At 39.9% G+C, this 576,716-nt stretch overlaps 3 protein-coding genes and 1 non-coding gene across 7 annotated transcripts; 1 reads left to right on the forward strand and 3 right to left on the reverse strand.

Annotated features, from left to right (window-relative positions):
• Positions 1-1,631: 1,631 nt before the first annotated feature.
• Positions 1,632-22,922, reverse strand: POGLUT3 (protein O-glucosyltransferase 3). 2 transcript variants are annotated; one of them, XM_047753525.1, is made up of 8 exons: positions 22,686-22,922; positions 15,539-15,736; positions 12,914-13,200; positions 9,686-9,902; positions 7,816-8,012; positions 5,771-5,965; positions 3,920-4,024; positions 1,632-2,280 (listed from the first exon to the last, which is right to left on the reverse strand). In XM_047753525.1, exons 1-8 carry the CDS (start codon positions 22,885-22,887, stop codon positions 2,155-2,157), a joined length of 1,527 nt encoding a protein of 508 aa, XP_047609481.1. In that variant the 5' UTR covers positions 22,888-22,922; the 3' UTR covers positions 1,632-2,154. The 2 variants fall into 2 exon arrangements, with proteins under 2 accessions (XP_047609481.1, XP_047609482.1); XM_047753526.1 differs by lacking the exon at positions 22,686-22,922 and adding an exon at positions 18,494-18,513.
• An 8,534-nt stretch (positions 22,923-31,456) lies between these two features.
• EXPH5 (exophilin 5) lies at positions 31,457-113,550 on the reverse strand. 3 transcript variants are annotated; one of them, XM_047752854.1, is made up of 6 exons: positions 113,259-113,550; positions 62,414-62,574; positions 59,406-59,568; positions 51,452-51,497; positions 40,879-41,014; positions 31,457-36,900 (listed from the first exon to the last, which is right to left on the reverse strand). In XM_047752854.1, the coding sequence occupies exons 1-6, from the start codon at positions 113,516-113,518 to the stop codon at positions 31,541-31,543; spliced, it is 6,126 nt and encodes a 2,041-aa protein (XP_047608810.1). In that variant the 5' UTR covers positions 113,519-113,550; the 3' UTR covers positions 31,457-31,540. The 3 variants fall into 3 exon arrangements, with proteins under 3 accessions (XP_047608810.1, XP_047608811.1, XP_047608812.1); XM_047752855.1 differs by lacking the exon at positions 113,259-113,550 and adding an exon at positions 89,706-90,326; XM_047752856.1 differs by lacking the exons at positions 59,406-59,568; positions 62,414-62,574; positions 113,259-113,550 and adding an exon at positions 58,393-59,319.
• A 35,542-nt stretch (positions 113,551-149,092) lies between these two features.
• Positions 149,093-415,605, forward strand: DDX10 (DEAD-box helicase 10). Its single transcript, XM_047752198.1, has 18 exons — positions 149,093-149,394; positions 157,892-157,952; positions 158,714-158,844; positions 159,911-160,069; positions 161,088-161,208; positions 161,819-162,008; positions 165,254-165,380; positions 168,450-168,612; positions 174,951-175,035; positions 191,261-191,362; positions 192,529-192,616; positions 194,859-194,947; positions 197,880-198,357; positions 293,888-294,007; positions 296,823-296,984; positions 315,634-315,690; positions 387,417-387,553; positions 414,942-415,605. The coding sequence occupies exons 1-18, from the start codon at positions 149,209-149,211 to the stop codon at positions 415,117-415,119; spliced, it is 2,634 nt and encodes an 877-aa protein (XP_047608154.1). The 5' UTR covers positions 149,093-149,208; the 3' UTR covers positions 415,120-415,605.
• A 143,369-nt stretch (positions 415,606-558,974) lies between these two features.
• On the reverse strand, positions 558,975-559,081 carry LOC125112303 (U6 spliceosomal RNA). The gene has a single exon (XR_007131097.1). It is a non-coding gene; the product is annotated as a U6 spliceosomal RNA (small nuclear RNA).
• Between the last annotated feature and the right edge of the window lie 17,635 nt (positions 559,082-576,716).

A 576,716-nucleotide genomic window follows, 5' to 3' on the forward strand; every position in this document is an offset into this window, starting at 1 on the left:
TTTATGTATCAATATCTATTTAGTCTGCCCCCCATAAAGGCTATTTAAGGTGTTTCTAACATTTTATTAATAAAAACAATGTTGCAACAACATATTGATAGCTTATCTTGACAAATGCAGTTATTATATGAACTTGCATATCCTTCTACCCCCTTGACCTTAGGATCTGGTCACTGTACAGTCTGCCCTTTATTTTATACTTGTGCACTTGTGCTTTTGAACAACTGGTGGGTATTAGAGTTTTCCATGGATACTTGGCTTTGATTACACTGTTCCTAAATGTGCTTTTGCTTTTGCCTAGTTTAAAAAAAATTCTGGAGTTCCCGTCGTGGCATAGTGGTTAACGAATCCGACTAGGAACCATGAGGTTGCGGGTTCGGTCCCTGCCCTTGCTCAGGGTTAACGATCCAGCGTTGCAGTGAGCTGTGGTGTAGGTTGCAGACGCGGCTCAGATCCCGCGTTGCTGTGGCTCTGGCGTAGGCCGGCGGCTACAGCTCCGATTGGACCCCTAGCCTGGGAACCTCCATATGCCGCGGGAGAGGCCCAAAGAAATAGCAAAAAAAACGAAAAAAAAAAATTCTGTGTCCTTATTAATCTTCAGTAAAGAATAGATAATGACTACTTAAAGCGGTTACATTGTTTTCCACATTAGGTAAATATTCCAATTAGGGGAGTAAATATTTTTAAATTGGGAGTGGATATTTCTTCTTTTGGGAGTGAGCTCTTTAATGAACTGAATCTTGGATTGGTGAAATTACAAGGAGTGTATAATGAATTTCTGGGCTATAAGACTTAAGCCCTAAAAGGCAAAGGAAATTTCCAAAGCTTTTATCTTAGTAATATAACACAGTGAACTAGAGGAGGGGTGTAGTGAAGAATGGATACTTGCTTTTGCTGTTAGCTTATGAGTGAATCCCAAGATACCAGGCTTCCTTCAGCTTGTTGCCGAGGTTTTAGAGCATCCTTTTTGTTTGTCTTTTTAGAGACTCACTTGCAGCATATGTTAGTTCCCAGGTTAGGGGTAATTGGAACTGTAGCCACCGGCCTACACCACAGCCATAGCAACTCTGGATCCAAGCTGCGTCTGCGAATGACACCACAGCTCATGGCACTGCCGGATCCTCAATCCACTGAATGAGGCTAGGGACTGAACCCACAACCTCATGGATACTAGTTGGATTCATTTCTGCTGTGCCACAATGGGAACTCCTAGAGCATCCCTTTTAATGGTTAAAAAGAAGTAAAGATCCTCACATGACTACAGTTATCATTTACCTATTCAGCACATAGATAAAGAAGGTCATCATAGGATGTTCTCATCTGCTTTAATAACTGCGTTTTCCTTGATGGGTGTCCAACTCAGATTGAGAATTACCAGCTTAAGGCACAATCTTTCCTTAATTTTGTCTCAGACCTTAGTAAAAGCTAGTTAAAAAGATATGCATGAGGAAGTTCCCATGTGGTACAGCAGGTTAAGGATCCAGCTTTGCCGCAGAGTGGTGCAAGTCAAAGCTATGGCACAGGTTTGATCCTGGCCCAGGAGCTTCTACATGATGCAGGTGTGACCAAAAAAAAAAAAAAAAATCAAAGAGCTTTACGAAAAAAAAAATTCTCTTCCATAGACTCCAAGCTCCCTTTAACAACAGAGTTATCCTCATCTTTCCTTTTTATTCTTATCTGACCTTCCAAAAGGAAGCTTGCTACTACTGGATGCCAAAACCACCTTGTAGGAGAAGACATTAGGCAATGAGGGGGGATAAAAGCCCCCAAAAACATTTTTTCTTCATAATTAGAAGAGGGAAAATGAACAAGGAATAGAAACAAACCAATAAATACAATGTCAATAGTTTCATAGAGAGCTATTTATATTTTGGCAAGCCTCTCTATCGACTGTGATCCTGATGCTGATAATAGCATTTGTTATTCAAAAGAAATTAATATCTTAGGATATTTGGTAATACTCGGTATTTGGTAATACTAATTTGGTAATACTTGCTATTTGGTAATATTGCACTGTCCGTCCACATTATATAAGCCACCAAGCAAAGCAGTCCTCTGCATGCAGTCTTCCAGGCTGTCTTTACAGTCTTCACAGCTTAGACTCCATCTGAAAGATGCCATGAAGGATATGCAGGAGTGTGACTCTCAGCTGACTTAAAGCTCTTCTCTTAAAGGTGTTTTCCCGTGGCATTGGCAGATAGATGAACTATCATCTGGCTGAGGAACTAATTCCATTCCATCACGTATTTCAGGTTTGCTGGTCTGGCGCTCGGCGTATTTCTGGAATGTGTTTGAAGAAAATAGAAAGACTAATCCAAACTTTATTCCATTGATTCCTCCCCACTCCCTTCATGCTATTGTTTCTAGTGGCTGTGCATCTTCAGTCTAAAAACCAAAGGTCGGCTTTATCTCAGTCCTAAAGTTACATTTTAACTTTAGTTATTACGGGCAATAGGGTAATATTTCATAGTCTAACAAGGAACCCCAATCCACTATTTTATGTGTAGCTAAGAAGCCTCTGGTAAAGGGATGTCAAGCCAAGTGTCTCTGTTTGACCAACAGCACCTCCCAAATTTATCCCCCATGTGTTCATGAATAATTAACTTTGCTAAATATTCAAATCAGCAAACAAAGATGATAGTATCTCAAAATAAAGTGGATAGTCTCACACATCCTTCCCTACAGACCTGTGGTCATACATATTTCGTAAATGGTGACAGGCCTGTGGAATGTCCCTCCACTTTGGCCACAGACTGAAATATTCCTATAGATTGGATATTTCAGCTCAGTGGTTCCATGTACATTTAGCTATACATTCCTGGTCCTGGGCCAAACCCAACAAAATACTGATGTATGTATATGAGCCTTATTAATATTTTAGATGGAGAAACTCCCATTATTAAAATGATGGCTAGACTAGCAGAGGGAAAAGAACTCATTGAAGGGAGAGGCTGCTTCTAGTAAATGGTGTAATTTATCATTTTTATTTTTCTATGAGAGGGTGATAGCCACAGGCATCTGAAGAAATATTTTTTTTCTACCAACAGGAAAATAAGCTTAGGTTAAAAACAAAAACATTAACTTCTTATTTTTCTCTTCCAGGCTTAATTTTACAGAGTAAGACACAAGGTAAGTACTCAAAGAATCAACCTTTGGATGCCCAGTCAACACCTGCACTTCAGAATTCAGCCCTAAGGTGTTCGATTATAAATAAAGGTGACACTTGAATGACATGGGAGTGAGTGGTGCTGACCCTCAGCACAGCTGAAAATCAGTGTATAATATAGTTGGCCCCCCACACATGTGATTCCTCAGCATCCACGGTTCCCTGTCTATGGGTTCAACCACCGTGGGTTGTGTATTACTGTAGTATTTACTACTTAAAAAAATCCACATATAAGTGGACCTGTGCAGTTCAAACCCATGTTGTTGAAGGGTCAGTTGTATTCTTCATCCATTTGTTTTCTACAAGAAGTTAAAAATTGGCTTTCCATCCTGTACAGATAGCAAAAGCCTGGATCCTAAGTAGTAAGAACCAAAGAGGTACATATTTTGAACAGAAAGAGTTGTGAATGATCTCTCATACAACTCATTTTCCAGATGAGGAAAGATGTTGTTCTCTGAGGTTCAGAGGACAGGTAAACTACGAATTCCTTAGGTATTTAATATAATATAGCACCGACAAGATGAGAGGAACTTTTAATCTATATTTGTAAGGTCTTTAAGCATTGCTTTTCATAATACCGAATGGAGATTGAAAATATTGTGACCACAAAGGAATTTAGCACTATCTACCTATCTGCTGATACCTCAGCTTAGCCAGAGTTCTACAGGCTGACTCTTGAACCCCCTTCAAGGATCAGGTCACACATTTGGTCTGAGGACACATAACCCAGCAGGGTAGACTTTCTGAACTGACCTGCAATACTCTGTAATAGTAGCAGTAAAGCCTGTGGGGCTGCAGCAAGTCCCGAGCAGTCAACTGCCCTTCTTTTGCAATCTTCTTGGCTTCTTCATCGTGTTCCTGAAAGATTTAAAAAGAAATTATGGATGAAAATTACTCCCGTGACCCACAAAGAAAGCTAAATGGGAATGTGAGGTTGAAAGGATGTGGGGTTGAATGTGAATAGCATGGCAGAGATAAACATGCTGAAACTATAACTTAAGAATGAGGATATGGAAAGAGACAAAGTACTTTCTCTCTCTCTCTTTTTTTTTCTTTTGTCATTTTAGGCCGCACCCACAGCATATGGAGGTTCCCAGGCTAGGGGACTAATCATAACTGTAGCTGCCAGCCTACGCCAGAGTTTACGGCAACACCGGATCCTCAACCCACTGGGTGAGGCCAGGGATCAAACCTACAACCTCATGGTTCCTAGTCGGATTTGTTTCTGCTATGTGCCATGACAGGAACTCTGCAAAGTACTTTCTTAGACATCTCAGGTATATAGAAATAATTATATATGTTTGGACCCACATGCCTACCTCTCCCCCCCCCAACCTGCCGCCTCCACTCCCCCCAGCCCAGTGCATCAACCCACATACAGCCCTTGCTGTGACTATCTTGGTCCTTTCCTAGCTACCCAAAAAGCCTAGGGCTTATCATCTGTTTTCTCACCCTAACTCTCTGCTTGATACTAGAATAGAATGAATTCCTTTTTATGTTAAAATATCTCTTAAAAGCACCTTTTTTTGTTTGTTTGTTTGTTTGTTTTAGGGCCGATCCTGCGGCATATGGAGGATCCCAGGCTAGGGGTTGAATTGGAGCTGTAGCTGCCAGCCTACACCAGAGCCACAGCAACACGGGATCTGAGCCGTGTCTGCAACCTACACCACAGCTCACGGCAACGCCAGATCCTTAACCCACTGAGCGAGGCCAGGGTTTGAACCCACAACCTCATGGTTCCTAGTCGGTTTCGTTAACCACTGCACCACAACGGGAAGTCCAAAAAGCACCATTTTAATATGTAGTCTAAGCAAAAAGTTTTTATAAAATGGTACCTATGAAAAACTATTGTTGTAATGAAAAAATTCAGTTATTGGTACCCATAGGCTGTTCCTTCAATACCAGATATAGTCTGCATTCCTAATTATACTTTCGGAAAGTAGCTAATATTCTATCATGCTGCCCATGGGAAAAGCCATTTGCAAGCAAACAGTCACAAAAATAGTTCTGCCTCAGGCACCCAGTTATTTCCATAGGCACATTGCTTCTCAGAAACAGAATAGAGTCTTACAATGGAAGGGCAAATATTATAGTTTCACAACAAAACACAAGAGCTTTTTAATACTTTTCATTTTAAAAAAAGAATTCTTATTTTATGAGAAACTTTTGATTCTTGGGATGTTACAGAGCATGCATTAAGGACTTGTGCTCTTTTTTTCCAAATGGGGAAAAGAAAAGGGTACCATCATTGCTTTAAATGTTTTCTTGTGCATAAGGCACTTTAACCCTGGTCTTTTTAATCTGTAATTTGCATTTGGTATGTTCTTGCTTGTGTGTACACATGAATAGAGATCCCTTTAGAAAAATCTATATTCTATATAACACTGAACTTCAATCTTCTAAAAATCCTCAAAAATATTGATAGAGGGTCTTCAAAATGGTCCTGATGTTGATTCTTCAGATATTTCAAGGAACACAAATTTCACAAAAGGACATTTCTTTGGATGAAATTATGTCAAATTAAATTGCGTTGTGTTGGAACTCATATAACCAATACTGGTGAATTTGTTAGTGCCTAAAGAAATGAAATTGCAGAAAGCATACCTTGGCCCATTCAACTTTCTCTAGCAGATCAGTAAGATTTCTTTTAATTGGAACATAATGTTTCCAAGGCTTTAGTGCCATATAGAAATGCTCATAATATGGTGAGTCCTGCTTCAGAACCAAACTGTCTCCAAGCATGAGATACGGATATCTGTAAGCAGCCACAGTCCCATCCACATTCACTTGATACTTGTACTAAAAGAACAAAACAAACGTAAACAAAAATTTTTAACAGTCATTTGCTTCACTTCTGCTGCTGGTCAACACTGTGATACTAAATATAAATAAATTATTTTCCAACTTTTTTTTTTTTGGTCTTTTTAGGGCTGCACCCACTGCATATGGAAGTTCCTAGGCTAGGGGTATAATCGGAGCTGCAGCTACTGGCCTACACCACAGCCACAGCAATGCCAGATCCAAGCTGCATCTGCGACCTACACCACAGCTCACAACAATGCTGGATCCTTAACCCACTGTGCAAGGCTAAGGATCGAACCCGCATCCTCATGGATACTAGTTGGGTTCATTACTGCTGAGCCACGACAGGAACTCTGTTATTTTCCAACTTTAGTATTTACACGTTTTATATTTTATTTTATAACACAATCTTTTCTTTGTATTAAAACCATAAGCAGTTTTTTTGCAGGTCAATTTAAAGAAATACAACGCATTTAAAGAAAAGATGATAAATAATTTTGGGAAATAGGAATATCTATTACAACCACGTCTATGTACTGGGGGATTCAGGTTTCTGTAATCAGGTAAAAAAAAAATTATTTCCAAAAGCTCTATATTTATTAAAGCTTAATGTTGCTAACAATTTAAACTTTCATGTCTATATTATTTCCTTTGTTATTTATACCCACCTAAGTATGAAAAAGGAAGGCATTATCTCCAAGTTCAGTTTTACCATCCAGGAGACAGAAACCTAGAGAAGACTAAGGACTAGGGTGATGCAGGTGACACAGTACGTATCTGCGGACACATTTGCTGAACTAATAAACTTTGATTTACATTTCAAAATCACTTTTCATTCATTTATAATAAGGCAAAGCAGATATTATGATTCACCCCCCCCCTTTTTTTTTTTTTACAAAATGATAAAATTCTTTTCAGAAGGTATTTTTTTTTGTCTTTTTTTTTGCCATTTCTTGGGCCGCTCCCATGGCATATGGAGGTTCCCAGGCTAGGGGTCTAATCGGAGCTGTAGCTGCCAGCCTACGCCAGAGCCACAGCAACGCAGGATCCGAGCCGCGTCTGCAACCTATACCACAGCTCACGGCAACGCCGGATCGTTAACCCACTGAGCAAGGCCAGGGATCGAACCTGCAACCTCATGGTTCCTAGTCGAATTCCTTAACCACTGCGCCACGACGGGAACTCCAGAAGATATTTTTAAATCTCTACTCTCTGAGTCCACATCCCATGCTCTTTTCGTTATATCGAGAGAATAAGATATACTCACTGATTTGGTACTTAATTTTTTCTTAAATAATTGGTACCCAGGAGTTTGGCAGCCAGTCAGATTTTGTCACATGGTTCATGTCTCTATCTCCTTTGAGCCTCACACAATGCTCTGAAGGAGCTAGGCAGGGGTCACACATGTTTAGGGGCCAGAGGCACTAAGAGATGAAAGCCCCATAGTTCAGGGGCAGAGGCAGGACTTGAACCCCATCATTTTACCTGTATAGAATTTATACTCTTTGTATTAACAGGATCATTTTATATAAAAGACATTTATATTTCCAGTTTACTAAAACAAATACCAAGAAGAGAAAAACAGGGAAGCATACCAAAATCCTAGGTTAATCTTTGTACTATATTTTGAGTATTTAGTATAGTTCTGAGCCATCTGGTAGACAAAGTTAAACAACAACAGTAACAAACAAAAAAGAAACCACAGGGTTTTGTAATTCCCTATACCTAATAAGAAAGTGTATGTCAGTCACAGGATGGGAGAAATTTGCCCAAGCCCAGCTATTTGGTTGACTTTTAACATGTAAGTTTATCACTTCATATCTATCTAGGAAGACTTAAATGCATACCTTAAAGAAGTCAAAGAAACCTATCAATTTGGCTTTTCCAAGCTCCTTTTCTTTCTCTTGGAAGAAGAAATATCCTGTAATTCCTGCATCTAGGAGCTGTGGATTTTCTTTGGACAGCTGCACCAACTGGAGCCTTTCTTCTCGGCTGTCTCTGCCTCTGAAGAAAGCTTTCTCTGTTTTATTGATCCAGGAAGGCCCTGGAAGTTTGAGACCATAAGAAATACGATTATGAATTTGCCATTTTGATATGGTAAGTAAAATCACCATTTAAGAGACTAAAGCTTTTCTCATCAACACACCCTCTAAAGTAAATGGCATGTCCAAAAAATATGCTCTAATTGTATCTTCATATGTACTTGTGAGAGCTCACTCAAACGGTGGCGTTTCCATTCTAGGACATTAGGAATTATCCAAAACAATGCTGCATCAAGTTCAAAGTGAAAACAGAGTCACTGACTTGGCTCACTCACCAAAGCATTAGCTTCTTCTATCTTTTGTGTTTCATAATAAAAAGAGAGGTAGACTTTTGTTCTTAGAACAAATTATTTAACACCCCACAAGTTTTTGTTTTTGTTTTTGTTTTTGTTTTTTTAGGGCTATAAGTGCGGCATATGAATTTTCCAGGCTAGGAGTTGAATCAGAGCTACAGCTGCCCGCCTACACCACAGCCACAGATAGCACTGCTGGATGTGAGCCACGTCTGCAACCTACATCACAGCTCATGGCAACGACAGATCCCCAACCCACTGAACAAGGCCAGGGATCTAACCTGCATCCTTATGGATACTAGTTGGGTTCATTTCCACTGAGCCACAATGGGAACATCCAACACCCACACATCTTTAATCCTTATGTTACTCAGAATTTCAGCATATCACCTCTTAATACGATGAAGAATTTTTCTAATATGCTGTTAAATGAAAATGCATACATCTAACTAACTGTATAGTTGGAATACACACACACACACACACACACACACACACATACCCTCTCTTTGCTGAGAGGGAAATAATCTGGGAGAATTAATTTAGATCTCTTTCTAATACTCTAAAAAGAGGTCAAGAGGTCATTAGTTAACACCTATCAGTGTTCTAAGGGATAAATCACAAAATATAGAACTCGGAGAGGGGCGATCTCTTTACTATGTTCACACACTTTTCAGGAATTTACTGTTATGAAATAAAAAGCAGGTCAGTTTTCATTTCACATTATCTTTAGATAGTTTACAAGGAGTCTCTAGTCTTATATACTAAAAAAATCCACCAAAGTGCTCTAAACAGAAATCGAGGCTATAAAGACAAGGCAGGGTTTTTTTCCCTACTCAGAGTTCAGTTTAATAAAAGGGTGGGTAGTACCGTAAACCCAAGGCCATCAAACAGGAGGAAAAACTTCAGATTGTACAGGATCAAGAAAGTAGAAAGAGGGAAGAGAAGAATTTCTTACAAAGTGTTAGAGGTAGTAATTTCCAAATTACACAGTTATCACAACGGACATATGCTATAATTTTATATTTTTTAGAATTCTCTCTCATTTCACCCAGCAATACAAAGGCACTGGAGCTAGAATTGAGTTAAATGATAGTTTTACTAAATATGTATTTTCAAATGAGATTTACAAGTGACCAACTCAAAAGAAACTCAGTTATAGTAGGTTTGGACATTACTAGCCCAACCTACGTATCTTTAATTTTTGGATTAGAAGAATCTTAAACAAGCCACTTTAAATTTTAGAGTGCTATTTTTCTTTTTCCTTTGTTAAAAAAAAAAGAACAACGGTCATTTAAATATATATGCATACTCTCTCTGATTGAACATTTCCTTTACCTTTTTTAATTCTAAGATTTTTTTTTTTCCAGAATGAACTTTACCTGTATGTCCTTGAATAGAAAGGAGATCATTTGTAACACCCCTCATGGCTTCAAGCGTAGAGTGGGTGATGTCATATGTAGGAAGGATAACATCTCTTGAATCCAAAGAGCCACACCATGAAATGATAGGTAAAGGGCCAGGGGTTTCATTGACTTTTCGATGCTCCAAAGGCCAGTCTCCAAGATTGACATAAAATTCTACATCTGGGAGAAGGACCTAAATAAACAAAAGAATGTGCATCAGTGGTGGGATGACCTCAGGCTTTGGTACCAAGTGCTTTAGTTCTTTGGCTTTTAAAAATATTACTTCTAAAATTCAAAAACTATTGGCTTTAAAAAAAGAGAAGTATGCTTCTTGGTCATCAGTAGTATCAGAAAATCAGGGTGAGGATGGTACATGACAATCCACTTAATCAGGAGTTAGCCACCTCTGCTGAGAGGCAGCATTTAAAACTGTTCTCTATTATAGATGTGGACACTGTAGCAGGGTGTGAATGAGTGGTTTCATGCCCCCTTTCTGTTGGCTGCCTGAGTAAGAATCTACAAAGTCAGACCCAAGCCCTTGTTCTCCTCACTATCAAACCTCTTTATAACATCTGTGCTTATTTCTGGCATCTGCTATTCCATTTTCATCTCTAGGATAAAGGCTTTAGTTTAGGCCTTTATCATCTCTTACCTAGATTGTGGCAATAGTTGTTCCTTACTAGATATTCTGATTCAAGCCTCTCCCCAATCTAATCCACTCTCTACATTGCTGCCCAAATTTCTAAAACCAAAATTAATGTTACTATTAAGCTTAACAGAACCTTAAGCCTATAGGACAAGATCTAAACTCTCTGGCTGGAGCTCAAGCCCCACCATCTTGCTCCAGCTTAGCTCTGAATCTCATCTTCCATTTGCCCATGTACCAACACACTTTAGGTTACTCTCTAAAAATGCCACCCACTTTATTTATTTGTTTGTTTGTTTGTTTATTGGCCATGTCTGGGGCATGTGGAAATTCCTGGGCCAGGGATGGAACCTGCGGCAGAGCTGTGACTCAAGCCACAGCAGTGACAACACCAGATCTTTAACCCACTGTGCCACCAGGGAACTCCATCACCCACTTTAATGTGGAATTCTCTTCACTTGGAATGCTCTTCTTCTACTTATTCACTTGGCATTCTCCTGTTTCCTCCTTCACACCTAGATCTAATGTTACCTCCTCTATGACTTTCCTTCCTCTGGTATTTTAACCCTGGGTACCTGGTTTTCTTATAGGCCTATTATGCTGTGGTACAATTCCTTGTTTGTATTCACATCCCATCCTCTCTTCTGAAGTAGAAAAACAAGTCCCACTAGAGCAAGCTGTTGAAAGACCAGAGGTGAGTCTCATTTATCCAAGATTTGTTTTCAGTCACCAGGAAAAGAACCTGGAACAAAAGGGAAGGGTAGGGGATATGACTATTCCTCCTAGTGCTTCCCTGTGATCATCCAGTAGCTCATTAATCAGCCACACATCAGACCTTCTCACTGTAGAGCAGGATTTCTCAGTCGTGGCACTATTAACATTTTGTTCTGGGCAATTCTTTCCTGGGGACTGTCAGTGTATTATAGAATGGTCAGCATTATCCCTGGCCTCTACCCACCAGATGCTAGCACCAACTCCCCAACAACCAAAAATGTCCCTAGACATTGCCAAAGTCCTCCGAGGGGCAAAGTCATTCCTAGTTAAAAAGTACAATACAGAAGTACAGGGCAGAGTGGAAAGCGAGAGCCCAGGAAGAAAGCTGCCTTTAGGATCAGATGCCCATCATGTGCTAATATGAATGATATGCTCAATGGGGGCTGATAGGGAGGTGGAAAGCAGCTGCTATTTAAAATAAGAATTGATTGCAGCCCCACAGTCCCTGTGCTTGGAAAATTATATAACTCACATCAGGAAAGTTGGCTTTTAGTGTAGAAAACTACCTTGATGGTTCTTCTGGGTGAAAATGGTAAGTAAATAAATAAATAAAAATAAAATGCCCATCCTCACTCTCTACTCTGCATGATCAGGAAGAAGGAAGAGCAAAAGGCAGTTTAAACAGCTCAGCTCAAGAGGAATTTATAGAGCTTGGCAAATGCAAGAGAGGCTGAACAGAGGGAGGGGGCAGAGTTGCTGGGGATGTGGAGAAGTCTTTTGAAAGATAAGGGACCCAGTCATGGTTAGTAAGAAGCCAAGACCTAGAGATCAAGAACAGCCAGTTAGGAGTTCCTGTTGTGGCGCAGTGGTTAACGAATCCGACTAGGAACCATGAGGTTGCAGGTTCGATCCCTGCCCTTGCTCAGTGGGTTAATGATCAGGCATCACCTGAGATGTGGTGTAGGTTGCAGACGCAGCTCGGATCCAGCGTTGCGGTGGCTCTGGCGTAGACTGGCGGCTACAGCTCCCATTCGACCCCTAGCCTGGGAACCTCCATATGTCACAGGAGCGGCCCTATAAAAGGCAAAAAAAAAAGACAAAAAAAAAAGAAGAACAGCCAGTGAGAAATTCCCAGAGGTATGGGTGACTGAGTCTGATTAACACAGGGATATCTATTTTTAACTGTTAGGATTTTTGTTTTGTGTTTTGTGGGTTTTGTTTGTTTGTTTGTTTGTTTTCTTTTTTCCTGGCTATGCCCCATAGAATGTGGAAGTTCCTGGGCCAGGGATTGAACCCAAACCACAGTAGCAACCAGAGTAACTTCAGAAACAACATCAGATCCTTACTTAACCTGCTGCACCACAAGGCAACACTGTGTTTTGTTTTGTTTACTCTGCACTGGCACAAAACAACCTCCCTCTGTTACCCTAACATTCAATAAAGTGTGCCATACACACTATCTTTTAGAAGCACTTGGGATAAAACAAGGACAATATGTTCTAAGTTTAACTTATTTTGAGGTGTCAGGAAGAAAACTGCTATAGAAAGTGAAATCCAAATGGAAGAAGTATTCAGCAGGAATGGAGAACTTCAAGAAGTCACCTTGTGGCTGTAAATGTCTGGAAGTTCACAGACACCTTGGGAGTGCACTATACAGCCTACTTACCTGGGATGAGGGCTCAAGGCATTTACTTAAAGGAAAGCGAGATCACTCAGGTGGTAGACAGCTGTATCCTTTCAAGCCTGGAATTCATTTCCATCCTTTACCATTATTATCCTAAGACTTAAATGTTACAAATAAGTCAACCATATTGTTTTTGGAACCAGTGAACTCATTCTCGTACCTTTCTTGCCAGTGACAGCAAAATCTCATCTGAGAACATTTTGAAGTCTGTGTATTTCCCTAAAGATCTTCTGTAGATGTGGTTATTGAGAATCGTGTAATGAACAATAGCACCCCTCTCCTCCCCAAACCTTTTTGGAATTTCGTTTAGCATCTGCTGGAGGTTGATGCTGGGGAAAGAAGCAAAATCTTTTGCAATCTGTGGTTCCTTGGTTGGACAAGACAGAGTTCTCTGCCAGGCTTGAGGATCCTCTTCTGGACATTCACAGTACTCATGGTACACGGGTCCTAGGGAGAGCAAAACACATGTAATGCCAGTCTCCGCTAATAAGCACTGCATCCCAGGGAGTCGTTTCTGCCCCTGCTATGAACATAGAATGACTTCCTGGTAAATTCTAAGTTATACTGACAGGGTTACCCTGCCCTCAACAAATCAGTGGCAAAAGTAGTCTTGTCAGAGTCATGTGCTTCTACCTTCTGACTCCCTTTCACCCCGCACTAGATAACCTCGTACAGCATATACTCTCTCCCAATATCACCTACTCTTAGCTCCTTGATAAATAAGTGGCCGATGAACATAAAACAACTTACCTTTTAACAAGGAAAGAGAGAACATATTACTTTTCAGGTATTATTATGTAGTGGGGTGATGATTTTTTAAGACAAGATGGGGTTTCTTCCTCTGAGTCCCTAAAATCACCTCCATCAGCAAAGAGGAAATATGAAACCCAGGGGCAGTTTGCTGTGTAATTTTAAAGTGGCTAGACATAAGTAGAAAAATAGTCTGAGGACTCATTTCAAAAAGAATTTGTATAAAATTTATATCTCTTTTCAAAATGTATCCATATTCATTTTAATATAAAAATAATTTTTAGTTATTTATTTTTTAATTTTATTTTTAGTTAATTTTATTTTCAAAATATTTTTATTTTTTTCTATTATAGTTGATTTATGATGTTCTGTCAGTTTCTGCTATACAGCAAAGTGACCCAGTCATGCTTAAAGTTATTTAATTTTTTGAAGGATTTCTACTTCAGACCATGACAAATAATAGGGACCAATTTATCCTCCTACCTGAAATGACCCCAAAAGAGACAAACCACATGAAACAACATTTTTTAAGACACTGGACATCAGGCAATGGACAATGAGTCTGAGAGATGAGAAACAAGCGAGGTGAACCCTACAATTCCTAAAGCTGACTGCCCAAGGGAGTTTCTAGGTTGTGGAACAGGGAAGAAGAATCCAGGCAGAGGCCAGCAGTCTCACTGCCTTGAGGATACAAAGCCCAGGGAGATTAAGGCAGCTAGAAGTTGTGGGATATAACACTGCCGAGAGAGAGAGAGAAAGAGAGAGTGCCAGAGATCTGCACAAGCTTTTCCTTAAATATTTAAGTTGTACTGATCAGTATATATGTTTGAGGAAACTATCCAAGGCAGAGAAAGAATCATCCAGAGGATGGGAGGCAACAGTACCCATTGCTCCTACAGGGCTGGTAATAGTGCCTATTCATACAAACCAAAGTGGAAAGCATCCTCATTCATAAGGGCTGGGTAGAGTATTCGAAGTGGTATTGCCTGAGTAGTAAGAAATAATTAGCCCTAAACTAAACATGGCTCTGGGCCTGCCTAATAAATTGTAGAAGAAAATTTGAAGGCTCAAACTATTTCCAAATAATTTAACTGCATCCCAGAGAAAAGCTTAAGATGGTGAGAAAGCATCAAGAACAAAGAGTACACTGGGTGGAATTAATAACAAATTGGATGTTGTAGAAGAAAAGATTAGTGAACTGAAAAGATTTAACAATAGAAACCATATAAAATTCAATGGAGAAAAAAAATTTTAATGCAAAGAGCATAATTGAGTTGTGGAATAATTTCAAGCCTAGCATATGGGTAATTAGAATTCTTGGAGGAGAGCTGGGGTAGAACAGAAAAATCATTTGAAGACATAATGGCCAAAAATTTTCTGGATTTAATGAAATCTATAAACCCAAAGATATAAGAAACTCCACAAACCCCAAGCACAAGAAACATGAGGAAACCTACACCAAAGTACATAATAATCAAATTGCTCAAAACAAATATTAAAAAGCAAACCTTTAACAGTACAGAGGAACAAAGATATGGATGATGGCAGGTTTATCGCTGGAAATAACGCGAGAGAAGACAGTGGAACAAAATATTTCAAGCACTAAAAGAAAAAAATAACCTGTTAACCTGTAATTCTACCTGGTAAAAACGTCTTTCAAAAATGAAGCAAAATAAAAACATTTTCAGCTTTTTCAGAAACAAAACCCAGAAGAACTAATCACCAGCATTCTCACATTAAAAGAAGAGTTAATGGGAATTCTTTAGGTAGAAGGCAATGATACTAGATGATAATATGTATCCATGCAAGAGAATGAAGAGTACTGGAAATGGTAACTATAAGATTTGTTTGCTTTATCAGTTAAATCTCTTTAAATTACTTATATTTTCTATCTCTTAAAAGTTAAATTGAGCTCTAGGAGGTTCATATATAATATTTACCCTGTTGCACATAACTTTAAGGTCATCATAACCCATTCCGAAAGCCATGGGGTCTACACATAAGGCTGGTTCTGGATTATGTAACAATTACTTACCTTTCAAAATATAGGGAGACTGAGCAACATGTTCATCACCATAAAGGACCTCTATCTTCAGCCCTTCATTGACAGTTTCATACATCCTATATCGCATCAAAAATGTCCCATCATTCCTGTCCAAAGGTTTAGGGACATGAATCCGAACTATCTCTTTAGGCGAGAGAGATTTGATTACCACTTTGAATGGTGTTTGACCTGAAAGAAGAAAATAATTATAAGTAATTCTACTATTTCATGGTTATTTTGTTTTACCAATTATTAGATAAGTATCTCCACACAGAAGCTATTTTTTTTCTGTACTATCAATGGTAAACAAAATTATTTTACTTTAGAAACTCCTTAAAAGCCAGGAATTATGTTTGGCTTATGTCTTCAAAAACCAAGGATCTGATTTAACATTTGATTCAAATTGGCGCTACATTGTAAATCAACTATACTTTAAAAAAAAAAGGGGGGGGAATATTTATTGAATGAACAAAATCATTGAGTAAAAAATTCTTTAAAAAGCATGGAAGAAACTAATGTTTTGTCTATTTGATCTTTTGTTCTTTGGGTAGATGTAAAGTCCAGGTAGTTAAAAATTCATAAACTTTTAGAATTACAGAGCTCTAAGGCAGTACAACTTTCTCCTTGTAAAAGATGCACAAGCTCTCTTTGTAAATCATTTTAATACCTAATATCCTTCAATTTGGGGAAATTTCCATTTTATTAAAACAAATTTCAAGCTATAAAAGTCTGTTTCCTGGAGTTCCTGTCCTGGCTCATCAGAAAAGAATCTGACTAGGAACCATGAGGTTGCGGGTTCAATCCCTGGCCTTGCTTAGTGGGTTAAGGATCTGGCGTTGCTGTAGCTGTGACGGAGGCTGGCAGCTACAGCTCAGATTGGACCCCTAGCCTGGGAACCTCCTTGTGCCGTGGGTGTGGCGCTAAAAGACAAAAAAAAAAAAAAGTCTACTTCCTTAAGGAGAGAGAGATCATAGCTAGCTACTAGACACTGCACAAATACAACGCACACATATGCACACACAAACACACACGCACATTTTAAAACTAGAGTTTACTTCTCTAAGCTTGTTTCCTCAAGTTGAAATTAAACTGTCATGCCAGAATGATCTAACAACCCTTTCAACTCTAAAATCTGTGGGTTTTCTGTTTTAGAACAAACAATACCTACTTAGCAAACTTTCCTTTCTTTTTTGCATCATGTTAGCTGACTTTTTAGGCTCTGAAACAATACAGTTGCAGAAATAAATGCTGGGACTTTTTTCTTCAGAGAGTACAGGGGGCAGACCTGACCTGATCCTCAGGAGCTTTAAGAACAAAGATCAGTTCATATCCTAACCACAGTTAATCACCATATCAAAGGGAAATGTTGAAAAAAAAAGGCAATGAGTCCTCCAAAATATGCAGCCTCAGTAAACAATAAATTGTGATCAAAGTATTCTTTCATCTCACATCTATCATATTTCAGAGTGCTCATATATTAAGCATGTTTAAGATATATTTTTGAATTACCAAAGAAAAAAGTTTCTCCTATTCTTAGTTTCTAAATCTAGTGAGCAATATTTCTACTTTGTTTTGCTCTTCAAGGGTTTTATTTTTTCTTGTGGGTCAGAAAAAATATTTCTCAATCTCTTCAATTTAGTAATAGTAATCTAGTATCTGAATCTTGCTACTAAATAAGTACCAAACAATAAGTACCAATTCTAATTTTAGAATTCTTGAAACTAGTGTGATAAAATTATGAAAGACATCTGCTAAAATAAACTATGATATAAAGAATGTTGTAAAACAATAATTTAATGTGAAATTATAAACGTTGGCCAATTACCTGAAGTGCTTAACGAAACACATAAGTTATTGCTTTACATTATTTCCCACTTGGTTTCAGAAAGGCAATGTGGTGTGTTAGACTTGAAAATCAGGAAGGCAGAGGCTGGGGACTAAAAAGCCATTTCCATCATTCCATCCTCAGACTGGAAATAGGACAAACACATTTTCTTATCTCCTCATCAAATAGTACTATTCTCCCTAATTTTATGATTTTTAAATAAACAAAACAGATATTAGCATATTAATTACTATGTGATATTTTGGAAAGAGCTGGATTTATAGAAGAAAACTATCTCCAAAAACACTTCATTATTTTCATTTTTATTTATTTATTTATGTTTTGTCTTTTTGCCATTTCTAGGGCCGCTGCCGCGGCATATGGAGGTTCCCAGGCTAGGGGTTGAATCGGAGCTGTAAACAACGGCCTACACCACAGCCACAGCAATGCCAGATCCGAGCCACATCTGCGACCTACACCACAGCTCACGGCAACGCCGGATCCTTAACCCACTGAGCAAGGCCAGGGATCGAACCCTCAACCTCATGGTTCCTAGTCAGATTCGTTAACCACTGAGCCACGATGGGAACTCTACTTCATTATTTTTAAACTGAAAGCGTTGAACTAGATCTCTATGGTCTCTATGCTATAACATTTTTTGTCTTTGAAACTGCAATTAAAGTTATATTTCAAAATGAATATATAAAAATATAGCCACTGTGGAGTACCCACCTTGGCTCAGCAGAAATGGATCTGACTAGTATCCATGAGGATTTGGGTTGGATCCCTGGCCCCGCTCAGTGGGTTAAGGATCCATCGTTGCCCTGAGCTGTGGTGTAGGTCGCAGCCTCCACTTGGATTCAGCATTGCTGTGACTATGGCATGGACCAGTGGCTACAGCTCCAATTTATCCCCTAGCCTGGGAACCTCCATATGCCTGGGTGAGGCCCTAAAAGGACAAAAAAATATATATGTATATATAGCCACTGGAAATACATATTTTAAATGTTCAGTTATTTTTATAGTGATCTTTCATGCCTATGTTCTTGTTGGCATGAAATTAATGTTAGAATCAATGCAAAATAATAACCAAAACTGAAACAGAAATAAGCAAATCTAACCTCATAAAAGAGAAAATGAGACGAATGCAATTTCAAATTGCTTCATATACAAAGAATGTGAATTCTCATTTGCCCTGGGGACTAATACAGTGAACACAATCAAAGTTCAGCTTGAGTTTTTCTACTCCACAAATTCACTCTTCTTTAGGAAAGATAGTTAATTGAATGAGAATGCAGCAGCTAAAGGAGACAAAAGGAGATTGGTAGTATTAAAGTCTTACATCATTAAAATCAGAAATTTTGAAGATTTGGAAAGAAATCAAAAGCATTTTTAAAAAATCCACTTAGCTACAAGGACTGTGCTAGTCCCAGAGCTTGAGATTTTCATATACGCTTTCTCTTATTTATTTCTTCCAAGAACTTGTGAGGTAGGTATTTGTCACCACATTTTACAGATCAGGAAGCCAAGGCTCCCTTGAAGAAGTTAAGTAACTTGCCCAAGGTCTCACACCTATGAGGAGCAGAGCCAAAATGTGCACACAGCTTGCATCTTCTTTTGAAGCCCATTCTGAATCCAACTCATCACAATGTGTAATGTTAATATATAGGTTCCCAGAATTCATAGTCTCTGCCATTCCTGGTACAATGGAACATTGTTTAGGAAGTTTATTAAGGTGCTCTACAGCTGCAACGAAAATATTGACTCCACCTGGCAAAGGGACCAAAGTCCCTGAAGGCCAATTTATGAGCCTTGAGACTAAGGGCAAGTCCTCCAAAATGCCTGGCGGCCTGCTAACAGTGAACACTCTCCGGGATCTTCTTACAAACTAGCTCACAATGATCATATTAGCAACCCTAGCTTTTTTTTCTAGGTACCTGGAGATATGCAACGTAACAATAGTATTCAGATAAATGCAATGCTGTTAAATGGGAGTGATACTTAATAAGGGAATCTTGCTTAAGTCATGTAAGACAGTCTACAGCTTGAGGAACATTTACCTCCTTTTCAATTAGTTCCTGGAGAAAGACTTTTTTTTCAGGACTTGCAAGTGAAAGATGGTGGCAAAAAAATGTAAGAAACTGATAGGGTAAGATTTTCAAAAGTATAGAGCAGCTTTTTAAGTGGAAGATAGAAATCAAGTGTCCTGAAAGGAAACAAAGAGGACCTAAAGGAATGAAGTTGTCTGAAAAGACCTCATGAAAGTCTTTTTTTTTTTCTTTTCTTATGAGTTTTCTCCTGATTATAAAAATATTATGATCATTTTGGGGTAATTTTTTGGAGGGGAAAAAAGAAGAGAGAAAAAAGTGTGTTACTCTCTTGCTGTGACCGCGGATAGCACTAAATGAGGTACAGGTTCATTTTATTTATCACAAAATTGGAATAAAATTATACAATTTTTTTTCCTCTTCCATCCTTAGCCTAGTATAAGCATTGTTAGTAATCTTTTAAAACATTACTTTAAGGAGTTCCCTGGTGGCTTAGTGGATTAAGGATCCAGCACTGTCAATGGTGTGGCTCAGGTCCACTGCTGTGGTACAGGTTTTATCTCTGGCCCAGGAACTTCCACATGTCGAGGGCACAGCCAAAAACCAAACAAACAAACAAACAAACAAACAAAAAAATCCACATTATTTCAAAATTTGGAAAAAAAAATTTTTTTGGCTGCAACTGCCACATACAAAAAATTCCCAGGCCAGGGATAAAACCTGAAATGACCTGAGCCATAGCAGTGACAATGCCAGATCCTTAACCTGCTGAGCCACCAGGGAGCTCCTAACAGTTTAAATCGTAATTGTGGTAAAAAACGTAAAAACTGACCATCTTAATCATTTTTAAGTGTTCAGTTCAGTAGTTAAGTATATTCACGTTTTTGTACAAGGAATCTCTAGACCTATCTCATTTTGCGAAACTGAAACTCTACATCCATTCAACAACTTCCCATTTCCCTCTTCCAAGAGGCCCTGGCAACCACCCTTCTACTTTCTGTTTCTATGAATCTGACTGCTTTAGATACCTCTTATCAGTGGAATGGAAAATGTTACTTCTAATAGATATTAAATATTCCATCCCATGAATAAACCATATTTTGTTTAGCAATTACCTTATAGTTGGCTATTAAAACTTACTAAAATAGGAGTTTCCATCGTGGCTCAGTGGTTAACAAATCCGACCAGGAACCATGAGGTTGAGGGTTCGATCCCTGGCTTTGCTCAGTGGGTTAAGGATCCCGCGTTGCCCTGAGCTGTGGTGTAGGTTGCAGATGCGGCTCCGATGGCGTTGCTATGGCTCTGGCGTAGGCCGGCGGCTACAGCTCCGATTGGACCACCTAGCCTGGGAACCTCCATATGCCGTGGGAGCAGCCCAAGAAATGGTAAAAAGACAAAAAAAAAAAAAAGAAAGAAAGAAAGAAAGAAAGAAAGAAAACTTACTAAAATAAATAATCATAATGCTGCAAGAATATTCTTCCACATAAATGTCTGATCATATTCTGATCTTTTTCTCAGGACAGATGCCAAGTCAGGTTGCCAGATAAAGAGCAAAGACATTTTTCATAAATAATTTTTAATTACATTTTCTAAATGTTGGAAACTCATATTTATGCACATTAGGTTTGTAAATGTTTAAAACTCTTGCTATAATTGGAAAATTACTTTCCAAAAATCAGCTCCCACCAGCAGAGGATAAAGGTCACTGTCTGAGAACATCTCATTGCTCCCTTAAGAGTTTTGAGTATTATCACTTTAAAAATCTTTGCCATTATTTTCAGATTAGAAAACTGAATTTTGTTTGAATGTATAGTTCCTTCATTAACAGTAGGATCAACAGTATTTCATTTTGGATCACATAACTTTCCTTTTTCATGTGTAACAATTTTTCCTTGTCCATCAGTATTTTAATTTACTTATTCTTTTTTTTTTGGCTTTTTAGCGCTGCACCCCAGCATATGGAGGTCCCCAGGCTAGAGGTTCAATTGGAGCTGCAGCTGCCAGCCTACACCAGTCATAGCAACACTGGATCCCAGTCTTGTCTGTGACCTACACCATAACTGAAGGCAAAGCCAGATCCTTAATCCATTAAGCCATGCCAGGGATGGAACCTGCATCCTCATGGATGCTAGTCAGATTCCTTTCCGCTGAGCCATGACAGGAACTTCTATTTATTAAATGTATTATTTTGGCAGCACTTGGCCTGCAGAAGTCCCCCGCCAGTTGTCAAACCTGCACCACAGCAGTGACGGAGCCATAGCAGTGACAGCTCTGATCTATAACCCACGGAGCCACCAATGAACTGTCCTCTGTTTTTATTTCCAATGTCCCCCCTTCCATTATAACATTATAAAATTAATTTTAGAAAGCAAAGAAAACAATAAAGAAGAAAATACACCCATAGTGAAAGATTGGATCTAGGTTTAAGACTCTTTTGATCTTTTGGGCCGTAGAGAGTCTAAAAGTACTCAGAGTTTTCCACTGGCAGCAGAAGGGGCACTAAGTATTCTGATTGTTGATAAAACAGGGTGCCAGTTGGCAGGACATAATTTAGACGTAAATGAACAAATCCGAACTGGCAACAACTTGAAACTGGCAGGACAAGTTGTAAGAAGTTGCCAAGGTAATCTGTTCAGGAGAACGTGGGAGGATGACTGGGCGGCAGGGATTCGGGACCAGATCCACCCTGGATAGAGGAAAAACCTAATGAGTTCGAGTTTCACTAATTCCAGCAATCTGCTTTCAAGAGCTCAAAACTTCAAGAAAACAAAAATCCAGCAAGCAAAACTCCCTCGTTTCTGCCCACTGCTCTGACACCTCTTTGTGTAGGAGGAAGCTCTTTCAAACCCATCACGCCTAAACAAGGTAACCCTACCGGGTTCTTGGGCTGGGTGACTCAACCGGAGAAGGCACTCCCTGCAGGCTGCAGCAGCTCAGACAAGTCAGGGGTGGAAAGACCATCTCCAGCTGGTGACTCACGCTGCTTTCCTTGGCACCCTGGGCGCCGTCCTTTCGGAACATCAGTCCCTACATGTTAGCCCAGGAAGCTGCCCTCGGAGTTCATTCATTTACTCAGCCGACTCGGGTTGCAACTTCCTCCCACTTCGCTCCGGGGAGGGGGAGGGAAGAGGAGGTGACCAGACCCGGGGAAGGAGGCCACGCCGGCGGCGGGCGGGTTCCCTACAGGCACGGTTGCGACGGGGACGCGCGGCGGGGACCAGGGGAGTGGGCATCCGGGCGAGGAGGGTGGGTGGCCGAACGCTACCTGGGGGCGAGCGGGTGAGGTTGTGGCCCTCCGGGCTGACGGCCTGCAGGTAGAAATAGCGGACGGGCAGAACGACGCCCGCCCGCAGCCCGGGCCCCCACACCAGGCTGCGCGGCGCACTGACCGGCGCCTCGGGGGGGCCCGCGGCCACGAGCAGGACGAGCTGCAGCTGGAGCAGCGCGGCGCGCGGGAGGCGGCGCATGGTCGCGGGGCCGCTGCGGTCCTGCTCGGCCGCGAGAGGGGACGGGAGCGCGCGGGCCAGGGCCGGCCCACCCCGGGGCGGGCAGTGCGCCACCGCCGCCGGCCCGCCGCCGGCCCGCCCCCGGATCTCCCTCAGCCCGAACGCTGGGGCGCGCAGTAGGCTCTGGTCTGGGGCGCGGCCGGGGGTCCGCGATAGGCTCGTCGCTTCCCCACCGCCGAAATGAGAGAAGAGCATGCGTGCGGGCGCGAGGCCGCGCTCCGTCCCCACCTCTAGATGCTGGAGCAGTTGTTTAGAGGAAACCATCCTTTAAAGGACACAAACACAATGGTGATTGCTCTGCAACCAGAGTAAAGGCCCAGAGGCGAGGGGAGTCCTTGAGCTTAGGGAGATGCCTTCAGACAAGGAGTTTCACTGTGTTTACAAGACACGGAGCAAGTGTCACATCCCTGCTCCCCTCCCAGGCCAACTCCTCCAGCCCGTCTGTTTACACCAGCACCAACCGAATTCTACTACCTTTGTCTTGTTTGCTTTCTGCTCAGCAGTCTCCCTCGTTGGACCGTGACTGCCTCCATTCTCCCTAATGCCCTAACTCCCTATACTTCCCTTCAACAAGTGTTTGCTGAATATTCAGAGTTTGGGCCAGGCCTCGGGCTGGGAGCTGGAAGCTGAGCACTGGAGTAGCAAAAGGTCAGGGTTAAGCCTGGTGGGTGGGCGTCACCTCAGAGTCAGAAGCTCCAGTCCCCCGTAATTGATGAAGAATGACTGGTCCTGATTACTCCTCAGATGCTGGAAGAGACGGGCAAGAGCCTAACAGCTGGAAGCCTTTTCTGACCGTTTTATCTACATTAATTATTTTTCCTTCTTCTGTTCATGATTTGAATCTATTCAAAGGAAATAATTCTTCACAGGCTAGGGGAGCGAAGGGAAATTCACATCCCACAGGGTTTCTGCACCCTCCTGGAAGTTTCTTAACCTAGAGACTCCGGAATCTGGCCCTGGAAAGCCACACGTTCATCGCCTGTCTTTAACTGGGCTGCTCAGCATTCTTGCTATAACCAAAGTGTATCAGGGTAAAATCTCTCACATACTTTCCCCAGTTCTCTTGACCTATTTTAGTAAAGCTGAGCAAAGTTTGTAGGCAGTGTTCTTTGCACTTTGGAAAGATTTTCAGGAAATGGTAGTAAATCACTGATAATTTAGTAAGGCTAAAGTGCAGCATTGCCTGACATTACTTTCACTGCTAAATTTGTGGGAGTGTCTGGATACTTTAAATTGAAAACTTGGGAGTTCCCATTGTCGCTCAGCAGAAACGAATCTTACTAGCATCCATGAGAACACAGGTTCCATCCCTGGCCTCGCTCAGTGGGTTGAGGATTTGGTGTTGCTGTGAGCTCTGGTATAGGTCGCAGACAAGGCTCGGATCTGGCATTGCCGTGACTGTGGCATAGGACAGCAGCTTTAGCTTTGATTCAACCCCTAGCCTGGGAACCTCCATATGCTGGGGCGTGGCCCTAAAAAGACAAAAAAAAAAAAAAAAAGAAAGAAAACTTTGCTTCACTTTATCACAAAATTTTGTTTGCAACACATTTTGTTTGCATTCTTCCAAATTCAAAACTAAAAAAATTTTGCAGCCTTCCCGTGTGGCTCACACCAAAACTAAAACAATTTTAGAGAAATAATCTGAGGGTTAGCTGATAATGGATGATAGTAAAGTATGGGCTAGTAAATTATATAACAGTTGTGGTAACACCTAGTGTTTTTGAGAACAGATGAAGGAAGCTGTATAATTGTATCTAAATACTGGTTTAGCAGTACTGAGTCTATATCAACCTGTTTTCTTTCCCATCTTAACCCATATCTTGGAAATTATATCTCTTTGATCAACCAATGTCTTGAATACATACTTTATAATAAATCAAATCTCATTCACAACAAACATTTATTTCATGACTACATTATACTTTGACTTCACAGCTCCCGTGGTTTAGCGGAGAAGACAATGAGGCAAATGTAAGTAACGTGAGAGGTGCGAAAATATGGATGTCAAGAACTTTGTAGGGTTGGGGATTTTACCTGCTTACAAGCTAATAAATTAGTCTATTATTGTTTCATGGATGATCTCAAAAGACACAGACTCCTTGTGGGTCAGAGACAAAGAACTTTATTTTTCATGGTGAAAGCAGTAGCCAGAGCTTCTTGTCAGTTTGTGTTGGCTCCCCATTTCCCTTGTTGTGGGCTGCACTGAGTTCCTCCATAATTCATATGTAGATATATAACCCCATTACCTCAGACTGTGACCTGATTTGGAGATAGGGCCTTTAAAAAAGAAGGTGAAGTTACAAGTAGGTCATGAGGGCAGCCCTAATCCCATCTAACTGGTGTCCTTATGGGAAGAGGAAATTTGGGCACACAGAGAGATACCTGGAATGCTTGGGCACAGCAGAAAGACCCTGTGAGGGTGCAGTGAGAAGGCATCCATCTGCAATCCAAGGAGAAGGGGCTCAAGAGAAATCAAGCCTGTCCACATCTGGTACTTCTAGCCTCTAGAACTGTGAGAAAATGAATTCTGTTGTTTAAGCCACCCAGTCTGTGGCATTTTGCTATGGCAGCCCTAGCAGACAAATACCACTCCACTCCCCCATCTGAAGTCCAGGGGGGACAATGCAAAAGGCCTGTCATGGATGCCTGCAGTAAGTTGCACTACAAGAGATACACTCTAACTTTGGGGTCTTACCTTTTTTAGAGTTAGGAGAATTAAGTCTGCTTTTTGTTGGTGGGGAAATGTTATCTCATATATCTAGGATGCTTGCAGTAAACACACCTGGAGAAGTGGCCTGGGTAAAGAATGGCCAAGGACTTACAGTCTTGAATACCAGCAAAGACATGCAGTATGTCTGGGGCCCATGGCAGATTGCCTCTTCCAATATAAGTATTACATGAGGCCCAGTTAACCCAACCTTTGGAGAACTGAGAGGCCTTCTGAAAGAGATGGTGTCTATGCTGACTCATGAAGGTCAAAGAGGAATCTGCCAAAGGAGGAGGAGGAGAATGTATTCCAGGCAGGAGAAATGTCATGCACAAAACTTGAAATACATAACACACTCCAAGAAGTTTTCTGTCCCCTTTCACATTCATCCATATTTGAGTTCCAATCTCAGACACAAAGAACTAGAGTCTGTGTGTGACACTGGAAGGTCTACACGCTATATGTATGCTTTCATGATTTGTATTGGCCCCTGGAGTCTACACATTAAAGCTGTAAAATCCACAGCTATCACTTTTCCACTTAGTTCATACATTTTCTATAAATTGCCTTTTTTTTTTTTTTTTTAAGCTATACAATCCATAGTTAACAAGGAGGCTTTGCAAAACATGACCTTAACGTGTGGCCACAGTTTAGGACCTGCCTCATACTGAACCAGTGGCAATCTTTTCCTTGGGAGTTTAAAATCAGTGTTAAGAGATTTAAATTTCTAACTGTTCTCTTACACAGAGGCAATATAAATGTCACTTTTTTTTTTCCTTTTAGACTGAAAATGGAGGAGAATGATAGAAAACTCTCTGGGTTTTCTAGAAAGTGTATGCTAGAGCCTTGGCACAGATCATAGGCAGCATATCTGCCCTTGGTTTCTGGGATAGCCCTGTATCATTATAATAAATTCATTTTTTTTGACATTAGAGAATTGTCTCATTTCCAATGTTATTAACAAAAAGCTTAGATGGGCTTCGACAAATTTAGATCTCATAAAAAGTCATAAAAATTTATTTTTTGCTTACTTCAGCAGTATTTATTCAGCACCTACTTTTTGTCATGCATTCTGCCAGGTGCTGGGAATATAAACACAGTGCCTGCTCTTCCGTATATTACAGTTCCAAGGGTGGATTTTAGGTTATGAGACAATTGGTTTAAATACTAACTTGCGTTTAGAATGTCATAATAGAGGGATATTTCCTCCTAAAACACTACATGTTGAGTCAGTCTGAGTCAGGCACAAATCCCTGAACCAATTGATTGTGCTCAGACTCTTAGGGTTTTTAAGACCTTTGATTCTTCCACAATGAACATGTGATAATGATGGCATGTCAGTCAGAGAATAGAATTGCCAGAGAAAATTAAAAAGTGTTTACCAGGAAGACAATTGTATCAGCAACCACTGTATACTTCCATAACATTTCAAAAGTACTTCTGACTTTACTCTAGACTGGAATGATAGCATAATCTGGAAAGAATTCCTTTTCTGTTTGAACCACCTAGAGAGGATTCTATAAAAATCCTAATTGATCAAATGTATTTTAAATTTTGATAAAGTACAGTAAAAATATTCTGAATAAAATTCTGCCCACATTCAAGATGATGACACTCTCCTGTCTTTGGTAGAGAGATGGCGTTGGGATCCTTTTCTAAAAAAGACAAAAATGAGTACAGGAGTTACTCTTGTGGCTCTGGGGTAACAAACCCGACTAGTATCCATGAGGATAAGAGTTCAATCCCTGGCCTTGCTCAGTGGGTTAAGGATCCAGCATTGCCGTAAGCTGTGGTGTAGGTCGCAGATGCAGTTGGGATCCTGCGTTGCTGCGGCTGTGGCGAAGGCCGGCAGCTGCAGCTCAGACTTGACCCTTAGCCTGGGAACTTAACATATATCACACACGTGCGACCCTAAAAAAAGCAAAAAAAAAAAAAGGATAGTACAGATTTACTAATTTGTTTAGCAGAGATTAACAGTCCATGTCTTACATTTCAGCTGGAAAGAACTGCTTATCTTTCCTAAGCAGCGGATGACCCAAGGAGCTTCCTCTTCCTCTATAAACACTCAGAGAAAATGCCAGACCCTCCTCAGTCCTCCTTTCTTATGCAACCAGGTACTTTGATCTCCAATTGCTGCTTGGTTGCTTTTTGGTACAAATGGAAGGAGAAGAGAGAAGGAGTCATTGTTTTCTAACACCACCCTTACTGCTGATCTTATTCAGTAGCCACCAGAAAGATTTGCTTGAATATTTCTGTCCACGCTACTCTCCTTTTTGTGTTTTTCCTGAAACTTTCACACTTAAAAATAATCATTTGAGGGTGGGAATAAAAACCAAGTCATACAATGTATCTATTTAAATCCTTTATTTCAACAAAGGCGTTGTTTTAAATTTGCACCTTGTCTTGTAACACATTCCATAGCTAGAGAACAGGTTCGAGAACAAGTACATAAAAGGTTTATATGACAACATTTCAGCCAAAGTGCTTAAGGCTTATTATACATTTCAGAAATACGGAAATGCCAGTCAAATACCTCCAAGTATAACATTTACATATTTAGGCTGTACATTTAAATGGGATATTCTAATACATTGTTACTATTATTAACATGAAACTCTTAGCCATAAGGCCTCCTTAACATTTTGGCGTTAAAAGTATATTACTTTTATGGAGGCATGGAGTTTCACCATAACCTAAGTGACTTTCACCACCTCCAGCATAGGCACACATGTACCACCTATACAAATAGCTTTTATCAGCTTGTCATCAGCCAAAACCTTGTTCGTAACAGTTGGAGTTTTAGTAACATCAATGTACTTACAATGTAAGCAGGTAAATTATTCAGAAGGACGTCTCTAAAAATTAAAATCATCTCATTAAGTCCTATTTTAAATAAACTTTACATATAAGATTTGTGGTTATAGAAGTCTATCATTTAAACAAGTTAATAATTTACCAGGTACTTATTTGTATTGATTTTCTCATGATTTACTCCATTTATGTGAATATTTACTTTAATGATGATTATGTATTTTAGAAAACATGTTATGAATATAAAAATGAGAATTATAAATTACTATAGCTACACCAAAAACGAATATTAAAAAGCAGCAGTTTGTATGTCAAAATACATAGACATTTGCTACGCTTCTTTAACGTAGTGCTTTATAAAAGTATAAAACTATTGAAGGTGCTATTTTCATAAATTTTCTGTTTTCTTGATTCTTGAGCCAGACCAACAAGCAAACATTACACATAGTGCAGGTGAGCACTGGCCATCAATCACCTTTGGATTCAGAGAGTAGATTTCAGCATAGAGAATCAGGGCTCCAGAGTAGCTGTTGATTCTGACCTTAACTTACTTAACTGTTGATACAGCCTGAATTCAGTGAAAAACAAGTTAACTTCATTTTACCTTTTGTAACATACATGTCAACTTGGAGTATTTACTGAAACAGAATTTGCAAGTTGATCATTTATAAAACCAAGAATCTTAATTGAAATATTAACTTTGAAGATTTTATGTCTTTTTTCCTTTTTAGGACCACACCCCGGGGCATATGGAGGTTCCCAGGCTAGGGGTCTAATCGGAGCTATAGCTGCTGGCCTACACCACACCTGCAGCAACGCCGGACCAGAGCAGTGTCTGTGACCTACACCACAGCTCATGGCAACACCAGATCCTTGACCTGCTGAGCGAGGCCAGGGATCAAATCTGCAACCTCATGGTTCCTAGTCGGATTTGTTTCTGTTGCACCACGATGGGAACTACTAACTTTGAATATTTTAAAACTGCATAGAAAACATAGTTCATGGTTTATGAAATTTTACTTAAATAATCAGATAAATAGAAAAAGGCAGGTAGAAAATTCATAAGTATACATGAAGCAAAGAATAAAATGTTATTTATTTATTTTTTTGGTTTTGGCCGTGTCTGGGACATGCAGAAGTTCCCAGGTAGGGATCAAACCTGCACTACAGCAGCAACCAGAGCTGCTGTAGTGACAACTGTGGATCCTTAACCTGCTGTGCCACAAGGGAACTCCTATTTATTCTTTACCATATAAATTTAAATGGAGATGTTTACAGTTGATTTAAAATTCTATTATCAGGAATTCCCGTCGTGGCTCAGCAGAAAAGAATCTAACTAGTACCCATGAGGACACAGTTTCGATCCCTGGCCTTGCTCAGTGGGTTAAGGATCCAGAGGTGCTGTGAGCTGTGGTGTAGGTCTCAGACACAGCTCAGATCTGGCATTGCTGTGGCTCTGGCGTAGCCCAGAGGCTACAGCTCTGATTCATCCCCTAGCCTGGGAACCTCAATATGCCATGGGTGCAGCCCTAAAAAGACCAAAAAAAAAAAAAAACCCACCCCAAAAAACTATCATCAGTTTCTTTGAGCTCAGGATTGGTCGGAGCTTGAAGTTTAAGATGATTTATAGATTTAAGAAATAGCTTTCATGTTATTTACCACATTTTCATTAATATTGAGTTTCATGGCAACAGTGTAAACTAGCCCTGGCATTTTGATCTAGGCAAGGCGATGACCGGAAGGATAATAATATAGTCCTCTTGCATTTCTCTCAGTTCCAAATCTCTGTGCACTTCCCCAACATCTACCACTATCCTTAATTTATATGGATGAAACAGACTAGGTGAGAAAAAAATCGAGACAAAAATTGGGCCAGGAAGCAAATATAAACCAAACAAGATGAAATCTATTCATGTCAACCTTCACAGTACTAAGAGCCAGGACTGTATGATTTCTGTAATTCCAGCAAATTAGCTTCACCACCACCTATTTATTGGTCTTTATCCTGATTAGGAGGAGAAAGAGCTAGGAAAGCCAAGTTATCAGTAGGTATGATAAGTTACTGAAGGAATCATAGTGACAAGCCCTTAGAAGTTCTGCCTTTTAATTCCCAGGGGTTTAGTAAATGGCAAGAAAGTCTATGAACCCTAAGGTGTCAGCTATGATTTGGTAGTATTTCAGGGACTTGACCAAGGCTACCACTTGTGACTAAAATGTCTCAGATGGAAAAAAAGTTCTGTCCTACAAACAAAGAACATTTTTTAAATGGATGGTTCCGGAGAAACAGAAGAGTTGCTGGGAGAGCTGCAGTAAGGATGCCAGTCTCATGAAGGGATGTTGGCTTATTTCCACCCCTCAGTATGTTCTCTTCCTGACCAGAAAGTCTGTGGCCAAGCCACCCTCTGTGTCATCCTACAAACTATTTCAAGGGAAATCCTAGGAGCGCTAATGTTCTTTGTCTTACTAGGGATTCAGCTCTTCCCTATCATCTCCGCAAACACTCCACATGTGCCTCCCTGGCTCCACTACGGATACAGGATGCCCTTATCTTTGAAAAACAACAACAACCCCAAATGAATGTTGAGTCAAACAGGATAATCGTATTTACTGCATTGCCATCACCTCTATATTTTATTTAACGTCATGAATATGGGTAGAGGAGGTACTGTTATGAGTATGGAGGAGGCAAATGCAGACTTTTCCTGTTGTGTTGGGATATTAGAATTGTAAATCATAATGAAATGTGTAAAAAAAAAAAACTAACATGTTGGAGGAAGGTAGAGCAAAAAGCCAAAACTGTACAGTAAGTTAGAGGTTAAGCTGGGACTGAGTGGCAGATGGCCAGGGATGTATAAAGGGGAAGAAAATAGCAGAGACTCCCTCTAAATAAGAACTCATTGCTCTAGAATGCAGGAAGTCTATATATAGGGTGCAGAGGCAGGGAAAGAGAGAATTTGGGTTGTTTCTGAGCAGAAACTGCCCAGACTAGATTTTTAAAAAAAATATTTGTCCTTTCCATAGACATATATATTTATTTACACGTTACTTTTATTATAAACTCTTGGTTAAAAAGTCATACATTTCATTGAAAAAGTATCACAGCTCTGACTCTTTGTCATTTTCATCCAGGTAGTATTCGTCATCTGTGGTTGTGTCTGTGTCACAATCTGAGTCTACTGGATCCTCTACATAGATATTTAGTGGCGCACTTAGAGAGAAGCCATCTCCTGGCATCTGATCACTAGGAGGATTTGAACTCGATGACTCTGTTGGGTTAGGGGGGCTAATTATATCATCTTTCAGGAAGCCAGGGTTCTTAAGAAAACTTGGTTTCCATAATCTCCCCTGTGTGAGTGACCTCTTTACATTTTCCAAGAAAGCCAGTTGCTGTTCTTTCCCAAAAATCCCATAGTCCATAGGTCTTGATATAGATGTTGCAGACCTGCGACCCATTTTTGTCCTGTCTCTGTACAAAGCCCAACTTTCATTTTCATCACAGGAGGTGAGTTCAGAAAAGGATTTGAATCTTCGATTGTACTCACTGTTGTTAGACAATTCATTTCCAAGGGTCAGTCGACTCAGGGCATCGTCAATAGAAGTGTTTTCAGAAAAATGGCGCTCCCTGACTTTTGCAGGATGACTTTTGCGTAACAGATCACCGTGCATGTTGATGCTTTTTAAACTCTTTGAACGATAGGAGTGTGGCTCAGGTTTCCACTCCAGAGATGCAGCACTTCTTTGTTGTTGCTGACAACTGGTCAGTGGGATGCTTACTGCAGATTTCTCTTCAGGCTCCAACTGAAAAGGAGAGTCTAGCCTCCTCCGCTGGTCAGGGAAGTCTGCTTCCCTGAGGCTGATCAGTGTGGGCTGGACCAAGGTTCCTGACTTCCTTTCCAAAATCTGAGGTACTGATACTTTAGAATTGTCATACATCGCTTGTGATCCTGAGATATTTTGAAACTCATTCTGATGTGGCTGTGAAATGCTGTTAGACTTCTGATTGCTTAAGTGTGTAGAAGATTCTCTGTTGGATGCTGCAGTAACGTGGAGAGGGTTCTCAGATTTCTCCACATTCATTTCATCATTACTCAGCCTGCTTTCACCTGCGGATTCTGTGGACTTTAAAGCAGGCTCAGGGGACAGTGGTTTGCACTCTGGTGTGCCAAGAGGTAAAGTGCTGAAGCCAGAACTCTCCCCATGTTGGGGAAAGATAGTAGCTACATGTCTTCTGGGGCTTAAATCTTTAGATGGAAATTTTCTGCTTGCTTTAGACATGGCTGCCAATCTGTGTTTAACTGAAGGTTTGTTTTTCCCCTTTTCTAGGTTATCCAAGCTGGTTTTATTTTTATTACTTCCTCCAGGAAGTGCAGGTTGATCCCACACCAACTTCTGCATTTCATCTTTAGCCTTGCTCTCTGCCACATTTACCTCCTGACTTCTTTCAGGTAGTTCTCTGGGTTCAGACTGCAAACTACTGTCTAAATCTTGTTCTCCTGAATAAGTCTCTTTGTCAAGCTGTAGTTTATGAAAAGCTGGAGTAAGAGCAAAGACTTGACTTTCTGAGTCAGAAAGTGGTTTATCAGTTTCTGGGGAGAAATCTGTGCTAATTTCCCCTCTGACCGCCCTAGGCTGCAATCCATCGGAGCTCTCATCTATAGCGATGCCTGTGGTATCTTTCTGAGGACTTTCGATAGCTGTGATGGCTGTACCACTATCTGTAAATCCTCCAGAACTTCTGATGATTTGGGAATTTTCAACATTCTCTTCTGAGTGGGCTGGGAGGTTAGACAAACCACTGTGACCTGATTTAATGGACTGCTGACAATTTGAGGATTTCTCTTTTGTAACTTTTTTCCCCTGAAGCATTGATGCAGTATGCAGGGTTTCACTTTGCAATTTTTTCCCTTTCTCTTTCCTGCTCTGTGAATCACAGAGAGGCGTTTTAGCTACACTGTGTGGGGGAATCTCTCTAGCTTTAGATTCTTCTTTATGGAGAGAAATATTGGCCTCAATAGAAGCCATTTCCTGTAGTGAAGGTTCTGAGGGGCCCAAACTTGGTAACTGTAAAACAGTCATATTTTCAGTGGTGTGAGAAAGACAATGATGGTTCTCCTGAGCAGAGCTGACCAGCGTCTTTAGATCTTCAGATGAAGGTGCTCCTGACTGCTCTTCTGGAGAATAATTTAGTTTGTCTTTTTCTAAAGCATTAGATGTTTCAGTCCCCACTTTAGTTGACTCTATAAGTAAATCGATATTTTGTGTATACTTTTGAAGAAGGTCACTGAATTTCTTGCTGTGTTTCCTTGGTAGAGTGTAATATATTGAAACCACCTCGAGACATTTCACATTATCTTCATCACCAGAAACAGAAAACATACTTGTAGTCTTAAATTTGTGCAATGTTTTCCTACTTTCTTTTCCCGACATATCTGAAGAAATAGGTAAAGGGCGTTCATTTGGATGGGAAAATATACCTGTCCTAGAGGCAGTAATTTGACCATTCTTTTCAGTGTTTTCTTGAAAGTATTCCTTTTGGTGGTGTCTTTGGCTTAAAGCACAATCCTGAACAGATGAGTCATGTCCCAGAGGGTTGATGAGTCTCTCCCAAGGACTTAGTGTTCTGGTGGAAGCATCAGTGTCTGAGAGCAAGACTTCTTCCCTTTCATCTCTTCCAGGTGAGGCATATGGTACCCCTGAAGGACATGACACAGCCCTCTTGACTGGAAGTGGTCCTTTTCTAGCGGAAGCAGGTCCAGTGTTTGTCGTATTTCTCATCCCCTCTGTGGCTTCAAGTGCTATGGAGACTGAGTCTGAAGCCACTGCGGAACATTTGCTTTCTGACTCATAAGAATTAGGGCTGAATTTGTTTGATGTGTACTTTCCTACTGGATCTTCCACATCATTGTTGATTTGGAATGGAAGTGGCTCATTCCTAGACGAAGAAGCCATTATCTTGCTTTCAGACTTCCTGTTACTGATGGGAAAAGCGGCTGACTTTCTTGGTAAAGTGCAGTAAATTGTGTGAGGCTCAGGAGCCTTGGAATTGCTTTGAGTCCCTTCAGTGAGGTGACTGCTGTCACTTGTAGATGATGATCGACTTTCCGTTTTGCTTAACTTTTCAATACAGGATGTACGTCGTCTTATTTTTCCTTTTCCCTTTCCATCCCTGAAAGGCAGGTGTGAATGGCATTTGACAGCCTCCACCACTTCATTATATACAGGCACACACTTATCATTACTCTTTTTGTTTTCTGAGAGGCTTAGCGAAAACTGACTATTTTGGTTCTTGCTATCAATATCCTTTTCTTCTCTTTCTCCCAGAAATGGATCTTTGCCTGAAGGACATTTCCAGGAGAACACTGTAGTAGAAGGAGTCAGCAGAGTATCAAGGCAAGGAGCATATGATGGTGAGGAGTCTGGGAGTGTACCTGATGGCAGATCTAAAGAATCATGTGGCATATTGCTGTGAGCAGCTAACTTGCTATGGTTGGTAGAATAAGTTGTGGTACATTGTTCTTTCTTGGTATCTAAAGCAGCAGGCTTTTCTGGAGACTGTGTGTTTTGATTATCAGTATGTTCAGAACTCCAGCGGTTGTTTTTAATAATGCTTGAAATATCATCATTACTTACCATTAACTCCTGGGGACAAGCCTGACTTGGGCTGGGAGAAGGTGCTATTGTTCTGCTTTCCTGAGTGAATGCTGAGCCAAGTTTTCTGTTTCCAGTATAACTCTTATCTTTTTTTAATTCATCGACTTTATGAATTTTGGAGAGATCTCTCTTGGAAATGACTCCAGGAAGCTTTTTTGAGCTTACTGTGGTAGATGCATTAAAAACAAGTCTGCTACTCTTGGCTGCGTCCTGGGAGAGGGGATTTTGAAAATCAGGTAAAAGGTTAGACATTATTGTCTGTGAAACAAGTTGGGGTATTTCATCTGTCATGTTTGTCTGGTCCATCTTGTTCAGTTGTTTGTCTTTTTCCAAAATAGATTCATTCAAGTTTTTCTCATTATTCACTTCTGTGACAAAGCTATTGGGCTGGCTTTCAATAAGAGGTGGAGGTCCAACTGAGTCACTGTTGGTTACAGTGACTTCTGTGGAGCTTCTTATTGGAAGAGAGGCAGGCTTACTTGTATGCAAAGTGACAGTGGGATTCTGAAAGCTGGGACTCTGAGGATTCCCTCTGTCATCAGGAATCTGTGGGAAGGTAGTTTTGAATGAGGATGCTAGAGTCTGAGCAATTCCAAGTGGGTAAGCTTCTTTGTTTATATGTGTTTCTATAGAACTGTCCTGTTGACATTCTAACCCACCAGATGTGATGTGATAGCTTGAATCAGTCCTGGAGCAAACATCTGGTGTGTTGAAATGTACAGACTGGTTCCTATTCACCTGTGACCTCTCCATGCTCTCCAGTATGGATGTCTGCGATTCACACTGCCAGGGAGGTGGCTCCTCTTGGTTTCTGGAGATATTTGTTCTGTAACTAGGAGAAAATGATGCCCAGTGCTGAGAAGGAATATTATGGCCATGACCAGCAAATGCGTTATTTGCTTCAATGGAGATTGTTTCAAAGTCTCTGTCAGATGAAGTGAATGGTTTCCTCCTTTGATGAAAGTCAGACCAGGAAGAATACTCTTCCTGTTGGCCCCAAAAAGGACTTTGTCCAAGTCTCTGCTCCCTGCTTCGTCCAAAGGTATTGCTAAAGAAAGATCTAGTAAATGGGTTATCTTCATGGTAGAATGGCATATTCTCCGAGTTCTCAAATGGGTCAGGACTCATTGCATTATCTATCCGGGCACTGAAACCAACAGTCTGATAAATACTCTGTGCATGGTAAAATTCATATTTCCTATTATCCTGAAAACACCTGGGGTACAAAGACTGGTCAGCAGGGTCAATTTCCATTGGTGATGGTGCCCTTGGGAATTCTTCCTGGTTCTGCCAGTCTCTAGAAGAATCTGATCTGTTCCACACAATAGATGATAAAGGAGTTCTCTTTGGGCTCTGTTGATGACTTGGTGGTATAAACCCACTCTTGTTCTGAGTTGAGGCTGGAAAATGTAAGCTTCTTGCTGTGAAATACCCTGCAGCTGGTGAGGCTGATTGCTGCCTGCTGTTGAAACACAGAGAAGTACTACCAAAAGTATTCCTTTGCATGTAATCTTCTTTTAAGACTCTGGGCTCCCTTGTCCTGTACATATCATAAATTGTCCTTGTTCGAGGAGAAAAGGTTTTAAAACCTTCCTGAGGGGTTCTCGGTCTTAAGACATCATAGATAGACATATTCGAAGTTTCATTATAGCAGTTTCTGTGCCTTCCTGTGAGAGTGCCGTGCCTGTTCTCACTGGAGTAAAAAGGACTGAACTGTGTCCTTGATCCATAGTTGAGAGGTGTTCTGATGTTCACTGAGCTTGAAGATTGTTCCTGAGCCAGTTTGCTATCCAAATCATCTAAAACTAAAAGGAGAATACACGTCATTTTTTGGGGGGGGGGGTATAAGATGGTTTTGAGCTGTTGAAGAAACATAATCACTTATTATTTTTAAATCATATTATCATAAATGTGATAACATTAGTTTTGATGATGCATTTAAGATAGTTTGACTTTTACAAGGCTGTAATGGAAGTTTCTTTTTCATACTTTTTCAAATCATCATTTTTCACAGTTAACCTTCCATAACGCCTTAAGGACACAAGGCTACATTTTTTCCCTGACAGTGAATTTTACATAGTTTCTTTTAGTCATCTTTTGTGTTACCAGGTAGCTATAATATTTCCGACTATGTTTGCCTGACCTCAGGAGACTGCAATGGAAGGAAAGTCTGTCAGTAACATGTGAGTTCTTAGTTGTATCATTAAGAAAACAGCATTACTGCTAAAAGCACTCAATTTATAAACATGCTTATTTGGATGGACTTGAGCAATATAAAAAATTTTAAGTCCTATAAAATATTGTTAAATGATATGCTAATGGTAGACTGTTTTTCCTGGAAAAGTTAATGACCCATTTGCACTCATAATAAAGTACCTTCTATGTGTAAGGCACATTTCTAAGCACTAAATTGATTAATTCACTAAATCCTCACATAACCTTGTAAGTTTGGCACTGTTACCATTTGCATTTTATAAATAAGGAAACTGAGGCATGAAGAGATGAAGGAAGTTGCCCAGATCACACAACTAGTAGGCGGATCCAGGCAGCCTGTCCCCTGCTTTGGCCATGCCCACAGCAAGAGGAAGTTCCCAGGCTGAACCTGTGCCACAGCAGCAGCCCAAGCCACAGCAATGACAATGAAGGTCCTTAATCCACTGTGCCACCAGGAAACTCCTGTTTTTTTTTCTTTTAATGAAGTAAAGATGATTTCACTCTGAGCTCATACTGCTTCAAGGATGTGAAGCTGCTGTTGTCAATGTTTACTTTCCTCTCAGTGGCAAAGTCAGAGAGTGGTGTCTTAAGTCAGGCCCTAGGGACACTCTGCAATACTGAAGACCTGGGCCAACCCAACACCCAGGGCTCATGCTTGCTGGGACCACAGTTCCTGCCATCTCAGAAAAGTCACAGGAGATTTTTACTTGGTTGGTATTTCCTTGAATTGTGTTTATTGAATCATATTTGAAATCTCTTCCTCAATAAAAACCCATGAGAAATTAAACGGAATCATAATCTTTTAAGGTTTTAAGATGCTCTAAGACCCACCTTGTAATAGACATATTTTATTATATTTGAGTTACAATAAATGCAACTAGATTGTGTATTTTTTGAAGAAACAATCATTAAAAAAATCAAATTTAACTGAATCGCTTTGCTGTACAGTAGAAATTAACAAAACGTTATAAATCAATTACAATTTAAAAAATCAAATCTGACATGAGACATAAGTTATGAGATTATTTAAATTTGCTGAGTAAAATTTTGGTTTACTGAAATCTTTCCTTATGAGTTAAATAAAATGGTGCACTCTCTTCACTTACTTAAAATTATTTGTCGTTAGTAGCATTTGTTTAGTCTCTAATGTTTGTGGGTTTTGTTTTGTTGTTGTTGTTGTTGATGTGTTGGGGTTTTTTTTTTTGGTCTTTTTGCCTTTTCTAGGGCCGCTTCCGCAGCATATGGAGGTTCCCAGGCTAGGGGTCTATTTGGAGCTGTAGCCGCCAGCCTACGCCAGAGCCATAGCAACTCGGGATTTGAGCCAGTCTACACCACAGCTCACGGCAACACCGGATCCTTAACCACTAGTCGGATTCGTTAACCACTGAGCCACGATGGGAACTCCATCTAATGTTTATGTTTTTTGGAAATCCTGTGAAATTGGATTATTATGATCATTATATAACTACAGATGTGATAAATTCATTTGAGTTAAAAAAATAATAATGTTTGTGTTTTTTGCAGTGTTTTTCTTGTAGTTGATTTCTAGTCTTAGAGAACTGTGGTCAGAAAAGATGCTTGATATGATTTCAGTTTTCTGAAATTTACTGAGGCTTGATTTGTGGTGTCCAAATTACATCATTAAAAATTATAATTTTTGACTGGGTCACCTTGCTGTACAGTGGAGATCTGACAGAAACACTGTAAACCAGCTATAATGGAAAAAATAAAAATCATCATGAAAAATTGTAATTTTAACTCTTCAGTGACAGGGAAAGTGAGGTATATCAATGTCAGTGAATGTGGAACATACTTCTTGCCATATGCCAGTTATGTTAGGACAGGTGATGAAGGGGTTTTTGATATCTGCTCTGGGTTTTCTCTATCCTATTTTATTTGTAAGTTGATACTATTAAGTTTGCATAGCCAGCAAAAGAACTAGTTTTGAGCATTAAGGATCTATAACTAAGGAATTCTTCGTGGAATCATCCTGTCAGTGTTTTAACAAAAATCAATTCTTTTCTCTGGTTCCTGAAATAATTTATTCCCTACATTCACAAATAAACAAGCAATGCCAAACTATAAGGCAGGACAAAAAGAAAAAAATATATAAATCTTTCTTTAAAACAAATTATGATAAAGTCTGATTTCTGTTTTCCCTTTCAAGCTGTCCAGAGTTTTGTTTTGTTTTTTTCCTTCTCTTTAAACAGTCTTTTTCTGACTACAAAAGCAATATATGGTTATAACAGAAAATACAGGAAAGTATAACAAAAGAGGTAAAATCACTTGGAATCCTTCTTTGCAGAGGTAACCACTCTTCACATGTCCATGGTGGAACTTTAGATTATTCAAAGTCACTTCAAATCTCAAACTAATACTGTGATTTGACTCACTACTTCCCTTAAAAACTTCCTACTCTGCTTCTTCTTTTTTTTTTTTTTTTTTGTCTTTTTGCTATTTCTTTGGGCCGCTCCCTCGGCATATGGAGGTTCCCAGGCTAGGGGTCGAATCGGAGCTGTAGCCGCCGGCCTACGCCAGAGCCACAGCAACGCGGGATCTGAGCCGCGTCTGCAACCTACACCACAGCTCACGGCAACGCCGGATTGTTAACCCACTGAGCAAGGGCAGGGACCGAACCCGCAACCTCATGGTTCCTAGTCGGATTCATTAACCACTGTGCCACGACGGGAACTCCTGCTTCTTTTTTTTTATTTTCCGTGAGGCCAAGTCTTTTCTTCTTTTTTCTTTTTTTTTTTTTTTTCCTCTTTCTCCCATTTCATAAACAGTAGATCTCCTTTGTTAGCAAAACCTTTGTTTTGGAACAGAGGTTTATCACTGGGTCTCTTTTCTCTGAAGCAAGTTCTTTGCCAGGAATCATCTTAATGAAAGGCAGTCCTAGGTTGACCGTCCGGCTGGATGTCTGTCAGTGACCTCACCACCTATTCCGACTATAGGGCTGAGGTGATGTCACTACCTTTGCAAACTGAATTTAGTTCCTCAAGGTGAAGGAGAATGATTTCAACCCTCAAGTTTTAAATGGCCAGGCTTATTTTAATGCAGGATAATCTATGTCAAGGTGAGCTATGGTAACATAAAAAGATTCTTGTGTATGTAGTACTCTGGATTCCGTTTCGGTCTTTATTATTATCTATTGTACCAAGTAAACTGTTTAAGAACACTTAGATTTCATCACAGTGCATTTAGGTCCTAGTCAGACACAATAAAAGTCTATTAAGTACAGTAAACTTCACAGATATATTTCCTAAAGACATTTTTTTCCTTTTTACCTGAGGTTACATATTAAACATTATTATCCTTTCATAGAGTTATCAGGCCTTGATCCAAGAATATTTGCTTATAATAGTGCATGTTATATTTAAATACGAAATTGTTAAAGTGTTTGTGTTAATAGCCTATAACCACATCCTCTTCAGATAAGGTAAATAAGAGGACTTTAAAAATAAGGTACAGGGTTTGATACATTCTGAGCACTTTAATACAAACTATGACTATTATTTGCTTTCCTTTAGTACTAGGAACTCCAAAGGCAATTTAATGCAGAGACTTACCTTGGAAAAACTCATCCTCTAGCCTTGAAGCATCCCACGGAGGCACACCGCTTCCTTCCCTCATACTGGCTGGCTTGGGGACAAATGCACTGTCAACGGGTTGATTTTCCAGAGAAGAATTGTTTATTTTTGCCTGCTAATTTTAACATAGAAAATGTAATATTATTTCTTTTCTTTCCTTCTTTCTTTCTTCCCTTCCTTCCTTCCTTCCCTCCCTCCCTCCCTCTTTCTTTCTTTCTTGCTTGCTTTCTTGCTTTCTTTCTTTCTAGGGCTGCACCCATGCAGATGGAAGTTCCCAGGCTAGGGGTCCAATCAAAGCTACAGCTGCAGGCCTATGCCACAGCCACAGCAATGCCAGATCCAAGCTACGTCTGCGACCTACACCATAGCTCACTGAAACGCCGGATCCTTAACCCACCGAGTGAGGCCCGGGATCTAAACTGTGTCCTCATGAAGCTAGTCAGACTCGTTTCTGCTGAGCCATGATGGGAACTCCAGAAAATGTAATATTGTTTCTAGACCGTCTCCAGTCAACATGCTTCCACAAAAATGTCCCAAGCTTAAAAGTCCTAGAGTAAGGACAGCAAATCAATGTTCCTAACCCTGATTTCTAGTTGTAATACTTTGCTGTTTTTGCAGTTTGCAAGTGATCACAAACTTCTTCATACCAACACTAATTCCTTTTAATATGAGTCTTCAGGCAAGATATTGAGCCTCTCTCTGCCAGAGATCCCTACACATTTACACAGCGCTACATGGATCTTACAGAGGTTTCTGGAAAATAGGAAAGAAAACAATCTGTCGAGTGAGGAGTGTGGTCTCCCTGGCTCTGGTGACTGTAATTTTAGATTTCTTAACACTGTATCTATTTTCTCTCAAGAGATGGTTAGCTGAAGCTTGCAGTGGACCTTAATATTTGTGAACTTGACAAACTTGGAAAAAAAAAGCATTTTCATCCATAGAGATCATGTAGAAGGTAGAACCTCTCAGACACACATAAAGAACTGATTAGTGGTTCTGAAAGAAAGGTGCTGAAACGTATGCCTTTATAAATTAAAAAAAAAAACATTGCTAGTTTTGTAGAATTTAAGAGAATGACACAAAGCTATAGAGTTGTTTTCCTTTTTTTACTAGCAAATTTTATCTTGATTTCATCAAATCCATCACTGCCCTACTTTTAAGCTGTAATTAGTCCTCATAACCTTGGGGGAACTATCCACTCCCACACCTTCACTTTCTTTTGCCAAAACTCCATTTGCATTTCCTCTGTCAAACTGGCTCTCCCACTCCTGGCTCCACTTTAACTCATCCTGCATTGCAGCCCTGAACAAGGCTAGTGGCCATTTCCCACTCCAGTCGCTTTAGTTTCACTTCACTTACTAGCCAGCCCTGGTCTCTTGAATCCCTTTCTTCCCCATTTTCTCTTTTCATTTCTCTTTTCATTTGATGTTCACCATCACATTTCATCTCTCTCTCTCTCTCTTTTTTTTAGGGCCACGCCCACAGCATATGGAGGTTCCCAGGCTAGGGGTCGAATCAGAGCTACAGCTACTGACCTACACCACAGCCACAGCAATGTGGGATCTGACCTGCATCTGTGAACTACCCTACAGCTCATGGCAACGAGGAATCCTTAACCCACTGAGCGAGGCCAGGGCCCGCAACCTCATGGTTCCTAGTTGGATACGTTTCCACTGTGCCACGAGTGAACTCCAATCATATCATTTTTAATTGCTCTCCAAATCTCCCAGGCTAGCATTTTGGGTACTTTCCTATGGTAATTGCAGTGATAGAGGAAAAGACTAACCTAAATTCTAACTTCTCTCATCTCCACATAAACCTTTCTTTTTTTTTTTTTTTTTTTGCTTTTTAGGACCTCACTCACGGCATATGTAAGTTCCTAGGGTAGAGGTCAAATTAGAGCTGCAGCTGCCAGCCTACACTACAGCCACAGCAACATGGGATCTGAGCTGCATCTGCAACCCACACCACAGCTTGCAGCAACACCTGATCCTTAATCCACTGAGTGAAGCCAGGGATCCAACCAGCATCCTCATGGAAACCAGTCGAGCCACAATGGGAACTCCAAGCTCAGGTTCTCTTAATCCTTGCATTTCCTCACGGTCTAGTATTTCTACACTTGCCTGTTTTCTTTCTCAGCATCTAGGTCACATACTTCTTATAGAAGCTCTGCCCAAATTTCATTGACTTGTTGTTTTCAGTCGTATGGGGAAGTCATAATTGAATATATACAAAGGAGATTTATTAATAAGAAATAAATAATCCAATGATAATTTATGGCTTGTTGGATATAATTTAATACACTTAAATTCAGAAATAAACAAATATTAGAAGCAAAGCGTAACTATAGGGATATACTAATTGGAGGTACAAAACGAGAAATTAGTCATTTGAAAAATCAGACCAGTTACACCTAAATTCTTTTCTCTCTAAAGTGCATCAAGGTGTTCACTTTTGTGCCCTACCTATTGTCTCTCCAAGTCTTCGTCTGTGCTAATAGCAATTAACCAGGGACCTTATAAGTCTGTTCTTCCCAAACCTGCAGTTTTGATAGTTGGTGCACAGCAGATACATTTGATTAAAAGAATAGTAAGCATCATTGGCTCACAACCATCTTAACATCTAAACAAACTTCCAATTTCCTCTGTGTAGACCAGAGTACATTCCTTTTGGCCTTCTGGATCACATTCCTTTATAACGAATTTATCACAAAATGAAACGTATTTGAACTGAAGACTTGGGTGAAGAGAGAAAGCTCTCTAGGTAGGAAGGGTTACTACCATCCCGAGATCTGAGTATAATGTTCTTTGGTTATATTTCTGCCCAGATCTTCTGCTTCAAGGCCAACCCTTTTCACCCAACATATTAAGGATGCTTTCAACACTAGAGATTTAAATTCTATCGCTAAAAGATAATATGGAGTGTTTATTTATGCTCAACTTTAACTCTGCTAGGATTTTTTTTCCCGTGATAAAACTGTTTTAAAAAGTCAATACTGGCATAGTGAAGTTGGAACACTACCCCTGCTATCTTAGACCTCCAGCTTTTGTTTAAGTCATCTGTGAGATTATTATTATTATTATTATTATTATTTACTATGATTAGCAACAGCAACTACACATTGATTATTCTCTGCAATGCATTAACGGCTTTATATGCGTTACTTTTTTTTAATGTGTTACTTTACCTCATTATTTTAACAACCCTATGAGGCTGGTACTATTATTACACCCACTAAGAGAAAAAAAGCACTTTTTTTTTTTTTTTGGTCTTTTTGGCATTTCTAGGGCCGCTCTCGAGGCATATGGAGGTTCCCAGGCTAGGGGTCTAATCGGAGCTGTAGCCGCCGGCCTACACCAGAGCCACAGCAACGCGGGATCTGAGCCACGTCTGCGACCTACACCACAGCTCACGGCAACGCCGGATCCTTAACCCACTGAGCAAGGCCAGGGATCAAACTTGCAACTTCATGGTTCCTAGTCGGATTTGTTAACCACTGAGCCACAACAAGAACTCCAAAACGCACTTTTTGAAAAGCAAGTTTCAAGAGGTCAGTTTGATGGCTTCAGATCACACTGGTGGAGGAAGGACTCATTCTTACTCTGTTGTTTTCCAGACTCCATGTCGAATTACCTCTCTCTACTTTGTCGTTTGTTCATTAGTGCAATAGATGCTGGTAAGGCACCTTCTGAGGCCAGGTTTTAGAGCTGCTGGAAAGCCTCTGAAGTTTCTCGTCACCCAGAGCAGAGGAAAATCCCTCTGGGGCTCAGAACACAAACAGATCCTCAGTCAGGGCTCAGTCTTAGACTCAGAATCTTCCTCAAAATACCATCCCATGCCATAAAATTACCCTAACGTATGAAGCCTATTTCCCATTTCTGACCTAGAGGATGTGGCCCAAACACCTCTGTGCAGCAAAAGCGTGTCAAACTCCTTTTCTCATTTTGATTTAAGCCTTTCCTCCCCAACTGTGTTCGGACCCCATGCTCTAGGCACCCCATACAGTTCTTTGAAATGCCTTGCCCTTCTTCTGAGGCTTCCATATCTCTGCCCCTGATCTTTGCTCTTTCTCCTCTTCTTCTCCTGGAAAATATCAGCTCATCCTTTAGAGTCCAGTTCCTTCATCACCCTCCCTGTGAGTCCTCCCCCAAGTCTCCCAGGAAGAATTAATTGGCATAGGATTTTTTTTGTGCACCTCTGGCATTATACCCATTATGTCACATCGCAGTTGTTTACATTCTTCCCCCTTTTACTTTACCATTAGGCGTCTCCCCTTCCTTTCTGAATCACACGTTTCAATCTCCACTCTGATCTAGGAAGCCAGGGATTCAGACACACAAATAAAGACCCTGGAAGTGGACCAACTTCTAAAATAACGAAGAAAGCATAGTATTCTCCTTTATATCCTGAGCACATAGCATAGCATCAGTATATAAGAGAATGACTCATACTTACTGGATTGATATCCAAGATTATGCTTTCCACAAAAATATTTCCCACTTCTGAATTTCTCCTATGCATTTTTGTACACTTATTTGGTACTACGTTATCTTTGAACATTGCCCATGTATTCAGGTTTCAATGGACTTTAAAAATATCTTCTTATGGGTGAATCACTTTGTTGTATAGCAGAAGTTATCACAATATTGTAAATCAACTACACTTCAATAAAACTTGAAAAAATGAAAAAAATATTTTCTCTCACTTGACCCTTTGAACAAACTTGTGCAACAGGTAGGGATTATCATTCCCGCTTTGCAGATGAAAAAACTGAGTCTTGGGGAATTATCTTACTGAAGTCACAGGAATAATAAAAGGCGACACAGGCTACTGATACTCATAGGGTCTACTCCCTAATCCTGTTTTCTCCACAACATTGCCTTGTATTGTGATTTTACTAAAGTACATCTCTTCAATTAGGTGGTAAACTCTCTAAAGACAGGAACCTTGCTTTAAAGCTCCCATGCCTCCGTGCACACTGATTTTCCATAGACCAAAATAGAAAATTACATATGTAAGATTTTTAGTGAAGATTATTATAGGAATTGAGACACTGACTCTTTACAATCCTGGGACTCAGTAAAGCATGACTGAGGCAGGAAAGCAGAGTGACTAAGGACATGAATTCTACACAGGTCCAAATTCTGGTTCTGCCCCTGAATAGCTGTGCAACTTTGAGTAAGGTGCTCAACCTTTCTGTTCCTTAGGTTCTTTCTTGGAAAAAAAGAAAAAAAAAAGATAACATCACCAACAACCCTCTTCACTTCACTGTTGCTGTGTGTATTAAGTGACTTAGTTGTAACACACTTTAGAATGGTGTCTAGCACTGAGTCCTTATTGCTAGCCATCACTCATCTTCTGTGGTTACAGAGAATTTCCTGGAGGACTCCTGCTGATGCTTACAGCCTGATGAGTCAGAAAAGCATCCTATCTTGCAGGGTTAGAGGCCAGAGTCTCAAAATGCTGCCCTTAGGGTCTCCGTTACATCTTAAACTTGGTATGTAGAATATGCTAAGTCAAAGGAGGCCTTTTTCGAGTTCTGGTCGTGGTGCAGCAGAAACGAATCCAACTAGGAACCATGAGGTTAAGGGTTCAATCCCTGGCCTCGCTCAGTGGGTTAAGGGTCCAGTGTTGCCATGAGATGTGGTGTAGGTCACAGATGAGGCTCGCATCTTGCGTTGCTGTGGCTGTGATGTAGACTGGCAGCTGTAGCTCTGATTCGACCCCAAGCCTGGGAACTTCCATATGCCGTGGGTGTGCCCCTCCCCCCAAAAAAAGGCCTTTTTCCCAACCCCAGTTCATTCTACTGATAAGATCGGCAATTCTGACTTGACGAGACAAACAAATCCCTGTCACAGAGTAACCTTAGTCTGTCTGAGAGCTCCTAGTGCAGCCAAACCTGTGGAACAGCTGTCAGAACTGAAGCCCAAGTGCACTGATGTTATCAAACGCCTTGCTAAAGTCAACAAGTTAATTTTTCAAGGTGTTCTTGAATTTATCCTACACCTGCTTTCCTGCAAAGATCAAATCCAGCATTGCACCTTCTGGCTTAAAACCACACATTCATTTCATCTTTGTCTCCAAGTACTCACGCTGTGCCATGCAGTGTGGGTATGCAGGTGAGCTGACCTAGTTCCAGGCTCAGGGGGTTCACACCAGCCCCGTGCGGTTGGTGCCACACTGGAGGTATGTTTCTGGGGGGGGGGGTGGAGCTGGCATATCACCTAACACCAGGCTCAGCCAGAATTTGCTCAGAGATGAAGAGTGGCCAAATGGCCAAGGTCATGTGGTTTGTCTATTCTCAGAGACGGTGACTACTTTGACTTTGGATTCCTCACCTATAATGAGATAGTTCTCAACTGGTACCAGTTTGCTCTTCAAGGGACATTTGGCAAGTTATGGCGATAATTCTGATTGTCACAATTTAGTGGAGGAGAACTACTGACCTCTAGTAGGTAGAGGTCAAGGATGCTACCCAACATCCTACAATACAAAGGACAGCCGCCACAACAAGGGATTATTCAGCCCAAATGTTAGTATTGCTGAAGTGGAGAGAAACTCTGAGCTAGAAGATTCCTAAGTTTCTCTTGTCAATCTAAATAAAGGGGCTGGCGAGTTCCCTGGTGGCCTAGTGGTTAGGATTTGGTATTTAACTGCTGCGGCCAGGGTTCAGTCCCTGGCCTGGGACCTGAGATTCTGCAAGAAGCCACTGCACACCATGGACTAAATAAATACATAAATAAATAAAGGGGTAAACAGAGGCAAGCTCAAGAGATGAGTTTATTTGGCAGCAGAATTGCAATCTGGGACATGCACAGCGTAGCAAGTTGCAGGCAGGTGTACTGAGGGCTTGGGTTCGGCTGTCCTGGGGCTGTATTTGGGCAGGGGATGTAAAGAGGGGCGAGTTCAGTTAGAATCTGCTCAATTAAAAACCAAAATTTCCCAAGCAGATAAAGCCAGGCCAATCATATGAAGCTCAATTCACCTTAGTTTGTGAGGCCAGCCTGAAGGGGTCATTTTTTGTTTGTGTTCTGAAGACCATAAGCAAAATATTCCAATATTATTATCAGTTTTCTGTAAATTAGGCATTTATGGGAAATCAGTCTCTCAAGCCTAAAGTTTTGTCTTCCTCAGGCAACATGCATGAGATTTTCCATTTTATATTCTCCAGTTTCATTTTACTTATTTTTATTTATTTCTTTTTTGGCTGCACCCATGGCATATGGAAGCTCCCAGGCCAGGGATCGAACCTATGCTGCAGTTGCAACCTGTGCCACAGCTGCAGCAATGCTGGATCCTTAACCCACTGGGCCACATGGGAACTTTGCTCCAATTCCATTTTAAACTGAAATTCTCCTACGATTTCTAGCTCTAAAAATTCTCTCTTCTGAAACACTTTGCTTCTTTTTGGCTGATGTAAATGTTTAAATAGCAGCCTCCTTCTCTTTTGACCAAAAGGTCATTGAAAAATGTAGTACAACCTCCTATAAAATGTTGGAATCTGGAGTTCCAGTCGTGGCTCAGTGGTTAACGAATCCGACTAGGAACCATGAGGTTGTGGATTCAATCCCTGGCCTCGCTCAGTGGGTTAAGGATCCAGCGTTGCTTCGAGCTGTGGTGAGCTGTGGCATAGGTTGCAGATGCGGCTCGGATCCCGCATTGCTGTGGTTGTGGTGTAGGCTGACGGCTACAGCTCCAATTAGACCCCTTCCTGGGAACCTCCATGTGCCACGGGTGCAGCCCTAGAAAAGACAACAACAACAACAACAACAACAAAATGCTGGAATCCTCTTTGTACCACTCCTGCTAGGCTGCCAACCAAGTGAGAGGAAGTTGATTATCTTAAATCTTGGCAAGAATCCCTGTGGCATTAATGGCCAATGTCCAGCTCTCTGCAGGCTAAGGGGTTAGGACTTTCATGGGTAAATAATGGAAATCTACTTCTTATACAAAACTCTTATTTTCAGCAGTAGCTTCATTATTTTCTCTCACCTACTTTTCATAATAGCAGTTTACTGGGAGCAGCAATCACTGCCTTGAGCTTCACTTATAGTCCCAGTTCTGATCTTTTTAGATTTATATGCTCTGAGCAGTGAAATGATTAAAAGCAAGTGACAATTAAAAGTATCAAATAAGGCTATCTACTAATCTTTAGACTGCACATTCAAACCCTAAGAACTTCAGATTAGCTCTCCTGTTTATATATTCCAGGCTCCTGCATTTATTTCTTTTTTCTTTTTCTTTCTTTCTTTCTTTCTTTCCTTCCTTCCTCCCTCCCTCCGTTCTTTCTTCCTTTCCTTCCTTCCTTCCTTCCTTCCTTCCCTCCTTCCTTCCTTTTTTTTCTTACTCTGTCTTTTCTGTCTTTCCTTCTTTCTTTTGCTTTTTAGAGCCGTACTCGGAGCTCATGGAAGTTCCCAGGCTAGGGGTTGAATCGGAGCTGTAGCCGCCAGCCTACACCACAGCCACAGAAACATGGGAACTGAGCCTCATCTGCGACCTACACCACAGCTCATGGCAATGCCAGATCATTAACCCACTGAGCAAGGCCAGGGGTCAAACCCACATCCTCATGGCTACTAGTCAGGTTTGTTACCGCTGAGCCATGACAGGAACTCTTCATTTCTTTTTTAAAAAACTATTTTATTTGGGGTATACAAAGTCAATTTACACTTTGCCTTTCTTTTTATGTTCCTCATCTGTTTTGGACCCGATGGCTCGCAAACAGTATGAATGGTTAGCTCTGAGTACTTCTCCAAGGAAAAGCAAGGGTACAGAAGCATCTGAGAGTAGGGCTCTGCCCTGTTAGAGAACAAAGCTGCATGTGTGCCAGTTCAGTGCTGAGTTAAAGGAGAGTCTGCAGGTAGCAAACAACTGGGGCTCAGAAGCAAACAGGGCTTTGGGGCTGATGGAGCTGCAGGTATATTTGACGTCTGGCTGTGCAATTACAGAGACCTGGGTTTTACTCTCACTTCCCAGTGCAACCCTGAACATGATCTTTAAATTCCCTGAACCCCAGTTTCTTCATCTTTAAATAGGAATAATAATAGAGCCTGCTTCATAGATTACCTCTGGAGATTACTTAAATGATCTCTGTCAAATGCCTGAATGACAATGGCAAGTTTTCTTTTTTTTTTCCTCTTTTCTTTCTTTCTTTCTTTCTTTCTTTTTTTTTTTTTTTTTTTTTTTTTTTGCTTTTTAGGACTGCACCTGGAAGTTCCCAGGCTAGGGGCTGAATCAGAGCTACAGCTGCTGGCCTACACCACAGCCACAGCAAGACAGGATCTGAGCTGCGTCTGCGACCTACACCACAGCTCATGGCAACACTGGATCCCCGACCCACTGAGCGAGGCCAGAGATCAAACCTGCATCCTCATGGGATACTAGTCAGATTCGTTTCCACTGCACCACAATGGGAACTCCCCAATGGAAAGTTTTCCATTAGAGTGTAGCAGTTGTTGAGGCTGGCATCATGGTTGGGGTTCAAGCATATAAAGGAGAAAGATATAGATAGATAGATAGATAGATAGATAGATAGATAGATAGACAGACAGACAGATGGATGATAGAAAGAAGTAGCATTACTCCGAAGATTAAAGGAGGCTCACTCTTGTTTGTGAAGTAAAGAACCTCTGTGTATAAGCACACCTCATCAGACTTCTACCTCATGCTTTTTGTAAAAGAAGAGAGAAGAAAGGCAGATGTTGGTACCAAGGGCACCATCAATTAAAAAGTGTCTCTACACTCCTCCTGCACTCTTGGGTCCCTTCCAAAACTCCATCTTTCTTTGATCTCCAAACCACATGACTTACACAGAAAGACATAGGTGTGCATAGACCAACAGTCATGACTGCCAAAAAGCAAGAGACAGAAAACTTAAAGCTTTTCAATCCTGTAAGTATGAGGACCCAGAGATAAATTTAAATTTAAGCCCTTTATGTGGAGGGTCATGTTGGGTCAGGTCCCTCATGTGAACCTCATGTTCTACCCAAATGCATGTCACCTATCAGTGGCTTCCTCTTTGAATTCAAATGATGATCTTACCAAGAAAGAGTCTAGCCCAGACCCGCACTGGTTGGAAAGTTTATTTGGAAATTTTCAAAGCTGCGCTTCATTTGTTTTTGATTTTAACAGACTCTAACTGAATTTTCCCTTCCTGATATAGCCTACCCAAACCCTCAGTGAACTTAGCCCTGCTACAGTTTGTGTTCCAAATTGCAATTCCTCTCTATTCCCAAAGAAACTCTTCCTCCACCCAACACGTTAGGGCTGTACAGGAGTGACACGTGGTAAAATATCAGAGATGCTTACAGTATCTTAATGGACACACGATGGCCTCATTCCTTCCTGGAAGAGTTTGATGTTTGAGCATTTCAGTACCAGGGCCAACTGGAAACCCATCACAATTGGGAAACTTTGAGTTCTCTGGGAGAAATCTAAGTTTCTAAGTAAATTTAAAACTGAGCCAAGGAGAATTCTATTTAAATAAGTAACAAACCAGGAATTATATTAATTCAGAATTCTTTAGATTAATTTTAGTTCTTTGATTACTTACCAAAGTGGTTCCCCTCACAGACATAGGAGGTGTGTGGCCGTCACATCTGTGAAAAGAATTTGAAATAACTTCTTTGAAGAAATGCCTAACTTTTGGAAAGTCGACAGCACATTTGCCACAGTATCTCGATATCTTGAGAAGATATATTTCTGATGCTTAGAAGGAAGACATTTATTGGTTAGTACATTGTTCAAAAATCTTTCAGAAACCTTTTCCTATGCTTGCTTAGATCATGTTTTACATCTTTGTTACTCAGGTAGCCAAGAAAAAAGATTACATAATATTGGACTTATTCTTTAACTTATCATGAAGACATAATTGCAAAAATAGTTATATTTGTTGAATGTCTACTGTGTCAGGCAGTGTTCTCATGCTCTAGAGGCACCTCTTACCTCATTTAAATATATCACTTTTGGAGTTCCCATTGTGGTGCAGTGGAAACAAATCCAACAAGAACCATGAGGTTGCAGGTTTGATCCCTGGCCTCACTCAGTGGGTTAAGGATCCCACTGAGGCATTGCCATGAGCTGTGGTGTAGGTCACAGACACAGCTCAGATCTGGTGTTGCTGTGGCTGTGGTGTAGGCTGGCAGCTACAGCTCCTATTAGACCCCTAGCCTGGGAACCTCCATATGCCGCAAGTACGACCCTTAAAAAAAAAAAATTAAAAATAAATAAATAAATAAATAAATACATCACTTTTGTGAAGTGGATACTACGACAACTCTCATTTTATGGACCAGATATCAGATGATGGAGGTGCAGAGAAGTTAGAAGACACTGCCCAAGGTTCATAGTTAGTGGCTGAGCTCATAGCCAGTCACAGGCTGGCTGAATCTAGAGCTGTCTCCTTAAGCAGTAGGGTACACTGACTTCACTCGCAAATTAGAAATGGATTTTATCCTTCTTTGCATTTTTATTTTAAAGCAAGATTAAGTCAGAACCAGACTCAACAATTTATAAGGAGGTTTTAAAAGAAGCAAATTCTATAAAGATGGCTTTAGTATGTTTATTTTTATGAGTATGCCTTATTTATCATGAAATCATCTTAGAGGAGAACAATTATGCTTTTACTATTTATGTTGCTTCTCTAAAATTCAGTAGGAGGTGAACCATTTACAAGACAGAGGTCCAAAACTGAAATAAATTTTAATCTTTTAAATCTATAATCCTATGCCTGAATTACAGCTTAAGAGTTAATAGACCTTAATGATTCAGAGTTCTGTATGAAATCAAGTCCTCTCCTTCTAAGAGAACAGCAAAAGGTAATCAAGAATTAAACAAACTGGCAGTCAAGGCCAGATCAATTAAAAGTGGCAAGAGGCAGTTTCCTTCATTCAAACTCCAAGATGCTTCATGGTTCCTGAAAGCTGAGCAAAAAAACCTAGATGGTCAAACAATTTTATATTTAAAAGACCACGTGTTTTTTAGAGTTTTGCTTGAATTTTAAACAGAAATTAAAATTAATATGGATTTTTCATACTGTTCTGAAATACCAGCTCTATATAAATAATATTTAGAAGTTAAATACTGCTCTTATTTGCATTCTTCCTTTCCATACAGCTTTATGGAGCCTGCACGTCTCTACAGCTAGGCACTACTTTGAGTGCTTTGGAGAAAATAAACACAACTGAGATAGAGACCCTATTCTTTTGAGGGGCTTTAGGTTGGGAAAGATTTGATATATAAAGAGTTAAAATGCAAGCCACGATGTGATAAGGACAATACAGAGATTTAAGTAAAATACGCTGAAAATGCAGAGGACCACTTCCTGGGGGTGAACAGGGAAGGCAACAGGGAGAGAAGATGGTGGTTGAACAGATAAGAGGCAAAGAGCAGCAGGAACACAAGCCTGGAGATGCGGGAGCAGGGGAAGCCGGGAACTGGCAAGTATGTCTCTTTGGCTGGAGCCAAGAGAACATGACAGATTGAGAAGATGCTTTCCAGAGCCCTGTGGGGTTGCCTGCCTCATGGTGTCCCCACCCCCAAGCCACTCAACACTCTCGCCAGCTCACCAGGCCCCCATCTGGCGAAGGTGGCAGGGGCAGGGGGTCAGTTTCGGAGGGTCGCAGGTGGCTGGAAGACGTGACTTCATAGGATGCTGGAGGCACAGCTGGGACAGTGTCACCGAGTGTGAGGGTGTGCTGTGAGGGGAAGGACGTACCCTCCCTGATGGCATGCAAGCCCGTGCGTGGCACTGTGGGTTTAGGTAGCCACACAGAGCACTCAGGAGGCTTGAAGGCACAGAGCCTCTGAGGTCACCTCCAGACCCCCCCTTAAAATTAGTTTGTGTTTCTGACATGAACGACTTCCACTTGGGGAGTGAATAAAAACAACAGCCCAATCATGAAAGCTATGCTGCTTAGTCCTCTGCACTTGGTGATTTCAAGCGATACAAAGGCATCTCATTCACCTTTGCTCACAAGTCCTACTCGCCCGCCTTAAAGATCTCTCACACGTACCTCCACTTCTGCTGTAGGCAGGGCAGGTTCTTAGCCTCGGCAGGAATGGCCTTCCTTGGGTGCAGTCGTGTGTCACGGGCATGATACAAGGTTTAGCAGCATCTCTGACCTCTACTCACTAGATGCCAATAGCACCCACCCTTCATTGTGAAAACAGGAAAGGTCTTCGGACGTTGTCAAATATCTTTCAGGGTATCTTTCAGGGTACAAAACTGGCCCTGGCTGAGAACCACTGAGCTAGAGTAATTTTTCTAAAGTGAAAATCTCATCATGTCACTTCTTTGTTTAATGGGAAAAGATATATACAATATACACATGTGCACACACATGAAATACATCAAAATATTAGTGTTTGTCCAGGTCAGTGGGCTGGGGGTGATTTCATCTGTTTTATACACACACACACACACACACACACACAGAGGTATGTATATAAACACACACATATATAACATATATATATATACACACACACACATATAACGTATATAATAAGAAAAAGAATGGCATTATTCAAAAAAGTAATTACTGGCTCCCTGCTGTCTACAGGATCAAGTCCAAGGTCCTTAGCATTGTATGTACAAGGTCCCTATTCCCTGGCCTCTGCCTGCTGCTCCCCCATCACCTCCTATCAGTCTCACCTTATAGTGAATCACCGAACCTCAGTGACCAATATGAGTTCCTGCTTTTTCCCAGTCTCTGCATCTTTGCCGTGTCATTGTGTTTTTTTGTTTGTTTGTTTGTTTTGTGTTGTTTTTGCCGGGTGCAACCTCCCGATTCTTAATTGCCTCAGTCCTATGTGTCCTTCAGAAATTGGCTTTTTTCGCAGGAAGCCTTCTGGATCGTGCAGTCTGAGTTAAGTGCTTCTCCTATGATGTTCTCACGGCAGGACTCCCATGCATCCACCACAGCTCTCACCATATCATCCAGGTTGCAGCCAGTGCAGATGGCATTCCTGTGTGAATTTTAAAGGGCATTCCTTCCTCAAGATCCTTACTGTCATTTGCTAGAAAACTGCCATAATGAATACAGGAATTCATGATGACTATGATGTGTCTACACTTCCCAGACTGTGCAGTGCATCTCCTGCCCAACTGTACACAGCCACCTGGTGTTCCCTACTGGGTGTCCTGGGGCCCTCCAGGCAGGAACTTTGCCTTATTGTCATGATTTTATCTCTAGCACTAAACACAGTACCTAATCCAGAGTAAGACTTTGATAAATAAATGAAAGAGAAGCTATCACCTAGGCTATTAGCACCATGCTAGGAATTCTGATGGCCCTCACTACTGGGGGAGAAGGAAGCCACTATGCCATGTGGTTTCCAAGCTTGGTGAGCATCCAAATATCCTAGAGAATTAAAATAAACAAAATGCCCCACTTCAGACCTGAACCAGAACCTCAAGGCTGGGACCTGAGTATGTGTCATTATTTTAAAATACTGTTGAAATTCTAATCATGTGCAACCAGATCAACTGGGAGCCACTCCTTTGTCTTGCTTATCCCTCCTGTCACCACCACCCTGGACACCACAACTGGGATCCCTGAAGGAGCATTTCCAAGGAAGGATCTTGCTTACTCTGATTTCTCCTTCCATCTGGGTGTCTTACATTCCTGTGGCCTCCAACTCAAGCCTTGGTGCTTGAGCAGGAAAAAGGAAGAGAGCAAAGCAGGACATTTGGAGATCCAGAAGGAGGGAAAGGGGGAAAGGGAGAAAAAGAGAGACAGAGAGAGATTGAGGAGGAAAAAAGGATCGAGGGGAAAGAATAATCAGCCTTTTAACATTCCAAAATAGCATTGTGCTTCTGTAAACTGCGGTTGCAGCTGGCTTGCCGAGGCTTTGTACATCCTGGGCTCCATCAGGCAAATGCGGGCATATCTGGAGAGCAGCTAGACAAATCCACCAAGAGCCTGCATCTTGAGGTAAAAAAAACCACCATAAAGGAAGAGGTAGTGGGCATGAAGACCCTCGCTCCAGGTAGCAGTTGTCACTCTAATCACAGCTGTGTAGTGAGTACTGTGTGCTCTGCACCGTCATGGTCCTCGAAGGAAAGAGGCCAACTTCAATCCAGTCACATGTGTCACTCACGAGCCCTATGAACTAGTTCTCTTCCATTTACCCTTTGTTCTAGACTTTCGGATGACAACAAAGGAAAGGGTGGAGGAGAAAAAACTCACAATGAACTGGTGGCGCATGGCTTCACTGTTTTGAGAATGTGTGTGGACATGAGGGTAAGTGGCCCCCTTGCAGGGACGGCTTCATTGTGGAGTATGTTGGCATGTGGACCAGAGGGTGGTCTATCACCCAGGTACGGTGAGAGGACATCAGTGGAATAACTGGTCTGGAATTAGAAAAAATAACTGTAGATGCTTCTGAGCAGCCAGGAATGCTGCATTTAGAAGCTCATGATGTACACTATTAGGTTCTTGCTGTGGATTGTGGGAGGCATTTGCGAGGCCATGGAGTTACCGACATTCTGCAGTGGGGACTGAACACCATATGTCTCAGGCAATAGATGCCCCAAAGCAAGACACAAGGAAACATGACTTACAGGGAGATGCTGGGGGAAAGATACAGGCAATCCAGACAGCCCTCAGCATCTGTGGCATCCATGGATTCAACTTATTGCAAATGGAACCCTAGTTGGCTGAAATTGTGGATAAAGAGGGCTAACTGTACATTTTATATAAGATACTTGAGCATCTGTGGGTTTTGGTATCCACAAGGAAGTCCTAGAACCAATCCTCCACATAGAACAAGAGGGGATATAATTGTGTGTGTGTGTGTATACAATTTACATGCAGTATATATACTTTTCTTGAATTTATTAGCTAGCAATAAATAAATTAAAACACTAACAGAAAATTTTCTTTGTCCCTTGGGTTGGAGTAGAGTCATAGAGAATATAGTTCACATCATTTACAAATAAGATTAAAATAATAATGGGATAATTTGGGAAGTGCAGAAATTTGGGAGGAGAAATTAGTCATTTGAATCAGACCTGGTGAAACCTTTTGCCTTGATTAATGAATGAATTCACTATGTCCCCAAGGCTTTCTATCCACTGATAATAGGAAATCAAAGCTTTAACATACCATATACTTTTATTGGCTGAGGCTCTCTAAAGTAAATAGGTGTTTCTGGTGAAATGATGGTCCATTTTCTTTTGGGGTGAGCTACCCACTATCCAGTGTCATTTCTGAGTTGAACCATAGCTTAAAAGAGGAAAAGAAATTTCTCTGATATGCAAGTCTTTTAAGGCTGGACAGAAGGCTTTTTGCCTAGAGGGGTTGGCTCGCATGCTGTGATTTGCAGAAGATCCTCTACGGCTTTGCTGACTTGCTCCAGAGCACCAAGTGTGACAAAGTGGAGCCTTGATGGCTTCAGCAAGTAGAAGCCTGACTGCTGCCTGGTAGAGGATGACTGTGCTTCCCCCCCAGGCCCTTTGTCGGTTCCTCCCACTGCACTTATAGGCAAGGAGGGGCTCCTGAACTAGAGCCTGTATTCTGGGCTCTGCCTTAAAAAAAAAAAAAAAGATCAGAAACTGCCAAAGAAAGTTAGGTTCTACTTAAGAGTAAAGAGCCCCTCGGAATGTATGGAACACAATTAATATTCCTACTAGAGTACAAAGCTCCCTTAAGCCCCTATCCTCACCCCTGCTTCCCAAACACACACATTCACATTCAAAATTTACATCCAGATATTTAGGTCACACTCATATTTTAAAATAAAAGGGGCACATTTTTACATTTTATCTTCTGAAACCTCTTAGGAGCAAAAAACAATGACTTCACTACATTCGGCACCAGCACAGTTATTTCCAGTTATGGTTTGCACATAAAATATATTTAAGGATGATAAATTGTGAAAACTGCTAAACACACACATATGCTTAAAGGATAAAATCTGTTTGATTTTTGCATGCTGTGTTTGTCTGGTTAAAAGAGAGCTGTGAGTCATTTTGGTATCGAAGAAGGACAGTCGCTAAACAGAATTTTTAAAAGAGTTTCCCCTTTTTTTTTTTTTTTCAATTTGGTCTATAACCAAAATACATGATACCCAGAGTGAAGATTACAGATCTTTTTTTTTTTTTTTTTCCCCACTGTACAGCAAGGGGGTCAGGTTATCCTTACATGTATACATTACAATTACATTTTCCCCCCAGCCTTTCTTAAGATTACAGATCTTTTATCTTCTTTGATCTACTTTTGCAGCAACTTACAATACGAACTTAGAAATAACTTAGTAGAATTAACAGGTTCCTCAGCTTTTCCTAGTTTACTACTGTTAAATTGTTCAGCTACATAAAACTCTGCCTTAGAGAAAAAAATCACTTAAAACACAAATTAAATCATAGGTCCCAGCTACCCCACACATTAGGAATATTTCTTTTCTTCTTAAAAAATAAGAAGTTTTAAGTTCCCACATGATAGAATTACTAATATTTCAAACATTTTTTTACAAAGAAAAGCAACTCACCTATTTGAAGAGTATTTCCTTGTAAGTGACTGGTAGAAACAAGCATACAAATCTACATTTTGTTCAGCTCTTCATTATTTCATTAAAAAAAAACAGCCTCAGGTGAGAGCTGGAAGCAAAAGACCTTCCATTCCCCCCAAGAGGGGAGGACAGAGCTTGGCCCTGTGTCCAGAAGCCTCATCACATGCCGCACCAGCTGCTTGCTGCCTACTGTTTTTCAGCAAGAGTGACCTCCAATACCTTTTATTTAGCATTGCAATGCACTCTTAAAGGCCTACACGGAACACATCACGTGCCAAGCCAACACCTTAAGAGGGTGGGAAGCTTTTCAACCAGGAAGACGTGCTGAAAATATTTAGCAGTCAGCTTAACTGCGTGTAAGCAAAGCCTTGCCTGTTTTTCACAAAACAATCCAACAACAACATATTGAGTCAAGGTGAACTGATTTACACAGTTCTCAACTGGGAACCACCTGGAACTATGGCTCTATTGCCCCCAAAGTTTCCTTTCCACCTTAAGTTTACATTCTGGCCAAACTCCATCAGAAAGGCTGCCCTCCATATTTTTGATGATGGTAATATATTTTTTTCCTCTGCTTCAAAATTTAGTTTTTCTCCACTCTCTGCTCATCTCATCTGCACCCATTTACTTGTTACATCCCATCTCTCCTGACACACAAGCTCTCCAAGGAAGGAGTAGTTTCAATTTAAATGTATCTTCCTGACCAGGGCATAGACCAGGCTCTCGGAGGGACTGTCAATAATTATTTCCCACCATTTAATCCATCACTCACCAGGTCCACTTCCTGGGACCTGTGCAGTTGGATAGAAGCTGGATTTCAAATGAGCCCAATTTCATGGTTTCATAAGGACTTTGTCCCTAGGAGAGCTCAGTCTTGTTTCCTTTGTCACTAGCTGAAATGAAATTCTAAGAACAAACATTACACAAAACAGGCTGCTGGCCTCTCCTATCAGATAATTAGTGAACTGTCAGGTGACCTGAGTTTAACTCACCCTCTCTGTCCTGGAGTTTGAGGTTTTGAAGGCTCCTTTCTGGATTTCCTGAATGAGAACAGGGAAGCAAATGATGATCTGAAGCTTAGCCGAAAAGGAATGGATATTGGGTTTCGTTGATTAGGTGTATTTTTAGATCTTGATGTTTGTAATTCCATGGGATCTGAAAGAAAATTGTAAAAATTTTGCGTGATTCACACTGAGGTATATGGAATGATTGGCCATCGGGGACCTGCTGTATAGCACAGAGAACTCTACCCAGTATTCTGTGATAATTGATGGGGGAAAAGAAACTGAGAGAGAATGGATATGTGTAAATGTATGACCGGTCACTTTCATGTACGGCAGAAATGATCACAGCCTTGCAAATTAACTATACTTCAATAAAACTTAAAGATCATCAAGAATTTATTTGCATAATTAAAATATTTCCAGATAGGTATATCTTATTGAACTATGCAGTCTAGAAACACAGCAGGCATCCCCAGAGGAAGCCTCAGGAACCAGGGGAAGAAAATCCTCCCAAACAGCAGGGAGTCTTTCGACCTGCACTGTGGACTGCAGCTCTGTATAACCTCCCTCCCCTCATCCCAGGGTGACACTGTCTCAATGTGTCTTCCCCAAGGCTATCCAAAACCCAAAGGTAAGGTGTTAGGGACCTCATTCAGTTCTCCTGTCCTGTCCTTCAGAAAAAAAAAAAAAAATGACATGTGCTTTAAACCCATAGTGATAGACTATGTAACTTTTCATATCAATGAAAATAAAGGAAAAGGAAATTAAACCCTTTAGAGTACTCTTTTTTTTTTTTTTTGGTCTTTTTTTTGCTTTTTATAGAGCTGCTCCTGCGACATATGGAGGTTCCCAGGCTAGGGGTCTAATTGGAGCTGTAGCTGCTGTCCTACACCAGAACCACAACAACTCGGAATCCGAGCGGCATCTGCAAACTATACCACAGCTCACAGCAATGCTGGAACCTTAACCCACTGAGTGAAGCCAGGGATTGAACCCGCAACCTCATGATTCCTAGATGGATTCGTTAATCACTGAGCCAGGATAGGCACTCCTAGAGTATTCTTTATGCCCATCAAAAACCTATCTCTTTGTATGTTTATTTGCTACATATATGGTTCATGTGTGGGTATGCATGTAATATAAATATGTATAATATATACGTATAGATAATATACAGCTTTATATATGAGTATTAAAAATTCTAAGGCAAAATCAACACATACCAAGTCCATTATACTGTAATACTTTCACACATGCTGAGTTTATAAATGAGGAATTCAAGCTAAGGGGAAAGTCACCACGGTATACATGGGGTTAATCTAAAAATGTGAATTGTGAATTTTTTGGATAGATTTTTTATTATGGGAATTGCAAAATATTGCCAGGATATAAGTTGAGAAATATTGTTACATATTTCTTAATGTTACTAATGTTAGTAACATATAACAAAAGCAGTCAATGTAACTCTATCAGTAGAAAGATACTTTACACTGTTTTAGTATTTTAAATTTCCTTTTCTTTTGCCTTTTTTTTCTTTTTTTTTGGCTTTTTAGGGCAGCACCTGAGGCATATGGAGGTTCCCAGGCTAGGGGTTGAATCAGAGCTACAACTGTCGGCCTAAGCCACAGCCACAGCAATACAGGGTCTGAGCTGCGTCTGTGACCTACACCACAGCTCACTGCAATGCCAGATCCTTAACCCACTGAGCGAAGCCAGGGATTGAACCCGTAAACTCATGGTTCCTAGTCAGATTCGTTTCCACTGTGCCACAAAGGGAACTTCAGTATTTTAAATTTCTGATGCGCTCTGTTATTCTCAAATAGATCTGAGAAAGCAGGCTTTATTATCCTCATTTACATATTTTAAAAAAAGTGATTGGTGAAGGTAAGAGATATACTGGTAGTCACAGAGTTAGAATGCCCAAGGAAGGCAAACAAATGAGTTTGAACTCATTTATGAGGTTTAAGTTACCAAAGCATGGAGGGTGGCAGCTCCTTGACCACCCTCCCTCCCCCATTCCCTTTTTCCATTTCTCTCCCCTCCTGGTCTCCCCCACCTTCTGCATCACCATCCCATTTATTTCGGTGCTCACTGTGTTAGAGCTCAGTACTTTAGACACACAATTTTATTCAGTTCTCAACCACCCTGTGAGGTAGGTATTATCATACCCATTTAAAGATGAGAAAATTGAGGCTTACAGAGAAGAAGTCACTTGTACAAAGTCACATGAACACTGATAGAAAACAGAATATAGAGAGACAGAGCAGAGATTTGAATCCAGACCCCTTTTGATATCGATGCCCGTGTTCTTCACCACGACACTCTCTTGCTTGATTGTAAAAACGTACCCCCAAGACATGACAGTGCATTTTCAGCTCGCACTTTTTATTGCGTGTTGTGTTATAAAACATTCGTCCTTTATGATTTTTTTTTTGTCTTTTTGCTATTTCTTTGGGCCGCTCCCGAGGCATATGGAGGTTCCCAGGCTAGGGGTCCAATCGGAGCTGTAGCCACCGGCCTATGCCAGAGCCACAGCAATGCGGGATCCGAGCCACGTCTGCAACCTACACCACAGCTCACGGCAATGCCGGATCGTTAACCCACTAAGCTAGGGCAGAGATCGAACCCGCAACCTCATTGTTCCTAGTCGGATTGGTTAACCACTGCGCCACGACGGGAACTCCTGTCCTTTATGATTTAAAAATACTGCTAGCAGTTCCCTTCGTGGCTTGGCAGTTAACAAACCTGACTAGGATCCATGAGGGTGTGAACGCGGCTCGGATCCCGAGTTGCTGTGGCTGTGGTGTGAGCCGGTAGCCGTAGCTCCAATTCGACCCCGGGCCCAGGAACTTCCATAAATGGCAGCTGCGGTCCTAGAAGCAAATGTAATAATAATAATTAAAACTAAATAGATCAATAAATAAAAATACCCCTAAACACGAGTTGGTTACAGATCCCACTGAGCCCTTATCTACATGAGGTGCCACAGGTCTCACCGTTTTCTGCCATCCCCTTCCTCAGCCTGTGTGTAAGTGGTTGTTTCAACATTTGGCTAACATCTCTTTCATTGCAAAACTTTTTTCTTTGAATTTCTTCAAACCATTCACCAGTCACTCCGTGAAGCCATCTGCTATCCCTCTTTGTCTTCTGCAGTTTGCTGAAATAAAACAAAAATATCAAGACACACTTTAAATGTCTTCACATCAAGTACAAACTCATGTGATGGGCCAAGTTTTACCAAGTGGAGGAGCTGCACACACTCTAAGTCCAAGGGGAAAACTGGCTCTGGCTGAAGTTTCCTTTTCACTGCTATGTATATATTTTGATTGTGTTCTCTAAATACAATGACAATCTAAAAGTCTTTGCTTGCAGTTGAAAAAAGCAAGTTGTTAGGACCTCATGGGTTGAGCATTGTACAAACCTGACCTAATAACGCAATTGAATGATAGATATTTTAATGACATGGAGAAACTAGAATATTCTAGCTCTGATTAGTCACTCATTCATTAATTGGTTAGATGTTTACTGAGCAACGTTTATGTAACAGGTCCCCCTCCCCACCCCAGTAGGCAATGGGGATTCCTTACCTGCCAATCAGTAGTCAAAGATAAAAGCTTTCATGCAATAAATTGCTGAATGTTTTGATCTTAGATAATGGAATTCTTTAAACACAAAAACACAAAGGCTGATGAATGAGGACACAGCTAATGCTCAGTAGTGAGGGACAGTGCGATATGAGATGCAGAGATAATGCCATCCAAAGCACTTCCAGAATGCCAGAACTGAAATTCTGCCATTATTTCTTTTTTCTTCTCCCCTGCCCTCTCCTGCTTAGTCTTTTTTTCAAACGAAAATGCTGCTCTACTAAGTCCTTAGTTAAATCATCAGTGGTGAGTTTTTTGGTGTTTTTTTTTTTGTTTTTTTTTTTTTTAAGCAGATCAATTTGCTCCATTTGTTTGAAAATGAGAGAAGTTTATTCCAGGGGGAGACAGCCCTGGATTGAGGAAAATAGAGCAGAAAGGGGCATCTGAAGAATATAATAACAAATCTCATCAAGCTCTGATGAAAAAGCCAGGCTTGTTGTTGGGCCCCAAGCTCAGAAAGTTCTGCTGTTTTGGAAAGAATTTCTTGTGACTCTGCAGTGGCCCTTTATCCAAGGTCCTCTGTGAAGCACAAGTGTTGGAGACTTTGTATTACTAAGAAAGTAGCGAGTGAGACAGTTGCAGAGTGGCTAATCTGGGGTTAAAGGCAAAGAACTGTGATGGTTGCAAGTCAGGCTCCTGCTTGGGGCTATGATACTGTCATTTTATAAAATAATCGAGAGGCCATCCTGCCCAGACTTGAATTTTGAAAAGCATTAGGCAGCACTCATGTCTCATCCACATCATTTGCAATGGTGCTTCCTATTTTGCCACTGCCACCTGGACACACCTGTCTCCATTGCTACCACTCTTGCTAACATTCTAAGAGACCACAAGTACCTGCTTCAAACCAGACTGGCTGCCTCCAACTTATTAACACCTCATTTCTTAATGTTCCACACTTGTACCTGACCTCTACTTTCTCACAACTCTCCCAAACTCTCAGACCCCAACAGTCAGCATCACCCCCCACCCACTTCTCAACACATCCCTCTCATTTCAGAGGACAGTTAAGCTACCTGACTTAGGAACTCTCTAATAAACATAACTGTTTTTTTCTAAAGGCTCGCTGTAACACAGACTCTCGTTTAAAATAATCACACTTCATTTAACTTCATCTCAAGCACTCATTCCACACTTGCATTCATATCCATCACCACTTATTTCTCTTTTACATTCGGCCAATGAAGTCAGAAATCTATATCTCTATGTGATTACTCATACAGTGGAATTCTCCTCCAGGAAATATATCTTAAAGACATAACACCCCCAAAGTACATTAATTTAACTAAATGCGCAGTTGCTAAAAATGATCACACAGGCAATGCAACATACAGGGAAATGCAAGTGATATAACATGAAGCAGAAAAAGTGAAATACAACATTCTATCCAAGCATAGAGCCATGTGAAAATAATGCATCCGTGTGGACACACTAGAGGAAAAAAATCAAACACCTGTTCTCTTAGAGTAGAACAATTACAGGTATCAATACCACCCTTAGCTTTTTAAAAAATGTTTTTTTTCAACAAGTACAATATGTGGACCTATTTTTTTTTCTTCTATTTACTTGTGAATTTTTTTTGTCTTTTTGCCTTTTCTTGGGCCACTCCCACAGCATATGGAGGTTCCCAGGCTAGGGGTCTAATCAGAGCTGTAGCCACCAACCTATGCCAGGGCCACAGCAGCACAGGATCCGAGCCACGTCTGCAACCTACGCCACAGCTCACGGCAATGCCGGATCCTTAACCCACTGAGCGAGGCCGGGGATCGAACCTGCAACCTCATGGTTCCTAGTCAGATTCGTTAACCACTGAGCCACAACAGGAACTCTGAATTTTCATTTATACGATCATTTTTCCCCTTACAATTTTTCTTGAAGATAGAGAAAAAAATCAGTTCTATTTTCACAATCCTAATGCAAACTGTATTACCGGTTGGGGTGTGAATTTTTTCCTCTGCATTTTTCACCTAATTGTAATAAAATTTATTAAAGATACATTTTGTGGAAGGCCTCCTACAGAGAAGATGCCAGAATATAATGGCAAGCAGAGCAGGTATAGCTCCTGCCATAGAGAGATTACCGTCCAATGGGAGAAACAGATATGAGTCCAATAATGATACAAATATAAGATAACAAAGAGTGGTAAATACACTGTATTCATTCAACACATATTTGAACTCTGGGCAAAGCAGCAAACAAGTCTTTGCCCTCGTGGAATTCACATTTTGCTGGGGTAGGAGTAGGGGTAAAGAGATGCTATTAGAGCATCTAACACAGGCACCTGGATATGTGAGGCAGAAGCAAAGACTTCCCTAAATAGAGGGCATATAGGAGTTCCCGTCATGGCTCAGTGGTTAACAAATCCAACTAGGAGCCATCAGGTTGCAGGTTTGATCCCTGGCCTTGCTCAGTGGGTTAAGGATCCGCATTGCCGTGAGCTGTGGTGTAGGTAGCAGACTCAGCTCTGTTCGCACCTTGCTGTGGCTCTGGTATAGGCCAGCAGCTACGGCTCCAATTAGACCCCTAGCCTAGGGACCTCCATATGCCAAGGGTGTGGCCCTAGAAAAGACAAAAAAAGACCAAAAAAAAAAAAAAGAAGAAGAAGACGGCATACAGCCTGAAGCGTGAAGGATGAAAGATGAAGAAAAAGGTTGTGGGAGAGAGCTTTCCAGGCAGAAGAGTGGCCGCTATAGAGCAAGTGCCCCCAAGGAAAGAAGCAAGGAACTGAAATAAGGTCAGCCTGGCTGGAACATGGAGATGGAGAAAAAGACTAACTGACAGCAAAAGCAGAAAAGCAGCTGCTAGATCATGCGATATGTAGAGTTGGGTTAAGCAGTTGCTCTTTAGTCCAGGAGCAATGAGACAGCACTGATGACTTGGCATGGACACATCAGATTTGCACTTCAGATTTGCACTTTCAAAAGATCATCCTAGAATAAAAAGCTTCTGCACAGCAAAGGCAATCCACAAAATGCAAAGGTAACATACTGAATGGGAGAAAATATTTGCAAATCATATTATCTGATAAAGGGTTAATTACCAAAATATATAAAGAACTCGTAAAACTCTATAGCAAAAAAACATTCTGATTAAAACAGGGGAAAGGATCTGAATAGACATTTTTCCAAAGAAGACATACAGATGGCCAAGAGGCATGTGAAAAGATGCTCAATACCACCAATTATCAGGAAAATGCAAATTACAATGGGATAGTACTTCATACCTGTCAGAATGACTATTATCAAAAAGACAAGGAGTTCCCATTGTGGCTCAGCGATTAACGAATCTGATTAGCATCCATGAGGATGCAGGTTCAATCCCTGGCCTTGCTTAGTGGGTTAAGGATCCCTCCGGCATTGCCCTGAGCTGTGGTGTAGGTCGAAGACTCGGTTCAGATCCTGTGCTGCTGTGGCTGTGGCATAGGCCAGCAGCTACAACTCTGATTTGACTCCTAGCCTGGGAACTTCCGTATGCTGTAAATGCGGCCCTAAAAAACAAAAAAACCAAAACCAAACAAACAAAAAAACCCAAGAAATAACAAGTGTTGGCAAAGACACTTGGAGAAAAGGGAACCTTCAAGCGCTGTTGATAGGAATGTAACTTGGTCCAACCACTATGGGAGACAGTATAGAGAGTCCTCAAAAAGTTAAAAATAGATCTACCATGTGATCCAGCAATTCCACATGGTATTTGGAATTTATTTTGAGTATTTATCTGAAGAAAATGAAAATATTAATTTGAAAAGATATGTGCCCTCTTATATTCACTGCAGTATTATTTTCAATAGCCAAGATATGGAAACAACCTAAGTGTACATCAATGAATGAAGGGATAAAAAAGTTGTGGCATGTATATATATATATATATATATATATATATATATATATATATATATATGCTTGTGTGAATATACAATATATATAATGGAATGCTATTCAGCCATAAAAAAGAATAAAATCTTGTCATTTGCAACAATACAGATGGACCTTGAGAGCATTATGCTTAGTGAAGTAAGTCAGACAGAGAAAGATAAATATTATATGACCTCGTTTATATGTGAAATTTAACAACAAAAAATAAGCTGATAGATAAAGAGAACAGATGGGTGACTGCCAGAGGTGGGGAGTGATGGGGATGGAGCAAATGAGTGAAGGTCAAAAGGTGCAAAATTCCAGGTATAAAATAATTAAGTCATGGAGATGTAAGGTACAGCATGATGACCATAGTCGATAATACTGTATTGAGGATTTCAAAATTGCTAAGAGAGTAGAGATTAACAGTGCTCATTACAAGAAAAAAAATTTGTAACTGTGTGGTGAGATGTTAAGTAGAATTATCATGGTGATCATTTCCATATATACACAAATACTGAATTGTTATGTTGTACACATGAAGCTCATGTTGTAAAATAATTCAAAAGTATTAAAATTAAAGAATAATATAAATTATACCTCAAAAAAAATTTTTTTAAAAAGATTACCCTAGAAGGGATCAAGATGGCAGAGGAGTAAGAAGTGGCGCTCACCTTCTCCCACAAACACATCAAAAAAAACCCTCTATGTGTAGAATAATTTGCACAGAACATCTACTGAATACTGGAAGAAGACCTTAAATCTACAAAAAGTACAAGAAACTCTCCACATAACTGGGTAGAACAAAAGGAAAAAAAAGAGAGAGAGAGAGAGAAATGATTACCCCAGCAGCAGGTGGAGAAAAGATTTTTTTTTTAAATCTTTTTAGGACCACACCTATGGCATATGGAGGTTTCTAGGCTAGGGGGTCCAATCGGAGCTGTAGCCGCCAGCCACAGCCACAGCCACAGCCACACAGGATCCAAGCCGCGTCTGTGACCTACACCACAGCTCAAGGCAATGCCAGATCCTTAACCCACTGAGGCCAGGGGTCGAGCCCATGTTCTCACGGATACTAGTCGGGTTCACTAACCACTGAGCCACAATGGGAACTCCTGAGAAAAGATTCTAATAGGAAACAGGAGAGAGTAGTCAGAGTACTCACGTGGTCTAGAAGAGAGAGGTGTTTGTTTGGACCAAACACCAAACAAATGGAAGAAAAGTAGAAAGCATTCATAGCTACTTAGTGGGTAAAACTGTCTACCAAGTGATAGAAAGGTGAGGGTCAGAGACCTGTCAAGGAAGGTTCCTCAATCTCTAATTTCCAAGGTGCACAGATGTCATGCATTCAGATAAGGCATATATTACCTTCAAAAATTGTAAGTAAAATGCCTTCGATGTTACTCATCATTAGAACAATCATTAAATACTTGCATAATCTTCAAACTACTATGATTTCCATAATTTATCGACTATTCCTTTGATGCAGAACATTGTAACTTTCCCTTATAAATATTGCTGAAATGAACATCACTGCACTTTTTTTTTTTTTTGGTCTCTTTATAGCCACATCTGCGGTATGGAAGTTCCCAGGCTAGGGTTCGAATTGGAGCTGCAGCTGCCAGCCTACGCCACAGCAAGATGAGATCTGAGCCATGTCTGTGACCTACAGCACAGCTCATGGCAACACTGGATCCTTAACCCACTGGGCAGGGTCAGGGATTGAACACATGTCTTCTTGGATACTAGCCGAGTTCCTTACCGCTGAGCCACAACAGGAACTCCTCACTGCACATTTTCTATTTTTACTGTGCCCCGGACAGAGGCTGAAGTAGAATTATTGGATCAAAGAGTCAGAATATTTTTGTGATTCTTTATACAATTACCAAAATACTTCTCACACTGGCTATAGCAATACAACCAGTCATGCTAGCAATGTACAATATTGCTAGTGGGCATCCTTGGAAGACTAAACATTATTTTGCGTATCTTTATTTTTGAATATAATGCTTTCAAGACATTGTGTTTATAATTGTGGGCAGTTGTTTTTTCTTTTAAGAATTTTTGTTTTCTTTTCTTAAAAAATATACTAAATGTCTTTGATAAGAAGGGAAGTTTGAATGCTTTTCCATGTCTGTTTACTAATTATATTTTGTGTTTTGGCAGTTGTACATATTATCAATTTATAAATCAATGCCTCAGAGTTTTTCATGGGAATACGGCATGTTTAATAAAAATATGAACTCACAATTTTTCTTATTTGCTCTAGTTGTTTCCCCCTGATTTCCTTTATTATGATTAAATTTTGAATGTTGAGCCAGAGCAACCTCATTCTGACAAGGTTTGGAGATGGTAAAACAAAATAAATCTGTAGTTTTTGCTAATATTTATCTTCTGAAGACAAAGAAAAATGAAATGCACGTAGTGGTTATACATAGATACATGAAAGGGCAAGATTTTTGAGAAATTCAGTGGCTTTTAATGCAGAAGTATTCCAAAGTTGTCAGGAAAGTGGGTGAATATGCACAGCCAAGAGTGAGAAAATTCAAGAGTTAAGGTAGTGAAAAACTGCATTGTGTTTACTTATTAAAGAAGTGAACACAAATAGTTCTAGCCCTTGAAGCAAGGATAACCCAGGAAAGTAAACTGAATGACATAAAGTCTGAATACTCTGGGTATCAATAACTTCCTCCTTAATCTTATTTACCCATAAGCCCTATATACTATAAAATAAATACAATCTGTACACTTCTAATGTTTTGCTGAGTTTCTTCTACTAAAAGAAGCACAAAAATTGTAAAACCAGTGGTTTAGAATCAACTATTTACTTTAAAAATAAAATATCAAGTTAGTTTAACACTAGCCAAAAAAAAATTAAATAAATAAATAAATAAATAAATCTGAACACAAAGCAGGGGTGTCTTGATGTGTGAAACTTAAAAAGACTGGCCTCAGTCAGAAAGAGAATATTTGCTTGCAGGTGCAATTCAAGCAAGTTCATGGGTGGCCTGTAAGGGGTCTTCCTCATCCATTTTGGTTTGTTATATACCAGCTTGTCATTTAGAGTATAAAATCCACTTTATGCTCATGAGAATAACCTCAGGGTTACAAAGGACATGCACATAGACAAATCACCAGTGCATAGCTCATTTGCTTCATTAGCCCAGCTTGACTCAACATATCATGAGGGACTGCTGTCTACACTTGTAACTTGTTCTATCCCCAGGCTGATTAACTTGAATAAACTAAATCAGGTCTTTTCTTGTTGAGCCTTTGTCCCAGCCCTCCGCTCCAAGTCAAAATGATCTTTCTTGGAGTTTCCGTCGTAGCTCAGTGGTTAACGAATCCGACTAGGAACGATGAGATTGTGGGTTCAATCCCTGGCCTCGATCAGCGGGTTGGGGATCTGGTGTTGCCGTGAGCTGTGGTGCAGGTCAAAGAGGCGACTCGGATTCCATGTGGCTATGGCTCTGGTGTAGGCCAGCAGCTACAGCTCCAAGCAGACCCCTAGCCTGGGAACCCCCATATGCCTCTGGTGCAGCCCTAAAAAAAAGACAAAAGACAAAAAAAAAAAAAAAGCTATTTCTTCATTTGCAGAGATCTCAGTTTGCCATGCACTGCTTTTGATTCCTTTCTAGTCTGTCCTCGGAGGTTCCTCCTGAGCAAATTTCTTTTCCTTTATTTTCCATCCTTGAGTAATGAACCCATCTCCCCTTTCCTCTTCTTTGTCCTCCACCACTGTGCCCTTGCTCACCTTTGCTGCTCACTTTTCCTTGTCCACCTTTATTCTGAGCAGGTCTTTGTCCTCCTCTCTTTTTTCATGACTAATTAATTATGTACCAACTATGAAAATGTGCTCAGTAAATGATACATAGTTGTCTCTTTATCATCCCGTCTTTGGCCCCACTTGTCTGCTTGCAGGGAACCAAATCCCGGTCTGTTCTTGAGTTGCCCTCAGATAGTAGAAAGAGCACTGGATGAGGTTCCAGTTCTCGTTGGGTGATCTTGGCCAAATATCTAAGTTGCTTGGCTTTGTTTTCCTCATTTGTTAAAAAGAGAGTTAAATGACTGGTACGTGGTTTACAAAGCAGGCCTCCATGATGCTTCTCATTGCAGAAGGTACACTCTGCAGAGTGACTTTGTCCCTCCTCCACCCCCCTCTTGAATCTGGCCTAGGCTTGTGCTTGCCTAGACCAACTGAAGGTGATAAAGTGACATTGTGGGACTTCTGAGCCCAGGCGTCAAGAAGACTTGCAGCTTCTGCTCTCTCCCTCTCTGAATCTTGATTCTCTGGTCTGAAGGAGCCCAGGCTAGCCTCCTGGAGAGTGTGTTCATGCGCAGAGAGGGGCCCAGTGGAGCATTATCACCAACTGCTAGATGCGTCTTAGACCATCTGGACACCATCCACCTGCCAGATGCCTGGAGCCAGGTGAGTGATCCCAGGTGAGAGGAGGAGAACCACCCAGCTGAGTCTAGCACAAATGACTGGGAATTGTGAGCTAAGAAGCAGAAGTCATTTTAAGCCTTTAATCTTTGGGATGGTTTGTTATGCACAATTTTAAAAAATGCACACAGATGAGAATATCTGGAAGATATCTTCTGGCTTGAAATGTACGGTCAAAAGATTCATCATTCTCACATCTGAAAAAGGGCTTAAAGCATCATCAGGTCCATCTCCCTGTCTTCAGGTAAAATAATAGCAATAACAAATAGTCAGGGCGGATGCTCCGTATCTCCAGGGATTGCGCAGCCATAATCCTCACAACGCTGCACAGGTGCCACTGTCCTCACTTACAGAGACCAGCAGGCTGGAGCTGGAGAACGGGGACAGCAACTCAGGGCTCATTCTAAAGCCCATGGCCAGTGACTTTTGCCAGTTAAAAAGGTGGCCATGATTATCCAAATGTGATTGAGGAGAGAGCCATCAGACAAAAGTTGAAAGAAAACAAGTCCCCCAGGCCAGGAAACAGGAATGACAGCTTCCATTTTCTTATCAGAAAAATCTCTAATTTCTCACAACAGTTGCCTGATCAGCTCCCCTTGCAGAGGGCACCCATTCCTCTACTGCTGTTCTCACCTCCCTTTTCATCTCAACTTCCTTTTTTTGCCTCCACTTTTCTTACTTCCTTGGCTGCGGTATACTTATCAGTTTGCGCTTTCACAGTACATGACCCATCTTAATACATCCTATTCTGCCTTCTAGGCAGCCAAACATCCTGATCTCTATTAACCCTCTGCGCTCGGCTTCAAGGACTTGCCGCATTTTCCCCAACACCCCATCCTAACCTAGTCTTACAGGTTCAGTTATCAGTGAACACTAGAATGAGCTGTTCAATTACACTGACTCCAGTAAAGGTAGATTTTGTCGCTTGAATTGTAGGAGAGCAAAGCAGCATTAAAGATTTCCTCTGACACAGGAATTCAAACAAATTTTGGGTTTCTATTGCCTAGCAACCACAACACAGAGAAAAGCACAAGCGGGGCGGGGACCATGTCCAAGTCAGAGCCCAAACATTGAGTTAGTATCAGGGAGGATGCAGGATTGGTCTGTCCACGCAAGGGTCTTTCAAACCCTGAAATCCCAAACCACCATCTTGGCAAATTATTGCCCTTTGTTTTCCTTCTCCAGACAGATGATACTCCCAGGTCCAGATTTCTTATCACTCATGCTTTAGGGAAAGCTTTAGGACAACCCTTGGGAGCTCTCAGCCAAGAAGAGGCAGAGTAAAGAATGCGAAAGCCTTTGTTCAGTGGCTGTACCAGCAGCTTTACAGTCTGGGGCCTGCCCTCTCCTCTCCCTGTTTGCTCTTTTGGAAAGATTGTTTTTTGACAGCCAATGCCCCTGATGCAAGAACCTGCTTTATTGCATCTGCCCACAGCCAAGACTGGGGAAGGGGCAGGGATTAGAAAAAAAGTAAGCAGGTGTATTGAAAAAATGTGTTCTTTTGATTATAGTAAAATTAAACCATGAAAGGAAGACTGGAGGAGGGGAAGCTCAGATAATAAGGAAAAGTGATAAAGCCAACAATAGACAACCAAAACAATAAACCTTTATTTTTTTATTTTAATTTTTTTGTCTTTTTGTCTTTTCTAGGGCTGCTTCCAGAGGCATATGGAGGTTCCAAGGCTAGGGGTCCGATTGGAGCTGTAGCCACCGGCCTACACCAGAGCCACAGCAACGTCAGATCCGAGGCACATCTGTGACCTACATCACAGCTCATGCCAATGCTGGATCCTTAACCCACTGAGTGAGGCCAGGGATTGAACCCTCAACCTCATGGTTCCTAGTCGGATTTGTTAACCACTGAGCCACGAAGGGAACCCCAAAACAATAAACTTTTAGAACTCAAAGAATCGCAGCAAATAATGGCACCAGCATTCAATCCAAGCTAGATAATAAAGCCTGTTTAATATCTCTGGATGGCTGTGATTGAATTTGTCCAACCTAGAATAAAAGACAACATTTTCTCTATTTTTTCAAACTGACCAGTGTAATGTTTTCAGATGTTTATTTTCATTTGATACAGTCACAACAAAATGAAAAGTAATTAACCTAAATAACATGAAGCATGTGTAATTCTTGTACTGGTTCAGATCATAGAAAGTCATTTCTTACTGATTAGTCACCATAAGGAAGGTTCCTATAGAAAAGACAAGCTGTCTACACGGAAGCTAAAGAGTTTAAGTGCCAGCCGCTCATCTGGCCTCAGGGCTTTGTCTTCCTAGATTGGTCTTATCTCTTTCTCAGTCTATTGATACATTTTACCCAAACCACCTGGAAGAGGATCCAGTGTCCCCTCTGTATTTGCCAAACTGTCCTGAATCTTGTCTTGTACCCAGGTGTTCTGCCAGGTATCAGCTTCCTGAAGACAAGTATCCTGTCTCCTTGCTCTTGGTCCCCTGGGCCTGGCGTCTTTGACCTGGGTCAGTCAGTATATATTTGTTGAACTCTTGGGGATAATGAACATTCACCATTGTGAAGCAACTCAGTCAACATTTCACATTCAGGAGTTCCCACTGTGGCACAGTGGAAAAGAATCTGACTAGTGTCCATGAGGATGCAGGTTCAATCCCTGGCCTCACTTAGTAGTTCGGGGATCCAGCATTGCTGTGAGCTACAGTGTAGGTCACAGACACAGTTTGGATCCCATGTTGCTGTGGCCGGCAGCTATAGCTCTCATTCAACCCCTAGCCTGGGAACTTCCATAAGCCACATGTACGGCCCTAAAAAGCAAAAAAAAAAAAATTGACATACATGAGCGAGGGGGTCCTGCACACACACAAAATCATGTGTGTAAAAAGTAATTTTTCTACAGGCATAATACTGGAAGGCTAGTCATAGTTAAGATTTATACAGTGCTGGGAGTTCCCATTGTGGCTTAGTGGGTTACAAAGCTGACTAGTATCCATGCGATGCAGGTTCAATCCCTGGCCTTGCTCAGTGGGTTAAGGATCCTGCATTGCTATGGCCGTGGTGTAGGCCAGCAGCTCCAGCTCTGATTCAACCCGTAGCCCAGGAACTTCCATATGCCACAAGTTCAGCCCTTAAAGAGAAAATTAGTTGAATCAGTGAGTGAATAGTTACTTTCTGAAGTTAGACTGGAATAAGGTTTAATATAAAAATGTGAGTTCTTCTCAGTTTATGTATGTTTGCCTTATTAGAGTTTAAAACATAAAAGGTTTTCTAGACCTTTTACTAAAATACGTACAATATTCTGAGCAATCAGGAGCCCAAACCCTGGCACTAGTGCATTCAGTGCAGTGTGAGAGCCAGTCCAGTGATGGCAATGAGTCTTACCCAGCGTGCACCCCCCGTCCGCAGCCCCCACCCTCAAGCATGACATTTAGGCTCTGTGTGGAACCTGCACTGCGAAGTTTGGTTTTCTTACAATCCTGCTATTAATTAAAGTGCAACTTGGAGAACCAGGAGGAGTGGGTGGCTGAGGCTAAAAGTTGATGTTTTTGAGTTTCTCTGCAGGAAAAGGAAAAACCCACGGGTGATTCTCTTTACTGCCTGACGTCACCTCTGTTGAGGAAGATGACACACCAGTTCACTCCCTGTTCTCCATCTATTCACACCTTTTCCACCCATTCTGTGTGTTTCACAGATCACAGGCATGCAGTGTTTCCTTTGTGCCAGAACGAGTATATGGGTCTTACAAGCATTAACTCGCTTAATACCCTCAAAAACCCCATGAGGTATTTTTATTACTCTTATCCTTACTTTACAGATGAGAAAACAGAGGCCCAGAGAAGCTTCAATCACACAGTTAATAAAGACCAGAGACAGCAGTCAAGCCAGTCAATCTGAATGAATTTAGTGGCTCGGTCTTTTAATTTCCTCATTGGTAGAATGGAATAAAAATATCTACCTCATAGAGTTCCTGTAAAGATTAAATTAGCTAATATGAGTCATCATGCCTGGTCTAGAATCAGCGCAGTATAAATCTTTTTTTCTTTTTAGGGCTGCATCTGTAGCATATGGAAGTTCCCAGGCTAGGGGTTGAATTGGAGCTGCAGCTGCCGGCCTGCACCACAGCCACAGCGACACCAGATCCGAGCTGCGTCTACGACCTACACCACATCTTGTGCAATGCCAGATCCTTAACCCACTGAATGAGGCCAGGGATTGAACCCATGCTCTCACACACACTATGCTGGCCCACTGAGCCACAGTGGGAACTCCTCTACTAATATTTTTTGAGTACTTATTATATTCCAGGTTCTATTCTAAAAGCTTGGAACATGAAAGTTCACAAAAGAGACAGCTCCAAGCCTTCCTGGAGCTTGTAGCAGTATTTCCCTGGCTCCCTCCTTGGCCCAGACCACCCCCATCTCTCACCTGGATAATCATAGGAACCCCCTACTTGTCAGCCTGCTTCCACTCTGACTCTCTTCCATTCAGGCCCCACACGGCAGCCAGGGAGACGTTTAAAAAATGTTAAGTGATAGTATGCCTTCCGCTCCCCTGCTTAAATCTCTTCAGGAGCTTCCAATCATGCTTAGAATTCCAAACGCCATGGTCTTCGAGTCTGTACAGTATCTGGCTCTCGGCCTTTTCTACCATTTTTCTTCTGCTTCTTTCCCCACCTCTCAGCACCTGGTCTTCTCTCTGTTCCTCCAGCAAGCCCGCTGTTTCCCCCTGCGCTTTGCACTTGCCGTTTCCTCCACCTCCAAGGCTTTTCCAAGCTATTTGGTCACGTGGCTGTTCTTTTTATACTTTTAGCTAAAATGTCATATCCCTGGAGAGGTCTTCCATGACCTCCAACACTAGAGTCACTTTCTATCAAATTGCGTGGCTTGTCTTAATCTCATTCATTACCTTATGAAATCTTCTTCGTGTATTCACTTTTTTTTAATTATTAAAGTATCATCCATATGAGCAAGGACCTTGCCTGGTCGGGCTTCTGGAGTGATTTTTACAAAGAGTCGGGGCTCAGGAAGCCCTTGGGAACAAATGAATATGAACTTGGGAAAGCCTCTCTGGACAGAATATCTACAATAGGAGGACGTTGAACTAGATGCTCTCAAGACTGCTTTCCTGCATTTTACCATTCCAAGATTGCTTTTGCTAATACTTCAAGAGTGCTAATACCCTAGCACTTCGAGACGTGGTGAACAAATCCATATTTAGCTCATAAGATTCCAACTCTGTCTCCCTTGGGCCTCCATATTTCAGCCTGAAAGGTCCCAGTCGTTCACATTGCTCCCATGTGTCAGTTGCCCTTTTGCTGCCTTCACCCTTTCTTTCTGCTGCTTCACTCTGGATCCATCACATGATTAAAATAAAACACCCAGAAGAGGATTTATGATTCCAAATGTGAAATGACAATAATGTTATGGAAGATGAAGACAACAGCGTCTGTTATACTAGGACCTTCACGCTGCTGAATGCTACGGGAACCTTGCACCCTGTCACAGCGCGTGGCTCCCTGTGGAGGGATGTGCACCTAGAATTAAAAGTTCAGCAAGTTGTGTGAGGGCCACTGTGCTGAGTGCTTCCACATTCATTATCTCATTTAATCACCATGGGTGCCCAGTGAGGGAGATATTATAACACTCATTTTACAGTAAAAGGCATTGAACTCATGAAACATGAAAAAACTTGCCTGTGGTTAGACAGTGGCAGGTAAAAGAGCTAGGCTACTACCTAGCCTCAGACTTCCAGCACCCGGCATGACGACATGTTGAGAGAGTACCGTTATTTCCAGATTATTTATCCAGAACCTAAATTATTCAACACTTGCTTGTCTTGGAATTTTTTTTCACACCGAGCGTCTCATCACTGGATCCACTGGATCCACTGGATCGCTAGCTCCCTTAGCAGAGTGCCAGACATTCTGAACTCACAGTGAGCAGAGGCTAAAATATTTGTTGAAGAACCCAACAAAGCAACACAAGAGAAGTAAACACTAGAGTTTGCAGCATTTGCTTCCCATTTATTCTCTTTACACAGATGCTCAGATATCTTCCACTGAAACTTGTAAGGCAAGGGTTAGTTAATTTCAGTTGAGTGTTAGAATTTTACAAGGGTAGGGAAGCTGCTCACAGCTACAGAACTGGATATAAATGCCTCTTGTAAGCCTGTTTCTATCGTAACTGCAAGACAAGTTAGAGCCAATAAGTTCTGATCAACAGATAAAATATATGATCTCAACATCTTGGATTTGTTTGTTATATTATTCATGGCTTCTTCCCAAAGACAACTATATACTAAACTCTGACCACACCCTCTGTATTGCTAGTTAGGCAGAGTTAGGTAGCAAAACAACCATACTCATGCAAATCTAGTGCACCCCTCCTTTATTTTCATGAATAAGGATGCATAACAAATATTTTTCTCATATTGATGCAATTTAATGCTAATTCTTTTAACTATTTGTGTTTGTTTATTTTTTCTTTTTACGGCTGCACCTGTGTCATATGGAAGTTCCCAGGCTAGGGGTCGAATCAGAGCTGCAGCTGCCAGTCTACATCACAGCCCCAGCAACACCAGATCCAAGACGCATCTGTGACCTACACTGCAGCTCAAGGCAACGCCGGATCCTTAACCCACTGAGTAAGGCCAGGGATCGAACCCGCATCCTTACAGACACTATGCCAGGTTCTTAACTTGCTGAGCCACAACAGGAACTCCTAATGCCAATTCTTATAATTTGTCCTGACAGGGAAAAAAATAGAGAAAGAGAAACAATCTCAGAGGAGCCCAGGCAATTCCACAAGGTTGAAAGAAAGTCATGCCTCCATAGTGGCATTCCGGGTCCAGGCAGAAAGGTCACAAGACTACACTGTCTTCCCTGTCATTAATACCCACAACTATTGTCCTCTGTCCTATATCATGCAAACTTGGAGATATTAGAAAATCAACTCAAATCCAACATTTTGGAAGTAGCTTTAACTCTAAGACATTGAACCTCTCCCACTCCTGTGCCCACACACAGACCAAAGATGTAAGCCAGGGGGAAAGGGAGAGTTCTCAAATGGCGATTCGGTCTTTGCTTCAGGACTCAGAACGCTGAGAAAATGCCTGAGGTTACCTCAAGGCCACCACCATGAAAGTACTGCCCCTGGGTCCCCAACAGGGATAAGGGAGGCTCAGAAAGTCCATGACTTGCAAACCATTACCTACTGCAGGATTCAAAGAAAGTTTGATGTGGACATCAGTTAAAGCTCATTAACCCCTCTCCAAATGGCCCTGCTTTTTCCGCGTCCTCTCTAGCAAACTTGCCTCACAATAATCAGTTTGGGTTTAAACTACCTTTCTCCACCTACTGACAGGAAAAACCAATACTTCACCTCATCAGAAGTTACTGCAGAATCACATCTCAAAGGGCTTTGCTTTGAACATTTCCCCTTGAACCCTTATGCTAAGTCTTATCGTTGGAATTTACTCTCCTGATTAATTATTCCAAACTGTTCTCATATGGTATTACCTTACCCAGAACAGCTTATTAAGTTTTGTCTTTAGAGGTAGTTAACATTTATTTACCCAAACATACTTCTAAGAAGCACTCTGCGAATGATTCGACAACAAAATCAGTACCTGGGGTGAAATAAAGTAATGTCAGCAATGCAAATGCTTGTCTCTGCTCCAAATTATGTAACTTATTGATGGAAACGTAACACTATGTCAAAGATTTTTTTTTTTTGAGAAAGAAAATTGAGGATTTACTTAAGTGAGAAATACACTTCTTAAGGAAAGGCGGGCAGAGAAGCGAGCAGCTCTATGTAAAAGATATTTTACTGGTAATGTTCTATTAACTTTTGAATTCTAGTATCTAAAGTCTTCTTTCTCAATAAAAAACAAAATTTGTGATAATTCTTCACAATGTATTGAATGCTTTTTCATAAAATCTCAGTAGCTCTTTGGAGAAAAGGCCTAAATGAAGCTTTGTTACACAAAAAAAATGTTAATATCAGAGGCTATTATGTACCTTACATGAATATATCTCAGTGCATCAAGAAGAGGTACAGAAGTGCACTCGACCTATAAACATTTCATTTCTCAAAAGTGCAAAGAAATGTCAATGCAACAGTAATGCCAGGTATACTTCATAGAAGAAAAGCGGAAATGAAGAGTTTACTCGGTATTGTAAATGGGTGTGGCCTATTCTTTATTTTTAAAGAACTTTATTTTATTTATTCACTTATTTTTGAATGTTTTTGGCCACAGCCAAAGCATGTGGAAGTTCCTAGGTTGGGGACTGAACCCACACCACAGCAGTGATAATACCGGCATTAGCTTGCTGTGCCCCAAGGGAACTCTGCCTATTCTTTATCAACAATGACCTTAAATTTTAAAAGTCATCATCTATTTGGTTTTGAATCACTTTGGTTCTATCTGCAAAAATGTTTGTTTCCTTTCAGGTAGGATGTAATGAAGTAATGTATAGCATAGAAAAATAAATTTGGATACCTGATTCCCTCCATCTGGTTTTGTTTTATAAATTCTAGCCCCTTTGTGATATCCAAAAGTAGGACTCAGTTAAGCCATAGAAGTAATAAATTAAACAAGGCGGTCGGTCTGTCCGAGCGACATGGAACCCTTTCTAGCACACGGGCTGACCATGATTGTGCTGGGAGCCTGTTCCACTCATAGCAAAGTGGTTATGGATGGTTGGTATGCTTCGGGTTATGTGATTCCCAAATTTTCATATTCCTGGCCTCAATCAACTGAAGCAGGGATTCATGCATGATCCAAAAGCTAAATGCGAGCAAGAATGCTTCCTAAATGATGTGCTCTATTTTGGAAAGTGATTAACAACTTAATCATGTCCCTCCTCTTGATAAGTCTTGAAATCATGAGGACAAGTAAGACAAACTAAGTGACACAGAGGCTACGATACACAGCGAGAAGGCATTATGCAGTACCGTGAGAAGAAACCATAAGGCAACAGACATGCGTAGGCAGAAGCCAAGGGGCAGAGAGGAAAGAAAAATCCACCGTGGCTGTGGAAGCAGACAGGGAAAAGGAGAGCAGAGTAGTTGACCCACAAGTCTGGTAGAGTCCCAGCCTGGTTGACTGGAACCACAGTATGACTGTGTTGTGATCACTGTTCCAGTTCCCAAAGACCGGTTGTGCAGGCTGGGGCTGTTTCCTGTGTTTCCTTACTTCCCCACTGGAGACTTACAATACAGGGCCACCCATCACTTGAGGTACACTATAGCGTGTTCCTTGTCATCTGACAGAGCAGAATGAAAACAGCCAGTCCTAGCAACAAGTGGAATCTGTTTACAAGGGAATTCTTCAGAGTTGGGAACAGGAAATTCCAAATGTCAACAATAGTGACTTTAATTTGCTATTATACAATTTTGAAGTTCGTTTGTTCTAATTATTAAAGTGAAATTACACTCAATACAGAAGACTTGGAAACTGTAGAAAAACTTGAAAAAATAGTCACGCATAATCCTCACAACTAGAGACACTGCTGTGTGTTCATAGGTTCACCCAGAATTTTAAAGCAGGGGTAACAGGATGTTACACTGGGATCCAGCCTGAGGCATGAAAGCAAGAGATTCCATAAACCTCGGCAAATTGTGAGAAGCTCAATAAGGAGAATATGCTCGGTAGGGTTTATTCAGTGGTTAACGAATCCGACTAGGAACCATGAGGTTGCGGGTTCGGTCCCTGCCCTTGCTCAGTGGGTTAACAATCCGGCGTTGCCGTGAGCTGTGGTGTAGGTTGCAGACGCAGCTCGGATCCCGCGTTGCTGTGGCTCTGGCATAGGCCGGTGGCTACAGCTCCGATTCGACCCCTAGCCTGGGAACCTCCATATGCCGCGGGAGCGACCCAAGAAATAGCAACAACAACAACAACAACAAGACAAAAAGACAAAAAAAAAACCAAAAAACAAAAAATCAGGGGAGTTCCCGTTGTGGCTCAAGGGTTAATGAATCTGACTAGGAACCATGAGGCTTTGGGTTCGATCCCTGGCCTTGCTCAGTGGGTTAAGGATCTGGTGTTGCCGTGAGCTGTGGTGTAGATCCCAGATGCGGCTCGGATCAAGCATTGCTGTGGCTCTGGTGTAGGCCAACAGCTACAGCTCCGATTTGACCCCTAGCCTGGGAACTTCCATATGCCTTGGGAGCGGCCCTAGAAAAGACAAATAAATAAATAAATAAATAACCAGGGAGTTCCCATCATGGCTCAGTGGTAATGAACCTGACTAGTATCCACGAGGATGCAGGTTCTATCCCTGGCCTTGCTCAGTGGGTTAAGGATCCAGTGTTGCCCTGAGCTGTGGTGTGGATTGCAGACAAGGATTGGATCCCACATTGCTGCTGCTGTGGCTCTGGCATAGGCTGGCAGCAACAGCTCCGATTCCACCCCAAGCCTGAGAACTTCCATAAGCTGTGGGTGCAGCCCTAAAAAGACAAACAAACAAACACCAAAGAGGGAAAAAGCCAAAGACTTTACCCTATGTTTTCTTTTACAGTTTCTAACCAAGGAGGGGAAAAAGCAAGGCCTTTAACGTATGTTTTCTTTTACAGTTTCTAGTCTTTTGTTTAAGTCTCTAACCCATTTTGAGTTGATTTTTGTGTATGGGGTAAAGTAAGGGCTCAATTTCATCTTCTGCATGGATATACAGTTTTCTCAACACCATTTGTTGAATACACTATTCTTTGTATATTGCATATTTTTAGCACCCTAGTCAAAGATCAGTTGACATATATGCATGGATTTATTTCTGGGCTCTTTTTTCTGTTCCATTGGCCTATATGGCTATCTTTATGCCAATATCATACTGTGTTTTTGCTTTTTGTTTTGTTTTTTAGTTTTTAGTCTTTGTCTTCTTAGGGCCACACCCATGGCATATGGAAGTTCTCAGGCTAGAGGTTGAATCGGAGCTGCAGCTGCCGGCCTACACCACAGCCACAGCCACACACAGGATCCGAGCCACATCTTGGACCTATACCACAGCTCATGGCAATGCTGTCTCTCTCTTTTTTTTTTTGTCTTTTGTCTTTTGTCTTTCTAGAGCTGCATCTGCGGAATATGGAGGTTCCCGGGCTAGGGGTCTAATTGGAGCTGTTGCTGCCAGCCTACGCCAGAGCCACAGCAATGCCAGATCCAAGCCATGTCTGTGACCTACACCATAGCTCATGGCAACATCGGATCCTTAGCCCACTGAGCGAGGCCAGGGATTGAACCCTCAGCCTCATGGTTCCTAGTCAGATTTGTTTCTGATGTGCCAGCAATGCTGTATCATTAATCCACTGAGGGAAGTCAGGGATCGAACCCATGTCCTCATGGATACTAGTGGGGTTCATTACCACTGAGCTGCAATGGGAATTCCCTGTTTTTTTTTTAAAAAAAACTACTGAAGTAGAGTTGATTTATAAGGTTGTGCTAATTCCTGCTGTACAACAAAGCATACTGTTTTAATTACTGTAGCTTTGTAATATATTTCAACATGAGGAAGTGTGGTGTGATTTCATGCATATGACACCAAAAGCACAGGCAACAAAAGCAAAAGTAGACAAGTGGGACTATATAAAACTCAAAAGCTTCTATACAGCAAAGGAAACAATCTATGGCATAGGAAAAAATATGTGCAAACTATATTTCTGATAAAAGGTTAATTTCTAAAATATATAATGAACTCCTAGAACTCAATAGTGAAAAACCTACTAATCTAATTTAAAAATGGGCTAAAAACTTAAATAGACATTTCCCCAAAGAAGGCATACAAATCACCAGCAGATGTATCAAAAGATGCTTAATATCAACAATCATCAGGGAAATATAATTTTTTGGGGGGGGGGGCACACTGGTGGCATATGGAGTTCCCAGCCCAGGGATCAAATCTGAGCTGCAGCTGCAACCTATGCCACAGTTATGGCAATGTTGGATCCTTAACCCACTGGGCCAGGCCAAAGATCAAACCTGTGCCGCTGCAGAGACAATGCTGGATCCGTAATCCACTGAGCCATAGTGGAAGTCTACGGAAATGCAAATCAAAACCACAATGAGCTATCACCTCATACTTCTTAGACCACTTCTGGGTATTTATCCAAAAGAATTGAAATCATAACCTAGAGAAGGTATTAGCACTCCGTGTTCACTGCAGTATTATTCACAATGGCCAAGATGTAGAAAAAATCTAAATGCACATAAATAGATGAGCCAGTAAAAAAAAAAAAAAAAATGTGGCGTATACATAAAATAGAATATCGTTCAGCCATAAAAAAGAAGGCAATCCTGCAATATACAACAACATAGATAAACCTCGAGGATATCATGCAAATGAAATAAGCCACTCACAGAAGGACAAATATTGCATGATTCCACGTGTACGAGGTTTCTAAAATAGTCAAACTTACGAGTTCCCTGGTGGCACAGAAGGTTAAGGACCTAGTATTGTCTCTGCAGTGGCTCAGGTTACTGCTGCAGTATGGGTTTGATCGCTGGTCAGGATCAAACATGCCATGGGCATGGCCAAAATTTCCACATGCCATGGGCATGGCCAAAAATAAAATAAAATAGTCAAGCTCATAGAAGCAAAGAAGGAAATGATGGTTGCCAGGGGTTGGAGCAGGGGGAAAGGAGGAGCTGCTAATTAACAGGTATAAAATTTCATTTTTGCATGAATGAATACATTCTAAAGGTCTGCTGTGCAACACTGTGCCTATAGATGATTGTGCTGTGCACTGAAAAATCTGTTAAGAGGATGGATCTCATGTTAGGGTAACAAGTCCACTTATATACATTTGTTCAGAAGATTGGAGACACAGCGTCTTTTTTTAGAGAGAAGGGTTTCAACAGTACCACTGAGAGCTTAATACATGTCCCTTAGAGTTTAGGGGAAACTAGTGTCTAACTCCTGCCTGAGAAGCAGAATTTTGAGAAACTGGGGACAGCCAGCCCAGAGGGAGGGAAACTAAGGGAGGCTGAGGGAGACGGCTGGCTGGCTGGCTGGCAGTCAGTCCTCACTTCCAGAGTTTCTCAGGCACAAACAGTTCTACAAATTTCCATGGACAAGAGGCAGAGGGGCTTTGGGGATCTCTTAGTTCATGTCCATGGGAGGCTCAAGAGGAAAACTTACTGGGAAGACTGTGAATGAACATTCGATTTCAGGGGACATGGAGGGCCTGGCAGGCATCAAGAGGGAGCGGTGTGAGAACAGGGCCTGAAAACCCCACTGAGCACACAGGAAGAGGCAAATGTAATATCTGCCCAGCCTCAGAGAGTGTGAAGCCACTGTCCAGCAGTCCCAGGCAAGCAAGAGCTTTTCAACATACACCCCTCCAGGCTTCAGCCAATCATGCACCTCTCCTTCCAACCACGCTCCACTTCAACTCTGGGCTGGTCAAGAGCCTGCTCGATATGCCAGTTATACATGTATGCATTTTTCAAAATTTTTGAAACTGTAAATACTCTTTGGCAGCCCGCATTTCCCACTCAGCATTATAGTAAGAATGCTGTGCTGCATCAATATCCTTTTACCGCTGTAGTTTTATCTTTTTGCCACAGTATATGTGCCTATTCCCCTGATTAATTTCTTTTTCTTTTCTTTCTTTCTTTCTTTTTTTTTTTTTTCTGCTTTTTAGGGCTGCATCGTGGCATATGGAGGTTCCCAGGCTAGGGGTCAAATTGGAGCTACAGATGCTGGCAAATGCCACAGCCAGAGCAATGTGGGATCCAAGCTGTGTCTGTGACCTACATCACAGCTCACAACAATGCAGATCCTTAATCCACTGAGTGAGGCCAGGGATCGAACCCGCAACCTCATGGTTCTTAGTCGGATTTGTTTCTGCTGTGCCACACTGGGAACTCCCCAATTAATTTCTTAGGATAAATTTGCTTCAAGTAAAATTGCCAGAAAGGATAAACATTTTTGTAAAGTACCATCCTTTTCTTTCCATTGTCAATCTCGAACTGGTCTTGCAATTTTTAAAAAAATTTTTCCCACACCCACAGCATGTGAATGTGTTCTTGGGCCAGAGATCAAGCCCACTGTCACAGCAGTGATATCGCTGGATCCTCAACTGCTAGGTCACCAGGTAACTCCAGGATAGACATGTTTTAATGACTGACAAAATATATTGACAAATTGCTCTGTAGAAAGCTTATACCAAAATTTTCTCCAACCAGCTGATTCTATACATGCGCCAAATTTTCCCATGTCCTTGCCAACATTCATGACGACTTTTACATTAATCTTTGCTAATCTGATATCTAATAAGAAAATATTTTTTGCATTTAAAAACTTCTTTACTGGAGAGTTTGAACATTATTTCATATGTTTACAGGCTACATGTTATTTTTTAAAGTGACTTATCTGCTCAACACCTTTGCTTATTACTGTAATCCAGGAGTCACTGAAAATATTAGCTCTTTGATTCTTGAGGCAAAGGGCCAAAAGACTGGCAGAGCTGGCAATTCTTGGTATTTGCTTCAAAGTGTAGCCCACTACACTAGTCTGTGTGTCACTAAGTGGGGGCTCACGTTGACTTTTATGACATGCCACAGAGCAATGCTAGGTGCTGTCTTCAGAGGCCTAATTTTCTTGGTTGTTTGCTCTCTGTTGCCCCTGCCTCTGCTGAGGTTGCAGTGGATAGTATAAAGAGAGGCATCATGGGGCCTGACTGCACAGACGCTACTGTCACAGACACTGACCAGCACTGTCTCATCTTTTCTCAGCCAGTTGCCTTGGACTGGCCCAGTGGCATAAAATCACTGTCTGTGCTCTGTAAAGATGCAGGGCCTGGATGGTGGGGACAATCAGATGATGGTCTCTAATCCCTTTGTTATTGCAGCTGATCAAAAAACATCTATGGGTCTCATTTTCCTCACCTGCCTGGACTTGTCTCCCAGCACCCTCTCATTTAAACTCTCGGTGCCAACCATTCCAAACCCTTTGCTGCGCTCTCTGGGCCTGTTGCCAAGTTTCTCTTCCATTTGCAATGCTCTTCCTTACACATTTTCTTTTGGTCCCATGATTAACTCAGTGCTGGCACTTAGCTAAAGGATTTAAAAGGGTTCTTTAAGTGAAAAGAAAAGAATTCAATTAAACTGTAACAAGAATTTAAATTTGTAAGAATGATTTGAAGACACCAGGAAACTTAAGATCTAACAGTGAGAAAAGATTTGTACAAAACAGCTGTGATATAACACTAGACAAGGTAGATCATTAAACGAAAAACAGATTCTTTATTCATCACACTTCTGAGTTAGTGTGCGGAGTTAGTGCAGAAGCCAAAGGTTAAGGGTTTTGTCAGCCCACAAAACTGACTCCATTTCAGACACCAACCTCAGGTCCAGGCCTGCTATGCTTCTAAATGATCGGCTGTAAATTGGGGGTTCCCATGACCCCCCTCTTCAGAGTTGAAGAGAAGCCAGGTAAATAGTTTACTTACTACTGCCAGTTTATTACAAAGGTTATGTTCAAGGATACAAACGAACAGGCAGATGGAGACATACACAGGACGAGATCCAGAAGGGTCCTGAGCACTCCTGTCCCCATGGAGTTTAGGGTATGCCACCCTCCTGGCAGGCATTCTTCTTTTTTTTTTTTTTTGGTATTTTTTTTGGGGGGGGGCTGCTCCTGCATATGGAGGTTCCCAGGCTAGGGGATCCAAGCCGCGTCTGCAACTTACACCACAGCTCACGGCAATGCTGGATCCTTAACCCACTGAGCAAGGGCAGGGACGGAACCCGCAACCTCATGGTTCCTAGTCGGATTCGTTAACCACTGCACCACGACGGGAACTCCCTGGCAGGCATTCTTGTTCACCAGCCCAGAAGCTCTCTGAACTTTGTTGTTTATTGTTTTTATGGAGGCTACACTATGTAGGCATGAGTGACTAAAGCATCCACCACCAGTGATTAAGCAGGGGTGGGGGAGGGCTGGGGCATGTAGTGGGGTGGCTGAAATTTCCAAACCTCTAATCACATGATTGGTTCCGCTGGCAACCAGCCCCCATCCTCCAAGAGTCACCTCATTAGTGTAAACTCAGGCGGTTGAGAGAGGCTTATAATGAATAACAAAAGACACTCCTCTCACCTCTACCACTTAGGAAATATCAAGGGTTTTAGATGTTCTCTGCCAGGAAACTGGGATGAAAACCAAATAAAGAAATATATATATACACACATACACACACACACACACACACACATATATCTTACTATATCACAATCACATAATAGAAAACCAAGACTTTTTTTTTTTAATTAAAAATGTTTTTATAGCTACACCTATGGCATATGGAAGTCCCCAGGCCAGGGACTAAATCTGAGCTGCAGCTGCAACTTATTCTGCAGCTGCAGCAATGCAGGATCTTTAACCCACTGGGCCAGGCCGGGCCAGGGATCCAATCCGATCCTCTGCAGCGACTTGAGCCAATGCAGGTGGATTCTTAACCCGCCGCACCACAGCAGGAATTCAGAAAACCAAGACTCTTGCTTTGGGATCATAAAGAAGGGTGAGATTAAATATGATTGAGGGCTGGGAAAACATTCCTGAAGATGCACCTTAAAGGACAGGCAAAATAGACTTATTGGAGTACAAGCCCCATTAGGACAGAATCTGAATCCACCATTTTTCCTCCCTAGCGATGCACATTCCCCAGTGAATGATGGAATGATCTGGAAAGCAGGTACAGGGTGTATGGTGTACACAGTGTGTGGCAGGGGATGGGTGCAGGTCACTATTGGCAGAGAATAATCTGAGCAAAGGAAATGAAGTGGGAGGGTAAAGAACTTGGTTTTTGAGAGTTCCCGTCGTGACGCAGAGGAAATGAACCCGACTAGGAACCATGAGGTTGCGGGTTCGATCCCTGACCTCGCTCAGTGGGTTAAGGATCCAGCGTTGCCATGAGCTGTGGTGTAGGTCGCAGACGTGGCTCGGATCCTGAGTTGCTGTGGCTCTGGCATAGGCCGGTGGCTACAGCTCCCATTAGACCCCTAGCCTGGGAACCTCCATATGCTGTGGGCATAGCCCTCAAAAGGACAAAAGACAAAAAAAAAAAAAAGAAAAGAACTTGGTTTTGTTTGGCTTTATTTTATGTAGTCATAGGCAGTTTATATTTGTTGGCCTTACATCAAGAGAAACTGTCCAAATTTATTCACGGAGGTCAATATTAATTTCAATATTAATAATTTAATTTCATGGACATTGGGTTATAAATAAGAATCCCAGAAACTCTGAAATTCTCTTAATTCTTTGGAAAATATTCACAGAAGTTTCAATACTAAGATCACATTAAGACTTTGGGAGGGTCCTGTGTTCTCATGTACAGAAAAAGTCTTGGAGAGGAAGCTAAAGATCACTTTTTGTGGCCTCCTGCCTGTCACTCACATAGCTGGTGACTGTTCCCTGATTCAGCAGATTCAACTGAAAGCCTGAGGTATGAACAAAGGTGCCAAGTAATTCATAATACAGAGTTAATTTTTATTTTTATCAGAAATGATTTTGTGCTGCTCTGCTATTTATCATTTACAAGGGGAAAAAAACCCAAATATAAACAGTTAGCCTAAATTTCACTCTCTATGTGCACGATCGCTAAAAATGAGTGAACATTTAGCAGAAGATACTGAAGATGAACAGATGCCTGAGGAGGAGGAGAGAAGGAATTCAGTTGACAGAATGCTCTAGGAGGCCTGTAGTTTCCCACAAGAAATAAACACTAGCCTTTTTCTTTAGGACTTTAGTTCTTAGGATTGCCTTCCTGAATTGAAGATTTACAAATTCCAACTAGTGATGAAAGTTCATTAAGTGTGTTATGTAGACTTGATTCAATAGAAGTGTTAACAAGTCACAACTGGAAGTCATTCTCCCCACATCCACTTTCCACTTAGCCACATCCAGCCACCCTTCAAGGCCAGCTTTCCTATGAAGGCTTGCCTAAGAATTTCAGCTCCCATCTGTCTTTCTCTCATTCCAAAACCCTACCATCTGTACCACCCATTAGGTACTTAGTGTAACCTTATAATATTATCTAAATGCTCATGACTTGTCCACCCACGTAGATTATAAATGTCTTGGCTTCTACACTTTGCATGTACCATAGCAGTTTACGTAGCCCAACAAATACTAAGTTCTCAAAATATTTATGATCTTTTATGTTAATAAACACGAAAATATCACTAATGTTGATCTTCAAACATGTTGTGATTTATCTATGTAAACCCCCATCATGATACACATGGAAAGGGGTATCTTTTTCCCTTTTATTTCTCCTACTGAAGGTACTATTCTCAGCCCTGCTCCTTTGAACCTAGAGGTGTGCGTTCAACATGTTTAAGCAAATTCGGAAATAGCAGGGCCGAATGGTGCAGAGCATCTTACCTGCTGGGTGCTAGTAATTCCACAAGGCTGAATATGGCTTTGCCTCTGTCTTCTGAACAAGATTCCCAATGCCCTAGGCCGGTGGGGCAGTCGCACAAGCAGAGGGGTGCCCTACTTGCTGAAGGTGGAATACACGTCTGCAGAGCCTGATCCGAGGAGAAGGGTGCTGCTGAAGCACAGCTTGCCGCCACTTCACGGAGGGAACAGCCCCTTGAAATGAAGTTTCTCGCTTTTTTTTTTTTTAAGTGGAGAAAGGGTGTTTTAATGATCAGTTGGTCTTAATTATTTTTGCTTAGAATAGGAGTGAGATATAGCTCCTGACAAAAGTCCAAAGCTGAAAGGGAGGAAATGAAAGTCCCTGCAGTTCCCTCTGGCTGGCTGGGCACCTGCTGCTCGGCAGGCTGTTCACCCCAGCTTGCCCGCGGGACGCCTCCTGTGGCCAATCGGTCCCCTTCTCTCCTGTCAGGTGCTGCCCTCGGCTTCTCCCCACAAGTCCTCCACCAGGCCAGCTGGAGCTGGGAATGAGTTTCAGTCTCCCTTGTCGAAATTCTGCTTTGAAATCTGCCTATTCCTCCCTTCAACCCCAATCCTGGTTACAGGCCTAAAACGAACTGAATTACAAGAGATAACATTTATCAAGAGATAGTGTATCTCTTTAAATGTTTAAAAGTTGACAGAGGAATGAATGTCCTTTGATATTCAGATATATTACCTCACTCGGGACTCACAGTGTAGAGTCCACTTGAACCTACCAGTTTCAGTGTAAACAGTAGGTCAGATGCCAAAACCTCATTAAAGCAAGAAACCTGAGTTCATAAGAACACTTCTTCCTCCTCCTCCAGCCAATCAGCTGCCAAGTCCTGCTAGTTTAACTCTACAAATATTTCTTGAATCTTTGCCCTTCTTTTCAATTCTAGTCAAGGCCCTTAAACTTATCTGTGCTCTCTTCTGGGCTTCGCCCTTCACCCAGAGCCATCCACCCAAGAAGCACACGTGACTTTGCATCCCAGGGACAGCCACCACTGATGGTGCTGTGCCCCCACCAGTCTTTCACACCTTTGAGCCTTAATGCTGTTCATTCCATTGCAAGGCCCTTCCCGCCTTTATTCACCGCACACCTCCTTCTAGACTTAGTTGGGGAGTTCCTCTTGTGGTTCAGCAGGTTAAGGATGAGACGTCTCCACGAGGATATAGGTTCGATCCCTGGCCTTGCTCAGTGGGTTAAGGATCCGGCATTGCCACAAGCTGCAGTGTACGTTGTAGATGTGACTCAGATCTGGCGTTGCTGTGGCTGTGGCATAGGCCTCAGCTGCAGCTCCGATTAAACCCATAGCCTGGGAACTTCCATACGCTGTAGATGTGGCCATAAAAAACAAAACAAAACAAAACAACAACAACAACAAAAACTCAGTTCAGGCATCATGTCCTCCAGCAAAACTACCCTGAGACCACACAGGGTATGTGATCTCTGTGTCCCTGTGCCCAACCAACTACCTTATCATCTGCCCCGTTACAGCGAACATACTGTTTTCAGTTCCATCCCTTTCACTGCACTGAGAGGTCATGGAGAGCATTTTGGTATCTCTGATTCATGGTAGGGTCTCACGTATACCTGTGAAATAAATAAATGCTTGGTACTTAAGAGAATGTTGTTTAGTCAGCACACCGGGAAAAATCCTACCAGGCTTTCACTCTTGAGAGGAATGCAGAGGTAGTGACCTCTGACCCCAGATACTGTGAGGCACCGTGGGGAGGGTCCTGAGGCAGTGACAGGTCCCAGACGGTTGCCTTAATGCTGCAGATGGAGGAGCTTGTCATACTTGGCAGGCCCAAGAGAAAGAGGTGAAACTGAATTGCCACCCCCAACCTTTAATTTTGACGGTCGACTGACCAACAATAAAAAATCCTGATGAGGACCTACTTATAGGAAGGAAGGCAGATCCATGCCACAAGAGTAGCAGGACCTGGCTCACCTCCCCAAGAGATCCCAGCGCCTGGAGGTGTAGAATCGTCCATCTGAAGGACCCGCCACCTCCGAGTGCCTGCAGCACCTCAGAGATGAAGCTCAGATGAGCTAAGAAAAGCATTTCCGGAGTTCCCATCGTGGCGCAGTGGTTAACGAATCCGACTAGGAACCATGAAGTTGCAGGTTCCGTCCCTGCCCTTGCTCAGTGGGTTAACGATCCAGCGTTGCCGTGAGCTGTGGTGTAGGTTGCAGACGCGGCTCGGATCCCAAGTTGCTGTGGCTCTGGTGTAGGCTGGTGGCTACAGCTCCAGTTCGACCCCTAGCCTGGGAACCTCCATATGCCGCGGGAGCAGCCCAAGAAATAGCAAAAAGACAAAAAAAAAAAAAGAAAAGAAAAGAAAAGAAAAGCATTTCCATCATTTTGATGATAAAACTATAACTGCTGTTCTGCAGCACTGTTTGGAGATTGTGTCATTTGCAACACTGTTAGTTGGCTTTCAGACATGTGAAAATTATTTGTAATAAAAATTTACATTTCTGTATCCCTTTGTTACCCTTGAACTCTCCTTAAGGATCTGGGAGGCCCAGAACAAGATATTACAAGTCGGGGGGAGTGAAAAAAGCTGGAGAAAAAGCTGGAGCCAGAGCTCTGTGGAACTGGGTGTACAGAGGGAGAGCCAGTAAGGGTGGGGTTCATGTGGCTTTGAAGGTGGAGATGGCTCCGCTGGAGGGAATCTGTTAGTCATAAACCTTTAAAGACTTTTGCCTAGATGGCAGTGGCGGAGCAATGAAGCAGCTGTGGACAGACATGACTTAATTCATTGGCCTTTCCTGTTGTCTTTGGTGGAGCCGGTGCCATAGCCCAACCTACAACTAAGAGTGTTTGGGGCAGGTATGGGGTGGGGAGCTGCTGAGAATAGGGACAACACTGATGTCCTTGAGGAAGAAAAGACACCACGGGTGGGGTAGCCAGACCCTCCGAGACACACTCCCCCACAGGGAAGGCCATTGTCAGCAGTCCCCAGCTGAGACCCAGTGCTGTTTCTACTCTGAGAAGTGAATGACTCATCACCAACCACTTATGGGACAATGTTCAGGAGACAGAGTTCTCATTGGGCTTTCAGTGACCCTGAAGGGGGCTGCAACGTGTAGGCTTAAGTGCAAATGCAGTGATTCAGCAACTCAGACCTGACCGCAAGTGTGCGTGACCCAGAAGTCATGCATTTCTACCTTATGGCATCTGTCACACATAAAATGGGTGACAGAATTTTAAAAATTGGCTGTAAATGGTCTTGCAGTTTAAAAGCTTAAAAATGAAAAAAACCTGTGTTGACACCTGGGCTTTGACATAATTTAATCAAAATGCTAGCTGTGCCAGGATTTTTGTCAGGCCCTCCAGGAGCCTTTGAGGATTCTATCTGCAGCACTCCTTGGTCCCACAGTCACTCCTGCCTGTGTCATACCAGCATCTCTGGGAGGCTCACTGAGGGGCTGCAGAGCAGCAAGTGGTTGGTGGCAGAAAAAGGGAATCTTGCTGTGCAGCTGTGTCAAATTCACAGCACTCAGGTCTCACCCAGACTGTGAGTTTACCTGGTGTGGCTGTAGGGATGGGGCTGATGGAGATCACAGGGGTCTCAAGTGCCCCCCCCATCATAGTGTATAGACTGACCACCAGTCACATGTTCTCCTAACTGCTATTGCACTCCCTTAAAGCTAAGGCATTCACTTCCTTTTGGATTCACACACCTGCACCACCCTGCATCTGGATCAGTTCACCTGTGGAGCCACAGGACATACTGTCCAAGTGCCACAGGGAAGAGAGTCCTATGTCTAGTCTCACAGAGCCCTGGGCATTACTATGACCTTGAGGCATTCTGAGAAAAGAGAAAAATAAGGATAGTAATATCTGCTTTTTCTACTTTAAAGGACATTTGAGAGGATCCAGTGAAAATGATAAGCTTTAAAGTACTGCATACATTTAAAAAGTCACCAGTCGCATATCCTTGAATAATCACAGGATCAGCAAAGAGAGAGATCTAACTCCTTCCTCTATCTTTCGACCAGTTTGTGGTGAAACCAGACTGCTTTACTGTTTCAGAAATGCTCTGGGCTCCGGTGTTGCCTTTCTTTAGCCATGTCCTATCTTCTCACACTGAACAGAACCACTCGACAGCCAACATGAAGAACTATGACCAGGATTCTGTTCAAGGAAGCGAGTTCACAGCCAGGATCTAATCAGCTCCTGGATGTTACAGCATTTGTGTTTATGTGTAACCACATTTAGTGGGCAGTGAAAGAAAACAAAAACAACAAAAAGTGAAAAGCAATTCTTCCAGTTGTCTGACTAAACAGCCTCAGGGGCAGAAGGTCCTTTTGACCCTGCCAAGCAATTTCCAAGTGAGAAAGTACTAGAAACAAGGCTTTTTCCATTTGGGTCAGGCAACCCTAACCCTAACACCTGCCCCCAAACTCGACGGTCCTTTACTAGGACACCAGGCTTTCCCTTCCCAAAAGGCAGCATTTCCTGAGGAATCAACAGTCCCTCAGCTCAGGTAAAGGAGTGGTGTTCAGGAAAGATGTGACATGTAAAGTCACATATGTCCAGGTAGCCAGGATGGGATCCCTTACTGTATAGTAGAGTCATCTGGGGACTTAAAAAAAACCCCACATGCCCAGCCTGATTACAGGCCAATTCATCTGGAATGTCAGGGTGGGGCATGGCATCAGGAGTTTAGAGAGTCCCCACGTGGTCGTCACTTCAATCAGGGTTGAGACTCTGTCTTGGTAGAGCCTTCAGTTCATCACAGAAGCCAGGCAGACACATCAAATGGATCTTAGTACACGGGTAGGAGTACGGAGGGAAGCAGCAGCATGAGTACAGAGAAAACAAATGTAACAGGTGAATTTTAGTGCCTGCCAGGGTGACATTGTATCATTTTGAGCTGAACTGGATGGTCTATGATCCTTGCTCAGAAAGTCTACCAAGGTTTTCCCCATCAGGGGCTACAGATTGGATGTCTGACCCTAGGGCAGCCCATTCACAGGCTGGCTAGGCTAGAGTTGTCTTGATTCCCCAAGTCCTTCAAATTCCACATTCTGTGCACAGAGAAACTTTCTGCCAAGCCCTCACCGTATAAGTAAGGTGCCCCAAGTAAGACTCTTCCTCTCCACCCAGAGAACCCAACTGCCCCGTGCACAATGGAGACTGACCGTGGCATAGGAAGAATATCCAGAAAGTTGGGGGAAGCAGCAGCCCAGAGAAGCAAGAGCAGAATAGGGCAACTCCCCCCAAATGAAGAAGAGACAGAAACTGTAGGAGTTCCCATTGTGGTTCAGCGGTAATGAACTCGACTAGTATCCATGAGCATGAGGGTTCGATCCCTGGCCTTCATCAGTGGGTTAAGGATCTGAAATTGCCATGAGCTGTGGTGTGGGTTGCAGATATGGCTTGGATCTGGTGTTGCTGTGGCTGTGGTGTAGTGCCGACAGCTACAGCTCCGATTTGACCCTTAGCCTGGAAACTTTCATGTGCCACGGGTGCAGCAAAAAAAAAAAAAAAAAAAAAAAAAAAAAAGAAAGAAAGAAAGAAAAAAAGAAAGAGAGAGAGAAAGAGAAAGAAACTATCAAAGAGCAGAGTGAGCATGAGCTATATGCACAGGATACTGGAAAGTATCTCAGGAGAATCTTCTGGCAGAGAAGCAAAGCCTTGGCAATTTAAGGCTGGGCAGTGAGAAAAAGCAGAAACTAAAGGATGACTGAAGAGGACAACACAGACAGAAGGGAAAAGCAGATGAGAAGAAACTGTGCTTTCCCTGCTCTGCTCTGTGCTGCTGGGAGACGGTCCCTGTAAGCTGCATTCTAGTTAGCTGCTTCCAGCTGGCTTCAGCCAGGCCCTGGCAGGAGACTGGAAGGCGAGAAGAGAAAAATCAGGGTATTTCTCTTCCTCTCTCTGCCTCATATAGAACTTCTGGCAGTGACTGTTGCTCCGACATCTCCAAATTCCCAGACCAGCCTTCCACGGCCCCAGTTTCTCCTGGGGGAGCCTAGCCTGGGGCGGGGGCAGGGGGAGTGGGGGTTGGCTAACACTCCCTGCTCCATTTTTCTCTCTAACCAGTGGTGTGCTAGAGCTAGCTTGTACTGGTTTACAAAGCAGACTAAATTTTCAGGAATTTTGCAAGCTGCTGGTTAAACTGTCGTTAGCTTAAAATTGGCCAACGCTATACAGATCAAGACTTTTTCTCCAGGAGAGCCAGTTACCAGCACACAACTGCCTCCAAGCTTCCTGCAGCTGCCAATCCCTGGTTTGGCTCACTGTCCTCTGATTGGTTTTTTCCCTCTTTTTATCACTACGTAACCAATTCACTGCATTACACTCTGTTTTAAATATCCAGTAGTTTCTGTTTTCCTAGTGTAACCCTGAGTGATAAGCTATGATCTCCCAAAGAGTCTTACCTGTTTCCCCATGATTGGTAAACATTAAATTCACAACATGTGTGCTTTTAAATTTGTTTGCTTGTTTGTCTAGTAATCCTGTTAGTTATCCTAGCGATTAATTTTTTTTCTTTTTTTTTTTTGTCTTTTCTAGGGCTGCACCTGCGGCATATGAAGGTTCCCAGGCTAGGGGTCGAATCGGAGCTGTAGCCGCCGGCCTATGCCAGAGCCACAGCAACATGGGACCTACACCACAGCTCACAGCAACGCCAGATCCTTAATCCACTAAGCAAGGCCAGGGATCGAACCCATAACCTCATGGTTCCTGGTCGGATTTGTTACTGCTGCGCCACGATGGGAATGCCCATGATTAAGTAATTTTTAAGCAAATTGATTTTGTTATAAGTTAAAAACTTATACTACCCTAGCAGGTATTAGTTTGACTAGGAAAAGAACCAGATGTAAATGACAACCAGGTCACTTGATGGAGATCTCAAGATGAATGGTCTACCCTTAATTGGGTTTGCTCCCTGGCATAGAAAATGGGAAGAGGAAACTGAAACACAGTCCATTAACTATGCACACCAATATACGCATATCAAACAATCACACTTCTCTGGACACAAGCCTTTTCCCTGCAATCTTTCTTATGTTTCATGAAGGCTGCTACTGTAGCATTTGCCCCATTAACTCTTTGCTGATGCTGACACTGTTCAGTTGTTTCATTGTCCTTCCTCTAAAAGAAATAATCATGAGCTCTAGAAGCAGATGGAAATAAGTGGTATGAGAACAGTTTGCTAGCTATTTGGGGGGAAAAATCAATTTATATAATTATCCTACCTTATAGGTAAAAGATATATCACATAAATTAAAAAGCTAAAATTTTAAAAAGGCTTTAAATCTAGAGGTATATGTCAACATAATTTCTAAATGGAAATCTTTGTAATCTTTAAAAAACAAAAGATTTTTAAACTTTGCACATTTTATTATATAAAAATGGTAAGTTCCCTTTTTTTGCACAGTGGGTTAAGGATCTGGCATTGCCAACAACAAGAAAAACAAAAGAAAGAAAGGAAAGGAAAGAAAAAATAACCTATAACCCTATTCTCGGATAAATAGAAGTTAAACGCAAACTGAAAACTGGGAAATATAATAAATAGGACAAAAGTCAATTTCCTTAACGTATAGAGAAACACAAAGCAGTAAGAAAAAAAAAAACCACACTGAAAGTCTGTGTCAGCTAAAGTTGCTTGCCGTCTAGAATCTATTCCTCCTAGTTCCCTTCCTTTTTGGCTTTGTTGTGGGCAGCAAAGTGTGCAGTCCCAGGGGATGGATCCTGAATGATTTAAGCCTAACATTTGAGTCCTATTCCTGAATGGTTTAAGCCTAACATTTGAGTCCTATTCCTATTCCTATTTCTCACTTCCCTTATAACAAAGGGTGGCCTTAACCTGGTTCTGATTCTCTGGTAAGGAGAAACCTGCTAGGACAGCATTTGGAAAAGCTTTTACTTTCATAGTAAAAAGGACAGATGCAGTTGGCTCCACCTTGTCCCCTCTCATCCTGCCTAGAACAGGGATGTGATATGCAGAGCAGCTGCAGACATCTTTCATCGCAAAGACACCATCCTGACATCCTAAACCACTAAAGCAGCTAGTAGTTGCCTATGTCCAGATGTCTTGTTATGTCAGAAAAATTCACCCCTAATTCATTAAAGCCACGATTTGATCCGATATTTGTGACAAGAAACATTCTGAATATAAATTCTAAAATACAAATGGGCAAAGATATAAATAGAGGATTCATAAAGGTAAATGAATAGTAAACATATGGAAAACAGTTCAAATTCATTATAACCACAGTGTCAGAAATTAAATCTAGCATAGGAATTTTTTGCCTACAAAATCAGCAAAGATTAAAAAAGTAGAGTATGGTAAAATGGTGGCTTTCCACTGCCAGTCAAGCTACAGTTTGGTAAAACATTTTTGGGAAGTGATTTGGTAACATGTAACAAGAATTTAGAAAATGTTTACATTATAAACTAATGATTCTACATCAGGGAATTTACCTTAAGGAGACACTTTAAATTGAATTAAGGATGTAACCACAAAAGTTTGTCACTGTGTTATTTAACGTAGTGTAACAGAGAAGAACAAACCTGACTTCATATTGAATCAATTCCTTTAGCGCTAGCCTTTGTGCTCTGTTGCTGCTTAGTCATGCTGGCTCTGCACCTTTGGGAAAAGAATGTTGCCTGTAGCCTGAAGTATACAGAAGAGCCCATATTCAAGGCTCTGATCTTTTAAAGGTATAACACTTTTCCATTAATATAGAGATAAAAAGTTGCATAGCAAAGAATAACATTTGTCTTGTTAGGGGTTTAAAGGAACATTGTGGCCACACCTACATGGACCACTGCAAGTACAAAGAACTCTAGTACCAAGAAGTTGACAACAAGCAGCCACAGTCCTTTCCCTTTTTGGTATAAAAGAAATCTGAATTCTAACTCAGGTAAGATGGTTCTTTGGGACACTATGGTCTGTTGCACCATGGTCTGTTGGCTTTCCAGATAAAGTGCAGCATAGTTTGTTGGTGCAAAATAAACTTGCTATTCCTTGCCCCAACAACTTATCTCTTGATTCACTGGCATATTAGTGCAGCAAGCAGTGTGAGCTAGGACTCATTAACAAGAACAGTAAGAAACAAAGGAATAAGAGAAAATCAAAGTGCCTAAAATATTGGAATGATTAGTTAAATTATAAAATATATACCAGTAGAAGAGTTTGCAACCACAAAAAATAATGTCGACTAAGAGTCTTTAATTTGAGGGGGTTATTTTTATGACATATATTACACAAACAAAAACATATACAGTACAATCACAACTACATGAAAGTGAATGTGAGTGAAAACAGTTGGACGATTCCTAAAAAGCTAAACACAGAATTACCAAATGTCATAGTGCTTTCACTTCTGGGTATGTACCCCAAAGAACTGAGAACAGGTACTGAAAATTCTTGTAGATAAATTTTCATAGGCAAAATTTTCACAATAGCCAAAAGGTGGGAAAAATCCAAATGTTTATCAATAGAGGAATGAATAAACAAATTGTGGTATATACATACAATGCAATACCATCCAGTCATAAAAAAAAAGCAAGTATAGATACATGCCTCATGCTATATAAACCTCAAATACATGCTTTGTAAAACAGATACAAAGGGTTTCATATTGCATGGTTCAACTTACATGAAATATCCAGAATAGGTAGATCCATACAGACAGAAAGCCGACTGGTGGTTGCCAGTAACTGAGGGGAGGCAGGAATGAAGAGAAAACTATTTCATGAGTTTAATTTTGGGGTGATAAAGATGTTTCTAGCCTTTGTCCAAATATCCCAATACCACTTGTTGAAAAGACTATCCTTCATTGAATCGCTTCTATACTTTTGTAAAAAAAACAAACAAAAAACTGGGGGTATATTTTTGGACTCTATTCTGTTCCATCAGTCTATATGTCTTTTCCTTCACAAATGCTATGCTAGCTTGATTACTGTGACTTTATAGCAAGTCTTAAAATCAAGTAGTGTGATTCTTCCAATTTTCTTTTTTTTTCAAGATTGTTTTGTCTCTTCAGTTTCTTTCCTTTTCTATAAAATTTTTAAAATTAAATTTCTAATTGTTTGCTGCTTGTATATGGAAACACAATAGATTTTTGTGTATTAATCTTGCATCCTACTACCTTGCCAAATTCACTTATTAGTTATAGGATTTTGGGGCAGTGTTTTGGTAGACAATCATGTCATATGCAAATAGGGACAGTTTTATTTCTTCCTTTCTGATACATATACTTTTTACTTTGTTGCCTTGCCTAATATTTGTTATGACCTCAAGTATGATGTTGAATAGGATTGGTAAGATTGGTTGTACATCCTTGTCTTGTTCTCTGTCTTAGGGAGAAAGCAATCTTTCGCGCTTAGGTGTGATGTTAGCTATAAGTTTTTTGTAGATGCCTTTTATCAGGTTCCACTTCTTCTTTGCCAAGAGTTCTTAGCATGGTTTTTTTCTGCATCAATTGATATGGTCATGTGTCCTTTAGACTGTTGATATAGTGGTTTAAAGTAATTTATTTTAAAATATTGAACAAGCCTTACTGTTATGTATTGAATTGGGTCTTCAAAAAAAGATATGTTGGAGTCCTAACTCGCAGTCCCTGAAAATATGACCTTATTCTGAGATAGGGTCTTTAATGAGGTCATTAGGGTGGACTCCTATTCAGTATGATTGATGTCCTTATAAAAGGGCAAAATTTGGACACCAGAGGCAGACACACACACAGGGAGAATGCCACGTAAAGACTAAAGTCACACTGCCACCAGCCTAGGAATTAGGAGGGGCTGGGACAGATTCTTCTCAAATGCCTTCTGAGGGAGCAGGGCCCTTCCTGACACCTGCAGAACAGATGTTTTTAACAGAGCTGAGAACAGAGAAGTGATTGCCAGGTTACCCTCTCCCCACCCCACGAACCCCCTCCCTTCAATGGCCATTAAATTCATTATTTTAAAGTTGAAATCAGGGCAAATTTGATAAATGTAAAATACCGCAACCTTTCTTTGGGAAGTGGAGTGTTTGGTGGTCACCAGAGCCCCTAATTTCCTCTTTCAAAATTAGAAAGTCTAACACACAGAGGAATGAGGAAGCCGGCTCCTATGGTACGCCAAGGTGATATTTTGAGTACAGCCGTTAATTAGGGCCATTGGTGATGCCAATAAGAAAACATTCCTGAGAAGGAGAGTGAAGTGTGCCTATGGTTCTAAATATTATAGCCCATGCTATAACTAGCTGTGGAAAAACAGACCTGAATTGCTTCAGCAAGGCTCTTAGCCAGCTGGTTCTCAGTTTCAAGACCTAAGTGTGCTAACAGGAAGAAAAATATTTTCTGGCTAAACTTAACCAGACCTTCTTTGTCCTTCACAAGGTTTCCCCATATCTATCCTTCCCTTACTTTGTCCTCCCTCATGAAGTAAGCTGAGATTCACGAAATTAGGAATTAAGTACCTACCAGGTGTATGACCCTCTCCATTTCTAAATAATCCTGGACCACAAGGAACTTAATATTGATATACAGAAACCAACTTACCCATGAATACATTAACAATACAAAATGTCTAAAATATTACAAAATGGCAGAAAAACACTCAGATATATTTTTTAAACTATATATGTCCTAAAGGTTTGTACTGCTTTATTTGTAATGGTTCGAAATTACAAAAAACTCAAATATTCATCAATAGGTTAATGGGTAAACATTGTGATTTATAGTGGGGAGTTTTAACACCCGAGTTATATCAATGGATAGATCATTCAAACAGAAAATCAATAAGGAAACGCAGGTTTTAAATGACACACTTAACAAGATAGACTTAATTGATATTTATAGAACATTTCATCCAAAAGCTGCAGAATATATATTCTTCTCAAGTGCATTTAGATTTTTCTCTAGGATAGATCACATCTTGGACCACAAATCAAGTCTCAGTAAATTTAAGAAAACTGAAATTGTATCATCTTTTCTGACCACAACACTATGAGACTAAAAATCAACTACAAGGAAAAAAACAGCAAAAACCGCAAACACCTGGAGGCTAAACAATACACTACTAAATCACTAATGTATCACTGAATAAATTAAATAGGAAATTAAAAAAATACCTGGAGACAAAGGACAATGAAAACATGATGATCCAAAATTTAAAGGATGCAGCAAAGGCAGTTCTAAGAGGGAAGTTTATAGCAATACAATCTTATCTCAGGAAACAAGAAAAATCTCAAACAATATAACCTTACATCTAAAGCAACAAAAAAAGAACAAACAAAACACAAATTTAGTAGGAGGAAAGAAATCATAAGGTCAGAGCAGAAATAAATGAAATAGAGACAAAGAAAACAATAGAGAAGATCAATGAAATAAAAAAATTGGTTCTTTGAAAAGAGATAAACCTTTAGCCAGACTCATCAAGAAAAAAGGGAGAGGGCTCAAATCAATAAGATTAGAGAGGAAAAAGGATAAGTTACAACAGATGCCACATAAATACAAAGGATCACAAGAGACTACTACAAGCAACAATATGCCAATAAAATGGACAACCTAGAAGAAATGGATAAATTCTTAGAAAGGCACAACCTTCCAAGACTTAACCAGGAAGAAACAGAAAGTATGGATACACCAATCACAAGTACTGAAATTGAAACTATGATTAAAAACCTTCCAAAAAACAAAAATCCAGGACCAAGTGACTTCACAGGTGAATTCTGCCAAATATTTAGAGAAGAGTTACCATATTCTACTGAAATTTCTAAAAAACTGAAGAGGAAGCCACACTACTAAACTCATTCTATAAGGCCATCATCACCCCGATACCAAAACTATACAAAGACACCACGAAAAAAGAAAATTACAAGCCACTATTACCGATGAATACAGATACGAAAATTCCTAACAAAATATTAGCAAACCAAATCCAACAATATATTAAAAGGATCCTATACCATGATCAAATGGGATCTATCTCAGGGATGCCAGGATTCTTCAATATCCACAAATCAATCAGTGTGATATTCCACATCAACAAACTGAAGAATAAAAACCATGTGATCATCTCAATATATGCAGAAAAAGCTTTTGACAAAATTCAACATCCATTTTTGATAAAAATTTCCCAGAAAGTGAGCATAGAGGGAAACTACCTCAACATAATAAAGGCCATATGACAAACCCACAGCTAACATCATCTTCAGTGGTAAAAAGCCAAAAACATGTCTGCTCAGGCAAGGATGTCCACTTTTATTCAACATAGTTTTGGAAGTCCTTTCCATACAATCAGAGAAGAAAAAGAAATAAGAGGGATCCAAATTGGAAAAGAAGAAGTAAAACTATCACTGCAGATGACATGATACTATACATAGAAAACACTAAAGATGCTACCAGAAAACTATTAGAGCTCACCAATAAATTTGGTAAAGTTGAAGGATACCAAATTAATACCCAAAATATCTTACATTCCTATATACTAACAACAAAAAATCAGAAAAAGAAATTAAGGAAACTTATCATCACATCAAAAAGAATAAAATACCTAGGAATAAACCTACCTAAGAAGGCAAAACACCTGTACTCTGAAAACTACAAGGGATTAATCTCCAAAATATACAAACATCTCACACAGATTTATATATATATAAAACAAGCAACTCAATCAAAAAATGGGCAGATTTACATAGACATTTCTCCAAAGAGGACAGACAGATGGCCAAAACACATGTGAAAAGATGCTCAACATCACCTAATTATTAGAGAAATGTAAATCAAAACTATGAAATATCACCCCACATCAGTCAGAATGGCCATTATCAAAAAGTTTACAAACAGTAAATGCTGTAGAGGGTGTGGAAAAAAGGAAACCTTCCTACTTTATTGGTGGGAATGTAAATTGGCGCAACAGTGTGGAGGTCCCTTAAAAAACTAAATATAGAACTACTACATGACCCGGCAATCCCACTCCTAGGCATATATCCAGAGAAAACCATAATTTGGAAAGCTACGTGCACCACCAATGTTTACTGCAGCACTATTTACAATAGCCAAGACATGGAAACAATCTAAATGTCCATCGACAGAGGAATGGATATAGAAGATGTGATATATATAAACAATGGAACATCACTCAGCCATGAAAAATAATGAAATAATGCCATTTGTAGCAACATGGAAGGACCTAGAGATGATCATACTAAGTGAAGTAAGTCAGAGAAAGACAAATATCATATGATCACTTATATGTAGAATCTAATAAAAACAATACAAATTAACTTATTTATAAAACAGAAAAAACTCACACATTTTGAAATCAAATGTATGGTTACCAAAGGGGAAACACTGAGGGGAATGCTAAATTAGAACTTTGGGATTAAAGCATATATACTACTATATATAAAAATTAGATAACTAAGACCTACTGTATAGCTCAGGGAGGTCTACTCAATGTTCTATAATAACCTATATGGGAAAAAAAGAATGAATATATGTATATGTATAAATGATTCACTTTGCAGTATACCCGAAACTAATACAACATTGTAAATCAACTGTACTCCAATAAAATTTAAAAAAACATTGTGATTTACTACTCAGCAGTAAAAAGGAATGAATTACTGATACATACAACATGGATTAATCATTTTAAAATTGCTGAACAAAAGTCAGACACAAAAGTGTACGTACTGTGCAATCTCATTTATATGAAATTTAGGAACAAGAGAAATTAGTCTCCAGTTAGCAGAAAACAGATCACTAGTTGCCTGGGATCAGGTATAGGGTGGGAGGTTGACTGGAAAAGGAGGGAACTTTCTGGCATGACAGAAATGTTCTACATCTGAATTGTGGTTGGTAGTTACCTAAGAGTACACATTTTTCAAAACTAGTGTCAAAACTTAAAATGAGTACATCTTACTGTAAAGTATACCTCTATAAAATTGATTTTAAAGTGTACGCCCTTACCTCATATCAAAAATAAGTATATGTCACAACATTGTAAATCAACTATAATTCCATAAACTTAAAAAAAATTAAATTGAATTTAAAAAATATGGAGTAATTTCAAACAACGAGCTTTTTAAAACTGGGAAACTAAGTAATTGATAGTAAAACAAAAATCTTAAAAGTCTGGAATCTAACATATGGCACAAAGGAAACTTTCCACAGAAAGGAAAATCATGGACTTGGAGAAGAGACTTGTGGTTGCCAAGGGGGAAGGGGAGGGAGTGGGAGGGATGGGAGCTTGGGGTAAATAGATGCAGAATGTTGCCTTTGGGATGGATTAGCAATGGGATACTGCTGGGTGGCACTGGGAACTCTGTCTTGTCAATTATGATGGAGCACGTAATGTGAGAAAAAAGAATGTATACATGTATGTGTAACTGGGCCACCATGCTGTGCAGTAGGAAAAAATATATATATAAAGAAATTTTAAAAAATCTTAAGTCATATTTATGAAGGAAAAAAGTTATTCTGCATTTCTTTATTATTAAAAGAAACAGTTATTTAAATAATAATGCATAATAATTTTAAGGAATAAAATAATAGTAAAATGGTTAGAGTTCCTTTAAACATAATATCCAAGAGATACTAACTTAATAGAGTATATTCTTACGAAATGCATATACGTTTTTTTAAAAACCTAAAGAGTAATAAAAGAAATTTTCACATTCTGAAGTTTGTGGAAGTCATTCTGGCTGATACATGAGTTAACTTGAATTTTATGCTAACTAAAACAGCCTGTATGTGGCCTATCAAAGATACATTGTACCTTTGTTTAATTATTAAAGAAAAGGGCCCACTGTCCAGAAGTAAAGAATGTCCATGTTAAAAATAAAGATTAAATGCCTCCGTTCCTGAGATGCCAATGCTGGTCCTCCTTCGATGATAAGACTCCCTTCCCAGGTACCAAAGCCATACTGACTCATTGTGTACACCCTGGTCTGTTTTTTGAAATCTTGAAGGAAAGCATCCCTGATATGATTAATTGTTCTTTGTTCTGACAAGATACAAAAGTGTGCTGAAATCCGACTTGTGGTTGCCAAGGGAGAGTGGGGGAGGAGTCGGATGGATGGGGAGTTTGGGGTCCTTAGATGTAAACTATTACATTTAGAATGCATAAGCAATAAGGTCCTACTGCACAGCACAGGGAACTCTATCCAATCTCTTGGGATAGAACATAACGAAAGATAGCATGAGAAAAAGAATATGTGTGTGTATATATATACACACACACGTATATATACGACTAGGTCATTATGCTGTACAGCAGAAATTGACACAACATTGTAAATCAACTATACTTTAATTTTTAAAAATTTCAACAATTTCAAAACTATGCTGAAATCCATGCTTTTCCAGAGCAGTTCCTCAGGCTAATCTGACAGGTTGTTTTCTGGGCTATATTATAGTCCTCAGTTTGGCTCAAATAAAACTCTTTACTATTCCTATTACAGATTGTTTCTTGATTATTTTCGTTGACAACAGTTACCTGCAATTTTTCCTACATGTGGCAAATACTATCAGTGGTTCTCCTTTTCCTGGAAATAAGACTCCTCATTTCTAGTTGGGTAAATGACTACCTAGAATTGCATGTTCTTTATTTTTATGGTTAATGAATAGCAAGAGCTTTAAAGGGAAAAGATTCCAGAGCTGGTTTTCCAGCTCCTACTGGCATTTCACAGTAGGAGGCAGCACTGCACAGTGATCAGGAACTGATGGAGTTCACTAAGCCAGTGCTTCTTGGTACTATTATCTCAATCATGTTACTTATCCTCTCCAAGCATCCTCTGTAGAATGGAGATTAAAAATAGCCCTGAATTCATCAGGTTGTTGTGAGACATAATTAAAGGAGATGATGCACATGAAGCCTTTAACACAGAAAATGTGCTCAACAAATACGAGCTATTATTATATTGTTGCTGTTGTTAGCTTTTGAAAAAAAAACCCTGCTTTATCAGATTAGCGTAGGATAAAAACTAATTAACATGAAACACTTTAAAAGCTAAATAAGTTATAACGTCACAAAACCTAATGACAACACTTCTCCCCAACTTTGTGGCATGGAGCCATATAATAATATAGCTGTTCCACATATATTGCCCGTGACCAAGCTAAGGAGTAATCAGAAAGGAGAATTCATCTGGAAAAAGCTCTTCCCTCGGTTTAAAGGAATTTACTAAATTGGATGTTATCATAAAGTACAGACACCTCAAAGATCCATGATGTTGATCCCATACCTTCATATATTATTGGAACATTCCATCCTATAGGGCACTCCTGTGACCTCCAGGCGGTCCTCATGGTCCCTTCCCCAGCCACACAGGGCTCTGGGGGGACAAGCTACATTGATATGAACTCTTCATCTTACAGGATTTACCACCAACCAAAAACCTTCATAGATTATTTTCGTTGACAACAGTTGAAGCCAGGTGGGTCAGAATTTCTCTGCTCTATCCTCAGGGCCAACACAGTGTCTGGCATATAGGAGATGCCCAGTAAATAGGCATCTGATGTTTCTTGAAAGTCTATCCCAGCCAGAGGCAGATTTCACCAGCTGGGAGAGGAGAGGGCAGGAAGAAAGCCCAGGAGAGACAGGAGGCTTGAGTATCTGGCTTTGAACCTCTGCAGGATGCTGCAGCTTCCACCGGCTACGGACAACTTTACCACTTTGACATACACACTCTCACTCCCTCAGGACTGAGCCATAGCTCAGGTACATTAGGGTAAATCAATCAAAACAAGTAAGTTCTGGAAAATCCTTCTGGGCTGCAATCTTGCCACCGAGCAAAGACCATATAAATCTAGACATGCCATTTTTCAACTTGATTACACCACTTATAACGTCCTTATAAGTTTTCTGCAATAGGAAAAAGAAACATTTTTGATGTATTGATATCTCTTCTGTGAGCTGACTAGTTGATTTAATCTCTTGGTACTTTCTATTTCAGTTATACTTATGAGATAGGGTGGTGGGGGTGATAGGTAGGTAGCTGTGTTTTTCAAAGACTTGTAAAAAGTAAGATGCTTTTCAGATTTTATACTATCTATCTGTCTGTCTATCTATCTATCTATCTATCTATCTATCTATCTATCTATCTATCTACCTATCTATAGTATTTGTGTGTACACACACACACACCCACACCCACACCCCTATATACTTCCTCCAAGTTGCGAGAGAAATATGGGGAACACTTTCACTGCCAATCAATTGTGATTCAAACTCTCATCCATTTTTCCTCACTGCAGCTAGAACCACAGACAGCAGAAGGATGAAAAAGTCAGGCCCAAGTGAACACTTTCAGGAGAAATCCTTTGCACAATCCAATAAGAAGTGGAACTGACAGACTGGAATTGAAGTGGTAATTTCCACTTCTTTAACTGGCTCTCAGAGTATTTCTGTAGTTCAGATCTCAGACTCACAAGACAGAAGAGGATAAATGTAAAACACAGATTATAGTGCATTACAAGGTTCAAAGGAGGGAGAAATCCTGTTTGCCTGGGTGGAGGGTTTGGGGAATGAAAAGAAGGTGGAACTGAGTCTGAGAAGTGGGGAGAGAAGCTGCGGGCTGCAGAAGCCTCTGACTCCAGCCAGCGCAGACCATTGATTCCTTCATCAAGGGTTTACCAGGGGCCTATCAGGCAGGCATCTCGTGGCCATTGTGTCCCCTCCTCTAGGCCATGAAATCCTACACCTGCCACCCATCCCCCATCTGTCTTCCTGAAGCCTCAGGAGGTGGCGTCTGCCTGGTACTCCTGCCCAGACTCCCAGGCATGCCTGTGTCTCTCAGCAAACATTTATTGAATGCTCATCCTGGGCCAGGAGCTGCAGCAGGCCTGGAGATTCTTTGAAAGGGGAAGCATAAATTTTTGCTTATTTTCTTCTAGTTGTTGTACACATGCCCAGATGCCCAGAAGTAACTGAAATAATAGCATAGGCACTATTTTGTGTTCTGCTTTTTCACAGAATAGAGCCTCATAAACATTGTTCCACAGTTGCATCCACGATAAGCTTGAGGTGTCTTCAAAACAATCAAGGTCGTCAGAATATAGAACTAAAATGTCACACTGATGGGACATAATGATATCTTTATAATTGTCCTTTCTAATGTCTGTACTCTTACTGAGATTTGAAATTTCCCACTATTTTGCTATTATAGGTAATATAGCAATATCTGAGAGTAGATGTCTTTTTTTTTCCTCCACTAAACTGTTTCCTCGGGGAAAAACATGGTATAGTGGAAAGAACACAGGCTTTACAGCCAGATAGATTTGGGCTCAAACTCTAGCTCTGCCATTTGTGAATTGTGTGATCTTGGGCACGTTCCTTAACATTGCTAAATTTCTGTTTCCCTACCGTACAAAGCCAGTAATAATACTCATCTCAGGGTATGGATATGAGGATTATTCAATGCTGCTGGGTAAAATAATTTTGAGATAGATCTTGGACTTGAATTCTGGTTCTGCTGCTTGTACAAAATAATCAACATTTTAAGGTTGTTTCCTCCTCTGTGAAATGGAAATTAAAGTGTGTACCTAATGAGGTTATCGAGAGGATTAATTAAATATATATAACATGTTTAATACAGTAGGGGACCAATAAATGTTAGCTATTATTATTATCACAATAATTACTATCATTACATAAAAGGCAGCACTTAAATAATGTTGGTGTGGTTATCTTCTCCACCTCAGTCTCCTACTAATGACAAACATCCGGGAACTGGACGACTGGGTCAAGGGCAAGTCATATCTTTACAGGTGTTGCCATATTGTTCACCAAAAGGATGGTATTCAACTTACGGTACCACTAGCAATATGCAGAATCTCTCCATTTCACTCCAAACCTCAGCAACGGTCTTTTCTGTTATTTTTGAAGGTGCAGCATGGTACCTTGAGATTACTTCGATTTTCCTTTTTTTGTTTTGTTACTGTGAGGGTAAACATTTTCCCATATGTTTGTTTACTGTTTGGATATCTTCTAGTATGAATGATTTATTCCTACTTTTTGCCTATTTATCAATTTGAATTTTGGTGTTTTTCTTAAAAATTTGAATAAACTCTTCATATATTGCAAGCATAATATTTAATGCAAATACTTTCCTAGTAAGCTGGAGCCAGAGGGGTCTGATACCAATAAGGGAAGATCAAGGGAAATTGTGTGCTCAGGGGCATATCTATGGGTGGGGCTGTGGGCTCCTGCACGGTGAACATAACCAGTTTCATGCTAACATCGTGTCTCAATACTTCTGGCCTTGCATGATACTATAGCTCTATATTTCTTTTTTTTTTTTTTCTTTGGCTTTTTAGGACTGCACTTGTGGCACATGGAGGTTCCTAGGCTAGGGGTCTAATTGGAGCTACAGCTGCCGGCCTACACCACAGCAACATCAGATCCGAGCCACGTCTGTGACCTACACCACAGCTCACAGCAAAGCCTGATCCTTAATCCACTGAGCGAGGCCAGGAACTGAACCCGCAACCTCATGGTTCTTAGTTGGATTTGTTTCCGCTGCACCATGATGGAAGCTCCTATATTTCTTTCTTTCTTTTCCTTTCTTTCTCTCACTCTCCTTTCTTTCTTTCTCTTTCCTTCCTTCCTTCCTTCCTTCCTTCCTTCCTCCCTTCCTTTTTTTTTTGTCTTTTTGTCATTTTAGGGCCACATCTGTGGCATATGGAGGTTCCCATGCTAGGGGTCTAATCGGAGCTATAGCTGCTGGCCTATGCCAGATCCTTAACCCTCGGCGCGAGGCCAGGGATTGAACTTGCAACCTTATGGTTCCCAGTTGGATTCGTTTCTGCTGCGCCACAACGGGAACTTCTTTTTTTTTTTTTTTTCTTTTTATAGTTGCACCTGCGTGTATGGAAGTTCCCAGACTAGGGGTCAAAGCAGAGCTGCACCACAGCCACAGCAACACCAAATCCAAGCCCCATCTGCAAGCTACGCTGCAGCTTGCGGCAATGCTGGATACTCTACCCACTGAGCAAGGCCAGGGATCAAACCCTCATCCTCATGGAGAAAATGTTGGGTCCTTAATCCACCAAGCCACAATGGGAACTCCCTGCAGTTCTATAATTTTAACTGTAGGATATTTCTTAATTGTCTCATAGACAGCTCAAGCCTATCACAGATAGGCCCCAACCAGCAAAACTTCCAAGCTTCTGCATTTAGTCCCTTTCCTACTGTCCTAGCCAAGAGATCTGGAGACTGTTTCCCAATATAGTAAAAAGGCCTCTGAGAGTCTCTCAGTGTGCCGTACTTTCTCCCAAACAATACTTTTGATTTGTAAGTCATATGTCCTGACTTTCAATTAGGAAAATATGATGATCAAAATGAGCAGAAGAGCCAAGCCAACATGTCATCTCAGGACTTTTCTGCATTCCAGTATCTGCCACTAGAACCGATGCAGGTAGGGTGGTGCGTGGAGCAGTCCCACAGAGATTGCTGTCCAGCAAGGGTGTTTGATAGTAGGACCCGGAATCAATCAGAGGGAAATAAAGTACTAGAAATAACTGCCTTGAGGGCTTGGCTCAAGTGTTGGCTTTCCTTAAATTATTTTTGTATTTTAATAGTGACATTTTTGAGATTGTTGGGTAATTACTTTCATTTAATTTAATAGTTAACAGTATTAACTTTGTCTTAGCATCATTGCTTTTTCTGTTGATGCTCCAGTTAGGATGGGAAGAGTCATGAAATCATAAAATGCAGTGGGCTTTCCTTCTAAGGCCTAACCCAATGGCCTCTGCCACAGTTCCCCTAAAGTCAACTCTTGGCCACCATGAGGTGCTACAGAGAAAACACAAGGCAAGCATCGAGTCAAATGTAAAAAGTCAAAATTCCCTTGAATGGATTTTAAAATAAATGATATTACTATTTCTAAGAACTATAGTTCATGAGCAGTTCATAGGATTTTGATAACATCATAAATAGAAGCTTCCCGCCTATTATTTCCCAATTCTCTCAAAGATTGCACTCAAAATATACTGGATGCTTTTAAGAAGCCCCATCTTCTCCAGAGACAAGAAACACTCCCAAGAACACACACTGAGAGCAACCACAGTTTCTTAGTCTGGAGTATGTGTTGAAGACAACAGCAAGCAATTCCAAAACTCTCCTTCCCAAGGCTGGGTGTGTCTGTGTACACTGCACGTGCATACGTGTGGATACATGCACCTGGATGTGTATGGGTGTGGACATATGTGCACATACAGGGCACACTTTTGCACTATTTGAAGAAATGATGGAGCATATTTTCCTAAAGGTAGTATGAGATGGGAAATACACATCCTCAAACTGCAAATATTCGTTTCCTCCCACAAGAGCTGTATCTAGGTTGGGAGAGTAAAGACAGGGCTTTGAGCCCTATCTATTCTAACTGCTTCTACAAAACCAACAAAGGGTCCCCTGTATGAAGAGTATCTTTGGAGGTTTTTTCCTGGGGCACTGGGCGGGGTGGGGATGGGGGGTGGGTAGCTGGATGCCTGGAAGTAAATGGAAACTACGACTTATGTCACCAAAAAGTTGTTCACAACAAAACAGCTTTCTAAATTCCAATCAACGCCACATTTGTGGTCTGAGAATGATGCCCCAAATTTTCTTCCACGGCCCACTGGAGAAGGCCTTGGGTGAGTTTATTACAGGATTCGTGAGGAAGTCTTTAATTCATTCTAGGACTCTTCCCATAGTTTCCCAGCAAAACAAAACAAAACAAAAAACTGGTTAATTTACATCTCAAGCAATTAATCTCTGGATTTCGTTCCCTAGTAACCAGTCCCTAACCTACGACACTGCAGAGTAAGGTCAAGGGTTAAATTCCGTAGCAACTTCTTCCCCACAGCTCCACAAGCGAGAGAACCCAACCATTCTAGCCACCCCACGCGTCCCAGTAACAGCCAGGTTCGCTGCACACAATTTGGCAAGTTCCTCGAGCTCCAGGCCTTGGGCTGCAAAACACTTAGCCTCCACCTCTCTCGGGCCTCGCTGACTGCGGGCGTGAGGTGGGGAGAGGAGTCTCTGGGGGCAGAAGGGAGAGTGTTTTCGGGCGAGAGTGGACGACCCGGGGGCCTCTGCAAGCACGTGCGTGCGCGCAGGCCAGGACTGCGCTCCCTGCCCCATTTCTCGGGCCCGTCTGGCCCGTGCCATGCGACGGCCAGGGAGACGCCTGAGCGACCCGCGACCCAGCCTGGACCGCCTGCGGCCAAGCGCCGCCCGAGCTTCCGGGGCAGCGGCGCTGGACAAACTCGGAGAGAAACGCGCTAAAGGCCGCGCCTGCGCGGCTGGGGCGGGGACGCGCCCGCGCTGCGGGACTAGGGCTTGTAGGCGAGCCTGCCCCGGCGGCGGTGTCTGGAAGGGGCACCCTCCGGCCTGCCGACGTCGTCAAGAGATTCTTGACCAGTTTCCCCCTGCCCTGCCGCGCTCCAGACGGATGCTGCGCATCCCCGAGCTACGGCAGTTGCGCCGCCAAAGCTGGGCGCCTCACTCCGCGCTCGCCCCGCTCGGGGGACGCGCGGACGCCCCCCACTTGGACCAGAACCGGAGGAAAAAGGAATTAGTTCTGTACCTGATTCTGTCCTTCTCTGCCCTCTGTAGCTCCTCATTTCTTTCCAGCACCTCAAGGATCTTCCTGGCTTCTTCATCATTTAAGAAACTGAAATCAAACCCCCGAGGAACTTTCGTCATTTTCTCTACTGTGTGTGCATTACACTTAAGCTTCTTGTCGCCTCCTGTTACAATGACATTTTTCAAGCTATAGAAAAGCAGTTTCAGGAACTCAGTCCCATAGCCAGCGATAAGTCCGCCCCTTTGAAAATCTAAAATCATAAACTTAGGGAACAGCCCATACCTACCGGGCTTATTTTGACAACACCTTAGTGACATATTTCTTTCAACCCGTCCAACCAAGATGCAAAATGAACGGCTGAAGGGAGAAAAGGAGCCAATCCCAATCCTAAAGGGCGGGTCCTTCCACGTTCCTCCCTTCCCCTCCCCCATTCCGTATCAACCTGTTAAACTAACAATCCTAGGTAATTGTGCCTCTAAGTGAGGCCAAGGCTTAAGTGTTGGTTCCAGCGTATATGTTTTGGCTATTGCTCCCAACACTTGAGCTTGACTAGTAGGAGTGAAAAGAAGTTTCAAGACTAATCCTCCTTTTCAATAAAAAGCTCATAGGAAGTAGAATTGCCCTTAGGCGCTTTAGAACTAGCCAAAGGGTTATGCTTTTAGAAAGATCCAGAGAAGGACCCAGAAGGGCTGAACTCATTACAGAGACAGCTGTGCGTGGACCTGGTCCCAAGGCTGAATTTAGCGTACACTTGGAAATGAATTTTTTGCCAGTCTTCCATCACTCAGATACCCTCAACCCATTGTTCCACAGAAGTCATTCTCAGGCTTTAGAAAAAAATCAAACACAAAACCATTTAGGATATATTAGGAGAAGATACCCCCAACGGTGGTAAAAAGCACCTCTTTGTAGTTTTCTCTAAGATTCGATAATCTTTTTAACAAATTTCTATATAATTAATTTTTTTGCCAGCACCTGCGGCATACAGAATTCCTGGGCCAGGGACTGAATCCATACCACAGCAGTAACCAGAGCTATAGCAGTGACAACTCCAGATCCTTAACCTGCTGAGCCATGGGGAAACTCCTTGATAATCTTCTTGATAAACTTTCAGAGAAGTGCTGCTTTTAAACATTTAATCCTCTAACCAAAGGAAAAGGTAATCCTATAAAACCTCAGAAATAGCTTTCCCTAGAAAGTATTATTCTAACTCTATTCATATATATATACATTTAAAAACCATCAAGTCTTTTTCAGAAAACATTTTGTTGCTTTTGGGTTTACTTCGCAGGCAAAAATAACTTAGGTCAGATCAAGTTTCTTGCTCCATAACTTTAATTCACTTCTTACAACATTCAAAATGTATCATCTCTTTTCAGGACAAATAGACCCAATGAAGATTTTGTATCTGTAACAAAAACATGCAAACTAGCTATTTATGTTTTGACCTTTGGATCCTCAGCTCACTTTGATCATTGTAACTTAAGACATGCCTAGGCAGGTAGCCATTCAGATAACTTTCCATGGGTGTCTATTTGTTATTTCTGTGAAGCAGGAATCACTTTAGTTCACCTATGTTGCACAGAATTCTTCATAAATAATCTCTGTGTTAATGATGGTTTAGGAGTATGTCTTGAATATGATGTCCATTTTTTCTACTCTTTAGTGTTGTCATTTATTCAGCGTACCTATGGAACTTTTTAAGGTGGGCACTGCTTGGCTCTTATCTTGTGCCCAGCATAGCAGTGAATTGACGTATAATGGTGCTTACTCCACGAAGGCTTTGTACGCGGAAGAAGATAGTCCTTGTCTTTAGTTTATAATACAGTGGAGGAGATAACTCAAATAGAAAAATGACTACACAACAAAAGAGCATAAGAGGAGCCGCTGGATGGTTCAGGGAGAGGAAATGGTATTTGAGTTGCAATATTCAGGGTCAGATTTCAATAGGAAGACATGGAGAACAGTGGAGGAGATGTTTGAGTTTGAGTCTGTTGTCAGCAAGGAGAACAGTGCCCCAGATAGCAGAAGTGCACTCTAGGAATCTTCTCACAATCCCTTAAATTCTCTGACTAATGGCCAAAGGAAGTAAAAACTTGGAGGCTGGAAACTACAGGGGCATATTCAGGGATTGATAGCTGACGTGTTTTGGCTGGAGTATGCATTGTAAACAGGGGCAGTATTGTCCCTTGTGGAACAAACATTGGTTCTTGGAGGGTAAACAACTTACTTTTTGAATGTACAGTACAGACATACACACAGCACATGAACAGATATACAGTATATCTATGGCATTAAGATGTCATGAGAAGGACAATTAAGGAGAAAAAAAATTAAAGGCCCCATTGGGTGGGACAATAATAATAATAAAAAAAAGTTGAAAAACCATGGAGTAGTGTATAGAACATAGAGTAAATAAGGCAGAACCCTGACTATGAATGCCGTGGTGAAATGGCCACACTCCACTGTGTAAGCAATGAGGAATCAATACAGGTTTTGAGGATGACAGTGATAAAGCGGAATGTTGGGACGGTGAGCCTGGCAGCAGTAGATAAGGAGCAGAGTGAGGACAGTGGCGAGGACACCCTTCTGTTGGAATACTGATGCAGAAGAAAGTGGAAGGAGATACTCAGCAAAAGTGAAAAACGTGGGGCTGGAAATTCTTGGAACAGAGATAGAGAGGTAAATCTGGAAGTTATCTGATTAAAGATGATGGCCCAAATCCTGAGACTAGGTAAGATGGCCAGAGCAAAGGGTAGACAGAGTGGAGGTTGGGTTCAAAGGCTTGAATGACTGCCTTGGACTTTAGTACCCAGGCACGCTTTACCCCTGCATTGTGTCACAAAGGCATATGATTGAGAAATTTTTATATCAAGCTTTAATGTTGAGAATTTAAAAAGTACTTTATCCAAACTCACAGAAAGACTAGGTATTTTTATTTTATTTGGCCATGCCCATGGCATGTGGAAGTTCCTGAGCCAGGGATTGAACCCACACCACAGCTGCAGCCTGAGCCCCAGCAGTGACAAGCCAGATCCTTAACCCACTGTGCCACCAGTGAAGTCCTATATTGAGAAATTTATAAGGCACTGGGGTTGCCTTAGAAACCATAGAGATAGTTTCTGTGGGGCTATAAACTTATGCTTTTAAAGTAGAAAGAATTTAAAGGGTTGTTTTATGGGCTCATATAGCCAGGTCCAAGCAGCCATTTTCATCCTCAGCATCTGGTAAACCTGATGACCAGCTAGAGAGAGGATTCATCAGTTTGGTTTGTAATAGTAACTGTTGGGCATACAGCAAGGATCTTTCAAAATCTCCCATAGTGTTCTGTCTTCCCCATGCTTGTTGGCCAAATTCCCAGCACAAAACTTAATTATTTTTTTTCTTCCCTCCGTTCATCCAGCCAAGAGAAATGCTGACCACATATTTGCTTGAGTGGCTGACTTTTTCTCACCTAAAGTCACTTATGCCCCCAGTAAGCCACTGAAAATCATCACTTTAGATTGGAGATGAGTTTTTCACAGAAGTTTCAACAGCAGGCTGTGGGGTGAGTGGGTGAGAGCTTTCAGTTAAGCAAATACAAGTTGGGTGAAATGTAAGATGACTTTTATTAGTAAACAAGAGATAGAAAACTCTGAGAAGGGAGTTTGCACAGGGATTTAACACAGTTGTTCATTTCAGTTTTCACTATTCTGATTGTTCAGTGAATAGCTTTGCCACTGTAAATGGGAAACTCCCTTTTTGGTTCATCCTGAATCCACAATTATGGAATAAAGATTAGAACAGAGGCTTAAACTGTCTGGACATAGTTTTTTGTTTGTTTTTGTTTTTATACAAGAACAAGGATAATAATAGAACCAACCTTACAAGATTATTTAAAAATTCACTGAGATGATGTCCATAAAGGAGCTAACAAGGCTGACTCAATAAATGACACCTATTAATAATCTTCAAGCACAGAGCAGCCTACAATTTTAAAAGCAACATTTTCTCTGACAACAAAAGTACTATTTTATTGGGGTTTGGGGAAAATTGAAAAAATAAAGCATAGGAGTAAAACAGATGGAGGTCAAAATCTCAGCTTTATTACCTGTAAGTTAATGGAAGAGTGTTGTTTAGCTCTGTAGCCATCTGGGCTCATTATACCACCCCTTCCAAGTCTAGTCCTTAGGGCACAGCACCAGAGGGAGACTTGGGTCTGGGGAGCAGATATAATTGGTTCTAGAAAGATGGTAGGTAGATTGCCTACCACGTGCTTCAAGCTTTTTAATGGATTAGACCCATGCAGTCAAAAACCATGGATCAAGGAATTTCCCACTCTTACTATCCTCTAATCAGATGACCTATGCCGCCATCTCCCTGAGAAGAGCAAGAAGGGTCAGATAAAGAGGCTGGGAAGTTCCTTCTGTCATGGAAGTCCCTTCATTCAAAAGTGAGGGGATGGCTCTTCCCTCAAATAATGTTCATTATGTAAAAATGTTAGACTACGGAAAAGAGAAAAACAGTTATTATCTATAATCCAATTACTATTTTAAATATTTTATTTACATTTTAATGTATTCCCCCTTTCCATTTATATCTAATAGGTAGCATTAGATTAAGTAGTCTTCTGTAATGTCTCTTTATGAGGCCGCACAGAGTCCTCTGGGGTAATGAGGTATCGTGGCTCTTTGAGTAACAGAAACATCATTCATGGTTCATAAAGACTTCTGGAATGTTTAAACAACTCATTGAGCCCTGCTGTGACAGAGAAGAATGGGTCTAAAACCCAAAGTGTCTTATAAGGCAAGGGGATCAGAGCCTCTTGTTCTTTATGTCAGAAGTTGGTATGTGTGAGATCTAGGTCTCAAAATCTACCCAACAAAACCTAACAAACCTGCCAATTCAGGGAACTAAGCAATGCACACAGTTATTGTTCATCCTACTCCTAAATATTAGGCTTTACCCCACATCCCTCGTGAAACAACCTTTCCGTGTTCCCATTTCACTTGAAGGATGAAGGAGGGAAGTGGTGGACCCTAAGCCTTTTACAAACACCAAACACTCTGCTCCTAAACTCAAAAGAGGTAAAACATTTCCCGGGGCATATGACTCTGTTGTGATCCTACTAGCAACACCTGAAACAGGTAGGTCATTAAACAAACAAACCAAAAAGACCCTGGACAATTTCCCTTGTGACCACAGAGGTGGGAAAAAAGCCTAAGAAAAATGCTGGTAAATCATAGGTAGCAATATATTAAATGACTAAGTATAGTTTATCCCAGAAACACAAGGATATCAATATTAACATAGTTTACCTTATCAGGAGTTCAAAGGAAGAATACCACAGGATCAAAAGTTCTTTGATAAAATTCAAGGTTGCTTTTTGCTAGAACTATTCAAGATTGCTTTTTTGCTAGGACTAAACCAAATTATTCAAACTAAATTTTAAACTCTCAGTTTTAGGATTAGAGGCCTGTTTTCTTGCGGTAAGGAATGCCTGTCCCAGACAATACTAATGTCATAATTAATGATGAGTCAACTAAGCAAAAGCAAATCAAAGATGCCTGCTATTACCTATATTATATAATATTGTTCTGGTAGTTCTAGCTGATGTAATAAAGAAAGAAAAAGTAATAAGTGCAACAGTCTGAAAAGAAAATGTCCTATAGAAAGAATCCTAGGAAAATCCATCTTAAAACTTTTAGAAGTGAAACTAGAATACATATCAGTGGCTACTCTACTGATTCATTCAACAAATATTCATGGGTGGTCTAGTGATGTGCCTGCCCTCGAGAACATTACATTCTAATGGGCAGAGGAGAAAAATGAGAAATAAATTAACATAAATTTAGAGTGTAAAAGAGATCCAAAATAGTAGTGTGGATGGGGTGGACAGGTGTCATGGCTCCAATGAGAAGGATCAAGGAAGGCTCAGGTGAGGTGCCATTTGCGCTGAAATCTGAAGTCTCAGAAACCAGACCTATGAAAAATTGGGAAAACGGATGTATAGATGTCCTCACGGTGGCTTCAATTTGAATAAATATGGGTAAAAAATAGACATTAGCTATTTACAAAATCTTGTGAACCTATGTCATCTTCATGCAAGAAATAATCCATTGGATTCCCTAATGGATTATTAGCCCCAGGTAATGTGGTTGTGGTTAAGCTCACTTAGTATTTACTCAACCTGCTGTGCCAGGTGCTGGACACACAGAGGTGCAAAGACAAAGTCTCTGTCCTCATGGAGTTTGCACTCCTGAGGAAAGAGACAGACCACACATATGTAAATAAATGAAAGATTTGCCAACTGTGCTAAGTGCTGTGAGGAACTTAACAGGATGATGTGATGGAGGGCAACTTTGGGAGGAGGGGACAGATCTCCACATAATGGAGACTTGAGGGGTGACAAGAATCCAGCCTTGGGGAGGAGCCAGGAGAAGGGCTTTCCAGGCAGAGACAAGTGCAAAGATGCTGAGACAGGAGAGAGATTGACATCATCTGGGCTGATGTCTCTGGACCACAGTAAATATGAGGGGGAAGAAGGGAGCAGAGAAAGGGGCCATAAAAGAAGGTGGGTAAGACAGACATAACATAAGAAAGTTAGGCCAGAGCAAAGGTGTTTAAATCTTATTCTCAGGGCATAGGGTAGGAGTTAGGACTCCTTGGTTTAAGTTCTGGCTATACCATCCACCAGATGTGGGGCCTTGGGTGGAAATGAGAGTAATAATAGTGGAAATTACTAATCCCTGAAATGAGACCAATGATCTCTGTGCAATGAGAGTAATAACAGTACCCACATCACAAGATTATGGAATTAAATACATAATTAAAATGTATGTGACATATTTAGCATATGGTAAGCTCTAATGAAATAATGTATGAAACAGAAAGAGTGAGAGGGACACACAGACTGTTCTCCCCAGCCAGGTGGCCCGTTGGATTCTGCTCTGCTCCCTCCTTGTGCATGCTGGCTCCTAGGACAAGAAGGGATTTTTGGATGCCATCTCTTCTCTTTCTGTCTCCAAGCTGGTGGACAGAACTCACCTCAAAATATCTGTGACAGGAGGGTTAAAATTCTTTTAAATTGAAAATATAGCATGTCATCAAAATAGTAAAATAGGAAAAAAAAAAGACTCATAATCCTATCATCCTAATTCAAGTATTATTTTTCCAAATTTGAATATTATCTTCAAGTTCTTGCCCACATGCGTATGTGTGTGCATATAGTTTGATATAATCACAAATTGTGTAGAAATTCTGTATAGCCATATATACATATACATATTCATAGTCATAATTTAGTGGTAATCACAGTATGTATATTTCGATGAAGGCATTTAATGTGTTCCTGAAAGACCTCCGTGGAAGATGACTTCACAATCTAGCAGAATCAAAAAAATGATTTTAAGGAATTCCCTGGTGGCTCAGTGGGTTAAGGATCCAGCATTGTTACTGCTGTGGCTTGGGTCACAGCTGTGGCATGGGTTCAATCCCTGGTCCAGGAACTTCTGTATATTCTAGGTGTAGTCAAAAAATTATTTTGAAGGTTTTTTGAGAACTTTAAACATATTTTACAAAAATAAAACTAACAATGTTTCTTTATAATGATTCTGCCTACATGTACTGTGTTTGCTTTTCCTTTTAGAAGACAGTGCCCTTTCAATAACAACCCTTGTGCATCAAGAGACACCTGAAAAATATATTTTTTTGTTTGTTCTTGGAGAATGGTTTCATCAGTAAAAAAAAAAAGCCAGGTAAGTGAGAGCACCCACAGTGATGATGGGATGGGCCAACCCAGGGGGAAATAATGCTATCCCAACTTTCAGTAGAATTTTTGAAAGTTCTCAGTAACTCACTTCTTCAAAATCAAAAGCTTATATTTGTTTGCTTCCACAGTATTAATCCATCAAACTTGATTTTACTCTTCGAGACCAGGAGATTGCTATCTGGGTAACTTGGAAAGTACGAGGGAGAGTTCCCGTTATGGTGCAGCAGAAATGAATCCGACTAGTATCCATGAGGATGCGGGTTCAATCCCTGGCCTTACTCAGTGGGTCAGGGATCCAGCATTGCCTTGAGTTGTGGTGTAGATCTCAGATGTGGCTTGGATCGGGAGTTGCTATGGCTGTGGTGTACGCTGGCAGCTGTAGCTCCAATTTGGCCCCTACCCTGGAACTGCCATATGTCACTGGTGCGGCCCTAAAAAGCAAAAAACGGGGGGCGGGGGGCAAGTATGAGGGCTGTAAAAAAAAAGAGAGAGAGAGAGAAGACTCTTCTATTCATCACCTGCTTTAGTGCATGGAGAGGTGGGAAAAGTGGGATGGAAAGAGTAAAGGAAAAATTCTAATCCAGAAGACTGAGCTCAGCTCCTTCCAGGCTGGGAAATGTCCACTCAGAATGAGCTGAGCAAGACTGAGAATCCATCTTCTTTTCCCTATCACCAGGCCCACAACAGTCTATTTGCAACTTCTAATTAACTGAAGCATGATGGTTAATACACACATCAAATCAAATGATAGCTCAGACTAAACTGGAAGGTTTTTTCCTCTGTACATTTGAAATAAAGTTTATTAATATATTTGGATTTTTTCTTTTCTTTGGTTCAAAATCCTGGGTTTTAAACTAGACAAAACTGTTATCTGTTTAGTGTAATTAGCACAGTACCAAGACTATAGTTCTTCAATATTCGTATTGTGATTTAAGCAGGCAAATTTCCATCCAACAGAATTTGATCATTTCATACCTTGTTTCTAAATTCATTACCAGGACCAAACTAGTGTCTGGTTGGAAGACTTTAAGCAAATCTAACTAATCTAGTCCTCTCCAACTTAACCTCCTTAACCTGTTTAACCTAATTTGGATGTATTTAAGTACTTTTTGGTCCTTCTTTGCCTTTACTAGTCATTTGCTCTAATTTTTGGGACATGCTTCAAATAGTACCTACACCACACAAATTTCAGGATTTGAGCCATCACCTTTGCTGAGGCAACTGATGGTTTTCCCTGGTTATATTTGTGGTTTCACATAGTTAGAGGATTATTGTTGCTAAAAACTCAAGGTTTATGTCCCCTCAAAATTTATAAGTTGAAACCTGGAGTTCCTGTCATGGCTCAGCGGAAATCAATCTGACTTGATTTCATATGTTCACGATTTCATCATTGTTTCATGATTTCACTAGTATTCATGAAGACGAAGGTTTGATCCCTGGCCTCACTCAGTGAGTTAAGGATCAGGTGCCGTGAGCTATGGTGTAGGTCACAGACACAGCTCGGATCTGGTATTGCTATGGCTGTGGAATAGGCCGGTGGCTATAGCTCTGATTCAACCCCTAACCTGGAAACCTCCATATGCCACAGGCATGGCCCTTAAGACGCTCTCTCTCTCCCTCTACACACACACACACACACACACACACACACACCACACACACACACACACACACACACACTAGGAGGTGATGAAAACGATGAAATTGTCAGGGTAGAGCCCTCATGCTCCAGTGAAATTAGTGCCCAGGGAGAGAGAGAGCCCCCAGAGAGCTTCCCAGGCCCTCCCACCTATGGGGACAGAAAGAAGACAGCACTCTATGAACTAAGAAGTGGTTTTCACCAGACACTGAATGTGCTGACACCCTGATCTTGGATTCCCAGCTTCTCGAACTGTTCATAATACCCCCAGTCTGTAGTATTTTGTTATAGCAGCCCGAACAGGCTGAGACAATTGGCAGGTGACAAGTTGGATGACAAGTACAATGTTAACAAGTGCCTTCAAACAGGATAATGATACATAAGCTTCTAAGTATGCACAGTTGAAAGAACACAGAAAGTTGGTGATGTGCTTTAAGAAGCATGCTAAATCCTCCAGCTAAGCCTGTGGATGGGAAAAAAATCGTCTGCAGGAGAGGGGCTTCCTGCAGTTCATAGAGTATTCCTGCTTAAGGTAAAAATATGCTGTATATGCTTGTTGTCCCTGAATCAGATCATCTAACTTGAGTGTAATTGAGTGAAATGAATACTCTCTTGGAATGGAGTGACTTCTTGGTCTGTGAAATCCTATTAAGCTGATTATTGTGTAGATGAAAATATGCCAGTGCTTTAATTAAGTCAGTGTTAACCAATAATCACATGACGGTATGTATGCATCATATTAGAGGTTCTTCTAGTCAAGGTGTTTACCTGACAACAATTTAAAAAAATTAACAGCATACTTCAACTAATAATCACAGGAGAGAAAATGACTTAAAGAAATATAAACTAGGAATTGCATCCCCGAGATTGACTAAGAAATGGTCGTGTGAATTATGACCACATGAGGAGCAATCCAAGCTTATAAACAATAATTTATATAATAATAGATGCCCTTCTATTTATGAGCTCTTTTTTAAAAAAACTTTACTGGAATTCAATCAATGTTTTCCCTCAAAGCTCTTTTCTCTAGTTGTAGAGTGTTCCCATAATTTAAAATTTTAAAATATGACAACAGCAAAAGACATGGAAACTTTGGTCTTTTTTTCCTGACGTGTAAATATTTGAGTACAAAATGATAGATTTCTTTATATTGCTTTCCTATTTATTTTTAAGGCTGGTCCAACTGCAATAATACAGTAACCATTTAATGTGCTTCTCATCAAATTGCTCACTTGAAGCACTAGTCTTTGCATCTTGTATCCATTTCCAATGTATCCCTCCATCCATTCATTCTGGGTTATTTCATTCATTTGTTCACATATTCATTCAACAAATGTTTATTGAGCCCCTGCCATGTACCAGACACTGTTTTTTACATATTAATTCCAGTTTCTCTTTTTAGTTTAATTTCCTCAAAATTCCTACAGTGGTCCCTTTAAGCAGTTATTTGTCTCAACATCCTACCCCTCCCTTTTGGAAGAGTATTCTGTATAGATCTGTGTTACCAGAGAGACAGTCACCTAGGCTGTTTGGGGTTTCTTCTGTTACTCACTGTTGTCCTTGGACTCCCACTTCACTGACTGTCCTATGTTATAAAGTGGGTTACAGGGTACTATTAGAATGCGAAAGAAAATGGAAACCCAATGCCTACTGCAGATACTGTACAAATCATATTTTCCCAGGTTGGTTTAAAAATTGTATTTCAATGAGTGTGGTTCCCTTTGGAGTACTGAAAATGAACTAAACAAAGGTGGTATTTGTACAACATGGTATGTACTAATAGCCACTGAACTGTTCACTTTAAAATGGTTAATTTCATGTTATATGAATTTCAACTCAATAAAAAAAAGTTAATTGCCCATGTTGATAAAATTGTAAACCTCTTCATCTTCACCTCAGTTGTCTTGGAATAGTCCGAATATAAACTCAGTGTTTCAAGCATATCATTATTAACTCAGTCTTCTCAAAATCCGAAGCTCAAGTTTAGTCCAACAGGACAGCACTAAGTCAAAGGACCTGTAAACATTTACAAGGCACAGCTGCTCTGTTATGATTTATAGCCTGTTTCTGCACTTGACTGTGAATGCTGGAACAAATGTGATCTCCACCTGTGGGTGGAGAGAGCCGTTCTTAATAACATCTAATAACCATAAGGAGCAAGACTTCCTTTCTTTGGAGGAAAGAAAGGCTCTTTCTAGAAGGAGCAAGCACTCATTTCAGAGATTTAAGGGAAAAGATGACTGGGATTCTGGAATGATGTTGGGGAAATATAACAAGGCTATAAATTAAGTATGCATTTGAGACGTACCTAGTACTTTAGGACAGAAAAGAAGATATTTTGATGGTAGTTGATCTGTTTTAGACTAATTTGGGGGGGTAGGCAGTTATTTTTAATGCATTTAGTTGGGGGAAGGGCTGAATTTTTTTTTTTCTGATTAAACAGAATCTGTCTTCCTTTCAATTCATCCTTCCATCATTACTCTACCCAACCTTTTGGTGTTTTCTGTATTTATCAAATTATGTTATTTTTACAAACTAGAACTCAGAAGATTTCTTTCTACTGAGGCAGTCTGGCGTCATCCCTTTTCTATAAGCAAGTGTCCTGGTCTGTAGATGATGAGATGGGAAGGCAGTGTGAGGGTCTGCCAATACCTGAGGGTCCTGAGACCCCAAGGACAAAGAGAAGAAGACAATACAAGAAGGGACCATCACCTGTCAAAGAGAAAATTTGAGTCATGTGGACAAAATAAGTTTTGGGTTATGGGAAGGGACATTCAAGGTCTGTAACTAGATAGGACCTTTTGGTAAAGTTAGTAAGGGTTTCAGAGGTCATAGAGTACATAAGTTAGAGAGGTAAGGCTGTCACACGATGCTGAGTTGAATGGGACTGACTTGGAAGGGATTGAGAACAAAGAAGGAGTCAGTGAACAAGAAGGACATTCCCCAAGAGCAAGATAACAGGAAGTAAGATGGGGTCTCAAGTAGTATAAAAAAACTACTAGGGCAAGAATATCAAGGTAATCATCCCCAAAGTTCCAGATGTCATGGTGAGACAGCTTGAAAGACTGCTTCAGGGTAGAGAAACTGTCACGGCTAAAGAATTTTAGCCATCCTTTGTGAAATGAATTGATCATGAAAGCAGTGACCCTGCTGTTCGGGTCTGAGTAGCCCTAGCCTGACGTTTACAAGCGAAAGTAATGGGAAGTATCTGCATCCTTAGAGCACAAGAAGAGATGTTATTCTTATAAAAATTAAACTATCCAGAGTGAGCTGTGGTATGGGTTGCAGACCTGGCTCGGACCTAGTGTTGCTGTGGCTGTGGTGTAGGCTGGCGGCTACAGCTGCAATTCAACCTCCAGCCTGGGAACTTCCATGTGTGGCGGGTGCAGCCCTAAAAATAATTCTAAAAAAAGACCAAAAAAATTTAAACTGTTTGATATATTAGAGAAGTGGTTCGCAACCATTTTGCTACCCCCAGGGACATTTGGCAAAGTCTGGAAACATTTTTCATTGTCATGACTGAGGAGAGGTGTGCTGCTGGCATCTGCTGTAGGGGTCAGAGATATTGCTAAAATCCTACAACATAAGGACAGCGCCCCACAACAAAGAATTATTTGGTCCAAAACGTCAATAATGATGAGACTGAGAAACCCTGTATTAGAGTGATTTGGATTCAGAGATCCTGAATTCTGGGACCTGCTCTGCTCATTGCTAACTCTGTGTCCTTTGAAAAGCTACTCAGCTTCTCCGGTGGATCAGAGTAACATTGCTGGACATAGATATGACATATATGATGATGAATCATTCTGAAAATTATGAAGAGAAATACAAATGTAGTAATTCACCATCTGACACAGTCCCTTCCCACCCAGTCTGTTGCCGCTGCCCCTTCCCAGGCCCACAACTCCTCCATCTGGCAGGATTGCAACAGCTCTGAGCTGGCCTCCCGGACTCCACTCTAAGCTCTTTTGAGTCCATTTTTGAAATGGAAACTAGACTTGTTTTTCTTGAAGTATTGCTTTTAGCATATGACTTCTTGGATCAAGAAGGACAGCACTTCCTCCATCAATCTCCAAACTGCCTACTTCTGAAACCCCGCCTTGATCTGACCCTGTTATCCCTCTGAACCTACCCCCAATCAGCTGGTTTCCTCATGTTCAAGTTTTTGCTCACACTCTTTCCCTGCCTTGTGCCCCGCCCCTGCCCCCATCTCCTCCTCTGCACTTACATAGATCCTGCTCATCCTAAGGCTGGGCTCAACTTGACTTCCTTGATACCTTCCCTTTGGACCTACTCCAACCTACCTGCCCTATTCTCCAAAACCTTTTCAATCTGTTAATCAGGCCCACACAATTTAATACCAAATTATTCACAATTTTTTTTCATACATTTGAAATTCAGACTCTCAAAGAGATTGTAAACATCTTGATTTTAAATCTTTGAAAGACAGAGTTTCATTCTAGAGACTCAGCTGGAGACTCACTTTGCCTATGAAGACTTTCCTGAACCTCCCCGAGTGATTCATCCCTGCCTGATGGCAGCCTCCTTCAAGCCTCACTCTACCCATACAGGCCTTTACCACAGCACCTGGAATTAATTCTTTACTACACTTTTTGTTTATCTACCTTTCTCCCCTAGGCAGATGGTAAATTCTGTGAAGCAGGAATCTTATCTTAAATATTTTTATTTTTTTAAATGCATACTTTCTGCTCCAGGTTCAATTATTTCATATCGCTTATTTTTAAAATTAATAAATGATTGAGAGCATTTCCATTTATCCTCCCAGACTTCAAAGATCTTAAATGATGGCTTTTCATTGTGCCATTTAAGAGTCATCATACTGGACCTCAAGAGAAAAGAGTGATTAGAAACTCTAAAAATAGAGGCACTTCTGAGACACTTTAAACTATGAATCTGAGAATGAACAGAAGCTGGAAATGTCTCCATCATAATTTTTCTTCATTCAAAATACACTCTGAATAAAACAGTCTTGCTTCCACATGTGACTATCAGAGCATCAAATAATTGTAAAATCATATCATTGCTGGTACTTACATCTGGGCAGCTGGAAATGATGGTGAGGCTGGCATGGTGGCTCTAGAATGTGCTAACAATTGTCTTTCTTTTGCTTGGCTCCTATATATACACTCTTAGAATTTGCATGCATAATTACCTAAATGCCAAGCAATTACCCACTTTCCTAAGTGGTGATTTATACATGTGAGGAATCCCTCCCCTTCACTAATCTTTCATACCTCCACCCACAGTTACAGCAAATAGGTCCCATGTGTCTACCAACTGCCTTCTCTTAGATCAAACTTTGGGTCATTTTTGTAGCCTTAGGACTCTGTCCTATTGTTTTCCAGAGATTTCCCCACATGACCAATTTTTAAATATTGTTGAAGAAAGTTGTATTCTGGTATTTCTGGCAAATCATACATCTCTAACTGGCCTCAGTACATCCTTCTTTTTATCTGCTTTATAAATTAGTATTTCTCAAAGAACTAGGATCAGCTGGATTGCTTGTGGAAAATACAAATTTATAAGCCCAATAAGACCTTTTGAATTAGAATCACTGGTGGTTACCAGGAATCTGAATTTTTTATTCAGTATATTAAATTTATTTTAAAATTGCAAAATACACATAACATAAAATGTATCATTATAACCCTTTTTTTTTTTTGTATTTTTAGTGCTGCACTAAAAATACTTGCCTACACAGCAACGCCAGATCCTTAACCCACTAACCAAGGCCAGGGATTGAACCTGCATCCCCATGGATACTAGTCAGATTCGTTTCCATTGACCACAACAGGAGCTTCCCATTATCACCATTTTTAAGTGTATAGTTCAGTTGCCTTAAGTATATTCACACAGTTGTGCAACTATCATCACCATCCATTTGTAGAACTCTTTCCAACTTGCAAAACTGAAACACTACACTACACTACAATAATAACTTCCTGTTTCCCCTTAATCCAGCCCTGACAACCATCATTTCATTTTCTGTCTCTATGAATTTGACTGTTCTGGGTACCTCATGTAAGTGGAATCATACAGTATTTGTCTTTTTGTGACTAGCTGATATCACTCAGCATAATATCCTCAAATTTTATCCATGTCGTAGCATTGTCAGAATTTCCTTCTTTCTTAAGGCTAAATAATATTTCATTGCATGTATATAAGGAATTTTACATTTTTAATAACAGCGTAAAGTAAAACTTACGCCCACTAAGTTTTGTAACCACCCTCAAATTTGTGATTGTTCAAATTTTACTTTCCTAAAGATTTCGAAGTTTCTTCTCATCACCTCACAACACTGCAGTGCAAAAGAAAGGTGCTTTTGTGATTACTGAATTCTCAAAATGGACATTCAGGATAAGTTAATGATATTCTGGAAATAGAGAAAGTTTCAAATACACCATTATTAAACACAACTCCCTTTTTTTTTTTTTTTTTGTCTTTTGTTGTTGTTGTTGCTATTTCTTGGGCGGCTCCCGCGGCATATGGAGGTTCCCAGGCTAGGGGTCGAATCGGAGCTGTAGCCACCGGCCTACGCCAGAGCCACAGCAACGCGGGATCCGAGCCGCGTCTGCAACCTACACCACAGCTCACGGCAACGCCGGATCCTTAACCCACTGAGCAAGGGCAGGGACTGAACCCGCAACCTCGTGGTTCCTAGTCGGATTCGTTAACCACTGCGCCACGACGGGAACTCCCTTTTTTTTTTTTTAAGTTACACCTGAGGCATATGGACGTTCCCAGGCTAGGGATGGAATCGGAGCTATAGCTGCTGGCCCACACCACAGCCACAGCCACTTGGGCTCCAAGCTGTGTCTGCAACCTACACCACAGCTCCCGGCAATGCTGGATCCCTGACCCACGGAGCGGCGAGGCCAGGGATCGAACCCGCATCCTCATGAATACTATTCGGATTTGTTTCCACTGTGCCACATGGGAACTCCTAAACTCAGCTCTTCTTAATTGTCCCTTTCCACACTGATGAATGCACATTTACTGAGTACAGAAGGAAGAGACCCTTTATGCTTTCTTGCAGTTCTTCCCAGCATCTAGGAGAACTGGCTGATACATGCCTTTGATGGTATAGGAAAGAGATTTGCAGAGACTGCAGAGATGTTTGTTTTGGAGGGCTGCTCTCTGGAAGCCAAAGTTTCATCCTCGGAGTTCCCATCATGGTGCAACAGAGGCGAATCAGACTAGGGGCCTTGGGGTTGTGGGTTCGATCCCTGGCCTCAGTCGATGGGTTGGAGATCCGGCGTTGCCTGTGAACTGTGGCGTAGGTGGTGGACGCGGCTCAGATCTGGCGTTGCTGTGGCTCTGGTGTGGGCCAGTAGCTGTGTCTCTGATGGGACCCCTAGCCTGGGAACCTCCATGTGCCACAGGTGTGGCCCTCAAAAGACAAAAACAAACAAACAAAAGTTTCATCCTCAATGCCAGAGAGAAAAAGAAGAAGGAAAGAATAAGAAGTGAGCCCAGGGCTGAAGACTGACACTCGTGTGCTATGTTCCTGAAAACTATTCCTGCTTGAACTGGTCTTCCACACTCAGACTCCTTTTGGGCGTTTGGTATCCACAACGGACCATGAACTTTGATTTGTTAATACTATCTTCTGTAAGTGGTTCTTAACTAGGGGTGATTTTCCCTCCCAGGGGATGTTGGTAATGGCTGGAGACATTTTAAAAAAATTTTTTATTGAAGTATAGTTGATTTATAATGTGTTCATTTCTGCTGTACAGCAAAGTTATTCAGTTATACATTATATATGCACTCTTTTTCTCATATTTTTCATTATGGTTTAATCACAGGATATTGAATATAGTTCCCCTTGTGCTATACAGTAGGATCTTGTTTATCCAGTCTATGTATAATAGTTTACATCTGCTAGTCCCAAACTCCCAATCTATCCTTCCCCACCACCCCTCCTCCTTGGTGACCACGAGTCTGTTTTTTATGTCTGAAAGTCTGTTTCTGTTTTGTAGATAAGTTCATTTATGTCATATTTTAGGTTCCACATATAATTGATATCATATGGTATTTGTCTTTCAGACTTACTTTACCCGCTATGATAACCTTTAGGTCTATCCATGTTGTTGCAAATGGCATTATTTCATTCTTTTTTATGGCTAAGTAGTATTCCATTGTGTATATATATCTATATAGATATATGGCACATCTTCTTTATCCATTCATTTTTCAATGGACATGTAGATTGTTTCTATGTCATTGAGTCAAAAGTGGTTCAGAAAGGTAAAATCTGCGGAATATATTAAGTAATTAATTTTGCTAATTTTTTTCTTTTTATCTGTGCATTAGAATGGTATATGATTAAAACTGTCTAACTTAAGGAATCAAAGTGTGAAAAAAATTCTACATTATAAGAAACCATTGTGTGTAGTTGGCTCTGTTTCCTTAGTTGTACATGAAGGAATGATGAGCCTTACAATACACAGAATGATGTAATGAAATATGCACTTATCTTCTCCTGTCAGTAAAGAAAAAGAACCTTAAAGACATTAAGCATCTTGCTTAAGGTCTCAAAGCTAATAAGTGGCAGAACTGGAATACGACCCTAATTGTCTCTAGTTCCAAAACCCATTCTTCTTCCCTGCTGCATTGTATTGCTCCTCTTCTGAAAAATCACAGACTTGTTTATTTTCACTTAAACTTACTTTTAGAACTAGAACACTTACTTCTTTTTATATCTTTCTTCTTTTACAATGTGATGCATGAACCCCATAGATTTATTAATGACTTTTGAATTCGTGGAAGCAAAATATAACTCTCTGTTTTTACTAGAGCTTATTATTTTGCAGTTTAATAGAAGGAACAAACATTTATTGAGCTCCAGCACTAGAAACTGTTTGTGAGGTAGATATTATTATTCTTATTTTATTATTATTATTTTTTGTCTTTTGTCTTTTTAGGGCCACACCCGTGGCATATGGAGGTTCCCAGGCTAGGGGTCTAATTGGAGTTGTAGCCATTGGCCTACACCAGAGTCACGCAACTCGGGATCTGAGCCGAGTCTGCGACCTACACCACAGCTCATGGCAACACCAGATCCTTGACACGCTGACCAAGGCCAGGGATCGAACCCGCAACCTCATGGTTCCTAGTCGGATTCATTTCTGCTGTGCCAGAAATGAGAACTCCTTATTCTCATTTTAAACATGAGGAAACTGAGTCTCACAGAAATTAAGTAACTCATCCAAGGACAAACCAAGTTGGCAGAGCTTGGACTTCGGGTTCTTTTGACTGTGGTTGTGGATTTCTCTTCCCAAATACAATCAATAAAATGTATTAATGCACCATTATTAAACACCATTAAATCAAAGTTGCATTTGTTTGGCAAGGAAGAATTAAATACTGCAACTCTACCCCTTCTTTTATGTTGTACTTTTATATACTTCTTTTATGCTGTAATGTCTGATATTAAATAGTAGTGCTGGTTCTTCTCAGGCAACCCCAGCCATAAATTATCCCAGTTACTAACTCCTTAGGTATCACATATGTATTCCTGCTGCATTAATGTCCCCAGCATTCCTGCTTCCATTGGCAAAGGGGCGATTTCTCCCTGTTTTCCATTTAAATGCATTAGAAAGGCCAGGACAATGAGCCCTTAAAGAAACATGTTCAGAGATTCTCAATCACTAGTCGTCCTTCAGGACACTCATTCTCTCATGTTGACAGAGAAATAGGATCAGTCAACTAAGTATTCCACCCTTATTTTTCCCCACTTTTATTGAGACATAACTGACATCTAACATTGTATGAGCTTAAGGTGTACATAATGATTTGATATAGGAATACATTGTGAAATGATTGTACTGCCTCTTTTTTTCTTTCTTTTTGCTTTTTAGGGCCACACCCATGGTATATGGAAGTTCCCAGGCTAGGGGTTGAATCGAGTCACAGCCATAGCAACATGGGATCGAAGCCATGTCAGCGACCTACACCACAGCTCATGGCAATGCCAGATCCTTAACCCACTGTGTGAGGCCAGGGATCGAACATGCATCCTCATGGATGGATGGATCCTAGGCAGGTTCGTTAACTGCTGAGTCACAAAGGGAACTCTCCCCTTCTCATTTTTTTTATGAGCATGGTGAGAAGTTATTCAAATATTGTTTCAAGTTGCATGCAGAAAATCAGATATTTAAAAAATTTTTTATGTTATATGAATTTCTGAACTAGAATTTCAAAGAAGTCAGGCTGTTAATTCTTATAAATGTTATTATCAAAATCAATTTTAAGAGCCTTGTTATTTCTAGATTGAAAAGACTTTAAAATGTTTACATAAGTAACAAGAAACTAAGATGATCATATACAGAGTTTAGGTATGTAAATAGTAAAGCTTAAGAAGCTACTGTGGTCAGAGTTCATTATCATGCCGATGCCCATCAAGACATGCCGTGCGAATTACTATTGTACCCAACAAGTCAACTTACAATAGAACATACATACCTAATTGCCCTCATGAATCATGATTTTTAAGCTTCCATTTATAAAGCATATCAATCAGGCATTCTGTGATGATAATTAAAACTGATTAAAAACATTATAGCCATTACTGATGGGAGAGGAATAATAAAGCCAGGAGAAAAGCTTTATTTATCAACCATAGTAGCATAAGAGTGAGGTTCTTTTTTGCTACCAAGAGTCTTTTTTACTATTGTGATAATGTTTTATCAGTTATATTGCCTAACATAACAGAACTCGTGTTATCTCAAGAATAACTGTTATACCAGTTATGTTATAAGAGACTTTCCTGTGGGAAAAACTGTGTTTTTCCATTCTCACTTCAAATAGCTATTCACAGTGATTTAGGGTGTGTTATTTGAGTGACTCTGTAATTTGTAAATAAACTCCTAGGAATGCATACAAAATATTTATGAAATTAAAGAAAATGTACATGATTCATTTCATTTCTTCTGTGGTCATGAAATAAAATATATTTGTGCATAAAGAGTATTTAAATAAAAAATAATAATCTAGGTCTTTTGCTTTAGTCTGTACTTAAAGTATGCTGTCTTTTAACTGATGAACAAAACAGCTTGGATACTCTAACTTAAAACATGATTCTTATGACTCAATTGCTGCTTGACTTTAAATTCTGTTGTCTGATTGTTGCCTCATTGGGATAATATGGATCATTGTCTGGTCTTTCATGTGTTGACTAACTAGAAGGAGGCTTCCTGGTTTCTCCTGAGATATTGTTTCTTTTTTGCTGTGGTTAACATCACCATGACGCTTGGAAAAAAATGATCACATTCCAGGCTACTAGATGGTGTCCTGAGCCAAGAGGCTGAATTAGGAATAGCACAGTTCTGTCCTATCCCTTAAATATTCCATGAGCATCTATTTACGGAAATGCTTCATATTATAGTCCTTGGCCTTTAACACTTTGCATCCTGGCAGAGGAGTAGAAAATGTAAGAGTACAGCTGCATAAAAGGGGCCAGGGTCGGAGGTTTATAACAAGGAGACTTGGAACTTTCAATGTTAATTAATGTCTCTCTCCTAAATTGACACTCGAAGACTGACATCAACCAAAATACTCTGCCATTTTGGAGTAGCAGATTCTTAGGTAGCATTGTTTGTTAATGGATCATCAGGTTTGGGGACAAAGGGATATGGAGGGAAGAGGAAGAGGCGGAAGATGACTAAGGTCTGGTCCTGAGACACCTCAGTGGTTCAGAAGGAGGTAGAAGCTTTACCTGTTTACTGTGACCTTGTTAGTCTAGGAGACACAGATGTTATTTGTGGGCATGAAAAGCTGAGTCACCTTGCAAAGGTGCAGATGAGGCAATGGCCTTTCTTCTGTATCCATTCTGCATCTTCTACTAGCATCAGATGTATACCAGAGTAGTTCTATACAAGAGTAGTTCTACACAAGTTAAAAGTGCCTTGGAGATTAGTGAAAATTAACAGATTTATGGCAGATTTGGGGGAGCATGGAAATAGAAAGTTAGTCAAAGCAAAAGCTACCTAAGCCACTTAAGCAGGATTTTTAGGACATAACTCTCTGGGTCTATCCTGCGAGAGACTCCTACAACCTGTACCCCACCCCATCTCTTTCCTCACCTCTCATAAGCTCCTGGGGCAAAAGGAGACAATTTGTACTTCCACTGTACATATTTGTTGGTGTCAGTAATAAAATAAAAAAAAATCAAAAGAGAATACTTTGCAAAAAATGCAGATGTGAGAGTTCCCGCTGTGGTGCAAAGGGATTGGGGGAGTCTTGGGAGTGCTGGGACACAAGTTGGATCCCTGGCCCCAGCACAGTAAGTTAAGGATCCAGCATTACCGAAACTGCGGCTTACATCGCAGCTGTGGCTCTGATCAGATCCCTGGCCTGGGCACTTCATGTGCTGCAGATCGGCCAAAAAAGAAAAAAAAATGCAGATGTGTTTGAATAGATAAAATAAGGGGGCATTTGTTTAGGGATTTAGAGGTGAGGTGAGATGGTGTGTGTGTGTGTGTGTGCCTACAGCTCATCTTTTGAATTTGTGATCCATTTTTGAGGTGAATAGGCCCTCATAACATTAAGAAATATTTCTGCCAGACATACCTATTTTCCTAGAGTATTCTTAGGAGAATATTCTCAGACAGAAATCTACAATTGTGCGTCTGCCTGCTTCCACTTAGCTACTGAAACATACACATCCTAAATTTAAAAACCTCACTCCACCAGAGAAATAATCACATCCAGTTTTCCCAGAAGTTTCTGGGAAAGCTAAAAATCTCACTCTTACAACTCAAGTTGATCCTACAATTAAACAGAAAAACTTTATAAAAGGACTTGAATTTTAAAAGTTAACTCTGCTCTGTTCTCTACTCCTTACCTTCCCCTCATCCCATATAAATACAAATGACAGCATCACAAATAGTAGCCATCTTCTTGTGGCAAATATGATTCATGTCCATAGCAGCCTCTTGTGAAATCTCATTTCATCCTCCCCACTTCTTACGGTGCCCGAGGCTGATGCTTAAGAAATTATTATTATTATCCTTATACCTCCACTTCTGGTGTCACCCTGGCCACTAATATAAATGTATACTGATGGTATTTGAAAATGACAAGTTAACCTCACTTGGTAATTTTTTTTTTTTTTTGTCTTTTTAGGGCTGCACTCGTGTCATATGGAAGTTCCCAGGCTAGGGGTCCAGTCAGAGCTGTAGCTGCCGGTCTACACCACAGCCACAGCAATGCCAGATCCGAGCCTTGTAGGTGACTGACACCACAGATTACGGCAATGCTGAGCACGGCCAGGGATCAAACCTGTGTTTTTATGGATGCCAGTCAGATTCGTTTCTGCTGAGCCATGAAGGAATTGGCAATTCTTAATCCTTCATGCTCAGATAGTCTGTACTGTTCCTTTGTGTGTCTGAAAACATTTTCTTTGTCTCTGTGTCTGCTAAGTCAAAGGTTATAAAATTTTTACATGTGTGTCTATGTATTTGTGTACAGATCTTATATATCTGCACATATATGTAGATGTATGATTATTTTTGCCCCAAATTCTTGCAGCTTTCATCCAATTTTTTAGGAATCTTTTCTGATGACTTCTTCTTATCTGTCCATTTTGATTTTCTTTTGAGCATAGCCTGATTGTTTTCCTTTTGTCCACCAAGATCTTAGAAATAGATTAGTTGTTTATAACAATCATCATTATTATTAAAAATTAGTTGGTTCTGGTAGAGAGGGACAGTGTAAATGTGAGCTTCATGCTCTCTGACCAAAAATAGTATATGGATTTTTACAAAAGAGGCTGGATCTTTCTGGCCTTTCCACGTAGGAACCAGGCTTGCTCTTCTTGCACTTTGTTAATACAAGAATACTAGTTAAAAAAAAAAAAAATACTAGTGAAGCTAGTATTTTGGCTTTCACTAGAGTGGCATTTGTGACAGTGGTAGGAGCTCTTGGTCCAGAACTGGGTTAGAACATGAATGGAAACTCATTCCGTTCCTCGTCCCTGAGGTTCAGGGTTGGGTGGGGAAGGGCTGGAGCCTCCACCCCCCTTGGGAAAGGCCCACCTTTCAGTTAGTCTCCTCTCCCCTCTTGCCCTGTTGTGGGGGCACCAAGACGCCTTGTTCATCAGAGGAAACACAGCAATTGTCTAATTATAAAAACCCCAGTCTCCTTGGAACATATACCTAAAAGGGAAAAAAGTGACTTAATCTATTAGAAACTGTAAAAGAAATTCTGTTCCAATATCTAAACAACTGCTCTGTGAGGTAGCTCAAATTTACTTTTCTCTCTTTTATAGATGAAAAAGGGAATACTCAAAGAGACTACATTTCCTATGGAAGGTTAAAAAGCTACTATGTATCAATGCAATTTTTGTAAGTTAGAAAGAAACCAAGCTAAAAAAACCATATGGCAACTTCATACAATTCAACATAGCAGGAAACACAGGCCTGCAGTGTAGGGATTCTGTCTCCGGTTCCAGAGTCTTACCTGATACACCCCTGTTTCTTACTTGGATCCTCAATGGTGACTTAAAGTGTATTTATTTAAATGTCAATTAAATATGTAGAAACATATGGCTAAGCATAAACTGTTGCTAAACAGGACCCTATGAGGCTTCCCAGAGGAGACCCACCCAATCATGTCCCCCACCTGCCTTTTTATCTGCAGAAAAACTTTAGTCAAAGAGTCATTTTAATCAGAGAAATGAGAAAATATAGAGAAAAAGGAAAACAGTCAATACAATACAGTCAAGACAATAATAATAGTATAGCCATCCAACAAAATCAAGGACCTTTAGTTCTTCCTGGAGGACTATAGATAATATTCTGAGTGTGTCCTTGGAGCTGTTTTGCAGGTGCTGAAGCCCCCACCAGGTGGAAAAAGTCAACTGTTCTCTGCCCATCAACGTGTAGACCCCATGGAAAAAGAAGGTTGATGACACTGACTTCCCATTACCTCACCACCAACCAATCAGGAAAATGCCCATGAGCTGATCACACCCTCCTCCTGGAACACTAAGCTTCCTCACTACCCCCTGGGGTGTGGGGGCGGGAGGGAACAATCCTTGAGGCACTAGCCTGTTGTGTTCCCCTCTTTGCTGGGCAATAAAAGCTTCTTTTCCTGTTTCCTCCAACTCTGTCTCCTCCAACTCTGACTCCGCGTTTCTCTTTGGGATTGGTGTACAGAGGCAGCCAAAATTTGGCAACAAAAGCTCTGACCCCCCTTTTTTTGTCTTTTGTCTTTTTAGGGCCACACCTGTGGCACATGAGGTTCCCAGGCTGCGGGTCTAATCAGAGCTACAGCTGCTAGCCTGTGCCAGAGCCACAGCAATGCCAGATCTGAGCCGAGTCTGCAACCTACACCACAGTTCACAGCAACGCTGGATCTTTAACCCATTGATCGAGGCCAGGGATCAAACCCAAAACCTCATGGTCGCTACTCAGATTTGTTTCTGCTGCACCACGGCCGGAACTCCCTGAGCCATGTAGCTTTATTAAACTCCATGAGCAACAATTAAAGGAAAAATTTAGTTTAATAGTGTTTCCCCACAATACAATACTGAAGAATAAAAAACACTGTTTGATGACATTATTTCACTGCATACTTACTAGTACACATAATGTTCATGAACTCTTGAACGCATCTGTGTACAGAGGTGGAATTTATGTAACACGACTGCTTTTTTATGACAACCTGCCCTTTATAGCACTTGCTGTGTGATGACTCAGTTCAATTCTTCCACCTCTTCTTTCTATTTGCACTACTTGTAAAACTTTCCCTCATTTATACTTTGTTTGCTCTTGAATTGAACCCATCATTCGTCATTTATCTCTGTTTACATTATTTTTCTGTTCTTGCATGCTATTTACCATTTACAGTAGAGCCTTTAACATATTAGCAATAATTGTTTTATTTTTAGGTTTTTCCTCTCTCTTTTTTTTCTTCCCAAGGTCACAGGTGCAGCATATGTAAATTCCAGGGCTAGGGGTCCAATTGGAGCTGCAGCTGCCGGTCTGCGCCACTGACACAGCAACACAGGATCTGAGCCACATCTATTAGCTACACTGCAGCTTGCAGCAAATGCTGGATCCTTAACCCACTGAGCGGTGCCAGGGATCGAACCTGCATCCTCATGGATACTAGTTGGGTGTTCGTAACACAGTGAACCACTACAGGAGCTCCATTAGTCCTAATTATTTTAAATTCCTTTTCTGATACTTCCAACATTTTTTTCATTTTTTCTAAGTTTGGTTCTGATGCTTGCTTTGACTCTTCAGATTTTTCCCTGTATAGTGATGTATCTTTTTTTTTTGTTGAAAGGCTGGTGTGTTGTGTTAGGTAGTAGGAACTGAGGTGTGTGAGAATTTATGGTAATCTGGCTGGGAGCTGAGTTTGATTAATGTTTGCTCTATCTATAGGGGCCAGAGGCTTCAGATTCCTCTAGCAGTTTGGTTTTATATCTTCTGCTGACCTGGGATTCCTTAAGTTCTAGTCCTTAGAGTTTTTTCTGTCATAATCCACTAATATTGTACTGGAGCCTTGCTGAAGTGGTGGTGAGATGGGGGAGGTGGGGGTGTCTGTAATCTTCCAATTTGATGTCAGTCATTTATTGGCCTGGTGTCTGTCCTGTGACTTTCACGAGTATTTATTAGATAGCCTTTCCCTGACTTTAGGTGAGACAGGAAGACAAGAAGGGCTGCAGTTAAGAGGAAACTCTTCCTTCACAATTCTGGGTTTTTATCATGGAGAAACTTTTGGGAATATCTCATAATTAATCTTCCCTCAATCTGGCCAGAGCCACAAGGACATTTTCCTCAGATCTTTACGTTGAGAAACCAGTGGTCACCCCCCCTGCCCCTCCACTCCGTGACTCCCACTCATGGTAGTCTGCACTCAGATGCCAACAATTCATCAAAATTATGATCTAAGTATATCTATCAGTTTGTGACTCTAGCAGCTTCTGCTTCAGGTAGGCAGATCTTGGCTGGCAATCTTTGAATTTGCCTGTTTTCTCAGATAGCAGGGGTGCAGTTTGCCCTGCAAACTCAGTTTTCACACGGGTCCAAGAAATTTAATCGGTTTTCACTTTGTCTAGCTTTTTGGTTGTTCTAAAGATGGGAGTGTCCCTGTCCAAGCTCTTCACCTGTCAGAGCTGAACAGGTAATCTCCTGATAAAGAGTCTTATCTACCTATGCAAGACAGAGAAATGTATGGAAACTGTACATTAGTAGTGGGCAATTAGGTATGAGATCATCACAAATAACCAAACTCAGTTTCATGTTAGAAATAATAAGATTAGCTCTAGGTGAAATAAAGCACCATTTATGAAGATCTTAATTATTCCTAGAACAGCATAGATGATGGTGTTCAGTGATAAAACAGATGGAAATTATAAAAAATTTCTTCAGTGCCAAACTGGGCTACAATACCAGTGCTGTTGTTTACTAGATCATTGACCCTGGGCATGTCACTTAATCTTTTGTAGCTTCAATTATCTCATCTGGAAAATGAGTTGTGTAAGTTTGAGAGATAATCTATATTATGAATCTAGCAATACGTAGCCCTCATTAGATGCTCAATAAATGTTCACAGTTACTTTTAACTGAAAAAATTATTATGGAAAAAGATTTCAGAAGTACTCCAGAGAACTTGAGGAGTACTAATTGTAGACCATGTTCTGAACGCTCATTGTTCCAAGGCAGGTAAACTGACCAGAAAACCAACTACTTGGTGGCTATAAAAACTCAGATTGAATTTGGTTCAACCCCAAGGGAAAGATAGGCATGATCCTAGCCTGCCACCTGCTGGCCATGACCAAATAACAAGACTAGCTGGACGTTCCAACTCCTAAGTGAAAAAGGCAAAAGATGTTTAGTTTGTCTCAATGATTACGGCATAAGTTTTCAAGTATTTTTACTAGTAGATCTCTTTATCAGCATGCTTTTGTGTGAGAATCACAGTAATTTTTATTGATAACACTAATGAGAGGAGATGGTTTTGTTCAGCTTATTAGTATCATCTATGTCTCAAATGTGAATCAAGGGATATGGAGACATTATTCACTACGATTTTCCTTTCATATGTCAATATTTTATAGTTTTAGTATGGTGTGATTTTAGTGGCATTAAAATGGAACAGACATAATTAATTATAATAAGCTTCAATTATTATAATTAATTATAATCTATTAGACCAGAGGTTCCCAAAAGGCAATGTGCAGACCAGTTGATCTGGCCAATCACATCAGATTGCCTAGTTTATGATTTATACATACAGAATCAGAATTTTTTTTTGGTAAATCTGAGAAAGTACTATTTAAAAAAAAAAAAACTCCCTATGTGATTCTCAGGAAGCTAACTTTGGAGACTATCCTACAAGGTTATAAACTCCTTGAGACAAGGTCAATTTCTTACTCATTTTTGAATTCTTGAAGCTTAATAATGTCCAGTACACTCTAGGTGCTCACAAAAGTTAGACAGATGAATGAACAATGTGTGCATAGACAAATTAATTGATTGATGACTCCTGGCACTAGTTAAAACACAACAGTTGTGCTGGGCTAGAACTTCTTGGGCTTCTGATTTATGTATACTAGCCAGTTAGGCAAATATATTTTTATTGTTGAAAATTTCAAGAAAGTTACATACACTTTGACTCTTTGGGATTGAGATGGCTGCATGTTGGCCCTGCAAGTTTTAGAGTGTATCAGTTAAAGAAGATGGAACGATCCTAAGTTGCAACCTCTTAAATTCTGTAAAGAGTGACTGATGATATTGATAAGGCATAAAGAACAAAGGGGGATGTCTTTATTTGAATAAACATATGTTTTGTTGTAGGGCTATTAATTTCCTTTCCAATAAAAAGTTGACATATAGTTGAATTGATTTATCAGAAATTATTTGTCATTTTTACATGATAGGATTTAGATGAATCATCTTTAGCTTCTTTAGGCAGTTATTCGGCTCTTGCAGGAATCTCTTGAAATTAAACAGTATTTAGTTTTAGTAACAATGCATAGAGGCAGTTATATCATAGCAGAAAAATTAAACAAAGAACTGCTATTGAAGAGATCCTTTGTGTATCTGGAAAAAAATTTACCTGTAGTAGCTAACTCTAAAACATGATTCAACTCAGTAAAACTATCAAATTTTCTTTATTGAACTATAGTTGATGTACAATATATATCACATCTTCTTTATCTATTACTCTGCTGATGGACATTTAAGTCGCTTCCATGTCTTGACTATTGTACATAGTGCTGCAATGAACACTGGGGTGCATGTATCTTTACAAATTATTGTTTTCTCCAGATATATGCCCAAGAGTGGGATTGCTGGATCATATGGTAGTTCTGCATTTAGTTTTTGAAGCAACCTTCACACTGTTCTCCATAGTGGCTGCACCAATTTACATTCCCACCAACAGTGTAGGATCCCTTGTTCTCCACATCCTCTCCAGTATTTATTATAGCCTTATTAATGATGGCCATTCTGACTGGTATGAGGCAATACCTCATTGTAGTTTTTATTTGCATTTCTTTAGTAATTAGCAGTGTTGAGTATCTTTTCATGTGCCTTTTGGCCATTTGTATGTTTTCTTTGGAGAAATGTCTTTTTAGGTCTTCTGCCCATTTTTTTTTTTTTTGATTGGATTGTTTGTATTTTGATATAGAGCTGTATGAGCTGTTTGTATATTTTGGAGATTGATCCCATATCAGCTGCATCATTTGCAAATATTTTCTCCCATTCTGTAGGTTGTCTTTTCTTTTTTCTAAATGATTTCCTTTGCTGTGCAAAATATTTTAAGTTAAATTTGGTCCCATTTGTTTCTTTTTGTTTTTATTTCCATTACTCTAGGAGATGGATCCAAAGAGATATTGCTGTGATTTATGTCAAAGAGTGTCCTGTTTTCCTCTATTAGTTTTATGGTGTCTGGTCCTCAATTTAGGTCTTTGATCCATTTTGAGTTTATTTTTACATATGGTGTAAGAGAATGCTCTAATTTCATTCTTTTACATGTAACTGCTCAGTTTTCCCAGCACCACTTGTTGAAGAGACTGTCTTTTCTCCATTGTATATTCTTGCCTCCTTTGTTATAGAATAGTTGACCATATGTGTGTGGGTTTATTTATGGGCTTTCTATCAGGTTCCATTGATTAATGTTTTTGTGCCAGTGTCTGTTTTTGTGCCAGTACCATTATGTTTTGATGACTGTAGCTTTGTAGTAAAGTCTGAAGTTAGGAAGCCTGATTCCTCCAGCTCCATTTGTCTTTCTCAAGACTGTTTTGTCTGTATGGGTTCCATTGTGTTTCCATACAAATTTAAAATATTTTTATTCTAGTTTTATGAAAAAACCATTGTTAATTTAATAGATCTGAGCAGAAATAAATAAAATAGAGACGAAGAAAACAATAGACCAGATCAACAAAACTAAAAGCTGGTTCTTTGAAAAGATAAACAAAATTGATAAACCTTTAGCCAGACTCACCAAGAAAAAAAGGGAGAAGACTCAAATCAATAATATTAGAGGAGTTTTTGTCATGGAGCAGCAGAAACAAATCCGAGTAGTATCCATGAGGATTCAGGTTTGATCCCGGGCCTTGCTCAATGGGTTGGGGATCTGGCATTGCCATGAGCTGTGGTGTAGGTCACAGAGGTGGCTCAGATCCCGTGTTGTTGTGGCTGTGGTGTAGGCCAGCAGCTGTAGCTCCGATTCAACCCTTAGTGTGGGAACTTCCATATGCCGTGGGTCTGACCCTAAAAAGACAAAAAAAAAAAAAAAAAGCTATAAAGCTCCCAACAAACAAAAGTCCAGGCCCTGATGGCTTCACGGGAAAATTCTATCAAATCTTTAGAGAAGAGTTAACACCTACCCTTTTGAAACTATTCCAAAAAATTGCAGAGGAGGGAATACTTCTAAACCCATTCTATGAGGCCACCATCACCCTGATACCAAAACCAGACAAAGAGAACACAAAAAAAGGAAATTATAGGCCAGTATCTCTGATGGACATAGATGCAAAAATCCTCAACAAAATACTAGCAAACTGAATCCAATAATAAATTAAAAGGGTCATACAACATGATCAGGTGGGATTTATCCAAGGGATGCAAGGATTTTTTATTATCCACAAATCAATCAGTATGATATACTATATTAACAAACTGAAGAATAAAAACCATGTGATCATCTCTATAGATGAAGAAAAACTTTCTATCAAATTCAACATCCACTTATGATAAAAACTCTCTAGAAAATGGTCATAGAGGAGTTCCTATTGTGGCTCAGCAGAAACAAACCCAACTAGTATCCATGAGGATGCAGGTTTGATACCTGGCCTTGTGCAGTGGGTTAAGGATCTGGCGTTGCCTTGAGCTGGTGTAGGTCATAGACACAGCTCAGATCTGAGACTGCTGTGGCTGTGGCATAGGCTGGCAGCTACAGCTCCGATCCAACCCCTAGCCTGGGAACCTCCATATGCCACAGGGTGCGGCTCTAAAAAGCAAAAAAATTTTAAGAAAATTTTTTAAAAAGAAAGAAAATGGGCATAGAGAGAACCTACCTCAATAGAACAAAGGCCACAACTAACATCATACTCAGCAGTGAGAAGCTGAAAGCAAGACAAGGATGTCCACTGTCATCACTTTTATTCAATATAGATTTGGAAGTTCTAGCCACAACAATTAGAGAATAAAGAGAAATAAAAGGGATCCAAATGGGAAAAGAAAAACCGTCACTGTTTGGAGATGACGTATTACTATACATAGAAAATCCTGAAGATGCTACCAGAAAACTACTAGAGCTCATCAATAAATTCAGTAAAATTGTAGGATACAGAATTAATACACAGAGGAGTTCCTGCTGTGGTGCTATGGATTAAGAATCTGACTGCAGCTAGGGTGGCTGGGGAGGCCTGGGTTCAGTGCACAGCCCAGCACAGTGGGTTAAAGGATCCACAATTGTTACAGCTATGGCTTGGATTCAGTCGCTGACCCAGGAACTTCTACAGGCTGTGGGTGTGGCCATTAAAAAAAAAATTGACGCAATCCCATTCTTGGGCATCTATCCGGACAAAACTCTACTTAAAAGAGACACATGCACCCACATGTTCATTGCAGCACTATTCACAATAGCCAGGACATGGAAACAACCCAAATGTCCATCAACAGATGATTGGATTCGGAAGATGTGGTATATATACACAATTGAATACTACTCAGCCATAAAAAAGAACGACATAATGCCATTTGCAGGAACATGGATGGAACTAGAGAATCTCATACTGAGTGAAATGAGCCAGAAAGACAAAGACAAATACTATATGATATCACTTATAACTGGAATCTAATATCCAGCACAAATGAACATCTCCTCAGAAAAGAAAATCATGGACTTGGAGAAGAGACTTGTTGGCTGCCTGATGGGAGGGGGAGGGGGAGGGAGTGGGAGGGATCGGGAGCTTGGGCTTATCAGACACAACCTAGAATAGATTTACAAGGAGATCCTGCTGGGTAGCATTGAGAACTTTGTCTAGATACTCAGGTTGCAACAGAACAAAGGGTGGGGAAAAAAAAATGTAATTGTAATGTATACATGTAAAGATAACTTGATCCCCTTGCTGTACAGTGGGAAAAAAAATTGAAATTAATACACAGGAATCTGTTGTATTTCTATACACTAACAATGAAAGATCAGAAAGGGAAATTTATCGTTTATCATCACATCTCATTTATCATAACATAAAAAAAAATCTCATTTATCATTGCATCAAAAAAAAAAGCAAAAGAAAAAAAATGCCAAGGGAAAAAGTTCTTGGATTGGAAGAATCAATATTGTAAAAATGACTATACTATCCAAGACAATCTGCAGATTCAATGTAACATCTATTAAATTACCATAGCTTCTTTATCCATTCATCTGCTAATGGACACTTAGACTGCTGTCATATCTCGGCAATTGTAAATAATGCTGCTATGAACATTGAGATGCATGTATCTTTTCAAATTAGTGTTTTTGTTTTTTCAGATACATACCCAGGAGTGGAATTGTTGGGTCATATGGCAGTCCTATTTTTAGGTTTTTGAGAAAACTCCATACTGTTTTCTGGTTGCACCCATTTACATTCCCACCAACACTGTACAAGGGTTTGCTTTTTCCCTCATTTGTTATTTGTTAAAACTATCAGATTTGTTTTTCTAAAAAAGGGGGAAGTCCTCTAATTTACCAGTCAAAATAAACAACATTTCCAAAGTACATATTATATCACAATAATTTAGCAACTCCTGGGTAATCATTAGGTGATTATATAAGAGCACTTGTTTCTTTGTTCTTATAAAATGTCACTAGACCAAAAAACAAGAAACAAAAAAAACAATGGTGAAGGTTAGCAGCTTTTTGGTGGTGTATATATTTTCAGATATTTACAAATTTTGAGATAAAACACAAAGCTCATATAATTTATTACTACACATCAGAAACACAATTTAAAAAATTAATAGAACCAGATAACAAAAAAGAGGAAGCTATCATAGAGAAAAGTGGTTAACTGAATACATATTTTTGGAGAAAACATAGGGAATACTGCAAAAAAAATAGTATTTTCATCAGACTGTGGAACCCAGAGATGGTGGGAATTTACTTACCTCCATGTTAACCAAGACAGATGAATTTAAATAAAAACTGGAAGGAAAAAATTAAATATACGTTTATATCACATGTCTCTTTTTCCCACTTCAAGTACATGGCTGTGTAACTTGAATATTAAAGAATAGATCATTCTTCTTGGAAGTACATCACAATCGAGAAATCTGAAATTAAAAAATAAAAAACAACATGGGTAGAAGTTTTGGAAACAAACAAACAAAATACAAACTCTTTCAAACAGTGAAAACGTATTAGATTCTGTTTATTGTATCTTGAAGGTTTCTGTTTTTATTAAAAACTGTCAATGAGTGAAAAAAGTTTAGAAGGGTGCAGAGACTGGCATTTATCACACGTTCTTAGAAATGACAAAGAAAATGAAAAAGCACATCAGCCAAGTGTTACTATTTGAAATTAAAGCTGAATTTTAAAAGTATATATGTAACTTAAAAATATATTTTAAAAGTATATACATATATACTAAAAGTATATATGTAATTTTAAAAGTATATACATGTAACTATGGTGTTATGTAATAGAGACTATTTAGAGGGTAAAATATAAAACCAAATAATTAACATAATAGCAGGTGCATTAAATGAAATAATTTGAATAAGGCAAGATATGCTAAGTATAGTTCAATTATTATACATGAACATAGATTTTGCTCAGCAAATGATACAATTGGAAAATGATCAGATCTACTTATAAATACATAACAGAAAGAAAAATCATGTGAAGGGAAGAGATCTTTGTGATTTGTAACCATGCTCTCCATCACGAGAGCATGTTGCCACAGTAAAAGCAATTTTTCCCTAAAGACTGAATTCAAAGTAAGTGCCAAAAAAAGCTTCTGATGGCAGTGCAAAAATTGTGACTGTGAAAGAAAATAATGTTACCTGAGTGAAGTTTTATTTATTTTTTGCTTTTTAGGGCCACACCTGCGGCATATGGAAGTTCCTAGGCGAAGGTCAACTGGAGCTACAGCTGCCAGCCTACCCACAGCCACAGCAATTAGGGATCTGAGCCTTGTCTGTGACCTATACCACAGCTCAGTGCTGGATCCTTTAACCCAATGAGTGAGGCCAGGGATAGAACCTGCATCCTCATGGATACTAATCAAATTCATTTCTGCTGCAGCACTTCAGGGACTCCCTGACTGAAGTTTTAAATCCTACAGCTTTGAGGTTAACATGTTATGGCAAGTAGAAAAGAGAGTATCTTTGGGTTCATAGATTGATATCTGGAAAACTGAAATCTGGTACAAATAATAATTTTAGTAGCAATAGTATACTAATAATAATAATAATTAGCAAAATCACTAAACAACAATTCCCCATTTCCTCTCTCCCCAGCCCCTGGCAACCATCATTCTACTTTCCATCTCTATAAACCTGACTACTCTAGGTACCTCATTTAAGTGGTATCACAAGGTATTTGTCTTTTTGTGACTTTTTTCACTCAGCATAACTTCAAGGTTTATCCAGGTTGTAGCATTGCCAGAATTCCCTTCCTTCTTAAGGCTGAATAGTATTCCATAGTATGAAAATGCCACATTTGCTTATCCATCGTTGTGGATGGACACTTGTGTTGCTTCCACATTTTGGCCGCTGTGAATAATGTTGCTATGAACATGGGAGGTACAGGTTTCTTCCAGACACTGCTTTCAATTCTTTTGTGTGTTTATCCAGAAGTAGAATGGCTGGATCTTGTGGTAGTTCTATTTTTAACTTTTAGTGGACCTATATGTACTTTTATGTAACCTCCCCTTATTGAAGTTTACTCTCTACTACATCTAGTGACTCCCTGCCACGCCCCCAACTCCATATTCTCTTTAGAGAATTGACATGTGGTTCCGGTATTTATCTGGCTACGTGGGGTTTGAAAGGGAATTTCGGCCCCGAACTCTCTGCATATGAACCTTGAACTTAATCTCCGTTTTTCCTTGCTACAACTCTGCTCCACCCCTATCTAGACTACATCTGTGCCCTAGGTAAATGTACCGGGAAAACTAATTCACGGAAAGACAATTCACTTAAATGGCCAATTTGCAAATAATTTTCTCTTAATCCTTTATTAACGTATCACTTTGTCTTCATAATAGCATTTTAAAGCAAATTTATTTATTTATTTATTTTTATTTTATTTTTTTATTTTTTGTCTTTTTGCCATTTCTTGGGCCACTCCCGTGGCATATGGAGGTTCCCAGGCTAGGGGTTGAATCGGAGCAGTAGCCACCGGCCTACACCAGAGCCACAGTAACATGGGATCCGAGCCGTGTCTGCGACCTACACCACAGCTCACGGCAACGCTGGATCCTTAACCCACTGAGTGAGGGCAGGGATTGAACCCTCAACCTCATGGTTCCTAGTTGGATTCGTTAACCACTGTGCCAGGACGGGAACTCCTTAAAGCAAATTTAATTTGATTCTGCTCTAGTTCCCTGCTGCTGCAGCTAGAATCTGACAGGCTAAAAACCTACCTGTTTGATTTTTGGGCAAATCATTCGGCTCCGTGGACGAAATATGCAAGACCAGGCTTACAATTGTAATTCACAGACTGTGTGTTTAAGTGCGAAATTGTGTGACGTCACCATAGTAACAGCAATCAGCGCGCATGCGCCCATTTAAAGCACCAGCGTGCCTCTGGAGCCACTCAGCCCCGCCCTCTTCCTCAGGTCGCATAGCCTCCGTTTCCCCGAGACGACTCCGCTCCGCCCTGCAGATTCCCAGTAGCCAATCACCGCCCATCTTTTTCTCGCCGCGGACGGCGCGTGCCCGGTTTCAAAGGCCCGAGGGCGGGCACCTGGTTTTGCGCACGCGCCTTCGCCCTCTCTCCCCACGCTGGTTCCGCGTCCTCGGAGCGGTGCCTCTGTCCGCCTCGGGTGCCCAGGGTCTGGGTGAGATCCGGGCTGTCGCGCCACCGCGATGGGCAAAACTGCCGATTCCCGGGGCCTCGGAGTCCGGCCCGACCCGGTGCGGAGCTTCAATCGTTGGAAGAAGAAGCACAGCTACAGGCAGAGCCAAAAGAAACAGTTGAGGAAGCAGCTGAAGAAGCCCGAGTGGCAAGTGGAGCGTGAGGTTATCAGCCGCCTCGTGCAGAACTATGAAAAGGTGAGTCCTGAGGGGAGGGGGTGCGGGGTGGGCTCCGCGGGAGAGCAAGGCATGGGGTGGTCCGGCAGATGCGCGGGGCTGCGTGTCCCTGCGGCGCGGGACTGCACAGGGGACTCTGTCAGGGGAGCTGCTGAGAGGTGCTACCCAGGCCCTCGTGAGTCCACAGGTGGTCTGCTGGGTGCCACAGCCCAGGCCTCCCGACAGTCCAGGCCGCTCTTCTGCTCACCACACTGTTCTTGGTAAAGTGATGGAAATGCAGTGTTACTTAAGCATAGGGAGAGTGATTGCTGTAATGGTTACAGTTTTATTCATAAAAATTATTTATTCATGCCGCCAAGGAGAGTAACGGTAAATAATGACACCTACATTTCAAGCCACCCATCGTGTGCTTTACATTAATTATTTGACTTGACCTGAAGTAATGGTTCTTATTCCCGTTTCGCAGATGAGAACATCGAGCCTCTGAGGGGATAACTTGTCCTTGGCTCTCACCTGTAGTAGGTGCTGTGGAATTGGAACCTAGACTGAGTCCAAAGCCTTTGCTTTTATTGTCTTTTTTTTTTTTTTTGGTCTCTTTTTTGTTGTCGTTGCTATTTCTTGGGCCGCTCCCGCGGCATATGGAGGTTCCCAGGCTAGGGGTCGAATCGGAGCTGTAGCCACCAGCCTACGCCAGAGGCGCAGCAACGCGGGACCCGAGCCGCGTCTGCAACCTACACCACAGCTCACGGCAACGCCGGATCCTTAACCCACTGAGCAAGGGCAGGGACCGAACCCGCAACCTCATGGTTCCTAGTCGGATTCGTTAACCACTGCGCCACGACGGGAACTCCCAAAGCCTCTGCTTTTAATTGATCTTTATGCCAGCCTTGCATCTCTCAACATCACCCATCCTTCCTGTGCTCATTTCATTTTCGCAGCTTGTTTCATGGCCCCATCCAAGAACTAGTATAAAAAAGCTGCACCCCTGGTCTGTTGCTGGTACCTGCCATTTCGCAATGTAGGTGATGCTCCTTGATGAGAATCCCCGTAGTTAACGGTTTTGACTTCTTGATCTCTTCCACCCTCAAGCTTCTTGCAGCTGTCCTTACCCTTTCTTTTCCTTCCCCTAATTACACCTCTTTTGGCCTTAACTCATCTCACTCAGCCTCTCAGTGATTGCTCTTTTCTAGAAAAGGATTTAAAACCGCCACATATCTGGAATTAAAGTCATCAGAGGTCATGCTAGTATAGCTTTCCTTTAAACAACACTTAGATCAAAAGTAAGTTTAGATAGAGCTGAGAGTGTTTTGGGCTTTGAAGTTAAGATGATGATGATTTGATCCTGGCTTTTGCTCACCCAGTGAATGATTTGGGGCAAGTTACTTAACTTTGCTTCCCTTTTCTTGTCTTTAAAAGGCATAATAATATCCATCTTGTAAGTTATGGGCAGTTAGTAAGAATGCATGTAGAGTATTCTGCACAATGCCTGACACATGTAAATATTCCATATATTACCTGTTATTACTATTACCCTTACATACTCAGCATCTCAAAAAGCCATTGTAAATTACTGTTATTTTGCGTTTGGGGCTTTTTGACTAGAATTGCTTAGGGAGGATAGCCTCAGCCCTTGCTTATTCTTCTCTTGTGTAATCCTAAAGTTTATTCCTATTAACTCCTTCTTGTGTTCTACCCAGAGCACTTCTGAGTTTATATATATATATTTTTTTCTCCTGACTGTGCTGGATCGCTTTATCTGTGTCATAGAATTCCTTATATACCACAAATCTAAAACTGAGATCATTATTTTTTTCTTTTAAATTCACAATTCTGAGGTGTTTTTTCTTTTTAAGGCCGCCCGCCTGGCATATGGAAGTTCCCAGGCTGGGGATGGAATCGGAGCTACAGCTGCTGCCCTACACCATATCCACAGCAATGTGGGATCCAGTCGCATCTGTGACCACAGCTCAAGGCAATGCTGGATGCTTGACCCACTGAGCGAGGCCAGGGATCGAACTTGCATCCTCATGGATACTAGTTGGATTTGTTTCCACTGCACCACAATGGGAGCTCCCCACAATTTTGTGTACTATTTCCTTGTATTATTTCCTTATTGCCACCATGGCAAATTACCACAAACTTCATGGCTTAAAACAAAAGAAATGTATTCTCTTGTAGTTCTGGAAGCCAGAAATCTGAAATCAGTCTCACTGGGCTGAAATCAGGGTGTCAGTAGGCCCACATGCTCTCTCTGGAGCTCTAGAGGAAACTCCATTTTTTTCTCTCCCTGCTTCTGGGGGCTGTTGGTATTCTTTGGCTTGTGGCTTCATCACTGCCATCTCTGCCTCTGTGGACAGATTGCCTTCTCCTGTTCCATGTCAAATCTGCCTCTATCCTTTTTTTGGTAGGGATAACTTTTGGTCACAATTCAGGTACTCAATACTTGAGGATAATCTCCCCATCTCAAGATCTTTAATCACTGTACGAAGTCACTTTTGTTATGTAAGATTATATCTACCGTTCTGGAAGTTAGGATTGAACATATTTGGGAACGATTCTTGAGCCTATCACATCCTAGCCCCACTATCCAAGCAGACTGCTGACTTGGACACCTAGGAGTAATCCTGGAGGCTTCTCTTGTCACTCCTACATCCAGTTAGTCACACTGGTGATCTACTCTGCCTCTTAAATCTCCCAATTGCTTCTCCATCCCTAGTCCCAAGCCTTAGTTCAGGCCCCATCATCTCTTGCCTGGGTTGCTACAATAGCTATTGCTTATAACATGGGTCAGCAGACTTTTTCTGTAAGGGATGGGACAGTACATGGTTTCAGTTTTGCAGGTTGTAAGGGTGGAGCTATTCAACTCAGCCATTGTAACACAAAAGCTGCCATGGAAATACTTAAACAAATGGGCATGGTTGTGTTCTAGCAAAACTTCCATTACTAAAACAGGTGGCTGATGGGATTTGGCCATTGGACCTTATTGCCTTCTATTCTCTCCTTCATATTGCTGCTAGAATGATTCTTTCCAAGATGAAATCTAATAGTTTTACTCCTGATTGAAACCCTTCCTTGGCTCACAGTTACTTTTAGGAAAGTGGTCACTTAAACGTGTCAGCATGTTCTAGTCCAGTGAGAGTAAGTTTTCTGGGGGTCAGGCAGACCTAGTTTAAATCTTGCTCAGCTCAGGTGTTGACTAGCCAAGTTTTTTTTAACATCCCTGTGTCTCAGTTTCTTCATTTAACAGAGATTATTAGCCACGCAGAGTGTTGTAAGGCTCAGAGGAGGTAATATATGTAAACCAAGCAATATGTGTTAGGGACACCTGTTTGGTGCATGACGACCTTTTCCAGGTGACTTTATTCTGCTTAATAAGATGGGTCCATTCTTGGTTTCTTGTTTTAATAATTACTAACATTTATCAAGCCTTTATGCATGTTCACTTGCCATATCCTCACAACAAACAACCCCATGAGATTATTCCCATTATATAAGTGAGGAAACTTTAAGACACAGCAAATTAAGGAATATGTGCAACGTTGAATAGTAAGTAAGTGAAAAAGTTCTAATCCAAGAGGCGTAGTTCTGATGTCAGAGCTTGCTTTCTGTGTTGCACAAATGTTTAAATCCCTATCTTTGCACTGAATTGAAGGAGGAATTTTTCCCCACCGAGTAGTGTTCTGTTTTTATTTTTTTTAATCTTAGAAATATTTTAATATTTTTGTCAAGAAGCAAATGTGTGAAATCAGTTGCCAGGGCTAGCCGTAGTAGAATACAATCAAAGCCGATTGGTTATTCTCTAGGTAACAGAGGGGCAGACCCTCACCATATGGCTTCTTAGATGATGGAACTTATGCATAAAAGTTCTATTACAGCGAATAGTACACAAATGTTTACTAGCCTTTTATACTGAACAATTGGTGAAATACTGAAGTGGTGAAATACTGAACAATTTGATTGAGAGACATTTTGAAACAATTGACAGATACTGGTTGAGGTCCCAGTAAAAATAGGTGGGAAAAAAAAAATACAACCTCTGGGTCCCTAGGGAGGTGGGGTAGGAATGATAAATTTTGACAAATATTGTCTTAATGAATATGTGCTATGGAGTTAGAGGTGTTATTAGATGGTGTAATTAGGGGAAAAGGTTGAGTTATTCTATACAGAGCCTTTTCTGGCCATGGGATTTAGAGAAACCTGTTTCTTCTGGGCATTGCTACCCTTCCTCTCAGCGGTTGCTGCCTCAGGCCTGGCTTGTGGAACTGAATGTTGGCTGGTTTCAGCCCCTGCACTTCAGCCTTACCAGGTGCAGGGCACGAATTGTGTAGGGCACGCACTGTCCAGCAGTTTGTGGTAGCTGTGAGTGGAGCTAGTTCTTGAATGATGTGTTCTCCAGGTAGAAAAGATTGCAAGGAAGTTGTAGGTGGAAGAACAACAGGAGGATGTACAGCGATGTGAAGGTATACGGAGTTCTCTGAGGGGAACATACTCCTTGAGTGTGGTATGTGTTCCTGAATTGGCTTCAGATGGGGCTGGAGAAGAGCGGTGGAGGTAGACTGAATGGCTTTGGGGGCTGTGGTAGGTAGGATAACAGCTTCCTAAAGATGTCAGCATCTTTATCCCCTGACCTGTGAGTACATGGCAAGGGGTCATGTGAGATTGCCACTCACCTGATCTTTTTTTTTTTTTTAATTTTTTTTGCTTTTTAGGGCTGCACCCGCAGCATATGGAGGTTCCCAGGTTAGGGGTCCAATTGGAGCTACAGCTTATGGCTTACGCCGCAGTCACAGCAACGCCAGATCTGAGCTGTGTCTGCGACCTACACCACAGCTTACAGCAACGCCGGATCCTTAACCCACTGAGCGAGGCCAGGGATTGAACCTGCAACCTCATGGTTCCTAGTCGGATTCGTTTCCGCTGTGCCATGATGGGAACTCCAGCTACTCACTTGCTCTTAAACTTTGGTGATTGATCTGGATTTTCCAGGTGGACCCAGTGTAATCATCCAAGGGTCCTTACATGTAGAGGAGGGGGCAGAAGAGTCAGTGTCAGAGCATTGTGAAGTGAGAGGGTTGACCTCCATGCTGGCTGGCTTTGAAGATGGAAGGTTGCCAGAAGCCAAGGAATTCAGGCAGCCAAGAAAGCTGGAATGCAGCCTTGCCAACACCTTGATTTTAGCTGAGTGAAACAAGTTTTGGATTTATGACTTTTAGACTTGTAGGTTAATAAAGTTATGTTGGTTTAAGCTGCTCTTCATGGAAGTAGATAACTTATACAGAGGCTATGTTTAGAAACTATCTGGAAGCGGTGGTGAGTTACTGGGGGCAATAGAGAGTATATCCAGACTGTAAAGGGTCTGGAGGCCCGACTGTTGTCCTCTGGCAGGCAGGTGCCAACACAGGGTTAAGTGAATTGGAACTTACTGGGGGAAAGTGTCTGTGCAGGTAAAGGAGAAGGAGCAGGAACCAGGAGGGAAAGGAGAGGGGCTGGAAGGAGGAGTGGGTAGGAAGAGCTCAGGCTGCAGCACAGTTCTCAGCCGCTAACGGGATGGCCTTGAGCCAGAGTTACCCATTAGAGGCATCCCCTGTCCTGCAGGAATGGGTGCTGTGGCCATGCTTGACTGGGCACACAGGCCAGGCAGGCATGGCTTTTTCAGGGGTGGCTGGAGAAGGGTGACAGCTATGTTCCCCAGTGGGAGCTCTGGGTGGCTTATTTCTAAGGCCACCACATCATAGGGTGTATGTTCTAGCAGGGCTGCTGGAGAGCTGGGGATTGAAGCTTATTGAGAAATATGAATTATTTTAGTTCAGCAACCGCTTTCACTTGCTGAATGACTGCACCTGGGATTCATTTAGATTTTTATTGTAATCAGCTATGCTCTATGCGAACTGCCTGCTAATCTGATTTTTTTCCCCTTAATCAGTAATTGGTCTAGTGTAATATGAGGTAGATTGCTTTTCTTCTCTTGACTGCAATAGGTGGAGAACCCTAGTAAGTGTTTAATACTCCCCTCCCCTCACCCCCACTTTGGGATGGGAAAGCATCATTCACTTTTGTGAGAAATAAGAAACAGTTGGAAAAAGAATAGGAGAGTGGTTGAGTAATATCCACCTTATTTCCCCTCTAACTTTTCCACAAACGCTGGGAAGCCTTTAATAAATACTGTCATGGAAACATCTGTCCTCTGATTTCAGAACAATGATGATATAGATTTTAGAGGATGTATGATTTTTCTAAGAAAAGAAAAGGATGCAGGGAAGGGGAAAGAGTTTTATTTTATTTGTAGGAACCATAGCCTGCCTTTGCTGTGGTTTCCAAGTATTCCTTGGACTATAAGTGAGAGTGTTCTAGGACAGGGTTGGAAAACTCTGAAAAGGGGCAGATAATAAATATGAGGTTTCATGGGCCCTGTGATCACTGTCACAACTGCAGAGGCTATATGTAAATGAACGGCTGTAGCTGTGCTCTAGTAAAACTCTATTTACAAAAACAGGCAGCAAATTAGACTGGTCCTGTGGCTCATAGTTTGCTGACCATTGTTCTGGAGCATCAGTGGGATAAAAAATGCCATTTTTGCTTCTCTGCTGACTTTCTCCTAAGCATGTGCTCTCCAGCCTTGCAAGGACATAGAATGGCTGGGACAGTCTCATTCTTCCAGACTCTCCCTCTAGGAAGTTAAGAGGCTTCAGAAGGATGTGCACTGTTGGTTAAGTACCCCGCTCTGCCTGTGGGATTAAAGGGTGTATTGCCTGTCTTTGTCTTCTGTAAGCACTCCATGCACTGTGAAAACAGATTTTTGAGCTGATGATATAAGTACAGGTGAACTGAACCTAATTTTAATGTCTGATTTGGGAGAGTACTCACCTCCTAATTTAGGTTCCTTGATAGGACAGGATATTATTTGAATACATTTTTCGCTTTCTAATGCCACTATGCTGATTCTGCCCCCTCTGCAGTGTTATCTGGAATTATTTGTCAGAATTAAGGCAATGTTTTAATTGTGCTTTCAGCATTTGAGGTCAGAGCATAACCCTGTCTGGACTACATTAAGAATCTTGGGAAAGATGTTGTTAGACTGTAAAGTGAAAGACAGGCTGCCCTCCCTTTACTGCCTGGAGTGTAATTTAAATAAATGAACCTTACAAATGCAACTTTCCCCTTTTGTGAATCATGAATAATTTGGCAGCATGTTCTCAGATCAGCATCCGTAATAAAATAATCCTCCTGAGCATCAGAAATGAAATTCACAAAATTGGGTTTATGTTAATGAAGAGCATCAGTGATGAACATTTAGATAATGTAAAGTTAAAGGGAAAACTGTTACTTATTGTGGCTTCAGATCACGACAGAGACACATCTCCTGGATATTGTTAAGTAATACCCTCCTCCAGTACACCCTCAGGTGATGGTTGACAGGTTGGATTATTATTATTATTATTTTTTTGTCTTTTTGCCATTTCTTGGGCCGCTCCTGCAGCATGTGGAGGTTCCCAGGCTAGGGGTCCAATCGGAGCCGTAGCCACCGGCCTACGCCAGAGCCACAGCAATGCGGGATCCGAGCCGCGTCTGCAACCTACACCACAGCTCACGACAATGCCAGATCGTTAACCCACTGAGCAAGGGCAGGGACCGAACCCGCAACCTCATGGTTCCTAGTCGGATTCGTTAACCACTGCGCCACGACGGGAACTCCTGTCAGGTTGGATTTTGTAAGCTACTGATTTATGGTTAAATTTTTGAAAGGTTTGTGCTAATAAGATATATTTTTGCAACTAATTTCAATTTATTCCCCAAAGTGTGTGAAGAGACTGGTCTCATCATGGTCTGTGGTTTATAGTCATTTTGCTTCTTACTGCTTAGACTGATATTCCTGGAAGGATGAGCTGAAAGTAAATTTTCATCTGAAAATTGATGGGATGATGACTTATGACATTCGTGTTGTGAATGTTTTACAGGTGTTGAAGGATGCTGGAGGTAGAAGTGTATGTGTGTGTGCTGAGTGAAGTTTTTTTTTTTTTTTTTTTTACCAGTTGAATTGGTTATAAACTTATATTTTAGTTAATTTTTTTTTTGCTTTTTAGGGCCACACCTGCAGCATATGGAAGTTCCCAGGCTAGGGGTCGAATTGGAGCTACAGCTGCCAGCCTGCACCACAGCCATAGCCAGAGCAACTCGAGATCTGAGCTGTGGCCTACACCACAGCTCACGGCAGTGCCCGATTCTTAACCCACTGAGCGAGGCCAGGGATCGAACCCTCATCCTCATGGTTCCTATTTGGGTTCATTAACCGAAAAGCCATGACGGGAACTCCCTAAACTTATTTTTTTTTGATAATGGCGTCCTCAAAGTACATTTTTTTCAGAAGGAATGAGTTTTTAATTAGAAGCGATGATTGAATTCTGTGCTGCAGTACCAAGGATACAGCAGCACAGTGTAGACAAGACATAGTTTTGTTGTAAAACAAATGAATTGTGCTGTTATTTTGTCTTACCTGACATAGTCTCCTTTTGCTTTTCAGATAAATGTAAATGAAATTACAAGATTTTCAGATTTACCCTTGTCCAAAAAAACATTGAAAGGTAAGTCTGTGATGATCTTGGGGACATGTGGTTGGATTTCTTGATGCTTTTTTTTTTTTTTAATGGAAAAAGGTTTATAGAAAGTTTAACCTTAGAAATTTTCATTTTGGCAAATAATATGAAAACCTATAAGAAGAAACAGTGTTAATTCATTTAAGTGTTACTAAATTATCATTGTCATCCTTTCTGGACTGGTTAAAGAACAGCAGTAAAAAAGCAAGATGCCAGGGCCTCTGAATAATTAAAATGTTAGTTAAAATAAGTAAGAGAACAAACAAAACAAAATATCACAGGCTAGGTGGTTAAAACAGCAGAAATATCAGAACAAAATATCACAGGCTAGGTGGTTAAAACAGCAGAAATTTAATTTCTCACAATTCTGGAGGCTAGAAGTCCAAGATCAAGGTGCTGGTTGAGACATAATGGAAGTATCTGTTCAGGCCTCTCGTCTTGGCTTATAGACAGTCACCCTCTGCTGCCTCGTCAAGTGCTTGTCCCTCTGTGTACTTACACCTCTAGTGTTTCTTTTTGTGTCCACATTTTTCCTTCTTATAAGGACATTAGTCAGATTGAATTAGGACCCACAGTGATAGACTCATTTTAACCTAATCGCTCTTTAATCATCTGTCTCCTAATATAGTCCCATTCTAAGTACTGGGGCTTAGAGGTTCAACATGTGAATTCTGAGATTGGGGTGCACAGTTCAGCCCAGAGTACTGTTCTACAGGGATGCTCTAAGGTGTCATTCTCCATCCTGGCAGGTTTGCAAGAAGCCCAGTACCGCTTGGTAACCGAGATCCAGAAGCAGACCATTGGGTTGGCGTTACAAGGTAAAGATGTCCTTGGAGCTGCCAAAACTGGCTCTGGCAAGACTTTGGCTTTCCTTGTTCCAGTAAGTAGTTTTCTCATATTGGGTCAGATCCTCTGTTAAGTGATTTTAGAACATTCTCTGCCTAGATAGAAAAACTTGTCAAGAGCTGTTTCATGTTGGGTTTCCATGGCTAGAATGCAAGCTTTATTTCAGAAAGGGGCCACGTCTGTCTGGTTCTCTACTATTCCCCAGGTTCAGAACCTGCACGTGGTAGGTGCTCAGTAACTTACTGAACAAATGAAATACTGTGCCTGGACAAGCAGACACCCCTGAGGGATATGGAGTGTCCTGGGTAGCAGGTCACAATGGTTCTGCTCAGCAGTGAACCCGGTGGGGACGCAGGGAAGACTGTTGCTGCGCTCACTCTCGCAAACCTGCCAGTCACATTTATACTTGCCACTTGTGTTGGGAAAACTGAAATATGCTCACTTTAAGGAGATTGGTTCATTCATTGAGCATTTTCTGGGCCACTGATACCTGTCCTTTCTAGCAGTGAAACAATAGAGCCTCATAGAAATTGACTTATTTCTGTTATGTAGTTGGTGTCATAATTTTTCATTCCTACTAAATAAGCAGCTTGGAAAAATCACATTTGATTCTTTGTTCCAAGTGTAACAAAACCATTTTTTCTCTTAAATCCTAATTTTTTTATGACATTGTCTCCCTACAGCTACAAAATTCAGTCACTGTGTACCACAGCCCCTACACAGACGAGAGGTTATTTTAATGTGCTTTCTGTTCAGAAGGTGCTGACAGATATTTGTCTGAAATCTGAAATCCGTATGGTCTCTGGGCTATACAGACCTTTCACTGATTGCCAGACTCCTCATGGCATGACTGGCAGCAGCTGAACTGCCATGGGGCTTCTTCTCCTTTCCATCCATGATTCAGGGAAGGATGCTTTTGGTAGATAGAAGAGAAAGAAAAAACAAAGCAAACAGTGTCTTCTTTCTGACTGGATAAGACTCATGACTGGTATGCTTTTTCCTTGGAAGGTGCTTTTGATTCGAAGGGGCAAGATTGACTCAGGTATCAGAAAGCCACCTTCTCTAAAGGGCTAACTGAACATGAGTTTTTTTTTTTTAAGGTGCTGGAAGCTTTGTATCGACTGCAGTGGACCTCAACCGATGGGCTGGGTGTTCTGATTATATCACCCACAAGAGAACTGGCCTATCAGACTTTTGAGGTTCTCCGGAAAGTCGGGAAGAATCATGACTTTTCAGCTGGCCTCATCATTGGTGGAAAGGTTTGTCTTTGTGTCCTTGTCCGTCTCTCTTTCCTTCTGTCATATACGTTGGAGCACTGTGGCAGTTGGCCAGGAAGAGGTGGATTTCATCTAAGTACTCAGGCTGGCCCACGGGCCAGGGGGTGGTAGCATCCTGGTATGGTCCTTATCATCTTGAGTCTGTCTGGAAAGTCTGTTTTGTCAGGGAGGGTATCTGAACTGATCAGATTCTCTGAGACTGATTAACTCTAATCTGTAAATCTATTTGTTAATATTCATTGGGAAAGGTACCATTTCAGTATGTGGACTAGTTCCTTCTGATAAAGTATCTGAGAGGTTGAATGTTTCAGATTCAGAACATTGCTGGGTCAGCAGCAGAAGAAAGGAAGGTAGAAGATAGTTTTACGGAGTGTTTGTTTTAGGTCATGGGAAAGCCTGCTGCTCACTTCTCTTGCTTCTAATTTACTTGGACTACTACTCTCTGTGAGAGTCTCTTCTAGATTGTGAGGATAAATACTTGAATTCTTAAATTCATATGCAAACATTCACACAAAAAGAAAGCATAGTATCACAAACCTCACATACTCACGTACCTGCTATCCAGCTTTAACAACTAACATTCTCTGGCTCTGGCTTTGGGGAGAGATCTAGAATGTAGAGAACTCAGCTCTTTTTTTTCAATCCACAAAGTGCAGTGGGTGGTGTCAGAGCTTGTTCTGACTTAAAGAATGGGGATAATTCCAGTTTTAAGTTGGTTCTGGCAGACATAGGAGGAAATAAAGACTTGGAGCATTCATATATTCTCTTGGCCTCAGAATCCTGAGAGGATTAAGAATCTAGAGGAACTCTGAGCTAGTTAGATCTTCACTAAGGACTTTTATGTGACCCCAGAAATTTGGATGTGCTACAGAAATTGCATTTATTTCTAGAGTGTCTGCATTGCTATGATGAAATGCCACATGCAGATGGCTTGTGTAGTTTTGGTACACAAGCTGCTCAGTGATGTGTCTGTGTAATCAAAAGAAATAACTGTTTTTAGGATCTGAAACACGAAGCTGAGAGGATCAATAACATAAATATACTGGTGTGCACACCGGGTCGGCTTCTTCAACACATGGATGAAACAATATGTTTTCATGCCACCAATCTGCAAATGTTAGGTGAGTCTAATGAATTTCTAAAGAAAACAATCTCCGGAGAGAACCCTCATAAATTTCAATGATAGAAATGTTTTATTGAATAAATATTGTGATTAAAAATCTGAGAAATAACTTGAAACAATGTTTTGGCATATGGTTTTAAATCCAGAGAGAGTACAACTAAGACTTTTTTAAAATCAAAATTAAAAGATATAAGCACCCTTTTCTATATGAAATTGGAGACCTTTGTATTTGGCCCTGCTAAGAGTTTTTCATCTTTTATGGTACATCTACTTATCATGTTACCTAATGTACATTTTTTTAAATCAACTTTTTATTTTGGGGTAATTCTAGACTTAGAGAATATTTGAAGTGATAGTACAAAGAGTTCCTCTACACCCTTCCTTCCCCCAGTTTCCCCTAGTGTAACATCTTACATAACTTTGGCACCTTTGCCAAAACTAAGTGATTAGCATTGGCACATTATAAATTCTAGACTTTATTCTTTAGATTTCATGTTTCTTCACTAATACCCTTTTTCTGTTCTAGGATCCAGTCCAGAATACCACAATGAATTTAGCCTGATGTATATTGTAGATACTATGGTTCAATTTATATTTTCTCTTTTTAGTTCTTGATGAAGCAGATAGAATCTTGGATATGGGCTTTGCTGACACCATGAATGCTATTATTGAAAACCTTCCCAAGAAACGTCAGACTTTGCTTTTTTCAGCTACACAAACCAAATCGGTAAAGGACCTTGCACGCTTGAGTTTGAAAAACCCTGAATATGTCTGGGTTCATGAAAAAGCAAAATATAGGTATGTACTGTTTGAAACCATATTTGATTCAATCAAAATCAGTGCCCTCTCTTTTTAGATTGAGAATCTGGCATTTCACATCAGTACTACTTTTCTAGGAAATAAAGTATCCTCTTATATTTTATTTTATTTTATTTTATTTTTTGTCTTTTATTTATTTATTTATTTGTTTTTCACTTTAGGGCTGCACCTGTGGTATATGGAAATTCCTGGGCTAGGGATTGAATTGGAGCTGCAGCTGCCAGACTACACCACAGTGTAGGATCCGAGCTGCATCCATGACCTACACCAGAGCTCATGGCAACACTGGATCCTTAACCCACTTAGCAAGGCCAGGGATCGCACCCACAACTCCATGGATGCTAGTCAGATTCATTATTGCTGAGCCACAATAGGAACTCCTCATTTTATATTTTATGGATTAAATATGCAAAGCATAGTAAATATGTTGGTAAAAATTATTTAAATTCTCAGTGCACCTTTAAACGTGAGACTATTCTAACGCACTATTTCCTAAAATGTGATCTGGGGAACAAGTATTTTTCCGTAAGATGTTAATAGATATTTATTTATTCACCAGCTCTCCCCTATAAATTAGAGGTAGGATGGGGAAATGCATTCCTAGGTAGGTAGATAGCAAATGTTGAGTAAAGATGAAGTCATATTTTTCAAGACTTCTCCGAACTTTTAATTTTTGTGGACATTGTGATCTGCAAAGCAGTGGGAGATGAGTAAAGCCTCCTGCATTTCCCAGAATTATTTTGGTACAGAATCATTCTTTGTAGCTGTATTATGCAGGACCACTGTGCTATGGAGCACATTTTATTTTATATCAATATTTAGCAAAATACCTTTCTGTTTAAAACATTCCAGCAACTGTTGTTTTGTCTTGATGTTACTACAACTGGAGAGTAAGGAATGTATGTTTATGACAGTAAAAAGTATGTGTTGGGAAGAGAGCGGGGAGAGATGTGTGAAAGGGTTGGTGGAATATGTTTTAAAGTGTATTTTGATATTATGACAGCTGGAAGTATATGTATGTTTGATGTGAATTATTACAGACTGTGGATATACCTGACTTGCAGAAGTGTTTTCCAGTGAATTTAAGTTGCCTCTGTGTTGAAGATCTCAATATACATTCATCCCTATTATTAATCTCCACCTGAATTTCATTTCTTGCTGTAAAATGTTAGTCGAAAAAGAAATACATTGGGAAAGTGAATTGGGTTACCCTCTTGCAAAGTCTTAAATACAGGGAATATTTAAGTGTTCAGGACCACTTTGACCTTGTTCAACCAGTAGATGACTAGGATTAAAAAAGCCTGAGAAGAGGCTAGATTCTTTGCTTCCAGGTGATCCTAGTGGATAAACTTTGGAGAATCTGAGTTCTGGTAGCTTTGGTTTTCAAGAACTTGGGAATAGAATAGCAGGAGATATTTGGCTTTCTCCCTGGCTTACCACTGAGTAGAGACTGGTTTTAGTTTGTAAAGTTGTGTTGAGATAGCTATTGAAATTCTGTTCAATTTGATAATATAAATGCCGTCTAGGTCTTTTGATTTTATTTTTTTTTTCTTTTTGCTGTTTCTTTTCTGCCTATTTTCAAAACTCATTATTGTCTTTATCAGACACTAATTTTTCAATCATTAGATAGTCTCTAAAATCTTTTATAATTTATGTAAATTAATTATACATATTATCCCCGTTCGCAATTTCTGTACATAATAGTTGATCATTATCTGTAGATCATAGAGTTAGAAAAAGCACAATGCAAAAACTATTTATGTCATAAATGATTCTGGAAATGCAGTTCCATCCTTTGTAAAAAATGTGACTTTCAGAAAACATTTTAGAAGGCAGATATTTAGCAACATAATTTACAAAACTGCAGGCTTTATGATAATGACTGCAGTACTCTGTCATTTCAAATTCACCAGGAGCACTATAACAAACAGATGCTGTTGTGAATTTTGTTTAATGTCCTTATTGAATTCTCCCCTTTAGCAACTTAGCAGTTTGGTTAATATACCCTGAGAAGTTATGGTTGAGAATATTTTAAGGCATAAAAGAATATTTACTTTCAAATTGTAAAGGACCAGAAAAGTCAGAACTGAATCTTCCTGAAGTTGTATATCAGCATATACTTAGATGATGTACACCAGCGTTTCCTTCATGTTGCTGTATGTTGCCCTTTTCCCCCCTTTATATAAACAGACACACCTACAGACATGTCTGTATGTGTGAATGTACATATATATGTATATCCCTGCACCCTGATAAATGGCACTGAATTTTATGTACTCTTCTGTTTTGCTTCTTTTACTTAACAATATGCCCTAGAGATCCCTCCATAGCACTCTATAGATTCCTCATTCCTTTCTTACAGTCGCATGGTACTTTATTGTGTGGCTGTGCAATAGTTCATTCCACACATTTTCTACTATGGATATGTGGGTTGATTTCCATCTTTTTGTTGTTGTTCTATAAATAATACTATATCTTTTTTTTTGATATAGTATGTTCCAGAGTATTTTTTGGAACAGAATCCTAAAAGGTTTATTAGTTCAAAGAGTAACTGCATTTATATTTCTTGCCAACATTTTTATTATGAGAAATTTCAAACATTCAGCACAAGTGAAAGGATCTTCCAGTGGAAACCCTATACTGACGACCTAGGTAGTCCTTAATGGTAGCATCTATTTACTATTCACTTATCTATCCCTGTATATCAACCGTCTTATTTCTGATGCAGTCATCTCAGCACTTCCCTCAGATATTTCAGTACACGTATCTCTAACGAGAGCTCAGTATTTGTATAGAGATTTACTTTTTTGTTGTAAGATTTACATACAACAAGGAGCAAATTAGGAGTAAATTCCTGAGTTTTGATAAATGTGTATGTCTCTGTAACCCAGGGCCCTACCAGAGAGGGAACGTTACCATCAGCCCAGCAGGTTCCCTCATGTCCCTTCAGTCGAACCTTGATCCTCCCCTTGCATAGGTGACCTCTGTTTGCATGTATATTTTTCATATGTAATCTGGAAGGGATTTTGGAGGTATTTTAGTCCTTGCTGAATTCACTTCCTAAGGGACAGCAGAGAAGTTCTTTTTGGGGGGTGTGTATGTATGTGTGTGTGTGTGTGTATGTGAAAACTTTGAGAAGCATGTCACTGTTAACATTTGTTTTTTGGTCTGAGTTCAGAGTTACAGACATGGCATTTTTAACATTTTTCCTCTATTTCCGTAAGCACCCCTGCCACTTTGGAACAGAACTACATAGTTTGTGAGCTGCAGCAAAAAATAAGTGTGCTATATTCCTTTTTGAGAAGCCACCTGAAGAAGAAAAGTATTGTCTTTTTCTCCAGTTGCAAAGAGGTACCTAATGTTTATTTTTCTTAAGTTGTTTGTGTTGAATCATCCCTTTTAAAATACCAAATTTCGGTTAGAAAAATTTGTCTGTTTTAATAAATGCAGTGCTAGATGTGGAGGAATTTGTAGAAAATGAGAATCCTGTGCCTTCATTTTAAAGGAACCGAACCCACGGATGAGACTCGAAGCTCAGTAAGGAAGAGCAGAAACTGCTTCTTTTTCCTTCAGTATTAGCACTGAGCACAATACTTAGAACATAGTGGCCCTCAGTGAATATTGGTAGAACCAACAATTGAAAGGCTAGACTAACTAGAGGTCTTTATCATCTGAGGCCTACCTTATCTTCCATGAATGCCAAACCGAATGTGCCATTATTTCTATGCCTTCATATCTTTGTTCATGCTGTTCTTCCTACTTCCCCTCATCCTAAACCTGGAGGAATATTTAATATCCTTTAAGGCTAAGCTCAAATGTTACACCTGAAAGTCCTTTTCTGACACTTCCCAATCCCCTTATTACACCCTCCCTGCACCCTCCATGTAGTGTTTTATATCTTTATTTAGTTAATCAGCATTTCTTGAACACTAGCCATGTGCTTATAAGTAAGGGATTCAGTGATACATAAGAAAACTTAGTCTTTTCCCTTAAAGAGAAGCAACTGTGGTTGATTTCTTTGTGTCACTTTTTCCTCTACTATATTACAGATTTCTGGATAACATGTAGTTGTTGGCATAGAGTAGGGTATTTCTAGATTTATAGCTTTTGCAATAGCCTAGCATGATAAATATGCAGTGAGTTTTTCTCCAGCTTATGGGGAAGGTAAGTAGTGGTCTGTCTGATGTTGGGGGAAAGGAAAGAACCTCATTATTTTTCCATGTAAAGAATGACTTCAGATTTTTTAGGACTTATTTTAGATTTTTAGAACTTTACATCTTCTAAGGAAGGAGTGTTTTTGATATCTACATACAAGGAAATCATTTTAAGAGTCAGTGTTTAAAGTTTCTACTCTGTAATACTCTGCTTTTCCTCTTTATAGTGGGCGAAGTATAGTCTGCCCTTTCTTGATTTATACGCTTTCTATACCTCTTCAGTTCCATGGCTTTAAATGCTGTCTGTATTCTAACAACTGCCAAAGCTACATCTCAAGCCCTGACCTCTTTCCTGACCCCAGACTTGTGTATCCACTTGACTACTAGATATTTCCATTTGAGTGTCTAGAGGGCATCTTAAACTTAACCTAGAAAAAGCTATTTACAATTTCCTGTCCCTAAGATTGGCTCCCTCAGTTCTTCCCCATCTTATGAAATGATCAGATCCTTAATTCTTATCTGTCTTCAACTCAGATTCAATCTATTGACAGTTCTCATTGGTTTTACCTCTTCTTACCACCCCTCATACTACAGTGCGGCTTGAACCATGCTTAACTTTCTCTTGGCCTCATGGTTGATCTTCCATTCCCTTACTTTCTCTTTTACAGTTCTCCCACGTGATATCCAGAGTAATCTTTGGAAGATAGAAATTAATGTCACTATTTAAAACATTCCAGTGACTTTTCTATAAATTAGAATTAAACTCCTTACTTAGAATCTGCATGGCTTTGTTTTACATCTTCCACCTCAGCCAGTGTTTCCTAGAGCAGGAATTAAAGGCCAGTGTTTATTCAAGAGACACAGATTGCAGAAAGTTTTCATGGGCTCAGTTTACCCTTCTTCGATTTTCATATGTACTTCCCTGAGATTGGGGTGCATGAAGGTGCAGTCTGGTCTGCAGGTTCTCCTTTCCCATCCCCTCTTTCACTGTAGTCCTTTTTAAAACTTTACAGAAGATAGGCAGGAGTGTCTCTATCCCCAGTTGTAACTGGTGCATTGTCTCAGGGTTAGAGAGTCGACCCAGTATCAGAGTATTGCTGTTGAGTATGCTGGGGTAACAAGTCAGTTTATGATGCAGGTTGTTTCCCATTCTTCACTTTGAACAAAATTAGAAGAAAGAATGAATGGAGTTATTAGGTGATAGAGAAAGTTGTTTGTGATCTGTCATCGTGTTTTTGACATATTTTATAGGGGCTCAGAAGGTTGTTTCCTTCCAGTCCGTTTTCATGAAGAGATTTTCTAAACACTTACGTTAGAGAGATAGGAATAAAATGATGCTGTACTTTGCCTCAGTCTAGCAGTCAGTAGTATTCATTTAAGAGTACATAAACTAAAGAGAAAGAAAAGTTAAATAACGATTAGCTCCATCTAGTTTCATATATTAAGAGATGTATTTATAACAGAATTTTATTTTTTGCGTCTTATCAGTTTTTAAAATAAAATTCTTGTTTTGGCCAGTTCTACACTAATAATTGTAATCATAGCTAAGTCTGAGAATTTTTTTATGCAGCTTTATGGCCACAGGAAGTTAATATTAAAACTTATATATGCATAGTTTTGTTATAGAAAGTCATAAATTGTGATAAACTGATAAGATTTTAGAGCATAAAACAAGATAAAATTTGGTGAGGTCAGCAAAGAGAAGTATGAATTTAAGGAGGAAAAGAAATGATATAAAGTTTTTTGATAAAGAAGAGTTTCCTCACATTTTATTAATAATCTTTCTTTTTAAAGACTTTGTTTCAGAACAGTTTCAGGTGTGCAGCAAAATTGAGGGCCCTGACCCACACATAGATAGCTTCCCCCATTATTTTCACATGTTTTTAAATAACCAGTGGTGGATATCAAATTGCCGTGCCATTTTTAGTCAGTTGGATACATTTATAAGAGATAGGTGTTTATTTTAAAATATGTTTACAAGATACCAGAAATTAGATTCTTTGCAACCACTTAAATTGGAAAAATGTCAGCTACTAACCTAAAAATGTAAGGACAGCTTATTTTTTCCAAATTTCTTTTCGGAAATAATGTGAGCAAAAATGTCTGAAGACTACCAGTAGACTGCATTTCCCGTTCTCTGCTCTGTATTTTTTTTTTTTAATTAGTGAAACTTGTGCTTCGAAAAACACATTTTTCTGTTTATCTCATAAGCTTACTTCCTGCGGCTCTCCAGAAGTACCAAAATCATTTTTCTGTTAATGCCTAGGTTCAGTATCTGTACCGAGTGTTCTGCCGGCTACGTCCCGGTATTTCTATCCTTGCTCTGCATGGTCGACAGCAGCAGATGAGAAGAATGGAAGTTTATAATGAATTTGTCCGCAAGAAAGCTGCCGTGCTCTTTGCTACTGATATTGCAGCCAGGGGGCTGGGTAAGAAAACTTCTGACGAGAAAATATTCTGTGATCATGGGAAATAGTTTGCTTATAAATGGGTGTATTCTGGGAATTCAAATAGTTTGACTCAAATAATTGGGCTTTCTTATTTTGTAAAAGGAAAGATAAGTAAATTGGTAATGAGATGGCTGACACCAAGTCATTAAGTCAGTGAACATTTTTGTAATCCTTTCATCTTTTGTGCTCTTATTGTTTCATGGTAGTAATTATATCGTAGAATCCCGAGGAGCCTATAGGATCAAAGGAGGACTAAAGACTTAAAGGTGTGAAGAAAAGTCCTGTTGCTTTGAAAGTCGGAAACTTGAAGAATAACTTACTTAACAAGACAAATCAATGAAGTCCATCTTTTCTCCAGTCATTCTAATTTTTATTTTGGAATCATTACATTTAGTGTGTTTAAACTTTTAAAAAGCCACTGTGGTAGTCTTATACAACTGGTGGTTTTGTGGGGGTGGGGTGGGGCATGGGAGTAATTACAGAGGTAAGAGCAAAGGCTGAGAATAAATAGGTGGTAATTTGAATTATTCAGTCACTTAATTTTAGTGCATTAATTATTATGGCACATTTTAAAGACACACTAGGAGATTAGCCTAATGTACCTCACATACATGTTCCCCAGTCTTGGCGTTTATCGGTTTTGTGACTCCTTTCCTCCTGTGTCCTGGCCCCTGGGAGTATGTTAAAGCATGTCTCAGTCAGGTATCAGCACCCACTCCCATGCTGATGGACATAAAGGTTGCTTCCTTGTCTTGGCTATTGTATACATACTGACTGGGGGCAGTAACCACACATGCATATTTTTAAAGCTCTCTAGGCTTCTTCCTCAGCCCCACAGTAATTCATCTCAACTTACCCCCCAATCCCCTGCCACCCCTCATCACTTTTTTGAAATATTTTAGTTGTGTTGGTATCTCCTTTCCCTTTGATTCCACCCTGCCCCTCCCAATTTTTGAACCTAAAATAGTTTAGGTCAACATAAGCAATTAATTCTATTGCATATGTAATATGTATTTTCTGTGTATCATAATGAACAGACATTACTGTTTTGTCCTGTTTTCCTTGGAGATTGTTAAAGAAACCAAATATTTAGTAGCTGTAGTTGAAATCCTTTTTGTATCCTTAACCTGTCTCATTTTTTTCTCCTCTCCTCCCTTCGCTATGCATAGCTACTGTCGTAGAGTTGGTAGGAAACCTTTTAATTGAAGGCTCTTCACCTCTAGTCTGTGATAGAGTTCAAGGTGTCTGTGAACTAGATGGGGAAAAATTATATATATTCACTAACCTTTAACTGAGATTTAACATTTCCTTCAGTTTTGAACTGTTGTGGTATTAGCAGTACCTGTAACTTTGTCATCAGTTGAAATCATAAATGTTTTCATTTTGCATAACAGTTTCTGTAAATATCTTAGAATATTATTTACACTTAGTACTCTTTTGGTACTATGATGATTATTTATTTTATTTTTTGGCCACCCCAAGGCATGTGGAGTTCCTTAGCCAGGGATCAGATTCAAACCACGGTTCAAACAAACCACAGATTCAAACAACTGTGGCAGTGCCAGATACTTAACCCACTGTGCCTGGCTGGGGATTGAACCTGTGTCTCAGTGCTTCAGAGGCACCCCCAATCTCATTGTGCTATGGTGGAATTCCTGTGATGGTTATTAAATATACAACTAGGTTGTGTTATTTAATGTGTTAGTAAACAAGCATGTATATTGCTATATCAAAAATTTAATAAAGATATACATTTCATTATAATTATTTTCTCTTACAATCCTGTATGTTTTACTCTATGCATTTAAAAAATATTTTGAGAGGTGGTTTATAGGTTTCAGCTATGGCACAAAAGATGTTAAGAATCTCTCTTTGGTTTATTTTATTTTATTTTTTTGGTGGGGCTGCACCACAAATTTATTTATTTTTTTAAACTCAATGAATTTTATTATATTTATAGTTGTACAACCATCATCCCAACCCAGTTTTACATTTCCATGCCAAACCCCCAGCCCATCCTTCTCCCCCATCAACCTGTTTCCTCTGGTAACCATGAGTTTTTCAAAGTCTGCGAGTCAGTTTATGTTCTGTAAAGAAGTTCACTGTATCCTTTTTTTAGATCCCACCTATAAGTGATAGCATATGATATTTGTTTCTCACTATCTAACTTCACTTAGCATGGTAGTTTCTAGGTCCATTCATGTTGCTGCAAATGCCATTATTGCATTCCTTTTTATGGCTGAGTAATAGTCCATTGTATATATAGTAGTATTCCGTTGTACTACATCTTCTTTAGCCACTCCCATGTTGATGGACATCGAGGTTGCTTCCTTGTCTTGGCTATTGTATACAGTGCAGCAATAAGCACTTGGGTACATGTATCCTTTTGAGTCATGGTTTTATCGGGATAGAAGACCAGGAGTGGGTTTGCTGGATCATATGGTAATTCTATTTTAGTCTTTTGAGGAATCTCCATACTGTTTCCCATAGTGGTTGCACCAATTTACATTCCCATCAACAGTTGTGAGAGGGTTGTCTTTTCTCTGTACCTTCTCCAGTGCTTATTATTTGTAGATTTCTTGGTGATGGCCATTCTGGCTGGTGTAAGGTGGTATCTCTTTGGTTTATTTTAAAAAGCTTATATGAATGTATTTATAAACGATATATAGTATTATCTTAGGTGTTTATGAAGTTTATATAAACAGTATTATACATCTATAATCTATGACTTTTCATGTCTTTCCATGTTGATGTATGAAGTTCCAGTGAATTTATGTAGTTTATCTCATAGTATGAATTTACTTATCCATTCCTAGAATAACGGACATTTAGGTTTCGGTCTTTTTTTTTTTTTTTTGGTTTCAGTCTTTTAATTCCAAAAACGTGCAGTGAATATTCTGAAGCTTTATTCTTCTATAAATGTGCAGAGATTTCTTTAGAGTACACCAGCGTCTTTTTTAAACTTTATTTTATTCTTAACTTTTCTCAGTTTTATTTCTTAATGAATAATACATGCAGTATGGCTGAAAGTGTGTATGAGACATAGCAGGCCTACTCTACCCCTCCTCACTCTGTAGAAGCAGCTGTTTCTTTCTGTATTTAACTTCATATTTCTAAGTAGTTTTCTTATATTACCATTTCCTAATTTATCAAGTTTAGAAATTAACAAAGATTTCCTTTTGTTACCTCTGTCGTTCTTTTTCCGCTACCCCCATCTTTTCAGTATTGTTACAATATGACCTTTGGTAAAGTCAGCATTTTGTATTTATGGTGTTTTGAGCATGTAATTGTTTGTAGAAGGAAATAGTATACTAAGATTATCTACTCTCTTTTGTTTTTGAGTTAATGATTGAGTTAAAATTTGCTTGGTTTTGTGTTTCTAGTTCTCATATTCCAATGTCACATGTCTAATTTCCTAGCAGTTCTAACACAGTCTGTTTCTCTTTTCCTTGGGACCTCCCTGTGGCAGCCTTTTGTCTCCTGCTCTGACCTGGACTGGTTGCTCTATAAGCCTGGTACACGTTTGTCATCCTGAGACTTCTTTCCAGATCTCTACCTTCCTCTTTCATGACTTACTATTATTATTTAAACTAAAGCTCATTCTTTAATAGCTTCTTAAGTTGGAGTGCATGGGCGGTACATTTTCTGAGCTGTTGTATATCTGATAATGTTCCATTCTAGGATGATAGTTGGGTTGAGAATAGAAATCTCGGTTGAAATAATTTTCTCTTAGAGCTTTGCAGCTGGTGCTTCATTGTCATACAGTAGTCAGTATTATGTTGAAAAGACCTTTGCCTTTCTGGTTCTGTTTTTTGTAGCCCCACCTCCCCCGCCTTATTTTCTGGTTATTCTTAGGATTTTCTGCTTTTCCATGGAGTTTTGAAATTCTGTGATATTGTGCCTTAGTGTGAGGCCCCATTTGTTGTATAGGCACTCAGCATATTTTTTCAATCTGGACCAGCACTGTTCAATAGAATTTTTTGTGATCATTGAAATGTTCCAAGTCTGCACCCTCTAATACTAAGGTACTAGCTGCACATGACAATAGACCATTTGAAATGTGGCCAGTACAGTGAGGGAAGAATGAATTTTTACTTCTATTAAAATTTAATTTAAACTTGAGCAGCACAAAATAGAGAGTCATGTCTTCAGTTGCAGGAAATTTACCTCTGAATTGCTTCTTTGTGATTTGGTTAAATAGAGATTCAGTATTTATTTTGACTATGTAATTATTGTTTACTAACGGAGACTTTTTATACTTAAGATTGTTTCCTTTCTCATATCTTTTTAATTAATTAATTTATTTATTTTGTCTTTTTAGGGCCACACGTGGCATGCGGAGTTTTCCAGGCTAGGGGTCGAATTGGAGCTACAGCTGGTGGCCTACACCACAGCCACAGCAACACTAGATCTGAGCTGTGTCTGTGACCTACACCACAGCTCATGGCAATGCCGGATCCTTAATCCCCTGAGTGGGGCCAGGGATCAAACCTGCTTCCTCATGGATCCTAGTCAGATTTGTTACCACTGAGCCATGACGAGAACTCTGTTTTCTCATATCTTTTTGAAATAATATTTTCCCCTTCCCCCCCCCAGTCTCTTTCTGGAAGAGTATTTAATCTCTTTGAACAATCCTCTAGTTTTCCTGTTTCTTCTTTTGCTTTTTTCTTTTTGTCTTTTTCTTCTTTTTTAATTATTCTTTTTTTCTGGCCATGCCTATGGCATGTGAAGTTCCCTGGCCAGGGATTGAACCCACACTATAGCTGTAACCAGAGCCACAACAATGGAAATGTTGATCCTTAACCCGCTGAGCCTTGAGGGAACTTCCTCATTGTCTTTATCTTATTAATTCTGGGAGATTTCTTGACTTTATAGTAGTTCAGCTTTTCTGATTAAAATTTTAAGTTCCATGAGTTCCTTTTTTACAGCTTCTTCTTTGATGGATGCAGTGTTTTATCTCTCTGAAGATATTGTTAGAGTTCTCTTCACATTGTTTCTGTTACTACTGAGTTTCATTTTTACATTTTTGTCTGTCTTCATTTTTGAAGCTTTTCTTGACTCTTGCAATTGGATATTCCTTATTACATTTAACAGCTTGCAGTCAGAAAGCTTATTTGAACTGATTTCTACATGGGTGACGCTTGTTGACTAATGGCCTTTATTGTGAGGGGATTTGGATGGAGTTGATCACCTTGTGGGGGACTCAAGATGTTAAAGTCTGCTCTTGAACATTCAGTCTTTTCAGAGAATACTTCAGAATAAGCTTGCTGCTGACTGCCTGGCAAGGAAGTCGACGTAGAAGACTCCCAGTCAGCAGTAGGACTTTCACTCAGTTATCCCTGTCTCTTTTCTGGCTTTGGTGCCTCTGCCTTCCACCCTCTCTGGTGTCTTGGTTTGGAGACTTTCTCCGGAATAAGATAAGCTTTTCTTCAGGAGACTAAGTGTATAGGAAAAGGAGGGGGTCTGAGTGCTGCCTTCAACCTCTCTCTGTTTCCAGCCCTGAAACATGCCATGGCCTTCTGGTTACTTCAAGTCCTGAGAGAGAGAATTGTTCTAAATATCTTTGTTCTGTTTTTCTTGGATTTTGCCCCTTTAAATAGATTCAACCCTTTTGCATAACTTGTGTAACTTGGTGATAGTTTTTAATGCTCATAGGTACCTGTAGATATCATTACCTCCCCAAATCTTTTTCTTTTTCCCTTTTTTCATTCCCCCTCCCTACCTCAGTTTTTTTCTCTGTGATAGAGGTTGATCTGAAATCCTTACAACAAAATCCATAAATGAGTAAAGGTAGTTCTCTTAAATTGTTGAGATCAAAATCTCTGGAAATAAATGGAAACTTTTGCAGCCAGAAATATGTATGGAGTAATTATTGCTAGGAAATGGGGAGAGAGATTTAAAAAGACATCATCAATTCAAATGGAGATGGGAATAGCAGGAAAAGTAAATTTTCATTGAAATTTATAAACCAGTTTCATAGTTCACTGGGAGCCCATGAGAAGCAGTTCTTCTAGGTTATTAACTATCGGGGTATTTCATTATTTGTCTGACACAAAGCCATCTGTCTCTTCTGTGTCAGATGCAAAGTAATCTTCACATTCAAACACTGTCATTAATTTCAGTTCAGTTTGTCAAAGAAGAGAAGTGTTTATTATCTCTTGGTTCATGCAATTAATTTTATTTTTAATAGAGTTCACAGATGATATCTGTCAGTTTGATGTGATGGAAAGCCCTGGAAAGCAGTATTATAAAATAAAAATAGTGCAGCAAGGCAGATCTTGGAATTGGATTTTCAACTTGCTGTTCCTTCTGTACAGATTTCCCGGCTGTGAATTGGGTTCTTCAGTTTGATTGTCCAGAGGATGCCAACACATATATTCACAGAGCAGGTAGAACTGCCAGGTAAGTGTGCTAGCCAGTTTCTTTGCTTTTTGGCTCTAAGTAAAAAAGCTTGCTTTCTGAACTGTATACAAACAAGGAATGGAGGCATTCAGGTAAGTGAGTGCTGATTTGACATTTTTGTGATGTAGGTTGCCAGCAAGTGGATAAGTCAGTAATAAGTGCTGAGAAAAATACATAACCTTATTTTAGTGTTTTTGTTCTTCCCTTAATGAGCTTTTCATTGGAACTTCTCACTGAACATCATCTCTTTGATGGGATATAAGACTGTTTATTCAATCTGTTTTCAGATGACAAAACTTGAGTTTTTTGAGCAGTTAAACATTTTTTGTGAAGGTCCATAGAGCCAGGATTTGAACCCAGGCAGTCTGACTCCTGTGGTCTAGATCTGTGCACTCTCCTTCTCTGGTGTAGGTTCTAAAAAGAGACAAGGTGATTTTGAGTCATAGATTTCTCTTATTCTTTTTTCTAGAGTGGGAATTGGAGGCTTTGGCTGGAGGCCACTCCCAAGTACGCCCTTTTCACCCGCCCGCCTCAATGAAAGTACCCTGTGTTTGCTCACGAATGTGGGGAAATTATCTGGAAAAGAATATAGCAAAGTCAATAATCTGGGAGTAAAGGGCATAGGAAGGTATCTGAAAGAATGAAAAGGATAATATGCTATGCATTGCTGTTGAGGTTGTAGTGAAGTTGGGAGATGTATGCTGCTGGTAGAATTGTAAATGTTGTGTCTTTCTGGGTAGCATTTGGTGGTGTTTATCAAAAGCCTCAGAGTTCTTCCCTTTCCCTCAGTAATTCCACATCCAGAAATTAATCTTAAGAAAGTTTTTATAAAGATATTCATTGTACTGATATTTGTCATGGGTAAGAATTAGAAATAACCAGTGAAGTGTTAGACTCAAGATCACTAAGTAAATAGCAGAGAGAGAACTATAACTCAGATCTTTTGGCCCCAGATTTCATTCTTTTTCAACTAAGTAACCATTCGCTAAAGGACCAACCATGTGTGAGGTACTTACTGAATTAGGTCTGGTGTGGACTTCTGCATGAAAGTAAGGTATAGTGTCCATTCCATTAAGGGAGTTTTAATTACCTTGGAAACAGTTGAGACATATATGGTATGAGAGATATTGAGAGAAGTTTTGTGGAGCTCCAGAGGAAGTAGAAAAGGAAGACTTCACAGAAGAGAAACAGTGGCTTCAGTCTTGATTGGTGGATACAAGTTCTGCAGGGACATCTTGATACAAGATATTTTCTTCCTCTGTGAACGTCATGCTGTATAATGTATCTCTCTGTATTTTAACTCAGACTCAAATCCCATCTACTATTGATAATTTTTTTAAGGGAGGGACTACTGGTAAATATAAGAATGTTAGGAGTAGCGCAGTGGTTAACGAATCCGACTAGGAACCATGAGGTTGCGGGTTCGTTCCCTGCCCTTGCTCAGTGGGTTGACGATCCGGCGTTGCAGTGAGCTGTGGTGTGGGTTGCAGACGCGGCTTGGATCCAGGGTTGCTGTGGCTCTGGCGTAGGCTGGCAGCTCCAGCTCCGATTGGACCCCTAGCCTGGGAACGGCCCAATAAATAGCAAAAAAAAAAAAAAAAAGAATGTTATATATCCGTATCCTAAAATGTGATCCTTCCCATAAGCATCTACCAACTGAGCCCTGAGTTGGTAGTTAAACACTGTTCCCTAAGGTTAAGGAATGGTCTATGTGCCATGCAATATTGAGCCACTTGCGACATGTGGCAAATTAATTTTAAATTAAGTAAAATTAAATTCAAAGTACAAATTCGGCTTCTCAATCACAGTAGTCACATTTAAACTGCTAATAACCATAGGTAGTTAGTACGAGCAAACAGAGTAGGTACAGAGCATTTCTATCATTATGAAGAATTCTGCTGAACAGCACTGGTATTTGTTTAAAATATATTTAGCTTAATATTGTTGGACCCTAGAACCATAGCTTCATATAATAAAACCATAAAATAGAAAATCAAAAAGATACTAGAGCTGAAAGTAATATAGATTCTCTCATTCATTTGTTCTACTGGGTTTAACAAATACATATTAAGTGTCTGACATTGAACATAGTGGGAGATATAAGGAGCAAAACAGACACAATTCCTGACCTCATTCCTGACCTTGAAAACCTAGAGGGAATACGGACAATAAAATGTGTAATTTCAGTAGAGCATGATTGGTTATTTACTCCTATCTCTAACTTTGTTGCAATCACTGGAATAAAGGACAACTCTTTCAGGTTTACATGTGCAGTGAGAAGCAGACATTTTTGTCTCCTGAGAGGCTATCATCTTCCTGAGTCACATAAACCCCGTACTAACTAAGTTTTCTTTCATAAATTTTTGTCGGTTTTTGAGGTGTGAGCTAATTAACAGGCATTTTTACCTCACATAGATTCAAATATGAGGTTCCTCACACATGGGTACATTTTGTTTAAAAACCTGTAAACAACCGAAATCATAACCACAATAGGGTTATGATTGGTTCTGATCAGCTACAAATGGACTGTCTCTTTGGTTTTACCTTTTCTTTCTCATCAGAACTGGATGAGTGACTCTAATATGGATGTCAGTGAGGCACTGATGCTTAATGATGGAAGAGACACCAACTGTTGGTCCAAATGGACCAAGCTACTTTTGACTTTTAAGCCACTAACTTCTATTTAATGAGTTTCTAGGGATGGCAGGATCCTTAAGACCAAAGATCTAAATCCTCATTTAAGCAAAGACCATCATTCTGCCAGCTGGCTTGCTCTTCTACTTGCCCTGTACCCTTTTCAGCCATGGCCTCAAGTATGAAGGTGTTCTCTATCCTTGCTTATCTAGGAAGTCCCTTTGGAGTTGAGTTCTCTTCGGTTTGTTTGTATCTGCCATTCTTGGATGGCTTTAAAGGGAAAGATTTTTTTCGTTTGTACCTGATGAATTTTGTTACTGTTTCAGCTGAAGTAGAGATTTTTCCTGTACTTCTATAGCCTAACAAGATATAGAGTTCCTCCTTCCTATTCATTTTCCAGTTTTCATAAACTGTCTTAATTTTTAAACATTTTTTTTATTGATTCAGATTTACTTTGTGGGTCGTTAAACATGGGCTATAATCAAGTTGTACTCATTTAAATTAAATGTATTTCTTTTGACCAGCGTGAAGGAAGAAGGAAGGGAGAGAATAGTAGAATAGTGAGAGATAAAACTGTTACTAGTAGGACTTCACTAGATTTACTAGATTTTACTAGGATTCAAAAGTAAGTCTTTTTATTGCAATTAATTATATAATTTGAACAAGTAATAGAGTTAGAATTAGGCTCTGTGTATGATTTTGTTGTCTGCATTCAGACAGACTTGCCTTTAGACTGGTAACCTTTTGATTTCTAATGGGATCTAAGTAACAGATCCCATTAGAAATGGGAACAGCAGAACAGGGTAGAACAGCAGCTTTGTTTTCCATTTGATAAGAAGTGCATTTGATAAGTGGTGTATCACTGGTCTTTGTGATGGGTACGTGTTTGGGTTATCTTTTGTAATGAGATATTTAGAGAAGTCCTTGGTAGTGGTTGGTAGAATGAGTATTTTAGCACTGTTTAATTCTCCCAGTAAAGGTGTAGCATGTGTGAATTTCTCCATGTACCCATGCATACATTTGCATTTTGTGTCCCTGTGGGCCTCTGGATTATTAAGCTTGGTGGATATGGTCTCATTAGCGTATTGGACCAGGCCAGAAGGGCTCTTTAAAAGTGCTGATGGTGTGGGCGTGGACAGGGTACACCCATTCCTTTAAAGCATACGTTTAGCATGAAGATTATTGGACATCTCAGTATATCAGGAAAAGCTTCAAGAAGGGGAAACATTTCAGTGCTCTTGGTTCCTGGAGAAGTTGTTAAAAATCTTATGTAGTCGAACGTGCCGTGGTGAACGTTAAATTGGTATTAACGACTGGAGAGGAGGTGCAGTATCACAAGGATGGTGTTTACAGAGAGAATACCAATTTTGAAAAGTAGCTGTAATGCATTTTTCTAATATGATCATTAATTTTCAAAGTACAAGCCTGTTTGGCCCTTCTTAACCAATGAAAAAATAATTTGAATTGACTACTTTAGATGTACAGTCAGTGGAAAGATTTGAGATATGTAATGCTTATTTTTCTTTGGCAGTCTAATAAAGAAAATAACCAAACTGCAGTTTAAAAGTTATCATTAATGGGCTTAGATATAATTAGAAAGTTTCGTGGGCCATCAGACTGGATAATTGAATTGAATAAAGACTAAATTAAAATTTGAAACTAATTAAAATCCTCTGTATATGCTGTAATTAAAACTAGGTTGCTAGATCGTGTAGCTTTCGGAAGTAAGCTATAGTATATGAATATGGAGAAATGAACTCACTCCTTTGTGGCCAAATAGCCAAGGTTTACGGGAAGTCTCGTTTGTTTGTTTGTTTTCCTTTTTATGTTTTAGCTAAAAATAAAGGGTGATTTAGGTACTTGTTACCTTAAGTGCTTACTCTGTTTTAAATTTGTTTACCTGTTTAAAATCTTTTCATCTTTAGCAATTGAGAGAAATTTTAATTTTTTTTAACCATCCATATCCCCTTTAACAAAGCGATCTCCTGTAGGGGTAAGTGAGGTAAGGAATATGAATATAGTTTTATAAAGCTGTATCCTGTGATACATTCTACCACTTAAAAGCAAATGTCTTTAGGGCTTACAGTTTTTGGTACTTTTAAAGCCAAGCTCTTCTGTTTCTTATAAAAATGCTCAGTTGAGAATAAAAAAAAGATTTGGGAGGAAAGTCCTTACACATCAGATACTCCTAATTTTTAAAATGCTTTTATTTTGGGCAGTAGAGGTCTATGGGTGGAAGATGGGAGTTTATATATAAGTGTGTGTATATATAAGTACTTGAGAGTTTATAGATAAAAGATGGGACTTTATATATATAACTGTTTTGTTTTCCAGAGTAGTCGTAAAATTCCAGCCATATTTCAACGGAGCCTTGTTTGCCTGGCTGCATTTTGTGGATCTCAGATTTTGTTTGTGGGAGATTTAGGTAGCAAAGTGTGGTTCCAGTAGGGGGCAGCAGAGGCCAGTTCTTTGCATTGCATGCTCACTGGCATCAGTTTAGATCATCAGCAAATATGAAAGATGGAAAATAGTTAAAATTTCCAAAGTGATAATTTGTGAAGAGTTCATGGTTTGTGGAGAATACTTGTATTTTGTGAAACAGATAATGAGAATTTTTAATATAGTGTCTTTAATTGGTTTAACTGTAAATTCAAAATAATAAAAGTGAAAAGACAGTTTCTATGAACATAATATACTGAAGCCTGCTGTGTATATCTTCTGTATAAGATAGGAATAATCTTTGCTAGTGAAAATTCTTACCACCCTGATTCCTTTGTTGACTGATCCTATCTTTAATCAGCTCCTCCTAGATAGAGGCTGGTGCTTTCTTACATGGCCTTCTCCTTTGTTGCTATCTAGGATTTAAAGCTTTAAAAAAAGGGCAAAACCAATCCTTTATTTTGCATCAGAAAGCATTGAGCTGGGGTAGAGAATGACGACTGTGGCAGTAGAGGTGGATGGGGGGCTGATATTTCTTAGGAGTTGCTTATTTCCTAGCGCTTCCCCCTGCTCTCTTGCTCTCTATGCTCCACACAACAGAAAGAGTGATCCTTTTAAAACACAAGTCAGGTCACGTCACTCCTCTGACGGCTTCCCATTTCACTCAGAGTGAAAGCCAAAGACCTACTGAGCCTATGCTATTCAACCCCCCTCCAGTCTTATTTCCTATTATTCTCCATCTGTTCCCTGGCTCCACACTGGTCGTACTCTTTCTCCTGCATGCCAGGCATATTTTTGCCTCAGGAGCTTTACAGTATCTGTTTCTTCTGCTGGATTGCTTTTTCCTCAAGTATCCATTTGGCAATCTTTCTTACACTGCCTGGATCACTTCTTACCTTACTCTGTTTTCTTTTTTTCCATGACGCTTAACACCTTCACATATACTAGAGCTTTCACTTGTTCCATTTATTGTTTCTTTTCTCTCTCTCTTCCCTAGAATGTAAGCTCTATAAAGGCAAGGGAGTTTGTCTACTTAATTGATGTTCCCAGAGCGCTTAGAACAGGGCTTGACTTGGGTAGTTACTTCAGATAACACAATTAGTTTCTCAAATCAGGCTCACGAATCAGAGATGCCGTATTAGTTAGCTATTGTGGCGTAATGAGTTACTTCACAACTTAGTGGCTTAAAGTGAGGACTGTATGTTATCTCATGGTTTCCGTGGGTTCGGAACCCAGGTGTGGCTCATCTTAGTCCATCGCAAGACCATAATCAAGGTTCACAGCTACTTTAAGGCTCAACCAGGGATGGATCCCTTTCCGGGCTTTGCATGTGTGCTTGTTGGCAGGATTCGTTTTCCTGCTGGCTCTTGGTCAGAGGTGTTTTATCAGTCCCTTTCCATGTGGTCGCCTCTTCAGAGGGTTTCTCACAAGGCAGCTGGCCTCATCAGAGAGCAGATGAGAGGGAGAAGGAATAAGGGGGGAGCAGCAATGTCTCTTAAGCCTAGGCTCAGAAGTCACACTCTGTCTTTTTTTTTTTTAGTAATTGACATACAACATTATATTAGTTTCTGGTATACAACATAATGATTCAGTATTTGTATGTTTTGCAAAATGATTATCAAAATAAGTCTAGTATCTGTTACCATTTAGAGTTTAAGAATTTTTTTCTGGTCATGAGAACTTTTAAGATCTATTGTCTTAGCAATTTTCAAATTATATAATATAATGTAATTAATTATAGTCACCATGCTGTACATGATATCCACATGACTTCTTTTCTAACTGGAAGTTTGTTCCCCTCCACCCATTTGTCTGCATCCTATTTCCTGCCTCTGGCAACCACCTCTGTATCTATGAACCTGGTTTTTTTTTGTTTGTTTGTTTATCTTGTTTTTGTTGTTGTTTTGATTCCACATATAAATGAGATCATATACTATTTGTTTTTCTGACTTATTTTACTTAATATTTTTTAAAATCTATTTTTGCCCCAACTGCTCCTGAATGATTTCCTTTAGCATAATACCCTCAATGACTACTCATGTTGCAAATGGCGGAGTCTTTTTTCTTTTGCTTTTTTTTCAGGGCTGCACCTGCAGCATGTGTGTGTATGTGTGTGTGTCTCCCATATATTCTTTATCCATTCATCCATTGATAGACACTTAGGTTGTTTCCATATCTTGGTTATAGTAAATCATACTGCAGTGAACATGGGGGTGCATATGTCTTTTTGAGTTAGTGTTTTTGTTTTCTTTGGCTAAATACCCAGAAGTGGAGTTGCTGGATCTCATGGTAGTTCTATTTTTATTTTTATTTATTTATTTATTTTTGTCTTTTTGTTGTTGTTGTTGCTATTTCTTGGGCCGCTCCCGTGGCATATGGAGGTTCCCAGGCTAGGGGTTGAATCGGAGCTATAGCCACCGGCCTACACCAGAGCCACAGCAACGTGGGATCCGAGCCGCGTCTGCAACCTACACCACAGCTCACAGCAACGCCGGATCGTTAACCCACTGAGCAAGGGCAGGGACTGAACCCGCAACCTCATGGTTCCTAGTCGGATTCGTTAACCACTGCGCCACGACGGGAACTCCAGGTAGTTCTATTTTTAATTTTTTGAGGAACCTCTACTGTTTTCCATAGTGACTGCACCAATTTATATTCCCACCAGTGAGGCACAAGGGTTCTCTTTTCTCCATATCCTTGCCAACACTTGTTATTTCCAGTCTTTTTGATAGTACCCATTCTGACAGGTATGAGGTGATATCTTACGGTGATTTTGATTTGCATTTCCCTAATAGTGATGCTGAGAACTTTTTCATGGACCTGTTGTCCATTTGTATGTCTTCTTTGAAAACAATGTCTACTCAAGTCCTCTGCCCATTTGTTGAATCAGATGCTTTTGTTTTTGCTATTGTATGAATTCCTTGAAAATTTTGTTTTGTTTTGTTTTTAGTTCCTTGAATATTTTGGATATTGTAACCCCTTATCAGATAAATGGTTTGCAAGTATTTTCTCCCATTCAGTAGGTTGCCTTTTTATTACGTTGATGGTTTTGTTTTCTGTGCAGGAACTTTTTAGCTTGATGTAGTCACACTTGTTTGTTTTTGCTTTTGTTGCCTTTGCTCTTGGTGTCAAACTCCCCATATCTTTGCCAAGACCGGTGTCAACACTTCATCTTGCCCAAGAGGCCCAGATTGTTGAGAGCCAGTAATTTAGGAAGCTGCCTACCACACCTAATACTAGCTTCACTAACGTGCAGTTCCAAGTACAAAGGTAATCATGCGCTGTAGGTACCGCAGGAAGAGGTCTGGGATCTCCATCACTGCTGCACAGTGCATTCTTGCCACATCAATGTGTGCTCTGGCCCAGATTAATTCAGCGTCTGTAAGTGATGTATGAGGTTTATCACTTACACAGATGGGCCACTGATGTAGTTAAATCCAGACTTAAATCCCTTAAATCCATAGACTGTAAACAAACCTGGTACATGGTATTAGCTGTTCATAGATGAGAGCTCTCATACTAGCAGATTTACCATGTTTGTTTCCAGGAGGCTTGTCATTATATGCTTTGCGGGGGGCAGGGCAGCTTCTTTCCCACCCCCTTCCCCTGCACCCCCATAGGCTATGAAGGGTTGTGGTTCAGCCATTCACTTCCTAACACTCAATAAGTAGCTGGGTGAATATGAATGAACTCACTTAGCCTTTATAATAGCCTCATTGCCGGGGTGGCATGGTGGAGGGTGGTGGTGGGGAGGGGAGTCTTCTTTTTGGAAACTGTTTCTCTAAGATTGTGAGGTCAACTATGTCCAAGATCACATAGGAAGTACCCCCTCTAGGGCTTCTTGCATCTTTCTGGCTCTACAACTCACATTCTTGCCAGGGTGCCCCAGACCAGCTCTTTTCATTTAATGACATTGAGTGGCCACTGCTCCTATTCAGGGCTTCTAGAATGCATGAAAGACAGATACTTAGAGAAGGAAAGTCGGTATTTTTATTTAAGTGTGCTGCCATTTGTGGTCAGAAGGTTAAACTAAAAATGTATGCACTTTCCTTCCTAATTTGGACTGTGAGAGACAGCTATCCCATAGGTGATCAAATACTGTCCTTGTCCTTAAAAAGTCAAGAAGTTTAGCTTTGATATGGCCATGTACCCTTGAACCTTGTGTTCTTAACCTCTCGAAGCCTTAGTTTTTTTCTCTTGTAAAATGGGATTATTCATATTTCTCAGGTTCCTGGAAGTGTTGCTTTAGGTAGTATCAGTACTGCTTTTACATGGTTTTTCTTTTTGTTCTTTATTAAAACTTTAGTCTTTTTGGAAAAAAAAATTCTTTTGGGGGAACAGAGTTGACGGAGTTTAATGATGTCTACTCTCCTTGTGAACTCCATAAATCCTTGTTTTTAATCAGTTTGCTGGAAGCTTTCCATGCAACACATGTTAGACAGCTTGGCGTCTTTCTTTTACAGTGGACCTTGTTTATCAAACTGTTGAGCCTATCATGGTATACTTGTTTGTATTTCCAAGATCTTAGGCTGCAGATGACTTTATTTTTCCCAGAATATTTCCAAGTTGTCTTTTTCTTCCTTTTTTTTCTTTTTGGCCTATGGAGGTTCCCGGCCAGGGGTCTAATCAGAGCTGTAGCCACCGGCCTACACCAAAGCCACAGCAATGTAGGATCCAAGCCAAGTCTGCAACCTACACCACAGCTCACAGTGACACCAGATCCTTAATTCACTGCCAGGGATCAAACCCGTGTCCTTACGGATGCTCGTTGGGTTCGCAATCTGCTGAGCCATAACGGGAACTCCTGTCTTTTGTTTTTTAAATCTAGTGTGTCATCTTTAGATATTCTGTGATTCAGAGATACCCTTTTTCCTGGAATAAGCTCTCCTCTGTGGCACATTGTGCAGGAGGAACAGAACCGTGGGACTCTGACTCCTATGGCTGTCTGCATCTGCATGGCTGACTGCACTGTCTTCCCTAAGAGACAGGAACTCTTGGGGCTGGTTGCCACAGGTGACACTAAGGCACAGGGAGCAAGCAGCAGACATGGGGGATGAGAGAGAAGGGAAGTGGAAGAGAGGAGTATGACCTACAGTTGTCTCCATTTCTCTACCTCTTGATCATACTTGTATTATGAACAATTACTAGTATATTAATGGAGTCACAAGTGTAGAATTTAGGTCCTGAAGGGACCTAGATAATCTCATTCAAATTGTATAATTTATAAAACGGAAATGCTATGTTTAGTGATAAAATGACTCATTATCCAAGGTGTAAAACTAATGAATAGTACAGCTTGGGCTTGAAATCAGTTCTATGACTCCAAATCCAGTATTTCATCTGTTAGTGCAACATCTAGTGGTTCGTTTGTTTTTGTTCACTCACCATGTATTTAGTGACCAGCTCTTAGCTTCAAATGATGTATGTTAGGTATGAAATGCAAGTTCATACATGTCCTCAATTTTAGGCCAAGTTAAGAGAATACACTAATATTGATAGTAGTAGGATGTTTGTTAAATGAGGTGAAAGTGATACAAAAGATGTACATTTTAAAAGCACTTAAAGGTTTTTACTTGTTATTTAATAACTAGTGTTTTATTACAAATGTAATGCTTAATTGCCATACAAATTTGAGACAACAGTTGAACCACCAAATTCTACCACCTCCAAGAATTTATTTTTCATGTATGTTTATCAATTTTTTTAAATTACAAAAATGGAATCATTTTAAACATTCTTTTATAACCTGATTAGTAACCTGGAGAACCAGGCTGGGAGAACTCAGAGAGGCTAGGTAGTTGTGAACACTGCCAGATCATGTTCCAGAAATAGTTGAAGGTAGGAGTGAGCAAGGTTGAAAGACCACTTAAAGACTCAACTAGAATGGAGTTTGTGTTGGAGAATTTGAATTGGAGAGTGACTGGTTCTTGGGTAGAAAGCAAACTATGCCAGAATGGCAAGGCTTCCCCCCCCCTCCTCTGGCCATATTGTTTCAAGGTTATTTGAATGCAAGAATTACTATTGGGATCCAGATGCCAGTGGTCTGAATCTCCTATTTTAGCTACAGCCACAAGTGATCTGTAGGGCCTAGCGGTTAAGTTTCCTGCTATCAAACAATTACGATCCATCTGTTGAGTATCCATTGTTCCAGAAGAATCCTGGTATAGGTGGAAAAAAGTATTGAACTGTAAGATAAAGTTTCTGATATGTAGTGGTCAGCTGATTATTTATTCGTTTAGGTCAACTTCTTGGCCTTTCAGGAACTTTATTTTTTTATTTGTGCTCTCTATTGGTTGCTTGCTTTTAAGGTTGGCAAATTAATGTAAAATGAAGCTCATCATAAATTCTGAGGCATTACATACATGTAACATGGTGTTAACACTGATGGTGAACGTGAGATTTTTGTTGTATTTCAGATGCAGGGCTTTTTATTTGGTCCCTATGTCTCTTAAAATAATCTGTCTAAATATATGGAGTTTTAAAATGTACATCTTATGAAGAACTCTTATTTTTCTTTATACGCGTATTTGGCCTTGGGCCTTGGATATTGCTTTTGAAATCTAAACGCTAGCTTAGGGGCAAATAGATTATTCTTGTAAGCATTTAGAAAAAGGGGGGATTGCTTATGCATTTTAAAAAGTGCTTTTATTTATGAAATAAAAGCTTACTGGTACATTTTGGGTGTTGGTATGTGGGAGATAATTTGTGCTTTACATTGTTTCTGGGAAAAGATGTTTGTGATGTAAAATAGGTAAGATAGCCAATGATCCTCTTTATTAAATGATGCTTACTTTGTGGGATTTGACTTTGGACATATTTTTCCATTTTCCTTTGGGAACCTTTTTCTTGTAAATTTCAGAGTTGTGGTCTGTCTTAACCTTAGCCTTTTATGTGTATATTCTGTTAGCTGTAGTTTTAAAGATTTGGATATGGCCCCTTTGTGACTTTACTCATGACTCATCCTAAGAGATTATCTCTGGATGCATGGATGGGTAGATAAGATAGAGGTAGGTGATTAAACTTACTGTTGTTGCTGTGAGTCAGTCTGAGGATAGAGATCTTCACTGGATGCCTTTTTGATATCCTAGAGATTTCTTTTTACCCCTTTGCTACAGTTCTGGCCTAAGTAGACTTGAGAACCTTCTTACTTTCTCTCTCCATCTCTGAATTTGGATACAGAATGTTGAAAGGGTTTGTTATCCTTCAACCCACTGTTCTCCCTTATTCCCAGTTGTTTCTCCTTGTGCCACATGCAGTAAGCCTTTTTACTTAATGAAGGTAACGGACTTTACCTCAAGAGTCTGGCTGCTTTGAGGGTGTTTGGTAAGTGCATAGGAATTGCTCTCTTTCCTCTTTGACCTTCACCCTGTCCTTGGTGAAATCTTAGAACTTCAGAGGTTGTGATGTCGCTCAGATATCTTGTTTGTTTAGTTGCCTCACTGCTTCATAGACTCATAATTTCTGCCTTCACAAATAGTTTAGTCCAAGAGTGCCTAGGGAAATGCATATTTCTTCATAGTAAATTCGACAAATTCAGCTGAACCATTTGAGTCATACTAGTCTGTATTAAAATATAACGAGGAAGTTTTTCAGTTTGAAACATATTTAGTAAAAGGAGTAAATGTATGTTTAGCTTTACTCTCTTTTCCCTGTTTAATATACAAGCATTTAGAAAACCTAGAAAAAGCAAACAAACATGAAACTACCCACTGGACTCTTTTTTTTTTTTGTCTTTTTGCTATTTCTTGGGCTGCTCCCGCGTCATATGGAGGTTCCCAGGCTAGGGGTCGAATCAGAGCTGCAGCCTCCAGCCTGCACCAGAGCCACAGCAATGCGGGATCCAAGCCACATCTGCAACCTACACCACAGCTCACGGCAACGCCGGATTGTTAACCCACTGAGCGAGGGCAGGGACCGAACCCGCAACCTCATGGTTCCTAGTCGGAGTCATTAACCACTGTGCCACGACGGGAACTCCTACCCACTGGACTCTTAAATGCTGTTTCCCTCCCTGGAAAACCTGACTGTCCCCTAACTGTTGACTAATTCCTTCTCATATTTTCTCTTTGCTTTTAATTTTTATCAGTTTGATTGATGTGTGTCTTGGTGTGTTCCTCCCTGGGTTTATCCTGTATGGGATTCTCTGTGCGTCTTGGACCTCCTTTCCCATGTTAGGAAGTTTTCAGTCATTATCTCTTCAAATACTTTCTCAGGGCCTTTCTCCCTCTCTTCCTCTCCTGTGACCCCTATAATGCTAATGTTGGTGCATTTAATGTTGTCCCAGAGGTCTCTTACTTAGACTCTTCTCATTTCTTTTCATTCTTTTTTCTTTATTATGTTCAGTGGCAGTGATTGCTACCAGTCTGTCTTCCAGCTTGCTTATTCAGTCTTCTTCCTTATTTATTCTGCTATTGTTTCCCTCTAGTGTATTTTTCATTTCAGTTATTATATCATTCATTTCTGTTTGTTCTTTAAAACTTCCAGCATTTTGTTAAAGATTTCTTGTATCTTCTTAGTCCTTGCCTCCATTCTTTTTCCAAGATCTTGGATCACCTTTACTGCCATTACTCTGAATTCTTTTTGGGATAGATTGCCTATCTCTGCCTCATTTAGTTGTGGGGTTTTATCTTGTTTCTTAATCTGGAACATATTTCTTTGCCATCTCAGGTTTTGTGTTCACTTATTCCTAATTGTTCTTTAAATCTTAGCTGTTAGATGTCATTTCCTTGGGGTAGTTTTTTTGTTTTGTTTTGTTTTTCTTTTTATCTCCTAGAGCACATTTAGTAGAGCTCTGTGTTATGTGTTCTTACATCTTCCTCTCTGTCTACTGTAATACTCATACCACTTTGTTGTTACTACGGATTTTATGTCTGTCCCTAGTAATCTGTAAACTCTGGGGCAGCCAGAACTATGTCTCTTTCATCACTCTATTTCAGTGCCTGACATACAGTAGCCTTTTAATTTGTGTGTGTGTGTGTGTGTTTTAGGGCTGCACTGGCGGCATATGGAGGTTCCCAGGCTAGGGATTGAATCGGAGCTGCAGCTGCTGGTCTATACCACAGCCACAGCAACAGCAACGTGGGATCTGAGCCATGTCTGCAACCTACACTACAGTTCATGGCAACGCTGGATCCTTAACCCACTGAACAAGGCCAGGGATCAAACCTTCGTCCTCATGAAGGCTAGTCAGATTCGTTAAGCACTGAGCCACGATGGGAGCTCCTGCCTCTTAATTTTTTTAAATTTATGGATGAATACTTTGGATGTTTATTTCCTACTTTTCAATGTGTCTTTGTACCCACTTCTGTAAAGATAGTACACTGGAATTTTTTTACCCTTGTGTGGGACTGGAATTTTGAAATCACCACGTGAGGTAAAAATTGCTTTTAAGTTTTAGATTGACAGTAAGTCAGCCAAGTCAGTTTTTCCTCCAATGTTCAGTGATAAATCTCTGCTTCTATGCAGTGATAGTCAGTCTGTCTCTCTACAGACTCTTTCAGAGTCCCCCCAAACCAGATTGTCATGTACCTCCTAGCGTCATTCCTGCTGTGCACCTATATCTATTGGCTTCAGCTGAATTTCTTTTTTTTTAAATTTACTCTGTGTTTGTTTTGTATTTTCTAGTCTCCATTCCCGTTTTCATGCTGTTTTCCTCTTTGGAATACCTTAGCGTTTCCTTTTCTATCCATTTTTAAGGCCCACCTCAAATTCCATCTACTGTAACATGTTTCTTTTTACCTCTGGCTAACTCTAAGCAGCTTCCCTTCACTTCTGAGTTCATGACATTTGCCAGTGGTTGTTCTTTGACACTCATTTACCATTTTGGGGCTTTTTGGAATCTCTTGCTTTTGTTTGCATTTTTTTTTAGGCAGCTAGATTGTTAGAACACTGAAGGCATCTTCTATTTTTTTGTGTTCTCAATTTTTACCTGGCACAGAGTTTCTCAGTAAATAACTTATTTGGTTAACTATAGGAATTTTTTTGCCCCTCGTATTTTATAGCATGAACCCTGAAGAGAGTGCTTTGGAATTGCTTTTTCCTTTGTGTCTTTAAGAAGTATGTACAAATACCTGATTCCATTCTCTTACTGCTTGCATGTAATATCTAAGGTATGGAAATCTGCATGTACGTAGCACAAGAAGCTTAAGTAAATATGGATGCCTGTGGCCACTTACGTAGAAATTTCTGGTGCACCTGTTTGGTGAGGAAAGAGAAATCACAGATTAGAGAAAATTTTTTTTGTGGTAGCAGAGATCCATTTTGTATAACTGATAGCTCTGAACCACGTTATTCCCAAGGTGTAAGAAAAATCCCCAGGACGATATTTTGATTTCCATAAGGTACTGGGTGCCATGTTTATTAAATGATTAATTTCATTATAGTACTCTAGTGGCTTGAATGAGAAATTGTCTCCTTGCTATGGGTAGAGAGCTATTTAAGAAATTCTCCTTGGAATTGCTGCTGGATTGGCAGTGTTTCTGGAGTGCAGAGATGTGGGTTCAACATAAGGATCTGGCATTGCTGCATCTGTGGTGTGGGTCACAATTGTGGTTTGGATCTGACTGTTGGTCTGGGAACTCCATATGCCATGGGGCGGCCAAAAAATTTAAAAATATGTATATAAAAAAAGGAAGAAATTATTAATTGACTTGATGCTTTTACTGTAGCATAGCCTAAAAATCACTAAGAATTATTACTAGTGATGAAAATTTGAAAAAGGTTTTTAGATTCCTAGTTTCTTGTTGTAACAAATGTTTAAAAAATAGTAATCCGGGAGTTCCCGTCGTGGGGCAGTGGTTAATGAATCCGACTAGGAACCATGAGGTTGTGGGTTTGATCCCTGCCTTTGCTTAGTGGGTTAAGGATCCGGCGTTGCCGTGAGCTGTGGTGTAGGTCGCAGACACGGCTCGGATCCCGAGTTGCTGTGGCTCTGGCGTAGGCCAGCGGCTACAGCTGATTAGACCCCTAGCCTGGGAACCTCCATATGCCACGGGAGCAGCCCAAGAAATGGCAAAAAGACAAAAAAAAAAAAAAGGTAATCCTAATATTTACTAATTTGGTGAACTTACTTTGTTACTTATTCATCAAACTATTAAAATGTAAAATGTAGATTGCATTAATGTGGCAGAGATTTTGTTTGTTTTTTGTTTAGGTACAAAGAGGATGGTGAAGCTTTATTAATTTTGCTTCCCTCAGAAGAAAAAGGGATGGTGCAGCAGCTTCTTCAGAAGAAAGTGCCTGTGAAGGAAATCAAGTAGGAACTATTTGCTGTCTTGATGTTATTGTTAGGAAAATGAAGGCATGAGATTATCATGCCTCATTATGTACACCTAATTCCCTCTTCCCTCTAATCTTCTCTGCTGTTTGGTTTTTGACTTTTTGTTTCATTTTTAACAACTTTTTTAGAAGGCTGAGAGTGGAGAAAATAAGATGAAAAGAGAATTTGTTAGCATCAGGAGGCATTGGTGGTTGAAAGATTAAACCTCTTGAGTGAAATTATTTTTAGGGCTGTCTGTGCCTTTTGGAGGGTTGTGCTCTCCTGTCATTGAAGATGTTTAGATTGAAGGTCAACAGAATTGATTGTAGTCTCACTTATATTGGGGCCCTTGAGGCACCTGGCTTAATTTGGACGAAAATAATTTGGAGGGTGGTGATATGGGGTAGAGGAGTGGGTAAGGATTTAGATGAGACAAGACTGGGGATGAATTGATAATTGTCGAGGCTGAGTGAATGATTTCTACCTTTGTATATTTTGATATTTTCTGTACTTAAAAAAAGTGAAAAACACCTCATCTACCACCACCTATCACTACCCGAGCTTTGCAGGAACAAAATGGTTGAGTCTAAAATCAGGGAAACAAGTGGGGTTTCCTCTGTGAAACCTAGAATAGCCCCTTGTTAAGAATTTCGTTCTTTTCCCGTAGCTATCTGGGCAGATTTAAGTAATGATTCCATTATATTATGTGTAATTTCCAGATAAGGAAAATAATATTTATATCCTTGGCTATTTATTTAGTATTGAATTTGGTTTCGAGATACTTAACTGAAAGTGGAAATCTTACTAAAATGACTTTTGCTTTCATTTATTCTGTTTCATTGTTGATCCACCTCTTGTGAGAGGCTGCTTTCTCTCTTTAAACACCAAAGAAGTAAACTCTGCTAATTGTGGCTGTTAACCTAATATTTCACTCAGCATGGCCTCTTTGGAGAAAATGTTGGATTTTTCATTTCTTTTTCTTAAATTATTCTAAATGTGCAGAGAGTCACATTTATGTCTATTGTAATTTCAGTTTAATCTGGCTCATTGATGAGAAATAACGTTATAGACTTTAAAATACTGAGGAAAATAGGAAAATGCTGCATACTATTTTCAGTTTCTAAAACTGAACAGTTTAACCTTTTATCTTTTTGTTATAAAAGAATCAATCCAGAAAAACTTATAGATGTTCAGAAAAAATTGGAATCGTTTTTAGCCCAAGATCAAGATTTAAAAGAAAGAGCCCAAAGGGTGAGTTATTTTGAATTGAATATCTTCATTGGAATAGAGCATACAATAAAGTTAATTTTTATCATTTTCTGCTACTTCTAGATTGCATGGTTATGCTTCAGATATTCAGGTAGTATAATTTTCAGATGAAGTTTAGCTACTTCTTTAGCTTTCAAAAAATTATGTAATTCTTAGAGTAACCTGGGAAAATGTCTATTACTAATTCATAATCTTGTCAGACATATAGAAAATCCTTTTAATGATGATTTTTAAGTGCACAATAGCCAGATTTCTAGTATACTTGATAAAGTTATCAACTTTTGATTTCTTCAGTAAAATTATCTCAATTCCTGACTGCACTTTCTTGACTGTAAGATGAATGTCTTCCTTTATATATTAGGTTAAATTCCTAGAAACTTGCTAAATTGTCTTTAGGAATGAGATTTTAATCTATAAATATGACAATGTTCTTAATATGCTTTTTTGGACTTAGAGATCCTGTTGATTACTAAATACACAAAGAATTGTCACTTTTTTTTCCTGTGTTTTCAGGGCTGCACCCATGGCTATGGAGGTTCCTAGGCTAGGGGTCGAATTGGAGCTGTAGCTGCTGGCCTATGCCACTGCCATAGCAATGTGGGATCCGAGCCGTGTCTGCAACCTACACCATAGCTCACGGCAATGCCAGGTCCTTAACCCATTGAGCGAGGCCAGGGATCAAACCTGCATCCTCATGGATGCCAATCAGATTCGTTTCTGCCGCTACATGACGGGAACCCCTGAAAAGGGTCTTCAAACAAATTCTTTTTCTTAAAATTTTTGTTTGAACCTGCAGATATTTGTGTGCATATTTTGTCTAGCAGTCGCACTTTAAGCAAGGAGTTAAATCTTTTAGAAAATTAGGAAATAGTATGCACATTTGCAAATAACATGCATGAATTCTGATATGTTGTGACTTACTGCCTAGGTAATTCATTGATGAGTTGGGAAATGTGAAACACTGGAAGGATGTTGTTTTGTTGGTTACCTCATACAACAAATAAGCCTTCCAGAACAAGAATGTAGAAAAGCACATTGCAATAAATGATGTGATTTATTGGGTGTCATACATGGTTTGGCAGAATGGCTAACTGTGTTGCCAGCAGCAGCAGCAAGGTATCTAGTTTCATAGAAGTGATTTTCCTAGCTTTTGATTATAATCTAGATAGACCAAAACGAAAAGCAGCTGGGTGATTTCTTGTGGATGATTGTCGGGGAAAAAATTATCCTTGAATTATTCATTTTAATGCCTATGGAGACAGGGAAAATGGTTTGAAGATTAGTATAAGTGGTTTGAAGAAAGTGTTAGTGTAAAGTTAGAGAAAATGGGAAGTTAAGGAACTATAGAAATGGGAATTAAATATTATCTTACAAAGATTAATTTTAAAATAAAAAATGAAATTGCTTGTTTAGATGTGTTTCATCATCTTTGTTGCCTGCGTATTTTGCAAACTGACAGAGGATCTAGGACCATGTTTACTTTTTAGATTGTAATAGCTCTTGACATATAGTTTTCTTTTTTTTTTAAACTGAAGAAAATATTACAAGTTAGTAACAAATTCTTTAAAATTATAATCATGATGAATCACTCGAAATAATAAAAAGGAAACACTTTAGTAATAAACTTTTTCTGTTATGATTTTATTAAGTCTAACTTAAATACATTAAAATTTTACTTTGTTTTAGTCAAAGGATGTTATCCAATAATAATTCTACTGATAACTAGTATTCGTTGGTACTTAATGTATTCCAGAAGATATACCCAGGTATTCCACAAGCGTTTTTCTCATTTAATTCTCGTAACACTTTGAGTAGAAGGTGCTATTATATTATCTTTGATAGATAAGGAAACTGACAGTTATAGAAATGAGAAACTTGCTCAGCTAGTAAGATGTGGAACACAGATTATCAACTGTATTATTCCAAAGCTTATGTTTTTTCCCATTAATGCACCTGAATGATAATAACTTCTATAATAGCATTTTGAGAAGGTTATATTTTATGCCAAGTTGGCTTGATGAAACCAGATTTAAAGTCTCTTCTAATATTGCAGTCTGAAAAGGTAGGTTTTTTGTTTTTAGTGGAATGGAGAGTACGTTCGACTCTTTGAGATTTTTCACTACTGTTGAATTACCCTTTGGTCAGTTTTCTTTTATCTTGGTTAAAATTCATTTTCCATTTCTGGCTACTGCATGTCACACATTTCAACCTTTTCTGTTTACAGTGTTTTGTCTCCTACATACGTTCGGTATATCTGATGAAGGATAAAGAAATATTTGATGTGAGCAAGTTACCTATACCTGAATATGCCCTGTAAGTATTCATATTATCATTTTGATTGTAAATTCTCAAAGTTAGAGGGAATCTGTTTGAAAGCTGGCTCTGAGAGTCTTAGTTTAAGCCACTCTTAGCTGTAAAAGAATGTTAGAGATCTGCAGAGAAACAGATTTTACAAACTGTGGAAAACTCACTGAGTGTTTAGTTCAGTCCAGAAGATGTTTTCTTACTTGTAAGGATAAATCCTGAAAATTACACTGGTAGTATCCTTTAGCTTGATATTCAAGGAGACGGAGACCAATTGGTAAGTATTCTTTGAAATATTTGAAAGTTTGTAGTTCTCTTGTTTTCTGAAACACAGGCCTGGTTTACCATAGACAGTTCTTTTAATGCTTTGGATGCAAGTCTCTTGGCCATTTCTTCCCTTATTTTCGATTGGTTTCCCAGGCTGCTTGCTGCCTGAATATTCTTTACGTCTTGGTGTTTCTCACAGGTGCTCAGTGTTACCATGGCAAAATGTCCCTGTTTAGTTAACTGAGGATACTGTTACATGAAAACAGAGCTCTTGGTCTTGTTTTGGCTTAGTATTTGAAGGACTTTTTTCCCCTAACCTTTCCAGCTTAGAAAGAGGACCCATTTTTCAGTGGGGTCCTATCTATGGGAAAATCCTGTAGAAGCGTCCTTGAGGTTACTCATACTTTGAATTTCAGCATGAAATCTAGCCTGTGATGAAATGTGTACTTTTAAGGCAAGGTCCGTATATTTGGCCTGCTCTCCAGGAATTGGAGTGCCTTTACCTTTAAATTGAGTCTAATAAAAACTTATATCTGGGTAAGCTACTGTTTTCTATTCTACATGTTAGATTACAAGTTCAGTATAACAGATAATTTGTTAGTTGCAATATTTTAGAGCCATTTAATTTGCTAGATAACAGGGTAAGGTCACTGACTTTTGTTTAGGTAATGGATGGAAAACCACATGCCATGGCTAATGGATTTTTGTTCGTTTATCTGTTTACCAGTTACTGATTTTACAGTTTCTGAATATAAAGGCTTTTAGCTGATTTTTGTGCTTTCTGAAACTCTATCCTAGTTTTCTCATTGACATGGCTGAGATATTAGCAAATAGGAGAGGCACAGGTCTTTAATGCTGCAGGGCCATATTTAGGAGACATTTTGTTGTTGCAGATGCCAGTAAATCTCAGCTGTTTACAGTTGAAGATCTTTGTTTTTTATTTTGATACTTAGGGAAACAGTTAATTTCTGAGACTAAATTATTGGTTTAGTTTAACTTGTTTTTTTTTACTTAGATTTTCTGGATGTCTCAATGTATAATTTCCTTGATCTATAATTTCCTTTAGAAGACTTTGATACCTAAAACAGTGCTGTGTATGTAGGATATAATAAAGGTTTAAAAAAATATTTTACCAAAGAAATATGTTTTTGGAGTTCCTATTGCGGTGCAACAGAAACGAGTCTGATTAGTATCCATTAGGATGTGGGTTCAATCCCTGGCCTCACTCTGAGTTAAGGATCCAGCATTGCCCTGAGCTGTAGTGTAGGTCACAGATGGGGCTTGGATCTCACGTTGCTGTGGCTGTGGTATAGGCTGGCACCTCTAGCTCTGATTCAACCCCTAGCCACCTGGGAATTTCCATATGTGACAGGGTGCGGCCATAAAAAGCAAAAAAAAAAAGAGAAATATCTTTTCTTTTTCTTTCTTTCTTTCCCTCTTTATTAATAAAACACTTCTATTGAAAATTAAAGAAATGTTTTAAATATCTAATATGTATAGTTCATTGTGCTAGGAATCAGTGCAGAGTATATACTTTTAACCTAAAGTAGCTCCAGGTTTTAGTAGCTGAGAAAGGCATGTAACTGTAACTGTCATGCATTGAAAGAAATGTTCTGATGGAGATGAGCTTGTGGTCCTCACCATTACCCCCCCCTTAACAGTAATAATGCAAAGCACTCAGTAGTCACTGCCTGTGTGCTGGGCACTATTTTGGGTGTATTGCATCTGTGAACTCATTTTGTTCTTAGAATAACTCTATGATGTAGGTGCTCTTATCACGCCATTTTACAAATGAGAGAACTGATGTATAGAGAGGTTTAATAATGTCCTTTGATGCCACAGCTAGTAGGTGACAGAGCTAGGATTTGAACCTCCACAGTCCTATTTCTGAGTCCACATTTTACATCTCCACTTCGCAGTTTCTGTGAATCGTGTCTTAGAGGAAAACGACAGTGGATGCATGTTGTAATGTTAGCTTTTTATTATAGCAGACCTTGCTTGAAGAGTTTATCCCCAATCCATCTGTGGGAACCTAGAAGCTGGGAAAGACCTGATCATAAAGTAAATCTTGGTCTTAGAAGGAGAGGATAAAATTTGTTTTCCTTTTTTTGGTTTCTAGTTTAAGCATCTTTTTTATAGAAGTGATATGGCGCATTCCATGTCTCAGAAGGGAGGATGGTAGTACTTGAGTATTAACTGTTATGCATTGCAGGGAACTGTGTTTTGTTCTTTTACGGCCATGTCTTTTCCAACTTTAGTATTTACATTTTACAGAGTGTTTTCACATAGTACAGCAGATATTTATACCTGCTGTAATACATGAGAGAGAACTGGTAGGAATTGTTATCTTATGTTTGAGGAAGCTGAGGCTGAGAGAGTTGTACTGGAAATAGACTGATCTAGGACTTGAACTGTTCCCTTGTTTCTCGTCTCATGCTCTTTATTTTGTATCATGTTAACGTCTCAATGGAAAATGGGATATCGCCAGTATTTTCTAAAGGGTATTCATCTTTTGGATCACCTAACCTGTCAAGATTGAGTTGCGTCTCAGAGGAACATTTTCTTCAAACAAACACCTCTAAAAAATCACAATCCTGAGAAACCATTTTAAAATAAACTCTTAAAGATATCCACTGTGTATTGAGATAACTGTTTTCATTTACTCATATTTAAGGTCTCTTGGTCTTGCTGTGGCACCGCGGATAAGATTTCTTCAGAGAATGCAGAAACAACCCACCAAAGAAGTGGAAGTGAGCCAGGATGATAAAGTCGTTGAGTCAAGTGCTCCCTCTCTCACCAATGATGAAGTGGAAGAATTTAGAGCTTACTTCAGTGAGAAGATGTCTATTCTTCAGAAAGGTGGGAAAAGACCAGAAGGGACAGAGTACAAACAGGCTACTGGCATTAGTGATGAAGAGGAAGAAGAGAAGGAAGATGAAGAAGAAATGGAAGAGAAACTGGCAAAAGCCAAAGAGTCTCAACCTCAGGCTGTCCCTGGTGACAAAACGTCGCAGAAGAGCAAGCAAGCTCCTATGCAGTTCTTGGATGGAGATGAGGAGGAGGAGGAGGAAGACGGCCTTGACGCTGATTTCTTTAAGGTGAAGCGGCACAATGTGTTCGGGTTGGACCTTAAGGAGACTAAAACATCCCAGGTGAGTTTACTCCCAGTGGAGGACCTTATGTTGATTCCCACCACTTCTTACCATGTGCTGCTTGTTGCCTTTGGGGAACTATGGGAAAGTAACTAGGAGGAATTAGCAGAATGACTTTCTTTTTTTTTTTGTCTTTGCTATTTCTTTGGGCCGCTCCCGCGGCATATGGAGGTTCCCAGGCTAGGGGTCGAATCGGAGCTGGAGCCACCGGCCTACGCCAGAGCCACAGCAATGCAGGATCCGAGCCACGTCTGCAACCTACACCACAGCTCATGGCAATGCCGGATCGTTAACCCACTGAGCAAGGGCAGGGACCGAACCCGCAACCTCATGGTTCCTAGTCGGATTCGTTAACCACTGTGCCACGATGGGAACTCCCTAATTTTTTTTTTTTTGGCAGAATGACTTTCTTTGCTTCGAACTCTTCCTCTTTCTTCATATTTAAAGCTGGAGTAAGTGCCAAAGAATTCTCACTTTTTATACCTTAGAGAACTCTAAGAGGTTGAACAGCTTTAATCTTCTTGGTTATTGGTTTTCTGATGCATGTTTTAAAAGTAGTCAGAGTCATGATTATAACATGAAGGAAGGTGATGAGGTTCTCTGGTTTGTGGGGTGAAGACCCCTCTTTGTGATTCTCAACATACTGCTTTCAGATTTGAATAATTACAAATGTTCTTTACAACAATTTAATCTCCCTAAACATGAATTTTACTTTTTAATGAGACATTTAGTTTTGGGCACCAATCCAGAATCTTTAAAAAGAAAGCCAGCACTGGTATTTAAAGGCCACTTATGAAGGTTTATTAAAAGTTTCGTGTAGGTCCTTTGTTTCTCACTAGGCACCTGCTAGAGGGAACAAAATGGAAAATCCACATAAAGCACCTGTTTTCTGGGGTGCTTGTAGGTGCACAGTTAATACGTTTCTCCACCCTTCCTTTATTTCTCTTGTTTTATTTTGTTTGCCTTATTCTTGATCATTTCTTTAAAGAGAACTGAATGAAAAGTGAACTTGAGCTCTTATTCTTTATACAATTCTAAGACTCACAATAGGAAATGTTAAGTTTTGAACTGTAAAACTTGCATAGATGTTTCTTGAAGTGACTAAAAATCTTAAAATTAGCAAACATACTTACTGAATACTTAATCTGTATTAGGCATTTTCTAAACATTATCTCATTTGGTCCTTGAAAAACTGTAGGAGGTAGGTATTCTTTCATTATATAAGTAACAGGAAAAAAACTGAGATACAGAGACAAGGCAAGCAAAGTTGCACAATTAGTTATTGATGAAGTTCGAGTTTGAACAATCTGGTTTTTAAGGTCTCGTTTAGGTTTTTCTCCCTCCCCCCCCCCCCCCCCCCCCCCGAGGCTTTGTTGTTTTAGCACTTGAATTTAGGACTAGTGTTTATTTCAATTTAATTTTTGTGCATGGTGTGAGGTAAGGATCAAAGTTCCAGCTTCCTCTAACCTGGCCATGAGGATGTCTGATTGAAGCAGTACTATTTTCTGAAAATACTGTGCTTTTCCCATTCTAGTTACTCTGACTCTTTGTTTAAAGTTAATTGACCATGTACATGTAGGTCTTTGTGTTGATTCACTTCTGTTCTATACAGCTATCCTTTCACCAATAACACCAGTGTTGGTTAGGTATAGCTTTATAGGAAATCTCAAATGACCTGATGTCTTTAAAATTTGTTATGGCTATTTTTGGACCATTGCATTTCCATTTAAGTTTTTGCATCAGCTTGTTAATTTTTACAAAAGTCTGCTGCTATCTTCATTGAGATTACATTGAATCTATCTCTTTGGGGGGAATTGACATCTTAATATCGACTCTTCTGATTCATGACTATGACATGTTTTTCCATTTATTTATTTAGGCTCTCTTTAACATCTTTTAGCATTTTAAAATAATTTTAAGCTTGCATATCTTACACATATCCTGTTAGATTCATCTCTCTATTTTATAGTTTTCAATAACACTTTAAAATTTCTCATTTTTTGTTTCTAGAATATAGAAGTAAAGTGTTTTTTTTTAATTGCAGTCATTCTAAACTGTCCTATTCTATTTTTTTTTAATTTATTTTTCTTTTTTGTCTTTTTGTCTTTATAGGGCCGCACCTGCAGCATATGGAGGTTCCCAGGCTAGGGGTCTAATCGGAGCTGTAGCTGTTGGCCTACTCCAGAGCCACAGCAACACCAGATCTGAGCTGCATCTGTGACCTACACCACAGATCACAGCAGTGCCAGATCCTTAACCCACTGAGTGAGGCCAGGGATCAAACCCGCAACCTCATGGTTCCTAGTCGGATTTGTTTCCACCTCGCCACGGCAGGAACTCCCCTATTAATTCTAATGGCTTTTTTTGGAGATTGTTTGGATTTTCTCTGAAGATGGTCATGGTATTTGTGAATAAAGGTGGTGTCATTTTCTCCTTTCTAATCCATGTGTCTTTTATTTGATTTTCTTACTTGATTACAGTGTATGTTGAGTAGCAGTAGTGAGAATGGACATCATATTCTTGTTCCTGATCTTAGGGCAAACATTCAGTCCTTTATCATTACATCTGATGTTAACCATAGGTTTTTTGTAAGTGCTTTTAACAGGCTGAGAAAGTTCACTCCTTTTATGGCTGGCTTAGTGTTCTTATCAGAAATGGATGGTAGATTTTGTCAGATCCTTTTCTGTACCTGTTAGGATGAACATGTATATAGCTGCTCTTACTTTGTTGGCATATTGATTTTCCTAATGTTGAACCACCCTTAAATTCCTGTGATAAACTCATTCATTCATGATGTGTTTTCCTTTATCTATTGTAAGATTTTGATAAGGGTCTTTGCTTCTGTGTTCGTAAGGGATGTTGGCTTATAGTTTTCCTATAATGACTTTGGGAATGTGACCATTTTAAAAGCTTTTGACAGGGAGTTCCCGTCGTGGCGCAGTGGTTAACGAATCCGACTAGGAACCATGAGGCTACAGGTTCGGTCCCTGCCCTCGCTCAGTGGGTTAACGATCCGGCGTTGCTGTGAGCTGTGGTGTAGGTTGCAGATGCGGCTCTGATCCCGTGTTGCTGTGGCTCTGGCGTAGGCTGGTGGCTATGGCTCCGATTGGACCCCTAACCTGGGAACCTCCATATGCCGAGGGAGCGGCCCAAGAAATGGCAAAAAGACAAAAAAAAAATAAAATAAAATAAAAGCTTTTGACACATTTTGCCAGACAATCCCACAGAGAAGTCATATTGATCATTTCCCACTGCTTTATGTCAGTGCCCGTTTACTCACGCCAACACTGACTATTCGCGTTTTTACTGATTTGAAAAAAAGAGTTAATGAGAAATATTACTTATTATTTGAATTTATTTTTCCTTGATTCTATTATTGAACATTATTCATTTATTTATCCATTATATAATTTCTGTGTCGTTATGTATTGCTTATTCCCCCCCCCCCTTTTTTCTGTTGTGATATTGGTCTTTCCTGTTGATTTGCAAGATGTATTTAAATGTAACTATTCCTGGCTTTTAATTTTTTAAATAGCCCACATCACGTTTTTTATCCTGAATTTCCTGAAGTTAGTGTCTCACAGACCAGTGTGTGTTCATGGATACAGTGTCTAAGACCTAGTGCAAACTTCAGAAATGTTTCGTGAATCACTTTTATATCTTCTTTGCTTTGATAGTTTTGTTTGCTGTTAATTATGTAGAATTCATATATAGAGAGTTTATTCTTTGAAATCTATATTTTGAAGCTAAGTGATTTGTGTAGTCGAGTTGTAATGATTCAAAAGATATTGTTGAACTTTCTATAAGCGTGAGATAGTAAATAAAAGTATCTAGTAGTAGTGATGAAAATTTTGTTTTACATGGTGTACTGAAAAGTTCTATCTTTAAAATACCTGCATTTTTTAAAAAACATAAAAAACTAGAAGTATTATGGTGTTTGTGTCAAATATGATAGAACTTTTGGAGCAGTTAGAGGATTTTGAGATGCTGATATAGGAATGCTTTTCTGTTTCTTCCTGCATATTCCCTAGTGCTATACACAAAAAATAGAGTTAAAATTATTGACTCTTTAGCTGAAATAGAAATAGAAAGGCTTGTCAGCTGTACCTGTTATCTGCCTTTGAATTTTCAAAATCAATACTTATTTGCACTTGTTATATATTTTTATTCATTATTGTGTTTTCAAGGCATTTGATTTTGAGTGTGATTTTGTATCCACAATCCCATTTGGCTTTCCTATTTAGCCTTTGTTTTTGCATTTTATATTTTCATATTGCATTGCAGCCATCACTCACTGGAGGCTGCTTTTTTCCTTTGTTGCTTTCTTTTTTTTTTTTTTTTTTTTTTTTGCCTGCACTATGGCATATGGAGTTCTCTTTGAGGCCAGGGATCAGATCTGAGCCACAGTTGTGACCTATGCTGCAGCTGCAGCAACACCAGATCTTTTAACCCACTGTGCCAGGCTGGGGATTAAACCTGTGTCAGAGTGCTGTAGAGATGCCGCTAATTCCATTGTGCCACAGAGGAAACTCCCTTTATTACCTATTTTTAAAGGATAGACCTGATAAAGAAAACCATACAAACATACTCCAAATGGAAAATAGTACTATCATTTACACATATAAATGAATCTGTTCCTCTTGGGAGACCAAGTGCTTTTTTAGACACTGTTACCTTTGTTTAGATATTTTTGTTCCTCCTATTTTAGAACTGTCTTTAGGGACAGCATACCAGGCACACAAGAGAACTGATTTCATTACCTCTATCACAGTCTATTCTCTGTTTTAATTATCTTTTTCTTCCTTTCTTGCTCCCTTGGAGCAATCATAGACCTCAGTTGAGACTTGGAGTCGGTGGGAACACTTGGATTATAGATTACATGGAAGTTTTTTTATCATATCATTACCATTAATACAATAATGTATTTTTTTGTATGTTACCATATACCAAATACTTTTCTCACAAATACTCATTTTATCTTTACATCAGGAAAGGCAGATGATGATACTGAAAACTTCAGAGACTTTTTTTTTGGTCTTTTTAGGACCAAACTCCCGGCATATGGAGGTTCCCAGGCTAGGGGTTGAATCACAGCCACAGCAACATGGGATCCAAGCTGCTTCTGCGACCTACACCACAGCTCATTGCAACGCTGGAAACTTAACCTACTGAGCAAGGCCAGGGATTGAACCCACGTCCTTATGGATGCTAGTCGGGTTCATTAACCACTGAGCCATGATGGGAACTCCTGAAAATTTGAGACTTTGACCTTTTTTTTTGTCTTTTTTTGCTATTTCTTTGGGCTGCTCTTGCGGCATATGGAGGTTCCCAGGCTAGGGGTCGAATCGGAGCTGTAGCCCCTGGCCTACGCCAGAGCCACAGCAACGCGGGATCCGAGCCGCGTCTGCAACCTACACCACAGCTCACGGCAACGCCGGATCGTTAACCCACTGAGCAAGGGCAGGGACCGAACCCGCAACCTCATGGTTCCTAGTCGGATTCGTTAACCACTGCACCACCACGGGAACTCCCAAAAATTTGAGACTTTTAAGTGACCTTTCCAAGGTCACCATAGTGGAGTTAGATGGTCAGATCTACCTCTGATGTCAAATCACATCCCCTTTCTCCTTTTTCCTGTTGCTTAGTGTCATTTGTGTGTAGTTCACTTTCTGTAAATGGGTGGTGCCAGGGCAATTGACAACACTGTAAGTAACTTTGGGCCACTCATTGTGTGTAGACACTTGGAGTACAGAACTGATATATTTACCTCTTTAGAGGTGGGTATGAATGGAGAAGAGAGGTACTGAGCACCAGGTACAAGGTCAGTCTTCCTCTGGAAGACTGCCTTTTCCATCTGACAGTTCAAGGCATTGACAGAGAAGCAGATCTCCCTCGAATTGGAGAGGGAGTCATAAATGATGGAGTAATGAAAGAAAAGGGCAGGAGAGAGCACACATGGGTTGATGAGGCACTAAGGCAGTAAGGGAAGGTGAGCTGACCTCCCACCGTAGGGAAGAGACTTTTTTTTGGCTTTTGCCTCATGGGCTGTTGGGTATCTAAAAGTTAAACCTCCAGGGAAACAGTGTTAGAGAAGAGTGTGAATGTATTATTAAAATGATTAAATTGAAAATGATTTTAAAACAGATTCTTAAATATGAGAATGGAATCTCTAAACACATACTTTTCTCTCTCATATTTTATAATTATTTAGAAATGACGCTAATAGGTGGGTTCCATTTTAGCTGAGCAAGTGTCCTTTTAAAGCTTTCCCAACAGTAAACATAGATTAGTTTTAATTAAGATTTGAGTACTACTCATAGATTATTCTTTGTTCTTAGAGTTGAATCTGTATTCTGTTTCTATTTAATTTTACATTTTGGCACAAAATTCTTAATATTTCAAGAACTCTCTGTTGGTGGTAAAACATAGATTAGCTAACTTTATTAAACTGTTGTTTATGAGTATTCTTTTATAAAAATATTTGAAGTTCTGAATCAAGATTCCCATGTATGGAAGCTGAGATTTTTTGCCTCTTGTCTCATCCTCTTTCCTCTTTCTCTTCTTCCTCACTTACTGAGTGCCTCCTAGGTGCCAGGGATTCTGGTAGGTTCATAGTTTCAGAGGCTTATACTTTAGTAAACATAGCAGATTATTAAGCCAAAATTTCAGTGCAGAATCTTGGATTTCTGTTCACTTATTGATTCTATCCCCCCCCCCCCCCCACTTTTTAGGGCCATACCTGTGGCATATGAAAGTTCCCAGGCTAGGGGTCAAATCAGAGCTGCAGCTGCCAGCCTATACCACAGCCACAGCAATGCAGGATCCAAGCCAAGTCTGTGACCTACACCATAGCTCACCATAGCTCCTTGAGCAAGGCCGGGATCAAACCTGCATCCTCTTGGATACTAGTGGGATTCGCTTCTGCTGAGCCACAGTGGGAACTCTCACTTACTGATTCTTGAAACCAGATGTTTTAAAGTGTTAATATTGGCATTGCAGTAGAGAAGATATCCTGAGGGAATTTGTACCTTTAAGGATAGTTATGAGTTAATAGGAAGGAGGAAAAAGCATTCTAAGCAAAGACTGCAGAATCAGCAAAAAAAGGCAATAAGAAAGTGTGTGTGTTGGGTGTGAGGAGCTATTTCCGATGTGATGTTCAGTTTCAGTAGTTAGCCTTTCTAGGCCTTAGTGTCCGTCTCTATAGAATAATTACTTGGCAGATTTTGTGGACACATCTCCTTCTTTGTTGCAAAGTACACTAACATAGTTAGTGTTAGCTATTATTTCCACTTGATGAAGTATAATAGGAACGTATCGATAAAGGGGTGATAGAGTTTTGCCAGTGCCATGGCTAGGCAGTGTCTGAAATAATGCTGAAAAAATAAGGCCTTTTTCTGAATCAGGACTGCAGAAAAGAAAAAGTGAATGCATTTCATTATTTTAGGTGTAGTATCAGGAAACAAACTGCTTCTGTGCATGGTTGGTAGAGGATTTTTCACATTTTCTGTGTCCTGCATTGATCTGGAGAATGCTAAGCCTGTACCGATATCGTAAGTCCAGTTGACATCACAGCTAGATTTTTAAGGAGAGTTTATAATTTGAGATAGACCATAACTGGGCAAGCACAATGCCCTGTCAAAGTGAATCAATTGATTATAAATAGACCTAAAAGTGATATTAACAGTAGATATTTCATGTAGAGTCATTAAATGAACTTCATTATTATATGAATATTTTTCTGAGTGATATTCTCTGTTCAGTTTAAACTGGCAACATTCTTATGGAATATTGATAATATTGTGCAGTATATTTCTAGAAGATTTTGTATAAAAGACATTAGATATAATACTGTTTGTATTTTTGAGACTTGATTTAAAAATGAACATGAGAGGAGTTCCTGTACAGTGGGTTAAGAATCTGACTGCAGTGGCTTCGGTTGCTCTAGAGGCACGGGTTCAATCCCTGGCCCAGCACAGTGGATTAAAGGATCTGGTGTTGCTGCAGCTACAATGTAGGTTGCAGCTGCGGCTCAGATTCAGTCCCTGGCCTGGGAACTTTCATATGCTGCAGGTGTGGGCTTAAAAAAAAAATGGAGATGAGAGAAAGTAATGCCCTTGTTTGGGGAGTGATTGGACATGCTGATGAACTGCATTAGAAGCGTGCTGATTTAGCTGTTTTTTTTTTTTTTTTTTAATCCCCATAATTATCTGATTTAAAAATGGGAATGAACTATGCTAACTTATTTCCGGAAATTTCTTGCAGATAACTATGTTTTTGTAGAAGAGGATCAGGAAATGATGAGCATCTGTTGGTTTTCTATAATCTGCCATGCCTTTGAATATTGCATCTCATAGCTTAAACTCTTACTGCAGTCTTACACAGTATTACGCGTGTTTTGCAAGTTAAGAAACAGAGGCTTTGGAAAGTTCGGTCGCTTGCTTACCGTCCCACAGTTAGTGAAATGGCAGAACTGGAATTTGTTGTGCCCAGGCACATCCAACTCTTTTGGTTGTGCTATTTTTGATTTCTGTCATTTCTACCGTTTAGGGTTCTTTTTTACTTCCTGCCAGCACTACCACTAGTTTACCCCCAGACCCTTTTCACCTTGGACTCGGCTCGTGGGATAAGCCTTGTAACTGGCCCCAAAGGGAATGAACTTCTGATTCATCTTCCTGTGAACCTCTATCAAGTCAGTGTTTTGCTTGTTTGTTTTGTTTGTTTGTTTGTTTTGTTTGTTTGTTTTTTCCAAGTGTTTGACTTTCCAAGCTTCCCTTCGGTTCAGCTCGGCTTTGTAACCCAGCCCCACCCTTTTACACCCCCAGCCCAGCCCATCCTTCCCAGTATGTTTCCACTTGAAGGATTCCTTCCTAGGATATTCTCACCACTCCAGCCTTCTCGTTTATCTTTCAAGATTTAGTGCTGATCTTGCCTCTTCCTTGAAATCTTTATTTATTTATTTATTCCACTGACCTGTGGATTCCAAGTGTCTATTTTGCTAGTATTTTTCTTTTTGGCACTCTAATATACCTAGATGAGTGTCTTAATTTCCATTTCTCCTGGTGATTACTGAGATTGTCATAAACTGTGTGCAAGGGTCTTATGCTGTTGAAGTAAACAGAAGAGAAAGCTCTTTAAAATCAAACCTAGGGGTCAAGAACTTTATTCTCAATTTTCGGTATCATGAAATGAACCATAATCTTAAATGTTGAGTAGATCAAATAGAGTTGGTATATATGTTCTCTTGTTTTTTTTACAGGTGCCATTTATTTTTGTGTATTCTGCACTTAATTCTTATAAGGTTCATTCCAATTCAAAAGCAATAGTTACTGTGTGACTTTCAGCTTAGATATACATACTGAGTTGCTATGTATGTATATTTTTTTTCTTCCCGTTTTGAGTTGTATGCAGATGATTTCTGATGATATTAATTTACAATGGAAAGCTAAAAGTTTGACATTTATTCTTTCACATGCTGCCTCATTACTGCATCAAAAATACTTTGGTTTATTTCCCTTCATTTGCTAGTTTTGTACATATTCAGTGTTTAAAGCAGCTGCTGACTACTGGATTTTCTCATGACCTACTTTTATAGCCTAAATTTCAAGAACTGCACTTATCAGGGTATACATATCTTCATTTTAAGGTAAAGTGAAGGTAATAAAAGAAATTTGAAATAGGACAGGTTATTCTTGAGGTCATGTAAGTTGCCCTTGAACTTGATTATTAGGATAATCAGAAATAAGTCCTACTGTATAGCACAGGGAACCATATCCAATCACTTATGATAGAACATGATGGAAGATAATAGGAGAAAAAGAATGTGTGTGTATACGTGTGTGTGTGTGTGTGTGTGTGTGTGTGTGAGACTGGGCCATGTTGCTGTACAGCAGAAATTGATACAACCTTGTAAATCAACTCTACTTATCAAAAAATTAAAGAAATAAAAATCTATGGAAAAAAGAAATAAGGAGCTTTTCAAAGTAATCAGCAAGTGACACACACACACACAAATATAATTGAAGGCAGTTTAGACTAATTTGCTGGGTTCTCTACTTACAAACAGGTTAATTCTAGTATGCTCTTCATGAGTGCCTTTGTTCTTAAGTCTAAGCCGTCAGTATGGTTATATTTATCTAAAGGTTTTTAAATGGGAGGACTGTCATTGTGGTGACACAGGATTTAACTCTTCAAGTTTCTTTTCAACTCTTAAATTTGTCCAAATGTATTTCCCTTTTGACTTTGTTCTTTTCAGCATATGTTTTATAAACAAGCTTTAAACATCCTGCTGTATGTAAGTTCAAGGCAGCAGCTGAAGCCAGTGTCATCTGGTAGTTAAATCACATTTGCTTTGATGCGAAGCCTTGTTCCTATGATGGAAGTTTCTACTGTAGGTGAAATGGAGGCTTAGTAAACAAGGAATTAATGAGAATTTTAAAAAACATCACTCCTTTAGCAAATATTTACTGCATACCTGTTATGTGCCAGGCATTGAGAGCATCACTGTTCCCTCTTCTCATGGAGCTTACGTTCTAGTGTGGGCAGATGGACAAAGAATATGCCCTGAGGGAACACTGAAGCGAGGAAAGGGGAAGGCAGAGCTCAGGGGTGGGGTGTTGCATTTCGAAGGGTAGGATGGTCAGAGGGGCCTCCCTGGGAGTGTAGTGTAAGATGAAGACCTCGAGATGCTTGAGGGACTGAGGAGGGCCCTCTCATGCCCCTGTGAGATGAAGACCTCGAGATGCTTGAGGGGCTGACGATTCTATGTTCACTCTGCCTAAATGGAATTTGAAACCGAATACTACATTTTAAAACAGTAAAACTCCTCTAGTTATTGTTCTTTCCATGATGACTGCTTCATTGTTTTTGTTGAAATACATTATTTCAAAAACATGTTCTTCTTAAAATACTCCAGCTTTGCTGGTGCCCTGAGCATGTGTGTGATTTGCCAGGTGGTTAATTGCACTTGGAATCTAGGCCTGGCAGGGGGGAGGGAAAGAGAATTCAGACCCACTTGAGAGCAGGTGCTAACAAGTAAATTAGAGCAGTGGTACTTCAGTAAAGTTCAGTTGGAAGAGGAATGCCTGTATATTAAGAAAGGTGTATTTTTCAGTAAAAGTGAAGTCTAAGTATAAACTATATAAAATAAACATGAGATTAGCTTAGTGATTTCAAGATTTAAATTTTTAAAGTGTTTAGGACCAAATTTCTTAAGCTATGTTTACGGAAGTGCTAATATTTTAATTTCCAATTCATCATAGACCAATAATGTTCTAAGGTATATTAAGGAAAAATTACTAAAAAAGTGAAATGAATCTCTTTGTTTTCCTGGCTTTTTACTTTCTCTACCTTTTTTGCTGCTTTCTTTGTCTCTCTCTGGGGTTGACGATTTTCTCTTTTTACCATTTGATCGTAAAGCCTTCTATATCACCCCCTACCCCCGCCAGCTCTTATGTTTGTGTGGCCCACGATAATGTTGTGGGGTATCTGTGTGTGTAGTGAATGATGTTTAATGAATGGAACATACTGTTTGTCATTTAGACAATGGTGCAGTTTCTCTTTAACCCCGCCATGCCTTTTGGGTTATTTTGGGGGGATGGGGTTTGGCCCTCTAAGGGACACCAGCACAGTTGGGATATGAGAGTTCCTTGGCTCTTTTTGGGACTGGTTCCTTGTTTAAAGTGTGCCCTTTTAAACAAGGAAGGAGGGAGAGATTACGAGGAAGAATCGATCGGTCAATGGGCTTTTGGTAGACACACTGACTTTGCAAAGAAACGCGTAGTAAGATGAATCTCCTTGAGAGCAGGTAACCGCACTTCGTGCCTGTAGTGGCGGTCTCTGCAGCATCTTTCACTAGTAGACACGAATGCTTGTTTCTAGAGTGCAGTCATTTTCTCTCAGTGAGTCTCTCCTATGGCATTCAGCCACAGCCCTTTCATCCCTAGTATCAAAATGAAAGGAAACAATAATGTTTTCCTAAACAAATCATAATTAGAAACATCTACGATGAAGTTGTAGTAAATTGAATTTAAACATTTTTGTTTATTTTTCAAGCTGAGAGTGTTTTGACATAGCATGAAAAGTTTATCTCTCTTAAGCAAGAGGCAGGCATTAAACCCTCGAGAGTGCTGTTGCTGTTTTCGGTTTGTTTTCCTTCCTTCTTTTTAGCTTGCCGGCTGGCTGTTAGAGTGGAGGTGACAGACGGTCCTGATATACTGTTGGGCACAGAATCTGCTGGCTTTTATTTGGTATAATAAATGATGGAAAACAGGGTGATATTTTGTTACAGTTCTAATAAAGCCAGTGTAGAGGTGATTCTTATAGTGCGTTAATTTAAGCTCCAGAAACAAGTGCCTTAGTATACTGGACACTGTAAATGTCCCTGGCATATATGAAGAAAATCCTAAGCATTTGGCAGATGTGATAAAAATCACATATTGCACCTTTGCTAGAGCACATAGAGGATGCAGCTCATATTTTCAGGGATAATCTCTGTTGATAACGATTTTCCTCCCATTGGCCTGTTCCCTCTCCACCCCTCATATTTGTGGAATAAGGGAGTCAATTAATTTCTCAGTGGCAATCACCATAGAGGCTGCCTCCAAGTAATAATTCTTACCTGAGTTTGTTTTCTAAATTAAAATGGCCTATTTCCTATTACATCCTTTGGGTGATCCCGATTAGAATAATTCTTCCACCTGCACAAATTTTTGTACCTGCTGGGTTTTGTCATGGGAAGCAGCTGAGCGCAGGAATGCTTTCTTCCTTGCTGCGATGCCTAATTTTGGAAGGTACACTAATTTCAGAATGTTTGATGTAGGAAATGGTTGCGTATTCCAAAAACACTTAGTAAGGACTTGCTGAATAATGTTCTCTCTTGTGGTTTGGTTCAGCATTATTTTCTTTCTTCTTCTGCATCTTTTGATCTGTCTGGGCTATTTTTCCTATCTGCCAACATTCTATAAAGTAGAACTTCACAAATCAAAGAGTAGGTAAGTTTCTGTTCAGTTCTCTATCTCCTTCTGAGACTGAACTCTTTTTTTTTAAGGAATCTGAAAAGCTAGCTTTTAGTGAGTCTTATTTTCTCCTTACTCTTTTTAAGGGTTTTTAGGTTACTCAATTTCAAGCATACTTAGTAATACATGTTTTAATAGCTATTGAACCATTTTATTTAATAACTTGAACAAAGATTTGGTTTTTAGTGGGTGTGTTTAGAAATAATACTCTATTTCTAACATTCCCTTCCACAGAAAGGAGGGAGCAAGTATTTTATTGCCCAAGAACATGCTATCAGTGTCCTAGAGCCTACCTTCCTATCTAGTTTCCAACCTGTCTACTGACACCAGCTTAGCTAACCAGCTTTTATAACAGATTTGTAATTACAGGTTTAGAGACAGTATACTGGTAATTCTTCCTCTCTTTCTTACCTCATCTCCCATTAACTAGCCCTATTCTGTGGTGGAAATTGCATATTAGTTTGTCTTTTCTTATTTCTATACTGAAAAGAGAAAAACAAGTTATTTTCAGGTTTCCAGAACCATGAAGAGTCTGAGGTTCTACCCTACTTGCTACAGTTAGCCTGCCACATTTTGATATACATTGCTAGGCAACTGATGGCACAGCAGGCTGCATGAGCTTCAAGTTTGCCTTGGTCCCCTGATCTCTGCAGTTCCTCAGGGGCCATGGTTGGAGCTGTCCTTGGTCCCCTGTCTCTAAGTTCCACAGGGGCCATGAGAGGAGTCCCCAGGTTGGAGCTGTCCTTGGTCCCCTGTCTCTAAGTTCCACAGGGGCCATGGGAGGAGTCCCCAGGTTGGAGCTGTCCACAGAATACGTTTGTTCAGAGCTAGAAAACCCCAGCCTCAGAAGAGGACTGACAGCAAACCTGCCCGGCCTTCACCCAGAGGGAGACGTTGTTAACTTTATTAATCTGTTTGCTGCCTCCGAGTGCAGTGCCAACTCTGTCTTTTAAGACTGAATGCTGTATTGACACCCTTGAAAAGATAATCTGGAAGAGTAACTGATTTAAGATGTACTGAAACGTGGGAGACCCATGGATGATCGTCTCTTGGTGCTTGGTAGCAGCAGAAAGTCAGAACTGGTTCCTTCCGTCTGTCTGTTTTGGTGTGCTTCTCCCAAATCAAAATGTAGAAAAGCGACTTAAGTTTAAATGATCAACATGAATACCAGAGTATTCATTCCTCCAAGTGAGAACTGTTGCTTTTGTTTGATAAGGCTTAAAGTAGTGGGCAGCTTCGTTTGCTGGGTCAAGTCAGGTGCTCCAGAGTGTGCCTCCTGAGCGCCCTGTCCTTATGCTTTCAAAGCACTGAACACAGCACTGCCCTATTGCTTCTTTCCCCACTATGCAATGTACTTTAAAAAAAGAAAGTTTTGTTGAAGGTGATTTACAAGGTTGTAATGATTTCTGCTGTACAATAAAGTGATTCATTTATACATATACAGATATTCATCCTCTTTCAGGTTCTTTTCCCACATAGATTATCACAGAATATTGGATACAGGGCTCTGTGCCATACAGCAGGTCCCCGTTGGCCAATCCATATACCAGATCCCACAGTGTGCATATACCAATCCCAAACCCTAGTTCCTTCCTCCCACTAGGGAATATATATTATTCATTTCTGTGTCCTTATATCTGTCAAGTTGCCTGTCATTATAGTAGGTTTTTAGTAACTTTTTGTTGACTGAAATAAATGAATGAATAAACAAATGAGTAGGGCCTCTACTTCACATCCTATCGATCTTTTTTGCCTGTTTAATCAGATTCCTTACCCCAATTTGAGACTGTACCGTTTGATAGAAAAATATTCTGGGAATGTAACGGGTCAGAAAATACTGGTTGACCGAATGAGTTAATCTTAGGTAGGACCCTTGTATTTATTGGATTTGAGAAGCTGGATTAGACACAGAGTAAATAAATACCTCGTGTGAAATAATTTCCTAAGCTTGACTAATTCATCCATCATCCTTTCCTCTGTATGTTGATTATTTTGATCTCTAGGACCTGTTTTCTTTTTTCTTCTCTTTTTTTCTTTTTTTTTTTTTTGTGTGTGCGTGTAATGATTTTTATTTTTTTCCATTATAGCGGGTTTACAGGACCTGTTTTCTTGATGTAGTCCTCTGGGTTCTCGAGAAAAATAAAAATTTATGTGAAATTTTGGCTACTCACCTTCTAAAGATAGTTGAGAAGATCCTTTGGAAAAGATACTTATGTTGAATTATCAGTCAGTTTATTTTAGAGTAAGTTTACTTACAGAGATCAGTTTGCTCCTCATGCTACCCTATCAGTGGTTTGTTTTAGGTCTAAATATGTTTTGAGTAAAGACAGAGGGTGTGTGTGTATAAATCGCTATTACCAGGGAGACTTTGCAAGACTCTTTCCCACAGTTGTATACTTCTTCAGCTGAGATATTAACCTTGGCAGAGGCAGGGGCAAATGAAGGCAGGCTTCCTGTTTCTCCAGGCACAAATGCTCCTCCAGGGGCAGCACCACTGGATTCCTGTTGGCTCACATTTAGGAAGCCTGGAGAAGCAATCTAAGAACTACTAGTCAGGAGTTCCCAATGTGGCTCAGAGGGATAAGGACCTAACATAGTGTCTGCAAGGATGCGGGTTCAATCCCTGGTCTCTCTTAGTGGGTTAAGGATCTGGTGTTGCCACAAGCTGTGATGTAGGTTGCAGATGCGTCTTGGATCTAACGTTGCTGTGTCTTTGGTGTAGGTCAGCAGCTCCAGCTCCGATTTCACCCCTGGCCTGGAAACTTCCATATGATGTGGGTTTGGCCGTTAAAAAAAAAAAAAAAAAAAAGAAACAAAAACCTGCTAGGCAGTACTTGTGCTGTCTCTTTTTGAGACATGAGTAAGCATGATCCTCAAAATTATCTAGTTATTTTAAACCAGAAATGAAAGTAGAATTGTTTTGGCAGGTCTGTGTGTTCACATCTTGTCAAAAGTGTTTTTTTTTTTTTGTGTGTGTGTGTCTTTTTTTTAGCCCTTTCTAGGGCCACACCCACAGCATATGGAGGTTCCCAGGATAGGGGTTGATTTGGAGCTGTAGCCACCAGCCTACGCCAGAGCCACAGCAATACGGGATCTGAGCTGCGTCTGCAACCTACACCACAGCTCACAGCAACGCCAGATCCTTAACCCACTGAGCAAGGCCAGGGATCGAACCCGCAACCTCATGGTTCCTAGTTGGATTCGCTAGCCACTGAGCCACGACGGGAACTCCGCAAAAGTGTATTTAGTAGTATGAGGGAGAATAATGATTCATGAGCTTTTTCAAATTCAGATCTACCGTTCATGAGTACTTAATTATATCTCATTAATATCATTTTGAATGGCTTTATATAGTTTTCTAGGAATACCTCAGGCCAGAAATTGGGGAGAAGTGTAGTTTCGTTGCAGTAGGAAGCATTTTTCCAATAGTGTCCGTGTGTTGAGTTGCACACATTCTATGAAATGTGAAGCCTTAGAAGGTGCCAAGAAACAGTCATTTAATGAAGCTATTTATGTCTCTCTTTTCTCAGGTTGAAAGACCCTGCTGGATTACTTAGAACTCCAGCTTCTTTCTTACTCTGTTGAAATCTCTGTAAAAACACCCACAGCCACAGGAACTTATTTATTCCTACTTTCACTGAAATAATTCATAATTCCTAGACCGAAAATCTATTGAGGAAAGAATACACATTCTGAACCTTCAGGCAGAATGCGTTCACCTGAGTATTAGAGATTGTTTATATCAGTTTGCCTTAAATATCTTCTGCCACAATTTCCCCCCTACAATTGATCAAGTGTTTGTTTGAGTCACTTAATGCGGACATGTTATTGTACCAAATATGAAACAGTTAGACCTGTCAGCTCTCAGGAAAGTTAAAAGGTGAAGAGATAGGACATTTATGTGGAAACACTGAGTGAACTAACAATGTAAGATAGCTGTGTACAAGATAGAAGAAAGATAAGGCAAAATATTTGCTTGTAGTAATACAATGTTTCGAATTTGGGCTAGAGTCCCAGAGATCTTTCTGGAGAGGGTGGGACTTGATTAGTATTGAAGGCTGTGTTGGATCAGATAGGTGGAGGAAGAGGGAAAGGGTGAGAGCAGAGTCAGAGCCAGTAGTTGGGGTTGGTTAGTTTTGGAAGAGGAGAAGGATCTCTGCGGAAAGTGTTGAGGAACCTTGAAGCAAGTGGAGGGCGGTTTCTATTTATGTGTTTTTGTATTATCCAAGTTCATTACTATGAGCATTACTACCTTTGAAATACAAATCTGATCATAGTACCAAGTAAAAGAAAGTTGATGCAGAAATATCTTAAAACATGGCTTCGAAGGAGAGTCCTCCCTTTTAAGAGTTCTCTGAATAGTCTTAATTATTAAGTCTTATAATTAGCATTTATAATTGTGACTTTATCAGCAAGAAGAAAGTAAATAATTCAGATGCTGAACTCTTTTATTAGACTTTGAAGACTTAATGTATGGTTGAATGTGTTGGAAATTAGTGCACCATGTTATTCCCTTCTCAGTGGAAGACACTGAGTATGTCTCCCATATCCTCTCTTTCTTTTCTTTTCTTTCTTTCTTTCTTTTTTTCTTTTTTTTTAAATAAGGGCTTGCACCTTTGGCATAGGTAAGTTCCTAGATGAGGGGTTGAATCAGAGCTACTGCTGCTGGCCTATACCACAGCCACAGCAATGCGGGATCCAAGCTGCATCTGTGACCTACGCCACAGCTCACCACAGTGCCGGATTCTTAACCCACTGAGCAGGGCCAGGGATGGAACCTGCATCCTCAAGGAGACAATGTCGTGTCCTTAATCTGCTGAGCCACAGTGAAACTCCCCATATCCCCTCTTTTTTTTTTTTTTTGATAACAACTCTATTAAGATATAATTCATGTATCATATAGTTCATCCATTTAAAGTGTACAGCTCAGGAGTTCCCGTCGTGGCGCAGTGGTTAACGAATCCGACTAGGAACCATGAGGTTGCGGGTTTGGTCCCTGCCCTTGCTCAGTGGGTTAAGGATCCGGCGTTGCCGTGAGCTGTGGTGTAGGTTGCAGACGCGGCTCGGATCCTGCGTTGCTGTGGCTCTGGCGTAGGCCGGTGGCTCCAGCTCCGATTGGACCCCTAGCCTGGGAACCTCCATATGCCGCGGGAGCGGCCCAAGAAATAGCAAAAAGACCAAAAAAAAAAAAAAAAGTGTACAGCTCAGTAGTTTATTTGAAGATTTGTCCAACCATCACCACAATTAGTGTTTTATTACCTGTCAAAGAAAACCCCATACCCTTTAGCAGTAACCCCTTCATCCTCCATTTATCCTCAGCCATAAGCAACCACTAATATATTTTCAGTCTCTACAGGTTTGCTTATTTTGAATATTCCATATAAATGGAATCAAGTATGCGGTGTTTTGAAACTGGCTCTTTTCACTTAGCATATTTTTTAAATTTTATTTTATTTTATTTTATTTTTTTTCCCGCTGTACGGCATGGGGATCAATTTACTCTTACATGTATACATTTTTTTTCCCACCTTTGTTCTGTTGCTATATGAGTATCTAGACATAGTTCTCAATGCCACTTAGCATATTTTTAAGCTTTATTCATATTGTTTCATGTATAAGTACTTCATTCCTTTTTATGGCCAAAATAATTCCACACAAATACACCACATTTTGTTTATCCATTCATCTAGTGTCCATCTTTTGGCAAAAGATTATGAATTATGAATGATGCTGCCGTGAACATTCAGGTACATAAGTATTCATTTCTTTTTGGTATATACCTAGGATTGCAGTTGTGCTAGGTCATGTGGTGACTATGGTTAAATTTTTGCAAGTCTGCTTTCCAGAGTGATTGTACCTTTTGCATTTCCACGAACAGTGTAAGAGAACTCTAATCCTTCCGTATGTTCACTAGCACTTGTTATTATCTGTCTCTTTTGCTTTGGTCTTTTTTTGGGGGGCCACCCCCACAGCATACGGACGTTACCAGACTAGAGGTTAATCGGACCTGTAGCTGCAGGCCTATGCCACAGCCACACAGCAACACCAGATCCGAGCCGCATCTGCAACCTACACCATAGCTCACAGCAGTGCTGGATCCTTAACCCACTGAGCAAGGCCAGGGGTCAAATCCTCATCCTCATGGGTACTAGTCGGGTTCATTAGCCATGACAGGAACTCCTCTGAATTTTTGGTTATAGCCATCCTACTGGATATGAAATGGTTTCTCATTGTGGATTTGATTTGCATTTCCCTCATGACCACTGAATTGCTTATACTCATGTTATTTGTAGTTTGGTTAAGTATAGAGAGCATAAGCATTAAAAGATGATTATCAATAACTATTATCAATACCTATTATCTGATTATCAATGCCTATTAGCTTAGGTGTCTTAGAGAAATATTTTGGAGGGAGGTAGTGTAAGGACCTGTGAGGGTCGGATGTGAATTGAGCCTTGAAGAAAGGAACCTAGCTAAGAATTATAATTGTAAGTTTGTTTTGTTTTGTTTAGCATAAACAAAGACTTGCAGATAGAAATGTACATATTGTGCAAAAGGACTGAGTGGAGTTGTGAAGATACACGTAAAGGAATCAGCTCAATTTGGATAGGTAGATTGTGCTAGGTTAAGAGGCTCAGTATATGAATTTGAGTGTGCAGTATAAATAGGGGTCACTTAAAATATATTTATTTAGTCTGATTATATATTAATCATTTTGGTAGATCAGTCTGATCAAAATATAAATCAAGGAGAGCAGATAGATTTCCTATTAAGTGGTGACTGTTCAGTTAGTGGTGTTAACCTGGGTCCCTGTATTGAAAAGAATGATAAATTGTTTGGCTCAATGGGCCAGAGTATGGTGATTGAAGTGAGGCCCACTTTTAATACGGTATGGACGAGTTTTGACATGATCAAGACTGATTTTCCCATTTCTAGGTAGACTGAGGTGCTAACAGTGAGTTTAAGAAACGTGGAGAGAGGAGTTAATGGCGTGATATTGGGGGGGCAAAATGTTCATGACTTCTACTCTAACATTCCCTTTGATTTCTTGGGAACTTACTTACCTGTATACTTGTAATTTCTTTGACCCAGTTCCCTTCCTCTTTATGCTCACCACTATCCTCTCCCTGTTCTTTCTTTGAACTGTTAAGGTAGTCCCCTAGCCAGTCTCCTTTCTCAGTCCATCTTCTAATAGAGCCATCAGAGTTATCTTAATTTAATGCACATCTGATCAGTACTATTAGTGATCTTCCTCTTGCTGTTATTGTGATCCCAAAGTTATTGAGTCTTTGAATTCATTCGGTCATACTTTTTATGGATTCTGGCCTTCCTGAGACCCTTGAGTATTTGGGTTTATTATTAAGTTTCAGATAGAAATACACATATACACAAACATACATACAAAGTAATATTGAAAAATTCAGTCTGCATAGGGGCCTCTATGGTGTAAGTATAGTAAGCGTCTAATAGGCTGACCCTCCTGCAATTCAGAATCATAAATTTTGGACAAAACAAAAACTTAAAGACTCAAGAGAGAGCAAAAGTAAGCAGATTTTTCAAAGGAAGTCAAAGCTAGCAGGGAAGGACTGGCTGGCACAGGGTGGATGGTCCATTGTGGCCCTTTTCATAGGAAGTATGCAGAAGTGGTCTTTCTGGTTTGAGGAAATGAGTTGGGCCAGGGCAGTTAAGGCCCTCAGAGTGAGAGCAGACCTCTGGAAGAGAGAGCTGGAGAAGGAGAGCCCCAAGTCATTCCAGGGCCATTGATCTCTCCTTAATCAGCAAATGATAGAGCAGCTAGGTTGAAAAAAGCCGGTAGGCATATGAAGACAGTGAGCATCTATCTGGACCATACTATCGACCACCTAGGCCTAACTGATATTTCAGAACAATGTATCCAGTAACTGCGGGATGTTTATTCTTTTCTGGTTCACAGAGTATATCCATACTACGCAATATACTAAGTTATAAAATAAACTGTAATATATTTAAAAGGGTTGAATTCCTACAGAGTATGTACTTTGATTACAACAGAATTAAAATAAGAATCAGTAAAACATCTAGGAATACCTCAAATACTGGGAAACCAAATCTGTTCAAAGCCTAAAGATAGTATCCTTGCTAATTATCTTTTTTTTTTTTTTTTGTCTTTGTCTTTTTAGGACCACACCCATGGCATACGGATGTTCCCAGGCTAAGGGTCAAATCACAGCTGTAGCAGCTAGTCGATGCCAAAGCTACAGCAACCCAGGATCCAAGCTGCATCTGCGACCTACGCCATAGTCCATGGCAACGACAGATCCTTAATCCACTGAGCAAGGCCAGGGATCAAACCCCTGTCTTCATAGATGCTAGTTGGGTTTGTTAACCACTGAGCCACGACAGGAGCTCCGTCTTTTTTTTTTTTTTTTTGCCTTCCGATTGTTAATATTGACATAAATACGCATTTTTAATAGTGAGATGGAAATGCAGAGGGACATAGAATAGGTTACATAGGAATATTGAAATCTATGTCTGGAATTTTTCCTTAGCTTTATTGAGTTACAATCATGTGGATACTTTTAAAGGCCAGACTGGTAAAGGAAATAGAATTCCATTATTATACATGATTTAGAGATTTGTTACAGGGTTCTTTAATTCTTCCAAATTGGTATTAGTGATGGGAATCTTTATTCCAGGAATGGGGGATTACTGCCATGTTTATTTCACTCTTCAAATTTGTTAGCTTACTGAGAGGCTGCATGTTTTATCAGGTCAAATTTTAAAGTCCTCTTGATGCTTAAAGGTCAAAGAACTGATCTTCTTTTGTTATGCTTGAAAGAGAGAAACCATATATTATCTTATTAAATGCTTCCTTTAAATGCTTGGCTTTCTTATTCATACTTCTTGGAGTTATTACTGCTATAATTTTTTTTTCCTGTAAATGTCAGTACATATAGGACATTACAAAGTAAACTGTGGCTGAATCACATTTAATATTGTAAAATTTTGTTAATAAAATTGAATTACCATGAAAGAAATCACACTGAAACTGTTTATGATCATTTAGAGAGTCTAGAATTGCAGTGAGGTGTTTATTTTGATTTACGTAGAATTACTCCATGCAAATGGATTATTAAAATTGTCATTTACACGTCATTACAAAGGTTTTTACTTTGTTAAGAAAATTAGGTAAAACTATTTTTTTAGGTTCTGTATTGAAATTGGTTAGTAATATGGGCAATCCTATAAGTACTCTGTAAAAACAGATTTTATCTTGAGCTTGTAATTTCCTTTTTTAAAGAAAAAAATCATGATCAATCAGTATGATAAAAGCTAAAATCAAATTGCAGAATCTGTATGATGTACAGCTGTTGCTTTGAATATAGTAGTTTATGGAAATGAGAAGCCATATTAAGATTCTGTTATGAAAGATTCTGCTTAAGAAATTGGCTGTTGGAGAGTGTCATTGTTTTCTTCTCTGAGAAACAATCAGAAAAGCTGACCTCAAAGAAATCTTTTATTTTAGTACATTTAGCAGTGAATGATGTCATAGTACTGCTACCAGCTCGGTTTGTTCTTCATTTAGTACTGACTAAGCAGGTGCTACTCAGACTCAAAGTCAGTTACTTAAACTTTCTTAATGTTCACTTGTCAACTGTGGTAATAGAAAATGGGAGACCTGGAGTTCCCGTTGTGACTCAGTGGTTAACAAACCCGACTAGTATCCATGAGGACACGGGTTCCATCCCTGGCCTTGCTCAGCGGGTAAGGATCTGGCATTGTGGTGAGCTGTGGTGTAGGTCTCAGACGTGGCTCAGATCCCGAGTTGCTGTGGCTGTGGTGTGGGCTGGCAGCTGCAGCTCCGATTGGATCCCTAGCCTGGGAACCTCCACATGCTGCCAGCGAGGCCCCCAAAAGACAATAATAAAATAAAATGGGAGACGTGAATCTTAAGTTTTCTGCTAACAAGTTATAGGATATTGAACTACTCATTCAACTGTGTGGCAGATCACCTTCTGTCTTGTCTTAGGGGTTCCTAACACTGCCTGTCTCATCCTCTTTCTCTTTTCCAGTGGGCTCTGTTAGCAGTCTGATAACATCTATAACTCCTCAGAGTAATGTTTCAAGTGCATAAAATAAAATACATAAGATTTCTTGGAACCAAGTAATCCCTGTCCCCCTGATCCCTGGCTTTTATCATATATCAACTACAGATTAAGAGGTTTCATTATAGAAGGAATTAAATTAGAAGGATTCCTCTACTTCTTAAAATTTTTTATTCTAAACCTATAAAAAAGTCTCCTTTGATGATGAAGGATCTGTAATGTAAATTTCTTTATAATTATTTGACTCTTTAGATATTCTACACCTACCATACCGAACATCCTTTAATTTTTTTTATGTTAAAATACATGGCCTAGAGTTCTTGTCCTGGCTCAGTGGTAGTGAACCCAACTAGTATCCATGAGGATTCAAGTTTGATCCCTGGCCTCCATCAGTGGGTTAAGGATCTGGTGTTGGCTGTGAGCTGTGGTGTAGTTCACAGACCTGGCTCAGATTTGGAACTGCTCTGGCTGTGGTATAGGCCAGCAGCTGCAGCTGTGATTCAACCCCTAGCCTGGCAACTTCCATATGCCTCAGGTGCAGCCCTAAAAAGACAATAAGTAAATAAGTAAGTAAATAAATAAATAGAATAGAATACATGGCCTTTAAAAGGTTTACTTATCTATTTATCAAAGGTTTGTAACAGCCAGTTTTTGAGCATCCATTTGAACAAATCATGCTGGTGGGAATACAAAGCAAAACAAAAGGTCTTTTCCTTCATGGGACTTTAAAATGTAGTTAGGGGAGACCTCTTCATCTTAGACAATAACCTAAGGCCTAAGGAGATTAAGAAACCAGTGAAAATATACATTTTTATGCTAGGAGGTATATTAGGAATATTTTACTGGAAAGCTTAATAGAGTTCTTTTCACCATAGCATGAAGCCTTGATATATGGTAAAGTTTCCAATGAGTGTTACAGATTTTAAGTTTTAGAGCTTAAGTTTTAGAGTTCTCTCATTGTGGGGTGAATAGAGAGGGAAAACTTTCCCCAGCTAGAATTACACAGATTCCAAAAAATGGGGCAGATGGTCAGAACGAGGGACTGACTTCATGACTTTATGTTTTGAGGGTGATCATGGTAGTTCAACTGCAGTGACTAGTGTTTTTTGTTGTTGTTGTTGTTGTTGCTATTTCTTGGGCCGCTCCCGCGGCATATGGAGATTCCCAGGCTAGGGGTCCAATCGGAGCCATAGCCACCAGCCTACGCCAGAGCCACAGCAACGCGGGATCCGAGCCGCATCTGCAACCTACACCACAGCTCACGGCAACGCCGGATCGTTAACCCACTGAGCAAGGGCAGGGACCGAACCCGCAACCTCATGGTTCCTAGTCGGATTCGTTAACCACTGCACCACGACGGAAACTCCTGTTTTTTGTTTTTTTTTCTTTTTCCAGTTTTTTTTTTTTTGAGGAATAATTGGCAAAATTATAAGATATTTAACACATATAGTGTCAATAGAGGTAATACACAATCTATGATAGGAATAAAAAATAATTTTATTTGAGCCAAACTGAGGACTATAGCCTGGAAAACATCTCAGATAACTGAGAAACTGCTCTGAGAAGCACAGTTTTCAGCAGTTTTATGTCTTCTCAGACCAAAGAACACCAAGAAAGTCAGGGATACATTCCTTCATAATTTCAAACAAAAACAAAACAAAACCAAAAAACAGCTGCCTATACATAGCGAGTCAGTGCTGCCTTGGCATCTGTGAGTGGAGTCTTACCATCAAAAGAGTATCAGCATTGGCTTCTTAAGAGGGGAGGCATTTCATCTTTATTTTAGCATGGGCATTCTTTACTTCTGGTCAGTGTACTCTTTTCTTTAGTGATTAAAGCAGATGTGGGCTACAAACAGGTTGTTTTAATTAGCATAAAATTCAAGTTAAATCATATATAAGCCAGACTGACCTCCCCATACTTCAGTATGTTAAAATTTCTTTCATCAGTGGTGTGATTTGATATATGTATGTATTGTGAAAGGATTTCTCCCGAGTGAAAGAACACATCACCTCACTTGTGTGTATGTGTGTGCGAGTGTGTGAGAGAACAATGAAGTTCTGCCCTCTTAGGAAATTGTAGTTACTTAGTACAGTGTTATTAACTGTAGTCACCATGTTATGTATTAGATCCTTAGACCTTACTCATCTTATAACTGAAAGTTTGTATCCTTTTACCAACCTTTCCTCTTTCCCTCATCTCCCAAACCCTGGCAAAAGCTTTTCTGCTCTCTTGTAGTGGCTCGTTTTTATGTGGAGGTGTTAGAAATACATTTGTGCTGGGTCCTCAAATGTAATCTGGAATTAAACTTGCTGATTTGCCTCTTGCTTTTGACGTGTGCTCAATACAAGGTAGGGAAAACAGCTAGAAGTGTCTTAATACTGCCTTTAGCATGTCAGTGTTTTGGGTTTCTGCTTCCTGTTTCTCCTTCTTCTACAAGTACTAACCAGACCCAACCCTGCTTAGCCTGAGATCAGACAAGATCAGGTGCGTTCAGCGTTCAGGGTGGTATGGCCGTAGACTCTTTCTCCTTCTTTCTTTACTTTCTCTTGTGGCATGAATTGAGTAGTGGTGGCTCACCAAGTAATTTATGTAGAGCCTTGATTAAATTCACAGCTGTCATCACGCCCGATAGCATGAATTTCCAGTAGTGTTTTATCTGATAACCGGTGATGCGTGTTTTGTATCGTTAGTACAGAACCATATTGGTGTGTGTTTGAATGAGTAGCTGGTGAATATTATGACTCAGTTGCAACAGTCTTTGTTGTTCTGGTCTAACAGCCAGATTAGATTATAATATGCTATGTAATAGTCATTCCTTGTGGAATAATCACAGTGGAGAACACTTGTGATATTTGAAATGGTTTTATATTTGTCATATTCATATAATATGTACTTCTAAAATAGAATTGGTAGAAAATTACAAAACTGTTTTCTCAGTACCACACTGTAGACATAGCTTGACATTTTACCATTTTGAGCAGTAGCACCTTAATGTTTATATTCCTCAGGCAATTCATTGTTGTTTTTTGTTGCTAGATTTAGAGTCTGTACTAGGCAATGAATGTCACAAAAGTTCCATTTTTGTCTCTTGGGGCCTGGCACATAGTAGGTACCAAATAAATATTTGCTGAATTGAATTCTGGTAGCCAAACTATAACATCAGAAAATGTATAGCTCTTTATCATAAACTAAAAATGTGTTTCATATCAATTCCCAGTGATTATTAGCAGTCTATTTCAGAAGAGAGTTTGTAATGTATAATAATTTGTACACACCAAATGTGTTTAATTTTTTTTATAGATGGACTGGAATGTTCATTAAAAATTTATGTCTTAATCATAAGGCACAAACCCTAGATAATTACTTAAATACTTATCCTTGGTTGGATAAAGTCTGTCTAAATAGAGCCACTGTTTATTAATTTGCTATATGCTTATTTTTAGATTAAAAGAAATAACACATCTTAAAATATAGGTTAACAAACATACATGCAAACCTACAAAATAGAATCATCTACTCAAACATGGATAAACATTACAAAAGAATGCAATGGCACTGTATTATGTACATATCACCCTTACTGTTGTAAAGGTACTTCCAAATGGAAGGTACTTCCTTATCTGTTAGGTTTTCGATGGTTATACTTTTTTTTTTAGGGCCACACCTGGGTCATATGGAGGTTCCCAGGCTAGGGGTCCAATCGGAGCCACAGCTGCTAGCCTAGACCACAGCCACAGAAATGAAGGATCTGAGCCACATCTGCCACCTACACCACAGCTCACAGCAATGCCAGATCCTTTAACCCGCTGAGTGAGGCCAGGGATCGAACCCACAACCTCATGGTTCCTAGTCAGCTTTGTTTTCGCTGTGCCACGACAGGAACTCCGGTTATGCTTTTTATATATCATGAATGCAAAGGAGTCTCTGTGCACTGATTCCTGTAAATAACTGGTTCAGAACAAAATTGGAAGCTAAAGTGATGTATATAGTTCCTATGGTGTGTTCTCATTTGGAAAGAAAAAGCATCGTGAAAAATTGGAAGTATTGAATGCATGACAAATAAGCACTAGTATTCTCATGGAAGTAATTTGGAAATATTTAGTAAAGGTTTATATTACTGAGTTATCAAATGAGTAAGTTTCTTGTTGTTGCTGTTGTTGTTATTGTTGTTGTCATCCTTTTAGGGCTGCATCCGAGTCATGTGGAAGTTCCCAGGCTGGGGGTTGAATTGGAGTTGTAGCTGCCAGCCTATGCCACAGCAATGCCAAATCCGAGCCATATTTGCAACTACACCACAGCTCACAGCAACGCTGGATCCTTAACACATGAGCGGGGCCAGGGATTGAACCTGCGTCCTCATGGGTTTTAGATTCATTTCTGCTGAGCCATGATGGTAACTCCTAAGCTTATTTATTAATTTATTTATTTATTTTTGTCTTTTTGCTACTTCTTGGGCCGCTCCCGCGGCATATGGAGGTTCCCAGGCTAGGGGTCCAATCGGAGCCGTAGCCACCGGCCTATGCCAGAGCCACAGCAACGCGGGATCCAAGCTGCGTCTGCAACCTACACCATAGCTCACGGCAACGCCGGATCACTAACCCACTGAGCAAGGGCAGGGACCGAACCCGCAACCTCATGGTTCCTAGTCGGATTCGTTAACCACTGCGCCACGACGGAACTCCCTAAGCTTATTTTTTAATGTAGTATTATTCCGAGTCACATAGTACTTGCTTTTATAGGAGTATTACGAGGTTTAGTAAATTAAAATTTCTTAGATGTTTGGAACCTGTGGCCATAATCCTGTTTCCATGTAGAATGTGCTTGATATGAGGCATTGGGATATAGAAAGAAAGTATTAGAACCTGCATTTGATTATTTAATCCTTCATATTTTTCTCATATAATTTGATTTTATATATGCCTACAATAAATTCATATATAAATTTTATAAGTTAAAGTGTGTATTGGGTAAATATTTAAAATGCTTTTAGTAAAAGGTGTAAGTGATTAAAAACATTTGGAAAGGAAATAAATAATAGATGGGTAAAGGTCAAATTAGAGTGGTAGCATTAGGAATCTGAGAGGAAGGGGAGTAATTTAAGATATATTGCACATTTAGCTGTAGGTGAGAGATAGCATGAGAATAAGGTGAGTGATAGAAGGAACAAAGAAGATTCCATTTTCTTGTTCATTACGTCAGCCAGCCTGGGGGATCTATGAGAACAGAGCAAACCTTGTTCACTCTTCTGTCCACTGTTCCTAATTGGGTGAGGAGCCAGGAGGATAGCAGTTAAAAACCAGAAAGTCAGCATCAGAAAAGGTTGAATTTTCAGAGTGATGCGTTTAATTTGCATACTCTGTTTAATCTAATTTGCATACTCTTAACTGAAGCGCACTCTCATGCATCTTGCTTTCAGTGTTCTAGGAAGTCTGATTTTGCTGGCTCAATGTCATGACCCCAACCCTGACAGAACAGATGCTGTTGAGGGGAAGTATATGTGGGCCAGGAACAAATGTAGACCATGCAGCAGCCCTCATGCAAATGCCTGTGGCTTTATTAAACCTGTCCTTGGCAGGAGGTGCTCCCTCCCCTGGGGATTTAGGAAAACCCAGAGGTGTCCATAAGAGGCTGCAAAGAGAAAAGCTGCTCTAAATATTAAAACAGTGCATTTTAGCAATGTAATCAAAGATAACAGATCTTTTTGCAAGTAAAACTGCACTTGCCCTTGAGAAGCTCCTTAAGGATCTTCTTATAAGAAGATTGCGTCATAAAGCTCGGTGCAGACTTTTTCCTGTAATTGATTTCTATAGGAGTTAGGAGTTTTATAGTCTACTGAACCTTTTAAAATCTCCTGCCTGTGAGCTAGACTGGGTTGAAATTCTGGCCCCAAAGAAAAGTCTGGCCCATTACTTTTGTTCGTAAATAAAAGTTTAACTTTTTAAATAAAGTTTTGTTGGAACACAACTGTGCCATTTTATGAGTTGAACTTATAGCTATTTTATGAATAGTTATTTCTCTTGCCTCAGTTTTTTTTTTCCTGTTTACATGGAGAAGCTTTGATAATATAGTAGAATGATTAACAACATTGGCTCTAGAGTAAAACTTCATGAGTTCAAATCTTGCATCAGCCACTTGCCAATTTTGTGACTTTGGCAAATATTACTTATCTTTTAGTTTCTTTTCTGAAAAGTAAGCTAATAATAGTACTAGCTAGTTCTGAGAATTCAGTAAGTAAACTGTCTATATACAATAGGTGCTCAGTAAATAGATGTTAGATGTTTTCACTATGGACTTTTTTTTTTTGCTCTGAAATCTGAAATAAAGAAAATGGCAAAAAGGAACAAGTTGAAGGTTATACATCATGTCAGAGGTTTGTACCCACTTTAGCCTCTGGCTGCATTAACTTCATTAATGCTGCTATAGTTTTCTTTAAGGATGTTTGTCCAAACCACAGAAAGGTTAGTTTTTGGTAAATGTTATTGAATGTGATTTCTCTTGGTTAATCCATGTTTATTTTTCGCACATCAACTTAATGAAATTCAGCCCAAGGTAGTTCATTGGACTGGTTGATTCTTAGAGAATTTATCACTGCTGTGAGAGCCCATGCATCTGGATGTCAGATTCACTGAGGTCAAATTGCATTCTTCATTTGCTTTCATCAGATTGCAAGCATAATGAAGTTCAAATTTATAGTTGTCTGGAGAATAGGCCACTGAACAGATGACAGGTAAATTGAAATTGACCCCATATTTTCACTCAGGTTAATGTACTCACTTCACTGAGCTATTTATTTGGCTGTTAGGTTGCTGCATTTAGTTGGATTTGTCTGTTGATTTAGGATATTTAGACTTTACCTGATCATTGGTTTACATAGTACTGGGCTGGTAACTTTGTTCTTGAACATCTTTTTAGTTCTTCTACTCTTAGAGCCGCAGATATAATAGAACTGTGAAGAATTTTCTGCAGACCTCAGGTTGGCTGCTTTTGGAAGTCCCTTTCAGTGCAGCTAGTCTAAAACCATAAGGTAGTATTCTCATGATGTTTTTAGAGTGTCTATTTGTGCTTTCTTGATGGCTTGAGATGGCCATTAGGCTTTTTTGGCTATTCCTCCACTGAGAAAAATGCAGTTCTTGTGTTTCAGTAAATTATAGTCAACATCTATCTAGTCATATCTTGCTTTCAGATTCTTTTGGTCTTAAGAAAAATATGTTGTAAAGTCATTTATTAAGTGGAATTTTCTCTCATGTAATTTCTCAAGCATCTCAATACATGTTAATTCTCTCTCCTGACTTAGGAATGATCTGAAAAAAAATACACAAGTATAGAGCATTTGGTTTTAATCTGGGTCTAAGTTAATGGAGGGTTAGACCTGAGGAAGGTGTGGTGTCGGAAGCTGGATGACTTTTTGGAGCCTGTGATCTGTGGCGTCAGTAGGTCATCTCAGCTGTAATTCATCAACCCAGTCACAGAACTCTCCCATCTGTCTGTACAGAGAATTCTTCAGACCAAAACATCAACCAGTCTGCATTCCCCTTTATCTTCATCTCTTCCTCTTTTTCTATCTCTGTAGTTCTCCTTTCCATGATTCATGTTACATATCAAAATCATTTGCTTTCTAAAAACTCAGTTGCCATCTTTTGTGTTTCTGTCTGTGTCAAATAAGCTGCACCTGTGAATTAAAATTTTATGTAATTATCCAGATAAAAATATTCACTGGTAACCCTATTTTTATAATTCTGAATACTTTTTATGGGATTTGGGAGCAGATGTGTGCACATGACGCCCTTTGCTTATTATGATAATTTCCATAGCATAGTTACCTTCTTTGCTGTCAGCCTTAATACTCAAGTTCTTCATCTCTTACAATCTTATTATGCCCAGATTTGCCCAAACTCTTTGACTTTTAGTTCCTTCTGGAACCATCTGTTTGTTGCCCTGTTGAAAGCTATTCTACTTTCTGATCCTAACATCTTAACCTTCCAGCCCTTATAATCTCTTCTCTTTCCTCTTCTTTCTGTCCAGCTTTTTCCTGATATCCAAACCCCCTGGTCAGTTCATTTTCTTACCATCTATCAGCCTCAGCCTCCTTTATTTCCTTCCTATCTTCTAATTTGTGATCCATTTCTTGAATCTTTTTTTTTTTTTTTTGGTACCTTTAATGCCATTGCATTCTTATCTTTCTACCTCATCCTGCCCAACAGACTTCACACCAGAATTCACCTGTCTGTCCAGCTTCATGCCTGAGCCTAGGTTGCCACAACCACCTTTCTGCCTCCTCTTACTCATAGCGGCATCATCAAATTTTCACTCTTCCTAAGCAGTCATCACCCTGCTCACTTTTATCAGATGGCTCTAAAGAGAAAATAGCTACCATCTGGCAGAAACCCTGGTTTATGTTAAGTAAGTGAGGGTGACTCTATGATACACTTTTTTTGTATTCTCAGCACCTACTGTAAATTCATGTGCCATGGGTGTTCTGGATGTTTGACAATGTTGTATTATTTATTTTAAAAATTTATACCATCAGTCTATAAAGGATTTGAAATAGTTCATTGGAAGTATATATTAAACAGTAAAGTGAACTTAAAGATGAAACGTTTCGATTTTGTAAAATGTCAGGACAAGGGATATATATATATCATGAGGAAAGTGGAATAATGGAGGGATTGTGCTAGTTTTCTGTGGCAGCTTTAACAAGTGACTGCAACCGTAATGGCTTAAAGCAACACAGATTTGTGTTCTTACAGTCCTGTAGTTCAGAAGTCTTACGTGGGCCTCACCGTGTCTGCAGGGCGGGGTTCTTTCTGGAGGCCCTAGGAGCGAGTCCTTTTCCTTGCCCTTTCGGCTGCAGAGAGGCCGCCCACATTCCCTGGCTCCCCGCCTTCCTCCTCTGTCTTCAGCGCTAGCAGCAGTGGGTGGAGTTCTTCTCACATCACATCACATCACCCCTGACCTCTTCACTTTTGAGGATCCTTGTGATGACACTGGACCCACCTGGTAATCCAGGCTCCTCTCCTCACTTTGAGGTCAACTGTTATTGACCTTAATTCTGGTAGCAACCTGAAATTTCCTTTCCTCTGAAACACAATAGATTCATAGCATGGGAGGGATGTGCATGTGGGCATATTTTGGGGGGGACGGAACTGTTTTGCTCCCCACCACAGGAACTGACTATACAATTCCACTTGATTGTCCTAGTTAAATCATAATTGTGTGTCTAAGATCCTTTATGATGGGCAAAAGGAAAATAGGAAATATTGCTTGTTTTATATTTATTATGTATATAGTATGTGTGTGTGTATATTTTTTTCCTTTACTAACAAGCGTACCAGTTCTAGTAGTGCCGTTGGAGTGTGATCCACATGATCCTTTTATTTCTCCTCTCAACCATGTTGACTTGCATTATTAGAGGTTGGTGTTTTAGATGCTATATAATTATTTCCTTAAATTATTTGATTACAGTGTAACTTAAAATCCTGTGTCTAAGTTCCTTTTACTTAGAGCTTTTGTTTTGGTTCTATACCTGTAGAACCAAAACAAAATAAAAAACAAAACTGAAAACCAGTGGACTTGAAGTAAACAGCATTCATTTGGTGAGCTGGAGGACACTGTTTTGGGTTAGTCATGCTGGCACTGCAGGGGTTGCGCGATGAGTCAGTGCTCCTACTCTGTTCGACTTCTCTGCCTCTGCTTGTGCTGTCCCAGCAGGTCCACTTGGTGCCACTATGGTTGTTAATACTCTCCTGAACTCAGATGCTGGATTTGGTGTAGGATAGTCATCAGTTGATCCAGAATGTAAACTAAGCATTTTAGATTGTCATTGAACAGAAAATGTGGCAGGCATCCTGAATTGTTAGAGTGACCTCATCAAGACCTCTTTCTGCCTCAGTCCCAGGGCTGCCTTGAGGACCCTCAAACTAGGTTAGGCAGGGCTTGGTTTAGTCTCATCATCCTGCACCTTTTTTTCTCTGTCAGTAATAGCTTGTGACTTAGATTTTCCATAATTTTCTTTTTTTAAAATGATTTTTATTTTTTCCCTTAGAGTTGGTTTACAGTGTTCTGTCAGTTTTCTCCTGTACAGCACAGTGCCCCAGGCATACGTACATACATACATTCTTTCTGTCACATTATCCTCCATCGTGCTCCATCGTAAGTGACTAGATACAGTTCCCAGTGCTGTATAGCAGGATCTCATTGCTTATCCATTCCAAAGGCAATAGTTTGCATCTATTACTCCAATAGCTCAGGTTAGGATGTGGTAGTAGGACTTTTGTTGTAAGATGCTGCTTACTTCAGATGTCATATTTTATTAAGAGTTAGTGTTATTACAAAATTACAAGGGAACTTGGGGATTTCTAGGCATTCATGCTGTGCCCGAAAGGGAGATATTTTTCTGTGGAGGATGTTTTCCTAGCCTCCTTCCATTTCACCATATAGCTGAATTTGTCTGTGAAAGAAATAGTTTTGATATATTTAGAGAAATTGTCTGCCTTGATTCACTGCAAAAAAATATGATGTGATTATCCACCTCTGAGAGTCAGAGGTAACTTGCATATATGAGTAGTGGATATGTCTACCAATTCTTACATTTCTTACTGGTTGTTCTTTTCTTTGCTTGAATCTGGACTGGAACTTTTCACTTTTTCCTTTTCGTTGATGTTGTCTATGTGATATGTGTGTAGGTAGGTTTTTCTTATTCAAGTTTTGTTTAAGCTTTAAAAAATGAGCCGAGTTTTAGTTGGGGTATGTTCTCTGTCTTTGTGAAACACATCTGCCTAGGAAATTGGCCTAGCTCGTTAGATTACTTGATGGGTTTGATGTGTGAGCTGATGGGGGTGGTTGTGGGCATACACATGAAAACTAAGGGAAAGACAGGGAAAGATAGAGAGACTTTAAAATGTCCCTTCTGTTTATGTTTTTATAAATTTTAAAATGACTACTACATTTGATATATTAAGGTTCCCCTATGCTTTCATATGAATTCATGTGAGAATTTTCTTAAGTTGATCTTTTAGGGTTATAGGTAATACAGTTATCTGTACAACTATGAAATCATATTCAGATTTGATTTAAGATATGTTTTTATTAAAATACAACATATCATTGTTTAAAAAAAAAATTTAGGGCCTGTAATAGGAAAGATGGGTGCCTTATCCTGACTGGATCCCATTAACTTATAGGTGAATGACTTGTTGCAGTAAAAGTCTAGAGTTTAGGAATGGGAAGCATCTCCTTTTATGCTGTTCTCAAAAAGGAATTTTAAGTGTGATTTTAATTTTTGCCTTGTAATTCCTTCTCAATTTGATGGTTATTTTCTGTGATTGGCAGGGCTATTCACCTAAATCTTCTTTGAAGCAATATGAAAAATCTTGAGGAGTAGATGATTGAATAAACAAGGTAATTCAGTCACCTAAGCACATGCTGTTGGAACTTTACCTACATGATGAAGCCTAGCTCATACGCAGTGCTTTGTCGGGGCCTGTAGAGAAAAGTGAGACAAATGCACTGTGTGAAATGAAAACCATTTTCAAACTCTCATCATTTCACATCACTTTTATTTTGGAGTGAGATAAGACCTCGAAGGACCTGGTTGATTTTCTGTCTCCTCTTTTCCTATTGTAGCAACAGTATGAACATCTTCTGAGAAGGGGTGAGCCAGCAGATCTCGTTTCCACTCTGCTGAATTTTCAGAGCCCCCAAGTTGTATAAAACCGACTCCATTTTGATTCTCTTATGAAAATTGTTATATTATGTGCTGTGTTTTTCTCCTTCTCTCCTTTTGCTGAACGGTAGTTTAGAGGCAGCTTCACTCTGGTTTTTTGTGGTCTGTGAGACAGTTCATTTTGCATGGCAGTAACAGTAGTAGGGTTAAAGTCTTCCTACGGGCCTCTTTGATTCCAGACTTTTCCTTCTAAATGGCTGTTAATGTTAACTTTTAAAGAGCTGTTGGACTGCCCATCCCCTCTAATAGAAAATTTATTTGATTTAGAACGCTCTTACTTCTGGCTGATAACATGGCTATCTCCCAATTATGCTGCTCTCAGTGATCAAGAGATTACCATGTATTGCTTCTGTGTTCATTGAGGAACTCAGAAAACATGTATGGACCACTATATCCGGGAGATTAGAGTTTCAGAGGAAGAGTCAAGTATAAATCCAGATCTGTTCTTCTTGTAAGACATTTCAGCAGCGATAGTGTTGTTTCTGCTTCAACCTGCATGTCTTTCAGCCTCTTCCATTTGGCACAGAATTAGAAAGGACCATCAGCGAGAGAAAGTACCGCATAATAGGAAGTGAAACTGACTGGTAGTGTGGAGAGTTGATATATTGCAGGAAATTTGAATATATATTTTGTGGAAGCACAACATGTTACTACCATTGCAGATTTACTAAGGATGGAAAATAAGACATAACTTGTAATAAATCATTAAGTAATGTATGTAATATTTCCTGTAGTAATGGAAATATGAAAAATCAAAATTTGACTTACTGCTTTCATTAAGAATGGATATGATTGATGTTTTTATGTTCACCAGAGTTTCTCAGGCTCAATTCTGGCAGTTGGTTTAGAACAATATTCTTTCTTGTGAATTGAGCCTGCTGTTCCCAGTTTTCCTAAATTATTAAAAGAAGGTCTGCATATATTTAAGAAGACTTATGGGTAAGTCATAGCCAGCTGTTCATTTAGTAAATCTGATTCACTTACCAAATCTCTGTATTGAGAACACGAGTATTGCAGCCTCCCCGGTATGAATCAGAGGTAACCTCCCTAAACTCCCTTTTCAGAATCCCTCCTGATTTGCCATGATTACTTTATAGAGGGCATAATAAAGCTTCTGTTAAAGAGCAAACAACTTGACCTTATTTTAAGTATTAGGCGTATTCAGCCAATGTTGCAGAAAGAGACATTTTGTGCATTTTAAAACATTTCTTTGTTGACTTCTATTGTAACTTAAGTGCTATAGTAATAACAAAGTTTTTATCCAGTACATAATGAAAATCAATCTTATTATCTTAAATATTCAAGTTACATTTTGCCTTTTACTGAATAAAGTCTTTAGGTATTTAATTCTCCAGTAAAACTGGCAAGGAGATGTTCAAATGAACAGTGGATCTTTATGACCTTTCTATTAAAAAGGCTTAAATATGCCAAAAATCACAGTTAGTTGCTATTAGTCCTTAGTGACTTCTACTTGTTCTACAAGTTGATTCAATACTTGTAGCCAACTGTTGCTATGAGAAGCATTTGTAGGTGTTTAGTTCATAATTTTTTCTCCAGATTGTCTTTGTAAATGACAGCTTAATTAAAAGATACTTATACATTTTATTTTTAAAAAATTATTTGTTTATTTATTTTTGGCCAGGCCCTTGGCATGCATAAGTTCCTGGGCCAGGGATCGAACCTAAGCCACTGCAGTGACAATGTGGGATCCTTAACTGCTAAGCCACCAAGGAACTCCCTTCTATATTTTAAAGGGAGGTTATAAACCATTAGGGCTTTAAAGAAAAGCATCTTCTACATTTTAAAGGGAAGTTATAAACCATTAGGGCTTTAAAGAAAGGCATCTTGGTGAACATGGATCAATTTTAGGGTGCTCTGTTGTATCAATATGAAGTTGTAAAATAAACAGTTTTTAATTTTGTTATCTTATTTTGTATAAATTTACCAGTGAAAACTTGACAGTTAAAGAAATGTGGAAAAAAAATTAAAGCATGTTGAAAAATAATTTGGACAATTCTGGAAGTCAGTTTTAATACACTGTTTTGTTCATAGTTATAAAATAATCTTATCTGGTTAGTCTAAATCTTAACTAATCTAAAGATGCCTGCCTCTCTCAAGATTGACCCTAGTTTCCATTCATTTACCACATATTTCCATTTCAACTGAACTAACCTTGAATAGTTAAGCATTTGAATTAATGCATTATTCCAGGAACTTACCATTTTCTAGATAGGAGCCAAACATGGATTACTTTTCACAACCCCCCACCATCCGCCCAATACCATTCACCTCTCCGTGCATACCTCTACCTAAAACAGTGAAGTGTTCACTTTGCCTCACTGAATAATATGCTTGGCTTTTAAAGAGAATTATTGATATATTCATAGAGTCACTGAATAATACTTCAAGATTTATTTTTTAAAAATGCTAGAAGTTAGAAGAATGGCGTAGAGTGAATATGTTTTTTAAAAAGTTGAGATAGATTGTGGCATTGACAACTGGCAAGCTCTTTGGTGAAAATATTACATCTTACTAAGTAGATGTGAGCAACATAGGGAAGAAAAAGGAAGGAATGCTAGAAGCCAGTATGGATTACTCACTTTAAATCTAGTTCATTTCAGTTCTCTGACTGGGATTGCTAGATTGACAAATAAAGGGATTTTTTAAGATGTATAGTGTGTCCTGCTTTTGACAGATATCCTCAGAGCATCTTTGATAGTAAGATAAGAAACTAGGAATCCCCAAAGTAGTATCTGTTTTGCTCTACTCAAAGTATGATTTGCATACCAGTTTTAGTTCACAAGAAATTTGCTCTTGACTCTGATCAAATTGGTATTTGAGTTTTAAACTTGACTCTTAATCTCTGTTTTTACCCATACTAGACAGGAGAGGATTGGACTAGACCATCTTTTAGCTCTCTTCATTGCTCTAAATTTCTGATGCTTGGGAATATTCTTACTCTTAATGGTTCTATTTGCTTTACTTGGTACAAGATGAAGTGCTCAAATGTACAAGACAGATGTGTACCAGTGAGGTGGAAATAAATCGGCATTCCCTATTAGTTAAAAAACTTAACAGAACGGGTAGTTTTTCCTCCTTGAATTACTTTCCTCTTTGCAGGGTTGTGCTGTCAGGCAAACAGTGTGGTTCATTTATTCTGTGGTTGTCAAAACAAACAAGCAAGCACACAAATCAGGATAATAAATATGCTGGTATCACAGTTATGGTGAGAACCGGGGAGATTATCAGCCTAGATCAATAATCTAGGTTTAAAAACTGGAGAACAAAGATTGAAAACATAGGCAGGAGTTTCTGAAAGCAGGGCATAATCTACTGTTCAAGTAGAGGTTTTCTTAGAGACTAGGGGAACTTGATTATTAAATTAAAGCCTCTATGACAGAGATTGTCAAAATACCTTTAAACTGGTCTCATGTGGGTAAAGCAGATCTTTTTGGATATAAGTAAACGATCCTGATTAAAGTTAGAAGAAAGCAATATCTTGATCAGCTGTCTCCGTTTTGGGGGGTATATATACAAAAATTATGTGCATTTCTATGCTCGTTTCATACATTAAGTATTTTATTCCGCATTCTCATGCAGAACGCTATTTGGCTGACAGTGAATGTTCCTTTCCTTTCTCCCTTTTTAGAACAGTGTGATTCCTTCAAATGTTGAAAATAGTCTCTGCTGGCTTTCTTTCCTTGCATATAGAATAATTTGGTTCCCATTAGAATATCTTTGAGTTTCAACATCATGCCTCAAAGAAATAAATTCTAGTTGCAAAGCCAGTGTAGTACATATGGATCCTGTTGTCTCTAATCTTGTTGCTGCCTCTGTGTTCTTGAACACGTTGAGTCGTGAACAGACTTTTACCATAGCGCACACCTCTTTGCAGAGCAGGAGCTGAGTGTCGTGATAGAAATGGCCACAACTGGCAGAGCAAGTGCTTGGTTAACAGATTCACAGAAGGGTCTGGTGCTTTTCTGCGCCTGTGGTTTCAGTTCCATTGCTGTCAGAACGGTCTGCATGGTAGCAGTAGTATTGAGAAAAAGCTGATGGTTCCTCTGATGGGGGTGGGGGATGGCACTGATGTCTAATTTCATAGGCCTTTGGAAAGCCCAGTCTCACTTGAGCTTATTTTTACCTCATCCGTTTCTACTTGGTTTTGGAAGAATCTGTAATAACAAAAACACTAAAAAGAAAAAAAAAACCATTATCCATTAGGCATTCTATTACCAGAAACAATGTGTTAATAAACAAATAAAACTAAATAGAAATGTGGGAGATGTGGAGGATGCTTAACACTTGACAGTGCACATGTATTAACAATTTACTGTATTGGTGAGCACCATGCTTTTTCCAGTGTTGAATTTATTTGGCTTCCTTTTTAAATGGGCTGGAAAGCTTTGTATTTTTGAAATGTTTTATAGTTGTGCTTTCATATAACCAAAGTCATTTGGTATAAGAACAGTGAACTTCTAAAATTGAATTTTTAAATTGAGCTGTGAATCATTGGATGGTAGGTTCTCTTTTAATGGGGAGTATGAAGGAATAAATGGGAGAGAAAGATTTGATTCTGCTCAAAATACATGTATTATAAAAAGCAAAGGATTTCTCTTCTCAGCAAACATTCTCTACTTAGTAATACTACATTTAAACAGTCCAGGTTTAAAATTTTATATAAGAATAGCTGATATTCAAAGAGAATATGCTGTGTTTCTACATATTCAGATTTTCTGAAAATAAAAATTGACAAATGTTTACCATTCAAAATGTGGAGCTTTAATTACCTTATTGACTAAGTAAAAAAGAGAAGAGTGATAATTATGGAAATCAACCATTTTTGTTTTGAAGGCAAAACATCTAAAATCTGTGATAGGTTTTGAATAAAAAAAACCTTTGTGTTTTAGTGCATCTTTATAACTCTACACTCATGGTTGAGAACTGCCTTAACAGGGCAATATATGTTGTGTTAGATTAGCAGCAAAATTAAGTTTGCCTCTTTCAATTTTATGGAATAGTCAAACCCAGCATCAAAGGAATATCATCTCTTCCAGGAAATTTTTTTGTTTAGCCAAGTAGAATACAAGATGAGGAGTTATAGGGGTTGTTAATTCATTTTGGTGTGATGGAGGAGAGAGAAACAGCATCCTGAACTTCGTTTTTAAATTTTCACTACAATACAGATCAGTTTCACTATATTTGCAACCAGACATTGTAAATTAGGAGGACATTCAAAGGGCAAAACAACAAAAAAATGAAGCTTAGGAAAAGAACAACAACAAAATACTGCATGTATATGAATATAAGACAAAGAGTTTAATTTGAGATGGAATGACCTTGGGCATGGAATGCATTTTTTGCCATTGCTTTCCTTGACTTCGTCTCTTAAAAATCTATAGTAAGTTTAAAACTTAAATAATGAATAAGTACTTGGATGCTGTGAGTTGTTCAAAATGACTTTTGAACATTCATATATATGGTTATTCCGGTATAAATTATAGCATAAAGTTCAAAGTTTATATTCATTCTCTTAGCTTTGGAATAAAAAGCATGGTCTTTAAAAGTATAATACCAGACAGGACATACTTGGATTGCAGTTTAAATGTTTATTCTTATTTCTTTCATATAAGACATTTAGTTGACCTTCACATTAGTTTAAAATATTCTGAAGTAAGCAAAATTTCTTGATAGACCTGAAAGAGAGGTAGAGAAATCTACGGTTATTAATACAAGATCAGTTCCTCAAAGTGGGTTTGTACCTTGACTCTGAGACTCTGAGGCAATGAATAGAACAGTCTGTTACTTGCTTAAAATCAGTGGAAGTGTTAAAGCATCTGTAGGGCTGCTGAATTTTGAAATAGCTTCAGTTTTATACTACTTCCTCACATTGTCTTTTCATTGGTTCTTAACCTATATGCCGTTAATCATAATATTTGACTGTGGATAAGAAAAATACTAGCGTTCAAGTTTTGTATACTGTAGTTTTAGAAAATTACTTACAACTCTTTTAGATAGGTTGCTTAGGACTAGATGACAAGGTGCTATTCGTTTTTAGGTAAATTAGGTGCTCTGTCTTTAAATTAGGCCCAGAAAAATATTCGTTTCAGCTGTCTAAAGGAAATAAAATATTTTGACTGTGGTTTGAGAAATTTGACAACCTCATATTAAATCTGGGAGTCATTCTGTATTTAATAGATGTCAGTTTACTTCTGCATTGCAAAATATATTACTAGCCGTGATGTTTGACATTTGTTTGTGTACTTTATTTTTCATGTGAGCATCATAAATTGATTATTGATCGGTGTCTAAATAGGTGAAATTCTCTATTAAGTCAGCTCTGGAATTCAACAATTATTTAATCGCTGTGCCTTAACATGCAGTAAGAGGGTTTTGAATGAGGTGGAAAATTGGGCTAGGGGGTGATCCAAAAACCTTAAATTGTTGATGAATTTGACCATATTTTAAGGAAATTTAAATAGTTTCTCATTAATATGTTGGAGTATTGAATTATAGTTGCCTACAACATTTAATGATGAGCATGAGCCACAGTTGTATTCAGCCAAGCCTTATTTAAATTTAATTGATGTTACTTACTTAAAGCTTTACTTAAAAATGATTTTGAATTGGGTATTTCCCTCAATATAATAATCCATGGGTATCTACATTTAAAGTTCTGTTTGTATTTTCCTTTGTTTCTGGTATTTTTTGTACCCTTTTTCTCCACCACTAGGTTATAAGCCTATGAAGGCAGAACTATGTCTTGTTTGCCTTTGTATCCTTCACAGAACCCAGAATACCTCTACCCTGGAAAAGTTGAAGAGCATGATGATACATTGGGATGCAAGAGGAAAATATTATATTTTTGCTTATGTATTTATCTTGGGAGAAAAAATCCAGAGCTTTGGCTATTGTAGATGGTGCTGCAGTGAACATTGGGGTGCATGAATCTTTTCAAGTTATGGTTTTCTCTGGATGACGTGCCCCAGAGTGATAACCAAATGTCTGTTTAGATCTTCTGCCCATTTTTTGATTGGGTTGTTTTGTTTTTTGTTTTTGTTTTTTGATATTGAATTGTATGAACTGTCCGTATATTTTGGAAGTTAATCCCTTGTTGGTTGCATTGTTTGCAAATATTTCTCCCATCCTGTGGGTTGTCTTTTTGTTTCGTTTATGATTTCCTTTGCTATGCAAAAGATTTTAAGTTTAATTAGGTCCAGTTTGTTTATTTTTGTTTTATTTCCATTACTGTGGGAGACAGATCCAAGATGTTGTTGTGATTTATGTCATATGTTCTGCCTGTGTTTTCCACAAGGAGTTTTATAGTATCCAGTCTTACATTTAAGTCTTTAATCCATTTTGAGTTTATTTTTGTGAATGTTCTAATTTCATTCTTTTACATGTAGCTGTCCATTTTCCCAGCACCACTTACTGAAAAGATTGTCTTTTTTCCACTGTATATTCTTGCCCCTTTTGTTATAGATTAATTGACCATAGGTTCACGGGTTTATTTCATGGCTTTCTATCCTGTTCCACTGATATATATTTCTGTTTCTGTACCAGTACCATACTGTTTTGATTGTTGGAGCTTTGTAGTATGAAATCAGGAAGTCTGATTCTTCCAGATCTGATTTTCTTTCTTGAGTGCTTTGGTAATTTGGGTCTCTTGTATTCCATACAAATTAAAAATTTTTTTGTTTTAGTCTGTAGAAAATGCCATTGGCAACTCGTCAGGGATTGCATTGAATCTATAGATTGCTTAGAGTAGTATAGTCATTTTAACATTATTGATTCTTCCAGTCCCAGGATGCAGTCCATCTTTCCATTTGTGTCATTTTCAGTTTCTTATATCAGTGTCTTATATTTTTCAGAGTATAACTCTTCTGCTTCCTTAGGCAGTAGTTTTATTCCTAGGTATTTATTCATTTTGATGAAATGGTAAATGGGTAATTTCTCTTTCTGATCGTTTGTTGTTAGTGTATAGAAATGCAACATTTATGTGTTTATTAATTTTGCATCCTGTAATTTTACCAAGTTCGTTGATGAGCTCTAGTAGTTTTCTGGTAGTGTCTTTAGGATTTTCTATGTATGGTATCATGTCATCTGCAAACACTGACAGTTCAACTTCTTTTCCAATTTGGATTTCTTTTCTTTTTCTTCTCTGATTGCTGATTTAGGACTTTAAAACTATGTTGAATAACAGAGGCAAGAGTGGACATCCTTGTCTTGTTCCTAATCTTAGCAGAAATGCTTTCAGCTTTTCACCATTAAGTAAGATGTTAACTGTGGATTTGTCATATATGGTCTTATTAGATTGAGGTATGTTCCCTCTATGCCTACTCCCTGGAGAGTTTTTATCATAAATGGATGTTGAATTTTATCAAAGACTTTTTCTGCATCAGTTAAGATGATCTTCTGGTTTTTATTCTTCATTTTGTTAATGCGGTGTATCATATTGATTGATTTGCAGATATTAAAAAATCCTTGCATCCATGAAATAAATCCACTTGATCCTGGTGTATCATCCTGTTCATGTTTGGTGGAGTTGATTGATTAGTATTTTATTGGGGATTTTGCATCTATGTTCATCAGTGATATTGGCCTGTAATTTATGTTTTTGTGTGTGTGTGGTATCTTTGTCTGGTTTTGCTATCATGGTGATAGTGGCTTCATAGAATCAGTTTGGAAGTATTCCTTCCTCTGCATTTTTTTGAAACAGTTTCAGAAGGATACATGTTAATAACTCTTGGCTAAATGTTTGTTAGAATTTGCCAATGTAGCTATCTGGTCCTAGACTTTTGATTTTTTTGGGATTTTTAAATCACAGTTTCAATTTCAGTACTTGTGATTGTTCTGTTTAAATTTTCCGTTTTTCCTGGTTTAGTCTTGCAAGACTGTACCTTTGTACAGTTTGTAAGAATTTGTTCATTTCTTCTAGGTTGTCCATTTTATTGGCATATATTTGTTTATAGCAGTCTCTTACAATCCTTTGTATTTCTGTAATGTTAACTTCTTCTTTATTTATTTATTTATTTTTTGTTGTTGTTGTTTTTGTCTTTTTGCCTTTTCTGGGGCCGCTCCCGCAGCATATGGAGGTTCTCAGGCTGAGGGTCTAATCAGAGCTGTAACTACCAGCCTATACCACAGCCACAGCAACGTGGGATCCAACCCACGTCTGTGACCTACACCACAGCTCATGGCAATGCCGGATCCTTAACCCACTGAGCAAGGCCAGGGATGGAACCTGCAACCTCATGGTTCCTAGTTGGATTCGTTAACCCCTGAGCCACGACGGGAACTCCTGTAGTGTTAACTTCTTTTTCATTTCTAATTTTATTGATTTGGTCTATCTCCCTTTTTTCTTCATGAGTCTTGCTAAAGATTTATCAATCTTGTTTATATTCTCAAAGAACCAGCTTTTATTTTCATTGATCTTTTCTATTGTTTCTTTACCTCTATTTCCTTTATTTCTGCTCTAATCTTTTTTTTTTTTTCTCCTTTCTGACCCAGAGCATATGGAAATTCTCTAGCCAGGGATCAAATGCAAGCTGTCACTGCAACCTATGCCACAGCTGCCATAACGCCAGATCCTTAACCCACTGTGCCAGGCCAGGTGTTGAACTCACGCAGCTGCAGAGACAATGCTGGATCTTTAACCTCCTGTGCCACCAGGGTAACTCCTCTGCTCCAATCTTTATGATTTCTTTCCCTCTGCTAATTTTGGGTAGTGTTTGTTCTTCTTTGTCCAGTTGCTGTAGGTGTAAGGTTAGGTTATTTATTTGCGATTTTTCTTGTTTTCTGAGGTAAGCTTGGGTTGCTATAAACTTTCCTCTTAGAATTGCTTTTTGCTGTGTTCTTTAGGTGTTGGATTGATGTGTTATTGTTTTCATTTGTCATTAGGTATGTTTTGGTTTCTTCTTTGGTTTTTTCAGTGTCCATTGGTTTTGTAGCATATTGTTTAGCCTCTATATGGACTTGCTTTTTTTTTTTTTTTTTTGAGTTTTTTTTCTTGTAGTCGATGTCTAATCTTATAGTGTTGTGGTCACAAAAGACACTTGATGTGATTTCCGTTTTCTTAAATTTACTGAGGCTTAATTTGTGGCCTAGCATGCGATGTGTCCTAGAGAATGTTCCATATGTACTTGGAAAAAATGTGTATTCTGCTGGCTTTTCAATGGAATGCTCGATATACATCAGTTTATCCATCTGGTCTAATGTGTCATTTAAGGCCTGTGTTTCCTTATTTATTTTCTGACTGAACGATCTGTCTATTGATGTAAGTGGGGTGTTAAAGTTCCCTACTATTATTATTGTCAGTTTATCCTTTTATGTCTGTTAACATTTCCCTTATATATTGAGTTACTCTAATGTTGGGTGTGTATATATTTACAATTGTTATATCTTCTTCTTGGATTGATCCCTGGATCATTGTGTAGTGTCTCCTTCTTTGTCTTTTGTAACAGTCTTTATTTTAAAGACTGTTTTGTGGGGTGTAAGTGTTGCTACTTCATCTTTCTTTTGATTTCCATTTGCATGGAGTGCCTTTTTCCACCCCTCACTTTCACTCTGTATGTATCTAAAGATCTGAAGTGGGTCTCTTCTTGTTTTGTATCCATTCAGCCAGTTTCTTTCTATTAGTTGGAACATTTAATATGTTTGCATTTATGGTAATTATTGATGTGTATGTTCTTATTGCCATTTTGTTAATTGTTTTGGATTGGATTTGTTTTTGTTGGTCTTTTTTCTTCCCTTCCTCTTTTGTTCTCTTGTGACTTGATGACTATCTTTTTTTTGTCTTTTTGCCTTTTATAGGGCCACTCCCGTGGCATATGGAGGTTCCCAGGCTAGGGGTCTACTCAGAGCTGTAGCTGCTAGCCTACACCAGAGCCACAGCAATGTGGGATCCAACACACGTCTGCGACCTACACCACAGCTCACAGCAACGCCGGATTCTTAACCCACTGAGCAAGGCCAGGGATCGAACCCGCAACCTCATGGTTCCTAGTTGGATTTGTTAATCACTGTTCCACGATGGAACTCCATTTTTTCTTTTCAATCTTTTTAGGCTCTCACCCATGGCGTATGGAAGTTCCCAGGCTAGTGGTCGAATCAGAGCTGTAGCTGCTGGCTTACACCACAGCCATAGCAGCGTGGGATTTGGGCTGCATCTGTGACTTACACCACAGCTCATGGCAATGCCAGATCCTTAACCCACAGAGCAAGGCTAGGGATCGAACCTGAGTTGTCACGGATACTAGTCGGGTTTGTTACTGCTGAGCTACAATAGGAACTCCCTTGATGACTATCTTGAGTGTTGAGTTTGGTTTTCTTTTTCTTTTTTATGTGTATATCTATCACAGATTTTTGTTTTGCAGTTACCATGAGATTTTGCTATAGTAGTCTATATATATACGAGGTTGTTTTAAGTTTCTGATTTCTAAATTTCAAATACATTTTAAATATCCTACGTTTGTAATCTCCTCTTATCACAATACTGGTTTTTATATCATATTTGTGTCTGGATGATTGTCTACCTTTACCGTATGTTTCCCTTTACTGGTGAGCTTTCCTATTTTGTAGTTTGTTTCTAGTTAATGGCTTTTTCTTTTCTGCTTAGAGAATTTCCTTTAGCATTTGTTGTAAAGCTGGTTTGATGGTGCTGAATTCTTTCATATTTTGCTTGTCTGTAAAGCTTTTTTTTTTTTTTTTCTCTGTGAAATCTGAACAAGAGCCTTGCTGGGTAGGGTATTTTGGGTTATAGGTTTTCCCCTTCATCACTTTAAATATATCATGCCACTTCTTTCTGGACTACAGAATTTCTGCTGAAAAATTAGTTGATGGTTTGGTGGGGATTCCCTTGTATGTTATTTGTTGCTTTTCCCTGTTACTTTTAATGTTTTTGCTTCATCTTTAGTTTTTGTCAGTTTGATTACTGTGTGTCTAGGTATGTACTTCCATGGGTTAATACTCTGTGGGATTCTGATTCCTGAACTTGAGTAACTTTTTCCTTTCCCATGTTAAGAAAGTTTTCAGCTATTATTTCTTCAGATATTTTCTCAGGCCCTTTCTCTCTCTTTTCCTTCAGATAACCCTATAATGCATATGTTGGTGCATTTAGTGTTGTCCCTGAGGGCTCTTAAACTGTCCTTGGTTCTTTTCTCTTTTTTTATTTTTCTTTGGTCTGTTCACAGTAGTGATTTCCACTACTCTCTTTCAGCTCATTTATTCATTCTTCTACCTCATTAATTTTGTTTCCTTCTGGTGTAGTTTTAATTTTGGTTATTGTTAAAGTTATTCTTCAACTTTCTTTGATTGTTCTTTATATTTTCTCTTTGTTAAAAATTTCTTGTAACTACTCATTTTGTGCATCTGTTCTTTTCCAAAGTTCTTGTATCATCTTTATGATCATTGCTCTGAACTCCTTCTTGGTTAGATTGCCTGTCTCCACTTCATTTTGTTATTCTTTCATGGTTTTATCTTGCTCCTTTGTCTAGAATATATTGTTTTGCTGTTTCATTTAGTTTAAATTTCTATTTGTATTTTTATGTATGTAGTAGATCAGTTATGTTTCTCACCTTGGAGAACTGATGATCTTTAGAGGATGTCCTAGGTGCCCCAGTAGTACACTCCCTTCTCATCACCCAAGTTCCCAGGATAGCTTCTCACCTGTGTTTGCTGACTCCATTCAGCATATGATATGATTCTATTTTCCAAATTTCTTGAAACTATAAACCATTGTGTTTTATGTGTGATTCTTTTTTTATGATGATGGATCATTTTTAGGTATGTTTTATAATTTTTACTCTGAAGCTATCTTCAGACTGCCATCTTCTGTGGAAATTCTTTGTGCTCTAGTTTGCAAATATGTTCATCTGGACCTGTTTTTAATTCATTTTGGCACCTGGCATTACTTAGACTGGACATAGGTTAATTTCTCAGCTTGGGAGTTATCAGTCCAACCATTTGTAAACTTTGATCTGTTATTCTTTACTTTGGTCTGAATTGGGATGTTTGTATGTACATCCTTAGTGTCATGTTGTTGAGACTGGGGATATTTCTTTTAAATGTTGGGAATTAAATTTTGCTTTAACACTGAGAAGTTTCAAAAATAATTTAAACATTATACTTTTCACATGTTAACCTAAGGTTTTTGGTTTTTTGTTTTTTTTTTAATCTTTTTGTCTTTTTAGGGCTACACTCACAGCATATGGAGGTTCCCAGGCTAGGGGTCTAATCAGCGGTACAGTTGCCCACCAATACCACAGCCACAGCAATCCCAGATCCGAGCCTTGTCTGGGACCCACCCCACAGCTCAAGGCAATGCCGGATCCTTAACCCACTGAGCAAGGCCAGGGATCAAACCCGCAATCTTATGGTTCCTAGTCGGATGCATTTCCTCTGCACCACAACAGGAACTCCAACATAAGTATTTTTAACCATAAATTATGTTCCCCCCCAAAAAAAAAATTAGTAAGAAACTGGTACTGTCATATTTTTGCATTTTCTTCAATGTGTGGCTGATTAGAATTGAAGGCAGCTGGATTCTAACAACAACGTCTGAGTTCCCGTCTGTTTGCAACATATTTCATTGAAGGACTTGAAGAAAATTGGACCTCACATATTTGTACTTGGAAAGGAGGACTGTTAAAATAGCTCTACCAAATAATTATGGCTCTTCTTTGATACTACACTAGAATTCAACCACTGATATTGAAATGAGTTGCAGTGTAAAATATAAAATCACACCAGTGAACGTTTGTTCTTTGTTACAATAATATCCATTGGTCTGTTTTGTATTCTGTGAAGACCTTTTACTTATGCAATATTTTTAAATCTCATGTTTTTTTTTATTTGGAAAATAGTTATTTTCTCAGTCATGCAGATCTCCCAAATGGTGACCCCCTTCATTTTATAATATTACCCCTCTTCGCACATTTGTTATTATCACCACTGTCCTCATAAAGAGAAGTTTTATGTTATTAGGAAGCTAATCCAGTGCACAGTGGATAAAAGGTTTCTAAAACTCTACTTTTCTCTTGAAAGTTTGATTATTGTTAGTGGCAATAAATACTACCATTTGTTTTCCTCAAGATAATGGGTTTGCTTTGTTGCTAATATTAGCAAATTGTTGCTAATATCTAAGGTTCAAAAACCATTGTTAATGCTCTGTAGCCAGGTATTACTAGGACCCTTTAATTCACCTGTAGTTGAACGAATTGGGTTTATCACTGTGGCACTGAGGGAGAATGCCTCCTGAGAACCTTGGAGTGGCTTAAGTTAGAATTCGTCAGAAAGGATTTATTATAATACTAGGGCTTGTGTTACATGATTTGGTAGAGGGTTAAAAAATTGGGGCTTTGCTCCTGATTAGATGCTGTGGGAATATGGGGGTGACTCTGTAATTCAGTAACTTAAATCACATATTTAATGAGGTAAGAATAAATGCAGGCTAAAGGTTTATTTGGGGAATAAGCAGCAGTCACTCTTATTAGCCAGGAAAAGGGGGGGTTGTTTGGTCATTTCGTGGTTTGGATGATGCTCATGTTTTTGTTTTGGTTCATCCTGGTCAGAGTGGCCTTACCTGATATTGATATTCAGTTTGTGTTTAGCAGAAGAACATCAAGACAGCTGCGAGGGTGAGATCTTAGTCACATCAAGTGTCCACAGATGGTACCAGACACATTTCTGTCTTTTAGAGCTGCTTTGTAGTTTATCATTTGTTCTTTCAAATAGTAATGGTGTGCATATAAATTGTGTCTGGTTTGGTTTGTAGCACAGTCTCACAGGTGCCTTTCCTCAGGACAGCCTTTATATTTCACTCTGCAGTACAAGTGCTTTGTGCTCACTTTCCCTTTGGTCATAAAGGCCCATCCAAAAATATATCCAAAAAACATATTACGTCTTTGTAGATGTGATTTAGTTGAAGACCTCGAAATCATTTCGGGTTTTTCAAGTGGGGCCTAAATCCAGTGATAAGTGTCCAAGTGGAAGAGAGACAAGAAGAGAAGACATTTTGGAGTCGAGAAGGAGGCAGTGTGTGTGTGGAGACAGAGGTTAGAGGATGTGGCTACACACCAAGGAACACTGGAGCCGGAAGAACGGGCGAGGTGAAGAATGAGTTCTCATTATCTCTGGGGGAAGCATGGCTTTTCTGACACCTTGATTTTGGACTTCTGGCCTACAGGAGAATAAATGACCATTTTAAACCACTAAATAACCATTTGTGGTTGCTTGTTATGGCAGCCTTAGGAAATGAATACACTTGTACTTAAGGGTTGAGATTTAATGAAATCAATAATTTTTACTGGATTTTAAAGGGCCTTTGTAAGTGAAACTGACACCTCCTATTACAGGGAGTGTTTAGAAGTAAAGAATACAGTGATGCTAGTACAGTTTGCTGCCAAAACCCTGATTGGTGCTAATGCACTGGCATTTTTATCCACTGTTACAGTGAAACATAGTATTATTCGGAGAGTAGATTTGACCTTTCAGACCTCCCGAAAAGGTATTGTTGGGTATATGGACCATACTCTGAGAACCATAAGTGGAGGAAACCTGACCCAATTGCAGAATCCAGATAGAAATGAAGAACTTTTCTTCTTTGAGACTCTTTGTTAGGGCACAGGAATACTGCAGCCACCATATTCTTTTTTTTTTTTTTTTTGTCTTTTTGCCATTTCTTGGGCCGCTCCCGAGGCATATGGAGGTTCCCAGGCTGGGGTCTAATCGGAGCTGTAGCCACCAGCCTACGCCAGAGCCACAGCAACGCGGGATCCGAGCCACGTCTGCAACCCACACCACAGCTCATGGCAACGCTGGATGGTTAACCCACTGAGCAAGGGCAGGGACCAAACCCACAACCTCATGGTTCCTAGTCGGATTCGTTAACCACTGCGCCACGACGGGAACTCCAGCAGCCACCATATTCTTTTTCACTGCCAACTCTGATGTGAACTGTGGCATGGTGTTTTGACACAAAATATTTCTATTGAATCATAACTTGTTTATTATTATGAACCTTATTTTACCAATGTAAATGAGCAGAGAAGAATTATTTCTCTCCTTAGAAAGTAGCTCTTTTACTTGAGACAGAAACCCAGCTCAACCCCAGTTTTCTCTTTTGCTCACTAATTGGCTTTTCCTTTCAGAGATATACCTAATCAAGGCAGCAACATGTATTGTTGGGTGCCTTGTTTGTTGATGAGGTCTTCTTGTCTAACTGCATTCTTTATATAACATAGTTCCTTTGGAACCATGAAAAAAATTTTTTTTAGTTATGATTTATTATCAAAGTTGGAGTTCCCATTACGGTGCAGCAGAAATGAATCAGACTAGGAACCATGAGGTTGTGGGTGTGATCCCTGGCCTCGCTCAGTGGGTTAAGGATCTGGCGTTGCTGTGAGCTGTGGTGTAGATCACAGATGTGGCTCAGATCTGGCATTGCTGTGGCTGTGGTGTAGGCGGGTGGCTACAGCTCCAATTAGACCCCTAGCCTGGGAACCTCTATATGTCGTGGGTCAGGCCCTAAAAAGACAAAAAGACAAAAAAAAAAAAATTCTCAGAGTTCCTGTTGTGGCACAGTGGAAACTAATCCGAGTAGCATCCATGAAGATGCGGGTTCAATCCCTGGCCTCGCCCAGTGGGTTGGTGATCCAGCATTGCCCTAAGCTGTGGTATAGGTTGCAGACATGGCTTGGATCCTGCATTGCTGTGGCTGTGGTGTAGGCCAGCAGCTGTAGCTCCGATTTGACCCCTAGCCTGAGAACTTCCATATGCTGTGGGTGTGACCCTAAAAAGGAAAAAAAAAAAAAAAATATATATATATATATATATATATGTGTGTGTGTGATTTATTCTCCTACCAAATTATATCTAGGAGATCTGTGAGGCTTTTCTGTCTTCTCTATGCTTCCTAGCCTGTGCACATATATGCACTCGAATGCATCTTTCAGTTCGTTATCTAGCTGTTTTTAAGCCTTTTCCTGGAATTTGGTTCCATCATTGCAGAATTACAAATATTGATTTCCACAGATGTTAAAGGTTTGGCATTAGTTTATTTACAGCCAAACTGAGGAGGACAGAATGCAGTAGGGGAAACCACCACAACAAAAACCAGCCGTTCCTCTGTGTCAGCAATCAAGGAGAGTCTGTATAAGTACTTTGTAATACGAGGTTTTTTCATTGGTTTGGAAATAGCCGACAACCAGGAAGAGACTCCAGAGCATTGTCTTCTATCTAGTAGGAACTGTATCAGGTAGGAATTGATTCTGAAATTTGGGGTAGTGTGAGACTGGATGTGCCTTAGTTTATTGCACATGGTGAGGTGAGAGTCACTGGTTTGTTGGCTGTGGGACTAGTCTGGCTTATTGCGGGCATTGCCCTGTGTGGGCACTCCGTTTGCATTTTTCTTCACACTGCTGAGTTATTTACCATTGTTCATCTCTTAACATGATGTAGAATTTTGTTAATATCTGCTCTGCTATTTTCACTCTCTCGGTGGTGCCTATACTCATTTCTTGTATGCTTTTTAATTAATTCTTTTCTGGAGGGAATAGAAAGGGTAGACTCTTTCCATTGCCTGTAACTGGAAATCTCAGCTTTGATTTACAACTAAGTCTTGCATTATACCCTGGGCATTAACTTTTTCTTTAATTCCTGGAAGCTGTGCCTGGTTATACTCTTAAATATTGTTTCACATTCTTTCCCAGTGCCCCAAATCGTGCCCGTATATAGTCTTTCTTGCACACTATTCTGTTTTCCTGACCAAGGAGATTTGTGAGCTTTACTGTTTATAGTTTTTATTACAGAAAAATATAGGCACATTAAATATGCTGTTTCATACTGTTCCTGGTACGTTTTGAGGAAAGATTTGGGTTTGAATCTTCTCTTCCACAGTGAAAAATCCCAACTGCCACTTGCTAGAGTAGAAGGCATCCTTTATATGACTGCATGTCTGGCACCTGTTGACCCTTGGTAATTTGCTACAACTTTTCTCACATGTTTGCATTTAGTGAAAGAACTCAGCACCATGCAGCTTTATAAGTGAAATAGAACACAGTGAAATGTTTTCAAAACCTATTCAGAATTGGACATTGGCTCATTTAAATGGTTGGTATTGCCAATGCATCCAGATCTGAGAGAACTGAAATAAATCTGAAAGCTGTCTTTAGCTCATTAGTGAAATGAAGGAAACATCGTGAATATGAGGTGAATTATCATGGGAAATTTAAAAGGATATGAAAAATGTTAACAATCTTAAATTGGTTTTGCTATACATACCAATTTTTAAATGCATCAGGTTACACTGGCAGATGGATGCTATGAAGACTTTGACCTTCACAGGAAAACATAGTTCATTTGCCAATTGAGTGATTGAGTGAATGTGTCAACAAAAAATGAGAGAGATACTGTCTGTTTAATTTAGGAATTGATGACCAGCTAACTGAAAAGAGTAAAAAGGAGAAATGAGTGCTAAGCCTTGGTAGCTGGGTTGAATTACAGAAACTCTGGCATTATCCACTTAAGTTCATCGTCTCAAAACAATGCCTAATGATCTTGTTTTGTTCATGTAGCAGGTTGTTTGAGCAATGGGTCACTTTTTACTTCTCTGCCCAAATACTGTTTAAATTATAAATATGTAACTGTGACATCAAAAAAATTGACATGAATTTAAAGGTACTCAAACTCTTTGCATTTGTCATTTTTGTCAACATAAAAATACTTTTACACGCTTGTGGTTTTAGTACAATGTCATTAATTCCTTTATTTTACATTTTTAGAGGTATAATTTATATGCAGTACAGAACTTTATGTTCCCTCTGCCCTTTCCTGCCCCTTGCCCTCCTCTAACTCAAATGCTATAGTCATTCGACTAGCTTATTAGCCTTGTCCATTTTAAACTTCAAATAAACATAATCATACAGTGTATACTATTTTTTTTTTTAAAGAAAGAAAGTTTTTTTTTGTGTGTGTGTGTGTCTTTTTGCTATTTCTTTGGGCCGCTCCCGCGGCATATGGAGGTTCCCTGGCTAGGGGTCCAATCGGAGCTATAGCCACCGGCCTACGCCTGAGCCACAGCAACGCGGGATCTGAGCCGCGTCTGCAACCTACACCACAGCTCACGGCAACGCCGGATCACTAACCCACTGAGCAAGGGCAGGGACCGAACCCGCAACCTCATGGTTCCTAGTCGGATTCGTTAACCACTGCGCCACGACGGGAACTCCAGAAAGTTTATTTATTTATTTGGCTGCATGCACAGCATGTGGAAGTTCCCAGGCCAGGGATGGAATCTGAGCTGCAACTATGACCTTTGCCACAGCTGTGGCAACATCAAACCCTTAACCCACTGTGCCGGGCTGGGAATTTAATCGGGAACTTGAGCCACTATATTCAGATTCTTAATCCACTGTGACACATGGGAACTTCCATTATATACTCTTTTCTTAAAACGTCTAATTTCTTTTGTTCAACATATGTTTTGAAAAATTCTTTCATGTTCTTAGATGTGTGAGTAGTTATTTCATTTTTAATGCTGACTTGTATTCCATTGTGTGAATGTAGTATAGTTTGGTTAACTGTTCACTTGATGAACATTTGGGTTATTTCTACTTTTTGGCTACTATGAATAAAATTGTTGTGATCAGTCATATGCAAATCTTTTAAGAATATCTGCATTCATATCTGTTGGGTAGGTGCCTAGGAATGGAATTGCTAGGTAAATGTGTGTTTAATAAAGCAGAAGTTCTCAACTGTGGATAATTTGCCACCCCGGGGGACATTTTTCAGTGTCTGAAAACATTTTTAATAATCATGACTGAGTGAGGGGTGGTCAGAGGTCCAAGAGACTGCTAAACAACATACAAGGCACAAGATAGCTCTGCATAAAAAGAATTATTTGTTCTACTATTTATACTGCTGAGGTTGAGACTTCTTGCTTTAAACATAATTGCCAGTGTACCAAAGTAGTTATATTGTACATCAGCAGTAGATGATAGTTTCCATTTGTTTCATGTACTCTATAAAATTTGATATTAGTCTTAATTTTAGTAATCCTAGTAGTATCCTATTTGTGTTTTTAATTTGAATTTTTATGAGTCTAGTGATGTTAAGCCTTTTTTCATATACTTTTGACCATTCCTGTATCTTTCTTTTTCCAGTTTGACATAACGTTGTATAAGCTTAAGGTATATGACATTATGCTTTGATATATGTCTATAGTGTGAAATGATTACCACAATAAGTTTAGTGAACATGTTGAACACCCCAGCCCTCCCACTTTTGTGGTGAAAACATTGAAGACCTACCCTTTCAGCAACTTTGAAGTATACAAAACAGCATTGTTAAGTATAGTCCCCATTTTTTAAGTTATATCCTAGACTTACTCCCCTTAGAACCTGAAGTTTGACTACCATCACACATATTCTACCCTTGGCAGCCACCAATCTTCTGTTTCTTTGTGTTTGACTTTTTAGATTCCACATATAAATAGGATCGTACAGGGTGTTTTTTTTTTTATCTTTTTCTGCCTGACTTATTACACTTAGCATAATATTTGCAGAGTTCATCCATGTTGTCACAAATGGCAAAATTTCCTTTTTTGTGGTTGAATAACACTCCATTGTACATATAATTCCTGATTTAAACTATATTACAGAGCTATAATTAAAAAAAGCATGGTGATGGCATAAAAACAGATACACAGACCAATGGAACAAAATTGAGAGCCCAGAAATAAATCTAGGCATAGATGGTATTTCATATTTGACAAGGAGCCAAAAATAGTCAATGGGGAAGCATAGTCTCTTCAACTTTATTCTCCTTCAGTATTATTTTGCCGATTCGAAGTCTTTTGAATTTCCATATAAATTTTAGAGCATACTTGTTAGTTTCTACAAAAAAAGTTAGGATTTTAGTGATGATGACATTGATCAGTTTGAGGAGAATTGATATATTACGTTACTTTCAATAATATTGAACCTTCTAATTCACAAACATGAACTCTTTCTCCATTTGTGTCTTAGGGCTCTAATTTCTGACATCACTGTTTTAGAATTTTCTGTTACAGATCTCAAAAGAGTTTTGTGTTCTTTTAAATTATTTTATTTTATTTTTGGGTTTATTTATTTATTTATTTGTTTTTGGGTTTTGGGGATTTTTTTGGCCATACCCATAGCATGCAGAAGTTCCTTGAACAGAGATCGAACCTGAGTCATAGCAGTGACAATGCCTAATCCTTAACCACTAGGCCACAGGGAACTCCTTATGGTTTTTTTTTTTTTTTTTTTAGAGTGATTTTAGGTTCATGACAATATTGAGAGGGAGGAACAGAAATTTCCAATATATTCTTTATCGCCCCTGCCCCACATGGATAGACTGCCCCAGAGGGATACTTCTGTTAAAGCTGATGCCTACATTGACACATCATAATTGCCTAAAGGCCTTACTTTACATTAGGGTGCACTTTGGGTGTTCTAAGTTCTGTGGGTCTGGGCAAATGTATAATGACTCCCATCCACCATTACAGAATCATACAAAAAATTTTCACTGCCCTGAATCCTCTCTGCCTCCCCTATTAATTTCTTTTTAAGTATTTTCTGATTCTTGATAACATATAACTATTATATGAAAAAATATAGTTGTTGCTAGTACAACAAATTTAGAATATAGTTGGTGTTTGTGTTTTGATTTTGTATCCTGCAAAATTGGTAAATTTACATATTTTATTAAGGTTTCTTTTTAGGTTCTTTAGGATATTTTGCATGAACAATTCTGTCATCTAAGAATAGAGACAGTTTTAATTTTTCCTTTTCAATCTATATGTGTTTATTCATTTTTCCTGCCTATTGAAATGGCTACAACCTCCAATATAATGTTGAATAGAAGTGAGAATGAACGTTCTTACTTTTCCCCCAATCTTTGGGCAAATGCATTTAATTTTTACCATTAAGTGTGATGTAGATTGTAGGTTGTTATTCCATTTAGCCTCTCCAGGGTTTGTCTTGGGTTCACCTAAACATTGGATAGGGAAATAAAACTGTGATTGCCATACTTGGCTTTGGGTCAGCCTCAGGTATCTTAATCTTGGAGCTCAGTCCCCACAGCTCTCCTCAGCATAGGTGAGAGTTCAGGTAAATAAGATAAGATCCCCAGTGAGTGGTTGGGGGAGCCATACTAGCTTAGAAATGTCATGCCCCTTGGGAGCTACTTTCTTTTGTAACAATTCCATAGTTATCTCTTCCATGGTTCCTGCAAAGGACTTGTCCATCACAAAGAAGCTTGAGTTTATACTTGCTATCAGATGCACACTACCAACCAGAGATTATGTTTACTGTAAACATAAGTGTTGTGGACATAGTACCTTTATCAGGTAGGAGATACCTGATAAAGGAGATAGAACTAGGAAGTTTAGCCAAATGTCTGTTTACCCACATCATAGCTGTCTTTCATTAAATTGATAACATTCTTTTTGGTTCCTAGTTTTCTGAGAGCTTTTGTTTTTAAAATTATGAATGGGGAGTTCCCGTCGTGGCGCAGTGGTTAACGAATCCGACTAGGAACCATGAGGTTGCGGGTTCGGTCCCTGCCCTTGCTCAGTGGGTTAACGATCTGGCGTTGCCGTGAGCTGTGGTGTAGGTTGCAGACGCGGCTTGGATCCCGTGTTGCTGTGGCTCTGGCGTAGGCCGGTGGCTACAGCTCCAATTCAGCCCCTAGCCTGGGAACCTCCATATGCCGCGGGAGCAGCCCAAGAAATAGCAACAACAACAACAACAAAAAAAGACAAAAGACAAAAAAAATAAAAAAATAAAAAATAAATAAAAATAAAAATAAAATTATGAATGGGTATAATTTAGTCATGTGCTTTTAAGAATTTTTGTATCCATGTTTCTGAGTAATATTGGGCTATAATTTTGTTTATAATGTGTTTATTAGGTGTTGGTGTCAGGGGTTATGCTTGCCTCATGAAAGATGTTTCATGTTTTTAAGATTGTTATTATTTTGTCCTTAAATGATTGATAGAATTCACCAGTAAAGCCAGCAGCGTCTGGATAGTTTTTGAGGGAAAATTTTAAATTATGAATTTAGTTTCTTTAGTAGATGTAAAGATATCCAAATTTTTTCTTCTTGTGTTTTAAAGGTTTTGTTTGCTGGTTATTTGTCCCTTTAATCTAAGTTGTTTTGGGATAATTTTAGTTTACTTATCTTCTGATCCATTGGTTCTTTTTGCTGTTGTGTCAAATTTTCTATTAATTCTAACTAGTAAATCTTTTATTTTGGACATTTTTGTTTTCGAAATCTGGGATTCCTGCTTTTCCATTTGATTTTTTTGAAAAAATATTCCACTCTCTTCCAAAAAAATCCAGTCTTTCTTTTCCTGTAGGCTCTTTTATATATTGTGATAGAAAATTCTTATTAATTCCAGTATCTGAATCATTTGTGGATTTTCTCTATTGATTGTTTTTTCTCTAGGCTTGACCCACATCTTCTAATTTTTTTATGTCTAATTTTTTAAAAATTGTACATTCCAGATGCTGTGTTGTAGAAGCTCTGGATTTTGTTATCTTCTTCTGAAAAATGTTTTCTATTAGGAGGTTAAGTTTTTGACAGACTCACTTGAACTTGTGGAGGCTTCATTTTTGGCCTTATTAAGGAAGTTCTGTTTCGGTTTCATCCTTAGTTTGGAGATGCATTCTTTAGTCCTGGATCCTTTCTGGAGTTTTAGTGGAAAGATAAAGGTCTACACTGAATTCTCTAATTTGATGGGATTCAAACTGGACATTTTGTCTTTTTCAGTGAACAGTAGCTGAGATCTCTACTCAGCTCTTTCTGTCTCCCAGCTGTTGTTTCTCCTTAAGTTCCTGGGGGTTTTGTCACTTCCATATGTATTTCAGTTGTCAGCCAAGAGTTTGAGAAGAATTGTAGGGTGTTTGAGCTATCTTCTCTGTGGCCCCTTCTGTTTTGGGTTTTCTCTTCTTAATTTCTAGATTCCCTGGGCCTGAGCTACATTTCTAACTCTTCAGACTAATAGATAATGACTTTCTTCTCCACAACTTCTCCAGCATTTGTTATTTGTAGACTTAACAGTGATGGCCATTATGAGCACTGTAAGGTGGTACCTCACTGTAGTTTTGATTTGCATTTCTCTAATAATTAGCAATGTTGAGCATCTTTTCATGTGCCTACTGGCCATCTGTTTGTCTTCTTTTTTAGAAATGTCTATTTAGGTCTTCTGCCCATTTTTCAATTTTGTTGTTTCTGTACAGCAGAAATTGGCACAACATCATAAAGCAACTATACTTAATAATAATAATAATGATAATAATAAAAAGATAGTGGCTTTCTGCTTTAGTGTTGGCAGTCCATAATCAACGGGCTGGGAGTCTCCCTAGAGAAAAAGCCATATAAGTGGGTGGGTAGGGAAAATGCTAAAAATGGCCCCTCAAGATTCCATGCTCTGATGCCTGGTGCCTATGAATAGGATGGGATATCATCTTTGTGATTATATTGTATGGCACAGCTGACCTTAGGGTGGAGGTTATCTTGGGGGGCCTAACTATTCACATGAGATCCTTCAAAATCGGAGTTTTGTCTTCATGGTGGCAAGAAGAGGAACTCAGAAATTCAAAGCACAAGAAGGATTTGACATATTCTTGCAAGCTTAAAGGTGGTGGGGGCCACGTGAAAAGTCATCTTAAGGGACTGGGAGAAATTCCTAGCTGACAGCCAGCAAAGAAATGGGGCCTTCAGTCCTATAACCACAGGGAACTAAATTCTGCCAAAACGAACAAGCAAGCGAACAAAAAAACTGTGTGAGCTTGGAAGCAGATTTTCTTCCCCCAGAGGTGGGTTCCGAGTAAAAACTTGGTCCAGCCAACATCTTGGTTTCAGTCTTGTGATAACCCTGAGCAGACAACTCAGTTTTGCTGGCTAGATTTCTGCCTCTTAGAATTGTGAACTGTTTAATGGGGATGCTATTTTAAGTGGCAAAGTTTGTGGTAATTTGTTGCCCAGAGTAGAAAACTATTACATCAGGGTTTTTACCCAGCAAGATTTCCTTCTTTCCTAATAATCCCCTAGGGCTTCTGCCTGATTTCAGTTGCCCTCCAGTGTCTTCAGTGAGTTGTTTTACATATTTTGAGTGGAATTCATAATCACTGTCTGTGGGAGTGCTAGTATAATACAGACTATTCTGTCATTACTGGAGCTAGAGCTCTCTCCATATTAATTTCAGGGTTTCTTTTTCTTTAAAAATTATTTAGATGGTCTTCATATTAGTTGTATGATATTTCATTCTGTTGGAGTACCATTCTTCTAACGTTAGCTATTTGGTTGTTTCTGTTTGCTATAAAAAGCTGCAGAGATATATTTATGGGTCTCTACTTTGGTTTTGTTGATTTATTTACTTAAATTTGGAGTAGAATCCCTAGGTTAAAGAGATTAGAGGAAATAACAAAGCCTTTAACAGGAGATGTGCGTTGAGTTCACATTCTAATGTGCTACTTTATAATACTGCCATGTACGTATTTGATGCTAAATCAGATCTCTGAAAGACACAATGGTCCTATTCTCCTGAGTTTGTGCTTCAAAAGGAAGTCCTTTTGAAATGACCTAGAGGGGTGGTTTTTGGACACTCTTTTTCTTTGCCTCTATGCTTCGGTTTGGGTCTGGTGTGGTGGTATAAGCCAGCAAACTGTGTTAGCTGGTTTGTTTCCAGTATAGCTGTCATTTGAATGGTCTAAAAAGCTCTGTATTGGAAGTCTTTATCAAGTGCTAATTGGATCTGTAATTTTCCTGGTTTACCACATCCTCCATAAATACACTTGTCTCTGTGTCCCAAGGGATGTTGTTTTATTACAACACATTGAAATAACATATTCTTATTATTCTACTCAAGCATTTTATTAATGTAGATGCCTGAGTTATATTGTTGCAAATGTTTCTGCTATTGACAACTTGCTCTCTTTTTATTTTGTTGGGGCAGTAAAGGTACTTAATTTACATAAGCCAATTAAATGAAATTCTCAAGAGGATAGAAAATAATTTTAAATGCAGTTTACAGTGTGGTGACAGCTGATCCACTTACAAACAAGCTCATTTAGTGGAATCTGATTGAATGAAAAAAAAAACTTTGAAGTTTCATAACATTATTGTTTGTAATATATACGAAATGGTATTCGTGATATTTAGCTGCATGAAGAGATTAACTCCATTTCTATTGACCCCTCTCTCTTTTTTCTTCTTACCCCTAGAGGGTAAAAGTAGAAAGAGTTTTTATTTTATTTTCCAGAATGGTTCTGTCAATTTGTAGTTGAATTGGCTCTCCTTTAAAAGAGAAGCAAAGAGTCTGAGCTGTAGTTATTAGTGGTTCTAAAAGTATAGTTTAAGTTGCAAACCAGAGACTCACCTCTCCCAGTTGTTTCCTTTCTTCGATGAATAATTTGCAGACTTTTTTTTCCCCCTGTAGAAATAAAATCAACGAGAGGATATGAACAGGACAACTGAATTTTCTATTTCTAATGTCTCTTCAAAAATTTTTAAGAGTTGCTTCTGCATACAATATCATAAGGATTTTGTTTCCTTTGGCCATTCAGCGTTAAGAGCACAGCCATCAGAAGAGATTATTCTCACACGTTCCTCTTTGGCTTCCACAAAGGTGCACTTTCTCCTTGAAAAAGCCCCTGACAAATTTAGCTAATGCAGAACATGGAGTTCATTTGTTTAAAGGGTTGCAGCCCTTAGGGCACAAGTATAGCACATACGCTCTTCCAATTAACTTCTGACAAGCTCAGGTGATGACTTTGATACATCAGTTTGTGTATGGTATGGATATGGACCTTGGTTACCTTAGAAACCATTTTTATATTAAGTTTCTGCTTAGGAATTGTGATTCTTGCAGGCACTTCTGTAGAAGACTTTCAGATTTGAATTCGGACACAGAGGACCCACCTGCATTCTTCAGAGAAAGCAAAAGCCTAGGATTCTTCTCCCATTAATTCAGTCTGTGGTCATTTTTAAAAACCTTGATATGTTTAGAATTTATATGACTAGTTTTTTCTCACCTGCAATTAAATTCCAGTTAAACTATTTCTAAATGACAAATTCTGCAATTTCATTTTCCCAGGATCACTTTATGCTAACTTCTGTTCAATACATTTTATTAATCTGCTGTGGTATACTTGAGGCCACTATTTATGCACCATATTATCCTCATAATTACTATTTTTTTAAAACGTTAGTTTGTACATTACTTTTATGAAAGTAATTAATTTGACTAATCCTGCAGAGAGAACTGAATATTCTTTTGCTCATCAGTACATCATTAAAGTTACAAATAAAAACTTTTTATAGTGACCCAGTTTGCAGTATCTGCCAACCAGTAGGAGGCTGGGATCAAATCTTCTTGAGATCATTTAGAGTATGAGGAAGTTGGAGACAGACTCTTGGAAATAGAAAAAGAATCTGGAGTTCCCATTTTGGCTCAGTGGTAACGAACCCGACTAGTATCCGTGAGGATGCGGGTTTCATCCCTGGCCTTGCTCAGTAGGTTAAGGATCCTGCGTTGCCATGAGGTGCAGTATAGGTCACAAACTTGGCTTGGATCTGGTGTTGCTGTGGCTGTGGTATAAGCTTGCAGCTACAGGTCCTAGTCTGGGAACTTAAATATGCTACAAGTGCATCCCTAAAAAAGCAAAAAGGAAAAAGAAAAGAAAAGAAAAAGAGGAGTTCCCGTCGTGGCCCAGCAGTTGATGAGTCTGACTAGGAACCATGATGTTGCAGGTTCGATCCCTAGCCTTGCTCAGTGGGTTAAGGATCCGGCGTTGCCCTGAGCTATAGTGTAGGTCGAAGATGCGGCTCGGATCCTGCGTTGCTGTGGCTCTGGCGTAGGGCAGTGGCTGCAGCTCCGATGGGACCCCTAGCCTGGGAACCTCCATATGCCACGGGAGCAGCCCTAGAAAAGACAAAAAGAAAAGAAAAAGAGTCCAACAAAAGAGCGAGATAAGAGGAAAGCCAGAAAGAGTATCAAGGAATGAAGACTAATCAGTGGTGTTGAATTCTGCCTGACAGGTTAATTAGTTTCTCCTAGATCCATCCCTTCCTTCCTTCTCATTGCTGTGGCCTGAGTTTAGGTCATTTCTCTGTTTTTCACACACATATGCTCTGTCTGAAATATCCTTTTCCGGTGTCTACAACATTATGAATTCTTGTTGAACCTGTAAAACTTTGATTATTTGTTGTTTCTTTGAAACTGTTTCTGAGCTCCTTTTCCCTATGATTTCCCTCTGTCATGTATAGGCTTCTGGTCTGAACTTACATCCAGATATTAAAATTGTCTCTGTAACTGTTTCTCCCATCAGACTGTGAGCTTTTTAAGATAGGGACTGTTTTAATCAACCTTGGACCTCAAGTGCCTAACATACAGTTTGGCTTTAATGGAAACTTAAAAATAATCAAGAAAGAAGCACAAAGACCCAAGTGGGGTCATTAATTTTAGCAGTGAGGCAATAATTGGTGAGCTTTCCCAGAGCAATTTTAATCAAGTAGTGGAGGTGGAAGCCGTACTGAAGTGTGTTGATAAATGTAGAGATGAGTGGCCATAATTCAGGATCGTGGACTGTAAAAGGCAGGGGTGGGAGTGGAAGCTGTAGCTGGCAAGGAAAGGAATATGAGATGCAGCGTCCTGTACTGGATGTACGAACTGGGAGCTGTGAACGTAATTCAAGGCCTAAGGCAAGGAGGACAGTGGAGACAGTGGGGAGCAGCAGGTTCAGGAGAGATGGGAGGGGTCCAGTCCAGGGAATGGCGGAGAGATGAGCTTTGCACGTGACAAGCCGTCTACACTCCCTTGAGAATATCGAAGAAAGGTTTAAATAATTTACTCAGAAGTGAATCTGGCACAGAATCCTTAATTTTTTTTAAACAGGCTTAATTCATTTTACTTTTCTGGTATAAAAGCTGTATAGTGAGGCCATAGCTCCTCTGCAGGGAGACTCTGGTGTGGGTCTTTTTGAGATGGTCAGTGAATTCTTGATAGGGAGACTTGGTCAAAGGGGTGTCTGCAGGGGCTTAGGGGTATAGCTGTGGGTTTGGCAATGATATCAAAAGCGGCTTTGGTGAAGTTGCTGGGGGGCATTATAGCCACCCTCTGTGTAGGCCATCAGCAGCAGCTTCTTGGGAACAGGGGTCTAGACCATGCCAGTGTCCCTGGAGGTGAGGGTGAGGAGCACCTGCGTAGAGCTGCACTGGTTGGTGACATTGCAAGAGATGGTTAGGGTTTGTTGACCTTGTTCCTCTGTAGCCTCACATGGGGGCGACGGTGAGCTCAGCCTGGACCTGCAGATGGTAGTGGCTACCTCCCTGGAGCACTTAACACTCAGAGCGACGCATCCATAATAAACCTCGATGGCCTCAGTGGCGGCAGATGCTTTAAACTTGGTCTGCTGGCCAGCACTGCTCTGCTTTTGAAGGAGCATAATCTTCAAAACCTTGTCCTTGAGGGATACCTCTGAAAAAGTTAGTGATCTCAGATTCCATGAAGGGCAGAGAAAAGAGAGAGGTCTCCGCCAGGGACTTGATCTTCATGTCCTTAACCAGGCAGCTCAGCTTGGTGACAGGGATCCACTTCTTGTCTTCAACTAAGCCTCTGTGGAAACTTTTCCAGTAGGACCTTCCCGTCAACTACTGTTACATGTTCTCTTAGAAGAAATGCAGAATTCCTCAAATCAGGTGCTTTCTCTTCTTGTATCTTAAGTAAGATCCAAAGTTGAGGAATGTACACCAGTAGCATAGCCTTGGTGGCAGTTGCTTTTAATGTGTTTATATATGTTGAATGGATGATCAGAACAAAGAAGGAAATGTCATCTATATATTGTTTCATGCTGGTTTTTGAGAATGACCTTATTCATTTCAGACTGCTCTTGTAGGTCTATCTGGGAAGTAACTCTTAAAACTTTTGTGAAAGATAATATGCACAAGATGATATTAACTTATATACTACTGCATCATCAATTTCCAGAAGAAATGCTAGTCATTTGGAGTTGCAGTTGAGCAGGCATGATTTGGTCAAATATTCAAAATTAGATGTATTTTATAAGCTTCAGAAAAGATCTTTTCATGTTCAGTAAAATGACATCATTCTTTGCTGGCTCCTGTAAAATTGGTTTATCCTTTGTCAGCAGAATGACTGAAGTTCTGCTTCCTGTTTATAAAGCCAGACTTTTATCCTGAAAATTTTATTGCCAGGCGTAGCTTGTAGGATACTTTTCATTGTAAGTAACAGAAAATGTACCCAGAAGTGGCTTAAAGAATGAGGAAAATTGGAGTTTCCGTTGTGGCTCAGTAGGTTAAGGATGCACCGTTGTCTCTGTGAGGATGTACTTTCGATTCCTGGCCTTGCTCAGTGGGTTAAGGATCTGGCATTGCTGCAAGCAGTGGCATAGGTTGTAGATGTGGCTTGGATCTGGTGTTGCTGTGGCTGTGGCGTAGGCCTCAGCTGAAGCTCTGATTTGACCCTTTGCCCTGGAATTTCCATATGCCGCAGTGCAGCCGGGTTTTTTGTTTTGTTTTGTTTATTTGTTTTTTTAATGAGAAAAATTGTTAATGTTGTAATTAGAATCCCGGAAGATAGACAGTTCTACTGTCAATTCAACTACATTTTCAAGATCAAGATTCTGTCTTTCTGCTCTGACAAACCTTAGTTGTTACTGAGTTGACTTTTTTTTTTTTTTTTCTTTTCAGAGCCACACCTTCTGCATATGGAAATTCCCAGGATAGGGGTCAAATTGTGGCTGCAGCTTCCCACCTATGCCACAGCCACTCCAGAATGGAGCCCCATCTTCAGCCTATGCTGCAGCTTGTAGCAATGCTGGATCCGTAACCCACTGAGCCTGATCAAGGTGAGGGATTGAACCCATATCTTCATGGATACTAGTCGGGTTCCTTAACCCACTGAGCCACAACAGGAACTCCCTGAGTTGACTTTTGTCCTCAGACTTGTCCCCTAATGATGAAAAGACTATTACTGTAGACTAGTTAAATGAGAATCACTGCAAAGGAGGGAGGGAGTCCAGGCATTGTTCTGTTTAAAAGTTCCCAGATGATTCTATGCTGCAGCTTGCCAGGACTGAGAACAGAGTTACACCAAGTAAGATTCACCCTCAGGATTATAAAGCCAGCTCCCCTGAGACATGGGAATTTAGTAGCTGAAGAAGGCAGGAGTTCTTTTAGCAAGGAATAATGGAGAAGAATTTGGGCAGTGTTGTCTCCCATGCTACAGATGATTTAACGTGTGAAAAACAAACAGTGTGTTTTGAATTCATGTGTGATCATTATTATCACTTTAAAAAGCTATAGAAATTGTTCCTGCCCCTCGCCTTGGAGGCAAATCTCCTCACAGGCAGTTCTGTTAACCCAGTGAACTGCAAAGAGAATGTTTTGGCTAGGAAGGAAGCAGGAGTATAAGAATATACTTTCAGGCATTTGGTGTGTAGATAAATGTCAATCTTTTAAGTAAATGTAAAGTAATAATCTATGTTGCCTTGTCTAAGGATTGTAGCCAGCTCTTGATCCATCAGAATTGAGTCTCTTCTTCACAAAGTTATATAGCATGTGCTCTTTGTTATGGCTGTCTTATTTCTTAATTTTCAGATGCATTCTATCTTCACCAGGGTGAGCCAACGCAGAATTTATTTATTTATTTATTTTTTGTCTTTTTGTTGTTGTTGTTGTTGTTGTTGCTATTTCTTGGGCTGCTCCTGCGGCATATGGAGGTTCCCAGGCTAGGGGTTGAATCGGAGCTGTAGCCACCGGCCTACGCCAGAGCCACAGCAACGCGGGATCCACAGCTCACGGCAACGCCGGATCATTAACCCACTGAGCAAGGGCAGGGACCGAACCCGCAACCTCATGGTTCCTAGTCGGATTCGTTAACCACTGCGCCACGACGGGAACTCCCCCAACGCAGAATTTATTATTGTCTCTCCTAAACTTTGTGTTGCTTAATGGCATTGCCGTTTTCCAGCCAATGTATTTCCCTTGTATTCATATAGCATCTCTGGCAAGCATGTTTTCTCTTCTGTCTTGCTCACAGGCATTGTGCCATTTCAGGGTATCTTTTGTTTTCTGATCCTCAAATACCCCCTTGAAATGTCCTCCCTTCCCCTGCCCACACATATCTTCTTCAGTCTCTCTGTTTTAGTTTATTCCTAATAGTGCTTCTGGTGTTACCACCCTAAAATTTAGATATGTTCATGCTGTTTTGCATTGCCCTGCCTCCCACCTATCTACAGAATGAAAATCCAACATGGTAGATCGTTTTTTCTTAAATAGTCCTAAATATGTCTCCCATCTTACACACTCTGCTTTGTAATGTGATGTTGATTTTGAATTCATGTGTGATCATTATTATCACTTTAAAAAGCTGTATAAATAGAATCTGGGCAGTCTTGTGACTGTGACGGAAGAGGCACTTAATTTGCCTAGCCTAGGTCATAAAGAGTGTTAAGTCTTCTGCCTGTAGCTTCTGGGAACACTCAGTATTGGAACTGAGGTCACCATGCTGTGAGGGACAGCCCCCAGCCCCCAGCCCCCAGCCCGTACCAGCTTGCTGCCCTGTGAAGTAGATCCTTCAGCCCCCATTTAGGCTGCCCTAGCTGGCATGAGCCATCCCTTCCAAGTCCTGCCTAAAATGAAAAAATCATGGGGGGATAAAGTTTACTTGTATTTGAAGTGACTACAGTTATATACTAATAGTGTTGAGTCAATGTTGGCCAAATTCTTCTCCATTATTCCTTGCTAAAAGAAAATTTCAGGAATGTTCAGTATACAGTCCAATGAATTTTGAGAAATATTTGCAGTCTCTTCACAGTAACTCAATCCAAATAGAACGGTTGTATGATTTTACAAACTTCTCTGGTCCATCACTGTCCTCTCAGTCCCTGAGAACTGCTGATCTGCTTTCTCTTACTAGAGTTTTGCCTTTTTCAGAATGGAAAATTTGTTTTTGTACCAGTTTTTGGCTATTACAAATATACCTGTTATGAAGATTCAAGTATAAGTCTCTTTGTAGACATGAGTTTTCATTTCTCTTGAGTAAATACTGAAGTATTTAATAGCAAAGAGTGGGATTGCTGGGTTATGTGGTAGTTAGTATATGCTTAATTTAAAATTTTTAAACTGGCTATTTTCCCAAGTTGTTTTCCCAGCAATGTGCGAGAGTCTCAGTTGCCCTGTATTTTTGCTAGTTCTTGTCATTGCTGTCTTTCTTTCTTTTTTAAAATTCAGCCATTATCATGGGTATAAAAGCATCCCATTTCTGTTTTAATTTGTTTATCCTTAATGACTAGTGGTATTGACATCCTTCATGGGTTTGGCATTTGCATATCTTCTTTGATAAATTATCTATTCCAGTATTCTGCCATGTTAAAAAAAATGGGTTATCTCTTTAATACTTAGTTTTAAAATTCTTTATATATTTGGGTTATATCTCCTATCAGATACTTAGTTTGTAAATATTTCCTCCCCTTGTGTGGGTCGTCTTTTCACTTTCTTGATGGTGTTCTTTGAAGCACAAAGTTTATTTATAATTTTAGTCAAAGTCCAGTTTATCAATTCTTTATTTTGTGGCTTATGACTTTTGTGTTTTATTCAAAAAAACAAATAAACAAACTTAGCCTAAACAAAGTCACAAAAATTTTCTGCTGTGCTTTCTTCGAGAAGCTTTATATTTTTAGCTCTTGCATTTAGGGTTATGACCTATTTTGAGTTAATTTTTGTATGTAGCGTGGGAGAAGTTTCAGAATTCATTTGTTTGCATATGGCTATCAGATTGTTTCAGCAGCATTTGTTAAAAAGACCATCTTCTTCTCCATTGAATAATCTTGGCACCTTTCTTGAAAATCAATTGGCCATTATTCATAAGGGTATATTTCTGGAGTATGTGTTCTGTTCCTTTGATTATCTGTCTATCCTTGTGCCAAAATTATACTCTCTTGATTACTATAGCTTTATAGTTAGTCTTGAAATCAGTTAGTGTTTAAGTCCTCCAACACTTCTTTTTTCAAAGATGTTCTATCTATTCCAGGTTCTTTGCGTTTCCATATACATTTTATAGTAAGCTTTTAATTACTATGAAAAGGATTGCTGGAATGGGGTATTGTATTGAATATAGTGATTAATTTGCTGAAAATAACATCTTTAAAATAATATTTTTTTCTCATTCTGCATATCCATTTACTTAGTTTTTTTAGCAGTGTTTATTGTTTTTGGCATATTAGTCTTGCACACATTTTGTTAAATTTATTCTTTGCACTAAATTTGGTGCACTAATTTTGGTGCAATTAATTAATTGCACTAATTTTGGTGGCAGTTCAAATAGTTCACTCAAAGTGTACTAAGGAACACTCAAAGTTTCCAAAATTACAAGGCTTTCGAAATTTATTGCAGAGAAAGGATACAGTACAGCAACAGGATTAGACCATTAAGGATATGCATTGCTGCCGGTGGCATCCTCATTGCAAGAGACTTGGAAGGGTTAGGCTTGACCTTTGACTATCCCCTCCATTGATCATATGGACACACTTTTTCTCTCAGGTTAGGTGCCACTGGTGTGTGTACAGAACCATGCAGACCCAAAGGGAATCTAGCTGGTACTCCTTATACTCTGTTGGTCTGGTGGTCATAGTCTTCCATGAAACCATCCCCTCTGGCTGCTACTCCTTATACTGTCTTCGTCTGGGAGGCATAGTCTTCCATGTAACCATTCCCAAAGGGAGAGCCCTCTGTGGTGTTTCACTGAGACCAGATGCGAATCATCAAATCTCATTTAAAATAAATGCTGTTGACAGTTTGGTACAAACTACCCTGTAGCTCATCTTGGACCTATCAGTACAAGGCAACACTGTCAAGCCATACATTTCATGTCTTTACAGGGATCAGTGCTATGCAGGCACATTTTTGCTTCAACAGAACAGCTCAGCCTAATTCCAGGCATGCTGATTTATGATTTACATCCCTAAATTTTGTTTTGATCCTATTAGAATTGCTATTTTAAAAAAATTCCATTTCCAATTGTGTACTGCTTTTATATGTGAATAAAAACATGCTTTTGGGGAGTTCCCATTGTGATGCAGTGGAAACGAATCTGACTAGGATCTATGAGGACTCAGGTTCAATCCTTGGCCTCACTCAGTGGGTTAAGGACCCAGCATTGCTGTGAGTTGTGGTGTAGGTTACAGACGCAGCTCGGATCTGGCCTTGCCGTGGCTGCGATGTAGGCCAGTAGCTACAGCTCCAATTCGAGCCCTGGCCTGGGAACCTCCATAATGCTGTGGGTGCTGCCCTAAAAAAGCAAAAAACAAAAACAAAAAACATGCTTTTTGTTTATTGACTTTATAGCCTGTGCCTTTTTGAACTTATTTATTACTTTTAGTAGCTTTTTGTTGATTTCCTAGGAATTTTTACATTGAAAGTCATGCAGTCTTTGAATAATAGTAGTTTTTTTTTTTTTGCATTCTTACCAATCTGTATGCCTTTTATTTCCTTTTCTTGCCTTTTCACATTGGCTAAGAACTCTAATACAATGTTGACTGAAAGTCGTGACAGCATTCTTTCTGATCTCAGAGAGAAAGTATTCAGTATCTCAGCATAAAGTAGGATGTTGTCTCTAGGATTTTTGTAGATGTCCTATATCAAGTTAAAGGAGTTTCTTTTCCTTCTCTTCCCAGTTTTTATCATGAATGGATATTAAATTTTGTCAGATGCCTCATTGTCTATCATTAAGATAATCCTTTGGCGGTGGAGGTGTGTTTATGTATTGGTCTGTTAATGTGGTGAACTGCGTTGATTTTTGAATGTTAAACCAGCTTTGCATTCCTCGAATAGGCATCTCTTGACCATGATTCTTTTTAATGTATTGCTTAGTTCAATTTGCAAATACTCTGCTAAGGACTTTTACTTCTATGTTTATAAGACCCATTATTAGCCTGTAGTTTGTTTTTTGTTTTTTTTCTTTTTTTTGGTAATGGCTTTGTCAAATTTGAGTATCATGGTAATGCTTGACTCACAGAATGATTTGGAGAGCATTCCTTCTTTAGTATTTTGCACAAGTTTCTATAGCATTATTATTTATTTCTTAAAAGTTTGGTGTATATAGCTCACTAGTAAAGCCATCTGGGCCTGGGAATTTTCTTCGTAGGTAGGTTTTTAAACTACATATTCTTTTTCTCTATTTAAAATAGAGGTATTCAGAGTATTTTTTTCTTGGATAACCTTTAGTAGTTTTTACCTTTCAATAAATTTGTCCATTCCATTTAAGTAACTGTTTGTTGACATAGAATTCTCAGTAATATTCTCTTATTAGCTTTTTAATATCTCTTTGACCTGTAGTGATGTTCTCTCTTTCATTCTGGAAATTATGAATTGTGTTTACTCTCAAATATCAATTTCACTGACCTTTCAAAGAGCTAGTTCTGAGTTCATTGATTTTCTATAAGGACTTTGTTTTTATATTTTTTGGTTTTGATGGCTGAACTACTCCTGTTCCTCATAACTTTTATAGAACAGATTCCTTCTGTTCTAATTGAATGTATACTTGTGTTTTACTTCTTCACTTCCCAGATGAATATGCTTCTGGGGACAAATATTGTTATTCATCTTTGTCATGTCCACAGAATCTTGATTTAAATCAGGCTCAGTAATAGTGGATAAAGATCTCGAAAGTTAGCATGATTGATTTAGTCTTCTGGTAGCAGTCTCACATAGAATTCAGTAGTAAGCTAAAACAAAAAGGCATAGAGAATTATCATTATCTGGATGGCAAATTTAGGTTTTTTTTTTTTAATTTAAAGATTGTCTCTATAATGTGGTTTAAATGTTTGCATGTTATTATGATGTACATGCTTGTTAATATGCTTTAGTTGATTTTGTTCTCATTTTCTTTTGGTATACAAAAGGGCTCTTAATATATTTACCTAATTTAAAGCTTTCTTTTAAGCTCCCTTCAAGCCTTTTTCTCCTATGCTGCAGTGGAGATGAATGCAGAGGAATCCACACTGGGGTATAACAACACAGACAAATGATTTCTGTTACAAAAAGAGCCACTCTAGGAAGTAGAGCTCTATCTAGTAAATATGGGCTTTCTTAGAACATTTAACATGTGACTGGAGTTATCACAATTTTATTTATAAAATCTTTCAGAATTTCATCTATTATGTAATTTGTAAAGAGTTGTGTCATTATCACAGCAGCTCAAGTTCAGGGAAATGTAAATGCTTCCATTGTGCTTGGCCAACAGCAAGTAGCAGAACAGTGATTATTTGCTGACCTTTATCTTTTTAGATAAGGAAAGGTATAAATAAATAAAGCAATTCTTTGATTCCTGATACTTGGCCTGAAGGCTGAAGAGCAAAAGAAAGGGACTCATTCTGCATCTTATGCAGTTTACTGTCCCTTTATCTGCTTGCTCAGCTACTCCTTAAAGATGATCCCAAGGGAGCAGACTCAGGCTGCATCCTTCCTTTTACCCCTAACAACTTCATCTTTGAACTGATCCTTGGAATTGTTAGTCCTTTAATTTTTCTGAACTGCTTTTCTTGACTCCCTACTTCTGGGTCTTACTTCCATCTAATATACTTCAGTATATTGATGTCATGTTAATCTTGCTTAAAAAAACATTGCAGTGGTATTACTATTTGGGTTTTTTTTTGTTTGTTTGTATTTTCAGGGCCACACCCTAGGCATATGGAGGTTCCCAGGCGAGGGATCAAATCGGAGCTACAGCTGCCGGGCCAAGCCATGTCTGCAACCTACACCACAGCTCACGGCAATGCCAGATCCTTGACCCACTGAGCGAGGCCAGGATCAAACCTGCATCCTCATGGGTACTAGTTGGATTCATTTCCACTGAGCCACAACAGGAACTCCCTGATATCACTATTTTTAAGTGTCCATATATTTACTAGCATAACTCAGTGCACTTCAGCCTCTTTGTGTATAAAGGAAGATTTAAGAAGACTTCTTTTTGGCACTTTTGAATTTCTGATAGCTTTGAATTTCCACTATGTTTGAGTGCTCAGGTATTCACCAGAAGGCGTCCTTGTGCTTTCTTGATTTCATATGTTGAGATTTTATCCCCCCGCCCCCGCAAACTTTTACAGTATAAAATACTCTAAACTCTTAGTCTCCAATAAATGTTCTTTTGGTTTGGCCTTCTTGGGACATGGACTCATCCTCAGTTATTTACCATTTTGGTCTCAGTGAGTTTTTTTTAGATCTTTCGTTAAAAAAAAAAAAAATTGGTAGTATTTTAAAGTGCACATGAAATTTCCCGTCTTAACCATTTTTAAGTATACAGGTCAGTGTTGTTAAGTATATTCACAGCGTTGTGCAACGCTGAACTTTTTTATCTTGCAAAAGTGAAACTCTATTCATTAAACGGTAATACTCCATTTTCTCATCCCTTCAGCCCCTGGCAACCATCGCTATACTTTATTTCTATAAATTTGACTAATCTAGATAGCTTGTGTAAGTAGAGTTATATAGCATTTGTCTTTTTGAGATTACCTTATTTCACATAGCATAATGTATTCATCCGTGTTGAAGCATCTGTCAGAGTTTTCTTCCTTTTAAGGCTGAATATCAGCTCTTTTTAAGAGCAGATTTTTTATAAGAAGAGAATTGAAGATGTTAGAATATTAAATGTGTGAGAAGAATTAGTATAGTTTGAAGGTTAGGATGGTGGGAAGAAGATTCTGGAGCTTCTGAAAGTTTCAGCTTTGCTTATCCTACTTGAATATGCTACCCTGAAATATGACCCTTGGGCTTATTATTGAGAATTATTTTTGAGTCAAAGGCACATAAACAGTAGATACAAGAAGGTCATACAGTAGATACATTCTGACCTTTTTCTTCCTGAGAGCAAGAAGTAAAACTCCCAGGTAAAAAGTACCTTCCTGATACCAGGAGAAAGGAAAACATTCTTACTACTGGAGACAGAGAAGAGAAACTGAGAAAAATCTGTGCAAATAAACCTTGTTACTCATCCTTATCTTCCTGGTCACTTTTCCACAGTTAATTCTCTAGCCCAAACCCTTTATCTTTATCATTTCTTCACAATTTACTACCCTCTGTCCAACCAAATATATAAGCTTTTGGCCTTAACTGCTTCTTTGGGTTTTCATTTTTCTCGTGAAGGCTTTCAGGTACACAAAAATTACAAAATAAAATAGGCTTATATTATTTTAGGCTTTTCTCCTGTTAATAGGTCTTGTGTCAATCTAATCAGGAGAGGGTAGAGGAGAAATTTTACTCTCCTATACTTGTTTCCCATTTATTGCATTTCATCTAAGTATTAGTAGTACCTGAGCTTTTGTAATTTTTTAAAAAATATAAGTAAAATCCCATCTCAGACCAGTTTATTTTTATTTTTTGCTTTTTAGGACCATACCCATGGCATATGAAAGTTCCCAAGCTAGGGGTCCAATTGGAGCTATAGCTGCTGGCCTATACCACAGCCACAGCAACACGGGGATCCTTAATCCACTGAGCAGAGGCCAGGCATCAACGCCCCAACCTCATGGTTCCTATGGATTCATTTCAGCTGCGCCAAGACAGGAACTCTACCAGTTTATCTTTAATAAGCATACTGAGTGTATCTACTATCTTGGGAGTTGCCTTTTCTTTGCATTCTTTGTGATATATATATATATATATATATATATTTTTTTTTTTTTTTTTTCCCCCCTTCACTGAAGAGCTGTTGAAAGTAATGTAAATGACTTTTTTGGACTCGTGATAACCTAGATCTGAAAATAAGTTATTTCTTTAGAGTTCTCTTAGTCATCGATAGGTGTATGGATGACAAAGTTTGCTTATCCTGTTATATAATAAAACATTATTTCAATGTGAAAAAGTTAGGCTCCAATTTGGAGAGAACTTTTTTTCCTACATAGTCTCCTGAAAGGGTTAATTCTTCACCTCTGTGAACCAGAACCATCCTAAGAAGTTCTTTGGGACAAATCTGATCACTTTACACCTCCAGAACATGCCCCTGTCTAAAGTCCTTGGCAACTCTGTGCTTTCCAATCGAATGCAAAACTAAATCCATGTCCTATTTCTTGCCAGACTCCAGTTCTCTCCCTACTCACTTTCATCCCTGCCTTTACCTCCATGAAATGATTTAGAATTCTCCAGATGAATTTGTCCTTGCAAATATGATGCTCCATGCCTGGGGTATCCCAGGATAGCCTGGGATATCCCATTGTTATTTCTCTGTATCTGGTGAAATCTTACTTTTGATTGAAGCCTTTGTCTGCCAGGGTTTCTTTCTGAACCTCTGAACTCAATGGTCTGAGTGACTATTTCTCAATTTTTCTAAAGATAGTATGTGAATATTATCATTCTAGATGTATGAGTTAATTTATTACTTTCAATGGATTCTTAGGGCATTAGGAATTAATTTTCATTTTAGACCCCCCCACCATAAAAGAGGTCTAGTCTGAATTTGTTTCCTTCTATTGCCCCTGCATAGATGTCGCACTCCTTTGGAACATTTGTCACATTATAAGTATTTGTTTGTATATTATGTATTACTTTTTGTCAGCTTTTCCATTTAGGCTGGGCATGAAGAGAGTCTGTCTTATTTATTCTCACACCCCAGGACTTGGCACCATGCCTGACAGAGAGTTGATGTTCAGTAAATATTGGTGAATATAGATAGATACCAGTGCTGAGTATTATACTGACTTCCTAAAGTAGTTCACCTTCATTTTATTTATTTATTGGCCATGATGTGCAGTAGCTTGATGTGGGATCTTAGTTCCCTGATCAGGGGTCAAACCAGGGCCAAAGGATCAAAAGCGCCAAGTTGAATCCTAACTACTAGGCCACTTGGGAACTCTACCTTTTTTTTTTTTTTTTCTTTTTAGGGCTGCACCTGTGGCATATGGGAATTCCCATGCTAGAGGTCAAATCAGAGCTACAGCTGCCAGCCACAGCCATGGCAATGCCAGATCCAAGCGTCATCTGTGACCTATATCACAGCTCATGGCAATGCCAGATCCTTGACCCACTGAGCAAGGCCAGGGATCAAACCTGTGTCCTCCTGGATACTAGTCGGGTTCGTTTTTGCTGCGCCACAACAGGAACTCCTCATTTTTTAAAAAGCATGACTGTAGTCTTCATTGTTCATTTCCTTTTCAAACTTATTTTTGTATCTGCTTTCATTCTTTAATGGGTACCTTGACATTTGCTGCTCTATTTCCTAGTTGTCCATATATTACAACTTCAGTGATTTTCTTGTTTGTTGTGGTTGCTTTGCCTGCCTAAATAGAATTAATTGCTCCTAGTGAGAACTTGTTGGTATGGGTTTTTAGACTCTCTAGTTCAGATTTATAAGAAATTACATCCTTATTGATTAATTGATAGTTATGTGGAAAATTGTATGAGAGGATGCTTTTGCCTAATTTTATTAGGCAAAAATATGGTTAAACCATTTCTTTGAATAATAATGTTGCTTTTGTAGTATTTATAATTTGTGTGTTATCTACTACCATTTTCTCAGTTGATGCTAATTTTGACTGTGCATTATTATACTTACCCCTTGAGTGTTTGCTCTATGAATTGATCTCTCATCCAGGTGGTAAAGTAATTCCCTCCATTCTTTTTGCATCCCTATCTACCCAATATGTGGAGGTGGAAATAGATATTGGTTGTTATTTGATGTCATTTTGTCAGGCTTTGTTCATTAAGAGCAAAGGAATATAATCCTTTGAATTGGCAGAACCAGACTGTGCTGACCTATCAGTTCTCTCCCAGACCCAGAAGGATGGTGACAGTGCAGCGTCTTTTCATGGAAAAGACTTCTTGTTGTTAGATTATGTACTTAGGAAAGTCTGAATAGTTTCTCTGAGTGTCAGATGTGATTATTTTAACTTTAATCAAGCAGATATTTAAACTATAGTTTTCTAATAATATGAGAATAAAACGATGAGTTTATCTTCACCTCTCCTTATCTGCCTAACCTGTGAAAATTTTGTGTTTAGATTTTTTAATTTTATTTTTGGCTGCTCCATGGTATATGGAGTTCCCAGGCCAGGTATCAGATCCAAGCCACAGTCGTGCCCTAAGCCACAGCTGTGGCAATGCCGGATCCTTAACCCACTGTGCTGGGCCGGGATCAAAATCACGTCCCAGTGCTCCCAAGATGCCGCCCATCCCTTTGCACCTCAGCAGGAACTCCTTGCCAATAAATTCAAAGGACACATTCACTATTTTGTAAACTGCCATAGAATCTGTAGGTTTCTGTTCCCTTGGCTTGTCTTCTCTCCTTAAAGCTTGAAATAAATGTGCTTTTTTTTTTTTTTTTTGAGCTTGATTGGAAATATATTTTCAAAGTGTCTGAATTGGTGAAGTGTTGAACCATTCCAAGATTGGAGGAGCTCGGTTGGCGTATATAGGGAAAACCATGTATCCTGCGGGACTCATGTGTCAGAAGATCTGTGAATCCTGAATGTTCTAGACAACAACGTTCTGTTTCCTAAATTTGTTCTTAACTTCTTATAGCCTTGATTTTCTCTTATACTCTGTTGTGAAAATCAGATAAAAGCATAAATGGTAATATTTATATAGCCTGTATGGTACAAATGTGAAGTAGCATTACTTCTGTGTTTGATTGGTATGATATTAAGTCAGCTCCCACTTTCTCGCCTGAATTCAGTCTCCATGCTCTTCTAACCCCTTTCTGATGCATCCAACTCTAAAAACCCTTTTCCTCATGAAAATTTTGAGGATTATTTTAATGTACTAACAGTACATTAAAAACACAGCAGGGAGTTCCCTGGTGGCTCAGCATGTTACTTCTATGGCTGGGGTTGTTGCTGTGGTGTGGGTTTGATGCCTGGCCTGGGAACTTCTGCATCCTGTGGGCATGACCAACAACGCCGCCCCCAGCCCCCCCCCCCCAAAAAAAAAAAACTAGTAAATAGCAAAGTTAGAATTCAGATCCAGGTCCTTTTTACTAAGCCTGGGCTGCTAACCAATACATGTGATCAACTATCAGCATTCTTTTATCATCATTAATAGTAGATTGGTGATTTTTGGAGTCATATTATTCAAAGATAAACAGTTAAAATGGAGCTATAGGAAGCTTGAAAAAGAAAATTACAGAAATTCTCAACACAGCACTGTTTTAGTGGGTGTGTGTATAGTCAAAACAAAACAAAACAAAAAAATTAGGATCAGTGTGTTGAGTACTCTGTGGCCCATTGTAGCTGTCAAGTGGAACCCCATCACTGCTCTCTTCAGAAAACTCATAAATGTGTGTGGATAAGTCTGCACCATCCAAATAATCACACATTTATATGCTTTAGAATGCACTAAATCCAATGGTACTGTTACTAGAAAGATAACAAAATTTTTTTCTTCTTTAAAGCAGTCTTTTAAATTTTCACTAGTTCATTTTTGTTTATGTATCAGAAGAAGCATCTGATTTCTTGCACAAAATTTATAAGACAGCAGCATGTTATTTCTCTTTAGGGATATGCCATTCAAGTCTTATTCTGTCATGCTTAGAATAAGTTGTTTTTCTTTTGCAATTTTCTCAAACTCTCTGAGATTTTTTTTTTAAAGATAATTAAAAGATTCCTAGAGTTAGTTGCTTACATTGCGTGGAAAGAGACAGCTATGTGCTTTTATTTTTATAGGCACACTTTAATGAAAATTACTCCCCTCTCTTATTAACAGAGCGGATTTTTGAACAAGAAAGTGCCAACACAGGATACTTGTCTCATGAATTTATTTTTCTAGACTTGAAATTTAATTATATCACTCCCTCAAACTTGGATATAGATACAACTCCTAAGTACTGTCAGCAGAGGCAATCTATAAAATTAATGTCTGTATCATTTTTATAAATCTGACATAAGAAAAGTGAAAAACATAGTTCTCAGAAAAGTCAATCAGATTTAAATTTATTCTGTAGAACTGATACTCTGCTGTTACAGACACAAGCTGTCTCCAAGCAACTTTTTCCTTTTGGCTGCTTATTTCATTTTCCTCTACTTTTTCTTTCTTTTCAAATAAATGATTTTTTTTGCCAGCAGCATTCTTTCAGTCTATCTAATTTAGAAAGAAAGCTCCAACTGAAGTATGTATTCTCAAGTATAAACTTTTATTTTTCCATGGAATCTGTACTTTATTTTGAATTTTTCTCACGCTTGAGCGATAATGTGCATGCACGAGTGTACACACACACACACACACACACACACACACACCCCAGTGCATGGCTAGACTTGACACTCTGGGAATTTTAACAGTGCCAACACCCCTGATCCCCACCTCCCTCAAACACACGTACCACACGCTAGCTGCTCCTCCTTTCCCTGCTGTGTATTTTTTCCTCTTGCACTTACCTTCTAGTCATTACTCCTTGTCTATCTCCAATGGACTGTAAACTCTTTTAGGGGGATGTTTTTGTCTGTTTTGTTCACTTCCTACAAAAAGGTAAATCAAATACATTTTACATGGTATTTGTATCTGTTCACCTCCTGCAAGAGATCATAGATTTTGTTGACTATGTTAGTAGTTGGTCATTTGATACACTATGTGTTACCTCGGCATCTTTTTGTACTAGGCAGTGTGCCCAGTGCTAAGACGGTGGTGGTGGCTGTGGCTGCAGCTAGATGCATGTTTCACCTGTCATACTTCACACAGTTATACTGTGGAGATAGGTAGTATGTGTAAAATCTATCAAGTGATACAAGACCTCATAAAATTCAGGGCTAAATTTTACAGTAGTAGGAGTTGATTAAAGATCAGCCTGTTGGGTTGAGGAAGAGACAGATTCATGGCTGGACTTTTAAAATTATAGAGGGTAAGGAAGGATATTCTGGAAAGGAGCCCTTAATGCTACTTCCTTTCTGAACTTTCTCTGATTTTACCTGCCCCCCCAATCCCTTAAGATTTATTTTTTAAAAAGGAAACAAACTAAAAAATTATTCACTATCTTCCGCCATGATCTGACATATAGCACATAATTAAATTTAAATGTTATTTTATAATGTAACTGTGTACTGTCTTCTGTTAAAAACAAACAAAAGTCTTAAGACATATTATTGACATTGCGTTAGAGATATTTGTTTAAAGGCAAGCGATAGAATGAGCTTTCTCTGGAAGTGAGGGGGAAAGAATCCTCAGAAGTCAGTCTGGCTCGATTTAGCACCCAGTTATATTTTCTCATTAACTGTCCACCAGTTCCCCATTGCCTTTATACCCTAGAAATGACAAGTGATCCACTGAATTTTAGTTAGATGGGACAAATAGAGCAAAGGGTAATTCTGAAGGGGAAATTAATTGTAAATGTGACTTATTAACTGTAAATTAATTATTGGTGCTCTCTCTAGAGAGAGGGAGAACCAGTAATTAATGACTGACAATTTTTGATGGATGGTTGCTGTACTCTTCATGTATATATTTTAATTGTGTAAGATCTTCATGGTTTTTGTTAAGGTTCACTTATTCTAAAATTTATTTTTACTGGTACTAAATGTAAATGTAAACATTACTACATTCCTATTTTTCTGGTAAAATCATTGATCATTTTGCAGTGATGGCTGCAACCAACCTGCTCATTAATTTCCTTGTTGAAAGCGGCTTTGCCTAACACACTAGATACGGTTTGAGCAATGGAAAACAAAATCAATAAATAAGATGGTTTTAAAAAATCCACTTACCTCTCAGGATTTGTTAAGTAAATCACTAGTACACGGATATTTAATGAGCTTTTTTTTTTTTTGCCACATATCATCAAATCTTGCTGTGGTTAATATCCTATTATAGCCAATTAATTACCCATCCCTGTTTTCAGTTGATTTTTGTTTTTCAAAAGTAAACTCTCTGAATACTCCTTTCTATTGTGTTATCTCTCTTAAAAAGCTGCGTGTGAAGGAGAATTTTAGTACTTCATAGATTTTTTTATGTAATAGACATGTCAACTTATTACTTACATTGATTTATAAATAAGTATATTTATGTTAGAATAGTCCACATGGAGTTATATTTTTATAGTTCTTAGATATTACCACCCTTTATTTCCTTGTATATGTTCTTCAGTAACTATTGACTAAATGGACTATAGCATATGTGGAAAGATGTAAAATGAATATTTCTAAAATTATAATGATAAAAATTCATAAAATGCCATAAACAGACATTTGCTCTGTTTATGAACAGATTTCCCGGGTTTTTCTTAAGTTGTTATAAAATTGATAATATGTTTTTGGAAACAGATAACCAGGCAAAACCATATTTATTTTCTTCCTTACTAATACTGAGAATATTTAAGTATTTCTCTTCATTTAAACATATACTATGGAATAAATTCCTAGGTGAAACGACTAAATCAAAGGATCTGTGAATTTAGAATTTTAATAGATATTGTAAGTTGGGCTATTTCACATTTTCTATTCATAATACATGGTACCACTTTTTCTCCTAACACAGCATCTTTTCAAATATTTGATCTTTCCAAGTTACATAGAAGGGAAATGGTTATCTCTATGAACTTTTTATGTATGTATTTCATATCATGAATGAACCATTTGTATTACTTTTTCTGGGAACTATCCATATATTTTGCCTTATTTGGCTTTTGGTCTTTTTTTCTTTCTCTTTGTATATTAGGAAAATTAGACCTTTGCTTGGATCTAATGAATTGTAAGTAGTTCGCTGTTTTTGTTCTTGGTTTGTTTTTGTTTCCCAGATTAGATTGTCTTTCGTTTTACTGACTTGGGATTATGTTTTAAATGTTTTTATGTAGTTGAATCTGCCATTTTGGTCTTTTTTGACTTCCGAGTTACATGTTAAAGTTCTTGTGCATGTAAGTTTTTGATCCACTTGGAATTTATTCTTTTGTAAAGCATGAAAGTGTTGAAAAAATAAACTTTATTTTTTCTAGATAGCTATTCAGTTGTTCCAACATCATTTATCGATGTCTGTCTTTTGATCTGATTTAATGTGCGCCTTTATTCTATTTGAAATCCTTTGTATGTTTGGGGTCTGTTTTTGAACTTTCTGTTCCAGTCCATTGATATGTGTATTTTCCTTTATCATACACTTAAATATTTCATAGAGCTACTCATCACTTACTCTTTTTCAGAGTTTCCCCAAATTCTGAACTTAAACTTTTTTCTATTTCTTAGCCTGGGGACTTCTGGTAATGTAAATTTGGGCAGTCCACCTTGGCCTTTTAATTTATTCTAGGATTTTTTACTCATCTCCTCCTCTTATGCTCTCTCTTGTACCCAGAGCTCAGAGCTTGAATTGAACTAACCTTCCTCAGTTGTTGTCTTTCTGGGCCCCCAGCCATATTTTTTTCTGATCCTTCTTTCACAGAGCATACAGCCATTTGAAAGTTTCATAGGGGATTCATTGTACTCATTTCCCGTGCTTTTTCTGTCCAAGTGTGAGCATAATGCTCAGTCCCATGGCGTTTGTGGTATGTTTTGGGTTGATGGCACACCTCAAAACTACCCAATTTCCTTTTCCTTTTCTGAATTGGGGGATTTTTTTCTTGCTTACTTAGCAATGTATTTAATTATTGTAAAGCTATTTGGTGATATTTTATCACTGTTTCTAGATACTTGTGATGTGAGAGCTTCTACCCTATTGCCAGAGCTGGTAGTCTCTAAATATTACACATTTAAAGCTACCTCGCCTGTCTTGGCAGTGAAAGAATAATGATTTATAGCTTTCTCTTGTGCCTAGATTAGGTAATGGGTAGCAAGTTCAACTTTCACTGGCCTTTCGATATTTTTATTCATCTTTTGGCATGGACTGGATGAGTCAGTTTATAAAAAACAAAAATTACATGTTTGTCAATGTTCCTAAGTTAACATTAAGCACAAATTATTTTTCTTTCTTTCTTTCTTTCTTTCTTTCTTTCTTTCTTTCTTTCTTTCTTTCTTTCTTTCTTTCTTTCTTCTTTTTTTAATTACTAATCACCTAATAAGTAGCTCCACCCTTCAATGGCTAGACCCACAGCCAGTGCCACATATAGTGGGAGGGGAGGTCAGGGGTTATTTATTGTACTTATGCTACATGCTTTACAAATGCTGTTTTGCTTAGTCTTACACCAGATCTCTAAGGCATTTTCTTTCTCTCTTTCTGTCTGTTTGTCTGTCTGTCTATCTTCTTGTCTTTTTATGGCCACACCTGCAGCATATGGAGGTTCCCAGGCTAGGGGTTGAGTTGGAGCTGTAGCTGCTGGCCTAACACTACAGCGACAGCAACAATAGATCTGAGCCACATCTGCGAACCACAGCTCATGGCAACGCAGGACCCTAATCCCACTGAGCGAGGCCAAGGGATCAAACCTGTGTCCTCGTGGATACTAGTCTGATTCATTTCCGCTGACTCACAACGGAACTCCCTCTTTGTTGTCTTGAACACTGCTAATGAGTATTAGTCGAGGTTTATTTTCCAGCTTGTGACTGGTTTATTTTTGGCCAAATTTATGGAAGGTGACTTTATGCTCAAGGAACTAAAATTGAAAATAGGGGCCGGGTCCTTTGTAGTGTGTGTGAGAGAGTATAAGGTGGCAGGACGCCGTAGTGAAGAGGGAAGTAGCAATGGCACAGTAAGTTTGATGATCATAGGTAGATGCCACTCTCAGTAGGATGATGAGTAGAGGTGGGAAGACCAGAATAGGGGGACACACCTGTGATTGGAACTGGTTGATGAATTTTGAAGTTAGTAGACTGAACCTGAATGCTTCTGGGGCCCACTCTTTTTCTCTGTTGGTCTCCATTGCCCCTAAATCTCTGGTATACTCTGCTTTGTTCACTGCCTTGTTGGTAGTGACAACAATATAGGAACCATTCATTGTGCTTTGCCTAACACTTCACTTATATTTACTATTTAATATATTATTTTTCATATTTTACAGATGAGGAACTTGAAGATTGGGAGGTTCAAAAATCTTGAGCTAGTAATGGTAGAGCTAGAATCTGAATATAATATAAGTAGTTCCAACATGTATGTGCTTAATCTCCTTTGTGTTGACTTATTAGTGAAGCAAGTTTTTTGAGTCAATTTTCATCTTTTTGTTAATTTGTTAGACTTAATTATAGCAAATCTGTACCCTTTTAACACATTTGTGTAAATGCTGTCTGGCTGGGTCTAGGCTGGGTCCCACAATAAGTTTATATATAATTGTCTTTGTTTAGCTCTTCTAGAGTTACTCTCTTATTCCCGTAGATATTTATTAATAGAAAATTAACTGTCCCTGAATTAGATACCTTCTTCTTAGCCCAGTATTTTCTTCATTATATCTGAGGCTATTTTTTTTCATGGTGATTTTTAAAACTACGGCACTGTTAGTAAAACAAGCTAGCTGATAACTTCATGAGTAACAGAACACTTTGTTATCTTTCCACTCTCCGCCTGCTCTATAAGATTTGGGAGACAGAATCTTCTGATTTGACCTTAGGGAATTCTGCAGTCTTCCTGTGGCTCTGACTTCCTCCCCTGTTATCCTCCATCTTGCTGAGTCTTGTCTGGTCACTGGGAATTTTTTGTTTCTTGAACATAACAAAATCATTTCCACTTGTGGGCCTTTGGCACTTACTGTTTCCTCTACTTGAAAGTCTTATCTAGATTATTGATGACTTCCTCTTTCGTATCAGTTCGATCTTTGCCCGGGTGTCTCCTCTTCAAAGAGACCTTCTCTGTCTAAAATTTCTCCATCCTCCCTTCTTTACTGTGCCTTTGTTTCTATCTTGCAAATCTCCTTGACATATTCATTGTGGGTGTTTGTGTGTCTGTGTATCTGTGTGTGTCTGTGTTTCCCCACTAGAATGCAAGCTTCACTGTATCTTAAGTGCCTTGGATAGGACTTAGAATATAATAGATACTCAGTCAGTATTTGTTCAATAAATGCCTGAGCTTCTTTTATTCTTTTAATTATATTTTATCCCTCCTAATCCCACAAGGAATTTGAAGTAGCTTCAAAAATACTTCTAAATGTAATAAAGTAGAAAATATCAGGCATGCAAAATATAGATAGAATAGAAATGACTGGTGGGAAATTTAATATGCAGGTCATGCAAGGTTTTACATGGTTCTTAATATGGATCAGGAATTTTGTTCTGAGGGCTTAACTGCCAAAATGAAAAGAACACTTCTTCCGTATGGAGAAAACATTCTTCTATGCTAGAGAAACACAGTTTTTGCTTGCAATTCAACAACTGTCCTACAGTAGATAAAATAATAAATTTTATGTGGCAGTGTTCATCCTAACGTAAATTGGAGAGATGATGCCGGGGTGAAGTTCAGGGAAAGTAACTCTCTGGAAACTGACTGATAAGATACTCATACACATCCATGTTCGTCCCCTTTCTCTGTGCCCCCCAGCCCCCGGGAAATATGTGCATGCTTCTCTGAGTAAGTCAGGGCTTATTTTAAACAGGATTGTCAAGGAGTAGCCACTGTTTTTTTTTGTTTTTTATTTTTTTTTTTTTGTCTTTTTGCCATTTCTTGGGCTGCTCCCGCGGCATGGAGGTTCCCAGGCTAGGGGTTGAATCGGAGCTGTAGCTGCCGGCCTACGCCAGAGCCACAGCAACTCGGGATCTGAGCCGCAGCTGCAACCTACACCACAGCTCACGGCAACACCAGATCCTTAACCCACTGAGCAAGGCCAGGGATCGAACCTGCAACCTTATGGTTCCTAGTCGGATTTGTTAACCACTGCTCCACGATGGGAACTCCGCCACTGTTTTTTGACAGAGCAGTGAGATATAGCTTACTCAGTATTCTTAAAATGATTAGTTCATTCCAGAGCAAGGTGAAAATTATCCAAATGCTGTGCCTTTACTTGAACAAGGCTTACTGTAGGTGCTCAAATACGTAACGGATAATAGTACTATTTTGATCAAGTTATTCTATGGTAGTTTGTGGTCTTTATTAGGAAGTTTTGACATCCAGCATCTTAGATTCAGAATTAATGAGCCAGATTATTAGTGAGTTTCATAATACGCTAACTCCAGAAGTCTTAATACAAGTGGAGAATAAATTGTATTTTAATAGAGAAAATTCCCATCAGTTCAACCTGTTTATTATGATATTAGATTGAAATTAAATGTATTTAAAATGAGTTCGAAGTACATTTTTTATTAGGATCATCAAGTTATTAACCAAATCTGATTGAACCAAATCCTTCAAATTATTGTACAGTTTAATTATTCAAGTTTTTGGAGAAAAACCAGCCTTGGAAATGTTATAAATAGTATTCCTGGTCAATGATAACATACCAATCTGGAAATAACACACTGAGTCCCAAAGAGTCACTTCATATCCCATTGTTCCAGTGAACTTCTTACCAGTTCTATTCTTCTTCTTCTTCTTTTTTTTTTGTCTTTTTGCCTTTTCTAGGGCCGCTGCTGCAGCATATGGAGGTTCCCAGCCTATAGGTCTAATCAGAGCTGTAGCTGCCAACCTACACCAGAGCCACAGCAACTCAGGATCCGAGCCGCATCTGTGACCTACACCACAGCTCATGGCAACGCCAGATCCTTAACCCACTGAGCAAGGGCAGGGATCGAACCCGCAACCTCATGGTTCCTAGTCGGATTCATTGACCACCGCACCACAATGGGGACTCCTTACCAGTTCTATTCTTAGATCTTAGACATTCTTCTGGTGTAAGGGAGAGAATGTTTGGGAGATGGAAGACAGTTATTACACATCCTGTCATGAGCTAGTTAAGAAATCCTCATAGTTTCCTGTTGTTGGCTTAATCGTTTTGTTTTCCCTATTTAGAGTTGATAGTGTGACTGGGTGTCTATTAAGGGAAAAAAATGACTTGGCAGTACGGTGTAATGTTTTTACAACACATCACTAGTCCTGAGAGGGATTTGTTTTTGTAGAGCTTTTCCTTTCCCCTGTTTCTTTCTTTCTTGTGATTTTGTTTTCACATTGTCTCCTTTTATTACTGTAACTGTCTTAACTCTGCACGGCTCTCCTTTCCCCTGTCTATTTTGTTCCATCGGTGCTGTCTCTTTTGTGCCAGAGTCTTCCCTGAATATTGTCAACGGAACTGTTATTACCTTTCTACCACCAGCACTCCCTGACCCCCCTTCCCAGTTTATTTCACCTCTCTCTGTGATTACTGTTTTCTTTTTTCCTAGAGTGACAGAAGGATATTCCATTTGTCTCTGTTTTTAGTAGCAGTGTACAAGGGTAACACTGGAACTAGGAAAAAAGCATTTAGATTAGGATTTTGACCAATTGGTTATGAGGTTTGGAAACTACATTAGTTTTTTAGTGAAAAGAGTAATTTTCCTAGTTTTCTATTAATGTAATTTATTCTTTTAAGAATGCACAGGGAAGATAGCCATAGGTGTCCCAGTGGATGCATCTTATCTTTATTTAGTGAATTCTTTATCATAGGCTTGCTCAAATGAAAGCTGTACTTCAGTCTCTGAGAGAGGTTATGGACTCCAGCATATTTGGAAGGTAGACTAAACTTTCCTACCATGTTTCTAAAGTTTATTTTAAATAGTGACAGTGTGGAGTCTGAGAAGAGCATGAGCTTTGGGGTTTGAGAGTACATTTGAGATTAATTGCTCTGTGTTCAGAACCTGCCTCCGTCTTTCTTAGCAGGATAATTGTTTAACTTATTTTATTGTCAGTTTTATCACCTGTAAGATACAGAAAATATCTCAAAAGGGAAGTTCTGAGGAGTAAATGAAATATAAAACATCTATCATGGTATCTATCATCAGATGGTATCTTTAATTAGTTACCATTCTGTAAGCATCTCAAAGAAGTTTAGTGACCTTCTGATTTGCCAGGTAAGTCCATCTGGATTGGCACTTGTCATGCACTGGAGTTTAGTACAGATTTCACAATATCATGTCATGGATTAAGGAATAGGCTTTACTGGGATTAGGGAACATCTCATGGGAAAGCCAGGATGAGCAAGAAGAAGGCGAGGCATGGGTTTCCCACCCTCTTATTATTCTGCACAGAGGGATGCCAGAGCTTTGGCAGTCTGCTCAACCTACAGCATTTTTATTCTAGTGAAGGCATCCTGCCCTATATTATTCTCTCTTATTAAAGAACAAGTGGTAAATCAACCTTATCAGTGAATAGTCCCCCCAAACTACTTGGGAACCAGGCAGTGTAGGGTAGACACACCCGCAGTCATCTGTGAAATCACCTGTCCAGTGTGTGGAGACCTGGGGCACGTGGGAAGTTGGGTCGGCCCTGCTAAGGGGAGAACTGTGGTTCTGTCCAAAGCTGAGTGACGTCTCTGCCTTCCTCCTGGGAACACGGATGAAGGAGTGACTCCAGCTCCTTGACCAGGCACCCAGAATAACTCCTAAAAGACTGTTCTACTTCTCGCATCACACTTTATTGCCCAGAGTCAGTGAATCCATTTGCTTGAAAAATAGATGTTAGAGGTGAAATAGCATATGTTTGTTTATTTTTATGCTATTTAGGTAAGTCGATGTTAGAATAGGTAACAGAAGAAAGCTTTTCAGAGTTTGAATGAATGTTGCTCCCAACAAAAATTGAACATGATTTGACCAGGCTCAGCTCAGCTTCACAAATAATTATTGATTTCTGCAGTCACAGTGTAGGCACTTACTCTAGGAATTGAACAGAAAGTAAGACCATATTCTCAGGAAGTTTGGTGTGGTATCTAAGCAGGGTAAAACGGAAGTAGAAAATTTTCTTAAAAATAGAAGTAGAGTATAAGAAATACCATGAGGGATAACCACCAGGAGGCTGAGGGAAGAAAGTGAGAAGAGGTCTTAAAAGATAGCCAGTGCTGAATCTTAAATTAAATGTTCCTTTTGGGGGGAGAATTTTAAGCAGATTGATAGCTCCCGCATTTTCTAGTATGTGGATGGGATGGTAGGAAGAAGAGTTATTTAAAAAAAAAAGTGTTGCTTGGCTATGTAGCATAAGGAGTTTGGAGCTTAGCAAAAATTTCATTTTAATTCTTTGGGAACTGTGGTTTATAGTAGTTTTTAGTGAGCTGTAATTCAAAATACTATGTCTTAGTGTTACAGATTTACTAATGAAATAGTGAGGACCCATTCTAAGGTATGGGGAAAATAAACAAAACAAATGAGCAGCAATCTGTCAATAACTTCTACTCACTGTCAAACTTTTAAATTACTTAAATGCTGAAGAAAGCAGATGGAAATTATATTCATCACTGCATATTTGTCAGGAATAAAAAAAGGTCAAAGTAGTAGAGCATTGAGGGACAGAATACTTTTTTCCTAAAAGTTTTGCTTTTGAGAGCTTTAAAAAAAAAAAGGTTGGAGAGTTCCCACTGTGGCTCAGTGGGTTAAAAACCTGACTAGCATCCGTGAGGATGCGGGTTTGATCTGCAACCTCGCTCAGTGGGTTAAATATCCAGCATTGACACCAGCTACAGCATAGATTGTGGATGCAGCTTGGATCTGGCATTGCTGTGGCTGTGGCATAGGCTGGCAGCTACAGCTCTGATTCAACCCCTAGCCCACAGGTGTAGCCCTAAAAAGAAAAAAAAAACTTTTAAAATGCATTTCTTAAGAGATTTTTTTCATTGTAAGGAACACCATTTGCTACTGACCATATCTTGATTTCCATTTTATGCGGTTCTGAGTATTATTTAGGAAAATTATGGTTCTCAAAGGAAAGTGTGTAGTGTCTGAGATGTTTCTGAGATATTTTGTTAGTTATGTGTAGTATCAAGGTAAGACCTCAAACTAGGCTTGGAAGTTTTTTGGCAATCAGTATGAGTTTAGTATTGTTATTTATTTATTTATTTTTGTCTTTAGGGCCACGCCCGTAACAAATGGAGGGTCCCAGGCTAGGGGTCGAATCAGCTGTAGCTGCCAGCCTACACCACTGCCACAGCAATGCAGGATCCGAGCCATGTCTGTGACTTACACCACAGCTCACAGCAACACAGGATCCTTAACCCACTGAGTGAGACCAGGGATTGAATCTGCGTCCTCATGGATACCAGTCAGATTCGTTTCTGCTGAGCCATGACGGGAACTCCTAGTATTGTCATTTTTCAAGTATAATTGATTTACGATATTATATTAGTTTCAGGTGTACAACATAGTGATTCCATGTTTTTAATACGTTGTAGAATTATTATCACAATAAGTCCAGTTATTATCTGTCAAAAGTTAGGAGCTCCTGCTGTGGCACAACAGGATTGATGGTGTCTTGGGGGCTCTGGGACTCGGTTTTGATCCCTGGCCCAGCACAGTGGATTAGGGATCTGGTGTTGCCACAGCTTTAGCTTGGGTCGAGACTCTGGCTCAGATCTGATTCCTGGCCTGGGAACTACATGTGCTGCGGGGCCCAAAAATGGAAAAAAAAAAAAAAAGTTATTACAGTATCGTTGACCATATTCCCTATGCTATACATTACATCCCTGTGATTTACTTATTTTATAACTGGAAGTTTGTGCTCCTTTATTTATTTTGCCCATTCCGCCACCCCAGAATTTAGAGTTCCAGCCCTAACTTTCCTGGTACTGGCTGTGTGATGTTGAAATTCTCTTAACTTCTGCATATGTGTGTGTTTGCAATGTTGTTTTCTAGGTGATTGTGGCCATTTCATTCTTCTAGGTGTGTACTTATAATGCTAATATTTTAAATCCCCATTATATGGCTTTGTATGCCAATATTTTATAAACGGCATATTTTTAAGAGTATCCAATTTAAAATAAATCGAGACATCATCCAAGCACATCTTGTTGAAATGTGGTAGACATATGCGGGGCTTTGAACTTTCATTTGGTACTTTTTGCTTAGCTAACTTTTATATACCATAGAAGGCAGAGCTTGGAAAACTGGACTGTACATGTAGTTGTGAACATGCGTGTGGTAGTGATGTCTTTTATTTCTTCCTCAGGATGCATCCCATGCAGTTCTTGTGATTGACTAAGGTCAGCCAATTTAGAAACATGGCAGGCATTGGAACCAGTTAACAGTGTTTACCTTGTCTTGGGGATTTAGAAGGTTGGCATCAACATCTCTTCAGTGTCTTAAAATGGCATGTCATGGAGAACAGACTCGTGGTTGCCAAGGGGGAGGGAGGGAGGAGGGAGTGGGATGGATGGGGAGTTTGGAGTTAGTAGAGCAAACTATTACATTTAGAACAGATAAGAATTGAGGTCCTGCTGTGTAGCACAGGGAACTATATCCAATCTGTTATGATGGAACATGATGGAGGATAATATGTGAAAAAGAATGTGTGTGTGTGTATTCATACACATATACACACACATTTGTATGACTTGGTCACTTTGCAGTACCGCAGAAACTGACACAACCTTGTAAATCAAATATAAATTAATAGAAAAAAAATTTTAATGGCATGTCATAAATGGCTTAACTCACCATTTAGTTGAAGCCCAGTTTAAGTTTAATATATATCTTAGTTTTGTTACTCTAGGTCTTTTAGTCATATAGGAATTCTTTTTCTGTAGTTTAGAAGGTAGAAGCACGTGCATGTATGTGTGTATATAATTTTTTAAATTGTGGTTTGCTGAAAAACTACTATTACTGTGGGATTTTTCTGTTAGACTTTCATGATGAATGAATTTTCAGAAACTCTGATTTAGATCACACTAACCAGACTGCCAAGTCATTTGTTATTCTTGTAGGTACTGGAGCCAGCTATGGAGTTCTCAGTTAAACCTATAATTAAATCTTGTTGAATGTTATTTTGATGCTATCTCATTTTGGTCATACAAATTCTGATTAAATTAGCTGCTGGTATATAATTACAAAGGCTTTGGTGTCACTTGGAAGGAAGGCGGTGGAGGAGTAAGATAGCTGCTTCCTCAAGAGAATGTACCTTAGTGTCATATTGTTTATGGTTGTTTCATAAATGCCATCCCAAGTCTTTTAACTTAGTTGATTTCCACCATGATTGCCTTCTTTAGGTAGTCCTGTCTCCCTTAACTTTGTTAACTAAGTAGCTGTGTGACAGAAATTAGCTTTCCTCTTTGTATGGCTGGGTTTTTTGTAAATGGCTTATAATATTTGTAAGTTCTAGAAGAATTTCAGAAGTTGTCAGAAACAGCAGAAGTTGATGTAGCCAATTTGGACACAAGTTAGAAATGAAATCCATACTGTCATTTTTAAAGTCTAAAAAGAGAGGCAAAAAGTATGTATCAAGCTCCTTTTCTCTAAATTGCTTCCAGCTGCCTGCTTCCTAATCTAGAAATATTTATTAAAAGTGGCAGGTTAAAAATTGGATTCCTAAGGCAAAATAAATATGACTGGTTCCATAATTTTGTTAAAGAATGGGAAATATCTGAGATTTCACTTTTGTAGTGGCTTTTTTTGAGAGGAGAGTGGGGGAGCATGATATAGAGCAAATAATACCTGTTTCCTGGATAGCAAAAAGAAAAAGAAAGAAAAAAAAAAGTAACCAGACAGTTTCAGTGAACCAAAGAAAAATTTCCCAGGTCAGTGAATTAGAAATCTGAATTATTTTCATATTTTGTACCTTTCAACAATATAAAAACCACTGAAAAGGTAGAATGAAACATCTGAGATAATAGATAAGACAAAAACAGTGATGGATTTGCCTGGCCCTGAAACTCAGTCAGGGATGAGAAAGTAAGAAAACAAGCAAAGTAAAATATGGCTTGGGTGGAGAAAAAGAAGTTTAAATCTAACCGAGGCTAGTGGAAGGCAATGGAAGATTTAAAGAATTGTTAGACTCAAATGATATAAATAGGCTTTTTTTTCTTTTTTTTTTGTCTTTTTGCCATTTCTTGGGCCGCTCCCGCGGCATATGGAGGTTCCCAGGCTAGGGGTCGAATCGGAGCTGTAGCTGCCGGCCTACGCCAGAGCCACAGCAACTCAGGATCCGAGCCGTGTCTGCGACCTACACCACAGCTCATGGCAACGCCGGATCGTTAACCCACTGAGCAAGGGCAGGGACCGAACCCGCAACCTCATGGTTCCTAGTCGGATTCGTTAACCACTGCGCCACGACGGGAACTCCTAAATAGGCTTTTTAAAATCAAGGAAAATTTTATGCTAGTTCTGACAAGAAATTGATGAGGAAAAGAAGACACATGTTGAAAGGGAAAAAACATGGGCATTTGAATGAGGGTTTGGTGCATGGAACTTACATATGAAAAGTGAGAGAAAGACACATAGAAATGACAAGTGTATTGGAGATAGATTTGAAAGTTATTTTTCTGAAAGCATTCAGTAGTTAAGGTGGCAGGTACACACTCCTAGAAAGAGTTTATTTATTTATATTATAAACTTTCTGGAAAGTATTCCAAGTTAAGCTGCAGATTCAGGGAGCAGGAATCATGATGGGAGGAATCTAGCAATCAAGAAACCCTGCGAAGGATGGCTATCCCTTGTGATCCTCCATAACCAGAAGGAAGTCCAAACAAAGCTGAGATCACAACAAATCACACAGTTTTCAGTCTGGGTGAAAAAAAAAAAAAAAAAAAAAAGAAGCCATATACAATCGCCAGTGTTCCCATTTATAATAACTAGTTAAAATGATTTTTTAAAAAAGAATCATGAGTATTTCATAATAAATATTTTGTCATTGCTGCTTAATGTATTGTAGTACTCATTAACCATTCTCATTACTTTATACACTGACAGATTACAAAGAAATTAGTAGTGCATAACCTTATTGACTCTATGGAATAGAGAAAGAGTAATGCTTGCTTATGATTTGCTTCTTAGTGTAATCACAAGGACTGATGTAGCCTTAAAAAAATGAGGGACTTTGTATATGTAGGCTTTAATCTGTATGATTTTTATTTTTGGAATAAACACATTATTTATAAAATATTTGCAGAGTTCCCATTGTGGCTTAGTGAGTTACAAACCCAACTATTATCCATGAGGATGTGGGTTCGATTCCTGGCGTCACTCAGTAGGTTAAGGATCCAGTGTTGCCATGAGCTGCGATGTAGGTCACAGACACGGCTTGGATCTGGTATTGCTGTGGCTGTGGTGTAGGCCAACAGCTGCAGCTCTGATTCAGCCCCAACCTGGGAACTTCCACATGCCACAGGTCTGGCCCTAAAAAGACCAAAAAAAAAAAAAAAGGATGAATTTCTAGAACGGGTCTTTTAGGCAGTCTTCTACATATAATTTTTGAAATATAAATATGAAGTAATGAGACAAGTATCTCATACAAATAAATTCTGTAACAGCTGTGATTCTTATCAGGAAGGAAGTAGGGGTGGGACCTTGTAATTTGAATAGCATATTCTTCTCAATGATCTTTTGGTTGAGATGCCAAAACCATTTTGGGTATCTTTGAATTATGACTGTTTCTCTTGTTACTGGGACTGGGCGTTTGTATTTTATTGCAAAAATTTTCAAACATACAGAAAAGTTGAAAAGTTATACTTTTTTAAATGATTTTTTTTATTATAGTTGGTTTATAGTGTGGAAAATTGTACTTTGGATACTGAAATATCCGTCACTCACATTCTACATTTACCTTTTTACCATATGTCCTTTTTCATGTAATTTTCCATCCATGCGTCATCCTTTTATTTAATGTATTTCAGAGGAAGTTGCCACCATCATTACATTCTCTTCCATATTCTTCAGCTTGCCTGGCATTAACTAAAGTTCAGGATGTGTTTACAAAATTCTTTTTTGAGGAAGAAATTTATATACAAGGAATTGCACCAGCTCTGTAACATTTGATGAGTTTTGACAAATGTATACACCTGTGTAACAAATTCCTATCAAGATGCAGAGTATTATCACCCCCAGAAAGTTTGCTCCCCTTGCTCTCAGTATTTTTTGTGCTTTTATTTAAGCGATTATAACTTACTCCTGTTTAATTGTTATTTTATGTCATACTAATCTTCTCAGTTTGCATTATTTGATTGGCATTCTATCATTAGCTGAGGGCTGATGGACAGAGTATCCACCAACCTAGAATCCTTAAGACATGGCCTCACCATAAAACCAAGATCCAATACGAGTTAGTAACGTAGTCTCTAGCCCTGGTGGTTGTGTTGGTGTTCTCTGATAAGTGTTTGCAGGGAAAAATGAGGTGTCAGAGTAATGACTGGGTGGAAGGAAGCCTTATTAGTGCTCTGTGTTCACAAGGTATACTGCAGGGAGCAATTTATTTTGGTTGACTAGCTTCCTGTTTTAAGAACTCTTACCCATCTCACCTTTGGACACAGCCTAGTTATCATTGGATGTTTTCCAGCATACATAGAGTGAATTACTGTAAGGGGAGGAAGATTGTTGAGTTACAAACAGTGTATTGGAGTCATTTTGCTTTCCAGGTAAACATATTCCTACTCTAAAAAACTTAAGTGTGTACCAGAAAATCAGAGTTGTTTTGAAAATGTGCTCTGTTTTTAGCGGAAAGATAGCTTTATCTTAACTGGCCATTAATCACATTATTGTGTAGTTTCTGATGCATTATCAGCATAGCACAGTTTTAGTAATAGAAAAAACTTAAGGCTATTTGTGTCTTACATTCATATTCAAACTTAAACCGCTTTAGCATTGGGGAGGTCATTAGTTAAGAAGTTTGGACAGTAAATTTGGTGCTTCTCATTAGCCAATAAGCAATAAACACTCAGTTTTGGAAAGTGTATTGCCAAAGCTAAATTGTTAATATAAAGCAACCATTTCCCTAATCATCTGTGTTTTTTATATGTTCTCACACAGAAGAAAGACCCTTCTAAATCCAGCATGAAGAAAAAAGTGACAAAGGTTGCAGAAGCAAAAAAAGTAATGAAGAGAAATTTTAAAGTAAATAAGAAAATAACATTTACCGATGAAGGGGAGGTAAGATTCTGTAAATGCTTTGTTTCTGAGGTACATTGCAAGTGTTAGAAAGAGTTTGATTCTCATGCTGACTTATCATTCTTTAATAAGAAAAATAATGTTTCTCTAAAGCACTCAGGCCATTTCTTTCACCATTGTTGTTATTTGGTCAACTGTGCATCTGTAGGCAAGATGCCTTACAATAAACTGAGATCCTTCTTGGTGATAACAACAGAGTTGGTTTTGAACTTCCGAAATCTGTTTTTATAGATTAGACTTTCTTGTCACAGGGTCCATCCATCAACATGTTCTGTGGGAACAGGCACACGGATACACAACTACTGGCCACAGCTTCTCTTGCTTGACTTTAAAAAGCCTCTGCTCTGCAGTTCCTCAACTTTAGATGCCGTATTGGCATGCTTTTTCTTACAGGCCTGCTGTGGGAAGGAATTCTCTGATTTAAAATAACACACAGGTGTCTGGTTTTCATCTCACTGTTACCTGGTCTTAGTGTAAATACATCCTTATAGAGTAGGGGAGGGGTTACTGCTCACAGATTGTTCATGAAAGGTCACTCTATTACATAGTAATATTATCTCCATTTTTAAAGAGGAAATACATCCAGATGTCAAGTGGCTCACCTAAGGAGTGGTGGCTAGAGTCACTGGCCATAGCAGGGTCTTCCAGATATTGTCTCTTTGTCTCACTCTCACCCACCTACAATTTCCATATTCATCCTGATATGGCACACAGCACCCTACGGCCACACAATCTTATTTCTGTAGACCTATCTTTATTTTTTTCTTCATAGCACTTATTATGTGACTTGACTTTATTTGGTGGTAGTCCCTTTCTTTTACTCCAGTGGATGAGGGAAGATATTTCTATTCCACTGGGGTGAGGGAAGCTACATGAGGGAAGGCATTTGTTGACTGATGTCTGCTCTGTCCTCAGCACCAGCACAGTGCCTGATAGTAAGCCCTCAAAAAAGGGCTGCTGAGTGAATGAACCATTGTCGAATATCCCAGTAAAATAACAGAGCTTTTTATACTGACCATAATTTATCACACCAGATATTTCACTATTATTAATATAAAGTACTGTCTACACAGTCTATATTTGATGGACTAAGTTTCCTTTTAATTCTGTTAAAAGGTTAACAAAGATTTGCATGTTACTTTGAGGAAGAGGGCTTTGCTTTAGAAGCCCAGATCTGCATGAATAATATGGACTAAAGTGGTGTATAAATCATATTAAAATTAGCAAAACAGAATGCAATTCAAAGTGTTGGGACTTGCAAGGAAGCCTATATAACTGATAAATATGAATCTTCATGAAATTACTAAGGAGGTCAGCACCTGAGAAGTAGCTTAAACCAGAATATAGTTAGTTGTATTACATCAGATACTCATTGTAAAAGCTTACTGCTGTTAGCAAATGAAGTTCCTTATTCTGCTGCTAGGTTTAAATGCACAGATTATACCCATTAGCTTGGAGATAAGTGTAAATCCTTAACTGTAAAATGTTTCAATGTAAATTCATTGCTGATAGGAGCTGTGTGTGGCTGTGAACCACACAGAAACTTCTGATCTAAAATTCTGCAAGGAATGCTAACATTCATTCAGCCCACAGAGGGGTGAACTTTTTTCACTCTGATAAGAGCAAGGATGAGAGTCAGAGCAATGGATGGCGTTCTTAGTGTCACAACTCAGCCCCTCACTGCTTTCTCCATGTCAGCGTCTGCTGGCGTGGCTACTCATGCAGTAGTATTTGTGGCCCTCAATTGCAACTCTGTAGGAATCTCATGTTGAAGAATGACTGTGGTGGTGACAGGAGTGAGAGGAGTCATTAATACCTGTGATGTGTGTGCCTACAACTCCCATTTGCCTGCTGCTTAATTAGCGGTCTTTCAGAATCTGTGGCAGCTACTTAAATCCTCCTGGCAACGACTTACTAGGTAAAATAAGAGAATCATTTTTGTCTAAACAGCCTAGAGTTTGACTCTTAGGCCTGAAAGATTATTAAGGCAAACAAACCTTATTTTTCGGGCAAGGACACAGGTGTCCAGAGCTTAAGAAATTCATTCAGGATTAGGCACTGAACAAGTGAAAGAGCCAGGACGTTAAGCCAAGTCTCCCAACCCCCAGATCAGTGCCCTGACATCTTTGTGCCCTTGTTCCTAACCATAAAATGTATGTATAAAATCATGTAGACCCAAGCAGGCTTGTGAAGCCCAAACTTTCTCCTTTACACTTAAACTTAGTTATTCCAGTCTTTATGTGCAGTACCAGCTGACATGTGGTCAATTTTGAGCACCTAACGTGTGCCAGATAATGTGTTGGTTTCTGAGGATACATGAATAAGACTGCCCTCAAGGACACTAATGCTAGTAAGAAAAACAGGAAAGTAAAACCAACCCAGGAAGGTGAGAGAGGCATTAGAGAGGGTCACCAGGGTGCCATGGCGGTGGCTGGGGTGCGCTCTGGGCAGCCTGGCTGCCGCGCTGTGCAGATCTGAGTTGGTAGAGTAGTGAGCGTGTACCAAGATCACTGAAATGATGTTGAAGCAACTACCTTCTCCTTCAAATTATTTTATGAACTTTTCCTTTCACCCTTTGCTCATTGAGTTATGGCAACATTGCTTTCCTGACTGGGACAGTCTTTCCTCCGAACTTGCTCCCATTTATTATAAAGTTTGTTAGAACGTTTAGGGGTTGTAGGTTGTAAGGCAGAAAGTGTGTATGTGCAGCATTTGAAAAATCATTATGCAAAGGGGCGTGATGTTCTGTTAGTGTGCCCTGCCTCCTGCCCCATACTCACCTTTTTCCTGTTTGCAGTTGGTTCAGCAGTGGCCACAGGTACAGAAATCTGTCTCCAAGGATAACGAGGATGAGGACGACAGTGGCGGTATCAACTTAGATAAAGCCAAGGAGAGGCTTCAGGAAGAGGACAAATTTGACAAGGAGGAATACAGGAAGAAAATTAAGGCAAAGCATCGGGTAAGCTTTCCATCTTGAAGTGATGATGAGTGAACTTTAGTATGTCCTAAATATATGCAAATATTCATTAGTCATTAATAATCAAGTTACTTTATTATTTTCTTGAACACTTCCTTTTCTTTGGCTATTTTATTATTTTATCTAGTCCTTCTTTTTCCTTCTGCTGGTGGAGTCTTTGTATATTAACTGGTTTCTGAGAGTGTCACTTAAATCTGCTTTTGGTTGAGGTGACCCAAGTTATAGTGATTTGTTTTTCAGTTAAAGTTTTAATCTGGAGATCATTGCAGTTGCGCATGTAGTTGATAGAAGTAGTACAGAGGGATCCCATGTGTTCTATTTCTATAATTTTGTCCTTTCAGGAATGCCATATGAATGAAACTATGTAGTACATAGCCTTTTAGGATTGAGTTTTTTTCACCCAGCATGAATGTAGACCGATCCAAATTGTTCTTTGTACAGCACTCCTTTCTTTCTGTTACTGAGTTGTGTTCCATGGTATGTAGGATGCAGTTTGTTTCATGTTTCACTCATTTGAGTGACATTAGTGTAATTTCTAGCTTCAACTTAATAGTTAAATTTCTTTTCATAAGCAATTACTTAGTAGTGGATATAAAGTTAAATTTACTATATTAAGAAAAAAAAAAAAAAAAAGGAGTTCCTTTCATGGCTCGACTAGGATCCATGAGGATGCGGGTTTGATCCCTGGCCCTGCTCAGTGGGTTAAGGATCTGGCGTTGCCGTGGTGTAGATCTCAGATGCGGCTCAGATCCCGAGTTGCTGTAGCTGTGGCGTAGACTGGCAGCAGTAGCTCCAATTTGACCCCTAGCCTGGGAACTTCAATAATATGCCGCGGGTACAGCCCTAAAAAGCAAAAAGAAAAAAATGTAAAAAAAAAAGAGAGAAAGCTTGTGAGAGGAAGTGTTTCTATATAGGCATGTTCCCTGTTGGCTTTAAACTTGGCATTTTTCAGTTGTCCTTGAAACAGGGTTATTCCATTCTGGTCACTCATGACACTACTGTCCTTTCACACTACTTAAAAGTGGACATTTCATTAGATAAATGAGTCAATTAATGAAGTAAAACAGATTTACGTTTTTAAAGGAGTTTCTGCAGTGTGGCCTTGAGGAAATGAGTGATCTCAGGGTAGCACTGTATTATACTCACAAATCACTGCTATAATACTAAGTTCTATATTAAAAAAAACTTTAAAGCCTTTGGATGTGAACATTATTAACCATATCCTGAGAAGAATTCCTGTAGTTTTTGACTTCCATTTGACCTCAGTGACTCAATAAACTTTTTTTTTTTTTAATAGAGCAGCAGTTCTTATTTCTCTATTTTAAGATTTGAGGCAGCTTCACAGTAACATCTAATGAATAAGAAAAAGTAGATATTGAAGTTAGCTTCAGAGATGGAAGTGAATGGTGGGAAAACCATTCCAGAGCTATGGAGAACAAATGAACCTGACCTGAAATGTAGTGGTGGCAGGGGTTGAGTATTTATGTTATTGAGAGAACATTTCCCCCATTGCTGTTAACAATTTGTTATTGAAATTTATGTTAGTCCCCGAGAAAGGGCCGGGGTACGCCTGGGTGGGGGCTGGGCACCGAGACCTCGGCTCCAGAGGTTAGTCCCCGGGAAAGGGACTGGGGGGGGGGACGCCTGGATGGGGGCTGGGTGCCGAGACCTCAGCTCCAGAGCTTAGTCCCCAGACTAGGGGGGCGGGGCCGAGCGGAAACTGCTTGGGAGGTCTAGAAACCATTTGACGGGGCAGAGACTGCCTGGGAGACTAGAAAACAAAGCTGTCGCAGAGGAAGGGAGCAATACTCTAGGGGCGGGGAAGTGGAAAGCCGCATCAGAGGGAACCTGGGAAAAGAGCCTGGTCTGCGCCCGTGCTGGGGAGGGGAGAGAAGAAGGGGTGGGTCCCCATAGAATGTCCCCCACGCCACAGCAAGCTTACAGGCCCGCTAGCTAGCTGAAAGCTGTGCTTCCCAGTGCATCCCCTCCCCCCACCCCCACCACCCCCTATGCTCTCCCGAACCTGGGGCTGCCTGCCTTCCAGGAGGGCTGGCCTCAATAATTGCCTGAAGCCTACCACTGCAGGGGCTGTCCCTGCACAGGCCTGCTTGCCCTTTGGAGGGGCTACACTTCCGCAGAGTAGCACCAAACACCACCAGCCCCCGAGAAAAGGCCTGCAGCCCAGAAAAGCTAGAACAAGCCTAGCCAGGCCGTGATTAGATCTGCCTAATTCTCGGATGGTTTTTCTGAGTCGGGCTGCCCCGGGGAGGAACCTCTTGGATTTCCAGTGGCCCTGCTACCCGCCCAAGCCCCCAGGGGGTGCCAAGCTATAGAGGATCAGCTGCATAGGACTGCCAGCTCCAGGCAGGACCCCCTGCAGCCCAGAAAAGCTGCAACAAGCTTGGCCGAGCCAGGAAAAGATCTCAGACGGTCTTTCTGAGTCGGGCTGCCCTGGGGAGGAGCCTCTTGGGTTTCCAGTGGCCCTGCTACCTGCCCAAGCCCCTAGGGGGTGCCCCACTCCCGTGGAATAGCTGCTCAGCACCACCAGCCCCCTGGAAGAGCCCCTGCAGCCCAGAAAAGCTGCAACAAGCTTGGCCAGACTGTGAAAAGGTCTGCCTACATTCTCAGGCCATCCTTCTGAGTTGGGCTGCCCTAGGGAAGAGCCTCTTAGGTTCTCAGTGACCCAGATAGCTGCTCCAGCCCCCAGGGGGTGCGGCACTCCTGAGGAACAGCTGCCCAACACTGCCAACCCCCTGCAAGAACCCCACAGCCCAAAAACACCAGAGCAAGCTCTGCATGACCAACTGAAATCTGCTACCATCGTGGTGTGGACCTCCCAGTCCTGTCTGCCCTCAGGAAGTCCTCCTTTGCTTCAAAGAAACACTGTTAGCCCCATCAACACTCCAGAAAAGCCACACTGCCTCAAAAAAGATTGACCAACAACACCAGCCCTCAGGAAATATTCCACAGCAGTGACAAGGCAAACACTGCCCAATAACGGAGAGTACAACTCCCTCAGGAGAAAGAAAACAACAAGCAAGATGAAGAAGCTGAGAAACCACCCCCAGTCAAACCAACAGGAGAACTCACCTAAAACAGTCAACAATGAAACAGATCTCTGCAGTCTGACAGACCTGGAGTTCAAAAGAGAAATAGTGAAAATACTGAAGGAATTAAGAGAAGATATGAACAGTAATGCAGATACCCTCAGAAAGGAATTAGAAAATATAAGGAGGAGCCAAGAAAAACTAGAACATTCATTTGCAGAGATGCAAACTGAACTAAGGGCAGTAAAAACCAGAATGAATAATGCGGAAGAACGAATCAGTGATATGGAAGATAGAATAATGGAAATCACTCAATCCGGTCAACAGACAGAAAAACCGAATCAAAAAACTGGAAAGCAATATAAGAGACCTATGGGATAATATAAAGCGGGCCAATCTATGCATAATAGGAATTCCAGAAGGAGTAGAAAAAGATAAGGGGATGGAAAATATATTTGAAGACATTATCACTGGAAACTTCCCAAATCTAAAGGATACTGGGTTCAAATACAAGAAGCACAGAGGGTCCCAAACAAACTGAACCCAAACAGACCCACAGCAAGACACATCATAATAAAAATGGCAAAAGTTAGTGATAAAGAGAGGATCCTAAAGGCAGCAAGAGAAAAACAGAATGTTACCTACAAGGGAACCCCCATAAGAATATTAGCCGATTTCTCTACAGAAACACTACAGTCCAGGAGGGGATGGCAAGAGATATTTAAAGTGCTAAAAGGAAAAAATATGCAACCTAGAATACTCTATCCAGCAAGAATATCATTTAAAATAGAAGGGGAAATAAAAATTTTTTCCAACAAACAAAAACTTAAAGAATACAGCAACTCAAAACCCAGGTTAAAGGAAATATTGAAAGGGCTTCTCTAAACCAAAAAGAAAGGAAGGAAAGGGAAGAAAAAAGAAAAGAAAAAAAAAAAGAGAGAAGAAGAGGAAGAACTAGGACTGAGGAAACCGCAATCAGATAGCAGTCACTCAAATAAGCCAGCATACAGATTCAATCATGAACATGCTTCAAACAAAATAAAATTAAAAAGAAAAAAATAAAAAAGAGTCATCAAAACCATAAAATGTGGGCAAGGGATGTTAGGAAGTAAATAACCCTTTTTGTTTGTTTGTTTGTATGTTTCTCTTCTTAATTTTAATATACTAATGAAGTGTTTGAACTTACAAGACCATCAGGCTAAAACATACAATTATGGGAAGGGGTTAGCATACTTAAAAAACAGGGCAACCACAAGCCAAAAGCAAATATTGCATTCGCAAAAAATGAAAAAAAAAAATACACTCAAGCAGATAATAACAGGAGATCATCCAACCAAAGAAAAAAAAAAAGAAAGGAAGAATGGAGAACCATAGAATCAACTGGAACACGAGGTTCAAATGGCAATAAATAATCATTTATCAATTATCACCTTAAATGTCAATGGACTGAATGACCCAATCAAAAGACACAGAGTGGCTGAGTGGATAAAAAGGCAAAAACCTTCAATATGCTGCCTACAAGAAACTCACCTTAGGACAAAAGATACCTATAGATTGAAAGTGAAAGGGCGGGGAAAAATATTTCATGCCAATAGACACGACAGAAAAGCAGGAGTCACAATGCTCATATCAGATAAAATAGACTTTAAAACAAAAGACATAAAGAAAGACAAAGAAGGACACTACTTAATGATTAAGGGGGAGTTCCCGTTGTGGCGCAGTGGTTAACGAATCCGACTAGGAACCATGAGGTTGCGGGTTTGGTCCCTGCCCTTGCTCAGTGGGTTAGTGATCCGGCGTTCCCATGAGCTGTGGTGTAGGTTGCAGATGCGGCTCGGATCCCGCGTTGCTGTGGCTCTGGCGTAGGCCGGTGGCTACAGCTCCGATTGAACCCCTAGCCTGGGAACCTCCATATGCCGCGGGAGCGGCCCAAGAAATAGCAACAACAACAACAACAAAAGACAAAAAAAAATGACTAAGGGATCCATCCAAGGAGAGGATGTTACTATCGTCAACATATATGCCCCAAATACAGGAGCATCCAAATACATACAACAAATATTAACAGACATAAAGGAGATATTGATGAGAATACAATCATAGTAGGAGACCTTAATACCCCCCTCACATCAATGGACAGATCCTCTAGACAGAAAACCAATAAAGCAACAGAGATCCTAAAGGAAACAATAGAAAAGTTAGACTTCATTGATATCTTCAGGACACTACATCCAAAAAAAGCAGAATACACATTCTTCTCAAATGCTCATGGAACATTCTCAAGAATCGACCACATATTGGGACACAAAGCTAATCTCAATAAATTTAGGAGCATAGAAATTATCTCAAGTATCTTCTCTGACCACAATGCCATGAAATTAGAAACCAACCATGGGAAAAGGAAAGAGAAAAAACCTACTGCATGGAGACTAAACAACATGCTACTAAAACACCAATGGGTCAATGAGGAAATCAAGAAGGAAATTAAAAACTACCTTGAAACAAATGATAATGAAGACACAACTGCTCAAAATCTATGGGATGCTGTGAAAGCAGTGCTCAGAGGGAAATTTATAGCAATACAGGCCTTTCTCAAAAAAGAAGAAAGATCCCAAATTGACAACTTAACCCTCCACCTAAATGAATTAGAAAAAGAAGAACAAAAAAGGCCTAAAGTCAGCAGAAGGAAGGAAATTATAAAGATCAAAGAAGAAATCAATAAAATAGAGACTCAAAAAACAATAGAGAAAATTAATAAAACCAAGAGCTGGTTCTTTGAAAAGGTAAACAAAATTGACAAACCCCTGGCCAGACTCACTAAAAAGAGGAGAGAAAGAACCCAAATAACTGAAATTATAAATGAAAAAGGAGAAATCACAACGGATACAGCAGAAATACAAAAAAACATAAGAGAATACTATGAACAACTATATCGCAATGAGTTTGACAATCTGGAAGAAATGGACAATTTTCTAGAATCTTACAGCCTGCCAAAACTGAATCAAGTAGAAACAGACCAACTGAACAGACCGATCACTAGAAATGAAATTGAAGAGGTCATAAAATCACTCCCTACAAATAAAAGTCCAGGACCAGATGGCTTCACAGGTGAATTTTATCAAACATATAAAGAGGAATTGGTGCCCATCCTCCTTAAATTCTTTCAAAAGGTTGAAGAAGAAGGAATACTCCCAAAGACATTCTATGATGCCACCATCACCCTCATTCCAAAACCAGACAGAAATACCACCAAAAAAGAAAACTATCGGCCAATATCATTGATGAATATAGATGCAAAAATTCTCAACAAAATCTTAGCCAACCAAATCCAACAACATACCAAAAAAATTATACGCCATGACCAGGTGGGGTTCATCCCAGGTTCACAAGGATGGGTCAACATACGCAAATCAATCAGCATCATACACCACATTAACCAAAAAAAAGTCAAAAATCATATGATCATCTCAATAGACGCAGAAAAAGCATTTGACAAAGTCCAACATCATTCATGATCAAGACCCTCGCCAGAGTGGGTATAGAGGGAACATTCCTGAATATAATCAAAGCCATTTATGATAAACCCACAGCAAATATAATCCTCAATGGGGAAAAACTGAAAGCCTTCTCACTCAAATATGGAACAAGACAGGGATGCCCACTGTCACCACTGCTCTCCCACATAGTTTTGGAAGTCCTAGCCACAGCAATTAGACAAACCAAAGAAATACAAGGCATCCATATAGGAAGAGAAGAGATCAAACTGTCACTGTATGCAGATGACATGATACTATACATAGAAAACCATAAGGACTCAACCCCAAAACTCCTTGAACTGATTCATAAATTCAGCAAAGTAGCAGGATATAAGATTAACATTCAGATGTCAGTTGCACTTCTGTATACCAGCAATGAAATATTAGAGAAGGAATACAAAAATACGATACCTTTTAAAATTGCACCTCACAAAATAAAATACCTCGGAATATACCTGACCAAGGAGGTAAAGGACCTATATGCCGAGAACTATAAAACTTTAATCAAAGAAATCAAGATGTAAAGAAATGGAAAGATATTCCATGTTCCTGGATTGGGAAAATCAATATTGTAAAAATGGCCATCCTACCCAAAGCAATCTACAGATTCAATGCAATCCCTATCAAATTACCCATGACATTTTTCACAGAACTAGAACAAACAATCCAAACATTTATATGGAACCACAAAAGACCCAGAATCGCCAAAGCAATCCTGAGAAACAAAAACCAAGCAGGAGGCATCACTCTCCCAGACTTCAAGAAATACTACAAAGCCACAGTCATCAAAACAGTGTGGTACTGGGATCAAAACAGACAGACAGACCAATGGAACAGAATAGAGAACCCGGAAATAAACCCTGACACCTATGGTCAATTCATCTTTGACAAGGGAGGCAAGAACATCAAATGGGAAAAAGAAAGTCTATTCAGCAAGCATTGCTGGGAAACCTGGACAGCTGCATGCAAAGCAATGAAACTAGAACACACCCTCACACCATGCACAAAAATAAACTCAAAATGGCGGAAAGACTTAAATATACGACAGGACACCATCAAACTCCTAGAAGAAAACATAGGCAAAACACTCTCTGACATCAACCTCATGAATATTTTCTCAGGTCAGTCTCCCAAAGCAATAGAAATGAGAGCAAAAATAAACCCATGGGACCTCATCAAACTGAAAAGCTTTTGCACAGCAAAGGAAACCCAAAAGAAAACAAAAAGACAACTTACAGAATGGGAGAAAATAGTTTCAAATGATGCAACCGACAAGGGCTTAATCTCTAGAATATATAAACAACTTATACAACCCAACAGCAAAAAAGCCAATCAATCAATGGAAAAATGGGCAAAAGACCTGAATAGACATTTCTCCAAAGAAGATATACAGATGGCCAACAAACACATGAAAAAATGCTCAACATCGCTGGTTATAAGAGAAATGCAAATCAAAACTACCACGAGATATCACCTCACACCAGTCAGAATGGCCATCATTAATAAATCCACAAATAACAAGTGCTGGAGGTGCTGTGGAGAAAAGGGAACCCTCCTACACTGTTGGTGGGAATGTAAACAGGTACAGCCACTATGGAGAACAGTTTGGAGATACCTTAGAAATCTATACATAGAACTTCCATATGACCCCGCAGTCCTACTCTTGGGCATCTATCTGGACAAAACTCTACTTAAAAGAGACACGTGCACCCGCATGTTCATTGCAGCACTATTCACAATAGCCAAGACATGGAAACAACCCAAATGTCCATCGACAGAGGATTGGATTCGGAAGAGGTGGTATATGTACACAATGGAATACTACTCAGCCATAAAAAAGAATGACATAATGCCATTTGCAGCAACATGGATGGAGCTAGAGAATCTCATACTGAGTGAAATGAGCCAGAAAGACAAAGACAAATACCATATGATATCACTTATAACTGGAATCTAATATCCAGCACAAATGAACATCTCCTCAGAAAAGAAAATCATGGACTTGGAGAAGAGACTTGTTGGCTGCCTGATGGGAGGGAGAGGGGGAGGGAGTGGGAGGGATCGGGAGCTTGGGCTTATCAGACACAACTTAGAATAGATTTACAAGGAGATCCTGCTGAATAGCATTGAGAACTTTGTCTAGATACTCATGTTGCAACAGAAGAAAGGCTGGGGGAAAAATGTAATTGTAATGTATACATGTAAGGATAACCTGACCCCCTTGCTGTACAATGGGAAAATAAAAAAAAATAATAATAATAAAAAAAAAAATAAATTTTAATGATGAAAAGGGAAAAAAAAGTTATAATAATACTGTCAGCAGCTTGTTATGTTTCCACTTATAGTCTTAGAGTATTTATCCAGCATAAGTACACTTTATCCTTTATTTTTAAATTATAGCCAGCGGTAAAAGAAATATAGAAAATTTACATAAAATAAAGGCTCCCCTCCCCCACTGTACCCTCCTCTGCCTCCCCTTTTTTGTCTTCCCTTTCACCCACTTTCCCCATGTGTGCAAGTTACTACTGTATCCAGGTCGTGGAATATTATTTCTGAAACATTTAGGAACTTAGTTGCAAGTTCACTATTGTATATTTTTAATGGAGTTAGTGTGCTAGGCTCTGCCCCGGGCTGTGAAGATGGAATGTTTAAAATGCATGGGTTCCTCAGCCATCAGGAAGATTATAATTAAATTATAGTTGGCTATGGACATTCTGTCACTGCACAGAATCTTTTTTTTGCCTCAATTTTTTATATTAAAAGTTTTGAGATGATGGAGTTCCTGTCGTGCCTCAGTGGTTTACGAATCCGACTAGGAACCATGAGGTTGCAGGTTGGATCCCTGGCCTTGCTCACTGGGTTAAGGATCCAGTGTTGCCATGAGCTGTAGCGTAGGTCACAGGCGGGGCTCAGATCCCGCATTGCTGTGGCTATGGTGCAGGCCGGCAACTACAGCTCCTGTTAGACGCCTAGCATGGGAACCTCCGTATGCCACTGGAACGGCCCTAGAATAGGCAATAAGACAAAAAAAAAAAAATTTTTTTTGATATGAATAGTATCTTTACATTTTTTGAAAATCAAGGTGGTAAAATAATGTTGAGAAGTCTTGCTTCTGCCCATACCTGTCATTCCTATTTATACCTCCACCCCGTAGGTAACTTTTTATTAATTATTGTTTAATTTCGTTATGCAAAGACTAGTAAATAGAAATACATATTCTTATTTTCTTCCTTTGTTGCATGAAAGGTAGTAGGCACTTTCTCATTTCACTTATTTTTGAGCTTTTATATAATTCGCTTTTCTTGCACCGTTGTTAAAATGTAGCATATGATTTCTAAACTATCACTGTGATCATCAAGGTTGAAGAGAACAGTTTGGTGCTGATACAATTGTGAGAGAAATCACAAGAACTTTGCATGCTACTGGTTTTGAAGACAGTCAGTCCTCTGTAACTAAAATAGATATGAGGTCTTTTTGAAAAACAAGTCATATCTTGTTTTATATAAAATAAGTATATTCTGCACAAAGTGGCCCATAGCATACTTTCTGTATTGGAGGTCGAAAATATTATGTAGCCTAAAAAAGGAAGTAACAAATATAGTCTTTTCTCTGCTCAGCCTGAATGTAAATGGTGCCTGGCACAAATATGATTCATTTCTTGGTATTTTCCTTCGAGTAAAATTATTATTTAAACACACATATTTGTATATTTAATTAGTGGAAATTTCATGTTTGCGAGGACTTAGTATGTTTATTACAATAGCATACATAAGGCACAATACAGGTGCTCAAATCAGTTATGCACCAAGCTGCCATGGTCTGGATTTCTGCCCGGAAGGCATATGGAATATTTCCTTAAATGGCAAGTTTTAACATTTGTCATAGTGTTTGATGAAAGAGTGTTGTGCTTTCGGGGAGAATACTTGTATTTGAGTCCTTAGTCTGGTATTACCTAGTCCATTTGGAATCACCAGTCACCAGTGTGGACTGTGTTTTTTTATTCTGAAAAATGGGGGAGTGAGAATAGGGGTTGATACCAGGTGATCAGAGAGATCCTCTGACCCTGTGTATAGTAAGGCATGGGAATAAAAGTATCTTTCCTGTTTGAAAAATGAAATTTTAATTTGTCATTTGTCTCTGCTGACCAGTCAGGTTCCTTGCTGATGATAAGGCTTCCTTCTTGTTCACTTATTTTCCAGTGGTTTCTAAAATTTTAATTTTTTACTTTAAATTTAATATGTTATTATAAATCCTGCATAGTTTATTTTGTCTTAATTGCATTTACTTGAGCACATTATTGGTTTTGAAATCAGGTCTTTTCCTAATTGAGTATATTAGTCTAATGATAATTCTTAGTTCTTTTAGAATGAGGTTTTACCTTGGGCAAATGTAATTATGTTTGCCTTGAAGCTGTCACTCATAATATTGTAATTTCCGTGAAAGTATACTGAGAAGAATTGTGTGTTCCTAAAGACTACTTGAAATATTAACTTTATTGTCTAAGAATAAGCTTTACTTCATGAAGACAGAAAAAGGTGGCTAAACTTTTGACACAAAATTATAAATGAAAATATGCCTAAAAGGCTTTTACATGTGAAAAGAAAACTATAAAATCTATAATTCTGTATTTGACATATTTTATGACACATACTATATTTTTAAAAAGATGTGTCAATTTTAGAAGCTTTTATGAGCTGAGAAATATTCTTTTAGCATGTTTAAAATACTTCATGATTATGTTTTTGGTTTAAAAGGAGAAGATGGTTAATACATAAATGAATATATAAGTGAATTTAGTCTTAATAATTCTGTTTGAAAGCAGTTTTTTGTTCTTGCTCTTTAAAATTAACCATCTTGTACCATAACTTTGAATATGCACTTGGTCTTTGTATTGTAGGTCTCAGCTACTCATTTATTTCCCCCTGTTTTTCCTCCATGCTATTATACCCATCCTTGACTCATATTTTCATTTACCAAACTCTGAAAGCTGTGTAATTTCTACTGTGACTCAAGTAAAGGTCTTTGTCCTAAAGATTTAGAAACTGGGAGCTATAGAATTTTAACTAGTTTATAGCTAAAGAAAAAAAAGAAAAAAGAAAAAGGAAAGTAAAAAAATAAAGGCTGTACAGTTTATGGCATCACTGGGAGTAAAGTTTAGCTGCCCACTTGCTGGAATTTGGTCACTCACTCTGGGGACCTCAGGAGCTCTTGTGTAACTCCTTGGGGTCACCCAGTCAGTAGCTTTATTTCTCTTCATGAGTTTTCATTGCAGCCATTAAAGCGTTATTTTCTTCTGAGACCATTCTGGTCCTCAGCTTTCCCTGGCAGTTTATAAGTGTCTATACACAATTGGTTTGTTACTCTTTTCTTTGCTAAACCTCCTGAAACTATTTACCAAAAGTAAAATTATGGCAAAAGCCATATTTTTTTGCATATAAAAAACCATTAGTAAATTAGCAAGTTGTAAAGGCAAAAGCACTACTTTTGCAGGGAAACAAATTTTTCTTTCTGGTAATTCAATCAGAATTGTTAAAAATGGGCCATGGATCATATCATTGAAAGGTTTTTACTTTAATGGAATGAAAATCTGCTCTGTGGCATATGTCATCATTCTTAGCTCTGAAGGATTGCTTGTACTTAGTGTGATAATATCTGCTATAACAGCTGTGAGTGAAAAACAATTCATTAGGAGGTTCCCTTTCACTTCTTTGAAATTTGCTTTGAGTGCTTTATCCATTTTGGATTGTGTATTTAAAGCCATAACCACATCAAAATGCAGCTCTGAACTATTTGCAAAAATGCTCTGGGTTCTACTCACTACTAGCATGAATATTAGAAAGTTAAGAAAAAATTGAAGGGACTTTTTAGAAAATCTCTTTTGTTTTGTTGTTGTTGGCAGGGAATTGAGTTGGCATGGAATCCAGGTATCTTAAACATAAATTTATATGATAGTGGAGGAGGGAAGCAGTAATCGGGCATCTCAGGAATAGTAGTAACAAGAACATTAACAATAGTAATAACAAGTAACAGTTTGCCCTGCACTAAGTATGTGTTATAGACTGTATTATAGGCTAACAAGTAACTTCTGACAGAAGTGATTCTAGCCTCATTTTACTCAGATGACACAACTAAGACTTATAAGGGCCAAGTAATTTGTCCAGAGCCTCATGGCTCCCAGAGAGTAGCCCTGGGACATCACCAAGGTCTTTGTTACTCTGCACACTATTTTTCACCATGTGACTGGTACCCATCTCCTACCATCAGGAGGTATCACCTACCCTCTTACAACAGGATAACTCCAAAGCAATGAATCAAAAGGTATAGGATGCCAACGGGAAAGGAGGATTTCGAAGAAGGAATGACAAATAATAGAAACTGTTCATGTTTCCAGAGCAAGGTCATTGGTCTCAAAGAAATTTGAGAGTAAAATAAGCATGGTGGTTAGTAGTTTAGTTTAGGACTCCATGCTAACATTACCTTTCCCTGAATGGTCTTTGCATAGCTGTATAGGTACTAGGACCATAATCCACTTTTATGTAGCTGTGACCATTTAGGCATCGAAGGCATTGTCAGAGACTGGTCTAGCTCATACGATCATACGAAGTTTTACTAATGTCAGAAGTGTTACAAGGGCAAAGGACAGAGTATCTGGTGCTTAATTCTAAAACGGACTTTATGACTAAAGCTTATTTATAGGGTTCTTACTACAGAACCTTTGCCTGTAATTTATACATGGAAGTTTCTGTCTTATTCTCATGAGCTTGTAACATCTTGTGACATTCAGTCCAGCATCTTGGTACTTGGGCCTTTTTTCGTATCCGAAATGAGGTCAATACTCAAGCCTATATAGAACTTACCAGCTGTGTGGCAAGTCTTTGACCTGTTTATTATCTCTATTTTTATTTGTTAAGTTCTTTGTTTTGTGAACTTTTTCTAAACCGCTATATGGTGTTTGAGAGATAAGGTGGTTGTTAGGTTGATGGTCGATAGCTGGTGAGGCTGAGGAGCTGGGGCAGAATTTGGTGCTAATGGAATTCAGAAATCTGACAAGATTAGGTCATAGACTCCAAAGCCTGGAGAAGCTAGGTGTGTCTGTCTTCCCCATGCCTGAATACCTAGAACCCACCACAGGGCCTGGCAAATATTTAAAGGAATTAATGAATCTGTGTTTCTGTGTAAATTTGTTTTTGCCCCTGTCTTTACACCATTATCATAGTTGTTATAGACATATATGGAAGACCAGTTTTTACTGTTCAAATAAAACACTGTAGAACAGGTAACAGATCAGAGAAGCTTGTGTTCTTAGTTCTTGGGAGCAATTCAGGCTTACTGGGATTTTGTTCTTAGAGGGCAGGGGGTGTCTTCAAGGCCAAAAATCCTTGTAATCATTCTTTTTCTCACTTTTGTTGAGCCAATTTTCTTCCCTGAAAAAGAGGTTCCTGTAATACAGAAATGAAGATTGATGTCCCATCCTGTTCTGTGTGACAGCTGGGACCTCCATTCCTTAGCAGACTGACACAGTTTCCTGAGACTCGTTCAAATAGGTTATGCTTCCACCACCCCCTGAAAAATATGAGTTTCCAAATCTACAAATTTCCAAGATCACCATGGAGTGAAAATGGTTTAAATACACAGTTCTGACTGCTGATGAAATTCATATTTCATGGTACTTTCTTTTCTGAAGCTAAGGATCTGTAGTGTGTGAAAAGCCGACAGACACATAATAACATCTCTAAAGCGAGAATTTTGTACCTTGAAATGTAATTTTTCTGTTTTCTTGTCTCTTGTGAATTTGATTTTTATTATTGAATTTCATGCTCTTCTTATACTTAATCATTTTTAGCATGGCAGAACTAAAGATAAAATCTTGCCTTCTTTTTGTTGGCATAAAATACCTTTTGGTTTCAATCTATTTTCACAAATAAAATAGGAGAAGAAAGGATTTAAAGCATTTAAACCACATAAAATTAAGTGGAAGGGAGGGACCTCAGTAACTGAATTCAATTATATTTTTCCCCTAGTCATTTTAATCCAACCTTTTATTTTTGGATTGTCATTTATAATTCAAATACTCTTCTATTACAAACAAACTTTTTTCTTGCCTTAGCGAACGAAAAAAAAATGTACTTTCTTTCCTATATCTATTTCCCAAATTTTAGATTACCATAATTCTAGTTCCTAGTCTTCTCCTCTGTTTAAAGACTAATGTTTACTGTTGCTTCTTTTCAGGTAGAGTGCTAGTGCAGCTTTTTAAGGCAAGAAAGAAAAGTTTTCTGATTTTCTTTTTGTTTCACCCAGTATTGAAAGTTTGTTCTTTTTATTATACTTCAGCTTCATGCCATGGTCATGTTCACTTGATTTTTTTTTTTTTGTCTTTGTTGTTGTTGTTGTTGTTGCTATTTCTTGGGCCGCTCCCTCGGCATATGGAGGTTCCCAGGCTAGGGGTCGAATCGGAGCTGTAGCCACCGGCCTACGCCAGAGCCATAGCAACGCGGGATCCGAGCCGCGTCTGCAACCTACACCACAGCTCACGGCAACGCCGGATCGTTAACCCACTGAACAAGGGCAGGGACCGAACCCACAACCTCATGGTTCCTAGTCGGACTCGTTAACCACTGCGCCACAACGGGAACTCCCACTTGATATTTTAAAGGTTTTGAATGTCCCTCATCCACCTGAGACTGTGGTAGAAATTTTAAAAGGAAAAATTCCACTTGCATGTACATGTGAATTCTGATAGCCAATTTAAATTCAAAATTTAATATATTCTTCATTGCTATAATGAATTAATACTGGAGTTCAGTAGTAGTGGAAACTTGCCAATATGTTTTTTCCGGCTATGATTAAAAGGGCTAGATGAAAAGCCCCCCCAAAGAGAGATTGTGTTTTACTTGGTTAGAGAGAGTTTTTCTGAAGTGAGCATGTTGATGTTATTCTTTGGAACTTCGAAGTGCCATTTTCAGATACTCTAGTGTGTTGGGAGAAGGCCAGTTACTGAGTAATTACAACAACAATTTGTGTGACTGTTAAATGTGGTTAGTTATCTGTTTTTACTGTACAGGAGACAGGCAAAAATTCATTAATTAATGCACTTAAAATGCTATCAGCAAAAAATTGCTATCAGGATGAAGGGCCCACATGTTAGCAGGCCATTAGTAATAAAAGGAAATGCAGCATTTGGCTAAAACATATTGATAAGATAAAAAACACTGCTCAACTACAAAGCTTAAGTAAGCTTTCTAAAGGAGAAGAGAAAGAGGTTACAGTCGTGTGCTGGAGTTGAGGAGTTGGGGGTGTTGGCTCGATAGACCCAGTTTTAGTCGCAGATCTATCATTTACTGGCTCTGTGATATCAAGCAAGTTACTCAGCCACTTTACTCTTCAATTTTTTCATCTATGAAATAGAATGATAATACCTCAAAAGTTTTGTTGCATAGATTTAAAAATATATGTACAACACTTAGCCCGGTGCTGATATTTAATAATTCGGTGATACTACTGATAATAAGAAAATAACAATATAAAGTGCTAAGGGACAGATATATATTAATAAAAGCACAGTTTTATTACTCTCTAGTTATTTGATGTTTCATGTAGCTGTAATTTTAAAATTAGTTTAAGCAGTACAACGCTTAAGTCACTGTGATCTTTGTAGAATAATATAAAATACTGTTTTTGCTTAATTTTTCCTTCCAAACATGAAAAATTATTTTTTGTGTAAAATGGAACTAAATTGTGTATGCACGAAAGGGGAAAAAGAGAGAAAATTACAAACACATGCATACACGAACTGAATAAAGCTACCTGTTAAAGTAAGCATAATTATGATCAGATGCTTTAAATTCATTACTGTTGTTTTGCTACATTCACTTGTTTTGTAGTCTGCTGATACTCATAGAGAGTCAGTAATTGGTGCCAACTCTTATGAAAAATTTGGGTGCAAGTGTTTAAAAACTGCTATCCAGGAGTTCCCATCGTGGCGCAGTGGTTAACGAATCCGACTAGGAACCATGAGGTTGCGGGTTCGATCCCTGGCCTTGCTCAGTGGGTTAACGATCCGGCGTTGACGTGAGCTGTGGTGTAGGTTGCAGACGCGGCTCGGATCCCGCGTTGCTGTGGCTCTGGCGTAGGCCGGTGGCTACAGCTCCGATTGGACCCCTAGCCTGGGAATCTCCACATGCCACGGGAGCGGCCCAAGAAATAGCAAAAAGACCAAAAACAAAAAAAACAAAACTGCTATCCACTAACTTTTTTCCCCTCCCACAGTTGAGAACACATTGAGATTATTTAGTGACAGAACAACTCTTTGAAGCTCAGTAAAGAACCAGTTCACTTATAGAGTGTCTTAATAAGTATTGCATTCATTGGATGCTTGTTAAAGTAATACTAAGGTGTTTTGTTTTTCTTTTTATTAAAGGTGTCATATATGTTAAGGTCTCCAAATCCTGACTTTTAAATTTTTTTAGAATGTGTTGGAAAGAAATGTTGGACTTCTGGCACACAAAGACCCATGTTTGAGATCAATCTCTCACTTATTAAGCTCTTTGACAATGAACAAATCTTCTTCACCTTTCCTTTTCCAGCTAGTTGATATGGGAACTTACAAGTAATCGTTAGAATGTTTCTCTGAATAATTAATTGCACATTGTTTAAATTTTACCTGCCGACTTAGTTGTATGTTTTATCTGGAAGTCAACATAATACTTTTTCTTTCCAAAATGAGGGTAGAGAAAGAATAATAATCACGTAACAGAATAATTTAACATTATGCGTTATTTAGGGATATGACATCTTCACAGTTGCCATTTGAATTTTTATTAGTTTCACTTAGAATTTATCTTTCCTTGAAGTTGTAAAAACTGAATCTGTAAGTTCTGTGGACTTCCTTCCTCCTTGCATCAGTTAGTATTTAACCCCCTTTGAAACTTTTAACATTGATGTTCTCACTTTATTAAAAAGGGGCTTATAAACCTTGGTAAGTGAATAGTTTGTATCATAACAGTTGCCTTTCATTCTCAATGTTGTGAGCAACAGAGCAGCCTCAGGTCTGTCTTCAGAGTATGTAGTAGAGCTGGTCCTTGAATCTGGAGAAAGCCATGAGTAAAGCATGGTGGTAATGATAAATTGTCCAGACTGAAAAAACTTGTTAATTCTTACGTTAGTGGATATTTAATGGAAGAGTAAATCATGGTTGCAATTTCATATTACTTTGTGAAAAAATTATTTGTTCTTTCTTTAGTGACTTGTTACCATTGAAAGAATGGTTCATTAAATTAATATATATATATGTGTGTGTAGTTAGCTATGAATTTTGGATTGAGAATAGCCTTTTTATTGTTTTAACCCTTTTTTTTTGAAGGGGTGTTTTATAATTTAAAACAAAAACTTTAGCTCCATTTTGTTGTTTGAATTTCATTATTATACATATTTATTTTCTTATTTTGAAAAACAGTAGTGTTGCATTTTCTGCCTGTGCACTGGAAAACTAATGGGGAAATTATAAAGCGATTGAGTAAAATAGCATCTTATAAGAATAATCTTTCATTGTTTTTCTGAGAAAAATACTGCCACTTTTCTAATAACTCCAAGGATGAGAATTTCATGTCCTTAATAAATTATGCTTTTAGAGGAAAGTGAAATAATCATCACTGCATTTCTTTCTTTTAATTCTAATAGCCAACATTATATACTAGTCATATGTCAGACATTGTGCTGAGCATTTATGTTATTTTATATAATTTTCATACCAACTTTATGAAATCTGTACTCTTGTTATCTCCATGTTTAGGTGAGGAAATGGAGGTAGCTACTATGTTGATCAAAATTGCACAGCTCTTAAATGGTAGAAGTGCAATTTGATTCCAGATCTGTTTGCCACATTATTTAAAGTTTATGAAATTATGCTAATCCCATAGTAAGTACTTAGTATCTATTGAAAAATGAATACCCCTGATCAGTTGGCTTAAGAAAAATGATTTTGAGTGTATAGTATGACTTGTAGCTGCTAGATAAGCTTATATGTTACTAATTTCCCCCCTTTTCATGTAGGAGAAAAGATTGAAGGAAAGGGAAGCCAGAAGAGAAGCAAATAAGAGACAAGCAAAGGTAAGAGTTTATATTTTAGTGAGAAAATTGTTTGTAACCTTCTGTGAAATTTAAATACTCTTCTTTCCCATATGTATTTTATTTTATTTTTATTTATGCATCATGACATTTGAATTGGATTTAAGGCTGAATGTGTGTCATTTACTTTCTCATGTTCATTTCTTTCGTCTGTGAGGCAGGATGAAAATACATAATTTGTTGATTGGACTTTGCCCTCCTACCCGTGCCATCTCTTTCATTTTATTTTGTGCGTATCAAGTCTAAGAGATGGTTTACTCTGTAGGCCAGGCCTCAGAGGAATTTTTATATGTCATCTTCCAATGGGAGACAGCTGATATGAACCAACTTGATAGCAGGTAACCCTGAAGGCATTGGTCACTTCAGCTCCTAGAATCTAGGGGAAAGTGTTCTCTATTTCCCATCGCCACTATATTCTGTAAACAAATTTTCAGCAAGTATAAAGCTCAGTTTCTTTCAAATATATGTAGAGTTGTAAACACCATCATCCCTGTGCAACCTTAATATTTACCTGATGCGTTTGACACCAAGGAAGGTTCAGCTTCTGCATTCTAAGGACATTTAGTAGAAATGATGTCCTAGAACCAGAAATGTGTGTCATTTCTCATGCTGTATCTCATTGTGCTATGCCTGCCTAGCCATGATTTCTTCTTAGCAGTTAGCAAAGATCCGACTCCCTTGAGTAAACCCATAATGTTCTTTATCGTTTTTTTTTTCCATGCTGACCCTGGCACTTAGCAAGTCAGAGATGATAACTCATGCTATAGTTCTGAAGTGGGAAGCAATTACTCTACAGAGTAAGATGAAAAGACTGCTTATATTTTCAGTATTAAATATCACTCTGTCTTCAAAGGTGCCTGAAAAGCGAGAGCTGCAGTGTATACAGCCTGACTGCTAAATCAGGTGGCAGAGTCTGCATTTGCTTTTAAAATGCAGATGTAAACTGTCATGGCATAGACATGAGATCTCAGGGACCACTGGGGAAAATTTTAAATTTAAGAAGAAAATCTTAAATCTGATGAAAGCACTTGATATCTGTGAATATTGCATGTTCACTATTAAAATAAACCTGTTTTATTTTTACTAAGAAGCTTTCATTTCTGCACATGAAATATAAAATCACAAATTCAATCTGGAGCCAAAAGAAAACCTTGTTACTGTGTTTCCTTTGTGTGGTTTGTGCAAATTTGGGTATATTACTAAATCTGGTTTATTTTTTATTTTTTATTTTTATTTTTATTTGTCATTTCTAGGGCCGCTCCTGCGGCATATGGAGGTTCCCAGGCTAGGGGTCTAATCAGAGGTGTAGCCACCGGCCTATGCCAGAGCCACAGCAATGTGGGATCCGAGCCGCGTCTGCGACCTACACCACAGCTCACGGCAATGCCAGATCCTTAACCCACTGAGCAAGGCCAGGGATCGAACCTGCAACCTCATGATTCCTAGTCGGGTTCTTTAACCACCACTCCACGATGGGAACTCCAAATCTGGTTTATTTTTAATGCTTGTTTATACTGTATGCCTCACCTATCAGAGTGGCTTAAGCTATAAGAAATTGCTTTCACCTCTGAGCCTGCCTCTTGTGCCTCTTCTTTTATTTCCCTATGAGTTGATGTATGTATTTAGTTTTGATACTGCGCCAGCTGGGAAATGAACACCTATAAAGCCCGTCAGGGTTAAGTTTGCTCCTGGGGAGGAACCAAAGTGAACTCCTCAAGCAAGACCCCTCTGTCCACAGCCCTCCCGTGTTTGTGTGTGTTTGTTTTCTGTTGTCTGAGAAAAGAGGAAGACTTCCTTGTCGAGGGGTTTGTCTCATTTCTGTATAACCACTGAGGATTGTACTGGGAACAAAGAGAAGAACAGCTGACATGGCTTTGCTGCTCAGCCAGGAGCTTTCAGGAGGCAGAGGCTGTGTTTCACGACGGCTCGTGAGTGGTTGAGCTGGTCCATTGCACAGCCTTGTCTGAGTGCTCAGACAGCAGCCTCAGGTAAGTAAGGGATGTTAGCAGAGGGATGAGAGAACAGGGTACAGCCAGGACCCAAACATTCCTCAGAACACCAAGGGCTGGCAGTAATGACAGATTCAGGCTGACTCATGGAGCCTGAGGAATTAGCTCGGACTAACTTCTTCACACCCAGCTTGTTCTCAAATGAAAGTTGGAGTGGAGGCTCTTATGGCTTTTTGGAAACAGACCCAGGAAATGCTGGGGGGACGTGGTAGAGAACTGATGGCCCAAAATGCTGTGATACTAGAGAAGAAATATATGAGATGAATTATCAGGTTTTCCTGTTGTTTGTGTGTGTCTTCGTGTGTGTACATGCTCATATTTTAAAGGATGGATATGACTTAGTTTTAGAGGAAACCTTTTCTTCTCTTTAGTTTTAGAGGAAACCTTTTCTTCTCTTTAATATGTTTAAACATAGTCATTGTGTGACTTGACTGTTGCCTTCTGAGGCCTTCTGGTCAGCTTCAATCCAGAGCATCCTTCAGTCACTGAACCTATACCTACAAGTTGTCTTAGTGGTCAAAGAAAGTGGTATTTGCAGACTTTCTATACCAGGAAGTGTCGTCTTACCCATTTGTAGCTATTTTGAGAAATCAATGCATAGAAACTGAAATTATGAGAAAGAGAGACTTGGAGCTGTCTTTCTACCTTGTTTTATGCTTCACTCAGCAAACAACACATTACAGAAGGAACATAGAAGATACAGACGGTTGGTTTAAAAATTGGAAAAAGAAGTGCTGGTTTAAAAGTTGAGGAAATTATCTCTACTTCCCAGAAAAGAGAAGCCTTAATGATATTGTGAGTTTTCAGTTTTGTAAATGATACTTGGTAGTTATCTCTTCCCTGACATAATAAGTATTCATAAGAAAAATTGCTTTAAAGTTGGAGTACAGTAAAGTAAAGTTGGAATGGACCTCTGAGAAGTCTGATATAACTTCTTGTTAAAAGATAGATCTAAGATCTGCCTAGAATATGTTATATGCAGTGTCAGGAGGTAGAGAGAGATACGAAGTTGAGACTCTTAAGAAAGTTTTCAGGATATCCAATATCTAGTGATTTGTGAGATAGAGGTCTTTGTGTATCAAAACTTTCTTTAGCAGAGAAATATTTTGAACTGCTAAGGAATATTTGACTTTTTCTTAAGCTAAGAGGATGTTGTATGTTCTTATAAGTTAGAAACTTTAAACTGAGATCTGAAAAAGTAGTTATAGCAATGATCAGTAGACCACATTGCTTTTTGGATTCATGAAGGTTATATAATCTGGGAAATATAGCTTTACCTCATTATCTGGCTAGATTGCCTCATATTACTTTGATGGTCTCAAGTACTTGTACCAATCTCTGGTGGCGGGAAGGATTTTACAGAAATGTAACGAAAAGGAACAACAGTGCTGCAACTTGAGGAAATAGATCCTCAGAAATATCTCAGCACTGTGCTACTCTTGAAAAGAAAGTAGAACTTTTTAAAATAAAGTATATGGTTGATAAAACTGAACTCTGAATTTGAAGGAGCAAAGAGTAGGAAACAGCTTAGAGGTACTTAAACATCTGAAAGTTAAGTGTTGCTTGGAGTATGTTACAGATGATGCTTATAGTTCTTAATTTTTTAGGCATGGGAAAAGTGATATGAAAATAATTAAAATAGTATTGTACATTTTGAGGTTAAGGTTATATACCCACTGTAAATTTTAACTTTATCTTTCTGTTTTTTTAATTGCTTTTTAAAAGAATTAGTGACTCTGGAGTATGTTATTGATGTACTTAAGAAATAGTAGTCTTAGAAAATAGTTTCTTAGATACCTACAGTGGTCTTGGTTAGTTCTTTCAGAATAGTAAAAAAAGAAGTTGCTTAATTTTAGAATTTGAATATACTTGAGAGATGGTCTGGGTTTTCCTAATCTATTGGTTTACAATATCTTTTTTTTTTTTTTTTTTAAAGGACTGCACCCGAGGCATATGGCAGTTCCCAGGCTAGGGGTCTAATCGAAGCTGTAGCCGCCGGCCTACACCACAGCCACAGCAACGCCAGATCCTGGTTTACAATATCTTTTGCTCTGGCTAGTGGTAGTTTCATGAAGTAAAGCTAAACTTATTTCTTTTGATATTATGTTCTTTCTAGTTTTTTTGGTGCTGGAATATCCTTTCATTTATGAAATAATAATAATGATTTTTAAAATCCTCTTTACTTGGCAAAGTAATGGCAGCCCTTCAAAATCTTTATGAGCTTTCCCTGGTCCATGATATGTAAGAATGTGAAATAGTCACTCATCTATTCTAGCAGTTTTAAATGGCACAGAAACTCTACCCAATAGTCTGTGATAATCTATATGGGAAAGAATCTGAAAAAGAATGGATGTGCATGTATGTATGACTTAATCACTTTGTTTTACCACAAAAATTATCACAACATTATACATCAACTATACTTCAATAAAACTTAAAAAAAATTTATTTGGGTATTTCAAAAATAACTAGTATCTATGGTTGTATGTATTTAAATAGAACCATTATTTCAAACAAAAGTATTCCTGGATCATCAGTGTACACAAAGCGAAAAACGGGGCTGCTCTGACTGAAGACAGAATGGGAGCCTAGATCCTGGCCAAATACCTTCTGTGTCCTGAAGTGATGGCAGCAGCAGCGACGGCTGGGGTGGGTATGTGCACCTCCCAAGAGCCCCCAGGTTACTCAATGTGCCATTTAAAACCAGGAGTTCCCATTGTGACACAGCAGAAACAAGTCCAACTAGGAACCGTGAGGTTGTGGGTTTGATCCCTGGCCTTGCTCAGTGGGTTAAGGACCTGGTGTTGCTGTGAGTTGTGGTGTAGATCACAGACACGGCATGGATCTGGCGTTGCTGTGGCTGTGGTAACTTTACTGAATTAATTGATGAGCTCTGGTAGTTTTCTGGTAACATCTTTAGAATTTTCTTTGTAGAGTATCATGTCATCTGCAGACAGCAACAGCTTTATGTCTTCATTTCCAATTTGGGTTCCTTTTTTTTTCCCCTGATTGCTGTTGCTAGGACTTCCAAAACTATGTTGAATAGGTGGCAAGAGTAGATGTCCTTGTTTTGTTCCTGAGCTTAGTGAAATCTTCCTTCAGCTTTTACCATTAAGAATGTGTTAGTTGTGTGTTTTCATACATGGCCTTTATTAAGTTGAGGTAGGCTCCCTCTTTCTGGAGGGTTTTTATCATAAATTGGTCTTGGATTTTGTCAAAAGCTTTTTACATCTATTGAGATGATTATATGATTTTGTTCTTCAATTTGATGCCTGATTTGAGGATATTTAAAATCCTTGCATTCCTGGGATAAATCCCACTTGATCCTGGTGTATGATTTTTTTTAATGTATTGATGTATTTGTTTTGCTAGTATTTTGTTAAGGATTTTTGCATCTATATTAATCAGTAATATTGGCCTATAATTTCTCTTTTTGTGGTATCTTTATCTAGCTTTAGTATCAGGGTGATGGCAGCCTCATAGAATGAGCTTGGGGGTGTTTCTTCTTCTGCAATTTTTTCCAATAGTTTCAGAAGGATAGGTGTTATGTCTTCTCTAAATGTTTGATAGAATTTGCCTGCATATCTCTCTTGTCCTTGATTTTTGTTTGTTGGAAACTTAAAATCACAGTTTCAATGTCAGTACTTGTGATTGGTCTGTTCATATTTTCTATTTCTTCCTGGTTCAGTCTTGTATAGTGGTAGGTACCTTTACGAATTTACCCATTTCTTGTAGGTTGTCCTTTTATTAGCATGTAGTTTGTTGTAGTAGTCTCTTATGATTTCTAATCTTATAGCATTGTGGTCAGAAAAGATGCATATTATTATATTTTCTTAAGTTTACTGAGGCTTGATTTGTGGCCCAGCATGTGATTTATGCTGAAGAATGTTCTAAGTGTGCTTGGGAAGAATGTGTATTCTTTTGCTTTTGGATGGAATGTTCTATAAATGTCAATTAAGTCCGTCTAGTCTAATGCATCATTTGAGGCTTGTTTCCTTATTGATTTTCGGTATGGCTAATTTGTCCATTATTGTTAGTGGGGTATTAAAGTCCCCTACTATTATTGTGTTATTGTTGATTTCTCCTTTTATGGCTGTTAGCAGTCTTGTTATATATTTTGGGTGCATATATATTTACAATTGTTATATCTTCTTGGATTGATCCTTTGGTCATTATGTACTGTCCTTCTTTGTCTCTTGTAATATTATTTTAAAGTCTGTTTTGTCTGATAGGAGTATTGCTACTCCAGCTTTCTTTTGATTTCCATTTGCATGGACTGTATCTTCTTCCATCCTCTCACTTTCAGTGTATATGTGTCCCTAGAACTGAAGTAGGTTTCTTGTAGATGGCATTTTTATGGGTATTGTTTTTGTATCCTTTCATTTACTGTATGTCTTTTGGAAGGGGCAGTTCATTCATTTACATTTAAGGTAATTATTGATATGTATGTTCTTATTGCCGTTTTGTTAATTGTTTTGAATGTGTTTTGTTCGTCTTTTTTCTTCCCTTCTTTTGTTCTCTTCTCTTGTGGCTCAATGACTATCTTTAGCATTGTGTTTAGAACTCTTTTTCTTAGTTGTTTGTGTATCTATTGTAGATTTTTGGTTTGTGGTTACCATGATGTTTTGGTATAAGAGTCTGTATATATACACTCTTGTTTTAAGTTCCTAATCTCTTAATTTCAAGTGCATTCCCAATATCCTTCATTGTACCCTCCTCACGATTGCTGGTTTTGATATATTTGAGTATGCATCATTTCCTGTCTTTACTCTATGCTTGCCTTTACTAGTGAGCCTTCTCATTTGTAATTTTCTTGTTTCTAGTTGTGGCCTTTTCTGCCTAGAGAGTTCTTTTAGTGTTTGTTGTAAAGCTGGTTTGGTGATGCTGAATTCTCTTAGCTTCTGCTTGTCTGTAAAGCTTTTGATTTCTCCTTCAAATCTGAGTAAGAGCCTTGCTGGATAGAGTATTTTTGGTTGTGGGTTTTTTCCTTTCATCACTTTCAATATATTGTGCTACTCCCTTCTGGCTTGCAGCCAAAATGCTGAAAAATCAACTGAAAACCTTATTGGGGTCCTCTTGTATAATATTTGTTGCTTTTCCCTAGCTGCTTTCAATATTTTCTCTTTGTCTTTAATTTCGGTCAGTTTAATTAATATGTGTCTTGGGGTGTTTTTCCTTGTGTTTATACTGTATGGGACTCTCTGTGTTTCCTGGACTAGAGTGAGTGATTCCTTTCCCATGTTAAGGAAATTTTCAGCTACTATCTCTTCACTCTCCAGTCATTTCTCTCTCTCTCTTCCTCTGGCACCACTATAATGCAAATGTTGCTGCATTTAATGTTGTCCCAGAGTTTGATTATTATTATTGTTTAAGAGCCGCACATGGAAGTTCCCAGGCTAGGGGTCCAATCAGAGCTGCAACTGCTGGCCTGTGCTCCAACCACAGCAATGCCAGATCTGAGCTGTGTCTGCAGCCCACACCACAGCTCATGGTGATGTTAGATATTCAATCCACTGAGCGAGGCCATGGATACTAGTTGGGTTCGTTACCCCTGAGCCATGATGGGAACTTCTTTTAGACTGTCCTCATTTCTTTTTATTCTTTTTTTTTTTTTTTTTAATTCTGTTCTATGTCAGTGACTTTCACTGGTCTGTCTTCCATCTTGCTCCTTCATTCTTCTGCCTGATAGATTCTGCTGTTGATTTCTTCTAGTGTATTTTTCATTGCAACTATTCTTTTGTTCATCTCAGTCTTTTTTTTTTCCTTTAAATATGCTACTTCTTTGTTAAACATTTCTTATAGTTTCTAGATCTTTGTCTCCAGTTTTTTCCCGAGATCCTGGATCATCCTTACTATCATTACTCTAAAATATTCCTCATGCAGATTTCTTATCTCCTCTTTACTTAGTTGTTCTTCTGGGGTTTTGTCTTGTTCCTTCATCTAGACTGTATTTCTTTGCCACTTCATTTTGTCTAGTTTTCTGTGTTCATTGTCTCCTTTATCTGGGCTGGAATTTTGTAGCCTCTCTTGCTTCTCGTGTATTCCCCTGAGTGGGTGAAATTGATAAGAGGCTTGTGGCAGGCTTCCTGATGGGAAGCTCACTGGTGAGTAGAGCTGAGTCTAGTCCCTCTGGTAGGTGGGGCTGTGTCACTGGCGTGATTAGAGGCAGCTATGTACCTGGGAGGACTTTAGGCAGGCTATCTGCTGATGAGTGGGACTGTGTTCCCACCCTGTTTTTTGTTTGGCCTGGAGGTTCTGAGCACTGGTACCTGCATGCTGTTGGGTTGGGCCAGCTTTTTCTAAAATGGCAGCCTCCAAAGGAGCTGATGCTGATTATTCCTCCGCCTCCATTGTCCTGCCCCCATAGTGAGACACAGCTGACCCTTGCCTCCCCTTGAGACCCTCCAAGACCTGCAGGTAGGTCTGGCCCAGATTCTTAAAGAGTCCCTGCTTTACCCTGGGACCTAGTGCACGTGAAACCTTGTGTGCACTTTCTAAGAGTGGCCTGGTTCCCCCTGGCCCGTGGAGCTCCTGCATTCAAGCCTCACTTGCCTTTAATGCCAGATGCTCTGGGGGCCCCTCTTCCCAATGCCAGACCATCAGGCTCAGGAACCTGACATGGGTTCAGAACTCTCACTCCTGTGGGAGAGCCTCTGTAATATACTTATTTTCTAATTTGTGGGTACCCACCCAGCATGTATGCCAAGATTTACATTGTAAAAGCACCCCCTCCTAACATATCACTGTAGCTCCTTCTTTGTCTTTTGGTGTCACCTATCTTTTTTGGGTAGCTTCCAGTCTTATTTGTTGATGGTTGTTCAGCAGTTATTTGTGACTTTTGAGAGGAGGTAAGCTAGAGTCCTTCTATTCCACCATCATTTCTCAACTTCTCTGAATTACCCAAATAACTTAAAGCTAAGAGCAAACAAATGACTTACCTATCATCACTGGCTTTTTTGATCACAAAAGTGCTGTGTCCTCAGGCTCCCTGAATCCTCCTTCCCTGTTTTTCTTATTGCCCTGTGCTCTTTCTGTATGTTACTTTTTGCCTTTATTTTTTTTTCTTTATAATACAAACCTGATGTATGGTACATGGGCTAACAATTATTCATAGAAAATTAATTATAGCAAGTAAGTTGAGCAAGGTGAGAACACCATAATAAGACGGGAAAGCAGACTGTGTCTGCATTGTTGGGTGGCCCCTTCATCTGAGCTGAGATATAAGTATGAATTGTTTCAACACAATTCCTCATGTAGGCCCTCAGCCTTTCTCAATGTTTGAGTATCTACCTTTTTCCTTTCACATCTTACTGTATGCTTATCTGCTAAAGGATTATCTCTTCTTGTAGAGCCACAAATAGACATTGATGAATGTTGGTAATGATCATTCACAGCTTTTCTTTGTCTTAGCCTTTGCATTTCTTTCTTTTTTGGCAGTGCTTTATTAATTGACACAAAATTAATACTTTTTATTTTGGGGTAAATGCCTCCTCATTCCATGTGTTTCATACAACCCTCTAACTCTCCCCCCTTTTATCTTTTTTGGCACTTTATAACATTGAAATTTAACTGGTCTCTTTCTTTGTTCTTAATATATTTATGATTTTAAGAGCTGTAGAGGATTAGTTTCTTTTAAACCAGACAGCTTTCAATAAAATTAAAAACAAGATAATGGAAACATAAGTTTGTTTATGGTCCCAAATTCCCAGGGAAAGTAAAGGTGCTCGCTGGGAGTAAATTGCTCTCCCATTTGAAGGGGCTGAACTCTTCCAGGGCACCTTTTGCTGTACTGCTGCAATCACTTATTTAATGGTGCCCTCAATGAGTCATTTGATTTCTCTAAGCAAGCTACTCAAATAATACCTTTTTTTAGTGCTAAAATAAGACCCATTATTCTGTCCTTCTGCTTCTTAAATAAACAACATTGAATCTTTTAAAAGACATGTTTTCCCCTTTAATATCTTCTTGAATTAGCAATGAAAAGCCAAGTAGGTTTAGCTTTTATTGGGATTCTAGTGTTGGTTTGGTTTGGTTTGCTTGGAGATTAATGTAGTGGTTATTAATTTTTCCTTTCTTTCTATTTTGGTGATAATGAAGAAGGAGATAACTAAATATGAACTTGTAACCATCTTGGATTATTTAAGAGGTGCTCCCAGTGTTCCCTGTCAGAGATTGTCCTTTTTTTTAATCGTGAAGACTTAAAGTCAAATATGGGAGAAGAAATAGTGCTGAACATGCATATCATCCACATGTTTAATACATGCTGTTTTTTTAACACTCAACTTATGAGTTTTTCCTTTATGAAGATTTTTCTGACCCTCTTGATATAAAGGACTCCCACTCCAGCCTCCTAAAGGACATCTCATAGTCTGTTGCATTTATTTGGACTTGTGTCTGTTTTCCCACCTCTGCTCTAAGTCTCGTTCTTTTTATCTCCTATAAACAGTGCTTGGTTCACAAAAAGCAATTAATAAATACTTGAATAAATGAGTGGATGAATGAGTTATTTAAAGGCATACAAACCACAGACTTTAAAATTCTTTTAAAATACTCTGTATTGTTTTAAGACATATCATAAAATGTATTGTTTTATCCATCTTTAAGTGGATTGTTTGGTAGCATTAATTACTTCCTGATTACTGTGCAACCACTGCTACTGTCCATTCCCAGAACCTTCTCATTATCCTAGACTGAAACTCTGTGCCCCTTAAACAGCAGCTCTACATTCCTACCTCCCCCTAGAGTATAAATTTTTGAAGAGAAAACCCATATTCCAAATCATTCTGTATCAGATGAAGAAGTGGAGTCCCTTGATGAGTAGGAGATTCTTCCCAGTTAAATAACAGCGAACAGGGCTAGACCCAAGGTCTCTGAATGACTATGTGTGTGCTTTTCATTTCTGCCTTCAACCCCTGCATAACAATAGAGGGAATACCAAAGAGCACTGAATATAGTCTAATTAGATTTATTGTATTTAACGTGTCACATTAAAAATATAATAAAATGACATTATTGATACTACTGTCAGTTACAATCTCAAAACTTATTACTGTTAAATTGAAAGTTTCGGTAGCATCAATGTTAAACTTATACCAAAAGATATCAAAAAGGGTAGACCTTTTTTCCCTCTGGTATACTAGGAGTTGATAATGACAATAATTTGGGATATAACTTTCATGCCCAGTGTATAAGCATAATAGTAATTAGTAGCTGCTGTCATTCATTGACTGCCTCCTCTGTTACAAATACTGTAATTAAAGGCTTCACATACACTGTTGCTTTTTTTTTTGTAGATGTTGCTTTTATTTATTTATTTTTGTTGTTATTATTATTTTTTTAATAGTTATTTTCCCAATACAATTTTTTTTTCTACTGTACAGCATGGTGACCCAGTTACACATATCTGTATACATTTTTTTATCTCATGTTATCATACTCCATCATAAGTGACTAGACATAGTTCCCAGTGCTACACAGCAGGATCTCATTGCTAATCCACTCCAAAGGCAATAGTTTGTATCTATTAACTCCAAGCTCCCCAACCACCCCAGTCCCTCCCCCTCCCCCTCCCCCTTGGCAACCACAAGTCTATTCTCCAAGTCCATGATTTTCTTTTTTCTTTTCTTTTTTGTCTTTTTGCCGTTTCTTGGGCCGCTCCCACAGCATATGGAGGTTCCCAGGCTAGGGGTCCAATCAGAGCTGTAGCCACTGGCCTATGCCAGAGCCACAGCAACGTGGGATCTGAGCCACGTCTGCAACCTACACCACAGCTCACGGCAACGCCGGATCCTTAACCCACTGAGCAAGGGCAGGGACCGAACCCACAACCTCATGGTTCCAAGTTGGATTTGTTAATCACCACGCCACGAAGGGAACGCCTGATTTTCTTTTCTGTGGAAAGGTTCATTGTTGTTGCTTTAATCCTCACAAACAATGCTCTGAGGTAACTGGCCTTATCTCCATTCCTCAATAAGGAAATGGAGACTTAAAAAGATGATCGCATAGCTCAGATAGGACAGAGCCCAGACTCAAAATCTACATTACTGCCCTCTAAAAGAGCTTTGACAATTTAGCATTAGGCCATACTGTCACCTCATTTCCAAGGCAGTCAAGAGTATTCACATTTGAGAGCCTTAAAAGCTAAAATAGATGTTGCTAGTAGATACTTTCTTCTCCTAAAATTGCTTTTCTTGTCCACAGTTAGTTCCCTTTTTATAGTTATGGTTAAAAAAGAGAATAGTTCATTGCATAACCATTGGCAGAAACAGTATTGTTCATTTCCTTTCGCTTTTTATAAAACTTCACTATAATAATTTACCATTGTTTCCAGCCTATGGACATCAGTTAAAATTGCCCTGTATTGTTTACTTTCACACAAATTTTCCCTCTGCCTAGCATGTCCTCCCTTAGCTGCTTCTTCCTCCTTGCACCATTTCCATTTTGAGGCCTTTCTTGCCTCCTTCAGGCAGATTTAGGCATTTCTTCCTTTCTGCCCTACTGTACTTTTTGTGCATTGTTCTGTGTTGATTCTTAGTGATTGTCTCTCTATTCGTAGACTGTAAACTCCCTGAGAGCAGCAACTGAGATTTTCCATAGCTGGCACGTAATACATGCTCATAAATATTTATTGAATACATCAATGAAGTGTAGGTGTATTTATTCTTAAAGTTAACATTTACATGTTAATGCTATGCCAGTTACAGGCCCTTGAAATCCATCAAAGGGCTCCATAGAATTCACCGGAGTTGCATCACACGCATTTAAATTTCTGCCAAACTCTGGGTGTAACCGGGATACCCAGTGCTGTCCAAGTTGACATTCCTCTCTGCTCCACTGTACTTTTTGTACATTGTTCTGTCATGATTCTTAGTGATTGTCTCTCTATTTCTAGACTGGGAAATCACAATCCCTTTAGAATACTTGAATATAATAAATAACCTTAAAAGTTGAGCTGTCCTAATATGTGATACTGATTTCCTTCTTTCTTCCTTTCTTGTAACTTAGAGGTCTTCAATGTTTAGTGTAGACAAATATACAAAACTATGTGAATTGTACTTTATGGGTAGTAGAAGGGCATTCTAGGGTAGTTTGGTCATGATGCTTATCACCTTGCCTGCTGATTATGGCACCTCCATCAGCGTTGTGAGACTTCATTCTGTCATCTAGTACCTTGCTCACAAATATTTGTTGATTGACCAAATCAGTGTATCCTGCTAAAACTACTTTATTGGCAGTGTCACATTGAATATTATATTTGATGCCATTGGATATGGATTGGTTACCTGAATAATTGCAGCCTTATTAAAATGTAGTTAGACCATGAAAGAAAACAAGTCATATTTGTTGCTTTTAAACCTGCAATGCTATACCAGATTAATTTGAGACAGAATCTTTTAGAAAGAATTTAAACTCTGGTCTATTTTCATTCTTTTGCATGTAACTGCCATTTGTCCCCAACACCATTTATTGAAGAGGCTTCTTTTCCTCAGTGTATATTCTTGGCTTCTTTGTTGTAAATTAATTTGCCAAATAGATGTGGCCTTATTTCTGGGCTCTCTTTTCTGTTTCTGTTTCTTTGATCCATGCGTCTATTTTTGTTCCATATAGTTTTGCTTACTGTAGCCTCTTTTTGTTAGTGTAGCCTCATTTTAGCTTTACTTAAGGAAGTACGTTTCTTGCAATTCCAGATCAAATGTTACGCTTGGAAAACACTGCAGAAATAATGTACACATGATCCAAAATTTCCTTTATCAGGAAACTTATTGCTTGTCTATCTCTGAACTGTAAGATAATCACTGGTAGAATTAAGACCAATTGTTTTATTTTACTTATCTTGATTTTTCAGCTTTGTACATCAGTTTTCCCCTTACTTTAGATACATTTGATTTTGATTTTTTAAAGTCATCTCATTTCCTTCAGTTAGAAATGATACACACTCTCAAGCTTATCCATGTATTTGTATTAGTGCAGCTTTCTTTGAAAAGTAGAAAGTGTATTGTCATAGGGCTTCAGCCTCATTGAATTGCTTTAACATGAGTCTCATCTAAATTCTAAACATGACTGCTATCGATTGCTGCCTCCTGGCATACATCCAATCCTAAGATTTTTGCCCTTCTGAGTACAGCTGGTACATGGTATTTTTTTGATGTTCCTTTGAGGATAACAGAAAGTGAAAGAAGGAAGAAAAAATATTAAGTCATTTCTAAACAAAAGAAAAAATTAAGATTGACTGATAGTATAGTCTGTACTGTGAGTTCATCAGTAGTGTTAGATCATAGATTTGGGGTTTAAGGTCAGCTTTTATCATTAACTGCCAGGCTGTTAGAGCTCTCCCAAAAAAGCATGAGATTTCAAAATAGAAGAAACAGGTACAATTCTTGCTAGTAATCTTTGAAATCCATGACAGTCACCCTTCCCCTGAGCCTCAGTTTCCTATTCCCTAGAATAACAGCATGATGTTGCCCGCATTGTCAACCTTCCAGGTCTCTTATGAAGATAATAAATGTGTGAGGGCTTGGTGAGCTATGAATCACTCTAATATTATTATATGTTGCCTTTTCAGGCATATTTCTGCCTAAATTATAAATTACCCAGGATCTAAGTCAGTGGTTCAGTCAAGACAGGAATATATCAAGTCCAAATCACTGAAAGATATCTCAAAATGCACATATCTAGCTTCTTCCATCCTCTTCCATCCTCACCCTCCTCCCATCAGAATCTCTGGGAAGGGGTTTATTTGCATGCATTCATGCAGTGTGTATGTGTTTAGTTAAGATACTACCACCACCCTATTAAGAGCCAGTGGCCTGAATCTAGATATGTACCTTTATACTTGCTTATAACTGTGAGGTGCTGATAATAAGCATCTCATTTTCCATTTTTGGTTTGGCTTATGTTACTGTGGGTGGAATGTTGTTCTACTTGAAGTACCTGGATAAGTGCATGCTCAATCTCTTGAATCAGTTTGTAACCCAGCATGAGCGGTTCTAGTTCTCCCTTAGTGTGTTTGATTGTATGAAGGGTGACATCAGAGAAAGAGCTCCTTTTGTTCTTGCCCTGAAACCTCATGAACAATCTCTGAGCCAATGCTGGCTATAAGGGAATGAGAATGTGAGAGGTATATTGTCTAGAGACTTGTAAAAGACGAGGGCCACCAGAATTTGGCCTCTCCATGGCATGTACACATGTAAGTCCTGTGTTTTTCAGCTCAGTACTGGCGGAAGAGAGTCCTATCAGTGACCACACTGGGAGAAAGTGGCTCTGGTTTGTTAGGTGGAACTGATGCTGACCTAGAGGATCGAGTGGTCTGGAAACCTGATTTGATTTCTGTGCTGCCAGGGGATCACGGTGTATCCTTGAGCAAATTTGTCAAACAGCTCGAAGTGTCTCGGTCTTGAAGTTCTGTATGTCCCTTTTAGGCTTTACTTCTCATTTCCTTTTTTATTCAAGAGATAATAAAATATTCCCTATCATTTTTAGCTCCTTTCTAACCTTCCCAAGTATCACTTACAGGTATGTTGTCTGTTCTGTGTAGTGTCATCACCAGTGATAGAAATACAGCAAGAGACCGTAATTATTCCAGTATAATTCTTGGCATTCTTGGCCGTTGGGGAAGCGTCTGATTTGGGAGGGTCCCTCAGTTTGTGTTGGCACCTAAGAGGAGTAACAAAAGGAGCTAGAGCTGGAGAAAGTTGGTAGATTGCAGAGAATCTCAAATGCCTAGTTAAAGATTTGGGCTGATTCAGGAATGTGAGGTATGCACTGAAGATTTTGAGGAGGGGCCCATCATTAGCAGTAGGATGATCCTAGAAAGATTTAATGGTTATTCTACCTGCATTTCCTGAGGGCCCACTCTCTGTGAGCCCTCATCATTCCAAGATAGAATTAACCTGCTCATGAGAAACTGTAAAGGAAATATTAAGTTACAGTCTGTCTTCAGGCAGCCCTTCATATATGGTTTGATTTAAAGGCCTCTTTCATATGAATAGTAGCTTGGGACTCAAGGTAATAGGAAACTCCTAATTCTATAGATACTACAACTTGATATTCACTGGGTTCATTTTCTTTTGCCTCCAGTGATTCTTACATTGTCATACACCTTGTCATAGGGATTTACAGTCAGCAAAGAAAAAAGGGCAGAAGAACTATTTTGGTGCCTCATCTCATTTAATACTTTTTAACAAAGGACTTTGACATATTGTTCATAGCAGCACTACAAGATGGCTATTTATGTTCCTCCATTTTTCAGATAAGGAAAAGATACCCAGAAAGTTTAGGTAGAAGGGCAGTCTGAGTGCAAGGCTAGATGACTGAAGATCATGAAGGTATGATCACAAAGAGTGAGTAATTCACTATAGGGTCTCCTATACTTTTTTCGTCTAGATCCTAGAGTAAGAAACAGTTTACGGGTGTTCCTGTCGTGGCGCACTGGTTAACGAATCCGACTAGGAACCATGAGGTTGTGGGTTCGATCCCTGCCCTTGCTCAGTGGGTTAATGATCCGGCGTTGCTGTGAGCTGTGGTGTAGGTTGCAGACTCGGCTCGGATCCCGCATTGCTGTGGCTCTGGCGTAGGACGGTGGCTACAGCTCCTATTCAACCCCTAGCCTGGGAACCTCCATGTGCCACGGGAGCGGCCCAAGAAACAGCAACAACAACAACAAAAAAGACAAAAGACAAAAAAAAAAAAAGAAAGAAAAGAAACAGTTTACGTCTCTTCCTGGTAACATGTATACACAACATTGAAAGATAAGTTTCACCAAACAATACTTACCCTTACTATGTGTCATATACTCAGAATTTTCTTTTTTTATTTATATTTTTATTGATTGAATTTGCTTTTTAGGGCCACACCTGCAGCATATGGAGGTTCCCAGGCTAGGGGTCCAGTTGGAGCTACAGCTGCCGGCCTACACCACAGCCACAGCAATGCAGGATCCAAACCACGTCTGTGACCTACACCACAGCTCACAGCAGCACCAGATCCTTAACCCACTGAGCAAGGCCAGGGATCAAACCCTCAGCCTCATGGTTCCTAGTCAGATTCGTTTCTGCTACACCACGATGGGAACTCCTCTATTTTCTTTTTAAAAAAATTATAGTCAGAATCCACTCAGTGGCTTCCTGGTTCACTGATGAGTTAAGATGTGCAGTCTGATACACACTGGTCTATTGTGACTTGAAAGTAGATTATTTTAGGAGGAGGTAAAGCCAGAGGGGTATATTGTGGTTAGATTGTAGATAGATGTCTCAAGTTTAAAGCTACAGTTAGGAATTAAGCTCAGTTTTTCTGACTGATAGATCAGTGAGAAGGAGAAGGAGAAGTCTGGGCCAGAGACAATGAGAGTGATTGAAATGGAGAGGAGGGGCCAGATGCAGAATTAAAGGAAAACCAAAATAATTGCTTGAAGAATTTACTTTTATACATCCTTAAACTATGATTCTTTCTTTTGTAAGATAGGCTTTTGGTTATGTTGTAAAATTCCAGCTCATTTACCCAGCAAGGACAGGATATAAAATTGCCATTATGCTCTGTCATGGCCTATGATAGTTTTCATCACTCATTTTCTCTTTGGAAGGAACTGAATTGAGAAAGCATTTTCCATTGTTTAATGTTTAAATCTGGAAATACTGATATTTAAACTTCAGAAACATATTGTTTAGAATAAGACATGTCAGCAGGTCTTTTGTCAAGTGTGAATTGTTACAGATATGCCTGTATTTCTTTTTGTTATAGATTATTATTTGCATTGATAACCTTTCATTAACATTTTTTTTTTTATTTCTTACCCCCTCTGAAATTCATTAAAAGAATAAGTCTTGGAGTTCCCGTCGTGGTGCAGTGGTTAACGAATCCGACCAGGAACCATGAGGTTTCGGGTTCGATCCCTGGCCTCGCTCAGTGGGTTAAGGATCCGGCATTGCTGTGAGCTGTGGTGTAGGTCGCAGACACGGCTCAGATCCCGAGTTGCTGTGGTCCTGGCGTAGGCCGGCAGCTATAGCTTCTATTCGGCCCCTATCCTGGGAACCTCCACGTGCCGCAAGAGCGGCGCTAGAAAAGGCAAAAAGACAAAAAAAAAAAAGAATAATAAGTCTTGCTCCAATTTTACTCTGAACAGATTAAAGATTATCAATATAAGTCTGAAACACAAAAATGAAAAAAATGAGTGCTTGAACATATTTGCATATAGGTAAACTTCAAAAATATCAATTTTGTACTTTTCTGATCTATAATTTGCCAAAATAATTTTTTCTTTTACTAAGAAAAGCTTGATATATATTCTTTTTAAAAAATAATACTTTTTAAAAAATGTATTAAGTTTTAAAAAAGTTATTACTGAGATTTTTTAGCTTTAGTGTAGAGAATTATGTTGAAATGTGGATATTAATTAGGAGAAAGCTAAAATTGACAAACTGCTCTGTCATCATTTACCTGTTTTTTCTTGCCTGGAAACCTGGAAATCATTTTTAGTTTTTTATATTCATCATATACAATTAAGCAATTTTTGCAGTTCTCTCTTAATCTTATACGTTACTCTTCCTTGAAACCTATGTTCTTATAATCACACCTGTGTATTGGACCTACCTCTTCACTTGGATACTTAGAAGGAATCTCAAACTTAACATAGCCAAACACAAACTTCAGATTTTTTTTTCTGTCAGATTTTTTTCTTGCCATGCTCTTCCTCAACCCAGAAACTGACCAATCCATCCTCCAGTTGCTCTGGTGAAACCTAGGAGATACCCTTGACTTCTTCTTCCTCGGTTCATCGTTAAATCCTGTTGACTTTACCTTAAAAATAGATCCAGAAAAATTGGTACAGTCTTAGTTTAGTTCATAGTAATTAAGTCTAGAGCTTAGTAAATAGTGTATGCCAGTGTTGGTTTCTTAGTTGTTATAAATATACCACAAGATGCTAAGAGTTGGGGAAATCTGGATGAGGATTGCATGGGAACTCTTTACTATGTTAGCAAATTTTTTGTAAAGCTAAAGTAATTTAAAAATGAAAACTTTCTTAGTAGATCCAGAATCCAACCACTTTTTAACACCTCACAAAAACTATGTCTTTAATCCAAGTCACGATCATCTCTAGCATGAATTATTAGTTGTAATATCCTTACAAGCAGTGCGCTTGTCTCTCTTCTTTCACCCTTCCTGCCTTCCTCTGCTTCTCAGTTTATTCTTAGTATAGTGGTCAGAAAGAGCCTTCAAAAGTAAGTCATTATTATATCACTCCCTATTCAGAACCCAACCCTCATCGGGCTTACCTGTCTTCTTCATGATCAAAATTGCAAAGTGCTCCATACATGATCTAGTTCCCAGCTCCATCTCTGATCTTATCTCCCCCCATTTTGTTGTTAACTCCTTTCACATCCGGCCCTCCTCATTATTCCTCACATCGGCTGATTATATCCTTTGCCCTTCGTACCCCAGATAGCTGTGGGGTTTGCTTCCTTATTCCTTTCACCTCCTTCCAGCCCGCACTCTCTTACTCTTTACTTGTCTCCATTGTTGCTTGTCTTACCGCCACTAGAATGTGAACTCCATGACAGGTGTGTCACCAACGCCAAGACTAATACACAGCAAATAGTAGACACTCAGTATTGAATGAGTGAGTGAATGAAATAGTAACTCTGTAATGAAGTCACTTATTTTCACTGTGATACTTATTAAACAACAATATAGTAGAATTATAGCGTACTATTTATTGGTAGGCACAGTAAACTTTGGGGGATATTTCAAGATCATTTTAAAGGAAAAACAGTCAAACAAAACAAAATAAATTTAGGAGGGAGGCCTAGAAATCAGTGATACCAGGCCAAAAAGGGATTATTAAATACAGACAGTCTCTGATTGCATACTTTATATCTCCAAATTCAGTTGTAAGCTGGAGCATGTTTTTTTTTTCTATAGAAAAGATATCATACATTGTTGATTTTATTGACTTTTATTATTACCTTAAGTGACCATGTAAGGTACCATACAAACAAGATACTTTAGAGAGTAAAAAGAGTGGAATTAATAACTACACTTGGACGGCTGGTCCTGGGCAAACCTAAGACTGTCTTTGGCAAACCCAGGCCATATGGTCTCCCTCATTATATCTCAAAGAGGCCTTTACCCAAACCTGGGGAAGGGGCGTCCTGAACTCTCCTGGAGGGGAGTCTGGAAACATAAGCTCCTGCTGGTAGAAAATATGAGTTGTAATGTTTTGCCACATTTTTTTTCATCTCCCCTTTCCTTTCTACCATCCTCCTCCTACCAGTCCCAGAAACTTAGAAAAAAAAAAGTTGAGCCTTGATAACAGATGAATGTATTCCCCTTTTTATGTCTAACAGAACTTTAGTGAGCTACCAAGAAATTTTTGAAGTTAACAAGTGATTGCAGTAATAGTAGTGATTTACTAAGTACATCCATTACAGCATTCTTAAGTTGTGGAATGGGTTAACCATTTTGCACTTATCCTGATTCTTCCTTTTGCACAGTATGTTCTTGAAAACTCATCTTGTCCAATGTTCCTCTGAATACCAAACACTGTTATAATGTTTTATCAATAAGATAAATCACAAATATATAAAAAAGTTTGATGACTAATTGCAAAGTCAACTTAATTTTACATAATTGATTTTCCATTAAATGGTTATTTGCACTGAATATCCTTTAAGATCATTGTGTTCTATTTTAGTATCTATAAAACAAGTAGTTTTTTCAGTATGTTCAGCTCTTTCAGAGAAAAGCAAATTGGTATAAGCATTAGATAGCTAAGAAAACATTCCTCATTTCCTTAAAATTAGCACTTACATAAGTTAGCGTAGGGGGTAGAGGGATGGGGGTGTAGCCTATAAAAAGTGTTGAGTTGCACAAAACTAGGGATACTTTGAGATAATATTCTCCCAGGTTTAGATAGCTTTGGTTTGTAAAACGTGTTTTGACAGCAAAACCACGAGTCCATTTTAGTTTGGTGTGCTAGCTTCTCAACCAACTTCTATTATTTTTGGCACTATGACCATTCTGTTCCTTTTAGAAGAACTTCTAAGTTAATTGTGGTATTCAGTGGTGTTTAGTAGGGGGTGTGTGTGTGTGTTTGAATTTGTGGAAATTCATGATAGTATTTCCCTTCAGCAGTGTTTTCTGATGCAAATACAAGAGTGTTGCTTATCTAAAGTATGTGGATGCTAATTTCTTCTATCAACTCTCCCACTTACCCATTTCTCTTTCTCTCTTATTTTCCTTCCCATTCAATCTCTCCCTCTCCTGTCCCTTTTCCCTGCCATACTGTAAAGACTCCGAAAACAAGGAATTGCCCTCATTAAATATAAGCCATGTTATGATTTGAGACCAGAAGCTCATCAGGAGGCCTGGAATGAATTCTGTGAGTGAATGTTTGTAGAGTAAGCATCATGGACATAATTCACAGTTAAAGCATCCTGTGCAATTATTTGTTTCATATATCAGTAGAAGGTTACCATGATATTTTGCCTTGTTGTCTTATGTTAGTGTAATTATTTTAATGTTTAAGTTTGGACGAAGTGGCTTTTTTTTTTTTTGGTTGGAAATTTGAGCCATGGTGTATTGTTCTTCTAAGTCTGGTAGACAAGGGTGTCTTACCTGTCAAGGTCAAATTTGAGGAAAACTTGCCACCCTGCCCCTGAATAGCATGTTATTTGGCAGGGATGAATGTGCTGTTTCAGTCCCTTTGGGAAAAGACTTGTGGTCTTTTTTCCCTTCTAACTTTTCACTCTCAGCCTTAGATCTCCAGCGTTGAAGGGCCTGAGAGTTAAGAGAGAGATGTGTTTATCCTCCTGCCTGATTGAATATCCCCTTTATATAGGAGTGACCCATTATAAGACTATTTTCTTTTCCTCCTAGTCTATGGCTTCCTTTCTCTTATAACATTGCCCTGGGTGTTCCAACCAAGAAAATTTTTATTTACCTGAGAACACCTCCTTTTCGGGACAAATTCTGTAGTGATCTGGATCTGCTTCTCTTTTTCTCTTACAAAGAACCCCAAATTCCTTTCATAAAAGTTCTTTCCAAAGAGGTTAAATGATTGATTAGCCAAGGACAACACCACCTAATACCCCCTGACGTCTATACTGCCTGTGCATTTTGTTTGACCCAGAATATCACTTAAATATTTTGTCCATGATACAAAGCTGCCTCATAAGAAAGTTGAAATGTCATTATAGTTTTATCAGAACAGATTTTACAGCACCAATCCCAAATAAGTTACTTTGTTAATCTTTTATTTTTCTGGGTATTGGAGTAAACCAAATCAAATAGTACCTGAGCTGTGTTTCATTCTAATACCTCCAGAGGCCCTATTTCTGTTAGACGTTTTAGCTGCCCACGGTAGGTATGCTTGCTTGACCTCCTGAAGGATGCATTCTGTTTAATCTGCAAGATAGCTAAGTGTCAGAAGGGGTATTGATTTAGGTGGTAGTACTGTGTTTTCACAGCAGTAGAAAAAAATTCTCATGTTTTACAGCCAGTAAGTGCAGCAAATTGTTATTAATCCAAGATGACATGGCTTTTGAAAAAGTCATTTTTTAAAATGCTGTATGTGTTGAAGAATAAAGGTTGTCTGTGGAAGACCTTCATGGCAGAACTACTGAGAAATGAAATGAGTTCTCTCATGAGGGAAAAATGTCGTGTCCTCACTTTCAGACGTTCATTCTCATGGAAGCTGGGGCTCCTGCTCAACATGAGAGTTTAGATGAACAACTTCTGGGGCCTAGCAAGACACTCAGGAGTTCATGATTGTGTTGATTCTACTTGGAGGGGAATCCAAGGAGGCAGACAGCATGTTCCGTCAGCAGAGCGCTGTCTGTAAGAGTGATACTGGATTTAAGAATAGGTACTCTGAGATATTTGACGGTGCTGGAAGATGGTTAACTTTGTTTAGTGGCTTCAATTAAACCTTTTTAACATCCTAACAGATCCAGCTTTACTTGGTAGCTCAACAGTTAATTTCATCTGGTCTTCTTTTTTTAAACTATCAGTGTCAAAATGATGGGCCCTGAATTAATAAAGTATTGTGCAGTCCTTAAGCTCAGTTCCTTTATTGAAGGCAGTAGGACAGAGAGGTAAAGAGGGCTGGCCCTGGAATCAGAATGCCTAGGTTTGAGTTCTCTGGCAACTTACTGAAATCCTCAGAGCAGTTTCCCCATTTCTAAAATGAAACTAATAATAGTACTTATTTCATAGCATTGTTTGGAGGTTAAGTGAGGTAATGCATGTTAGAATACCACAACTCAAGTTAATCAAAAAAGGTTGTTATTGAGCCAGGAAGAAATTTAGGGCAAATAGTTATTGTTCATTTCAAGGAATATCTCTAAATCCAGAAAGGACATAATATTTCTAAGAAGACTCATTACTATGTACAACATTTTAATTCTGATTAAAAGGAAGAGAGACTGGCTAATTTTGTCAGTCTGTGCTAGGTGTCTATTGCAACACAGATATTTTCTGAAATTTTAATGCACGTGTTTTTAAAATTAGACTTTTTGCATCTTAGAAGCCTTTGTCTCCACTGAGAGCTAAATGAGTCATAGCTTGAAAGTGCAGATCCTGGTGGAAACCAGAGGGCTTGATGGGTCAGAAGCTTAAAAAAAAATTGCAGGTACTTCTAATCCCAATTTTAGAACTCCCCGTGGCCCTTTTTTCTGTTATTATAAAATAGTTTCAGGGGTTATAAACTCAGAAGGGTCTCTCAGCAAGAGATTTGTTGTTCCAGATTTTTAAGCTCACATCAGAATGCCTTTAGAAGCTGCTGATGTGTTTAGTGCACAGATGCAGGAAAGTGCCTGTAACATTCTGGTATTCACCCAGGAGAAATGACCAGGTGGTCAGAAGAGCAGTTAGAAAAAGAGTCTTTATTTCCACAGGGAATGTCCAGAGCTCACATCCTGTCAGATCTTACCTGTAGCCACAGTGGCTCAGGTTTACATCGGCTTTCCAGTTCCAGGCACACTTTCAGCAGGTGTACGCCCATCGGTTGGCTTCTCCGTCCTCACCTTCCCAGTAAGGTGGTGGATAGGAATCGTATTGGTAGGAACTGGAGGTGGGTGGTGAGGATAGAAAGGACAAATGATTGAGTTCCTGGAGGCATCTCAGAATTTTCCTGTTTCTTTTCATATAGCCCGTTCGATTCAGGGAGCCTGACACAGTGACTCAGGTTGTTATCTGCGCTAGATCGTGTAATGGTCTCAGCTGACCTAGATGTAAGTAATGGTGTTCTCCCCGTTTTGTGCACAAGGAAAATGGAGCCCTGGAGAGGTTAAATATTGGTTGAATCTTTAAAAATTGCTGATACCTGATTATCTTTCCTTGACAATAACAGCACTTTGACATGTTTCAACCTGATAATTTAGTCATTGATACTAAGTGGACATGTTTGTATATCTCTGTTCTGATTTATTCTATGTTGATTTTTGTCATTTGACTCTTGGAAGACTATTTTATTTTCATTCACTTTTAGGTTCTTCGAGGGGACCTTCCTGTTGCCACCATCTCTTCTTAACGTGATAGTTTTTTTCTTGCATCAGATAAGAAGCCTGAGGGTCAGAGAGGTTAAGTGATTTGTTTGAAGTGCACAGGTTATATAGCTTGTAAATAAATCTACATACTCCACACCTCTTTTCCTGCTGTGCCACATCAGTGGACAGAGTGGTTAGGGGCCTTTGGAGCCATGAGATAGGAAGAATAGTTGCAGAGGAACTGTAAATATTTAACTTGGCTGAGAAAATACTTAGGAAGGGGAAATAATATTGAGTTTTGAGTCCTACAGGACTAGATTAAAACCCATCTCATTATTTACTAGCAGCTGTGCGATCTTGAACAAGTTTCTTAAACTCTCAAGTTTTTTCATCTGTCAAAGAGGCTGTCAATACATACATTCTAGAATTAGAGAAATAAGAAACATTTATGAAGTACCTATTAATGCTTGACATCTATGAGTTTCTCCACAAACTAGTTCTTTTTCACTCAATACTTCTTCAGAAGAGAGAAAATGCATCCATTTTTAAACATTTTATTTGTTTATGTATTTATTTAGTATTTACAGTGTGGAAAGTCACATCAGCCACTGTATGGATGTTAAAATATGGAAGGTTTCATAACATTGTGTTTTGTTTTTGTTTTGTTTTTGGTTTTTTTTTTTTGGCCATAGCCACAGCATGTGGCAGTTCCTAGACAAGGGATCAAACTTGCACCATAGCAGTGGCCTGAACTGCTGCAGTGACAACACTGGATCCTTAACCCACTGTGCCACAAGAGAACTCTCATAATTTTTTAGAGATTTCAGTTAAAATTACTGGAGTTCCTGTTGTGGCACAATGGGATTGGTAGCATCTCTGCAGCCACTGATCCCTGGCCCAGCACAGAACGTTAAAGGATCCAGCATTGCTGTAGCTGCAGTCTAGGTCACAACTGCAGCTCAAGATCTGGTCCCTGGCGCAAAAACTTCATATGCTACAGGTTGGCCAAAAAAGAAAAAAAAAAAAAATTATACTACCACCAGCACTAGTTGTGTCCAAATAAAAGTCCCCTTTATTATAAATGAGATTCTTGCTTAAATAATGGTTAGTCTAGTTGACCTCCAAAAACTTCCTAGTTTTTTTGGAGAGCTATCCATAAGCCTAAAAATAACAAAAGGCCAACAACTTTCATGTTGTCACCATAAACATCAAAATATTCTAGAATATTCAAAATTTTAATATATTTCCAAGATTGTCTTTTTCCCATAAAACTCAAGAATATCTAGCCCCAGTGTGAGAAGCGTAATTGGATAAAATCTTGGTCCCTGTGTCTGTTTTTATATACTGTATTTAACTTTGTGAAAGGATACTCTAGGTTAAAACATGTGCAAACTTGAATATAAATAACTAGTATGGTTGTTTTATTTTCATGATTCTTTGAAAGTCCCAGCACCATTTGTCTTCTGTTTTTTATGCTGTTCTAGGAAAAGTCTAGTAAGTTATGTATAGCTGTGGTTCTTTAAATTTATGTAATGCTTTTGGGTATAGACAACACAGGTGGAATTTCATTTTAGTAACCAGATGAGATTTCAGAAGTTACTATATCTACATCTCAATCACAGTCTAAAGCCCGTTATTACAGCACAGTTGCTGTAAAGAACTTCATTGCATTTCTAACATATTTGTATAAGGCAAACTTTTGTTAGGTATTTATTGTGTTATTAACAATGAAGGGGGCTTGGCTGTTGGCTCTGTATGGCTGATTTTTAGGAGAGGCGAGATGCCTTCTACATTAGCTATATTTGGTATGAAAAGGCATATGGTTGATAATCTGTACTCAGGGACCTGGGTAAACTTACATTACCAATATTACCGTAGGAATCCTGGGGAAGATACCTGTATGGCTCCCTGCTGTGGAGACTCTTGTCTTGATAATTGGAAAATAGAAAAGTGCAGCTCATTTGATTTGCCATTTGTTGTAGCTTTCCAAATTTGGCAGAGTTCTTCTGATCATTTGAAGTGAAACAAATCTAGCTGAAGGAAAATAAACTTCACATCCAAGAAGCTTATTAAGGCACTGCTAGATGATGCTAGCAAATGTTTCTTTTTCTTTATCTTGCTTCTGTTTGTACGTTGGTGATTCTTTTTCACTTTTTCCATCCCTCTTCTTCACTTCCCGTCTTGTCCTCCATCCTTCCATTATTGCAGAAAAAGGAAGATATTTAATGGATGGCTTTTTCCCCCTCTACTTAATGTGTGAAAATAACTTCTAAGATAAAATACCAGTTTTGACTGTTTTTGAGCCTGCATGTTATTCAGAATTAGGCATATTGGATTCATATATAGGACAAGAAATATTTTTATTAGAAACTGTAATAATTTTTCTATCTGTAAGTATGGTAGAGTTTAAAAGCAAAACATGAAGAGGTGGATTGGGCAGAATATCTTGTTTATTTGTTTCTCCCTGGAAGACAGATGCACTGAAACATCCTCCTATAAAGAACGAGTTGTCTCTGGGAACTTTAGATTGCATGTCAAAGGTTTTATATAAATTACTTCATGGATATAGATATATATCACACTGCTGCTTACAGAAAGTTTTTGTATCTCTTTTTAACACTTTCTCTCGGTCAGCTACTGTTTCACTGAAGAATGATCTCTGTACTGGTTCTCTTTTCTCGATTTCTTGCCCTAATGTGATATTTCAGTTTTCCTTTTGGGATGAAATATGATTACTTGAACATCATTCTCCCTTTTTCCCCCACAATAGCCCATCAAGTCTTATGGCAGACCTCCTTTTTTCTGATGAAGGTATTTATTTCACACCATGTTACAAAGGAATTCTGTATCTTGAATGCCTTTCTTTGTCAGCTGCTTGCCAAAGCCATGTTCTAGTGTAAAGAACTTGGGGGTTGTTGACAAACACTTGTTTTCTCATCCCAGTTTAAAAACTTACTAGGTCTGTGAACTTGGGCAAATTTCTTAGCTGCTCTAAGCCTCAGTTTACTGACTTACAAAGTGAGGAGAACCTCTAAGTGGAACTAAAATGCTTTTGCTTTTATTATAGCTTCCATGGAGTTTCATGTTCACAGCTAACTGGAATTAAGGTAGAACAGATTTTTCCCATGAGAATTTTCTAAGTCTTCTAAACATTGAGTTTAATTAATTTGCTGCATTCTTCAAAGATAAACGGATAGCCTCCTATTTATATGAACAACATTTAGCTTATATTGTAGCTTAGATTCTTCTTCAAATTCCTGTGAAGAAACCATATTCATAAATAATACAATATTCCTGAAGTAGTAACTTCTGCCTTGCTCCTACTGATGAAAGATCATGGAATAAGAGTTGCAATAGACTTTAGAAGCACATAGTTATATAACATTGGGTGCATATTTTGATACAGAGACATACTGAAGTATCAAAAAAAACTTACTAGGTCTGTGAACTTGGGCAAATTTCTTAGCTGCTCTAAGCCTCAGTTAGAGCAGCTAAAAAAAAAGAGGAAGAGGGCGTTCCAGTCATGGCTCAGTGGTTAATGAATCCGACTAGGAACCATGAGGTTGCGGGTTCGATCCCTGGCCTCACTCAGTGGGTTAAGGATCCTGCGTGGCTGTGGCTGTGGCGCTCGATCCCTGACATGGCTTGGTGCATTAAGGATCTGGTGTTGCCGCAAGCTGCATCACAGATGCAACTCAGATCCGGTGCTCTGAGGCTCTGGCGTAGGCCTGCAGCTTCAGCTCTGATTCATCCCCTAGCCCACCTGGTTTTGTTATTGAATTATGACAATAAAATAGGTAGCCGGAATCCTAACATGATCACCCTTACCAGCTCTGGATAGGTGGCAGGCAGGAGTGGATTAACAATCATCACTATCTCTGCACGTAATCCTTGCTAATACAAAAAAAAATTTGCTTTTGCCTTTTAATGGGGTCATTCTGACATGACTTCATCAAATTAGCCTTGTCACAATGTCCCTTATTTCAAGGTGACCATTTCATAATGTTTCAACTGACACATTAAGACCAAGTTTTTACGGTATAACTGCATACTTTTCCAACTTGAAGGCATGATGTTCAAAAAATATGTGCTAGTAATTGAAGGGAATTTACTAGTTTGTGGCTCTTTTAAGACTAGCTTTTAAAAACACTCTACTTACAAAATACTTCCTTGGTATTGCTGGGGACATGGCTCAGATCATCAGTGTCGGAAAATGAGACACATGAACACGGGGAGATCTCGACAAGGCCCTTTACTTCTGCAGAAGAGCGCAGGTGCTCAAAAAGCGTGTGCAAAGAAGAAAAGACCCTCCCTATTTATCCCTAACGCAGGTGATATACCGTCCCCTTCCCATTGGTCAGGTCAGGGCACACATTCTTCTCCGTTGGCTAATTTGAAACAAGTTGTTACTGGGAGAAGAGGGAAAGAGGAGGAGGGTTGCAGGAAGGCGTTTCAGCCGAAACCAGAGCAAAATGGAATAACCAAGATTTCCTTTGATAGAAAAGAGATTATGTTACTTTCCACAGTATTAGCTGCCTTGGACTGCCGTCACAAAATACCACAGAGTGGGTGACTTAAGCAACAGAGATTTATTTTCTCATGATTCTGGAAGGTGGAAGTCCAGGATCAAGGGGCTGTCAGGGTTGGTTTCCAGTGAGGCCTTTCTTCCAGGCTGGACAGCTACCTTCTCACTGCATCCTCATATGACCTTTCCTCCGGGCTTGCGTGTAGAGAGATCGCTGGTGTGTATTCCTCCTCTATTAGATTAGGACCTCACCCGTAGGACATTACTTAACTTTGTTGACCTTGTTTAAGGCCCTTTCTCCAAATAGCATCACAGAGGGTAGGGTGTTAGGGCGTCAAATATGTGCATTTGGGGAGGAGGCAAAATTTAGTCTCTAATGGCATTGCATTGGATATATAAACACTAATTAGGCCTCACCTTAATCTTTAAAGGACACTCAGTATGGAAGCCCAGTGTATAAGCTGATTCTTAGAGTATTATCTAGTAAGTATGATAGCAGTATTATTTTAGCTGCATCCTGAAAAAGTTGGAGGCTTTGCTATGAAGGAAAATACAGGCATTCTGGGAAAAGGGAATAGATCACACTCTAGGGCTGAGCTGTAATTAATAGTGAACCTGGTAGAGTTTTTAAACAGGGAAGTGACATAATCTGATTTATGCTTTAGAAAAATAGCATTGGTCATCTGGCCTAGACTCCAGACAAATGTAAAACTTCCTAATTCTTTAAGCACTTAAAGCTATTCCCAGATGGTCCTTCTAACTATATTTCTGGGAAGAAGGTTTTTCTACCACGTTATTTTGGAGGGTTTTTTTTGTTTGTTTTTGTTTTTTTGGGCCTTGAATTTTCCTTATGTAGCATAAAGCATTTTTACATTGTTTTCTTTTTTGACCTAAAAAAAAAATTTATTTTTATCACTACCGCGGTATTTATAGATGGACTCATATACTTTTTTGCTTTTTCCGAATTAAACCATGTTCATTATTTAACTTCCCCTTAATCATTTTTAAAGTGCTCTTTAAACTCTCACTTTCTTGATACATCTCATACATTGTGAACACAAAATTTTACAGCATCAAAAAAACCAGTATTTTATCCTGTAGAAAGCTCTCTGAATAGTCCAATTGGTAGCTTTATGGTATTTTCCACCTCTTCTTCAAGATGGTGTGGCTGTTAGGCTTCATGACTTCTTTCTGTAGGAAGATTGGCTTTGTGGAAGTTTCTTTTTCATAGATCAATTTGATGTGGAAACCTTAGATGTGAATTAAAGATGAGTAAGCATAGTATGATTATAATAACAACCCTGATATTTGGGGTAAAACAATCTAGGGAAATACACCTTTTATAAAGCTATAAAATGAGGTCAAATGAATTAAGAGGGTCTGACCTCGAGGAGAAAAGACTGAGAAGTTTTTAAAACAATCAGAAATAAATACCAGTATACTTTTCAGATGATTTTGATAGACTCCATTTTCTTTTAGTACAGAAAGTATCTGGGCCTAAACTCTTGTCAGATGGAATTAGGTGAGACACCTTGAAATGGCTTAACACACAAGCTGTGGAGTCTCTGGGAATTCCAAGGGAGGGGGGTCACACTTCATCTTTTCTGGGAAAATATTGAATTGGATACCTCTTTAAGAGCCTTTTAAATTCTATGCATGTGTGATTTTTTTTTTTTCTTCTTTTTCATTTTTTTCTTTTCTGGCCACCCCATGGCATATGGAGTTCCTAGGCCAGGGATCAGATCCAAGCTGCAGTTGCCGCCTACACCGCAGCTGCGGCAATGCTGGGTCCTTAACCCATTGTGCCAGGCTGGATGTCAAACCTGCGTCCCAGTGCCCCAGAGACACCACTGATCCTGTTGTGCCACAGCAGGAACTCCCTGTGTGGTATTTTAATATATTGTGGGCATTACAGAATCAGAGCTTATATTCTGAATAAATCCTTCTGTGCTTGATAGAGAGGAGAAAAGATTGTTTTTGCTGGTTTGAGAACACTATAAATAATTAGCTCTTTGCTGCTACTTTTTGTTTCTGCTATTAGGCAGGATCATTTTTCAATGATTAATTTAAACATTGTCTCTTACCATTAATTACGAACAGCTTAGAGTCACCAACAAACAAGTTTTTTAAACACCTGCTTGTGAGAAACAAGGATTCTATGAGCTGTTTTCAGGTGTGGAGAAAATTCATTAATTTTACTCTCAAAGGATTAATCAAAACTACCCAATGCTTCCTTCCTTAATTCTTCTGGATGTTTCCTTTCTAGTTTTCTTTCCTTTCGCCATCTGCTCCGATCTGAGATTTCTCATATATCAAACTATAGTGCTACAAAAACTTTCTAAATGGCTCCAAATTCTTAGAATTCTTTTCTTTTCTTTTTTTGCTTCTTAGGGCCACACCTGCAGCATATGGCGGTTCCCAGGCTAGGAGTCGAATCAGAACTACAGCTGCCAGCCTACGCAAGAGCCACAGCAACACCAGACCCGAGCCGCAACTGACCTATACCATAGCTCCCAGCAACACTGGGATCCTTAACCCACTGGGGCCAGGGATCAAACCGGCAACCTCATGGTTCCTAGTCGGATTCCTTTCCGATGTACCACGGATGAGAGCTCCTAGAATTATTTTCTTTAGGGTATAATTCACATGCAGTATAATGCTAATGATGCCATCAACTTAAAAAAAAAAAAAAAGCACAACCTAAAAGTTGATAGTTAAATTTTATTTGGGGCAAAATGAGGTCTTAAGCCCTGGAGGGTGACCTCAGGTGACCCTGAGAAAACTGCCTCAAGGAGGTGAGGGGGGAGCTAGGATATACAGGAGTTTTGCAACAAAGAGGAGATGGTAGGAACAAAAGATTACTGCTAATAACTGAAAAACCAGATATCTCAAGGAATTTAGTGCTTTTATATGGGAAGATGCAAAGGTTTGGGCTCGCTGAAGGCATTCCTTTGATACACATCTCAGTTATAGGCCAGCATCCTGTGTTTTCCCAGCCTGCCCACTGTGAGGAGTGGCTGCAGTCCAATGGCTGCTAGATGGCAGGTATTCTTTGTTTCCTTTCTGAGTTCCCTCAGGGCTCACTGGGAGCCTTGCACACTGTTGTGGTCTGTGCACATGGGTCAGAAAAAAGAATTTTCCCGCATAGCGAGGTGAAGAGAAAGAAGAGTTTATTGAGTTAAGAGACTCTGCTAGCGCAGCAGGACGACCTCCTGATGAAAAGGGCTTGTGTGTGGTCGCGTCTTTGTCATAGCCCAGGGAGAGGATGGCACCTGCTGACCTGCTGATTGGTTGGGGAAAGAGGAATCTTAAGATACAGTTGCTGGTTGGTTGGGGGTGAGGCCACATACCTTTCCTAATAGGGGTAGGAAGGAGTAGGCCAGGTTGCTCAAAGGGAGGAATGGGCATTCTGATGAAATGGGTGGGGCAATGATAAGGGTCTGGTAATTCTTGTCTTAGCCAGAAGCTTTGAGTTCTCTCTCCTTGAAGAGGCCTTGAAGTCCAATGCACACCCTTTGCAGAAGGTTGCTGCTGGTCTTGTGAAGGTTAGTACTAGTCATGAGGAGCAGACATCACCATGAAGGATTTCAGTGCTTTTCTAGATAGGAGGAGATGCAAGATTTGGGTACATAAAATCTAAGAAAAAAAATCCGTCCGAAAACCTGTTCTGCCAGTTTTCCCAGAGCACAGAGTCCTCTCTCCTGAGCTCTGCTCAGCCACTCAAGTGCTGTGGGTCGGCAGCTACAGTGGTGCATGATTCAATCCACATAGAGGCAGGTGGCAAATGATGGCACGCGTCGGTTTCCAGTTCACAATGCCTTTTGTACTTGTGCAGTTCATGGCTGCCCCTTCACAAGCCTTACATAGTTCTGTAAAGTTCATCCTACCAAAATGCCGCTCTCACTGTATCAGTCTATTGTTTAAGAATCTCCTGGTTTTTTTCCCTTTTGCTTATTAGCTAAAGTTAAAGCTCCTGTTTAGAAATCTGCCTGTCCCTCGTGGCTTATTTGTATTTCATTTTGTGGTTTTCTCCATCTGAGGACTACTCACTTTTCTCAGCATTTTAGACCCTGAACTTCCTTTTCAAAGACTTACCTGGTCCATAAAAACCTTGCTTTACAGCTATCCTTGCCTGTTTTAAAAATGGTAAAGAAGGAGTTCCCGTCGTGGCGCAGTGGTTAACAAATCCGACTAGGAACCTTGAGGTTGCGGGTTCGGTCCCTGCCCTTGCTCAGTGGGTTAAGGATCCAGCGTTGCCGTGAGCTGTGGTGTAGGTTGCAGACGCGGCTCGGATCCCGCATTGCTGTGGCTCTGGTGTAGGCCGGTGGCTACAGCTCTGATTCAACCCCTAGCCTGGGAACCTCCATATGCCGAGGGAGCGGCCCAAGAAATAGCAACAACAACAACAACAAAAAGACAAAAAGACAAAAAAAAATGGTAAAGAAGAGGGAGAGAAAGGAAACTAAAATGTAACTAAACTGGGCCCCGCAGGGCCTTCCCTGGACAGGCCCTTCCCCACATCCTTTGTTTTGGCTCTTAAGTATCTGATGCACATTTCCTGAGTTGTTTTACAAATGTAAAAACTTCCACCGGATGGAAGATGTTAGCTGCCTGAAGACCAGAGCACCTAGCCCCAGGCCTGTTGGAGCCTAAGAACTGATAATGAAAACCTGAGACACCACCCTGTTACCTCACCCTCAGCCAGAGAACTGCACTAGCAGATCACACACCCTGCACCCCCGCCCCCACCACCACCACCAGCTTTTAAAAATGCTTTGCTGAAAACCTATTGGGAATTCCTGCTATTTAGGGGCATGAACCATCTTTCTGCTTGCATGACCCTGCAATAAACTTTTCTCTGCTCCAGACTGACATTTTGGGCCCAGTTTGTTTGGCCCTTGAACTTCTGCTAACAAAATGTTCATTCTCTGTGGGCCAGGGGTTCCTGCTAAACTGTCTCATTTAATCCTTTCTCCAAGCAGGACCTGCTAGGTACCATCCGAGTTTGACAGAAGAGGAAATAGCTTCCTTGAGATTAAATCATTTAAATGAAGTTACACAACACAGAGGGTTGGAATATGGATTTGGGCTTGCCTAATTTTAGAACTTTTTCTTTTTTTGATTATCATTTAGGCCTTACTATGTTAGTTTATATTTAACAATATGTCAGGTTATATATTCTCTGGTTTTATTTAGTTTAGGACAAAATGTCATCTAGGGCAGCCCCCCACCCCTAGAGCTTCCTGCTTTTTTGTAAAGCTTTTGGGAACATTTCTCTCCTTTCTTTGTCAGTGTCTGTCTCACAAGGTTGTTGTTTGAAGTGTTAACTCTTTCAACTCAGGAATATAAAGTAGTCCTTTTATGATGCTATAGGACAGATGCATCTATCCTTTCTAAACTAGATAAAATAATCATCCAAATTACTCGAGAGTTCTCTGAAGTCATTTTCTTGTTTTTCTATATTTTCCTCCATGGACTAGTGTTTGCTCAAAATCTTCTCCCTCTCATTTTTTTTTTGTCTTTTTTTTTTTGCTATTTCTTGGGCCGCTCCCTCGGCATATGGAGGTTCCCAGTCTAGGGGTCTAATCGGAGCTGTAGCCACCGGCCTTTGCCAGAGCCACAGCAACTCGGGATCCGAGCCGCATCTGCAACCTACACCACAGCTCACGGCAATGCCGGATCGTTAACCCACTGAGCAAGGGCAGGGACCGAACCCGCAACCTCATGGTTCCTAGTCGGATTAGTTAACCACTGCGCCACGACGGGAACTCCTTTTTTTTTTTTGCCTCCCATTTTTTAAAATCTGGGAGCAGGCAGAAATGGTTCTAATTTTTAAAGATTATTCTCAACCATTATGATCTCAAGGTGTCCCATTCGTGTTCTAATTCTGCATTTCACCTAGGATGGGAGACAGTAGTTAGAAAAGGGCAAGCACCTAGTCCGTGAGAATCAGGGTGAAACAAGTAGTGTGGCAATCTGTTTGACTAAAAGACCTGTGTTTGATTCTCCCTTCAGAACATACACATTTAAACCCTCATTATAATTTCACGGTGACATCCGTAACATAAGCAGTTAATCCTCAATTGTGTAGATAATAAGGTAATTTGAAACATGCTCTTAAACCATTATGTAGTTAAGAGTGTAAAAATGCGTTGCTTTTCGTTGATGGATGGGAGGTCATATTTTTAAGTTTCATATGTCTCTGTTAACTTTGACTTCTATTCCTCTTAGTTCTTCAGAAAATTACCAAAAATATGTTGTATCTAATATTGTACAAAAGGATTCTAATAAAAAAGGTTTTGGAACAGTAGACTGGAATTAGGATACCATGCTTCTTGATTGTTCTGGGCCAGCGACATGACCTTGAACAAGTCATTTAAAATCTCTGGGTCTTTAACATTTCCTCAATTATTTTAAAAATGTTGCTTTCACAGCTAAAATTCTGATTTGTTACAGTAATGGCTTTCCCTGCATTCATTCCTCTTTTTCGCTCCTCCCATTTTACATAATTAACATTAAAATTCTTAAACATTGGTTTTTAAAAAAGCAGAAGCGAATATATTGTGGGTTTTTTCTTTTAACCTCCTTTTTTTTTTTGACATGCTCTCTGTTTAAGGACACTTTGTACTAGCTGCCATTAAATTGTAGCTCAGGTTGCTAATTATGTTTGGTTGGAATACTAAGGTAAATTGAAGATACTTGTACAAAGTGTTTTTATTACATACTCCACTTCTAGTGATCGGTCTGTTCAGTTGATTTATTTCTTCTTGATTCAGTTTTGGCAGGCTAAACTGAAGATATTTTTTTTACCTATATGACTCATAAGAGCAGTGATCATACTTCAAGTTTTTATTTTCTCTGTAATATCGGTAATTATGAGAGTCACTGGAAAATTAATATATTTTTTGCCTTCAGATTAGGCTGTAGTAGAATGAAATTGTGGATGCGGTATATACTGTTTTCTCCTTTGCTTTCAGGGAATACGTAGACTTGGAAGGTAACATGACACAAATAATTTTACAGTTTTTTTACATCTGTGGTAGTATATGCAAATCACACCTTACTGAAGTTTGCTTTGTGCTAAGTAGTGTTGCCTAGAAGAACAAGTGAACACTGAAGAAATAAATGTTCCAGCTCTGTAGTGGTGTTCTATGTGATTGTGACCTTAAGAAAAATTCCCACCCCCCACCCCCAATTCTGTGACCTTTGGTATAGCAGAGGGAGATCGAACTAAATTAAGAGTTAATTGGGAACATTCTTGAATACTTGCACAAATGTGCAACCTGATAAGGCAGGTCCTTCTGTCACCCTGCCTCATGTCAAGATAAAGAAACTGAGCTCTAGGAGTTCCCGTCATGGTGCATTGGAAATGAATCCAACTAGGAACCTTGAGGTTGTGGGTTCAATCCCTGGCTTCGCTCAGTGGGTTAAGGATCTGGTGTTGCCCTGAGCTGTGGTGTAGGTCACAGATATGGCTTGGATCCTGTGTTGCTGTGACTGTGGCTGTGGCGTAGGCTGGTAGCTGTAGCTCTGATTCGACCCCTAGCCTAGGAACCTTCATACGCCTAAAAAAAGCAAAAAAAAAAAAAAGAAAGAAACTGAGGTCTAGTAGAGATTAAGTAATTAGTCTTTAGTAGTGGATGAGCTGGTATTCAATCCACACCTACCCATGCACCATCTACTTCTAAAACTCATGATTTGACCACTTTGGAATAGTGCCTTCCCACTTGACCAGTCTGAGATTCTAGGAATTTCTAACACAGAAGGATCTATCCTTTTTTTTTTTTTTTTTTTGCTTTTTAGGGCTGCACTTGCTGCTTATGGAGGGTCCCAGGCTAGGGGTTAAGCTACAGTTGCCAGCCTACACCACAGCCACAACAACACAGGATCCAAGTCATGTCTGTGACCTACACCACAGCTCAGGACAACACCATATCCAGGGATCAAACCCGCAACCTCATGGTTCCTAGTTGGATTCGTTTCCACTGCGCCACAAAGGGAACTCCCAGAAGAACAGCTCAGGACAACACCATATCCAGGGATCAAACCCGCAACCTCATGGTTCCTAGTTGGATTCGTTCCCACTGTGCCACAAAGGGAACTCCCAGAAGAACCTATCTTTTTTATTTTTTTATTTTTTTTGGTCTTTTTGCCTTTTCTAGGGCCGCTCCCATGGCATATGGAGGTTCCCAGGCTAGGGGTCAAATCAGAGCTGTAGCCACCAGCCTACACCAGAGCCACAGCAACTCAGGATCCAAGCCGTGTCTGTGACCTGCACCACAGCTCATGGCAACGCCAGATCCTTAACCCACTGAGCAAGGCCAGGAATTGAACCCGCAACCTCATGTTTCCTAGTTGGATTCGTTAACCACTGCGCCATGACAGGAACTCCAGAAGAATCTATCTTAAACAACATTCAGAATCTCAAGATACTGCCCACATCCCCTGTAGAGTGTTCCTATGTAAATTTTCCATAGCCCGTGTCATATCACTACGTACACCTGTGACACTTACTGCTACTTCTCAATAACTTTAAAAGAGTTTGTACTCACGTTTGCAACACTCTATAAGGTAAATACTGAGATGATAATAAGATGAGAAAGGAGATTTGGCTGGTTTATTTAAGTGGTGAACTCCTAGAACCAGATCTAGAATCACTGCTTGGCTGCTTCTATTTTCTATAGGCCTTATGCCTATGATTATTGTTTTTAAACTACAGCTTAGGGACTCTACTCAGTATTCTGTGATAATCTATGTGGGAAAAGAAGCGAAAGGAAAATGGATGTGTATACATGTGTAACTGAATCACTTTGTTGTACTGCAGAAATTATCACAACATTGTGAATCAACTATAACTCAATAAAACTTAAAAAAACAAAGATTCACAAAAAAGATCAATCACTGAGACACTCAGATTACTACTGAGAAAATAGTAATAATTCAAGGGGTTATTTTATATTATATAGTATTTCTCCCTGCATCTGTGACTTTCCATCCGTTACCGTCAATACGTTGTCCCAGCTCTGATCCAAGGCCAGGCTGTACTTGGGCTCTGGATCTCATCCCTTCCCTGCCGCTCAAGAACTTGGCTCTTGAATTTTCCCGTGTGTCTTCTGTACCATCAACTTCTTGCTCTTTACCAGATCTTTTTCATTAGCATGCAAGCATGTTATATCTCTCATCATAAGGGGAGAAATGCTAGATTTTACATTCTCCCTTAGTTTTATCACATTTTGGACACAGTTATGTCACTTTTTTGTCAATTTCCCTTGCTAGTAAAACACCACAGAACTTTTTCTGCTTCAATTACCATTTCCTCATTCCTCATCTCTTCAGACTGCTCAACATGTGATACTTCCACTTCACTGAAATATTTCTTTTCATAACCATCAAGTTCCATCTTATCTGATTTGATTTAGTGGTCAGTTCCCAGTTTTCATTTTATTGGACCTCTCAGCATCTGACCTAGTGATTCATTTTCTCCTTCTTAAGACCTTTCCTTACCAAACTTTAAGACTATCAAGTTCTGAAAATCTCCGTGGAAGCTGCCTGGGAACCTTTTTTACTCATGGACTTACAGTTGTGGGAATGTCTGAGTACAGTTCGTGGACCTCCTTACTTTTCTGTCTTCACTCACCTTCAGATGGTCTCATTCATTCTCAACACTTTAAATTCCAATGTGATGAATCCTAATCTGCATCTTTAGCCTTCACCTCTCTCCCGAGGTCCTGATTCATGTATTTAAATGCCTCCTTAATATTTTCACTTGGGAGCCTGTTAGGTATTTCAAATTTATGATAATTAAACATACCGTTTTATTGCTGAACAAGGAAATTGATAAGCTTTTTAAATCAACAAACCAAAGGGGATGCAAAGAATTTAAATAGTCTCCATTCTTGAGACAGCACTAAAGGATCTTATGTGATGGGTAGAGTGGCAATTCATCTTCATTTATGGACAATTCCGAAGATATTCCTTTCCCCATGAAATAAAGAGAAAGTGGTACGTAAGTCATTTTCAAAACAGACCCAGTAACATAGAGAATCCATTCTTCCTAACAGTTTTGAAACCTGTATCTTAAAAGAGTTTAACCAGTGCCACCCAGTGCAGTTAGATGAGAAACTGGAAGGCATTTCCAGGCACTCTCTCCCCCACCTTCCTTCTCTCTACCTGTCTCCCATACTTTCCCTCTCCTCCCTCTTTCTGCCTCTCTGGCTTCATGGTTCATGTGCTCTCTGAAAAATTTATATAAAAATTCTTGAAAACAATTCATTCTTTATTACGAGATTTCTGATGAACAGGAAGTGACAAGCCTCTCTCTACCTCCTTAAAATCCAGGCTCTTCTGAGAGGACTGTTGAATTTAGCCATGGAAAATCAATCCTCATTTTTTTAATTCAATAAATTTTATTATATTTATAGTTGTACAGTGATCATCTTAACCCAGTTCCACAGCATTTCCATCCCAACCCCCAGCCTGTGCCCTTTGGTAACCATAAGTTTTTCAAAATCTGTGAATCAGTATCTGTTCTGCAAAGAAGTTCACTGTGTCCTTTTTTTTTTTTAGATTCCACATATAAGCAATAGCATATGACATTCGTGTCTAACTTCACTTAGCTTGATAATTTCTAGGTCCATCCACATTGCTGCAAATGCTATTTTTTCATTCCTTTTTATGGCTAATATTCCATTGTGTATATCTACCAAATCTTCTTTACCCACAGCTCAGTCAGTGGACATTTAGGTCACTTCCATGTCTTAGCTATTGTACATAGTACTGCAGTGAACACTGGGGTACATGTATCCTTTTGAGTCACGGTTTTCTCTGGATAGATGCCCAGGAGTGGGATTGCTGGATCATAGGGCAATTCTATTTTTGGAATTTTGAGGAATCCCCATACTATTCTCCATAGTGGTTGCACCAATTTACATTCTCACCAAAAGTGTAAGAGGGTTCCCTTTTCTCCTCATCCTCTCCAGCATTTGTTATTTGTTGACATGTTAATGAAGGCCATTCTGATTTATGTGAGAAAGTACCTCATTGTAGTTTTGATTTGCATTTCTCTAATAATTAGTGACGTATTTTCATGTGTTTTTTGGCCATCTGTATGTCTTTGGAGAATTGTCTGTTTAGATCTTCTGTCCATTTTTTAATGGGGTTTTTTTGTGGTATTGAGCTGCAAAAAGTGTTTATAAATTTTGGAGATTAATCCCTTGTCAGTCACTTCATTTGCAAATATTTTCTCCCATTCTGTGGGTTGTCTTTTTGTTTTGTTCAGGGTTTCCTTTGCTGTGCAGAAACCTTTAAGTTGAATTAAGTCCCATTTGTTTATTTTTGTTTTTATTGTCACTACTATAGGAGGTGGATCTGGGAAGATATTGCTGTGGTTTATGTTGGAGAGTGTTTGGCCTTTGTTTTCCTCTAAGAGTGTTATAGTATTTGGCTTTATGTTTAGGTCTTTAATCCATTTGGAGTTTATTTTTGTATATGGTGTTAGGAAGTGTCCTAATTTCATTCTTTTACATGCAGCTGTCAGTTTTCTCAGCACCACTTATTGAAGTGGCCGTCTTTTCTCCATTGTATATTCTTGCCTCCTTTGTCATAGATTAGTTGACTGTAGGTGTGTGGGTTTAATTCTGGGCTCTCTATCCTGTTCCACTGATCTACATTTCTGTGTTTGTGCCAGTACCATATGGTTTTGATGACTGTAGCTTTGTAGTATAGTCTGAAGTCAGGCCTGACTCCTCTAGCTCCATTTTTCTTTCTCAGGATGGCTTTGGCTATTCTGGGTCTTCTGTGCTTCCAAACAAACTTTAAAATATTTTGTTCAAGATTTGTGAAAAATGTCCTTGGTGATTTGATAGGGATTGCATTGAGTCTATAGATTGCCTTGGGAAGTATAGTCATTTTGACAATATTGATTCTTCCAATCCAGGAGCATGGTATATCTTTCCGTCTGTTTGTATCATCTTTGATTTCTTTCAACAGCATCTTGTAGTTAGTTTCCAGAATACAGGTCTTTTGTCTCTTCGAGTAGGTTTACTCCTGGGTATTTTATTCTTTTTGATGTGATGGTAAATGGGATTGTTTCCCTAATTTCTTTCTGCTCTTTCATTGTTAGTATATAGAAATGAAGTTGAGTTCTGTGTACTAATTTTGTATCCTGCAACTTTACCAAATTCATTGATGAACTCTAACAGTTTTCTGGTAGTGTCTTCAGGATTTTCTAGGTATAGTATCATGTCATCTGCAAACAGTGATAGTTTTACTTCTTCCTTTCCAGTTTGGATTCCCTTTATTTTTCTTGTCTGATTGCTGTGGCTAAGACTTCCAAAACTATGTTGAACAGTAGTGGCAAGAGTGAATATCCTTGTCTTGTTTCTGATCTTAGCAGGGATTCTTTCAGCTTTTCACCACTGAGAATGTTAGCTGTGGGTTTGTCATATATGGCCTGTATTAGGTTGAGGTGGGTTCCCTCTATGCCCACTTTTTGGAGGGTTTTTATCAGAAATGGGTTTTGGAATCCATCCTCATTTGAATGCTACTTATAGCATTGCTTTGATTCCTTTGACATTTAAAAATATCAGTGACATCAGGGTGTCAGACACCGGTAACAAAGTAGCTTTTATTTATTTGGAATGAAACAAATCAAAACCACAAGTTAGCAGCTAAGAGATATGTTTCTTCAAGACAGATCAAACAAATATTTTTCAGTTGGCTACTGAGTTATTAAGCTGATCTTTCAGTCTGTGTTCTTAGATTTTGTTGTTATTGTTTACCTGCAAGCATCATTCTGTTAGCCACAGGAAAGTTAATTCAGTAAATGAAGCTACACATGATATACTGGACATTTCATGATCTAAAACTTCATGAAACATTTCCATATTTTGTCTTCTGGGATACTCTTTTTTTTTTTTTTTTTTGTCTTTGTGCTATTTCTTGGGCTGCTCCTGCGGCATATGGAGGTTCCCAGGCTAGGGGTCGAATCGGAGCTGTAGCCACCGGCCTACGCCAGAGCCACAGCAACACAGGATCCGAGCCGCGTCTGCAACCTACACCACAGTTCACGGCAATGCCGGATCGTTTACCCACTGAGCAAGAGCAGGGACCGAACCCGCAACCTCATGGTTCCTAGTCGGATTTGTTAACCACTGCGCCACGACGGGAACTCCCTGGGATACTCTTAATCAACATCCTCCTTTCTGTCTTTCTTTCTTTTTTCTTTTCTTTTTTTTTTTTTTTGTCTTTTTGCCATTTCTTGGGCTGCTCCCGCAGCATATGGAGGTTCCCAAGCTAGGGGTCTAATTGGAGCTGTAGCCGCCGGCCTACACCAGAGCCACAGCAACTTGGGATCTGAGCCACATTTGTGACCTATACCACAGCTCATGCAAAGCTGGATCATCAACCCACTGAGCAAGGCCAGGGATCGAACCCACAACCTCATGGTTCCTAGTCGGATTCGTTAACCACTGAGCCACAACAGGAACGCCTCCTTTCTTTTTTTAATTAAGCGTATAATTCTTGGAAAATGGTATTACATGGAAACATTAAAAATGGAATACTAGTTACTTACATGTGTTATAGTTTTGTAAATACCTACAAATGAACAAATTTTAATTTTCATAGAGAAATTAATGATTAGTTTCTATGTAATTTTAAGCTTCTGAGTTTATTGCCATATTATACATAGGCCATGCAGGTATTGTCTAATATATTACTTTACCCAATACAAAAGTCAAGGCTGTTAATCACCAAAGAACTAATTGATAATCTAGGATTAAAAACTTATTTCCAAAAGAAAAAATGTCAAAGTATTTCTTTAAATCTTAGAGGTATATATTTTTTCATTTATATTTGTCTCTGTATAGCAAATTGTTGCTTGGAAAAATGTTCTTGGTTTTATTTTTATTCTTGTTTTGTCATTGACTTTTTTTTAATTTTACTTAAAAAAAAGTGTGATACAGCAAATTTTTTAGGCTCTGAGCAGGTCACTTGTGAATTCCCAAGATGCAAAGAATAAAATCACATCAGAAATAACCTGAAAATCATAGTCGGCTAAAGACTGGTTAGAAATATATTAATGTTTCCCTTCTGCCTTTCTAGCTACTAAATTACTCTTGGTTTTTATAACTTTTTCTTTCAGAGGAAATGGATGTTGCTTTGTTTAAGTTAGTGTTTTTAATGCTTATAAGTCTTATTTTTAACATTAGATGACTCATGGATTTTAATAGTCCTGTCAGTCACTTCATGAACAAGCTTTCTCAGTAGAGGGATAATGATTAGAATGAAAATAAAGATACCAAGCCCTTTATATTACAGGCTTTGAACTGTAAAAAATCATCTGTATGGGTTGTCAAATTAAATTCAAATAAGGGGTAACAACAATACTATCAAATTCTAACATGAATTTATGATAACATGTCTGTAAATACCATGCATGGTTTCAATTATCTTAAAATATTTACAAATATTTAATATGTATGTCTACCCTCTAAGCCTTGCAGTTATGTTGACCAAAGAAGCTACTGAATACCTTTTCTGTTTTTGTTTTATAATGATTTTTATTTTTTCCGTTATAGCTGGTTTACAGTGTTCTGTCATTTTTCTCCTGTACAGCACAGTGACCCAGTCACAATACATATATACATTCTTTTTTCTCATATTATCATGCTCCATCATGAGTGACTAGATATAGTTCCCAGTGCTATACAGCAGGATACCTTTCTTTATTGTACAAAACCCCAAGTAATAATATAAATAAAATGTACTCTCTTCTGTTTGTAAACCTTATATACCATTTTACTTCTTATAATCAAATATAGTTGTTAATGTTCCCATGTCTTGACTATTTCTATATAGGCTGTATATAACTTCACTGTGCACTCAGATTCCTGATTGACTGTGCAGCTGTACCTTTGTTCTGTATTAGGGTTTGTGCTGCAAAATCTCTGTTCACTTCCCTAAAAAATTCCCTTAAACCAAACATTCTACTGGGGAAGTTGGACATGCAATACTGGTAATAGACTAGAAATGGGATATAAATGCTGATATATCTGACAAGATTTATCAACAACCAACCCCCCATAAAAAATTTTTTTTTGAAACCTAACCCAGTAGCTTTTCTTAGTGCTCAACTTTATGGTTGAATTCTAGTTTTCTGCATTGTAAGATATTATGATTTGGTGATAAGAACATAGAATATGCAGTTAGACCTAATGCTAGTTCAGACCCTGCTGTTTATCAGCATTATGGCCTGGGGCCAAGATATTAAAGATCAGTGAGTCTTACTTTCCTTGTCTATAAAAGAGAAACAAAGGCCTATCAAATAGATATATCTGAGAATTGAGTCCACATGGAAAATGTGCTTTGTAAACACATTTACATATGTTGATTATACAGATGTCAGAATTCTTATAGTATTACCTTTCCTTAATAATTCAGTATTTTACAATATATCCAGGTAATCTTCCTCTGCTTTTATGATGATTACATAATCTGTCAGTGTCAAAATGACAGGAGATGGAGCTGAAGCTCTGTTGACTCATAACACATACTGTTTCTTTCACCTAAAAATTCATTATCCCTAATTTCTACTCAGTCAAAGAGTCTAGTTAGTCTTTATTTAAATAATTGAAGTTTTAAGTTTTTTATGAACTCAAGAGTACTTTCAGTTGAAATATTTGAGCCAAAGCACAGTTGGCCATAGGAAAAATGTTAAATTCTAATAAATGTTAAATTTATTAGAATATCTTGAATTGTAGGAATATATAAAGAAACCTTGAACAGTTTATTTAGTTATAGTAATAGTAATATATTGTGTGCATTTATGGTTGCTATGAGACAAATAAACCAGAATTAAAGAGCAAACTCACAATTTCAGTATAGCCAAACATGAAAAAGAGAAGCATGATAAAGAGAGGAAATTTTGTTTCTTACAGTTTGGTTTGTAGAGCCACATCATAAATATAAGTGATCTTTCTGACACTTTGAGGCATTATAAAAAAAATTCTATGTGTAACATACTGAGTCTTAAATAAATAGAAGTTTTCAATAATTAAATAGGTTAAGGAATAGCAATGTTATTTCTTTTGTAGCAGAGATTTTCAAAAAGGTATACTGAATCTCCTTAAACAGATAAAAATTATATGAAACTTGACGTATGGAACAAACCAGTAGATCTTAGGTATTTGTTAAAGTGTGGATACGTGGCTGCCTTAGAGAAAGGCCTTCCTTGAGAATGTCACTGTTTTGAGTATTTGGTAAATTTACTATGTCCTCTGCAAGGGTAAATATAATTTGATAGAAATAGGCCATCAGTTCAGGAACTATCAATCCACATCACTATGATAAATCGCAGCTGAAAGGGACACTGTTCATTTCACCTGCTAGTAGTTTGTTGGGAATGACAAGTGCAGCTTGTGTGGGATCTGAGAACAACATGATGCAGGTGCCCTGGGCTGTTCTAGAGCTGCTGCCCTCTTCTCAGGGCCTTCTGATTACTGCCTGGTACCTGTAGTACTGTGACACCCTTGCCAACTCCTGCCTTTTTTGTAATTAAAAAAATTTTTTTTTTCAAAATCGCTTCAGCATGAGGCTTATGGCTAGAATGAATTTTTCAAATACCACTTTGTTTTTCCTTTTTAGTGCCACTTCTCTGTTTAAGAACCTATGTAGATGCCCTAATTCATTAGACTACTCTTTCAACATTCCAACTTCCCTGTAATCTGACCTTACCCTACGGTTCCACCCCAAATTTGTAGATTATACCAAGTTCCATTCCACAGAGGATTGGGAGAGCCCATGAGGACACTTACAATAACATAATGGATAAATGTATTTAGAACTGAGGCAGGAGCTTTGGATGTGCAGAATAAGGAGCCCAGAAAGTGACGCTAGGAAAGAGAACTCAAATGCACAGGTTATACCTGCTGTGACTGAGGTTAAGGTGTAGCTCTGAACTGCTAGGTATCTATCACCTCTTCTGCTGTCCCCTCCGACATGCATCGTCTCTAGTTCAACCTTCTCCCCACTGTGCCCATGTTCAGTGGCATTTCCGTGTGTGTGTGTGCACGTGTGTGTTTACTCATCATCTTTCCCACGTCCTCCCATCATTCAAAATTCATCTCAAATCCATTTCCCATCTTCCATGAAGCCTCCCCTGTGAGTTCCAGCCTTCTTGGAACTTTTCTTTGGCTCCTGTAGCAGTTATACTCACTGACCACTGTTGTGTAAGCTCCTCGTTACCCATCTTTTGTGGTGGTCAGGAATTATGTTTTTGGCCATTTTTTTAAATAGATTTTTAAGTGTTCTGAGAACTCTTTGTATTTGTAAATTTTTGTATTGGTGGCTCCCTTCTTTCACATCGACATCCTGTACTGGTGCCTATGCCACCAGTACTCATCCAGGCCTTCCTGAGATCATCTTTTACTCTCCTATTCTCCTCCTGGATCCTTCACAGGAGCCTGCATGCAGCTGAGATGAGAGCGTAGTCAGTGAAAACAGAATTGACTGAGAGGTGGGTAAGTCTGTCTGTCCAGTCAGGCTTGTAGGTGCACAAAGCATGGCTTTAATATTTGGAACCTTCCAACGACTTTTACAGATATATGGCAGGGCGGGTAGTTTAATCACTCTTCCAAGAAGGGACAGTCTTTGAAGAAAAGTGCTACACTTTTGCACTTTCTTTCCTCAGAGCACAATTGTGAATCAGTCCCCTTCATAATGTTGTTACTCCTGACCTTGTTTGCATACTGTGGCTCTGGCAGGCCCAAAACTGTCCTCTAAAGCATTCTACAACTCTAAGTTCTAATTGTCCAGTATCGTGATAATTTACACCCAGGATTATGCCGCTAATTACTTGAACTTGGTGAACAGCAGGTATAGAGCCAGAAATCTCCAGAACATTTTGGGGGAGGGTATGGGGTGGAGAGGTGAAGGGATAGTAGGACAATATAAAAACCCCTGTAAAATTAGCAAGGGGAGTTTCTCACACCTGGAAGTATCTGCAGTCTGTTCAAATGTTACCAATATTTTCTCTGTGTCTCCAGACTGACCTTTAGAGGCCCGGGAAGCCCGCATCTACATGTGGGACTTTGCTGCCTTGCCTGGTGCTTTCCGTAGTAGTCAGGACAGGTGTGGTTCCATATCCTTTGCCATTAAAGAAACTTTATATTTTTAACCTCATCTGGTGGTGTCTTCCTTTATTTGCATCATCCTTTGGTAATGCCTGTGCAGCCAGCTCTTTTTTTTTCCGGCTGTACCCAAGGTGTATGGAGGTTCCTGGGCCAGGGATCGAATTCAAACCACAGCTGCAACCTGCACCACACCAGATCCTTAACCCACTGTGCTCGGCCAGGGATCAGACCCGTGCCACAATAGAGATGACGTGGGACACTGCGCGACAGTGGGAACTCCAAGCCAGCATTTTTAAAAACATACTTCAATTAAAAAGCTTGAACTGAATAACTCTTATACATATAAACTACTAACTGGAACATACATATAGTTGCTATTAGTATTAAGAATTAGTAAAAATATACTTTTGTTTTTCTTTTTAGGGCTGCACCTGCAGCATATGGAAGTTCCCAGGCTAGGGGTCAAATCAGAGCTGCAGCTGAAGCCTCTGCCACAGCCACAGCAACACTGGATCTGAGCAGCATCTGTGATCTACACCACAGCTTGCAGCAACACCAGATACTTAACCCACTGAGCAAGGGCAGGGATCAAACTTGCATCCTCAAAGAGATAGTGGTGTGTTCTTAACCTGCTGAGTGACAACAGGAAGTCCAAAATATACATTTTTTTAAAGAGTCTCAACTTATTGTAATTTTGGTCGTTGCATATGTTCTCATGATTACTATCATGTGGGAAGAGATGAAGATGGAGGAATCTAGGCTTTTTTTTTAATGGAAAAAAAAAAAATCCTTGTTTTTAAGAGGTTAACAGCTTTGGGCCCCTAGAATTAAGTCCAGATTTTCTTACCATACATTCAAGCAGGCCTCTTGCACACTGGCCCTTGTCTACATTTCTAGCCTTGGCTCCCAGTGTTGTCCCATCCTTCATGGTCCTGAAACCCTGTTCTTTCCTGCCCCTTTCTCTGTCCCTTTGCCCTGTAAATTCTGACTCGTGCTTAGGATAGTTTGGGCTGTCTTCTATGAAGTGTCCTCTGTCCCCTTAGATTCTCTTTCTGTCTGCACACACAAGTAACTATAAGCAGGTGCTTTGTCGTTTAGAAGTCTTTCATCCACTAAAATGGCATATAATAAATAATCTATAAATACTTGCTGCAGAGAGGAAGGAAAAGACAAAGTACACGAGAGTTCACAGATTTGTGTAATAGCTTCATAGTGATTGGGATTTATATTGCTTTGAAGATTATTATCAACATCATTGACCTGGTAGTTCAGATTATAGATGAAGATGGGAGATGTTTATTTAAATTATCTTTTTTGGAAAGAATTTTAGGTTAATTTTGTATTAAACCCAAAGGTTTGGGGTCTAGCTCTATCACTGACAGTAATTAAATGATATAGTCCTATTTCCTAATCTGTACAATGTGAAATTTTAATACAATTTTCATTTATTCATTTGTTCATTCATTAAACACTTGTGCTCTAGACATTATTTTTTATCTTTAAAATTTAATCTTTAAATAATGGGCTTTCTACTTACATTGCTTAAACCTTTAAAAGATGCACCAAAATTGTTTTTTTTATCTTTTGTTAGCAGCTTATTTGCCTACCTTATTCTTTTGGAAAACTGCGCAAAATAAAGTGTCTTTCAAATATGTGGTCACTAGAGATTGTAGTTTCAACTCTGTCTCTAGATAATTATATATGAATAGGTGATTTAATCTTAGCCGAACATCTGAAAGATACACAGAAATTGCTTTTTGTCAGCTTCTTTGCAGTTTCTTACCAGGGAAGCATTGATTGCTAAATAGAATACTAAAGAGATTGATATGCAAGATTAGCTATATTTTTTTCCCAAAGAGGGGAAGTAATAGAAGGTAAGAAATTTCATGCAAATTTATGCAGTGGATGGATTAGCTCTGATTTCCAGGAATTCATCTCCTCAAAATATGTTTCTCCTGTGTAAATAAAACATTTTCTTTACTTTTGTTTTGCTGAAGGGAAAATTGATTATCTTAATTCTACCTCTATTCAATCCCACTTATAAATGACTGTATGGCAAATTGTAAAGAAATAGAATAGAGAATTTCAACACTTGCAGGTTTTCACTACACAAGTGAAGTTTAATTTTTGGATATTAAATTTTAATTTAAATATTAAAATCATGAACTAGTTGATTTCTTAGTTAAACATTGTGAGTGAGAACATGAGGATAGTAATATACTTTGTACTGCTGTGTACTAAGTTGATGCTGAGTTTTATAGATAGGAGAATAAGAATTAGAAAATAGTAAGTGAGCTTGAAATTTCATAGTATATCCTTAATGTCTTTAAGGTGAAGGTGGTAAAGATGTAGGAAATTCATGGTAATTCAGTCTTTCTATAGTATAATGCACTTAGAGATTGTTTTGTACATTTTTTAAAAATTTATTTAAACAATTTTAAATGAGAATCTTTTTTCATAAGTGTAAGCCATTGCTTATTATGTCCCACAGATTATGATTATTCTAATTTTAATGTGAAATTCGTTTCAACTAAATTTGAAAAATAGAAGCCTAAAATGGAGTTAAGTTAAAACTGCTAGAGTAGGTTTAAGAAAATATTGTCATGGCTTATCTTAGTGCTAGTTCATTATTTTTTGTAAGTAAAAACTTAATTTTTTTGTTGCCAAAGTATCATGGGGAAAATAACAAAGTTAATCGGATTCAAAATGCAGAACATTTTAGAAAATGGTATTTTGCTCATTTTGGCATACTCTTCTGTAAAATTGTTTTAAAAAAAAGTAAAACTTACAATAAAAGACAGCTGTGTGACTTTTCAATTAAGAAGTGATTGTGGAATTTTAACTGAACTTGGGAACAATTTATAATCCATGTCCATTTTTGAAGAAGTAAAGACTTTCATTTACTATAAAGAATGTTGAGTGATTGCTTTCTTTTCTTCTTCTTCTTCTTCTTCTTCTTTAATAGAAATTTCTTATCCTATATACAAACTTTTTAGAATATTGGATTTGTAGTTGGCATTTATGCTCTGGCCTGCAATTCAGATCATAACTATTTTGGTCAATTTCAAAATAAGTAAAAAATAGAATTTTAGGTAATTTGTAATTTGTGTTTAGTGAGATTTGAAATAATCTCCTTTGAGTAATAGAGGCAGGCTTTGATTTGGGTAATTAAAGAGTGCATACTGAGACCTCTTACTAATGCTTGAACAGTTAAATTGGCTGTTTTAAGACGTGTAAGAGTTCTCATAAGCCAGTGTAATGCTCCTCAGAAAACTTTCCAGGGTGTTAGATGTCATTATGGAGTGAATTATTTTTCTGCTTAGTACACAAGGCATAGCTGTTTTTCTAAATTGTTTTGTTAATCCTATTATATTTTAAGTCTTCTGCGTTCTCCTTGAAATATAAACTCAGGTCAGAAAACTTATCATTAGTTTCTTTATTTTATTTTATTTTTATTTTTTTATTTTTTTTCTGTCTTTTTGGCATTTCTTGGGCCGCTCTTGCGGCACATGGAGGTTCCCAGGCTAGGGGTCGAGTTGGAGCTATAGCCACCGGCCTACGCCAGAGCCACAGCAATGCGGGATCCGAACCGCGTCTGCAACCTGCACTACAGCTCACGGCATTGCCAGATCCTTAACCCACTGAGCAAGGCCAGGGATCGAACCCGCAACCTTATGGTTCCTAGTCGGATTCATTAACCACTGCGCCACGACGGGAACTCCCCATTAGTTTCTTATTAAATGCTTTTTTCCCAAAATCTGTATATTATTTCTTAGGAGCAATATTAAAGAGTTTCCATTGTGGCTCAGTGGTTAACGAATCCAACTAGGAACCATAAGGTTGCGGGTTCGATCCCTGGCCTCACTCAGTGGGTTGAGGATCCAGCGTTGTCAAGAGCTGTGGTGTAGGTTGCAGACACAGCTCAGATCCCCTGTTGCTGTGGCTCTGGCGCAGGGCGGTGGCTACAGCTCCAATTAGACCCCTAGCCTGGGAACTTCCATATGCCGTGGGTGCGGCCCAAGAAAATACAAAATGGCGAAGAAGAAGAAGAAGAAGAAAATTAAAAAAAAAAATTACCATTTTTCTTTTTGTCACGTGTTATGTTGTATAACAGCTGGAACAAAATTTGTTTAGCCTTCAAACCATAATGGAATTATTTTTCTGTATTGCAATTATACATTAATACTAATTTTAGCATACATCTTATAAAATGTCCTTACTGATATTTCTTTTTGTAAAATGTAATTAATAGCAATAATATAGTTTCACTTAATAATATTGCTGTAGCTCTAGTCTGTAATAATCATCACCAAAAATATTTCAAAAGATTATAATTTTAATCCAAAGCCCTGTAGTTCTGATTAAAACAGAGGTCATAGCTAAGATCCAAGACTCATTTTAATAGAGTAAGATGCTTAGACACCAAACATGTAAGTTGCATCTGTTTAGCTAAGCAGTTTCAGATAGTCCAAAAGTTATCAACTTATTGCTCAGTATACCAAGTTGTTTTCTTTTCTTGTTGTTTATAATATACTGTTTGTGCCAAAAAGAAAGTTCTATCAACTTCCTCTTTGGAGCAGTTTTCCATTTACTGAGCAGTACTGGAATGTTTGCGTACCTCATGCCACCCAATTGAATCATTCAGAGGAAGTGAGTCAAGTCTTGAAGAGAGACAGGTTAACAGAAAAAGACTTTAGTAAGAGATCTACTTCATTGTGCATTTATTGTCCATTTTAGGTCATAGGCATACTTAAGAAAATAGCCACTGGGAAGAATTATTATAGAGTAGCTCTTGCTAGCTGTTACGCATTCTAAAGAGTATGACAGTGGTTGTACCTATACATATAAAAGGCGAAGTGTGAACTGGAAGTTTGGGGTCAGCAGAGGCAAGCTATTGCATTTAGAATGCATAAACAAGGTCCTACTGTATAGCATAGAGAACTGTATTCAATCTCCTGGGATAGACCATGATGAAAAAGAATATAAAAAAGAATATATAACTGAGTATATGTGTAACTGTACAGTAGAAATTGGCACAACATTGTAGATCAATGATACTTTTAAAAAAATTAAAGAAAAAAGGCCAAAAAATTAACAAACATCTGGTGAGCCCAGAATTAAAGATCTCTGCAGCCCCTTGCTGGTTCTTAGAACTAGTGATTTTCAGAGCAGTAGTCCTTCACATTTCTTCCTCCTGCCAATGCAGGTTTTACCTCCGCTCTCTCCAGGCCTAGTTTGGGAAGGTAATGGTTTAGGCACATTGCATATGGTGTGTTATTGTGAGTAACAGTAAATGCATGCACTGGTATCTGTCCAGCCACCAGTCTCCTTTACCCTAAAATGCGAGCCCGCACATGGTTTAGAGTTGGACGTCCTCTGATTGGTCCTGACATAGAAAACTGAGTCTAGGGTTTATTGTTAAAGGAGTATTATACCTGGTCTTTATCACATTTTTCACTGAATTCTATCTTGCAATCGTACCAGTTCCATAACTGATGCTTAACTCAGGGAGTTCAGGTCAGGTTTATATTAGAAGTCCATCCTGATGTCTTCCGTAGTTGCCTTTCTATTGAGAAAGAAAGATAATATTTATCGAGTGCCTACTTCTTGCCAGATACTTTGTACACATGTAATCTTTAGGTGAGAATGGCATTGTCTGGCCTTGACTGAAAGACTGAAAAATTAAGTATCTAGGCTAGTTCTGCCAGTGACTTGTTCTATGATCTTAGGAGATTTGCTTAAACTCCATAGGTCTGCATGTGTTTGCTTGCTTGTGCTTGAATGTAATCCGTAAAGTGAGAGTATTACCTAGACAATCTTCTTTTTAATTGTGATAAAATACACATACCATAAAATTTTTCCATAACCATTTTTATCATAAATTCATCATAATTTATCATAACTTTTTTGTGTTGTTATAATGGTGTTAACTATATCTACATTATTATGTAGCAGATCTCTAGAACTTTTTCATCCAGCATGACTACAACATTATACCCATTGATCTGCAACTCCTCTTTCCCCCTCCTCGCAGCCCCCTTGCAATCACCATTCTTCTTGTTTCTAAGAGTTTGCTTTAGGTACCTCCTATTAGTGGAATCATACAGTATTTGTCTTTTTTTGAATGGCTTATTTCACTTAGCATAGTGTCCTGAGGTTCATCTAGGTTATAGTATGTGTCAGAATTTTCTTCCTTTTTAAGGTTGAATAATATTCCGCTATATGTATATATCATACTTTGTTAATGCATTCATTCATTTGTGGACACTTAGGTTGGTTCCACTTCTCGACTGTTGTGAATAATGCTGCAGTGTGAACATGGGTGTCCAATATCTCTTTGATATAACGCAGTTCTGGTGCTGAAAGGCAGTGCTTCTAAACTTTTTTCCCTCCTCATAACCCCTGTTTATGAGTAAAAAATAATTAGAGTAGATCAAAATAATGAAAAGTTTCACAGTATTTTTAGTTTTCTGAAGGGTTTTTGAAGCATACAATCTATATGACAATCGCATTGTATTACAGTATACATATAGAATGCAAAATACAGAATCACGATATTTTTTTGAGGCGCTCATAAATTAGTGTCAGTAACTAGTTGCTTAATAGCATATGAAATATTTCATAGGTGAAGAATATGAGCTTACACATGACTTGTATGCAATATAAACTTAAGAATACCACAGCAATTTTATTACTATGTCTTGGTGGTAGATGGTAAGTTATTTAAAAAATGCAGATTCTCACAGATGTCACTGTATAAGAAACCCAAGTATATATGTTAGTATAATTATTTAGAAAGTTATGCACCGAAATTATGCAAACACGTGTCACCTTTGCTCTATAATCAATGAACAAACTCAATTAATAATAATAAATTTAAAGTGGCCAAATTTCGTAGTTGAGGAAAAATAAAAATTATAAACAACCTAAGACAAGAAGGATGACTCTCTGATGCTAAAGTGACCTTTAATTTTTTGAGTACTCGATTCTAGTAATTTCTAATAATTCAGTTGATCAGGGCCCAGTAAGTAGTCTTGACAACTGTAAAAATAAAAGTTCAGGGAATTATTCATTATTCTCCCTAAAGAGAAGCAAAAAGAGCTCATGTTTTTTTAATGAGTTTGCTCCCAATCTTGGCTCGCTAGTGGACCATGGACTTTGAGATTTACAAATAAATCTAAGACAACAGTTCTCCATGTACTTGAACGCAGACAGCAGTTCTCCGTGTACTTGAAAGCTTCAAAGGTACGCTGCCCAATTATGATAGTTATACACGTTCACCTTCCCTCACAACCATAATACATAAACGGTTACAGCAGTGGGTGGCAGAGAGAAAGTTAAACAGAGTTAGTAGACTGTGTGATATGGATAAATTAAGATAGTACTTGCTGCCAGTGAGAGGGGAGGGGTGAGTCGTAGATAAAGCCATCCACTGCCCAAGTGAATCATACCTTGATTGGAACAATCCCTTTTCACCTCATGTGTATACAAACAAATATAGTCATGGCAGTTGTTCCTTCCATTCAGATCTGACCTAGTGCCAAGGAGTGACCTAGGCAGTAGGGAGATAACTGGATATTTTGTAGATAAAACACAATGCCTCACACTTTATCTATAAAGTGGCTCTGTAAGAGTAATTTTAGATAGAATGCTTTTTGAGATGTAATGCCATTGCACACTTAATAGATTACAGTGTAGTGTAAACATAACTTTCTCTCATAACCACTGTCTGACGTGTGGTCTGTAACAAAGAAGAGACAGATACTGTATATTTACACTTATATGGGGAATCTAAAAAATAAAGCCAATGAATGTATATAGAAAAACAGAAACAGACTCACAGAGAAAGAGGACAAGCTAGCAGTACCCAGAGGAGAGGGATGGGGGGAGGGATGAAATAGGTGGAGGGAATCGAGTTATAAACCATTAAGTATAAAATAAATGTTACAAGGATGTAATGTATAACATAGGGAATATAGTTGATTTTATAAATAGCTTTGGAGTATAATCTATAAAAAATATCAAATTATCATGTCATATGCCTGAAACTGATGTAACAACTCAGATATACTTTTTAATAAGTTTAGCTTCCATTTGTGTACCTAGCTTTTCATTATAGATTTATTTCCTAAAGTTAAAACTGTAGACAGTATATATGACTCTACATATGGCTTCTGAGATATTTATCCTAGAGTATAGTTTTTCCATTTTTGAGTGTTCTGGGATTGCGTTGGAATGTATCTACAAATTAAGACTTCAGAAAGTGTCTCTTTGCTTTGCGTATACTAGAAGCTCATAAACATAAGCTGCAGTCTTAAATACTTCATTTGCTAATAAGCACAACTCTGTAAGGAATTTTTCTCCTATGGTCTTTATCTGAATTATAACAGGGAAAGTTAGGCTAGTAAGCAGAAACTGCTGAAAAGTACAAATATGTCATGAAGCAATTACCAAAATATTTTTTGTCTTGCCTATAGGGATTTTGATATCTAGGGTGTTAAAAGGGCATTATAAAATTGTATTTTAAATTACCTAAAATGTGATAGGTAATTTAGTGTTGGATTCTGAAAGAACTTGAGGAAAAATGTCTGTGGACCATTTAAGAAAAAGTTTTGCACAGCCATGAGGGCTTGGGGATAACTTCATTAATATTTCCTTTGACAGAATAATTAAAGGATGATCTTGTTCCTTTTGCAGAAAGATGCTACTGTAGCCATATCATTCGATTTTCTTAGTGATGATGAGTCTGTCCTAGTCCTCTCCATGAGTTCTCTTTGTTCCTAACATGAGCAGTTTTAATGAGACCATCTGGTATCAGGAGTCCATTCTCTAACGAAGAATACCCTGGAGCATGACTGACACAGAGGGCTGTAGCCCATGACAGTGTTCCTTTAACACTGCAGAAGGTTAGATTTATATTCCTCAATAGCAACATGAATCAGGAGTTCAAAGCATGCAATACTTGCTACTGGTGACTTGGGCACTGCTGTAACAAACAAGGCCACAAAACTATAAGCTGGCTATGTTTGGGTTACAAGAAAGCGTTGGTTTTAGAAAAAAACACATGAGCAGATTCCCAGGACAAGTACCAAAGATGAGCAAACATTTGCTTATGGTTCTCTCATAGAGAGATAAGTGTGGTCTTTATGACATAATGGAAAGAGGATGAACTTTTAAGTCAGATAACTGTTTTTTTCTTTCCAATTCTGTCATCTAAACTATGTGTCACTGAGAAGTTATTTAGCCCATCTAAGCATCAATTTTCAAATCTAAATCTATGTAATGAGAATATTAATACTTCCTGAAATGTAACACCCATTTTAAGATCAAAATATTAGGCTTTCCCCCTCATCAAAAATGGGATCTTAAAAATTCATTTGTTTTATAATTTTAAGTAGATATGATCTCTTTAGTTCTCTCCAGTGATGATGGAATTTGAAAACACAGAAAGTATTCATAAATGTGGTGGGTTTGTGCTTGAGTGTTTTAGCTGACATCAAGGTGCTATCTCTTCTTCTCCTCTCTAATTTTTTTCTTGCTCTACAACTGAACTGACCATTATATAGAAATTAAAGAGAGTTTTTACATCATTATCTATTAAATAGTACTGTGTAATTGTTTGTTAGAATATAATTTTTTTTCTTTTATAATGAAAATTAAAGTATTTTAATCTTTTTATATTTTAAAAATTGAGACATAATTCACATATAAAATTTACCCTTTTAAAGTATACAATTCAGTGGTTTTTAATATAGTCATGAAGTTGAATCACCACCACCACCATTTAATTTTCAGTACATCTTTGTCATCGCCTAAAGAAATACAGTACTGTCAGTCATTTTCCATTCTCTCCTCCCCTCAGTGTTGGCAGCCACTAATCTACCTTCTCTCCCTGTGAATCCATGTCTGCCTGTTCTGGAGACTTCATCTAAGTGGAGTCATATAATATGCTGTCCTTTGTGTTTGGCTTCTTTCATTTAGCATGTTTTAAGGCTTCATCCATTTTATGACATATATCAGTACTTCATTTCTTTCACCAACAAGTAATATTCTACTGTATGGATATCCTATATTTTATTTATCCATTTATCACTTATAGGACATTTGAGTTGTTTGAACATACTGGCTATTATGAATAATACTGCTTCTAACATTCATGTGAAAGTGCTTGTGTAGACATATATTCAGCTCTCTTGGGCCTATACCTAGGATTGGAATTGCTGGCTTATTTGGTAATTCTATAATTAACTCTTTGAAGAACCTCCTGTTTTCCAAAGCAAAGTACCCTTTAGTTTTAAGGTTCTCCTTTTAGCTCTCCTCTGCTCCCATTGAGTCATGGGTGCAATGATATTGGTAGGTTGGGAGGGAGGAGAGAAAAAGAGGAAAAAAATTTCATTACTGGGATTTTTTTTTTTTAATGGATAATTTTTTTTTTTTTTTTAACTAGCCAGTTGCAAATGATCCTACTCTTACTAGGAGGCTGGTTGTTAGAGCAAAGCAGTCTAAACAGAAGTGACCATGGCCCCCTATCTTCAAAATGCAAAAGGAAAAATTGATTTTGGTTGGAAGTGTTCAGTCGATGACATCTCATTCATTAATATCAAAATGACCTATTTCCTTGGAAATCATCCCCTTGTGGTTTACAGTTTTCATATTTGTAGGAATGTTTTCTTCACTATTTACCATTTTTGCCTTTTTGCATACATGTGGTTAATGGACTTTCATATTGTAGTGGATTCATTCATATGCATTTATCAAAACTTGAAGTCATTCGGTTCATTTCTGATTTTAAATTGCTGTTTATTTCCTACCAAACATGAGCCAGTTTTAGTCCCTGCAGAGACTAGTTTTCCAAAAGCTCACTGAGGAGTTCAGATTGGACTTGGATTTCCACTTGGTGAAGTGATAATGAATTGATAGAACAAACCATGAAGAATGTAGCAAAAGCAAACATGCACAGGACTGAAAACCCATCTCATCAATGTTTCCTTGCTCTAAGGCGTCAAGCTCAGCTAGCTTCATCATGTTTGTTTGTTTGTTTTCCTCTCCCTCAGCTATGACAGTTTTGGCCAAAGATTGAAAACATAGCCATGTGACAGGAGAGGTACATGATTCTGTTCTTTCTGTGGCAGTTTTATGAATTATTGTGGTATTATGAATTCTTGTCTTTACTGTCAATTTTATGACTTTTGTTCTGTGTTTTTCTGCTTCTTAGCAGCTCGAAACAATTCTTAAGAGAGAGACTGGCAGGTGTTACTGTATAGTTGAAACCTAAATCATGTTCAAGGCTTTTTGGGATAAATGACCTTCTCAAAGCTCCAAAACTGTCTAATTTGAGACCTCTGTTCTTATTATCAGCACAGCCCCAAGAAGTACAGTTGTACCAAGCAAGTTGACCAGGGAGTGGGCTCATGGACTATTGAGAATTACGGCTCTCCTCCTCTCCAAATGCATGTGTGCACCTACCGAAAATATTTTGCATGTTGTTTTAATCATTTGGGGGCTTCCAGGAACCCTGTGTTAAGAACTTCTAATCTAAATATCAGCCTTAATACTCTTTATTTGATTAAAGAGCTCATACCAACTTCTTTTTTAGAATCTTTTTAAAACAGTATTTTGTTTCTTTGATTTAAAAAATATTGCTTATTGTAACACACTTAGATTGGTAGGAAGGGGGGAAATCCTGTAGTCCCATCCAGCCACTGAAAGCTTCCTCTACATGATTGTTTTTTGTCAGTATAGTCATTATACTTTACTGATTCATGGTGATCACTCTTTTAAGTGTCATTAAAATAGTCTTTGTGGAATTCTTTATTTCTTAACTTGCTCACAGTAAAATTCACTATTTGTGGTGTTCACTTCTATAGATTTTGACAAATACACAGTAGTGCATCCACCACAGTTGAATATACAGGGTAGTTGCATCATCTCAAAAAATTCCTTCTTGCTGCCTCCCCCCAGCCTTAGCTCCTGACAATCACTGTTCCGTTTTCTGTCCCTGTAGATTTTTCCTTTTCCAGAATTTCTCATAAATTGAATCATTCAATATATATAGTCTTTGGAGTCTGTCCTCTTTCACTTAGCAAGGTGCACTTGAGACTCATCATGTTGTTGCAGATATAGTCCCTGTCATTGTTGAGTAATGTTCCATTCACCAAACTATTTACAACTTGGTTTACAAAGTAGTACTTTTATTTAAACTTGAACTACCTTCCTTAAATACTATGATTGTTTTCTTTTTTCTCCTTTTGTCTTGTCTTTTCTCATTTTTTTTTATTTCCCCAATACATTATTGTTTTTTTTCTCTACTCTTCAGCATGGTGACCCAGTTACACATAACTGTATACATTCTTTTCTCTCACATTATCATGCTCCATTATAAGTGACTAGACATAGTTCCCAGTGCCACATAGCAGGATCTCATTGCTAATCCATTCCAAAGGCAAGAGTCTGCATCTATTAACCCCAAGCTCCCAATCCATCCCACTCCCTCCCCGTCCCCTTCCCCCTTCCCCTTGGCAACCACAGGTCTATTCTCCAAGTCCATAATTTTCTTTTCTGTGGAAAGGTTCATTTGTACCATATATTGGATTCCAGATATAAGTGATATTGTATGGTATTTCTCTTTCTGACTTAACTTAACTCAGTATGAGAGTCTTTAGTCTTTTCTCATCTTATCTTTTCTTGTCTTTTTAGAGCCACACCCATGACACTTGGAGGTTCCCAGGATAGGAGTCGAATTGGAGCTGCAGCTGCTGGCCTACACCATAGCCACAGCAATGTGGGATCCGAACACATCTGCAAGCCACACCACAGCTCATGGCCACGCCGTATCCTTAACCCACTGAACGAGGCCAGGGATTGAAGCTGCATCCTCATGGATACTAGTCAGGTTTGTTACTGTTGAGCCACAGCAGGAACTCCAAATACAGCAGGTCTTTTCCACATTAATATTTTTACCCTTTATAACCTCTGTCATTTTATAGTTTCAATTATATTCTCTTTTGTGTGTAATCCTATTTTCCTAATGAATATACTGCTTCCTAAGTAGATTTAAATCTATTTCACATTTCTGTTTATGTTAGAATCAGATTTGGAGAAAGCAGAAAGGTATTTAAGGATAAGATGACCAAACTGCTGGAATGTCTTTTCTAAGTTGGTGCAGTTTTGTTAATAATGATCATAAACATTTTTGTAGACATCTTCACATGCTTTTCTCGTTTAATGCTCACAACAACCTGGAATGGTAGATGTCATTGTTTAGATTATACAGACGAGGAAATAAAAGCTCCCTGAGTTAGTCAGTTGCCTAAGGACACACAGCCAGCCACTGGTAAAGCAATTAAATCAGGGTCTTGTGACTCATATTAAAGTATTCATTATTGTGAGAAGAATGGCAAATTGGACTTGTAAATTGTATTTTATTTAATATTTAGTGTAACTTCTGGATAGAAAAGAACAAGATACAAAGATGATCAATAATGGAATATACTTTTATTTAATAGGGTATTGTGAAACTGAAACATTGTTAATATCCTGTAGGGCTCTGTGAGATAAGCAAGTGAGTAAGCAATTTAGGAAGAACAATTAATTTTGCACAAGGCAGACTTGGAAGAAATTTTATTTTACTAAAACTCTTACTAAGGTTAAAATGCTAAATCATAGTCTCTTCTGCCATGCTGTGTTTCAGATTATATTCTTCTTTTATAGTAATGCTCAGTACACAGTAAGTATGCAGTAAACAATTGCTGTATGAATATTCCAAATTCTGAAGATCCCTCCAAATTTGGGGTTTGTTCTTTGGGACTTTAAATATTCATGTGCAAGCCCTTTGCCTGCCATTCTTAACTGTGTTCACTTCATGTATTATTTATTTCTCCTCTTCATAATCTTGTTTTGGAATGCTGGGGAAAAAATAAAGACATTACTGAGAGGAATTTGGGTAAACTCTACTAGATTTAAGAGAGAAATTGTGTTAAACAGGCAGCCTTTGTGTGGATTCTTCATATTCCGCCTGGATTTTGCTTTTATCCTTTCACAACATCCTGCATTCGTCTTCTCAGATTCCTCTCTGGTTAGGTGGTCAGAGCTGGCATGTGTTAGCTTGCTCTCATTAAGTGCATCTATTTTGTAAATGCTGGGTGTTAGAAAATACAGAGATGTTTTTGAGCGGGATTCTCGTAATTGTAGATAATTGTAGCCCTTGTGATGAAAGTTGGGATTTTCAGACATAGTTCAGCCAGCACATATTAGAAGTGCAAGAAGTACACACCTTGGCCAGATACCAAAGAGCCAAGTATATAAATAGTATTAAGCTAAAGCCCAACATCACCATTATGGATTCTAAGAGACAGAAATAAACTGAAAATATTCAAAAAGTATTTTAGTTAGTATTACGTTATTATGAAAAAGTAAAGGGGAGTCAGGCCATTCCACTTTGGCATTACAGTGCAGGAACAGTGATTTCTCAGCACTTTCACCTACTCCTGGGTGTGCTGTTCGGCACATTTGCTTTAGTAGATAGATGCTCATTTTTCAGGAGGCACATTTAATAATAACATTAATCTTTCTGTGCTCATAATGCAGAAAAAAACATTTTCAATAATTTTTTCTCTAACTTTGTACGTGGGATTTATAGCTTGGATAAGTGTCAAAAATCAGTGTATCTCTAACTATGCAAGATGGTTGCTAATTTCAGCAATCAGAAATTTTCTCTTAAATTTCAAAACAAAATATTATCTTCCCAATGCTATCATAGAAAGTGATTTTGAAACTTTATTAATGAGAATAAAATGTATTTTGAATACCTCATTTTTTTCTAAAATTTTATTTCCGTTACCATCTTTACATTCTTTGTCAGAATCAGAAATAGTTTATCATGAATTCTGGAATTTTCTCAATCCTCATGAAAGTTTGAGGTGTCAACGTTGATGTTCTGCTTTTAATTCATACAATATGGAATTAAAAGAGGAAGGCTCCTTTTTTTATAACCCTGAGTAGAATTAAATAACTAAAGTTTAAATTCAGCTCTTGAAGCTTATTTTTATGAATCCTGTATGCCATACAGGAGGGCAATAAAGGTAATTCTCTGTATTTAGACTTCAAATTGCTTTCCTCACTAACAGTCACTGACTGACCAGCAAGAGTGCCCATTCTGTCTTTACCCCATTACATGCACTGTGGCTTCCACCTCTGCACCTTAGAGTGGTTAAAACTAAGGTTTATTCCCTTTAATTTTATAAACATCTAAGGTCTTTGGCCTAACATTTACCATGGCTCTAAAGGGATGATTTCTTGCTTTCTGTATAGTGCAAGGAAATAATCTATTCTCCATATCCATTTCTCAGAGATTTTCTAGAGTAATATAACTTTGTTTTTCTTTTAAGAAAGCTTCAAGAGTGTTACATTTCTTATTGAGACATTTTGTGCTCTCTCAATTTTAACATTAGGATTTCATTTTTGTTTTTGCTTTTGCTGTGATCATGACTGCTCTTAGAAAAGGAGATAAGGAAAAGGAAATATTTATAGCATGTATAGAAGCATAGTTAAGCATAAGTTTACACCTCTTTATGTTGCCTGTCCACCAGAGGAAATTTATGCAATATTCTATTATAAAGTTTTTAACTTCTCAAAAGTTATACCCTAACTCCTTCATTTTTGCATACCTATCACGGGCTAAATATACTAAGCACTTAGGAAATGATTAGTAATTCGAGCTGAAGGCAATTACTTGAGGTTTCTATATTTTTTTAATGACTTTAAGGGTCAAGAACCTGATGATATGCAACTCCATATGTGTAGAAATAACTGGATTCTTCATGTTTATATAAGCTCTCAGTGCGGGTACAGACTCTTACATGAAATTTTCTTACATGACCCCCTAGGGAGAATTTTAAGCATAACTTATTTGTTATTTTATAGACGTTATTACACATTTCATTTTTCTTTACTGACTACTCATTTTTCCCATTAAGGTGCTGATTGTGTGTTTTCCAAGCATCTCCAGTTAATTAAAATCTTTACAAGCTTCTTTAAATTTAAATATTATAGGAGTTCCCGTCATGGCTCAGTGGTTAACGAATCCGACTAGGAACCATGAGGTTGCGGGTTCGGTCCCTGCCCTTGCTCAGTGGGTTAACGATCTGGCGTTGCTGTGAGCTGTGGTGTAGGTTGCAGACACAGCTCGGATCCCGGATCCCGCGTTGCTGTGGCTGTGGCGTAGGCCAGTGGCTACAGCTCCGATTCGACCCCTAGCCTGGGAACCTCCATATACCACGGGAGTGGCCCAAGAAATGGCCAAAAAAAAAAAAAAAAAACCGACCAAAAAAAATTTAAATATTATAAATTTTATACTTGAGAAATCTGAGGTGGACATTAAGTGGTTGGCAGTTATTAATAAAAATCATAGGGTCAGATCTAAATTGGTGAAATTTCTAGTGTTAAACTCATCAATAATAAGTACCCAATACTTAATAAATGATATTATATCCTACTTTAGTATTTTTACATTAAATATCCATTTATTTATCAAATATTTGAGAACTCTGCTCTGGCTTTTTGACAATAGTGAGCAATGTTAAAAAACCGTTTAGAGGAGACAGTACAGTTATACAATCTTCATGTAACACTTCATGAAGTGGGCAGTCTCCTTTTGGAGAACTGCAAATTGGGGCAGGAGGCAGGAAGCTTTTATAGGATAAAGAACAGAAAGAGAAAAACTGAAGATCTCTGATTGGTTGGGACCACATAATCAACGTTGTTCGGAGTGAGAAGGCCTAGGTTGGCTTGGTGTTTGGGGATTGGCTGACTGGAAATGCCATGTTTCTGGTCACTTGGAGCATTTACAGGGATGCAGAAGTTCTTCAAGTTTTGTTTTGCTGGTTATGGCAGCCTGGGCAGGAGCAGCTCTGTCTTAGGTCCAGAAATTTATTTTAACAGTGATAACAAGATATGGCCTCTACTGCCATGGAACTTAGTGCCTAGGAAGGGATGCAGACATTAAACAAATAATGAATTCACTCTAGGTGTGAGACTGAAGAGAAATCTGCAGGATGTTTTACTAGGAAGTGATGTTTAGAAATAGGTAGTCTGAGACCTGATTACTTGAAGTTAACCAGGTTTGATATAATAAAAATAAACGTTTGATCTTTGTCCCTGGTTCCTGACACTAAAGTCAAAGATTTTAACCCATGAAATTTCCTGAGGAATAGAAGTGTCTCTCATTGTTCATAAGGAGCCCCTGTTCAACACCCTTGAATTTATGCTAATAAAGTGACTCAGGGTGGGATCTCTAGATAGCTTCAGAGTAGGGACTGGTCACCAGAAAGACCAAGCATATGATTAGTGGCTGGACTCTAGCCCCATCGCCCTTCCTGGCAGGAGGTTGGGCCTAGAAATTGAGTTACAAGAACTCTAGAACAACAAGATTTTGAGAACTTCTAGGGTGGTGAATGTGTTGATGGGCTGGAAGGCGGCCCACCCGGAGAAGACATGGAAACTCTGAACCCAATCCCTCCTCCATACCTTGTCCTATGCGTCTCTTCCTTTTGGCTATTCCTGAGTTGTATCCTTTAAATAAATAAACTTTCCTGAGTTCTGGGAGTCATTCTAGAGAATTATCAAACCTGAGGAGGGAGTCGTGAGAATCCCTGAATCCGTAGTCAGCCGGGTAGAACTGCAGGTAGCTTGGTGACTGCATTTTGCAGCTGGCATCTGAAGTATGGGCAGTCTTGTGGGACTGAGCCCTTTCCCCAGGAGGTCTGGGCTAACTCTGCATAGTGTCAGAATTGAATTGAGTTGATACACACTCATTTGGCATTGAAGAATTAGTAATGAAAAGACACCACATATTTGGTACCAGAAAACACTGCAAACCAGGCAAGAAGAAGTAAAAGAGGATTCTAGTACAGAAATAGCAAGTATGAGACCCTTCGGCTTGACTTGTTCCAGGAACTGAAAGAAAGTTGTAAGCAGGTGGTAGACATAGTCAGACTTGAAACTTTTTTTTTTTTTTTTTAAATATTCTAATGACAGCACAGAGAACTGAGTGATCAGAAGATTGGTTTCAGGGAGACTCATTGGGAAGCTGATGTAATATTCCACACAACAGAAAAGAGGCTTGGGAAACAAGGGTAGTGAAAGTAGAGATGGACACACACAGGGTAACTGAGAAAGCATCCTCCTTGTTTTATGATACTTATAAAATAAGCTTGGCTTTGAAGAAGTAATTGTACAAGTAGAAAGTTCAAAGCTTTAAAAATGGTAAAAGTTGGAGTTCCCGTCGTGACACAGTGGTTGATGAATCCGACTAGGAACCATGAGGTTGTGTGTTCGGTCCCTGCCCTTGCTCAGTGGGTTAACGATCCGGCATTGCCTAGGGCTGTGGTGTAGGTTGCAGACGCGGCTCAGATCCCGCGTTGCTGTGGCTCTGGCGTAGGCCGGCGGCTACAGCTCTGATTAGACCCCTAGCCTGGGAACCTCCATATGCTGCGGGAGCGGCCCAAGAAATAGCAAAAAAAAAAAAAAGGTAAAAGTTGAGATTCAAGGTGATGTAGACCTAGCGTACATGCAGGTTTGCATGACCTTGATTAAGCTGTTTAGTCATTTGAATCACAGTTTCTTTATTTTGAAAATGGAAACAATAATTTTTCCTCCTACTTCATAGAATTTGAAGATCCAGTAAGATAATGTATGTCGGAGCACTTCATAAATTTGTTGTAGAAAAATGCTACTTCCCATCTATTTCTTCTCATCATAATGAAAGCAGACTAAAAAGCTCATTGGGTTACATTTCTTCTCTGGATATTTTTAACTGCCCTACTTTTAATTGAGTCTTCCAAATAAGTATTTTAGGAAAAGTCATTCCTATTTTAGGTGAAATATTTTCTCAGAGGTTCTGAAACTGTATTTCAGGAACAGCCAGTTCATAGAGGTGACCCTGATATCCTGATATGTATGAACTACTTTCTTTTTTTTCCACCGGGCCTTAAGAGAGAAGTGTGGGTGTGACAGTAGGGCTTCTTGTTTTGTTTTAAGCTGGGAGGGTGGGGGGAGATGGGAGAGTGATTGGCAGAGAGGGTGGAGTGGTTGCAGGTTCCAACCTCTTTCCTGAAGAGAAAGAGGCATGTTGACATCCAGGACCCATAAGTCGAAGACTGCATTCATTCTACCAAATGTTAGGAATTCAGCAGGGCTGATGGATTCAACTCAGTCTTGATCGGCTGCTTTCCCAGAAATGGAACATAGCTTTCATTTTGGTGTTTATGTGGATAACTATCCTAGAATAGTTTATTTTAGCATCAGGGCAGGGACTTTGTCTTATTCACTGCTACATCCCCAGAACCTAGTAGTGTGTCTGTCTTGTGTCTTCTTCATAAAAATTGGTTGAAGGAAGGCATTTTTAAAAAGCATCTTCGTAATATTTCTTAGACCATATTTAACATGTGCCATTATGATTATGAGCATATTCATTCTCCGAAATACACTGTGTACCATGTAGTCTGCAGTCTAGTTTGTTCTCCTTCCTTAACACCTCTCATACCTGTTCTGCACCTCCGTCTCCACTGCTGCTTCCTTCACTGAATCCCTTGTCTTACTTGGATTATTGTAGTTTTTAAACTGATATCCTATTCTCTTAAACCCTCCATCCACCCTTCCCATTGCTGCCAGGGTGCAGCATCTGTAAGGTACAAATTTAGTCTCCTGCTAAAATACTTAAATTGTTCACTTTTACTTAGAGGGGTGAGTTTCCAGCCATGATATTCTAACACATCGATAGGTCACAGTCATTTGGGAGGTGATAGGTATATCATAGTACATGTGTTGTCTCTCATGAAAATGATTCCAGAGGGCGATAAAAGGATAGTGCCATATTTATAAATTACCTTTTAAATAGCTCTGAAATCGCAAGGATATAAAGAGAGACAACAGCTAGAATGTTCATTTTCTTTGCCACCTTATAAAACTAGAAAGAGCATACTTCTAAACTAGACCTTTGCCTAAAAGATAAACCCAGTACTTTTCTCAGAGTGTTTTCATTACAGCAATACCTTTTTTACTTAGTGCTTTTTGTTTATGCTTTATGGTTATTTTAAATGATAGTACTTCTATTTTTAATAGGTTAAAGGCACATTATACTTTTTAACAGAGGTTATACATTTTATAGTTACGTATTTCTAACCATTCAAAAAATAAACTAAAAGACAAAAAAGATCAATGTGAAAATGTCTTTCTTCCATCATCTCTACACTTTTAGGTTGAAATTTTATTTCTAAAAGGAGTGATTGCCAACTTAAATTTCTTTGTCATTGTCATGAATTAGGAATGTAATACAGCACAGACAATATGGTCTGGCATCAACAGTGCAGTCATAGGTTAGGAAATAGCAAGACTTGAATGTCATCAACTACAGGAGAGTCATTGTAACAAAAATCCAAGTAATATTTTACCCATTTAAAAGTAAATTTTCATCATTTTGAATTACTGTTTTCCTTCAAATAGATAAACATGTACAGTGCAATATTGAGTTAGGTATTTCTACTAACTTCCTAATTTATTTCTATCATATTGTAGATACTTTGTGAAGGCCACCTGCTTTATAGTAAATGTTAAAGGAGCATATTAAATAGTTTTAGGTGTTAAAATACAATTAGTTGAAACATTCTGCTTGTGTCAGAGTCCAGATCCTGGAGCCAACAGAGCAACTGGAAATTAGGAGAAACCCCAAGAAGCAGGGAAATCACAGAGAAAGTGAGGCCAGTTCTGCCTAAGTCCTTGGCTGAATGTGACTTTTCACAGACTGGGGGAAGACCCATAGGAAACCAGGCTAAAAAAGCATCAGTTGGAAGCCATAAGAATAAAACGGAGGTGAGATATAAGTAGCTGAGTACCATAGAGAGATTTTGCAGTTTGAATCCAGGCAAAGTAACTGCCTATTAGAATAGAAATACAGTAATCCTCAGAAAAACCTGACAGAATTCAGTGTTTCTATAATATATTACCTGTAGTGTCTAGTTTTCCGCAAAAATACTAACATGCAGTTAAGCAGGAAATTGTGATCTATGGCCAAGAAAAAGACAATCAATAGAAACTCTTAGCCCAGATTTGAATTTGGCAAAGATTTCAAAGAAGCTATCTTAAGTATGTTAAAAGAATGGGAAATATGTTTGAAGAATTAAAGGAAAATATAGGTATGAATAAACAGAGAGCCTCCCAGAGCAATGGAAACTATAAACAAAACAAAAACAAACCCGGTCTTAGACCTTAAGATACAATTACTGTAAAATTTCTGCTAGGTGGCTAAGGAACAGTTTGGCAGTGTCAAAAGAAAGCAACAGCAAAAACAAAACAAAACAAAACAAAAAAAACAGAACAGAAAAAAAGATTGAAGAAAGATGAACCAAACCTAAGAGAACTGTGAAGTAGACTAAGATAGATGTTCTTGCAATCGTGGAGGGAATGGTGAGGAAGAGGCATAAAAATATTTGAAGAAATATTAGCTAAAAGCTTCTCAAATTTAGTGAAAAACATTGATAGATCTAAGAAGATTGCAGAGCTCCAAGAAAGATGAACACAAAGAAAACCATTCCTAGATACACCACAATCTCACTGCTATAAGATAAAGAGAAAAATTTGAAAACATCCAGACGAAAATGACACTTGTTGCTTATACTTCAAGGAAAAAACTGAAATTATTTGTTGCTAATGATAAAATTCAAGCTTTGAAGAAAAAGTTAGAATTCTGGAAAGCTTATATTCACTGATACTTTCCAATATTTGACTTTAGAAATCTTGTATCAGCCAATAGTTTCCCAATACTTTGAAAGTAATTTTTAAGTGATAATGACAGTGACTATAAGAAATGTTATTTTAAAAAATAGTATATAGTGAAGTGTGGAATATTTGAAGATTTGTATAAGGAAGATACGCATAATTTAGTGAATTACTATTTTCCAAATGACTAATACATGACATTGTGAAATCATTCACAGGCAAAATATCTATTCAAACTGCAAAGTAGACCAGTGGGTTTTAATGTAGCAGATTACAGCAAGTGTATTATTAGTGGCTTCAGATTTCACCTTGCAAGTTTTTTTTTGTTTTGCTTCACCTATAGAATGTAGAAATTCCCAGGCCAGGAATCAAACCTATGCCACAACAGGGACCCAGGTGCTGCAGTGACAATGCTGGATCCTTAACCAGCTGCACCGCAAGGGAACTCCTGGCAACTACTTTTTAAGAAGCTATCATTCATCAATTTTTACTGTACTATCAAAGAGTAACTGAATTTATTTTAAAAGGCTGTTAAGCAGCCAGAGCCATCATTGCTCCCTTTTCCCTTGTAATCTGGATTCCCAGATGCCATAGAGGGAAATAGGCAGGCAGTTAGACATGAGCCCTCAAGAAGAGAGGGGGAATGTGGGACTTCAAGGCCCCATCAAGGAGACTGAACGCAAAGCCTCTGAACCAGAGAATTACCAGCACCTTGTTATCGCCCCACCCATCTCATTGTAATGCCCCCTCCCTCCCTTGAGCAACCTGGCCTTCTCCTTCCAGCCCCTACTAGGAAAGGTATGGGGCCTGCTCCTCACTCCACCCCTATAGGGGCTTTATACATGCCTAGCCAACCAGCAAGTGTATAAGACCCCTCTTTCCCCAGCCAGTCAGCAGGTCAGCAGGTGTATCCTGAGACCTCTCCTGTCCCCGGGTTATAAAAACAGACATGACCAGGAGCCCAAGGTCAGCTCTCCCTGGTCAGGAGGAGTCAGCCCACTGTGTTAACAGTGTTTCTTGCCTCAAGAAACCTATATTTTCTTTTAAAAAAAGAAAGCCATTGAAGTACTTCTCCTTTTCCCAACCCCCATCTTTGAGAAACTAGATTTTCTTCATTTATTTAACCAGAAAGTATTGATGCAGAAGCAGATAGGAGAATCCAGATATCTTTTTCTAAACTAGACATTAAAGTGACTTGCAGAAATGTAAAATAAAGTTCTTTTGTATTGGAGATTGTAGCTATTTTCATAAAAATACTGTTTATATTAATGTAGAGTAATACTTATTTTAAATGAATGAATTTTTTAAAATTTTGTTTTAACTTATAATACAGTAAATGTCAATAGATATTATCCACATTAACAGAAGCTCTTTGGAGTCCTTCATATTTTTTAAGCATAAAAGTACCCCGAGACCAAAAAACCTTGAGAATTGCTTTGGTTTCCACCTTTAGATAGCAGATACCTCTGAAAGCATCAGACTGGAAAATTGGAAATATTTTGTAGCCCGGGAGATTGGTGTTCTTGAGTGTATGATGACATTCAATTTTTGTTGATATCCTTGATTATTTTCAAGTGGACCAATAGTATGCTGTTGAGTGTGCTGCTTAAAACTCTAATGGCAGCCTTTTCTTTTTCCCTTCTGATATTTATTTCCAGACCTTTTATTTTTAGCAGGAAACTTTACCTGGAAAGCCATAAAGGACTTTGGCAGTGGTGACTAATCCTTATTTTCTTTACTTCTTCTTCCTTTTGTTATGTTAGAGGCTATCCAGGGAGAGCTGTTCAGAAAGTGTTAGGGGACTTCAGCAGGGGCCTGCACAGTCAGTTGCTATGCTGTTCTGAGTTGTTATTCAGTTCCTGGGAGCATTAAATATTTGAAGTCAAAGAATCAATGGAGCTTGTCTCATATGGTGTGAAGAAGAATTATAGTTACCATAAAGATGGTAACTAAGAGATATTCATCTAGAAATTTGTTTTTTTGGTCCTGCTTACTGCTTATAATCTAATAAACACATGTGACAGTGCTTGTTTGTAATTTCTCATCTAGCATCTATCAGGTGACAAAACCAATCTGCCCGCAATAAATTCGTTATAAGGGTTATTCAGTACATAAATATGTAGTGAATTTATTTTAACATTCTGTTACTTTGTTCTTTGACAAAAATAAATCACTGCAAAACAAAAGCAAAAAATCTTACCTGCCTAGTTGCATGAAACTAAATAGTTCCCAACTTCTTCAGTGTGTTACTGCATTTTCTGTATCTTGGTCTTCATCCTATTTTTTTCATTAATTTGCGTTTAGAAGCCCCCCACCCCCACCCCGCCACCGTTAATGAGCTTGAACAGATCTGATTGTTATTTTAAGACTTACTGTCATCATAAAATGATGAGACATGTTTCTGTACTCTTTTTCTGGCCTTTTATATTTTCACCTGATATTTTTGGTAGTCTTGAAACTTGCATCATGCCAGGAACACGAAAACTATTTTATACTTTATTTCCTTGATAGTTGATTTACAGGGAAGTAATTAAACTCTCAATTTTTCCCCATATTTCATTTAAGGGATTTAAACTATTTACTTTTTGACCATATTTTGTTTTGTTTTTGAAATGATGTAGGTTTTCTTTCTCAGCACAAGTGATCATGGCTCTGAAAGTCACAGAGGCTTCCACCAGAATAGAAGGCTTCTAATTTGTGGATCTCAATTGGGGTATTTATTTGGCGTTAGAAATAAGACCTGATTGTTTATCAGCTCTTTTCTGAAACCACGCTTTCTCTTGTGTTTTCTTAGGCCAAAGATGAAGAGGAAGCTTTTCTCGATTGGAGTGACGATGACACTGATGGGTTTGATCCAAGCACACTTCCAGATCCTGATAAGTATAGAAGCTCCGAAGAATCAGACAGTGATGATGTGGGAAATCAAATCAGGTGTGTTTTTACCATTCGTAGCAGGTCTCCTTTTAATAAGTTCAGAAGATGTGTGGAGACAATGTCTCAGTCTTTTCTCATTTTAGGGGCCTTTTACTGTGTCTGTAATTCCTGCTAACAGATAAAGTGTGATACACGGTTGTAGTTTCTCTTGCTTATTCTATTCCCTTTTTCTTATCTCTCTTTCTGAATCCTTTATGCTTAAGTATGTGATGCTCTAAGGTATGTTTAGTGCAGACGGAGGTAAGATTTTATTTTGATTCACCGTCGAAGAACTCTGTGGAGATTATTGTTAAAAATTATCTCTGAATTTTTTAAAAGGGCAGTTATACTTAACATTCTTTGATATAAAATTAAGAAACATAAAATAATGAAAAACTCATACATAAACAGCCCTTGACATTCTCTCAGACGAGAACCTGTTCATTTTAATATGGACTTATTTGCTGCCATGCCAAAAACAGATGAAATGTGATGAATGACTTGCTCAGCATTTGTTTTCAGAGTACTGTGTATTAGGTTATATTGAGAGTCTGTTGATTTAAAAGTTGAAAATATTGGGAGTTCCCAATATGGCTCAGCAGTAACAAACCCTAGTATTCATGAAGACACTGGTTTGATCCCTGGTCTCGTGCATTGGTTAAGAATCCAGCGTTGCCTTGAACTGTGGTGTAGGTGGCAGATGCAGCTCATATCCCACATTGCTGTGGCTGTGGTGTAGGCTGGCAGCTGCAGCTCCAATTCAACCCTTAGCCTGGGAACGTACATATGCCACAGGTGTTGCTGAAGAAGACAAAAAATAAAAATAAAATAAAAGTTGAAAATATTGAACTGCCTGGACATTCGAAATTAATGAACCTGTTTAGGCACAAGGGAGGTGCTAATGGCAGATGAAGTTAATATGCTTAAAGGGAAGAGGAACTTGTTGGAACCCTTCAAGTGCTAGTCTGGAAAGTTCAGAGTTGAAAAAATAGGCCACAAAGAGCTGTAATCTAGTTTTAACCAAAAACATTACGAAAAGATCTCAAAAAGATCATCCCTTAGGAGCAAATGCTGTAGGGAGATATTTTCAAAGTTCCTCTTCATTTTTATCTTGTGCTTGTTCAAACAATTATTTTACAGTAGTGAAAATGACTTGTCCAAAATACAGTCTTCCCAAGTAACGCCAGAAACCTGAGACGTTTGCTATTGGAAAACTAGGTAGTGGACACAATAGCTTTCTAGTTTTGCAGACTAGATAACTAATAATAGCTTTACTACCATAAGAAGCACCACAGGTGAAAATAATTTATTAGGATTTAGAAAAATATATAAATATTAAGTGTTAAATAATTTAGGTTCAGGACATAATCCTAGTCTTTAGAAATTGACCTCTATGAGTAAATATACAGACTCTGCTTCAGAAAGCTTCTTGGTGCACATGTCCACACTTTGATGAACTATCAGTGTAGTTAAATCTGTTGCCCTTTTTATTCTTACATAAATGTCCCTCTTTCAGAATTGTTTCTATGAGTGTGATATAACTTAACCCATATGATTTTATATCATTAACTTCCCAATGTTTCTGTGTAATTTTACTCTCTGGAGAGAACTCTTTTTTTTTTTTTTTTTTAGACGAGAGGAAACATTTTATTTTATTTTATTTTATATTTAATGATTTTTATTTTTTTCCATTATAGCTGGTTTATAGTGTTCTGTCAGTTTTCTACTGTACAGCAAGGTGACCTAGTCACACATACACATATACATTTCTGAAGAGAAGTTTAATTTGTTCTCATAGTTTGTTCTTCGGCCATATTTTCCACATCTGTCTGACATACTTTTAAAACAGAGCCAACCTTTGAAGTCACTGGCATAATGTCTGATATTAGGTATCTGATTCATAAGGACTTTTTTCTAAAATTTTTTATGATAGTTTTTGGATCACCCTTAACCTATGTACAGCAGACATTTCATTTCATTCTTCTGGCAGTTCTTACCCTCTTTGTGACATTTCCCTGCTTCAACCTAGATAATATTACTTGTTCTCTAGTATCTTATTCACATGTGTTTCATCCTCTTCCTTAGCCTATAGCTTTGTAGCTACAAACTCTGTCTTTTTATACCAACACTTTCAACTCTAGCCTCTACTCATCTCCCCAACATTCATGTCATAGGCACAGAGAAAGGCCCTGAAATATTTGTATCAATTAATTGATTGGTGAAGGATATAAAAGGAGAGTAAAAGAAGTATAATGATAAGCAGCTATATCACCAGTCCTTGTAGGTAAATGGTAAGGAGATGACAGAATAGATGTTGGGAGAATTGGAAGAAGCCAAATTCACATGGTGCAGTGATGAGGGGCAAGAGGTGTCATAGCATCTAATTCAGTGACAAAGGTTCAAATGGGAATATCTAAGCCTTATATGAAAGTTAAAATAGTTTTAAGTTCATGCATAACTAGAAACTGCATTATCAGAGATTGCAAGGAATTGATAAACTTGTCTTAAGCTGAAGAAAATTGTCTTTTGTTGACAAGACTGTCGACTAGGGCTTTATTCCTTAAGTGCATTTAGGGGCTTCCTAGCAGTTTTGTCCTTTGTATGAGCACAGTGATTATTTAGTCCAACCCCCTCTTCTTATAGGTTAAAAAAAAAAAAAAAAAAAAAACAAGCCTTGATGGGATGAAGTAATTTGTGATCACAGTACAAGTTAGGGACAGATCAGTGTAGATCTGCCTGAATCAAATCAACTCCTTGCTTCTAATACTCCAATCAAGTTATAAAGGATTACTCTGGCATTAGGAGAAGTAGTGCAGGAAAACCACCCCAAGGCAGATTTAATGTCTTTGGCTAAAGACCTCACCCATGGACTAATCATAGGATAGATTTCACTAGACCATGGTTTCCCAGACTCAGCCTCATTGACATTCTGGCCCAGATGATTCCTTGCTTTGGGGGATTTGGGGTCGTTCTAGACTGTTTAGCATCATCCTTTACTATTAGCACCTCCCCAGCTGGGATAACATGAAATATCTTCAGACATTGCCAGATATCCCTTAGGGAGTGAAATCCCTCACAGTTGAGACCCCCTGGACTAGACCCAGGATGGCCATACATATTCCTTGTGGTTAATTTCCTCATCCCTCATCCAGGATGGGCTTTGTCTATACTCCTTTCCATTTAGCCCTGGCAGTTCTCAGATAGGCTTCATCAATCACTTGGGATTGGTATACAAGATAAAACCTGTTTTCCATTCCTGGGCCAGAAGGCAGGGTTTAGGGTAAGTTAACGAGTAATAAATAGTCTGCCTGTGAAGTTTCTGTTTATACTGTCATTTTTCCTTCTCTCTTGAATTACCTCAATGGCAATGAATAAAGATATATGTAAACTAAGACCACATTGTTTTGGATAAGAAAAAGTATTCTAGGAGTTCCTTTCATGGCTCAGCAGTTAACGAACCTGACTAGGATCCATGAGGATGCCAGCTCAATCCCTGGCCTCGCTCAGTGGGTTAAGGATCCAGTGTTGCTGTGAGCTGTGGTGTAGGTCACAGACGTGGCTCAGATCCTGTGTTGCTGTTGCTGTGGCTGTGGCAGAGGCCAGCAGCTGTAGTTCCGATTCAGCCCCTCCCCCGGGAACCTCCGTGTGCCGTGGGTGCAGCCCTAAAAAGGCAAAAGACCAAAAAAAAGTCTTCCAGTGTACTCCATGTACACTAGAATTTTGACAGTAGTATTATTATGCATAGCTACTGCATAATATTATGCTACTGCTATGCATAATAATAGCACCAAATACAGTTTTCCTGTATTGTTCCAGTTTTGCTATGTCTTTTTTCTTTGCCTCTTATGAACATGACTAGATGCTAAGATATTGTGATGTCAGCTTTAGAGGATCCTCCTAGCTTGTTCACAGGTTTTATTTGCTGCCCCATTTCTAGCTCTTGCTCAGTAATTCTAGGAACAGCTAGTGTCCCAGCCTCTCCGTCGTCTTTACTCTCCCTCTAGGTCAGTTTGTGGATATAAATCTAGGGTTTTCAAATATGAGTTTACACGGGATTGGATATACCAATTTGAAAGTGGCTACTTACTAGTAGTAAAGTAGTCCCAAACTTACTAGTATCAGCTAATCAGCTAATTTCTTTGAAAGTTTCCTTTGTGTGTTTCTTTTTCCTTCATTCTGGTGACACCCATAGATATTCAGCACAAGTAACACTTTTGTCTCTACCTGGTGAGACACTTAGTAGGAAATCGGCAAAGGAGAGCCAGATTTAGTGGAGAACAACTGAACTTGGGGTCAGTAATTCCTCCTCAGGGAAGTCTGATAGGATTTTAAAGAATTTGTACCACTGTCTTCCTCCTCAGCTCAGTGCATAGCCGCAGGAGAATTTAAACCATCCTTAACCCTCTGTAGAGTTATCAGAATTGTCATCTCTAAGACTGAGATTCAAAAGAGATTCTGAGGAGTTCCTTTTGTGGCTCAGCAGTTAACAAACTCAACTAGCATCTACAAGAATGTAGTTTTAATCCCAAACCTCGCTTAGTGGGTTAAAACGTTGCTGTGAGCTGTGGTGTAGGTTGCAGACTCGGCCTGGATCCCACATTGCTGTGGCTGTGGCGTAGGCCAGCAGCTGTAGCTCCAATTCGACCCCTAGCCAGGGAACTTCTCTGTGCCACCCGTGTGGCCCTAAAAAAAAAAAGGCAAAAAAATAACAAACAAATTTTAAGAGGTTCTGATATATAAAATTCAACTCCTTTATGTCAGCATGACAAAAAGAAATACCTTGCTTATAAGGTGGTCCCAAGGACGAAGAAAATTATACAACCTGAGTTCCTTCTAAGGAATTTTAAGAATTCTGCCATTAATAACTCCATTTATCCTCAGAAACAAAGCTGTGAAATAGGGAGAGGAGAGAGTCTACCCATAGTACAGAAGAATGTCCGCTGGTGAGTCAGCAGCAGATGCCTGAACTCCACTGGAAGCTCCCAAGTTTTTGCTATTTTTGAAAGTAGACATAGAGGAGAGGGCTTGCTTTGATAGTTTCTGCCTTCTTTTCTCATCTTCAACCATCTTACGTATTGGTCCAGGCTGTGGTTTACTCTTTGGCTTTCATTTCTGATTCCTCCTTTGGAACTGTGGAATTAGCACAGATGGAGTTAATACAAGACGTTAGGATTTGTTGTTATTAAACTAGCGACGCAACAGTTTGGTAGGAAATCTGGCTCATTGTTGCAGTGGACTTTGTGACATCAGAGAATTCATTGGTCTGCTGGGCACTACACAGAATCATGTGTCCTTGTCTTCGGTGAGTTTTGATATAGGCTTTAACACCTTTTGAGGACAAAAGACCTCAAACATTGCAATTATCTTTGTGATCATAAGTGATTTTTCATTTATTTATCTCCCAAATAGTCCATATAATAGAGTTTTACTGCTTTCACAGTGAACATATTTTAACAAGCTTCTATATGTGATGCCAAGAACTGGAAAAAGAACTTTCTGCATTATTTAAATCACATTCTATTTATTTGAGAGTTAAAAATACCCACTTGATCTGTAGTCTCTGGCTTCTTGTCACATTTCCTCCATTTGTTCTTTCAGAATTTTTTAGTACCTATCCTGTGCCAGGCATGGTGCAGGTACGGAGGGTAGGACATTAAGCAAGAAAAGTGCCTTTCCTGCTTTCACAGAGCTTTTAGTTCAGTGAGGGTTAGAGACAGCTAAGCAAGCAATTACAAAACAAGGTGAAGGTTAAGTACTGTGATTTGTAGGGGAGGCGGTGGGGAGAGGGCTAGATAGGTGAGTGGGAAAGTGGTGGGCCGAACTTGTGCTTGGCAAACCAGAAGGCGTTTCCTGAGGGGAGCGATGGCCAAGCTGAACCTGAAGTCAGTTTTAAGTTGTCAGTGAGCCGGGAGAAAGGTAAATTGCCCTTCTAAAGAGTATGGCCTCTGAAGTGAAACAAGTGTCTTCAACCATATTCCAATATTCCAATTAAACTCTTCTTTCAATAAAAGTGTTCCTTTTAGCGGTGCCTCACAAGCTGAGAGAGATTTGGTTCTGAGCGTGTAATATAAGATTAATTTTTGTATATCTAGCAGCATTCATCATGTTTGGCTTATAACCATCTTCATGTGAATTGCTAATGATGTGAGAATTTGCAAAGTATTGAATTTGATGAAAAAGAAGCAGCTGGATGTTCCAGATATTCATTATCCAGTCAAATTAAGTTTTTAATATTTATAATCTTAACCTTTTTCAAACAAAAAAGGGAAAGAGGAAAATGTTGTGGTTAGACTCTTACTGTGTTACATCAATCTTTTCTTCACAGACTGCAGTCTCTGGCTGAGGCAGGTGGCTTTATGAAGAATTGTTGTATAGTGGGGTGTTTGGTAGGTTATTCTAGGTGGTATAAGACCAATTACATCTATTATTTGTACTGAGACTATTGGCATAGTTTAGACATGAAAACATCTACATGAATTGGTACCTTTTCCTACACAGAGTAAATTTTCACATCTAATACAATTAGCTGCTCTTTTTGCGTGGTCTGACACAGCTCTGAATCAAAAAGCTGATCAAGGATTTTTCATTCGTCTTCCCATTTGTTTGGAGGTTTTGTTTTGTTTTTAAAAATCAGTTTGATATTAGTTTTCTGTTTTTAAGTGAACTTGCCCATCTTTAAAAGTTCTCTCTTACACAAAGGAGAAAGAGAACCGCTTTAATCTCCGTGGTTTCAACTACTCTTCTAAGGCTTTACAGTCAGCTTTGTCATCTGTGGAAGACTTTTCACCTGGAAAAGAAATGTGTATGAATCAAAGATGTATCTGGGGGGAAGAAAAATTCCCAGAAAGTATTTTCCTTTCTTAACTGGTTTTGGTTGGGGCTGAGTGTGGCACATTATTTATTTTATATAAATTGGTAGAATTATTGATGCCAGGTATAGGAGATGATTTTTTTAAAGGGATTTTTCTTACTGAGTCTAGGTGATTGTTAAATAGTATTGGCTACAGTTTTCTCTTACTTGAACACTATTCATTGGTGAATCTAGTTGTGAGCAGTAGACGTGGAAAGGAGGTGGCTCAGCATGATGATATATTGACTTTATTGCGTACCTGCCTTGCTTTCCTTTTACTCTTTTTGTTTTTTTTTTCCTTTGGTCTTTTTAGGGCTGCTCTTTTGGCATATGGAAGTTCCCGGGCTAGGGGTCAAATCATAGCTGCAGCTGCAGGCCTAAACTACCGCCACAGCGACATTAGATCAGAGGCACATCTGCGACCAACACCACAGCTCACAGCAAAGCCAGATTCTTCACCCACTGAGGAGGGCCAGGGATCAAACCCACATCCTAGTATACTAGTCAGGTTCGTTACCACCAAGTACTGCTAAGTCCAACTAGTATACCAGTCGGGTTCGTTACTGCTAAGTACTGCTAAGTTCGACTAGTATACTAGTTGGGTTCGTTATCACTAAGTCGTAATGGGAACTTCTCCTTTTGTTCTTTTTAACTTCAGAGATTTATCCCTGGGTCCAGTATGCCTAGCAGCTTTCAAGAGAAAATCTCAATCATCTCTTCTTCATGAAATACAAAGTTCGTGACCTATCAAATTTCATAGAGCTTTTATCAGAACTTAACAGGAATTGTGAATAACAAGAGGAGTTAATTTACTTGACTTTCTTTAAATTGTGTTCCTTTTGGCTTTCTCTCTTTTGCTCTTGCCCTAAAACAGAACAAAAACAAAACAAAAGGATATCCTGTGTGATGTATAGCATGAATGGAGAACTTCTAAGGCAGATTGTTGAGACAGAGGTGGGGAAAGGCAGTATTATTTGTCTTGGGGGAAACGTTGCTCCCGATTGAGGAAGGAAGGTGTTGTTTTCTGAGGTAAGGGTTGGGATGGGGAAGGCGTTTTGAGAAATATGAGGTTTGGGAAGCTCCCAGCTTGACCTTACTTGCAGTCTCAGTTTTTGTCCTGTGCTTTCTACTTCTCTATCATTTAGGCCCGCTTTGAATAACTATCACTCAGTGATAGTGGTGAGTTTGTCATGTTTCAGAAGTGCTGGAATCTCTAAGACGGACGAATGGCTTCTGGATGCCATGAGGCCGAGATGAACCATCTCTTGGCTGTGCCCTAATTATGGTGCATGGCAATGGTGCTTTCACTGAAAAGACTGTTGACACTTTCTTAGGACCATCTTTGATAATGACACCATCCTTTTTAAAAATTTCACATTGCTTCAGATAGAATTTGTTAATACCTAACTGACGTTACATCATTTAGTTATGCCATAACTTCTTTATCCATTCCTCCTGTAGAACTTTAGGTTGTACCCATGCTTAGGTTTCTGGTTCTTATTGTTTGGTTTTGTTTTCTATTGTTTTCACTATTAAAAGTAATCCTTTAATGAACAACTTTGCTGTAGATTGGATTTTCTCTCTCTTGAAATCATTTGAAGTACTACTGAAGAGTAAGACGAAACTGTAAAACTTGATTTTGTCAGATTGCTGGAACACTGCGGTGTGCTTGGATGGGTGATGATCTTGAGTATTAAAAGCTCATCAGTGAAAGCAGTTTGAGGAGAAAAGCTGAGCACAGGTTTAGGGGAACACAGAGGGTTTTACATGCAACCTAATAGCAAGAAAGATCTATAATATTAAGCCAACTTGTATGAGTGTTTACTTTTTTTACTGAAGGAAAAGAGAAATCATTATGCATGTCTTCTCAATTGCTGCAGAGCAGAGTTTCTGAACTTGGACTCTATGGATGAACTTTCGGGGGCTCTCACACACTGAATTGTAGGCAAATGATGGTGTGGGTATGCACGCGGCACTGACACGCCTATGCCTTTGTCTGGAAAAGGAGTCACAAATTTTCATCAGATTCACAAGTGGGTTTATAAGCCAAAAAAACTAGAGATTGGGGGAGCCAAAACTTTTTACCCATCCCAAGTGACGTGTGTGTGTTTTAGAAGGAAGCATGTACGGGAAACAGGAGTGAGATGGCTGTCCCTGTGCCTCCTCATGGTCCCCAGCCTTTGCCGGTTGTTAGAATTCTGATCCAAGAGGACATCTTCCGCTCTTGCAGTTATATTTGTAACGAACTCTGAGGCAATCAGTCTTTTCTTTGACTAAATTGTTTTTACAAATCTGTTTCTTGAACGAGCAGCTAGAAAAGAGACATTAAGGATATGATATATTTTCAGTTCCTTTCTATATGTGGTAGCCTTCATCATCAGAAGGAAGCCGGGCAGATTTTTACGAAATGTACTGCAGTAATTAATCTTCATCACGGCTGTTGCCATAGCCTAGTAAATGAAAATTTATGATAAGGGGAAAAGTCTCTGGCACAACATATTTGAATATCCGAGTGCCAGTACTTAAGGATGGATATAAAGACTTCTGTGAATTTTTTTAATCGTTCCAAGGTCATTTATTATTAGCTTAGAATTCTTTAAAAACACATCCAAGCTACATTTACGTGAATGCAAGGAGAGTTTTATACAAACAGGGGCACAAACTGGACATTCAGAGGCTGAACTCTTGGTAGCTTTCCACACATAATTTGGCGGCATGTCATAAAAGGACACTCAGGTTTCTGTGGGAGTGAATATTCCCAGTTCTCCACTCAGTCCTCTTCTTGCTTGCAGCTAGATCAGTCTGCAGTTTCACCTGATTTCTTTTCTTTGCGGTCTAAAGAAGAGAAAAAAGAACGAGGCTGAAAAGCGGCACAGACACTGTAGTAAAGGGCTGTGCTTTCTTCCAGCAGCCCGTTGTCCTGGCTTTTGTTGGGATTCTGAATAGGCTTGTATGGGGATGTTGATCCTCCATTTTACGATGTCACACACACCAACTCACACAGCCCTGATCGTGCGAGAACAAATGCAGCCACTGCAGAAGTTAGGAGCTCTCATGTTCGGCATCGTGACATTTTCTGGCTGTACAGGCTCTCCCCGTGTCAAGCGTACAGAATCCCTGGTGATTTTGGTTGCCATTTTATAACTTAATGATTAGAATTGCTTGCCTCAGCGTCCTTGGACGTTTAGTGCTCACTCTTGTGTTTTTGCAAAGCCCTGCATACAACCAGAAGTCGACAGATTTTCCCAGCAGGTCTTTTTCTTCTACAGTGCCTTGGCCACAGTCATATCAGAGAGCACATGGAACATTCTTGAGGCTTGGAGTAGCAGTTCTAAGTTCAGCATCCTTGAGCTCAAGGAATGTGGATGAGAGGTTGCAGAGGATATTCTCGTCTTTTGTGTTGGGCTTTGTTCACACATCAGTTATTTAAAGTATGCTGTTTAACACTGAGTGATCTTCCCCTTCATGGCGGGTAGCAGTGATTACATTCTTCTTATTGTAACAGCCCATCCCGTTCTGTATTATCTGTTAAGTCTGGTGGCTAAAGCTTCCTAAGGGCCGGAGAGAGAATTTTTAACGGACTTGGTCATTTCCTCTACATGGAAAAATAGTGTATCAATGAATAAGGCTCTCTCCTTTCACCTTTCTCTATTGATACATAGGAATTTAAAGTATGATTATTCCTGGAAGGATGGTCTCAGAAGCGTAGTTCCTTGAGCAGGTGTACGATGTGAATTACATGAGGTTCTATGAACCAAGATATTGAATGCCTTGCCCACACGCACCCCTGCATAGAGTTTTGGAATAGTAGTCTACATGTCATATCCTAAACGTGGCAACATAGAGAGAAGTAGGAATTTTGTGAAATTAGGTCTGTATTAGAGCAAAGGCAGGTTCGTTGGCTCTGTGGGAAATTGTTGCTTTTGGAGTCAGACCTAAGTTCAGATGTTACTTTCTTTTTCAAGTTGTGGACCATGAGCAAGTACTTAACTTCTCTGACCTTCAGTTTTCTTCATCAGTCAAATGAAGATAATTCTTACCTTTTGCATAGTTATTGTGAAGGTCTAATGAGGGTAAAAAGAAAGCAGAATATGATATGTAATAGGGTCATTAATATATGATAATCATGTTAAGTACTAAAAGCAAAACTGTGGTAGGAGTTTTTCAATGAGTATATACATTTACAAGAATAGAATTTAATGTCTTCTGGGATATCTACTTTACATTTTCTTCCTCATCAAAATCATTCATTAAACCCAAGACACACAATAGTCTTCAAAACTATCCTACAGACTAGGTGGAAATGATGAATGATATAACGAAAATAATGCCATGTAATGTATCCTATTTCGTGTATGGATAAAGAATCCATGTTACCAAGCTGGAATAGGGTAAATGCCTTTACTTGTCTTTCTTTCTCCTTCCTTAACATTTCCCTTATGCAGACATTAAATCAACTGAAAGTTTACTCTGTGCCTGGAATAGAGCAATAAAGAAGAAAGACTAGATTGCAACCCATATAAAGCTCACATTCCAGTGAGAGGATGCAGAGAGAAGAGATGATGGTCAGGGCCATGCAAGTGATAACTAAAGGATAATGAAAGAGGAATTGGGAGGGTTGGCTTTATATGACGTGGTTAAGAAAAACCCTCTCCGAGGTGAGACCTGAAGAATTATTGAAAACCTCTTTTTTAGGAAAGAAGGAATCATTACCATTCATCCTCACACTCTACCATGAACTGCTTGGACAGTTATTAAAATTTAAATATTTACCCAAACAGTGACTCTATAACTATATGTATTCCTACCAGAGGGGACTCCTCAGCTTTTTTACATTCCATCGTCCTTCAACCATGTGTCTATCTTGACTTGGATTCTAATTGGTTTCATGGAGGTGATGAGGGTAAGAAACAGCTGCTATTCTAGACCACAGAGTGGCAACTCATTAGAAAGGTGTATGCCAGCATGAAGTTTATGAGAATAGGAGAGTGAATTCAGATGACCTGAGAACTCCAACTGAGGACTGGGAAGGTAATTCAGGTTATGAATTAAAGCAGCATGTCATTCATTGGGGATAAGAGGAGAAAACTTGCATGTATTTTCATGCTTAATAATTTAGGTTATGACGTGTTGATGGTATATCAGTTCTTTTGAACTATGAAGATCTTTTTATTATTAACTATTTTTTAGCAGCTTTAGTTTTTGCAGCAAAAATTAAATGAAAAGTAAAGTTCTCATTGATTCCCTGCCCACCACAGTCTTTCCTATTATTGACAGACCTGGACAGCTACATGTAAAAGAATGAAATTAGAATATTTTCTAATACCTTATACAAAAATAAACTCAAAATGGATTGAAGACCTAAATGTAAGACCTGAAACCATAGAACTCTTAGAAGAAAATACACATTACTCTTTGACTTAAATTTTTTGTATGTGTCTCCTAAGGCAAAAGGAATAAAAGGAGTTCCCATCATGGCTTAGCAGTTAGCAAACCCAACTAGCGTCCATGAGGATGCGGGTTCAATCCCTGGCCTTGCTCAGTGGGTTAAGGATCTGGCCTTGCCATGAGCTGTCACGTAGGTCACAGACGCAGCTCGGATCCTGAGTTGCTGTGGCTGTGGCCTAGGCCGGCATCATCAGCTCCAATGGGACCCCTAGCCTGGGAACCTCCATATGCCAAGGGCGTGGCCCTCAAAAGACAAAAGACAAAAAAAAAAGAAAAGAAAAAAATAAATAAATGGGACCTAATTAAATTTAAAATCTTTTGTGCAGCAGAGGAAACCATTGACACAATGAAAAGACAGCCTAGCGAATGGGAGAAAATACGCACAAATGATATAACCTTGGAGTTCCCGTCGTGGCTCAGTGGTTAACGAACCCAACTAGGAACCATGAGGCCTTGCTCAGTGGGTTAAGGATCCGGCGTTGCCATGAGCTGTGGTGTAGGTGCAGACACGGCTCGGATCCTGAGTTGCTGTGGCTCTGGCCTAGGCTGGCAGCTACGGCTCCGATTCGACCCCAGCTGGGAACCTCCATATGCTGCAGGTGCAGCCCTAGAAAAGACAAAAAAAAAAAAAAGATCCTACAAATGATATGACCAAAAGGGTTAATATCCAAATTATATAAAAAGCTCATACAATTAAATATCAAAAACCAAACAATCCAATTAAAAAATGGGAAGAAGCGTTTAATAGACATGTTCCCAAAGAAGATACACAGATGGCCAACAGACACATGTAAAGATGTTCAGTATCACTAATCATTAAGGAAATGCAAATCAAAACCACAGTGAGATATGACCTCATATCTGGCAGAATTGCCATCATCAAAAAACCCAAACAAACAAATACTGGCGAGGATGTGGAGAAAAGGAACTTCCTTACACTGATGGCAGGAATGTAAATTGGTGCAGTCACTCTGGAAAATAGTATGGAAGTTCCTCAAAAAACTAAAAATAAAACCACCATATGATCCAGCAGTCCCATTCCTGGGCATATGTCTGAGGAAAATGAAAATACTAATTTTTAAAGATATCTGCACCTCAATGTTCATAACAGCATTATTTACAATAGTTAAGATACGGAAATAGCCTGAGTGTCAATCAGCAGATGAGTGGGTAAGGAAGATGTGGCAGAATATTATGCAGCCATAAAAGAAATGAAATTCTGCCATTCGCAACAGTGTAGATGAACCCAGAGAGTATTATGCCTAGTGAAATAAGTCAGAGAAAGGTGAATATTGTATGTTTTCACTTATATGTGAAATCTAAAAAATAAAGCAAGTGAATGTATATAACAAAGCATAAACAGACTGACAGATACAGAGAAAAAACTAGTGGTTTCCAGCAGGGACAGGGGAAAGGGGAGGGTCAGGATAGGGGTATGGGACTAAGAGACACAAACTACCAAGTATTAAATAAATAAGAAACAAGGATATATTGTAAGCATAGGGAAATACAGCCATTGTTTCATAATAATTTTAAATGGAATACAATCTATAAAAATATTGAATCACTTATTTTCTATGAGGTAGATCTTAATCACATTTTACAAATTAGCGAGTTAATATTCCATGAAGTCGAGTAGCTTTCCCAAGTTTTAGGCATTTGCTAGTCTGATTCCAAAGCCACTTTCTTCCTTACCAGAATTTTTATAAAACTATATTTAATAGCAGTAGTTGAGTCACTGTTAAGCAACCATTTCAATATTAACATGTTGAGGGGAAAAGATATGCTTTATATTATGAGATCTGTACATTCCAGAGAAGTTACATGTATTGTTTCAAAGAAAATAAAAAATAGCTCTCTTTTTGTGGAATCAAAATGCCAAATTTTAGTCTTTCTATAATGTTAAAGTATTGTCTGATTTCTTATTCTGAGTCTGAAGTTATTGGGTACTTCTTTCTAGTATTCCTTCTGCCATTAATGTTTCAATTTTCACTGTGACTTTGATCTTTTGGATTTCTTTGGGATAAATGGTATGCTACTTGAAAAAAATACAGTACAGATTCAAATGTTCACTTATAAACTAGCTTGCAAAGAAAGTAAGAATGTGATTTTATTTAGAGATTATTCTGTCTATGTGATAATCAAGTGGGCCAATCAGATATTTAGCAGTATAGAAGCTTAGCCTAGTAGGTTCATTCATCATTTATTTAAGAAGTATTTATCAAGTCTGTAGTTACTAAAGCAAGGTGACTGCAAAGAATAAGACAGTTTTTGTCCTCAGTGAACTTGGAATCTAATGGATGAAGCAGATCAGTAAAATAGACACTCTCAGTACAGCATTTCATATGGTCTAATGGAGGAGTGCACGGTGCCACTTCGTATGGATTAATGGAGGAGTGCATGGTGCCGTTTCATACGGTCTCATGGAGGAGTGCATGGTGCCGTTTCATACGGTCTCATGGAAGAGTGCATGGTGCCATTTCATACGGTCTGTTGGAGGAGTGCTTGGTGCCGTTTCATATGGATTAATGGAGGAGTGCATGGTGCCATTTCATATGGTCTAATGGAGGAGTGCGTGGTTCTAGGGGGCATCTGTGAGTCCCTAACCTAGGGTGAGATGGTCTGGGAAGACTTCCCAGAGCTGAGTCAGAAGAATGAGGTCAATGAATGACAAATGATAAATATAGACAAAGCCTAAATTAAGGCAGTTACAGAGGCACCAGGAGGACTAATTGAAAGAATTAGTGAAGAAATGATCACTTAAATTAAGGATGTGAAGGAGAGGAGGTGGTAAAGGGTGATTTCCAGGCTCTTAGTAGGGTTATTACTGTACACTCAAAGGGAAAATATCACAGGAAGAGTAGATTTGAGTCTGTGGTGCCTTTGAAATAGAGGTAGAGGAGTTCCCATAGTGGCACAGCAGAAATGATTCTGACTAGTATCCATGAGGATGTGGGTTCGATCCCTGGCCTCACTCAGTGGGTTGAGACTCCACCGTTGCTTTGGCTGTGGTGTACCCTGGCAGCTGTAGTTCCAATTCAACCCCTAGTCTGGGAACTTCCATATGCCACAGGTGCAGCTCTAAAAAGAAAAAAAAAAAAAGAATATAGGTAGAGGTATCCAGGAGTTAGTTGAAAATGCTAATCTGGTGATCAGGAAAGAACTCTAAGCTAAAGATGCATATGTTAAAAGTCATTGGCAATATGAAAGATAGTTGAAATACTGAACTATATGAGAATACTCAGAATGAATATGTAAAATGAGAAGACTAAAGGGCCAAGGATGGAATCTATAAACATACACAGTTAAGTAATGGGGGCAGAGGAGGAGGAAAAAGATACCACTAAGGAAAGAGTAGTTACTCTTTAAGTACTTAAAAGTTAGATTATTGCCCTTGCAACTCATATGGAACCTGCAGTAATGGTAAAATTATACCTGTCCCCAACTGAGTGTTAATAGAAATTTTGTGTTTGAAAAAATGAGTTACTGAATTTAGTCATAATATGGCCATTTATATAGTTTTGAAAAACATATGCAAAGCCAAAATTTAGAACACTGGGAACTTGTGCTATTAAAAACAGAGGATTGGTCAGCCTACTGGAGCCTGTGTACCCACAGACCAGATTGAGTGCCGCGGGTGCTCCAGTGCGTAAAGCTGTCCTCCATGACTCTGCTGGAACTGGAGTTAGAAGCAAGATCTGTTGAAACATCATCGCCTTCTTCATTACAGTCACGGTACTTCTCACGACTTGGAAGAACCTCCACGAGGTCATTTCTGCCCTTCACATGAGTGGAGACTTATTGACTGACCTCTTTATTGGGGTCATCTTCAGAGATAAAGAAGACAAAGAGCCCCAGACTACAAAAACTTAACAATTTAGTAAACACAGAAAGAGATCTATATAAAGTTACTCTAATATCATCCACGAGTGCGACTGAGAAAGGCACAGGCAGTGTGTAAAGTGGAATTACATAAGGTGGACTCTTTGAGGAGGCTGCGACAGTTGAACTGGGCGTTGAAGGATAGGGAGTGTTCAGATAGTTGTGAAACAGAAAAGGGAATTCCAAATGGAGACAAAGGAAGTTGGGAACCTAGAGCGTGTTCAGGGAATAAGAAGTCATCCAGAGGAACGGAGCGTATCTCAAAGAGGGGGTAACGCAGAACAGAGTACAGAGGCGGGCCTTTGCCAGACTGTGAGAGTCCTTAAAGATTATGCTAAATAATATGAGAAGGCAGTCACTGAAATGTTTACGAAGAGTTTCAAAACCAGAGTGTGTTTTACAGAGAATCCTCCTTTACGCACGTGTAGGGTTGTCAGGAAAGGGAGGACTGTCACATTGGAGACAAGAGGTTTAACATATTTTTTTTCAACAAGAAGCTAGATTTAAGACTGGCTTTTAACCTTTTCCTTTTTTCTTGGGGGATGGGGGCATGGAAATCACTATCAAATGCCTTCATTAGAAGCCTGATAATGTAAAACTGAAAAGTAAAACCTCTGGAACTCCGGCAGATTTCTCTGTATGGTCGGTGGAGCAAGTTCATGAGTCTAGACCAAGGACTTGCAACGTTTTCATCATCACAGAGAACTGTGGCTTTCAACTCCTCCTGTGAGCCCCTATGTCTTGAAAGATTTTTGTCTTTCAAGAAAGTTAATAAGTTAATGTTTCACATTTGTTTTATTAACAAAGGCATAATTTCCATTTCACCCAGGCTTCTGAAGTATCAAGTGTTTACAGTATCAGTTGATATAATTACAGCCAAAAGAAAACAAATGCCAAGATTTAGTCCCAGCCGCATAGTTGGAGGTGTTTTGAAATGCTGAAAATAACCCATGACCCGACTGTCATGACAGAAGAAGCCTTACCTTTCCCTATACTTCTGTGGACCCAGGGATCCTGGTTGATGCTCTTGTACCACACCTGGTCTCTAGCTTTTGTAATGTGGAATTACAAAGAATAATTACGGTTATTCTTGGCTCAGAATTACTTTGAAGTAGTTTCTGAACCTGAACGAAAATTTGTTCCTTTCTTCCTTTTTTTTTTAAATTGCAAAGAGTAATACAAGCTTGTTTTAGAAAAATCAAAAGGTATGTATACCGGCAAAAAGAACATTTTTAAAAAATCTTCCAACTCTTACCCAATGCAAACATACATGCAGCCTTTTTAAACAAAGATGGACTCTCATTCTGTATTGGTTTTGTAACTGTTTTCAGTGTCAGTAAAGAAATTCCTGCAACAGTTTTAAAATAGCTGCATAGTATTTCATTTCTAACTTTATAATTTATTTAACAGATTAATCCCTTATGATTGGACCTTTGGGTTTCCAACTTTCTGAATTATAAATATCTTTGCCTTAAATATCCTGTAACTAAATCTTTATACACATTCCTAATTATTTCCTTGGGATAAATTCTCAGAAGAGAAATTGCTGGTCACTCACACTTGAAAGGTGCTGCCAAATTGCCCTCTGGAAAGGTTGTACTAATTTACATTCCCACCTAGAAGTTTACATTCTAATTGGGAGTTAAGATCCACACAGGTAAAAAAAAAAATTACTTTATTGTTAGGAGGTAACAATGTGAGTTGAAAAATGACTAACAGATAGTTAGAGCTATAGGAATTCAGAGGAAAGATTTTTAATAGGGAGTTCAGGTACCTTTCATGGAAGATGAGGAATTAAAAATGGGTCTTGAAGCAAAGGACGACCCAGGAAGGAAGTGCCACGAGGAGCTCAGGTGGGAACATCTGAGAATTCTGGGAGAATTTTGAGGTTTGGGTTTGGAGAATTCAGAAAACAAGAAAACTGTATTCCATTTAATACTCAATTATTAATATATATTAAGATGTTAAAATGGGAGTTCCCAGCTGTGGCACAGAAGGTGAAGGATCTGGCATTGTCACTCCAGTGGCATGGGTTTGATCCCTGGCCCAGCGTATTGGGTTAAGGAACTGGCATTGCCATAGCTGTGCCGTAAGTCACAACTGCAGCTCAGATTTCATCTCTGGCCTGGGAAGTTCCTAGTTTGGCATCATGAGAAGCTGTTTTGTAAGCATTTTCACCAGTCATCAAAGTAAAATGTCCTTGTTATTGTTGATTCAGATTACACATTGCAACATGATATCTGTGTGTGTGTTTTGTTGTATGGTTGGTTCTTTAAGTGGCACACCAGACATTTACTAGTTAAATCTCTTTGTAGATTATCAAAAGCTAAGCAGTTCGGAATTCTTTTGCTTTTGTAGTTTTCCTCTTACAGCACTAGTGGGGCTTTTAGTGCTCGGAACCATCCTTTAGCTTTTCAGGGTGTGTTTTGTCAACCCAATATGTTGTACTCTTGATGTTGAGCAGTCGTATGGTCATACATTTGAAGAATGTAGAGAGTTTGGTACTCTATATCCCACAGAAATACTAATATAAATAGGAAATGCAGAGCTCAGGCTCAGATTCTCAGCCCTGTCTTGTAACCACTACATAGTGTCATTTCGTGCTATGAACCTCCTTACCTCCTTCGGTTCAGTGGAGTAGACTTATTTGATGAAGGGAACTCACAGCTGTTAGTGGTTTCCCACCTGTACTGCACTGCATGTTGGGAATCCAGTTCTTAATTGGACCCAGTAAGCTCCTGGTGAACATTAATTAGATGGAGGCAGAACTGTCCTGCCTAAGTCATTAGGATATAAATAAAATAGAGGCTTCTAGTGCCACCCATTTCCTCCCAGCCTTACTGAGATATAATTGGCATCTAACATTGTGTAAGTTTAAGTTATGCAGCATGTTGGCTGGCTACACTTAAATGCTGTGACACAATTACCGCTGTAGCAGTAATTAACTCCTCCATAGCATCACATACTTAATGGGTTTAGGGGGAGGATGGGGGGGGTTAAAACATTTATCATCTACTATCTTACCAACTTTCAAGTGTGTTATACAGTGTTGTTAACTATAATCATCATTCTGTACACTAGAGCCCCAGAATTAACTCATCTTGTAACTAGAATTTCATACCCTTTGATCAGCATCTCCCCATTTCCCACCTCCCCAGTCTCTGGTAACTACCATTCTAGTTTCTGTTTCTATGGGTTCAGTTTTTTTTAGATTCCACTTAAAAGTGATAATGTATAATATTTGTCTCTCTTTGTCTCTGTATTTCCCTTAATGTAATAACCTCAAGGTTTCATTTTGTTTTAAATGGCAGGATGTCCTTTTTCAAGGCTAAGTAATATTACATTGTATCTATATACACACATCTTTATCCATTCATCTGTACTGTACACTAGATCATATCTGTGTCTTGCTTATTGTGAATAATCCTGCAATGACCATGAGACTGCTGACATCTCTTCAAGATTCCTATTTTCATTTCCTTTGGACATAGTAACCAGAACTGGGATTGCTGGGTCATATGGTAGTTCTATTTTTAAATATTTTTAGGAACCTCCATATTTTTCCCATAGCAACTATCCCATTCTCAACTGCAGTGCACAAAGGTTCCCCTTTCTTCCCATCCTCCTCAACTTACCTCTTGTGTCTTTGATGACAGCCATTCTGACAGGTGTGAGGTGATATCTCATTGTGGTTTTGATTTTCACTTCCCTCATAATTAATGATGTTAAGCACCTTTTTCTGTCCATCTTGGCCATTTGTATTCTTTGGGAAAATGTCCAGTTTCTCTGCCCACTTTTTAATCAGATTGGGTTTTTTTTTTTCCTGTTGAATTGTATGAATTATTTTGGATATTAACCCCGTGTCAGATATATTGTTTGCAAATATTGTCTTCCATTCTGTAGGTCACCTTTTCATTTTGTTTCTTTTGCTGTGCAGAAGCTTTTTAGTTTGCTCCAATCTCATTTATTTATTTTTGCTTTTGTTGCTTATACTTTTTATTATATCCAAAAAATTGTTGCCGAGACCAGTGTGAAGGTGCTTTATCTATATGTTTTCTTTGAAAACACTGTAAGTGGGGAGTTCCTGTCTTGGCGCAGTGGAAACAAATTTGACTAGGAACCATGAGGTTGTGGGTTTGATCCCTGGTGTTGTTCAGTGGGTTAGGGATCCGGCATTGCTGTGAGCTGTGGTGTGGGTCACAGACACAGCTCAGATCTGGCGTTGCTGTGGCTCTGGTGTAGGCCGGCAGCTGCAGCTCCAATTAGACACCTCGCCTGGGGACCTCCATATGCCACGGGTGCAGCCCTAAAAAGACAAAAAGACCAAAGAAAAGAAAAGAAAAGAAAATACTATAAGTCAAAAATGTATTTAATATTTCTAATCATAGCTTAGCCTAGGTGACCTTAAATGTGCTCAGAACACTGTAATTAGCCTACAGTTGGGCAAAATCATCTTAACAATATGCCTTTGTTATAGTGTTAAATAAAATATATAATTTGATGAATACTGTACTAAATGTGAAAAACAGAGTGGCTGTAAGTGTACTGATTGTTTATTTACCCTCATAGTAAGTGGTGTGGCTGACTGGAAGCTGTGGCTTTGCTACCACTGCCCAGAACAGTGGTAGAGGATCATCGTGCACATCACTAGCCCAAGAAAAGATCAAAATTCAGATTTTGAAGTATGGTTCCTACTGAATATGTGTCAGTTTCATAGCATCGCAAAATTAAACAATCATTAAGTCAAACCATTGTGAGTCAGGGTCCATTTGTATAGTTTGACATCAGGCTGTTGGTCTTTCTCAGATTTTTTGGACTCTGTGTTTCCATACAAATGTTAAGGGTTTTTGCTTTTTATTTTTTTCTGTGAAAAATGCCATTGGAATTTTGATAGAGATTACACTGAATTTATAGATATTTTGCAGTAGTATAGACATTTTAACAATATTAGTTCTTTTGTTGATCTTTGCTATTGTCTCCCTGGTTTATTTCTTCTCTGATCTTTTTTACCTTGTTGCTTCTGCTAACTTTGGACTTCATTCTTCTTTTGCTAGTTCCTTAAAGTATAGTTAGATTGTTTATTTGAGATCTATCTTTTTTCTTAATTCAGGCTTTTACTATTACAAACTTTCTCTTGGAAATAATTTTGCATTCATTGCATAGGTTTTGATATTTTGTGTTTCCATTTCTGTTTTCTTTGGTTTTTTTTTTCTTTTTTTTTTCTTCTTTGACCCATTGGCTATTCAGAACTATGTTTTTTAATTCCCGTAGATTATGAATTTTTCAGTTTTCTTATAATTAATTTCTAGTTTCATACTGTTATGGTTGATAAAGATACTTGGTATGATTTCAGTCTCCTTAAATTGCTAAGATTTGTTTTGTGACTTCTCATATGATCTATCCTGGAGAATGTTCCACGTGTGCTTGAGAAGAATGTGTATTCTTTTGCCATTGGGCAGAATGGTCTATGTCTATTAAATCCATTTGGTCAAAAGTATAGCTCAAATCCAACATTTCCTTTTGATTTTTTTTTTTTTTTGGTCTGGATGATCTAGCCATTGTTGAATGTGATATATTGAAGTTCCCTACTCTTATTGTATTGTCTGTTTCTCTCTTTAGCTCTATTATTATTTAATATATTGTGGTGCTCCACTGTTAGGTCTGTATATATTTGTTATGTCCTCTTAATGAATTAGCCTCCTTATTATTATATAATGATCTGTTTGTCTCTTGTTATCATTTTGGACTTAAAGTATATTTTGCCTAATGAAAATTTAACTACCTCTGCTCTCTTTGGTTTCCACCGGCATGGAATACCTTTCTTCAGCCCTTCATTTTGTGATTTCAGCCCTTCATTTTGAGACTGTGCTTTTCTTGTAGGCAGCATGTAGTCGGGTCTTATCCATTCAACTACTCTATACCTTTTGATTGGAGAATTTAATCCATTTACGTTAGAGTTCTTACTGATAGATAAGGAATTGCTAATGCCATTGTGTTGTTTTCTGACTGTTTTGTTGTTCCCTCATTCCTCTTTTTCCCCTTTTGCTGCCTTCCACTGTGAATTGATGATTCTTTATAGTGGTATGCTTTGACTCCCTTTTCTCTATCTTTTGTGAATCTACTGTAGGTTTTTGCTTTGTGGTTACCATGAGGCTTACATAAAGCATCTTAGAGCTATTATAGTCTATTATACACCAATAACAGCTAATTTTAGTCACACACTAAAACTCTGTTTACTTCTCTCTTATGTTTTTGATTTTTTTTTTTTTGTCTTTTTGATATTTCTTGGGCCGCTCCCACGGCATATGGAGGTTCCCAGGCTAGGGGTTGAATCAGAGCTGTAGCCACCGGCCTACACCAGAAGCCACAGCAACTCGGGATCCAAGCCACGTCTGTGACCTACACCACAGCTCACGGCAACGCCGGACCCTTAACCCACTGAGCAAGGGCAGGGACCGAACCCGCAACTGCATGGTTCCTAGTCGGATTCGCTAACCACTGCGCCACGACGGGAACTCCTGTTTTTGATTTTTTTTACCTCCTTTTATATTGTATATTAGTAACTTGTATTGTAGGTATAATTATCTTTAATACCCTTACCCTTTAACCTTTATATTAGAGTTAAATGGTGAACATACCACCACATTACAGTAGTAGCATATTCTGAATTTAACTATATACTTACCTCTACCTGAGTCTTAGATATTTTCATGCACTGCTTAGTGTCCTTTGATTTAACTTGTATCCCTTTAAGCATTTTTTTGCTAAGTCAGCTCTAGTAGTGATGGACTCCTTCTGTTTTTGTTTGTCTAGGATAGTCTTTATCTCTCTTTCATTTGTGAGGGACAACTTTGCAGGATAGAGTACAGTAAGCCCTTTGTATCTGTGGGTTCCACATCCATAGATTCAACCGATTGTGCATTGAAAATAGTCACGGGGGGAGTTCCCGTCGTGGCGCAGTGGTTAACAAATCCGACTAGGAACCATAAGGTTGCTGGTTTGGTCCCTGCCCTTGCTCAGTGGGTTAACGATCCGGCGTTGCTGTGAGCTGTGGTGTAGGTTGCAGACGCGGCTCGGATCCTGCGTTGCTGTGGCTCTGGCGTAGGCCGGTGGCTACAGCTCCGATTAGACCCCTAGCCTGGGAACCTCCATATGCCGCAGGAGAGGCCCAAGAAATAGCAAAAAGACAAAACAAACAAACAAAAAAAGAAAATAGTCATGGAAAAAAAATTCTAGGGAGTTCCGAAAAGCAAAACTTGAATTTGCCAGCAACTATTTACATAACATTTACATTGTTCTAGGTATTAAAAGCAATCCGGGGATGATGTAAAATACATGGGAGGATATAAGTAGATGATATGCAAATACTATGCCATTTTATATAGGTGCTAGAGTGGGGTAGTGGTCCTGAAACCACCACCCCCATGAATTCTGAGAGTGGCTATATTTTTGGTTGACAGTTTTTTTCTTTCAACACTTGGAGCATATCATCACATTCTTTCTTGGCCTGTAAAGTTTCTGCTGAGAAATGTGCTGATAGTCTTATGGGAATTCCCTTGTAAGCTACAGGCTTTTTTCTTTTTCCTTTTAAGATTCAGTCTTTTTCTTTGATTTTTGACAGTTGTATTACAATATGTCTTGGAGGAGATCCCTTTAAATTGAGTTTGGATACTCATGAGGTTCATGAACTAAGTTTTCTGCCCTCTTCTTCAGGGATTCCAATAATTCACAAATTGTTTCCATTGGGGGTTTACCATAGATCACAAAGGCTTTCCTCTCTCTTCTTTATTATTTTTTTCTTTATTCTCCCCTGACTAGATAATGTAAAAATTCCTATCTTCTAACTCACAGATTCTTTCTTCTGTTTAATATATTTCCTGTTGATCCTCTCTTTAGTGATTTTCATTTCATTCATTGTAGTCTTCAATTTTCAGAATTTCTGATTGGTACATTTCTATGATTCCTATCTCTTTTTTAAGCTTCATATTTTGTTCATGTATTGTTTTCCTGATTTTGCCAGCCCTCATAGAGATTCTCAGGGTTTCTGAGACCTCCTATAGATGTATCAGCTCCATGCTTCTTCTTCCCTTTGGTGGCAGAATTCTTAAGCTTGTGTGCCTTCATTTGATTCTGCCATGCACCAGGCTGAATGATGACAGCCTCCCTTTTGTTATTCCATGGATGATACCAAAGCTGAAGTTTGTGGCCTCTTCCTGACCTGCAGATTTGGATTATGCTCTCTAGCTATCTACCCAAGCCCCCTCTCACCACCAACATGGGCGCATGCACAGGGAGCTGGACACAGAGTGGAGAGGGGTGTGAGTGAGTGAGCACATGCAGCACTGGGGCTGCCCATGAGCCATTTGGAGGGATGTATGCGCAAAGCATCTCCAGCAGTTCATGGGCAGACTTCTTGATGGAGTTCATGATGTAGTTAGTACAATTTGTGTCCTTTTAATTCCCTCCCCATACGCTACTTGCCCAGCCTCCCCCACACACCAATCACGCAGCTCATGATTTAGTACTCTGGATAGCATGAGAGAAAAATGGGTCTCTTTGGCAGCATTTTGTACAGTTGGGGAAGCCAGGCACTCACTCGCAAGCTGTCACTTTTCCCCAAGGGGAAAATCACAGGCCAAGATAATCTCTCTTGGCCCTGAACTGTGCCGCCTTTGAGGAGGGGTGATGTGAATAAAAATCATACTGTTCTGTTTACTCTCTCCAGTGTGTCCAAACTCGTATTTTTTTGCTCTATTATGGTATGCTAGAACTTCTCCACTGACGATCTGGATTTCCGTAAAGTCTCACTGGTCTGTGGGTGATTGTCTAAGACAGTGTTATTCCACTGCCAGTAGGTACCAGAGCCATGGTTTATGGGCCACTGCAGGGTTCATGGCTGACACCGAGGTCTGTATGCCTCTTAACCAATACACGATTGGGTGAGACTCCTCCAGGGCCTCTTGGTGGATAGTGCTGGATCCCACAGCTCCCACACAGGCCATGGATGGATGCCTAATGGCTATTGTCGGAGGGGACATAAATGAGGCATCTCATTCAGTCATGCTGCCGACATTACCCTTTAATGTCATACTGTTTAGAGGAGTCCTTTTCTGAAGATACTAAATTATGGCCATATCTTGACTAATTGTTTTCTAGATTTATTACAGTATTCTCTTTCTGGGAAATTAAATGTTTTCCAGACTCATAACATTATCCCTCTTTTGGGTAAGTTACCTATAGAATATCCAAGTTATTTTGTTTAATAACTAATTTGTTATACCAATTACCACTTATTTGCTATGGAAAGTAGTATACAATTTGAACTGGTCCACAAAGCAGCAAAACTGCTAATTGTGAAAATATTTTCCATCTGCATAAATTTTCCATTTTTTATTGTCTGAACCAGCTATCTCCTGTAGGGACTATAAGGTGCAGGAGCACATTAACGAAGAATGCATTAGTAAAGCTCACTAATTAGGCTGCTTCTGATGAGCTGCTCTGAGACGCACTTGAAGTACAGGCAGGGCAAAATCAGTATTAACTTGTTCCAAATAAACCATGGCACTCTAGCCCTGTGGCACTGGCACCAGGGTGGACACACTCAAGCAGATTAGGACTAAATAGTCTTGTTTTTAAGTCCTCTTTCCAGTAAGAATAACTTTCTTTGCTGACTGAATTCCCATCATAGGGAACTCTTTTGTGTTCATCTCTGTAGGCACCCTTTTAAAGTTCAGTTATTTGTGGCTTTAAATAACCTCAGTGTTGTCTAGTTTATCTTTCCTCTAATGGTGAGAGAGAACGGCTGCTGAGTCAGAGCATTGGAGTTTCTGGGGGGTGAATGGGGAAGTTGTTTACAGTTCTTCAAGGTGGTCATACCTGGAAAGGCTGATTAGACACATTCACTTTGATAGCCAGGCTATCTTCTTAAGTTAAAATAGAGTCCATTGAAACTGAGCAATTTATTCTCTTTTAGAATACATTTCATGCTTGGGATATATTATAATATTTCTGTGATGGGTTCTTACAGTAGCTCTGCTAAGTAAATTATATAATCTCCATCTTTATAGATAAGGAAATCAAGGCTAGGAAATGTTAGTTGATTGTCCAGGGTCTGATTGTGTTGATGTCAAGCCAATGCTCTTTCCAGAGCTGATTCTTTCCATTACTGTCGTCTAAATGTGGACTGAAGCAAGTCAACTCAAATTGCTTTAAATAGCCTGGGGCTAAATTTAGAGTCATTCAGATCTGAGTTTGAATTCCATGTGCATAATCTGGGTTCAACCATTCAACCTCTCTTAACCTCATTATAGAACGAGGCCAGTGTTTCGCACAGCAAGGATTTTCCTCAAGATAAATGATGTAATCTATATAAAGCATGTAGCACAGTTGCCAGACCCTTAGTAAGCCCTTAATAAATAGTTACTACTGCCTTCGCTACTAGATATTTTTTTTGTTTTAAACTTGTATCTAATAATTGGATCACCTTCGAACATGATGGTATCTCAGAATACCTTGAGGATGTTACAGCTTTTTCTTCTGTTTTTAATGTATCAATGTGGATTTTCTCCACATTCAGAAATTAGCTCTATTTTTATGGTCTATGGCTCAGGTGTGTGCAGGATGCTACAGTAATGTGTATGTTTTCTTAAGACTATATTTGGGTGTTACAGATTTAAATGGGGCAAATTTAGTTGGTGTCTCAAGTAATTTGTAATTTAACATTTCAGGTTCTGTTGTACTCATGATCTATATATCACAACTTAATGCAACAGATACTAGAATCAGTACCTGGTATTCTGATAGCTGTTACCCTACAGACCGCTAGCTAAAGGATAACCTAGTTTTAAATAGAGGTGGGTTGATATGGGAGGCCAGGCACAGACTGGAGCCTGTCTGGAGACAGACTGTGAGCCACTTGGTGTCCTCAAATTGTGGACACTATATCCAGAGCTTCCTAGAGTTATTGTGTGGATTGTATGAGACTGTGTTTACAAAGTACCATGCACAGTGCCTGGTATATGATAAGCCCTCCGTCCCATCTGTTAATGGGAAGGTAGTTACTTATGACAGATACCCTGATGTTGTTGTCGTTTCTTTCCCTCTTGAATGATAATAATCACTTAACCAAGTATCCATTATTGGTTGTCCTACTTTAACTGTTTCATTTCATAATAATGGATTTAATTATTTATTTATAAAGTAAATCATTGAATTTGTTCCCACCAGTGATAGCAAGAAACAACAGGGAATGAGGAAAAGGAACAACAGTGACGTGGAAGAGGCGGGGCCCACAAGTCGTAACAGAAAGAAGACCAAGTGGGAAACCTTGGAGCCTTTGGATACGGGCCTGTCTTTAGCCGAGGATGAAGAGCTGGTGCTGCATCTGCTCAAAAATCAAAGCTAGAAGTTCCTGCTCTTGTCTTCTCCTTGAAACCTCTGGTGGTGATTATGTGGACAAGAAGTTGAAAAAAACAGTTGGCTTTGGGGCACTTAAGTAGCATGAGTCCTCAGACAGGAGCGATCATTCCTCTAAGCCCCTTTCACAGGGCGTGCTTGCGCAAGTATTGGGAAAGGGTGGATGATAAAATGTCCTGATTCCATGTTCCAGCATGTGCTCTGTTAGCTTTTATCCATGGGTTTCTACATCTTGTCATTGGAAATCCTTCCTGTATTTTACAGGCAAGTTCTGAAGACTTGGTTTCACTGTGAGAAATTCCAGTCTTGCTTACTGTACAGAAGTTTCTCTGTAATGTTAAATAAAATTGCTCACAATTTTGATGTATTTAATATCTCTAAAGAGAAAGAGTGTAATGGACTGACCCTGAGGGGGAGAAAAAGAATATTTTTGAATTGCCATGATCAATAATAAACATATTTCCTATGAAATGAACTGTTGATGTTTTCATTATGTCCAGTTAATTTGAGAGCATTCTCAGGGGAATGTTCTTACAATTAAAATGGTTGGCTAATTCCTACAACAGTGAATTTTTCATATTCTTAAATTAGCTTTCCTAAAGATACCATTTAACTTAGACTTGCAGATTTGGTCACCATTTATAAAGTCTGTACAAGTCCTGACTCTAAAGACTTTGTGATCTAAAACCAGGCCATTTAATGAGCACCTGGCAGGCTGTGGGTCTTCTAAGGTTCCTTGTTCAGCAGGTACTGCAGATTCCCACCCCCAAGCTAGCCCCTGATAATGAGTGAAAAGCACAACAAGGCAGAGCCTCCTTTTCTTTCTTTCTTTTTTTTTTTTTTTTGCTTTTCGGGGCTGCACCTGTGGCATATGGAAGTTGCCAGGCTAAGGGTTGAATTAGAGCTGCAGCTGCTGGCCACAGCAACGTGGGATCCGAGCCACATCTGCAACCTATACCACAGCTCATGGCAACACTGGATCCTTAACCCACTGAGCAAGGCCAGGAATCGAACCCATATCCTCGTGGATCCTAGTCAGGATCGTTAACTGCTGAGCCACAAACTTCTAGAGCCTCTCTTGGCTACAAATAACTATCAAAGTCTTCACGGACAGAGAAATCTGGGCTCTGGCATGAAACCACTGATTTGTCACCTTCTCCTTATTTCCTCCTCTTCCTCCTTTCCGCTCCATTCACAAACAAGAGCAATTGTTGGTAACTAATGCAAATGACTCATGAATCCATGGAAGGGAATATCCACAAATACTTCCGTCTCAGCCTAAGTCTATATCTGTTTCTGAAAAGTTTCTCCTAGTTTTGTATTTGGTATCCTTGGAAGGGACACCACCCTCGGTCATCAGAATGAGAGACCTGACCACTCATCAACTTCCCCCTGCCCACACCCTTCGTTTTACTGCTGCTGTCAATTCTTCACGGTGACTCCCTTGTCTCCATTGTTTCTTCTCTATCTTCAGAGTTCAGATGCTCATCACAACCTGCTCAGATTTCTGCAGTGACTTCCTAATTGGTCATAGTGCTTCCTGCCTCACACTTCTCTAGCCCAACCTTCCACGTGGTCAGAAGTCTCTTCATAGCACTGATCTGAGCATGTTTCTCACTTTTGTTGCAGAGCTTATTATGTTATATTGCAGACATTTGTTTATAAGCCTGGTTGCCCCCATGACATGTCAGATTTCTTGAGAGCAGAAGGACTGTGTTTTGTCTAACCCATGTGTCCCCAGAGCCAAACACAGCAACTGCCTATAATGGGTTCAGTAAAGATGTATTGAATTAATGAGTGGAGAGTAATAAACCAAGATGATTTTTAAAGGTGCGTTGTAGTGCATGGCTCTGTTATCTCTAGTGGGAAGGATGTAGAATGATGGAGATGAGAACTGGATGAAATGAGTGTAATGAGCAAGGATGACTATAATGGAGAAAATAGATGGGAAAGGAATTTGGGGTATAACAACCTGGGAAGATTTTGAAATTAAAGTTTCTGGTACAGGATGTCTTGAATATTTTCAAAAGACAAAAAGAGGCAAGAGTATATAAACTAAAGATTTACTGCTGAATTCACACTATGCAGTAAATTAGATTTTGGTTTTTTCTAACCCAAATAAGGAATATTTACTTATTTTACTCTATATAGGTAAACACTGAATAAATATTCTGTAACACCTTTGGCTTATAAACTATTTTGAGTCGTATTTTGTCCCTGGACCTGGTTGGATCCTGACTAATATATACATTGTTGGGAATTTCAAACATCAGAATGGTGCTGATGGAAAACTCACATAACAAATCTTTTCTTTTCCTTTTTTGCTTTTTAAAGCTGCACCTGAGGCATAGGGAAGTTCCCAGGCTAGGGATCGAATCAGAGCTACAGCTGCTGGCCTACACCACAGCCACAGCACCACCAGCTCCAAGCCACATGGGTGACCTACACCACAGTTCATGGCAACACCAGATCCCCTCACTGAGTGAGGCCAGGGATAGAACCTGCATCCTCATGCATCCTAGTCAGATTCATTTCTGCTGCATTACAACGGGAACTCCCAACAAATCTATATTTCAATAGACTAAATTAGTTACTGTTTTGGCTGTGGTGGAGGCAGGATGGCACAGCCAAGTTAGCCCACTTCTTGGACACAGGGATTGGCCCAGAGATGGAGATATGTCAGAAAGGGACAGAATAACTCCTTCCTTGAGAGTGAAATGCAGACTATGAAAGAAAAATTCCTTACCCCTGGGAAATTCCTAAAAAGGGGGGAGGATGTGGATCTGGGGCCTTTGGCAGCCATTTCTCCTGGTTAAATGGAGGCCCCCCTCTGGGAGGTTGGGGAGAATAAGGCCAACACGCTGAAGTGAGCAGAGTGGAGAGATGGAGAGAGAGCCTTGGTGGCATTGTTTGAGCCCTTTGGCCTCAACTGAATCTACTTGTACTTCCCAGCTGTGGGTCAGTAAGCCTTTTTTTTTTTTTTTTTTGTATAGACTACTTTGAATTCTGTTGTATTCCTAGAACTGAATGGGTCCCCTCTGCTGTCGAGGATTTTAGTTTGCAGATTTGAAAAAGAATTAGAAGAACGGAAGCGCTGATAGAAAGCTTGGTTGTTGTTATTCAGCAGAAAGCACCCAGCCCCTCCCTTCCTTGGAGAAGCATGATGTTCCCATTCTGCTCCTTTGGGCTCGGCTGAGGGACTGACTCCAGCCCGCGGAGTGGAGTGCGGTGCAAGGGACTGCCCCTTAGAAGCAGAGGCTTTAAGGTGCTCTGATGCTTCCATCAGCCCTCTTGCACGCCTGCCTTGCAGCATGGACAAGAGAGGAGACACTGCTTTCGGCTGGGCACCAGGTGAGAAGTGTGAAACAGACCTACAGCCATCTCCAAATCTTGGGGAGCAGGAAAATCCACTGAGACTTGGGGTTCTTCACAGGAAAAAGTGAGGAAGCACTTAACCATTGAGCAGCAACATTCATTCAGTCATTCAAAAAGTGTTCATTCAGCAAATACTGCACGCCAGCCCTGCACGCATACTCGTGAAAAATGCAACAGTCCCCTCCCCTGCTGTCATGTACTGGGGGGAAGAGAGAAGCAAATTCCTAATTTTAGTGCATTGTAAAGAGAGCAGGCAGGAAAAGGAAGATTTTTGTGTGAGTGAGAAAGCTGTTGCTGGAGTGCAGGAAGGAGGGAGGCCAGGGGTAGTGTCTTGGCCTAGGACCAGAAGCTGATCCTTGCTCGATGCTTAGCTGAGGGCGAGAGGCCATTCATCAGACTCGCTCACGTAAAATGATCCCTAAGACGCGTAAGTCCCTGCAAGCAGCAGAGTCCTTTGGAGGATTGCCATCTCATAAGCTTAACATGGCATTTTAGATTGGTTTGGAGCTATAAAAAATGGATAAGTTTAATTAAATGTAATTAATTTTGTTATACAACACTTGAAATCCCCTGAACATGAAAAGTCATCTCCCTGGCTCTCAGAGTCTGCCAGAGGATGCAGATGTTCCTGGGAAGTGTGGGGAGGAAGGTGGGCAGGTGGAGAGAGAGGGATCTAAAGGGGGAAAGCCAGCAACCAAGATTTTGAAAACCCTGCTTCATATTTTTTTTAAGACCATTTTCACTAGACATGTAATCATAGTGTGAGTTTCTTCCGTAGCACCTGCTGCTCAGACAGCCCAGGGCAGAGTGGTATATGTTTTATACCCTATTACCCAGTGCCTGCAGAATCAGGAATTGGCAGCTAACCCAAAGCCTAGCCATTAGTCTGGGAGAGAGGATGGTGCAAAAAACTCTGCCCAAACAGGGACAAATTGGGCAAATAATGTTCTTATTCTCTGAAACTGAAATGTAGGGAATCAGCAAAATAAGGTTATGAGGCAGACCAAGAGCATATCATGGGCATAAGTGAACTCAGATTAGAAGTTAGGCAAAGCTGTAAGTGGAAAAGAACTCTGGCAAAAGATCAAGAGTAAATGGTGAGGGATCCAACCGATCAAGACATTTGAAGCAAGTGCATACAGAGTGGTGCATCCAGGCCAGAGCAGCAAAGCCTCGCAGATTCCCCTTGTTGAGCCTCTGAGATCCATCTGGACCTCCCGGCTTCTGTCCCAAGCACCTTCACCTTATCCTGGGGTCCTAGTTTTAGATTTCTGTAAGAGTCTGTCTCCTTCACTACCAGGGGTGTAAGACCCCATTGCCTGAGCTAGTCTGAGTGAGTCTTTGGGATTTTTGTACCCAAAAAGCTTAAGTAAAATTCAGATACTTTAATGTTTAGACTTTAATGTGCATAGGAATTGCCAGGGGATCTTTTAAAAGTGCTAATCCTGGATTGGTAGGTCTGGGGTGAGCACTGAGATTCTGCATATCTTAGAAGCTCCCAGGTGATAGCATGCTGCTGGCCACAGCCACATTTGAGTGTTGAGGCACTAATGGGATTCTGAGAGTTATTAAAATCATTATTTACAAATAGGGACCCTGTCAGAGTCCCAGCAGGAAACAGATGGCACACGCAAATTAGGATCACTCTAAGGGGATTTAATAAAAGGATGATTTACATAGGCCAGAGCAGGGTGTAAGGAAACCACAAAAGGATAGTTAGTCTACCAGAGACTAGTAATAGAAGTGTTATCACTCCTCTCCCCAAAGGGCTGAGCAGAGAGAAGGGAAGGAGAGACAGCTGATTTTTTACCTTCAGTAGATAGATGTGAAACCTGAGGTAACCACAGGGAACTGGCAAGAAAATAAACTCCGTGACCTGAACTCATTCTCCTGCCAGTGGTCACAACTGGCCCCAGCCAAAGTCAGAAAGCAAGGTGCCCAAAGATGTAACTGTGCAGGAGTCCCCTTCATGGCTCAATGGTTAATGAACCCGACTAGGAACCATGAGGATGGCGGGTTTGATCCCTGGCCTCAATAAGCGGGTTAAGGATCTGGTGTTGCCGTGAGCTATGGTGTAGCTCGCAGATGAGGTTCAGATCTGGCATTGCTGTGGCTCTGGCATAGGCTGGCAGCTGTAGCTCCAATTTGACGCCGTGTGTACAGTCTCCCAGGATGCAGAGCAAGGTGGAGAAGTGAAAGGGCCAAGAGAAGACACTGGCAGAGATGCAGGGTATAAATGTAGAACCTCTTTGTGGGAAAAGAGGAGAGACCCTTAGACTTTGTCCCTTCAACAACTACTGAGCACCACACACTGTTCTAAGAATAGACACAGAGCAAGGATGGACAAGGAGCAAAATGGCATATAAAACGCTGTCAGGGAGTTCCCATCGTGGCTCAGTGGTAACGACCCCAAAAAAGACAAAAACAAGCAAACAAACAAAAAAAAAGGGTAAGTGTTATGAAGAAAAAACAGCAGGGTATGGAGATGGAGCAAGTGAGCAGCATTTTTTCATTTTTTTAGATTCCACATAGACGTGATCCCATATGGTAGTTTTACTTCTCTGTCTGACTTACTTCACTGGGTATGATAATATCTAGGTCCATTCATGTTGCTGCAAGTAGCATTATTTCATCCTTTTTTTTATTGTTGAGTAATATCTCTTCAAATATTTTCTCAAGCCCTTTCTCTCTTTTCTTTCTGGAACCCTTATAATCCAAATATTAGTGCACTTGATGTTGTTGCAAAGGTCTCTTAACCTGTCCTAGGAGTTTCTGTTGTGGCTCAGTGGTTAGCGAACCTGACTAGTATCCTTGGGGACGCAGGTTTGATCCCAGGCCTTCCTCAATGGGTTAAGGATCTGGCATTGCTGTGAGCTGTTGTGTAGGTTGCAGATGTGGCTGGAATCCTGAGTTGCTGTGGTTGTGGTGTAGGCCAGCAGCTACAGCTCTGATTAGACCTCTACCCCTAGCCTAGGAATTTCTATATGAAAAAAAAAAAAAAAAAAAAACCCACTGTCCTCATTTCTTTTCATTCTTTTTTCTTTTCAATGGTAATGATTTCTACTACTCCGTCTTACAGCTCACAGATCCATTTCTGAGTCATTTAGTCTACTATTGATTCCTTCCAGTGTATTTTCAGCTATTGTATTCTTCATCTTTGGTTGTTCTTTATATTTTCTGACTCTTTGTTAATTTCTTGCTCTGTGCATCAATTCTCTTCTTGAGCTATTTGATCTATTTTCATTACTCTGAACTCTTTCTTGGGTAGATGGCCTGTCTCCACTTCACTTAGTTCTTCTGTGGTTTTATCTTGTTCCTTTGTCTGCAATATATCCCTCTGCTGCCTCATTGTGTCTAAGTTGCTATTTGTATTATTATGTATGTGGTAGGCTAATTACATTCCTTGACCTTGGAGAAGTGGCCTTCTATAGGGGATGTCCTATGTATCCAAACAGAGCACTCACCTCTCATCATCCAAGCTATATACTCTAGGGGTTCCCCTAAGAGGGCTGCCTGGGTCCTTCTGTTGTGACAGGACTACTATGTATGTTGTCTGGTAGGCTTGGCTGGCCGCTTAATCTCGTTGGTTGCCAAGCTCTGGCTTGTACGGATGCAGCTGGCTGCTCTCTAGTGGTGCCTTGTCATGAGGTGGCTGGTTGCAGATTTTAGGGCACCCCAGGGCTAGTGCTGGCTCACTGGTGGGCAGAGTCAGAGTTCTGAAGACTCTGGGGCTGTTGCCCACCCACTGGAAGGTGAAGCCAGATCTTAGGGTTAGTGCCAGACTACTGGCAGGCAGAACTGGTTCCTGGAGTCTGGCTGTAGGACCTAGGAATTCCAGAGCTTGTTTCAGATCATTGAGGGGGGAGCAGGGGGTGGTGCCAGTCCTGACACAGTTTGGTATCGAGTCTGGAGTGTCCCAAAAGTTGCATTGGCCTGCTAGTGGGCAGGGCCAAGGCCCAGCTGGTCCCAGGGTAGGGTCTGTCCTGTGTTGTGGAAAAGTCCCTTCCTTGCTTCTGGTATCTGTCCCCTGGTGGGTGAGGCCAGTCTAGAGGCTTGTCAGGCTTTCTGCTGGCAGGGGCTGGGCTATGTCTAGGGGCATGTCCAGAGGTGGCTGTGGGCTCTTTAGTCTTTGGACAGCCTGTCTGCTGATAAGTGGGGTTGTGTCCCTGTCTAACTGGTTCTTTGGCCTGAGGCGTCCTACCTACTCCTTATGCGTGGCCACACCTGTGGTTTTCTTTCAAAGAGGACTGCATGGGAAGAGAGCAAAAAAAAAGAGTGAGGTGATCAAGGTCAACGCTGACAGTGGTGAGGCAGAGTGACTGTGTGTAATCCTGATACACGTGATGGAACCAGCACATTTCCTCTATGTTCTCCTCCCCAAAAGACGTACCCCCAAAAAACACAATGAAGAAAACAGACACATCCAAGTTGAGAGACATTCTACAACATATCTGACCTGTACTTTTCAAAATTCTCAAAGTCGTCGAAAATAAGGAAAGTCTGAGAAATAGTCACTGCCAGGAAGAGCTTAAGGAGATGATGATGAAAAGCAATGTAGTGTTTTAGATGGAATCCTTCTTCTAATAGAACATCAAGTAAAAACTAAGGAAATTAATAAAGCATGGACTTTAGCTAATAATAGTTTATCAGTATTGTTTCATTAATTGTGAGAAATGTACCATAAAATGTAAGACAATTATAATGGGGAAATGGGTGTAGGGGATATAGTAACTGCACTAGATTCACAATGATTCTGTAAGTCTAACAATTTTCAGTTTTATTTTGAAAATGACACAGAAGATGCATCATATTTAATTTAATATCTTATGATTGGGCATTTAAATAATTTCTAAATTTTTGCTTTTGAGCACGTTTATAAGGAATAGCCTTATGATTAAATCTTTGCACACATCTATTATAATTTCCTTTAGAATAAGTTTGTGGATGTGAAATTGTGCATATTATAATTGTCTTAGGGATTTTGATACAAAATACCTAATGAGGCACTTTTATTGAAGACTAAGTTAACTCCAAATAACAGTCATGATGAGTGATGGTCAGATTTGGAAAAACCTTCTTGGATTTTATCAGGCAATCAGACTAAGAAGAGTATTGTAGATCGTTGGTTCTCAAACTGTGGTCCCTGGAAACCGCATCATCAGCATCATCTGGAAACTTGTCAGAAATGCAAATTCTCAGGCTCTACCCTAGGTCTCCTGAATCACAAACTCTGGGGTTGGAGCCCAGCAATATTTTTTTTTTTGAGAAGTATATACACACTTACATTTTTGAAAACAACTTCATTAAGCTATAATTCACATACCATACAATTAACCCATTTAAAGTGGGCAAATATTCACAGATTTGTGAAGCCATCACCACAATCAATTTTAAAACAATTTCATTACCTCAAAAAGGAGCCCTGTACACTTTAGCTATAATTTCCTATCCATCTAGTTGCAGCCAAACACTAATCTACTTTTTGTCTCTATAGATTTGCCTATTCATATAAATGGAAACATACAATATACCTTTTGTGTCTAGCTTATTTCACTTAGCATAATGTTTTCAAGGTCCATCCATGTTGCAGCATATGTCAGAATTTCATTCCTTCTTATGAGCAAATACTATTCCATCATGTGGATATACCACATTTTATTTATCTGTTCATGAGTTGATGGATACCTTTCAGCTATTGCAGGTGGTGCCATGAACATTTCCTGGGTTTTCACAAGCCCTGCAGGTGGTTCCAGGGCACGTGAACTTTGGAGAACCACTATTGTAGTTGAGTGAGGACAAGAGCTGGTCACAGACAGGTATTTTTAGTAAAGGGAGAACACCATCGATCCTTTAGTCATAAGTCAAGGTGGAAGAGGAAGAATCTAGGTAGTGGGATCTGATGGTGGGTGCCCATGCACTGATGTTGAGATGAAAGGAAAGGTTGTGTTGAGACAGCTGAAGGAAAGGAAGCCCTGGTTATAATGGAATTGCTCACTTTTTGACCACTGGCCTCCTGTCTCTACTTTTCCAGCGTGTCATTGTGTTCTGAAGGTCGCCTGGGCTCTTAAGTGTTGAAGCTTCTCTTCAGAAAGAATGGTGTACTGGCACCTTGAATTTTGATGGTTCTTGAAATTTTGCAAAGCTTTTCTCTCTACATTGTACCTTCATACTGTCAGAATCCTTAGTTACAGCCCAGGGACTCATTTTACAGGGAAAGCCCCTGAGGCATAATGAGAATAAATGACCTGAAACTGTAGAGCAGGATGTGGCAAACGGGGATCAGCCTCTGCTCACCTACTCCTCTGTTGATGCGAACAGTGGTTCTCAGTCTTAGCGACACATTAAAATCACTGGAGGGTTTGTTTTGTTTTGTTTGCCACACCTGTATCATGCAGAAGTTAGCAGGCCAGGGATCAAACCTGAGCCACAGCAGTGACCAGAGCTACGGAGTGACAACACTGGATCCTTAACCCTTTGCACCACAAGGGAATTTCAAGGAAGGTCTTTTTATTTATTTATTTATTTACTTACTTACTTATCTATTTTTGCTGGGTTTTTTTTGTTTGTTTGTTTTGTTTCTTTTTAGGGCCGCACCCGCAGCATATGGAGGTCCCTAGGCTAGGGGTCCAATCAGAGCTACAGCTGCCAGCCTACACCACAGCCACAACAATGCCAGATCTGAGGCACGTCTGCGACCTACACCACAGTTCATGGCAATGCCAGATCTTTAACCCACTGAGCAAGGCCAGGGATCAAACCCGTAACCTCATGGTTTCTAGTCGGATTAATTTCCTCTGCGCCACCACAGGAACTCGAGTGTCTTTTTTAAAACACTCATATTCAGGCTCCAGATATGATTGATCTGGGGTGGGACTCAGGAATTGATAAGTTTTTTTTTTTTTTGGCCATGTGCATGGTGTGCAAAGTTCCCAGGCCAGGGATCAAACCCTAGCCACAGCAATGACAACGCCAGATCCTTAACTGCTAGGCCACCTAGTAACCCTTGATATTGAGACTTTTTAAAGGCTTCTTGGGAGATTTTGGTTTTTTTTTTTTCCAGTTACTTTCTTTTAGTTATATTTTTTTTTACTTTCCCTTTTGAAATAAATTTAGACTTACAAAAAAGATATAAAATAGTATAAAGAAGCCCCATCTAGACTTCCGCCAGCCTTCCCAAATAGTAATGTCATTACATAACCATCATATAATTATCAGCCAGATATTAACATTGGTACAATACTATTCAGTAATCTACAGTCCTTAATCAAATTTCATCAACTGCAATTTTGGATAATTTTAGTTGCTCCATCTCCTTGGTGGCCTTTAATCTTTTCCAGGTGATTTTAATGTGCATCCAGAGTGAGAAATGCTGGGGTGGACAGTGGAGCCCTGAAGTTAGCATTCACTTGTAGACTATTGGCTGAATGGTGTACTTTTCCCCATTCTCTGACATATAAGAGCTGTATCTGAAAATCCAGTGTATTTCTAAGCCATTATGATGCAGCTGATGAGATTAATCATTTGAAGATTTCTGACTATTTTTTATGATCGTCAGTTTTCATATCTGCCAGGAGGAGAAATGAGGATAGTTACATTCATAGCAAGGTTACTGGCACCCAGGTGAACATGGAAAACGGTGCATCAGAGAAGGGAGAGTTAAAGAGCTTTTCAGTGTTAACTCAGAATTCAGTAATCTAGGACTTTGCTGAACAGAATGGCATTCTTTGGATGTAAATGTCTTGAATGCAATTTAGATTTTAATTAGAGATGTGCTGGACCTTAATGTGGAGGTATTTATATAGGGACGCCAAAGACACTAACATGAAAACCTTGCATTTCTTACAGATGGTTTGTTAAATTAAAAAGTGCCTCTCAGCCTCTAGTGTTGACCCTGATGCTGCAAAGATGAGTCATTAAAACATCAGCCTGTCTGTTATTCTGAGTGATTGGCTAGGTGCTCCAGCTGGATACATCACTGACAACTCATTAAGCTGGGTAATTTATGAGAGTTTTTATTTTTATTTTCTCCTAAGGTAGTTGAACTACCTTTATCCAATTAGAATTTCATCCTCATCTATTTACATTATCCCTTGTTCTGAGTAGAAACAAACCTGTGTGTTTCCGTTGTGTGCAAATTAGCCTGACTCCCAAGGCCGCGAGGCTTAACAGAAACCCATCAGTGAGTAAGTAAAAATGTTATTAAATTTGAAACTGCATCCCCACCACCTGAACTGGATTCCTCTAGGCAGCAGATATTCACTGTCAGCAAATATTTCCTCTGCAAGACACCAGCTTGGAAGTATTTGAATCTAGCAGTATCACATGTGTGTTTATAACCGAACTCATATACACAGCTACATCCATGGCCTTCAGCTTCTGGGAGGATGCAGCTGGCAGACAGCTGCAGGGCTCATGGCCTTGCAGGGTATCTGCCCAGGAGACTCTCTCAGGAGAATACACTGGGCTTTTGAATACAGTGTTTCCCCTGTCAAGCCCGCCCTCGCCCCCAGCCCAGTCCTCACTCCTTTTGCTGGTTCACTGTTGCCACTTCCTCTCAGAAGCTTTCCTTGATTTCTCCCCCTCGCCGGAGTTAGAAGTCTTTTCTGTGTATTTGCACAACAGCTAGTGCTTGTCTTGTGCTATAGTTTCAGTCATTGTTTGCTTGTCTGGTTTCTTCACCTGCAAGCACCTAGCCCAGCACCTGCCCTGCAGTAAATGTCCGAGACAGGTATGTGTGTGTTTGGTGGGTGAAGGATGAATCAGAGCTACTAATTCAGCCTAAGGACTGCCAAGCACTATGGTAGCCATTTGCTCCCATTATCTCCTTCAGTCCAGGCAACGATTCTAGATGGAGCGGGTTCTTTTTCCCACTCTACAGGTAAGGAAGCTGGCTGACAGGTAAGGGACTTGCTTTGCTTCCATGTCACCCAGAGCCAGGATTTGAACACAGTCCATCTAGTTCCCAAGCTGGGCCTCTTTCCCCTGCACTGTGTGGCCCCTTCTGAATAAGACGGGGCCGGCTGAGGGGCCAGCTGGCTGCCAGGATGGGAAACGGGGAGCCCCGCAGGGGCAGCGTCACAGGGGCTGCGGGGCTCCAAGGGCTGCATCTGGGCTTGGTCCCGCGAGACCTTCAGCGGGAGGGCTTCCAGGCCAGGAAGCTCTCTGTGCTGGTGGCAGGGACCACGCCTGACCTGAGCTCGCTGGTGGGAGGATGGCTGGTGTTCACGGGTACCTGAGAACCACCTGGCCAGGGCCTTCACCCGCGGAGCCGCCTGAGCTCACTGCTGCCATGGGCGGAGGCACGTGCTGATGGTCAGGCTGCTCCGGAAAAGACTTGAAGCCTCGGGTTCCTCCTGAAGCTTTGCAACCGGAAGTGTCGGTCAGTGCGGGGGGGGGGGGGGGCGCGGGGGCGGGGTGTCAGTCCGGCCCCACTTTCAGGAGGGGGTGCTGCCTCCCTGGCTAAAAAGGCACAGAAGGGTGTGGGGCCGAAGGGTCGCTTCCCCAAGAGCAAGCGTGCCCGTGGGCACACAAGACACATGTCCACGGCCCACTCGCGAGTCCCCCGCCGGGTGTCCAGGTGGGTCCCGCTCAGGTCCGTCCCCCTCACCTGCACCCCACCCCCCGTCCCCGCCCCCAGAAATTCTGGAAGACAGCGTGGGCTGGGCCGAGGGGGGACACTTTGTGCCCGCCGGTTCCCAGTGTGAGGCCCCCTCTTGCTTCCTGGCTGCTTAGGTGAAGAGGTAGGTAATTAATTGTGGAAACAGGTCAGACACTTTTAAGGGTTCCTCACTGGAATTTCTCACTAAGGAAGGCTCTGGTTTTTTTAAATTCCTTCTCCACCCCCTCTTCTGTGCCTCCCACAGCTGACAACCAGGACTTGGCGAGGTGGTTCAGGCTTGAGCCTGAGCTGCCTGGGCTGCTCAAGTCCGCTTTCTCTCCTCCTTGGTAGCCTATGAATTCACATGTGAAGGACCTTCTGCTCCACTAGCACCATTCTCACAGAACCTTCGAGTAAAGAGGCCCATCCTACCTCCCAGCATGTGGAAAGGTTGCCGGGGGAACCCCTGTCCCCTCCAGGTCCTGCTCCCCCCGCCCCCGACCAGACCAGGGGCAAGCCCCAGCCTAAGGCCAGCAAACTGACAGTGGCTGATACGAGAGAAGATAAATGTGTTGCTCAGTAAGAGTCTCTCGCAGGGAGTTTAAATGAGGGAGCCCAGAACCATGCAGTGGAAGTGGGCAGGATGTGTAATGAGCTGCCTGAGCAGCCACAGCGGACCCCCCGCTCCACTGCTCCAGGTGGGAGAAGGAGCCGCTGCGTGCTTGTCTTTCCTCCCTGCTGCATCTTGTGTCAAGTCCTCCACTATGAAGAATCACATTTGCCCTTTCACTTTTTCCTATTCACCTAAAAGTATTCAAATCACAACCCTGGCGTCACAACTGTGTTCCTCCGAGGCCCATGACCATCTGTAGGTCTTATCTGGAAGCCATCTCTTTTCAACAGAGGATGTCTCCTGCTGAATAGAGTAGACGCTTTCAACATGACCAAGGCAGCCCTGAAGATCTGCTGGAAACTATCTTGCTGCAGATCTACCATGTAGCTTGTATTTGTGGTACCCTGAGAATCTCACTCCACACCATGGGAGTTTTGGGGCTTTGCTCCTGAGCACCCCCCAAATCACAGTGTAACCGAGCAGGACCCTTTGAGGCCTTCCCAGAGTAGACCCACCCACTTGTGTCCCCCACCTGCCTTTTTATCTATAGAAAAACTTCAAAGAATTAGTTTAATCAGAGAAGGAAGAAAATACAGAGAAAAAGGAAAACAGTCAAGCAAGACAATAATGATAGTTTAGCCATTCAACAAAGGCCCTTTACTTCTTCAAAGACTATAGGTAATATTCTGACCCGTATGTTTGGAGCTGTTTTGCAGATGCTGAAGCTCCCACCAGGTGGAAGAGGTCAACGATATGCTGCCTCCAAGCCTGTAGATTCCAGACCAGGTGAAACCAGAACGTTGATGACACTGACTCCCAATTACCTCACCACCACGCAATCTGAAGAATGTCCACAAGGTAGCTGATCACGCCTCGCTCCTCCAACACTGTAAGACTCCTCACTACACCCCCCCCCCCCCCCGCAAGGGTGGGCACAGGCCTTGAAGGACTAGCCTGCTACGTTTCCCTCTTTGCCTGGCAATTAAGGCTACTTTTTCTGTTTCCTCCAACTTTGTCTCTGCATTTCTATTTGACATTGATGGACAGAGGCAGCTGATATTTAGGCAACAGCAGACACCACCAATCTTAAGGATGGCTTCTGGGGAGGCAAAGGAACTTGGAGGAAATATTAGGAATCGATGGGTCCAGCCTGAACAGAGGTTAGGGGAAGAAGGATGAAAAGATTTCAAGAGTAAGCTCAGTATTGAAAGCTGGTCTCTGGGCTTTAGAATGATTGCAGATTAGACTCTGTAAAGAACAAATACAAACACAGAAAAGCTTCACTATGGTGTCTTAAATGAGGAGACCCATTAGGCTTATGGAGTGTTGGATAGAGGTTTTTTTTTTTTGCAATTTGGTGACTCTGTGAGCAATTTTAGGGAAAAGAAAAAGCAACAAACAGCTTTAGCAAGGGGAGGAGAGGGGAGGGTTGGAGGGATGGGAGGGTGGGGGTTGGGGGTTAGGGGTGGGTGTTAATTTGGACAGACACATTGCCTCACTGTGTCCTGTGAGGCAAGTGCATGGGTTTGCTGGGTGGTTAAGCTGTTGACATCCTTTAAAACCTTGCTTCTGCTCTGCCATTAAATCTTTGCAGAGATTTGAGAAGAAACCCTTAAGGAGTTTACATTTTGGTTTGATTTTTTTTCTCTTTGTAGGAGAGGGTTATTGAGTTCTCAGAAAATGGAAATTAGCCTTGTTCAAAGAGTCTCAAGAAACTGCCTTTAAAAAAAAAAAATAGGAACTGTGGGTTTTTCCTGCTTTACAAATCTCTGTATCAGGGACAGCCAGCTGCATTAGTGGGACTGCTGTCGGGGCATTAGAGGAAAGAGATTCAGCACCTGCCTGAGGAGATGAGATGATGTCAAGTGCAGTGAGGGGTTTGCGGAGATGAGTATTTTTCCACATAAACAGTACAGAGAGTATAGCAATAATTACAAGACAAACCTGCTTTCTTTTTTCTACTGCTTCTCGAGGACAACTTGGCAATATACATCAAAAGCTGTGAATTATGTGTTTCTTTTGCCCAGCAATTCCACTTCGGCAATTTATGCGAAAGAAATAAAGGATATGGAAGGATCGTCATTTTAGCCTCGTTTATAATAGAAAAAAACCTGAAAATAACATAAATTTCCAGAAATTGGTGAGTGGACGAGTAAATTATGGCAGATTCAACTGAGTACTATGCATCCATTAAAAATTCCATTGTAAAAATATATTTCTTGATATGAAAACATATTTATGATATTGTTATATTAATATAGGACTCCAATAATAATCCCAAAGGAACCATTAAATAATTGAATGTTTGGGTGAGATTATGAATCATTTTTCTTTCCTTCCTCTTGCCTAATTGCATTTTATGATTTTTCCCCAGCATTTATAATTTTTTTTAATAAGAAAAGAAAACCAAACTGCTCACTGACTATTTGTAAAAAGAAAGAAACTTTGTGATATGTCTCACTGTGCCTGTAGGAGAACAACTGCATCAATGCATAGGAAGCAGGAGAAATGGGGAGCTCCGGGCCAGAGAGTTGGATGGAAGGAAGGGAGGAGGGAAGTCAACGCGTGAGCGGAGCCTAAGCTGCTACTACAGAAAAGGCCCCAAATTCAGTGACTTGGAGAACAAAGGAGTTTTTTTGTCCTTGGTGTCCAGGGTCAGCATGCCTGAAGGACGGGCAGTGCTGTCCACTTCCTGTGGGTCCAGGCTCCTTCCATTATCTTGAGGCTCTACTTGTCCAGCACTTTGCCATTCGCTGTGTGAGGAGGCTGAGCACACAGTGCCTCGGGGAATGCCTGGCAAGAGAGTATGGAGGAGACCAACTGACACCAGTAGAACTGCACACCAGAAGCAGCCCAGTGGTGAGAGCTTCGTCCCTGACCTGAGCTATCAGCAGGTGTGGTGTGGTGGGAGAGCTGCATGGCTCGCTTTGATTCTGCTCCTGCGGAAGAGGGGCCAAGTGGATTTGGGTGGACCACCAGCAGTCTCCTCCAGGGGGCCTCTGAGCTGAGTGCAGTCACAATGAGCCGTGGGGCAAGACAGGAGCAGAGAGAGGAGGAGGAAATGGGAAACATAACCCCTGCTGGCATCTTGCAGCCAGCGTTTCCTATTTATACGCTGAGTGAGGATTCTTGAGCGTACACGGATGGGCAGTGCACAGGGGTGCTAAGCACTTTTGTCGTAATTCCTGATGTGCCAGCATCGCTCCCTTCTCTCCTGATCGGGAAAGGGTATCAGAGTTCAAGTTACTGTGGCATTGTTATGAGGAGGCCTGTCTCCATGGGCTTCTGCCTGCGTGTCTGCAGCAGCCTCCTAAAGCGTCTTCTCACCACGATCCATGGCCAGAGAGATCTGCAACTAAATAAAGGCACCTCATTTTTCTGCTTCCAGCCCTTCAGAGGCTTTCCAGTGTTCTTAAGGTAAAGTTTCGAGCCTTTGCCTTGATTCACAATGCCCTCTGCCAAAAAGCCCCTGCTGACTCCAAAAGCCCTGTAGCTTTGCTCATCTGCAACCACCCTGGTTGTTTCAGCTCTTGGGTATAAAGAATCTTTCTCTCCCACCTCAGGGCCTTTGCAGATGCTCTTCTCTCTGCCCAGAGCACACCTCTTCTTGCTCTTCTCCTGGACAATCCCTCCTCGTCATTCAAGATCTCTGAGAAAACATCTCTTCCTCATAGGGACTCCCTGTCTCCCCAAACCAGTCAACACATCTGTGCTGTACATTTCCACACCCCCTCGCATTTACAGGTCTCCTAGGAAACATGGAACTTATGTAGTGATGTCTTCCTCATTATTGTAGAAGACAAAACAATACAATAACGTCTATAATAATGTCTTACTGTAGAGTGAACCCTGAGGTCAGCGTCCAAATCTGTCTGCCTTGTTAGACTCTGTGTTAAATGGGTGAATCACAAAGCAACTGGATTCTTTGGGATGATGGAATTCTTTCAAATGAAGAGATTTAGAACCAGGTGGGAGTTAACTCGGGGAAGGACTGCCAGCCGAAGGAGAGCAGCCTGCCATGAAGAATGTTGAAAGGCGAGCAAAGTATTCACTGACTTTGAGGGAGATACCTGAGTTTTAGATACTGAAGAAGCTGAAAGAGGTAGGAATTAGATATTTCAGAAGGTGCCAAAAGTAAATGTGTCTGGCCTTGTCTTCAGAGCATTCTTGGCTCTGGGGTAGATTTGTATGCAGCTGTCATTTCTTATTTATAAATTAGCCTGGAGGGATTGTGGGTGGGGAGGTGGCAGAAGGACAATGACGGGTGATGGGTCCATGTGGGGGTGAGAGATTGGAGGGGGAGGAATGGAAAAATGTCTATTCTGTATCTTGTACATCAGTTTAACAAATAATGTTGACGATTTACCGACGTGCCAGGCACTGTGCCGGCCACTTTTGCAGGTGGGAGGAAGGTCATGGGGAGATAGAGGATTGAAAGCTCAAGGTCTGTGGAGGCACAGAAGAGAATTTGCCTGAGCCAAGCAGGAGAAAGTGTCATGGAGAGGGTAGATTTGAGCTGAGTGGGCCTTTAAGAAAAATTGGAATTTTCAAGTCAAAGAAAGAGGGGGAAAAGCATTCCAGAAAAGGGATAATTTGAGTTTGAAAAACCCCAGAGTGTTTGTGCAATAGTGAGAAACTAGAGTGCCCCATGCATTAGGGCCCAGGGCTGGAAGGCAGAGATAATGATACTAAGAGTTGACGTTTGGCAGACCCTCGTTATGTGGCAGACGCCGCTTAAGTGCTCTACCCGCATTATCTCAGCTGGTACGAGGCAGAGCCAGGATGGTGAGCCAAGGCAGTCTGACTCCAGCACCGACCCCTGTAAGCACGGGGCTCTTCCCCAATGTCAAGGAGACTGAATGCCATGCTCAGCTCCTGGGAGAGGAGGACTTGGGAAAGTGACCCATTCAGACTGCGTTTTAGAAAGTCCACTCTGAGCGCTGGGTGCAGACTGGATGGGTGAGATGTCGAGAGAGGCAGAATACACAGGAACCTGCCTCCCATCGGGAAATGAAGAGAGTTCCCTAGCAAGCCAGGAAACTCGAGGGGGAGCCAATGAAATGCTAGTGCTGGTGTCACCGGTGAGGAGGAATTTGAGTTCTGAAAGGCCTGGGAGACAGCAGAGCTAGCCTGGCCGGCGGAATGCTCCCGTTGTAACTTGAGAGAAGGTGGAGTTGCTTTGTCCAAGTTGAGATTTTCTTTGCCTTTGGCAGTGAACTGGCCCTGTGTTTGTCCCCCAGATTTACAGGATGTGTTCCCCTAAAATTCAGGCTCATCCCAAACCTCAGCGTGTGACCTTATTTGGAAATCGGGTCTTACAGATGTAATCAGGTAAGAGGAGGCCAGTCAAAGTAAAGTGGGCCCTAAGTACAATATGACTGGTGTCCTTAGAAGATGAGGAAAAGAGACAGAGATAGACACAGACACACAGGAGAAGGCCATATGAAGGCAGAGACGGAGATTGCAGTGTGGCACCTACAAGCCAAGGGATGCTAAGGGTTGCTGGCCACTACCACCAGTAGCAAGAGACAAGGACGGATTCCCCCCTGCAAAGCCTTCAGAGAGGAAGTGGCTCAGCTGCCAACACCTTCATTAAAAAAATTTTTTTTGTCTTTTTAGAGCTGCACCCACAGCATATGGAAGTTCCCAGGCTAGGGGTCGAATCAGAGCTGCAGCTGCCAGCCTACACCACAGCCACAGCAATGCAGGATCCAAGCTGCACCTGTGACCTGCACCGCAGCTCATGGCAATGCCAGATCCTTAACCCACTGATCAAGGCCAGGGATCAAACCCATATTCTCACCGACACTATGTTGGGTTCTTAACCCACTGAGCCACAGTGGGAGCTCCCTCGATATCTTGATTTTGGACTTCCAGTCTCCAGAACAGTGAGAAAATAAATATCTATTATCTTAAGCCACTTAAGCCTATTATCTTAAGCTTCTTGTGGTAATAGCGGCCCCTAAGAAAGCTTTAGGGGGTGCTGAGAAGCCGGAGCCAACGTGCTCTCTGCCTACCCAGAGTCCCACAGCCATGTTTGTTGTGGTTAGCCGTGTGGTTAACCAGGCTAAGGGCTGCAAGTTAAGGGCGAGGACTCTGGATTTCAAGTCCCCACTTCTTGCCTCCACCACCTACTCATCAGGTGACTTCAGGTAAGTTGCCCAATAGCCACATCCATATGCCTTGGATTTCTTACCTGTAAGATGTGGTTACTACTAGTTCCTCCCTCATAGTGTTGTTTTGAGGACGAAGTGAGTTGTACACTAGCATTTATCACCCTGTCACAAAGGACATCATTCACTTGAGTTTGGGAGGGGAACAGGATGCTTTAGACCTGCCCTCCTTTGCCCCCTGCTCTAACCGGGTATGCCCCTGCCTCTGTGCACCAGCTGGTGAAAGTCCATCATCCATGCTGTGGTGCACACGGCCTTGGTGGTGAGGGCGATGGGTCCAAACATAAATATGCTGGGCAAGAGGCTGGTTGAACACCAGTGTGCATCTCAGATCAGGCCCGGATGTGCCAAGATGGGGCTCTGCTGCGTGGGAGCCATCTGTGACTCGGATAGCATCGGTCCCAAGGGCCCAGGCACCGGGCCTGCTGAGACGTTGTTTGGTCCAGAAAAGGTGGTGCAATTTGCGAGGCGATGCCGAGGCCGCAGCTGTTGGATCCCAGGAATCACACCTCCAGGTCCTCCAAGACCCGTTTCAAATGCAAGGCCCTGGGAAGACATCCAAAAGCATCGCTGGGAGTTTCTCTTTCCCAGACCCGGCCCAGCCAACGGGTCACAGGACAGCAACCGCTGTGCACACTCACCTGAGTCTCATGCTGAGAAGAAACTGAAGTGTTCTGTGGGCTTCTAACCCCGCTGGCCTGACCAGGGTCCTTGGGGCTCTTGGCTTCTTAAGATCCAGGCTTTCCTAGTCTGGGAGGGAGCCATTCTGTCCACTCTCCAGAGCCTGGCTTACAGAATGGGAATGCGAGGAATGGAACCAAGCAGGGGTCCATGTTTCCCAAAGAAAAGGCTCCTCAGAAAACTGCAGGTTTCAGATGAAAATGGGACTTTTTGCTCCTTCCCCCACCTTAAGATCAGATGGATCTCCCCATCATGGTAAAATGCCTGCAAACCCTTCCATTGCACATAAGGTCTATGGCCCCTATTCTTGAATCTGGTAGGATGTTTGACCAGTGGAAGATGGGTGGAAGGGACCCTGAACCAGTTTCCAATGTTCTTCTGGTTGTTAGGAACATTCACCCTTAGAGCCCCGAGTGGCATGTGAGGGTCCACGCGCCCTGCTGGAGGGACTGCGTAGCAAGGGCCTGAGACTCCACAGAGAGGAGAGGTGCCAGCCCAGCCCAGCCCAGCCTTCCAGCCATGCCCGCCATGGTGCCCAGCATCCGAGTGAAGCCTTCTGGGAATCCCCAACCCGGCCCCGCGCTGGTCATTGCCTTGCGGAGCAGAATTGCCCAGTCAAATTTCTTTTCTACAAAATTGTGATGTATTACAAAATTGTGATGTATTACACGATTGTTTGTTTTCAGCCACTAAGCTTGGGAGGAGCCCATTACTCAGCAGCGGGAATCAGAACGTTCCCCCAGTTCCAGTGGGCAATGCTGGATACTGGGAACAGAGGTCAGGCTTGGCAGAGGAGGCAAGCACTCTCTGGCAATCCCAGGGCACCCAAGTTAGGGGTCCACGAGTGAGAGGGGTGTGAGGAGCCCAGGATTTGAGCAGACCCGCCCCTGGTGGACACACCCAGTGGTGTCAGCCTCCCACCACTTCCATTGAGCAGACAAACCCCTCTCTGGAGGACTTCCTGAGAGGGTGGAAATGTTTGCAGAAGGTTCTTCTTCTGTGAAAACTTGAGAGTCGAGGAGTAAATATCATATGTTAACTGATAAAAACCAGAAATGGATTATCTGATCTGACTTCACAAGGCAAAGACATACTTGGAACTGGTAAGACAGAATCTGGCAAAATATTGGATTTTCCCTTCCCAAATCTGTCCTTAATCCAGAGCAGGCCAGGTCCTGTTATATGCTCTCTTGGCACTTCCTATTTCTCCCTGGGAACCCTTTTCCACATTATAATTAATGGTTCATAGGATTATCTGTTTAACGCCTGTGCTTCCCTGCTCTGAAAGCTCCATGGTGGCAGGGCGTCTTCCCCCACTGAGTCCTGGGGCCAAGCACGATGCCTTGCTCATCGTGGATGCCCAGGAGGTATTTGCTGAACACAGAAATCAACAAGTCCTGACATTTGGCTTGTGGGGCCCTGATTTCATCTACTCCCCAGAGCTCGTCCTATGAGCCAGCTCCACGTGGAGGCCTCGGGTAGGCAGCTGGTACTCCTGGCCTTGCACGAGACCACTTGTTGGGCACTAGCTTCTTTTTCCTTTGCACTCAGCTGAACTGTGCAGCATGGAGAGAAAGCTCTAAGCACCCCCAGGTAGGTGTTCACGTCCCCACCTCCTACCACCCACGGGCTGTGTGACCCTAAGCAAGTCACCTGACAGGTTGAACACAAGGTTCCATAAACAAGTACAATCTCTGCTCTGGCAGCCCCACGTGGCAGCTGTGGGAATCCCATCAGAAAATGAGGGCAGGACATTTTGAAAAGTTTCCTTCGGACCATTAGCAGTGAAAGTACGTGCACAGAAAGGATATAAAACACAAACTATGTCCGTGGCTCAGGACTTTTTAAAAAACAGTTTTCTTGACATGTAATTCACATTCTATTGCAATTCACCATTCAGAAGTTACAAATCAGTGATTTTTAGTACATTCGCAAAGTTGTATATCCATCACCACAATCAACGTTTGAACATTTTCATCTCCCTGCGAAGGAATCTCATACCCAATAGTAGTTACTCCCCATTTCCTGTCTGACCCACCCCCAGGCCTGGACGACCACTGATTTACTTTCTGTCTCTATAAATTTGCCATTTCTGCACATTTCTCATACATGGAATTGTACGAAATGTGACCTCTTTGGCCCGGCTTCTTTCTCTGAGCGTGACGTTTTCAGGTTCATCCAATCGTAGCAGGTAATATTCCACTGTATGAACATGCCATCAATTGACGGACATTGGGGTTGTTGCCACTTTTTTGACTATTATGAATAAGGCTGCTGTGAACATCCAGCTGTAAATTTTGGTACAGACCTGCATTTATATCTCTCTTGAGGACATAGCTAAGAGTAGAACTACTGGGTCAGAATGTAACTCCATGTTTAATATCACTACCAAGGAATTTGCTGCTTTGGGAATAGAAAAATGAGGCTGTTCTGAATGGCACATATGTATGCATGTATGCATGCATGCGAGTGTGTGTTGCAGGAGCCCTGATGGTGAGGTAGGTGGAGCCACTTTTGAATAACATTTTGTATTCAACGTGATTCTTGGTCAGTCAAGTCCTCGTGGGCCTGAAATTGCTGCCTGTCTTCTCCCTTGTCTGAATGGTGTCCCTATGGGCTGATGGCCCTCAAATAGTTCCCCCATCAATTAGAAGCCTGAAAAATTCAATGAAAGCATTCTTTTTGAAAAATTTTTAAATTTATTTTCTTTTTCGGCCACGCTGTGACCTATGCAAGGTCCCAGGCTAGGGATCGAATCTGAGCCAGAGCTGCGACCTACACCACAGCTGCAGCAATGCTGGATCCTTAATCCACTGCCCTGGGGTAGATTCCCTACCTGTACCTCCACGAGACAAGCTGGATCATTAACCCACTGGACTACAGCAGGAACACCCTCAGTGAATACGTTCTAACAGAATCAATTATACGAAATTGACAATGTGGACTATTGCAAATGTTATCATCAGTTGTCTCTGTGTGTTATGCATGTTTTGGATCCATGCAATTTATGATCAATATTTGGATGTATGCACATGCACACATTTACCCCCTGCCCAAGAGCTGTTGTTAAACATGTACTAGTATGTCTGTCAGTGTTTCAGTAACTGAACTAGGAGCTCTGCTGAGGGTGGAGACAGAGATTTCCAGGATAAGCCCAGGTAATTGCCAGTCATAGAATGTGATCCTTCCAGACCCTTGCTCGGCCCCTCTCTAGCCATCTCTGACACCTCCTTTTAAAACCTGCTTCTGCTGGGCTTGAATTCCCCCAGTAACTCTGAATTCCCTCCTTGCTTTAAGGGAGCCCCATTTAAGTCTCTCACTCTGGCCTGAGTCCAGCATAGGAAAGGCTTGATCTCCTACCCTGGAGCCCCACACACTGCATCCTAGAAAGTGTCCCTGACAAACACACATCAGGATGACCCCGCTGTGCCTCTATGCTGGCAAAGGTCCTTTTGGCAAGCACCAGAAAGATACTCCTTAGTTTCTAGGCTTTGATGGCATAGGCTTTTTTTTTGAGTTGCCTCTTATTGTGAGCATAGATGTAAAGAGCCTGCTGACGTCCCTGGAGTCAGCTGCCATCTCTCGGGTGGGTGCCTTCTGACTTGAGAAATGTTAACTCCTGGTAATGATGGGTCTGTAATAATACTCTTAGATTTTCCTCCTGAGCCATTTCCTAGGGCTGATTGAGTACTGCATAATCTGGCGGCTCTTTTTAAGGAAGGGTTCAAACCTCAGTTCACCTGTTTAATTTTCTTTGCTAGAAGGATATGTTGGAAAGACTCTGATGCAATGACATTCCTGCCTGTCCTAGCAGAGCCCCTGGCTCTGGGGCAGGAGCTCTGTTCTGCTCTGTCCCTGCTGCCTACTGCCTCGCAGAGGCACCTGTCAGCCAGCCACCTAATAACTCAGAGGGAGCTCTGCGGCCTCCGTCTGTGAGACCCCAGGGCACAGAGTATCAAGAAAAGAAGGGGTGGAGACAAGAACCCACATGTTTTCTCTCTGATCCCGGCTTGACAGCATTCGCTCATCCTGCTTCCAGCTTCCCAGAGTTTTTAGAGCATTGCCTGAGATCACCACACTCCTGGAAGAATAAAGGCCTTTGCCTGCCACCTGAGACTGAGATTGCTTCCTATTCACTGTCCTTGATACCCGCACACTGCAGGTGGGCCTGAGTGTTGAAATGTCAAGTCTGCGGAGAAAGAAGTCTCACCGTGATGGTTTTCAAAGAGAAGGCCCTGTTGCTAAGTGTATAAAGATTTTTGCACAATCTATAAGTTTCCCCTAATGATTAGTGCCATAAGAAATTGGCATACTGATCTCTTTGTCAGGGAAATACATTGATCAGGTGCTCACATCACACCATTGGCTCAATTTTACTGCATTTGATGAGCTGAGAGCATTCTTCATCTGATTTGTGTTAACTCCCTAATTGATATATTCCATAGCTTTATTATAAGCCCCACAATTACTTCTGGGGTAACTAATTTGTATTGGCAAGAGCTTCAGAGCAGGTGTGTGGCATTTCCCAAAAGTGATTAAACTGAGACACATGTGAGATCGAGTGGAAAACATCTCTGACTTTTGGATCTAAAGGAGACACCCTTGACCAGTGTTGCACCTGTGCAATTCAGATGCAAATGGAGAAGCCCCAGCAGTAGAAGAGGCTCATAAGTTATAACTATATATGTGAGTGGTTTATTGCGGTTGAGTTACAGTAAATTAGACTCTGGTCCAGTTTCCTAGGCACAGTATTTTACCAGCCACTGCATCACTTTCTCTGCCTAATTTGCTTCCCATATGTCACTGGGGAGACTTGGAGCTTTCTAGGATGCAGAAAACTAGGGCAGACCCATTTCCCCTGGAGGCTCATCGCTAAACAGTACTGACAGCACTCACCATGCCCCAGTCGTGAAACGTTACCTTAAGCTCTCTCCCAGCCCATCATGGCGATGCCATTCCAGCCTTGCTCAAATATTTGCAGGCACAAACCAATCCTGAACAAATAATTGCCCACAGAGTGAAATTGTTTGTAATGTTTACTATTCTGCTAGCTTCCTCGTGAATTTTGTGATTTTGTAAGTGCAACCAGCAGCAAGCATGCTGGGGAGGGTGCCTACAGCAGAGAAGCAGAGTGAGTATGTGCATGTATGTGGACCTTTTGGTCCAGTCTAGCCCCCATCCTCTCCACCTAGCACCTGATGTGATTATTCTCTGCTAAAAATAGGAGTGTTATCGCAGCTTTTCTGCAGGTGGGAAGCTTTGTGGAAAGCGGTTGTCTTTGTTTTTTTTTCTGGCTCCCTTCCCAAGTCCTGGAGTGCCAGATGGATGATTGTGTATGCAGTGCAAGCTGGAGAGATGAGAGCAAACTCCACTTGTGTCCCTGGTCAGAGGCAAGGCCAGGGCAGCAGGGCTTCCCCAGTTCTCTCACCCTGTGATCATTTCAAACGGCAGCATGGAAGACAGTGCCTGTGTGAAAACCTCATCTTGGAAAACTGCTGAATTTTGTTCTCTTACTGCTATACATGGGATTATATTTGGGATGAAAAAAAATATAAGGATTAGGGGATAGTAGATATAAAAGTGAGAAGAATAACTTCTTAAATATTTATTTGATTCCTGCTCCACACAAAGAAAGTTTTCCCCATCTATGGACTACTGAAACCACCTCATAAAGGGCTTCTTTGGTGATGTCAAGGAGTTTACAGTCTATTCTAGGAGTCAAGATATAAACATAAAAGTTATGGTGATATAATAAATAGTATTCAACAGCAAATTCTTAGCATATACAGGCATACCTTGATTTACTGCTCTTCACTTTATTGCACTTCACAGATACTGTGTTTTTTTGTTTTTTTGTTTTACAAATTGAAGGTTTGTGGCAACCCTGCATGGAGCACGTCTATTGGTGTCATTTTTCCAATAGCATTTGTTCGCTTCATGTTTCTTCATCACATTTTGATAATTTTCACGATATTTCAAACCTTTTCAATATTGTCATATTTTTTATGATTTCAAACCTTTTCAATATTGTTATATTTGTTATGATATCTGTGATCAGTGATCTTTGATATTACTATCTCAAAAATATTACAACTGGCTGAAGGCTTAGGTGAATAGATGTTAGCTAGCATTTTTTTAGCAATATAATAATTTTAAAATTAAGGTATGTACATAATGCTATTGCACACTTAATAGATCACAATAGGGTATAAACATAACTTTTAACAATTAAAAAACAATATTTTTTTTGGTCTTTTTTTAGGGCCGCACCCATGGCATATGGAGGTTCCCAGGCTAGGAGTCTAATTGGAGCTGTTGTTGCCAGCCTACACCACAGCCACAGCAATGCGGGATGCAAGCCACGTCTACAACCTACACCACAGCTCATGGCAACGCTGGATCCTTAACTATACTGAACGAGACCAGGGATCAAACCCGCAACCTTATGGTTCCTAGTTGGATTCGTCTCCACTGTACCATGATGGGAACTCCAACAATTTAAAAAAATTCTTATTGGAGTATAGTTGACTTGCAATGTTGTATTATGTTCAGGTGTACAGCAAAGTGAATCAGCTATATATGTATTCATTTTCCCATATAGGTTGTTACAGAATATTGAGTAGATTTCCCTGTGCTGTCCTTGTGCTATACAATGCTATATAATTATTTTATTTATGGTAGTGTGTATGTGTTAATTTCATCTCCCTAATTTATCCCTCCCTACCTCAGTTTCCCCTTTGGTAAACCATAAATTTGGTTTTAAAATCTGTGAGTTCATTCTGTTTTATAAATAAGTTCTTTTGTGTCATTTTTATTTGATTCCACATATAAGTGATATCACGATATTTGTCGTTCTCTGACTTCACTTAGTATGATAATGTCTAGGCCTATCCATGTTGCTTCAAATGGCATTATTTTGTTCTTTTTTATGGCTGAGCAATATTCCATTGTATATATGTACCACATCTTTGGGTTTTTTTGGATGCACCTTCAACATGTGGAAATTCCCTGGCAGGGATTGAATCCTTGCCACAGCAGCGACCTGATCCACAGCATCCCACAAGTGGGATGGTCCCCACTTGTTCTGCCCACTTGCCACTTAGGAGCCATCTCAGGTGTCAGGGTGACTGGCACGGTATCACAGTGCTTGTATTCAAGGAACTCTCATATTTAATAATGGCCCCAAAGCACAAGAGTAATGATGCTGGTGATTCAGATCTGCCAAAGAGGAGCCACAGAGTGCTTCTTGTACATGAAAGGTGAAAGGTCTATACTTAATAAGGGGGAAAAAAAAACTGTTATGCTGAGGTTGCTAACATCTACAGTAAGAATGAATCTTCCATCCATGAAATTATGAAGAAGAAAAAAGAAATTTGTGTTGGTTTTGCTGTCGCACATTTAACTGCAAAAGTTAAAGCTACAGTCCGTGGTATGTGCTTAGTTAAGACGGAAAAGCCACTAAATTTGCACAAGATAGGTTGAGAAAGAGAAAGATCGTATTGACATAAATTTTATTATAGTATATTGTTGTAATTGTTCTATTTTATTAGCAGTAGTTGTTAATCTCTTACTGTACCTAATATATTTTTATCATAGGTATGTGTGAATAGGATAGAAACATAGTATATACAGTGTTTGGTACTACTAATGGTTTCAGGCATCCACGGGGGGGGTTTCTTGGGACATCCCCTGTGGATAAGGGGGGCATGTATGGCCCAGGGCAGGGGGGGCTAAGCAGCTATAACTAACAGATAAATCCCCACCTCAACTGGATGAACAATAAACCAGTTTTGGGAGTTCCCTGATAGTCTGGTGGTTAGGACTTGGTGCTTTCACCACTGCAGCCTGGGTTCATTCCCTGGTCTGGGAACTGAGATTCCTCATCAAGCCATTGCATGCTGTGGCCAAAAACAAGATAAAATAAATCAGTTTATTTCCACTTATGTAACCATCCGAAGTCACTTTCTGCCATGTACTCATTCAGGGACAAAAGCTGATGGCTGACCCTTCCAAGGATGCGTGTCCCAGCCTAAGTTATCCCCTCAGAAAGCAGAGTCTGAGAAAAGGGTTTGGTGCAGGTGCAGGGCTTTTATTTGGGAACTTAATTTGGGATCCGAGGGGTTACAGCAGAATGCCTGGTACCCTAAAAGCAATAATTCATACTGAAGGAATAAAGGGATGTGGGGGTGGGTGTCTAGTCTCAACATCTCTATCAAGGCTGAGTGTTTTGGAGACTTGGGAGAGCTACAAGAGGCTGCTTAATTTCAGGGAAAAGGGATTGAGGTGAGGCCAAAGCAAGGGTGGCTTATCAAGCTGGTCCCACTGTGGGACACTGAGATACTTCTTATGGGATGTTCTGAGGTTCTGTGTATCAGTTTCCTAGGGTTGCAGTGATGACAGACCACAAATGGGTGCATGGAACCTCAGAAACATGTCTCACAGGAGGCTGAAAGTCTGGGATCGAGGTGCTGGCAGAGTTGGTTTCTTCTGAGGTCTGTAAGCAAGAATATATTCTGGCCTTTCTCCCAGCTTTTGGTGATTTGCTAGCAATCTTTGCTGTCCCTTGGCTTGTAGAAACATTGCCCCGATCTCTGCTTTAATGTTCACATGTTGTTCTCCTGTGTCTTGTGTGTCTCTCTGTGTCCAAGTGTCCCTATTTTATAAGGACACCATTAATGTTAGATCAAGCCCACCCTAATGACCCTATTAACATGATTGTATGCAGAGACCCTATTTCCAAGTAAGGTCACATACACGGTACTAAAGGTTAGGACTTTAACATCTTTTTGGGTGACACAATTTAACTCACAATGAGCCATATAGACTCTACTTCAGAATTATCTGCCCAAGGAACCAAAGAGGAAGCACAGGCTCATGGCTTCCATCGTCAAAGCCCTATGGGGCATAACTGCTCCTGTTTTTCCAGGTTGTACTGTGTGAGTGGCCAGTGGGTCCTGCTGGTACCTGTACAGAAGCTGCAGAGAATCTCTGGCACAGAGAGTGAGGGTATCAAGCAGATGTCAGGGTACAGCTGTGGGAAGCTCTCAGGTGGAAAGCTGGGCTCAAATGTGAGATGAGGCTAACAAGGTATCTCTTATGGTGGGTGTCAGATAATATAATTCTCTACTTAGACCCTGATGCTATTCCTGCCTGTCTGCCTCTCTTACTGGACTGGGAGCTCCTGCAGGGCAAGTTCATGCTGATCGTTTTCACTGTTGTATCCCTTGGTACAGCAGAATGCCTGGTACCCTAAAAGCAATAATTCATACTGAAGGAATAAAGGGATGTGGGGGTGGGTGTCTAGTCTCAACATCTCTATCAAGGCTGAGTGTTTTGGAGACTTGGGAGAGCTACAAGAGGCTGCTTAAGTGAACTAGGGAAATAGGATTCCCTCTCTTGTGCCTCGTCCACACTCAGCTAAACCACTGGGACAGTTAGAAAGTATGGCCTGCCTCCTCTCTCCCCCCTGCACCCCTCCCCGCCCACCCCACTCTGCTGCCTCCCCCTTCTAAGTCCTGAGGGATGGAAAAATAGCGAGGCATTTAATTTTTCTTTCTTTCTTTCTTTTTTTTTGTCTTTTGTCTTTTTGTTGTTGTTGTTGCTATTTCTTGGGCTGCTCCCACGGCAATATGGAGGTTCCCAGGCTAGGGGTTGAATCAGAGCTGGAGCCACTGGCCTACGCCAGAGCCACAGCAACTCGGGATCCTGTGGCGTCTGCAACCTACACCACAGCTCACGGCAACGCCGGATGGTTAACCCACTGAGCAAGGGCCGGGACCGGACCCGCAACCTCATGGTTCCTAGTCGGATTCGTTAACCACTGCGCCACGACGGGAACTCCTAATTTTTTCTTAAATTGATGTTTTACAGTTGTTTTTATTTGGTGCAACCACCTTATAACATGTCTTTTGGGTATTTTAATAATCAAAGCCCTTTGGACAGGATCCAGGATGGAGCCTCAGTGGAACAAACTGTGCTATAAGAAGGTTACTGTGTATTATCGTTATCACCGTTGCCTTTATTTCAGCACGGGCTTGCAGAGAGAGAAGAGAGGTCATCTGTAAAATGCTCATTTAAAAGTAATTTCTAAGCATCTGTCTGCACTGAGTTCCGCATTAGGTACTAAGTGTACAGAGCATGTTCAATGGGGATCCTAACAAGGTCATGCCAAAGCACTTACCGGCTTGGCTCAGGCTGGGAGGATGGGGACACTGTGACCTGCCTCTGGGAGTCACTTATTAACAAAACGGAAAAATAAATCTCTCTCTCTCTTTTTTTTTTTTTTTTTGCTTTTTAGGACCACACTAGTGGCATATGTAAGTTCCCTGGCTAGGGGTCAAATTGGAGCTGCAGCTGCCAGGCCTTCACCACAGCTACAGCCACGTGGGTCCAAGCAGCTTCTGCGACTTACACTCACGACAATGCCAGATCCTTAACCCACTGAGTGAGGCCAGGGATTGAACCCGCGTCCTCGTGTATACTCGTTTGATTTGTTTCCGCTGTGCAACAACTAGTGGAGGGCCCTCATTAATCTCTTTCGTCTTGAACTCAAAACACTTGTCAGGCTTCCCGCCCTGCAAAGCGGCTGGGCTGGGCGCATGCTCGGAAGGCTTGCACGGGCCTTGCTTCCCATCCCCCTTTCCTCAGGCAGGTCCCTGGGCCTCCGCACCCGCTGGTCATCTCAAGGATGCGCTGGGTACCCCGAGGCTGAACACCCTGCTCCAGGACTTGCGAAGGCCTGGCTGGCTCTGTGCCCGCTCCTCCCCATTCCCCGTTTCTTTCAAAATCATGGGACCTGTACGTAAAGCATCACGTAGTCGTCGCGATGGAACAAAGAGGTTTCTCCACGGCCCTGACCCTGTGCTTTCTCCAGCCTCTGGGATTCGCCAGCACAAACCTTTCTCACCACGGAGGCGTCTAGGGGGAGATGGCTGTGTGTTGCTGGAACCGTCACCAGGGCGTCTTCTGCCCCCAGGTGAGTAGGGAGCAGTGTTAAGTAGGGATTGAGGGCAAGAACCACAGAAAGGTGCAGTGAAGGCCTCCTGTGCATGGGCTAGGAGGGAGCTGGCGGCGTGTGGACAATGGCCATGATGAAGAAAAAGCGGAGTGAAAGTGAGTGAGCGCTTTCCGCCTGAGGAGTTTAGGGCCAGTTCTTCCCACTGCTCAGGGAGAAGAACCCAGACGCCCCAGAGTGGATTTGCTTGGGCCCCTTGTAGCGACTTCCTCTTGGGTGTGCAGGCAGACCCTTAGCTGGGGGGCTGGCTTAGCTGCTGAATTACCAAGGCTGAGCTCCTAGCTTTGGGCTGGGGTAGTAGTAGAACCCACCCAGAAGGTTATTGTGAATCTTACATGGGGAAAAACCTTGGAAAGCTGCTAATTGTGGGACCTGAGACTAAAACCAGATTTTACCAATCATTTATTATCAGTATCATCTGTGACATGGTTAGTGATTAGCCAGGAAGGAGGCGCTGTTCTCTCAGGACAGGCCTGAGAAGCCAATGAGCTGGCCATTCAGGCGGAGGGGTGGACATCCACCTGGCAGAGGAGCCCCTGTTCTCTGGGTGATGCTCTGAAGGCTTCTCAGTGTCTGTCCCTTAGAACCTGGGACAAACCTCTGCCCCTCTCTCCTCAGACTTCCACCCACCAGACTCTGACCCAGTCTGGTAGCCCTGCCTTATGAGGGATCTTGGTTGAAAATTCAGGCAAGGTCCTGACCAGGTTGTCCTTGTGGCCTGGGTGACTTCTGACAGGTAGGGTGGACGCAGAACATTTAAAAAAAGAAAGGAGCTACTTGTAGTGACACTAAGACTTGATTATCCAGTGGCTCCTAAAATCAGCAAAAGAGAAGATCTTAAAAAAAAAAAAAAGATTTGCAAGTCTTTGAAAAAAATGCACCATGACTTTCATTTCCAGACTATGATGTCTGCCTCAGGAGGATCCCAGAGACGAACAAGGCTCACCCATGTTTATGCCTCTTCCTCCTGGGCCATGCCTGGACTTTATGTCCCAGCCTCCATGGCTGTGAGGTTGCTGGCTGGGTTGGTGGGGGTGGGGCCCATAACTGAGTTCAAGCCAGTGGAATGTGAGTGGAAATGATACGGTCCACAAACACCTGCCACTTACAGTCTTCGTTCTTTGTTCACCAGTGGACTGGAGAGGACGGTGAACATTTAAAGGAGGGCAGGGCCACCAGATGGAAGGAATCTGGGTCCCTTCATGGCTGCATGGTCCCTAGATTATGAAATTATGATGAAGGAACAAATAAGCTATTATGCTATTATGCCACTGAGATTTTGGGGGTTTTGTTACAGCAGCCAGCTTTATTTACCCAAGTGCTGTTTATTTGAGATGATACTTTTCTCACACGTTGCAAGATGGTGGTCCTAAAACTAGGTAGATTGTATGGCTGAGCCTGATGGCATCTTACATTTGAATATATACTCTTTCCTTTGGCCAAGACCATTGATGGTGGTTAGGTTGTAATAAGGCTTTAACCATCATTCACTTTTAATATATTTCCCCACCCATCTCCTCTATTTTCCACATCTCCCCTCCCCCCATGCCCTGCTGCCATCAAAATGGCATTGCATTCAGACTGTGTGTTGAAGAAAAACATGGAGAATCAGAGACCTTTAAGCTACTGGGAAATTTATAAAATATTGAAACTCAAAAAATTGAGAATTATGTAACTATGAAGAGTGGTTATCTTTCAAATATATATCTTTTCAATTTCTTTTTAATACTCAAACACACACACACATATATACACTTATTGATAAGGGTACTAGCTAGACTTTATTGACAGGTTATTGCCTGAGAGTCACTTTTAAATCTAATTCTCATAGTAGCCCCATAGAATGGACATTATTCTTCCCATTTTTGAATAGAGAATCTGAGGTTCAGAGAGATTAAATAATTTGTCTCAGATAATATCATAGTGATGGAGTTCAAACCCATACCGGCTGTGTCTCAGATCTTGCTGTAGATCTAACCTATAGTACATTTTCTCTTATTCTGGGGATAAGAATTTTTGGAGCCTCTTGCTAGGGACCTTGACCTTAGGGATGGTGACCTTCCCTTATCGTGGCTCGTCCAATAAAAAGTACAGGATCCTCCTGACCAGCATGGTCTTCATAGACCTCTTTTTGGGACCTCCAGTCAGGCCCAGAGACCTTTGTAGCTGCCTGTCCCATCGATGCCTTCTCCAGCCTTAGCCTCTTGTGTCTTTCCTTGTCAGGGTCCTGGCCCCAAGCAGAGCCCTATCTGACAGGGCCAATGGAATAGCTGGCTTGGGAGGGCGAAGGTTCGTCTGGGTCAGTGGTGGTCATGTGGAGGGAGACAATAGAAAAGGGGCTAGAAGGTGGAATAGCCTGGATGAGACAGGTGAAGGGAAAATAAGAGTTACGTTGGTCCCCAGTTTTTCCCTTGGGCTTCTGGGTGAGCAGCACTGGCAGGAAAGAACCATCCTTAAGGGATAATTATGAAGGAAGCTTGGATCCACACGTACCTCCCATATACAACACCCTCTTGGGAGATGTTCTACAAATTCGTGGAGGCTTTTTTTTTTTTTTTTGTCCTTTTAGGGCCCCACCCGTGGCATATGGAGGTTCCCAGGCTAGGGGTCAAATCGGAGCTGTAGCCACCAGCCTGTGGAGGCTTTTCTGGGCCACCTGGTCATGAGATAATGTCAGTAGCCCTCAGGACCTTTTACTGAATTTTAACCAATTATAACAAAAACTAAAGGACGGTTTGTTTTAATTGTTCATCATAGCAATGTGTCTGTGTTTTATGAAGCTCATTTATGGCAAAGTATAGTTTTTCTGGTTTCCATGTGTGTTTTCCTTCTGTGAATATTGTTCCCTTATGTAATTATATATTTTTTGTCGTATTTATATACACATACAAGACATTTTCTAAAATAGTCTTTTTTTTAAAAAAAAAGGGAACTCAGAGACACTATTTGAAATTAAATTGAGATGAATTTATATTAGCTTTTGCTTTGGATACATAGGACTAAGTTTTCTTTGGCCTTGATTGTCTAAGCTGTGGTGGTTTCCATATGCAGTTACTCATCAAGATTACCTGGGATGATTTTAATAGATACAGCTTCTTGCCATGACCCCTCCTCCAGGAGGCTCTGATTCACTGGGGCAGAGGCATCTGCATTTTAAGTTCATCAGAAAATTCTGATGAGCAGCCAGGTGTGGGATCACCCATCTGGAAGTTGCAGCTTCCAGATTTATAACCCCATCTTTGGTCACATTAGCATTTTATTTTCACTGAAGAAAAGGTAGACATTTTCGTACAAAAGTACATGATATTTTATTAAAAAAAGTTAAATTATTGACTACTTGCTGCCACCAGACCCTGGGTAGAGTCTTCTTCGGAACACGTTTACTTAGTGCGGTCCTCACGGGTGAGCTCTAGAACATCCTCTTGTTCTAAATCCACAGAAACTGAAGCTACAAGAAGTTGAAGAAATTGTTTGAGAAACTAGTTCAGGTGACCAAGTGGAGGAACGGGGTTAGAACCCAAGTAGCTGTGACTCTGGAAGGAAACCTATTTCTGAACCACTACCCTTGGTTGCCAATTTATGGGATTAATGATGATTCCAGAATTTCTCAGCCACTTTTTGCCTTTTGGAGATAAGACTCCCTTATTATTACTGGGAGGACAATAAGTTAAAGCTGACACCTCCACCATAGCTGAGCTCTAGTGAAGGAAAACCTCTTTAAATCCTGCAAAGGAACTAGAGAAGGCATTTGGAAGGAAAAACAAAAGAAGAGAAGAAGAAAATCAGAAGAAAAAGCTATGCCTTCCTAAATATTTCAGCCTTTTATTCTTGTCTTTCTTTTTTTGAACAAGGGTTGATTTGAATTTATTACTTATAAATAAGTTAATGTATCCAGTTAACTACACCCGTAAGATGTTCCTTCTGTTTGCACTGTCATAAATCATTGAGAGACTGTTAATAGTAACACAGGCTTAATCACTCTGATGCCTCTGTTGCTAATGGGGACTATAAAAATAGATGGAGGTGTGAAGAAATGTATTTTCTGAGACTTGACAGGCTTGAATGGAGCAGAAGCATGGACCTGGAAAGTCAAGCCCAAACACCTCGGGGTTAGGAAGATAAGATAACTGCTCCATCACTTGGCTTCTGTGTGGCTTGATTGAAAAGCTTCGTTTCACTTTTTGGAAAGTGCTGTGAGGCCAGCATGTTGGCCTCCGACTTCAGGTGAGGCGACCTAGGCAGCTTCTAGGCCAGAGCATCCTCCTTTTATAGCCCGCCTTGGGGTCCAGGCGGACACTGCCTGGCTCTGGCCCATGCCCGCTTTATCCTGCCACCCACTGATCCTCACAGGGCCTTTGGATCCTGTGATTTCCCCATGTGCTTGATTTGATGTGAGCTGGGCTGAGATTTGAAGCTGCTCCAGGCAGCACGCGCATACTTCAATCGCTGCTAAAAGGGAACAGAGAAACTGAATGGTCCTTTGGCTCCTCGGAGGGGAGTTTGCCATAAATTCTCAGCTGTTTCAATAGCTCTGCTTTATTAGAGCATGAGCCAGTGATATTTTTCTTCATTTCCTAACTTGGTGCTCACACAGGATTATTGCTTTGTAATATTTAGTTTTCTTGACATTGTGGCTGTATTAAATGAAGACAAGGGGGCCCTGGATGGGAGGGAGGGGGCACATCTCCTTGCCTTTGTATCCACCTCTCGGCCCAGTTTGCTGTGTTTAATGAACACAGTGGCGAACATAAGAATTGACCCACATGCTGTGGGCCTCCACAGAATCAGGGCAGGCCTTGCAGAAGTGAAAAATATCATTTAAAGTGTTTCTGAAATTGGTTCCCCCCCACCCCCACCCCCAGGAGGCAGGCGTAGCAGGTACTCATGATTTTCTAGTTGGAACTAGGTTGAGGGGAGGAGGAGAGACGCATGAAGTATTTTTTAGGTCTTTGTGTTTTTATTAACCTGTAAGTGGGTTAGTTTCATCACCCTACCAATTGCAATTTATCTGCATCTCTGGAACTAAATGGTGGCTGGAGTCAATGAGTGCTCAGTTTGGGTGGGGCTGGAGGCAGTGTGGAAGGGGAGAACTCAGACAGGAATTCTGTGCCAGAAGTAGGCACAGGTTTGGCAAGAGTTCTGAGACAACCATCAGTTTGTGGAGATTGGAAAGCGCTTTTGTGAAGGGCTTGGCCCAGTGAGGTCTCAGAATCCCAAGAAAGAATAATGGCATCAGCCTTCTGGGTAATTCTCATCCTTCTGGTGCCTGAGAGGCCAAGAAAGAGCTAAGGGGGTGGGCCGAAGGCAGCTCTCCACTGAGGGTGATGGAGTGCCAGATACTTTCCCTCTGCAGCCTCAGGAGGGCCTGGTTTTGTACTGCCAGCCTTGGAGGAAGAGATCTCTTTCTGTCTACCACCAACCAGACCTGATCCCCACTAAGCCCCTAGAGAGAAAGAACAGGCAGGAGAGAGATCCCTGAATCTAAAGAGAGAAAGATGGGTCAAACTAACAGAACACAATCTTAGCAAAATGGAGTTGCTTTAGGAAATAGGCAGAGATATAAGAGAACTTAAAGAGATTTAAGTGTAGTACAAACAGAATTTCTAGTCGAAAAAAATCCTCATAAAGTAATTTGATAGGTGTAACTGAAAGAGTTAATGATCACTATTGAGACCCACTTTAGTGGCTTGGAAGACTAAAGCACAGAGTAAAATCATAAGGAGATAAAAAACATAGGAAATAAAAAAAGAGACCGAGGAGTTCCCTGGTGGCCTACTGGGTTAAGGATCTGGCATTGTCACTGCTGTGGTGGGGGTTCCATCCCTGGCCTGGGAATTTCTGCATCCCTTGGGCACAGCCCCCCCCCCCCAAAAAAAAGGAGACTGGGAGGATGAAACCAGGATACTAACCTGCAAGTAGTAAGGTTTATAGAAAGAAAAAAAGAAATAGCAGAAGAAAAGGCAATAATTAAACATGATAAAAGATAATTTTTTTTGTCTTTTGTCCTTTTTAAACATTTTTTTAAATTAAAAAAATTTTTTTTTACAGAATAAAATACATACATTTAAATACAGTTACATTCACACAGATTATTATATCATGGATCTTAAAAAAACAGATTACGTGACTCCCTCTGGAGAAGTGGAATGAAAAATATGCTGAGACAAATAGGAAATTTATTCTATACTTTATCCCATTTTGTATAGCTTTCATCCTTACTATTTAGTATTATCTATTACATTTCAATTTTTCTTTAAAAATTAGCATTATATTAAAATTGTTACATTATGCTACTAAAATTTATAAAGAAAGCCTTATATACCATTAAATAATTTACGTAGCATAATAAAAAGAATAACTTAACTCGTAAGAATAGCAAAAATAACACCCTCTGAAAAATAAGCAAAATATAAAATGCATAAATTGGTTAAAAAACAGTGTAACTATATAAATATGTCCTCACAATTTGTTATATCTTATTGATTCTTCAATATAGGCATTACACCATTCTAGGTGATGTGATAAACAAGACATTATAGACCTTTCATGGTACCATGGAGAGAAATGGTTATTAATAATACAGTTGTAGAACTGTATTATTTAATTGTACAGTTGCATTATTTAATTATAATTACCATAAATTCTTTGATGGAGAGGAAATCAGAAGTAAGAAGACTTCAGCATTCCAAGAATGATGTCAAATGACCCCCTTTATGGTGGATTATGCACTTATTTACTATGAGATATATTTCTTCTCCAGAGATTTCTTGTTTGTGTATCAATTGTAGATTTTTGGTTTGCAGTTATTCTGAAGTTTTGATATGAGTCTGTATGTATATGAGATTGTTTTAAGTTGTTCTCTTAATTGCAAGTTCATCTGCAGTGTCCTGCATTTGTACCCACCTCTTCTCATGATTTCTGATTTCGGTGGTATAATTGTGCATGGATTTTGTATCTTTACTGTATATATATATCTTTACTGGTGAGCCTTGTCATTTGCGGAATTTTTGTTTCCTGTTGCTGTCTTGTCTTTTCTGTCTAGAGAGGTTCCTTTAGTATTTGTTGTGAGGCTGGTTCAGTGTTGCTGAATTCTCTCAGCTTTTGCTTATCTGTGAAGGTTTTGATTTCTCCTACAAATCTGAATGAGAGCCTTGCTGGGTAAAGTAATCTTGGTTGGAGGTTTTTTCCTTTCATCTTGTGAAGTATATCATGCCACTCCCTTCTGGCCTGCAGAGTTTCTGCTGAAAAATCTGCTGATAACCTTGTTGGGGTTCCCTTGTATGTTACTTGTTTCTTTTCCCTAGCTGCTTTCAAGATTGTCTTTAATTTTGGTTAGTTTGATTAATATGTGTCTCAGTGTATTCCTCCTTGGGATTATTTTATATTGTATTTGTTGTGCTTCCTGGATTTGAGTTAGTTGTTCCTTTCCCATGTTAGGAAAGTTTTCAGCTATTAACTCTGAGAATATTTTTCCTGTCCCCTTCTCTCTCTCTCTTCTCCTTCTGGCATCCCTATAATACAGATATTGGTACCTTTAACCTTGTCCCAGAGTTCTCTGAGACTCTCTTCATTTGCTTTCAATCTTTTTTCTCTTTTCTGTTCTGCATCCATAATTTCCACTAATCTGTCCTCCACCTTGCTTATTCGTTCTTCTGCCTCCTGTATTCTGCTGTTAGCTGCTTCTAGTGAATTTTTTATTTCAGTAATTGTATTTTGCATCTCTTCTTGTTTAAATTTTATATCTTGTATCTCTTTGGTCAGTGTTTGCTGTAAGTTATCCATCTTTGCTTCCAGTTTATTTCCAATGTCTTGCATCATCTTCAGCATCAACAATCTAAAGTCTTTTTTCTGGAGGCTAAGAATCTCCTGATCACTTAGGTGTTTTTCTGGGGTTTTTCCTTTCTCCCTCATCTGAGTTATAGTTCTCTGTCTTTTCATTTTTATAGTTTTTTGGTGTGGCGACCTTTTTATAGATAATAGGGTTGTAGCCTCTCTTACTTTTGGTGTCTGCCCCCCTTGTGGCTGAAGTCAGTCTGGGGGCTTGCTGTAGGCTTCCTGATGGGAGGGGCTGATGCCTGTCCCCTGGTAGGTGGAGCTGATTCTAATTCCTCTGATGGGTGAGGCTTAGTCTTTGGATGAGGCAGCTGTGTGCCTGAGGGGTCTTTAGGTAGCCTATTTACTGAGGGGTGGGGCTGTGCTCCTACCTGGATTGTTGTTTGCCCTGGGGCTTCTCAGTGCTGACTGATGGGTGGGGCCAGGTTTTCCCAAAATGGCCACCTACAGAGAAAGGCATGGGCTGCTGAATATTCCCGAGAGCTTTGCTTTCAATGTCCTTCCCTCACAACAAGCCACATTCACCCCTGTTTTCCCAGGATGTCCTCCAAGAACTGCAGTCAGGTTTGACCCAGATTCCCTTGGCGACTTTGCTTTGCCCTGGGACTCAGTGCACATGAAAGTCTGTGTGTGCCTTTTAAGAATGAGGGCTCTGTTTCCCCAGTCCTGTGGAGCTCCTGTGCACAAGCCCCACTGCCCTTCAATGCCAGATGCTCCAGGGGCTCTTTCTCCCAGTGCCAGATCCCCACACGTGAGGGTTTGATGTGGGCTCAGAGCTCTTACTCCTGTAGGTGAGTCTCTGTGAACCAATTAGTTTTCAGTCTGTGGAGCTTCCCACCTGGGAGGTATGGGGTTGTTTATATCACGAAATCGCCCTTCCTACCTCTTGATGTGGCTTCCTCTTTTTCTTCTGGAGTAGGGTATCTTTTTTAAGGTTTCTGGTCCATTTGGGTGGAGATTGCTCAGCCTTTAGTTGTGAATTTTGTTGTTTTTAGGAGAGAAGTTGAGCTCTCAGTCCTTCTATTCCACCATCTTAATCCTGTCTCTATCGATAAAAAATAATTTTAGAAAGACCTGACTCCATATATTGAAGGGACAAAAGAAGTTCCAGATCAGATTGATGAGAAAAGTGAGACCCAATATATGCCATTAAAAAAAAAAAATTCCTGGAGTTCCCATCGTGGCACAGTGGTTAACGAATCCGACTAGGAACCATGAGGTTGCGGGTTCGGTCCCTGCCCTTGCTCAGTAGGGTTAACGATCCGGCGTTGCCGTGAGCTCTGGTGTAGGTTGCAGACGCGCTCGATCCTGCGTTGCTGTGGCTCTGGCGTAGGCCGGTGGCTACAGCTCTGATTAAACCCCTAGCCTGGGAACCTCCATGTGCCACGGGAGAGGCCCAAGAAATAGCAACAACAACAACAACAAAAAAAGAAAAAAAAAATTCCTGAACTCTAAGAATAAAGATAAAATCCTATAAGTTTTTATTTTAGGCAAGAAGAATGTGTTATTTACAAGGGCCTAGAGTAGGACTGACATCACACTTCTCATCTGGCAGCTAATGGATATTGGAACAAAATCTATAGGAATACATAAGAATCCTATTCCCAGCCAGGATATCATTCACCTGTCAAAGCAGGGGGAAAAAAAAAAAAAAAAAAAAAAAAAAAAAAGGTGACTTAAAGGTATGTAGTACTCTGGAGTATTATACTCACATTCCCTATTCTCAGCAAAATACTTGAAAAGGACTCAGACAGCAAAGGAACTAACCCAGAAGAAGGTGAAGTGGAAAAGGAAACACTATTGAGCAGAGAACCTTGCTCTTTCTGTCTGTAGCTGATGGATGAAGCCGTTTCCAGCCCTGGGGCAACAGTGTACAGAGCAGAGGAGGGACCGAAACTTGATGAAAGATTACCCAGTGAAAATAGGCCCCAAGACCAAATGGGTTCATTACTCAGATTTATCTAATTTTTAAAGAAAGATTTTTGCAATGTTATTTAAACTCTTTTAGGCCATATTAAAGTAGGAAAACCAAATTCACTTCATGAATTCAACCAAATTTTAGTACTTAACTCTAATAAAGGAGGTATAATTGGAAATTTAAAAGTATAAACTAATCTCACATGAATATTGAGACAAAAATGAAAATAAATAGCAAATGGAATCCAGTGAAGTTTTAATTGAACACTATACTGTGCCTAGTAAGATTTATTTTAGGAATGCAAGCGTAGGTAGAAATAAGATATCTACCAATGGAATTCATTATCTGCAAATTAAAAGAGAAAATAGGAGTTCCCATTGTGGCTCAGTGGGTTAAGATCCTGACTCATATCTATGAGAATGTAGGTTTGATCCGAGGCCTCACTCAGTGGATGAAGGATTTGGTGTTGCTGCAAGCTGCAGTGTAGGTTGCAGGTATGCCTTGGTTCTGGCATGTTAATGTGGCTGTGGCGTAGGCCTGAAGCTGCAGCTCCAATTTGACCCTTAACCTGGAAACTTCCATATGCCGTGGATATGAGTGATATCATATGGTATTTGTCTTTCTCTTTTTGACTGACTTCACTTAGTACAAGAATCTCTGGTTGTATCCATGTTGCTGCAAATGGCATTGTTTTGTTCTTTTTTTATAGCTGAGTTGTATTCTGTTGTACACATGTACCATGTCTTCCTAATCCATTCATCTGTTGATGGACATTTAAATTGTTTCGATGTCTTGGCAACTGTGAAAAGTGCTGCAATGAACATAAGGGTGCATGTATCTTTTTGAGTTGTAGCTTTGCCTGGATTTATGCCTGGGAGTGGGATTACTGGATCATATGGTAGTTCCGTATTTAGTTTTCTGAGAAACCTCCATACTGTTTTCCATAGTGGTTGTACCAATTTAGATTCCCACCAACAGTGTAGGAGGTTTTCCTTTTCTCTACACTCTCTCCAGAATTTGTTATTTGTAGAATAACAAATCTTATTAATGAGAGCCATTCTGACTAGTGTGAAGTGGTATCTCATTGTATTTTTGATTTGCATTTCTCTGATACTTTGTGATGTTGAGAATTTTTTCATGTGCCTATTGCCTGTGAGTATCTCTCCTTTGGAGAAATATATAGGTCTTCTGCCCATTTTTGGATTGGGTTGGTTTTTTTGTTTTTGATGTTTGCATGAGCATTTGTTTATTTTTTATTTCTGCAATACATTATTATTATTTTTTTTTCTACTGTACAGTGCGGTGGCCCAGTTACACATACTTGGATACATTCTTTTTTCTCACATTATCATGCTCCATCATAAGTTACTAGGCATAGTTCCCAGTGCTACACAGCAAGATCTCATGGGTTGGTTTTTGTTATTGTTGTACCTGAATTGTATGTGTTGTTTCTATATTTTGGAGATTAAGCCCTTGTTAATTGCATCCTTTGGAAAGATTTTTCTCCTATTCTGTTGTGTTGTCTTTTCATTTTTTTAAATGGCTTTCCTTGCTGTGAAAAGGCTTTTAGGTTTAATTAGGTCCCATTGTTTTTTTTTTTTTTAACTGTCGTCATTCTGGGAGGAGGATCAAACAAGATACTGCCATGATTTATATCAAAAAGTGTTCTTTCTATGTTTTCCTCTAGGAGTTTTATAGTATCTGACCTTCTGTTTAGATCTCTAATCCATTTTGAGTTTATTTTTGTGTATGAGAATGTTCTGATTTCATTTTTTTACACGTAGCTGTCCACTTTTCCCAGCACTGCTTATTGAAGAGACTTTCTTTTCTCCACTATATGTTCTTGTCTCCTTTGTCATAGATTATTTGACCATGGTCCTTGGGTTTATTTCTGAACTTTCTATCCTGTTGCACCGATAAGAAATTATTGATACAGATGTATTTATTGCCATTTTTAAACTTTGTTTTCCAGTTGATTCTATGTTTCTCCTTTGTTCCTTTCTTTTTCTTTTTTGGTTGGATGATTTCCTTTCATCATGGTCATGTCCTCTTCTTTTTGGTTTTTATGAATGTATTTGGTTATGATTTGTGGTTGCCCTGTTTTTCAAGTATGTTAACCCCTTCCTATATCTACTGCTTTAGAGTGATAGTCATATAGGCCCAAACACATTCTAAAAAAAGTCTACATTTTCTGACTCACTTTCTCCACATTTTATGATTTTGATGTCATTTTTTACATCTTCATGTTTATCCTTTTGTGATTTCCTGTGTTTTATCATCACTTTTAGAAGTAGTTTTCTTTTTTCCTTTTTGATCTTTATACTGGCTAATTTCAATGCTATTTAAATGCTATTTTCCAGTTGTGAGTCCCTCTATCCCATGTCTTCTTCTTTCCTTTTTGGAGGAGACCTTTTAATATTTCTTTTAGGATAGGTATAGTATTGCTATATTCTTTTAGTTTTTGTTTGAGAAAGTCTTCATTTCTCCTTCTATTTTAAATGATAATCTTGCTGGATAGAATATTCTAGTTTGCAATTTTTTCCCTTTTAGAACTTTGAATATATCTTGTCACTCACTTTTGACCTGTAGCATTTCTGTAGAGAAATAGCTGATAGTCTCATGGTGGTTCCCTTGTAATTAACTCTTTGTTTTTTCTCTTGCTGCCTTTCAGATCTTTTTCTTATCTCTAAATTTTTATTATGATATATCTTGGTGTAGGTCTATTTGGGTTCATCTTGTTTGGGACTTTCTGTGCCTCTTCTATTTGGATATCTGTTTCCTTCTTTAGTTTGGGAAATTTTCAACTATGATTTCTTCAAATATGATTTCTTCTTTTTTTTTTCTCTCTGTGGTGGCACATGCAGCATATGGAAGTTCTGCGGCTAGGGGTTGAATCAAAGCTACAGCTGAGGCCTGTGCCACATCTGCAGCAACACCAGACCCTTAACCCACTGAATGAGGTCAGGAATTGAACCCATATCCTTATAGAGACTACATTGCATCCTTAGCCCACCAAACCACAATGGGAACTCCTTCAAATGCATTTTCAATCCCCTTTAGTCTTCTTCTCCTGCTGGGATCCCTATTATGCATAGATTGGCTTGTTTTATATTATCCCATAGATCTCTTATATTGCTTTCATTTTTTTTTTCATTTGGCTGTCTGCTGTCCTGATTGAGTGATTTCCATTATTCTATCTTCCAAGTCACTTATTCGTTCCTCTGCATTATTCATTCTGCTCTTCAATGCCTTTAACTCAGTTTGCATCTCTGCAAATGAATTTTCTAATTTTTCTTGGCTCTTCCTTATAGTTTCTAGTTCTTTTTTTTTTTTTGTCTTTTTGCTATTTCTTTGGGCCGCTCCCGCGGCATATGGAGGTTCCCAGGCTAGGGGTTGAATCAGAGCTGGAGCCACTGGCCTACGCCAGAGCCACAGCAACTCGGTGTCTGAGCCTCGTCTGCAACCTACACCACAGCTCACGCAACGCCGGATCGTTAACCCACTGAGCAAGGGCAGGGACCGAACCCGCAACCTCATGGTTCCTAGTCGGATTCGTTAACCACTGAGCCACGACGGGAACTCCTCTAGTTCTTTTTTTTTTTTTTGTCTTGTTGTTGTTGTTGTTGCTATTTCTTGGGCCGCTCCCGTGGCATATGGAGGTTCCCAGGCTAGGGGTCTAATCGGAGCTGTAGCCACTGGCCTACGCCAGAGCCACAGCAACATGGGATCCGAGCTGCGTCTGCAACCTACACCACAGCTCACGGCAACGCCGGATCGTTAACCCACTGAGCAAGGGCAAGGATCGAACCCGCAACCTCATGGTTCCTAGTCGGATTCGTTAACCACTGTGCCACGACAGGAACTCCTCCTCTAGTTCATTTTTAAAGTAATCTGTGTTACTGCTGATAGCTGTTCTTAATTCCTTTAGTATTTTCATTACTTCCTTTTTGAACTAATGTTCGAAAACTCATGGTGTCTATTACACTGCAGAGGTCTGTTTCCTTATCTGCTGCTTCAGGGGAATTCTCCTGTTCTTTTTGCCTGGGAATGGTTCCTGTGCTTCTTCATTTTGCTTATATTTTTCTAACTCTGTGAGTTTAGGGAAAACAATTATCTACTGTAGTTTTGGAGGGCTATTTATATCTGGGAATATCCCTGGGTAGCTTGTGGGAGTTTAATATTTTTTTGGCATGAGGGCTGGTTTTGGTTTGGATACTTGCTGTCTCTTTCCACAGTGTGTGCAGGCTGTTATCTCTTTCATAGTGAGTGTGCAGGTGTGTGGTCTGCTTGTATTTCCAGGGAGGTGGAAGCAGTGGGTGGTTCCTTCAGGCTGCACCTGGTCACAGGGCTCTTGGCAGTGGTGGCAACTCATGGAACCTGGTTGCAGGGAGGTGGGGACAGTACCACAGGTTCTAGGCAGCAGCAGCTTCGGGGCATGTGCCTTCCCAGAGTTGAGGGGGCAAAAGGCAGTGCTTGGTTGTAGGGTCCTCTGTGGTAGCGACCCCTGGGGTTACTGGGGTGGCAGGCAGTGCTTGGTCTCAGGACTCTCAGTGGTGGTGGGCTGTGCCTATCCAGAGTCCAAGATGGCTATGGCAGTTTGTACCCACCACTGTTGCCCATGCTGGAGACACCCTGCTGCCTGAGACGCCACACATGCACAGAGAAAAAATTTCCTGTGGCTGTTCTGCTTACCCCCCCCCCCCCCCCCACTCCCCAGCAATGGCACCTTGTTTCTCTGGTGGGCCCAGGCCTCCTCCTGCACTCCCTGGGCTGCACTTCCTGGCCCCCCAGGCTGTCTTCACACAGCCAGCTCCCGCCCTCTCCATGGAACTGACCTCAGAAGCCCAAGTCTCAGCGTCCAGCCCCCGCTTGAGTGTCTCAGGCCATGGTGTCTGGGGATGGTGGTACCGATAGTTTGTGTAGCTCTCTCTCTGCTTTGCCCTCCTCAGGCTGCCTGTTGTGCTTTTTTCCAAGGCTTTGAGGCTCCTTCTCTGTCTTGGCTGATCTCCCAGTCAGTTAGGTGGCCTCCCAGGGTGTTGATTCCTTTCCTCTTTCACTGCTCCCTCTCAGGAGTGCTGGTCCCATCCTGACTCCTTCTCTCTCTCTCTCTCTCTCTTATTATCTCTCATATTTCCTTTGGTTCTACTCCATTACATGGGGCTTTTTTTTGCCCTTTACTTGAAGTCTGTGGTCTCTCCTTAGAGTTCAGTAGATGTTCTGTGTGAATTGTTCTACATGTAGTTTTTTAAATGTGTTTATGGGAGAAGGTGAGCTCTAGATCCTACTCCTCTGCTGTCTTGATCCTGGATCTTTTTTTTAAAGACTATATTTTATATAAAAGAAAAATGGGAGTTCCCGTCGTGGCATAGTGGTTAATGAATCCGACTAGGAACCATGAGGTTGCGGGTTCGGTCCCTGCCCTTACTCAGTGGGTTAACGATCCGGCGTTGCTGTGAGCTGTGGTGTAGGTTGCAGACGAGGCTCGGATCCTGCGTTGCTGTGGCTCTGGCGTAGGCCGGTGGCTACAGCTCCGATTCGACCCCTAGCCTGGGAACCTCCATATGCCATGGGAGCGGCCCAAGAAATAGCAACAAAAACAACAACAACAACAACAACAAAAAAGACAAAAGACAAAAAAAAAAACAAAAGAAAAATGGAGAGGAGACATTCCCCAGCAGATATCACCACCCACTTTTAAGGCAGTGAGGTTACATCAACAGATTACTGGAACTAAGTAGACAAAGAGATTCTTGGAACAGAATAGATAATCCAGAAGTAGAGCGTGATTTATGTGCAAATTTAATATATTCCAGAAGTGACAGTTTAATTCAGCTGGATTTAATAATATGGTCTTGGGATCCCTGGTTATCAAACTAGAGGAAAGCAAAATTGGATTACTTTCATATGCACAATAGTGCAAATCTTGCACAAAAATTTGGGACCTCACTTGTATAATATAATGGCAGGGAGATCTTGACCAAGCCCAAGAATTGCCAAGCTATGAAAACAAAACAAAAAAGAGATTTCACCAAACATAATGACATAAAAACAAGTACATGATATCATAGGAGAAAATCAATGAAGAAACAGAATTATTAACCATACATCAAATAATGTACAAACAATTCTTACAAATTGTCAAAAAGGAGCAGATTACCCAGTAGAAAAATGGGGAAATTATATGCATAGGAAATATGCAGAAGAACGACCCAAATGGCAAAATTTTTCTGAGAAAGTATTAAAAAGTCATTGCTGTTCAGAGAATCCAATTTTAAGTAACAGTGTGATACAGAATGGCTAACATTTATTTATTTATTTTTTCTGTCTTTTTGCCTTTTCTACAGCCGCTCCCACAGCACATGGAGGTTCCTAGGCTAGGGGTCCAATCAGAGCTGTAGCCTCCGGCCTATACCAGAGCCACAGCAACGCCAGATCTGAGCCGTGTCTGCAACCCACACCACAGCTCACTGCAATGCCGGATCCTCAACCCACTGAGCAAGGCCAGGGATTGAACCCGCAACGTCGTGGTTCCTAGTTGAATTCGTTAACCACTGAGCCACAATGGGAACTCCCAAAATGGCTGAAATTTAAAAGGGCAGTCATCCCCATTGCTAGTAAGGATAGGCAGAAAAAAGAGTTTTCTTATACAATGCTGGCAAAATATAACTTTTTATAGTCTTTGTGGAAAGCAAATTATTAAAACCATTAAAATTAACACTACATTTTCCTTTTAGTTCAGTAGTCACAGGACTGGCACTTTATCCTGTATGAAAAAACAAAACGAAAAAACTGCTATGTAAAGAAATTGTGATAGGCAATTTTATGTGTCAACTTGCCTAGGCTATGTAGTGCCCAGATATTTGGGCAGATATTATTCTGGGTTTGTCTGTGAGGATGCTTTTGGATGAGGTTTTTTTTTAAAGGTCGTGCTCCATTTAGAGTTGTTATGAAAGTATTGGCTACATTCCTTGTGTTGTTCACTATATTCCTGTAGCATATTTACTTTACACATAATAGTTTTTACCTCTTAGTTCCCTACCCCACACAGCCCCTCCTCCTTCCCTCTTCCTGGTAGTAACCTCTAGTTTGTTTTCTGTGTCTGTGTTTTCTATGTTTCTGTTTTGTTATATACATTCATTAAATAAAATTTTTAGATTCCACATATAAGTCATATTATGTAGTATTTGTGTTTGGTTTATTTTACTTAGCATAATACCCTCCAAATCCATCCACATTTCTGTACATGGCAAATATCTATTTTTAGTTTTTTTTTCCTTTCTTTTTTTCCTTTTTTTTTTTTTCTGGGCCACACCTGTGGCATATGGAAGTTCCCAGGCTAGGTTTGAATCAGAGCTGCAGCTATAGGCCTCTTCCACAGCCGTAGCAATGCCAGATATGAGCTGCATCTGTGACTTACGCTGCAGCTCACAGCAATGCTGGATCCTTAACCCACTGAGTGAGGCCAGGGATCAAACCCACATCCTCATGGATACTAGTCGAGTTCATAACCCACTGAGTCACAGTGGGAACTCCTGTTTTTAGTTTTTCGAGGAACCTCCACACTTTTTCACAGAGGTTGCACTGACTTACATTCCCATTAACAGTGTATGAGGCTTCCCTTTTCTCTGCATCTTTGCCAACATTTGTTATTTGTATTCTTTTTGATGTTAACCATTCTGACGTATGTAAGATGATATCTCGTTATGGTATTGATTTATATATGCCTAATGGTTAGCAGTTTTGAGTATCTTTTCATGTGCTGCTTGGCCGTCTGTGTGTCTTCTTTAAAGAAATGTCTATTCAAGTCTTCTGCTCATTTTTAAATTGGGTTGTAAGCTTTTTTGATATTGAGTTGTATGAGCTATCTATATATTTTGGTTACTAAGTGCTTACTGGTCACATAATTTGCAAATATTTTCTCCTATTGAGGAGGTTGTTTTTCATTTAGTTGCTGGTTTTCCTTTGTTGTGCAAAAGCTTTGAAGTTTCATTAGTTCCTATTGGTTTATTTTTGCTATTATTTCCTTTGCTTTGGGAGACAGACCCCCCCCCCCCCCCAAATATTGCTAAGTTTTTTGTCAAAGAATTATTTTGCTTGTGTTTCCTCTAGAAGTTTTATGGTTTCTGGTCCTACATTTAGGTCTTTAATCCATAATGAGTTTAGTTTATCTTTGTATAAGGTGTTAAAGAATATTCTAATTCATTCTTTTACGTGAACTGTCCAGTTTTCCCAGCATCACTTACTGAAGAGACTGTTTTTCTCCATTGTATATTCTTGCCTCCATTGTCGTAGATTAAGACCCTAAATATGTGGGTTTAATTCTGGGCTCTCCTGTTTCGTCGATCTATATTTCCTTTTTTGTGCCAGTACAATACTGTTTGATTACTGTATACTATAGTTTGTAGTATATTTTGAAGCCAGGGATCCTGATTCCTCTAGCTCTGCTGTTTTCTTTTTTTTTCTCATCAGGATCACTCTGGCTATTCAGGCTCTTTTGTGTTTCCGTACAAACTTTAAAATGATTTGTTCTGGTTTTCTGAAAAATGGCAATGGTAAATTGATATGGATTGAATTTAATCTGTAGATTGTCTTGGGTAGTATGGTCATTTTAACAATATCACTTTTTCTAATCTAAGACCATGGTGTATCTTTCCATTTGCTTATGTCATTTTCAGTTTCTTTCATCAGAAGAAAGAACCGCTATCTCATAGTTGTTCAAGTATAAGTCTTTTACCTCCTTAGGTAGTTTTATTCTTAAATATTTTATTCTATTGATGGGATGGTAAATGGGATTGTTTCCTTAATTTCTCTTTCTGATAATTCATTGTTAGTACATATAAAAACAACAGATTTCTGTATATTAATTTCGCATCCTGAAACTTTACCAAATTCACTGATGAGCTCTGGTAGTTTTTTGGTGGTATCTTTAGGATTTCTTTTGTGTACTATCATGACATCTGCAAACAGTGACAGTTTTACTTCTTCTTTTCCATTTTTTTTTTGGTCTAATTGCTGTGGTTAGAACTTCCAAAACTGTGTTTAATAAAAGTGGTAAGAGTGAGCATTCTTGTTTTGTTCCTGATATTAGAGGAAATGCTTTCAGATCTTCACTGTCAAATATGATTTTAGCTGTGGGTTTGTCATATGTAGTTTTTATTATGTTGAGGTATATTCCATTTACATCCACTTTGTGGAGAGTTTTTATTGTCAGTAGATATTGAATTTTGTTGAAAGCTTTTTCTGCATCTATTGAACTGATCATATGATTTTTATCCTTCACTTTGTTAATGTGGCATATCACATTGGCTGATTTGAGAATATTGAAAAATTCTTGCATTGCTGGGATAAATCCCACTTGATCATGTTGTATGAATCTTTTAATGTGTTGTTGGAATTGGTTTGCTGGTATTTTGTTAAGAATTTTTGCATTTGTGTTCATCAGTGATTCTTGCCTATAATTTTCTTTTTTTTGTGCCATCTTTGTTTTTTGTATCAGGGTGATCCTGGCCTCATAGTGTTCTTTCCTCTGCAATATTTGGAATGGTTTGAAGAGGGTAGGTGTTAACTCTTCTCTAAATGTTTGGTAGAATTTAGCTGTGAAGCATCTGGTCTTGGACTTTTGTTTAGGAGTTTTTTGAATAAAGTTTCAATATCATTACTGGTAACTGGTCTTTTCATATTTTCTGTTTCTGCCTGTTCAGTCTTGGGAGGTTTTACTTTTCTAAGAATATGCCCCTTTCTTCTAGGGTGTGCATTTTATTAGCATGTAGTCTCTTGTGATCCTTTATATTTCCATAGTGTTGGTTGTCCTTTTTTATTTCTGATTGTATTGATTTGGACCCTCTTCCCTTTTTCTTGAGTCTAGCTAAAGGTTTATCAAGAAGCAGTTTTTAGTTTCACTGTTTTTTCCTGTTTTATTCTCTATTTTACTTATTTCTGCTCTGATCTTCATGATTTATTTCCTTCTACTAACTGTGGGTTTTGTTTGTCCTTCTGTCTCTAGTGTAAGGGTACATTGTTTGTTTGAGATTTTTTTTCTTGTTTCTTGAGGTAAGCTTGTATCACTATAAACTTTCCTCTTAGGACTGCCTTTGGTAGTCCCATAGATCATGAGGTTTTCATTGTCATTCATCTCTAGGTATTTTTTTTTAAATTTTCTCTTTGATTTCTTCAATGATCCATTGGTTGTTTAGTAGTATATTGTTTAGCTTCCACATGTTTGTATTTTTTCCAGTTTTTTTTCTTGTAGTTGATCTCTAGTTCCACAGCATTGTGGTTGGAAAAGATGCTTAACATGATTTCAATTTTCTTAAAAATACTGAGGCTTGTTTTGTGGCTCAGTATGTGATCTATCCTGGAGAATGTTCCATGTGCAATTGAAAAGAATGTGTATTCTGCTGCTTTCAGATAGAATGCTCTATATACATCAGTTAAGTCCATCTTGCCTAATGTGTCATTTAAGACTTGTTTTTCCTTATTGATTTTCTGTTTGGATGATCTGTCCATTGATATAGGTGGGGTGTTAAAGTCCCCAACTATTATGGTGTTACTGTCAATTTCTCCTTTTATGCAAATTAATATTTCCTTTATATATTGAGGTACTCCTATTTTGGGTGTATGTGTGTGTGTATATATATGTATATTTACAATTATTACATCTTCTTCTTGGATTAAGCCCTTGATCATGTGTGTAGTGTCTTCTCTGTCTCTTGTAATGTCTTTATTTTAAAGTCTGTTTTGTATGAGGTAAGTATTACTGCTTTGGCTTTCTTTTGATTTCCATTTGCCCCCAAGGCCAGGGACTAGCTAGTCTGAAGGGTAGGTTCTGACCTGTATTTGTGAGCTCAGTTCTGCAAGCTGCAGGATTATATTTTCTTGCTCTTAGTGTCTGCCCCCTGGTTAGGCTTGTTTAGGCTTCCTGATGGGAGGGGCAGGTACCTTCCCACTGGTGCATGCAGCTGGGTCCTGGCCCTCTGGTGTGCAGTGCCATGTCTAGAGGCATGTCTAGATGTGGATGTGAACTCAGAAAATCTTTAGGCAGACTGAGTTGGGTGAGACTGAGTTGTCCATCTCTCGTGCCAACAGGCCTTGGGTAGGGCCAGCTCTTGACTCTAAAGAGCTAGAGGGAGGATTTTCCAATGGTACCCTCTAGCATCAGTGTTCACACAGTAGAAGTAGCTCCCCAGATTGGCTACAACCAATGTCTATGTCCCCAGGGTGAGCTGCAGCTGCCCCCCACCTCTCTGGGAAAACTTCCCTAGACTGGCAGGTAGGTATGACCCAAGCTCTGATCAAATTATTGCTTGTGCCCTGGGTCCCCAAGCATGTGAGATTTTATGTGCACCCTTTAAGAGTAAAGTCTCTCTTTCTCTCAGTCCTTTGGGACTCTTAAAATTAAGCCTTACTGGCCTCTCAAGCCATGTACTCTGGGGATGCGTCTTTCTGGTTTAGGATTCTGGGTGGTGGAGCACAACATGGGGCTCAGAACTCTCATGCCTGTGTGAGAACTTCTGCAATATAATTATTCTCCAATTTGAGATTTGCCAGCCTGGGAATATGGGCCCTGATTATGTCACAGGTCTGCCCCTCCCGTCCATCTCATTGTAGTCCCTTCTTTGTATCTTTATTCGTAGAAGATCTTTTCCAGTAGGTGTCAGTCTTTTTCATTGATGCTTGCTCTGCAAATAGTTGTGATTTTGGTCTTTTCATGTGAGGAGGTGAGCTCAGGGTCTTTCTACTCCATCATCTTGGCTGATCTCCTGGAAGAGGTTAAGATGTGAATTAGTAAGCTGAGTAAAGTAGACTGCTCTCCCCAGTGTGGGTGGACTTGATCCAATCACTTGAATACAAATAGAAGAAAAAGGCTGACCGTCCTGAGAATAAGAGCTAACTCTTCTTTACTGGACATCCTTAAATGGAAAATTTGTTTTTTTTCTGCTTGCAGACTTGAAAACTCCTCTTGACTCTTGAGCTCACTGACGTTTGAGCTGGAATTTACACCACTGGCTTTTCTGGGTCTCTAGCTTCCAAACTGCAGATCTCGGGACTTCTTAGCATCCCTAGGTACATAAACCAATTCCTTATAATAAATCTCTCTCTGTCTCTCTGTCTCTGTCTCTCTCTCTCTATGCTATATATATGTATATATACTTTTTTTTTTTTTTGGCTTCACCCATGGCATGTGGAAGTTCCCAGGCCAGGGATTGAATCTGAGCCATAGCTGCAAGTGCATCTGCAACCTGCAGCATGGGTCACAGCTGCAGCAATGCCAGATCCTTTAACCCTATGTACTGGGCCATGGACTGAACTCGTGCCTCAGCAGCGACCTGAGCCATCACTGGATCCTTAACCCACTGCACCACTGTGGGAATGCCTATATATTTTCTATTGGTCTTATGTCTTTGGATAACCCCAAGTAATACAGATTTACACATGGAAAAAAACCTAAATTTTGTTGGGAGGGGAGTGGTTTTATCAATGTTGTATTTTCATCCATACATGATATCTTATATAGGTATTTAAAAACCAAAACCAAAAAATAAAACTGTAACTCCACTGCCTGGGAGTTCCCTAGTGGCTCAGCAGGTTAAAGATCTAGAGTTGTCACTACAGTGGCTTGGGTTGTTGCTGTGGATTGGGTTTGATACCTGGCCCTAGCACATCTGCATGCTGCAGGTGTAGCCAAAAAAAACTCCATTGCCTAACTGGAGGGATTTCCATGACTTGGTTTGTCCTGAGAAAAGCAAGGTGCATAAAAGCATTTAAAATACAATTCCATTTTTGTAAAACAAACAATGCCATATCTCTTATATTTGAATGTGTTTATATAAGGATATGTGTGTGCATTTGTATAATGTTATATGTGCACAGGGAAAAATATGGAAGAACACATGTTTGGTTTTTAACCAGAAGACTTCTGTTTTGGGAAAGAGGTCATGATTTGGGTGGAGCCATAAGGGAAAAGGGGAGCAGGGTTGCAAAACAAAATAAAAAACCCAATATGTGTGGTATGATATGCTTGTGCTTTTAATTTTAAATGTGTATTTATGAATAAGGAACTTTAAAAATAAAATATATAAAAAGAAGAGAAAAAGAGAAGAAAAACCTGGTGGATGGGGCTGCCAGAGTCTGCAGATCTAGCATAACTGGCAAGACCAAGTTGAGTTGATATTGGTCAGGATTGCAACTGACACATTCTATCATTGGGTAGTTTTGTCTGTCATACAAGACAAGCCACCTGACAATTTTGGCTTCACCAAAATCATAAGGTGTTTGGGGGCCAGATTTAAAGCTAAAGGCAGAGTTCGGTATATCAGATATGAGTAGGTCGGACTACCACACTAAAGTACTCATAGAGTGGGTCTAAAAAAGTAGTTTATGAAAATTAAAAAGGCTTAGTAAGCTCTTCTTCCATGCCCTGGACTAGAGTGTACTTCCCTGAATTGTTCCAGGGTTAATACTAACTCACATTTAAAAGAGACTTGAAATTGAAAAATCTTCTGTTCCAGCACCAAACAGTCCTATGTAATGCCAAGGCTTTCCCGGTGAATAAAGGGGAACCTGGTGTGTCTATTGCACCTTTATGACTTTGCGGTCCCAGAACAGATTTCCATGTTTATTTATAGAAAGAGAATCCATTTCATTGTCTCTGTTATTCCTGCTGCTTTTTGCTACTCACCAGTGTGAAAATGTTGCCTCGGTTTGTCAGGAAGGGCAGCACATCTGACCTTCTAATAATTATCTCCTGCCTGCCCTGAGCCTGGGCAGGATGGGCCGGTGTGGTGGGGGTGTGGGAAGGGGGGACATCCTGAAGCAGAGGTCACATGCCTGCTGCTTTCTATAGGGCAAAGGACCGTTTGTATGGGGTTTGGGATGGGAATGTTGCCGTTGCAGAACTTTTGCTTTGGCCTCTGAAGAGGAGGTAGTGGCAGAGGATGGTGAATGGGCATCACTGAGACATCTTCCTGCAGATGTCCAGCCACGCCCCATCTCCCTGAGCGGAGAACTGGGTTCCCTCAAGGTGAGTTTCTTGCTCGGCTTCTGCCAAGATCCGCATCAGCAGAGACTGCAGCTGCATTTTCTACCCCATTGCTGGTCTTCTTCCTCAGATGATATTTTGTGAAATTGTGAAAGGGTAAATTGTGTAACTCTGTCCTGCTTTCTCCTTGTTCATCTTGCATCCTTTTGTCCCTTCCCCCTTTCCCCAGATGGCAATGTTTGACATTGTTAGGGCATTTCTAAACTCTCCACGAGATGTTTGCTTTCATACCAATAATAGACATCTCAGACTTACTCCTGGAGACAAAATAAATTCTTATATTTTCTGAGTGTTATTGATTAGTATTTCATGGACTCTGTTGACCAAAATAAAATTGGTGTATTGGACATAGTACGTTTCATTTCAAGAAATAGTGAGGCTGTTTGATTGGTACGAGCCTGGATAAAAGGATTTAGGCAAGAAAGAGCACATGAATGCATAGAGGACAAATTGTGGTAGGTCCAGGCCTCAGGATATCTAATTTTTCAGGCTAAAATCTGGGACACGTAGTCTGGCCAATATGTTTGTAACAGTGAAGGCGGTAAGGCAGACTGTTTTATGTTTGGACTGTCCCAGAGCATAGAAGGCAGTAAGTGCTCCATCTCGGTGTATAAAACAAGGGAAGCAGCGAGAACTGTGCTATTTAGATGTCAAGGGAAGCAAACTTTTAGTTTCATTGCTGCCTCTGAAATCCCATTGGTTCTAGGATTTCAGAGGTCAGAGCCTCACTCTGTTGAATAATTATTTAGGGGAGGCACATCATAGTCTCACTTCTGCCTGTTTTCAAGTAAATTATTAAAAAATGACTTTAATGATTTCTAGGCAGTTTTATGGACCAAGCCTCTAGATTGTTAATGTTTGAAGGCGCCTAGGAAAGAAGTAATTAAGGACATTTACTGTAAGTTGCTGTACTGAGTCTTGCTTCTGGGCACATTCAGCACTTGAAAATGAAATGGGAAGTTTAAAAACACAATCAACATCTCTGCAGTTTTCTAGCTTCTGCCCAAACCCCTGGGTTTCTGTCTTTCATAGTCTTTGAAATGAAAATGGACTCCTTGGTTACTTGTTTGTTCCTGTTTCCACTGAGAGGAATGTTAATTGCTCTCACAGAACAGAAATATGAGCCACCAGGATTTTTCAGGAAAAGGGCCAAATTGTTGTTAATGTAAGATTTCTCAAAATCACTCGTAAAGGACTAAAAAAATCTATTTTGATTTTTTGGGCAACAATTATTTTAATGGATTGAATTTCAGTCTTTTCTGACAAACTGTTTTTATTGAGTTTGCTTTTTTAAAAATTGGTGGTAAATCATGCTACTTTTAGGTGTATAGTTCATGTTTAAGAAAACAGGCATTATCCACTCATTATCTTTAATCAGAGGCATTTCGTTGACAACATGGAGTCCTAGAGCTGGAAGGGACCTGGCGGTCATGTTATTCTATTCACCTATTTCATTTTATAGTTGAGGCACATGGAACACGTACAGAGAGGTTGTGTTGGCCTCAGCTCTCAGAGCTGGTTAAGGTCAGTAAGACTAGCACATGGATTTCCTGACTGGTGATCTTTTCATGTTACTGTTCTGCACTTAAGACCTTAACCAACTCGATTTCTTACCTTGAAGACTGTGGTTTTCAATACGGTCAAGAGGTGCTGTGCCCTGCATTATTGGTGCAGTCTTCCAAGGACTCCGTATTTTTACCTTTACAAGCATCACTTCTGCTTATGTTCCTCTGTCTAGAAAAATACCATTATTTACATGTGTACGTTTTAATTAGATTAGGCACATTTGAACCAGAACTAGAAGATTGATGGTTGTTGAAAGGACCTTAGGGATCATCTAGGTCAACGTCTCAATCACAGATAGAGTGATTATTATTTTTTAAGAGTTTGAGCAAAAATGGAATGGAATTGGGCAGCACAAAACCAGAAGTGGTTAGGACGAGAGTGATTCTATCTTTCCCTCTGGAGGCAGTCTTTGCTGAGACAGGCATGATCAGGTATTTTTTCCTTCTGGTTAACTAAGCAAGGAGCCCAAGCCAGTAGAATATTTCTCTTGGAGGAAAGGACTAGAAACAAACCAAATGGGAATACAGGCATTTCTTTCCACACTTTCTTTTCTTTATTTCCCCCCGCCCTTTTTTTCTTTTTAGGGCTGTACCTGCAGCATATGGAAGTTCCCAGGCTAGGGGTCAAAATACATCACCAGCATTGATAGTTGTTATATGGTTGAGCAAAGACCCGATAGCCATTTGCCCCTCCTGTCCTCCCACTGTGCAGGGCTTCTGTTCAAGAACTGAACTGAGCAGGCTACATGCTTTAAACTTGAGCTGAAGAGCCATCTTCTGCTTCCTTCTTTATGAATCTCATCTTAGTCTCATCTTCAACCCCAGCCTAAAGAGGGGTTCTTTGAATTTTGAATCAAGGTCAGACTCATCCAAAGCACACCTGTTAACTCCAGGAGAAAAGGAGATGTAAGTGTGCCTGTTGTGGCTCAGCAGTAATCAACCCAGCTAGTATCCATGAGGACACGGGTTTGATCCCTGGCCTCGCTCACTGGGTTAGGGATCTGGCATTGCTGTGAGCTGCAGTATAGCCTGCAGATGTGGCTGGAATACTGCGTTGGTGTGGCTGTGGTGTAGTCCAGCAGCTGTAGCTCCCATTTGACCCCTAGCCTGGGAATTTCTATAAGCTGCAGGTACAGCCCTAAAAAGACAAAAATAGGGAAAAAAAAAAAGAGATGTGCATTAACATGGGGCATATTTGTGACCAATGTGTCACCCAAAGTGGGTTTATATTGTTTGGCTCCAGGCCAGTTCAGCAGCCCAGGTTGGTCTGCCTGATGGGAAAGGAGAGGAGGCATTTTCCCATTGCTTGCTTGCTTGCTTGCTTTCTTCCTTCCTTCCTTCCTTTGAAATTTAAGTATAGTTGACTTACAGTGCTGTGCCAATGTCTGCTGTACGGCATAGTGACCCAGTCATACATATATACGTTCTTTTGCTCATACTCTCTCCCATCATGTTCTATCCCAAGAGTTTGGATATAGTTTCCTGTGCTGTACAGTAGGACCTCATTTCCCATCCATTCTAAATCTAATAGTTGCATCTATTAATCCCAAACTCCCTGGCTATCCCACTCCTTCCCTTTCCCCTAGGCCACCACATGTCTGTTCTCTATCTCTGTGAGTCTGTTTCTATTTTGTAGATAGGTTCATTTGTGCCATAGTTTAGATTCCACATATAAGTGTTATCACATAGTATTTGTCCTTATCTTTCTGACTTCACTTAGTATGAAAATCTCTGGCTGCATCCATGTTGCCGCAAATGGCATTATTTTGTCCTTTTTATGGCTGAGTAGTAGTCCATTGTGTAAATGTACCATGTCTTCTTAATCTATTCATCTGCTGATAGACATTTAGGTTGTTTCTATGTCTTGGCTATTGTGAATAGTGCTGCAGTGAACATAAGGGTGCATGGATCTTTTTGAATTATAGTTTTGTCTAGATATATGCCCAGGAGTGGAATTGCTGGATCGTAAGGTAGCTCAATATTTAGAATTCTGAGGAACCTCCATGCTGTTTTCCATAGTGGTTGTACCGATTTACATTCCAACCAACAATGAAGGAGAGTTCCCTCTTCTCCACTCCCATTGCCTTTCTGTCTGCTGAGTGGTAGGGAGGGCAGAAGGCAGTCGGCAGAGCCTGCTGCTCATGGTGCAGGAAGTGACAAAGGAAGAGTGATGTCATTCTTGTTTAAGGTACTGGAACTCTGTTATCTGGCAAAATGTGGTCTAATGACATCAGGCTCTGACCAATCAGAGAGACAACACTTTCTCTTGTGGGGAGGGCTAGGAAGCAAGGGAAGAGAGTAGGAGTACAGAACCCTTTTTGGCCAAGGCCAAAATGTAGGAAAATAAATTGAGACTTTCCCTTTTTAACAAAACTTTATTATTCATAGAATAAAGGATTATGAGTTTACAGATTAATTAAGGAGAAAGCTCATCTTTGTTAATGTGAAGCCTAAACTAGAAAAAATTAATGCCATTTTATTATTTTCTCATACAACAGAAACTAGTGGTTTCAGTTGTAATTTTGCCTAGTACATTTCCACATTTCTCCACAATACTGTCAAGAAGAGATATGTGACCTTGGGCAAGTCATATCACCTCCCCAGAACTCATTTTCCTCAGCTGTGTAATTTGATTTGGATGCTGTCCTTATGGATGCTAAGATTTTTATGACCCTATGACTTGGAATTATTTACACAGTTGTATAAGGCAGGGTGATTTAAGGAGGATTCACTATGTTTTGTGCTGTTGTGCTCTTTAGATGTGCATACACTGACTGCTGTTGTGTATAAAGGGTCAAAGGAGTGGGATAGAGGAGCACTGGGAAGAGATGAGAGGCATTTATGCCTCAAGTTCAAGGGGATTTAGAACATTTCAGTAATTATCCAGGGATCAATGGATCAGTCACTTGATAGAAGTAGATTTCAAACCAACCAGTGACACTGTGGAAGTATTAGGATTTGTCAAGGCTGTGTCTCAATATGTAAGAAGCAAACAATGCATTTATTATGGACATGAAGATAGTACTGTATTTTTTTAAATTAACTATTTTCTCTGTAACCTTTTAATAAGAGTATTTTCAAGTAGGGAAAAGATGATATTTTAGTATGGTATATTTTTCTAGATGTATTAGATGGATGTAGATCTAATATTTAATTCCAGAAAAGGGTAATCAGAACTCTTGTGACAATGTAATCTGCAGTAGCATATAAAACATTTTTAAGTTCTTATTTCTAAAACCCTCAAAATTCTTTTTTTTTTTTTTGACTGCGCCTGTGGCATGCAGAATTTCCTGGGTCAGGGTTCAAACGTAAACCATAGCAGAAGCCTGAGCCACAGCAGTGACAATGCCAAATCCTTAACTGTCAAGACTCTTAAAGATAACATTAAGATGCTTCTTCTTAGAGTTCCCATTGTGGCATGGCAGAAATGAATCCAACTAGGAACAACGAGGTTGCAGTTTCGATCCCTGGCCTCACTTAATGGGTTAAGGATCCAGTGTTGGCGTGAGCTGTGGTGTAGGTCACAGACACAGCTCGGATCCTGCATTGTTGAGGCTGTGGTGTAGGCCGACGGTTACAGCTCTGACTCAACCCCTAGCCTGAGAACTTCCATATGCCACAGGTGCAGCCCTAAAAAGACAAAAAACAAACAAAAAAAGACACTTCTTCTTGGTGCAAGTGAGTTTATAATGACAATTTTTTAGGAAACTATGTTTTTATGGATATAGCAAAGATAGGCATAGCAAAGTTCCCATTAATGAAGTCTGAATTCATGGGGTTTCGCTTTACTCAATATTATTCATTAAACTTAATTTCATTGCCAGACTGTTAGTTATGTGTATACTCTTCTAACCAAACTTGGACTCTGTCACTGAAGTTTTCTCTCAAGACACCCAAATTGTGGTAGGAAATTCTAGTTTATGTATAATTTCTAACTTGTGCAATTTCAGTGTAAGGATAATATGAAGTAGAAATTGTCCTTTAATAGACAGTTGAAGGTAATTACAGTGATTATAATAGATGCTGGCAAATATTGCAATAAATTGACTAATTTAGTTCACATTACAGAAACCATTAAAACTGAAGCATTAAATGCTAAGTGTGCAATATTTATTAAGAATCAACAACAAAATACCTTTGAAATTGTAGTTGTATAGAAAACATTTCCCATTTTTATTAATCTGAATTCACAATGCTTGTTCCCAAATCAATACCTTCTAAAAGTTAGAGCCCAACAACATATTCTTCTGTCATTTTTTTCTGTTTTCTCTCTCCCTATCCTCCCTCCCTCCCTCTCTTCCTTCTTCCTTCCTCCCTCCCTCTCTCTCTCCCCCTCCTTCCCTCCTTCTTTCCTTGAGACCTTTAAGAGTTTATCTTTTTCTCCCTGAGTATTGGCAGTTGAGGATTTATATGATCAATTCCTTTGTCTTGATAAAGCTGGAAGCACTAAGAACGGCCACATAGTTAGAGGCCAGAGATAGAGAAGGAAATCTTCATATTTTCAGAATATCTTGGTCCATAACTCTTCTAATGCTGCTCTACTTCCTGTAGATGAAAAGTGCTGGATAATATCAATGGATAAAAGAGACTGTATCAGAGCTGGGGTCGTGCTTTCCACTTTGATGGCTCCCTTTTTCTTGTAAGATTTCCTTCCTGCTGGATCTCTTTGGAAATTTTTTATTTTCAAGGTTGACTTGGCACTAGTTTCATCTGGAGAGCTTGGCCTGCTCAGCCATTGCTCTCTCTTCCTGCTTCCTTCTCAGAATTGATGCTACTTTTCAGCAAGCCTTGCAAGTGCTTTTTCTAAAAATGTTCTCAGCAAAACCAGAATCCTAATTATCCCTTCTGAAGCAGATGGCCTCATGCCACCTGCTTCCCCTCTCCTCTTCTCTCCAAAATAAATTCTCCTCTTGACCAAACTCCCTTTGTTTTGCATTGGCATTTTATAGCATTGTTCAAATTATGCAGTACTTAAATCACACCTAATTATGATCCCTGCCAGCAGGGCTTGCTATCCAGAATGGAAATGGGAGAGACCCAAAAGAAACTAAAGAATCAGTCTTTTGAAAGGGGAATCAAATACTTGCAGTTGGTTGTCTTCTTTTAGAAAGATTGGAAACTCAGATGATCAGTTCTTAACCCACCCACAGCCTAGTGAGTAATTCCAAAAGCCTTGTTCTGACCAGGTTGTTGAAGTAATACCATGTGCCTCTCTCTGTCGGTACTAGCTCTCTAGTTCCTTGAAAAGATTCATGGAAATGAGAATGATTACATCTGTGGAAGAGGCTTGGAGCAATGAGGGCCACAGGGAAGGTCTTGTGGGGCCACGTCTTTCCCCAGAGGAAGCTATGATTTATTTCTAGAGAATGTCTATAATACCTGGGTTTTTGTTACCCCTTAATTTTAAAAATGTCCAACTACTGTGTTAATTTTCTTTTATTCTCCAGTGATTCTGAGCCAGTTTTTTCCCCTTTAGTTTGCAGAATTCTCAGTAGATATGAAATAATTTTTAATATTGATCAGAGTCAAATACAGTTAGGTATTAAGTTTTGCAGCGCATCCCTGGTTTTCATAGCTGAAGGCCCACAGTTAAAGGTGGGTGGATTCATGAAATTCTCAAAATTGCTGATGTGCTGATGGCACCTGTCTTGCTGCCGTGCTATGTAATTTTCTTATTTAATGAAACTTGGGGGGCAGCTTAATATGTCTACTTAGTAGATATGGCACTGCCACCTCCATATCCGGTCTTTGCACATGCTGCCTCCTTTCCCAAAAATGTCTTTCTCCTCACTTTTCAAAGCTTTCTAACTCACCATCTACCTTGCTCCCTACAACTTAAAGCTTTTCCCATACCTGAATTATGTGTGCTTCTTTGACATTTTTTGCACTGGTGTTTACTTGTCGGCTTCTCAGCTGAGAAGGTGATTTCCTGGAGACCAGTAGCTATATCTTTTTGTCTTAGTTTTGACTGCATCCTCCGTGCCCATCGCAAGGCTGGATGCACAGTAGGTACCACATAGATGTCACCAAATCAAGACTAGCAAGCCTGCTCCGCAGCTCGTCCACGCCATCTTTCATTGATTCCTTGGAAGAAAGTGTCACTTGCAGCAATGCTGAGCTGTTAGGTTGTCTTTAGGGTCACCATGGCCCTCTGGGCTGGAGCAGAAAAATAATCTTTTAAAGATTCTCAAAGGTCTGACATAGAGACTGACATCCATTTTCTCATATGTAGGAAAAAGATCGGGCACATTACTGTTACACTTCAAGGTAGCATCTTCTGTTCCCTGTTTGAAAGAATAAAAATGGTTGTTGAAATATTTATGAAATGCAGCAAAAGAAGTTAAATTCTTCTTTTATCTGTAAAAAGTAAAAGCTAAAACAGGTAAAATTAACTTGTCACTAAAGAGCAATAAACTTCTGAAAAAATTTTAATTATCTTCATATCGTGCAATATATGATATGTAAAATACATAAACCATATATTATAAAACAAATGAATTGTTAAAAATATGTTTTCTAACATATATGTCATTTATGTGTAATGAATGAAACACCAGGAACTCACCACCCAGCTTAAAAACTAGTACATTAAAAATATATTTTTGGAGCTGCCATCATGGCGCAGTGGTTAACAAACGTGACTAGGAACCATGAGGTTGCGGGTTCCATCCCTGACCTCGCTCAGTGGGTTAAGGATCTGGCATTGCTGTGAGCTGTGGTGTAGGTCGCAGACGCGGCTCAGATCTGGTGTTGCTGTGGCTGTGGTGTAGGCCGGCGGCTACAGCTCCGATTCAACCCCTAGCCTGGGAACCTCCATATGCCCTAGAAAAGAAAAATATGTATATATATATTTTCATCTATCTATGGGCTCTTTCTCCTTCCCAAGCCCCTGACTCCACCTCTGAGGCGTTTCTCCTTTGAGTTTTGGGTTTATCATTTCTATTTCTCTGAATTTTAAATAATAGAAACGTCAGAAGATGAATGGTATGGGTCCACAGCATTTCTATAAATCTTCAGTTGAATTTACTGGATAAGCAGTTATATCTGTGGCTCATTAATTAATTTATTCATCTCATAAACATTTGTGCAAGGGTATGTGCCAGACACTGTCCTCAGTTTTGGGGATACAACCACAGATAAGCTATAGTTCAAGCCTTACAGAGCTCATGACCTTGTAGAAGACACAGATGCTGGATGGGCCATTGCACTGCAAAGGGGCAGGCAGAGGGGGCTTCTAGGATGGGCAGCTAACCAGGCCTGGAGGTCATATGAGATGAGGAACAAGGAGTTTATGTTGGTTCCCAAAGGCTGAGCAAGAGCTAGGCAGGCATCGTGGAAGCTGGTGGGAAGCAGTGGGTGCAAGGCCTTGGGAGCCTATTAAGTCTGGAGCATTTGGGGAGCTGCATGGAACTCAAAGGAATGGACTGTAAAGGGCAATTCTGGGAGCGGGAGTCATGAGGCTCTGAAGGAAGGCAGGACTGAGACCAAAAGCCTTGCATGCTGTTATTAACCAGTGTTATTTTTTGAACATTGTCTATGTGTATGGAACACAGAGCTTGGCTCTAGGAATGATACAAAGAGTTAAAAGGACAAATCCTTGTATTTAAGGAACTAAAAATGTTCTTGAGAGATACGACATGTATATGGGTTTGTGCACAAGTAGCACAAAAATGACATCAACAGCGGGCTGGCTAGGTTCTAAGTAATAGTTCTTACCAAGAGCTACATGAAACTCTGAAGAGGCATCTGAAGATATTAACAACACCATGGTCTAAATTAGATCTTCTCTCAGAATATGGAATATTTGCATGCTTTGCTGGCAAAGGTGAAAGTAACTGTACATTAAATAACCATCACGCTTTAATGTCTAACTTCCCTAAGCAATGTTTATGGAATTGCTTTGTCCAAACCTGTTCAAACCCCGCCAGCTGTCTTGAATAATATCCTCTAAGACAGTGCTGTCTAATAGAACTTTCTGCAGTAATGAAAATGTCCTAGGAGGCTTTTCAGCAGTCCGTCTATAGCCAAAGACTAGGAAAAAGGTAATGTATGGAATGAAGATGGGGAATGGTATTAAATGAGGATGGCAGGTGAGCTTGGTCTCAGTGTACCTGTGCAAGGAGGCCTGTCCTCGTAAGTGAAGGAATTCCCGATTGGTGGTGTTTGGGAATTTCAGTCTCTTCTCTCACCACTCCCTCTGTAGCCTCCAGTGATATTATTTCATCACTTTTAAGCCCCTGTCCTTTTATTTATCCTGTTGACTCTCTTGTGGAGGTCTTATCCCCACTGTGCTACCTGTCTACTCATCAGATACAGCCTTCCCTCATCATGTCACAAGTATTGACGCCCCTGTGCTATAATCCTTCCAGCATTTTTCACATCTTATTATTGCCAATTGGGGTGGGGGGGGTCTGTCCCACTATACTCTCAAGGAACTTGCTTATTTATTGTTGGAACTTGTACTTCCTCCTTGAGGAACTTGCCTATTTATTGCTACATTTTTTTGGTTTCCTACCTCTGGGCAGTGATATGCACATAGTAGGCTCTTTAAAAAATGTCTACTGATGTCAGTGAGGGCATTCCAGTTTAGCAGTGGAAGTGAAGGATTCTACTGACTCTGGTGCAGTTGTTAAGCTGGAGACCTAGCACTGTCAAATGACAAATACCCAGCATATCAGAGCAAAATGTCTGTCTTTATATATTCCTCCTTGTCATGTCTTTCCAGCAGATCTAGGGTCTACTTTGACAAGCAAGCTGATTAGCTATAGGCAGGACTAAATAGGCTTGGAAAAGACAAGTCATTTGAAGACTTATCTTCTAAGGAGTACTTTAAGACTTTCTTTGTAGTCTTCAGTAAGAACAAGAAAAACAAAGGGAAAAATTCATCACCTGCCAAATCAACCTGTATACAGGGGCTTACAAGTGGATGCACTTCATTTAATATGAGCAGAAGCCCTAAGTATTCACAGGCAGAAGTTAAAAGAGTGAACTGTGGCTTCTGGAAAGTGGATTTGTCCCCAAATTTGTGGCCAGCAGGTTGTGTCACACTCTCTGTCCTTGGTTCAAGACTACCCTGGTTAGTGTTGCTTGGAGGCACCTTCAATGGTGCTTTCAGTAGATCCAACAGAACCCTACCCAGGCTGGGCCAGTAATTAGCTGAGATGCTTAGGGCTCAATTAATAATAATAATAATCACTAATATTTACTAAACCTTTACTTAGTGTCAAGTGCTGTCCTAAGGCTTTTATGTGTGTGAACCCCTTTGATTGTCATGACAATCCTGTGTCCTGGGACTTAGATATTATTATAATAGTCTTCATTTTTCATCTGAGAAATGTGGTTCAGAGAGGGCAAGTAGCTTACCTAAGGTCTCACAGCTCGTATTGGGTGTGCAGCATTAAGATTTAGGACATTTGTCTAGAGTTTGTAGCTGTCAGAACAGTGCTGGTCTGACTCCCCAACAGGGTCGGAGAGGTTTGGAGGATGTGTGCCCACTCCCGGCTTGTTCTTTGGATGATGCTCTGAACTAAATTGTGTCTTCCCCCAAATTCATATGTTGAAGTCCTAACCCTAGAACCTCAGAATGTGACTGTGTTTGGCAGTGTGAACTGGAGGTGGGCACTTGCCATCTGCCTCTATAGGGACTGAATCAAGAGCCGCTGCAGCTGCAGCCCCTCAACACCCCCTGAAAGATCTCAGGCTAGAGATCAGGAGTGAGGTACTCTGTGCTCTGGGAAGACTGGCAGACAGGGTCTTCAGATAGCTATTTTCAGGAGAAGATTTTATGCGCTGAATTCTTGCATCTCCTCATAACTAGAAATGTACTAAAATCCTTTATGGTGATAATTGCTCCTAATGACTAGCAGCAACCTTCTGTAAAGAGGGTACATGTGTACCTTTCCCTTCACCAGAATCACATAGATACTGACCTCCCCATGCTGCCTCTTTGGAGCGGTATTTCAGATGCTCTCCTCCAGGCTATAGTCCTCATTTTGCCCCAAATAAAACTTAACTGTCAACTTTTAGGTGGTGTATATTTTTTTAAGTTGACAGTAGATAGGGTTTTTAAAGAGGTAATTAAGTTAAAATGAGGTCGTGGGGGGGGGGGTGGGGGTCATAATCCAGCATGACCAGTGTCCTTATAAGAAGAGGAAATTCGGACCAAGCCATATACAGAGGGAAGACAGCCAGATACAAAGCAATAAGGCTTCAGAAGAAACCAACCCTTCCAACATCTTGGTTTTGGACTTCACATCTCCAGAACCACGAGAAGATAAATTTCTGTTTGTTAAGCCATCCAATCTGTGGTGCTTGTTTTTCTGCACCCATGGCATATGGAAGTTTCCTGGCCAGGGGTTACACTGGAGCTGCTGCTGCTGGCCTATGCCACAGCCATGGCAAGTGGGATCCGATCCAACGCCAGATCCTTAAACCACTGAGCAAGGCCAGGGATCGAACCCTTCTCCTCATGATACTAGTTGGTTTCCTTACTGCTGAGCCACCATGGGAATGCCTCCATTGTGTTCTATCCCAAGAAACTGGGTATAGTTTCCTGTAGGACTCCATTGCTTATCCATTCTGAATGTAATAGTTTGCATCTACTAAACCTAAACTCCCCATCCATCTCACTCCCTTCCTCCTCCCACTTGGCAACCATAAATCTGCTTTTCATGTCCATGATCTGTTTCTGTTTTGTAGATAGGTTCATTTGTGCCATATTTTAGATTCCATATATAGGTGATATCATACAGTACGTATCTTTCTCTTTCTGACTTACCTCACTTAGTATGAGAGTCTCTAGTTCCATCTGTGTTGCTGCAGATGGCATTCTTTCATTCTTTTTTTATTGCGGAGTAGTATAGTGCATTGTGTGTATGTACCACATCTTCTTAATCCATGTGGTGCTTTTGATGGTGGTTTGAGCAAAGAATACGGATAATCAGAGGTGGGCAGTGCTGTGTCCACCTTTGCTTTCAAAGATAGTATTTCTAAGGAGCAACTATGGACATCTCTGTCCATATGGTCTGGGCTGAGGGTCGGGGATTCCTGTGGCCATTTGCCCTTTGTTGGGTGGCTCTTGGTCAGCAGAGGCCCCTGCCCTTCCAGTCTGCAACCCACTGACGTCTGGCCCTTGTTAAATCACCACCAAGTGCAGCATGTTAAGCTGCAGTGCACTTGCTAAGAGAGACGTTTTGCTGAAGGCCTTTGGGCCCTTCTTTCATAATACAGGGCTCCACGGAGGCTGAGACAAAAGGCAGGTGATTGAAAATTATACCAAATCCGTCCTCCCTTACTCCCCAGCTCAGAGCAGCCCAAAGAGAAGAAGGCTCTTGGATCATTTTGATAGAGGCTGTATCCTAAATACCGAGGATCGTTTCCCCCAAGCTCATTAGAATATATGGAAGATTAGAAATCCAATTAAAACAAGGTCCCAAATGGCGTTCTTTTAATGTGTCTGAGCTTAGTATCAGGTAGGCCTGAGGAGATGGGATCTAAATTCTATTCTGTTTGCATACTTATGCAAACATTACTGCTTTATTTCATGCACCAAAATAACTTTTTAATAGGCTTCCAGCGTGGAAAATTGTGTGCTGTTAAGATGGAGGTGATTTCTCATCTCCTCATGTTGGCCTGTAAGGAGAAAACGCTCATGTTCATGTGTGCACACATGTACATGCACAGACACGTGTGCACAAACGCACACAGAGTGAGTGGAGTTCCACTTCAGTCTCTTTTTAAACCACGCAGATTAAAACCCACCCCTCATTCCCAGTTCTGATTCCAGAGCAGAATTGTTTGCTGTCATCCCTTGAAAGCTAGTTTTCGGGTGTTTACACCACGTTATTAGCTATGTTAAAGGCTGACACGTCTCTCAGGCAATCCAGCAATAGGCATGTTAAGCCTGCAGTGCGCTGTGCTGAGGAAGATGTAAAAGACGCTAGAGGTAAGGCTGGCCCCTGCCCCTCCCCTGGGCTGGCTGGCGGGCTCACTGACTTGAAGTAAGGGCTGCTGGAGGCTAACCTGGGGGATCCCAATGGCAGAGGAAATGTAGCCAAGAGAGTCCATGGGCTGAGGATGCCTCTTGGGAGCGCCTGCTCTCCTCACAGCAGCTCCCTCTTTCTGGAAACCACACTTTTCATCCACAGGGTCACAGAGTGGCTCCGCTGGGTATCTTGGAACCCACAGGCTGGCCCTCACTGTGACAACAAGCATGGATGCCTGAGCCAGATTCAGCCAGTTGGCTTTTCTCCAGTCTGTGGGACTGACCCCGAGGCTGTGAAGGAGGGCCATCTTCTTCTTTTCTGTGCTTTTAAATTATTTACTACTTACCTTTGCATCACTTTTTTCATAGCAGTGCTACAGGATTTTCAGTGGTAACTTACCTTGTTTATGTTAGTTGCAGATTTACTTAGAGCACACTATTTATTCTTTTTACAGAAAGTTTTTGACAGGAAAATTTAAGGATATAGACCAAAGGTAAGACACGAAGCCATTATGGTATCTTTTTGGTAAATTCCAGATGAATTTGAGATCAAACCTCTAAGTTGCTTAGGCCAGAACTGAAGCAAGGTGTGGAGAGGGAACAAAAAGACGCAGTGAGTCCCACTGACCTCTTTCTAGCCACCGACCCAGAGAAGAGCCTTCACATACTGGTTCATCAGTTTCACAGTGTCAACCAGACACATCTGTACCTGGTCCCTTTTTCTGTCTGAGAGATGGAAACCTGCAAGCATTTGTGTTAATTTGAAACCTGTTGATACTTAAATGATAGCAGGAAACTAGATTTAAGTATGAGATATGAAAGGAATGTGATTCGTTTTTATTTGGGGCAGTCTTCTAATATGGGGTAGAGAAAGAGAGTCTGTCTCTCTTAAGACACAGAAGAATAAAGCTGATGTTTGAGCCGAAGGCGTTCTTATACATCTTTTATCTGTTTAATACACTCATCTTCCCGCACACTTCTCCACTTGGCTTCTGTAACCAACAAAATAAAGAGTTCTAACTAAGGCACATGGTTCACCAGACAAGCAGGTCCATTAAGGCTGGATTTTATGGGCAACACCATCAAATGAAAACCCAATACTTTAGGGCAAGAGAATTGTTTAGATTCTCCTAATGAGAAGGGATCCAGAGTCTAGAGAGTTTTCTTTTTTTAAAAAAATATTTTAAATAATAGTTGATTTACAATGTTCTATCAATTTCTGCTGTACAACAAAGTGACACAGTTATACAGATATATATGTATATATATACACACAAACATTTTTTTTCACATTACTCTCCATCATGTTCCATCACAAGTGATTAGATATAGTTCCCTGTGCTATATAGCAGAATCTCATTGCTTATCCACTCTTACTGGGTTTGTGAGGCAGGATCAATCTTTTCTGTGACTGGCCTGTGGGAAATATTGATCATTATTTTGGGCTTCTGCCTACCCTAGCACTATAAATCCTTTCCTTGTACGTGAACTCTAGGTAGAAATATGATTTTATAAGAGCCTGAGACACCTTCTTTAGTTCCTATTATGGGTGAAAAACAGAAAATTGGAAATATATAGAAATGTACAAAGAAGAAAAAAACCTGTAATCCTACTGTATAGAGGCAAACAGTTTAAATATTTTCTTTTTTTTTTTTTTTGTTGTTGTTGTTGTTGCCATTTCTTGGGCCGCTCCCGCGGCATATGGAGGTTCCCAGGCTAGGGGTCGAATCGGAGCTGGAGCCACCAGCCTACGCCAGAGCCACAGCAACGCGGGATCCGAGCCGCCTCTGCAACCTACACCACAGCTCACGGCAACGCCGGATCGTTAACCCACTGAGCAAGGGCAGGGACCGAACCCGCAACCTCATGGTTCCTAGTCGGATTCGTTAACCACTGCGCCACGACGGGAACTCCCCAATATTTTCTTATTATTAAAAAAACTTTTACACAGCAAAGGAAACCATAAAAAAAAAAACCAAAAAGACAACCTACAGAATGAGAGAAAATACTTTTGAATGATGCAAGTGACAAGGGCTTAATCTCTAAAATATGCAAACAATTCAACAGCCAAAAAAACCCAACAACCCAGTTGAAAAATGGGCAAAAGACCTGAATAGACACTTCTCCAAAGAAGATATACAGATGGCCAACAGGCACATGAAAAAATGCTCAGTATCACTAATTATTAGAGAAATGCAAACCAAAACTACTGTGAGGCACCACCTCAGAATGCTCATAATTACCAGGTCAACAAATAACAAGTGCTGAGGGTATGGAGAAAAGGATACCCTCCTACACTGTTGGTGGGATTGTAAATTGGTACAACCGCTATGGAAAACAGTATGGAGGTACCTCAGAAAACTTAATATAGAACTACAATATGATCCAGCAATAATCCCACTCTTGGGCATATATCCAGACAAAACTTTCATTGAAAAAGATATACGTACCTATGCTCTTTGCAGCACTATTCACAACAGCCAAGACATGGAAACAACCTAAATGTCCTTCGATGACAGATGAAGATATGGTGTATGTATACAATGAAATACTACTCAGCCATAAAAGAAAACAATGCCATTTGCAGCAACATGGATGGAACTAGAGACTCTCATACTAAGTGAAGTAGTCAGAAAGAGATAGACAAATACCATATGATATCACTTATGTCTGGAAACTAATATATGGCACAATAGAGTCTTTCCACAGAAAAACTCATGGACCTGGAGAACAGACTTGTTACCAAGAGGAAGGGAGTCGGATGGACTGGGAGATTGGGGTTAATAAGTGCAAACTATTGTGATGGAACGTGATGGAGGATAACGTGAGAAAAAATATATATATGTATGACTTGGTCACTTTGCTATATAGTAAAAAATTGACAGAACACTGTAAATCAACTATAATAGAAAAGATAAAAATCGTAAAAAAGTCTAGTTGTATGTATATGTCCAGATAACTATATATATCTAAATATCTAGCTAGATACAGTGACCTAGGCAGCTATCTCTATGTTATCTAGCTATCTAGGTAGTCAACTCTATTTATTTTAAATTTTCTTAATAAAAATGAGATTATATAGTACTTACTGTTTGCTGACCTCTTCTCCCTTTGTGGTATATCATTAACATTTTTTTTATGTTGTAAAAATGGTCTCCTATATCTTTACTTCTAATGACTGCATTGCATTCCTTGTATAGATATACCATTAGCTATTTCTCCTGTCCCAATTATAAATAATGTTTATTAAGTAACTTTATAGATGAATCTTTGTGCATAGTAATTTCTTTTTTTTTTTCTTCTTTTTCAGTTTGTTTTAGTTTATTCTGAAGTAGCATGGATTTTATGTTTGGTGAGGAATAATAATAATTTCTAAAGGAAATAATAGACTAGAAAAACTGCATTGACCAGTTGTAAACTGCAAAAGCTAATGTTTGCTAAATTGCCTCCTGCAATGGTTATACCATTTAACTTTTGCACTAGTGCATGAAAGTGACTGTTTTCCCAAACTCTTGCCAACACTATGTATAGGCTTTTATGCAAATATGCTTGGTTCTGTCATTTACTACCTGTTAATTTGGTTGAATTTCTTAGTTTCTCTTAATCTCAGTTTAATAGTCTATAAATTGAAAAAAAAAATCTTTTCTGGGGCTATTGTAAGGGTCCAGTAAGTTAATCTATGCAAAACACGTAGCATTGTACTTGGCAAATAGGAAACATCCAATAACTGTTTAGTTTTTAGAGGTGACAAAGGGGTGAAACAGTCCAGAGCATGGTCTTGGAGCCCAAGTATCTGAATTAAAATTGTGTTTTTAGCACTGTCTAGTTGTGTGACTCTGGCTAAGTTAGTTAACCTCTTTGTGCCTTACTTAGTCCCTTCGCTATAGAATGTAGGGGATAATACTAGTAACTTCCTCATAGGCTTGTTGTGAAAATTAAATGGGTGAATTCATGTAGAGTACCTAGAAGAGAATCTGGCTCATAGAAAATACTCAATAAATATTAGCTATTGGCATATTATTTCATATTTACCCAATTCATGCATTTAAAATGTTTAATTTGCATTTATTTGGTTATTAGCAAATTTAAATTGTTGAAAAATTACGTATATTACCCACATATTTCTCTTGAAAACTGCCTGTTCATATTCACTGACCATTTTTCTATTGGGAGGTCTATTTTCTTTTGGATTTATGAGAACTTTTTTTTTTTTCCCCTTTTTACAGCTATACCTGTGGCACATGTAAGTTCTTGGGCCAGGGGTCATATTGGAGCTAAGCTTTGGCCTAAGCCATAGCTACAGCCACACTAGACCCAAGCTACATCTGTGACCTGTGCCACAGCTTGTGGCAACTTTAGATCCTTAACCCACTGAGTGAGGTCAGGGATCGAACCTGCATCTTCACAGAGACAACATTGGGTCCTTAACCCACTGAGCCACAATGGGAACGCCAAGAGCTCTTTATATATAATATTTATAAAACCTGTATCTGTTGCAAATATATCTTGATTTATTCCTTGCTTTTAGTTTTTCTAGCCTGCTAAGGAAGTGAGATACGGCATGACTCAATAGAAAAAGGCGAAGAACTCCTCCATCTGCATCTTCTCCCTCATGGCAATGACAGTTCAGTAGAGAATATGAGTCATATACAAATGGAAATATAACACATAATGAGAGGCAGCAGAAAACTTAGTAATAAGTGGTATTAGTAGTAGCGGTGAGAACCATCTACTTTGCAAGTAGCTTGTTCCATTGTGAAGATCAGATGATCTATTTTGGCATCTGGAGTTGGTGAGCAATAGTCACCATTGAAGTGTTTGTTATGAAGGTATGTTTACCCTCAGTGTATTGTGAAGATTGGATTAGAAGATGGTTAGAAGATGACTTGTGACCATGAGACCATCCAGGAGAATGTCTGCCATAATCTGGGAATGACAAGGTGAAGATCTGTGTTTGGAGGTGACACTGGAGCCTGAGTGGCCGGGGAGTCTGGAGAATGTAGTTCTCAGTTGTCTGGCCTTGTGATACAGGTGAGAGCAAGATGGGGGAGTAGCTGACAGTCTGGCACGGTTGCTGTTTTGGATACGGTGGTGAGGAAAGTCCTTTTGGAGGCGGCATGTTTTAGGATGCCTCCAGATTTTGTTCCTCTCTTTCCGTCTCACTAGGACATGTCATTATTCTTCACCATCACCTCTGAGGCAGCCACTTTGGAGATTTCTCCTTCTCTAATCTTATTCTTGTAAAGTCCATTCCTCACGCTGCATAAAAAGCCTAGGGTCATGTTGTTACTCCATCCCCCCTTCTCAGACTGCCAGTACTTTCTAGAGAAAGTCTCTGAAACAGCGTATCACTTAGCTGTGGAAGGGCTGTATTTTGAGGGCAGAGAGGGTCCTAGAATGGAAGCGAGGGCACCCTTAGAGGGACCACCTGTGGGACTGGATGGTGAACCTTGGAGTGGGTGACGGACTTGAGCTGATGTGGGCAAGGAAGTGGAGTCACAAGTGGCAAGAGAGGCGACTTAAGGTTCAGGAAGGGGGACAGTAGGGGCTTATAGACATGGAATGATGCCTGACGGTGGCTGGGAGGAGCGGTGATGTCTAGGGAACCCTCCACTCCCGTAGCTTCCTGTGGCTGGGCAGAGAAGGAGAGCACTAGCTTTGTAGGGACACTTAGAGGCCGAGGAGTTAAAATGATTGTCAGTGTGGGTTTGGAAACCTTGAGGGTGGTGCCGGGGAACATCCTAGAGGAAGGGAGGCTGGGAGGTGGTCCAGGGGAAAGGTGTGGGCCAACAGCCTTGACATCATCTCTGTGCTTTCCTCTTTTGTGCAAGTATACCTGGTTCTATCATTTATTAGCTGCTAATTAGAAAAGAGGGAAGGAGGTTGATTATTGCAGAAAGGAAATGGGACTCGAGCGCCCGTCTGCTCTGTCTGGCTATGAGGAGACATCTGTTCACCAAAGAGAGTTGGGAGGAAAGTAGAGTCAGAAGAAAATATTTGAATTGTGAGAACCTGAGCATGGAGTGGAATGGACTGGCCTGCTTTGAACCCTGACTCCTCTAAATGCTAACTGGGAACTCAACCTCCTGAGCCTCACATTTCTCATTTGGAAAATGGGGATAATGGTTTTTGACTTACACCGTAAATCAGAAAGCTGTAGGAGAAATTTATGAGAAAATATACAGAAGTGCCTGGTATGTCATAGGTGTTCAATAGGGATTCTATGAGGATTGGTTTTCTGTGGGGAATTTATAACAGAAGGATGGTTCTAAAGAGCCAAGGGCAGAAACCTGTGGGCTGACCTGAGTTCGCTGGAGTCTGGCCCCTCTGGGTGCGATTGCAAGTGCAGGCAGAGGGAGTTCGGAGATGGATGTGGGGTCTCTGCAGTGATTGTCATTTGTAGGGTTGGGCGGTGGGAGGGGGAGAGCTTAGCAGAAAGGCCACCGCATCCTGGCAGCTCTTGGAGACACAGGTGCGGGAGTAGGGGGCACCAGGCTGGCGTGGACAGAGGCCATTGCTGAACCATCTGTAAACTTGACGAGGTGGAAGGAGCGGGGGCCTGAGTTCAGAAGTCCTGGCACTGACTAGTCCTGCTCCATCCACCTAAACCAGCCAAGGAGCTGCGTGACTTGTGAGGAAGTCACACATTTTGGCACGTGAGAGTGGTTTGTCGTCTGTTCAGGGCTATGCAGTATTGGCCTGGGGGCGTTAGAGGACAGCCCTGCGCCCGTGTCAGACAGGAACACATTCACATGGAGAGCAGCTCCGGCTCACACGCTGATGCCATCAGTGACACTGACTGTTGCCTTTAACAAAACAGACTTTATTTATTCATGCATTAATAAATTTTCTTTTTCCTTTTTGTCTTTTTCTAGGGCTGCACCTGTGGCATATGGAGGTTCCCAGGCTAGGGGTCTAATCGGAGCTATAGCCGCCGGCCTATGCCACAGCCACAGCAATGCTGGATCCAAGCCGCGTCTGTGACCTACACCAAAGCTCACGGCAACGCCAGATCCTTAACCCACTGAGCAAGGCCAGGAATTGAACCCTGAAACCTCATGATTTCTAGTCGTATTTGTTAACCACCGAGCCACAACGGGAACTCCTAAACTTTAGTTTTTAGAGCAATTTTTTGTTCCTAGTAAAACCGAGAGGAAGGCACAGAGATTTCTCATATGCTTGCTGCCCCCAGAGGGGATGTTTGTCACAATCTAGGAACCTGCACTGGCACGTCGTTCCCACTCCAGTCCCTAGTTTACTCTTCTCTTGTACATTTTGTCGGTTTGAACAAATCTGTAATGACATGTATCTATCATTATAATATCACACAGAGCAGTTTCATTGCCTTAAAAATCCTGCGTTCTGCCTATTCTTCCCTCTCGCCCTCAGCCCCCGGCAATTGCTCATCCTTTTACTGTCTCCATGGTTTTGCCTCTTCTGGAATGTCACTTAGCTGGAATCCTGCCCTGGACCCCAGCCTTGGTTTTAGAGTTGGCAGAGGACTATCATAACAATAGCAACCCTGAGAGGCAGGTATTCTGGTTTGTTTTCTTATTTATTTATTTATTTTTGGCCGCACTTGTGGCATGTGGAAGTTCCCAGCCTGGGGATCAAACCCGAGCCGCAGTGGTGACAGTGCCAGATCCTTAGCCCACTGAGCCGCCAGGGAACTTCAGGCTTTCTTCCCCCCATTTCATAGTCCAGACACTGAAGGCAAAACCACTGCAGAAGGCCACACAGCAGGTGAGGGGTGATCCCAGATCTTCAGATCCCTCCTCACAATCAAGCCTTCCTGGTGTGAAGGGGAGAAAGCTCTGATGATGGTGACTCATTGTTGTCCTGTTGGCAAAGCTTTTCTCTGGGGCCCTGCATGATTCTTTCTTCCTTTACGTGAAAAACATATTCCAGATACGCAGTTTTTCTTCTGCCCCTGTTTCAGCCAGAAAGCTGATTTTCTATTTGCTCTGAATCTCCCATTGAGATACTGCTGTCTCCTTTTCTGCCAAATCAGTCCTGAAAGACACACTGCTGCCTTGTTGATCTCCTGATGTCTCCCCAGCCCAGCTCTCCCCATCTCATGTCTGTCAGTGATGGCTTCTCAGCACAGCACACAGCCTTCCTTGGAAAGTGATGACCTTTGCCATGTCATTGCTTCCATTTCCTTCTGAATCCCTAGCTCTCCCTGCACCCCCTTAGATGTAGTATCCTGTGATTCATTACAGTTAGCCAGACTGTTTTGTGAATGCATTCTCTAACAGGGCAGGTCCTGTAAAAACCCTGGTCCTGTTCCGTAAGGCGTGGAGCAGAGCCGATGGAGGGGCAGGGAGGTGGGGTGGTCTGAGCTGCTGTTGCGGGAGGAGAGCATCCACATTACAGCTTGCCTGGGTGCGAGAGAGCAGTAGGTATGCACTCAGGAGCTGGGCTCTTTCTGATTCCGTCACCCCCTGGGTGATGGGGGTCAGGGCCTGCCTTCAGTAGAAAGAAAGTAGAGGTTTGCACTTGCAAGCGTGAGATGTTTTAGTGGTTCCTTGCGTAGGCCGATGGCCAGAGTCCCCGAGGAGTCTCCTTGATGCCCTGGTTCCACAGAAGACCTGGGGATCCTTGCACAGCCTCAGGGACGAGTCCCTCAATCAGTTGAGATCAAATTTTCTGCCACCACTTGGAAGGGGCCCCGGCACTGAAGTTAAGTTGATATGAAGTATGTGTGGAAATATGATGTTCTTGCTGACCTGAGTTTGTAGACTGAATCATTCCTGCTATGTCCTCAACCTGAACCCCCATCTCCTCAGATCCAAGCATGTCTCATCCTTAAACACTCTCTCTCTCCTTTCCAACGTGGCCAAGCCCCTTCTGCTTCCGAGCAGAACTGCTTTTGTGCCTTCGCTTGTGGCACTGAGAAGAAGCTTCTGAACGAGGTCGTTTATGGGTAGTGCACTTTAACTGTGCAACCTCACCTCTCTGCAAGCAGGAACAGGCATGTGACACACAGACACCGCTGAGGAGCAGTTTCAAAATGGCCTGGCAGGAGATCCCTGCTCAGCAGGACTGCTCTGCCTTGGATGGGTCTGGCCAGCAGCTCACTCCTGTTCTTGGTAAATTTGAATGCAGTGAACAGAAGATCAGCAGATCCTGGCATGGGAAGTAGCCGAGGCATAAAGGAGAAGGTGCAGGTAGCAGGAAACACCATGCATCAACAGAAATTAGAGGGAATGAGGTAAAAACATAGCAGTGATGGGGCTGTAGAAAGATGAGAACAAAGGAGATAGGGCGTGAGAAAGAGGGTGGAGAGAGAAGGCAGGTCAGAGAGGGGGCTCATTGCATTATTAGTGTGGTGGATACCTAAGACAAGGGGCAGTGGATCTACTGCTAAGAGAACACAGGGTAACGGAGCGCTCGTGCTGGTCCTTGAATGTGCCACATGAGGTCTGACTGTCTTGCCGCAGAGATGGCTTCTTGGCTTTTATTTGCCCGTGAACGTTTATATGAAATTTCCATTAACTGTACCAACCTTTAGTCCTTCAACCTGAAAGAATTCCACACAGTTCTGAGGTCTGCCCTGCCCAGATTCCTCGCCTCCCTCCTCTGCGCATGGCTAATTTCTATTCTTGCTTTAAAACTCTGTTCAGGTGCCCCCCCCCCCTGCTTTTGTCTTCTCCCCTTTCTCTCCCCCAGGCCCCATCCTCTGTGCTCCCAAGACTATGAATGTCTCCATCACCGTGCTTCCCTCACCATTTCGTAACCATCTATCTATTGTCCGTATTAGATGCTTGCCTCTTAATGGCAGGGATTACATCTACTCATTTTTTAATCCCACTAGCAAATGTCAGAACTTGAAATTGAACTCAAGCCCTCACTACTAAACTCATTACTACTGCTTTTTCCTGTCTCCCAGTAGATTTGTTCAGCAAGAGATTTTTCCACGCGTCTTCAAGCTCACACAAGTACAGGCGTCTTTATTTGCTGAAACCTGTATACATATCAGAGTAAAGCACAGTTACTCACTACGTTCAGGTTTGCTTGATAATTTCTTAGTTGAAAAATAAAATACACAGAGAAGATACTTTCTTACTGAAGAGTAGTATGGTTGATAAATTAGGGTTAAGCAAGTCTTTAGGATCTATTCTCAGGTACAAACTATGTTAAAATATACCAAACACATATGTGGCAGAAAAGGTCCAGAGATTTATGGTGAGCTATGAATTAATCAAAGAAACATGATTCTGGAAGCTTGGCTTCAGAAAACTTAACATTGCCAGGAGGAGAAATGGGGAGCCTAGCTAGAAGGCTGGTAACCCACTGAATAGCTAAGGGAGGTGCCTAGGGTCTGAAATTAAAGACAACATCATTCTCAGGGCCATGCAGGATAACCTTTTTTACCTCACTCTAGTATGGGCCTAGTCTATGGAGTCCTTGCTCCAGAACCTAAAACATATTTTGTAAGCCTTTGTGTAAGCCTAGGAGGTTCTGAGAGATGGGATTGTGTCTGATTTTTATCTCTGTCATTATCCCCAGCACCTAGTACAGTGCCTGGCGCAGTCAGCACCCAAGGAAGGTTTGTTGAGTAAATAACTTAGTAGGATCCGGGGAAACCAAAGCAGATTTAGCAATAAGTGGTGTGCATGTCTTTTAGAGCAGATAAACCTAAAGACATTTGCATTGTAGAATGGATGACAGGGGAGTTCCCATTGTGGCTCAGCGGGTTAAGAACCTGGCATATTGTCCATGAGGTGGCATAGGTCGCAGTTGTGGCTTGGATCTGGTGTTACCATGGCTGTGGCATGGGCCGGCAGCTGCAGCTCCGATTTGACCCCTAGCCTGGGAACTTCCATATGCTACAGGTGCGGTGGTAAAAAGAAGAAAAAAAAAAAAAAAACAGGGTGGATGACAGGATGGATGAGACAGGTCTTCTTATCTCCAAGAAAGGTTGCATCCCCACTTTTCTTGTCTAGTGGATATTTACAGAGAAAACACTAAGCTTTAAATGAGCTAGTTTAAGCTAGTGACAGGGGACTAGAGGAGTGAGATGAACTTTGGAAGAAACTCTTTAAGTCTTGATTCTGTTACTATTTATTAATACATTCTCTCAGTAACCATTTTTTGAACATCTACCTCATGTCTTATTGACAAGGCCTTACTGCTGAGGAGCACTTGAAGGCCTGGATCTATCTGTAGAAATTTGGGAAAGCTGGTGGCATCACCTGAGGAGAGCCTGCTGCAGCCGGGCAGAATCTAGGACCTACTGCACATAGAGAGCCTAACATGACCAGGACCCGCAGTTGATGGATGGCTTCAATGAAAGGGTAGATTAAAGTGAGGAAGCATAAAACATGATCATAGGGCTCATAGACCGTTATTTTAACTTAAAAGATACGGACGCATTTATTTGCTGATTGTGGACACAGAGCCTTTGAGTGCGGGTACTTCATCCTGGAGCTCTGCACTATCTTTTTGTATAATCATATCCGCAGCACATCCATCATCTGTGACTTCTGGTTTCAGTTTCTGTAAGATGGAATGAGAGTTTAACACTTGGAGGCAATCTGTGTGCAGGACACTTCCACATTTTTTTATAATGCTCCCCCTCCTCTAATCTTCTAAAAATTTCTCCTTCACACCCAATTGATCAACAGTTTTAATGGCTCAGTTTTATGAAGTCCTTCTAAAATGTTTGACTTCACTTTGGAAATGAGTTTCTTTTCTTTTCATATTCATATTTAATATTTGCAATGGATGAGCATGAAAAAGTATAGAAGTGTATTGACATATGCTTCGGTAATATATAAATATGTAAAATAACAAGATGTAAGCTATGCTACGTGGAGGGGATAAACAACAAGGTGCTACTGAATAGCACAGGGAACTACGTTCAATGCCTGTGATATACAGTAATGGAAAAGAATATTAAAAAAGGCTGTACATGTATGTATAACTGAATCACTTTGCCATACAGCAGAAATGAACACAGCATTGTAAATCAACTATACTTACATTAAAAAGTTTAAAAAAAAATGACATTCTGTTAAATTATGTAATTCCAGGAGGTAAACAGTTGTTTGTGTTTTATGCAAAACATAAACACATATTTCAACTCAGAGAAACGTGTGCTGCTGAGACGGTGCTTCTGGCTCCTATAATGTCCAGTGCATTGTGGCCGTCGGTCTATTGTGTCCCAGGGGAGCTGAAGGCCTTCTGTCAGCTCAGCTAGTAGAGGTGGGTTAAGAGAATAGGTACTAAATCCGTATTGTTTTACTGGTTCAGGAATTTGGTCTTCCACCTCAGATGGCCATAAACTCACTCTTGTTAGGAAAAGAAGGGATTTAGACTTAAGATACTGACTCAGACTAATGAATTCACCGAGACTTGAGAACTTTGCAGTTTATTAGCTGTTCATTCACAGTGAGGGACCTGGACTCTCAGGGTCTGCGTGGTGAGCATATTCTCCTGGTGGTCTCTCAGCCCCTCTTATTTTTTGTGTAATTATTTTATGCCTTCTTATCTGGTAGCTGCAACTGAGGGTTGACTGAGGCTTTTAAAATAGTTGTAAATAGGCTTTATTTTTTTTTAGGTTCTTAGCAACCTAAAAAAAGGGACAGAGATTTAAATCCATAGAGCCTCTGACTTCTCTCCCAGCCTCCATGCATCCCCTTCCCCATTATCAGGGTCACTCACCAGAGTGGTGTGTTTGTTACAACTGATGAGCAGACACTGACACATCCGAATCCCCCCAGGTCCATAGCTCCCATGAGGGTTCACCATTGATGCTGCACATTGGATGGATTTGGACAAATGTATAATGACATCCATTCGCCATGATGGTATCATACAGAGTATTTTCACTGCCCTAACAAGCTTCTGTGCTCTCTGCCTGCTCATTCTCCCTCTCCCCCAACCCAGAACAACCACTTGTCTTTCTGCTGTCTCCATAGTTGTGCCTTTTCCAGAGCGTTATGTAGTTGGAATCATACAGTATGTAGCCTTTTCAGATAGGCTTCTTTGACTCAGTAATATGCATCTAAGTTTTCTCCAATTTTTTAATGGCTTTTGTAGCTCATTTCTTTTTAGTGCTAAATAATATTCCATTGTTTGCATCGACCACAGTTTATTTATCCACTTACCTACCGAAGGACAACTTGGTTGCTCCCAAGTTTTGGAAATTATGAATAAAGCTTCTGCAAATGTCTCTGTGCAGATTTTTGTGGGACATATGTTTCCAATGCATTTGGGTGAATACCAAGGTGAACAAAGATTTTTGTTGCTTTACCTTTATTATTATTATTATTTATAATTTTTTGGCCACACCCACAGCATATTCCTGGGCCAGGGATTGAATCTGAGCCACAGCTGCCACCTATACCACAGCTGCAGCAACACCAGATCCTTAACCCACTGCACTGGGCTGGGGCTCAAACCCCCACCTCTGCAGTGACCTGCGCTTGCTGCAGTCAGATTCTTAACCCACTGTACCACAGTGAGAACTTCTGTTGTTATTATTTTAATGATGGAAGAGACTTGAGGAGGTTATGGGCCCCTGGGAGGACATAATAGAAAATGAGAGCTGAAGTTTGAAGGATGGTGCAGAGAGTTAGTGGTTCTGAGCGCCTGAGCATGGAGGTCAGGGCTCGGTGCAGTGATGATTCTTAGATGGGAAGAGGGATTCCTATTGGTTGTAGTTGGAAGGAAAGAGGAAAGAAAAGGTATGGACACATTAAGTTGGCAGGAAGTTGGGAGGGTTTTCTTCAGTATCTTCTATTTTCTTGGTGAAGTGATAGGTAATGTCCTGAGGGTTTCTGGAGAGTGGTGGAGGCCTAAAGAGCAGTTCAAGAAAAGAACCTTTTCACCAGGGGAATATTCAAGCTGGCAGGCTTTGTGGGGCTGGGGTGGACAGTGGGGGTGGAGGCTCTGGCTGGTTGTGGCCTTGGTCTCTTAATCACCCTCAGAGCTCAGAGGCGGTCATGAGAAGGAGGAAGTCATCTTGTTCTAGGACAGGTCTGCCAGGTGGGCGCATGGACATTGCCAAGAATGTGGTTGAAACAGTGGCTCCTTTGAGGACTTTTTTTTCTCATTTTCTTGCATTTTGACCCTCTTTGTCTGCACTGGGGTGACTGGCTGAGTGAATGAGGAGAGGCTAGTGACAGGTTTGCACACATCTGGTGGTGTCCTAGGGCAGTTTGTGGACTTTGCTTATACTGAAGCACTCTAGCAATATGCATCGTGAGTCTTAGGATTTGGCTGTTCAACTTGGGTAAGTAAACACTGAGAGTTTTGTGGACAAATGCCAATGCCTGGACATATTAAAATGCACAGTAAGAGCCTCCTATGTTCCAGGACTTTACAGTCTAGTGGGACAGACAACTGATTGATTACAGGGGAGAGTAATAATGCACTAAGTCCAGATATAAAGATGTTTCCCTGGGGTTGTGGCTTCCCAGGGAAGGCTCCACACCCACTCAGGCATTTCCCTGTCCTGTTGGAAGGGCAGTGGGCAGAAGATTGCTTAGCTTCTGCCTGTCTGCGCAGAAGGGATGCTCAGAAAGCAGCAGGTCTGGGCAGGGCTAGAGTGCTGCCTTCCTTTCTGAAGCTGGTGCAGGCTCAGGAGGAAGCCACCAGGTTCCTGCTGGGGGTGTGGAAACGCAAGGGAGAAGCTTGGCTCAGATGAGCTTCCCCAGGCACCTCTTTCAGGCTGCCTCAGCACCACTGTGTGCATTTTTCATGGCTGGGAGCCTAGTAGGAGCAATGCTGAACTTTGGCAGGTTGTAATAATAACAACAATAAGAGCAATAATAGCAATCTACTACTGACATTGATTAAATGCTTGCTTCATGAGTGAGAAGAATCTGTGGCTCAATCACTAAGACAGGCTATAGAGCAGATGTTAGGGACCCTCTTTTAAAAATAATGACTCAGGGTTTGAAGAGGCTGAGCACCTTGCTCAGAATCATACTGTGGAAATGACAGAGCTAGGACACAACCTAGGGGCATCTCACTTTATTTATTTATTTATTTATTTATTTTTTGTCTTTTGTTGTTGTTGCTATTTCTTGGGCCGCTCCCGCGGCATATGGAGGTTCCCAGGCTAGGGGTTGAATCGGAGCTGTAGCCACCGGCCTACGCCAGAGCCACAGCAACGTGGGATCCGAGCCGCGTCTGCAACCTACACCACAGCTCACGGCAACGCCGGATCCTGAACCCACTGAGCAAGGGCAGGGACCGAACCCGCAACCTCATGGTTCCTAGTCGGATTCGTTAACCACTGCGCCACGACGGGAACTCCCAGGGCATCTCACTTTAAAGTCCACCTTCTTGACCCCAGCTGCCCACTACTCCAGAGGCATTTTACATTTGTGCATTGCTTTTCCGTATCAAGTCATCTTTCCCTCTATCATCACTCTCTAACTTCAGAATGTTCCTGGGAGGCAAGCGGAACAGGTATTATTGACTCAAAACACAGGTGTGGAAATTGAGGCTTCAAGCAGCTAGGTGACCAGCCTAGTGGTGCATAGCTGGCTTATAGTTGAGCCTCCAACAAATGTTTGTTTATATCCTGCTCTTCTCTCTGTATCCTATCCCACGATTTTCAGTCTCCTTTATAAGATGCCAGGACAGGTGAGAGAATACAATCAATGCCTTTGGACACAGCCAGAACCACATAGGAGGAAAAGCAGCCCTGAGAGGTGTGCTTCCAACACCTGTGGTTGTTAAGGGAACTATGAGGTGGCCTGTAATTGAATTTGAAGGAAGGGACGGTTTAGGTCAGAGACAGGGATGAACCTCTGCATAGACTATGGCTGAACAGATAAACCAGTTCAGGAAGGCCTGCCTGAGACCGACGGTAAGTAGTAGCAGTTGTTCGCCTTCTGATGTACCCTCCGCCCCGCACGGTTCCTGGTGCTCTTTGGCTGTCCCTCAGCACTTTGCCTATTCCTCGTCATTAAGAATGATTGCCTCTCATGCTTGGGCCACACGCTATACTTTATTTTTTGTGTACATGATCTACTTGACTTCTCATAGTGGCCATGAAGGGAAGAAAGCCAGAGCAAGACATTTTATTAATAATTATTAGAAAGCATACATGACTTTTTAAAAAGATATACAGGTATTCAGTGGTAGAATAAGGATTCAACATAACCCTGTAGCTCTAAAGTCTCAGGTCTTTTTATTATTCTTTTCTCTTTCTTTTTAGGGCCACACCTATGGCATATGAAAGTTCCCAGACTAGGGGGTCTAATACAAGCTGCAGCTGCTGGCCTACTCCACAGCCACTCGGGATCCAAGCTGCATCTGCAACCTGTACCACAACTCGCAGCAACGCTGGATCCTTAACCCAGTGAGCAAGGTCAGGGACCGAACCTGCATCCTCGTGGATACTAGTCAGGTTCGTTAATGCTGAGCCACAACGGGAACTCCTACTGTATTTAATGATTTTCAGAAACCCATCTGCTCTGGCTTCCATCTCCTCAGGGCCTGAAAATTCTCAAGCTTATGTATTACTTCTATCAGTCTGTTTTAAGGAGATTTTGGCAACAGAAATGCTTAAAATCTGGTGGCAATTCCTGGAACAGGTAAGTTACTTAGCCCTGAAAATTCAAAATTTTGCTGTTTTGCCCATGGGTCCTATCACATATCAGGGCATACAGATGCTGAGTGGCAATGCATACTCACGGCTTGAAGTTGAATTCTGCCTTTGGTGGGTTAGAGGCTCTACCTTCTTATAGGAGAAGCAATGCAATGTTTATTAGTTTATCATTTTGAAGAAATACTTTTGGCAGCTATGTGGTTATACTTACTCTTCACGGGTAAATTAGCCAAGGGAAGAGACTTTGAGGAAACTAAGGATGGACATAAAAATTACTTTAGAAAGAACCATAGAGAATGTAGCTTGACCCTCATATTTTATAGATGAATATCATCTATTAGGATATTTTTGGCTGCAAGTAACAGAAAACCTACCAGCCAGGTCTTACATCATAGGGACATGTGTTGTTTACTTAAGAAGTCTGGAGGAAGTTGTAGTAGAGATTAGTTTCTTGGCTCAGTAATACCCCCAGAGACTTAGTTTCTGCCGGTCTTTCTTGTCTGCCAAGGTTGCAAGATATCTGCTTTAGTTCCAAGTATCACATCTTCCATGAAAGGGTGTCATGGAAGGATTAACAGGGTATCTGAGGTGGCAAGAGAGTGTTTTCCTTGTGTCTCTGTTTTCTTTTTTTCTTTTAAATTAAGATTTAATCTTTTGTAGCAATTTTAGGTTCACAGTAAAATCCAGGGGATGGTAGGGACATTTCCCATACACTCCATGATCCACCCACTCCTGGCTTCCCTCAGTGTCAGTATCACCCACCAGAGTGCTGCATTTGTTACAATTGATAAACCCACACTGACACATCATAATCACCCAAATTCCACCGTTTATATTACAGTTCACTCTTGGTGTTGTATGTTCCATGGATTTGGACAAATGTGCAGTGGCATGTATCCATTGTTATGCTGTCATATGGAGGATTTTCAGTGCCCTAAAAGTCCTCTATGCTCTGCCTTTTCATCCCCTTCCCTGCCATCCAAACCCTGGAAATCACTAATTGTCTGCTATCTCCATAATTTTGCCTTTTCCGGAGTGTCCTATAGTTGTAATTTTAGTGTGTAACCTTTTCAGATTGGCTTATGTCACTTAGGAATTTGCATTTAAAGCTTCCCCATGTCTTCTCATGGTTTGATAGCTCTTTTAGTGCTAAATAACGTTTCATACATTTTATTTACCCATTCATCTAATCTGGAAAATCATGGTTACTTCTGAATTTTGACAATTATGAATAAAGATGCTGGTAATTATCTTTGTGCAGGTTTTTATATGGAGATAAGTATTCACCTCCTTTGATGAAACACCAAAGAGTTTGTAATCGTGGGGCCATGTGCAAAGAGTATGCTTTCGTTTTGTAAGAAACTGCCAAACAGTCTTCCAAAGTGATTGTTTCATTTTGCATTCTCATCAGCAATGAAGGAAGGTCCTATTGCTCCACATCCTTACCAGGATTTGGCATTGTCAGTGTTATAGATTTTTGTCATTCTAAAAAGTGTGATAGGCCGTTCTGATAGTGGTATCTAATTGTTTTTTAAATTTGCATTTCCTTCATAACATATGGTATGGAGCATCTTTTCATATGTGTATTTGCCATCAGAACATCTTCTCTGGTAAGATGTCTGTTAAAGTCTTTGGCCCATTTTTAATCAGGTGGTTTGTTTTCTGTTGTTGAGTTTTTAAGCGTTATTTGCATCATTTGAATACCAGTACTTATCAGATTGTCTCTGTGTTTCCAGGATGAAACTTTTGCCTAGAATCCCCTCAGCTGGCTTCCCTATATATCTCATAACACCTTGATGGCGAGGAAGGCTAGAAAAATGAGAATTCAGAATTTGTATCCTCTGCGGTTGGAGGCAATTCAAGAGAAGAGGGTTGGGAATACCTCAGTCATTGTACCTGACCACTGGAGACATTGAGGTCCTGAGAAATGGGACCTTTATGGGGTCATGTAGCCAGCAGGAGCTAGGACCAAAATCCACAGTTTCAGTCAGGTATGCAAAATGGGCAACCAAGTGTGTAGGGTGGGAGCACTTCCATTCCAGGACATCTCCTATTCCCAGCTGATCTGCAGAAATCACATGGCTTGATTTTTGGCTCATCAAGACCCCACAGCTGTAATTTGGAGGCTGATTCCTGATGCAGCAAGGTAGTCTTGGTGGCCAAGGGACCATCAATTTTTCCTTTTGTCTCTTTGCTTGTGGGATATGATGCCAGGTCAGTTGTTTGGCCATCACAGCAAATGTTGGTGTTTCTTCTGTCAGAATCCATATTTTGTAAGGTGTTGGTTATTTTTTTGGTTGATCAAAGGACAAAAGTACTTGAGTCTCTAATTCCCCTAAGATGAGCTATTTTAGAAATCCTCATAAAGTCAGGTAGGAAAAGATCACAGCCCAGATCAATAACTGCCTCTTGGACTGAGAGCAGAAGATGGTTTATTTATGTGCCTGGGATGTTGTTGAGTGCATGCTCAATACCCAGGGCTTTGGCCACATGGGCTAGATAACACCAAGCAGTGAATTATTAAAGCCAAAAGAGACTTGCTTGATTCACATATCCTATATCGATGCTGCAGAAAGCAACTTCTATTCTCTTGACTTCCTTGAAAAACTTCCCAGAGCTGTGATTTGGAATTACTTTTCGCCAAAGATCTTAAGTTCAATATAGGTCAAATCCATCACATACAATAACTGTATTCTCGGGAGGGGATTTCTAAATGCTGTTGGGAAAAAAAAAAAAATCACATCATGTTTTAATTGCACTGCAGAAGTAGACAAGTTAAAGGGACCATAGAGCCCAATCCTTTGCACAGAGAAGGCCCATTTTGTAATGTTATTTATAATGCTAAAAGCCTCTACCCCACATATCTGTTTAGTGTGTGGTATATTTAGTTGGAGTTTCTAGAACTAGAAGTAGGGCCATACTGCGTTTCTTCTTTCCTTCCAGTTTTATTGAGACGTGATGGATATACAGCACTGTGTAAGTTCAAGGCATACAATGTAATGATTTGATTTACATACATCATGAAATAATTATCACAGTAAATTTAGTGAACGTCTGTCATTTCACACAGATACAAAATTATGGAAAGTTTTTTTTTCCTTGTGATGAGACCTTTAAGGGTTTATTGTTTTAACAGCTTTCATATATAGCATACAGCGGTGTTAATTATACTGACCATGTTGTACATTACATCCTCAGTACTTTTTTTCCCTGTAACTGGTCCATGGTCACCTTTTGACTCCCTTCATCCAATTACCCCTCCCACCACCTCTGCCACTTGTTACCACAAGTCTAGTCTTTTTTTTTTTTCCTATGAGTTTGTTTTTAAAGTATAATTGACTAGTTCCTGTTATAGTGGTTCAGTATTTCTATACATTCAAAATGATCACCAGGATAAGTCCAGTTACAATATGTCCACATAAAGATGTTACATAGTTATTCACTGCATTCCCCACACTGTACATTTCATAAGTGTGACTCATTTGTTTTGCAACTGGAAGTTTGTACCTCTTAACCCTTCTCACCTATTTCTTTCCACTTCTTGTCTCCTTCCTCTCTGGCAACCATCTGTTATCTGTATCTTTGTTTCTGTTTTGTTGTATTTGTTCATTTCTTTTGTTATTTGGATATAATCTCACATCATGTAATATTTGTCTTTCTCTGTCTGACTTATTTCACTTAGCACAATATACCCTGGGTTCAATCTGCATTGTTGCAAATGGCAACATTTCATTCTTTTCATTCTTTTTCATCCATTGTTCAAGTGTGCATTTCCATATCTTGGCTGTTGTAAATAGTACTTCAATGAACATAGGGGTCATTTTAACAATATTATTTCTTTCAATATATCTTTTATAATTAGTAGGTTTTTTTTTTTTGGATAAATAACCAAGAGTGGAATTGCTGAGTAATATGGTAATTCTGTTTTTAGTTTTTTGATAATTATCTGTATAGTTTTCCATAGTGACTCTTCCAGTTTACATCCCAACCAACAGTGCATGAGACTACCCTTTCCTCCACATCCATCACCACCTGTTACTTGTCTTTTTGATAATAGCCATGCTGACAGATTTGAGGTGATATCTCGTTGTGGTTTAGATTTGTATTTCCAGAATGATTAGTGATGCTGATGTGCCTGTTGGCCACCTGTATGTCTATAGAAAAATGTCTATTCAGGTCTTTTGCCTTATTTTTATTCTCATTTTTATTTTTTAGGGCTGCGGGTGCAGCATATGGAAGTTTCCGGGCTAGGAGTCTAATTGGAGCTATAGCTGTTGGCTTACACCACAGCCACAGCAATGCCAGATCTGAGCCTGACTGCAACCACACCACAGCTGATGGCAACGCTGGATCCTTAGCCCCCTGAGAGATGCCAGAGATCAAAACCTCATCCTCATGGATACTAGTCGGGTTCGTTTCTGCTGAACCACAATGGGAACTCCTTCTGCCCATTTTTAAAATCAAATTGTTTGTGGTTTTTTGATGTTGTGCGAATTATTTGTATATTTTGGATATGAACCCCTTATTGCATATATGTCATTTGCAAATACCTTCTTCCATTCAGGGGATGGTCTTTACATTTTGTTGTTGGTTTCCTTCGTTGTTCAAAAGCTCTTTAGTTTGATGTGGTCCTATTTGTTAATTTTTTATTTTTGTTTCCCTTGCCTGAAGAGATATATCCAAAAGATTACTTACATTGATGTCAAAGAACTCACAGCATATGTTTTCTTCTGGAAGTTTTATGGTTTCAGATTTTATTTTAAGCCTTTAGTCCATTTTGAGTTTATTGTTATGTATGGTATGAGAAAGTTGAAGTCCAATTTGATTCTTTTGCATGTAGCTGTTCAGTTTTCCCAGCACTATTCATTGAAGGATCTGTCTTTTTTCCCTTGTATATTCTTACCTCCTTTGTTGTTGACCATAAGGGCATGGGTTTATTTCTGGCCCATTGATCTATGTGTCTGTTTTTGTGCAAGTACCATACTACTTTAATTACTGTCATTTTGTAGTATAGTTTGAAATATTGAGCATGAAACCTTCAGCTTTGTTCTTTCCTGAGATTATTTGAGCTTTTTGAAGTCTCTTGTGTTTCATTACAAATTTTAGAACTTTTTGTTCTAGTTCTGTGAAAAATGCATATGCTATTTTGATAGGGATTACATTGAATCTGTAGATTGCCTTGAGGACTGTGGTCATTTTACCAATATTATTTCTTTCAATCCATGACCACAGTATATCTTTTCACCTGTTTGTGTTGTCTTCAGTTTCTTTTGTTAGTGTCTTATTGTTTTCAAGTATAGGTCCTTTACCTCCTTAGTTATATTTATTCCAGGGTATTTTATTCTTTTTGGTTCAATTGTAAATGTGATTGATGTTCTTAATTTCTCTCTGATAGTTTGTTGTTAGTGTATAAATGGAATAAATTACTGTATGTTAATTTCATATACTGCAGCTTTACCAAATTCATTGATGAGCTCTAGTAATTTTTGTGTTATCTTTAGGATTTCCTGTGTATAGTCTCATGTCATCTGCAAACAATGACAATTTTACGTTTTCCTTTCCAATTTTAATTCCTTTTATTTCTTTGTCTTGTCTGATTGCTGTGGCTAGGAGGTCCGATACTATGTTGAAAAAAAGTCGCAAGAGTGAGAATTCTTGTCTTCTTATGCCTAATCTTAGAGGATATGCTTTCAGCTTTTCACCATTGAGAAAGATGTTAGCTGTGGGTTTCCCATATATGGCCTTCATTATTTTGATATAGCTTCCCTCTGTACCATATGTTGTTGAGAGTTTTTGTCGTAAATGGATGTTGAATTTTGTCAAATGTCTTTTCTGAGTCTATTGAAGTGATATTTTTATTCTTCAGTTTGTTAATGTGGTATATATCACATTGATTTATTTGCAGCTGTTAAATCATCCTTGCATCCCTAGGATAAATCTACTTGATCATGGTGTATGATCTTTTTAATGTATTGTTGAATTCAGTTTGTTAATATTTTGTTGAGTCTGTTAGTGATATTGGCCTGTAATTTTATCTTTTTGTGATCGATTTTTCTGGTTTTGGCATCAGGATGATACCTCATAGAATTAGTTTGGGAGCATTCCTTCCTCTATAATTTTTTTTGTAATAGTTTGAGAAGAATGGCTGTCAGCTTGTCTGTAAATGGTAGAATTCATCTGTGAAGTCATCTGGTCTTGGACTTTTGTTTGTGGGAGTTTTTAAAATTACTAACTCAATTTTACTTCTGATTAATTGGTCTTTTTATATTTTTCTATTTCTTCCTGATTCAGCCTTGGGAGAGTGTACATTTCTAGGGATTTTCCATTTCTTTCAGGTTGCCCATCTTACTGGTATAGAATTATTTGCTGTAATCTCTTATCTTTCCTTTTTGTTTCTGTGGTGTCAGGTATAACTTCTCCTTTTTCATTTTATTGATTTGGGCCCTCTCTTTTTTAAAAAAAATTTTAATGATTTTTGTTTTTTTCCATTATAGTTGGTTTATAGTGTTCTGTCAATTTTCTAATATACAGCAAAGTGACCCAGTCATTCATCTATGTATATATCTATGTGATATACATATACACACACATTCTTTTTCTCACATTATTGTCTCTCTTTAAGTTTTTGAGTCTGGCTGTAGGTTTATCAGTTTTCTAAAAACCAGCTGTTAGTTTCATTGTTCTATTTTTTTAATCTGTATTTCATTTATTTCTGTTCTGATCTTCATGATTTCTTTTCTTCTATTAACTTTGGGTTTTGTTCTTTGTTTTCTAGTTCCCTTAGGTGTAAAGTTAGGTTGTTTATTTTAGATTTGTCATGGTTCATTGCTATGCAGTTCCCTCTTAGAACACTTTTTATGTATTCCATAGATTGTGGATTTTTGTGTTTCCATTTTAATTTGTCTCCTGATATTTTTAAAATTTCTTCTTTGATTTCTTCAGTAATCCACTGGTTGTTTCATAGCTTATTGTTGAGCTTCCATCTGTTTTTTTTTTTTTTTGATTTTTTTTTGGTAGTTGATTTCTAGTCTCAGCGTTGTGATCAGAAAAAATATTTGATATAATTTTAATTTTTCTTAAATTTACTGAGACTTCTTTTGTATCTTAGCATGTGATTTATTCTGGAAAATGTTCCATGTGTACTTGAAAAGAATGTGTATTCTACTGTTTTGGGGTGGAATGTTTTATATATAGCTATTAAGTCCATTTCGTTTAATGTGTCACTTAAAGTCAGTGTTTCCTTGTTGATTTTCTGTCTGGATGATCTATCCATTGATGTAAGTGGGGTATTGAAGTCCCCTACTATTATTGTGTTATTTCCAGTTTCTTACTTTATGTCTGTCAGTATTTTCTTTGTATATTTATATGCTTCTATGTTGGGTGCAGATATATTTACAATTGTTACATCTTCATGTTGGATTGACCCCTTGTAATGTCCCTCTTTGTCTATTGTTATAGTATTTGTTATTGTTTTTGTTTTTTGGCTGCACCCACAGCATGCAGAAGTTCCCAGGCCAGAGATCAAAACCGAGCCACAGCAGTGACCGTGCTGAATCTTAACCGCTAGACTACCAGGGCACTCCTATAGTCTTTGTTTTGAAATCTATTGTGTCCAAGTATTTCTACCCTGGGTCTATTTTCTTTTCCATTTGCATAGAATGTCTTTTTTGTCCCCTCACTTTTAGACTGTGTGTCCTTTAGATCTGAAGTGAGTCTCTTGTAGGTAGCATATATATGGATCTTGTTTTTGTACCCATTCAGCTACTCCATGTCTTTTGAATTGAGCATTTAGTCCATTTATTTTTATAGTAATTCTTCATAAATACATAGTTTTTGCCATTTTGTTCATTGTTTTAATGTTCTCTTGGTAGTTTATTTTTTATTTTTATTTATTTATTTATTTGTTCCTTTATTCCTTTGCTCTCTTCTCTTGTGATTTGTTGACTATCTTTAGTGTTTGGATTCTTATGTTTATGTTTGGATTATTTTTCTTTTTTTTGTGTTTATCTTTTATATCTTTTTACATGGTTGATTTACTGCCTTTGCTGTTTATTTGCCTTTACCAATGAGATTTTTCCTTTCATACTTCAAATTCCTGGTTGTGGCCTTTTTTTGCTTAGGGAAGTCCCTTTATCATTTCTTGTGAAGCTGGTTTGGTGGTGCTGAACTCTTCTAGCTTTTCTTGTCTGTAAAACTTTTGATCTCTCTTTTGAATCTGAATGAAAGCCTTACCAGGTACACTATTCTTGGTTGTAGGTTTTTCCCTTTTATCACTTTAAATATATCATACCACTCCTTTGTGTTCTGCAGAGTTTCTGCTGAAAAGTTAGCTGATCTGGGAGCCTCCTAAAGAGGCAGGGGCAGCTGGAGCTCACCCCGGGGACACAGACACTGATATTAGCCATATGGGGAGCTCATGCTACTGTGAGGACACTGGTCCTGACAAATGTCATTTTTTAATCCTCCCTCTAGCTTATTAGTTCCAGAAGCTAGTCCCACTCACCAGCCTATCAGCACTAGTACTGGGTTGCCTCAAGTCAAGGCAAAAGCTTGGTGGGGACACAGGCCCACCCACTAGCAGGCCTACTACCTTAAAACCCCTTGAGCCCACAGCCATCCAGGACCCAGCCCTGTCCACTAGAGGGCCCAGGACCTGGCCCTGCACAGCAGTGCACTGGCAGTAGCTTGGGATCCCCAAGTCCCTGCAGCCAGGGATGCTAGGACCAGGCTCTGCCTACAAGTGGCACCAGCCCTGGGACCCCCTGCAGCCTAGTCCAGCAGTGGGCAGATACCACCCCAGGACCACCATGGCCCCACACCTGCTTTATCAGGACTAAGCCTACCCACTAGCAGTCCAGAACCAGACCAGCACTTCCTGGGCCCAGGCCTTGCCCACTAGCAGGCCAGTACCATCTGTGGGACGCATTAGGCCTCTTAGCCAGATACCCCAAGATCCAGCCTCACCCACAGCAGACCAAAACTAGATCTAGGACCTCTGATCCTACAACCAGCTCCCAAGTTTACAAGCTACCCAGAGAGGTTAAGGTTCTCTTTTTTTCTGGGTCCCAATCCCAAATTACAAGGAAGGTACTATGATTGGTCCATTTTGTGTCAGTGGCCCATTCATAGAACAGTCAGCTATGTCCAAGGGCCAGGATCAAGCATAGAAATGTAATATCCTATAAATATAATGCCTGTGGTCAAGATGGGCAGGTTCTAGAGAACAGGGTTGGGCAGGTTGCAAGATATCTGCTATATCCTTTTTCTGTGCCTATGAAATAAATAGCCTTTCTTCCCTTCTTCCTCCCTCCCTGCCCTTCCTTCCTTCCTTCTCATACAATCAGTAAATGTCTCAGGAAAAGTTCTAGTTGCTAGAAGTACAGCTCTGGCCATACCACAGAGATCTTAGACCTGAGCAGAGAATATATGATTAGGAAAACTCCTCCTTATCCTTTGCAACCCAGTTCAAGTATCACTCACGTTAGTTGGAGAAGCCTTCCCTGGCCCTTTTCCCATCCCCAGTTCTCACATCTTTGTTGGTGCTACTTTCTCCATTCCCTGTGGTTCCATGACCTACCTCTACTGTGGTAATCACATTTCATTACAGTTTTGTTTCCATGATTCTGTCTCAGTAGCCTGTAAAGTTCCTGAGGAAAAGAGATGGACTTTGAATTCAGAGTAGTTGGCCCAAGGCACATATTCAGGAAATGTCTGTTGATTGAATGTACTGGTCACCTTTAGGAAAGATGAGGTCGCTAGGCCTCTGCTTCCTCCAAGGTGTAAGGCCAATGAATGAGGCCACATAGCTGCATGCATCAGGGTACATGGCTTGGCCGCTCTTGGGAGGACAGGGTTACCATGGACACATGGCCTGCTCCATCTGAATAGGACTTGGAGGAATTAGTCTGCTGCCCACAAAAGCAGTAATTGATAGCTCTCAATAGTCCCTGTGGGAAATGCCTCACAGCTTGTTTTTATTACACAAAAGGCAGGTCAGACCATTAGCTTGACAGCCTTTTTGAATCTTTGGGTTTTCCTTGCTGAAAGGGAAGCTTAGTACCAAGGTCTTTCTCTTCTGAATATTCCATTATTCATTATTTCCCTTCCCCACCAAGTCCCTCTCTGTGATAAGCTCTAACAGAGAGTATCAAAATTCTTTATTGATGAAAAAAACCAGTAAAATAAAATTTGCCCAAGTACTCTTTGAGTGATTCACTGAACAATTAGCAGTACCCAAGTTTGATTTAAATAATCTTTTTTTTTTTTAATGAAAAAATTTCTGAAAGTTCTTAGCCAGGGCTTGTTATGTTCATGGAACTGACTCATGGTGCTTTTGGGGTTTTGAGTGAATGCTGTTGTTTTCATTTTTCAACAATATCTAATTGGCACCCAAGAGCTCCACATTTTTCTTTTTTCCCCACAAGTCAATTGTGAGTGGCAGGAGGAAGGAACATTTCTCCTGGGTCTGTGCTTCTCTTCTGATGAGTTCTTTTCTCCCCCCTTGACGGTTTGTTTACTCCGAGGTGCTGGATGAGTAGGATATTCGGTAAGGGTATTTTTTTTTTCTACTGCATTTGCTCTAGCAATTTCTTTGAGTTTTCTTACTATTCCACATTTTGGGGAGAAAACCAGTGGAAATAATTCCCTTCTAAATCTCTTCTCCTCTCCCCTCACCCTTTTTTGGGGGAGATGGCTCAAACAATGACCAGTTATTAGCAAAGAGTTTTCTCCAATCACGATGTCTTTGGTTTCCTCTTCTGTAAAATGAGCTTGATAATAGAACATACTTCATAAGGTTGTTGTGAGGAAAAAAAAATGACAAAATAAATAAGAAAATACATATAAAGTGGTTAGAATACTGTATGACTTGGTAAATCCTCAGTAAATGTTACCTGTTCTTAATTTCCCAAAGACTCTTCAGATGTTCACACTGTACAAACCAGATGCAAATGAGTCAAGGTGCATCCTTCTGCACCTCCTGCTTCCTCTTGCCACCTACCTCTGTGATGCTCAGAACCCAGTAAGGGGTCACCAGCAGTGACTGGGGGCACCACTGCTGTCTGGTCTCCAGTCCTCCAGACGAAAATTGCTCTTATCCCAAACTTAATGTCTAAAAATAAATGGAAATCCTCTGTATGTACGTGTTTTGAGTTTGCTGCCAATGAGTTTTGCTTCCATTTATCTCTTACTTAAAGTGATCTTTCAAGTTAAACAGTGAGCATTTGCTGAAAAAGAACAGTTAAGAAATCTGGATTCTAATTAACTTTATCTCTAATTGTTATGCAGTTCTGAGTCACTGTTTTTTTGGTAAACAAGGGTAAGAACTACAAAGATTAATGAAGGTTGTCAAGACTGGTAGAAGTACAAAACTGAAAATTTCCATAATGATATCTTATAGATCCAATACTTTGCCTCATTTGATTGCATACAGCCTGGAGAAGGTAGGAGAGTTATTTCTGTTTTGGGGTGGAAGAGAATCAAGGTACAGAGGGGTGCATGCTCTTCCACATGGCTTGGGTTCCGTATTCCTTCCCTGGGCTCCAGCCTTCTGACAGAGCCTTCCTTGTCCTGTAATGTAATTGTTCTTTCTTGTGTCCTTCTCCCACCAGAGTGAGATCTTCTTAGGACAGAACCCCACCTTCTTCATCTCTGTGTCTCTCATGTCCATCTCAAGGCCTGGCACATTGTACCCACCCAATAATGTAGAATAAGTGATTGGATGAATGAATGAATGAATGAATGAATGAAAAGAGAGCGAAGACCAAAAACCTGATCTTATGAGTCTCAGGCAAGTGCTTGTGTTTGCTCCTTTCATGCTGCTTCCCATGCTGCAGTGACCATGACGTTAGCAGAGGAAGAGGAGACATGGCGACTTATGAAGATAGAAGCAGGAAGCACTCAACCAAGAATGTGGATTTTTTTTTTGTATTGATTTTTTTTAGATGGGACACTCAAAGAATCATCTAGCTTGACAACCTTAATCAGTCCCCATAGATTTATTGAGGGTTTGCTAGGGCACTGAGCTCAGCGATGCAGGCTTGTTCCCTCGTTTGGGAGATAGGAGGAGTGAAGGTGAACAGGGTGCCCAAGGTCAACACTGAGAACTGACTGTCCTAAGAGTCGGAGATAGGGGGTGACCACCTGGAAGAGGCTGCTTTTGGCCTGGACCCCAAAGGGTCCGAAGGAGTAGCTCTCTAGCAGAGGGGATCCTAGGAGAGGGGAGGCACCAGAGTGGACAGTGTTGGAAGTGCATGGGGACTGCTGGGAATGGGTGCTCTACTGGATTCTATGTGGAGCCCAGGACCTTTGAGAGGGAGAGAACTTGCTTCATATCATCTGCTCCAAGATGATTCATGGTCACACTGTATAGTGGTCTTCAGATGCAATCCTCTAATGACTGGAATTACCTAATTCTTTTGTAAGACGAGTCAATATGAAAGATGCCACAAACAAAAAAAGTTATTTCACGGAAGAAATTGGTAAATTGAAACATAAAATCTCTCTCTGGACATCCCTTGTCGCCCACTTCCCAGCATGGACAGTCAGGCACAAAAGTGTTAAGGTTTACATTTTTTATCTGCCACCTTCTAGATACATTTATCAAGTTATTGGAGTTCCTTGGTTGGGCAGCAGGTTAAGGATCTGGTCACTGCTGTGGTTAGGGTTGCAGCTGTGGCAGAGGTTTGATCCCTGGCCCTGGAACTTCGGCATGCCATTGGGGTGGCCCCCCCAAAATTTAACAAGTTATTGGACCTCTCTGAACCTTAGCTTACTCAGTTATATGACAGAGTAAAGAAAGTTACGTTGCAAAATTGCTATGAGAATAAACGAAGAACATGTGGGAAAAGTGCTTGGTATACAGTGGGTGCACAACAGGTGGCTCATTAGATGCATTAGGTTCAAACACAGGTGCCCACAGGGACCAGGCAGATGATGTGAATGAATAATGGAGACCAAGTCAAAGATGTGTTTAGGGGCCTGATGGGCACTATAGCAAAATTGATGTTGCACGACCTTGCCAAAAGGAGCAGCTGCTATTTAGAGCCGTCTAATTATTGCTGCATTGGAGTTTAATCTTTGTGTCATCGGTCTTTTCTTTTTTTTAAAAAAGAAGCCAGTAATATAAAATTTATATGAAATTGTTTGATTTCAAATGTAGCAACTATGGCAGAGATGGCTAATTGCCTCCAGGATCCCCTATTCGCTGCTGCTTCTTTGTATTAGAACCCTCGAGTTTTAGTTAGGTCCACATTCTCCCCCTTCTCTCAGCCTCTCTGTACCTCCCTACCAGCAGCTTGATAGTATGTTTTCTAGCTTCCCTTGTGGCTAAGTGTGTCTGCCTACCAAGTTCGTCCAACAGAGCATGCAGATGAGGGATGTGTGCAAGTTTGTGGTCCTGTTCTTAACAAAGAAGCTCCTTGAATTCCACTTCATTTTTCCCCTCTCCCAACTGGAGCAAGAGTCTGTTTCAACCACATGGATGACTTAATTCATCATTTTCAGGGACAGCTTGGAATGACTAGATGGGGTAGAGCCTATACCCCTGTAGAGCCTACCAGTTCACACTTTTACTGAGAGAGAATTAAATATCCATCTCATTTAAGCTACTATTATTTGGTCTCTAATAAAGCTACAGGACCAAGACCCTAAATAATACAACTAAATCACAATTTTAAAAAACAGAGGAAAGACACACGTATGTGTATATATTATCTATGTATCTATCTAAAATATATTTGTGGGCTGAATTTGCTGTCAGGATGTTATTTTTCTCAATAAAAAGAATGAAATAGTATAAGACACAATCCATGCTGGCTAGAAACTTTAGTCCCACTGGAGAAGTCAGACTGGTATCCAAAGCAATTAGGCCGTGATAAAAAAGCAGAGTGCACAGACTCTTGAGTACTGTAAGAATTCAAACAAAATGGGTACCAACTAAAGACATCCCACCTCCTTTGCTAGGGCACTGCCAGTGCATTTGCTACTTCCAGGAGCCTGAGTGTAGCACCTAGTCAAGGTGGTGCAAACTGGACCAGGAAGAGGTGTATCCTCGGCCTGCGACAGGTGCATTCTGTGTCTGCTCATCCCGGTCACTCTCCTGGAGAAGAGGGATGAGAAACCCTGGGCAGGTGATGCTCCTGTTGTTGGGCACCCACATTTTACATCTACCATACCCTTTAAACCACCCTCCTCCCGTTTTATAGGTAAGGAAGCTGTGGCTGAGTGAGATGAAATAACTTTCCTGTAATCATTGATAGAACAGGATTTCAAACGTGACTCTTGGGCAAGAGTCCTTCCTTCCTTCTGCTGCCCAACCATAGCATGTGCTTCCTTGGTGGGCTGTGGCAGGCTGAACGATGTCGTTAATCATATGAAGGAAGATGAGGAGGAAAAACAAAGTCTGAAATCTCTACTTGACATTATAGGCCTTGCTTGAAATACATTCCTGAGGAAGAAATTCAAAGGGAGGGAGGAAAAGGATGAGGTGGAAGAAGTAGTTTTTTTTTTAAGTTTAATCACATCAAATAAACCTAGAAAACAAATGATGTTTGGAGCATCATTTTCTTGAGGTTCCCATAATGCATTTTGATCTCTAAGAAGAGAGGCTCATTATAAACAGGAAGATTATCTGCTTATTTGGGATGACAAATCTATCGTTATAATCATGGCTGCAAATACTTGGGAGCCTGATCCTAAGCACATTTTCATAATCTTTGCAAAGATTAATGAATGATAATTACCTTATTCAATGGGAAAAACTGTGGTTTGGAGTACGTGTCATAGAACAATTTCTGCTATTCATATTCTAAAATGAATCTACATAATGCATTATTTATAATTCTGTGTTTTTCCCCTCCCTTTAGATTCACTGGTAGATTCTCTTCATTTTATAGTGTAAAGTAATTCAAGTGTTTCTTCACTGTCAGTTACTGCATTAAAAAAAATCACACTTTGGGCTTTAGTTCTCTGATGATCCACATTACTCAATATTTGTTGACATTGCGGCTACAGGAGCCTTTGTTTCCTTCAAGTTAGATGAACTCCCATTTCAATATTGAAGTTTAAGGAACACCAAAGAGCAATTCTGAAATTACACAGTTGATGCTCTTAATTGCAGTGTGGGGACTAGAGACCATTGCTGAGTTGCAAATTAATAAAATCCTTTTTAAGTGGAAAGGTCATCGTCAAAGAGAATGCAGGCTTTAAGGTGTAAAAACCTGGGAAGGCACTTACATTTGCACAGGAAAAAATTACCCTGACACAGCCCTGGTAATTCGTGAGGAATTAAAAACAAGGGTGTTCTGGGCACCCAGGACAAGGGGTAGCCTCAGAGGGATGGGAGTCGGGGGTTGTCCAGTAGAAATCTGGGAAAAGGCCACATGCCACATTTGGCCCATACCTTTCTTCCATACCCCATGGTGACAGAGACACAAGAGCCTCTTTTCGTGATAACTGCAAATTCTTCTGCCCTCACTTCCCAGCGCAAAGGCCCTATATGGAAGCCAAGGCCATGGAAATAGAACTAGTTTTCCTGCAATCCCTCAATCTCTTTAAAATTCTCTTCTTCTAGCCATAAACTTGTATCCCTTCCTGGAGGTAAAACTCATTCTGATAGATGTTGCAAAAGATAACACTTAAGTGATGTGTGTAGAATAGGTTCTTATAATTCTTTTTTCACTAGTTGAATAACCAATTTCCCACCTGAACTTTAGTGCCCTTTTTATCTCAGGTTCTTGGCTCACAGCACCTGTAAGTTTCCATTCTCTTTTTCTTTTCTTGGCTTTTCCCCTGATGTTGATCTGCTTCAGCATTTCTGTGTCATGGAGACTCACTGTGGCAGAATCATGAGTCTTCTTTCTTTAGCTTTTCTTGTTACAAGGCCCCAGAAACACCTCCTTTCTGACAGCCCTTTGCTCATATGACCTCCTCCTGTGATCTTAGCCTCTGACTCTGAAGCTTTCATTTGTGGGGTCAGGACATGCCCTCCAGCAAGGGTGGCCTTTCCAGAGACCATGTCCTCACATTCCTTAGAAGCAGAGAGAGAGTTCTCTGGCCTCTCAGCATTTCTGTACCTCGAAAGGGGACACAGCCTGGGTCTTTGGCTTTCTCTCTCTCTCTTTCTTTTTCTTAATGGCCACACCCAGGGCCTATGGAGGTTCCTGGGCCGTGGATTGAATCTGAGCCACAGCTGCGACCTGTACTGCAGCTGTGGCAGTGACCTATCCTTTAACCCACTGCGAGGGGCCTGGGAAGGAACCCGCACCCTGGCAATGACCTGAGCTGCTGCAGTTAGATTCTTAACACTGTGCCACAGCAGGAACTCCTTGGCTTAATATCTTTACATCCTTGTTTCCATTTTTTTTTTGTCTTTTGTCTTTTTTTTTTTCTGTTGTTGTTGTTGTTGCTATTTCTTGGGCTGCTCCCGCGGCATATGGAGGTTCCCAAGCTAGGGGTTGAATCGGAGCTGTAGCCACCGGCCTACGCCAGAGCCACAGCAACATGGGATCCGAGCCGCGTCTGCAACCTATACCACAGCTCACAGCAACGCCAGATCGTTAACCCACTGAGCAAGGGCAGGGACCGAACCCGCAACCTCATGGTTCCTAGTCGGATTCGTTAACCACTGCGCCACGACGGGAACTCCCCTTATTTCCATTTTTGTTCTAAAACAGATGCCCACTCTTCCCCTTATCACTGTACACACTGTATCCTGCACTTCATCAACTTTGAGGCAAAATTCAGCTGCTTCACCAATTTTGTCAGGAAGTTCAAGGAGGTTTACTGAATGTCTCTGGGGTCTCAGGGAGAGGTTTCCTCACAAAGCCCACAGCATTTGTCATGGAAAATCTTAGTCCTGTTTCTTTTCCATCATCTCTCCTCCCCGACTCCTTAGCCAGGCATCCCGCTGATGGTGAGCCCATGCAGGGCTCTGCTGCTTTTACTCCATTCTTCCCATTTTCTTGGTGTCCACTCTCTTCTCTTTTAATTATGTAAAGTAGCTCTTTGCTCCTCTGAAGGAAATCTCCTGGCCAGCCTGGTTCCCTTGTCTGGAGGCTGATTCTTCTGGATTTGGGTGAGTGGGCTTATTCAACAGCTTTTCAGCCCCACTAGCTTTCTCCTCACAGAAGTCTCTGACCAGCTACTATTAACAAAAAGGTAAACATTTCCGCACACCATCACTTATGAAATGGGGTTATTAATACCTCATGGGTTTGCTGAGAGGACGAAAGGGGAACATGGAGGATGTTGCACAGCATAGTTTGTCATCCTCTTCTTTGAATGGAATCAGGTTATGCCATTTTTATCTGCTTTCTCTCTGGGTCTGTGCGGCTCCTTCATTCCAATTCCTACAGCCGAGTTGTCCGAGGTTGTTTCTAGCTTTGAGCTCCCCAAGGGTAAGTGCTTCGTCTTATCCATCCTTGTATTTCTAGCACCTGCTTCAGTATCCTGTGCACAGTGATGCACAATAAATATTTGTTGAACAATTGAATCTTTGGCCTGAGGAGCTTCTGGTACAAACTGAAAAAGCAATCGATGTTGAGAAAAAGACAGATCTGGGGAGGAATGAAAACTTAAAGTCTGGGGCCATTGCTGAAGACTGTTCAGTATGCTGAAAGCACTTTGCAGGGAGGGGCCAGGAGGGGCTGTGCGCCCTCATTTGTGGATTCCCAGCTTCCCAGAGGAGGTGCCAGGCCTCTTCCACCCCGGAATGGACTTCTCACATTCACTTTGTTAGCAGCTTCAATGTTTAACTTTTAAATGTATTAAGTTGTTTGTGTTTTAATAAGTCACCTTTAGCATTAATGAATGAGGTTCTAATTACATGAACTATTCATCATAAGTTACTTACTCACAGCAAAAGGATGCACTCTGAGAGCCTCTGTGCTTTCACCAAGTCCCCACTGTGCTTTGTGCCTCTGGTTTTCTTCCCGTTGTTTGAACACACAGTCCCACGGCTGACTCAGTGGAAGGAGGAAGGCTCTCATTGTGTGCAGTTCCTCCCCTGTGTGCTTTCTTTCTCCCTGGGCCGAAGAAGAGTGGGTGTGGGGAAGGGCTGAGCTAAAACATTGAAGCATCTCAGGAGAATGCTAAAATTTGGTGCCCTATCAATCAGGTACTCTTAAAAAAACATTTGTTCATAGAGGCCAAGCACCTCTCTCCAGGGGAAAGGATGAAGACTGCATTTGGGGAAAAGATGCAGATTATGTATAGCTCTAATCAATTCATATCAGCCCCAAAGTGGTATACCCAGCTTAGACAAGCGAAATCCCTGCATTAACCCAGTCAACTTTCTTAGAAGACAGCTCATGAATGTGACATCTCGCATTACTTGAACTTATTCCTGGGTGGTTGAGGAGCTCATCCAATCTGAAGTGATTTTTTTTTTAAATATTTTTTTCTCACCACATAGACAAGTACGCTGAAAAAAGTTCTTGTGAAATACGTTTTTCCATCTCATTAAATTTTTAGTGATGTCTTAGCATTCATCAATGATTGACACCTTAGCCGATAATCAGCTTGCCATTCCACATTTAGCTTGAGAGGTATTTGAACTTTGACCCAAGAAATGTATCTTCTAAGTATGTGATTCCATTCATTACATTGGAAGATATAATATGAATGTTGGTATAATTTCTTATTAATTTTGATCACCACAATTTTTTGGTGTAGAGTATTTGTTTTATTATTCCAGCAGCTGATGTTTGTTAACTCTGAGGTTCTGAATCGTTCTTCTAGGTTTTATATCTCTAATGAGGAGGTCCTAGAATGCATTCTGGAGCATTGCCTGCAAAAATAGCCCACGTGAGTATGGTTTGAGTGAGTGAATAAATACTTGAATAGAACACTATCTGGCTGATGAAAGATCTTGCTTATATTTTGGGCTTTTGTATCTTGAACTGCTGCTCAGATTTACACAGCTGTTCAAGGGAAATAATGATTGCTACCATGTTTCTTTATAATGGGTGAAATCAGTTATTAAACAACTTTATTCTGACATGTATAATGCAAAATTTTGGTACTGAAAAAAAAAAACACCTATAAATCTATTCCAACCATTTCCTTTTACAGATGAAAACCAGGTACAAGACTTGCAGAGGGTGATCTGTCATACGGTAAGAAGCCCTTTCTGTTGGGCCTGTGTTGGTGACTGTCGCCGTTACTATTTTCCATTGTCAGCATTTTATCAGGTTTTCTCTGATTGTCGCATATCCGAGGACGCCATGCGTTTGGTGGAAATTAAGTTACTCCAAGCTCCATGCCAATCTCTGCATGATTAAGCTAGTGATCGAGGGTGAGGAAAGTTAATAGAGTCCAATCTTTTGTAGAAAATTAGCAAACTGGTGAACTCATCAGATGTAGGGATTCTGAGATCCAAATGGACACTTGGCAGAGTTACATCAAATTTTCATGGAGACAATTATGGTCCTCCACCTAGAGCCATTCATTTATACACTATCAATTAAACGCCAGCCCTCAACATTAAAATGCTATTAGCCCTTTGCTAATAACACGTAAAAAAACATCAAGGTGATCATGAGGGAAGAGGGAGTAGGTCTGAAGTACAAAGACTAATTTCTTGATTGTTCAGTGTCCACTCACCCCTGGATGAGATGGCAGAATTTCTTCCATGACACACAGCAGCCATCCCTTTGGTTGGTAAGAATGGAGAGTTCTGTACTTCTGCCAGGGAATTTTCTAAAATATGATATGCTCTTCTGGTTCAAATACCAGTCAAAAAGGACTTTTCAAGCAATGCTTGAAAAGGTTGAAACAACTGGGACTATTCAGCCTGGAGAAGAGACAGCTTAAGGGCACTTGAAACTACTGTTGGCAGAGCTTTTCTAGACAGCTCTAGACAGTGTCTTTTCTAGATGGTGAAAATCATTCTTTACCCTTCCTGAAGCCAGAATAGACAGAAACTAGATTAAATTTTAGTGGATTGTGGGTTAAAAATAATTACTATTAATTAAAGACAATGTTAGAATTCTTGGTTGAAAAGGCGAGAAACTCAACTCAGATTTACTCAAGTGAAAAAAAAATCTTGTTTTTTTTTTTTTTTTTAACTGACATCAGGAGTTTACCCACATCAGGGAAGGCATGATCCAAATTTTCAGTCTTGTCATTAGGGACCTGGTTTCTTCTCTCTCCATTTCTTGGCTGGCTTGTCTTTCTCTTTTTCTCCCTTCTTTCCTTCCTCCCTACCTGCCTTCTGAAATAATTTATTGTAATGAAGTTAACACAACATAAATTAACCATTTTTAAGTGAACAATTTTTGTACACAATGTTTTGCAACCATCACCTCTATCTAGTTCTGAAACTTTCCCATCACCCAGAGGAAAGGCCCATCCCCTTTAAGCAACTTCTTCCTATCTTTCTCTCACCTCCTACTCCCTGGCAGCCACTGATTTGTATTCTGTATCTGTGGATGTACCTGTTCTGGTCATTTCGTATGAATGGAATCATATACCATGTGACTTTTTGTGCCTGGAGTCTTTGATTTAGCATTGTGCTTTGGAGTTTCATCCATATTGTGGTATGTATGAGAACTTCATTTTTTCATGGCTGAATAATATTCCATTGTATGTATAGACCACAATTTGTTTATCTGTTGTTCCACTGATGAACATTTGGGCTGTTTTCACTCTCTATTGTTAATAGTGATGCTCTGGACATGTGTGTACATTTACTTATTTGACTACTTATTTTTAATTCTTCTGTGTACATACCTGGGAATTTAGGATCATGTGGCAGTTCTAGATATATATATATGTGTGTGTGTGTGTATATATATATATATATATATGTGTGTGTGTGTGTATATATATATATATATATATATATATATATATATATATATATATATGAGAGAGTGACCTATGTGTGCTGCAGCCTGCAGCAACACTGGATTCTTTAACTCACTGTGCTGGGCCAGGGATCGAACCTGCACCTCTGAAGTGAACTGAGCCGCTGCAGTTGGATTCTTAACCTACTGTGCCATGGCGGGAACTGCCCACACCAGTTATTTCAATAGAGACTTAATGAAAGAAATTTGTTGAACAGGTATTTACGTAAATACAAAAGGGAACACTGAAGTAACACAGGTGTAGCATCTTTAGGAAGAAGCTACTACCTCTACAGCTAAGGGAACAGAGGAGGCAAGAGGTTGGGGCTGTTAGAATCTAGAATCTAGGAGAAGAGGCCCCAGATAGCTGGCTGGTGCTGTATCTGAGGAGGTGCAATGAGGCTGGTCCTGGGATTGTGGGCAACATTTGAAACTGGAACCAACTACTGCTGTAGGTGCAGAAAGCAGCCTTTCCATCTCCCTCTAGCACCCCCTTTTGGCAGAGCCTTAGAGAGCCCTGGCTAGCAAAGCAGAAATGTGGTTAGCAGGCTCCCAGCACTAGCATCACAGAGGAAATTCTAACAGGGTGGGCTGGGAGTGGAGAGACAATGGCTTAATTACCAGTGGTGCTATTTTATTTTATTTTATTTATTTATTTTTTTGTCTTTTTTTTTTTTTTTTCCACCATTTCTTGGGCCGCTCCCGCGGCATATGGAGGTTCCCAGGCTAGGGGTCTAATCGGAGCCATAGCCACTGGCCTACACCAGAGCCACAGCAACGCGGGATCTGAGCTGCGTCTGCAACCTACACCACAGCTCACAGCAACGCCGGATCCTTAACCCACTGAGCAAGGGCAGGGACCGAACCCGCAACCTCATGGTTCCTAGTCGGATTCGTTAACCACTGCGCCACGACGGGAACTCCCAGTGGTGCTTTTAAAAGAGGGAAACTGTTTCAGAGTTTGCAGTAAAACTGTACATATATAAAATTAGAAACATGATTAGATGCTTTCTTTATTTTAACAATCCCAGACTTTTTTATTTTCCGAATTTAAGATTACTTTCTTAGATTTGAGGAATTAACATAATTAAAACCTGCATTCCTTTGTGCAGGTGATTTACCAGGCCTCTCCCCAGTCCTACTCCAGATAACATTATGCTTGAAACTTTCAGACTATCTCAAATTCATTTCCATTCTGTAATTTATCCATTGAGGTATTACTCAGAGCTTTCAAATGTGGAAAGATCAAGGGCTTTCAAATCAGAAAGGTATAGATTCAGTTTTGCCTCTGCCACTTAGCTTGTGGATTAACCTTGGGTAAGTTAATTAGTCTTAATTTCCTCATCTTTTAAACAAACAGATAATTCATATCCATATCATAGGGTTTTTATAAGGTTTACATGAAATTATGTGTAAAAAAACAACTGGCAAGTGGCCTAGCAAAGCAGTGCTGCTTAATAAAAACAAATTCTTGTTCTTTTTACTCAACCCTCTACTTGAGAGCAAATCATGAGTTTCAAACAGATCAGTTCTCTGAAGATGGGGGGAAATCTCACTTTTGCAGTGGCAACAAGAATTGGACAGGCATTCGTGTCTCCCACATAATTTCCATCCCCTCTCTGTTATAGCTCCCCCAAATAACCCACTGATCTAAGCAGCAGTATGATCACTTGCTATACCATTACTGCCAAGCCAAGTTCCCTATTTTCTCCTTCCAACTAGAATGCCATCTCAGACTCTCTCCTATGAAGAAAGTCTGGGTCCCAAGACTGGTCATTGTCTTCTCCTTGCTCCCCTTAACTGCCCTAAGATTTCTTAATTGAGAATTGGAGGCAATGACTCATCTTTGAATGAGGCAAGGGAACGAAGCAAGGTGAACTTTGGTGAACTGCATGTTCCAGGCTTGCACTTCCAAGCGTTGGGAGATGGTACTTTTGAACTCCCAGAGGGGCCCCTCCTGGGGAGATATGGGCAAGCAGTGATGCTGGCAGAAGTGCCAAGTGTCACTGGGGACACTTCATAATGAAATTATAACTGGACAGATGGTCACAGATGTGTAGAGGCCTTGGGTACCTGCCTCAGAATATGCTCTGGAGGGTAACAGAGAGACAGAGATGGTTGCTTTATTTTCAGGAAGTGAGGAATTGGGTCCTAATGTTCCTTTACCTCATCAGAATGTACAAGCTTGCCGAGCATCCCTGTTCCTTCTCTGCCTTTTCCTGAGCCAGGGAAGATTCCACATGTGTCCCTCGAGAGTTGTCATGGATGTGGTCCATGAGGGGGACATTGCTCCCAGGGGAACCCCCCCCCCCCGCAGCCCCGCCCCAAGGAGCAAGTTCTAACACATGCTGTCCCCACTGCTTTTCCAATCAGAAAACACATCACGGAGCTCAGTGCTTTTGTCTTTAGCGTCCTCACAGGGCTCTTTGCACATGGGAATTAATAACCTGTGAAAACTCAAATTTGAAAACAAAATCACCTTTGAGTCACGTGGGGTCAGAAAAGCAGGGCAAGGCTCTGGCTGTCTTCTTTTTAAACAATCTTTTTCCTTTTTCTTTTTTTCTCTTTGTTGCTTCTCAGCTTTTTATCCTTTCTTTGAATCAAACTGCTTCCTGGACTGCAAACTCACTATGTTGCTTTTCTACCTGGACTGAATTTTTACAGCAAGTCATAAACCCTTGGAAATAGGATTTATAATGGAAACCCTGATATAGGCCTAGCTAGTGTGGCCAGAGAGGTGTTCTAATAATACTGGAGAGTAATATTCTCTAAATCTAATACTCTATAGATGTTTTTCTCCTGCTCTGATTCACACTGACCCAATTCTTTCTCTCACTTCTTCAATGCCACAGCATGTCCCTGCCGGGCAAAGTCAAATGCCCTTTGGGCATGTTTGGGTCACACTGGCATCTGGCAGAACATGACACAGTTAATTCTTATAGGCATAGACTTGGGGAGGGGAAGTTCTGGAAGGAGACCAGATCCCTGGAGTGAGGCAGGCTTGGGATGGAGGGCGCAGGCACAGCTGGCTAGTCCTGCGGGCAGAACCTCATAGGAGCGAGTTTTCAGGTAGGCAGACAGGCTGCCCTGGCAGGTGTGCAGGCAAGTGATGGGGAGCCAGGAAGCGTTCATAGAAATCCAAGCAGGTGGCTCCCTTAAGGGAAGTCTGGTGGCAGCTAGCACAGTTTTAGTCCCTGGCCATGGTTCCTGGAGGGGTGAGGGTGGGGTATACTTAAACAAATACACACATGCATATGTAAAATGAGTATGTATGTATGTATGTATGTATGTATGTATATACATGTATATACATATTGCCCCCAATTTCTGGCACAGAGCTTCAGAAACCCTTGGAATTTCCTGAGTGATGGGAGTGTTTTTTATTATTCATAAAGAGCCCCTTTCTACCATACCTGACTTTATGCTAATGAGATGACTCCAGGTGGCCCCTCACATAGTTTTTGGGAAAGAGCTGGCTACATGCTGTGTGACTAGAGTTGGAACTTTCAGCCCCTTCTTCAACTTCTGGAGAGGAAAGGAGGGCTAGAGATGAAGTTCAGTCCCCAGTGGCCAAGGACATAATCAAGGAAGCCTTGATAAAAGCTCTTGAACAATAAGAGAGCTCCCAAGTTGATGGTCATGTTGATGTGCCAGGGCGATGCGCCCAGAGAGGTCATGGAAGCTCTGCATCCCTGCACCCCTGGACTCCGCCCTGAGCATCTCTTCATGCGGCCATCCTGAATCATAAGGATAGAGTTTCCTGAGTTCAATGAGTAGTTTTAGTGAGTTATCAAAGGATGAGCCTTGGGAGCTCCCATGTTTATAATCAGCTGGGCAAAAGAGCAGGTATTTTGGGAACCCCATTTACAGTTGGTGTCTGTGGGACTGTGTCCTTAACCTGTGGGGTCTATGCTAACTCCCATACTTAGTTCATGAGTTGACCTGAGTGGTAGGACACCCAGTCAGAGAATTTGAGAATTGATGATTGTTCAGAAAATGACATAAGATCAAAGGGAGGAAGGTATAGGTAGGAGCAGGGTAGGGCCCAGAATTGAATGCTAGTCCTGCTATTTACTAGATGTCGAATGGCAGACAAGTGATTTAACCTCTCATTTTCTGTCTTCCCATCTGTAAAAGGGGCACAATAGCATATTTATTGAGTGCATTCTCTCTTGTTCATGATTAGTATGTAGTAGATAATCAAAAATATTTGTCCAATGAATGAGTGAAGACCTCAGAGTAAATTGTAGATAATCTACACAGGGCCTCAAACCTAGGGAACAAATAAGGAGCTTAGCTATGCGTTTGGGTACACAGTCAAGTTTAGAGCCACAGGAATATGTCTTAGTCTATGTACAAAGTCTCTCAAATCACTTTACCACCTGAGATTAAGATAGGATTTAGATTCTTTGAAGCCTGCAGTAAGTTAGGAGATCCGAGCTATGGGGAGAAGAAGGCTATAGAAGCTGGTGTGTGGGAAGGGCCTGGCTCACACGGTGTAGCAGAGGGGTAGCGAGAGCAGACTTTATACTCAAGCTGCCTGGGTTCTAACCCCAGCTCTGCCTACTAGCTATGTGACATTGGGCAAACTCACCTCTCTGATTTGTTTCATCATCTGTAAAGTGGGGTTAAGGGCAGTCCTGACCTCCTGGGTTCTCGTGATGAAACCTGTTGGTTCCCAACCTTGGGAGTTTCTACAGTGAAATCTGAAACTAGCTCTATACACAAAAGGCAGAGCGAGACCAAGAAAGAGGCAGCCTACTTCAGAGTGGTAGCTGGCAACTCTAGTAAGCAAGGGAGCTTACAAATGAGGCTTATCTTGGATGGCTAAAAGATGAGTAGATTTCCACACCTGCCACCAGAGTCTTTTTTTTTTTTAAATACATTTTTAAAATGAGAGTGTAGTCGATTTACAATGTTGTGCCAATTTCTGCTACACAGCAAAGTGACCCAGTCATATTCATAGGTATATATTCCTTTTCTTATACTATCTTCCACCCTGGTCTTCCCCAAGAGACTGGACGTAGTTCCTTGTGCTAAACTGCAGGACCTCATTGCTTATCCATTCTAAATGTAATAGTTTGCATCTACCAACCTCAAACTCCTAGTCCATCTCACTACCCCTTCTCCCTGCCCTTGGCAATCACAAGTCTATTCTCCATGTCTGAGTCTGTTTCTGTTCTGTAGATAGGTTCATCTGTGCCATATTTTACATTCCACATGTAAGTGATATCATATGGTGTTTGTCTTTGTCTTTCTGACTTCACTTAGTATGAGAATCTCTAGTTGCCACCAGAATCTTGAAGGTTTATGCAGAGGCCTAAACTGGGTTCAGTCACGTATTCAATCCAGGTGGTCTTAGGGCACGTTACTCTGTCAAGGCTGCATCCTTGAAGTGGCTGTGGGCGTGGTGGGCAGAGGTAAGGTAAGGATGGATGGGGAGAGGTCCAGACTCTCTCTCGCCTGGGTCAACTGTGGGTCTTGTTCTTGTGATGACCTCCCCAGCAATAACCAGAATGTACCAGGCACACACCTGAAACGAGGGAATTGATTTAAGTGTTACAGTGTATCAGGGCTGCTCTTACAACTCTTCTTTCTGGGAGAGTGAGTTCAGTAGTAAAGTGGGGTTGGGTGGGCTCTGCAACTTCCAGGAAAACCAGGCCCCAGGAAGATGAAAAGAGCAGCCATCTCTCTGGAGCAGCTCCAATTCTTCCCAGACCGAGTGGAAAATTTAAAAGGTAGGGCTTAAGGGACCTAAAAGAGCTTCCCGTTGTTCATCATTTCTTGTCAGGACCTGGAAGCACAGTTTCTTTCTGCTGTAGCTTTGTCTGGTTTCCACTGGGTCCTGCCCCCAGGTCGAAGGAGCCTGGAACCTCTCGAACCCCTGTTTGAACATAAAGGTATTGGGATGGATTCCCACAATGCCAGGGTGATGTTGAGGCCTTACTGTCAAGGAAAGGGGAAGAGCCGAGTGCTTTAGCTCTAAAGATCTGCACGGGCAGATGGACAGTAGATTTAACTCTTTACATGTGGTTTAGTGCCTGAAGCTTAGCAAGTACATTAACGATCATCTCCATAAAGAAATTCTAAGGGAGACAGTGTAAGAAGTAAGTACCTGCCTTTCTTCCTATGTTGGCCTGCCTTGGCAGAGCTTCTTAGGAAATGCTAGAGGGCTTTGTTTTCATCAGTTAAGAAGAATGATGGGCTTTGTATTGATTATCATGGGAAAGGTGCTGAAAGAATTAGAGTCATACAAAGAATGCAGTGTCAGAGCTGGAAAGGGTCTTAGGTAGCACCAAGTCTCGCCTCCCAACTTTCAGGTGAAGAATCCGAGGCCCAGAGAGAGGTGACTTGCCTAAGGACACCTAGCTAATTAACGCTAGCTTACATCACAGTTTAGAAAATTCACCTGTTGGCACAGCTGTTTTTATATAAGCTTTTGAAGACAATTTTGCTGACGTGGTTTTGAATGGAGTAGATCACCGGCAGTCTTCTGTGGACAGTGAATAGGCCACTGGTGGAGAGCAGGATGCCCAGGTCCTCAGTGATGGATCAGTGGTCCCTGGGGACAAGGCAGAAGCTGGGGAAGCTCTTTGGAAGGTGGAGTCTCAGGTACATGTTGGGAGGGGTCGTAGTTACCTCAGAGTGGGGTCTTTCCTAGTGTGGCTCTTTGTAGGATTCAGTGGAAAACATTTTTTTTTTTTCTTACTGGCCTTTGGCTCTTCCTTTGATTCTCTTTTAAAGCTTTAGGTAAGCAAGAGCAGCAGTTGAAGGCTGAATGTTTTTCTTCTTGTTTAGCCTGGAGGCTGTGTGCAGTTCTGGCAGTTAATGTCATAAATTAAGGCCTTTGAAGAACATGCCTGTTTTTGTCCAACTTGGCAAGTGTTGAGGTTCAGCATTTTCCCAAGGAGCCTCCATCAAGTATAGAAAGAGAGAGAGATTGAGGCCTGGGAACACTCTCTTCTCCTTGCACTGATTTATTTTGGCCTCTATGGAACTTAGGTTGTCGTGTATGGCCTCCCAGGCTGCACACTGCACAACTCCAGGATCACGATCCAAAGATGTGCCAGGAACCCCAGTGTATGATGCTGGGACTCTTGGCCTGTCACTGAGATGCTGCAGTTCTAGAAGCCTCTGGGGCTCACTGGTGACTAAGCTGCTGCACAGGTCTCTGCTTCTTTCATCGCTTTCTTTCTAGCTCTATCCCTCGTGTGGGGTCGTGGTATCTTCCAGCATCTAGGGAAACCCAAACCAGGGTTCACCCATTCTGGTAGCAACTGTGACCTGATCTTTGTCCTATCAAAATGTCCTTGTTCTGAATGTGGCATACCTCCCAGGACTATTGACATTTATAACGGTACTTTTGGAGACAAAATATCAACCTAAATAGAAATTTTGCATTGTGGGGAGTAGGAACATTTGGGAGCAGAGGAGCCTTTGGAGGCAGCCCTCACACCGTGGCAGTTATGATGGTCCTTTCTGTCCCCTTCCCCCTGATGCGCTTTAGTCACAGGAGAGATAGTTGCTCTGTAAGTCCCCTAACAACCTTTTTTGCTTTTGCATCCTCTCACTTGAGGGCAGGATAAAGAATTACCCTGGACACCTCCTAACTCTGGGTGGGGGCCCTGCCCTTGGAAACCGAGCCTGGGTACAGACCCATTTCCCTTCCATTTCTTCCCCTCAGGACGGCTGAGAAAGGATGGCTTTTTCCAAATGAACTTTTATGGTATTTATGCTGGTGAGCCTTCAATAAAAGACACAGAAATGCTACATAAAAATTTTTTCCTAACTTTTTTATAGAGGACAAAGGAAAAGAAATTCAGAAATGAAGAGGACTAATAGGGTGGGTTGAGGAGGAAAGTTGTTTAGAAAATATTAGCTTGGAGTTCCCATCTTGGTGCAGCAGAAACGAATCCGGCTAGGAGCCATGAGGTTGCAGGTTTGATCCCTGGCCTCACTCAGTGCGTTCTAGATCTGGCGTTGCTGTGAGCTGTGATGTAGGTTGCAGACGCAGCTTGGATGTGGCATTGCTGTGGCTGTGGTGAAGGCTGGCAGCAAAAGCTCCGATTAGACCCCTAGCCTGGGAACCTCCATATGTTGTGAGTGTGGCCCTAAAAGATCGACAAAAAAAAAAAAAAAAATTAGCTAAAAGAGACAACTGAAAGGAAGCCTAAAGTTAAGTATTGTGATTGCAGGTCAGGTCAGGTCAGGAGAGGGGATGCCATGACTTATGTAAGCTGTAACTGAAGGGAGAAAATTCATTTGTTTGGAAAGAAAAATTTCCCCTACAATTCCAGTGGCAAAAACAAAACAACATGTCTAATAGGGTATAGATCTGAAAATATTTTAATGTGATTTTTTTTCCTTTATGAATTCATTTTCTCCTCACTCAGCTAAGGATATCCATCTGCCGGCAGATACGTTAGGAATGTTTGGGAAGGAATGCAAAGAGGATGGATCTATAGAGTAATATTCAGCTTCTGGCTGCAAAATAGAATGCAGTCAGACAATAGGCTTGAAAACCAGGCATTTTAGCATTATGAAGGATTTACTAAATTAATCTTGATCTCATCTAACAAACCAAGGGCTAAACCTATAGGACTCATATCATAAAGTTCTCCTGCTGTGTAGAGAAAGCCCCCTTATTCTAGATAGAATTCAGATCACAGAGTCCTTTCAGTGTGTGGAAGAAGATCCCTTTGTTTGCAGTGAGTTTTAGCTGCAAGCCTAGAAGGGGAGACTATGTCTTACTGTTTCTTATAGTGTGGTCCTCAGACCAGCAGTGTCAGCATCATTCAGGAACTTGTTAGAATTAAAAGTTGCCTGGCCCCACCTCAGGCCCACTGAAAAGAAGCTCTAGGGATAGGGCTCAGCAGTTTATTATGTTAAACAAGCCTTTTGAACGATTCCGATGCACATTACAAGAAGCAGTGATCTAGGGAACCCTTCACCCTTTTCCGATCCAGAGCATTTAGGAGGATGGAGGAAGAGTCAGGAGGGATGCGTATTCCTATTTCTCTCTCCTCCAAGCTTCCGCCAAGAAGTGGGAGGAGCTTTAGAGCAGCAAGAGTAACACAGAGGGAGCAGGGTGTTCCTGCTCATGCTCCTTATCTGGAACTCTGTGTACTACCATTCACTAGGTGGCCTAACCAGCTGAGGATGTCACCAGACCTAAAGGGAATTTGGTGTTGCTGTGGTTACACTGAGGAGCTCTATATTTTCAATTATTTGTAAGCCTTCTGCGAGACCTCTGTGGCATAGACAGGTCCCAGACTGGCCTGAGAGTCCAGCTGGGGCTTTGTCCATAGGCCTTTCTCTATTGGGGGGTGAAGCAGCTTTGAGCAAGGATTACAGGAGGGTTTCCCAGGTCAAGGCTATGGGAAGCATGGACATATCTCAGCGTTCTCTAGAATCAGAAAGCTCCTCACTTAACCAGGATGATTAATCAGGCGCTCTTGCCAAACTGAAAGAAGATGATACCAGCCGTGGGGTGGACCCAGGACAGTGCTGCAGAGTCTAAGACCAAGTCACCCCCTCTCTTCCCCTGTCACATGAGTTAATATATTCCCCTTTTACTTTGGTTGCTTTGAATGGTGTTTCTGTCACTTGTGATGGAACACATTTGGAGATTAGGCATCTTGAACTCACTAGTGCAAAGTGAAACTCATCTTCCCCAATCTGGCCCTGCTCTTATTATTCCATTAATGACACCACCATTGATCCCATTATCTGGGCCAGAGCCCTGAGTTTCATCATTGACTCTGTCCCTCCTTTCCCCTCTCCCCATTTTTCTCTTAATCTGATCCCTTTTCTTACTCTACCCTGGTTCAGGCCGCCGTCATCTCCCCTCTGGATTATTGCAGTAACTTTCTAACTAGTGTCCCTGCCATCATCATTGCCTCTTTCTCCCATTCTCTGCAGCCCAGCAAAGTTATCTTTTGAAGGTGAAATTTCACCATGCGATTCAGTGACCTTGGTTCCAGACACCTGGCCTTTCTTATGCATCGTGCATCTCTAGGAGGCTTTGTTTTTCACCACATTTTCCTAATAGATTTGACCATGAGCTTTTAATCATGAAATATTTTCATGGGGATAATATTCCTCTGAATACAATATGGGAAACAATATTCTAGAAGAGTTTAAGGGCAAGAGTTACAAAATCTTGCTTCTGCCATTAGAAGGCTCTAATTTGATTCTTATGGAATGTGCCATTTCAATAATTGTGGCATCTGACATTTATTGAATCCTTATTATAGGGCAGGCAATGCTAAGTATTTTGCATGCATTATCTTATGTAACCTCCAAAACAGCCTTTGAGTTTGCTATTATTATCTGCATTTTATAAATGAGGAGTAGAAGCTTAGGTTAATTTGCTCTAATTCACATAGGTGATAAATGGGAGAATTGGGATTTGGAACTAGGATTTTTTTTTTTTTTTTATTAAAGTAGAGTAGATTCACAATGTGCCATTTTCTGCTGTTCAGCAAAGTGACCCAGTCATACACATATATGCATTCTTTTTCTTGTATTATCCCCCATCCTGTGGAACTAGGATTCCTTGATTTTGAAGACTGTGTGTTTAACCACTAACTAATATTTTTCAATTATGTTTTACATAGCCATGGGGTTCTACAGTTATGCCTCAGAAGAAAGCTGTATAAGAAGGAACAGGGGTAAAAGAAAATGAGGGAGAGAAAACTATGAAATTGTGGGTCCCTGAAGGCCACTTCAACCAGAGCATCTATACCTTTATCTCTTGCATAGATGAGGGCTCTGTAGAAAACTTGTTTTAAGCAAATGGCTGGAACATGTTGGAAAGTACTGGATTACTTGATACTGATAATCAAGGGACATTTTCTGTCAAGAATCCTTGCCCTCCCATTTCTTCTGATTCTCCAGTCTGAGTTTCCATGCAAACGCTGAAGCATTTGATAGACACCTCATTCAGCCGGCACCATCAGTAGATCCTGTTTATGTACAGTTTCCTTAGCTGTATTCTGAATTACATGGAATAGAGTGGGGTGCATATGACAGACTACTCCATCTGAGCCTGCCTGTACCTCATCTCAGATATTAGATTGAGGGAGTTGCAATTTATTCAGTGGAAAGCTGGTGTAGGATATTGAGGGATATTCAGGAGATTGATGGGTCTGAGGAATTTGCAAAGTGAGAGAAATACAAATCAAAACAAAGAAAGGCAGTATTAACTGAGTGGAAGAGTTTTCACGAGGCAGGATCCTTAAAGTTCTCAGTTAAATTCGTTGGGAACTTGATGCATCATGAAATCCATTTTATCTCTCAGTATCTTCCCTCAAGCTGCAGACTGGCTGGCATAGGTCTCTGCCATCTGGCTCGGTTCCTTCTCTTCCTCTCCGTGTTATCTTCACTGAGACACCATCTTGTTTCCTGCCAGTCAGGAGCAATCTGCCTACACATGTATTTATGCACTGGCTTCAGCACTTTTTTCCCCTTGATGTAAACCACCTGTACTTCTGGGTATTTCTAGTTCAGTTTCCTGACTGGGGGCTGGGCCTAAGCTAGACTTAATTCCCTCATCATGGTGGTAAATACTATTGGTCTTCAGTGAAGACTTAGATGTTCTGAGCTTCTGTCCTCCTGGCAATTCCATAAGTTCCAAGGGGTCTATTCTCCAGCAATATGTTCTTTAAACTGTGGCCTTTGGGAGGCCATTCTGATTGGTTATTGTTTAACTGGTTGTTAAATTAATTAAGGCTCCTAATGAATTAGAAGAGTTTGGTGCACAAGTCCCCTTAGCGTGGGAGAATTGTACAGTGAATTCAGATCTTGGGAAGAAGACCGTATTAGGTGACCTCCTAGGTCTTTTGATCTATTTTTTTTTTTTTTGCAACTTGATTTATGAAACTCTTTTGATCTATGCATTTCAAGCCAAGTAGGAAGGCCCCCATTTGTACCCTTCAATGGACAGGCATCATATTAAGGCAGACTTAAACACAGAACTAAGTCTAGTTGTAGCTATAAGGTATGGGTGCAAGTTAGAGGCAGATTAGAGGAGGACATCGGAGGTGGGGGTGGGGAGAGGTGTTGCCAGGTTACCCACTTCCCATATGGATATGTTACAGTGATAACAGTGTTTTTGATGGAAAATACTTATTATTATTGATGCACTCATCTAGATACTTTTATAAAGAAAAGTTTCTCAAAAGCCCCAAAGGTATCCCAGGACCAAGTGTGTCTGATGAGTGGTGATAGCATCTGTAATCTTGGTGCCTTTCTTCATTAAAATAAAATTGAAGAATGTCAGACACCCACAAGCAAGACACAAGATTAATCAAACTGAGCACCTCTTTTCCTCAGGGATTCCTAAATCCTAAATCTCAGCCTTTCAAAAGTTACTGCAAAGATTATAAGGGATAAAAATGGCCATTTAAAAACCCATGGAAGAACATTAATTTAAATTATGATAATATGACCTATTAAAGAGATGCACTCTGGTCTCCCACCAGACCAGACTGAAATAAATCAATTTAGTTAATCTTTTGAGAAGAAAATGGAAGTTACTTACATTAGTGGTCAGAAATTAAAAATAAGTGAAAATAGCCACAATATATTACCATTTTCTCTAATGGTGTTTACACAAGGAGTGATTGTCTCTGCCATTTTCTCAGGCTTTCAACACTTTATCTAAGCTCTACAATTGGGTGTAAAAGGATCAAAAGCATCACACACTGAGAGAAATGCCAAACAAATTCCTGCCCACATCAGGAGGAGCAGACAGAACTGGACGCAGGTGTTTATGCTGTCCGGGAAAGTGTATATAAAATTAGTAGCATCTGTGTCTTCTAAAAGCTAATCATTAGAGCTAGACAAATACTTTATATGGAAACTCAGATCTGCCAATATCCCATCATCCTCTTACCTACACCACCATTTACAAAGGAACATAGCCCCTATCAGAGCCCCTCCCATCTTGCCTTTAAGTTCAGTCGGCAGTTGACATCATGTTTAAGTGGGGGTCTTTGGATCAGGACTGGAGTAGCTTTATCCAGCATGCCTAATAAAATTTTAAAATATCAAATATTTGGGTCGTGTTTGAAGCAACATATTTAAGATGGGCATAGACACCGAGAAAGGATATGAAGGCCGATCTCAGAGATAATGTATTGGAAATAATCTGTGACACCATCTGGATGTCATTAGTATTTCAAGGAGTCTTGAATTGCGTACATGCAAAAATGTTTTGTTTCTAATTATTGTGGTTAGCTGAACTCTATTGAACTTACTTTTCCTTCACTTATTCATTCTACAAATATTTTTTTCTTTTTTCTTTTCATGGCCACACCTTTGGCATGGAAGTTCCCAGGCTAAGGGTTGGATCAGAGGTGTAGCTGCTGGCCTACGCCACAGCCACGGCAACTCAGGATCCAGCCTGAGTTGTCTGTGGTGTAAACTGCATCTCTCAGCAATTCTGGATCCTTAATCCACTGAGTGAGGCCAGGGATTGAACTTGTATCCTCATGGATACTAGTCAGATTTGTTCCTCCTGAGCCACAACAGTAATTCCCATTCTACAAATATTTATTGAGAACTTATTATATGTTAGGTACTGTTTTCGGTGCTGGGAATACAGCGATAAAATCCTTGCCCTTATGGATCTTACACTCTTCTTAAATTCCCTTTGTAATAGTTTGATTCATACTTCTTCAGATACTTTGGTTTATTTAAAAGCCACTGTGGGAGTTTCCTGGTGGCCTAGTGGGTTAAAGATCCAGGATTATCAGTGCAGTGGCTCAGGTCACTGTCCTGGTGTGGGTTTGATCCCAGGCCCAGAGGGTACTGCATGCTTCAGGTGTGACCAAAAAAAAAAAAAAAGAAAGAAAAAAAAAAGCCACTATGATCTACTAAGGATCTCTCTGTTTGGGGTTATTCTGTGTACTGTTCTTAACGCTAGGTACAATGTGTAAAGTGCAAATAAGTCAATACCAGTACAGGTATAGGTAAGTTTTTGGCTTTGAAATGTAGGCAACAGGGCAGGGAACTAGGACAAAGAGACAGGTTTAAGACAAACATTTGTGACACAAAAAACCAAAACAGATAAAAAACACAAGATAACAGGATAGTAGTGATTTAGGGTGAGTGCCTTAAATTAGTAGCTGGAACCAAGTGAGAAATGTAGAGTTGGATGGAGCGTAGGCCTGATACTCAATGCCAATAAAGAAATCTCTGAGCCAAAGTCAGGTAGGGAAGCTGGAGGAAAGGTGTAAATAATGAAGGAAACTCAGGTGTGTGTGTCAGCAGCACATGTAAGCAGACTCCAGGGTATTGAGCAAGATCAGGTGTCCTGGGAGAATAGCCAAATATTAGTGGAAACTGAAGGAGAAGAGTAAAGCCAGTGAGAGGTAAGAGGTAGAGGTGTTGAGTGGGGTATAGCTGGGGGTGGGGACCAGGTGGTCTGGGCACATGAGATGAGGCTTATGGGGCCAGCAATCAACACAGCAGGAGGTTGGAAACCTAAGTTGGACCTGGCAAGTGTAAATGCAAATTGAATGAGTATTAGGATGGAGAAACCTGAAAATTTTGGGGTGGGAAGGAAGGTGGAAATCTGGCTCTGATCCTTCAGGAAGTTCAAGGGCTTCTTAACAGGAGGAAGTCTGCAGATTGGCTGTGCTGGGGTTGGAAAATCTTGAGGATAGGAAGTTGACAAGGACAGTTTTGAGGGTACTTCAGAGCATATGGGGTCCTCTCACTGGGGGACAGCCTCCTTGTGAACAACTCAGTCCCTGAGAAAGGAGGCTGTCATTTCTGAGCAATGCAGTATCAAGCTGTATTGAGGCATTGCATATATAAATAATAATGATGGATATTTTTAATACAGAACTTACTGCTTCTACTTTGGTCCTGTTCTCCACATAGCAGGGAAAAGGATTGTTTTAAAATGTGAGTCAGGGTTGAGACTCCTGGAATGGTATGAGGAGCTTGGTGGACACTTTCCCTAGCAAGATAATTATTTAACTGATGAAAATTAATACATGTATATATTATTTAAAGCCTCTAGAAATTCCTTAGAGCATGCAACAAATGGAGAAATATTTAAGAAAATCTACCAGTCTCCGTAGGAACAATGCGTCTCTGGCATTCGAATCAGAACCTTCACCATTTCCTCCTCCCCCAGCTCCATGCACTAGAAGTTCTAATGTGGGCACTTTACTTTGAGCAGATGCAGCCAAGAAAACAGGTTTTTCTCTCCCCCCAGTTCCTAGGGCTACTGTTTCATGCCATTAGGGGCAGTGTCTCTTACCTGCCTTTCACCCTCCCAGCTCACATCACAAAAACGCTATTCCAAGCAAGTACAGCTGAGGGGATTGGTGCTCCCTTCCCTTATCCTGCTGCTATTTGTATGGTAAGGGCTGTGGCTACTCCCAACTCCAGTGAAGTGGTGCAGAGTCTCTTCCCAGAGAAAGAGGCAGGCTTTGAAGACAGAGAGCTCCATGACTCTGCCTGAGGAGACTGAATTTAGTTGGAACAGAGTATGGAGAAGTTCCTGCCTAAGGTTTTTCTGAAAAACAATAGATATCTTTGTGGTGAGCAATTAAGAAGACCTGGTAGTTCCATGATACAAGCAGTAGAGAAGGAGATAACTAAGGAGAGCCCTTGTGGTCACTTTCATCCCCCAGGATCCAAAAGATTGTGTGTATGTGCTTGCACCTGCTGAGGAACAGTCAAAGCAGAATGTGGGGCAGACATGAAAGCACAACCCATGCTACACACAGATCCATTAGCAAAGTGTGGAAGCCTTATTGGCTCAAGGAAAGTAAGTGCAACTTCCGACCAGACAGTAGCTGAACAATAAGCTGCTCTGATCCTAGGGAACCAAGCTTCAAAATAAAATTACACTCTTGCCTGGTAGGTCTGGAAGACTATCTGCATGTACAAGACTGCCCTCTCAGGAGTGAATGGTGGCAGGAACTAAGCTACCAGTCCTGGGCTGAACATGGGACAACATTGTAAACCCTTGAGCCTCTAAGCCACACACACATCTAATTGTAAGAGTGTGTATCTAACTTGCTAAAGAGGCTTATGCACAACCTTCGATCAAAAAGTGGTTCACACAGATCTAAGAGTGACCCATAGCTAAAGGAAATCATGTTTAAAGATTTATGAGAAAGTATGATATCACTCATCAAATAGTGTAAAAAATGCAGACATTATTAAAAAATCTAAATGTAAATGTTGGTATTGAAAAGTACAGTAACTGAAAAGAAATATTTACTAGTAAGACACTAGTACATTTGGGTAAAAGAAAAATCAGAGAACTTGAAAACTGATCAATAAAGATCATACAATCTAAAGAACAGGAAGTAAAAAAAAATAGAGAAAAATTAACAGTCTCAGAGAAATGTGAAATGCCCTTTAATGCATGAACTTACAGGTAATGGTAATACCAGGAGAAGAGAGAAAGGTACAGAAAATATATACAAAGAAATCATGGCCAAAAACTTTCGAAATTTAGTGAAAAACAGCTAATATACAAATCTAAACAGCTGAACAAACTATTAACATGATAAACACAAAGAGATTCATACTCAGAAATGTTATAGTCAAAATATTGAGAGCCAAAGATAAAATCTTGAAAGCAGCAAGAGAAAAGTTGAGATCAAGACATCAGATTAACACAATAAGATTAACATCAGAAACAATGGAGGCCAGAGGGCAATGTGACAATATATTCAAAGTTCTAAAGGGAAAACAAACAAAACCCCCAAAACTATCAACCAAGAATCCCACATTCAGTAAAGCTATTTTTCAGAAATGATGGTGAAATAAAGACAGTTTCACATAAATAAAAACTGAGAGAATGTATTATTGACAGCTGCCTTATAAGGAACACTAAAGAAAGTTCATTCAGGTTGGAAGGAAGTGACAACAGACAATAATTTGAATCTACATGAAAAGACAGCGAGTTCTGGTATAAATAATTCTATGTAATGGTAAAAGACAATATGATTATTTTTTATTCTAACTAGTTTAAAATCAAACTGTCTTTAAAATTATATTATTGGATTTACAACATAATAGAAATTTATTTGATATAATACCACAAAGGAGGAAGTGGGTGTGAAGCTACATTGATAACCTGAGGAGACAACACCATATGATTCTCAAATCTGCAGGAAGAGATGAAAACAACCACAATTGGTAAATAAGATTAATATGTTTAAAAAAATATAAATATATTTGTGTTTGCATTTCTTTGAGCTTACATAAAGATAGAATATTATAAGATGCAGTAATGATTACAATGTATTATTGGGTTTGTAGCATATATAGGTATTCATATGTAAAACAATAATGGTACAAAAAAGGGAGAGGGAATGGAACAATATAGAAAAAGTTTTGATATTTCACTAAAGTTAGTATAAGTGTAAAGTAGACTTGAATAGGTTAAGATGTACATTTTAAGCCCTAGAGCAACCACTAAAAAATAACTAAAAGTATATAGTTCAAAATTATTAAAGGAATTTAAATAGTACACTAGGAAATGTCTGCTTAAGTCAAAGGAGTTAGTAAAATAGTGGCATATGACAACATAGGTATGAGACATATAGAACACAAAAGAAAGTATGGTAATTGACAACCCAACCATGATAATAGTATTAAATGTAACTATATTAAACAATTCAAGCAAAAGAAAAGGACTGTCAGATTGACTGAGTTAACAAAAAGAACATGTTCCTACTATGCATTGTCTACAGGAGACACAATTTAGATTCAAAGATACAAATAGATCGAAAGTATAAAAATGGAAAAAAGTGCCCTGTAAACCACAGCCATGAGATATAGGCTGATAAACTATCAGATAAACTATAGGGTCTACTAATATCAGGTAAAATAGACTAACAGATCAAACATGATCAATACATTAGATCATGCCACTCCTCTAGTCAGACTCCTCTAGTGGCTTCCCATCTCTGGGAATAAAATCCAAATGTTTAAATCAGTAGCTGCCCTTCACACCCCCCCCCCCCCCGGTCTCAAGCCATCCTTTACTTGAAAATGTCTTTATCCCACCTTTTGATCTTATTTTGGAGGTATAGAATTCTTGGTTGGAAATAATTTTTCCTCAGAATTTTGAAAGCACTTCTCTTTTTCCCCTTTGGAAGCTTTTAGGATACTTAGATATTTCTTTTCAACCCCAATGCTCTGAAATGTCATAAAAATGTGCCTAAGTATGGATCACTTTTCTTTCATTGTGTTGGACACTTAATGGGCCCCTTTGATTTGTAAATTCTCATGTTGCCTGTATGTGCATGTATGCACATGTGTTTGATTTTTCTTCCATCACCTCTCATGTGTTGAGCTTTATTAGTTCTGGTCTTAAGATATTTTCCTGTTTTCTGTCAAAGTTTGGGAGGAACTTACTGCAACCCCAAGTGCACCAAACCTATTCTCTTGATCATCACTTGGCATACAACTGTGCCTAGTCAGTATCTATCAGTTGCCATAATGAAAGTAATCATTAGGAGTGATTAACAAGATGAACTGAAATGTGGTGGGCTATACAAACATCACCGGTCTAGGTTGGATGGATGGCCCTGCATCCCCTCCTCCTGTCCCCATTTCTTTTGTTGGCCTGATTCTCACAGATCTTGTATATGTTTCACTTTTGTCTTGATATCCTTTTATTAACCAGTCCTCCAAAACTATCTCCAATAGTTGTGTCCAGAGTCTCTGTTTGGCTCCAATGTCATGCATTTAACCAGTTAGTTAGTTCTTCTAGATCTAAAATTCCTAAAATAAACAAACACCTAGGGAGTTCCCGTCATGGCTCAGTGGTTAATGAACCTGACCAGTAACCATGAGGTTGTGGGTTTGATCCCTGGCCTCGCTCACTAGGTTAAGGATCTGGCGTTGCTGTGAGCTGTGGTGTAGGTCTCAGATGTGGCTCGGATCCCATTTTGCTGTGGCTGTGACATAGGCCGGTGACTACAGTTCCGATTAGACCCCTAGTCTGAAAACCTCCATATGCTGCAGGTGCAGCCCTTAAAAGACAATAAAATAAAATAAACACCTAAAATAGTAGTTTTCTGTTACTGAGAAAAGGTAGATAACATGATCCCTGTTTTTCATATGAGGTACTGAAGCTTGCCTGGGTGAAAGAATGAACCTTTCAATCCAGGTCTGACTCCAAGGCTTCATGTTTTTCCAGCCTTCCATGCTGCCTCTCAGTCCACCCAGTGAGGTTTTATAAGGATCAAAGGAGGCAAACTCTGCACAGACTTTGGTTATGTTAATGGACATGCAAATTCACCCTGAAGTTTTCTTGTCTTAAAAGGTGATTTCTGGAGCTAGAGAGATTAACACAAAGGAATGAATCTCTAATGATAAGATGTAAGATGAGCTGGCAGCTATGTGCAGGATGGAGGAGGTGGACTATTACTAGGGAAAAGGAGGCATTTTGGCTGTACCCTTGGAGAACCTCATCCAGGTGCTGCTTGGACAAGCATAGCTAGGTGATAACATCAGAGGTTTTGTTGGCACTGCTTCCTCCATGGATGTTGAAGCCAAGGACAGTGTGTTCTAGCTTGAGTGGGGAAGCAAGCTGTGCATTAGGAGGTAAATCTCTGGCTTGCAAAAGGTTGAATAAGATACTCCTTTAAAAAGCTCACCAATTGGCTAAATATAGGATGGTGAATACCAACTGGCCAAGAATATTTTTTGGATTTGGGCCCGTAGCATTTTCAATTGACTGGGAATTGGATGTGTTTTCATTTCCTCTTGAGTCTTCTTTTGAGGTGGGAGACTATGTGCTGATAATTGGGTAGGGCCCTGTGGTGGAGGACTAATGTCCCTGCTGATTATGACAGTTAAAGATAACCTTGTTTTGGGGGATGTGTTTTCTGTAAGTACTTGAGTGTGTCAGTGTTTCTTGACTCTGCTCTTCTTTTTTCTACATTCCCTTCTTTGAACCTTATTCTTTTCTTTAAAGATGTTTTCAAAGACAAGGACATCATTAGCAACCTTTTGCTGGCCGTACATAATGGATTTGAATGCCTGTTCATCTGCTTATTGATTCAGTGCCACCACTCCATTCAACTCCCATGACTTCAAGGATGCCCATCTTCCAAGCCAGCTTCCTGCTAACCAGACTATGAAAATAAACACTGATATCTATCAAATTTGAGAAACAATAAGGCAGAGGGAAAAAATATGGACTCTGACATCAGCAGATCAGATTTCCTATCTATGGACATATCATTTGCCCCTTGAGCACTGATTTTCTTATCTGTAAGAAGATGATGATAACAATTTCCTTGAAAGCTTTTATTTGGCTTAAAGAGGATGTACATAGGTGCTCTATAAGTGGTTGTTCCCTTCTCTTTTATTTACAAGGAACTGCTGGCTTGGCATTTTATTTCCTCTGCCCTCTGGCACTGCCCATCCAGCAGTACCAACCTCTCATTCCCTCATGGTGCTAATTCATTGTGAACCCTAGAGAGAATACTCAATTTTTATGCCTAGGAACCTCTACTTTCCCTTTTTTCTTTTATTGGTTTGTTCCTCAGTAGACTTCTTTTTTCCCCCACTGCACCTGCAGCATATGGAAGTTCCTGGGCTAGGGGTCAAATCAGAGCTGCAGCTGAGGCGTATGCCACAGCCGTGGCAGCACCAGATCCAAGCTGCATCTGCTATCTATGTCACAGCTTATGGCTACTCCAGATCTTTAACCCACTTAGTGAGCCCAGGGATCAAACTTGCATCTCATGGAGATAATACCTGGTTCTTAACCCATGGAGCAACAGCAGAGGTTCCCCTCAGTAGACCTTTTGAAGTGGTTTGGTAATTATAAAAATAGGAACCATGTGTTCTTGGATTAGAAGAATCAATACTGTCAAAATGACTATTATCCAAGGCAATCTACAGATTCAAGGAGATCCCTATAAAATTACCAATGACATTCTTCACAGAACTAGAGCAAAATACTTTAAAATTTGTATGCAAACACAAAAGACCCTGAATAGCCAAAGAAATATTGAAAAAGAAAATTGTAACTGGAGGAATCAGGCTTTCTGTCCTAAGACTATACTACAAAGCTACAGTCATCAAAACAGTATGGTGCAGGCACAAAAACAGAAATACAGATCAATGGGACAGGATAGACCAGAAATAAACACAAGCACCTATGGTCAACTAATCTATGACAAAGTAGGCAAGAACGTGCAGTAGAAGATAGTCTCTTCAATAAATCATTTTGGGAAAACTCAACTGCTACATGTAAAAGAATGAAATTGAAACATTCTTTAACACCATAAGGAAAAAAAAATCAAAGCTGATTAAAGACCTAAATGTGAGGCCACTCTAAAACTCCTAGAGGAAAACATAGGCAGAATGCTTTTTAACATAAATCACAACAACATCTTGTTTGATCCACCTTCTAGAATAATGACAATAAAAACAAAAATAAACCATTGGTACCTAATTAAAAACTTTTTCAAAGCAAAGGAAACCATTGAACAAACAAAAAGACTACCCACAGAATGGGAGAAAATCTTTGCAAATGATGCAACTGACAAGGTGCTAATCTCCAGAATATACAAACAGCTCATACAAATCAACAACAACAAAAAAGAAACCCAACTGAAAAATGGGCAGAAGACCTAAATAGACATTTCTCTAAAGAAGACATATGGATGGCCAGTAGGCACATGAAAAAATGCTCAACACATCAATAATTGTTAGAGAAATGCAAATCAAAACAGCAATGAGGTAACACCTCATACTTGCCATCTTAACAAGTCAACAAATAGCAAATGCTGGAGAGGGTGTGGTGAAAAGGGAATCCTCCTTCACTGTTGTTGGGAATGTAATTGGTACAACCACAATGGAAAACAGTATGGAGGTACCTCAGAAAACTAAATATAGAACTACCATATGACCCAGCAATCCTACTCCTGAGCATATATCCAGACAAAACTTTCATTAAAAAAGATACATACACCTCTATGTTCATTGCAGCACTATTCACAATAGCCAAGACATGGAAACAATCTAAATGTCCATTGACAGATGAATGGATTAAGACGATGTGGCACATAAATACAGTGGAATAGTACTCATCCACAAATAGGACAGAATAATACCATTTGCAGCACCATGGATGGAAGTAGAGATTCTCACACTAAATGAAGTAAGTCAGAAAGAGAAAGACAAGTACCATATTATCACTAATTTGTGGAATCTAAAATAGGGCATGAATGATCTATCTACAAAACAGAAACTGACTCACAGACATGGAGAATAGACTTGTGGTTGCCAAGGGGGAGAGGGGAGAAAGTGGGATGGATGGGAAGTTTGGGTTTGGTTGATGCAAACTATTACATTTAGAATGAATAAGAAATGAGGTCCTACTGTACAGCACAGGGAACTATGTCTGATCTTTTGGGGCAGCACATTATGGAAGGTAGTATATGAAAAAGAATCTATGTATATATGTGTATGACTAGGTCACTATGCTGTACAGCAGAAATTGACACAACACTGTAAATCAACTATACTCAAATAAAAATAAAAAAATCATGAAATATTGGAGTTCCCATCGTGGCGCAGTGGAAATGAATCTGACTAGGATCCATGAGGACGCAGGTTCGATCCCTGGCCTCGCTCAGTGGGTTAAGGATCTGGTGTTGCTGTGAGCTGTGGTGTAGGTTGCAGACATGGCTCAGATCCCACGTTGCTGTGGCTGTGGTGTAGGCTGGTGACTACAGCTCTGATTAGACCCCTAGCTTGGGAACCTCCATATGCTGCAGCCCTAAAAAGACAAAAAAAAAATTATGAAATATTGTGCATTCCATGAAGGAATTTATATAACAATATAAATATTTACTCAATGTCATCAATGGTTTGAAAATCAGATTAAATATTGCCCCACAAAGTTTGTTATATTGCAACATCTAGGGAAACAATAAAAGCTGAGTTTAAACATGTAAAATAATTAGTGGTTTTTAATTATATCTACTAATCTGGTTCAGATTCATTCAACAAATAGTTACTGAGCACTTCTGTATGCCTACAGTGTGTTAAGTGCTAAAGATATAAAGTCTCTGCCATCAGTGAAACTGCAGTTTAGAGGAGAAGATAGGTGAGTCAACACACAACTGCAGTAGAGCGAGCTGATGCTAAGACAATGCAGATGCACACAGAAGGGTACCTACGCCAACCTTGAGGAGTCACTAATGGCTTCTTAGTGGAGGGGACATTTATACTGAGATCTGAGGATGAGTAGGAATTGGCCAGGCAGAAGCCTGGCAGGGGTAGAGTGGCCTGAAGAAGGCCTGGGCCTGGGGAGAGATTGTGCTGACCTTGATACTGTCTACCTACAAGCTCCTAAGAAGCTGTGGGGCTTGGAGGCATTTCAGAGAAGCACAGGGTCATCAAGGATGATGCTGAGAATTGTCCTTTTGTGGAGTATTTTAAAAGATACTTTATTACTTTTCAGATACTATTCTGAGAGTCCCAGTGTGATATTTTTTGTTGGTTAATGGGTTGGTGTTTGTGTGCATTTATGTGTGGAGAGGTGCAAAGGGTAGGGGAAAGTCACTTCTCTCAAGTTTTATGGCATATAAAAGGTGTTTTCTTTGTAGGTTGTTCATTTTCTAGGCTCACGCAGAACAGGCTACCCAGCCCCATATGAGAAGCTCATGAAACTCTCGCTGACTGTAAAGAAGATGCTGCTGCTTTTGGCTGATGGGGAAGAAGGATGAATAGTACTGGAAACAGGGCCCTGGATCCCCACCTAAGTGTGTGTGTGTGTGTGTGTGTGTGTGTGTGTGTGTGTGTGTGTGTGTGTGTGTGTGTGTGTTCATTGAAGGCAAGTGGGAGGCCAGCATACCTCCAAAGCTGGCTGCTGCTTTTTGCTGTCCTTCTCCAGTGCATGTGGGGAACACCCAGGAGCTCCACGATGGAATCTGACCTAGATCAGCCAGCTAGGGTCAAAGTGGCTCAATATTTCATGTCTTCCTTGTTGGATCGGAGGCTCTTCCACTGGAAACTTGCAACCATGATTTCAGAGGCCGAGGATTGTCTTTTCTATCCTGTTCTCTTTCCCACACTGCTGCCCCCACCCCAGCTGCTTTTGAGTATGATACAAGGTAGTTCCGTTTGATCCAGAATCTTTGGATCCCAGGTCGTCAGTAATTCTGAACCTGTGCAGCAATTCTGGTGGACCCCAAGGTGATGTCTCTTTATAGCTTTTTTTTTTTTTTTTTTTTAGCATTTTCATCTGCTCCCATCTTTGAATCTGAATTCCCCTCTCGCCAAAGGGCCTCTCAGAGATTATCTAGTTCATTTTGCAAGTGATGAAGTTAATGCTTCAGGAAGTGTAGTGATTTGTTCAAAGTCGCAGAATTAACTGGTGTGAGAACCAGGTCACTAATTCTTAGCCCAGTAGTAGACAGTCCCAAACGTTGGTTTCAGAAGTGTGAGAGACAACTGATAGGTGTTAAATATTGTGCTGAAGACCTTACCCAGGCTTATCTCATTGACACTCACAGTAAAAGAAGGGAGAACAGACTCAGAGTGAAGCAGCTTATCCACAGATGGAGTGGGGATTTGGAACAAGGTACAGGGCCTATGTTCTTTTTTCAGGCAACGTGATATCCCCCTGTCCCACTTGAGCCTGAGAATTGAAGGACTGGGGTCAGCGATTACTGCCTTTTGCTATTAACACTGCAGAAATTCAAACCTGGGTCTGGCTTTGCATTTTCATTGTTAGCCTCTCCAGTAAGGTCTTTAGGGCTTAGTCTCTCCACTGAGACAAGCTTTACAGCATCCTGATTGAGTCCAGTATCTGCCTCAGCCAGCTCCCCTGGAGTGGATGCTTTTTTTTTTTTTTTTTTTTTTTAACTCAGCCATCTTGATTCTACCCAGATTTATTCTTTTCTTTTGGATTGATTAAAGAATATTTGCTGACTCTGGGAGGAATAACTTTAAAATGCAGAGCTCACTAATATCAGAGAGGGATCTCAAATTCTTGTAAGTAGCTTTTCATAATGCCGTCCTGGAAAGGCCTCTTGACTTGTAGGCTTGTAGCTAACCCATTTAATTGCCACCTAGAGTCCTTGTTTATATTAGCAGAAGCTCTTGGAAAAGGTAGGCATGTCTGAAATTTTAGTCTCTTTCTTTACATTTAAAATGTTTACCCACAGCTGATTTGAGGTGTGTGCCATGCATTCAAATCCTTAAATATGGGCCAAGCACAGGCTGCAGGTCACTATAGTGAAGACAGTCAGGCTGAGTTATCTCTACTTGTTTTTGGTCTTTAACTTTTGGAAGCTGGAGATTTGAATGTAGAATTTAAAGGGGCCAGGATGGAGTTTTTATAGGCTATTCACTGTCTTAGATTTAAGTTATTTATGTCAGGCTTTGGGCCTGGCCGTGCATCTTGAGTTTGACATGCAGTCTGTGGTGTGCCAGGATGTGCTTATGTGGCTTCAGTTTCGGGTTTTCTTGAAGTCATGACATTTCTTAAACAGGCTCCTTCTTCACATCCAGGCTCACTGCCTCTCCCTTTCATGAAAATATTTTGAGGAAATCCTGGGGCTTGGCACCTTTCTTTCTTGGTCCACAGAGCACATGGCCAGGGGGCACTCAAGGGCCAGGCTGCAGCTGGAAGACTGAGCCCGTCAGGTACCGAGTGAGCTTTCTTCTCGGCTCGTTCATAGGCATTTGGCATCCCTCAGCCAACACTCTCTGGTGTTTTACTGAATTACTGACCCACAATGAGCTCTTGCATTATCTCCTTCTCCCAGACCTGCTGTGGACTGATTTTTTTCTCAGAACAGAAGCTCCTCAGACCTATAAAGGGCCGGGGCAGTGGGAAAAGGTGCAGCTTGTGTGTGCACACGAATCATCTACAGGGGGTGGGGTGGGGGGTGGGGAGGAGATAGGGAGGAAGGCAGCTCTGATTTTGGAACCACCCCTTCCCTCTCTTCAGAATGAGGCTGCTCTTTAGGGAGATTCTGTTATAAACCCTCTAGCGACTAGAACACTTGTAAGGGGCTGTGGACCTCTGAGTGAGAAGAGAGTGACGGGGACTTTGCAGGGTGTAATGCGCTGGTGAACATCAACCTTGAACTTTTCTTCAAGGGATATTCTTCTAACCCCCTCCCTGTACCTTTTGCATCCTTTCCCCCACTTCACTAGCTTTATCTAGTATCCCTTCATGGTATGTTCCAGGGCGATTCTCAGCCAGGAGCTTCAGTAGGTCTTCCAATGACATGACTCTTGAGAGTCTGAGGGTCTGAGAAGTGGAATGCATCTTGGACTGAGGGTTAAATTATTTTAACTGCTGCTGTCTTATTTTAAGATCACGAAGGTCCCAAGGAATGCAAGGCAGCCTACCCTTGTGTGGTTAAGCCTGCTGTATCATCATGTGTAGTTGTGATCAGTTCTGTGTGGGTCTTCGCTATTTGTCTTACTTAGATGAACGCTGACCTGGTATAAATGCCAAGGATAGGATGAGTAGGTCCTTAAGATAAGATGATGACAGAGGAGATTGTTTCCCTCTGATGGCATCTGGCTTAAATTATTACGATGGAAAGGCTGGTAGGGCTGGCAGAACAGTCTCTCTCTTCAATCTTACCTCTTGCAGCTGCTTAGTAAATGGCAAGAGTGAGGGAAAAATATGGATGCGGCCTTACTTCTCTGGAATCCATTTATTTAGCAGAAAGGATTCTAGAATTAGGTGGTTTTTCTCCTCTTCATTTTTTCCTAACAGATTTTCTCTCCCTGCTACATCGTAAGATTGATTTCTGTCTTCAAAATGTGTTCATGAGAATGAGGGCTTTTCAGTGAAAGCATTACAAATCATCCACAAATATCGGGTGTCTCGGGAGAAGTGAGACTGTTTCTCCAAAGCTCATTTTTCACAGATAGCAGCACCACCTGGCATCTTCCTGTATTTCCAGTTTTGCATTGTCCTTGTCTGTTTGAAGCTTGGGGATGAGAATTCCAGATGAGCTTGTGCCGGCTTTTTAAAATTGCATGGTTTGAAGAGAAGGAGCACTGACAGCTGATCGACACAGAAGTGGCTACGAAAGCCAGGCTGAATCAGAAGCCCTGATTCCGATGAAACCCCCATCTTTGCTGAGTGCTGGCTTGTCACCAGTGAGACCATATTTCAGAGTGAGTTCACAAGTACTGGTTCATTGACTCCTCCCAGCATCTCTGAAAGAGGCAGAGGAGAGATTAAGTCCACATGGTAGAAGCGGAAGCTGAGCGCTTGAAGGTTTTTATGACTTAGTTTTAGCCCAAAGCAGGTTAGCGGCAGAGCTGGGATAAAAACCCCATTCCTTTTCCACTGAACTTGGAGAGACCAAGGCCTGGGGAAATGTTCCTTAGGAATCTATATAAAGCTTTTTGATTGTATAGTACTAAGAAACTCAGAGAGGGTCAGAAAATTAACCACAAGAGATCTGGATTTTGCAAAGAACCTCAGTGGTAGCAAATGATGGAGTGGACTGGGAGTTTGGGGTTGGTAGATGCAAACTATTACATTTAGAATGGATATACAGTGAGGCCCTACTGCATAGCACAGGGAACTGTGTCTAATCTCTTGGGATAGAACGTGATGGATGATAATATAAGAAATGTGTGTGTGTGTATATATATATATATATAGAGAGAGAGATGACTGGGCCACTTTGCTGTAGCAGAACTTAGTACAACATTGTAAATCAACTATACTTTAATAAAATTAAAAAAAAAAAGATGTGACTGTGGCTAAGCCCCAGGATGCTTGCATCTTGGCCTCAGGCCTCTCATTTGTTTGCTCCCACGGGTTTGGAACTGACCGTTCTAGGGATTTTTTCCTGTTGCACTGTCCATTTAGATTCTCGGAAGCCCCATCAGGAAAAGAAACTGGCGTTTTCTGTCAGATGTCTTCCAGAGCGGCCTCTGACATGCCTGGCAGGACGTACATGACTTTGAGGGTTTTAGAGGAGAGGTTGTTGGGATTTGAGTTTCTTCTGGTGTCTCCCAACTTTCTAACCTACCCCTGGCTTTTCATTTTGTCGCTGATTTTCTGCCTTGGATGAGACATTCTGATCCATCTTGTCTCAGACACGAGCTCTTGCTTTGCGTTTTCTTGGTGCTGTGGTGTCCTCTCACTGCCCTGGACCTGCTCTTCAGGGCCCTGGATCCCTGAGGTCCGACTGCTTGCCCGACTCCAGACCCCAGCTCCATCTGAACCTTTGCTTCCTGGGCTTCTCTAGCCTCTGGCCCTGTGACCTGAACCATATGTTATTTTCTTGCTATTTTTTTCTTATCTTTTTATCTGACCACTCTTACTGACCAATGTCCATGTAGGGGAGAGGTTTTTTTGTAAGTTGAGAGCAAACCAAATTATCAAAAAAGTCTCATGGAACTTTGAAATTTGTTGGTCAGAGTCTTCATTTTACTGATAAAGAAACAGGCCCAAAGAGTTTTAGGGAAGTCTCAGTTCACAGAGAGAGTTAGTGGCTGAGTCAAGTGTAGAACCCACATGTTTGTTCTACCACTGTGTAACTATGATGTCTCCTATTTTACTTGAATTTATAAAATCGTCTAAACCCCGCTGGCAAAGGAGAGGAGGAGTAGGAACCTCTTTTCTGGTGGAGTGGTTGCCCATTCCTTGTCTTTCTTCACCAACACTTAAGCTCCTAGGGAAGGAGGGGCATTTCAGACACAAGTGCTCTGACTGCCTGATGCTTCCAGTTTTCCCCAGAGTGAAGGCTATGGGCCATTAGCAAGAGCATTGTAGCTGGTTCTTACAAAGAAGCATAAGGTGATCCCCATGGTAACCGTGACCAGAATGGGAATAGCGGCTTGTATTGCATCCTAGAGCTAATTGTTGGTCATAGAAGACCACAGACCATAGATGTAATGAGCTCCTTGGGACCCATGGTCTCAGAGTGGTGACACTGGATGCCACCCAAAGTTGGTAAGTGAATGAGCTTGAACAAACTTGATTGGTTAAGCTGTATAGAAGAGAATCAGAACAGAGAAATTCAGCTTTGAAATTTGGCTCTATTTTGTCAGAAGCTGTCTGAGCCAGGTTTGGTGCTGGGTATGATGTGGAGGCTTCCTCCGGGCCTGAGGAACAGGGCTGTGCCCAGGAGCACCTGGCCTGGGTAGGCTAGACTTGTGTTTTCTGCTGTTGTCTCTCTAAGGCACACACACACCCATGAGTTCTATCTTAGGTCCATACCTCGGAAGACCTCCACCTGGCCTTCTAGTTCTGCTATAGGGACAGCTAGATTCCAGGAGTGAGTTGAGGTGGGGGTGATTTCAAGGGGTAAGTAACTTGGATTTGGAAGCTATCACAGGCCTACCTCACTTCTAAATCTGCCATTTTTTACTGGAAATGACTGTAAACCCAAGAATCCTCGTCTGAGAGGCAGGTTGCTAAAGACCAAGAGAGAAAAGTAAGTGGTTTAAGTGGTTTTAGATGAGGTCAAATACATGTTCACGTTGTCTAGGCTGCTTCCTGCCCCAAGTGCTACTGTGTCATTTCTCTGTCTACATCATCCGTATCCCCCGCGGCTGTGCTTTCCTCCTTCTTTCTTCCTTCCCTCTCTGTCAGGAAAGGAAACACATTTTCTAGTAGACATTTCTGCGGCATCAATGGCCTATGACAGACCTGGCCTGATTTACATGACCGTCAGTGTTCTCAGAGGAGATACTGGGAGGACTGTAGCAGGTTAGGACTGGAAAGAAGGGGACTCTGGTACTTGGTTACAGCGAGAAACCTTTTCTACTCATTGCGAAGTGCTGACCTTGACTGAGGCCTGTAATGAGCCAGGACACAAAGGTGAATGAAGGAGAGCTTCCTGGAGGAGGTGGTGCCTGAGCTATATCTTAAAAGTTATATGAGGCAAGGAAAGGGCAGAAGGGCATTCCAGGAAGCAGGGTCAGTGGGAGCAAAAGCAGGGAGGCAAGAAGGAGTGGGTGTGCAGGGAGGTCACAAGCATTTGGATTTTGCTAAAGAAGTGAACCGAAGCAGGAGATTAAGAGCATGGGAATCATTTTTTTGTCATGTGCTGGAGGCACTATTTGTTCTGTTACTGTGGCTATTTGAGATTTTAAAGAAAGCTGTTTTTTTTTTTTTTTTTTTTTTTTTGCCACACCTGCAGCATGTGGAAGTTCCTGGGTCAGTGATCAAACCTGAGCCACAGCAGTGACAATGCTAGACCCTTTACCTGCTTTGCTACCAGGGAACTCCTAATGAAAGCTATTTTTGATTATCCATGATGGTGGAACTTCAGACATTACCAAATAATGGATAATTCTCAAGTCACTTAAATCCGCCCAGGGAAAGTGACCAGATGAGAACATGAGGTGCCAGGCTGACTTTCTTCTTCTTTTACAAGAGCGTCTGTTTGAGGGGCACGGGGAATCTGCCTGCAGCATTTTCTTTGTTCCTCTCTCTGTGCAGATCTCTCTCGGCTCTGCTCTGGGCCCTCAACCAGATCTGACTATTTTGTGATCGTAATACGTTGGTGATATCTGATACCCTAAATCCAACTTATTGGTTAGATTCTTCATTCCCTTCTCCATTTCTGAGCCCTGGGTCAACTGGGACCTTGTTTGAGTTAGGACTCAGCTATGTGTACCTTTTGAAGTAAGAGAAAGCATTTAAAAGTATATGGTTGGAATGGTTAAAATTCATCATCACTACTTTTATCACAGGTCAAGAACATCATCTTTCTTACAAAGAGCAGCCTCCATATTCCTGTTTAGATGAGTTCAACTTGCTATAAAATCTTCTAGATGAAAAACAGAAAGCAAAGGATAAGGGCCTTCTTTCCTCCCGAGTTTCCTGGTAACACGTAGAGCTCCTCTTTCAAGTGCTATTACTCAAAACATATTTTCTCTGTTCTTATTTTTAAATGTATTAACATTAGTTTGAAGGAAAAAGGATAATAGAAAGTAACTTAAACAACAGTGCAGTTGATATTCTGCCAATGATTTTTTATGTACGTATCAAAGATCACTTTGAACAACAAACTATTTCCAACACTATTAAGAGTATTTTACTCAATACAGTTCTCATTTGGTTTTGAAAAGCTTTAGTGCTTGAGTGAACACTGAATGGCAGTTCTGCAAAATGAAAATAAGTAGCTGATCACTTGTGGATCATGTCTCACAGCGCTTGGCTGTTACCATTGAAAACTGCCACTGGAATGGAAGAGCAGCAGTGTGGTGAGACTGGTGCATGGCCCCATGAAGACCCACGTCCTGTTGGCTTTAAGTGGTCAACAAATTTGTGGAATAGTATAAATGGAAGGCACAGCATTTGTTTATGGAGCTGTGTCCCAAATTGGATGTGCATGTGGGAGTTTTCTATCATGGGACTTGCCCCCAGGAACACACAAGGGCTTACTCTTTGTGGATTCAAGGTTTCAGGGGTTTGCGGGATGTTCCAGGCCAATGCAGGCTTTCTCTAAACAGAGTGTTGGTTATTTTATGTGCGTTTTGACATGGTGCTGTGCATCATCATGCAGCCATAGTTGCTGTTATTTTCAAGCGATGGACATAGAAATGTTTTTGGAAGAGGAGCAAAGCAAGGACTGGGCATAAGGTGAGAGGATGTGGCTCACAGGACAGGCCACTGGTCAAAGGGGAAGAAAACAACAGAGACCCCAGTAGGATGTGAATAATTGGACTTTCTTATGTGTTCAAATGGCGTGGGCTAGGGCCTACTGGCTTCCTAGCTCAGCCTGGCTCTAGTCTTGTCTCTGCTATTACGATTTCCCATCACATACCTTATTTTTCAGTCACACTGTTCTCTGAAGAACAGGGGAACATTAGATACACTTGATTCTCCTTGTCCCTTTCTAGAAACTCCATTGTTCAAAGTCCAGACCAAATGTTACTGAGTGCAAACTCATTCCGCTCGCTGCAGGACTGGCTGATGAATCAGAGGACAAAGTGTTGGGGCGAGGAATCATGACTATTCAGAAAGCCAGCAGACTGAGAAGACGGTGACCTAGTGGTAGACTCGCGTTCCATAGAATCAACTTCCCCACATCAGAAATCAGGCTTCTTTTATACTAAAAGGGGAGGAGGCGTGGTTGGTTGTTGAAAACTTGGTGTCAGGATCCTTTGTTCTTGCAGCTGTCCACATAAATCAGGTCATGATGTTCCTGTAAACCTCCAACAAGACAAAAGTAATTCTCTGTTTTGCAAATTTTTATCTCTATATGAATGGGAAAATGTTATACCCGAAAAGGTCAGAGCTGTGAGAATGGACTGTCCTATATATTTCGGGCTATAGGCAACATTCTTAACTTGAAACAGGAGCAATAGAATACAGAAATTAAAGTTAAAGGAATAGATCCAGTATGGAGTCAGATTTATTCTTCCTCATTACAACTTCCCACAGGCAGAAGTGCTGTGGGAAGAACTGATTCCCACAGGCAGAAGTGCTTTCTTAGAACTTTCATGACACTTTGTATCAATCTAATTTATTATTTATTACATTGCTATTTAGATAGCTGGTATCATTCTGTATGTGTTTTTCTGTGACACACTTTTCCTCACTATTTTGTTTTTAACCTTCACCCACATTGATGGGTGTAGCTGTTCATTTACTTACTTTAATGTAGACCATTCTGCAGTATTAATTTGCCACAATATATCTATTCCCTTGGTTATACACATTTGTTTTCATTTGATTGCTCTCTACAGACATTACTGCTCTGTCATCTAGGCCATATGTGCAAATGTATCAGGGATATATATCTAAAGGTGGAATTCATAGACTCTTTCTAGATTTATTTATTTTCCTCTCTCTCTCTCTTTTTTTTTTTAACGGCTGCACCTGTGGCATGTGGAAGTTCCTGGGCTAGAGGTAGAATCATAACTGCAGCTGCCAGCCTATGTCGCAGTCATAGCAACGCCAGATGAGAGCCGCATCTGCAACCTATCCTTCAGCTTGAGTCAACACTGGATCCTTAACCCACTGAGCATGACCAGGGATCAAGCCTGCATCCTCATGGATACTAGTTGGGTTCTTAACCCACTAGGCCACAACAAGAACTCCTCTTTCCAGATTTAAATGTAATATTAAATTATTTTACAAAGGAATTGTATTCTGTTATGGGCCCGCCCATCAATATATGAGGGTTCCCATTATCCTGCTCTTTATCAAAATGGATACTATTAGAGTTTAATATTTGCATTTCTGATGATATAAAGTTGCCTTTAATTGCAGTTAAAACTTGTATTTCTCTGATTACTGACCAAGTTGACATTTTTCAATATGTCTGATCAGTTTTTTCTTTTGCAGCATGGCTGGACAGACTTTTGTCCATTTCTCAATTTGGTTATGACTTTCTTATTGATACATGAGTTTATTAACTCTGTATACTAATCCTTTATCAGGTACATTTATTACAACCCTTCTTTTCCTAGCTTGTTGCTTGTTTTTTTTTTTTGTTTTAAAATAGCATCTTTTGCTTAGCAAAAGTGTCACATTTGTCGTAGTGAAATGCTGCAATTATTTCTTTGTAATTTTTATGTCTTGCTTAAGTTCATAGAGATACTCTTCTCTGTTTGGTTCTAAAAGTTTTGAAGTTTTGCATTCCACAGCTAGGTTTATAATCTACTTGAAACTTAATTTTGTATATGGAGGGAAGGAGGAGTCAGATTTAATTTTTTTCTGTGTTAGAACCAGTTGTAACAATGCCAGCTTTTAAATATTCCCTCTTTATCCACTAACTTGCAGGCCACCTCTTTCATTTAGTTGCCATATATGAATGGCTCTCTTTCTGAGCTTTCTGCTTCATCCATTGGTCTGTTTGTCTATTCTTGCACCAATGTCACAGTGACTGTATTATTTTAACTTTATAATGAGTTTTGGCATTTCATATGGTGAGTTTTCCTCTTCCTCATTTCTCAGGACTGTTTTTTTTAAAAATATTTCATTATAGGTTTAATCAGTTAATTAAAACAAATTCTTATGATGTCACCTGATCCAATTACATGGGTATGATGTAACAAAGACAGTTGCAAACTGATACATGCGTATTTACATTATATATCCCAAACTATCAAGCTAGTTAAGTATATATAAGGAAATACATGTTGACATGAGTTAAATAATTTTTCATTGCTTATTAGAAAGAATGCAGTCAAACTTTTAATGGAAATACTATACAGGTGAGGTACTTTAGAGGTCAAAAATAGAAAGCAAATGGCACTACACACTGACAGTGTTCACAAAAATATATGTGTGTATTTAATACAAAGGCTTTTCAACTAGATAATTCTTGAAAAATTTCAAAACTAACAACTTATGCAATTTAAAGAGTTTTCAGGAACAATGGCTGATACCAGTGTATCAAAGCATATGAAAGTTTTATAATAACCTGGCTGCTAGGCAAGTAGTACCTTAATACCCTAAAGCCCGCCACCCCTTTTTTGGTTTATATAAATTACCTCAGATTGTGATTCTTTTTTCATGTTTTTGACTTACTGTATATTTTCATATATAATTTTAGGTTCAGATTATTAGCATCCACAAAACAAACATTAGCATGTCGATTAGAACTATATTGAAGCTATGTATTAACATGGGAAAACTGATACCTATGATATTGAATTTTCTTATCTTTGAAGATGCATCTCTCCATGTGAGCATTTTTCAGTGCCCTTCAATAAAGTTTTAGAATTTTTTTTAAGTCTAAAATTATTTTATTTTATTTTATTTTATTTTTTTATTATTTTTATTTTTTTATTTTCCCACTGTACAGCAAGGGGGTCAGGTTATCCTTACATGTATACATTACAATTACATTTTTCCCCCAGCCTTTCTTCTGTTGCAACATGAGTATCTAGACAAAGTTCTCAATGCTATTCAGCAGGATCTCCTTGTAAATCTATTCTAAGTTGTGTCTGATAAGCCCAAGCTCCCTCCCCCTCCCATCAGGCAGCCACAAGTCTCTTCTCCAAGTCCATGATTTTCTTTTCTGAGGAGATGTTCATTTGTGCTGGATATTAGATTCCAGTTATAAGTGATATCATATGGTATTTGTCTTTGTCTTTCTGGCTCATTTCACTCAGTATGAGATTCTCTAGCTCCATCCATGTTGCTGCAAATGGCATTATGTCATTCTTTTTTATGGCTGAGTAGTATTCCATTGTGTACATATACCACCTCTTCCGAATCCAATCCTCTGTCGATGGACATTTGGGTTGTTTCCATGTCTTGGCTATTGTGAATAGTGCTGCAATGAACATGCGGGTGCACGTGTCTCTTTTAAGCAGAGTTTTGTCCAGATAGATGCCCAAGAGTGGGACTGTGGGGTCATATGGAAGTTCTATGTATAGATTTCTAAGGTATCTCCAAACTGTTCTCCATAGTGGCTGTACCAGTTTACATTCCCACCAACAGTGTAGGAGGGTTCCCTTTTCTCCACAGCCCCTCCAGCACTTGTTATTTGTGGATTTATGAATGATGGCCATTCTGACTGGTGTGAGGTGATATCTCATGGTAGTTTTGATTTGCATTTCTCTTATAACCAGCGATGTTGAGCATTTTTTCATGTGTTTGTTGGCCATCTGTATATCTTCTTTGGAGAAATGTCTATTAAGGTCTTTTGCCCATTTTTCCATTGGGTGATTGGCTTTTTTGCTGTTGGGTTGTATAAGTTGTTTATATATTCTAGAGATTAAGCCCTTGTCAGTTGCATCATTTGAAACTATTTTCTCCCATTCTGTAAGTTGTCTTTTTGTTTTCTTTTGGGTTTCCTTTGCTGTGCAAAAGCTTTTCAGTTTGATGAGGTCCCATGGGTTTATTTTTGCTCTGATTTCTATTGCTTTGGGAGACTGACCCAAACATGAGAAAATATTCATGATGTTGATGTCAGAGAGTGTTTTGCCTATGTTTTCTTCTAGGAGTTTGATGGTGTCCTGTCGTAGATTTAAGTCTTTCCGCCATTTTGAGTTTATTTTTGTGCATGGTGTGAGGGTGTGTTCTAGTTTCATTGCTTTGCATGCAGCTGTCCAGGTTTCCCAGCAATGCTTGCTGAATAGACTTTCTTTTTCCCATTTGATGTTCTTGCCTCCCTTGTCAAAGATGAATTGACCATAGGTGTCAGGGTTTATTTCCGGGTTCTCTATTCTGTTCCATTGGTCTGTCTGTCTGTTTTGATCCCAGTACCACACTGTCTTGATGAATGTGGCTTTGTAGTATTTCTTGAAGTCTGGGAGAGTGATGCCTCCTGCTTGGTTTTTGTTTCTCAGGATTGCTTTGGCGATTCTGGGTCTTTTGTGGTTCCATAGAAATGTTTGGATTGTTTGTTCTAGTTCTGTGAAAAATGTCATGGGTCATTTGATAGGGATTGCATTGAATCTGTAGATTGCTTTGGGTAGTATGGCCATTTTTACAATATTGATTTTCCCAATCCAGGAACATGGAATATCTTTCCATTTCTTTACATCTTCTTTGATTTCTTTGATGAAAGTTTTATAGTTCTCGGCATATAGGTCCTTTACCTCCTTGGTCAGGTGTATTCCGAGGTATTTGATTTTGTGAGGTGTAATTTTAAAAGGTATCGTATTTTTGTATTCCTTTTCTAATATTTCATTGCTGGTATACAGAAATGCAACTGACTTCTGAATGTGAATCTTATATCCTGCTACTTTGCTGAATTTATGAATCAGTTCAAGTAGTTTTGGGGTTGAGTCCTTATGGTTTTCTATGTATAGTATCATGTCATCTGCATACAGTGACAGTTTTATCTCTTCTCTTCCTATATGGATGCCTTTTATTTCTTTTGTTTGTCTAATTGCTGTGGCTAGGACTTCCAAAACTATGTGGGAGAGCAGTGGTGAGAGTGGGCATCCCTGTCTTGTTCCAGATTTGAGTGAGAAGGCTTTCAGTTTTTCCCCATTGAGGATTATATTTGCTGTGGGTTTATCATAAATGGCTTTGATTATGTTCAGGAATGTTCCCTCTATACCCACTTTGGCGAGGGTCTTGATCATGAATGGATGTTGGACTTTGTCAAATGCTTTTTCTGCGTCTATTGAGATGATCATATGATTTTTGACTTTTTTTTGGTTAATGTGGTGTATGATGCTGATTGATTTGCGTATGTTGACCCATCCTTGTGAACCTGGGATGAACCCAACCTGGTCATGGTGTATAATTTTTTTGGTATGTTGTTGGATTTGGTTGGCTAAGATTTTGTTGAGAATTTTTGCATCTATATTCATCAATGATATTGGGCGATAGTTTTCTTTTTTGGTGGTATCTTTGTCTGGTTTTGGCATGAGGGTGATGGTGGCATCATAGAATGTCTTTGGGAGTATTCCTCCTCCTTCAACCTTTTGGAAGAGTTTAAGGAGGATGGGCACCAATTCCTCTTTATATGTTTGATAGAATTCACCTGTGAAGCCATCTGGTCCTGGACTTTTATTTGTAGGGAGTGATTTTATGACCTCTTCAATTTCATTTCTAGTGATCGGTCTGTTCAGTTGGTCTGTTTCTACTTGATTCAGTTTTGGCAGGCTGTAAGATTCTAGAAAATTGTCCATTTCTTCCAGATTGTCAAACTTGTTGCCATAGAGTTGTTCATAGTATTCTCTTATGGTTTTTTGTATTTCTGCTGTATAAAAATATGGAACGCTTCACAAATTTGCGTGTCATCCTTGCGCAGGGGCCATGCTAATCTTCTCTGTATCGTTCCAATTTTAGTATATGTGCTGCCGAAGCGAGCACTAAAGTTTTAGAATTTTTGTCATAAAATTCTTAGACGTTTTTCTTTTTTGTAGATATGTTCCTAGGTGACTTTGCTTTTTGTTGCTGTAGTAAAGATTATTTTAAATTACTTTCTCTCTATTGCAGGGATGTAGAAGTGCAATTGATTTTGTATATTGATTTCATATTAGTTCATCTTACTAAACTTTTTGATAATTTTAATAATTTTTCTAATGTTGATTTAGATTTTCTCTGTAGAAGATACTAACTTATGAATAATTGATTCACTGTTTCATTCAATAGACATTTACTCTGTATCTACAATGTGCTAGGATCTATTCTAGGTAATATTCTAGGAATTTAACAAAACAAACACAAGTCCCTACCTTCATATAACTCACATAGACAGTTGCTCCTCCAGTCTTCCAGTCCTCATACCTTTTATGACTGGGAAGGGAAAGGTTGGCAGCTGGTCTGTAATCCAGCCTATTCAGGGAAGAGAGGAAAAGAATTCAAAAGAATGAGATGACCTGATCCAATCTCCTTGTAAACATAATGGAGAGTCCTTATACGTGGACTACTTTTAGCAGGATATGCCTAATCCATGTACATGCTTCATGGTAAATAAACCAGTTGTTTATAGATTTAAGGGGCATAGCTCAGTGGAAAATGTCAGTGTTAAATAGGTAATTTTTGGTGTACAAATGGCAATGTTTCACAATAGGAACTGCTCGTCTTTGCTTGAGTGATGGGCAGTGTGCATCATTAAATATTGCATCTTAAATCTGAACCAGGGAGTGTTCTGGCATAATACAATGAGCAGAGAATTAGGGAGCTGTGATGATACAATCAGAATTATCTGTGATTTACCTGCTTCTTGTGGTTCATTACCTTTATTCTTTGAATTATATGTTTATTTATTTTTAATATTTATTTTTATTTAATGATTTTTATTTTTTTTCAATTATAGTTTACAGTGTTCTGTCAGTTTTCTGCTGTGCAGCAAAGTGATCCAGTCTCTCACACACACATACATATCCATTCTTTTTCTCACATTATCCTCCATCATGTTCCATCACAACTGACTAGATACAGTTCCCTGTGCTATACAGTAGGATCTCATTGCTTATCCATTCCAAAGGCAATATTTTGCATCTGTTAACCCCAGATTCCCAGTCCATCCCACTCCCTTCTCCTCTACCTTGACAACCACAAGTCTCTTCTTCAAGTCCATGAGTTTCTTTTCTGTGGAAAGATTCATTTGTTCTGTATCTTAGATTTCAGATATAAGTGATATCATATGGTATTTGTCTTTCTTTTTGTGACTTACTTCACTGAGTATGAAAGTCTCTAGTTTCATCCATGTTGCTGCTAATGGCATTATTTTGTTTCTTTTTTATGGCTGAGTAGTATTCCATTGGGTATATATAGCACATCTTCTTAATCCATTCATCTGTCAATGGACATTTAGGTTGTTTCCATGTCTTGGCTATTGTGAATAGTGCTGCAATGAACATAAGGGTGCATGTATCTTTTTTAATGAAGGTTTTGTCTGGATATATGCCCAAGAGTGGGATTACTGGGTAATATGATAGTTTTATATTTAGTTTTCTATAGAACCTCCATACTGTTTTCCATAGTGGTTTTACCAGTTTACATTACCACCAACAGTGCATGAGGGTTCCCTTTTCTCCACACCCTCTCCAGTATTTTTTATTTGTTGATTTGTTAATGATGGCCATTCTGACAGGTGTGAGGTAGTACCTCATAGTAGTTTTGATTTGCATTTCTCTAATAATTAGCTATGTTGCTGAACATTTTTTCATTTGTTGGCTATCTGTATAACTTCTTTGGAGAAATGTCTATTGGGGTCTTTTGCCCATTTTTCAATTGGGTTGTTAGTTTTTTGCTGTTGAGCTGTATAAGTTGTTTGTATATTTTAGAGATCAAGCCCTTGACAGTTGCATCATTTGAAACTATTTTCTCCCATTCCATAGGTTGTCTTTTTATAATGGTTTCCTTTACTGTGCAAAAGTTCGTCAGTTTGATTAGGTCCCATTGGTTTATTTTTGCTTTTATTTCTTTTGCCTTGGGAGGCTGACCCAAGAAAACATTTGTATGGTTGATGTTAGAGAATGAATTATATATGTTGACATATGGCTATTTATATTTATTTTAAATGGTGGTCATTTAAATTCAAACACATTCTAAAAGATGTAAACTTTTTATTCACCATATTTTACATTTTTGATGTCATATTTTACATCTACATGTTTATCCCTTATTATTGTAGTTATAGTTTATTTTATAATTTGTTCTTTTAATTTTCATACATACTTATTTAAGTGGTTGACCCACTGCCTTTACTATATATATTTACCTTTGGTAGTGGGATTTTTCCTTTCCTATAGATTATTACTTCTTGTTCTATTTAGACAGGACTCTTTAATATTTATTTTAGGGTTGTTATAGATGAACTCTTCTAGTTTTTGTTTGTCTGAGAAGTTCTTTATCTCTTCTTCAATTCTGAATGATAATCTTGCTGGGTGGAGTATCCTAGGTTGTAGGTTTTTCCCTTTCAGTACTTTAAGAATGTCTTGCCACTCCCTTCTGGCTTGCAAAATTTCCAGATAGAAATCAGCTGAAAGCTATATGAAGGTTCCCTTGTATATGATTTTTGGATTCTTTCTTGCTGCCTTTAGAATTCTCTATTTATCTTCAATGCTTGCCATTTTAATTATAATATGTCTTGGTGTAGATCTCTTTGGATTTATCTTGTTTGGGACCCTCTGTGCTTCCTGTATCTGGATATTTGTTTCTTTCTGCAGGTTTATGAAGTTTTCAGCCAAAATTTTATCAAATACCTTTTCAACCCCCTTCTCTTTTTCTTCTCCTCTGTGATCCCTATAATGTGATTGTTTTTATGCTTGATGTTGTTCCAGAGGTCCCTTACATTGTTGTCATTTTTAAAAAATTTGGAGTTCCCGTCATGGTGCAGCAGAAACGAAGCCAACTAGGGACCATGAGGTTGCAGGTTCAATCCCTGGCCTCGCTCAGTGGGTTGAGGATCCGGTGTTGCCATGAGCTGTGGTGTAGGTCGCAGACATGGTTCAGATCTGGCGTTGCTGTGGTTGTGTTGTAGGCCGGCAGCTGTAGCTCTGATTAGACTCCTAGCCTGGGAACCTACATATGCCATGGGTACACCTCAAAAAGCCAAAAAAAAAAAAAATTGTTCTTCTTTTGGCTGTTTTGATTGGGTAATTTCCATTTTTATTTTCCAGATCACATATGTGTTCTTTGTTTCACCTAGACTTCTGTTAACTCCTCCTAGTGTTTTTTGTTTCCATTATTATATTTTTCTGTCCTGACTGATTCTTTTTTATATGTTTACTTTCTTGTTGAAATTCTCACTGTGTTCATATATTCTTTTCATCATTCTTAGCATTCTTAATACTAATGCTTTGAACTCTTTGTATGGTAAATTATTTATCTATTTCATTAGTTTTTTCAGGGACTTTTCTTGTTCTTTTGTTTGAAAAAAATTCTTCTGTTTTCTCGTTTTTCTGCACTTTCCCTGTTGCTATGAAATTAGGTGAAACAGTTACCCCGTCCATCTGGAAGGTGTGTCCTTGTGAAGGAACATCCCTAGAGTGTCTGCATGTGTCCAGTGGGTGTGGTGGGAGAGCCCAATCTGATGTGAGTGTGACTCACCTCTTCCACTTGTCACTCTTAGTAGGTAGTGCTAGAAATGGAGGGGCTAGAGCCAGAGCCAGGTATGAGCTGGAGCTTCTCTGCTCAGGATTCAACAGTACCCTATTGGAGGTGGGGTGGGATCCCAAGTTGCTGGAGTAGGAGCTGTGAGGTTCTAGTCTGAGCTGATTTTGTTCCTTCTAAGTGCGTTAGAGTTATAGTTATTTTCATCCATCAGTTCAAGCATTACATTATATTCTGGCTTCTAATACTACTCTTTTACTGATGGATTGATTGATTGATTGATTGCCTTTTTTAGGGCCACTAGTGTGGCACATAGAAGTTTCCAGGCTAGGGGTCAGATTGGAGCTGCAGTATCCAAACTGTGTCTGCAGCCTACACCATAACTCATGGCAATGCCAGATCCTTAACCTGATGAGCAAGGCCAGGGATTGAACCTGCCTTCTCATGGATACTAGTCGGATTTATTACTGCTGAGCCACAACAGTAATTCTTCTAATATTACTCTTGAGAAGTTTAATATCAGTCTAAGTTTCATTCATTTAAACGTGATCTGGTTTTTTTGTGTGTGCGGCTGTTTTAAAGATATTTTTGTCTTTTATAGTCATCAATTTAATTTTGATATTTCCGTCCTTGTTATTATGATTGCAATTCATTGGGATTCCTCTGGTGTATGTATTTTACAAATTCTGGAAATTTCTTAGCCATTCTCTCTTCAAATATTCTCTCTCCTTAATTCTCTGGGTGAGTTCATTTTTGGAACATCAATAAGTCCTATGTTAAGTCACTCACTTTTTATTTTCTATGCCTTAATTTAGTTTTCTAGTTTTTGAAATCTCCCTATCATTTATCCTCAATTATGGATAAATTCTTTAATTCTATTTTCCAGTATGTTAATTATCTTTCATAAGTATCTAATTAAATTTAAAGTCTACATTTATTTATTTATTTGTCTTTTTGCCTTTTCTAGGGCCACACCCATGGCATATGGAGGTTCCCAAGCTAGGGATCTCATCGGAGCAGGCCTTCGCCACAGCCATAGCAGCGTGGGGTCTGAGCCGCGTCTGCAAACTACATTGCTCATGGCAATGCTGGATCCTTAACCCACTGAGCGAGGCCCAGAATCTAACCCGCAACCTCATGGTTCCTAGTCGCATTTGTTAACCACTGCACCACTACGGGAACTCCAAAAGTCTACTTTTAGATTTCAATATGTAACTATGTCCTAGTTGTGAAATTTAAAATTTAAATAGTTATATGTTTTATTTTTAATATTTTATTTGGGTCTATTCACAACTTGATCATTTTTGGTAGTCTTGTTTCTTATTACCTTTTTTATTTCATTTAAATTTTTTCTTTAGAAATATTGTATAGAGTATTTTATATTCTGAATCAGGTAATTCTGAATATCTGACGTCCTTGGTGGAGAGTGGGCTAAAACTTAATTTCTTTTCTCTTCTAACTCTTGATCATGGTATCATGTTCTTTATTTGCTTAACAATTTTTATTTTGAGTGCATTATTGTTTAAACATAGTCTGTGAGAAGTCTTAGGGGCTTAGCTTTGGATATCTTTATCCAGAAAGAAATAGTATTTGTTTTTGTCATATTCCAGGACACACTTTGGTTTATTTTCTGGATTAGGGATTTCCTCTGACTATACCCATGAGTGAGAAGACCTATGATTGTGAATTGTAAATTCTTAGTGAGTAGGTCTCATCAACAGTAATATTACTTAATTTTTACTAACACAACCGTAATAGAGGGAGATAGCGTCCTTACAGGCTTACTTTCGTGAAGGATAATATTCTTCTAGTTCACTCTTTCATTAATGCAAAAGTCAAAACTTCTTCAGCAATCTAGGAAAGCCTATGCACCCTTCTTGAGTGCATAAAACATATATGGGATGACAAACGATTATAATTATATTAAAGTACAGTTGCTGTAGGCTGAACATTTGTCCCTCTCTCAACCCCAGATTCATATGTTGAAAACTAAAGCCCAGTGTGATGATATTTGGGGATGAAGCCTTTAGTGTGCATGCCACAGAGGCACTCAGGAATGGCATTAGTGCCCTTGTTAAAGAGAACCCAGAGCACTCCTTTGCCTCCTTCTGTTATTTGAGGACACAGCAAGATGGACATTTATGAACCAGGAAGCTGACCAGACACCAGGTCTGCTGGTGCCCTAATCTTGACCTACCCAGCCTCAAGAACTGTGAGAAATTAATTTCTGTTGTTTATAAGCCATCCAGTCTATGGCATTTTGTTATAGCATCCTGAATGGACTGAGACAATAGTTAGAAAAATACCAAAAAACAAATGTGAAACAGTAATATATGTGCTCCTTTATTCATGCGTCAAATAATGAAACCTAGTGATCTGTCCAGTAACGACCATAATGGCAAAGCAGTCACAATGAATTAAATATCATTTCAAGTTATCTCCCTTGGTCTAATGTGATACAAAATATCAATGATTTCTATTGGAGGCAAAGACACAGTTATTGCTCATACTACTATGATTTACTGCTTACATTTTGTAATTAAATGAAATTGTAATTAGAAATATATGAAAATAAACTTGTAGTTTTTATTCCCATCCAAGTCCATGAATTTTTTGAACTCTCTATGAATACTTTGAGAGCCCTCAAAATCCGGGTTTAGAACCCCTGGAAAGGACTGACCTCCCACTTCCCTTTGGCTAATCTAAAAAGTCTAGGTTTTGGGGCTTGGTACCCTCTTTCTGGTTACCCCTGGCTTCTGCTTTACAGATCAGAAGAACATAAACCTTATGTTCCTTTTTCCCCTCGATAAGGATTCTCTGATTTCCTTAAAGACCAATAATATGTTTCAAACTTTGCTTTTGTTACTTCTGCAGGAGCTGCCTGTATTATATCAGAATACCTGTTTTTATAATATAAATGTGGTAGCACTGGCTGCACTGCCAAAAGTGGAATTATAGGTTTCTCCCCTTTTATACGATCTTAGAAAACAGAGACTTTTTCTTTTCGTTGCTGTTGTTAAACCCACAGCAGTGGAAAAAAGTGTTTACGTGTAATAGATGCTACATGTAGATATTTGCTGAATGGATAAATAAATACATGCATAACTGTGAGACTTAAAGATTACCTCTGACTTCTCACTTCTCAGAGCCAACTCTGTGAACTAGTGAAGGAATTTTATATTTTCAAGGTTTGAAGAGGCATTTCTCCTGTGAATACAGTGTGACCTATGTTCACAGTGAATATTCTATCTACAGATCTATATATAGAGATAATGAGTGAAGCATATACCAGGGTTGGCTATATATAGATTTATCAAGCTCTAGAGAGCAAGGGAGATTAGAACAGAGCTCTTATACAACTTTAGGAAGATAGTACCATTTTCTACATTTTTAATTGCTCTAATAAAATCATTTTTAAGGAGAAACATTTTACAAGATCGTCTCCACTTTAAGTACCATACTTCCATCTGAAGGTAGATTAGTTTTCATTTTTGTTTAATATATTAACCACAAGGGCAAAATCTGCCAGACTTCTCACTACTGCTGCTTCCTTTGAAACTGCTGCCAAATGGGAGATGACTGACTATAAATCAAACTTTGGGACAACTTTAGTACAAACGTAACAGTTTCCCCAACCACCATTATTTCCAGCTGCTGTTAAGGAGCAAAAAACACTCAGATGTGTTAGTGACATTTGCTGTTATGAAAGATTAAAAGTGAGTCCTTACTATGTTTGGTTCCCACTGTAATTAGTCTTTCCTCTATAAAACATCATTACTTCTCTGCCATTTGCTAAGAGCAAATTATATATTACTTTTAGCATTTCATTCACCTTTTATCTACCAAAATGAGGTGCTGAATAAGAAAGGGACATTTTGTTCAGAATGTGCAGTGTTCTAGAATGCCAAGTCTCTATAGAAAGATGAAAAATGGGAGTGCAAATAGAGAAACCACAATAGAGCCATTTTGCAGCTGTGTTATGTTCAAGCATAACACACTTGGATATGCACACACACAGCTATTTGAGAGTGGGGACCAGTGGATAGCTCACTCATACCTTCAGCTAAGGAAAGGAAGCCTTCCTTCATTTATTGCCAAATACGTAGTTTCTCCACCTTGTGGGAGTTATGCAGGCAATATTCAGGATAAAACAACAAGATCAAGTGGGGAGCTGGCTACATTTTCCTGGATCAGATTTTGGGGGGTGAATAACTGATCTTTGGTAAGTGGTTAATAGTTAGAAAGTGATCAAGATTAGTGGGTATTTGTGGCAAGTTGAACTGTGTCCCCTCTCCCCTCTGCTCCAAAATTATGTTGAAGTTCTTATCGCTGGGACCTTTGAATATGATCTTATTTATAAATAGAGGTTTTAAGATGTCATCAAGTAAGTTGAGGTCATACTGGATTAGCCAAACCCTAATTTAAGCATTGGTGTCTTCATAAGAAGAGCGAAGTCTAGACACAGGGACACAGATACACAGAGGAAAGGTGGAGGCAGAGATTGGAGTGGGATGCCTGGAAGCTGAGGGGCACCAAGGATTGCCAGCCACAACCAGACGCTGGAAGAGAGGAACAGATTCTCCTTGAGAAGCTCTTAAAAAAAAGGAACCAACTGTGCTGACACCTTGATTTCTGACTTCTAGACTCCGTGACCATGAGAGGACAAATGCCTGTTGTTTTAAGTCACTCAGTTGGTGGTACTTTGCTACCACAGCCCTAGGAAACTAATTCCTATTAATTAACAAGGAAATGCTTTCTGGATTTCAATGTTTTTTAAAAAAATTCGGCTTATTTATTGGTATAAGATAGTAGTATACCTATTAGTGAAATAAGTGAGATCTTGACTCTAAAAAATTCTGGAAGTTTCTACCTTTTTAAAAATTGAGGTATAATTGATATATAACATTATACTATTTTCAAGTGTAAATTATTCAATATATGTACATATTGCAAAATGTTCACCACAATAAGTCTAGTTAACATCCATCATCACACATTTTTTTTCCTTGTGATAAGAACTTAAGGTCAGCTCTCTTAGCAACTTCAAAATATACAATACAATATTATTAACTCTAGTCACCTTACATTACATTCCCATGACTTATTTATTTTGTGACTTGAAGTTTATATCTTTTGACCCCTTTCATCCATTTTGCCCACCATCCACTCCCCATCTCTGACAATCACCCATCTGTTCGCTGTATCTGAGTTCTGTTTTCCTTTTTTTTTTTCTTTTTAAAGATTCTACACATAAGTGAGATCATGCAGTATTTGTCTTTCTCTGTCGGACTTATTTCACTTAGCATAATGCCCTCAAAGTCTATCCAGGCTAGAGCAAATGGCAGGATTTCAAGTCACAAATGATAGAACTTCAATGATTTTTGATAATTCTTTGTCTTACTTTGTTTGGCCTAACACCCAGAAGGTCAGTGACTATTCCTCAAGGCCCACAGAGCCTTTTTGGGTTATAGCTACATTTACTTTCTTTGTCTTTTTATTGTTAATATTATTAACAATAACTTCTTTAAAAAACAAAACAAAACAATGGCCAATATTATTCTTATCTTGATAAATTGAAAACCACCCTTTCTCACTCCTGCTTGCTTCTGGTGCTCCTCCCCCTGCTGTCAGTGGATTTTCAAACTCAACACATATTTGTCTTACACAGAATCCTGCGTATTGGAAAGGGTATGTGTGAACGGTAAGAAATAGAAAAAGAAAAGCTTGCTCAGCTCGAATGCTGTTTGGTAAAATAATGGGCACATGCTGTGAGTCTCTGAGGAGAGGTCTTTTGGGTAATCCCTGCGTTGGCCTGTGTACTGAGGTATCCTTTCTTCCTCCAGGCCCTGCTAAGGCTCCCTTCCTCTGTCCCAGATCACTCTGGAATCACTTCTTTGAAGCACCACATTTTGGTGCAATGGCCTCTCTTTCAGCTAATGTTCTCTCTCTGTCCCTGGTCTCTCTCCCGCATGAGCCTTGAAGGGCCTGGGGCAGGGTGCCGCTTGCATTCCATCGACGCCTTCTTCATGTTCAGAATCCTGTGTGGCAAAGAGCAAGCTTGCGGCCTTGGAAGATGGAGTCTCTGCCCTCAAGCGTCCCGTGGTGCAATCTGGCACCTCTTTTTCAAATGGCAACTGCTTTCTATTAAGCGCAGGTTTGTAAATGCTGCATTTAACAAAACATGTCCCTCTGCTATAGTGGCGTATGTACCCCGATAAAAATAAAATGAAGTCACTGACACACAAAAAAGGTTATCCTGAGATAAGCCCTGCCTTCAGGGAGGGGAGGTGCAAGAGAGAGGAGTCAAAATATTTACAGGTGTGTTGAGGATACAGGAGGCATGCTGAAATTTCTCATTATTTATGTTCTCCTACCCAAGTCTCTCACTAGCAGTGACTTTGGTGAGCTGTGGATGCCCTGGCTTTAAATCAGTGATGGTGCTGCTATTGACTTTTGGGAGCAAATCTAAGCTACTCCATATTTTAACTGATGTGTCAGGTGTTGCCAGCAGCTGCAAATTAATCCGGCCCCACTCACTCCACCATGCTCGTTGGCCGGGATTTACTGGCTGCGGCTGTTCTGTGTTAACGCACTTCTTGGAGTGGGACTGTCCAGCAATGATTATTTATTTTCAGGAGGTGGCCTCTTCACAGGAGCCCATCCGTCCCTGTGTCAAGGCAGCCTTGTCCACCAGCTGCTGCGGGCATCCTGCGGGCATCCTGCCAGCTGAGCCCTGCAGGCTGAGCGTGGCTTTCTCTGCTTCCTCTAATTCCCCTTCCCCTTTCCTGCCATGTGTATTTCCATGATAAATCACCCAGGAAAGATTTTCAATGCCTTTTGACAGGATGAAACTGTCTGATTCGGCTTGATCTCATTAAGAGCCCCATAGCCAAATCCCTCCAAAGCACAGAAGACAGGGAAAGCCTGCAAACCGTGATGGCTTGTCTCTCTAGCTGAGAGAAAGACACTGAAAGACCTTAACTGACACTGCTGACTTTCTGCCCTTGACCTAAAGGAGAGAAGGATATTTACTGCATGATTTAGTCTGCAGAGTCCTTGTGTAAATGAAGTGAAGTGTAAATCAGGGAAGGCATTCCTGTAAGGGGCAAGCCTCCAGGCTTCTAAAGAATGTACTAGCCTTCTTCATTCATTCATTCATTCATTCCACAAACAGATGAGTGCTAAATGTAACAAGCTCTGTGCTTAAATAATAAATAAGATAAAAATCCATATCCTAAGTAGCTTATAGTGTGGTAGGGAGCGAGATATGCATATATACCAGTATGCAGAATGCAGTGGTATACAAAAAGCCCCAGGTGTTAATAGGAAGGGACACCAAACTCCACCTGGAAGAGGTGGTGGCAAGGATGAGCTTCCAGGTGGAAGTGCTGCTGAGCCTGGTTTCGTAGGATGAATGGGAATCAGCAAGGTGGATTTGAAGTGGTGGAGGTGGGCTGTCTTAAGCAGAGAGGGCAGGTGTGAGCAAAGGTCTCCTTGTCAGTCTCTGCGGCCTTCAGTCTCAAGATTTCCTCATGGAATGTGCTTCTCCTCTTTTCTCCTTTTGTGTTTTCCGTGCTTGGGTTGTGCGGACTCTCTCAACGTGTCTGCTCTGACTCTGTGTGGCTTTCATTGCAAGGACCGATTTGAATACCCTGCTTACATGCTCCTGACCATCTTTGGCCCACCCTTGAGTTTAGGTTCATCACTCTTTTCATGACACCAACAGCTTCTGGTGATTCTTATGGAACATACAACCAGTTAAAAAGACCAAATGCATTTCCTCAGAAACAAGGTGACAGGCCCCTCTGTCCAAGATGATGGGAAAGTCAACGTTGGATTTGTATTTTCTCTGTATTTTTATTCCCAAGTACCCTGTGCATTGGAGGGGCTCAGTAGATATTTGGTGAGAGAATGAATGAATGGGCCCAATGAAAGAGAACTTAGGTGTTCAGTGTCTTTTATCATTCTGGCTATCCTAAAAGCAGAGAATGCCATTTTTATGAAAATTCAACTTCTCTGCACAGTCAGAAGGAGCCTGGAGGCTTGGAGGGGGGCTGCAGTCAGATGGCTGTTGTTGTACATGACAGGAAAGCTCTACCCAGAAAGAAGAGGGCTCAACTGAAGTAAATGCAGGAACCTTGAGCACAGGGACTGCAGCCTGGAAAATCAGAGTGGTGATGATGGATGGAGATGGATCCATCTTTATATTTAGGACTCTGTTGTGGCTAGACAGGAGGCACTTGTATTCCGCATATGAGAGGCAGAATTGCTTTTTCCAGGCAATTAGCTTAAAAAGAATGCAATTCCCTGGCATTACAGAAATGCCAAAAATGATTCTGAAGTCTCTAGAGCTCAGAAAAATGCCAGGGTGGTAAATGACATTTTATTCATTAGGATGGATACCCAAGTATTCTGTGCCTCAGAGAATGCTTCATCCTTCGTACACTGGGATGAGGAGCTTGGGGTACCGTTAAGTCATAAAGGCAGCAGTAAAACACCTTATATTTGCGTGATACTTTGCGGCTCTGAAACGTGCTTTTTGGTAAGTAATTATAGAGGGAACTTCTTGTGGGGGGATGGGAGGAGGAGGAGGTTTTCAAAGAAAGATCTCTTTCTGTTCTGTAGGAGATCTGACAGTCAGCTAAGACTGAGTCTGTCCTTGATGAATGGGATTATGCAACTCAGTGATATTTTGAAGGTGGGAAGGTTTGAACAGTGGATGATTGTGGTACAGCCAGATTGTTTTTATTTCTTATTTCTTGCTAGAGGAGAATGTGCAAGACAAAATCTGAAGGAATATTTTTCCAAAATCATAGCTCTGAGCCAGAAAGTAAAAGGAAAGAAGAGAGATGCAGATTCTAGGAACAGTTTAGTACTACCTGTGTTAGAACAGACAGGGATGTCCTTAAGATGTAGCCTGAACATTTAGAAGCTCAACTGAGCCTTCCTGAAGGGATGGAGGAATAACAGGTGGCCAAAGAACATGGAAGAAGTGCTCCTTGCTCTCTACTTTCTCCTCCAGACCCACCATCCATCTTTCCAGACTTGCTCTGTGCTTCTGGAGGGTGACCTCTACCACTTAGGCTTCTTCACCCTCTAGATCTAGTGAGTCTGGCCAGTGGAAGACCCAGGGGATTAGAAAGCAAGAGGGAGGCTGAGGTATTATTCACTGGCTCCCTGGCTGACAAGTTACCTTTTGGCGGTGGCTGCGTATCCCTATTGGGCAGTCCCTCCCTTATGGCTGCTGCTCCTTCCTCTCACCCCTTCAGCCTGGGCTGCTGATAGCTTCCTTTGTAGGTGATCTTTCCCTGCCCACAAATCCTCCAACACAGTGCTCGAAGGAAAAAGTGAAAATTTAGAGCTCTTTTGTTATGTAGAAAAGCAAAAAAAGATACCTCAAATAACATCTGATGACTGATGCTGTCGTTATCGCAGTTCTCTAAACTTTGCGGTCATATGTTATTCCTTCAAGGTGTCTCGAATGCTGCTCTTTTTCGGAAGAAAGACAGTATATACTGGAGAGGGTTTCCCCTGGGGAAATGTACATACATAGTGTCAAAATTTGCTTACCAGTGGGAGCTTTCTTCCCGTTTTATTGAAGGGCATAGGTGGTGTCCTGGTGAGGATGAGCTCAGAGATCTTTGTTGTCAACTCTTACCCCTTTTAGCATGGAGTCTTAGCTATGGTCCATCCTAACACTAAGTGCTTGTTAGATCTGGGGACCTAGAAATGTTGGGATTTAACTACAGTCGGGGCTTATTTTGTCATTATGGGACTAGTGCAACACATAAGTGAAACATATGCAAATCTTGCCATTTAATTCAACTTGAGGGGTCTGAGAAAATTAAATTCATATGGCAGACAAGAGCCCAGGCAACAGCTACTGAAAAATCCAAATTCTACCCAGGCATCATGATCCTCCAAGTTGAGGTTCAGCAAAGTTAAAAATTCAGAGGGATTATATAATAATCATGTAGATTTAAAATTCTTGAGATTTTGAATTTTAAAAGATAAGAAAATTTAATTTTAGACTTTAACTTGTGAAAAAATTCATTTCTGAACATTAATTTCTCCCTGTAAGATTCATAATTGGAGACGATTTATACGCAAACTTGGGAACACTTACTCTTGGTATTCTCTTAATAAGTACAATATTTTTTAAAAATTAATTAATTAATTTATTTTTGTCTTTTTGCCTTCTCTAGGGCCGCTCCCACGGCATATGGAGGTTCCCAGGCTAGGGGTCTAATCGGAGCTGTAGCTGCCGGCCTATACCAGAGCCACAGCAACGCAGGATCCAAGCTGCGTCTGCTACCTACACCACAGCTCATGAAATGCTGGCTCCTCAACCCACTGAGCAAGGCCAGGGATCAAACCCGCAACCTCATAGTTCCTGGTCAGATTCATTAGCCATTGAGCCACAACAGGAACTCTGAAGTACAATATTTTATGTTATTAATAATAACATTGTAGAACCTCTGATGAGCTGCAGATTTTACAGTTGGGCAAATTTGGGTTGGGAATGGAATAGGGAGTGAATTTTTCATCTTTGAAGTTAATCACATTAATAAACCACATCACCCCATTTCAGAGCTCTTGGAGAGCAAAGTGTTAGAGAAGAAACTGCAAAGAAGCTGTAGCTGACATTGAGAGATTGACCCCACAGAGATGGGACAGACTTTTGAGCTCATTCGTCTGTTTGAACATGGGATGAGTGCAGTGGTTCTCAGCTATGGCTGCTCATTGGAGTCTCCTGGGGAACTCTTAAAATCCCAATACTAAGGCCACTTCCCAGCCTTACTTATCAGAATCTTATTGATCTTACTTATTACCTCAAGGTAGAACAAAATTCTGATTGTGGATTTTGGAATAATTACTGGGCATTCATTTGCCTCCTCTTTCTTATGTTTGGATCTTCCTACTGAAAGAAGCATGTGCTCTCCTTTAGCTAATAGGTGAACTTAGTGTTAAAAGCCTTTTGCTTTTTAAGGGAGGCTGGTGTTGGTCTGTCTCTGCCAGGAACTTGATGCATGGAATTAATTCAGAGCTGAGATATGAGAAAGGCAACTTTGGTCCCAAGGATCTTTTTTTATTGGTTAAAAAAGAGCCATTGTTTTTGCCTTCATCTACATGACCTCTGTGTTTTTCCTCTCACTTTGTGCTGACTTTAAGAGAGGAACATAATAGGCCAGGACTCAACATAGTCAAATCTGTGCAGATACCAAAGGCAGGCTAATAATCTGACAACCCTTTATCAATATTTGCAAAATAATTGTTCATCATTTTTATTAGGGAGAGGGACATATATATATTTTGCTGAGAAAATGTTTATGTATAAAATTACATGCATTGTATCAAATATAACCTAATATTTTAACTCACTGGGTTTATCTTTCACTTATAGGTTTTTATAGCCTCTTGATCAGATAGGTTTAGTCACTTGGACTCACTGAGGATAAAAGTAACTTACATGGGAATTTTTGCCAAATCTTATCAAAATATTTTGAAAGTTTTTCACCTGACTTTTATATAGGCAGAGTATTTCTCACTTGTTAGTTGTTCCTATTTTATCTTTATTTTTATTTTGGAACTTTCTGAACCAGATAACTTCTTTAAAATAATGCTACCAGTTTTATCATACAGATAGCATGTATAGCAAAAGGCATTACATGATGTTGACAGGATTGCCAGTTTCAGGTTACTGTAGTCACATCATGAAGTGTGCATGTTTACCTTGTGGAAATAATAAACACAAAGAGGTCAGCACCATCCAGGAGCAGCTTTGAAATTTTCCCTTGAGGACACTACCTTCCTCCATGTGAAATGAACCACAGTGCCTGTGACTGTGGTCATATGTGGAAACTGATAGCACCATTTCTGTATATTCCCTGATGTTTTGATGTCCTTTGTAGACCAATCAGACTGGGTACTTACCCTTCTGACTCCTTCTTTAGTTAGAGCCTGGCTGGGATGCAAGAGGAAATGACTATTAAAATCCCAATGCTAAGGCCAAAGTGAGGCCAGATTTCAAGTTAGTGGCATTTGGATTATTCAATAGAACAGCGAGTTCTGATGGTTAGAAGTAGTGGGGTAGGGCTCGTATGAATGCCTTTTAGTGAAAGGTCCTGAGGGCTAACCAGGTAGAAAAATATGGGGGGGATTCAGATGATGAGATGTTTTTAAAAATGTTATACTTTTGACTTCCTGAATAGCAGCATTAAAATAGTATGTATCTAGGGTTCCCAGAGCAAATTAGTGAGTTGAAGTAAAATAAAATATTTTCCTTTACTAAGATGCAATGGACTATGATAGGTTTTAATGAAATTATTTAAAATATGTTGATTTTTTAATCAGTTGTTATCTGAACTTATAATTATTGAAATGTGCATTAATATATAACTGGCTTGACCTCAAATAGCCAAAGCAATATTGAAAAGAAAAAACAGAACTGGAGGAATCAGGCTCCCTGACTTCAGACTCTACTACAAAGCTTTAGTCATAAAAACAGCATGGTACTGGCACAAAAACAAAAATGTAGATCAATGGAACAGGATAGAAAGCCAAGAAGTAAACCCAGACACCTATGGTAAGTAATCTATGACAAAGGAGGCAAAAACCTAGAGTGGAGGAAAGATAGTTTCTTCAATAAATAGTGCTGGGAAAACTGAACAACTGTATGTAAGAGAATGAAATTCAAACATTTTCTTACACCAATATACAACAATAAACTCAAAATGAATTAAAGACCTAAACATAAGGCCAGATGCTATAAAACTCCTAGAGGAAAACATAGGCAGAACACTCTGACGTAAATCACAGCAACATCTTGTTTGATCCACCTCCTAGAATAAAGATGATAAAGACGCAAATAAACCAGTGGGACCTAGTTAAATTCGATAGCTTCTTCACAGCAAAAGACACCATTAAAAAAACAAAAAGGCAACCAACAGAAGGGGAGAAAATTTTTGCAAATGACTCAACCGTCAAAGGTTTAATCTCCAAAATATACAAATAACTCATACGACTCAACAACAAAAAAACAACCCAATTGAAAAATGGAGAGAAGACCTAAATAGACATTTCACCAAAGAAGACGTACAGATGGCCAACAGGCACGAGGAAAAATGCTTAACATTGCTAATTATTAGAGAAATGCAAATCAAAACTACTATGAGGTACCACGTCACACCAGTTAGAGTAGCCATCATTAACAAGTCAACAAATAACAAATGCTGGAGAGGATGTGGGGACAAGGGAACCCTCCTACACTGTTGGTGGGAATGTAACTTGGTACAGCCACCATGGAAAACAGTATGGAGCTACCTCAGAAAACTAAATATAGAACTACCATATGACCGAGCAATCCCACTCTTGGGCATATATCTGGACAAAACTTTCATTGAAAAAGATAAATGCCCCTGTATATTCATCACAGCATCATTCATGATAGCCATGATGTGGAAACAACTTAAATGCCCATTGATGGATGAATGGATTAGGAAGATGTATATATATACAGTGGAGTACTACTCAGCCATAAAAAAGAACAAAATAATGCCATTTGAAGCAACAAGGATGGAACTAGAGACTCTCATACTAAGTGAAGTAAGTCAGAAAAAGACACCATATGACATCACTTATATGTGGAGTCTAAAATATGGCACAAATGATCTGTCTACAAAACAGAAAAGGTCATGGACATATAGGACAGACTCATGTTTGTCAGGGGGAGGAGAAGAGGGTGGGATGGATTGAGAGTCTGGGGTTAGTAGATGAAAACTGTTATATTTGGAGTGGATGGGCAATGAGATCCTGCTGTATAGCACAGGGAAGTATATATCTAATCACTTGTGATAGAACATGATGGAGGATAATGTGAGAAAAAGTGTGTGTATGTGTATGTGAGAGAGACTGGGTTACTTTGCTGTGCAGTGGAAGTTGA

The sequence above is a fragment of the Phacochoerus africanus genome, chromosome 11 (assembly GCF_016906955.1).
Source record: "Phacochoerus africanus isolate WHEZ1 chromosome 11, ROS_Pafr_v1, whole genome shotgun sequence".
Taxonomy (NCBI): Eukaryota; Metazoa; Chordata; class Mammalia; order Artiodactyla; family Suidae; genus Phacochoerus; species Phacochoerus africanus.

Coding starts and splice junctions, on each gene's coding strand:
- POGLUT3 (XM_047753525.1), bottom strand. CDS start 22,887: ATGCGCCGCCTCCCGCGCGCCGCGCTGCTCCAGCTGCAGCTCGTCCTG. Junction 15,737..22,685: donor CCTCACCCGCTCGCCCCCAG/GTAGCGTTCGGC, acceptor TTCTTCTTTCAG/GTCAAACACCATTCAAAGTG. Junction 8,013..9,685: donor TTCTATTCAAGGACATACAG/GTAAAGTTCATT, acceptor TCAAACTTCCAG/GGCCTTCCTGGATCAATAAA.
- EXPH5 (XM_047752854.1), bottom strand. CDS start 113,518: ATGATTTTAGATTTTCAAAGGGGCGGACTTATCGCTGGCTATGGGACT. Junction 51,498..59,405: donor CAAACTCCAGGACAGAGAGG/GTGAGTTAAACT, acceptor TTCTTTTCACAG/ATGTGACGGCCACACACCTC. Junction 41,015..51,451: donor CTGTGAGGGGAACCACTTTG/GTAAGTAATCAA, acceptor TGTTAAAATTAG/CAGGCAAAAATAAACAATTC.
- DDX10 (XM_047752198.1), top strand. CDS start 149,209: ATGGGCAAAACTGCCGATTCCCGGGGCCTCGGAGTCCGGCCCGACCCG. Junction 160,070..161,087: donor GCCTCATCATTGGTGGAAAG/GTTTGTCTTTGT, acceptor AACTGTTTTTAG/GATCTGAAACACGAAGCTGA. Junction 194,948..197,879: donor CCTATACCTGAATATGCCCT/GTAAGTATTCAT, acceptor CTCATATTTAAG/GTCTCTTGGTCTTGCTGTGG.